General features: G+C 46.7%; 1 protein-coding gene and 1 long non-coding RNA gene across 2 annotated transcripts; one reads left to right on the forward strand and one right to left on the reverse strand.

The window, feature by feature from the left end:
* Positions 1 to 56,976: 56,976 nt before the first annotated feature.
* On the reverse strand, positions 56,977 to 281,840 carry LOC143807810 (uncharacterized). Its single transcript, XR_013221808.1, has 2 exons — positions 281,761 to 281,840; positions 56,977 to 57,049 (listed from the first exon to the last, which is right to left on the reverse strand). It is a non-coding gene; the product is annotated as an uncharacterized LOC143807810 (long non-coding RNA).
* LOC143807809 (uncharacterized) lies at positions 73,691 to 453,903 on the forward strand. Its single transcript, XM_077289747.1, has 2 exons — positions 73,691 to 75,385; positions 453,787 to 453,903. Exon 1 carries the CDS (start codon positions 73,924 to 73,926, stop codon positions 75,322 to 75,324), a length of 1,401 nt encoding a protein of 466 aa, XP_077145862.1. The 5' UTR covers positions 73,691 to 73,923; the 3' UTR covers positions 75,325 to 75,385; positions 453,787 to 453,903.
* Positions 453,904 to 576,716: the final 122,813 nt, after the last annotated feature.

Genomic DNA, 576,716 nt, shown 5'->3' on the forward strand with positions numbered 1-576,716 from the left:
ATTTTGCATATATTTGGACTTATGACCTTATATACCTGTGTGTCATCTCCTCCTGTATATATTATATACAGTCATATGAAAAAGTTTGGGCACCCCTATTAATCTTAAGCTTAATGTTTTATAAAAATTGATTTTTTTGCAACAGCTATTTCAGTTTCATATATCTAATAACTGTTGGACACAGTAATGTTTCTGCCTTGAAATGAGGTTTATTGTACTAACAGAAAATGTGCAATCTGCATCCAAACAAAATTTGACAGGTGCATAAGTATGGGCACCCTTATCATTTTCTTGTTTTAAATACTCCTACCTACTTTTTACTGACTTACTTAAGCACTTTTTTTGGTTTTGTATCCTCATTGAGCTTTGAACTTCATAGCTAGGTGTATGCAATCATGAGAAAAGCTACTTAAAGTGGCCACTTGCAAGTTGTTCTCCTGTTTGAATATCCTCTGAAGAGTGGCATCATGGGCTCCTCAAAACAACTGTCAAATGATCTGAAAACAAAGATTATTCAACATAGTTGTTCAGGGGAAGGATACAAAAAGCTGTCTAAGAGGTTTAACCTGTCAATTTCCACTGTGAGGAACATAGTAAGGAAATGGAAGAACACAGGTACAGTTCTTGTCAAGGCCAGAAGTGGCAGGCCAAGAAAAACATCAGAAAGACAGAGAAGAAGAATGGTGAGATCAGTCAAGGACAATCCTCAGACCACCTCCAGAGAGCTGCAGCATCAACTTGCTGCAGATGGTGTCACTGTGCATCGGTCAACTATACAACGCACTTTGCACAAGGAGAAGCTGTATGGGAGAGTGATGCAAAAGAAGCCGTTTCTGCAAGCACGTCACAAACAGAGTCGGCTGAGGTATGCAAAAGCACATTTGGAGAAGCCAATTTCTTTTTGGAAGAAGGTCCTGTTGACTCATGAAACCAAGATTGAGTTGTTTGGTAATACAAAAAGGAGTTATGCATGGTGGCAAAAAAACACAGTGCGTTGTATAGTTGACCGATGCACAGTGACACCATCTGCAGCAAGTTGATGCTGCAGCTCTCTGGAGATGGTCTGAGGATTGTCCTTGACTGATCTCACCATTCTTCTTCAATGCCTTTCTGATGATTTTCTTGGCCTGCCACTTCTGGCCTTGACAAGAACTGTACCTGTGTTCTTCCATTTCCTTACTATGTTCCTCACAGTGGAAATTGACAGATTAAATCTCTGAGACAGCTTTTTGTATCCTTCCCCTGAACAACTATGTTGAATAATCTTTGTTTTCAGATCATTTGACCGTTGTTTTGAGGAGCCCATGATGCCACTCTTCAGAGGAGATTCAAACAGGAGAACAACTTGCAAGTGGCAACTTTAAGTAGCTTTTCTCATGATTGCATACACCTAGCTATGAAGTTCAAAGCTCAATGAGGTTACAAAACCAAAAAAAGTGCTTTAGTAAGTCAGTAAAAAGTAGGTAGGAGTATTTAAAACAAGAAAATGATAAGGGTGCCCATACTTATGCACCTGTCAAATTTTGTTTGAATGCAGATTGCACATTTTCTGTTAGTACAATAAACCTCATTTCAAGGCAGAAACATTACTGTGTCCAACAGTTATTAGATATATGAAACTGAAATAGCTGTTGCAAAAAAACCAATTTTTATAAAACATTAAGCTTAAGACTAATAGGGGTGCCCAAACTTTTTCATATGACTGTATCTGTATGTCATCTCCTCCTGTATTAGACCTCGTTCACACGTTATTTGCTCAGTATTTTTACCTCAGTATTTGTAAGCTAAATTGGCAGCCTGATAAATCCCCAGCCAACAGGAAGCCTTCCCCCCTGGCAGTATATATTAGCTCACACATACACATAATAGACAGGTCATGTGACTGACAGATGCCGTATTTCCTATATGGTACATTTGTTGCTCTTGTAGTTTGTCTGCTTATTAATCAGATTTTTATTTTTGTAGGATAATACCAGACTTGTGTGTGTTTTAGGGCGAGTTTCATGTGTCAAGTTGTGTGTGTTGAGTTGCGTGTGGCGACATGCATGTAGCGACTTTTGTGAGATGAGTTTTGTGTGGCGACATGCGTGTAGCAACTTTTTGTGTCGAGTTGCATGTGACAGGTTAGTGTAGCAAGTTGTGTGCAGCAAGTTTTGCGCATGGCGAGTTTTGCTCGTGGCGAGTTTTATGTGTGGTGCGTTTTGAGTATGTGCAAGTTTTGTGTGAGGCAACTTTTGCATGTGTTGCAACTTTTGTGCATGTGGCAATTTTTCCGCGTGTGCAAGTTTTGCGTGTGGCGAGTTTTCCATGAGGTGAGTTTTGCTTGAGCCTAGTTTTGCATGTGGTGAGTTTTGCATGTGGCGAATTTTGCACGTGGCGAGTTTTGAGCGGTGACTTTTGTGTTTTAACTTTTATGTGGCGAGGTTGGTGCATGTGTGGTGAAATGTGTGCTGAGGGTGGTAGTGTTTGGCACATTTTGTGTGTGTGTGTGTTCATATCCCCGTGTGTGGTGAGTATCCCATGTCGGGGCCCCACCTTTGCAATTTTACAATATATACTCTTTGGCGCCATTGCTCTCACTCTTTAAGTCCCCCTTGTTCACATCTGGCAGCTGTCAATTTGTTTCCAACACTTTTCCTTTCACTTTTTTTCCCCATTATGTAGATAGGGGCAAAATTGTTTGGTGAATTGGAACACGCGGGGTTAAAATTTTGCCTCACAACATAGCCTATGACGCTCTCGTGGTCCAGACTGTGCAAAATTTTGTGGCTGCAGCTGCGACGGTGCAGATGCCAATCCCGGACATACACACACACACATTCAGCTTTATATATTAGATGAGGTGTCAATTGACTTCCTGGATGTCCGTCTGGAGGTTGATTCTTATAGGCGCATTCAGACGGACGTGTTCAGGAAGCCCACTGCTGTCAACTCTTTTCTGCACGCTACCTCTGCGCATTATCCAGCCACCATTAGGGCCGTCCCGGTCGGACAGTTCCTCAGGATGCGGTGAATCTGCTCTACGGAAACCAGGTTTGAATTACAGGCAGCAGACCTAAAAGATAGGTTTCTGGCGCGCGGGTACAGCCGGAGATCCATAAAAGCTGGTTATGACCGTGCGCGTAGAACCCCAAGGAGTGATCTATTGCACTCCAACACTCGACGTCGTCAGGTGGGTGGAGATGGACATATCAGGTTCATCTCCACCTACAATCATGAATGGGAGAGTATGCGCTCCATTCTCCAAAAACACTGGTCTGTCCTTTGCACGGAACCTTCCCTGCGTGCCGCCCTGGGCACTTTTCCCCTCATGACTCCCAGGAGGGGTACGAACCTCAGCAACATGTTGGTCAGGAGCCATTACATTCCTGCTCCAACCAATTTCTTTGGTACAGGCGGCCCCCGCCCAGGGTGTATCCCCTGCAGGCACTGTCTTGCCTGCGCCAATGTCCTGCGCTGCTCTAATTTTAGTTCAAGTGAAGGCTCAAAAGTGTTCCAAATCAGACAGCGTATATCCTGTGGGACTACCAATGTCATATATTACGCAACTTGTCCTTGCCCCAGGATATACGTTGGTCTTACCACCCGTGAACTTAGGGTACTGTCACACAGTGGCACTTTGGACGCTACAACGGCACGATCCGTGACGTTCCAGCGATATAGTTATGATCTCGCTGTGTCTGACACGCTACTGCGATCAGGGACCCCGCTGAGAATCGTACGTCGTAGCAGATCATTTGAAACTTTATTTCGTCGTCAAGTGTCCCGCTGTGGCGGCATGATCGCAGCGTGTAACAAAGGTGTGCACGATATTCCCAATGTCCCGTATGACTTCTACATCGCAACTACGTCATGAAATTATCGCTCCAGCGCCGTGCATTGCAAAGTGTGACCGCAGTCTACGACGCTGGAGCGATAATCAAGCGACGCTGCAACGTCACGGATCGTGCCGTCGGAGCGATCAAAGTGCCACTGTGTGACAGTACCCTTAGAGTCCGTGTACGAGAGCATGTGCGGGACATTGGCGCGGCCAGGACGGCGTCCACAGTGACAGAATTAAAGACAATTCCCCGACATTTCCGTCTACACCATAATTGTAATGAGAAGATGCTTACAGTTAGGGGCATTGATGTACTGCACCTGGGTATAAGAGGCGGTGATAATAAAAAGCGGCTTGCACAGATCGAGACCAAGTGGATTGTTCTGCTTGATACTTTGACCCCTAAGGGTTTAAATGAATCCCTTAGTTTTGTCCCTTATCTTTGAAATATTATTATTTTCCTGGCTCTTTGCGATGATTGTGCCATCTTCCATCATTATCCCTCTGGTGGATATCTGTGTTTTTATTTATTCTTTTTTAATTCTCTTTTAATTTGTTAATTTTTGTTTCTTTCTCTGCATTACTAGTAGCACCTTATATCCATGGGACCTGTTTTTGATCTCTCCTCTTCTTCGTCACATACCATCAGCATCTGTACGTCACCATCTGGGCCAACTAAAGAATATGTGGAGGCCTTCTACGGACAAGAATTGGTTTTCTGGTGCCTGCTTTACATATATGGACATTCCACATGATTTTTCTGCTTATTATAGCATTATATGTGCAGGATTGCCTCTAAACAAATTGTATATATTGTGCTTTTTCCATATATAAAATCTATGCATTAATGCGCTGTGTATATAGTAGGATATTTATCCCTATCAATTTATGTATTTGCCACCATGATGGGGCCCGATATATGTATAGGGCTCTTTACTAGTGGCTCTGTATTTCGGGCCTTCAGGTTGGGCTGCTATAGGTATGAGGCACACCTCTTTTTTCTTTGACCAGCTTACCACGGCACGCCCTCGTGTGGCTGTGCGCAACGCCTTGCATGCGGGCAGTCCTGATGTGTGGGCGGGCGTCTATTACCTTGTTCGCCGGTCCGGGACCTTTTTCTGGACATGCGCACTGGGGTTGACACCTGGCCTTCACCACGGACTTCCCTGCCGCAATGCGCATGCGCCGTCGGCACCATCACGATTGGCCGGTGCTGTACATGTGATAGGGGTCAGGGGAGGTTATTAGCAGGTCCTGGTCACTCCCTTTCACATCCCCTTGAGGAACTGGCGGTTTAAACACCACGAAACGCGCGTCGGGGACTTTCCACCGGCGGGACCCCCTCCTTCCACCTCCTTCTTACATCGGTAAGCCCTTATGTCTTCTATCGTTGTTGCCGCAGTGCCAGCTATTTATCGATTTGGCATGGCATGATTGCTGGCATTTATTTCTACCTACCGTGTGCAACAGTTACCATTCAGCTTGCCATTGTACTTACATCATGTATTTAGAGCTGCTTCTCTCGGCTCCTAACATATATTTCATTTGAGTATTTAGTTGGTGCAGGGAGGGTTGGTGTCCCCCTTTATGTGATTTTTTCGTGTTACACGTGCATTTTACACTGCTGTCCATGTTTTAATATTTATACAAAAATAAAGATTTTTTGCTCAGATGTACTCTTACTATGTGCTCCTTGTCCTCCTCCTTGTGTGTTGATCGTATGGAGCGAATAATAAGCTGTCTGGGTACTTTCTACTATAGATACTTATTTCTTTACCCAGAACTTATAATATGACTTCGGTATTCTTGGTATCATTAATTATTTCTGTGTGTTTCACAGCTCTTTCCGTTGCAACTATGGACTTTCGTGCACGTGACCGCACCTGGCGTGCATAACTTAATGAGGTGTTCCACGATGACACAGAAGGGGGTAATGATGGGTCCACCAGAGAGCTACAGGAGATTATAACACGTTTCAAGGAATTATTGCGCAAAAGAACGCGCATCTGGTGGAATTACGAATTTTTGGATAAATATATCCAAAAAAATCTCATTCCAAGAGGACTACGCATTCAAGTCTTCCCTTCCTTCCCTGTAGATGACGAGGAATTTAGGAGTAAATGGGAGGACCTTACCAATACTTGTTCCAGGGGTTTTATGACTCTTCTTAAACAGATGAATCAGAAATCCCTGGAACTTATTGAGAGAGAAATTGATGGTCTACAGGCCACCTTTGACATGACTGGAGACGCCTTAAAGAAATTGAATGATGAAGTTGATGTCGAGCTCCAGAAGTGGGCTAGGGACATACAATGGATTAAAGCCAAAAAATTCCAGTGAGATTCGCAGGACAAACAATTATGTAGAGTCTATAGGTGGCAGAATCCACTTGGACGGTCTCGTGCCAGGTCTAGAAATAGCTATCAGTCTAGATCTAGGTCTGCCTCTGCCCGCTCAAATAGATCAACGCGTGACGAGGATGCCATCACTGCCCCTCAACCTAGTTCTACACCCCTGGGATCCATTGATAACAGAATGGTCACAAGACAACTTAATAAAACTAAGTCATCTGGCGGGAGGGCTGCCCAGGTTGGTACGCAGGGACACTTACAAGTGCTTAATTTATCTACATATGCCCTTACGGGGGACCAGGTGGATGTCCTCAGTAGGGGCCTGACTTTCTCTCCCACCAACTCTTTTAATTATTTTTCAGCATTGAAGGACCTCCACTTATTTTCCCGGAAATTGATTCTTAAAAAGCTCCACACCAGCAGAGATTCTGTTGAGGGGATGAATGAAATTGAAAGGGAGACGCTTCAGGACTTGGAGGATCTGCTTGCAGAACAAGAAACACCGGACTTAAGTAAGTTTCCCCCCTCTACCCGTCCTAGATCTACCAAGTTTCCCCCATTGTCACTGTCTCCAGCAATAGAAATCTTCACCAAATTGTTTGGTGAGGATTTCAAAAAACTGTCCGCACGGCGGACATTTGATAATCTCTCATCGAGACAGCGTCACGCAATACAACAACTTAAGTCTATGAAAGACGTTGTATTTAAACCAGCGGACAAAGGGGGAAACATGGTGATCTGGCCGTGTGTTAAATATGAGCGGAAGGTTTTCTGGCAGCTCAGAGACTCTAATACGTATCTCAAGCTGCCCTCCAACCCTACGGTCCCCTTCCTCCGGGAATTACAGAACATCTTAGTGGGGGCCCTTGATGAGAATGTGATCACTAAGCAGATATTTGATGGGTTGATTGTCAGGTCACCGAGGGTTACAACGTTTTATCTTTTGCCCAAGGTCCACAAGGATGCTCTCGACCCTCCGGGGCGTCCTATTGTGTCCGGGATCGATGGTATATGCGACCCCGTGTGTCAATTTATTGACTATTATCTCAAACCATTGGTGGAGACTCTACCGTCGTACATTAAGGACACTACGGACGTCCTGTCAAGGGTCGACGGCATCCTTGTGGACCAGGGCACTACACTTGTTACTGCCGACGTCGAGAGTCTATATACGTGCATAGATCACTCCCATGGTTTAAATGCTGTTCCCCGTTTCCTGGGGGCCTCCGACCTGGGCGGCCCTTTCTGTGAGTTGATCTTGAGCTGGTGGAGTACATCCTCACCCACAATTTCTTCATCTTCAAAGACAATTTCTATCTACAGAAGCGCAGCACAGCCATGGGCGCGGCGTGTGCGCCCTCGTACGCAAACCTCTTCCTTGGCGCCTGGGAGAGGGATATCTTTGGCGACGGGGGCCCACTGCTTGCTGCACATGTGCTGTGCTGGTATCGCTATATTGACGACATTCTTTTCTTGTGGGGGGGGGTCTACCCACCAGCTTGGGGATTTTATGAAGAGCCTTAATAGTAACGTGCAGAATATACGACTTACATACACCTCCGATGAGGTGTCAATTGACTTCCTGGATGTCCGTCTGGAGGTTGATTCTGATAGGCGCATTCAGACGGACGTGTTCAGGAAGCCCACTGCTGTCAACTCTTTTCTGCACGCTACCTCTGTGCATTATCCAGCCACCATTAGGGCCCTCCCGGTCGGACAGTTCCTCAGGATGTGGCGAATCTGCTCTACGGAAACCAGGTTTGAATTACAGGCAGCAGACCTTAATGATAGGTTTCTGGCGCGCAGGTACAGCCGGAGATCCATAAAAGCTGGTTATGACCGTGCGTGTAGAACCCCACGGAGTGATCTATTGCACTCCAACACTCGACGTCGTCAGGTGGGTGGAGATGGACATATCAGGTTCATCTCCACCTACAATCATGAATGGGAGAGTATGCGCTCCATTCTCCAAAAACACTGGTCTGTCCTTTGCACGGAACCTTCCCTGCGTGCCGCCCTGGGCACTTTTCCCCTCATGACTCCCAGGAGGGGTACAAACCTCAGCAACATGTTGGTCAGGAGCCATTACATTCCTGCTCCAACCAATTTCTTTGGTACAGGCGGCCCCCGCCCAGGGTGTATCCCCTGCGGGCACTGTCTTGCCTGCGCCAATGTCCTGCGCTGCTCTAATTTTAGTTCAAGTGACGGCTCAAAAGTGTTCCAAATCAGACAGCGTATATCCTGTGGGACTACCAATGTCATATATTACGCAACTTGTCCTTGCCCCAGGATATACGATGGTCTTACCACCCGTGAACTTAAAGTCCGTGTACGAGAGCATGTGCGGGACATTGGCGCGGCCAGGACGGCGTCCACAGTGACAGAATTAAAGACAATTCCCCGACATTTCCATCTACACCATAATTGTAATGAGAAGATGCTTACAGTTAGGGGCATTGATGTACTGCACCTGGGTATAAGAGGCGGTGATAATAAAAAGCGGCTTGCACAGATCGAGACCAAGTGGATTGTTCTGCTTGATACTTTGACCCCTAAGTGTTTAAATGAATCCCTTAGTTTTGTCCCTTATCTTTGAAATATTATTATTTTCCTGGCTCTTTGCGATGATTGTGCCATCTTCCATCATTATCCCTCTGGTGGATATCTGTGTTTTTATTTATTCTTTTTTAATTCTCTTTTAATTTGTTAATTTTTGTTTCTTTCTCTGCATTACTAGTAGCACCTTATATCCATGGGACCTGTTTTTGATCTCTCCTCTTCTTCGTCACATACCATCAGCATCTGTACGTCACCATCTGGGCCAACTAAAGAATATGTGGAGGCCTTCTACGGACAAGAATTGGTTTTCTGGTGCCTGCTTTACATATATGGACATTCCACATGATTTTTCTGCTTATTATAGCATTATATGTGCAGGATTGCCTCTAAACAAATTGTATATATTGTGCTTTTTCCATATATAAAATCTATGCATTAATGCGCTGTGTATATAGCAGGATATTTATCCCTATCAATTTATGTATTTGCCACCATGATGGGGCCCGATATATGTATAGGGCTCTTTACTAGTGGCTCTGTATTTCGGGCCTTCAGGTTGGGCTGCTATAGGTATGAGGCACACCTCTTTTTTCTTTGACTAGCTTACCACGGCACGCCCTCGTGTGGCTGTGCGCAACGCCTTGCATGCGGGCAGTCCTGATGTGTGGGCGGGTGTCTATTACCTTGTTCGCCGGTCCGGGACCTTTTTCTGGACATGCGCACTGGGGTTGACGCCTGGCCTTCACCACGGACTTCCCTGCCGCAATGCGCATGCGCCGTCGGCGCCATCACGATTGGCCGGTGCTGTACATGTGATAGGGGTCAGGGGAGGTTATTAGCAGGTCCTGGTCACTCCCTTTCACATCCCCTTGAGGAAGTGGCGGTTTAAATGCCACGAAATGCGCATCTGGGACTTTCCACCGGCGGGACCCCCTCCTTCCACCTCCTTCTTACACCGGTAAGCCCTTATGTCTTCTATCGTTGTTGCCGCGGTATCAGCTATTTATCGATTTGGCATGGCATGATTGCTGGCATTTATTTCTACCTACCGTGTGCAACAGTTACCATTCAGCTTGCCATTGTACTTACATCATGTATTTAGAGCTGCTTCTCTCGGCTCCTAACATATATTTCATTTGAGTATTTAATTGGTGCAGGGAGGGTTGGTGTCCCCCTTTATGTGATTTTTTCGTGTTACACGTGCATTTTACACTGCTGTCCATGTTTTAATATTTATACAAAAATAAAGATTTTTTGCTCACATGTACTCTTACTATGTGCTCCTTGTCCTCCTCCTTGTGTGTTGATCGAATGGAGCGAATAATAAGCTGTCTGGGTACTTTCTACTATAGATACTTATTTCTTTACCCAGAACTTATAATATGACTTCGGTATTCTTGGTATCATATATATATATATATCTATATATATATATATATATATATATCTATATACAGTATATATATACTGTATATATAGTGCCTTGCGAAAGTATTCGGCCCCCTGGAACTTTTCAACCTTTTCTCACATATCAAAACATAAATTCATACACTGAAAAGTGGGGCATACATATTATTCGGCCCCTTTAATACTTAATAAATAATAATACTTAATACTTTGTTGCACCACCTTTTGCTGCGATTACAGCTGCATGTTGCTTGGGGTATGTCTCTATCAGTTTTGTACATCGAGAGACTGAAATTCTTGCCCATTCTTCCTTGGCAAACAGCTCGAGCTCATTGAGGTTTGATGGCGATCGTTTGTGAACAGCAGTTTTCACCTTTTTCCCCAGATTCTCGATTGGATTGAGGTCTGGACTTTGACTTGGCCATTCTAACACCTGGATACGTTTATTTGTGAACCATTCCATTGTAGATTTTGCTTTATGTTTGGATCATTGTCTTGTTGGAAGACAAATCTCCGTCCCAGTCTTAGGTCTTTTGCAGACTTCAACAGGTTTTCTTCAAGAATGGTCCTGTATTTGGCTCCATCCACCTTCCCATCAATTGTATCCATCTTCCCTTTCCCTGCTGAGGAAAAGCAGGCCCAAACCATGATGCTGCCACCACCATGTTTGACAGTGGGGAAGGTGTGTTCAAGGTGATGAGCTGTGTCGTCTTTACGCCAAACATATTGTTTGGCATTGTTGCCAAAAAGTTCGATTTTGATTTCATCTAACCAGAGCACCTTCTTCCACATGTTTGGTGTGTCTCCCAGGTGGCTTGTTGCAAACTTTAAACAACACTTTTTAGACTCTCCTAATCAACTGGTTACCTGCATTAAAGACCGCTGTCTTGCTTAGTCACCTTTATAAAAGACTCCTGTCCACAGACTCAGTTAATCAGTCAGACTCTAACCTCTACAACATGGGCAAGACCAAAGAGCTTTATAAGGATGTCAAGGACAAGATCATAGACACAAAAGGTGGAATGGGCTACAAAACCATAAGTAAGACGCTGGATGAGAAGGAGACAACTGTTAATGCAATAGTAAGAAAATGGAAGAAATACAAAATGACTGTCAATCAATATCGATCTGGGGCACCATGCAAAATCTCACCTCGTGGGGTATCTGTGCTCATGAGGAAAGTGAGCAATCAGCCTAAAACTAAACAGGGGGAGCTTGTTAATGATCTCAAGGCAGCTGGGACCATAATCACCAAGAAAAACATTGGTAACATTATGCCATAAAGGTTTAAAATCCTGCACTGCCCACAAGGTCCCCCTGCTCAAGAAGGCACATGTGCAGGCCTGTCTGAAGTTTGCCAATGAACACCTGGATGATTCTGTGAGTGATTGGGAGAAGGTGCTGTGGCTAGATGAGAGAAAAATTGAGGTCTTTGGCATTAACTCAACTCGCCGTGTTTGGAGGAAGAGAAATGCTGCCTATGACCCAAAGAACATCATCCCCACTAGCAAGCATGGAGGTGGAAACATTATGTTTTGGGGTTTTTCTTTGCTAAGGGCACAGGACTACTTCATCGCATCAATGGGAGAATGGATGGAGCCATGTACCATAAAATCCTGACTAAAAACCTCCTTCCCTCCACCAGGGCATTAAAAATGGGTCGTGGCTGGGTCTTCCAGCAAGACAATGACCCAAAACATAAAGCCAAGGCAACAAAGGAGTGGCTCAAAAAAAGAACCATATTAAGGTCATGGAGTGGCCTAGCCAGTCTCCAGACCTTAATCCCATAGAAAACTAATAGAGGGAGTTTTAGCTCTGAGTTGCCTAGCGACAGCCTTAAAATCTTAATGATTTAGAGATGATTTGCAAAGATGAGTAGACCAAAATTCCTCCTAACATGTGTCCAAGCCTTATCATCAACTACATAAAACGTCTGACTGCTGTGCTTGCCAACAAAGGTTTTGCCACCAACTATTAAGTCTTGTTTGCCAGAGGAATCAAATACTTATTTCTCACAGCAAAATGAAAATACATTTATATAAATTACACAATGTGATTTTCTGGATTTTATTTTTGATATTCTCTCAATGTTATAATTAACCAACCCTTAAAAGTATAGACTGTTCATGTACTGTATTTGTCAGTGGGCAAACTTACAGAATCAGCAAGGGATCAAATACTTATTTTCCCCACTGTATATCTGCATATATATGCATGTAAATTGTCCTTCTTGATGTGACAATTTAAATATGTATATGTACAGTAAGACCAAAAGTTTGGACACACCTTGTCATTTAAAGATTTTTCTGTATTTTCACGACTATAAAATTTGTACATTCACACTGAAGGCATCAAAACTATGAATTAACACATGTGGAATTATATACTTAACAAAAAAGTGTGAAACAACTGAAAATATGTCTTATATTCTAGGTTCTTCAAAGTAGCCACCTTTTGCTTTGATGACTGCTTTGCACACTTTTGGCATTCTGTTGATGAGCTTCAAGAGGTAGTCACCGGGAATGGTCTTCCAACAATCTTGAAGAAGTTCCCAGAGATACTTAGCACTTGTTGGCCCTTTTGCCTTCACTCTGTGGTCCAGCTCACCCCAAACCATCTCGATTGGGTTCAGGTCTGGCGACTGTGGAAACCAGGGCATCTGGCGTAGCAACCCATCACTCTCCTTCTTGGTCAAATAGCCCTTACACTGCCTGAATGTGTGTTTGTGGTCATTGTCCTGTTGAAAAATAAATGATGGTCCAACTAAACGCAAACCGTATGGAATAGCATGCCGCTGCAAAATGCTGTGGTAGCCATGCTGGTTCAGTATGCCTTTAATTTTGAATAAATCCCCAACAGTGTCACCAGCAAAGCACCCCCACACCATCACACCTCCTCTTCCATACTTCACGGTGGGAACCAGGCATGTAGAGTCCATCCGTTCAACTTTTCTGTGTCACACAAAGACACGGTGGTTGAAACCAAAGATCTCAAATTTGGACTCATCAGACCAAAGCACAGATTTCCACTGGTGTAATGTCCATTCCTTGTGTTCTTTAGCCCAAACAAGTCTCTTCTGCTTGTTGCCTGTCCTTAGCAGTGGTTTCCTAGCAGCTATTTTACCATGAAGGCCTGCTGCACAAAGTCTCCTCTTAACAGTTGTTGTAGAGATGTGTCTGCTGCTAGAACTCTGTGTGGCATGGACCTGGTCTCTAATCTGAGCTGCTGTTAACCTGCGATTTCTGAGGCTGGTGACTCGGACAAACTTATCCTCAGAAGAATAGGTGACTCTTGGTCTTCCTTTCCTGGGGCGGTCCTCATGTAAGCCAGTTTCTTTGTAGCGCTTCATGGTTTTTGCCACTGCACTTGGGGACACTTTCAAAGTTTTCCCAATTTTTTAGACGGACTGACCTTCATTTCTTAAAGTAATGATGGCCACTCATTTAACTTTACTTAGCTGCTTTTTTCTTGCCATAATACAAATTCTAACAGTCTATTCAGTAGGACTATCAGCTGTGTATCCACCTGACATCTGCTCAACACAACTGATGGTCCCAACCCTATTTATAAGGCAAGAAATCCCACTTATTAAACCTGACAGGGCATACCTGTGAAGTGAAAACCATTCCCTGTGACTACCTCTTGAAGCTCATCAAGAGAATGCCAAAAGTGTGCAGAGCAGTCATCAAAGCAAAAGGTGGCTACTTTGAAGAACCTAGAATATAAGACATATATAATTCCACGTGGTGGTTCTATGTGTTAATTCATAGTTTTGAAGCCTTCAGTGTGAATGTACAATTTTCATAGTCATGAAAATACAGAAAAATCTTTAAATGAGAAGGTGTGTCCAAACTTTAGGTCTGTACAGTATATAGATATAGATATATAGATATATATTTATCCATGTAAATTGCCCTTCTGGACGTGACAAGTTCCCTTTAGGAGTAAAATTATTAATAACCTCTTTTATATAGAAAAAAAACTGTACACTATTACTGAACATTAGTTGACCTTATATAAAGCTTTAAGTTTTCATCTTTAAAAATATGTGAAACTAAGTTATCACTTTCAACTTGCAGTAATGTGTCACTTCTATGTATTCTATTCATCACTATTCATGAGCTGAAGGTGTACCTATTTGTTAGAAAAACAGAAAATGCATTTCTTTTTGAGATTTTTGCTGTAATAACTAAATAATATAAAAATAAATAAAGTGAATTGTAAATGTTTTTAATGTTTTGCTTTTTACAAGTGTTCATTTTTTTCTACGTTATTGTTTAGTTGTCCACTTTGTTGGTGTGATAAGTACAGCAGTCAGTAATGAGTTTCTTCTCTACAGTCTTTTTTCAATATGCAACTTTGCTTTAACTTAGTATGTGGGAATATTGAATGCATATTATTTCTTACAATATCCATCAACTGTTTATGAGTTTTTGTTACTTAAATCCATTAAAACGCTTTGTGCATTCCCTGCTTATATATACTGAATGAGCAGTTAATATTTTAAATGTTTTACAATGCTGCCAGGCAAACCACAGACTGTTATCATGGACCAATTTACCTTAGCCATTGCCTGTAAGTATTTTTTTATGAAGTGTGTAGATATTTCTGGGAAATTACAGCAGGCCACAGCAAGACAGTTTGTGATCTGTATCACCTTAATAGAAACTTAAAGCGAAGTTGGACATACAACAAGTTAAATGCAGGAAAACATTACAAATATCAATACCATGGATCAATTGTGTTATATAAGAATTAGATACCAATATGACTGCTGTTCGATAATCATGAAATGGATATAGACATATAATCAGAAACCATATGTGCCCAGAGGGAGGAGCAATTGATCTGAATTAAATTTGTTTGGAATTTTGTGAAATTCTAAGTTACCAGCGAATTTGTGCAATTTTGTGATTTGATTTGAGCGAATCATCAAAAAAAATCATTTTCATTATACATAGAATTTGTATTCTAAGGAGGGACATTCACAGCCCATATAAAAGCTGAGGCAGAGAATGAATCAGCCATACTAAGATGATTTAGGATAATGAAAGGATATCAGAGCTCAAAGCTCAGCAATAGATATAGGAAGTGAAATCCTTAAACATTGGCAAATACTCCAGGCAGTAATGTACCTACAGAACTGAAGATTAATTTTGTAGTATGTGATACAGAAAAGATATATATCTTTGTACTGTGCTAGACAGTAGATATAAAAACACAGTATTTAGATTTAGATGTAGTATGTGAAAAATTCATAGATTCAATACATAGGGTGGGAGAGATTGCAGATTTGCCAGCACTAGTGCCAGTGTGATTGGTCAGGGATATGATTTAGATGGCATTTGTCCTGCTGCATTTGAATTACACATTTTTTCTTCATACTGAATTTACTAAAAAGCTGCACAATATTTTTTAGTTTAAAAAAAATCTGAAATCAGTGTCAGTCAGAGACTGTGCACAGGGACATCTGATGCTAAGTTGCAGCTGGAAGTCCTGGCCTAGCATGAAGATACCTGGGATTTTAGTACAGCGGTGGTAAGAAAAGTTACTGAAGAGCATACATGGGATAGTGAGTAAGTGAGTATTAGTTGTATTTTTTATCTACATCTTACGTTTATTTTGCCATGAGGTCTCTTTAGACCTCAAAGCATATTAAGGGACATTCAAATCAAGGAGAATAAATTTGTTGAAAATCAAATTTCCAGGCAAAATCTGAGCAGTTTGGTCAATTTAAATCTGATCTGATCCACTCATCTCTACTTTTCACAAGCGTTTAAAAAATGTTTCCTTTTTTTTTTTTTAAGCAGCAATTATTTTTGAAGAAATAATGACCAATGACTATTTTTATCAAGCCATCAATGGAATGGATTTTACTGAAAAAATGTGGAAGGGACCCTGCTCACGCCATACCGCTCACCGCGCCTCATCATCCCCGCACCTCTGCCACAGCCACACTGCGGGTAAGCCTGCACTCCAACTATAAGATGCACCCCCCATTTTCCTCACAATTTTTTTGGGAAAAGTGCGTCTTATAGTCGGAAAAATATGGTAATTCTGGAGTTTAATTTTTTTTTTGTTACGCTGTTTAGACGATCTCATTAATTTACTTTATATTTTGATATTTAGGACATTTCTGAATGCAGCAATGCCAAATATGTGTTTTTTTAAATTGTTATTTTTTTAAATGGAGCAAAAAAAATGTGATATGAACTTTTGTGTTTTTTTATTTTTTCATATTTTTAAAAACATTTTTTCACACTTTTTATAATATTTAATAGTCCAATTAGGAGACTTGAAGCTGTAATCATTTGTTCGCTTGTGCTACACATAGCAGTGCTTCAGCACTGCTATGTATAGCTAAAATCACAATCTTCTATGAATGCCTGCCACGAGCCAGTGTTCACAGGAGTATCTTATTGACAGGAAACAGGGTCTTCTGCATACCCCAGCTGTCATGACAACCCATCAGATGGACAGCGAGATTTAAGTGGTTAACAGCCGTGGATGAAGCTATGATCCTCCCACAGTTGTAAAAGGCACATGACAACTGATTAAACCAGCTGTCATGTGCGAGGTAATATATTGGCTCAGCAACGGAGCCAGCAATTAAGTCAAGGACACAATATATGATGTGAATATATGTTATATGTTGTGAAGCGGTCAATTATTTACATTTATATTTATTATTTGAGCACCAGTAATTTTATTAATTAGTTTATGGAGTCTGAATCCTAATTTATCCAATTTGTTAAAATATTTAATAAAGAAAGTATTTATACAATGAATGTAATTCTTACATAATATTATATGAAAAAAAATGTTAGTACGCCCCTATAGTATACATTTTAACTTGTGCTATGTCTTCTCTTCTAAACTGTTTTAATCAAGTTTTTTGGGTGGTCTGTCAATAAAATGATTATATTGCACTGAACATTTTCTGGTACTCTATAGCGCCACCTGTTGGAAGTAGCAGTCTTAAATTTCCCAGAGGAGCATTGCATGGCAAATAAGCCTCCCTTGACAAGCCAGAGCTGCTATGTCACTCTCCATAAGGAGAAACGTTACTCCTCAAACCCCAGTCCAGAGCCTCTCATCTAGCCAAATAGTTCTCATGCTTTGCACTGAAGAGGACCAACAGCCAGAAACACCGTGCCTGCGAATTGAGATACTGATTTGGCTTTTATCCTAAGTCATATTACAACACTCATTAAAGGGTTGATTTTGACTTGTAGGATTGCTACTTCCAACAGGTGGCGCTATAGAGTTTAAGTCCTCTTTTTCTCTGAAGAGGCAATTTGCATATTAAATTACCCAGAGGAGCATTGCACGGTGAATAAGCCTCCTTACCTTGACAAGCCAGAGCTGGTATGTCACTCTCCGCAAGGAGAAACGTTGCCCCTTACACAAATGATTGTTATTTCTGTGTGTCGCAACACTATTCTGATGCAAGACAATAGCTTTTAAAAGCACATTATAGTTTAGCTTTTATCCTTCTGGAGAGTTATTTGCAAAATATGTAATTTAAGTAAATTGTGTAATTCTATTACGTTTTAGTATTTTATCATTTTTTTATTATGTAGTAGCTTTGATTGAACTGAATCATTGTTGGTATGACAGTAGATTGCTGCCTAAGTGAATAAGGAAACTTGTCTCCTTATTAAATTTAGTAATCTAGTGTGTAATAAGGCAGTTTTATCATTTTGTTTAGAAGGCAGAGATATTATAATAAAGTTCATTTTCTAAATAAAGTTACTGTGCTTGAAAATTGTATTGCTCACATTTAAACCACTGAAGTGAAATCTTGCCTCGGGGTTATGCAAATTGCAAAACATCCTGCACTGTAATTATTTAACAAATAAACAAGCACCGTTATTTCTTAGAACATGGTCCAATTTACTGTAATGTGGTTTACTTGGAATCAAGGAACTTCTGTCTGGTCTGTTTATAACAGAAGCATTGATGTAAGGATTTAGCTAGAAACATTGACTGAGATTAGTTCTCTAAAACATCTCTCTGCCTCTCAACCTTGACAGAGTTCAGAACCCACAAGAGGAGGAGAGCAGACTAAACGATCTCTGAAGAAAAGACGAAAGGTCTTCATGCCGACTCATAATTTGTACATGACATCCAAAGTTCTAATTGTCAACCAGTAAGACTGGTGTTTGATTTTAGGAAAGACAAATTGTCACCCAAATATTAAATCATTTTTTGAGCATGTGTGTATCTAATCGAAAAAACTCCTCCAGCTGAAAATCCATGTAAAATATAGAACTTTATTCCATTGCGTTTGAAAAATGGATAACATTTGATTTTATCCAGCAATACAGTGTAAAAGTATTGCTCTATGTGGATCTGTACCGCGCCGAGTCTAGCAGGAGTGGCTTCCCGCATACTGAGGATTTCAGTCGTATAGTAGAGGTGAGCTGGTTGTCCTTTTTTACTGAGCATGTGTGACCAGCAGCATTCAACTAATTATGATACTACCAATTGCTGAAAAATGTTTAAAACCAGGTAGCAATGTACTACACAACAAAATGTCATAACTTTTTCCTTGGCCATTTTATTTTAAAGAATAAACGTGGCAAGCATTATTTATTTTTATGAACCATCACATAACTGGGCAAACTGAGGGGCATGGGCCACATTTAGCTCTTTGGCTGTTCATCTACAGGCAGTGGATCCGGACTGTCAAAAGGTTGTACCGCAAAACACGAATGCCCACCATGCCTCACATCTCAATTTCAATGTTATCTACATCCTCAGGAACGCAAAAAAGACACTTTTCAGTTTAGCTATGAAATAGTTGGAGTACTATTGTGCCATTTTGCTGCCATAGCAGATCTCATGCATTGTGGATATAGCTATTCAGCAAGGTTGTGGTTGTTGTGTAATCTTTATTTTCAGTTTTGAGATAATGATATGATTGTGTTTCGGGGCGGCCTGTGCTGGTGGTGGGGGGAGGGGTTTTCATGAAGTGTTCTGATTAGGTATTCAGACTGATGGCTTCTGACAGGTCATCGATAACTCAGTGACCGGTCCCCCATTTTGCATAATGAATATTATTTATATTGAAAAAAAATCACCTTCAGTAGACTGGCGCCGGCTGGCATTGCCTGCAGTGCAGCATGATTGCATTTATAATGTGCATTTCATTCTTTATTTGCTGGTATAAATAAGTTCATTAAAAAAATAATCTCAAAAATGCGCCAGCTGCCCCTGCACAGTAGCATCTATCGACAATCCAATAAATGCTACTGTGCAGGCGCTGGGGTTTCTATCTTGATAGAGAAAAAAAAGTTGCCTCCTCCATGATGGCGCCACCAGCATCCACGCAGTAGCATCTATCAGATCACCGATATCTACTACTCCGTAGGCGTGATTTTGAAACAGATTTTTTTTTAATAAATTTACCATATATTATTTTCATGCACTATGCTATTTAATTATTTACTGCAGTGTATTCAATTATTATGTTTCTGCCTTTGTTTTTTTCTGTTCAGTGGCTAGTGTGAACGTGACTTACACGCTGCACGCCCACCAGTTTATATCCCAGTTCATACCTTTTGTTTTTTCCTGTCTGTTTGCATCATGTGCATATAAGGATGTGGCATGACTTTCTTTTGAGCTGGGTAGTGATGAGCGAGTATTCTCATTGCTTGGGTGTCCTCCAAGTATTTTGGCATGCTCGGAGATTTAGTTTTCGTTGCCTCAGCTGCATGATTTGTGGCTGCTAGACAGGCTGAATACATGTGGGAATTCCCTAACAAACAGGCGACCCCCACATGTTTTCAAGCTGTCTAGCAGTCACAAATCATGCAGCTAAGGCAACAAAAACTAAATCTCCGAGCATGCCAAATTACTCGGAGACCACCTGAGCATACTCGGGGAAAACCCAAGCAACGAATATACTCGCTCATCACTAGAGCTGGGCTTTATTGATGTGGTCTCCCTTGACTGTGTGTCCACTAGCTGGGCCCAGTCCTTTTCAGCTCTTATCCACATGCATGTCACTTTACAAACAGTAAGGGTTTTAATATTAGATTTATGACTTTTCCAACTACGATTGCCGTGATGAGGTGGGATGGCTTTCATATTTTTTGGATCAAAAAAACATTTTAACTAAGTACCGTATGTTATTTTCATGCACTATGATGTTTATTTATTTACTGTAGGATATTTAATCATTATGTTTCTGTCTTTTTTTATGTTTAGAGCCAGTTAAATGTGCACTTACATGCTGCATGCACACAAGTTTAGATGAATAGCTAAGCAGAGCACCACATGAAGACCGCCCGGAGCACGAGCATATCATTAACTCAAAACTGAAAATAAAGATTAAACAACAACCACAAGACGGATTTCATCAACCAAGGTATCATTTTATTCAGTATAATGGTGCCGACCTGACAGTTTATGTAGGTTACTGTGCACAATGCTGCTGACAGGTTCCCTTTTAATAATTCAGACAGACTTTGAAGAAGAGCAATAAAATTCCATAAAAGATACATTGCTTGTCATCCTAAGATAAACTTGACATCAGACCACTTATGTAAAGAAATGTTCTGGACACCACATAAACAAATTTAGAACAGTCCCATACAGTCATCCCTGTATTGCAAACTTTATGAGGGGCTTATATACATCAGATGGGACAGCTTCGACAAACAAAAACATAAAAAAAACATTGTCAACAGCTAGTTCATCAGATATAATGAAACCTGTTGAGCCCAGCACACAGCGATGAATGCCTAACCCATCTTAAAAGGATATTTTTAAATAAAAGCACCCAGATCACTTCTCTTCATGATCAGACCATTAGAACCACCAGGATGCCTGGAAGTCAACTTCAACTTCAATACTATAGAACAGTGTTCTCCAACTCCAGTCCTCAAGAGCCACCAACAGGACATGTTTTCAGGATTTAATTAATATTTCACAGGTGATGAAATTCCTGCCTGTGAAGGTGATGCAATTATCATCTGGGCCATACTAAGGAAATCTTGAAAACATGACCTGTTGGTGGCTCTTGAGGACCGGAGTTGGGGAACAATGCTATAGAGAAAAAGAAAATAATTGTGCACCTCTGGTGGTGACCTAGAGCCCCCAGCTTGAGGTATTGAGAAAAACTGCTAGCAAAATTTCCTGTTATCCTATGCGAGGATAACCAGCTAAAAACAATATTTAAAGACACTCCCTTAGTATGCAACAGTCAATCTCCAGATGCAAGAATCTTATTGCCTTCTGATACCTATCCTTGCAATGTAAAGATCTGCAAAACCTGTACTCTTCTAAAGACCACAGAGAGAATAAAGATTCCAAACACACAGCAGGACTAAAGGATCCCAAGGACATTCACATACACTACATCCAATATGATGTACCTAATTCTGTGCACTAAATATCCTGCTGGTGGTCTCCCTATGTTGGAGAAACAGCAAAGAAACTGAAACCAAGGATGAAGTCTCACCGCCACACAATTACAGGCACATCTAAGCACCTGACTCGGTGGCCCGATCACCTGGGTAGACGAATGGTGCCATTGGGTGACACCACTCTCTTCCCCGTGCTATGTGCTTCCTAATCCCTTATTCATAGAGACTGTGAGTCAAGCATGTAGAGGTGGCAATAGCAGAGAATTAGAGCTGAAGTGGCAGAGGCTTCAGATAGACGTTAGCTCTTCCGTCTCATTTACATATAAACTCAAAAGCAAATTTCTCAGCAATGGAGGAATGGACTGGCTATGTAAAATATTGCTGGACTTGTCTTTGAAAGAAGTACAAGCAGCATAAAAATGGTTTTAGGGGGTAAACACTGCTGACAATTTCCATTTAACATCGGCAGGGGAACCACAGGGGGCAGTATTGGGCCCTCTTCTTTTTAACATATTTATTAATGACCTTGTAGGGGGCATTCAGAGTAGAATTTCAATATTTGCAGATGACACTAAACTCTGCAGGGTAATCAATACAGAGGAGGACAATTTTATATTACAGGATGATTTATGTAAACTAGAAGCTTGGGCTGATAAATGGCAAATGAGCTTTAATGGGGATAAATGTAAGGTCATGCACTTGGGTAGAAGTAATAAGATGTATAACTATGTGCTTGATTCTAAAACTCTGGGCAAAACCGTCAATGAAAAAGACCTGGGTGTATGGGTGGATGACAAACTCATATTCAGTGGCCAGTGTCAGGCAGCTGCTACAAAGGCAAATAAAATAATGGGATGCATTAAAAGAGGCATAGATGCTCATGAGGAGAACATAATTTTACCTCTATACAAGTCACTAGTGCGACCACACTTAGAATACTGTGCACAGTTCTGGTCTCCGGTGTATAAGAAAGACATACCTGAACTGGAGCGGGTGCAGAGAAGAGCGACCAAGATTATTAGAGGACTGGGGGGTCTGCCATACCAAGATAGGTTATTACACTTGGGGCTATTTAGTTTGGAAAAACGAAGGCTAAGGGGTGATCTTATGTTAATGTATAAATATATGAGGGGACAGTACAAAGACCTTTCTGATGATCTTTTTAATCATAGACCGGTGACAGGGACAAGGGGGCATCCTCTACGTCTGGAGGAAAAAAGGTTTAAGCATAATAATAGACGCGGATTCTTTACTGTAAGAGCAGTGAGACTATGGAACTCTCTGCCGTATAATGTTGTAATGAGTGATTCATTACTTAAATTTAAGAGGGGACTGGATACCTTTCTGGAAAAGTATAATGTTACAGGGTATATATATTAGATTCCTTGATAAGGCGTTGATCCAGGGAACTAGTCTGATTGCCGTATGTGGGGTCGGGAAGGAATTTTTTTCCCCATGGTGGAGCTTACTCTTACCACATGGGTTTTTTTTGCCTTCCCCTGGATCAACATGTTAGGGCATGTTAGGCTATGGGTTGAACTAGATGGACTTAAAGTCTTCCTTCAACCTTAATAAATATGTAACTATGTAACTATGAGATCCCAGTTCCCTCTCCCCAGCCTATTAATTTCTATAAAGCAATTAGCTGCTCACCTCCCTTTCCCTGTCAACGTTTACATAGAGTTGACATTATCAGTCCTGCAAAATCACAAGACCATGCTCCCATCTGTTTTTTATTTCAAAGCAATTCTCCTAATCACTGCTCCCAACTTTGAGAACCATGTGCTTTATTCAAAGGCCCTGTTATCCTTACATGCAAATATAGTGATAGAAATGTAGATTTTTGACGAAGTGCACTGATAGACCTGAGTTCATCACTAGTGTTGAGTATTCCGATACTGCAAATATCGGGTATCGGCCGATATTCGCTGTATCGGAATTCCGATACCGAGTTCCGATATTTTTGTGATATCGGAAATTGGAATCAGAAGTTCCCAGTGTATGGTTCCCAGGGTCTGGAGGAGAGGAGACTCTCCTTCAGGCCCTGGGATCCATATTCATGTAAAAAATAAAGAACAAAAATAAAAAATATAGATATACTCACCCCTCCGGCGGACCATGGACCTTAGCGGTGTAACCGGCAGCCTCCGTTCCTAAGAATGCAGTGAGTGTACAGGACCTGTGATGACATCGCAGTCTTGTGATTGGTCGCGTGACCGCTCATGTGACCGCTCACGTGACCGCGACGTCATCGAAGGTCCTTCACTCACTGCATTCTTAGGAACGGAGGCTGCCGGTTACACCGCTAAGGTCCAGGGTCCGCTGGAGGGGTGAGTATATCCATATTTTTTATTTTTATTCTTTATTTTTTATATGAATATGGATCCCAGGGCCTGAAGGAGAGTTTCCTCTCCTTCAGACCCTGGGAACCATCCAGGATACCTTCCGATATTTGTGTCCCATTGACTTGTATTGGCATCGGGTATCGGTATCGGCGATATCCGATATTTTTGGGATATCGGCCTATCCAATCCGATACCGATACTTTCAAATATCGGACTGTATCGCTCAACACTATTCATCACCATAGCACAATGAGCTAAGCAGAACGACATGCTATTGAGCTAGAACTCAAGATATAATCTGGTGCCTAGGGTGGAGAGTTGCAAGGAGCGGTGCTGAGCTCAAGATTTTAAAAAAAAAAATTAAAGTCTTCCCTCCCCAGTTTTCATAAGAAAACCAGAGTGGGATGTTTCTGAAAAACGGACAGCATTGCATCACTATGAAGAAGGGGAAGCATGTGGTGGGATCACTACACAGAAGGGGCAGCATGGGATGGGCTCAGTATGTAGGAGTAGCATTAGGAATTTAGTATGGGGAAATGGGCTCAGTATATAGAAGGCTAACATAATGGAGATATTTCAAAGAGGAGGCAGCATGCGGTGAGGACAGTGTGGAAGTCGTACATCATAAGTGAGGAGGGTGTAATGGCTAGAATTCATAAGGGGGATGATGTGGTGCTCATAGTATATAATGAAGGGGCAGCACAGTGCTCATAGCATATAAATGGGGGTGACATGGTGCTCATATTACATAAGTGGGGACAGTGTGCTGGTCATAGTATAGAAGGGGAGAAGGTGTAGTGGTCATAGTATGTCAAGGGGGTGGTGGGAATATTTTATAGGAAAGGACAGTGTGGGGGCCATGTACCATAAGAGAGAGAGTGTGCAGTAATTTTTTTGTGCAAGGGTCACAGTGAAGAGAATTTTTTTTATTTTGGGGCAAAGCATTAGGCCCATTTAACACACAGCATGTGTTGTTCTTTTTATTCAGGAGCATTATAATTACACTTATTTTTAAAGTCATCTTGTCAGGATGTGTGGCGCAAGACCGAAGAAGATAGAAGTCTGCAGAGATGAGCTGTGGATGGGAAATGTCATCATGGCACCAGGACCTGTGAGGTACCTAGATCTAAGAGTGACTAAATACATTGGCTAAACGCAGATTTTAAATGATGACTGATCAAGCAGATTGTCAGTCGTTTATAAGCCACAGTCTGTGTCCGCACTTTCATGCACATAGGGCGATCTTTACATGATCGTCCTGCGCACATAGAATAACATTGTTCTTGGCAGCATATGATCACAGGACTATGTGCTGCCAAGAAAGATGATATTTAAAGGGCATCTCTCACCCCCTAAATGACAATTAAACTACATAAATTTTTATTTAGGGAACGTAGCCCATATAAAATTCATACCAAGCATACACAGTTTAACCTAATAATGAAAAATATATATTTTTTTTTTATGCAAATAAGGGCGCATTGGTGCTCCTTTGTCGTGGCCTATGCCATCCTTCTATTTGTATATTAAAGTCAGAGCCCTGTCTTGATTGATAGTGCTCGATTGCTAAGAGCGAACAGTATCTAAAATCATTGCGCTCCAAGTCAATGTAGTTGGGCACACAATGAGGCTGCAGGTGCGTTCTTATTTCTGGTTCTTGTCTGTCTTTGGCCGCCGCTCGAGCAGCTTTAATGAGGAGGAGGAGGGGTGTTTAATTGAACAGACAGCATGTACACCTCACATGGTGCTGTCCTCCCTAAAGCCACTCTCTACACTTCCAAGTGCATCGCGCCGCGACCATCCACAGACAGGATCCAGGATCAGAGCACATCCATAGCCACATTATGTGCACACCTGGACTGTCCATTGGAGCACTCGCTGTTTTCAATCAATACAATGGACTACCTTTAATTTGCAAATATTATGGCATATCAGTGCACCAAGGCATAGACCACGCCAAGTGTGCACTGAAGCGTCCTCCTTTACATATTAAATAAATGTGGATTTTTTTACTAAGAAGATAATTCTTAGTAAGGTACAAATATCAGATATGTGAACATAGATTATGTACCCTAAGACTCTACAGCATTTGTATATTTTTTTAATTTCCCTATTCTGCTGTATAGAACATTTGCAGAAATTCCTGGAACAAATCTGGCACATTACACATACGTAAATGTTTAATATCTCAAAAATAATATGCCTATAGTAATACATTTCATACCTTCTTCAAGTAAAGTCATTTATTTCCATTCCTTTGCTAATTTTATGAATTATAACCTGTCAGTTCTATATAATCAATGTAATTGACAGTTTATATTATGAAAGAGTCTCTCTCCATCGTACAGTATGACTATTGTGAGACCATAGGGAAGTACACAATTTGGGACAGCTCCTCTAATGGAGCCTTAACAATGCACAGTAATTGATATATCCAAAAGGTTTGCAGACCTAACATATATTATAGTTGTATATTAAAAGATGACTGCATCATTTATAGTTTGCCTGATTATGGAAGTCCATGGACACAATACATTAATTCCTCTTGCATATTTTATGAAATGACATGAGCATATTTGATTGCTTTCTATAAAATAGTGTAGGATAATTTGTTCTTTCCTGACAGCTATTATCTTTCCCTGGTCACATGCATGCTGCTTTCATTCAGCTATTACTTGGAGTATACAAAGTATTGTGTACGTATACTGAATGTAAGAGACATAAAAGTACAATGAGATTTATTTTTAATGAACTCACCCGGCTATCGGAAGCTCAAAGAAAAGATTGCATTGCTGTAATTGGTTGCCAATTCTTATCAATATGACTTCATCTAAAACTGTATAGCATGCTTCCATAGGCAATGTCTGTGCCTAAAGTAATCCTACATAATGAAATAAACACTGGCTTTAGAGATTTTCAACCGATTATGTAACATTAAATCATAGTGAATTTTATTAGGCTGATCTGTAAAAAATGGGAGAAACATTGCTCTCCGTAGAGTGGAGACTTCTAGGTTAGAATAAACAGCGAACAACCCTGTGGTTATAGAACATTCTGTTTGGCTGATTCAAGAGACTTATGAAAATTGTATAAATGGAACACGGAGCAGACTAGAATTTGAAAAAAAAAACTCTTTAAAGAAAACCTCTAGTTTACTTCTACGTGCTGTAACAAAAAAAAACCTTTTAAAGGGCCAATATCTTCGGCAGAAATCACAAGATATCACTATTACTTCTATCAAAATGTCAACTTTATTACCACCAACAGAACGGGATACTCTGTTGCTAGAGAATTACTTAACCTCATTGAAATATCTTGCTCAATGATCCATTTCTCAAAAGTTGTTTACTTAAAAAAACACAGCTTCACATACAGGCCATATAAAATACCTGCTCCCTTTAGGCTGCAAAGAAAGAATTACAAATGCCGACTGTTTCCTTCATTAACAGGTGTTTGCAAATGTGGCAAATGTGTCACCGCAGATAAAAACTCCAGGCAAATAATTACCCAAGAAACGTTTCCGATAAAGTACTTGTTGCTGATCAATCAAGATTAAAGATTGCTGTTGAGCATACTAACGCCACACCAGTTGTCATGGAGCAGAAGACGCTGAACTCATAAAGAGGTGAACGCCACTTAAATTCAGTGCTCGTTCTTTTTGGCATGCGCCTCTGTGTGGTTGCTTGGAAATGCTATTCTGGGGTAGCATTTCTTGACTGGAGTAGCATTTCTGGCAAAAGACATACCGCAACTATTCATGAATCGGATGGACAAGCCTGACTACACCCTGTTCTGCCTTAGTTGCAAATCACATGTGTCTTGATGGAGCTAAATAACCAAATCAAAATGGGACCAATTTATCAAAGCTTCACAGAAGTGGGTACTTCTGTGAAGCTTTGATAAATCGGTCCCATTTTGATTTGGTTATTTAGCTCCATCAAAACACATGTCATTTACAGCATATTAGTTGAATGGTCCAATAAGTATGCCATATACAGAGGTCTATAGGTACATAGGTTTAATAAAAGGACCTCTCACTTGCCATAAATATGTATTTTTTAACTGATGTAAATGCTACTGTTCTCCTGAATCTGGCATTATTTTCTTTTTTTCTGTGCCTCTCCATTACTGATGTATGACCTCCTCTTTTGTGTTTATATAGTCTTATTAGCTAATAGCATTATCCTCAAGAACACTTGAGCAAAAGTTGAAGACCACTCCCACTTGGGTAAAAAATTAGATTTAAATACAGGGAAGAAAGAGGTCATAACGCAGGAATAGAGAGGTACAAACATTTTGTACAGCACAGCAGCATTTACACATGATAAAAAAAATAACCTTTATGGCAAGTGACAGGACATTTTTAACACAGCATCTCTATATCCACTGTCATTAATAAGCAGGTCTAAGTGCATTTATTTAAATCCCCATTAGAAAATACCGATGGCTTTATTCAAAGACAGAATTCATATTTTTACCAACTTACAAGAGAAAAATGTACAGGACTGCGCAACAGTTTTACACTTGTGCAGAAAAACTGCTGGATAATAAGAATGATTTTAAAAATACAAGTGCAAATAGTTTATTTTTTATCAAAGCTAGAGATGAGAAAGCACTAAAGTGCTATGATGGCCATTTCTCCAACTGAGCAATGCCCAATGCTTGAATATGGAAGACAATGGGAAATCTGAGCATTTTTCTGGCAGACCTTAGAAGAAAGTCTGGGGCCAGTGAAAATGTTGAAATGGATAAAAAAAATGTGCTGAATGGAAGAGTACCCAAGCAAAGACCCCTGGAAGCATCTCTGACTCCCAGATTGCTGTTGAGAACAAAGGTGTCACAGTTTTATTCCATTAAAGAAACATTTTTTCCTCTATAATGACTTGTAGATAAGGCAAAATTTTAAAAAGATTTAAAAAATAATAATAATTTACCATATATACTCGAGTATAAGCCGACCCGAGTATAAGCCGACCCCCCTAATTTTGCCACAAAAAACTGTGAAAACTTAATGACTCAAGTATAAGCCTAGGGTGGGAAATGCAGCAGCTACCGGTAAATGTCAAAAGTAAAAATACATACCAATAAAAGTAAAATTAATTGACACATCAGTAGGTTAACTGTTTTTGAATATCCATATTGAATCAGGAGCCCCATATAATGCTCCATAAAGTTTATGATGGTCCCATAAGATGCTCCATATTAAAATATGCCCCATATAATCCTGCATAAAGGTTAATAATGGCCCCATAAGATGCTCCATAGACACATTTGCCCAATATAATGCTGCACAAATGCTGATTATTGCCCCATAAGATGCTCCATAAAGATATTTGCCCCATATAGTGCTGCACAAACCTTGACTATGGCCCGATAAGATGCTCCATACCGGCACTTGCCCCATATACCCTAATGCTCCACAAATGTTAATTATGGCCCCATACAGACACTTGCCCCATATAGTGCTGCACAAATGTTATGGCCCCATACAGACACTTGCCCCATATAGTGCTGCACAAACGTTATAGCCCCAGAAGATGCTCCATGCAGACACTTGCCCCATTTGCTGTTGCTGCGATAAAAAAATCACATACTCACCTCTCCGTCGCTCAGGCCCCCGGCACTTGCTATATTTACCTGCTCCACATTCCGGCGCTGCTCCATCTTCAGCGTCTTCTGCACTGACATTCAGGCAGAGGGCACGCACTAACCACATCACCGTGCCCTCTGACCTGAGCATCACTGCAGAAGACACTGAAGACGGAGCGGCGCTGGAATGGGGAGCAGGTGAATATCACGCAGCACAGCGCTCCCCTCCCCATTATACTTACCTGCTCCTGGCGCAGTGCAGTCCCTGCTTCCCCAATGCCGCAGTTTCATCCTGTACTGAGCGGTCACTGTTACCGCTCATTACAGTAATGAATATGTGGCTCCACCTCCCATGGAGGTGGAGCTGCATATTCATTACTGTAATGAGCGGTACCATGTGACCGCTCAGTACAGGAAGAAGCTGGGGCGCTAGGGAGCTGGGGACCTGCAGGGACCGTGCCAGGAGCAGGTGAGTATAATTAGACAGCCCCCGCTCCCCCTCCCCTGCCAACCCGTGGGTATGACTCGAGTATAAGCTGAGAGGGGGACTTTCAGCCCCAAAAAATGGGCTGAAAATCTCAGCTTATACTCGAGTATATACGGTAAGTAAAAATTTAAATTGTTATTAAAACAATAGAAATGTCAGTGTAATTTATGAAGAAAACAAGAACTGCCAAAAATATGATGGTAGATGGACTCTGATATGCACTGTATTAGAGGTAGGACAGACTCATGCACACTGTGTTCAAATTATCATTTAGTGGTACTTCTAGACTCAAAAATGCTATGCAATAAGTGGAAAGCCTACCATAAATTACAAGCAGGGTCATCCATACACCAACTTTAGTACCTCATTCAAATATTAAGAACAAAGTGTAGTTGTGGTACTTCTACACTCACAAAAGCTCTACAGGCAAACAGTGCAAAGCCTTCCAATAATCACATAAAAAATTAGCAAAGTGTAGTTGTGGATCTTGTATAATCATAAAAGCTCTATCTGGAAAAGTTTTCAGAAACCACTGAACTGCCAAGATGAGCATGTGGGCCAAGCATGATATGTTTGTGAGATCGCCAAGCTTCACAGCGACCTCCAAGTTGTGATTATCACACAAGGCTATGCCTGTTTGGCGGTTCAGCGGTGAGAGCCACAGATCTGTTTGGTCTGTTTTTCCTTTCAATAACTCTTCCACAGTATGTGGTTTGTCTCCTGGACAAGTTGACTTCAGCAAAGCCTGTTGCTGCTTCACTGAGGCAGTGCTGCAAAATTCAACCTCCAGGCCGATGTGAATGACATGCACAGAGATATCACATAAGAGATGGAGAATGAGGAGGAGCAGGAGGTGTTGCAGTAACTGGTGTAGGAGGTGGAGGAAATCCTTTTAGTTGTAGGGCCAGCAAACATTGGAATGGGTAGCACATGTGCCATGCTAGGGTGGGACTTGGCCCCGGCCTCTGCAATGTTCACCCAGTATACCATCAGAAAATGTAGTGTCCCTGGCCACAATCACTTGTCCAGGTGTTGGTTGTTAAGTGGACAATTCCAGTAAATACATTGCTAAGGGACAGGTAATGTTCCTGGACACGTGCTAATACAAGGCGTAAACACCATGCCAGGAGAAATAGTCATGGCTGGGGACCGAGTACCAAGGGACCAAATTTGTACACCTGTAGCAGGCCAATTTTTAAGTTTTATTTCAAACGAAATTTCACACAAAATAGATTCTACAGTATATATTACAATAGTCAATTTTTAAACAACCAAATTTGTACACCAGTGGCAAGACAATATTGTGTTTTTATTTCAAACCAACAAAAGTTCACACAAAGGAGGTTCTACGTGATATATTATAATAGTTAATTTTTAAATAACCAAATTTGTACACTCGTAGCATGCCATATTTAAATTTTATTTAAAACCAACGAAATATAACACAAAGCAGGTTCTACAGTATATATGACAATAGCTAAATTTTGAACACCAAAATTTATTCACCTGTAGCAGGCCAATTTTGGGTTTTATTTCAAACCAATGAAATTTCACCAAACCAAGTTCAACAGCACATATGACAACAGTCAATTTTGTTTAAAGCAAATTTAAACACCAGTAGCAGGCCAATTTTAGATTTTACTTCAAACCAACAAAATTTCTCACAAAGCTAATTCTACAGTATATATGACAATAATCATTTTTTGAACAACAAAAGTTACAGTTAAGTCCATATATATTTGGACAGAGACAACATTTTTCTAATTTTGGTTATAGACATTACCACAATGAATTTTAAACTAAACAATTGAGATGCAGCTGAAGTTCAGACTTTCAGCTTTCATTTGAGGGTATCCACATTAAAATTGGATGAAGGGTTTAGGAGCTTCAGCTCCTTAACATGTGCCACCCTGTTTTTAAAGGGACCAAAAGTAATTGAAGAATTGACTACAAGGCTATTTCATGGACAGGTGTGGGCAATCCCCTTGTTATGTCATTCCCAATTAAGCAGATAAAAGGCCTGGAGTTGATTTGAGGTGTGGTGCTTGCATTTGGAAGGTTTTGCTGTGAAGTAAAACATGCGGTCAAAGGAGCTTTCCATGCAGGTGAAACAAGCCGTCCTTAAGCTGCGAAAACAGAAAAAAAAACATCCGAGAAATTGCTACAATATTAGAAGTGGCAAAATCTACAGTTTGGTACATCCTGAGAAAGAAAGAAAGCTCTGGTGAACTCATCAATGGAAAAAGACCTGGGCGCCCACGGAAGACAACAGTGGTGGATGATCGCAGAATAATCTCCATGGTGAAGAGAAACCCCTTCACAACAGCCAACCAAGTGAACAACACTCTCCAGGAGGTAGGCGTATCAATATCCAAATCTACCATAAAGAGAAGACTGCATGAAAGTAAATACAGAGGGTTCACTGCACGGTGCAAGCCACTCATAAGCATCAAGAATAAAAGGGCTAGACTGGACTTTGCTAAAAAAAACATCTAAAAAAGCCAGCACAGTTCTGGAAGAACATTCTTTGGACAGATGAAACCAAGATCAACCTCTACCAGAATGATGGAAAGAGAAAAGTATGGTGAAGGCGTGGTACAGCTCATGATCCAAAGCATACCACATCATCTGTAAAACATGGCGGAGTGTTGTGAAATTGGATTTTGGGCTCCCCCGGTGGCCACTTGTGGAATTGAACTTGTGTGCATCATCCCCTCTGTTCACCTGCTCCTATCAGGATGTGGGAGTCGCTATATAACCTTGCTCCTCTGTCAGTTTCTTGCCGGTCAACAATGTAATCAGAAGCCTTCTGTGCTTGTTCCTGCTACTAGACAACTCCCAGCTAAGTTGGACTTTTGTCCTTGTGTGTTTTTGCATTTTGTTCCTGTTCACAGCTGCTGTTTCGTTACTGTGTCTGGAAAGCTCTTGTGATCGGAAATTGCCACTCTGGTGTTATGAGTTAATGCTAGAGTCTTAAAGGAATTTCTGGATGGTGTTTTGATAGGGTTTTCTGCTGACCATGAAAGTGTCCTTTCTGTCTTCCTGCTATCTAGAAAGCGGACCTCGATTTTGCTAAACCTATTTTCATACTACGTTTGTCATTTCATCTAAAATCACCGCCAATATATGTGGGGGCCTCTGTCTGCCTTTTGGGAAAATTTCTCTAGAGGTGAGCCAGGACTGTCTTTTCCTCTGCTAGGATTAGGTAGTTCTCCGGCTGGCGCTGGGCATCTAGGGTTAAAAAACGTGGGCATGCTACCCGGCCACTTGTAGTTGTGCGGCAGGTTTAGTTCATGGTCAGTATAGTTTCCATCTTCCAAGAGCTAGTTCTCATATATGCTGGGCTATGTTCTCTCGCCATTGAGAATCATGACAGTTTGACCGGCCCAAAAAAGGGTTAAATTACTGGCTGAGAAAGGAGAGAAAAAAGAAGTCTGCTACAATTTTTTTTTTTTTTTTTTTTTTTCCTCTAGTTCTGAGTGTGCTCTTAATTGAATCACTTGCTAGTCTGCCTATACTGCAGCCTTCCTCTTTTTCTCTCCTTCTAATCCTTGAATGGCTCTGTGTTCACCTGTTTCAAATGGATCTTCAGAGTGTAGCTACAGGTTTGAATAATCTCGCCACAAAGGTACAAAATTTGCAAGATTTTGTTGTTCATGCACCTATGTCTGAGCCTAGAATTCCTTTGCCTGAATTCTTCTCGGGGAATAGATCTCACTTTCAAAATTTTAAAAATAATTGCAAATTGTTTTTGTCCCTGAAGTCTCGCTCTGCCGGAGACCCTGCACAGCAGGTCAGGATTGTAATTTCCTTGCTCCGGGGCGACCCTCAAGACTGGGCTTTTGCATTGGCACCAGGGGATCCTGCGTTGCTCAATGTGGATGCATTTTTTCTGGCCTTGGGGTTGCTTTATGAGGAACCTCATTTAGAGCTTCAGGCGGAAAAGGCCTTGATGTCCTTGTCTCAGGGGCAAGATGAAGCTGAAATATACTGCCAAAAATTCCGCAAATGGTCTGTGCTTACTCAGTGGAATGAGTGCGCCCTGGCGGCGATTTTCAGAGAAGGTCTCTCTGATGCCATTAAGGATGTTATGGTGGGGTTCCCTGTGCCTGCGAGTCTGAATGAGTCCATGACGATGGCTATTCAGATCGATAGGCGTCTGCGGGAGCGCAAACCTGTGCACCATTTGGCGGTGTCTACTGAGAAAACGCCAGAAAATATGCAATGTGATAGAATTCTGTCCAGAAGCGAGCGGCAGAATTTTAGACGAAAAAATGGGTTGTGCTTCTATTGTGGTGATTCAACTCATGTTATATCAGCATGCTTTAAGCGTACTAAGAAGCCTGACAAGTCTGTTTCAATTAGCACTTTACAGTCTAAGTTTATTCTATCTGTGACCCTGATTTGTTCTTTGTCATCTATTACCGCGGACGCCTATGTCGACTCTGGCGCTAGTTTGAGTCTTATGGATTGGTCCTTTGCCAAACGCTGTGGGTATGATTTGGAGCCACTGGAGGCTCCGATACCTCTGAAAGGGATTGACTCCACCCCATTGGCTAGTAATAAACCACAATACTGGACACAAGTGACTATGCGTGTTAATCCGGATCACCAGGAGATTATTCGCTTTCTGGTGCTGTATAATCTACATGATGTTTTGGTGCTGGGATTGCCATGGCTGCAATCTCATAACCCAGTCCTCGACTGGAGAGCTATGTCTGTGTTAAGCTGGGGATGTAAAGGAACTCATGGGGACGTACCTTTGGTTTCCATTTCATCATCTATTCCCTCTGAGATTCCTGAATTCTTGTCTGACTTTCGTGACGTTTTTGAAGAACCCAAGGTTGGTTCACTACCTCCGCACCGGGAGTGCGATTGTGCCATAGACTTGATTCCGGGTAGTAAATACCCTAAGGGTCGTTTATTTAATCTGTCTGTGCCTGAACACGCTGCTATGCGAGAATATATAAAGGAGTCCTTGGAAAAGGGACATATTCGTCCTTCGTCATCTCCCTTAGGAGCCGGTTTTTTCTTTGTGTCTAAGAAAGACGGCTCTTTGAGGCCGTGTATTGATTATCGACTTTTGAATAAAATCACGGTTAAATATCAATATCCGTTACCACTGCTTACTGATTTGTTTGCTCGTATAAAGGGGGCCAAGTGGTTCTCTAAGATTGATCTCCGTGGGGCGTATAATTTGGTGCGAATCAAGCAGGGGGATGAGTGGAAAACCGCATTTAATACGCCCGAGGGCCATTTTGAGTATTTGGTGATGCCTTTTGGTCTTTCAAATGCCCCTTCAGTCTTCCAGTCCTTTATGCATGACATTTTCCGCGATTATTTGGATAAATTTATGATTGTGTATCTGGATGATATTCTGATTTTTTCGGATGACTGGGACTCTCATGTCCAGCAGGTCAGGAGGGTTTTTCAGGTTTTGCGGTCTAATTCCTTGTGTGTGAAGGGTTCTAAGTGTGTTTTTGGGGTTCAAAAGATTTCTTTCTTGGGATACATTTTTTCCCCCTCTTCCATCGAGATGGATCCTGTCAAGGTTCAGGCTATTGGTGATTGGACGCAACCCTCTTCTCTTAAGAGTCTTCAGAAATTTTTGGGCTTTGCTAACTTTTATCGTCGATTTATTGCTGGTTTTTCTGATGTTGTAAAACCATTGACTGATTTGACTAAGAAGGGTGCTGATGTTGCTGATTGGTCCCCTGATGCTGTGGAGGCCTTTCGGGAGCTCAAGCGCCGCTTTTCTTCCACCCCAGTGTTGCGTCAGCCTGATGTTGCTCTTCCTTTTCAGGTTGAGGTCGACGATTCTGAAATCGGAGCTGGGGCGGTGTTGTCGCAGAGAAGTTCCGACTGCTCCGTGATGAGACCTTGTGCTTTTTTTTCCCGTAAATTTTCGCCCGCCGAGCGGAATTATGATATTGGGAATCGGGAGCTTTTGGCCATGAAGTGGGCTTTTGAGGAGTGGCGTCACTGGCTTGAGGGGGCCAGACATCAGGTGGTGGTATTGACTGACCACAAAAATTTAATTTACCTTGAGTCTGCCAGGCGCCTGAATCCTAGACAGGCGCGCTGGTCGTTGTTTTTCTCTCGGTTTAATTTTGTGGTGTCGTACCTACCGGGTTCTAAGAATGTTAAGGCGGATGCCCTTTCTAGGAGTTTTGAGCCTGACTCCCCTGGTAATTCTGAGCCCACAGGTATCCTTAAAGATGGAGTGATATTGTCTGCCGTTTCTCCAGACCTGCGGCGGGCCTTGCAGGAGTTTCAGGCGGATAGACCTGATCGTTGCCCACCTGGTAGACTGTTTGTTCCTGATGATTGGACCAGTAGAGTCATCTCTGAGGTTCATTCTTCTGCGTTGGCAGGTCATCCTGGAATCTTTGGTACCAGGGATTTGGTGGCAAGGTCCTTCTGGTGGCCTTCCCTGTCACGAGATGTGCGAGGCTTTGTGCAGTCTTGTGACGTTTGTGCTCGGGCCAAGCCTTGTTGTTCTCGGGCTAGTGGATTGTTGTTGCCCTTGCCTATCCCGAAGAGGCCTTGGACGCACATCTCGATGGATTTTATTTCAGATCTGCCTGTTTCTCAGAAGATGTCTGTCATCTGGGTGGTGTGTGACCGTTTCTCTAAGATGGTCCATCTGGTTCCCTTGCCTAAGTTGCCTTCTTCTTCCGAGTTGGTTCCTCTGTTTTTTCAAAATGTTGTTCGTTTGCATGGTATTCCTGAGAATATCGTTTCTGACAGAGGGACCCAATTCGTGTCTAGATTTTGGCGGGCATTCTGTGCTAGGATGGGCATAGATTTGTCTTTTTCGTCTGCTTTCCATCCTCAGACTAATGGCCAGACCGAGCGGACTAATCAGACCTTGGAGACATATTTGAGGTGTTTTGTGTCTGCGGATCAGGATGATTGGGTTGCTTTTTTGCCTTTGGCGGAGTTCGCCCTCAATAATCGGGCCAGCTCTGCCACCTTGGTGTCCCCGTTTTTCTGTAATTTGGGGTTTCATCCTCGATTTTCCTCCGGTCAAGTGGAATCTTCGGATTGTCCTGGAGTGGATGCTGTGGTGGAGAGGTTGCATCAGATTTGGGGGCAGGTGGTGGACAATTTGAAGTTGTCCCAGGAGAAGACTCAGCTTTTTGCCAACCGCCGTCGTCGTGTTGGTCCTCGGCTTTGTGTTGGGGACTTGGTGTGGTTGTCTTCTCGTTTTGTCCCTATGAGGGTTTCTTCTCCTAAGTTTAAGCCTCGGTTCATCGGCCCGTACAAGATATTGGAGATTCTTAACCCTGTGTCCTTCCGTTTGGACCTCCCTGCATCCTTTTCGATTCATAATGTTTTTCATCGGTCATTGTTGCGCAGGTATGAGGTACCGGTTGTGCCTTCCGTTGAGCCTCCTGCTCCGGTGTTGGTTGAGGGTGAGTTGGAGTACGTTGTGGAAAAGATCTTAGACTCTCGTGTTTCCAGACGGAGACTCCAGTATCTGGTCAAATGGAAGGGATACGGTCAGGAGGATAATTCTTGGGTCACTGCCTCTGATGTTTATGCCTCCGATCTTGTCCGTGCCTTTCATAGGGCTCATCCTGATCGCCCTGGTGGTTCTGGTGAGGGTTCGGTGCCCCCTCCTTGAGGGGGGGGTACTGTTGTGAAATTGGATTCTGGGCTCCCCCGGTGGCCACTTGTGGAATTGAACTTGTGTGCATCATCCCCTCTGTTCACCTGCTCCTATCAGGATGTGGGAGTCGCTATATAACCTTGCTCCTCTGTCAGTTTCTTGCCGGTCAACAATGTAATCAGAAGCCTTCTGTGCTTGTTCCTGCTACTAGACAACTCCCAGCTAAGTTGGACTTTTGTCCTTGTGTGTTTTTGCATTTTGTTCCTGTTCACAGCTGCTGTTTCGTTACTGTGTCTGGAAAGCTCTTGTGATCGGAAATTGCCACTCTGGTGTTATGAGTTAATGCTAGAGTCTTAAAGGAATTTCTGGATGGTGTTTTGATAGGGTTTTCTGCTGACCATGAAAGTGTCCTTTCTGTCTTCCTGCTATCTAGAAAGCGGACCTCGATTTTGCTAAACCTATTTTCATACTACGTTTGTCATTTCATCTAAAATCACCGCCAATATATGTGGGGGCCTCTGTCTGCCTTTTGGGAAAATTTCTCTAGAGGTGAGCCAGGACTGTCTTTTCCTCTGCTAGGATTAGGTAGTTCTCCGGCTGGCGCTGGGCATCTAGGGTTAAAAAACGTGGGCATGCTACCCGGCCACTTCTAGTTGTGCGGCAGGTTTAGTTCATGGTCAGTATAGTTTCCATCTTCCAAGAGCTAGTTCTCATATATGCTGGGCTATGTTCTCTCGCCATTGAGAATCATGACAGCGGAGGCAGTGTGATGGCTTGGGCATGCATGGCTGCCAGTGGCACTGGGTGACTAGTGTTTATTGATGATGTGACACAGGACAGAAGCAGCCGAATGAATTCTGAGGTATTACGAGCCATACTGTGCTCAGATCCAGCCAAATGCAGCCAAACTGATTGGTCGTTGTTTCATACTACAGATGGACAATGACCCAAAACATAAAGCCAAAGCAACCCAGGAGTTTATTAAAGCAAAGAATTGGAATATTCTTGAACGGCCAAGTCAGTCACCTGATCTCAACCCAATTGAGCATGCATTTCACTTGTTAAAGACTAAACTTCAGACAGAAAGGCCCACAAACAAACTGCAACTGAAAACCACCGCAGTGAAGGCCTGGCAGAGCATCAAAAAGGAGGAAACACAGCGTCTGGTGATGTCCATGAGTTCAAGACTTCAGGCAGTGATTGCCAACAAAGGGTTTTCAACCAAGTACTAGAAATGAACATATTATTTAAAATTATTGAATCTGTCCAATTACTTTTGGTCCCTTTAAAAACAGGGTGGCACATGTTAAGGAGCTGAAACTCCTAAACCCTTCATCCAATTTTAATGTGGATACCCTCAAATGAAAGGTGAAAGTCTGAACTTCAACTGCATCTGAATTGTTTTGTTTAAAATTTATTGTGGTAATGTATATAACCAAAATTAGAAAAATGTTGTCTCTGTCCAAATATATATGGACTTAACTGTATATACCTGTAACAAATCAATTTTGGATTTTATTTCAAACCAACAAAATTTCACAAAAAGCTGGTTCTATGGTATATATTACAACAGACAATTTTTGAACAACCAAATTTGGACACCTGAAGCAGACTAATTTGGGGTTTTATTTCAAACCAATAACATTTCACGCAAGCTAATATAGTATATATGACACTAGTCAATTTTTGAACAACCAAATTTGTACACCTGTAGCAGGGTATACTTGGATTTTATTTCAAACCAATGAAATTTCACACAAACCATGTTCTACAGTATATATGGCAATAGTTATTTTATTAACAACTTAATTTGTACAACTGTTTGTACACAGGCTTACAAATACCTTATGGATGTTCCTTCTACTTGTTAACAGAAAATATAATGGAGATGGGCCAGACGTAAAAGCTTAGAGAAATTAAGAGAAGTTAGTTTCTCTGGAGGTCACTATCAGCTGACATTACTTACAATTCGCCAGGGATGCTGAGCTGGAGTAGCTGAAACTCATGATATCTTTCTAGAACAGGAAGAAGAGTGCAGTCTGTATTGCAGTAATGAGGATTAAGTGAAAAACATAAGTGGTTGGAGAGAAAGAGGTTACTTTCCTTGCATTATGTGCTAAGAAAACGGAGAGCTGAAATTATGAAATGGCTCATTATATCTGTTGATTACCTATACTTCTTTTATACTGTATTATTTGAAATTTTACTTTGCTCTTAGTTAGATATTTGCCCAATGAACATCTTTAACAATACACAGAACTGACATAATAGAATCCCATTTTGCATGTTGCAACAAAAAAAACCCCACTGAGCTCATTTTCTACCATGTAAGAAAATTATATAACTGCCTCCAATTTCAAAGGTACCTAATTACAGATCACTGTGTGCCGCACTGGCTTTGGACTAACAGCAGAGGAAAAACAGTTGCTCTACAAATAAATCATAGTACGCCTGCATTAAATACTTTACTCTTTAAAGATAAATGTAGTATAGAACAATTTTATAGCAAATCTATCCTAACTCTCACACTAAATTCTATCCATTTTTCTCACCACTTTTACAAAGTGTTGAAAGCAGAGTAGAACAGCAGAAGTGGTTCACCAAAATTTGAGAATTCTTTTTCCCAGATATAAAACCATTGATAAATTCTCCACATTTTCTCAACTTGGCTAATTGTACTATAACTATGTTATGCCATCAAAGATAAAGTTTACAAGGAGAATCAAATAATATTTATCACCGAATTTTCAGAACTCCCATGTTCAGTTAGATAACTTCTAGGCAATGTTTTCTCATGTTGAAGCTAATGTTAAACCTATCTATAAGGGATTTTATGTTTGAAAAGCTAGTACAGGAAATTACCACCCAGCAATCGCAAAGCTGCACATGCTTTGATGTTCATTCTCAGTCATCTGACAATGTTCTTTTCTCACCAATGGTTTAGTAGTTGTAGTTTTTCATCACACTCTTGCTGCAATAGAAATTAACTTTCTATGTTTTGAATTGCTAGTGGAATATATGGCAGAAATAAATGTGAACAGGCAGCTCTACAAGGTAGAGTTTCTCGCATTGCACTCGCAAGTGTAGCAACGGCCCAATAATAGAATAAGCTTAAGCTTTAACGTGACAGAAAAAGTGATCAATTTATTTTGGGGATTAAACAGGCATTATGAAATGAATTCAAAGTCATGATGAAGCTGGTGTGAAGTCGGCACACCAGCTTCATCAATTCTAGGATACCTATTATTAATGTATAACATAGTGTTTTTAGATTTCTAAAGAGTAAGTGATATTATCAGAACTATTAGAACATACTCAAAATCAGAGTACAATATACAAGGAAAGGTTAGCAGAAGATTTTTCACAATTGTTTTGTTTAATTTCCTCCCACCAAGTGCTTCTAGAAGACAGTTTATTGTACTAAAGTCAAGGACAACATTTCTCTAACAACTGACAATAAATGCCTGCAAATGGAGCAAATAAAATGTAAAAATATGAATTTTGCTTGATTACTTTCTTATTGTATCTGTCAATATTTATAACAAAATAATTAATCTAGTCGTGTCAATATTGGTTAACCAAAGTAAACAAAAAATATTGGGACCAAGATGAGAAAGAGTTTTATTTCTCAATTGTATTATATTGTAGATTACACTAAATCAGGAGCATAGTGCAATAACAATCAAGGGTAAACAGAGGATAGCATCACAGTGCGAGTTCATTCTGTGTTGTGGCAATTTGACACATCATCTGTGCCATTGTCCAAATGGAGCAGTGTGTTGCTTTGCATTTTGATCACCTGTGGGAAGGAGTTCTTGGCTGGAAACAGAGGCTGTGTGCAGGCGGATGAAGAGCCAACATCATTAAAGGTTATCTATAATTCCTCTTTATTTTCGGCACCCACAACTATGCCATAAATTCCATGAATTTAATAATCATTCTATTTATATAGTGCCAACATATTCCGCAGCACTTTACAATGGAGTTTAATAACGTTACAATAATAAACAACAGATGATAAAGATGAAGCCCAGTGTTGGTAAAATGGATGTTGAAGTGCCTGTTCCTTTTCCAGGTCTCTCACTGGTATACTATGTCTAAAGGTGTATGCATAATCTAGTGTTTGTACCACTGCATGCCATCTATATTTAGGGCTTAAAGTGAATCTGTCAGTAGTAGTGTTGAGCGATACCGTCCGATATTTGAAAGTATCGGTATCGGATTGGATCGGCCAATATCCCAAAAATATCGGATATCGCCGATACCGATACCCGATACCAATACAAGTCAATGGGACACAAATATCGGAAGGTATCCTGGATGGTTCCCAGGGTCTGAAGGAGAGGAAACTCTCCTTCAGGCCCTGGGATCCATATTCATGTAAAAAATAAAGAATAAAAATAAAAAATATGGATATACTCACCCCTCCAGCGGCCCCTGGACCTTACCGATGTAACCGGCAGCCTCCGTTCCTAAGAATGCAGTGAGTGAAGGACCTTCGATGATGTCACGGTCACGTGAGCGGTCACATGAGCGGTCCGCGACCAATCACAAGACCGCGACGTCATCGCAGGTCCTACACTCACTGCATTCTTAGGAACGGAGGCTGCCGGTTACACCGCTAAGGTCCAGGGTACGCCGGAGGGGTGAGTATATCCATATTTTTAATTGTTATTCTTTATTTTTTTACATGAATATGGATCCCAGGGCCTGAAGGAGAGTCTCCTCTCCTCCAGACCCTGGGAACCATACACTAGGAACTTCCGATTCCGATTTCCGATATCACAAAAATATCGGAACTCGGTATCGGAATTCCGATACAGCGAATATCGGCCGATACCCGATATTTGCAGTATCGGAATGCTCAACACTAGTCAGTAGGTTTTTGCTATGTAATCTTAAGATAGCAGGCGACAGAAGCTGAAACACAGAAACGCAGATGTTTTCATATTCATTTGTTTTTGTTTTATTGTTTTATTCAGCCCCTTCAATCTTTGCCTTTCCTTTGAGGAATTTTCTAATATGCTGTGGAGGTCCTTTGACGTCATTGAGTTTATGCATCCAATCCTATTAATGGACATCATGACGCTATGGCACTGAAAGGATACAAGACTTTGAATTACATACAGCTCTTGATGGATTATCACATTATAGTTCATATTAATAATTATTGTAATTTTATGGCGCATTTAACGTATATGACTTATGATTCTTGTATCATGTATTTTGTATTCTGTATATGTGCTATAAATATATATGACCATGGGTATATATATATATATATACTGTATATATATATATATATATATATATATATATATTCTTTGTATTAATAATTTCTTAAGGGTCATATGGATATCTATAATTGTGCCAAACTGGTGATTCAGCTGTATATTATGGTATTTAATGATTGTACCCTCCAAGTAACATTTATGCCTGTAAACCACAGCATGCATTCCTTAAGTGTCATATGGATATTCTATTTATGCCATATAGGAGATTTAATTATGTACTATTTAGAGACCTTATCCTGTAAAATAACATTTGCGCTTACAAACCACAGCACGCATGCGTGCCATGGTCCCGGCACGTCCGTCGACTCTCGGCATCTTCTGTTGCTGCAGTGACGGTCATGTGATGTAACGTCATGCGGCACATGATGCCGCCGTCGGGCGTCCTGTCACCATGGCATCGCAGGCATCACAGGAAGTGGTTGCAGTGCTCCCAATGTAATGTATCACTGGACTCCATATACTGACACTTAAGTATGTTGATTGGCGCCTGGCGTTTTTGGGCATTTACTAATTAAGGAATTGTGTTCTGATTGGTTTTGGGGGCTTTTTATACCTGCACTTCCCTTTACCCTACACCCCTTGAGAAAGGCTGCATAGCCGAAACGCGTATTAGGGAGGATGCTCGTGGACTTACTCCTGGCTGATTACGGGTAATGGCATCAGTTAATGTGTTTGCAACATTGATATATTTTACAGGAACTATGATATTGTATGATTAGGCTATATGGGAGATATGCAATATGTGTGATCACATTTCATAACATTGGATATGACCCTTCAGCCTGTTTGATAGTTCATATAATGTCCCCTGAGCATCCTACTTTTTGTATGTGCTAGTGCAGTGTTCCCCAACTCCGGTCCTCAAGAGCCACCAACAGGTCATGTTTTCAGTATTTCCCTAGTATTGCGCAGGTGATGGAATTATTGCCTGTGCAGGTGATGCAATCATCACCTGTGCAATACTAAGGAAATACTGAAAACATGACCTGTTGGTGGCTCTTGAGGACCGGAGTTGGGGAACACTGTGCTAGTGGATGTAACCCCCTCCTCTTTTTTCCATCTGTACCTGGTTATTTAATAAACTTACTCTTTGGTTATTTAACCCCTTCCCGACATGCGCCATACTAGTACTGCGCTGCCGGCACTGCATTAGTGCCAGCCGCAGTACTAGTACGGCGCCCCGATCACCGCGGTCTCACGCTGAGCGCCGCGGTGATCGGGTGAGGGTGTCAGCTGTATATGACAGCTGACCTCCCGCAGCAATGCCCACGATCGGCGCTATCGCCGATAGTGACAGCGGCATAGAGGGGGATCGCGCAGGGACGGGGGCTCCCTGCGCTCTCCCACCGGAGCAGCGCGATGAGATCGCGCTGCTCCGGTGACCTGGAAGGAGTCCCCGGATCCAAGATGGCCACGGAACTCCTTCCGGGTCATGAGATGCCCTAGCTTGCCGGCGCCTGCAGAGAGTTCCTAATAGCAGGCGCCGGCAAGCCTCTGTAAAGTGCCTGTAAGATCGGTGATCTGACAGAGTGCTGTGCACACTGTCAGATCACCGATCTGTGATGTCCCCCCCTGGGACAAAGTAAAAAAGTTAAAAAAAAAAATTCCACATGTGTAAAAAAAAAAGAAAGAAAAAAAATTCCCAAATAAAGAAAAAAAAAATATATTCCCATAAATACATTTATCTAAATAAAAAAAAAATCACACAATAAAAGTACACATATTTGGTATCGCCGCGTCCGTAACGACCCCACCTATAAAACTATATCACTAGTTAACCCCTTCAGTGACCACCGTAAAAAAAAAAAAAAAAAAAAAACGAGGCAAAAAAACGCTTTATTCTCATACTGCCAAATAAAAAGTGGAATAACACGCGATCAAAAAGACGGATATAAATAACCATGGTACCGCTGAAAACGTCATCTTGTCCCGCAAAAAAAAAGCCGCCATACAGCATCATCAGAAGAAAAATAAAAAAGTTATAGCTCTCAGAATAAAGCGATGCAAAAACAATTATTTTTTTATATAAAATAGTTTTTATTGTGTAAAAGCGCCAAAACTTAAAAAAATTACATAAATGAGGTATCGCTGTAATCGTACTGACCCGAAGAATAAAACTGCTTTATTCTTTTTACCAAACGCGGAACGGTATAAACGCCCCCCTAAAAGAATTTCAGGAATTGCTGGTTTTTGTTCATTCCGCCTCCCAAAAATTGGAATAAAAAGCGATCAAAAAATGTCATGTGCCCGAAAATGGTACCAATAAAAGCGAAAACTCGTCCCGCAAAAAACAAGATCTCACATGACTCTGTGGACCAAAATATGGAAAAATTATAGCTCTCAAAATGTGGTGATGCAAAAACTATTTTTTGCAATAAAAAGCGTCTTTTAGTGTGTGATGGCTGCCAACCATAAAAATCCACTAAAAAACGCTATAAAAGTAAATCAAATCCCCCTTCATCACCCCCTTAGTTAGGGAAAAATAATAAAATTTTAAAAAATATATTTATTTCCATTTTCCCGTTAGGCTACTTTCTCACTAGCGTCGGTACGGGGCCGTCGCGCTGCGTCGGCCCGACGTACTGACGCATGCTGTGCAAACGCCGCACAACGGGGGCAGCGGATGCTGTTTTTCCACGCATCCGCGGTGAGGTGCGGGGAGGTGGGGGCGGAGTTCCAGCGGCGCATGCGCGGTCCGAAATGGTGGACCGTCGGCACAAAAAAAGTTACATGTAACGTTTTTTGCTGCCGGCGGTCCGCCACAACACGACGCAACCGTCGCACGACGGTTGCGACGTGTGTCAATACGTCGCAATGCGTCGCTAATGTTAGTCTATGGGGAAAAAACGCATCCTGCAGATGACTTTGCAGGATGCGTTTTTTCACCAAAACGACGCATTGCGACGTATGCAAAAAAACGCTAGTGTGAAAGTAGCGCTAGGGTTAGGACTAGGGTTAGGGCTAGGGTTGGGGTTAGGGCTAGGGTTAGGGCTGGGGTTAGGGTTGGGGTTAGGGTTTCAGTTAGAATTGGGGAGTTTTCACTGTTTAGGCACATCAGGGGCTCTCCAAACGCGACATGGCGTCCGATCTCAATTCCAGCCAATTCTGCTTTGAAAAACTAAAACAGTGCTCCTTCCCTTCCGAGTTCTTCTGTGCACCCAAACAGTGGTTCCCCCCAACATATGGGGTATCAGCGTTCTCAGGACAAGTTGGACAACAACTTTTGTTGTCTAATTTCTCCTGTTACCCTTGGGAAAATAAAAACGTGGGGGCTAAAATATCATTTTCGTGGAAAAAACAAAAAAATTTATTTTCGCGGCTCTGCGTGATAAACTGTTGTGAAACACTTGTTAGGTCAAAGTTCTCACAACACATCTAGATAAGTTCCCTGGGGGGTCTAGTTTCCAATATGGGGTCACTTGTGGGGGGTTTCTACTGTTTGGGTACATCAGGGGCTTTGCAAATGCAACATGACACCTGCAGACCAATCCATCTAAGACTGCAATTCAAACGGCGCTCCTTCCCTTCCGAGCTTTGCTGTGCGCCCAAACAGTGGTTCCCCCCATATATGGGGTATCAGCGTACTCAGGACAAATTGGACAACAAATTTTGTTGTCCAATTTCTCCTGTTACCCTTGGGAAAATAAAAATGTGGGGGCTAAAATATCATTTTCGTGGAAAAAAATATTTTTTATTTTCGCGGCTCTGCGTGATAAACTGTAGTGAAACACTAGTTGGTTCAAAGTTCTCACAACACATCTAGATAAGTTCCTCGGGGGGTCTAGTTTCCAATATGGGGTCACTTGTGGGGGGTTTCTACTGTTTAGGTACATCAGGGGCTCTGCAAATGCAACATGACACCTGCAGACCAATCCATCTAAGTCTGCAATTCAAACGGCGCTCCTTCCCTTCCGAGCTCTGCCGTGCGCCCAAACAGTGGTTTCCCCCCATATATGGGGTATCAGCGTATTCAGGACAAATTGGTCAACAACTTTTGTTGTCCAATTTCTCCTGTTACCCTTGGGAAAATAAAAACGTGGGGGCTAAAATATCATTTTCGTGGAAAAAAAAAAATTATTTTCGCGGCTCTGCGTGATAAACTGTAGTGAAACACTAGTTGGTTCAAAGTTCTCACAACACATCTAGATAAGTTCCTCGGGGGGTCTAGTTTCCAATATGGGGTCACTTGTGGGGGGTTTCTACTGTTTAGGTACATCAGGGGCTCTGCAAATGCAACATGACACCTGCAGACCAATCCATCTAAGTCTGCATTTCAAACGGCGCTCCTTCCCTTCCGAGCTCTGCCGTGCGCCCAAACAGTGGTTCCCCCCAATGTATGGGGTATCAGCATACTCAAGACAAATTGGACAATAACTTTTGTGGTCCAATTTCTCCTGTTACCCTTGGGAAAAAAAAATTGCGGGCTAAAACATCATTTTGTGGAAAGAAAAAATGATTTTTTAATTTTCACAGCGCTACATTCTAAACTTGAAACAATTGGGGGTTAAAAGTGCTCACCACACATCTAGATAAGTTCCTTAGGGGTCTTCTTTCCAAAATGGTGTCACTTGTGCGGGTTTCCACTGTTTAGACACGTCAGGGGCTCTCCAAACACGACATGGGTTCCGATCTCAATTCCAGCCAATTTTGCATTGAAAAGTCAAATGGCGCTCCTTCCCTTTCGAGCTCTGCCATGCGCCCAAACAGTGGTTTATCCCCATACATGAAGTATCAGCGTACTCAGGACAAATTGCACAACAACTTTTGGGGTCCAATTTATCCTGTTACCCTTGGGAAAATAAAAAATTTGGGGCAAAAAGATCATTTTTTGTGAAAATTAATATGAATTTTTTTTTTACGGCTCTACATTATAAACTTCAGTGAAGCACTTGGAGCCCAATCAATGGTTTACCCCAACATGTGGGGTATCAGCGTACTCAGGACAAATTGTACAATGACTTTTTTGGTCCAATTTCTCCTGTTACCCTTGGTAAAAAAAAACAAATTGGATCTGAAGTAAAAATTTTGTGAAAAAAAAGTTGAATGTTCAATTTTTTTTAAACATTCCAAAAATTCCTGTGAAGCACCTGAAGGGTTAATAAACTTTTTGAATATGGTTTTGAGTACCTTGAGGGGTGCAGTGTTTAGAATGGTGTCACTTTTGGGCATTTTCTGTCATATAGACCCCTCAAAGTCACTTCAAGTGTGAGGTGGTCCGTAAGAAAAATGGTTTTGCAAATTTTCTTGCAAAAATGAGAAATCGCTGGTCAACTTTTAACCCTTATAACTCCCTAACAAAAAAAAAAAATGTTTCCAAAATTGTGCTGATGTAAAGAAGACAAGTGGAAAATGTTGTTTATTAACTATATTATGAGATATAACTCTCTAATTTAAGGGCATAAAAACTAAAAGTTTGAAAATTGCTAAATTTTCATAATTTTCAACAATTTTTTGTTTTTTTTCACAAATAAATGCAAGTCATATCGAAGAAGTTTTACCACTATCATGAAGTACAATATGTCACGAGAAAACAGTGTCAGAATCACCATGATCCGTTGAAGGGTTTTAGAGTTATGACCTCATAAAGTGACAGTGGTCAGAATTCTAAAAATTGGCCGTGTCACTTAGGTGAAAACAGGCTTTGGGGTGAAGGGGTTAAATTATTTTTGGAATTTTTGTCATTGTTTTTCTCGTTGGTTATTACAGAAACACAGATGTCAGACCTGTTATTTTTTTTTTTTCACTGTGTGCTCTTGTTTAATTACAAATGTAGGTTTTATTACCTGGAAATTAGCCCTCCCTGGATTAAGTCTCACCAACTTTGCCCTCCTCTGATATGTAGCCCATTGTCAATAGACAATGTACACAGAGATCCTGGTGTTGGTGGGGAGGGAAGCTTTTTCAGCTCTGCTTCATGCTACATTTAAAAACTATGATTTTGTCACAACCGCTGCACCCAGTAAACTAATTGGTACATCATTGGATTCAGGGTCTTTTTGCAACATTGCAAAAACCTGGTGACTGGTTCCCTTTAAGTGCAACCCTGGCACTTGTGTGCTCCAATTATTCAGTCTTACATTGTTATGGGATTTCTTTGTATAAAAAGCTGTCATGTGTTGCTCTGGCAATCCTGCACGCTGAGTGAAGATTCCCGGGCACTGTGCTTAGGGTGTGTGAGTGCTTTCCTTCTTAAAGGGGGTCACACACGCTGTCCTAAAGTGTCCCAAGCCAATGGCTTGTAGACCCTTATTATTTAAGGCACCTCCACCTCCATGGTGGTGCCTGTATAAAGTTGTTAGTCTGTTCCCAAACACGCTTGGTATTTCTTATAATGTTTTCCGCTAGTCCTGCTTGTGTCTTTCCATCCCTAACCTCCTTGCTAGTATTTGCCTTGTCAGTCTGTATTACAGCCATATCCACTTGCATTTGCTGTGCCAGTCTGCATAATGCCGGTGTCACACTTGCAACTGCAATGTGAGAAACTCGCGCGAGTCTCTTGCCTAAACACCAAAGGAGAGTGAAGAGCTGGAGAGAGAAGTTGCGAGTGGGCTTTCTCCACGCTGAGCGCAGATATCGGTAATCGGAAGACCGAGGTTGTGGGGGTAACTCTATGCCCCATGGCAGAAATCGGCAGATTGCAAGTTACCTGTTCACCATTAATGCTCGAGGACACAGTAGCAGATAGAGCCCGGGTCGTGATAGAGATCCTGTAAAAAGGCTCAAGCTACCTGTCGTATGGGTAGTGTCCTACTAACAAGGGGGACAGAGAGAAAACAGACCTTGTGTGAGGCCTAAGGCAGCAAGGGACTACAGCACCACAGTGCTAGAGGGAAGGCTTCCAACCCCACCTAGTAAGGGGGATTCCAGACTCACTTCCAAGCCAACCGGACCATAACAGCACCTGTGATCCGGTACCCTGGACAGCGGCTGCCTGAATTCATCAGAAAACCACATAAAGAGACTGCAACCCTGTGTCCTCCATTTATTCCCGGCACCACACCATCCTTGCTAAACACCACGGGAGCCCTGGAAACCCAGCTTCATGAGTCACCCGCCAGGGCCGTTGGGTACTCAGTTCCGGGTCCGGTACTTAAGGGGATGTGTCACGGTGGCAGTGACCCAGTCCGTGGCCCTGGGCACCCATGTAAAAGGGATAGTCTTTAAAGTGATATGTAAGGTGGTGAAAGTTCGTGACTCCACCTGTGGTGCTCGGTCAGGGGTGACCAACGCTGCTTAAAGGGGTCCTCTGGGAAGATGTTACTGCAGCAAAGATGGTGACTAGGGTTGAGCGAAACGGGTCGATCATTTTCAAAAGTCGCCGACTTTTGGCTAAGTCGGCGTCTCATGAAACCCGATCCGACCCCTGTGCTTGTCGGCCATGCGGTACGCGACTTTCGCGCCAAAGTCGCGTTTCAATGACGCGAAAAGCGCCATTTCTCAGCCAATGAAGGTGAACGCAGAGTGTGGGCAGCGTGATGACATAGATCCTGGTCCCCACCATCTTAGAGAAGGGCATTGCAGTGATTGGCTTGCTGTCTGCGGCGTCACAGGGGCTATAAAGGGGCGTTCCCGCCGACCGCCATCTTACTGCTGCTGATCTGAGCTTAGGGACAGGTTGCTGCCGCTTCGTCAGAAGCAGGGAGAGCGTTAGGCAGGGTCCACTAACCACCAAACCGCTTGTGCTGCAGCGATTTCCACTGTCCAACACCACCTTCGGTGTGCAGGGACTGTGGAAGCTATTTTTTTTTTTTTTTCCCCTCAGCGCTGTAGCTCATTGGGCTGCCCTAGAAGGCTCCGTGATAGCTGTATTGCTGTGTGTACGCCACTGTGGAAACCAACTGCTTTTTTCAAAGCACATATCCTCTTGTTCCTTCCTTTCTGCACAGCTATCTTTTTTGTTTGTCCACACTTTTTATTTAATTTGTGCATCAGTCCACTCCTATTGCTGCCTGCCATACCTGGCTTACATTACTGCAGGGAGATAGTAATTGTAGGACAGTTTTTTTTTTTTTTTTGTTTTTTTTTGTGGGAGATTAAGATTGGCATTTCTGCTACAGTGCCATCCCTGTGTGTGCCATCTCTCACTGAGTGGGCCATAGAAAGCCTATTTATTTTTTCCGTGATTTGTGTTCTAAAATCTACCTCAACACAAAAACACTACATCAATCAGTGGGAGAAAAATATTGGCCTCAGTCAGGGCTTGTGTGCCACTGCTGTGTGTGCTATCTCTCATTCAGTGGGCTATAGCAAGCCTATTTTTTTTTTTTTTTAATATTATTTGGTTTCTAAAGTCTCCCTGAAAAAAAAAAAAAAAACCTAAAAAAACAGTGGGAGAGTAATATTGCCCTTTCAGCTTGTGTGCCAGTCTTGACTCCTGGGTGTGCCACCTCTCTCCCTCTCATTCAGTGGGCCATAGAAAGCCTATTTATTTTTTTTTTTAAATATTATTGGGTTTCTAAAGTCTCCCTTAAAAAACAAAAAATACATAAAAAAACAGTGGGAGAGTAATATTGCCCTTTCAGCTTGTGTGCCAGTCTTGACTCCTGGGTGTGCCGCCTCTCTCCCTTTCATTCAGTGGGCCATAGAAAGCCTATTTATTTTTTCCGTGATTTGTGTTCTAAATTCTACCTCAACACAAAAACACTACATCAATCAGTGGGAGAAAAATATTGGCCTCAGTCAGGGCTTGTGTGCCACTGCTGTGTGTGCTATCTCTCATTCAGTGGGCTATAGCAAGCCTATTTTTTTTTTTTTTTTTTTAATATTATTTGGTTTCTAAAGTCTCCCTAAAAAAAAAAAAAAACCTAAAAAAACAGTGGGAGAGTAATATTGCCCTTTCAGCTTGTGTGCCAGTCTTGACTCCTAGGTGTGCCACCTCTCTCTCTCATTCAGTGGGCTATAGCAAGCCTATTTTTTTTTTTTTTTTTTTAATATTATTTGGTTTCTAAAGTCTCCCTAAAAAAAAAAAAAAACCTAAAAAAACAGTGGGAGAGTAATATTGCCCTTTCAGCTTGTGTGCCAGTCTTGACTCCTAGGTGTGCCACCTCTCTCTCTCATTCAGTGGGCTATAGCAAGCCTATTTTTTTTTTTTTTTTTTTAATATTATTTGGTTTCTAAAGTCTCCCTGAAAAAAAAAAACATAAAAAAACAGTGGGAGAGTAATATTGCCCTTTCAGCTTGTGTGCCAGTCTTGACTCCTGGGTGTGCCACCTCTCTCCCTCTCATTCAGTGGGCCATAGAAAGCCTATTTATTTTTTCCGTGATTTGTGTTCTAAATTCTACCTCAACACAAAAACACTACATCAATCAGTGGGAGAAAAATATTGGCCTCAGTCAGGGCTTGTGTGCCACTGCTGTGTGTGCTATCTCTCATTCAGTGGGCTATAGCAAGCCTATTTTTTTTTTTTTAATATTATTTGGTTTCTAAAGTCTCCCTGAAAAAAAAAAAAAACCTAAAAAAACAGTGGGAGAGTAATATTGCCCTTTCAGCTTGTGTGCCAGTCTTGACTCCTGGGTGTGCCACCTCTCTCCCTCTCATTCAGTGGGCCATAGAAAGCCTATTTATTTTTTTTTTTAAATATTATTGGGTTTCTAAAGTCTCCCTTAAAAAACAAAAAATACATAAAAAAACAGTGGGAGAGTAATATTGCCCTTTCAGCTTGTGTGCCAGTCTTGACTCCTGGGTGTGCCGCCTCTCTCCCTTTCATTCAGTGGGCCATAGAAAGCCTATTTATTTTTTCCGTGATTTGTGTTCTAAATTCTACCTCAACACAAAAACACTACATCAATCAGTGGGAGAAAAATATTGGCCTCAGTCAGGGCTTGTGTGCCACTGCTGTGTGTGCTATCTCTCATTCAGTGGGCTATAGCAAGCCTATTTTTTTTTTTTTTTTTTAATATTATTTGGTTTCTAAAGTCTCCCTGAAAAAAAAAAACCTAAAAAAACAGTGGGAGAGTAATATTGCCCTTTCAGCTTGTGTGCCAGTCTTGACTCCTAGGTGTGCCACCTCTCTCTCTCATTCAGTGGGCTATAGCAAGCCTATTTTTTTTTTTTTTTTTTAATATTATTTGGTTTCTAAAGTCTCCCTGAAAAAAAAAAAACATAAAAAAACAGTGGGAGAGTAATATTGCCCTTTCAGCTTGTGTGCCAGTCTTGACTCCTGGGTGTGCCACCTCTCTCCCTCTCATTCAGTGGGCCATAGAAAGCCTATTTATTTTTTCCGTGATTTGTGTTCTAAATTCTACCTCAACACAAAAACACTACATCAATCAGTGGGAGAAAAATATTGGCCTCAGTCAGGGCTTGTGTGCCACTGCTGTGTGTGCTATCTCTCATTCAGTGGGCTATAGCAAGCCTATTTTTTTTTTTTTTTTTTAATATTATTTGGTTTCTAAAGTCTCCCTGAAAAAAAAAAAAAACCTAAAAAAACAGTGGGAGAGTAATATTGCCCTTTCAGCTTGTGTGCCAGTCTTGACTCCTGGGTGTGCCACCTCTCTCCCTCTCATTCAGTGGGCCATAGAAAGCCTATTTATTTTTTTTTTTAAATATTATTGGGTTTCTAAAGTCTCCCTTAAAAAACAAAAAATACATAAAAAAACAGTGGGAGAGTAATATTGCCCTTTCAGCTTGTGTGCCAGTCTTGACTCCTGGGTGTGCCACCTCTCTCTCTCTCATTCAGTGGGCCATAGAAAGGCTATTTTTTTTTTGGTTTTTTTAATATTATTTGGTTTCTAAAGTCTCCCTGAAAAAAAAAAAAAAAACCTAAAAAAACAGTGGGAGAGTAATATTGCCCTTTCAGCTTGTGTGCCAGTCTTGACTCCTGGGTGTGCCACCTCTCTCATTCAGTGGGCCATAGAAAGCCTATTTATTTTTTTTTTTTAAATATTATTTGGTTTCTAAAGTCTCCCTGAAAAAAAAAACATAAAAAAACAGTGGGAGAGTAATATTGCCCTTTCAGCTTGTGTGCCAGTCTTGACTCCTGGGTGTGCCACCTCTCTCCCTCTCATTCAGTGGGCCATAGAAAGCCTATTTATTTTTTTTTTAAATATTATTGGGTTTCTAAAGTCTCCCTTAAAAAACAAAAAATACATAAAAAAACAGTGGGAGAGTAATATTGCCCTTTCAGCTTGTGTGCCAGTCTTGACTCCTGGGTGTGCCACCTCTCTCATTCAGTGGGCCATAGAAAGCCTATTTATTTTTTTTTTTAATATTATTTGGTTTCTAAAGTCTCCCTGAAAAAAAAAAAAAAAACCTAAAAAAACAGTGGGAGAGTAATATTGCCCTTTCAGCTTGTGTGCCAGTCTTGACTCCTGGGTGTGCCACCTCTCTCCCTCTCATTCAGTGGGCCATAGAAAGCCTATTTATTTTTTTTTTTAAATATTATTGGGTTTCTAAAGTCTCCCTTAAAAAACAAAAAATACATAAAAAAACAGTGGGAGAGTAATATTGCCCTTTCAGCTTGTGTGCCAGTCTTGACTCCTGGGTGTGCCGCCTCTCTCCCTTTCATTCAGTGGGCCATAGAAAGCCTATTTATTTTTTCCGTGATTTGTGTTCTAAATTCTACCTCAACACAAAAACACTACATCAATCAGTGGGAGAAAAATATTGGCCTCAGTCAGGGCTTGTGTGCCACTGCTGTGTGTGCTATCTCTCATTCAGTGGGCTATAGCAAGCCTATTTTTTTTTTTTTTTTTTTAATATTATTTGGTTTCTAAAGTCTCCCTAAAAAAAAAAAAAAACCTAAAAAAACAGTGGGAGAGTAATATTGCCCTTTCAGCTTGTGTGCCAGTCTTGACTCCTAGGTGTGCCACCTCTCTCTCTCATTCAGTGGGCTATAGCAAGCCTATTTTTTTTTTTTTTTTTTAATATTATTTGGTTTCTAAAGTCTCCCTGAAAAAAAAAAACATAAAAAAACAGTAGGAGAGTAATATTGCCCTTTCAGCTTGTGTGCCAGTCTTGACTCCTGGGTGTGCCACCTCTCTCCCTCTCATTCAGTGGGCCATAGAAAGCCTATTTATTTTTTCCGTGATTTGTGTTCTAAATTCTACCTCAACACAAAAACACTACATCAATCAGTGGGAGAAAAATATTGGCCTCAGTCAGGGCTTGTGTGCCACTGCTGTGTGTGCTATCTCTCATTCAGTGGGCTATAGCAAGCCTATTTTTTTTTTTTTTTTTTTAATATTATTTGGTTTCTAAAGTCTCCCTAAAAAAAAAAAAAAACCTAAAAAAACAGTGGGAGAGTAATATTGCCCTTTCAGCTTGTGTGCCAGTCTTGACTCCTAGGTGTGCCACCTCTCTCTCTCATTCAGTGGGCTATAGCAAGCCTATTTTTTTTTTTTTTTTTTAATATTATTTGGTTTCTAAAGTCTCCCTGAAAAAAAAAAACATAAAAAAACAGTGGGAGAGTAATATTGCCCTTTCAGCTTGTGTGCCAGTCTTGACTCCTGGGTGTGCCGCCTCTCTCCCTTTCATTCAGTGGGCCATAGAAAGCCTATTTATTTTTTCCGTGATTTGTGTTCTAAATTCTACCTCAACACAAAAACACTACATCAATCAGTGGGAGAAAAATATTGGCCTCAGTCAGGGCTTGTGTGCCACTGCTGTGTGTGCTATCTCTCATTCAGTGGGCTATAGCAAGCCTATTTATTTTTTTTTTAAAATATTATTTGGTTTCTAAAGTCTCCCTGAAAAAAAAAACCTAAAAAAACAGTGGGAGAGTAATATTGCCCTTTCAGCTTGTGTGCCAGTCTTGACTCCTAGGTGTGCCACCTCTCTCTCTCATTCAGTGGGCTATAGCAAGCCTATTTTTTTTTTTTTTTTTTAATATTATTTGGTTTCTAAAGTCTCCCTGAAAAAAAAAAACATAAAAAAACAGTGGGAGAGTAATATTGCCCTTTCAGCTTGTGTGCCAGTCTTGACTCCTGGGTGTGCCACCTCTCTCCCTCTCATTCAGTGGGCCATAGAAAGCCTATTTATTTTTTCCGTGATTTGTGTTCTAAATTCTACCTCAACACAAAAACACTACATCAATCAGTGGGAGAAAAATATTGGCCTCAGTCAGGGCTTGTGTGCCACTGCTGTGTGTGCTATCTCTCATTCAGTGGGCTATAGCAAGCCTATTTTTTTTTTTTTTTTTTAATATTATTTGGTTTCTAAAGTCTCCCTGAAAAAAAAAAAAAACCTAAAAAAACAGTGGGAGAGTAATATTGCCCTTTCAGCTTGTGTGCCAGTCTTGACTCCTGGGTGTGCCACCTCTCTCTCTCTCATTCAGTGGGCCATAGAAAGGCTATTTTTTTTTTGGTTTTTTTAATATTATTTGGTTTCTAAAGTCTCCCTGAAAAAAAAAAAAAAAACCTAAAAAAACAGTGGGAGAGTAATATTGCCCTTTCAGCTTGTGTGCCAGTCTTGACTCCTGGGTGTGCCACCTCTCTCATTCAGTGGGCCATAGAAAGCCTATTTATTTATTTTTTTTAAATATTATTTGGTTTCTAAAGTCTCCCTGAAAAAAAAAACATAAAAAAACAGTGGGAGAGTAATATTGCCCTTTCAGCTTGTGTGCCAGTCTTGACTCCTGGGTGTGCCACCTCTCTCCCTCTCATTCAGTGGGCCATAGAAAGCCTATTTATTTTTTTTTTAAATATTATTGGGTTTCTAAAGTCTCCCTTAAAAAACAAAAAATACATAAAAAAACAGTGGGAGAGTAATATTGCCCTTTCAGCTTGTGTGCCAGTCTTGACTCCTGGGTGTGCCACCTCTCTCATTCAGTGGGCCATAGAAAGCCTATTTATTTTTTTTTTAAAATATTATTTGGTTTCTAAAGTCTCCCTGAAAAAAAAAAACCTAAAAAAACAGTGGGAGAGTAATATTGCCCTTTCAGCTTGTGTGCCAGTCTTGACTCCTGGGTGTGCCACCTCTCTCCCTCTCATTCAGTGGGCCATAGAAAGCCTATTTATTTTTTTTTTTAAATATTATTGGGTTTCTAAAGTCTCCCTTAAAAAACAAAAAATACATAAAAAAACAGTGGGAGAGTAATATTGCCCTTTCAGCTTGTGTGCCAGTCTTGACTCCTGGGTGTGCCACCTCTCTCTCTCATTCAGTGGGCCATAGAAAGCCTATTTATTTTTTTAAAAAAATATTATTTGGTTTCTAAAGTCTCCCTGAAAAAAAAAAAAACATAAAAAAACAGTGGGAGAGTAATATTGCCCTTTCAGCTTGTGTGCCAGTCTTGACTCCTGGGTGTGCCACCTCTCTCCCTCTCATTCAGTGGGCCATAGAAAGCCTATTTTTTTTTTTTTTAAATATTATTGGGTTTCTAAAGTCTCCCTTAAAAAACAAAAAATACATAAAAAAACAGTGGGAGAGTAATATTGCCCTTTCAGCTTGTGTGCCAGTCTTGACTCCTGGGTGTGCCACCTCTCTCATTCAGTGGGCCATAGAAAGCCTATTTATTTTTTTTTTTAAATATTATTTGGTTTCTAAAGTCTCCCTGAAAAAAAAAAAAACATAAAAAAACAGTGGGAGAGTAATATTGCCCTTTCAGCTTGTGTGCCAGTCTTGACTCCTGGGTGTGCCACCTCTCTCTCTCTAATTGTGGGCCATAGAAAGCCTTTTTTTTTTTTTTTTTTTTTATATTATTTGGTTTCTAAAGTCTCCCTGAAAAAAAAAAAAACATAAATTAGGTGGGAGATTAATATTGACATTAGTGCTTGAGTGACAGTCCTGCGTGTGTGTCATCTCTGTGATTTTGTGCCACAGAAAACAGAGTGTGTAACATTGTGCCTGATTTTCCTTGTGGTCTCACCAACCTGTTAAGGGATATTGAAATCATACTGAAGTTATAGCTCACCGTGTAAGTTGTTTGACAGCAACAAATAAAGTTACTTTGGTTAAGATTTTAAAACAATGAGGAAGTCTGGTGCAAGAGGTCGTCGTGGGCGTTCATTGTCAGCTGGTAATGATGGTAGTGGTAGTGGAGCATCAGGTGGTCGTGGGGATAAAAATATTCCACCTAAGTCTGGAGCTGTGGAGCCAGTTTCGTCGTCAGGCTACACAAGGCCTCGAACGCTCTCTTTTCTGGGAGTAGGAAAACCGCTTTTAAAGGCGGAGCAGCAACAGCAAGTTTTGGCTTACATTGCAGACTCAGCCTCTAGCTCTTTTGCCTCCTCTTCCGAAACTGGTAAATGTAAAAGCAGCGCGTCGCTTGTGGATGTTCACGGTCAGGGACAAGTCGCTTCCTTGTCCTCCTCAGCAAAAACTACAACAAGAGAGAAGGATGCAGCAGGCGACACAACGGGTCACTCCATGGAGCTCTTTACACATACCGTCCCTGGCTTAGAAAGTGAAACATTTAACAGGCCATGCCCATTACAAGTATATTCTGACATGGAGTGCACTGATGCACAGCCACAGCCAGAGTACTATGCTGCTCCTTTGACTCAGACCACCACATTGCCCTCTCAGGGTACAGATCCACAATCAGACCCTGATGAGACTATGTTGCCCCGCCACGAACGCTATACCACCGACCGACACAGTGACACAGACGAAGTTGCACACGAGCTCGAAGAGGAGGTAATAGATGACCCAGTTATTGACCCCGATTGGCAGCCATTGGGGGAACAGGGTGCAGGCGGCAGTAGTTCAGAAGTGGAGGTGGAGGAGGGGCCGCAGCAGGCATCAACATCGCAACAGGTTCCATCTGCCGGGCCCGTATCTGGCCCAAAACGCGTGTCAAAGCCAAAACCTGTTGGAGCACAGCGTTGCCATCCGGTTAAAGCTCAGTCTGCAATCCCTGAAAAGGGATCCGAGTCTAGGAAGAGTGCAGTCTGGCATTTTTTTAAACAACATCCAACTGATCAGCGCAAAGTCATCTGTCAAAAATGTTCAACTAGCTTAAGCAGAGGTCAGAATCTGAAAAGTCTAAATACTAGTTGCATGCATAGACACTTAACCACCATGCATTTTCAAGCCTGGACTAACTACCAAACGTCCCTCAAGGTTGTAGCACCCTCGGCCAATGAAGCTAGTCAGCAACGCAACATCCCTTCCGTCACTGTAAGGCCACCATTTTCCGCACCACCGGCAGTATCTGTGCAGGTTTCTTTGCCAGCCAAAAGCAGTCAGGGTCAGGGAATCACCAGTTTTGTAGGAGGAAATATTGCATCTAGGGCACCGGCGGAAACAATACCGTCTCCAACCGTCTCTCAGTCTGCCATGTACACCGGCACACCCGAAAGTTCCACGATCTCCAGCTCTCCAGTCCAGCTCACCCTACATGAGACTCTGGTTAGAAAAAGGAAGTACTTATCCTCGCATCCGCGTACACAGGGTTTTAACGCCCACATAGCTAGACTAATCTCGTTAGAGATGATGCCCTACCGGTTAGTTGAAAGCGAAGCTTTCAAAGCCCTGATGGAGTACGCTGAACCACGATACGAGCTACCCAGTCGACACTTTTTTTCCAGAAAAGCCATCCCAGCCCTGCACCAGCATGTTAAACAGCGCATCGTCCATGCACTCAGGCAATCTGTGAGTACAAAGGTGCACCTGACTACAGATGCATGGACCAGTAGGCATGGCCAGGGACGTTATGTGTCCATCACGGCACACTGGGTGAATGTGGTGGATGCAGGGTCCACAGGCGACATCAATTTAGGGACAGTTGTGCCTAGCCCACGGTCTAGGAAACAGTTGGCTGTAGGCGTTCGCACCCCCTCCTCCTCCTCCTCCTCGTCCTCCTGCAGAAGCTACAGCTCTTCCACAGAACGCAGTCTGCCAACCACTCCATCGGCAGATGACACTGTTGCACACCAGTTGTCCCATTATGGGCCAGCTACTGCCAAGCGTCAGCAGGCTGTATTGGCTATGAAGTGCTTGGGCGACAACAGACACACCGCGGAAGTTCTGTCCGAGTTCTTGCAACAAGAAACACAGTCGTGGCTGGGCACAGTAGATCTTGAGGCAGGCAAGGTAGTGAGTGATAACGGAAGGAATTTCATGGCTGCCATCTCCCTTTCCCAACTGAAACACATTCCTTGCCTGGCTCACACCTTAAACCTGGTGGTGCAGTGCTTATTGAAAACTTATCCTGGGTTCTCCGACCTGCTCCTCAAAGTGTGGGCACTTTGCTCACATATCCGACGTTCGCCTGTACACGCCAGCCGTATGCAGACCTATCAGCGGTCTTTGAACCTTCCCCAGCATCGCCTAATCATAGACGTTGCAACAAGGTGGAACTCAACACTGCACATGCTTCAGAGACTGTGCGAACAGAGGCGTGCTGTTATTTATTTGTGGGAGGATACACGGGCAGGCAGTAGGATGGCAGACATGGAGTTGTCAGGTGTGCAGTGGTCTAAGATACAAGACATGTGTCAAGTCCTTCAGTGTTTTGAGGAATGCACACGGCTGGTTAGTGCAGACAACGCCGTAATAAGCATGAGCATCCCCCTAATGCGTCTGCTGATGCAAAGTTTGACGCACATAAAGGAGCAGGCGTCTGCACCAGAGGAAGAGGAAAGCCTTGATGACAGTCAGCCATTGTCTGGTCAGGGCAGTGTACAGGACGAGGTAGCGGGCGAAGAGGAGGTGGAGGACGAGGAGGATGATGGGGATGAGTATATTTTTAATGCCGAACCTTTCCCGGGGGCACAGGAAATTGGTTGCGTGTCACGGCCGGGTTCTGGTTTTTTGAGGGACACAAGTGACGTAGATTTGCCTGCAACTGCCCCTCAACCAATCACAACCGGAGATTTGACAACTGGAACTTTGGCCCACATGGCGGATTATGCCTTACATATCCTAAAAAGGGACACACGCATTACGAAAATGATGAACGATGACGATTACTGGTTGGCCTGCCTCCTTGATCCACGCTATAAAGGCAAATTGCAAAATATTATGCCACATGAGAACTTGGAACTAATATTAGCAACCAAACAATCAACTCTTGTTGACCGTTTGCTTCAGGCATTCCCAGCACACAGCGCACGTGATCGTTCTCACACGAGCTCCAGGGGGCAGCAGACTAGGAGTGTTAGGGGTGCACACATCAGAAGTGGCGTTGGACAGAGGGGTTTTCTGACCAGGTTGTGGAGTGATTTTGCTATAACCGCAGACAGGACAGGTACTGCTGCATCAATTGAAAGTGACAGGAGACAACATTTGTCCAGTATGGTTACTAACTATTTTTCATCCCTTATCGATGTTCTCCCTCAACCGTCATTCCCATTTGATTACTGGGCCTCCAAATTAGACACCTGGCCAGAATTGGCAGAATATGCATTGCAGGAGCTTGCTTGCCCGGCAGCAAGTGTCCTATCAGAAAGAGTATTCAGTGCTGCAGGTTCAATATTAACCGAAAAAAGGACTCGTCTGGCTACCCAAAATGTTGACGATCTAACATTCATTAAAATGAACCACAACTGGATTTCGAAATCTTTTGCCCCACCTTGCCCGGCCGACACCTAGCTTTCCTATGAAAAGCTCTTGCCTGTGAATTACTTTTCTAATGTCTAATTTGCTGCAGCTGATTGTACAGCATACGACATGTTTACACCTCCCTAAATGGCAAAACTCCCCACACGGGGCCGTGGTATCGCGACTTGGCGCAAGCACCCGTGAGACTGCTGTTTGTCTGAAGAGGTGGGTGTGCTCGCTTTTGGTTGACGGCATTGCTACTGGGTCCCTCATAGTACAATGTAGTGTCTCTGGCGGTGGTGGTGCGCACCCAACGTCAGACACACCGTTGTAACATGAGGGGCCCTGGGGCGGTCCCGCCGGCCTCAAGAGAGTTCCCCCCTACCCCAGCTCAAAATGTGCTCTACCACGTCCAAAATTATGTCGCACAGCTCCACCAATCTTTAGTCTATTCGCTGACATCATTCAATGTCTGGCACTGACAATACAAATTTGTAGACATCTATGATGCAACTTAAAGTAGTCTGTGTCTGTGTCCTATATTGGCACCATTAAATAGTTACTGCCAAATTACTATGTCAGAAACTCAGTAGATGAGCCCACCCCTGTACCTAAGTATGCCACCTTTTTTTTGTTGTGGTTGTTTTGCGAGACATTAACATCTATTTATATTTTGGGAGTACTGGGACAGACACTCCTTGCACTACTCCTCCACTCACCACCAAGCTGCCTGTGTATCCATGTAACCGCTGTAAAGCTGCCATGAGCCTATTGTTTGTTATGTTAGGCCTTTGATAGCCTGTCTGCGGTCCCTACTTTAAATACTCCTCCACTCACCACCAAGCTGCCTGCCCGTGTATCCATGTAACCGCTGTAAAACTGCCATAAGCCTATTGTTTGTTATTTTAGGCCTTTGATAGCCTGTCTGCGGTCCCTACTTTAAATACTCCTCCACTGACCAGACCACTGCTGCCCGTGTACCCCTGGAACCAATTATAAAGTGCCTACAGCCAGCCCATTTTCTTATGTTAGGCCTTTGAAGCCTGTCTGCGGTCCCTACTTTAAATACTCCTCCACTGACCACCAAGCTGCCTGCCCGTGTATCCATGTAACCGCTGTAAAACTGCCATGAGCCTATTGTTTGTTATGTTAGGCCTTTGATAGCCTGTCTGCGGTCCCTACTTTAAATACTCCTCCACTCACCACCACCAAGCTGCCTGCCCGTGTATCCATGTAACCGCTGTAAAACTGCCATGAGCCTATTGTTTGTTATGTTAGGCCTTTGATAGCCTGTCTGCGGTCCCTACTTTAAATACTCCTCCACTGACCACCAAGCTGCCTGCCCGTGTATCCATGTAACCGCTGTAAAACTGCCATAAGCCTATTGTTTGTTATTTTAGGCCTTTGATAGCCTGTCTGCGGTCCCTACTTTAAATACTCCTCCACTGACCACCAAGCTGCCTGCCCGTGTATCCATGTAACCGCTGTAAAACTGCCATAAGCCTATTGTTTGTTATTTTAGGCCTTTGATAGCCTGTCTGCGGTCCCTACTTTAAATGCTCCTCCACTCACCACCACCAAGCTGCCTGCCCGTGTATCCATGTAACCGCTGTAAAACTGCCATGAGCCTATTGTTTGTTATTTTAGGCCTTTGAAGCCTGTCTGCGGTCCCTCCTTCCACTAGTCCTCCACTGACCAGACCACTGCTGCCCGTGTACCCCTGGAACCAATTATTAAGTGCCTACAGCCAGCCCATTTTCTTATGTTAGGCCTTTGAAGCCTGTCTGCGGTCCCTACTTTAAATACTCCTCCACTGACCACCAAGCTGCCTGCCCGTGTATCCATGTAACCGCTGTAAAACTGCCATGAGCCTATTGTTTGTTATGTTAGGCCTTTGATAGCCTGTCTGCGGTCCCTACTTTAAATACTCCTCCACTCACCACCACCAAGCTGCCTGCCCGTCTATCCATGTAACCGCTGTAAAACTGCCATGAGCCTATTGTTTGTTATGTTAGGCCTTTGATAGCCTGTCTGCGGTCCCTACTTTAAATACTCCTCCACTGACCACCAAGCTGCCTGCCCGTGTATCCATGTAACCGCTGTAAAACTGCCATAAGCCTATTGTTTGTTATTTTAGGCCTTTGAAGCCTGTCTGCGGTCCCTACTTTAAATACTCCTCCACTGACCACCAAGCTGCCTGCCCGTGTATCCATGTAACCGCTGTAAAACTGCCATGAGCCTATTGTTTGTTATGTTAGGCCTTTGATAGCCTGTCTGCGGTCCCTACTTTAAATACTCCTCCACTCACCACCAAGCTGCCTGCCCGTCTATCCATGTAACCGCTGTAAAACTGCAATGAGCCTATTGTTTGTTATTTTAGGCCTTTGATAGCCTGTCTGCGGCCCCTACTTGCAATACTCCTCCACTGACCACAATGCTGCCTGGAGTGCCTGCCTGTGTATCCATGTAACCGATGTAAAACTGCCATGACTGCCTACTGTTTGTTATTTTAGGCCTTTGATAGCCTGTCTGCAGCCCCTACTTGCAATACTCCTCCACTGACCACACCAATGCTGCCCGTGTACCCCTGGAACCTATTTAAAAGTTCATAGAGCCTAGTTATATATTTTATTTACTATTAATAAGGCCATGATGGACTACGCTGTACCACGCTACAAGCTAACCAGTCGACACTTCTTTTGCGAGAAAAGCCATCCCAACCCTCCACCAGCATGTAGAAGACCGCATTGTCCATGCACTCTGGCAATCTGTGAGTACAAAGGTGCACCTGACAACAGACGCATGGACCTGTAGGCATGGCCACGGAAGATTACGTGTCCATTACGGCGCAATGGGTTAATGTGGTGGATGCATGGTCCACAGGGGACAGCCTACTAAGTCTGTCTGCAGTCCCTAATTCAAATTGTCCTCCACTGTCTAAATCGGAGCTTCCACCTTCTGGCTTTCGGCATATAGTTTCAGAAATTAAACTGCATTTGGCCTTCAACTTTGGTTAGGGCCTACTAACGGCTTCTGCCCCTCCCTGGTGTTGCCCTCAACTAAATAAAGCTGAGCTTCAACCTTCTGCTCCAAATTACCATTTTGAAAAATGCAATAGGCTTTTCCGGCCTACTAAAGGTGTCTGTCTGTGTGCCCCTGCCTGGTGTTGCCCTCAACTAAATAAAGCTGAGCTTCAACCTTCTGCTCCAAATTACCATTTTGAAAAATGCAATAGGCTTTTCCGGCCTACTAAAGGTGTCTGTCTGTGTGCCCCTGCCTGGTGTTGTCCTCAACTAAATAAAGCTGAGCTTCAACCTTCCGGCTCTCATTAAGTGGTTTTAAAAAAAAAAATGGTGGTTAGGGCCTACTAACGGCTTCTGCCCCTCCCTGGTGTTGTCCTCAACTAAATAAAGCTGAGCTTCAACCTTCCGGCTCTCATTAAGTGGTTTTAAAAAAAAAAAATGGTGGTTAGGGCCTACTAACGGCTTCTGCCCCTCCCTGGTGTTGCCCTCAACTAAATAAAGCTGAGCTTCAACCTTCTGCTCCAAATTACCATTTTGAAAAATGCAATAGGCTTTTCCGGCCTACTAAAGGTGTCTGTCTGTGTGCCCCTGCCTGGTGTTGCCCTCAACTAAATAAAGCTGAGCTTCAACCTTCTGCTCCAAATTACCATTTTGAAAAATGCAATAGGCTTTTCCGGCCTACTAAAGGTGTCTGTCTGTGTGCCCCTGCCTGGTGTTGCCCTCAACTAAATAAAGCTGAGCTTCAACCTTCTGCTCCAAATTACCATTTTGAAAAATGCAATAGGCTTTTCCGGCCTACTAAAGGTGTCTGTCTGTGTGCCCCTGCCTGGTGTTGTCCTCAACTAAATAAAGCTGAGCTTCAACCTTCCGGCTCTCATTAAGTGGTTTAAAAAAAAAAAATGGTGGTTAGGGCCTACTAACGGCTTCTGCCCCTCCCTGGTGTTGCCCTCAACTAAATAAAGCTGAGCTTCAACCTTCTGCTCCAAATTACCATTTTAAAAAATGCAATAGGCTTTTCCGGCCTACTAAAGGTGTCTGCCCCTCCCTGGTGTTGTCCTCAACTGAACAAAGCTGAGCTTCCACATTCTGGCTTTCGCCCTATACTATCAGATATTAAACTGCATTTGGCCTACTAGTGTGGTTAGGCCCTTGAAACAGTGTCTGCTGCTCTTGGGTTTGCTACTCCACTGAACAAAGCAATGCCGCCTGTTTAGTCCTGTTACCAATTTTGAACTGCATGTAGTCTACTTTATTCTTTGGCCCTATATCTGTTTCCTCCTCATCCTGCCCATTGCCCAGCCACTGCTAAATGAGTCTGCTGGTACATTGACCTAGACCACTACATTCCCCTTGTACTCTACACAGCCAGAATCTGTCCCTGCTGAAAGTAAGGTTCCCTTTCCCGCATGTTATACCACCTTACACAGGGACAAAGAGGAAGGTGCAGATGAAAGTGCAGGTTCCTTCATCAGGTGGGGGGGCATACTCGTTGGCGACGTCACTGGCACAGGGCCCCTCAGAGTACGCAAAAGTGTCGCTGCTGGTGGGAGGCGCCCCCGCCATGCAAACACACCGCCGTACTTTGAGGGGCCCTGTGCCAGTGGCAATGCGAACGAGTGGGCCCCCCCCTGCTTGCTCAGGATCACAGCACTTGCAACTTTTAAATACTTACCTTTCCCTGCAACACCGCCGTGACGTAGTCCGCATTTCCTGGGCCCACGAAAAACTTGAGCCAGCCCTACTCCCCCCACAACTTTCCCCCAATTCCCTATGCCCAACTATTATTATACAGTTAATTAAGATTGGCAAGCTTCAGAAACAAGAATGGATGTTTTTGGCATTAAAATGGGCACTGTAGGTGTTTTCCTGGCCTCCACTCACTGCCGACTATGCTTCCCCATTGACTTGCATTGGGTTTCGTGTTTCGGTCGATCCCCGACTTTTAGCGATAATCGGCCGACTGCACTCGACTCGACTCTGGACAAAATCGGGTTTCCCAAAACCCTACTCGATCTTAAAAAAATGAAAGTCGCTCAACCCTAATGGTGACGCTTCCCACAGGTGAAGTGGGGTCCCCAGGTCCAGGTGTCAATGTTGCTAGGGACAGGTAGAGGTGCAGAGTAGGTGATGCCGGAAAGAAATGGAAGGACATAGCAGGTTGCAGTTTTCACAGCTTTACTTACAGTTCGGGCCCCCAGCTGGGGTGCTGTGTCCTCCTGGTAATAAGTCCAGAAAACTCTCCGGCAAGTTGGGCACCTGTCCAGAACTCCACATATATGTATACCTCTCTTGGCCTTCTTTCTGCACTGGCTATCACCTCTCCTGTCTCGGCACTTGCCACCCAGTGTCCCAAGCCAGTGAACACGGGTCTTGTTGGGCGACATACTCTCTGTCCCTAGGACCTTATATGTTCACCTTTTCGGCGAGTAGGTGCAAATTGCACCTGCAATCACAATACAAGACATCACAGACTTGCAGTCAAATATTCCCATAAAATTGTATAACTTTATTAAATACTCAAAATAGCATGAATAAAACACAGAAAAGATGAATGGACAACAGAGGGTAACAGGTTAAGCACCATATGGCGGTACAAATGCTAAAGGACTCAAGACCACATCACTGTAACAATATACATGGTAGAATATATTAAAGTGTACTAGAGGCCTATGGCCACATACATACAGAAATCAATATCCCCCAAATAATCCATCATAATGACTATACACAAATGTAACCAGGCCATCAAGGTGTTAATACCTGATAGTGTCACAGCGGGGAGTCAGGAGTCCACAGCAGCCTCCAGATTCTTACCTGGAGCCTGGATTGTTCCCACTAATTCAGGGTCCAGATCCCCTACTGTGGCCTGGTCCCTGCACTGATGCTGGTCAGCCTGGAAACGGATCCCACGGGTGGCCTCTGCACTTACCGTGTTCCTGGAACCTCTTCTACTGGGAGATTTTTCTCCTTCATTTCAATTGTCACTTTTTCTCTCAGTCTGTCAGGAGCTGCAGACCCCCACGACTGCTCAGCTTCACTTCTCTCACAAACTTCGCCTAAGCTCATGTTCCCAACAATCTCCTCTTCCTTTCCCCTCTGTCTCAGACTTCATTCTACTTTTGGTCTCTCAGAACCAACTGCTCTCACACTCTTCACTGCCTGATTAGCTCCTCCCCTTTTTCCTACCTTTTCCACCCACTCCCCAACATCCTTTCATATCTAGACTGGGATGAGGCCATCCTCCCTAAGGGTTCACCCAGATGCCCCGTCTAAACTGGTGTCTGTTGGGTGCAAGAGCTAGAGTTCTGTACAAAGTTCCCTTCTTACCAAAGAGTTGAGATAACACATCTCTGGCTGAGATGCAGTACCCCTGTGGCGTCTGGACCTTCAGGGGTGCCACATTCACCTGTGGGAAGCCATACATCCCAGCTGCCATAACATCACCCCAGCGGACCCCTTTAAGCAGCGTCAATCACCCCTGACCTAGTACCACAGGTGGTGTCATAAACTTGTATTATTTCACAAACCCCTTTAAGGTCCATCTCTTTTACTTGGGGCCCAGGGTCCCAGACTTTGTCGCCGCTGCCGTGACACATGCCTTTAAGTACCGGACCCGGTACCGAGTACCCCATAGCCCTAGCGGGCGTTCCACATTAAAAGCTTGTAGTCTGTGGCATAGAATCCATTGCTCTTTGCCATATAAGCCTTGTATTCTGAGGAAAAATATCATATTGCTTTATTCAATGTAAACCTTGTTTTCTGTGGCAAAAATCCTAATGCTCTGTTGCATAAAAACCTTGTTCTCTTGAAAAAAAAATTCTATTGCTCTGTTCCATAAAAACATTATTCTCTGTGCCAAAAATCCTATTGGTATGTGCCATAAAAAGATTGTACTTTGAAGCAAAACATCCTATTGTTCTGTGCCATATAAACCTTGTACCCTATTGCAAAAAATCCTATTGCTCTGTTGCATAAAAAGCTTGTAGTCTGTGGCATAAAATCCTGTTTCTCTGTGCCATATAAACCTTGTACTTTGAGGAAAAAAACATATTGCTCTAGGCCATGCAAACCTTGTAAACTGTGGCAGCGAATCCTATTGCTCTGTTGCTTAAAAACCTTGTTCTCCGGCAAAAAAAAACATCCTATTGCTTTGTTCTGTAAAAACATTGTTAAATGGCAAAATATCCTATTGTTCAGTGCCATATAAATCTTGCTCTCTGTGGCTTAAAATCAGGTTGCTCTGTGCCATATAAGCCTTGCTCTCTGTGGCATAAAATCAGGTTGCTCTGTGCCATATAAAGCTTGTTCTCTTTGGCAAAAAAATGTGATTGCTCTATGGCATAAAAAGCTTGTTCTCTGGCCAAAAATCCTATTTCTCTATGCCATATTAATTTTGTTCTCTGTGGCATAAAATCCTATTGCTCTGTTGTATAAAAACTGGTTCACTGTGGCAAAAAATCCTATTGCTCTGTTACATGAAAACCTTGTTCTTTGTGGCAAAACAATCCTATTGTTCTATGCCCTATAGCGCTTATACTCTGAAGCAAAAAGTCATATTTCTCTGTGCCATATAAACCTTGTACTCTGAAGCAAAAAGATCCTATTGCTCTAGCATTAAAACCTTGTTCTCTGGCAAACAAAAATATTGCTCTGTTTCATAAGAAGCTTGTTCTCTGTTGCCAAAAATCCTATTGCTCTGTTGAATAAAAAGCTTGTTCTCTGTAACAAAGAATATTGCTTTGTTGCGTAAAAAGCTTGTTCTCTGTTGCAAAAAATCCTATTGCTCTTTTGTGTAAATTAGCTTGTACTCTTTCAGAAAAAACTTGTACTCTGTGCCATAAAAATCTGTCGCACTTTGGCATAATAGCCTTGAGTAGAGTTCCCAAATCCAGCCTCTTGCCTACAAGACATTTTTTTAAAGGGGGAAAATCATGAGGAGAGCAGCAAATAGGAGATGCGAACGTGGTTGTGGTGCTGCTGGTGGTGATTAGAGATGAGCGAATTTGTTCAAGTTCCCTCTTATTCGGCAAGCTATAGCGCTTGCTGAATAAGCTGCAGAGGGAACCCGGCTTCCTGGATCCCACCACGCAGTCTCCTGCAGAAAGCTTTCAGTTGGCACCTGAGTATTTCAGTCATAATTTTTCCACCTCACCCCCTTCCAAATAATCAAAGCATTCTGAGCCCCAAGTCATGCAGAAGTCGCTTCTGCTGTTTGATGAGCATGCTGGCTGTTGTTCCGTGGCCCCTCCACCTGGCCTTGCCCCAGAAATGGAAGACACTGAGTGCACTGATGCCCAATCACTCATTCTGTTGGAGGATGAGTACATGAGAGTGCCAGTGCACATGATCAGCCTACCACCGTAGTGCATCCCTGTGGTAATGGAAACACAGGTGCCAACTGTGGAGGCTTTCATCTGTGTGCCAACGGTCAAGTAGTTGGGTGGAAGATGATCCAGCGGATGATCAGGGCCTCGGCCTCACATGGATCGAAGGGCCTCACAGTGATGTGTGCAGTTTGGAGAAAAAGGAGGTGGTCACACTTCTTGATCAGCACAGCAAAAGAGGGAGCAAGGTGTAAAACCACAGCAGCTTGCCCATAGTCATTATGTCGTCTGCTACTGACCCCAAGGGAATGAGCCCCCAAAATTCAGCTCAAAGGGGCTTTCACTCATGGAACTTCTTCACCCAATGTAGTGAAGACAAGCAGCAGGTAGTTTTCACGCTGCATCATCAAAACCTCAAGCGAGGCATAAATATTCTAAGGGCTCATTCTCACTTGCGATGAAATTGGACGAATGCAATCAAATTAAAAATCAGATTGCATTCAGACCAATGTTATTCTATCATTGTGTGTTCATCTGAATTTTTTTTCCAGCTCGGATCAGATCACGATCGGACTGGAAAAAAAACCAGCATGCTGCGATTGTAATCGAAAATCGGATCGCATACTGAAATAGAAGTCAATAGGTGCGAGAAAATAATCGCACAGCACTTGGACCATGCGAGTGCTGTCCGATTTTTACATAGGGATTGCATTTGAAAAGCCAGCAATTCATGTGCTGCATACAGTTATATCACAGAATGACAGGTTACAATAGATATAATAGATATATACACATAGGATAGATAGATAGATAGATATATAGATGTCAGTGGCACAAACACATACTGTATAAGTATATATATTACATACTGTAGATAAATAGAAGAAAAGCCGGTTTCAGAAAGTTGATAGCTGTCGCAGTCCCCCAGTGCCAGTTGCCAATTCGTCATTACTTCTCTAAGTAAGATGTGCCTGCCCTACCCCAGCATGTCGCAGACAACATACCCATTCCCTGAAAAAAATCTATTTCTGCTAGGGTGCATTTCACCACAGATAACAGGATGGGCAAATATGGGCAGGGGCGTTATATCTCACTGACTGGGCACTAGGTGACTCTGGTGGCTGTAAGGGCAGGCAGCCAAGGGGCTGCTCCACAAGTCTTTGAATCCCCAAAGTTTGCGGGGCAAACCTCAGTATCTAACAGTTCCTCTACTGCTTCTGGCTCCTCCATGTTCTCTAGGACTTCCACCTGTGCCCTCAATCTCTCCCTTAATCACGAGTTCCAACAGTACAGATAGAATCCTCCCCACCTCCGTACTGTGCAGCCATGGTGTCACGTAGTTACCGCGACAGAGAGGAGACAGAAGACCACAATTTCCTATTGCGCCTACTCCTGCATTGAAAGGAGCACTTCACCTTCTTTTTACATGGTGTAAATTTATTTTGGCAGTACAGGGGTTACTCGGCCATGTTGGGAGCTAAGGCTCTTAGCTGAACACTGTTTAACCACTCCTATCCCCTATATAATCTGGGTCCTGACTGACACACATCGTCAGAGTTAGCTTATGCTGCATGGCTAGGAGGATAGTAGTTGGTGGTTATATGAGAATGTGTTTATTGGGTTTATCTGTGACTGTTGATGGTTTAGTAAGAGGGATAATTCCCTTTCCTTCTCCTGCTTTGGTTTTACCCCATACTCCACTTCCTGATGCATCCCTATGTTATACAGTATGTGAGTGAATATTTGTATGCCTGGTATTTTTCGTTTCACTTGTTCTTGTTACCTTGTTCATCCAGCTGGTGTACTACAGTGCACAACTACTCCCCTTTTCCCTAGGTGGGGGAAGAGTACAGACAGAGGGCAGATTCAGGAGATAAGGCAAGGTACATAGCGCCAGTGAAGTAACAGAGAAAGAGGGAGAACTAGGGCGCCCCCTAGTGTTAGGGATAGGCAAGGAGCCCCTGATTCCAGGTTACCCGACAACAGAGTCGTGACATTAGCTCTGACCTAAACCATTTTTTGATCCATTATGGATCCTATTAATGCTCTGACAGGGCAACTGCAGCAGCTCAACCTGGAGGTGGCAGATTTATATAGTGTCTTTTTTCAGCACCCCAACATATCAGGTGTGGGAATCATGACTCCCATGCAACCCTTAATGGAGCTCAAAGTTTTCTGGGGGCATGACAAGTTAGTTATTTTCAGGGAAGTTTGTAAGTTGTACTTTAGTTTAGGTCCCGGTTCCTCAGGAACAGAGGAGTGACTTGTGGGGATAATAATCTCGCTCCTTCAGGGGACCTGCAAGCATGGGCATTTTCTGTCCCGTCTGATTCCCAGTTGCTGCAGATGGTGGAGGAATTTTTTCTGGGGCTTGGTCTTATATACGATGACCCCAACCACATCTCCTTTGCTGAGTTTACACTGTGTCAGCTCAGCAGGGAGACCGCCTGGTGGAAGAGTATTGTTCTGAGTTTCAGAGGTAATCCACAGACAGTAGGTGGAATGACCCTCTGTCATTCCACTCCATAGCCAGTTCTGTGATGGACTATCAGTAAAGGTGAAGGATGCCTTAGCCCTGTAAGAGTCCAGTCTCCCTTGAAGCGGCCATGTCTCTGGCTATCAAGATTGATTGTCTTCGCCAGAGACATAGGGATGTAATGAGCTGGCCGGCTCTGACTGTTCTGTTATCATTGACATAGAAGAATCTGTGACAGACACTGCCCCCGTGTGGCCAGAAGTTATACCTACGCCGAATGTGATTACAGAGAAACAAACTGTATTGGCTAAGCTCCCCCCTGTTATGTCATGTGACCAGGAAGGAGGGAGAGAGGAAGAAGAGCCCGGGAAATCAGTCTGTGCAGAGAGAAGTCTGTGTATGCTGGTGCCCTCCTGTGAATGCGATATAACAGATTGTCTGGATGATCCCTCTCCCTTGAAAGCTGACTTCCAGATCCTGAACCCACGAACTGTAAGCGGGTCCTCTGTTGAGAGGCCGAATATTCACTCAGCGGTGACATCTCCACAGATCCTGAACCCACGAACTGTAAGCGGGTCCTCTGTTGAGAGGCCGAATATTCCACCCCTACCTGCCGTACCCCAAGGACTACAGTCTGGACCTGAGAGACGGAGCTTTGTTTAATCCCTGCAGAGACAGACAGGCCTGCGACGTGGGAAGATAACCTCCTGGAGCAAAGAGACTGGTAACGTGTGGATAGGGACAGTGAGGGAAAGTTTGTTATTACACGTTAATTCTGTGAATAGGCATTTTTTGTATTGTCTACAATTGTGTTCCGCTGTGTTAAGAAAATGTTTAACAGTAAAGATATGTTTGTTAAAATGGAATCTGGGTGTGGAAGTTTTGCTGAGCCAGATCATGGATATACATGGGCGAACTTGCCCTCGGTCACTTCATCTGGCGTAGTCGGCAGGATCTGTGCCCAGCAGGATTCCCACCCAGGCCCAGTATATAGTCAGAAACCGCCGCCGGTGTCCATTGTAAACCAGGTCAGGAAATTTGGCGGGCGAAACTACCCCGTACCAGAGTGGGCGGAACAAGTGCAGATACTGGGAGAAATGTATAATATTGACCCTAAGACCTTGGCAGAAATGGCGGTACTGACACTAGAGGGGGAGGCATGGACGACAGTCAGACTGGAGACGGTCAGGGGGCAGCGTGTGTTGGAGGATTTGGTGCGGGTGCTGGAAAAGACCTATGGACCTACTACGTACCAGGGAACACTGCGGTACCTATTCTTCAGACGGACACAGCTTGAATGGGAAGACATTCCCCAATATGCAAATGCCCTTCAGGTACTCCTTGAACAAGTCTGTGCAAAAGGGGAACAACTGGCTACTATAGCTCCTCGTGACCTGGTACTGAGAGACCAATTCGTTATAGGGCTGAGAGACCAGTATCTTAACCGTACGCTACAGGACTTGATTCGGATGACGCCGACTCTCACCTTCGCTGAAGTCCAGCAGGAAGCCATAGAACGTTCTAGGGGACCCGTCATGGATGTGGGGACTCAGAGCGCTGCGTGCAGATCCATATTAAACAGTAAACAGCCCAACAGTGACACCAAAGAGCTGAAACAGATGGTAGCAGATTTACAGCAACAGGTGTCACAGTTAATACTAGAACGACAGAGAGACCAGCGGATACGACCTAGCCGTCCCGCGGGACCGTGTTGGTCATGTGGTGACCCCCGTCATAGGGCGAATCGTTGTCCTCAACGAACAAACCATCAATTACCACGACGAACCGAATATCAGCTACACCCACGAGCAGAGCCACCACGCCAGGTCTCACCACAATGGCCGCCGTTAAACTAGACACCCCTGCAGCTGAGGTTCGAGCAGCAGGGGGGGACAGAGAACGGGGTGTAGAAAAACAGAACCAGCGGCTGATAAGAAGAATCTGGGAGGAGATTGAGAGTCTGGGGAAAGCCCTTACTGCCGTTCTGGGGACCAGCGGCCTATCCCAAGATAACATGCGGAAGCCGCCAGAAAGAGTTAAAGGAGAGGTACGCAGCATGAAGGCGGTTTCGGTGGTGGCCCCAGAGTGTAACTCCGTATCCTGGGGTGAAGAACAACCGCAGATGACAGATGTCCCCTACCGAGGTCGACGATACAGGCTGAAGCGCCCTCCAGACAGACGCAGACGTGAGTGCTGGACGTGCAGAAAGATGGGACACATGTCCAGAAATTGCCCTACCCGAGAAGAGCGGTGGCAGAGATCCGCTCACCCCTCTGAGGGTCCTGCTAACTGGAAGGAACGACGCCCCTGGAGGGAATGGTACGGCTGGAAGAGAAGAGTTCCACCTAGGACAAGACAGCACCGCAACATGTTGCGCCCCTGCCGTTCTCAGCCTGACTCCTCTCCTGTGATACCTAGAGAGATGGATATCACTAATACTGTGGGAGACACCGACACCGGGGATGTAGAGGTAGAAGACATACCTACCCCTGCTCGCCTGACTGACACGTCTGATACCCTTACCTCCTCGACTGACTTACCGACTGGGGCGGAGAGTGGAGTGACTGATCGGGGAGAGAGACTAGCACCCGTTAGGCGGACAGCGAGGACCACCGCAGGAGTGCCCCCGGGACAGTCTTACAGAGACCAATATGTGTGGCCCTCTTCACAGCCGGGTCCTACAACCTCCACAGCCATCGCCGCCCTGGAGACAGTCGTTGACAGGGACTGCCAACCTTCAAGTGGGGGGGCGTGTAATGAGCTGGCCGGCTCTGACTGTTCTGTTATCATTGACATAGAAGAATCTGTGACAGACACTGCCCCCGTGTGGCCAGAAGTTATACCTACGCCGAATGTGATTACAGAGAAACAAACTGTATTGGCTAAGCTCCCCCCTGTTATGTCATGTGACCAGGAAGGAGGGAGAGAGGAAGAAGAGCCCGGGAAATCAGTCTGTGCAGAGAGAAGTCTGTGTATGCTGGTGCCCTCCTGTGAATGCGATATAACAGATTGTCTGGATGATCCCTCTCCCTTGAAAGCTGACTTCCAGATCCTGAACCCACGAACTGTAAGCGGGTCCTCTGTTGAGAGGCCGAATATTCACTCAGCGGTGACATCTCCACAGATCCTGAACCCAGGAACTGTAAGCGGGTCCTCTGTTGAGAGGCCGAATATTCCACCCCTACCTGCCGTACCCCAAGGACTACAGTCTGGACCTGAGAGACGGAGCTTTGTTTAATCCCTGCAGAGACAGACAGGCCTGCGACGTGGGAAGATAACCTCCTGGAGCAAAGAGACTGGTAACGTGTGGATAGGGACAGTGAGGGAAAGTTTGTTATTACACGTTAATTCTGTGAATAGGCATTTTTTGTATTGTCTACAATTGTGTTCCGCTGTGTTAAGAAAATGTTTAACAGTAAAGATATGTTTGTTAAAATGGAATCTGGGTGTGGAAGTTTTGCTGAGCCAGATCATGGATATACATGGGCGAACTTGCCCTCGGTCACTTCAGGGAGACGCCCTAATATGTGAGAGGACTGTGGCCAAGGGAGTTTGTGTCTGTGTCATCTGAGGAACCAATCCAGTTGGGTGCATCATCTCATCCTATAAAGCAGTCTGTTGTTTGGGGGAGAGTGCTTTTACTGCAGTAAAAAGGGCCATTTCGAGGGCACGTGTCCTTCCCTACCTGACAGTAAACAGCTGCCAGAAAACTTAAAAGCCGGGGCTGCAGGGAGGTCAGCAACCCAGGTGTACTCCACGGGTAGGGCACAAGGTTTTTTTCTGCCAGATGAAATTCATCTGGGTGAAATTAAGGTGGTTGTGTCTGCATTTTTGGCCAGTGTGGCGGGATTTAACTTGATCTACGCTAGGATCATCCAGGTCCAGGGCCTCAAATCACATACACTGTCTAGACCCATACCCATAATCAACATTGACTCTGACCCCTTGAGACAGGGGTATTTTACTTGAGCCCTCCAAGGGTTGCATCTTCAGATAGGGGCCATGCACTCTGAAGTGATTGACTTTCATGTGCTAGAGGGTCTCCCCTCTCCTGTGATTCGTGGACTTCCTTGGCTCACTCTGCACAATCCTGTGGTAGATTGGCAGACTCGAGAAGTGGTAAAGTGGAGTGAGTATTGTCAAGGATGCTACATGGGTACTTGGCTTGCTAGAGTGGACATCCAGTCTGTGCCTAAATACCTGTCTGAATTTGGGGATGTGTTCTCGGAGCAGAAGTGTCAAGAACTTCCTCCCCATCATCCTTAATATTACACCGTTAATCTTGATCCTGGGACCCAGCTGCCTTAGAGCAGACTGTATAATATCTCTAGTCTAGATAGGCAAGCCATGAAGGACTATATCATGGAAACTTTGTGAATTTCAGTTCTAGACATCCAAACCCGTGAACGTGAAGATGTCATCACAAATACATTAGCAGCAGCAGTGTAAGTGACATAATCTATTTCTGTGAGTCGTTTTACACATTTTTTAGACCAGCCCGTGCACCAGGAGAACAGAGTACAAGTGTGGTATATAGTGAATGACTGGAGAGGATGGCGCAGGAGTATCTTAAACTCAATTTAAATGCCATCGGGGAGGGTTGGATTCTTTTGCATTTTGGTCTTCAAAAATAGAAGAGTGGTATGAGCTCACCTGTCACGCCTTGGAGGTTTTGTCATGCTCGGTAGCCAGCGTTCTATCAGAACGTGTCTTCAGCGCTGCTGGTGGTTTCCAGACAGATAAGCACATCCGGCTGTCTCCTGAAAGTGTAGACCATCTAGCTTTCATCAAAATGAACAAGTCATGGATCTTCAATTACTTTTCACAGACTGGGCACACTGGGCAATGGTGTTGTTTTTAATGTTTTAAAGCATTGATCTCGCATTATTGCAGTCTGTGCCATCTCTGTCAAAGCTCCTGTGCCTGCTTTTGCTGCTGCTGCTGATGTTGCAAGCAATTTTTTTAATTTGGAGACTCCAAGTTTGGCCTTCATCTGGTGGGTGGCCTTTGGTGGAAGGAGTGTCAGAGGCATATTATACTGTTTCTACTCTGTGGAAATTGATGCCACTTTAGTGGTGTGTGACAATTATTTTTTGAAATGTGGAGACTCCAAGTTGTGTCTCCATCTGGTGGGTGGTCTGTAGTGGAAGGTGTGTCAGAGGCCTATTATACTGTTTCTTCTTTGCGGAAATTGATTCTACTTTAGTGATGCGTGACAATATTTTTTTGAAATGTGGAGAATACACGTTGTGTCTCCATCTGTTGGGTTGCCTGTAGTGGAAGGAGTGTCAGAGGGCCATTATAATATTTCTACTCTGTGGAAATTGATTCCACTTTAGTGGTGTGTAGCAATAATCTTTTGAAATTTGGAGAATCCAAGTTGGGTCTCCATCTGGTGGGTTGCCTGTAGTGGAAGGCGTGTCAGATTGCCATTATACTATTTCTACTCTGTGGATAAGCATTGACAGCTTGGAATTTAAATTTCAATGAGGACCTGTTTGTTAAGGGAGCAGTGTAAGACTTTTTAGCTGAAAGACCTGATATCTCATGCAACACCTCCAATTTTTTTTTCTTTATTCTAGCCACACTCAGATAGCGCAAGCATCAGTTTCATACAGTACTATTGTAGAAATTTGTAAATGGCACAGCAGCAGTCAGCCATGGGCCTTGCATGAGGTATCAGGGGCCTGGGCCAGCAGCCCATGGCTGCCTGCTACTTTGCGATTTGCAAATTTTTACTGTGGGTTTACTGTGGGTCAATTGATGCCACTTTACATGGTATGTGCCACTAATTTTAGCTGTTTGGAAAGGTTCATTCATCTCTTGTTCTTTTTGTTGGTATATCACGCTCAAAAGTGCATAATCTTTATAAGTCTGTGAGTACCAATAAATTACAATTTGAACAGAATATGATTGAGGTCCTCCTTTATATCTAATACAGGGTGCATCTGATTCTCCGAGTCTCTAATTTTTGCCAGTTCTTGCTTCCATCATAAATTCAACTGAAATTTCCTATTTTTTAATTAAAATAAAACAATTTTTGTTCACTTAAATTAGAATTGTTTTAAAATCCATTTTGAATTTTGCCTTATATACAAGTCATTATACAGGAAAAAATGTTTCTTAACATTTTTTTCCTGTAAAATGCAATTTCTCATCTGTTTGGAATGTTTTATTGTAACTCTTCAAAGTGGAGTAAAAGTGGGACACCATTGTTCTAAGCAGTGATCTGGGAGTCAGAGATGCTTCCATGGGTCTTCCCCATGCTGTTCTCATTCCATTCAGCTCTTTTTTCATCCATTTGAACATTTTACCTACCACCCAAACCCCTTTGTAGATTGGATTTCCCATTCACTCCCACTATACTCGTTATTCAAAATGAGCATTCAAGTATTAGGAATTAGGTGGGGGTCACACTAGCGAGTGAAATGCAAGAAACTCGCACGAGTCTCTCGCATCAATACCTGGCACTGCCGCCGGCACTCGGGACCGTCGCGTTCAACTACATAGAAATACATGCAGCTGTACAGTCCGGTTCCGAGTGCCGGTGGCAGTGCCGGGTATTGATGTGAGAGCCTCATGTGAGTTTCTCACATTGCACTCACAAGTGTGACCTTGGCCTTACTCTGTTCGAGCAATGAGCACCTGAGCATTTTAGTGCTCTCTCATCTCTAAAATCAACCACTTTAAAAATGCCCATTTACTATTTCTATTGGCTGTCATTTAGGCTGGTTTCACACTTGCGCTTTGATCTGCAGCGTTTTAGCGCTAAAAAACGCATGCTTTTTTTTTTCTATACTTAACATTAAAATACGCATGCGTTTTGACGCTTGCGTTTTGCCGCGTTTTCGGCAACGCATGCGTTTTTTTGACGCGTGCGTTCATTTGCAGAAATGCAACCTGTAGTAATTTCTAGCCGCGTTTTTTTGCCGCAAAAAAACGCATGCGTTTATTCGCGGCAAAAAAATGTATTGCTGTCTATGTAAACGCATGCGTTTTTAAGCACATGCGTTTGCTTGCGTTAAAAACGCATGCGTTTTTATAGAAAAACACAAGAAAAAACAAGAAAACCCTAACCCTAACCCTAAACACAAGAAAAAACAAGAAAACCCTAACCCTAACCCTAACCCTAAACACAAGAAAAAACAAGAAAACCCTAACCCTAACCCTAGGGTTACTAGGGATCCTAACCCTAACCCTAACCCTAAGGTTAGGATCCCTAGTAACCCTAGGGATCCTAACCCTAACCCTAACCCTAACCCTAGGGATCCTAACCCTAACCCTTAGGGTTAGGGTTACGATCCTAACCCTTAGGGTTAGGGTTAGGGTTAGGATCCCTAGGGTTAGGGTTAGGGTTAGGGTTAGGATCCCTAGGGTTAGGGTTAGGGTTAGGATCCCTAGGGTTACTAGGGATCCTAACCCTAACCCTAACCCTAGCTATTTCTGTTTTTAGTGGGTTTTCTAGTAGATTTTGATGATTGGCAGCTGTCACACACTTCTCAGCATGCGTTTAAAAAATGCAAACGCAGGAAAAAACGCATGTAAACGCGGCAAAACGCTGCGTTTTTTTTTCTGCATGCAAAAACGCATGCGTCTAAAAAATGCGGCGTTTTGCCGCGTTTACATGCGGTTTTTCACCACATGCGTTTTTTTTAAAAACGCTGCAGATCAAAACGCAAGTGTGAAACTAGCCTTAGTTTTTTACTTTTTAGCTTTTTTTCAGAATCAAGAAAAAAGTAACAGAACTATTACCATATGCCTTAACTTTAGCAAACTCATCTAAGATTTCACAGCTGCTGGTCTCTTCTCTTTATTTTGGAGTTTACAGGCCTTACTTAGCATGAAAGCAGCTTCCACAAAATCAATAATTTATTTAGTGACATTCCCAATGATTAGAAAATACATTAAGCAAGTTTTTGCCTCTATTTCACAGCTTGTTTGCCACTTAATGGATAGAGAATTAGAGATGCAATTTAGAAGTAAATAATGGGAGCTATAAGGCTCAGCAAGAAATAAATGTAGGTTCTTTAACAAAATCTGTGGTTGAATACTGCCCAAATACTTGCATGTTGTTCAGCCTAGTGGAATAAATGATTGATACTCAGCATGACAGCTTTTACGGAGAAAAGGGCAAATAGAGGAACAATCAGATCAGAACAAAAATTTATTTCATCATTTGCTGTCGATTGATCTCTCCCATGAGTTTTTTGTTCTCCCTGAAGGAACAGATAATGTCTAGTTCTGAGAGCATAGAGAACAAATTACCCTTATTGACAAATCTCATACCATATGTAAGGAAAATACAAAGTCTTCTCAGAGGACTGTCAGTCTTGTTTCTGTAAAGTAAAACAAGTATTAGTAAACTTTTCTCATTTACTCAGAAGACCAAATAATTGGAAATTATAGGATTTATAGCCTCTCTAACAATAAGTTTCATATAAATCGGAGAGATCGAAAAGAGGGAAGCATCAAATAGTTATTACAACCCAATACAGTGACCACACACTCAAAATTCAACTGAATGTAGTATCTTATATTAGCTCTATACAAATACACCATAAATAGTAACAGTATATTTCACTATTGAGAGAGAACTGACAATGCTGCAGAATTCTATTCTATTATAAATAGTGATGAGCGAAGATATTTGGCACTATTTGTTACTCGCACGAATAGTGTGATATTCGGGCTATTCATTACTCAGCAAGTAATTTGCTCTTCGCCTCAGTAATATTCGAGCATGTTTGGTGCTTTATTTGCAGCCAATGAACATGCTGGGCTTGCTTGCCAATCTCAATAATGCTGGCATCATCTTTGGTGTGGTATTACTGTGATTGGCTGCCCAAACACTGAGTGCTTGTTGTGCTGTCATGTGCCTGACAGCAAGGCAAACACCGCTTCTGATTGGAGGGGAAATCATCACCGCCGATCAGAGAGCCACGGTTCCCACAAAAGACACTGTGAGGGTATGTGCACATGTTCAAAAACTGAACTCCTTGTGTTCTCTCCCTCTATTAACCTACCTTTGCCTGACATTGCCATCTCCGTGTGCGGTTCCACCATTACTCCAAAGCAACATGCCCACTGCCTTGGGGTCATCCTTGATTCCGAGCTTTCATTCACCCCCCACATCCGATCACTGGCTCGCTCTTCTTATCTGCATCTCAGAAACATTTCTAGAATTCGCCCTTTTCTTACTTTCGACTCTGCAAAAACTCTTACTGTTTCACTTATTCAGACTGCAAAGACCCGTGTGTCGTAAACCGTGCCTTCCCCCATCCCACCACTCCGTAATAAAAGATACCAAGAAACCTGGATGGGTTGAACAGGTCGGTCACAGTTTATTTTGCAAAGTAGAGAAGGGCAATTACATTTTGCGACGGACTCATTGCTGAAGGCCCCAGCCGACGACCGCTGGGCCAGCAAGCCGATGAGAGGTTACGAACCTTTGCCCCCCTCTACCTACCGCTGTGACGTATATAAAAAGAACGTCAAAACATTTTTTTTTTTTTTTTTTAATAATTTAAAACATTTTAACAATAATAGCACAGTACATTCAGCCCTTTATAAGGGAGGGAGGGTGGGAAAACAGCTTCCGAGGGTCAGCCGGGGAGAAAGAGGGAGAATCCGGGCCCGGCACTAGAATTTAACCCCTGAGGGTGTGGCCAGACTTCCCTCCTCTCCCCGGTTGGTCCGCTGGGCGTCCCAATCATGACCTCACCTGGGACAGTAGTGGGAGGGGGGAATTGGGCACTGCACAGTTTTCCCCTCTAGCTATCCCTTAAGGGCTCCGCAGTCAGAGGCACGTTCCTTATACAGTACCGTGCCTACCAGACTGCAGAGACCCGTGTGTCGTAAACCGTGCCTTCCCCCGTCCCACCACTCCGTAATAAAAGATACCAAGAAACCTGGATGGGTTGAACAGGTCGGTCACAGTTTATTTTGCAAAGTAGAGAAGGGCAATTACATTTCGCGACGGACTCATTGCTGAAGGCCCCAGCCGACGACCGCTGGGCCAGCAAGCCGATGAGAGGTTACGAACCTTTGCCCCCCTCTACCTACCGCTGTGACGTATATAAAAAGAACGTCAAAACATTTTTTTTTTTTTTTTAAATAATTTAAAACATTTTAACAATAATAGCACAGTACATTCAGCCCTTTATAAGGGAGGGAGGGTGGGACAACAGCTTCCGAGGGTCAGCCGGGGAGAAAGAGGGAGAATCCGGGCCCGGCACTAGAATTTAACGCCTGAGGGTGTGGCCAGACTTCCCTCCTCTCCCCGGTTGGTCCGCTGGGCGTCCCAATCATGACCTCACCTGGGACAGTAGTGGGAGGGGGGAATTGGGCACTGCACAGTTTTCCCCTCTAGCTATCCCTTAAGGGCTCCGCAGTCAGAGGCACGTTCCTTATACAGTACCGTGCCTACCATTCTCGTCTGGACTATTGTAACTCTCTACTAATCGGCCTCCCTCTTACCAAACTCTCCCCGCTCCAATCTGTCCTGAATGCTGCTGCCAGGATCATATTCCTCACCAACCGTTACACCGATGCCTCTACCGTGTGCCAGTCATTACACTGGCTACTCATCCACTCCAGAATCCAGTACAAAACTAATACCCTCATCCACAAAGCACTCCATGGCTCAGCACCACCCTACATTTCCTCTCTGGTCTCAGTCTACCAACCTATCCGTGCCCTCCGCTCCGCAAATGACCTCAGGTTAGCATCCTCAATAATCAGAACCTCCCACTCCCGTCTCCAAGACTTTACACGTGCTGCGCCGACTCTTTGGAATGCATTACCTAGGTTAATACGATTAATCCCCAATCCGCACAGTTTTAAGCGCGCCCTAAAAACTCATTTGTTCAGATTGGCCTACCGCCTCAACGCATTAACCTAACTATCCCTGTGTGGCCCATTAAAAAAAAAAACAAAAAAAAAAAACATAATCAGGTTCCTCGCATCATGTTCTCATACACTTCATGCAGTTAATAGCCTCTGTGTCTGTACTGCTACATACTTAGGCAGTTAACTGGTTCATGCAGCTTTACATGAACACCCGAGCCTTACACTATGGCTGGTCCAAATAACTAAAGCAATTGTTACCATCCACCTCTCGTGTCTCCCCTTTTCCTCATAGTTTGTAAGCTTGCGAGCAGGGCCCTCATTCCTCCTGGTATCTATTTTGAACTGTGATTTCTGTTATGCTGTAATGTCTATTGTCTGTACAAGTCCCCTCTATAATTTGTAAAGCGCTGCGGAATATGTTGGCGCTATATAAATAAAATTATTATTATTATTATGTTCAGGATTTTTTGCGCTTTTTTGTGTTCTTTTCACAATAAAAAGCGATAAAAGCGCATAAAAAATGCATACATATGCATCCTATCATTTAGAATGCATTCCGCAATTTTTGTGCACATGGTGAATTTTTTTCCGCAAAAAAAACACATTGTGGTAAAAAAAAGCAGCACGTTCATTAATTTTGCAGATTTTTCGTGTTTTTCCCACTATTTAATGCATTGGCAAAAAAACGCACAAAAAACGCACAAAAAACGCATGAAAAACGCGAAAAAAATGCATGCGGATTTCTGGCAGAAATGTCCGGTTTTTGTCAGGAAATTTCTGCAAGAAATCCTGAATGTGTGCAAATACCCTGAGCGGGCGGTTGTGATCTGAGGTATAACGTTCACCTCCGGTTACTGTTATCAGCTGGAGCGGCTGATGGGAGTATTCATCAGCAGACTCTTGTGCTGTAAATAAATAATTAAAAAACCCGGCTTAGGTTCGCCAGTATCTTTGATAAACTCACAGCTGGGGGCTGCAAACCTCAGCTGTCAGCTTCAGCAAGTCTGGTTATCAAGAATAGAGGGGTCTTCAAGCCATATTTTTTAATTATTTAAATAAAAATTTTAAAAAACGACATGCGGTCCGCTCATTTTTTTCAACCAGCCTTGCTAAAGCAGACAGCTGGAGGCTGGTATTCTCAGGCTAGTAAGGGGCCATGGATATTGGCTTCCCCCAGCCTAAAAATAGCACCCCACAGCCATTCAGAAAAGGGGCCTTTATAAGATGCACAAATTCTGGCACTTTGCCCGACTCTTCCCACTTGCCCTGTTGCTGTGGCAAGTGGGGGTTCATATTTGTGGTTTTGATGTCACCTTTGTATTTTCAGGTGACATCAAGCCCACAGCTTAGAGAGGTGTCTGTAAGACTACTAATCCTATAGTTATATGGTAAATAAAGACACAGCCAGATTAAAGTCAACAAGTGTGTTTTGTTTCATTTCCAATAAAGTACTTTAATCTTGCTGTTTCCTTATTTACCATGTAACTATAGGATTAGTAATGGATAGGTGTCTTATAGACACCTATCCATTAGTAATCAGTGGGCTTGCTGTCACCTGACAATGCAAAGGTGACATCAACCCAACAAACATGAACGCTACTTGCCACCACTACAGGGCAAGTGGGAAAAGTCTTAGCAAAGTGCCAGAATTGGTGCATCTGATAGAATACTAGCCCCAGCTGTCTGCTTTAGCAAGGCTGATTGTAAAAAATGGGGGAACCTCACGCCTTTTTAAAAAATATATATATTTATTTAAATAAATAAAAACTATGGTGTGGTGACCCCTCTATTCTTGATAACCAGCCTTGCTGAAGTAGACAGCTGAGATTTGCATACCCCAGCTGTCACTTTTGTCTGGCTGGTTATAGAAAATACAGGGGAACACATGCCATTTTTTTCATTTATGTATTCATTTATAGCGCAGGCGACCTGTATGGAATACTCCCATCAGCTGCTCCTGCTGTCACTGTTATTAGCGGCATTAGGTGTGGGCTGAGTAAAAGTCCCAAAATCCAACGCTGGCTGTCAGTGTTCTTAGTTGAATACAACTCTCATCATTCTCCCCTGCTTGTGCTGATTGCCAACAGAGCAGGCAAGAAGGATGAGAGTCATATTCAGCACCAGGCATCGGGGAACAGTGCTTACTGTACCGCTGCTTCCCTGGTGCCCTCCGTGTGGTACTGATGCAGCACATGGTTGTCACACATGTGCCACATGTTTGACACACATGTGCAAAACATTTTACACACACGGACACTGACATCTCCAGTACCAATTTGATATTGGGTGAAAGAAAAGAAGCCACTATATGGTATGCACACCACCCATGAAATCGTAAAAACAGGCAAGCTTTATTGATAACAATGATAAAAACAGTTTAAAAACAATATATCAATCTCCCTCATTAATCCTGCTCATATACAAGTCAATAACAGTGTAAAAATTTACAACTGAATAGAACACATGGCATCCAGGGAATCACATGAAATTGCTTGGAAATGCAAAACACCTATGGCACATGGCCTAACCTGATTAATAATAGGTACTGTAAGAGTCATGTCGGTCTGGTAGTCGGGGGCAGGTATATCTCGCCCAGGTATTTGTCCTATGTGAATTAGGCCGCTCAGTATCTTCAGGATACCGAGGGGTTAATAAGTGCAGGAATAAAGGCTGACCAGCTGGAGGTTTCAGGTGTCAGCCTGGGGCACACAGAATGCCTGTCTGTGTGAGACAAACGTGAGTGAGAGCTGTGCTCATGATCTGTGTAATGTTAGCTGGGAGGGAGAAGCCCCCCCAGTTGTTAGATAGCAACGTATTTGTTTAGTTAACGCCGGACAGGCTAGGATTTATTTTTATGTTTTGTTTTCTGTATTTGCTTTCACTTTAATAAACCTGACCTGAGGTCAGTCAACTTGGAAACCTGCTGTCGCCTCAGAGTTCAATGCACAAACCACGTGACCTTTGACCCCAGCAAAGGCGATCCTGGAGTGTTTTGTCACATTGTGGTGGAGAACGCGGGCAACGCGTGGCACAGGCGACAGTATGGAAGACGTGGTGAAAGCCCTAGTACAGTCCACTGCCATACAGCAGCAGGCCACTGCGGCACAGCAGGAAGCTAATCGCTTGATGGCCGCACAGCTGAAGGAGTTACTGGACTTGATGGCTGCAGACCGCCAGCTTCTCCAACAGGTGGCGCAACGCTTGGTGAGCATGCCTGTGGTTGACCCGGAAGCAGAGTCCAGGAGGATCCATGTGAGTCGATACTGGCATTAGCTGACCGCAGAAGATGACGTCGAGGCGTACCTGACAACGTTTGAGCGGACAGCGTTGAGAGAGAAGTGGCCAAAGGAACGATGGGCTGATCTAATTGCTCCGTTTCTCTCCGGTGAGGCCCAAAAAGCTTACCATGACTTGGACCCGGAAGTCGCTCAGGACTTTGAGAGGCTGAAAGCTGAGGTCCTGGCCCGGCTGGGTGTGACGACGGCTGTCCGTGCACAGAGGGTACATCATTGGACCTATCAGCAAGATAAACCGCCGTGATCGCAGATGTTCGACCTGATCTACTTGATAAAGAAATGGCTGCAACCTGAGGTACTGACAACTCCGGAGATAATCCAGCGGGTCGTTCTGGACAAGTACCTGAGAGTACTACCACCGGCGCTGAAAAAGTGGGTGAGCCAAGGAAATCCCGCGACAGCGGATCAACTGGTGGACTTGGTGGAGCGTTATTCCGTGGCGGAAGGACTTCCTGATGATACCGCTACTACCCGAACTGTACCTCCTCCTCGTGGAACCGGCAAGACTGTTCCAGGGACTGCAGGGGAAGGAAAATTGCCAAAAACTGTGGGGGAGGAACACGGGACTGCTCGCACCCCGAGATCAAGGGTGTCGGACTCTGGTTTCAATAGGGGGCTTGTTAGGTGTTTCCGTTGCCATGAGAAGGGCCATGTTTCTGCGAACTGTTCTGTTACCACTGAACCCATGCAGTGCGACGTTACGGACTCTAAGAAATGCATGTCTTTGGTTACACGGCTAGTAAGTGTGAATGCGGGTCAAAATGATACAGTAAAACATCTGTGTGAATTGTCTATAGATGGGAAAAATGTTGTGGCATTACTAGACTCTGGAAGTGTGGTGACTCTAGTGAAAGCCAGTCTGATAGCACATCCAACTAGTCCGTCTGACAAGTTTTCTGTAACGTGTGTGCATGGTGACACCTGCTCATATCCTACAGTGGTCATATGTATCTCCACTCCCTATGGGTCTGTGCAACACAAAGTGGGACTCGTTCCCACATTGTTACAGGATATAATCTTGGGCAGGGATTTTCCTCTTTTCTGGCAGTTGTGGGAGAATCAGTTGCTCCTTCACGGTAGCTGTGACCGTGAATCTTCTCCCATGCTACCTGGAGGTCCCGAGCTCCTGGAGGAGACCCCACAGGAAGATGCTGCTGGGGAGATTAGTGAATCTAACCTTCAGTACCCCTTCTCAGTTATGGCGGGAGAAACTGAGGAAACTGAGGAAACTCAGCGAGAGGCGGAGGCAGACAGCCATCCCGCACCCTGCCTACCAGATTTGGGAGTCCAGTTGGATGACTTCCACAGTGAACAAATGAAAGATCCTACCCTGACTCAGGCTAGGAAAAATGTAAAAATGATAGATAGCATACCCGTAGAACCTGACACTAGGCTAGCGTACCCGTACATGGTTCTTGAAAATGATTTACTCTACCAGGTAGAAAAAAAAGGGGAAGACACTGTGCAGCAGTTAGTGGTACCCAAACCTTATCGGCGGTAGGTACTGGACCTGGCCCATGGACATATAATGGGGGGACATCTGGGGGTACAAAAAACCACAGAAAGAATATTGCATTGTTTTGTGTGGCCTGGAATACACAATGATGTGCGTAACTATTGTGAGTCCTGTCCAGAGTGCCAAATCTCGGCACCTAAACCTCGGTACTGTAGCCCTTTGGTACCCCTCCCTATCATTGGGGTCCCTTTTGAGAGAATTGGGATGGATTTGGTTGGGCCCCTTCCCCGGTCCGCACGTGGGCACCAACATATCCTCGTCATCATGGACTATGTCACTCGCTACCCGGAAGCCATCCCTTTGCGTAACACTGCTACCAGAACGATCGCCAAAGAATTGGTGCAAGTGTTTAGTCGGGTAGGAATTCCAAAACAGATACTCACCGACCAGGGGACTCCCTTTATGTCGAGGGTAATGAAGGAGCTCTGCAGACTCTTACAAATAGATCCGTTGCATACATTTGTCTATCACCCTCAAACAGATGGGTTGGTTGAGCGGTTCAATAAAACCTTAAAACAGATGCCCCGGAAGGCGATAGACAAAGATGGGAAGAACTGGGATTACTTGTTACCCTATTTGCTGTTTGCCATTAGGGAAGTTCCCCAGTCTTCCACAGGGTTCTCGCCTTTCGAGCTATTATACGCCCGTCGTCCCCGTGGACTGTTGGACGTCGCAAAAGAAACCTGGGAAGGTCAAGTCACTCCCTTTAAAACGGTGATAGACCATGTAACGCAAATGCAGGACCGTATTGCTGCTGTCATGCCCATTATTAGGGAACATATGTTACAGGCCCAGGGAGCCCAGAGGCTAAGTTATGATAGAGGCGCCAAGGTCCGTACGTTTGCACCCGGGGATAGGGTGTTGATCCTAATCCCTACGGTGGATAGTAAATTTCTGGTGAAATGGCAGGGCCCCTTTGAGGTCATGGAACGAGTTGGAGAAGTGAACTATAAAGTGCACCAGCCTGGTAAGAGAAAACCAGAACAGATTTATCATGTGAATCTGATAAAACCCTGGAAAGACCCCGCTGCCCTAACAGCGGATCTGCCCCGTCCGGTTTGCTCACCTACCATACCGGAGGTGCAGATTGCCGAGACTCTCTCTGAACGACAAAAATCTGAGGTTAAGCAGTTTTTGTTACAGAACCAACAGTTTTTCTCGGAAAAACCTGGCCAGACAAGGCTAGTGAAACATGAGTGTTGTGAAATTGGATTCTGGGCTCCCCCGGTGGCCACTGGTGGAATTGAACTTGTGTGCATCATCCTCTCTGTTCACCTGTTCCCATCAGGATGTGGGAGTCTCTATATAACCTTGCTCCTCTGTCAGTTTCATGCCGGTCAACAATGTAATCAGAAGCCTTTCTTTGCATGTTCCTGCTACTAGACAACTCCCAGCTAAGTTGGACTTTCGTCCTTGTTTGTTTTTGCATTTTGTTCCAGTTCACAGCTGCTGTTTCGTTACTGTGTCTGGAAAGCTCTTGTGATCTGAAATTGCCACTCTGGTGTTATGAGTTAATACTAGAGTCTTAAAGTATTTTCTGGATGGTGTTTTGATAGGGTTTTCAGCTGACCATGAAAGTGCCCTTTCTGTCTTCCTGCTATCTAGTAAGCGGACCTCGATTTTGCTAAACCTATTTTCATACTACGTTTGTCATTTCGTCTAAAATCACCGCCAATATATGTGGGGGCCTCTGTCTGCCTTTTGGGGAAATCTCTCTAGAGGTGAGCCAGGACTGTATTTTCCTCTGCTAGGATTAGTTAGTCCTCCGGCTGGCGCTGGGCGTCTAGGGATAAAACGTAGGCACGCTACCCGGCCACTGTTAATTGTGCGGCAGGTTTAGTTCATGGTCAGTTTAGATTCCATCTTCCAAGAGCTAGTTCTTATATATGCTGGGCTATGTTCTCTCGCCATTGAGAATCATGACAGTTTGACCGGCCCAAAAGGGTTAAATTATTGGCTGAGAAAGGAGAGAAAAAAGAAGTCTGCTGAAATTTTTTTTTTTTTTTTTTTTTTTCTCTAGTTCTGAGTGTGCTCATAATTGAATCACTTGCTAGTCTGCCTATACTGCAGCCTTCCTCTCTTTCTCTCCTTCTAATCCTTGAATGGCTTTGTGTTCACCTGTTTGAAATGGATCTTCAGAGTGTAGCTACAGGTTTGAATAATCTCGCCACGAAGGTACAAAATTTGCAAGATTTTGTTGTTCATGCACCTATGTCTGAACCTAGAATTCCTTTGCCTGAATTTTTTTCAGGGAATAGATCTTGCTTTCAAAATTTTAAAAATAATTGCAAATTGTTTTTGTCCCTGAAGTCTCGCTCTGCCGGAGATCCTGCACAGCAGGTCAGGATTGTAATTTCCTTGCTCCGGGGCGACCCTCAAGATTGGGCTTTTGCATTGACACCAGGGGATCCTGCGTTGCTCAATGTGGATGCGTTTTTTCTGGCCTTGGGGTTGCTTTATGAGGAACCTCATTTAGAGCTTCAGGCGGAAAAAGCTTTGATGTCCCTATCTCAGGGGCAAGATGAAGCTGAAATATACTGCCAAAAATTCCGTAAATGGTCTGTGCTTACTCAGTGGAATGAGTGCGCCCTGGCGGCGATTTTCAGAGAAGGTCTCTCTGATGCCATTAAGGATGTTATGGTGGGGTTCCCTGTGCCTGCGGGTCTGAATGAGTCCATGACAATGGCTATTCAGATCGATAGGCGTCTGCGGGAGCGCAAACCTGTGCACCATTTGGCGGTGTCTACTGAGAAGACGCCAGAAAATATGCAATGTGATAGAATTCTGTCCAGAAGCGAGCGGCAGAATTTTAGACGAAAAAATGGGTTGTGCTTCTATTGTGGTGATTCAACTCATGTTATATCAGCATGCTCTAAGCGTACTAAGAAGCTTGACAAGTCTGTTTCAATTAGCACTTTACAGTCTAAGTTTATTCTATCTGTGACCCTGATTTGTTCTTTATCATCTATTACCGCGGACGCCTATGTCGACTCTGGCGCCGCTTTGAGTCTTATGGATTGGTCCTTTGCCAAACGCTGTGGGTATGATTTGGAGCCTTTGGAAGCTCCTATACCTCTGAAGGGGATTGACTCCACCCCATTGGCTAGTAATAAACCACAATACTGGACACAAGTAACTATGCGTATTAATCCGGATCACTAGGAGATTATTCGCTTTCTGGTGCTGTATAATCTACATGATGTTTTGGTGCTAGGATTGCCATGGCTGCAATCTCATAACCCAGTCCTCGACTGGAAAGCTATGTCTGTGTTAAGCTGGGGATGTAAAGGGACTCATGGGGACGTACCTTTGGTTTCCATTTCATCATCTATTCCCTCTGAGATTCCTGAATTCTTGTCTGACTATCGTGACGTTTTTGAAGAACCCAAGCTTGGTTCACTACCTCCGCACCGGGAGTGCGATTGTGCCATAGATTTGATCCCGGGTAGTAAATACCCTAAGGGTCGTTTATTTAATCTGTCTGTGCCTGAACACGCTGCTATGCGAGAATATATAAAGGAGTCCTTGGAAAAGGGACATATTCGTCCTTCGTCATCTCCCTTAGGAGCCGGTTTTTTCTTTGTGTCTAAGAAAGATGGCTCTTTGAGGCCGTGTATTGATTATCGGCTTTTGAATAAAATCACGGTTAAATATCAATATCCGTTACCACTGCTGACTGATTTGTTTGCTCGTATAAAGGGGGCCAAGTGGTTCTCTAAGATTGATCTCCGTGGGGCGTATAATTTGGTGCGAATCAAGCAGGGGGATGAGTGGAAAACCGCATTTAATACGCCCGAGGGCCACTTTGAGTATTTGGTGATGCCTTTTGGTCTTTCAAATGCCCCTTCAGTCTTCCAGTCCTTTATGCATGACATTTTCCGCGATTATTTGGATAAATTTATGATTGTGTATCTGGATGATATTCTGATTTTTTCGGATGACTGGGACTCTCATGTCCAGCAGGTCAGGAGGGTTTTTCAGGTTTTGCGGTCTAATTCCTTGTGTGTGAAGGGTTCTAAGTGCGTTTTTGGGGTTCAAAAGATTTCCTTCTTGGGATACATTTTTTCCCCCTCTTCCATCGAGATGGATCCTGTCAAGGTTCAGGCTATTTGTGATTGGACGCAACCCTCTTCTCTTAAGAGTCTTCAGAAATTTTTGGGCTTTGCTAACTTTTATCGTCGATTTATTGCTGGTTTTTCTGATGTTGTTAAACCATTGAGTGATTTGACTAAGAAGGGTGCTGATGTTGCTGATTGGTCCCCTGATGCTGTGGAGGCCTTTCGGGAGCTTAAGCGCCGCTTTTCTTCCGCCCCTGTGTTGCGTCAGCCTGATGTTGCTCTTCCTTTTCAGGTTGAGGTCGACGCTTCTGAAATCGGAGCTGGGGCGGTGTTGTCGCAGAGAAGTTCCGACTGCCCCGTGATGAGACCTTGTGCTTTTTTTTCCCGTAAATTTTCGCCCGCCGAGCGGAATTATGATATTGGGAATCGGGAGCTTTTGGCCATGAAGTGGGCTTTTGACGAGTGGCGTCACTGGCTTGAGGGGGCCAGACATCAGGTGGTGGTATTGACTGACCACAAAAATTTAATTTACCTTGAGTCTGCCAGGTGCCTGAATCCTAGACAGGCGCGCTGGTCGTTGTTTTTCTCTCGGTTTAATTTTGTGGTGTCATACCTACCGGGTTCTAAGAATGTTAAGGCGGATGCCCTTTCTAGGAGTTTTGAGCCTGACTCCCCTGGTAATTCTGAGCCCACAGGTATCCTTAAGGATGGAGTGATATTGTCTGCCGTTTCTCCAGACCTGCGGTGGGCCTTGCAGGAGTTTCAGGCGGATAGACCGGATCGTTGCCCACCTGGTAGACTGTTTGTTCCTGATGATTGGACCAGTAGAGTCATCTCTGAGGTTCATTCTTCTGCGTTGGCAGGTCATCCTGGAATCTTTGGTACCAGGGATTTGGTGGCAAGGTCCTTCTGGTGGCCTTCCCTGTCACGAGATGTGCGAGGCTTTGTGCAGTCTTGTGACGTTTGTGCTCGGGCCAAGCCTTGTTGTTCTCGGGCTAGTGGATTGTTGTTGCCCTTGCCTATTCCGAAGAGGCCTTGGACGCACATCTCGATGGATTTTATTTCGGATCTGCCTGTTTCTCAGAAGATGTCTGTCATCTGGGTGGTGTGTGACCGTTTCTCTAAGATGGTCCATTTGGTTCCCTTGCCTAAGTTGCCTTCTTCTTCTGAGTTGGTTCCTCTGTTTTTTCAAAATGTTGTTCGTTTGCATGGTATTCCGGAGAATATCGTTTCTGACAGAGGGACCCAATTCGTGTCTAGATTTTGGCGGGCATTCTGTGCTAGGATGGGCATAGATTTGTCTTTTTCGTCTGCTTTCCATCCTCAGACTAATGGCCAGACCGAGCGGACTAATCAGACCTTGGAGACATATTTGAGGTGTTTTGTGTCTGCGGATCAGGATGATTGGGTTGCTTTTTTGCCATTGGCGGAGTTCGCCCTCAATAATCGGGCCAGCTCTGCCACCTTGGTGTCCCCGTTTTTCTGTAATTCGGGGTTTCATCCTCGATTTTCCTCCGGTCAGGTGGAATCTTCAGATTGTCCTGGAGTGGATGCTGTGGTGGAGAGGTTGCATCAGATTTGGGGGCAGGTAGTGGACAATTTGAAGTTGTCCCAGGAGAAGACTCAGCTTTTTGCCAACCGCCGTCGTCGTGTTGGCCCTCGGCTTTGTGTTGGGGACTTGGTGTGGTTGTCTTCTCGTTTTGTCCCTATGAGGGTTTCTTCTCCTAAGTTTAAGCCTCGGTTCATCGGCCCGTACAAGATATTGGAGATTCTTAACCCTGTGTCCTTCCGTTTGGACCTCCCTGCATCTTTTTCTATTCATAATGTTTTTCATCGGTCATTATTGCGCAGGTATGAGGTACCGGTTGTGCCTTCCGTTGAGCCTCCTGCTCCGGTGTTGGTTGAGGGTGAGTTGGAGTACGTTGTGGAAAAGATCTTAGACTCCCGTGTTTCCAGACGGAAACTCCAGTATCTGGTCAAATGGAAGGGATACGGTCAGGAGGATAATTCTTGGGTGACTGCCTCTGATGTTCATGCCTCCGATCTTGTCCCTGCCTTTCATAGGGCTCATCCTGATCGCCCTGGTGGTTCTGGTGAGGGTTCGGTGCCCCCTCCTTGAGGGGGGGGTACTGTTGTGAAATTGGATTCTGGGCTCCCCCGGTGGCCACTGGTGGAATTGAACTTGTGTGCATCATCCTCTCTGTTCACCTGTTCCCATCAGGATGTGGGAGTCTCTATATAACCTTGCTCCTCTGTCAGTTTCATGCCGGTCAACAATGTAATCAGAAGCCTTTCTTTGCATGTTCCTGCTACTAGACAACTCCCAGCTAAGTTGGACTTTCGTCCTTGTTTGTTTTTGCATTTTGTTCCAGTTCACAGCTGCTGTTTCGTTACTGTGTCTGGAAAGCTCTTGTGATCTGAAATTGCCACTCTGGTGTTATGAGTTAATACTAGAGTCTTAAAGTATTTTCTGGATGGTGTTTTGATAGGGTTTTCAGCTGACCATGAAAGTGCCCTTTCTGTCTTCCTGCTATCTAGTAAGCGGACCTCGATTTTGCTAAACCTATTTTCATACTACGTTTGTCATTTCGTCTAAAATCACCGCCAATATATGTGGGGGCCTCTGTCTGCCTTTTGGGGAAATCTCTCTAGAGGTGAGCCAGGACTGTATTTTCCTCTGCTAGGATTAGTTAGTCCTCCGGCTGGCACTGGGCGTCTAGGGATAAAACGTAGGCACGCTACCCGGCCACTGTTAATTGTGCGGCAGGTTTAGTTCATGGTCAGTTTAGATTCCATCTTCCAAGAGCTAGTTCTTATATATGCTGGGCTATGTTCTCTCGCCATTGAGAATCATGACACATGAGATTGTCACAGAGCCTGGTGTCACAGTTCATGTGAAGCTGTACCGGATTCCGGAAGCACGCCGTGAAGCCGTCTCCCGGGAGGTGAAGGCAATGTTGGACTTAGGAGTCATTGAAGAGTCGCACAGCGCCTGGTCCAGTCCAATCGTGTTGATACCTAAGCCGGATGGCTCTATACGGTTTTGCAATGACTTTAGGAAACTGAATGCGGTTTCTAAATTTGATGCCTACCCTATGCCCCGGGTCGATGAGTTGATCGATCGGCTGGGTAAAGCCGATACATTACGACCCTGGATCTAACAAAGGGGTACTGGCAGATCCCTCTGGCCGAGGCGGCCAGAGAGAAGACGGCATTTGCTACACCGGAAGGGCTGTTCCAGTATATCTACATGCCGTTTGGACTTCACGGAGCCCCAGCAACGTTCCAGAGATTGATGGATCGAGTCTTGAGGCCCCACAGGCAGTACGCTTCTGCCTACCTAGACAACATCATAATTTACAGCGTGGACTGGGAAGCTCACCTCCGGAAGGTTCAGGCGGTGATTGATGACCTGAGAGATGCAGGCTTAACGGCGAACCCCAAGAAATGTCACATCGGCCTTGAAGAAGCCCGATACTTGGGCTACGTGATTGGCAGAGGAGTGGTTAAACCCCAGATCGACAAAATGCAGGCAATTCAGGGCTGGCCGCAACCAGTGAACAAGTTCAAGCTTTCCTGGGCATTGCCGGCTATTATCGCCAGTTCATACCCAACTGTGCGGCCATGGCTACCCCCTTGACGGATCTTACCAAAGGGAGGGATTCCGTCATGGTAAAATGGACCTCAGCGGCTGAAGAGGCCTTCCACAGTCTGAAACGGGCTTTGTGCTCTCAGCCCGTACTAGTGACTCCTGATTTCAGCAGCGAGTTTGTGGTGCAAACTGATGCTTCTGATACTGGTGTCGGAGCTGTACTTTCCCAGGTAAGGGACGGAGTCGAACACCCGGTCCTCTACCTCAGTCGGAAACTGAATGTACATGAGCAGAGGTATGCCGTGATTGAAAAAGAGTGCCTAGCCATCAAATGGGCTCTCGACTCCCTCAAATATTACCTGGCAGGTAGGAAGTTTAGGCTGGTCACGGACCATGCCCCTCTCAAGTGGATGCATCTCCACAAGGACCGTAATAGTCAGGTAACCCAGTGGTTCCTTGCCCTGCAGGCTTACTCTTTCACGGTGGAGCACCGCCCCGGGGTGCAGATGGGGAACGCTGATGCCCTGTCCCGAGTACACTGTTTCGAGAGTATTCTTGCTCGACCTGAGTGGTCTGAGCAGGGGGGGAGGATATGTAAGAGTCATGTCGGTCTGGTAGTCGGGGGCAGGTATATCTCGCCCAGGTATTTGTCCTATGTGAATTAGGCCGCTCAGTATCTTCAGGATACCGAGGGGTTAATAAGTGCAGGAATAAAGGCTGACCAGCTGGAGGTTTCAGGTGTCAGCCTGGGGCACACAGAATGCCTGTCTGTGTGAGACAAACGTGAGTGAGAGCTGTGCTCATGATCTGTGTAATGTTAGCTGGGAGGGAGAAGCCCCCCAGTTGTTAGATAGCAACGTATTTGTTTAGTTAGCGCTGGACAGGCTAGGATTTATTTTTATGTTTTGTTTTCTGTATTTGCTTTCACTTTAATAAACCTGACCTGAGGTCAGTCAACTTGGAAACCTGCTGTCGCCTCAGAGTTCAATGCACAAACCACGTGACCTTTGACCCCAGCAAAGGCGATCCCGGAGTGTTTTGTCACAGTACACAAAACACCAATGCACAGCAAAATAAAGAAATAGCTTCCAGTAGTCAAGAGATGTTCAGGATGTGGCAAGGAATATAATAAGACCAGCAACATAGAATATGTGAACAAGCCGCATGTGGATTTGCATGGTCCAACCAACAGGGCAGAGGGCTAATGCTGCTCAAAAGTTCCAGGGTGTCCTTTAGAAAAAATGCATACTGGAAAGCCAGTGGAGGAAGCAGGATATGGCAGAGGGAGGACCCAAAGAGTATTGCTGTTACCAGGACAGTTTTGTCATGGGAAGTGAGCATATAGCTAACAATAAGGTCTATAAATACCTATATCATTGGTGATCAGTGTTGCCTGGTGTGTGTGTGGTTCCACCCAGGAAGGAAACGGAAGCGCCGGATGTGCATCCAATGGGCAAGACAGACGTCTCTGCCAATAGTTGAGTAATGCGCACGCGCTGGTCGCAAGACCAGTGGTCCGCATGAGACAAAGCAGTAGAATGAATTAAGGCGCGTGCGCGGCTCTCGGGAGCAGAAAAAACAGAATGGCAGAAAGAGGTACGTAGGTGAAGAAATAAGAGACTGACAGTTGCACAAGACTATTGGAAAACAAAAGGAGTGATCCCAAATTAGATCAAGTGGGAGTAATGCGAACCAGAAAAGAGAATTACAGCAGGGTATGGAATGTATATAAATGAAATAACATGAATAAGAAAAATTGTTTAACACCATGAAATTAGCCACAAAAAATAACAAATGAGACAAAAAAGAATGATAAAGATCATACCGAAAAAGAACAACATGAAAATGTCAAATGAAAAATCAAAAATAATGAAAATAAAAATAGAAAAAATAAATAAATAAAAAATATGCAAAACTAATATAAAAAATAAAAAATAAATAATAGAAAATAATAAATAATAAAGAATAAAAAATAAAGATTGTATAAAAAAAAACAAAAAAACAGAGTATGTTAATGGACATGAAGAAAATGTAATAAACATATCAAAAGATTGAAAAAATATGTGAAGAAAGTTTCAAGACTGAAACCAATGAGTTTAAGACCAAAGAAGAGATATAAGAGACATAATAAATGAACCAGCAGGTAATATAGAAAACTGAAAAAACAGAAAAACTTAGTAATTAGCATGCCCAAAGTGTAAATGAAAGAGACCATGTTGAGTCAAGAATATTCTATATTTTATTTGTTCATGCATAATTAAAGGAGTATGTAGCCTCAATGGCATGATCACCAGATCAAGCGACTGATGTGAATTCCTTGAGGTCCTTGTTATACACAACGTTGTAGCGTTATGTATTAGAAAAACAGGAAGGTAAAAAGTGAGAACAAAACACCAATAAATGACAGTGACAACTGCTGAGTTCATAATGATAGGGGAGGGGTGGGAAAAAGTGTCCCATAAAGAATTTGAGGGTTGGACAGCGCAAATCCACATGCGGCTTGTTCACATATTGTACAGTAGATGGAATCCATCTACACTATGCGACTGCTAAATTGCCAGCTTTTCTTCTATCTACAGTATCTATGTAATATATATGCTTACTAGCTGTACTACCCGGCTTCGCCCGGGTTAATAACTGCTGTTAGCAAGTGTTAGGAATTAAAGAGCATCTCTGCTGAGCCTCTGCTTCTGCATTTCCCATGAAGAGTTGAAGAAATTGAGGTTCTTCTCCTTGTAATGGAAGCAGTGAGCCAATTGAGTGGTAAACCTGTCCTTGATCTTTAAATTTTGGCATAAATCCTGTTGTAAACATTTCTTTTGTTGCACCAAAAGATGTCATTTGGAAGCAGGAGTTGTACTTCCTGATGTTGTCCAAGAAATTCTTTGATATTGTACTGGCACCAGTCATCAAAGACTTTAGGGGATCTGGTGGTGACAGAAGAGGTCACCACCAGGCAGTTCATCTTTCCATGTCAGGGCACTGTAGTACATGCAGACCACATCCATTTTTCCTATCTGAACTTTAGGATTATCCTGATAGTTTATTTCTGACTGGTAACAAAAGGCAGCATGTTTCAAATCTCCAAACAATTCCTGTGCCCTGGTGGAAGAAATAGCAATTCTCTTAGTGGCAAGTCGGCCTTCTCTCTGCTGAGATGACTCATTGGCCCTTGAGGAAGCAACTCTTCTCTTATTTGCAAGCCTCGCTTCCCTCGCCTCAGAAAGTTCATTGAGGAAGCAGCTCTTGTTTTCATGTCTGCAAGCCTCGCTTCCTCTCCTCAGAAAGTTCATTGGCCCTTGAGGAAGCAGCTCATGTTTTCATGTCTGCAAGCCTTGCTTCCCTCTCCTCAGAAAGTTCATTGGCTCTTGAGGAGCAGCTCTTGTTTTCATGTCTACAAGCCTCACTTCCCTCTCCTCAGAAAGTTCATTGGCTCTTGAGGAAGCACCTCTTGTTTTCATGTCTGCAAGTCTCGCTTCCCTCTCCTCAGAAAGTTCATTGGCCCTTGAGGAAGCAGCTGCTGTTGTCATGTGTGTCAGCCTTGTTTACTGGTCTTCACATTTTTCATTGGCCCATAATGCAGCTTTTCTTTTCGCATCAGCTGACATTCGTGCCATGGAATTCCTTTTCTTATGAGGCATTATGGTAAAAATAGTCTGTTAGTGGCAGTTTCTATATCTTCTCACATAGAGGTAATGTGACTGACATCAGCCTTTCGACCAACACACCCTAACTGACATGCTATTACCTCACACAAGCTTTGTTATACTGAGAATGTCCTTTGTTGCCTATATTAATCAATCAGAGCTCAGATTAATTAACTGTAGCAAAATAGAAGCTGAGCTGTGATTGGTTGCTATTGGCAGCCTGATAAATCCCCAGCCAACAGGAAGCCCTCCCCCCTGGCAGTATATATTAGCTCACACATACACATAATAGACAGGTCATGTGACTGACAGCTGCCGTATTTCCTATCCTATATGGTACATTTGCTGCTCTTGTAGTTTGTCTGCTTATTAATCAGATTTTTATTTTTGAAGGATAATACCAGACTTGTGTGTGTTTTAGGGCGAGTTTCACGTGTCAAGTTGTGTGTGTTGAGTTGCGTGTGATGACATGCACGTAGCGACTTTTGTGAGATGAGTTTTGTGTGGCGACATGCATGTAGCAATTTTTTGTGTGTCGAGTTGCATGTGACAGGTTAGTGTAGCAAGTTGTGTGCAGCAAGTTTTGCGCATGGTGAGTTTTGCGCGTGGCGAGTTTTATGTGTGGTGCGTTTTGGGTATGTGCAAGTTTTGTGTGAGGCAACTTTTGCATGTGTTGCAACTTTTGTGCATGTGACAATTTTTCTGCATGTGCAAGTTTTGCGTGTGGCGAGATTTCCATGAGGTGAGTTTTGCACGTGTGGTGAGTTTTGCGTGAGCCTAGTTTTGTGTGAGCCTAGTTTTGCATGTGGCGAGTTTTGCATGTGGTGAATTTTTCGCGTGGCGAGTTTTAAGTGGCGACTTTTGTGTTTCGACTTTTATGTGGCGAGGTTGGTGTATGTGTGGTGAAATGTGAGCTGAGGGTGGTATATGTGTTTAAGCACGTGGTAGTGTGTGGCGCATTTTGTGTGTGTGTTCATATCCCCGTGTGTGGTGAGTATCCCATGTCGGGGCCCCACCTTAGCAGCTGTATGGTATATACTCTTTAGCGCCATCGCTCTCATTCTTTAAGTCCCCCTTGTTCACATCTGGCAGCTGTCAATTTGCCTCCAACACTTTTCCTTTCACTTTTTCCCCCATTATGTAGATAGGGGCAAAATTGTTTGGTGAATTGGAATGCGCGGGGTTAAAATTTTGCCTCACAATATAGCCTATGACGCTCTCGGAGTCCAGACGTGTGCAAAATTTTTGGCTGTAGCTGCAACGGTGCAGATGCCAATCCCGGACATACACACACACACACACATTCAGCTTTATACAGTATATTAGATTTACATATTTATATGTGTGTGTCACTGACCTCTATATATTTACCTATCTTACAGTATGTGTATATATCTATTCTATCTATTCCATTCTAACCTGTCACACTGTGACTTTACTGCACGCGGCACATGAATTGATGGCTTTTATTCTATTTATCTATTATATATATATATATATATACACTCACCGGCCACTTTATTAGGTACACCATGCTAGTAACGGGTTGGACCCCCTTTTGCCTTCAGAACTGCCTCAATTCTTCGTGGCATAGATTCAACAAGGTGCTGGAAGCATTCCTCAGAGATTTTGGTCCATATTGAGATGATGGCATCACACAGTTGCCGCAGATTTGTCGGCTGCACATCCCAAAGATGCTCCATACGAGGCAGGATGGATCCATGCTTTCATGTTGTTTACGCCAAATTCTGACCCTACCATCCGAATGTCGCAGCAGAAATCGAGACTCATCAGACCAAGCAACGTTTTTCCAATCTTCTACTGTCCAATTTCGATGAGCTTGTACAAATTGTAGCCTCAGTTTCCTGTTCTTAGCTGAAAGGAGTGGTACCCGGTGTGGTCTTCTACTGCTGTAGCCCATCTGCCTCAAAGTTCGACGCACTGTGCGTTCAGAGATGCTCTTAGGCCTACCTTGGTTGTAACGGGTGGCGATTTGAGTCACTGTTGCCTTTCTATCAGCTCGAACCAGTCTGCCCATTCTCCTCTGACCTCTGGCATCAACAAGGCATTTCCGCCCACAGAACTGCCGCTCACTGGATTTTTTTTCTTTTTCGGACCATTCTCTGTAAACCCTAGAGATGGTTGTGCGTGAAAATCCCAGTAGATCAGCAGTTTCTGAAATACTCAGACCAGCCCTTCTGGCACCAACAACCATGCCACGTTCAAAGGCACTCAAATCACCTTTCTTCCCCATACTGATGCTCGGTTTCAACTGCAGGAGATTGTCTTGACCATGTCTACATGCCTAAATGCACTGAGTTGCCGCCATGTGATTGGCTGATTAGAAATTAAGTGTTAACAAGAAGTTGGACAGGTGTACCTAATAAAGTGGCCGGTGAGTGTATATATATATATACAGTATATATATATATATATATATATATATATATATATATGTATGTGAGTCACTGACATCTATATATCTATGTATTCTATGTGTATATATCTTTTCGATCTATTCTACTCTATCCTGTAACGCTGTAAATTTACTGTACACGGCACATAAATTACTGGGTTTTGTAAGGAGATCAGTGTGTAAAAATCGTCTGAGCGCTGTGCGATTTTTTTCTCACACCCTTTGACTTCTATTGCGGGATACAATCTGATTTCTGATTACAATTTCAGCATGCTGCAAGTTTTTTCCAGTCCGATCGTGATTCGATCAGAGCTGGAAAAAAAACACAGATGAACACACAATCATAGAATAACATTGGTCAGAATGCAATCTGAATTTTAATCGAATTGCATTCATCCAATTTTATCGCAAGTGGGAATGAGGCCTTAGGCTGGAGTTACACTAAACGTATGAAAAATTGGTCCGAGTCTCCCTGTCAAGAGTCACATGAGTGTAGTGCAAGTGTCATGCAAGTGTCATACGAATACAATCTGATTTTTCACACCTAGCATCCAATTTACATCCAAATGCATTGTGATTGCTATTCAGCTGCAATGCAATTTTAACATTAGCTTTTACATAGATATACATGTATGAGCTTTTACATAGACATATATATATATACGGTATATATATACACTCACCGGCCACTTTATTAGGTACACCTGTCCAACTTCTTGTTAACACTTAATTTCTAATCAGCCAATCACATGGCGGCAACTCAGTGCATTTAGGCATGTAGACATGGTCAAGACAATCTCCTGCAGTTCAAACCGAGCATCAGTATGGGGAAAAAAGGTGATTTGAGTGCCTTTGAACGTGGCATGGTTGTTGGTGCCAGAAGGGCTGGTCTGAGTATTTCAGAAACTGCTGATCTACTGGGATTTTCACGCACAACCATCTCTAGGGTTTACAGAGAATGGTCCGAAAAAGAAAAAAAATCCAGTGAGCGGCAGTTCTGTGGGCGGAAATGCCTTGTTGATGCCAGAGGTCAGAGGAGAATGGGCAGACTGGTTTGAGCTGATAGAAAGGCAACAGTGACTCAAATCGCCACCCGTTACAACCAAGGTAGGCCTAAGAGCATCTCTGAACGCACAGTGCGTCGAACTTTGAGGCAGATGGGCTACAGCAGCAGAAGACCACACCGAGTCCTCAGAGTGACTCAATGATATTAAGGTAAGGAGACTGAGCTGGCCATTCCAGAGCCTTCACTTTGTTCTCTCCATTAACTGATCAATATTTCTGCATTGATGCCAATTTATTTTCTTAACTTAAACCACATTTCGGAGGGTTTCAGCTTTCAAAAGAATAATTTATACAACCAATGGATGAATTTAAAGTCAGGTTATAAGCTTTTATTTATATAACATGGATAAGTGACATAACTTCTGTCAGGGAGTGTAACGTTTATGGTTGTGGCCAAAAAGTTAAATTTTGGTCTCATCACTACAAATTGCCTTGTTTCCAAAGTTTTGAGGCTTGTCTCTGTGTTGTTTTGCGTATTGTAGGTGAGATACTCTGTGGCCTTTACATAGTAATGGCTTTCATCTGGCGACTCATCCATGCTGCCCATTTTTCTTCAAGTGCCTCCTTATTGTGCATCTTGAAACAGCCACACCACTAGTTTTCAGAGAGTCCAGTATTTCAGCTGATGTTATTTGTAGGTTTTTCTTTGCATGCCAAATAATTTTCCTGGTAGTTGTGGTCAATGTTTTTGTTGATCTACTGTACCTGTTTTGTTTTTACAGATCCCCTGATTTTCCATTTGTTAATCACAGTTTGACGCTGCTGACTGGCATTATCAATTCTTTTGCTTTCCCCATGACTCACAATCCAGAAATGTCAGTGGCTGGATGAAAGATGCAAGAGCCTGTCTGGATCCCAGAAACTCACCCAGCTTTTATGCACATGTGAGAGGGGCCAGTGCTGTAGTCGTGGCTGACACATGATGCTCATTCACTCCCTGGTTCCCCGTCACATGCACACAATGTCCATTTTGTAGCGTACCTTTCCTTCCGCTTACCGATTCCGGTTTTACTTGGTTCCATTCTCAGTACATGCAGCTCAGTTAGAACAGCATCATAGGGAACGTCACAGAACACATCCTTACCTTGCCCTGTGCTTTCCCTCACTTCTTCTGGAATATACCCGGGCAGCACCAACTCGTCCGGCACCGAAGTGTTCCTTTGGGTCAGCTTAACTATCTTCAGGTGTTCCCCTGTCCTCTTTGATACAGACATAAGGGCATCAGCCCATGTAGTTAGCTGCCACATGTTGGAGCTGCCCTGCATTCCTTCACTGATGTGACATTTAATTGCTGTGACTTACGGCCCACAGGCCCTGAATGACTGGGCCCCTACTTAAACATTATGTGGTCAACTGCTTTGTCCGGGCTCTAAGGCCCTCTGCATTGTCCGGGCTCCTCAGCCCTACTAACTTAGATGCAGGAAATACTCTGCCTTACCCACAGTTGGCCCCTCCTAATTGTAACCAGTTCCTATATTATCACTTCTTGGTCCCAATGTGCCCCCTCTAGTGGGCCAAACTAGGGTTGAGCGAAACGGGTCGATCATTTTCAAAAGTCGCCGACTTTTGGCTAAGTCGGCGTCTCATGAAACCCGATCCGACCCCTGTGCTTGTCGGCCATGCGGTACGCGACTTTCGCGCCAAAGTCGCGTTTCAATGACGCGAAAAGCGCCATTTCTCAGCCAATGAAGGTGAACGCAGAGTGTGGGCAGCGTGATGACATAGATCCTGGTCCCCACCATCTTAGAGAAGGGCATTGCAGTGATTGGCTTGCTGTCTGCGGCGTCACAGGGGCTATAAAGGGGCGTTCCCGCCGACCGCCATCTTACTGCTGCTGATCTGAGCTTAGGGACAGGTTGCTGCCGCTTCGTCAGAAGCAGGGAGAGCGTTAGGCAGGGTCCACTAACCACCAAACCGCTTGTGCTGCAGCGATTTCCACTGTCCAACACCACCTTCGGTGTGCAGGGACTGTGGAAGCTATTTTTTTTTTTTTTCCCCTCAGCGCTGTAGCTCATTGGGCTGCCCTAGAAGGCTCCGTGATAGCTGTATTGCTGTGTGTACGCCACTGTGGAAACCAACTGCTTTTTTCAAAGCACATATCCTCTTGTTCCTTCCTTTCTGCACAGCTATCTTTTTTGTTTGTCCACACTTTTTATTTAATTTGTGCATCAGTCCACTCCTATTGCTGCCTGCCATACCTGGCTTACATTACTGCAGGGAGATAGTAATTGTAGGACAGTTTTTTTTTTTTTTTTGTTTTTTTTTGTGGGAGATTAAGATTGGCATTTCTGCTACAGTGCCATCCCTGTGTGTGCCATCTCTCACTGAGTGGGCCATAGAAAGCCTATTTATTTTTTCCGTGATTTGTGTTCTAAAATCTACCTCAACACAAAAACACTACATCAATCAGTGGGAGAAAAATATTGGCCTCAGTCAGGGCTTGTGTGCCACTGCTGTGTGTGCTATCTCTCATTCAGTGGGCTATAGAAAGCCTATTTTTTTTTTTTTTTTTTTAATATTATTTGGTTTCTAAAGTCTCCCTGAAAAAAAAAAAAAAACCTAAAAAAACAGTGGGAGAGTAATATTGCCCTTTCAGCTTGTGTGCCAGTCTTGACTCCTGGGTGTGCCACCTCTCTCCCTCTCATTCAGTGGGCCATAGAAAGCCTATTTTTTTTTTTTTTAAATATTATTGGGTTTCTAAAGTCTCCCTTAAAAAACAAAAAATACATAAAAAAACAGTGGGAGAGTAATATTGCCCTTTCAGCTTGTGTGCCAGTCTTGACTCCTGGGTGTGCCACCTCTCTCCCTCTCATTCAGTGGGCCATAGAAAGCCTATTTATTTTTTCCGTGATTTGTGTTCTAAATTCTACCTCAACACAAAAACACTACATCAATCAGTGGGAGAAAAATATTGGCCTCAGTCAGGGCTTGTGTGCCACTGCTGTGTGTGCTATCTCTCATTCAGTGGGCTATAGCAAGCCTATTTTTTTTTTTTTTTTTAATATTATTTGGTTTCTAAAGTCTCCCTGAAAAAAAAAAAAAAAACCTAAAAAAACAGTGGGAGAGTAATATTGCCCTTTCAGCTTGTGTGCCAGTCTTGACTCCTGGGTGTGCCACCTCTCTCCCTCTCATTCAGTGGGCCATAGAAAGCCTATTTATTTTTTTTTAAAATATTATTGGGTTTCTAAAGTCTCCCTTAAAAAACAAAAAATACATAAAAAAACAGTGGGAGAGTAATATTGCCCTTTCAGCTTGTGTGCCAGTCTTGACTCCTGGGTGTGCCACCTCTCTCCCTCTCATTCAGTGGGCCATAGAAAGCCTATTTATTTTTTTTTTTAAATATTATTGGGTTTCTAAAGTCTCCCTTAAAAAACAAAAAATACATAAAAAAACAGTGGGAGAGTAATATTGCCCTTTCAGCTTGTGTGCCAGTCTTGACTCCTGGGTGTGCCACCTCTCTCCCTCTCATTCAGTGGGCCATAGAAAGCCTATTTATTTTTTCCGTGATTTGTGTTCTAAATTCTACCTCAACACAAAAACACTACATCAATCAGCGGGAGAAAAATATTGGCCTCAGTCAGGGCTTGTGTGCCACTGCTGTGTGTGCTATCTCTCATTCAGTGGGCTATAGCAAGCCTATTTTTTTTTTTTTTTTTAATATTATTTGGTTTCTAAAGTCTCCCTGAAAAAAAAAAAAAAACCTAAAAAAACAGTGGGAGAGTAATATTGCCCTTTCAGCTTGTGTGCCAGTCTTGACTCCTGGGTGTGCCACCTCTCTCCCTCTCATTCAGTGGGCCATAGAAAGCCTATTTATTTTTTTTTTAAATATTATTGGGTTTCTAAAGTCTCCCTTAAAAAACAAAAAATACATAAAAAAACAGTGGGAGAGTAATATTGCCCTTTCAGCTTGTGTGCCAGTCTTGACTCCTGGGTGTGCCACCTCTCTCCCTCTCATTCAGTGGGCCATAGAAAGCCTATTTATTTATTTTTTTAAATATTATTGGGTTTCTAAAGTCTCCCTTAAAAAACAAAAAATACATAAAAAAACAGTGGGAGAGTAATATTGCCCTTTCAGCTTGTGTGCCAGTCTTGACTCCTGGGTGTGCCACCTCTCTCCCTCTCATTCAGTGGGCCATAGAAAGCCTATTTATTTTTTCCGTGATTTGTGTTCTAAATTCTACCTCAACACAAAAACACTACATCAATCAGTGGGAGAAAAATATTGGCCTCAGTCAGGGCTTGTGTGCCACTGCTGTGTGTGCTATCTCTCATTCAGTGGGCTATAGCAAGCCTATTTTTTTTTTTTTTTTTAATATTATTTGGTTTCTAAAGTCTCCCTGAAAAAAAAAAAAAAACCTAAAAAAACAGTGGGAGAGTAATATTGCCCTTTCAGCTTGTGTGCCAGTCTTGACTCCTGGGTGTGCCACCTCTCTCTCTCATTCAGTGGGCCATAGAAAGGCTATTTTTTTTTTGGTTTTTTTAATATTATTTGGTTTCTAAAGTCTCCCTGAAAAAAAAAAAAAAAACATACAAAAAACAGTGGGAGAGTAATATTGCCCTTTCAGCTTGTGTGCCAGTCTTGACTCCTGGGTGTGCCACCTCTCTCTCTCATTCAGTGGGCCATAGAAAGGCTATTTTTTTTTGGTTTTTTTAATATTATTTGGTTTCTAAAGTCTCCCTGAAAAAAAAAAAAAAAACATACAAAAAACAGTGGGAGAGTAATATTGCCCTTTCAGCTTGTGTGCCAGTCTTGACTCCTGGGTGTGCCACCTCTCTCCCTTTCATTCAGTGGGCCATAGAAAGCCTATTTATTTATTTTTTTAAATATTATTGGGTTTCTAAAGTCTCCCTTAAAAAACAAAAAATACATAAAAAAACAGTGGGAGAGTAATATTGCCCTTTCAGCTTGTGTGCCAGTCTTGACTCCTGGGTGTGCCACCTCTCTCTCTCATTCAGTGGGCCATAGAAAGGCTATTTTTTTTTTGTTTTTTTTAATATTATTTGGTTTCTAAAGTCTCCCTGAAAAAAAAAAAAAAACATACAAAAAACAGTGGGAGAGTAATATTGCCCTTTCAGCTTGTGTGCCAGTCTTGACTCCTGGGTGTGCCACCTCTCTCCCTTTCATTCAGTGGGCCATAGAAAGCCTATTTATTTTTTTTTTTAAATATTATTGGGTTTCTAAAGTCTCCCTTAAAAAACAAAAAATACATAAAAAAACAGTGGGAGAGTAATATTGCCCTTTCAGCTTGTGTGCCAGTCTTGACTCCTGGGTGTGCCACCTCTCTCTCTCATTCAGTGGGCCATAGAAAGGCTATTTTTTTTTGTTTTTTTTAATATTATTTGGTTTCTAAAGTCTCCCTGAAAAAAAAAAAAAAAACATACAAAAAACAGTGGGAGAGTAATATTGCCCTTTCAGCTTGTGTGCCAGTCTTGACTCCTGGGTGTGCCACCTCTCTCCCTTTCATTCAGTGGGCCATAGAAAGCCTATTTATTTTTTTTTTAAAATATTATTGGGTTTCTAAAGTCTCCCTTAAAAAACAAAAAATACATAAAAAAACAGTGGGAGAGTAATATTGCCCTTTCAGCTTGTGTGCCAGTCTTGACTCCTGGGTGTGCCACCTCTCTCTCTCATTCAGTGGGCCATAGAAAGGCTATTTTTTTTTTGGTTTTTTTAATATTATTTGGTTTCTAAAGTCTCCCTGAAAAAAAAAAAAAAAACATACAAAAAACAGTGGGAGAGAAATATTGCCCTTTCAGCTTGTGTGCCAGTCTTGACTCCTGGGTGTGCCACCTCTCTCCCTTTCATTCAGTGGGCCATAGAAAGCCTATTTATTTTTTTTTAAATATTATTGGGTTTCTAAAGTCTCCCTTAAAAAACAAAAAATACATAAAAAAACAGTGGGAGAGTAATATTGCCCTTTCAGCTTGTGTGCCAGTCTTGACTCCTGGGTGTGCCACCTCTCTCTCTCATTCAGTGGGCCATAGAAAGGCTATTTTTTTTTTGTTTTTTTTAATATTATTTGGTTTCTAAAGTCTCCCTGAAAAAAAAAAAAAAAACATACAAAAAACAGTGGGAGAGTAATATTGCCCTTTCAGCTTGTGTGCCAGTCTTGACTCCTGGGTGTGCCACCTCTCTCTCTCATTCAGTGGGCCATAGAAAGGCTATTTTTTTTTTTGTTTTTTTTAATATTATTTGGTTTCTAAAGTCTCCCTGGAAAAAAAAAAAAAAACATACAAAAAACAGTGGGAGAGTAATATTGCCCTTTCAGCTTGTGTGCCAGTCTTGACTCCTGGGTGTGCCACCTCTCTCCCTTTCATTCAGTGGGCCATAGAAAGCCTATTTATTTTTTTTTAAATATTATTGGGTTTCTAAAGTCTCCCTTAAAAAACAAAAAATACATAAAAAAACAGTGGGAGAGTAATATTGCCCTTTCAGCTTGTGTGCCAGTCTTGACTCCTGGGTGTGCCACCTCTCTCCCTCTCATTCAGTGGGCCATAGAAAGCCTATTTATTTTTTTTTTAAATATTATTGGGTTTCTAAAGTCTCCCTTAAAAAACAAAAAATACATAAAAAAACAGTGGGAGAGTAATATTGCCCTTTCAGCTTGTGTGCCAGTCTTGACTCCTGGGTGTGCCACCTCTCTCCCTCTCATTCAGTGGGCCATAGAAAGCCTATTTATTTTTTTTTTTAAATATTATTGGGTTTCTAAAGTCTCCCTTAAAAAACAAAAAATACATAAAAAAACAGTGGGAGAGTAATATTGCCCTTTCAGCTTGTGTGCCAGTCTTGACTCCTGGGTGTGCCACCTCTCTCCCTCTCATTCAGTGGGCCATAGAAAGCCTATTTATTTTTTCCGTGATTTGTGTTCTAAATTCTACCTCAACACAAAAACACTACATCAATCAGTGGGAGAAAAATATTGGCCTCAGTCAGGGCTTGTGTGCCACTGCTGTGTGTGCTATCTCTCATTCAGTGGGCTATAGCAAGCCTATTTTTTTTTTTTTTTTTTTAATATTATTTGGTTTCTAAAGTCTCCCTGAAAAAAAAAAAAAAACCTAAAAAAACAGTGGGAGAGTAATATTGCCCTTTCAGCTTGTGTGCCAGTCTTGACTCCTGGGTGTGCCACCTCTCTCTCTCATTCAGTGGGCCATAGAAAGTATATTTTTTTTTTGTTTTTTTAATATTATTTGGTTTCTAAAGTCTCCCTGAAAAAAAAAAAAAAAACATACAAAAAACAGTGGGAGAGTAATATTGCCCTTTCAGCTTGTGTGCCAGTCTTGACTCCTGGGTGTGCCACCTCTCTCTCTCATTCAGTGGGCCATAGAAAGGCTATTTTTTTTTTGGTTTTTTTAATATTATTTGGTTTCTAAAGTCTCCCTGAAAAAAAAAAAAAAAAACATACAAAAAACAGTGGGAGAGTAATATTGCCCTTTCAGCTTGTGTGCCAGTCTTGACTCCTGGGTGTGCCACCTCTCTCCCTTTCATTCAGTGGGCCATAGAAAGCCTATTTATTTTTTTTTTTAAATATTATTGGGTTTCTAAAGTTTCCCTTAAAAAACAAAAAATACATAAAAAAACAGTGGGAGAGTAATATTGCCCTTTCAGCTTGTGTGCCAGTCTTGACTCCTGGGTGTGCCACCTCTCTCTCTCATTCAGTGGGCCATAGAAAGGCTATTTTTTTTTTGTTTTTTTTAATATTATTTGGTTTCTAAAGTCTCCCTGAAAAAAAAAAAAAAAACATACAAAAAACAGTGGGAGAGTAATATTGCCCTTTCAGCTTGTGTGCCAGTCTTGACTCCTGGGTGTGCCACCTCTCTCCCTTTCATTCAGTGGGCCATAGAAAGCCTATTTATTTATTTTTTTAAATATTATTGGGTTTCTAAAGTCTCCCTTAAAAAACAAAAAATACATAAAAAAACAGTGGGAGAGTAATATTGCCCTTTCAGCTTGTGTGCCAGTCTTGACTCCTGGGTGTGCCACCTCTCTCTCTCATTCAGTGGGCCATAGAAAGGCTATTTTTTTTTTGTTTTTTTTAATATTATTTGGTTTCTAAAGTCTCCCTGAAAAAAAAAAAAAAAACATACAAAAAACAGTGGGAGAGTAATATTGCCCTTTCAGCTTGTGTGCCAGTCTTGACTCCTGGGTGTGCCACCTCTCTCCCTTTCATTCAGTGGGCCATAGAAAGCCTATTTATTTTTTTTTTTAAATATTATTGGGTTTCTAAAGTCTCCCTTAAAAAACAAAAAATACATAAAAAAACAGTGGGAGAGTAATATTGCCCTTTCAGCTTGTGTGCCAGTCTTGACTCCTGGGTGTGCCACCTCTCTCTCTCATTCAGTGGGCCATAGAAAGGCTATTTTTTTTTTGTTTTTTTTAATATTATTTGGTTTCTAAAGTCTCCCTGAAAAAAAAAAAAAAACATACAAAAAACAGTGGGAGAGTAATATTGCCCTTTCAGCTTGTGTGCCAGTCTTGACTCCTGGGTGTGCCACCTCTCTCCCTTTCATTCAGTGGGCCATAGAAAGCCTATTTATTTTTTTTTTTAAATATTATTGGGTTTCTAAAGTCTCCCTTAAAAAACAAAAAATACATAAAAAAACAGTGGGAGAGTAATATTGCCCTTTCAGCTTGTGTGCCAGTCTTGACTCCTGGGTGTGCCACCTCTCTCTCTCATTCAGTGGGCCATAGAAAGGCTATTTTTTTTTTGTTTTTTTTAATATTATTTGGTTTCTAAAGTCTCCCTGAAAAAAAAAAAAAAAACATACAAAAAACAGTGGGAGAGTAATATTGCCCTTTCAGCTTGTGTGCCAGTCTTGACTCCTGGGTGTGCCACCTCTCTCTCTCTAATTGTGGGCCATAGAAAGCCTTTTTTTTTTTTTTTTTTTTTTATATTATTTGGTTTCTAAAGTCTCCCTGAAAAAAAAAAAACATAAATTAGGTGGGAGATTAATATTGACATTAGTGCTTGAGTGACAGTCCTGCGTGTGTGTCATCTCTGTGATTTTGTGCCACAGAAAACAGAGTGTGTAACATTGTGCCTTATTTTCCTTGTGGTCTCACCAACCTGTTAAGGGATATTGAAATCATACTGAAGTTATAGCTCACCGTGTAAGTTGTTTGACAGCAACAAATAAAGTTACTTTGGTTAAGATTTTAAAACAATGAGGAAGTCTGGTGCAAGAGGTCGTCGTGGGCGTTCATTGTCAGCTGGTAATGATGGTAGTGGTAGTGGAGCATCAGGTGGTCGTGGGGATAAAAATATTCCACCTAAGTCTGGAGCTGTGGAGCCAGTTTCGTCGTCAGGCTACACAAGGCCTCGAACGCTCTCTTTTCTGGGAGTAGGAAAACCGCTTTTAAAGGCGGAGCAGCAACAGCAAGTTTTGGCTTACATTGCAGACTCAGCCTCTAGCTCTTTTGCCTCCTCTTCCGAAACTGGTAAATGTAAAAGCAGCGCGTCGCTTGTGGATGTTCACGGTCAGGGACAAGTCGCTTCCTTGTCCTCCTCAGCAAAAACTACAACAAGAGAGAAGGATGCAGCAGGCGACACAACGGGTCACTCCATGGAGCTCTTTACACATACCGTCCCTGGCTTAGAAAGTGAAACATTTAACAGGCCATGCCCATTACAAGTATATTCTGACATGGAGTGCACTGATGCACAGCCACAGCCAGAGTACTATGCTGCTCCTTTGACTCAGACCACCACATTACCCTCTCAGGGTACAGATCCACAATCAGACCCTGATGAGACTATGTTGCCCCGCCACGAACGCTATACCACCGACCGACACAGTGACACAGACGAAGTTGCACACGAGCTCGAAGAGGAGGTAATAGATGACCCAGTTATTGACCCCGATTGGCAGCCATTGGGGGAACAGGGTGCAGGCGGCAGTAGTTCAGAAGCGGAGGTGGAGGAGGGGCCGCAGCAGGCATCAACATCACAACAGGTTCCATCTGCCGGGCCCGTATCTGGCCCAAAACGCGTGTCAAAGCCAAAACCTGTTGGAGCACAGCGTTGCCATCCGGTTAAAGCTCAGTCTGCAATCCCTGAAAAGGGATCCGAGTCTAGGAAGAGTGCAGTCTGGCATTTTTTTAAACAACATCCAACTGATCAGCGCAAAGTCATCTGTCAAAAATGTTCAACTAGCTTAAGCAGAGGTCAGAATCTGAAAAGTCTAAATACTAGTTGCATGCATAGACACTTAACCACCATGCATTTTCAAGCCTGGACTAACTACCAAACGTCCCTCAAGGTTGTAGCACCCTCGGCCAATGAAGCTAGTCAGCAACGCAACATCCCTTCCGTCACTGTAAGGCCACCATTTTCCGCACCACCGGCAGTATCTGTGCAGGTTTCTTTGCCAGCCAAAAGCAGTCAGGGTCAGGGAATCACCAGTTTTGTAGGAGGAAATATTGCATCTAGGGCACCGGCGGAAACAATACCGTCTCCAACCGTCTCTCAGTCTGCCATGTACACCGGCACACCCGAAAGTTCCACGATCTCCAGCTCTCCAGTCCAGCTCACCCTACATGAGACTCTGGTTAGAAAAAGGAAGTACTTATCCTCGCATCCGCGTACACAGGGTTTTAACGCCCACATAGCTAGACTAATCTCGTTAGAGATGATGCCCTACCGGTTAGTTGAAAGCGAAGCTTTCAAAGCCCTGATGGAGTACGCTGAACCACGATACGAGCTACCCAGTCGACACTTTTTTTCCAGAAAAGCCATCCCAGCCCTGCACCAGCATGTTAAACAGCGCATCGTCCATGCACTCAGGCAATCTGTGAGTACAAAGGTGCACCTGACTACAGATGCATGGACCAGTAGGCATGGCCAGGGACGTTATGTGTCCATCACGGCACACTGGGTGAATGTGGTGGATGCAGGGTCCACAGGCGACATCAATTTAGGGACAGTTGTGCCTAGCCCACGGTCTAGGAAACAGTTGGCTGTAGGCGTTCGCACCCCCTCCTCCTCCTCCTCGTCCTCCTGCAGAAGCTACAGCTCTTCCACAGAACACAGTCTGCCAACCACTCCATCGGCAGATGACACTGTTGCACACCAGTTGTCCCATTATGGGCCAGCTACTGCCAAGCGTCAGCAGGCTGTATTGGCTATGAAGTGCTTGGGCGACAACAAACACACCGCGGAAGTTCTGTCCGAGTTCTTGCAACAAGAAACACAGTCGTGGCTGGGCACAGTAGATCTTGAGGCAGGCAAGGTAGTGAGTGATAACGGAAGGAATTTCATGGCTGCCATCTCCCTTTCCCAACTGAAACACATTCCTTGCCTGGCTCACACCTTAAACCTGGTGGTGCAGTGCTTATTGAAAACTTATCCTGGGTTCTCCGACCTGCTCCTCAAAGTGCGTGCACTTTGCTCACATATCCGACGTTCGCCTGTACACGCCAGCCGTATGCAGACCTATCAGCGGTCTTTGAACCTTCCCCAGCATCGCCTAATCATAGACGTTGCAACAAGGTGGAACTCAACACTGCACATGCTTCAGAGACTGTGCGAACAGAGGCGTGCTGTTATTTATTTGTGGGAGGATACACGGGCAGGCAGTAGGATGGCAGACATGGAGTTGTCAGGTGTGCAGTGGTCTAAGATACAAGACATGTGTCAAGTCCTTCAGTGTTTTGAGGAATGCACACGGCTGGTTAGTGCAGACAACGCCGTAATAAGCATGAGCATCCCCCTAATGCGTCTGCTGATGCAAAGTTTGACGCACATAAAGGAGCAGGCGTCTGCACCAGAGGAAGAGGAAAGCCTTGATGACAGTCAGCCATTGTCTGGTCAGGGCAGTGTACAGGACGAGGTAGCGGGCGAAGAGGAGGTGGAGGACGAGGAGGATGATGGGGATGAGTATATTTTTAATGCCGAACCTTTCCCGGGGGCACAGGAAATTGGTTGCGTGTCACGGCCGGGTTCTGGTTTTTTGAGGGACACAAGTGACGTAGATTTGCCTGCAACTGCCCCTCAACCAATCACAACCGGAGATTTGACAACTGGAACTTTGGCCCACATGGCGGATTATGCCTTACGTATCCTAAAAAGGGACACACGCATTACGAAAATGATGAACGATGACGATTACTGGTTGGCCTGCCTCCTTGATCCACGCTATAAAGGCAAATTGCAAAATATTATGCCACATGAGAACTTGGAACTAATATTAGCAACCAAACAATCAACTCTTGTTGACCGTTTGCTTCAGGCATTCCCAGCACACAGCGCACGTGATCGTTCTCACACGAGCTCCAGGGGGCAGCAGACTAGGAGTGTTAGGGGTGCACACATCAGAAGTGGCGTTGGACAGAGGGGTTTTCTGACCAGGTTGTGGAGTGATTTTGCTATGACCGCAGACAGGACAGGTACTGCTGCATCAATTGAAAGTGACAGGAGACAACATTTGTCCAGTATGGTTACTAACTATTTTTCATCCCTTATCGATGTTCTCCCTCAACCGTCATTCCCATTTGATTACTGGGCCTCCAAATTAGACACCTGGCCAGAATTGGCAGAATATGCATTGCAGGAGCTTGCTTGCCCGGCAGCAAGTGTCCTATCAGAAAGAGTATTCAGTGCTGCAGGTTCAATATTAACCGAAAAAAGGACTCGTCTGGCTACCCAAAATGTTGACGATCTAACATTCATTAAAATGAACCACAACTGGATTTCGAAATCTTTTGCCCCACCTTGCCCGGCCGACACCTAGCTTTCCTATGAAAGGCTCTTGCCTGTGAATTACTTTTCTAATGTCTAATTTGCTGCAGCTGATTGTACAGCATACGACATGTTTACACCTCCCTAAATGGCCAAACTCCCCACACGGGGCCGTGGTATCGCGACTTGGCGCAAGCACCCGTGAGACTGCTGTTTGTCTGAAGAGGTGGGTGTGCTCGCTTTTGGTTGACGGCATTGCTACTGGGTCCCTCATAGTACAATGTAGTGTCTCTGGCGGTGGTGGTGCGCACCCAACGTCAGACACACCGTTGTAACATGAGGGGCCCTGGGGCGGTCCCGCCGGCCTCTAGAGAGTTCCCCCCTACCCCAGCTCAAAATGTGCTCTACCACATGCAAAATTATGTCGCACAGCTCCACCAATCTTTAGTCTATTCGCTGACATCATTCAATGTCTGGCACTGACAATACAAACTTGTAGACATCTATGATGCAACTTAAAGTAGTCTGTGTCTGTGTCCTATATTGGCACCATTAAATAGTTACTGCCAAATTACTATGTCAGAAACTCAGCAGATGAGCCCACCCCTGTACCTAAGTATGCCACCTTTTTTTTTGTTTTGGTTGTTTTGCGAGACATTAACATCTATTTATATTTTGGGAGTACTGGGACAGACACTCCTTGCACTACTCCTCCACTCACCACCAAGCTGCCCGTGTATCCATGTAACCGCTGTAAAACTGCCATGAGCCTATTGTTTGTTATTTTAGGCCTTTGAAGCCTGTCTGCGGTCCCTCCTTCCACTAGTCCTCCACTGACCAGACCACTGCTGCCCGTGTACCCCTGGAACCAATTATAAAGTGCCTACAGCCAGCCCATTTTTTTATGTTAGGCCTTTGAAGCCTGTCTGCGGTCCCTCCTTCCACTAGTCCTCCACTGGCCAGACCACTGCTGCCCGTGTACCCCTGGAACCAATTATACAGTGCCTACAGCCAGCCCATTTTCTTATGTTAGGCCTTTGAAGCATGTCTGCGGTCCCTACTTTAAATACTCCTCCACTGACCACCAAGCTGCCTGCCCGTGTATCCATGTAACCGCTGTAAAACTGCCATGAGCCTATTGTTTGTTATTTTAGGCCTTTGAAGCCTGTCTGCGGTCCCTCCTTCCACTAGTCCTCCACTGACCAGACCACTGCTGCCCGTGTACCCCTGGAACCAATTATAAAGTGCCTACAGCCAGCCCATTTTCTTATGTTAGGCCTTTGAAGCCTGTCTGCGGTCCCTACTTTAAATACTCCTCCACTGACCACCAAGCTGCCTGCCCGTGTATCCATGTAACCGCTGTAAAACTGCCATAAGCCTATTGTTTGTTATTTTAGGCCTTTGAAGCCTGTCTGCGGTCCCTCCTTCCACTAGTCCTCCACTGACCAGACCACTGCTGCCCGTGTACCCCTGGAACCAATTATAAAGTGCCTACAGCCAGCCCATTTTCTTATGTTAGGCCTTTGAAGCCTGTCTGCGGTCCCTACTTTAAATACTCCTCCACTGACCACCAAGCTGCCTGCCCGTGTATCCATGTAACCGCTGTAAAACTGCCATAAGCCTATTGTTTGTTATTTTAGGCCTTTGATAGCCTGTCTGCGGTCCCTACTTTAAATACTCCTCCACTCACCACCACCAAGCTGCCTGCCCGTGTATCCATGTAACCGCTGTAAAACTGCCATGAGCCTATTGTTTGTTATGTTAGGCCTTTGATAGCCTGTCTGCGGTCCCTACTTTAAATACTCCTCCACTGACCACCAAGCTGCCTGCCCGTGTATCCATGTAACCGCTGTAAAACTGCCATGAGCCTATTGTTTGTTATTTTAGGCCTTTGAAGCCTGTCTGCGGTCCCTCCTTCCACTAGTCCTCCACTGACCAGACCACTGCTGCCCGTGTACCCCTGGAACCAATTATAAAGTGCCTACAGCCAGCCCATTTTCTTATGTTAGGCCTTTGAAGCCTGTCTGCGGTCCCTACTTTAAATACTCCTCCACTGACCACCAAGCTGCCTGCCCGTGTATCCATGTAACCGCTGTAAAACTGCCATGAGCCTATTGTTTGTTATTTTAGGCCTTTGAAGCCTGTCTGCGGTCCCTCCTTCCACTAGTCCTCCACTGACCAGACCACTGCTGCCCGTGTACCCCTGGAACCAATTATAAAGTGCCTACAGCCAGCCCATTTTCTTATGTTAGGCCTTTGAAGCCTGTCTGCGGTCCCTACTTTAAATACTCCTCCACTGACCACCAAGCTGCCTGCCCGTGTATCCATGTAACCGCTGTAAAACTGCCATGAGCCTATTGTTTGTTATTTTAGGCCTTTGAAGCCTGTCTGCGGTCCCTCCTTCCACTAGTCCTCCACTGACCAGACCACTGCTGCCCGTGTACCCCTGGAACCAATTATAAAGTGCCTACAGCCAGCCCATTTTCTTATGTTAGGCCTTTGAAGCCTGTCTGCGGTCCCTACTTTAAATACTCCTCCACTCACCACCACCAAGCTGCCTGCCCGTGTATCCATGTAACCGCTGTAAAACTGCCATGAGCCTATTGTTTGTTATGTTAGGCCTTTGATAGCCTGTCTGCGGTCCCTACTTTAAATACTCCTCCACTGACCACCAAGCTGCCTGCCCGTGTATCCATGTAACCGCTGTAAAACTGCCATGAGCCTATTGTTTGTTATTTTAGGCCTTTGAAGCCTGTCTGCGGTCCCTCCTTCCACTAGTCCTCCACTGACCAGACCACTGCTGCCCGTGTACCCCTGGAACCAATTATAAAGTGCCTACAGCCAGCCCATTTTCTTATGTTAGGCCTTTGAAGCCTGTCTGCGGTCCCTACTTTAAATACTCCTCCACTGACCACCAAGCTGCCTGCCCGTGTATCCATGTAACCGCTGTAAAACTGCCATGAGCCTATTGTTTGTTATTTTAGGCCTTTGAAGCCTGTCTGCGGTCCCTCCTTCCACTAGTCCTCCACTGACCAGACCACTGCTGCCCGTGTACCCCTGGAACCAATTATAAAGTGCCTACAGCCAGCCCATTTTCTTATGTTAGGCCTTTGAAGCCTGTCTGCGGTCCCTACTTTAAATACTCCTCCACTCACCACCACCAAGCTGCCTGCCCGTGTATCCATGTAACCGCTGTAAAACTGCCATGAGCCTATTGTTTGTTATTTTAGGCCTTTGATAGCCTGTCTGCGGCCCCTACTTGCAATACTCCTCCACTGACCACAATGCTGCCTGGAGTGCCTGCCTGTGTATCCATGTAACTGATGTAAAACTGCCATGACTGCCTATTGTTTGTTATTTTAGGCCTTTGATAGCCTGTCTGCAGCCCCTACTTGCAATACTCCTCCACTGACCACACCAATGCTGCCCGTGTACCCCTGGAACCTATTTAAAAGTTCATAGAGCCTAGTTATATATTTTATTTACTATTAATAAGGCCATGATGGACTACGCTGTACCACGCTACAAGCTAACCAGTCGACACTTCTTTTGCGAGAAAAGCCATCCCAACCCTCCACCAGCATGTAGAAGACCGCATTGTCCATGCACTCTGGCAATCTGTGAGTACAAAGGTGCACCTGACAACAGACGCATGGACCTGTAGGCATGGCCACGGAAGATTACGTGTCCATTACGGCGCAATGGGTTAATGTGGTGGATGCATGGTCCACAGGGGACAGCCTACTAAGTCTGTCTGCAGTCCCTAATTCAAATTGTCCTCCACTGTCTAAATCGGAGCTTCCACCTTCTGGCTTTCGGCCTATAGTATCAGAAATTAAACTGCATTTGGCCTTCAACTTTGGTTAGGGCCTACTAACGGCTTCTGCCCCTCCCTGGTGTTGCCCTCAACTAAATAAAGCTGAGCTTCAACCTTCTGCTCCAAATTACCATTTTGAAAAATGCAATAGGCTTTTCCGGCCTACTAAAGGTGTCTGTCTGTGTGCCCCTGCCTGGTGTTGTCCTCAACTAAATAAAGCTGAGCTTCAACCTTCCGGCTCTCATTAAGTGGTTTTAAAAAAAAAAAATGGTGGTTAGGGCCTACTAACGGCTTCTGCCCCTCCCTGGTGTTGTCCTCAACTAAATAAAGCTGAGCTTCAACCTTCCGGCTCTCATTAAGTGGTTTTAAAAAAAAAAAATGGTGGTTAGGGCCTACTAACGGCTTCTGCCCCTCCCTGGTGTTGTCCTCAACTAAATAAAGCTGAGCTTCAACCTTCCGGCTCTCATTAAGTGGTTTTAAAAAAAAAAAATGGTGGTTAGGGCCTACTAACGGCTTCTGCCCCTCCCTGGTGTTGTCCTCAACTAAATAAAGCTGAGCTTCAACCTTCCGGCTCTCATTAAGTGGTTTAAAAAAAAAAAATGGTGGTTAGGGCCTACTAACGGCTTCTGCCCCTCCCTGGTGTTGTCCTCAACTAAATAAAGCTGAGCTTCAACCTTCCGGCTCTCATTAAGTGGTTTTAAAAAAAAAATGGTGGTTAGGGCCTACTAACGGCTTCTGCCCCTCCCTGGTGTTGTCCTCAACTAAATAAAGCTGAGCTTCAACCTTCCGGCTCTCATTAAGTGGTTTTAAAAAAAAAAATGGTGGTTAGGGCCTACTAACGGCTTCTGCCCCTGCCTGGTGTTGCCCTCAACTAAATAAAGCTGAGCTTCAACCTTCTGCTCCAAATTACCATTTTGAAAAATGCAATAGGCTTTTCCGGCCTACTAAAGGTGTCTGTCTGTGTGCCCCTGCCTGGTGTTGTCCTCAACTAAATAAAGCTGAGCTTCAACCTTCCGGCTCTCATTAAGTGGTTTTAAAAAAAAAAATGGTGGTTAGGGCCTACTAACGGCTTCTGCCCCTCCCTGGTGTTGTCCTCAACTAAATAAAGCTGAGCTTCAACCTTCCGGCTCTCATTAAGTGGTTTTAAAAAAAAAAAATGGTGGTTAGGGCCTACTAACGGCTTCTGCCCCTCCCTGGTGTTGTCCTCAACTAAATAAAGCTGAGCTTCAACCTTCCGGCTCTCATTAAGTGGTTTTAAAAAAAAAATGGTGGTTAGGGCCTACTAACGGCTTCTGCCCCTCCCTGGTGTTGTCCTCAACTAAATAAAGCTGAGCTTCAACCTTCCGGCTCTCATTAAGTGGTTTAAAAAAAAAAAATGGTGGTTAGGGCCTACTAACGGCTTCTGCCCCTCCCTGGTGTTGTCCTCAACTAAATAAAGCTGAGCTTCAACCTTCCGGCTCTCATTAAGTGGTTTTAAAAAAAAAAATGGTGGTTAGGGCCTACTAACGGCTTCTGCCCCTCCCTGGTGTTGTCCTCAACTAAATAAAGCTGAGCTTCAACCTTCCGGCTCTCATTAAGTGGTTTTAAAAAAAAAAATGGTGGTTAGGGCCTACTAACGGCTTCTGCCCCTGCCTGGTGTTGCCCTCAACTAAATAAAGCTGAGCTTCAACCTTCTGCTCCAAATTACCATTTTGAAAAATGCAATAGGCTTTTCCGGCCTACTAAAGGTGTCTGTCTGTGTGCCCCTGCCTGGTGTTGTCCTCAACTAAATAAAGCTGAGCTTCAACCTTCCGGCTCTCATTAAGTGGTTTTAAAAAAAAAAATGGTGGTTAGGGCCTACTAACGGCTTCTGCCCCTCCCTGGTGTTGTCCTCAACTAAATAAAGCTGAGCTTCAACCTTCCGGCTCTCATTAAGTGGTTTTAAAAAAAAAAAATGGTGGTTAGGGCCTACTAACGGCTTCTGCCCCTCCCTGGTGTTGTCCTCAACTAAATAAAGCTGAGCTTCAACCTTCCGGCTCTCATTAAGTGGTTTTAAAAAAAAAAAATGGTGGTTAGGGCCTACTAACGGCTTCTGCCCCTCCCTGGTGTTGCCCTCAACTAAATAAAGCTGAGCTTCAACCTTCTGCTCCAAATTACCATTTTGAAAAATGCAATAGGCTTTTCCGGCCTACTAAAGGTGTCTGTCTGTGTGCCCCTGCCTGGTGTTGTCCTCAACTAAATAAAGCTGAGCTTCAACCTTCCGGCTCTCATTAAGTGGTTTTAAAAAAAAAAAATGGTGGTTAGGGCCTACTAACGGCTTCTGCCCCTCCCTGGTGTTGTCCTCAACTAAATAAAGCTGAGCTTCAACCTTCCGGCTCTCATTAAGTGGTTTTAAAAAAAAAAAATGGTGGTTAGGGCCTACTAACGGCTTCTGCCCCTCCCTGGTGTTGTCCTCAACTAAATAAAGCTGAGCTTCAACCTTCCGGCTCTCATTAAGTGGTTTAAAAAAAAAAAATGGTGGTTAGGGCCTACTAACGGCTTCTGCCCCTCCCTGGTGTTGTCCTCAACTAAATAAAGCTGAGCTTCAACCTTCCGGCTCTCATTAAGTGGTTTTAAAAAAAAAAATGGTGGTTAGGGCCTACTAATGGCTTCTGCCCCTCCCTGGTGTTGTCCTCAACTAAATAAAGCTGAGCTTCAACCTTCCGGCTCTCATTAAGTGGTTTTAAAAAAAATAATGGTGGTTAGGGCCTACTAACGGCTTCTGCCCCTGCCTGGTGTTGCCCTCAACTAAATAAAGCTGAGCTTCAACCTTCTGCTCCAAATTACCATTTTGAAAAATGCAATAGGCTTTTCCGGCCTACTAAAGGTGTCTGTCTGTGTGCCCCTGCCTGGTGTTGTCCTCAACTAAATAAAGCTGAGCTTCAACCTTCCGGCTCTCATTAAGTGGTTTTAAAAAAAAAAAATGGTGGTTAGGGCCTACTAACGGCTTCTGCCCCTCCCTGGTGTTGTCCTCAACTAAATAAAGCTGAGCTTCAACCTTCCGGCTCTCATTAAGTGGTTTTAAAAAAAAAAAATGGTGGTTAGGGCCTACTAACGGCTTCTGCCCCTCCCTGGTGTTGTCCTCAACTAAATAAAGCTGAGCTTCAACCTTCCGGCTCTCATTAAGTGGTTTTAAAAAAAAAAAATGGTGGTTAGGGCCTACTAACGGCTTCTGCCCCTCCCTGGTGTTGTCCTCAACTAAATAAAGCTGAGCTTCAACCTTCCGGCTCTCATTAAGTGGTTTTAAAAAAAAAAATGGTGGTTAGGGCCTACTAACGGCTTCTGCCCCTCCCTGGTGTTGTCCTCAACTAAATAAAGCTGAGCTTCAACCTTCCGGCTCTCATTAAGTGGTTTAAAAAAAAAAAATGGTGGTTAGGGCCTACTAACGGCTTCTGCCCCTCCCTGGTGTTGTCCTCAACTAAATAAAGCTGAGCTTCAACCTTCCGGCTCTCATTAAGTGGTTTTAAAAAAAAAAATGGTGGTTAGGGCCTACTAACGGCTTCTGCCCCTCCCTGGTGTTGTCCTCAACTAAATAAAGCTGAGCTTCAACCTTCCGGCTCTCATTAAGTGGTTTTAAAAAAAAAAAATGGTGGTTAGGGCCTACTAACGGCTTCTGCCCCTCCCTGGTGTTGTCCTCAACTAAATAAAGCTGAGCTTCAACCTTCCGGCTCTCATTAAGTGGTTTTAAAAAAAAAAATGGTGGTTAGGGCCTACTAACGGCTTCTGCCCCTGCCTGGTGTTGCCCTCAACTAAATAAAGCTGAGCTTCAACCTTCTGCTCCAAATTACCATTTTGAAAAATGCAATAGGCTTTTCCGGCCTACTAAAGGTGTCTGTCTGTGTGCCCCTGCCTGGTGTTGCCCTCAACTAAATAAAGCTGAGCTTCAACCTTCTGCTCCAAATTACCATTTTGAAAAATGCAATAGGCTTTTCCGGCCTACTAAAGGTGTCTGTCTGTGTGCCCCTGCCTGGTGTTGTCCTCAACTAAATAAAGCTGAGCTTCAACCTTCCGGCTCTCATTAAGTGGTTTTAAAAAAAAAAAATGGTGGTTAGGGCCTACTAACGGCTTCTGCCCCTCCCTGGTGTTGCCCTCAACTAAATAAAGCTGAGCTTCAACCTTCTGCTCCAAATTACCATTTTGAAAAATGCAATAGGCTTTTCCGGCCTACTAAAGGTGTCTGTCTGTGTGCCCCTGCCTGGTGTTGCCCTCAACTAAATAAAGCTGAGCTTCAACCTTCTGCTCCAAATTACCATTTTGAAAAATGCAATAGGCTTTTCCGGCCTACTAAAGGTGTCTGTCTGTGTGCCCCTGCCTGGTGTTGTCCTCAACTAAATAAAGCTGAGCTTCAACCTTCCGGCTCTCATTAAGTGGTTTTAAAAAAAAAAAATGGTGGTTAGGGCCTACTAACGGCTTCTGCCCCTGCCTGGTGTTGCCCTCAACTAAATAAAGCTGAGCTTCAACCTTCTGCTCCAAATTACCATTTTGAAAAATGCAATAGGCTTTTCCGGCCTACTAAAGGTGTCTGTCTGTGTGCCCCTGCCTGGTGTTGTCCTCAACTAAATAAAGCTGAGCTTCAACCTTCCGGCTCTCATTAAGTGGTTTTAAAAAAAAAAAATGGTGGTTAGGGCCTACTAACGGCTTCTGCCCCTCCCTGGTGTTGTCCTCAACTAAATAAAGCTGAGCTTCAACCTTCCGGCTCTCATTAAGTGGTTTTAAAAAAAAAAAATGGTGGTTAGGGCCTACTAACGGCTTCTGCCCCTCCCTGGTGTTGTCCTCAACTAAATAAAGCTGAGCTTCAACCTTCCGGCTCTCATTAAGTGGTTTTAAAAAAAAAAAATGGTGGTTAGGGCCTACTAACGGCTTCTGCCCCTCCCTGGTGTTGCCCTCAACTAAATAAAGCTGAGCTTCAACCTTCTGCTCCAAATTACCATTTTGAAAAATGCAATAGGCTTTTCCGGCCTACTAAAGGTGTCTGTCTGTGTGCCCCTGCCTGGTGTTGCCCTCAACTAAATAAAGCTGAGCTTCAACCTTCTGCTCCAAATTACCATTTTAAAAAATGCAATAGGCTTTTCCGGCCTACTAAAGGTGTCTGTCTGTGTGCCCCTGCCTGGTGTTGTCCTCAACTAAATAAAGCTGAGCTTCAACCTTCCGGCTCTCATTAAGTGGTTTTAAAAAAAAAAATGGTGGTTAGGGCCTACTAACGGCTTCTGCCCCTCCCTGGTGTTGCCCTCAACTAAATAAAGCTGAGCTTCAACCTTCTGCTCCAAATTACCATTTTAAAAAATGCAATAGGCTTTTCCGGCCTACTAAAGGTGTCTGCCCCTCCCTGGTGTTGTCCTCAACTGAACAAAGTTGAGCTTCCACATTCTGGCTTTCGCCCTATACTATCAGATATTAAACTGCATTTGGCCTACTAGTGTGGTTAGGCCCTTGAAACAGTGTCTGCTGCTCTTGGGTTTGCTACTCCACTGAACAAAGCAATGCCGCCTGTTTAGTCCTGTTACCAATTTTGAACTGCATGTAGCCTACTTTATTCTTTGGCCCTATATCTGTTTCCTCCTCATCCTGCCCATTGCCCAGCCACTGCTAAATGAGTCTGCTGGTACATTGACCTAGACCACTACATTCCCCTTGTACTCTACACAGCCAGAATCTGACCCTGCTGAAAGTAAGGTTCCCCTTCCCGCATGTTATACCACCTTACACAGGGACAAAGAGGAAGGTGCAGATGAAAGTGCAGGTTCCTTCATCAGGTGGGGGGGCATACTCGTTGGCGACGTCACTGGCACAGGGCCCCTCAGAGTACGCAAAAGTGTCGCTGCTGGTGGGAGGCGCCCCCGCCATGCAAACACACCGCCGTACTTTGAGGGGCCCTGTGCCAGTGGCAATGCGAACGAGTGGGCCCCCCCCTGCTTGCTCAGGATCACAGCACTTGCAACTTTTAAATACTTACCTTTCCCTGCAACACCGCCGTGACGTAGTCCGCATTTCCTGGGCCCACGAAAAACTTGAGCCAGCCCTACTCCCCCCACAACTTTCCCCCAATTCCCTATGCCCAACTATTATTATACAGTTAATTAAGATTGGCAAGCTTCAGAAACAAGAATGGATGTTTTTGGCATTAAAATGGGCACTGTAGGTGTTTTCCTGGCCTCCACTCACTGCCGACTATGCTTCCCCATTGACTTGCATTGGGTTTCGTGTTTCGGTCGATCCCCGACTTTTAGCGATAATCGGCCGACTGCACTCGACTCGACTCTGGACAAAATCGGGTTTCCCAAAACCCTACTCGATCTTAAAAAAATGAAAGTCGCTCAACCCTAGGCCAAACGTATTACTACAAATTCCCTACAAATGTGTATACATTTAGCAGCATCGTAAGACATTATAATATATATACACAGTAGAAAAGTCATACAAAATATTACATTCAGAACCGGGGCATCTTTAGGGCATAAGTCAGTCACTGTAGCCCCCTTACACTCCCCCATCCATTCAGAATGGTTGTCCCCGACCATACTGTGCCTAAAACTTTCATATTTACAGGGCTATACTCCATGCAGGGACATGCAGGGAGACAGACGAGGTAGAAAGTTTACTAGCTCAACGTGAGTAAAGTCCTTTGGCTCAGCGAGGCACCAGGGGACCACCGCCGCCACTGGAAAGCGTCCTTCCTATGCTGCATAAGAGTCCGTTTTTCTTAATAGGTGTCTGGTACACAGTCCACCAGGTGGCACCTTCAATCCCTGGTCCCATCCGCTTACTGGATCCGAGCACAATAACAGTCCATTACACATTAACTTGACCTCCTCGACAGATCCTTAGTCACGAGGGGCTTTCCCCCTTTCCTTTGTACAGAGCATGACCATTTAAGGCAAAGGTTTGCTGCATTTCAGTAAAACGCAGTTTTTTTTATTCCAAGGGCCCATGACCCACATAGGGTAAAACTTAAGCAACGTTCAAGTATGGCCCGTGCCGGCCACACTGCACCCAACTTTGGTGCTCTATGGCTCCTTTCACCCCCAGGGACACAGAACAGTCCTGTTTTATCAGTGATTTGGTGCAACAAGCACAGACTTACAAAAGGGTTAAGCGGCATCCACTCAGTGACATCCGTCCCGTGCCACCTTATCTCCTTTTGGACTCCATGCCCTTATTCGGGCTGACAACGACTCTGCAGCCACAGGCATCATGTTCTGCAAAGACATTACAGGAGCAGGGCTTGGCCAGGCAGTGGCCAGGGAACAGGGGACCAACTGAGCCTGTTCCAGGCCCGCATAAATTCCCAATTCGTCGTCTTGACGTAGACTAATTGCCACGGCCGAATTTTGCTGAGGTGGCGTTCACATAAACTTTGGCGTTCGCATCCATCTCTCGAATAAAGCCATAGCCATGGTCCACATCTGTGTACACCAACTGCCCACTGGTGCGACGCCTGGCCATGGCGCCCTCTCCTGGTTGGCGCAGCTCTGTCCACACCTCCGTCTCCCGCTGCTTCTTATGCTCAATTACCAGGCGGCCTGCCCAGGGGATGGGAAGGGGCCCTTGGTCTCCTGGTGTAACTGAAACAGACCGAGGGATAAGGTACCGCTACGCATGGGCCTGCTCTCCAAAGTTTGGGGCCGAGGTCCAGCATCCGCTTGAGCATTCTGGTCGCTACCTTCCCGCTACTGTTATATCCTTCCGCCGGTGCTGCTGCACACTCTGGCTCAGCCTCCATTTCTGGCGCAGGCTCCTCCAGGGCAGTTGCTGCTTCTGGTTCATCGGCCTCCAGCTCCTGAAGTTGTTGATCCGGCTCTGGCAGCTGCCTGTCCTGCTCCTCCATAGGTAAGAGGAATTAATGGGTCCAGAACTTGTCAGCGACTCCCCTCAGCCTTCTGGGTCAGATCCTTTCTTCCTCCTGTTGCCACTTCCACTCGAAGCGGCCTAAGCTACCATGACACCATGTGCACGAATGGTCCAACGCTTCCGGTGTCGTGTCTTGCAATGGCACCGCGAAGCTGCACGCGGAATTTTCTTCTGGACCCCACCCATTCCAAGGTGGAGTCGCTTTCAGTCGCTCCACCAATTTCTCTGCAATCTGTTGTAAGGGGTGAGGCTTTCTTCCTTTCTACCGTGACCACTAAGGGCAAGCATCATTCACCAAGGCTTGCATCTCCAGCCCAGGCCGCCGACTCTGCCAGACAGATTTCTGTGCCATTTTATGGTTAGGACACCCACGATGGGTGGGATTAGCGTTGTCATTCTCTATCTTCACACCATTTTCCGCCATCTTCAGAGTCGCCATCTTTGCCACAAATAAAGTGTCAGTCAAATCTAGGGTATCAGTCACATTAACAATATCCTCATCTTCCATGCATTCCCACATTGCAAGGTTACGGAATCCTGCTGACTATGCCAATTGTGAGAGGGGCCAGGGCTGTAGTCGTGGCTGACACAGGTTGCTTATTCATGCCCTTGTCCCCTTATTCATGCCCTGGTCAAATGCACACAATGTCCCCTTTTCAGCGTACCTTTCTATGCACTTTCTGACCCATCAGGGTCCTCTCTGGTCTGCTGAGGAGTTTTTCCTGATGGCATCAAACAAGGAGAGACAGAGTCCAATTCCAACTTAACATAAACGGTTTTACTTGGTTCCATTCTCAGTAGATCCAGCAACATAAGGGAATAACACATAACACATCCTTGTCTTACCCTGTGCTTTCCTTCACTTCTTCTGGAATGTCCCCGGGGTGCACCGACTCGTCTGGCACTGCAGCGTTCCTTCGGGTCAGCTTAACTCTCTTCAGGTGTTCCCCTGTCTGTTTTGCACAGACATAAGGGCATCAGCCCACATAGTTAGCTGCCACATGTTGTTGCTGCCCTGCATTCCTTCTCTGCTGTGACTTTTCATTGATGTGACTTTTGGCCCACAGGCCCTGGATGACTGGGTCCCTACTTAAACGTTATGTGGCCAACAGCTTTGTCTGGGCTCTACGGCCCTCTGCACAGTCTGGGCTCCCCGGCTCTACTAACTTAGATGCAGGAAATACTTACCTTACCCACAATTGGCCCCTCCTAATTCTAACCAGTTCCTATATTATCACTACTTTGTCCCAATGTGCCCCCTCTAGTGGGCCAAATGTATTACTACGCTTTCCCTACAAATTTGTATACATTTAGCAGCATCATAGGGCATCATAATATATATACACAGTAGAAAAGGCATACAAAGTATTGCATTCAGAACTGGGGCTTGTTTAGGGCATAAATCAGTCTCTGTAGCCCCCTTACACACACACACTGATTACAAGCAAACAGGTCACAGGTGAGTAAGTTACCTTTACTAGCTATTCAAACCCATTTGTGTCAACTTTTGTGCATGTTATGAGGCAAAAATCACCAGAGTATGTGAACTTTTCATCAGGGTCATTTGGATGTTTTGGGTTGTCATTATGATTTAAAAAGAGAAAACACAGTAGTTTGACAATAAATGGCTTCACCCAACCACTAACCATGAGGGGAAAAGTTTTGGTGTTATCATTCATGTTCTGTGAAAAAAAGGCAAAGAAAGCAATTTGAAAAATATTTCCTTAGAAAATGATGTGTAAATAACATGTATAATCATGTTAAAATCTCTTTGCAGTCGGATAGCAATCGCACTGCATTTGGATGTAAATCGGATGCTAGGTGTGAAAAATCAGATTATACTCGCATGACACTTGCATTACACTTGTCCGACTCTCCTGCATCAAAATCGAACCAATTTTAAAATCGATAATGTGACTCCAGCCTAATCAGAAACTCCCAACAATGCTGAATGGCTGTTATGCCAACTATTATTTGCTTACAATATTAAACAAGGAGGGATATACTATTGAATAAATGTTAAAGAATGTTTCTAATAATATTTTTTTAAATCAAACAATCTATGAATTTTGTGTAGTGTGTGTTCTGGTGATTATTGTATACTCTGCCAACTCAGTTATCTGCGCCAGGTATAATACAGTACAGTGTGTCCGTAACGTTATGGTGCACTTTTGACCAGTCACTGGAAAGCAACAAAAGATGATAGAAATGTGAAATCTGCTCCAAATAAAAGAAAAACTCTCCCAGTTTCATACCTATTCAGTGCAGGTCGATGCGGGCTCCATTTGTTGCCCTACACACATCCAAACGATAGTAAAGTTCTTGCCACACACAGGTAAGGATGTCTGGTGTAAAAGAGTGAATAGCGTCTGTGATTCTCTGTTTTAAGTGACTAATGTCGTTGATGTGTTCAATGTACACATGTTGCTTCACATAACCCCAAAAGTAAAAGTCTAAGTGTATCAGATCCGGTGACCATGGTGGCCATGGCTTGACAGAACCCCTGCCTATCCACAGCAGGGGGAATGTTCTATTCAGAAACTCACAAACAATGGTGATGTAGTGTGGAGGAGTGCCATCCTGTTGAAAGATGACACCTTCTGGAAATTGTGGCACTGCATACAATTCCAACATGTCAAGATACGTGTTTGCCATCACAGACTGCTCCGTGAAAAAAAATGAGCCTATCACCTTTTCATGCATTAGGCCACACCACACGTTCACTTTAGAGGTGTTACGTTCGTACTCAACATAGGCATGAGGATGTTCAGCAGCCCATATTCGGACGTTATGGCGATGAACATGTCCACAGATATGGAAGGTCGCCTCATTGCTAAACACAATCTTCTGCAAAAATCTTGCATCAGTGTCAATCTCAAGAATCATATCTGTAGCAAACGCGCATCGTTTGGGTCTATCGGCCGGTTTGATAGCATGCAACAGCCACAATTTGTACCCCGTAAAACAGAGACATTTCTTTAACACCTTATGAACTGTAGTCTTGCTTAGGTGTAATTGTCGAGCACATGCACACACAAATTTTTTAGGGCTCCTTAGGTAGCTATCCCGCATAGCCTCTACAGACTCGTCACTGACTGATGGCCTCTCCACCAAACTGCAGGTTTCCTTCAACTGCTTATCCCACCGAGTAATGTTATTCCTATGTGGTGGTGCTTTGTTATAAACGCGCCGATATTCGCGTAGCACTTTGGTCATGGATTTGAATTTAGCAAGCCAGAGAACACATGAAACTTTCCTCTGTACCGTCCACATCTCGATTGGCATGGAAAACCACACTGCTGGAATAAGTTTGTGATTGCATGATGTCACAGACCTGGCAGTGCATTAATCAGAGTTCAGTTTATCAGGGGTTAATCTGACTGGGGGCTCAGCAACAGCTTAAATAGGTTTGCATTGTTTGTTTGGTTCTTGTTATCTCTCCTCATGAACAGGTCTGATATGATTGGGCCAGAGAAAGGGTGCCAAAATGTAAACTATAAAGTGCACCATGACTTTATGAACACACGGTATAGTGTCTAACCTTTTGCCTGGAGTTTTCTAACATTCTAACATTTTCATTACTGTTCAGAGATCTTGGGCATTGCTGGACATCTCTTGATTTATGTGAATACATTATTATTATTATTATTATTATTATATAACATAGTAACATAGTTAGTAAGGCCGAAAAAATACATTTGTCCATCCAGTTCAGCCTATATTCCATCATAATAAATCTCTACGTCCTTCTACAGAACCTAATAATTGTATGATACAATATTGTTCTGCTCCAGGAAGACATCCAGGCCTCTCTTGAACCCCTCGACTGAGTTCGCCATCACCACCTCCTCAGGCAAGCAATTCAAGATTCTCACTGCCCTAACAGTAAAGAATCCTCTTCTATGTTGGTGGAAAAACCTTCTCTCCTCCAGACGCAAAGAATGCCCCCTTGTGCCTGTCACCTTCCTTGGTATAAACAGATCCTCAGCGAGATATTTGTATTATCCCCTTATATACTTATACATGGTTATTAGATCGCCCCTCAGTCGTCTTTTTTCTAGACTAAATAAACCTAATTTCACTAATCTATCTGGGTATTGTAGTTCTCCCATCCCCTTTATTAATTTTGATGCCCTCCTTTGTACTCTCTCTAGTTCCATTATATCCTTCCTGAGCACCGGTGCCCAAAACTGGACACAGTACTCCATGTGCGGTCTAACTAGGGATTTGTACAGAGGCAGTATAATGCTCTCATCATGTGTATCCAGACCTCTTTTAATGCACCCCATGATCCTGTTTGCCTTGGCAGCTGCTGCTTGGCACTGGCTGCTCCAGGTAAGTTTATCATTAACTAGGATCCCCAAGTCCTTCTCCCTGTCAGATTTACCCAGTGGTTTCCCGTTCAGTGTGTAATGGTGATATTGATTCCTTCTTCCCATGTGTATAACCTTACATTTATCATTGTTAAACCTCATCTGCCACCTTTCAGCCCAAGTTTCCATATATATTTATTTATATAACACCATTAATTCCATGGTGCTGTACATGAGAAAGGGGTTACAAACAGAGTTACAGATATCATTTACAGTAAAAGGACCAGTTACTTTCAAAGGAATGAATCATCAGAAATGTATCTATTGTTGAAATCAAGTGTTTATGAAACAAGTATTTTTCATATTTCTGTTGATAAACTTCTAATGTTCCATGTTATTATCTACAGAGACGAGTGGATCATTTGAAATTCAAATTCAACTTTTCAAATGGTTCCCAAAATATTTGATTTGCAATGCTGCAAAGCCTCTTATTGCCCAGAAAATGTTTTTTTCACTAGCCAACCAAAAATGATCCCTTTTAGTGATGTGCGAGCATGCATCAGGGTGCTCACTACTCTTTGAGACTCCACCCCGCATCTTTGGCACTTGTTAGACAGCCAATAAACATGCAGGGATTGCCTGACAGACACTGTAATGCCGTAGCTATCTTGGTTGTGGCATTACTATGATTGGCAGGACATATAGCATCATTGGGTCTATTTTATAACTGGGATGCCATACTTGGCACACTGCACCAATGAAAATAGGCAGAGCATGGAGAGATGCAGCTGAACTAGTAACAGAGATTTAGTTGCGTATAGACAGGGATTAGACACTATTAATATTTCATTCAACTGCAGCAACATCCCTTACTAGGACTAATTATAATCAAAATTAATACTGCTGTTAGCAGCACTTAGGGAGAGATTGTGCTGAAGCAACAGTGTAGCACAGGATAGGGTTAATTGCACGTCCATTGAGCTGCAACTCAAACAAAAAGTCCTTCTCTGGAATAGTATTTTTTTTAGCTCTTAGTCCTACAAATTGCTTTGAGCGGGAAAAAATTATACAAAATTTATACTGCGCCAGTTGTGCATCAAAAGCAAACTGCCAGACTTGGTTGGTTAGCAATAGCATCGCTATAATGTTACTGCAGTGTAACAAGTCCATCTGAGGTGGGCGAATTTTCCGTAATTACTAATCCTGCAATGTTTTTTCAGCAGAGAACTATTATATGCCATTTATACTGCACCAGATGTGCATCAGTAGCATATAGCCAGACTTGGTTGGTTGCAATAGCATCGCTATATTGCTCCTTCAGTGTAACAAGTCCATCTGAGGTGTGTAAATTTTCCTGCAATACTAATCCTGCAAAGTGTTTTCATCAGGGAAATACACACCATTTATACTGTGCCAGTTGTGCATCAAAAGCATACAGACAGATTTGGTGGGTTAGCAATAGCATCGCTGTATTACTACTTCAGTGTAACAAGTCCATCTGAGGTGGGAACATTTTTCTGCAATACTAATCCTGCAAAGTTTTCTCAACAGGGATATGCCATGCATAATTTAAAATGGGCAAGGTGCATGGTAAGGAACAGGGAAGTGGATGTGACATTGGTGAGTGCAGAGGTCGAAACTGTGTGCAAGGTGAAACTGTGCCTGCTGTGTGAGCACAATAAACACACACATCATGTCAACCTAACTTCCTGTGCCATTTTGTAGGGGGGCGCGGAATACCACTCTTGAAGCCAGACCAGTGTGAAAAGGTTGTTGGATGGATAGCAGATAATGCTTCCAGTCAGTTTGCCCGCACAATCCTGTCTTACACATGGTCTCAGTAACCATGATTCTGGACCACATAATCCTCTCGCCCTTCCCATTTCAAGTGGGACATGAGGAGATTGCAAGTAGCGATGCCCAAATATTTAAGCAGCCATGGTCCCAAGAAAGTGATGGTGGGAAAATGCAATAACTGTCACAAGAGGTGGATGATGAGACACAATTGCCAATAATTGATGTTGTTAAATCAGCAAGTCAGGAGAAGGACCAGGGTGCAGAATTGGAAGACGAGGTGGTGGATGATGAAGTCATTGACCCAACCTGGGAAGGTGACATGGAAGCAAGGACAGCATCGAACAGGAGGAGGGATACACAGTATTAGAAGAGGCAGGAAGAGGCAGTGGGGTGGCCAGAGACACAAGATGGGCAACTGTTCCCCGGAGCACCAACACAGGTGAAGTTGCCAGGTCAATGGTTAGGTGTTCCTGTGTCTGGCACTTTTTCAAAGACAGTCCAGTTAATCAAAAGAAGGCCATCAGCCATGCCAGCATCATCAGGAGCAGCACAACTACCCTCACCAACATCAGCATGTTCAGGCACATGACAGCAAAGCACAAGACTAGTTGGGCTGAAAGCCAGGGTCCAGAAACAGTGCCTGTGGGTGACATCACTGTCTCTTCCCCTGTTCTATTTGCGCTGAAATCCCCTGTCTATGATGCAGAAGATACCTCCCACCCAGTACCTGTTGTTGTACACTTGCAATCACCATCAGTCCACATCCATGTACCAGTGCAGTGTTCAGTTGTCCCTACCCCAGACCCTGGAATGCAAGCGTAAATACGCAGCCACCCACAGGCCACAATACAAAATGGCCACATTTCCAGACTGCATGCCCTGAAAATGTTGCTGTATAGGCTTGTGGAGATGGAAGCTTTCTCCAACCTCACGGTGGTGGCCGTCCCGTGGTACTCAGCACCCAGTTGCCATTATTTCTACAGGTGTTCCTCCGCACCTTACACAAGCATGTGTCCCATAACATCAGCCATGCCCTGACCAATTCTGTTACAGGGGAGGTCCTCTTAACCACAGACACGTGGAAAAGTGCCTTTGGCCAGGGATGCTACATTTCCCTGAAGGCATACTGGGTGAACATTGTGGAAGCTGGGACCCAGTCGGAACCCTGGGACAGAACATATGCTATCAACACGAAGGATTGTGTGCCCTGGTTCAATCAGGGTTTCCCCCAGCTTCTTCAGTAGTTAATGTGCTTTCTCCCCTCCTCCTTTCACACACTATCTCAGAATTGTCACCATCAGTTGCAAGTTGGAAGCACTGCATCACTGCCCTGGCCAGCGGAACAATCTCTACTAAAGCTAATCTGCTTAGGTGACAAAGCGCATGCCGCCGCGGAGTTATTCAAAGGTCTACCAGACCAGACTAATTGTTGGCTCTCACCCCTTAACCTACAACCCGGCATGGTTGTGTGTGACAATGAAGCGTAACCTGGTGACGACTCTAAAGCTCGGCAAATTCGCACACGTACCATGCCTGGCCCACGTGCTCAACTCAGTCGTTCTCAAAACCTACCCAGATCTGCCTGAGCAACTTGTGAAAGTATGATGTGTTTTTGTTGTTTTACATAAGTCAGCTAAAGCTGCCGCCGCCCTGGCAATGCTGCAGCAGCATTTGCAACTTCCAGCTCACTGACTGGTGTACAATGTCACCACGCATTGGAACTCAGCATTACATAGGTTGGCAAGGCTTTGCAAGCATGAAGGAGACCCAACTTTAAATTCAAACATTTCCTAAAATTAGGGGCAAACACCACTAAAGTGGCATCAATTCTCCCAGACTAGAAGTAGTATAATGGGAACTAGCACTCCTTCCTCCGCTGGTCAAGCCACTAGATAGAGACATAACATGGAGTCTTCACATTTCCAAAAGCTGTTAGTAACATCAGCAGCAGTAGCAACAATAGGCATAGAAGCCACAACAATGGTATCACAGACTGCAATAACGCAAAATCAATGCAGCACCCTAAAAACGACACCATCACCGAGTCTGCTCAGTCTGCGGCTGGGGTGCAAAAGTCATTTGAGATTCGTGACTTGTTCATCTTGATGAAAGTTAGGTGGTCTACACTTTTAGGGGACAGCTGGATGCACTTGTCTGTCATGACCCTACCAGTAGCGCAGAAGACACGTTATGAGAGAATATTGCCTGCTGGGCATGAGAAAACCTCCAAGGCATGAAAGGCGAACTTAGGCCACTCTTATCTTTTTGAACACCAAAATGCAAATGGGACTAACCCCCCTCTCTGATGGTATTGATATTGAGCTAGAGATACTCCTGCACCATGCTCTCCAGTCATTCCCAAAGTTTCAGACTTGTACTCTGTTCTGCTGGTGCACGAGCTGGTCTAACAAATGTGTGAAACGACTCACAGAAATTTATTTTGCCATTTATATTGCTGCTGTTAATGTTTTTGCGTTGATGAATAGACGTTCATAGGGTTGTGAGCCTGACTGCTGTCTTGTGGAAAACCACTCTTGAGATTGTCTACAAGCGTGTTTTGATACTCAAGCACTCAAGGGTCCCTTTACAGGGGGGAAGCATCTGCCTAAATTTACTCTTACACTGTGGATCTAACAGAGCGGCAACCCAGCAGTCAGAATGATTTCAAATGCTAACAATATGGGCATCATGTTGTAGATGGCGCAGCCAAAAGATGTTCATGTGTCGGGCATTTACATAAGGTATAAATACACGGTCTGTTAGTGGCGGGGTAATACTGAAGCTTGCTTTCTCTGTCCCCTCTTGCCAACCATGGACAACAGAGAGGGGATCATTATCCCCTTCATCTCCTGACTGTTGCACACCCCTCATCTCTTCCTCCTCATCCTATTCCATTTGTTCCTCTGCTACTGCACCTTCACTAACAGTTTGTCTGGTAGCATGAGGCCCTCTTGATTGCTGTAATCCACCATCGCATGGCACCTGCCTATGCAACGACAGTCCAGATCTTAGATATATTTTTATCACTTCCCATCCTCTACTGCTTCCTCCTCTTCTTCTGGGACCGCCACCTCCTCCCGCAGACTAGTCAAAGTGTACTCCAGCATGTAGATGACTGGAATAGTGATGCTGATGATGGCATCGTCAGTGTTAAGCCTCTTAGTAGCCATTTCAAAAAGGGTCCTTCATCTATCCCCACTCCGCAAGTTTAATTTATACCACATCCGTAGTATGTTGGGCCAGGCTGTGCAAAAGGACATACTGCACTAGGAATCATTGCTGCAACATGTGGAGAGTGGAATTCCACTGTGTCTGTACATCGCAAATCAAATGGTTAACTGGTAGGCAGAAAGACCTCTGTAATGATATAAGTCGATGATCTGCAAGGTGCGAGCAGCAAAAGTAAGCACAGAGTGACCATGCTTTCCGTAGCAACACATCCAGGCTAGGATAGTGGATGAGAAATTGCCATATCACCATATTGAGGATGTGAGCCATGCATGGCACATATGTCAGGTTGCCCTAGTGCAGGTCCGCCATCAGGTTCGCACATTTATCGTACACACCTTTCCCTGGCTCCAGGTTCAGTGGAGACGGAATTGCTCAAACTCAGCTGGGATAGCTGTCCACAATTCTTGAGGTGTGACTGCAATCTCTAACTGCAGTGTTGGAACTCATTTCTCGTTAAGGGAGTGGTTGAGGGCGCAGGTGAAGGCCGTAGAGGAGGTGGAGGAGGCAGAAGCAGTGAAGGAAGTGTTAGATACAGAGATTTGACCCGCAAGCCTTGGGGATTCCAAGACTTGGTGTGTAGTCATTTAGTTCACTATACCTTGGTGTGTAGTGGTTTCATTCTCCAACTCTAGGTGTTTAGTAGTTTCGTTCTCCAGCTCCTGTTGTCTAGTAGTTTAGTTCTCCAGCCTCTGGTGTCTAGTGGTTTAGTTCTCCATCCCCAAGTATCCTGCAAGCCTTGGGGATTCCAAGATTGTAGAGTAGACCCTTCCCTGCCTGTCCACACAGACACCAGAGTCACCCAGTGTCCAGTCACTGAGATGCAATGCCCCTGGCCATGCTTGCCCATGGTGAAATGCACCCTGGCAGACATAGGTTTTCTCAAGGAACAGTTGATGTTGTCTGCAATATGCTAGTGTAGCAGAGGCACATCTTTCATAGAGAAGTAATGCTGACTGGGCAACTGGTACTGGGTGACAGCGACGACCATTTGTATACACCAGCCAGAAAGGCAGCATTTCTGTGGCCAAAAGATTGGAGATGGTGAAGTTTAAGCTCTTAGCTGTGGCATGCGTAGTAGAAAATAATCTTTTACGTGACCACAACTTTGGGACCGAGGGCTGGCTGCTGTGCTGAGAGAGGATGGAGTAAGGTGAACATTACTAACTGCTGGGCTGTGAGTGAGGTGCAGGCAGAGATGTTATGGTGGCTTGAGAAAGATGTAATGTGTTCGGTGTCTGTGATCAGTCAAAAACAGCAGGTATGTCCACTTTCATAACAGTTAATGGACTCTCCGTCACTGTGACTAGAGTGGGTAAAGAACCCGAGGTTCTGCGGTTGGAGACCTGCATCACAATACTTGGCAAGGTAACAGAGGAGGAGGAAGAAGCAGCAGATGCGATTGATGAGGCATCTGATGGTTGTTGAGGTCAGCTGGTCCCACTGTAGTGAGTAAACAAATGGAGGATCTGTGGGTGGAGACATGTGTGAGAAGACTTGTCACTGTATCAGAGGAGAAAGCAGCAGATGGTTGAGGATACCAGCTAGGCTGCATTTTAGTGCAGAAAGATTCACAGACTAACCCTTGTTGATTGCATGTGTGCTGGTTTATGCAAGTAGTAGTCAAATTATTGCAATTTTTGCCTGTTTTGAGTATTTTTTTTCAAAGTTGTCAGATAACGTAAGTTGACTCATCCTTTGTGGTCTCAAAAAAAGACCAAGCTAGTCAACCCTTGCTTTCCATATGACCTGCAGATCCATGACCACTACTGGCCACAGTGAGAGTTGAGGCTAAGAATGCAGTCACAAAGTAACCTCTTCATTTTCCTCCTCCCCCACCTTTTATGTTGAGCTGCTCAGCTGCATGCCACTGGGTTCACAAGTGGGATCTAACCTCATCATCATCCTTTTTGTTCTCCCTCTCCTCGCCCTGAGGGTCACCCACCTCCTCTTCCTGCCCTGACAGGACAGTACAGTCCGTGTGGCCTCAGGTATCTGAGTCTCTGGTGAAAATGCAAATCACTCACTTGTCCAGCTCATGCAAATATTGAATGGAGGAGATGAACATATAATAAAATCGTGTCCTTTATTAGTGCATCATAAAAATAAGCTTATGCGTTTCAGGCAGTACTGCCCTTAGTCATAGCATAATAAAAAACACATTACAACTAGTGTTGAGCATTCCGATACCGCAAGTATCGGGTATCGGCCGATATTTGCTGTATCGGAATTCCGATACCGAGATCCGATACTTTTGTGGTATCAAGTATCGGTATCGAAACAACATTAATGTGTAAAATACAACATTAATGTGTAAAATAAAGAATTAAAATAAAAAATATTGCTATACTCACCTCTCCGACGCAGCCTGGACCTCACCGAGGGAACCGGCAGCGTTCTTTGCTTAAAATGCGCGCTTTTCCTTCCTTCTGTGACGTCACGGCTTCTGATTGGTCGAGTGCCGCCCATGTGGCCGCGACGCGACCAATCACAGCAAGCCGTGACGTAATTTTCAGGTCCTTCTAGGCATTCAGTATTTTAAAATTACGTTCCGGCTTTGTGATTGGTCGCGTCGCGGTCACATGGGCGGCGCGACCAATCACAAGCCGTGACGTCACGGGAGGCAGGAAACGCGCGCATTTTTAAAATTACGTCGCGGCTTGTGATTGGTTGCGTGCCGCCCATGTGGCCGCGACGCGACCAATCACAGCAAGCCGTGACGTAATTTTAGGTCCTTCAGGATTTTAAAATTACGTTCTGGCTTATGATTGGTCGCGACGCGACGTGACCAATCACAAGCCGTGACGTCACGGGAGGCTGGACACGCGCGCATTTTAAAATGCGCGCATGTCCAGCCTCCCGTGACGTCATGGCTTGTGATTGGTCGCGTCGCCCATGTGACCGCGATGCGACCAATCACAAGCCAGAACGTAATTTTAAAATCCTGAAGGACCTAAAATTACGTCACGGCTTGCTGTGATTGGTCGCGTCGCGGCCACATGGGCGACGCGACCAATCACAAGCCGGGACGTCACGGGAGGCAGGACACGCGCGCATTTTAAAATGCGCGCGTGTCCAGCCTTCCGTGACGTCACGGCTTGTGATTGGTCGCGTCGCCCATGTGACCGCGACGCGACCAATCATAAGCCAGAACATAATTTTAAAATCCTGAAGGACCTAAAATTACGTCACGGCTTGCTGTGATTGGTCGCGTCGCGGCCACATGGGCGGCACGCGACCAATCACAAGCCGGGACTTCACGTAAGGAAGTAAACGCGCGAATTTTAAGCAAACAACGCTGCCGGTTCCCTCGGTGAGGTCCAGGCTGCGTCGGAGAGGTGAGTATAGCAATATTTTTTATTTTAATTCTTTCTTTTACACATTAATATGGATCCCAGGGCCTGAAGGAGAGTTTCCTCTCCTTCAGACCCTGGGAACCATCAGGGATACCGTCCGATACTTGAGTCCCATTGACTTGTATTGGTATCGGGTATCGGTATCGGATTGGATCCGATACTTTGCCGGTATCGGCCGATACTTTCCGATACCGATACTTTCAAGTATCGGACGGTATCGCTCAACACTAATTACAACACAATATATAAAGGCACATAACCAAAGGCTACATCCAATCACAATACATGTCAATTAACCATATATCAAACACCTGAGTACCCATTGGACAAAGACACACACGCTCCCTAACCTGAGTGTTTTACAAATGTTATAGCCACCAAGTCTATATACAATATTGCAAAAACAAATTGTAAGAATACAAAAATACCCTTCACCATTATATATATATATATATATATATATATATATATATATATATATATATATATGTATATAAATACATAAAATACCCCCCATTTACACATAGAGAACATATCTTTATTATATTTATAAATGAAAACATCACTTAATAAAAATACATCAGATCTGTTTTATAATTCAATTCTTTGGGGAAACAAGTATCTAATTTTAAGATCCAAGCTGCCTCTCTGGCTCGTAGAGTAGATACTGTGTCCCCTCCTCTGACTGCCCTGTTTACTTGTTCAATGGCAGTTACTCTCACGGAAGTTGTGTCACCAACATGAGCCTCGTTGAAGTGTCTGGACACTCCTAACAAAGAGCGTTTATCATTGCTATTACCTGTAGCAGCTCCTGATACATGTTCTTTAATTCTCTGCTTTAATTTACGTGTGGTCGATCCCACATATTGCACATTAGATGCCTGACAAGTAGAGTTGAGTGACTTTCATTTTTTTAAGATCGAGTCGGGTTTTGTGAAACCCGATTTTGTCCAGAGTCGAGTCAAGTGCAGTCGGCCGATTATCGCTAAAAGTCGGGGATCGACCGAAACACGAAACCCAATGCAAGTCAATGGGGAAGCATAGTCGGCAGTGAGTGGAGGCCAGGAAAACACCTACAGTGCCCATTTTAATGCCAAAAACATCCATTCTTGTTTCTGAAGCTTGTCAATCTTAATTAACTTTATAATAATAGTTGGGCATAGGGAATTGGGGGTCATTTGGCAAAAGTTGTGGGGGGAGTAGGGCCGGCTCAAGTTTTTCGTGGGCCCAGGAAATGCGGACTACGTCACGGCGGTGTTGCAGGGAAAGGTAAGTATTTCAACGTTGCAAGTGCTGTGATCCTGAGCAAGCAGGGGGGGCCCACTCGTTCGCATTGGCACTGGCACAGGGCCCCTCAAAGTACAGCGATGTGTGTTTGCATGGCGGGGGCGCCTCCCACCAGCAGCGACACTTTTGCGTACTCTGAAGGGCCCTGTGCCAGTGACGTCGCCAACGAGTATGCCCCCCCACCTGATGAAGGAACCTGCACTTTCATCTGCACCTTCCTCTCTGTCCCTGTGTAAGGTGGTATAACATGCGGGAAGGGGAACCTTACTTTCAGCAGGGTCAGATTCTGGCTGTGTAGAGTATAAGGGGAATTAAGTGGTCTAGGTCAATGTACCAGCAGACTCATCTAGCAGTGGCTGGGCAATGGGCAGGATGAGGAGGAAACAGATATAGGGCCAAAGAATAAAGTAGGCTAAATGCAGTTCAAAATTGGTAACAGGACTAAACAGGCGGCATTGCTTTGTTCAGTGGAGTAGCAAACCCAAGAGCAGCAGACACTGTTTCAAGGGCATAACCACACTAGTAGGCCAAATGCAGTTTAATATCTGATAGTATAGGGCGAAAGCCAGAATGTGGAAGCTCAGCTTTGTTCAGTTGAGGACAACACCAGGCAGGGGCAGACAAACACCTTTAGTAGGCCGGAACAGCCAATTGCATTTTTAAAAATGGTAATTTGGAACTGAAGGTAGAAGCTCAGCTTTATTCAGTTGAGGACAACACCAGGCAGGGGCAGACAGACACCTTTAGTAGGCCGGAACAGCCAATTGCATTTTTAAAAATGGTAATTTGGAACAGAAGGTTGAAGCTCAGCTTTATTCAGTTGAGGACAACACCAGGCAGGGGCAGACAGACACCTTTAGTAGGCCGGAACAGCCAATGGCATTTTTAGAAATGGTAATTTGGAACAGAAGGTAGAAGCTCAGCTTTATTCAGTTGAGGACAACACCAGGCAGGGGCAGACAGACACCTTTAGTAGGCCGGAACAGCCAATGGCATTTTTAAAAATGGTAATTTGAAACAGAAGGTTGAAGCTCAGCTTTATTCAGTTGAGGACAACACCAGGCAGGGGCAGACAGACACCTTTAGTAGGCCGGAACAGCCAATTTTTTAAAAAAACAGCAGTTAGTAAGAGGCAGAAGGTAGAAGCTCAGCTTTATTCAGTTGAGGACAACACCAGGCAGGGGCAGACATTCACCTTTAGTAGGCCGGAACAGCCAATTGCATTTTTAAAAATGGTAATTTGGAACAGAAGGTTGAAGCTCAGCTTTATTCAGTTGAGGACAACACCAGGCAGGGGCAGACAGACACCTTTAGTAGGCCGGAACAGCCAATTTTTTAAAAAAACAGCACTTAGTAAGAGGCAGAAGGTAGAAGCTCAGCTTTATTCAGTTGAGGACAACACCAGGCAGGGGCAGACATTCACCTTTAGTAGGCCGGAACAGCCAATTGCATTTTTAAAAATGGTAATTTGGAACAGAAGGTTGAAGCTCAGCTTTATTCAGTTGAGGACAACACCAGGCAGGGGCAGACAGACACCTTTAGTAGGCCGGAACAGCCAATTTTTTAAAAAAACAGCAGTTAGTAAGAGGCAGAAGGTAGAAGCTCAGCTTTATTCAGTTGAGGACAACACCAGGCAGGGGCAGACAGACACCTTTAGTAGGCCGGAACAGCCAATTGCATTTTTAAAAATGGTAATTTGGAACTGAAGGTTGAAGCTCAGCTTTATTCAGTTGAGGACAACACCAGGCAGGGGCAGACAGACACCTTTAGTAGGCCGGAACAGCCAATTGCATTTTTAAAAATGGTAATTTGGAACTGAAGGTTGAAGCTCAGCTTTATTCAGTTGAGGACAACACCAGGCAGGGGCAGACAGACACCTTTAGTAGGCCGGAACAGCCAATTGCATTTTTAAAAATGGTAATTTGGAACTGAAGGTTGAAGCTCAGCTTTATTCAGTTGAGGACAACACCAGGCAGGGGCAGACAGACACCTTTAGTAGGCCGGAACAGCCAATTGCATTTTTAAAAATGGTAATTTGGAACTGAAGGTTGAAGCTCAGCTTTATTCAGTTGAGGACAACACCAGGCAGGGGCAGACAGACACCTTTAGTAGGCCGGAACAGCCAATTTCTTAAAAAAACAGCAGTTAGTAAGAGGCAGAAGGTAGAAGCTCAGCTTTATTCAGTTGAGGACAACACCAGGCAGGGGCAGACAGACACCTTTAGTAGGCCGGAACAGCCAATTTTATAAAAAAAAAGCAGTTAATAAGAGGCAGAAGGTAGAAGCTCAGCTTTATTCAGTTGCAGCTTCTTGGCAATAATATAAAGAAGACGCGACAGGACAACACTCGGTGGATGCCATATCTGTGTTTTCAATGGAAAAAAACCTTTCAGTTAACTACTTGCAGGAGCAAGTTTTTGTAGCTGGTGGACAATTTTTTTTAAAAAAAGCAGTTAATAAGAGGCAGAAGGTAGAAGCTCAGCTTTATTCAGTTGCAGCTTCTTGGCAATAATATAAAGAAGACGCGACAGGACAACACTCGGTGGATGCCATATCTGTGTTTTCAATGGAAAAAAACCTTTCAGTTAACTACTTGCAGGAGAAAGTTTTTGTAGCTGGTGGCCAATTTTTGTACTGTACCAGTTTTTTGTTGTATGTGTTTTTGTTTTTAATGTTAAAATGTCTGCATTTGATATCTCTCCAGTATTTTCTTTTTTATAAGCAAAATACTGCAGTTTTACATCGGTTACATGGATACACAGGCAGCTTGGTGGTGAGTGGAGGAGTATTTAAAGTAGGGACCGCAGACAGGCTATCAAAGGCCTAAAATAACAAACAATAGGCTCATGGCAGTTTTACAGCGGTTACATGGATACACGGGCAGGCAGCTGGTGATGAGTGGAGGAGTATTTAAAGTAGGGACCGCAGACAGGCTATCAAAGGCCTAAAATAACAAACAATAGGCTCATGGCAGCTTTACAGCGGTTACATGGATACACAGGCAGCTTGGTGGTCAGTGGAGGAGTATTTAAAGTAGGGACCGCAGACAGGCTATCAAAGGCCTAAAATAACAAACAATAGGCTTATGGCAGTTTTACAGCGGTTACATGGATACACGGGCAGGCAGCTTGGTGGTCAGTGGAGGAGTATTTAAAGTAGGGACCGCAGACAGGCTATCAAAGGCCTAAAATAACAAACAATAGGCTCATGGCAGTTTTACAGCGGTTACATGGATACATGGGCAGGCAGCTTGGTGGTCAGTGGAGGAGTATTTAAAGTAGGGACCGCAGACAGGCTATCAAAGGCCTAAAATAACAAACAATAGGCTCATGGCAGTTTTACAGCGGTTACATGGATACACGGGCAGGCAGCTTGGTGGTCAGTGGAGGAGTATTTAAAGTAGGGACCGCAGACAGGCTATCAAAGGCCTAAAATAACAAACAATAGGCTCATGGCAGCTTTACAGCGGTTACATGGATACACGGGCAGGCAGCTGGTGATGAGTGGAGGAGTATTTAAAGTAGGGACCGCAGACAGGCTATCAAAGGCCTAAAATAACAAACAATAGGCTCATGGCAGCTTTACAGCGGTTACATGGATACACAGGCAGCTTGGTGGTCAGTGGAGGAGTATTTAAAGTAGGGACCGCAGACAGGCTATCAAAGGCCTAAAATAACAAACAATAGGCTTATGGCAGTTTTACAGCGGTTACATGGATACACGGGCAGGCAGCTTGGTGGTCAGTGGAGGAGTATTTAAAGTAGGGACCGCAGACAGGCTATCAAAGGCCTAAAATAACAAACAATAGGCTCATGGCAGCTTTACAGCGGTTACATGGATACACGGGCAGGCAGCTGGTGATGAGTGGAGGAGTATTTAAAGTAGGGACCGCAGACAGGCTATCAAAGGCCTAAAATAACAAACAATAGGCTCATGGCAGCTTTACAGCGGTTACATGGATACACGGGCAGGCAGCTTGGTGGTCAGTGGAGGAGTATTTAAAGTAGGGACCGCAGACAGGCTTCAAAGGCCTAACATAAGAAAATGGGCTGGCTGTAGGCACTTTATAATTGGTTCCAGGGGTACACGGGCAGCAGTGGTCTGGTCAGTGGAGGACTAGTGGAAGGAGGGACCGCAGACAGGCTTCAAAGGCCTAAAATAACAAACAATAGGCTTATGGCAGTTTTACAGCGGTTACATGGATACACGGGCAGGCAGCTTGGTGGTCAGTGGAGGAGTATTTAAAGTAGGGACCGCAGACAGGCTTCAAAGGCCTAACATAAGAAAATGGGCTGGCTGTAGGCACTTTATAATTGGTTCCAGGGGTACACGGGCAGCAGTGGTCTGGTCAGTGGAGGACTAGTGGAAGGAGGGACCGCAGACAGGCTTCAAAGGCCTAAAATAACAAACAATAGGCTCATGGCAGTTTTACAGCGGTTACATGGATACACGGGCAGGCAGCTTGGTGGTCAGTGGAGGAGTATTTAAAGTAGGGACCGCAGACATGCTTCAAAGGCCTAACATAAGAAAATGGGCTGGCTGTAGGCACTGTATAATTGGTTCCAGGGGTACACGGGCAGCAGTGGTCTGGCCAGTGGAGGACTAGTGGAAGGAGGGACCGCAGACAGGCTTCAAAGGCCTAACATAAAAAAATGGGCTGGCTGTAGGCACTTTATAATTGGTTCCAGGGGTACACGGGCAGCAGTGGTCTGGTCAGTGGAGGACTAGTGGAAGGAGGGACCGCAGACAGGCTTCAAAGGCCTAAAATAACAAACAATAGGCTCATGGCAGTTTTACAGCGGTTACATGGATACACGGGCAGCTTGGTGGTGAGTGGAGGAGTAGTGCAAGGAGTGTCTGTCCCAGTACTCCCAAAATATAAATAGATGTTAATGTCTCGCAAAACAACCAAAACAAAAAAAAAGGTGGCATACTTAGGTACAGGGGTGGGCTCATCTGCTGAGTTTCTGACATAGTAATTTGGCAGTAACTATTTAATGGTGCCAATATAGGACACAGACACAGACTACTTTAAGTTGCATCATAGATGTCTACAAGTTTGTATTGTCAGTGCCAGACATTGAATGATGTCAGCGAATAGACTAAAGATTGGTGGAGCTGTGCGACATAATTTTGCATGTGGTAGAGCACATTTTGAGCTGGGGTAGGGGGGAACTCTCTAGAGGCCGGCGGGACCGCCCCAGGGCCCCTCATGTTACAACGGTGTGTCTGACGTTGGGTGCGCACCACCACCGCCAGAGACACTACATTGTACTATGAGGGACCCAGTAGCAATGCCGTCAACCAAAAGCGAGCACACCCACCTCTTCAGACAAACAGCAGTCTCACGGGTGCTTGCGCCAAGTCGCGATACCACGGCCCCGTGTGGGGAGTTTGGCCATTTAGGGAGGTGTAAACATGTCGTATGCTGTACAATCAGCTGCAGCAAATTAGACATTAGAAAAGTAATTCACAGGCAAGAGCCTTTCATAGGAAAGCTAGGTGTCGGCCGGGCAAGGTGGGGCAAAAGATTTCGAAATCCAGTTGTGGTTCATTTTAATGAATGTTAGATCGTCAACATTTTGGGTAGCCAGACGAGTCCTTTTTTCGGTTAATATTGAACCTGCAGCACTGAATACTCTTTCTGATAGGACACTTGCTGCCGGGCAAGCAAGCTCCTGCAATGCATATTCTGCCAATTCTGGCCAGGTGTCTAATTTGGAGGCCCAGTAATCAAATGGGAATGACGGTTGAGGGAGAACATCGATAAGGGATGAAAAATAGTTAGTAACCATACTGGACAAATGTTGTCTCCTGTCACTTTCAATTGATGCAGCAGTACCTGTCCTGTCTGCGGTCATAGCAAAATCACTCCACAACCTGGTCAGAAAACCCCTCTGTCCAACGCCACTTCTGATGTGTGCACCCCTAACACTCCTAGTCTGCTGCCCCCTGGAGCTCGTGTGAGAACGATCACGTGCGCTGTGTGCTGGGAATGCCTGAAGCAAACGGTCAACAAGAGTTGATTGTTTGGTTGCTAATATTAGTTCCAAGTTCTCATGTGGCATAATATTTTGCAATTTGCCTTTATAGCGTGGATCAAGGAGGCAGGCCAACCAGTAATCGTCATCGTTCATCATTTTCGTAATGCGTGTGTCCCTTTTTAGGATACGTAAGGCATAATCCGCCATGTGGGCCAAAGTTCCAGTTGTCAAATCTCCGGTTGTGATTGGTTGAGGGGCAGTTGCAGGCAAATCTACGTCACTTGTGTCCCTCAAAAAACCAGAACCCGGCCGTGACACGCAACCAATTTCCTGTGCCCCCGGGAAAGGTTCGGCATTAAAAATATACTCATCCCCATCATCCTCCTCGTCCTCCACCTCCTCTTCGCCCGCTACCTCGTCCTGTACACTGCCCTGACCAGACAATGGCTGACTGTCATCAAGGCTTTCCTCTTCCTCTGGTGCAGACGCCTGCTCCTTTATGTGCGTCAAACTTTGCATCAGCAGACGCATTAGGGGGATGCTCATGCTTATTACGGCGTTGTCTGCACTAACCAGCCGTGTGCATTCCTCAAAACACTGAAGGACTTGACACATGTCTTGTATCTTAGACCACTGCACACCTGACAACTCCATGTCTGCCATCCTACTGCCTGCCCGTGTATCCTCCCACAAATAAATAACAGCACGCCTCTGTTCGCACAGTCTCTGAAGCATGTGCAGTGTTGAGTTCCACCTTGTTGCAACGTCTATGATTAGGCGATGCTGGGGAAGGTTCAAAGACCGCTGATAGGTCTGCATACGGCTGGCGTGTACAGGCGAACGTCGGATATGTGAGCAAAGTGCACGCACTTTGAGGAGCAGGTCGGAGAACCCAGGATAAGTTTTCAATAAGCACTGCACCACCAGGTTTAAGGTGTGAGCCAGGCAAGGAATGTGTTTCAGTTGGGAAAGGGAGATGGCAGCCATGAAATTCCTTCCGTTATCACTCACTACCTTGCCTGCCTCAAGATCTACTGTGCCCAGCCACGACTGCGTTTCTTGTTGCAAGAACTCGGATAGAACTTCCGCGGTGTGTCTGTTGTCGCCCAAACACTTCATAGCCAATACAGCCTGCTGACGCTTGGCAGTAGCTGGCCCATAATGGGACAACTGGTGTGCAACAGTGTCATCTGCCGATGGAGTGGTTGGCAGACTGCGTTCTGTGGAAGAGCTGTAGCTTCTGCAGGAGGACGAGGAGGAGGAGGGGGTGCGAACGCCTACAGCCAACTGTTTCCTAGACCGTGGGCTAGGCACAACTGTCCCTAAATTGATGTCGCCTGTGGACCCTGCATCCACCACATTCACCCAGTGTGCCGTGATGGACACATAACGTCCCTGGCCATGCCTACTGGTCCATGCATCTGTAGTCAGGTGCACCTTTGTACTCACAGATTGCCTGAGTGCATGGACGATGCGCTGTTTAACATGCTGGTGCAGGGCTGGGATGGCTTTTCTGGAAAAAAAGTGTCGACTGGGTAGCTCGTATCGTGGTTCAGCGTACTCCATCAGGGCTTTGAAAGCTTCGCTTTCAACTAACCGGTAGGGCATCATCTCTAACGAGATTAGTCTAGCTATGTGGGCGTTAAAACCCTGTGTACGCGGATGCGAGGATAAGTACTTCCTTTTTCTAACCAGAGTCTCATGTAGGGTGAGCTGGACTGGAGAGCTGGAGATCGTGGAACTTTCGGGTGTGCCGGTGTACATGGCAGACTGAGAGACGGTTGGAGACGGTATTGTTTCCGCCGGTGCCCTAGATGCAATATTTCCTCCTACAAAACTGGTGGTTCCCTGACCCTGACTGCTTTTGGCTGGCAAAGAAACCTGCACAGATACTGCCGGTGGTGCGGAAAATGGTGGCCTTACAGTGACGGAAGGGATGTTGCGTTGCTGACTAGCTTCATTGGCCGAGGGTGCTACAACCTTAAGGGACGTTTGGTAGTTAGTCCAGGCTTGAAAATGCATGGTGGTTAAGTGTCTATGCATGCAACTAGTATTTAGACTTTTCAGATTCTGACCTCTGCTTAAGCTAGTTGAACATTTTTGACAGATGACTTTGCGCTGATCAGTTGGATGTTGTTTAAAAAAATGCCAGACTGCACTCTTCCTAGACTCGGATCCCTTTTCAGGGATTGCAGACTGAGCTTTAACCGGATGGCCACGCTGTCCTCCAACAGGTTTTGGCTTTGACACGCGTTTTGGGCCAGATACGGGCCCGGCAGATGGAACCTGTTGCGATGTTGATGCCTGCTGCGGCCCCTCCTCCACCTCCGCTTCTGAACTACTGCCGCCTGCACCCTGTTCCCCCAATGGCTGCCAATCGGGGTCAATAACTGGGTCATCTATTACCTCCTCTTCGAGCTCGTGTGCAACTTCGTCTGTGTCACTGTGTCGGTCGGTGGTATAGCGTTCGTGGCGGGGCAACATAGTCTCATCAGGGTCTGATTGTGGATCTGTACCCTGAGAGGGCAATGTGGTGGTCTGAGTCAAAGGAGCAGCATAGTACTCTGGCTGTGGCTGTGCATCAGTGCACTCCATGTCAGAATATACTTGTAATGGGCATGGCCTGTTAAATGTTTCACTTTCTAAGCCAGGGACGGTATGTGTAAAGAGCTCCATGGAGTGACCCGTTGTGTCGCCTGCTGCATCCTTCTCTCTTGTTGTAGTTTTTGCTGAGGAGGACAAGGAAGCGACTTGTCCCTGACCGTGAACATCCACAAGCGACGCGCTGCTTTTACATTTACCAGTTTCGGAAGAGGAGGCAAAAGAGCTAGAGGCTGAGTCTGCAATGTAAGCCAAAACTTGCTGTTGCTGCTCCGCCTTTAAAAGCGGTTTTCCTACTCCCAGAAAAGAGAGCGTTCGAGGCCTTGTGTAGCCTGACGACGAAACTGGCTCCACAGCTCCAGACTTAGGTGGAATATTTTTATCCCCACGACCACCTGATGCTCCACTACCACTACCATCATTACCAGCTGACAATGAACGCCCACGACGACCTCTTGCACCAGACTTCCTCATTGTTTTAAAATCTTAACCAAAGTAACTTTATTTGTTGCTGTCAAACAACTTACACGGTGAGCTATAACTTCAGTATGATTTCAATATCCCTTAACAGGTTGGTGAGACCACAAGGAAAATCAGGCACAATGTTACACACTCTGTTTTCTGTGGCACAAAATCACAGAGATGACACACACGCAGGACTGTCACTCAAGCACTAATGTCAATATTAATCTCCCACCTAATTTTTTTTTTTTTTTTCTCAGGGAGACTTTAGAAACCAAATAATATTAAAAACAAAACAAAAAAAAAAAAAAAAAAAAAAGGCTTTCTATGGCCCACAATTAGAGAGAGAGAGGTGGCACACCCAGGAGTCAAGACTGGCGCACAAGCTGAAAGGGCAATATTACTCTCCCACTGTTTTTTTAAGTTTTTTTTTTTTTATTTTCAGGGAGACTTTAGAAACCAAATAATATTAAAAAAACCAAAAAAATAAATAGCCTTTCTATGGCCCACTGAATGAGAGAGAGAGGTGGCACACCCAGGAGTCAAGACTGGCACACAAGCTGAAAGGGCAATATTACTCTCCCACTGTTTTTTTATGTATTTTTTGTTTTTTAAGGGAGACTTTAGAAACCAAATAATATAAAAAAAAAACAAAAAAAAAAGGCTTCCTATGGCCCACAATTAGAGAGAGAGAGGTGGCACACCCAGGAGTCAAGACTGGCGCACAAGCTGAAAGGGCAATATTACTCTCCCACTGTTTTTTTATGTTTTTTTTTTTTTTCAGGGAGACTTTAGAAACCAAATAATATTAAAAAAACCAAAAAAATAAATAGCCTTTCTATGGCCCACTGAATGAGAGAGAGAGGTGGCACACCCAGGAGTCAAGACTGGCACACAAGCTGAAAGGGCAATATTACTCTCCCACTGTTTTCTTAAGTTTTTTTTTTTTTTATTTTCAGGGAGACTTTAGAAACCAAATAATATTAAAAAAACCAAAAAAATAAATAGCCTTTCTATGGCCTACTGAATGAGAGAGAGAGGTGGCACACCCAGGAGTCAAGACTGGCACACAAGCTGAAAGGGCAATATTACTCTCCCACTGTTTTTTTATGTATTTTTTTTTTTAAGGGAGACTTTAGAAACCCAATAATATTTAAAAAAAAAAAAAAGGCTTTCTATGGCCCACTGAATGAGAGAGAGAGGTGGCACACCCAGGAGTCAAGACTGGCACACAAGCTGAAAGGGCAATATTACTCTCCCACTGTTTTTTTATGTATTTTTTGTTTTTTAAGGGAGACTTTAGAAACCCAATAATATAAAAAAAAAAAAAAAAAAAAAAAAAAAGGCTTTCTATGGCCCACTGAATGAGAGAGAGAGGTGGCACACCCAGGAGTCAAGACTGGCACACAAGCTGAAAGGGCAATATTACTCTCCCACTGTTTTTTTTTTTTTTTTTTTTTTTTCAGGGAGACTTTAGAAACCAAATAATAAGAAAAAAAATAAATAAATAAATAGGCTTTCTATAGCCCACTGAATGAGAGATAGCACACACAGCAGTGGCACACAAGCCCTGACTGAGGCCAATATTTTTCTCCCACTGATTGATGTAGTGTTTTTGTGTTGAGGTAGATTTTAGAACACAAATCAAGGAAAAAAAAATGCTTTCTATGGCCCACTGAATGAGAGAGGTGGCACACCCAGGAGTCAAGACTGGCACACAAGCTGAAAGGGCAATATTACATTCCCACTGTTTTTTTATGTATTTTTTGTTTTTTAAGGGAGACTTTAGAAACCCAATAATATTTAAAAAAAAAAATAAATAGGCTTTCTATGGCCCACTGAATGAGAGAGGTGGCACACCCAGGAGTCAAGACTGGCACACAAGCTGAAAGGGCAATATTACTCTCCCACTGTTTTTTTATGTTTTTTTTTTTTTCAGGGAGACTTTAGAAACCAAATAATATTAAAAAAACCAAAAAAATAAATAGGCTTTCTATGGCCCACTGAATGAGAGAGAGGTGGCACACCCAGGAGTCAAGACTGGCACACAAGCTGAAAGGGCAATATTACTCTCCCACTGTTTTTTTTTTTTTTTTTTTTCAGGGAGACTTTAGAAACCAAATAATAAGAAAAAAAATAAATAAATAAATAGGCTTTCTATAGCCCACTGAATGAGAGATAGCACACACAGCAGTGGCACACAAGCCCTGACTGAGGCCAATATTTTTCTCCCACTGATTGATGTAGTGTTTTTGTGTTGAGGTAGATTTTAGAACACAAATCAAGGAAAAAAAAAAATGCTTTCTATGGCCCACTGAATGAGAGAGGTGGCACACCCAGGAGTCAAGACTGGCACACAAGCTGAAAGGGCAATATTACTCTCCCACTGTTTTTTTATGTATTTTTTGTTTTTTAAGGGAGACTTTAGAAACCCAATAATATTTAAAAAAATAAATAAATAGGCTTTCTATGGCCCACTGAATGAGAGAGGTGGCACACCCAGGAGTCAAGACTGGCACACAAGCTGAAAGGGCAATATTACTCTCCCACTGTTTTTTTATGTTTTTTTTTTTTTTCAGGGAGACTTTAGAAACCAAATAATATTAAAAAAACCAAAAAAATAAATAGGCTTTCTATGGCCCACTGAATGAGAGAGAGGTGGCACACCCAGGAGTCAAGACTGGCACACAAGCTGAAAGGGCAATATTACTCTCCCACTGTTTTTTTATTTTTTATTTTTTTCAGGGAGACTTTAGAAACCAAATAATAAGAAAAAAAATAAATAAATAAATAGGCTTTCTATAGCCCACTGAATGAGAGATAGCACACACAGCAGTGGCACACAAGCCCTGACTGAGGCCAATATTTTTCTCCCACTGATTGATGTAGTGTTTTTGTGTTGAGGTAGATTTTAGAACACAAATCAAGGAAAAAAAAAATGCTTTCTATGGCCCACTGAATGAGAGAGGTGGCACACCCAGGAGTCAAGACTGGCACACAAGCTGAAAGGGCAATATTACTCTCCCACTGTTTTTTTATGTATTTTTTGTTTTTTAAGGGAGACTTTAGAAACCCAATAATATTTAAAAAAAAAAATAAATAGGCTTTCTATGGCCCACTGAATGAGAGAGGTGGCACACCCAGGAGTCAAGACTGGCACACAAGCTGAAAGGGCAATATTACTCTCCCACTGTTTTTTTATGTTTTTTTTTTTTTCAGGGAGACTTTAGAAACCAAATAATATTAAAAAAATCAAAAAAATAAATAGGCTTTCTATGGCCCACTGAATGAGAGAGAGGTGGCACACCCAGGAGTCAAGACTGGCACACAAGCTGAAAGGGCAATATTACTCTCCCACTGTTTTTTTATTTTTTTTTTTTTCAGGGAGACTTTAGAAACCAAATAATAAGAAAAAAAAAAATAAATAAATAGGCTTTCTATAGCCCACTGAATGAGAGATAGCACACACAGCAGTGGCACACAAGCCCTGACTGAGGCCAATATTTTTCTCCCACTGATTGATGTAGTGTTTTTGTGTTGAGGTAGAATTTAGAACACAAATCACGGAAAAAATAAATAGGCTTTCTATGGCCCACTCAGTGAGAGATGGCACACACAGGGATGGCACTGTAGCAGAAATGCCAATCTTAATCTCCCACAAAAAAAAAAAAAAAAAAAAAAAAAAACAGGGACTGTCCTACAATTACTATCTCCCTGCAGTAATCTAAGCCAGGTATGGCAGGCAGCAATAGGAGTGGACTGATGCACAAATTAAATAAAAAGTGTGGACAAACAAAAAAGATAGCTGTGCAGAAAGGAACAAGAGGATATGTGCTTTGAAAAAAGCAGTTGGTTTCCACAGTGGCGTACACACAGCAATACAGCTATCACGGAGCCTTCTAGGGCAGCCCAATGAGCTACAGCGCTGAGGAAAAAAAAAAAAAATAATAGCTTCCACTGTTCCTGCACACCGAAGGTGGTGTTGGACAGTGGAAATCGCTACAGCACAAGCGGTTTGGTGGTTAGTGGACCCTGCCTAACGCTATCCCTGCTTCTGACGAAGCGGCAGCAACCTCTCCCTAAGCTCAGATCAGCAGCAGTAAGATGGCGGTCGGCGGGAACGCCCCTTTATAGCCCCTGTGACGCCGCAGACAGCAAGCCAATCACTGCAATGCCCTTCTCTAAGATGGTGGGGACCAGGATCTATGTCATCACGCTGCCCACACTCTGCGTTCACCTTCATTGGCTGAGAAATGGCGCTTTTCGCGTCATTGAAACGCGACTTTGGCGCGAAAGTCGCGTACCGCATGGCCGACAAGCACAGGGGTCGGATCGGGTTTCATGAGACGCCGACTTAGCCAAAAGTCGGCGACTTTTGAAAATGATCGACCCGTTTCGCTCAACCCTACTGACAAGAAATCAAATATATTACAGATCTGGAATTACAATTAGCACAAAATTTGATAGTATAATCATGCTGTGCATCTTTTGCTCTAAATTTGATGGTGTTTTGCATATATTGACACAATCCATATCTACTCATTTGTAGTTACCAGTGCTTTCTAGCCATGAATAAGCTCTTTTTCCTGAATTATTTAATCCCACATATAAACTGGGTGACAACATGTTGGCTAAAGTCTTGGATATTTTGGCTACAAATCACACTCCATTATCTAAAATTGTGTTAGTTTTTTTATCCTGCCTCAAAACTGGAAGATGCTGTTTTATTATATTGACTATTTGTGGATATTCAATGGAAAATGGTGTAGAAAAAACTACCTGTGATTGAGAATCAAGTATTCTGAGATCCATTAAACATTGTTCTCTGATTCTACTGCATGCTATATTTCCGCCCCTGTTCACACAAGCCTGTGATTAACCTCGCTGCTTGAATCTCCTTGCAATTTCTTTGCACTCCTGATTGAATTCAACATCATTAGAAGAAGCACGCCTCGCCCTAAAAAATTCTCCTATGGGCAAATCCTTTATATTGTGAACAGGGTGTGCACTGGATGCATACAAAACTGCGTTACCCATAGTAGGCTTACGATATAATGTGCTACAGATTTTACCACTGTCCACTTGTCCTTCAACAAATACATCTAGAAAAGGGAAACTTTGATCCTTGTATTCTGAAACAAATTGCAAATTTTGATCATTGCAATTCAAAAGTTCAAAAAACACTTGGTGATCTCCTGCCATTTCTTTTTTGATAATAAAAAATCAAATCATCAATGTAGCGTCCTGTCCACACAACTCTGTCATAATATGGGTTAGATTTTGAAAACAAATAATCATATTCCCAGCATATCATGTAAATATTTGCCAAAGAAGGGGAGCATTTGCCCCCCATCGGTCAACCTTTAACATGTTTATAGTGAATATATATTTATTTATTGAATAAAAAATAACTATGGGATAGTAAAAAGGACACCACATTCACAATCTTGACTATGATCCACTCTGGCATCATAGTATATATTTTTATCACCCTGAATACAGCTGATAATGTTTCCTGATGTGGCATAGATGAATAAAGTGAAATGATATCACTGGTAACTAGTGTTGAGCGATACCGTCCGATACTTGAAAGTATCGGTATCGGAAAGTATCGGCCGATTCCGGCAAAGTATCGGATCCAATCCGATACCGATACCCGATACCAATACAAGTCAATGGGACTCAAGTATCGGACGGTATCCCTGATGGTTCCCAGGGTCTGAAGGAGAGGAAACTCTCCTTCAGGCCCTGGGATCCATATTAATGTGTAAAAGAAAGAATTAAAATAAAAAATATTGCTATACTCACCTATCCGACGCAGCCTGGACCTCACCGAGGGAACCGGCAGCGTTGTTTGCTTAAAATTCGCGCGTTTACTTCCTTACGTGAAGTCCCGGCTTGTGATTGGTCGCGTGCCGCCCATGTGGCCGCGACGCGACCAATCACAGCAAGCCGTGACGTAATTTTAGGTCCTTCAGGATTTTAAAATTACGTTCTGGCTTATGATTGGTCGCGTCGCGGTCACATGGGCGACGCGACCAATCACAAGCCGTGACATCACGGAAGGCTGGACACGCGCGCATTTTAAAATGCGCGAGTGTCCTGCCTCCCGTGACGTCCCGGCTTGTGATTGGTCGCGTCGCCCATGTGGCCGCGACGCGACCAATCGCAGCAAGCCGTGACGTAATTTTAGGTCCTTCAGGATTTTAAAATTACGTTCTGGCTTGTGATTGGTCGCGTCGCGGTCACATGGGCGACGCGACCAATCACAAGCCGTGACATCACGGGAGGCTGGACACGCGCGCATTTTAAAATGCGCGCGTGTCCAGCCTCCCGTGACATCACGGATTGTGATTGGTCGCCTCGCGTCGCGACCAATCATAAGCCAGAACGTAATTTTAAAATCCTGAAGGACCTAAAATTACGTCACGGCTTGCTGTGATTGGTCGCGTCGCGGCCACATGGGCGGCACGCGACCAATCAGAAGCCGTGACGTCACGGAAGGAAAAGCGCGCATTTTAAGCAAAGAACGCTGCCGGTTCCCTCGGTGAGGTCCAGGCTGCGTCGGAGAGGTGAGTATAGCAATATTTTTTATTTTACTTCTTTATTTTACACATTAATGTTGTATTTTACACATTAATGTTGTTTCGATACCGATACCCGATACCACAAAAGTATCGGATCTCGGTATCGGAATTCCGATACAGCAAATATCGGCCGATACCCGATACTTGCGGTATCGGAATGCTCAACACTACTGGTAACCCATCCATATTCTTGTTTCCATTTTAATTCTTTAATAATATTCAAAAACGCTTTTGTATCTTTGATGTATGTGGGGGTATATGATACCAAAGGTTGAATAAAGCGATCTATCCAGGCAGATAATCTCTCAGAGAAAGATCCAATGCCAGACGTTATAGGGCGTAATTTGGGGGGAAATGTTTCTTTATGTGTTTTGGGAATACAATGAAATATTGGTATGTTAGGATCATGTACCCGCACATATTGTTTTTCTTTAGACGACATGATATTACATTTCACCAGATCCAACAGCAGACTTTTCAATTCAGCCTTATATTTTGCAGTTGGATCACCACTCAATATTTGATATGTGTCATCCGAATCCAACATTACAGTAACCACACGTTCGTATAAGGCCCTGTCCAGTACCACTTTGCTGTCTTTATCTGACTGACAAATTATAATGCACTTATTAGCTTCAAGGGATTTTAATGCCTGAAATTCATCATATCTCTTATTATATTTTTTATTTTCCCCATTATTTTTTTACATCTAACAGCGCTTTAATTTCTTCCATCACCTGTTTTTGGAATATATCCATACCTTTAGACCTGGATTGCACAGGCTAGAACAATGCATTCTGAACATTTTTTTGTTGTAGACTACCAATATCAAAACTATTTTCATTGCCACTGAACCTTGATGATTCAGAATGCAATTCCTCCAGTGCAACCATTGAAACAATTTTTCTTTGCTGAACTCAACATTTTTGTACACTGATAGTAAATCACAATTATTATGCATATTCGGTTCATTTGAGCAATCAATATCATGTGCAAAATGTCTTTTCACAGTAATCCCTCTTACAAATTTGTTTATATCGCACATTGTAGTGAAGAAGTCTATGCAGACTCACCCACAGTTAGTTGGGCAGTTGGAGAGTTGTAATGCTGCGTGAAACAAGGGTAATAGGGGTGCAACCTCTGAGGACTGTACTGTGTGTGATGTTAATGTGGAGGAAGAATAGGAGAGGCCACTTGCTAAAAAATGCTCGTACTGTATTGTTACCTCTATTTAATATGGTATGCATACATGTTTGATGCTGATATGACTGAGGGGGTTGCCCATTGATTGTCAATTCCTTATATGATACATGATTATGCATCTATTTCTGGATTGATCATCTTTATAATTATACTAGATGGCAGCCCGATTCTAAAGAATCGGGAGTCTAGAATCCATATATACTTTATTTATTCAAATGTAAGAATAATACAATTAATAAATAATAGTAAGAAAGAACAAAAAATGGCTGCACTCACCAGCTCTTGACAATTCTTGACAGTACGGCACATTTCTGATTGGTCGCTCGCGGCAGGCGGCAACCAATCAGAAAAGTGCCGCGCACCACGAAGGCATATATCTCTGTCCACCCTGAGCGGGTGTAGGACGCTGGTGACGTCACTTATCTCCGGACATTATCTCCGGACAAAGCCACGGAAGTTGGCACAAATTGCCGGAAGTAGTATTCTAGGCAATTATATATTAGATTTTAATGTTATCAGTGTTTACCTTTGAGCGTTTATATTGTATTGTCCTGTCACCAGCCATGTGTACGATTATCGGCCGAAAGCCTCTCTGGAACCAATAATCACCCCATGTAAAGGTATCTTTATAAGTTAAAGATTCAGAATACTATGACTTTTATCATATCCTGAACAGTCAAGTTTTTTATGAACCGTTAAGGTTTTCTGGTTGAAGTAAAAAAAACTCTGAGTGTTTACAGTTTGAAACCATAAAATGTTGAAAAATTATGTCATTCTTGAGTATATCACTCAATGGTGCTCATAAACGTGTCAAATTTGATCTATAATATACTTTAATATACGTTACTTTAATCTTTAATATACTTAAGAACAGGGCCCCAGACATCACACAGGGGGTCTGAAACACCGCACAGTGGTCCAAAATATCGCTGTGCTCTGCCTGGGGCCCCATATGCTGCCTGGGGCCCCTGTGCTCTGCCTGGGGCCCCATGTTCTGCCTGGGGCCACTGTGCTCTGCCTGGGGCCCCATAGGCTGCCTGGGGCCCCTGTGCTCTGCCTGGGACCACTGTGCTCTGCCTGGGGCGCCATATGCTGCCTGGGGCCCCTGTGCTCTGCCTGGGGCCACTGTGCTCTGCCTGGGGCCCCATATGCTGCCTGGGGCCCCTGTGCTCTGCCTGGGGCCCCATATGCTGCCTGGGGCCCCTGTGCTCTGCCTGGGGCCCCTGTGCTCTGCCTGGGGCCCCATGTTCTGCCTGGGACCCCTGTGCTCTGCCTGGGGCCACTGTGCTCTGCCTGGGGCCCCATGTTCTGCCTGGGGCCACTGTGCTCTGCCTGGGGCCCCATAAGCTGCCTGGGGCCCCTGTGCTCTGCCTGGGACCACTGTGCTCTGCCTGGGGCCCCATATGCTGCCTGGGGCCCCTGTGCTCTGCCTGGGGCCACTGTGCTCTGCCTGGGGCCCCATATGCTGCCTGGGGCCACTGTGCTCTGCCTGGGGCCCCATATGCTGCCTGGGGCCCCTGTGCTCTGCCTGGGGCCCCATATGCTGCCTGGGGCCCCTGTGCTCTGCCTGGGGCCACTGTGCTCTGCCTGGGGCCCCATATGCTGCCTGGGGCCCCTGTGCTCTGCCTGGGGCCCCATATGCTGCCTGGGGCCCCTGTGCTCTGCCTGGGGCCCCTGTGCTCTGCCTGGGGCCCCATGTTCTGCCTGGGACCCCTGTGCTCTGCCTGGGGCCACTGTGCTCTGCCTGGGGCCCCATGTTCTGCCTGGGGCCACTGTGCTCTGCCTGGGGCCCCATAAGCTGCCTGGGGCCCCTGTGCTCTGCCTGGGACCACTGTGCTCTGCCTGGGGCCCCATATGCTGCCTGGGGCCCCTGTGCTCTGCCTGGGGCCACTGTGCTCTGCCTGGGGCCCCATATGCTGCCTGGGGCCACTGTGCTCTGCCTGGGGCCCCATATGCTGCCTGGGGCCCCTGTGCTCTGCCTGGGGCCCCATATGCTGCCTGGGGCCCCTGTGCTCTGCCTGGGGCCCCTGTGCACTGCCTGGGGCCCCATGTTCTGCCTGGGGCCCCTGTGCTCTGCCTGGGGCCGCTGTGCTCTGCCTGGGGCCCCATATGCTGCCTGGGGCCCCTGTGCTCTGCCTGGGGCCCCATATGCTGCCTGGGGCCCCTGTGCTCTGCCTGGGGCCCCTGTGCTCTGCCTGGCACCCCATATGCTGCCTGGGGCCCCTGTGCTCTGCCTGGGGCCCCTGTGCTCTGCCTGGGGCCCCATGTTCTGCCTGGGGCCCCTGTGCTCTGCCTGGGGCCACTGTGCTCTGCCTGGGGCCCCATATGCTGCCTGGGGCCCCTGTGCTCTGCCTGGGGCCCCATATGCTGCCTGGGGCCCCTGTGCTCTGCCTGGGGCCACTGTGCTCTGCCTGGGGCCCCATAGGCTGCCTGGGGCCCCTGTGCTCTGCCTGGGACCACTGTGCTCTGCCCGGGGCCCCATATGCTGCCTGGGGCCCCTGTGCTCTGCCTGGGGCCACTGTGCTCTGCCTGGGGCCCCATATGCTGCCTGGGGCCCCTGTGCTCTGCCTGGGTGTAGGACACTGGTGACGTCACTTATCTCCGGACATTAGCTCCGGACATTAGCTCCGGACATTAGCTCCGGACATTAGCTCCGGACATTATCTCCGGACAAAGCCACGGAAGTTGGCACAAATTGCAGGAAGTAGTATTCTAGGCAATTATATATTAGATGGGCATTTCCTGAAGGAAATACATGGTGCTTGAACAGCGCTACCAGCTTTACAGCAGCACTTTTCACACACGGGACTGGGGGTCGCGCTTACTTTTGCACCCGGGGCCGGGGGCACGCTTACTTTTGCACCCGAGGGCGCACTTACTTTTGCACCCGGAGGCGCACTTACTTTTGCACCCGGGGGCGCACTTACTTTTGCACCCGGGGGCGCACTTACTTTTGCACCCGGGGGCGCATTTACTTTTGCACCCGGGGGCGCACTTACTTTTGCACCCCGGGGCGCACTTACTTTTGCACCCGGGGGCGCACTTACTTTTGGGGCCGCACTTACTTTTGGTGGGCGGGGCTCCTCGGCCTCCGATTTGGTTGGTGGGGCCCCTCGTCCTCCGATTTGGTGGGTGGGGACCCTCGGCCTCCGATTTGGTGGGCGGGGACCGGCCTCCGATTTGGTGGGCGGGGACCCTTGACCTCCGATTTGGTGGGCGGGGCCCCTCGGCCTCCGCTTTGGTGGGCGGGGCCCCTCAGCCTCCGATTTGGTGGGCGGGGTCCCTCTGCCTCCGATTTGGTGGGCGGGGACCCTCGGCCTCCGCTTTGGTTGGCGGGCCCCATGGCCTCCGATTTGGTGGGCGGGGTCCCTCTGCCTCCGCTTTGGTGGGCAGGGCCGCTCGGCCTTCGATTTGGTGGGCGGGGCTCCTCGGCCTCCGATTTGGTTGGTGGGGCCCCTCGGCCTCCGATTTGGTGGGCGGGGCCCCTTATCCTCCGATTTGGTGGGCGGTAACCCTCGGCCTCCGATTTGGTGGGCGGGGTCCCTCTGCCTCCGATTTGGTGTGCGGGGACCCTTGGCCTCCGCTTTGGTGGGCGGGGCCCCTCGGCCTTCGATTTGGTGGGCGGGGCCCCTCGGCCTCCGATTTGGTTGGTGTGCACCCTCGGCCTCCGATTTGGTGGGCGGGGACCCTCGGCCTCCGATTTGGTGGGCGGGGACCCTCGGCCTCCGATTTGGTGGGTGGGGACCCTCGGCCTCCGATTTGGTGAGCGGGGCCCATCGGCCTCCGATGTGGTGGGCGGGGCCCCTCGGCCTCCGATTTGGTGGGCGGGGACCCCCGGCCTCCGATTTGGTGGGCGGGGCCCCTCGGCCTCCGATTTGGTGGGCGGGTACCCTCGGCCTCCGATTTGGTGGGCGGGGACCCTCGGCCTCCGATTTGGTAGGCGGGGCCCCTCGGCCTCCGATTTGGTTGGTGGGGCCCCTCGGCCTCCGATTTGGTGGGCGGGGACCCTCGGCCTCCGATTTGGTGGGCGGGGACCCTCGGCCTCCAATTTGGTGGGCGGGGATTCTCGGCCTCCGATTTGGTGGGCGGGGACCCTCGGCCTCCAATTTGGTGGGTGGGGACCCTCGGCCTCCGATTTGGTGGGTGGGGCCCCTCGGCCTCCGATTTGGTGGGTGGGGCCCCTCGGCGTCCGATTTGGTGGGTGGGGCCCCTCGGCCTCCGATTTGGTGGGCGGGGACCCTCGGCCTCCGATTTGGTGGGCGGGGACCCTCGGCCTCCAATTTGGTGGGCGGGGACCCTCGGCCTCCGATTTGGTGGGCGGGGACCCTCGGCCTCCGATTTGGTGGGCGGGGACCCTCGGCCTCCGATTTGGTGGGCGGGGACCCTCGGCCTCCGATTTGGTGGGCGGGGACCCTCGGCCTCCGATTTGGTAGGCGGGGCCCCTCGGCCTCCGATTTGGTGGGCGGGGACCCTCGGCCTCCAATTTGGTGGGCGGGGACCCTCGGCCTCCGATTTGGTGGGCGGGGACCCTCGGCCTCCGATTTGGTGGGCGGGGCCCCTCGGTCTCCGATTTGGTGGGCGGGGCCCCTCGGCCTCCGATGTGGTGGTCGGGGCCCCTCGGCCTCCGCTTTGGTGGGCGGGGCCGGGCCCCTCGGCCTCCGCTTTGGTGGGCGGGGCCGCTCGGCCTTCGATTTGTTGGGCGGGGCTCCTCGGCCTTCGATTTGGTTGGCGGGGCCCCTCGGCCTCCGATTTGGTTGGCGGGGCCCCTTATCCTCCGATTTGGTGGGCGGAGACTCTCGGCCTCTGATTTGGTGGGCGGGGACCCTCGGCCTCCGATTTGGTGGGCGGGGTCCCCTCGGCCTCCGATCTGGTTGGCCGGGCCCCTCGGCCTCCGATTTGGTGGGCGGGGACCCTCGGCCTCCGATTTGGTGGGCGGGGCCCCTCGGCCTCCGATTTGGTGGGCGGGGCCCCTCGGCCTCCGATTTGGTTGGCGGGGCCCCTCGGCCTCCGATTTGGTGGGCGGGGACCCTCGGCCTCCGATTTGGTGGGCGGGGACCCTCGGCCTCCGATTTGGTGGGCGGGGCCCCTCGGCCTCCGATTTGGTTGGTGGGGCCCCTCGGCCTCCGATTTGGTGGGCGGGGACCCTTGGCCTCCGATTTGGTGGGCGGGGACCCTCGGCCTCCAATTTGGTGGGCGGGGACCCTCGGCCTCTGATTTGGTGGGTGGGGACCCTCGGCCTCCGATTTGGTGGGCGGGGCCCCTCGGCCTCCGATGTGGTGAGCGGGGCCCCTCGGCCTCCGCTTTGGTGGGCGGGGCCGGGCCCCTCGGCCTCCGCTTTGGTGGGCGGGGCCGCTCGGCCTTCGATTTGGTGGACGGGGCTCCTCGGCCTCCGATTTGGTTGGCGGGGCCCCTCGGCCTCCGATTTGGTTGGCGGGGCCCCTCGGCCTCCGATTTGGTGGGCGGGGACTCTCGGCCTCCGATTTGGTGGGCGGGGACCCTCGGCCTCCGATTTGGTGGGCGGGGACCCTCGGCCTCCGATACGGTGTGCGGGGACCCTCGGCCTCCGATTTGGTGGTCAGGGACCCTCGGCCTCCGCTTTGGTGGGCGGGGTCCCTCGGCCTCCGATTTGGTGGGCGGGGTCCCTCTGCCTCCGATTTGGTGTGCGGGGCCCCTCGGCCTTCGATTTGGTGGGCGGGGCCCCTCGGCCTCCGATTTGGTTGGTGTGGACCCTCGGCCTCCGATTTGGTGGGCGGGGACCCTCGGCCTCCGATTTGGTGGGCGGGGACCCTCGGCCTCCGATTTGGTGGGCGGGGACCCACGGCCTCCGATTTGGTTGGCGGGGCCCCTCGGCCTCCGCTTTGGTGGGCGGGGCCGGGCCCCTCGGCCTCCGCTTTGGTGGGCAGGGCCGCTCGGCCTTCGATTTGGTGGGCGGGGCTCCTCGGCCTCCGAATTGGTTGGCGGGGCCCCTCGGCCTCCGATTTGGTTGGCGGGGCCCATCGGCCTCCGATTTGGTGGGCGGGGACTCTCGGCCTCTGATTTGGTGGGCGGGGACCCTCGGCCTCCGATTTGGTGGGCGGGGACCCTCGGCCTCCGATTTGGTGGGCGGGTACCCTCGGCCTCCGATTTGGTGGGCGGGGACCCTCGGCCTCCGATTTGGTGGTCGGGGACCCTCGCCCTCCGGTTTGGTGGGTGGGGCCCCTCGGCCTCCGATTTGGTGGGCGGGGTCCCTCTGCCTCCGATTTGGTGTGCGGGGACCCTTGGCCTCCGCTTTGGTGGGCGGGCCCCTCGGCCTTCGATTTGGTGGGCGGGGCCCCTCGGCCTCCGATTTGGTTGGTGTGCACCCTCGGCCTTCGATTTGGTGGGCGGGGCTCTTCGGCCTCCGATTTGGTTGGCGGGGCCCCTCGGCCTCCGATTTGGTTGGCGGGGCCCCTCGGCCTCCGATTTGGTGGGCTGGGACCCTCGGCCTCCGATTTGGTGGGCGGGGCCCCTCGGCCTCCGATTTGGTGGGCGGGGACCCTCGGCCTCCGATTTGGTGGGTGGGGACCCTCGGCCTCCGATTTGGTGGGCGGGGCCCCTCGGCCTCCGATGTGGTGGGCAAGGCCCCTCGGCCTCCGCTTTGGTGGGCGGGGCCGCTCGGCCTTCGATTTGGTGGGCGGGGCTCCTCGGCCTCCGATTTGGTTGGCGGGGCCCCTCGGCCTCCGATTTGGTTGGCGGGGCCCCTCGGCCTCCGATTTGGTGGGCGGGGACCCTCGGCCTCCGATTTGGTTGGCGGGGCCCCTCAGCCTCCGATTTGGTGGGCGGGGACCCTCGGCCTCCGATTTGGTGGGCGGGGCCCCTCGGCCTCCGATTTGGTGGGCGGGGCCCCTCGGCCTCCGATTTGGTGGGCGGGGACCCTCTGCCTCCGATTTGGTGGGCGGGGACCCTCGGCCTCCAATTTGGTGGGCGGGGACCCTCGGCCTCCGATTTGGTGGGCGGGGACCCTCGGCCTCCGATTTGGTGGGTGGGGACCGTAGGCCTCCAATTTGGTGGGCGGGGCCCCTCGGCCTCCGATGTGGTGGGCGGGGCCCCTCGGCCTCCGCTTTGGTGGGCGCGGCCGGGCCCCTCGGCCTCCGCTTTGGTGGGCGGGGCCGCTCGGCCTTCGATTTGGTGGGCGGGGCTCCTCGGCCTCCGATTTGGTTGGCGGGGCCCCTCGGCCTCCGATTTGGTTGGCGGGGCCCCTCGGCCTCCGATTTGGTGGGCGGGGACTCTCGGCCTCCGATTTGGTGGGCGGGGACCCTCGGCCTCCGATTTGGTGGGCGGGGACCCTCGGCCTCCGATATGCTGGGCGGGGACCCTCGGCCTCCGATTTGGTGGTCGGGGACCTTCGGCCTCCGCTTTGGTGGGCGGGGTCCCTCGGCCTTCGATTTGGTAGGCGGGGCTCCTCGGCCTCCGATTTGGTGGGCGGGGACTCTCGGCCTCCGATTTGGTGGGCGGGGACCCTCGGCCTCCGATTTGGTGGGCGGGGACCCTCGGCCTCCGATTTGGTGGGCGGGGACCCTCGGCCTCCGATTTGGTGGTCGGGGACCCTCGCCCTCCGCTTTGGTGGGCGGGGCCCCTCGGCCTCCGATTTGGTGGGCGGGGTCCCTCTGCCTCCGATTTGGTGTGCGGGGACCCTTGGCCTCCGCTTTGGTGGGCGGGGCCCCTCGGCCTTCGATTTGGTGGGCGGGGCCCCTCGGCCTCCGATTTGGTTGGTGTGCACCCTCGGCCTCCGATTTGGTGGGTGGGGACCCCCGGCCTCCGATTTGGTGGGCGGGGACCCTCGGCCTCCGATTTGGTGGGCGGGGACCCTCGGCCTCCGATTTGGTGGGCGGGGACCCTCGGCCTCCGCTTTGGTGGGCGGGGTCCCTCGGCCTTCGATTTGGTAGGCGGGGCTCCTCGGCCTCCGATTTGGTGGTCGGGGACCCTCGGCCTCCGCTTTGGTGGGCGGGGCCGCTCGGCCTTCGATTTGGTGGGCGGGGCTCCTCGGCCTCCGATTTGGTTGGCGGGGCCCCTCGGCCTCCGATTTGGTTGGCGGGGCCCCTCGGCCTCCGATTTGGTGGGCGGGGACTCTCGGCCTCCGATTTGGTGGGCGGGGACCCTCGGCCTCCGATTTGGTGGGCGGGGACCCTCGGCCTCCGATATGCTGGGCGGGGACCCTCGGCCTCCGATTTGGTGGTCGGGGACCTTCGGCCTCCGCTTTGGTGGGCGGGGTCCCTCGGCCTTCGATTTGGTAGGCGGGGCTCCTCGGCCTCCGATTTGGTGGGCGGGGACTCTCGGCCTCCGATTTGGTGGGCGGGGACCCTCGGCCTCCGATTTGGTGGGCGGGGACCCTCGGCCTCCGATTTGGTGGGCGGGGACCCTCGGCCTCCGATTTGGTGGTCGGGGACCCTCGCCCTCCGCTTTGGTGGGCGGGGCCCCTCGGCCTCCGATTTGGTGGGCGGGGTCCCTCTGCCTCCGATTTGGTGTGCGGGGACCCTTGGCCTCCGCTTTGGTGGGCGGGGCCCCTCGGCCTTCGATTTGGTGGGCGGGGCCCCTCGGCCTCCGATTTGGTTGGTGTGCACCCTCGGCCTCCGATTTGGTGGGTGGGGACCCCCGGCCTCCGATTTGGTGGGCGGGGACCCTCGGCCTCCGATTTTGTGGGCGGGGACCCTCGGCCTCCGATTTGGTGGGCGGGGACCCTCGGCCTCCGATTTGGTAGGCGGGGCCCCTCGGCCTCCGATTTGGTGGGCGGGGCCCCTCGGCCTCCGATTTGGTGGGCGGGGCCCCTCGGCCTCCAATTTGGTGGGCGGGGCCCCTCGGCCTCCGATTTGGTGGGCGGGGCCCCTCGGCCTCTGATTTGGTGGGCGGGGACCCTCGACCTCCGCTTTGGTGGGCAGGGCCTGGCCCCTCGGCCTCCGATGTGGTGGGCGGGGCCCCTTGGCCTCCGATTTGGTGGGCGGGGACTGCCGGCCTCCGATTTGGTGGGCGGGGCCCCTCGGCCTCCGATTTGGTGGGCGGGGACCCTCGGCCTCCGATTTGGTGGGCGGGGACCCTCGGCCTCCGATTTGGTGGGCGGGGACCCTCGGCCTCCGATTTGGTAGGCGGGGCCCCTCGGCCTCCGATTTGGTGGGCGGGGACCCTCGGCCTCCAATTTGGTGGGCGGGGACCCTCGGCCTCCGATTTGGTGGGCGGGGACTCTCGGCCTCCGATTTGGTGGGCGGGGCCCCTCGGTCTCCGATTTGGTCGGCGGGGCCCCTCGGCCTCCGATGTGGTGGTCGGGGCCCCTCGGCCTCCGCTTTGGTGGGCGGGGCCGGGCCCCTCGTCCTCCGCTTTGGTGGGCGGGGCCGCTCGGCCTTCGATTTGTTGGGCGGGGCTCCTCGGCCTTCGATTTGGTTGGCGGGGCCCCTCGGCCTCCGATATGGTTGGCGGGGCCCCTTATCCTCCGATTTGGTGGGCGGGGACTCTCGGCCTCCGATTTGGTGGGCGGGGACCCTCGGCCTCCGATTTGGTGGGCGGGGTCCCCTCGGCCTCCGATTTGGTTGGCCGGGCCCCTCGGCCTCCGATTTGGTGGGCGGGGACCCTCGGCCTCCGATTTGGTGGGCGGGGCCCCTCGGCCTCCGATTTGGTGGGCGGGGCCCCTCGGCCTCCGATTTGGTTGGCGGGGCCCCTCGGCCTCCGATTTGGTGGGCGGGGACCCTCGGCCTCCGATTTGGTGGGCGGGGACCCTCGGCCTCCGATTTGGTGGGCGGGGCCCCTCGGCCTCCGATTTGGTTGGTGGGGCCCCTCGGCCTCCGATTTGGTGGGCGGGGACCCTTGGCCTCCGATTTGGTGGGCGGGGACCCTCGGCCTCCAATTTGGTGGGCGGGGACCCTCGGCCTCTGATTTGGTGGGTGGGGACCCTCGGCCTCCGATTTGGTGGGCGGGGCCCCTCGGCCTCCGATGTGGTGAGCGGGGCCCCTCGGCCTCCGCTTTGGTGGGCGGGGCCGGGCCCCTCGGCCTCCGCTTTGGTGGGCGGGGCCGCTCGGCCTTCGATTTGGTGGACGGGGCTCCTCGGCCTCCGATTTGGTTGGCGGGGCCCCTCGGCCTCCGATTTGGTTGGCGGGGCCCCTCGGCCTCCGATTTGGTGGGCGGGGACTCTCGGCCTCCGATTTGGTGGGCGGGGACCCTCGGCCTCCGATTTGGTGGGCGGGGACCCTCGGCCTCGGATACGGTGTGCGGGGACCCTCGGCCTCCGATTTGGTGGTCAGGGACCCTCGGCCTCCGCTTTGGTGGGCGGGGTCCCTCGGCCTCCGATTTGGTGGGCGGGGTCCCTCTGCCTCCGATTTGGTGTGCGGGGCCCCTCGGCCTTCGATTTGGTGGGCGGGGCCCCTCGGCCTCCGATTTGGTTGGTGTGGACCCTCGGCCTCCGATTTGGTGGGCGGGGACCCTCGGCCTCCGATTTGGTTGGTGTGGACCCTCGGCCTCCGATTTGGTGGGCGGGGACCCTCGGCCTCCGATTTGGTGGGCGGGGACCCTCGGCCTCCGATTTGGTGGGCGGGGACCCACGGCCTCCGATTTGGTGGGCGGGGACCCTCGGCCTCCGATTTGGTGGGCGGGGACCCTCGGCCTCCGATTTGGTGGGCGGGGACCCTCGGCCTCCGCTTTGGTGGGCGGGGTCCCTCGGCCTTCGATTTGGTAGGCGGGGCTCCTCGGCCTCCGATTTGGTGGTCGGGGACCCTCGGCCTCCGCTTTGGTGGGCGGGGCCGCTCGGCCTTCGATTTGGTGGGCGGGGCTCCTCGGCCTCCGATTTGGTTGGCGGGGCCCCTCGGCCTCCGATTTGGTTGGCGGGGCCCCTCGGCCTCCGATTTGGTGGGCGGGGACTCTCGGCCTCCGATTTGGTGGGCGGGGACCCTCGGCCTCCGATTTGGTGGGCGGGGACCCTCGGCCTCCGATATGCTGGGCAGGGACCCTCGGCCTCCGATTTGGTGGTCGGGGACCTTCGGCCTCCGCTTTGGTGGGCGGGGTCCCTCGGCCTTCGATTTGGTAGGCGGGGCTCCTCGGCCTCCGATTTGGTGGGCGGGGACTCTCGGCCTCCGATTTGGTGGGCGGGGACCCTCGGCCTCCGATTTGGTGGGCGGGGACCCTCGGCCTCCGATTTGGTGGGCGGGGACCCTCGGCCTCCGATTTGGTGGTCGGGGACCCTCGCCCTCCGCTTTGGTGGGCGGGGCCCCTCGGCCTCCGATTTGGTGGGCGGGGTCCCTCTGCCTCCGATTTGGTGTGCGGGGACCCTTGGCCTCCGCTTTGGTGGGCGGGGCCCCTCGGCCTTCGATTTGGTGGGCGGGGCCCCTCGGCCTCCGATTTGGTTGGTGTGCACCCTCGGCCTCCGATTTGGTGGGTGGGGACCCCCGGCCTCCGATTTGGTGGGCGGGGACCCTCGGCCTCCGATTTGGTGGGCGGGGACCCTCGGCCTCCGATTTGGTGGGCGGGGACCCTCGGCCTCCGATTTGGTAGGCGGGGCCCCTCGGCCTCCGATTTGGTGGGCGGGGCCCCTCGGCCTCCGATTTGGTGGGCGGGGCCCCTCGGCCTCCGATTTGGTGGGCGGGGCCCCTCGGCCTCCGATTTGGTGGGCGGGGCCCCTCGGCCTCTGATTTGGTGGGCGGGGACCCTCGACCTCCGCTTTGGTGGGCAGGGCCTGGCCCCTCGGCCTCCGATGTGGTGGGCGGGGCCCCTTGGCCTCCGATTTGGTGGGCGGGGACTGCCGGCCTCCGATTTGGTGGGCGGGGCCCCTCGGCCTCCGATTTGGTGGGCGGGGACCCTCGGCCTCCGATTTGGTGGGCGGGGACCCTCGGCCTCCGATTTGGTGGGCGGGGACCCTCGGCCTCCGATTTGGTAGGCGGGGCCCCTCGGCCTCCGATTTGGTGGGCGGGGACCCTCGGCCTCCAATTTGGTGGGCGGGGACCCTCGGCCTCCGATTTGGTGGGCGGGGACTCTCGGCCTCCGATTTGGTGGGCGGGGCCCCTCGGTCTCCGATTTGGTCGGCGGGGCCCCTCGGCCTCCGATGTGGTGGTCGGGGCCCCTCGGCCTCCGCTTTGGTGGGCGGGGCCGGGCCCCTCGTCCTCCGCTTTGGTGGGCGGGGCCGCTCGGCCTTCGATTTGTTGGGCGGGGCTCCTCGGCCTTCGATTTGGTTGGCGGGGCCCCTCGGCCTCCGATATGGTTGGCGGGGCCCCTTATCCTCCGATTTGGTGGGCGGGGACTCTCGGCCTCCGATTTGGTGGGCGGGGACCCTCGGCCTCCGATTTGGTGGGCGGGGTCCCCTCGGCCTCCGATTTGGTTGGCCGGGCCCCTCGGCCTCCGATTTGGTGGGCGGGGACCCTCGGCCTCCGATTTGGTGGGCGGGGCCCATCAACCTCCGATGTGGTGGGCGGGGCCCCTTGGCCTCCGATTTGGTGGGCGGGGACCCCCGGCCTCCGATTTGGTGGGTGGGGCCCCTCGGCCTCCGATTTGGTGGGCGGGGACCCTCGGCCTCCGATTTGGTGGGCGGGGACCCTCGGCCTCCGATTTGGTGGGCGGGGACCCTCGGCCTCCGATTTGGTGGGCGGGGCCCATCAACCTCCAATGTGGTGGGCGGGGCCCCTTGGCCTCCGATTTGGTGGGCGGGGACCCCTGGCCTCCGATTTGGTGGGAGGGGACCCTCGGCCTCCGATTTGGTGGGCGGGGCCCCTCGGCCTCCGGTTTGGTGGGCGGGGACCCTCGGCCTCCGATTTGGTGGGCGGGGACCCTCGGCCTCCGATTTGGTGGGCGGGGACCCTCGGCCTCCGATTTGGTGGGCGGGGACTCTCGGCCTCCGATTTGGTGGGCGGGGACCCTCGGCCTCCGATTTGGTGGGCGGGGTCCCCTCGGCCTCCGATTTGGTGGGCGGGGACCCTCGGCCTCCGATTTGGTGGGTGGGGCCCCTCGGCCTCCGATTTGGTGGGCGGGGCCCCTCGGCCTCCGATTTGGTTGGCGGGGCCCCTCGGCCTCCGATTTGGTGGGCGGGGACCCTCGGCCTCCGATTTGGTGGGCGGGGACCCTCGACCTCCAATTTGGTGGGCGGGGCCCCTCGGCCTCCGATTTGGTGGGCGGGGCCCCTCGGCCTCCGATTTGGTTGGTGGGGCCCCTCGGCCTCTGATTTGGTGGGCGGGGACCCTCGGCCTCCGATTTGGTGGGCGGGGACCCTCGGCCTCCAATTTGGTGGGCGGGGACCCTCGGCCTCCGATTTGGTGGGCGGGGACCCTCGGCCTCCGATTTGGTGGGTGGGGACCCTCGGCCTCCGATTTGGTGGGCGGGGCCCCTCGGCCTCCGATTTGGTGGGCGGGGCCCCTCGGCCTCCGCTTTGGTGGGCGGGGCCGGGCCCCTCGGCCTCCGCTTTGGTGGGCGGGGCCGCTCGGCCTTCGATTTGGTGGGCGGGGCTCCTCGGCCTCCGATTTGGTTGGCGGGGCCCCTCAGCCTCCGATGTGGTGGTCGGGGCCCCTTGGCCTCCGCTTTGGTGGGCGGGGCCAGGACCCTCGGCCTCCGCTTTGGTGGGCGGGGCCGCTCGGCCTTCGATGTTGCGCGGGGCTCCTCGGCCTTCGATTTGGTTGGCGGGGCCCCTCGGCCTCCGATTTGGTTGGCGGGGCCCCTTATCCTCCGATTTGGTGGGCGGGGACTCTCGGCCTCCGATTTGGTGGGCGGGGCCGCTCGGCCTTCGATTTGGTGGGCGGGGCTCCTCGGCCTCCGATTTGGTTGGCGGGGCCCCTCGGCCTCCGATTTGGTTGGCGGGGCCCCTCGGCCTCCGATTTGGTGGGCGGGGCCCCTCGGCCTCCGATTTGGTGGGCGGGGCCCCTCGGCCTCCGATTTGGTTGGTGTGCACCCTCGGCCTCTGATTAGGTGGGCGGGGACCCTCGGCCTCCGATTTGGTGGGCGGGGACCCTCGGCCTCCGATTTGGTGGGCGGGGACCCTCGGCCTCCGATTTGGTGGGCAGGGCCCATCGGCCTCCGATGTGGTGGGCGGGGCCCCTTGGCCTCCGATTTGGTGGGCGGGGACCCCCGGCCTCCGATTTGGTGGGCGGGGCCCCTCGGCCTCCGATTTGGTGGGCGGGGACCCTCGGCCTCCGATTTGGTGGGCGGGGACCCTCGGCCTCCGATTTGGTGGGCGGGGACCCTCGGCCTCCGATTTGGTAGGCGGGGCCCCTCGGCCTCCGATTTGGTGGGCGGGGACCCTCGGCCTCCAATTTGGTGGGCGGGGACCCTCGGCCTCCGATTTGGTGGGCGGGGACCCTCGGCCTCCGATTTGGTGGGCGGGGCCACTCGGTCTCCGATTTGGTGGGCGGGGCCCCTCGGCCTCCGATGTGGTGGTCGGGGCCCCTCGGCCTCCGCTTTGGTGGGCTTGGCCGGGCCCCTCGGCCTCCGCTTTGGTGGGCGGGGCCGCTCGGCCTTCGATTTGTTGGGCGGGGCTCCTCGGCCTTCGATTTGGTTGGCGGGGCCCCTCGGCCTCCGATTTGGTTGGCGGGGCACCTTATCCTCCGATTTGGTGGGCGGGGACTCTCGGCCTCCGATTTGGTGGGCGGGGCCCGTCGGCCTCCGATTTGGTTGGCGGTGCCCCTCGGCCTCCGATTTGGTGGGTGGGGACCCTCAGCCTCCGATTTGGTGGGCGGGGACCCTCGGCCTCCGATTTGGTGGGCGGGGCCCCTCGGCCTCCGATTTGGTTGGTGGGGCCCCTCGGCCTCCGATTTGGTGGGCGGGGACCCTCGGCCTCCGATTTGGTGGGCGGGGACCCTCGGCCTCCAATTTGGTGGGCGGGGACCCTCGGCCTCTGATTTGGTGGGTGGGGACCCTCGGCCTCCGATTTGGTGGGCCGGGCCCCTCGGCCTCCGATGTGGTGGGCGGGGCCCCTCGGCCTCCGCTTTGGTGGGCGGGGCCGGGCCCCTCGGCCTCCGCTTTGGTGGGCGGGGCCGCTCGGCCTTCGATTTGGTGGGCGGGGCTCCTCGGCCTCCGATTTGGTTGGCGGGGCCCCTCGGCCTCCGATTTGGTTGGCGGGGCCCCTCGGCCTCCGATTTGGTGGGCGGGGACCCTCGGCCTCCGATTTGGTGGGCGGGGACCCTTGGCCTCCGATTTGGTGGGCGGGGACCCTCGGCCTCCGATACGGTGGGCGGGGACCCTCGGCCTCCGATTTGGTGGTCGGGGACCCTCGGCCTCCGCTTTGGTGGGCGGGGTCCCTCTGCCTCCGATTTGGTGGGCGGGGACCCTCGGCCTCCGATTTGGTGAGCGGGGACCCTCGGCCTCCGATTTGGTGGGTGGGGACCCTCGGCCTCCGATTTGGTGGGCGGGGCCCCTCGGCCTCCGATGTGGTGGGCGGGGCCCCTCGGCCTCCGCTTTGGTGGGCGGGGCCGGGGCCCTCGGCCTCCGCTTTGGTGGGCGGAGCCGCTCGGCCTTCGATTTGGTGGGCGGGGCTCCTCGGCCTCCGATTTGGTTGGCGGGGCCCCTCGGCCTCCGATTTGGTTGGCGGGGCCCCTCGGCCTCCGATTTGGTGGGCGGGGACCCTCGGCCTCCGATTTGGTGGGTGGGGACCCTCGGCCTCCGATTTGGTGGGTGGGGACCCTCGGCCTCCGATTTGGTGGGCGGGGCCCCTCGGCCTCCGATGTGGTGGGCGGGGCCCCTCGGCCTCCGCTTTGGTGGGCGGGGCCGGGCCCCTCGGCCTCCGCTTTGGTGGGCGGGGCCGCTCGGCCTTCGATTTGGTGGGCGGGGCCGGGCCCCTCGGCCTCCGCTTTGGTGGGCGGGGCCGCTCGGCCTCCGCTTTGGTGGGCGGGGCCGGGCCCCTCGGCCTCCGCTTTGGTGGGTGGGGCCGCTCGGCCTTCGATTTGTTGGGCGGGGCTCCTCGGCCTTCGATTTGGTTGGCGGGGCCCCTCGGCCTCCGATTTGGTTGGCGGGGCCCCTTATCCTCCGATTTGGTGGGCGGGGACTCTCGGCCTCCGATTTGGTGGGCGGGGACCCTCGGCCTCCGATTTGGTGGGCGGGGCCCCTCGGCCTCCGATTTGGTTGGCGGGGCCCCTCGGCCTACGATTTGGTGAGCGGGGACCCTCGGCCTCCGATTTGGTGGGCGGGGCCCCTTGGCCTCCGATTTGGTGGGCGGGGCCCCTCGGCCTCCGATTTGGTTGGTGTGCACCCTCGGCCTCTGATTTGGTGGGCGGGGACCCTCAGCCTCCAATTTGGTGGGCAGGGCCCATCGGCCTCCGATTTGGTTGGTGGGGACCCTCGGCCTCCGATTTGGTGGGCGGGGACCTTCGGCCTCCGATTTGGTGGGCGGGGACCCTCGGCCTCCGATTTGGTGGGCAGGGCCCATCGGCCTCCGATTTGGTGGGCGGGGACCCTCGGCCTCCGATTTGGTGGGCGGGGACCCTCGGCCTCCGATTTGGTGGGCGGGGACCCTCGGCCTCCGATTTGGTAGGCGGGGCCCCTCAGCCTCCGATTTGGTTGGCGGGGACCCTCGGCCTCCAATTTGGTGGGCGGGGACCCTCGGCCTCCGATTTGGTGGGCGGGGACCCTCGGCCTCCGATTTGGTGGGCGGGGCCCCTCGGTCTCCGATTTGGTGGGCGGGGCCCCTCGGCCTCCGATGTGGTGGTCGGGGCCCCTCGGCCTCCGCTTTGGTGGGCGGGGCCGGGCCCCTTGGCCTCCGCTTTGGTGGGCGGGGCCGCTCGGCCTTCGATTTGTTGGGCGGGGCTCCTCGGCCTTCGATTTGGTTGGCGGGGCCCCTCGGCCTCTGATTTGGTTGGCGGGGCCCCTTATCTTCCGATTTGGTGGGCGGAGACTCTCGGCCTCCGATTTGGTGGGCGGGGACCCTCGGCCTCCGATTTGGTGGGCGGGGCCCCTCGGTCTCCGATTTGGTGGGCGGGGCCCCTCGGCCTCCGATGTGGTGGGCGGGGCCCCTCGGCCTCCGCTTTGGTGGGCGCGGCCGGCCCCTCGGCCTCCGCTTTGGTGGGCGGGGCCGCTCGGCCTTCGATTTGGTGGGCGGGGCTCCTCGGCCTCCGATTTGGTTGGCGGGGCCCCTCGGCCTCCGATTTGGTTGGCGGGGCCCCTCGGCCTCCGATTTGGTGGGCGGGGACTCTCGGCCTCCGATTTGGTGGGCGGGGACCCTCGGCCTCCGATTTGGTGGGCGGGGACCCTCGGCCTCCGATATGCTGGGCGGGGACCCTCGGCCTCCGATTTGGTGGTCGGGGACCTTCGGCCTCCGCTTTGGTGGGCGGGGTCCCTCGGCCTTCGATTTGGTAGGCGGGGCTCCTCGGCCTCCGATTTGGTGGGCGGGGACTCTCGGCCTCCGATTTGGTGGGCGGGGACCCTCGGCCTCCGATTTGGTGGGCGGGGACCCTCGGCCTCCGATTTGGTGGGCGGGGACCCTCGGCCTCCGATTTGGTGGTCGGGGACCCTCGCCCTCCGCTTTGGTGGGCGGGGCCCCTCGGCCTCCGATTTGGTGGGCGGGGTCCCTCTGCCTCCGATTTGGTGTGCGGGGACCCTTGGCCTCCGCTTTGGTGGGCGGGGCCCCTCGGCCTCCGATTTGGTTGGTGTGCACCCTCGGCCTCCGATTTGGTGGGTGGGGACCCCCGGCCTCCGATTTGGTGGGCGGGGACCCTCGGCCTCCGATTTGGTGGGCGGGGACCCTCGGCCTCCGATTTGGTGGGCGGGGACCCTCGGCCTCCGCTTTGGTGGGCGGGGTCCCTCGGCCTTCGATTTGGTAGGCGGGGCTCCTCGGCCTCCGATTGGTGGTCGGGGACCCTCGGCCTCCGCTTTGGTGGGCGGGGCCGCTCGGCCTTCGATTTGGTGGGCGGGGCTCCTCGGCCTCCGATTTGGTTGGCGGGGCCCCTCGGCCTCCGATTTGGTTGGCGGGGCCCCTCGGCCTCCGATTTGGTGGGCGGGGACTCTCGGCCTCCGATTTGGTGGGCGGGGACCCTCGGCCTCCGATTTGGTGGGCGGGGACCCTCGGCCTCCGATATGCTGGGCGGGGACCCTCGGCCTCCGATTTGGTGGTCGGGGACCTTCGGCCTCCGCTTTGGTGGGCGGGGTCCCTCGGCCTTCGATTTGGTAGGCGGGGCTCCTCGGCCTCCGATTTGGTGGGCGGGGACTCTCGGCCTCCGATTTGGTGGGCGGGGACCCTCGGCCTCCGATTTGGTGGGCGGGGACCCTCGGCCTCCGATTTGGTGGGCGGGGACCCTCGGCCTCCGATTTGGTGGTCGGGGACCCTCGCCCTCCGCTTTGGTTGGCGGGGCCCCTCGGCCTCCGATTTGGTTGGCGGGGCCCCTTATCCTCCGATTTGGTGGGCGGGGACTCTCGGCCTCCGATTTGGTGGGCGGGGCCGCTCGGCCTTCGATTTGGTAGGCGGGGCTCCTCGGCCTCCGATTTGGTGGGCGGGGACTCTCGGCCTCCGATTTGGTGGGCGGGGACCCTCGGCCTCCGATTTGGTGGGCGGGGACCCTCGGCCTCCGATTTGGTGGGCGGGGACCCTCGGCCTCCGATTTGGTGGTCGGGGACCCTCGCCCTCCGCTTTGGTTGGCGGGGCCCCTCGGCCTCCGATTTGGTTGGCGGGGCCCCTTATCCTCCGATTTGGTGGGCGGGGACTCTCGGCCTCCGATTTGGTGGGCGGGGCCGCTCGGCCTTCGATTTGGTGGGCGGGGCTCCTCGGCCTCCGATTTGGTTGGCGGGGCCCCTCGGCCTCCGATTTGGTTGGCGGGGCCCCTCGGCCTCCGATTTGGTGGGCGGGGACCCTCGGCCTCCGATTTGGTGGGCGGGGACTCTCGGCCTCCGATTTGGTGGGCGGGGACCCTCGGCCTCCGATTTGGTGGGCGGGGTCCCCTCGGCCTCCGATTTGGTGGGCGGGGACCCTCGGCCTCCAATTTGGTGGGCGGGGACCCTCGGCCTCCGATTTGGTGGGCGGGGACCCTCGGCCTCCGATTTGGTGGGTGGGGACCCTCGGCCTCCGATTTGGTGGGCGGGGCCCCTCGGCCTCCGATGTGGTGGGCGGGGCCCCTCGGCCTCCGCTTTGGTGGGCGGGGCCGGGCCCCTCGGCCTCCGCTTTGGTGGGCGGGGCCGCTCGGCCTTCGATTTGGTGGGCGGGGCTCCTCGGCCTCCGATTTGGTTGGCGGGGCCCCTCAGCCTCCGATGTGGTGGTCGGGGCCCCTTGGCCTCCGCTTTGGTGGGCGGGGCCAGGTTCCTCGGCCTCCGCTTTGGTGGGCGGGGCCGCTCGGCCTTCGATGTTGCGCGGGGCTCCTCGGCCTTCGATTTGTTGGCGGGGCCCCTCGGCCTCCGATTTGGTTGGCGGGGCCCCTTATCCTCCGATTTGGTGGGCGGGGACTCTCGGCCTCCGATTTGGTGGGCGGGGCCGCTCGGCCTTCGATTTGGTGGGCGGGGCTCCTCGGCCTCCGATTTGGTTGGCGGGGCCCCTCGGCCTCCGATTTGGTTGGCGGGGCCCCTCGGCCTCCGATTTGGTGGGCGGGGCCCCTCGGCCTCCGATTTGGTGGGCGGGGCCCCTCGGCCTCCGATTTGGTTGGTGTGCACCCTCGGCCTCTGATTAGGTGGGCGGGGACCCTCGGCCTCCGATTTGGTGGGCGGGACCCTCGGCCTCCGATTTGGTGGGCGGGGACCCTCGGCCTCCGATTTGGTGGGCAGGGCCCATCGGCCTCCGATGTGGTGGGCGGGGCCCCTTGGCCTCCGATTTGGTGGGCGGGGACCCCCGGCCTCCGATTTGGTGGGCGGGGCCCCTCGGCCTCCGATTTGGTGGGCGGGGACCCTCGGCCTCCGATTTGGTGGGCGGGGCCCCTCGGCCTCCGATTTGGTGGGCGGGGACCCTCGGCCTCCGATTTGGTAGGCGGGGCCCCTCGGCCTCCGATTTGGTGGGCGGGGACCCTCGGCCTCCAATTTGGTGGGCGGGGACCCTCGGCCTCCGATTTGGTGGGCGGGGACCCTCGGCCTCCGATTTGGTGGGCGGGGCCCCTCGGTCTCCGATTTGGTGGGCGGGGCCCTCGGCCTCCGATGTGGTGGTCGGGGCCCCTCGGCCTCCGCTTTGGTGGGCTTGGCCGGGCCCCTCGGCCTCCGCTTTGGTGGGCGGGGCCGCTCGGCCTTCGATTTGTTGGGCGGGGCTCCTCGGCCTTCGATTTGGTTGGCGGGGCCCCTCGGCCTCCGATTTGGTTGGCGGGGCACCTTATCCTCCGATTTGGTGGGCGGGGACTCTCGGCCTCCGATTTGGTGGGCGGGGCCCGTCGGCCTCCGATTTGGTTGGCGGTGCCCCTCGGCCTCCGATTTGGTGGGCGGGGACCCTCGGCCTCCGATTTGGTGGGCGGGACCCTCGGCCTCCGATTTGGTGGGCGGGGCCCCTCGGCCTCCGATTTGGTGGGCGGGGCCGCTCGGCCTTCGATTTGGTGGGCGGGGCTCCTCGGCCTCCGATTTGGTTGGCGGGGCCCCTCGGCCTCCGATTTGGTTGGCGGGGCCCCTCGGCCTCCGATTTGGTGGGCGGGGACCCTCGGCCTCCGATTTGGTGGGCGGGGACCCTCGGCCTCCGATTTGGTGGGCGGGGACCCTCGGCCTCCGATACGGTGGGCGGGGACCCTCGGCCTCCGATTTGGTGGTCGGGGACCCTCGGCCTCCGCTTTGGTGGGCGGGGTCCCTCTGCCTCCGATTTGGTGGGCGGGGACCCTCGGCCTCCGATTTGGTGGGCGGGGACCCTCGGCCTCCGATTTGGTGGGTGGGGACCCTCGGCCTCCGATTTGGTGGGCGGGGCCCCTCGGCCTCCGATGTGGTGGGCGGGGCCCCTCGGCCTCCGCTTTGGTGGGCGGGGCCGGGGCCCTCGGCCTCCGCTTTGGTGGGCGGGGCCGCTCGGCCTTCGATTTGGTGGGCGGGGCTCCTCGGCCTCCGATTTGGTTGGCGGGGCCCCTCGGCCTCCGATTTGGTTGGCGGGGCCCCTCGGCCTCCGATTTGGTGGGCGGGGACCCTCGGCCTCCGATTTGGTGGGTGGGGACCCTCGGCCTCCGATTTGGTGGGTGGGGACCCTCGGCCTCCGATTTGGTGGGCGGGGCCCCTCGGCCTCCGATGTGGTGGGCGGGGCCCCTCGGCCTCCGCTTTGGTGGGCGGGGCCGGGCCCCTCGGCCTCCGCTTTGGTGGGCGGGGCCGCTCGGCCTTCGATTTGGTGGGCGGGGCCGGGCCCCTCGGCCTCCGCTTTGGTGGGCGGGGCCGCTCGGCCTCCGCTTTGGTGGGCGGGGCCGGGCCCCTCGGCCTCCGCTTTGGTGGGTGGGGCCGCTCGGCCTTCGATTTGTTGGGCGGGGCTCCTCGGCCTTCGATTTGGTTGGCGGGGCCCCTCGGCCTCCGATTTGGTTGGCGGGGCCCCTTATCCTCCGATTTGGTGGGCGGGGACTCTCGGCCTCCGATTTGGTGGGCGGGGACCCTCGGCCTCCGATTTGGTGGGCGGGGCCCCTCGGCCTCCGATTTGGTTGGCGGGGCCCCTCGGCCTACGATTTGGTGAGCGGGGACCCTCGGCCTCCGATTTGGTGGGCGGGGCCCCTTGGCCTCCGATTTGGTGGGCGGGGCCCCTCGGCCTCCGATTTGGTTGGTGTGCACCCTCGGCCTCTGATTTGGTGGGCGGGGACCCTCAGCCTCCAATTTGGTGGGCAGGGCCCATCGGCCTCCGATTTGGTTGGTGGGGACCCTCGGCCTCCGATTTGGTGGGCGGGGACCCTCGGCCTCCGATTTGGTGGGCGGGGACCCTCGGCCTCCGATTTGGTGGGCAGGGCCCATCGGCCTCCGATTTGGTGGGCGGGGACCCTCGGCCTCCGATTTGGTGGGCGGGGACCCTCGGCCTCCGATTTGGTTGGCGGGGCCCCTCGGCCTCCGATTTGGTTGGCGGGGCCCCTTATCCTCCGATTTGGTGGGCGGGGACTCTCGGCCTCCGATTTGGTGGGCGGGGACCCTCGGCCTCCGATTTGGTGGGCGGGGCCCCTCGGCCTCCGATTTGGTTGGCGGGGCCCCTCGGCCTACGATTTGGTGAGCGGGGACCCTCGGCCTCCGATTTGGTGGGCGGGGCCCCTTGGCCTCCGATTTGGTGGGCGGGGCCCCTCGGCCTCCGATTTGGTTGGTGTGCACCCTCGGCCTCTGATTTGGTGGGCGGGGACCCTCAGCCTCCAATTTGGTGGGCAGGGCCCATCGGCCTCCGATTTGGTTGGTGGGGACCCTCGGCCTCCGATTTGGTGGGCGGGGACCCTCGGCCTCCGATTTGGTGGGCGGGACCCTCGGCCTCCGATTTGGTGGGCAGGGCCCATCGGCCTCCGATTTGGTGGGCGGGGACCCTCGGCCTCCGATTTGGTGGGCGGGGACCCTCGGCCTCCGATTTGGTGGGCGGGGACCCTCGGCCTCCGATTTGGTAGGCGGGGCCCCTCGGCCTCCGATTTGGTTGGCGGGGACCCTCGGCCTCCAATTTGGTGGGCGGGGACCCTCGGCCTCCGATTTGGTGGGCGGGGACCCTCGGCCTCCGATTTGGTGGGCGGGGCCCCTCGGTCTCCGATTTGGTGGGCGGGGCCCCTCGGCCTCCGATGTGGTGGTCGGGGCCCCTCGGCCTCCGCTTTGGTGGGCGGGGCCGGGCCCCTCGGCCTCCGCTTTGGTGGGCGGGGCCGCTCGGCCTTCGATTTGTTGGGCGGGGCTCCTCGGCCTTCGATTTGGTTGGCGGGGCCCCTCGGCCTCTGATTTGGTTGGCGGGGCCCCTTATCTTCCGATTTGGTGGGCGGAGACTCTCGGCCTCCGATTTGGTGGGCGGGGACCCTCGGCCTCCGATTTGGTGGGCGGGGCCCCTCGGTCTCCGATTTGGTGGGCGGGGCCCCTCGGCCTCCGATGTGGTGGTCGGGGCCCCTCGGCCTCCGCTTTGGTGGGCGGGGCCGGGCCCCTCGGCCTCCGCTTTGGTGGGCGGGGCCGCTCGGCCTTCGATTTGGTTGGCGGGGCCCCTTATCCTCCGATTTGGTGGGCGGAGACTCTCGGCCTCCGATTTGGTGGGCGGGGACCCTCGGCCTCCGATTTGGTGGGCGGGGTCCCCTCGGCCTCCAATCTGGTTGGCCGGGCCCCTCGGCCTCCGATTTGGTGGGCGGGGACCCTCGGCCTCCGATTTGGTGGGCGGGGCCCCTCGGCCTCCGATTTGGTGGGCGGGGCCCCTCGGCCTCCGATTTGGTTGGCGGGGCCCCTCGGCCTCCGATTTGGTGGGCGGGGACCCTCGGCCTCCGATTTGGTGGGCGGGGACCCTCGGCCTCCGATTTGGTGGGCGGGGCCCCTCGGCCTCCGATTTGGTTGGTGGGGCCCCTCGGCCTCCGATTTGGTGGGCGGGGACCCTTGGCCTCCGATTTGGTGGGCGGGGACCCTCGGCCTCCAATTTGGTGGGCGGGGACCCTCGGCCTCTGATTTGGTGGGTGGGGACCCTCGGCCTCCGATTTGGTGGGCGGGGCCCCTCAGCCTCCGATGTGGTGGGCGGGGACTCTCAGCCTCCGATTTGGTGGGCCGGGACCCTCGGCCTCCGATTTGGTGGGCGGGGACCCTCGGCCTCCGATACGGTGGGCGGGGACCCTCGGCCTCCGATTTGGTGGGCGGGGACCCTCGGCCTCCGATTTGGTGGGCGGGGACCCTCGGCCTCCGATTTGGTGGGCAGGGCCCATCGGCCTCCGATTTGGTGGGCGGGGACCCTCGGCCTCCGATTTGGTGGGCGGGGACCCTCGGCCTCCGATTTGGTGGGCGGGGACCCTCGGCCTCCGATTTGGTAGGCGGGGCCCCTCGGCCTCCGATTTGGTTGGCGGGGACCCTCGGCCTCCAATTTGGTGGGCGGGGACCCTCGGCCTCCGATTTGGTGGGCGGGGACCCTCGGCCTCCGATTTGGTGGGCGGGGCCCCTCGGTCTCCGATTTGGTGGGCGGGGCCCCTCGGCCTCCGATGTGGTGGTCGGGGCCCCTCGGCCTCCGCTTTGGTGGGCGGGGCCGGGCCCCTCGGCCTCCGCTTTGGTGGGCGGAGCCGCTCGGCCTTCGATTTGTTGGGCGGGGCTCCTCGGCCTTCGATTTGGTTGGCGGGGCCCCTCGGCCTCTGATTTGGTTGGCGGGGCCCCTTATCTTCCGATTTGGTGGGCGGAGACTCTCGGCCTCCGATTTGGTGAGCGGGGACCCTCGGCCTCCGATTTGGTGGGCGGGGCCCCTCGGTCTCCGATTTGGTGGGCGGGGCCCCTCGGCCTCCGATGTGGTGGTCGGGGCCCCTCGGCCTCCGCTTTGGTGGGCGGGGCCGGGCCCCTCGGCCTCCGCTTTGGTGGGCGGGGCCGCTCGGCCTTCGATTTGGTTGGCGGGGCCCCTTATCCTCCGATTTGGTGGGCGGAGACTCTCGGCCTCCGATTTGGTGGGCGGGGACCCTCGGCCTCCGATTTGGTGGGCGGGGTCCCCTCGGCCTCCAATCTGGTTGGCCGGGCCCCTCGGCCTCCGATTTGGTGGGCGGGGACCCTCGGCCTCCGATTTGGTGGGCGGGGCCCCTCGGCCTCCGATTTGGTGGGCGGGGCCCCTCGGCCTCCGATTTGGTTGGCGGGGCCCCTCGGCCTCCGATTTGGTGGGCGGGGACCCTCGGCCTCCGATTTGGTGGGCGGGGACCCTCGGCCTCCGATTTGGTGGGCGGGGCCCCTCGGCCTCCGATTTGGTTGGTGGGGCCCCTCGGCCTCCGATTTGGTGGGCGGGGACCCTTGGCCTCCGATTTGGTGGGCGGGGACCCTCGGCCTCCAATTTGGTGGGCGGGGACCCTCGGCCTCTGATTTGGTGGGTGGGGACCCTCGGCCTCCGATTTGGTGGGCGGGGCCCCTCAGCCTCCGATGTGGTGGGCGGGGACTCTCAGCCTCCGATTTGGTGGGCCGGGACCCTCGGCCTCCGATTTGGTGGGCGGGGACCCTCGGCCTCCGATACGGTGGGCGGGGACCCTCGGCCTCCGATTTGGTGGTCAGGGACCCTCGGCCTCCGCTTTGGTGGGCGGGGTCCCTCGGCCTCCGATTTGGTGGGCGGGGTCCCTCTGCCTCCGATTTGGTGTGCGGGGCCCCTCGGCCTCCGCTTTGGTGGGCGGGGCCCCTCGGCCTTCGATTTGGTGGGCGGGGCCCCTCGGCCTCCGATTTGGTTGGTGTGGACCCTCGGCCTCCGATTTGGTGGGCGGGGACCCTCGGCCTCCGATTTGGTGGTCAGGGACCCTCGGCCTCCGCTTTGGTGGGCGGGGTCCCTCGGCCTCCGATTTGGTGGGCGGGGTCCCTCTGCCTCCGATTTGGTGTGCGGGGCCCCTCGGCCTCCGCTTTGGTGGGCGGGGCCCCTCGGCCTTCGATTTGGTGGGCGGGGCCCCTCGGCCTCCGATTTGGTGGGCGGGGCCCCTCGGCCTCCGATTTGGTTGGTGTGGACCCTCGGCCTCCGATTTGGTGGGCGGGGACCCTCGGCCTCCGATTTGGTGGGCGGGGACCCTCGGCCTCCGCTTTGGTGGGCGGGGCCGCTCGGCCTTCGATTTGGTGGGCGGGGCTCCTCGGCCTCCGATTTGGTTGGCGGGGCCCCTCGGCCTCCGATTTGGTTGGCGGGGCCCCTCGGCCTCCGATTTGGTGGGCGGGGACCCTCGGCCTCCGATTTGGTTGGCGGGGCCCCTCAGCCTCCGATTTGGTGGGCGGGGACCCTCGGCCTCCGATTTGGTGGGCGGGGCCCCTCGGCCTCCGATTTGGTGGGTGGGGCCCCTCGGCCTCCGATTTGGTGGGCGGGGACCCTCTGCCTCCGATTTGGTGGGCGGGGACCCTCGGCCTCCAATTTGGTGGGCGGGGACCCTCGGCCTCCGATTTGGTGGGCGGGGACCCTCGGCCTCCGATTTGGTGGGTGGGGACCGTAGGCCTCCAATTTGGTGGGCGGGGCCCCTCGGCCTCCGATGTGGTGGGCGGGGCCCCTCGGCCTCCGCTTTGGTGGGCGCAGCCGGGCCCCTCGGCCTCCGCTTTGGTGGGCGGGGCCGCTCGGCCTTCGATTTGGTGGGCGGGGCTCCTCGGCCTCCGATTTGGTTGGCGGGGCCCCTCGGCCTCCGATTTGGTTGGCGGGGCCCCTCGGCCTCCGATTTGGTGGGCGGGGACTCTCGGCCTCTGATTTGGTGGGCGGGGACCCTCGGCCTCCGATTTGGTGGGCGGGGACCCTCGGCCTCCGATATGGTGGGCGGGGACCCTCGGCCTCCGATTTGGTGGTCGGGGACCTTCGGCCTCCGCTTTGGTGGGCGGGGTCCCTCGGCCTTCGATTTGGTAGGCGGGGCTCCTCGGCCTCCGATTTGGTGGGCGGGGACTCTCGGCCTCCGATTTGGTGGGCGGGGACCCTCGGCCTCCGATTTGGTGGGCGGGGACCCTCGGCCTCCGATTTGGTGGGCGGGGACCCTCGGCCTCCGATTTGGTGGTCGGGGACCCTCGCCCTCCGCTTTGGTGGGCGGGGCCCCTCGGCCTCCGATTTGGTGGGCGGGGTCCCTCTGCCTCCGATTTGGTGTGCGGGGACCCTTGGCCTCCGCTTTGGTGGGCGGGGCCCCTCGGCCTTCGATTTGGTGGGCGGGGCCCCTCGGCCTCCGATTTGGTTGGTGTGCACCCTCGGCCTCCGATTTGGTGGGCGGGGACCCCCGGCCTCCGATTTGGTGGGCGGGGCCCCTCGGCCTCCGATTTGGTGGGCGGGGACCCTCGGCCTCCGATTTGGTGGGCGGGGACCCTCGGCCTCCGATTTGGTAGGCGAGGCCCCTCGGCCTCCGATTTGGTGGGCGGGGCCCCTCGGCCTCCAATTTGGTGGGCGGGGCCCCTCGGCCTCCAATTTGGTGGGCGGGGACCCTCGGCCTCCGATTTGGTGGGCGGGGCTCCTCGGCCTCTGATTTGGTGGGCGGGGACCCTCGACCTCCGCTTTGGTGGGCGGGGCCTGGCCCCTCGGCCTCCGATGTGGTGGGCGGGGCCCCTTGGCCTCCGATTTGGTGGGCGGGGACCGCCGGCCTCCGATTTGGTGGGCGGGGCCCCTCAGCCTCCGATTTGGTGGGCGGGGACCCTCGGCCTCCGATTTGGTGGGCGGGGACCCTCGGCCTCCGATTTGGTGGGCGGGGACCCTCGGCCTCCGATTTGGTAGGCGGGGCCCCTCGGCCTCCGATTTGGTGGGCGGGGACCCTCGGCCTCCAATTTGGTGGGCGGGACCCTCGGCCTCCGATTTGGTGGGCGGGGACTCTCGGCCTCCGATTTGGTGGGCGGGGCCCCTCGGTCTCCGATTTGGTCGGCGGGGCCCCTCGGCCTCCGATGTGGTGGTCGGGGCCCCTCGGCCTCCGCGTTGGTGGGCGGGGCCGGGCCCCTCGGCCTCCGCTTTGGTGGGCGGGGCCGCTCGGCCTTCGATTTGTTGGGCGGGGCTCCTCGGCCTTCGATTTGGTTGGCGGGGCCCCTCGGCCTCCGATATGGTTGGCGGGGCCCCTTATCCTCCGATTTGGTGGGCGGGGACTCTCGGCCTCCGATTTGGTGGGCGGGGACCCTCGGCCTCCGATTTGGTGGGCGGGGTCCCCTCGGCCTCCGATTTGGTTGGCCGGGCCCCTCGGCCTCCGATTTGGTGGGTGGGGACCCTCGGCCTCCGATTTGGTGGGCGGGGCCCATCAACCTCCGATGTGGTGGGCGGGGCCCCTTGGCCTCCGATTTGGTGGGTGGGGCCCCTCGGCCTCCGATTTGGTGGGCGGGGACCCTCGGCCTCCGATTTGGTGGGCGGGGACCCTCGGCCTCCGATTTGGTGGGCGGGGACCCTCGGCCTCCGATTTGGTGGGCGGGGCCCATCAACCTCCGATGTGGTGGGCGGGGCCCCTTGGCCTCCGATTTGGTGGGCGGGGACCCCCGGCCTCCGATTTGGTGGGTGGGGCCCCTCGGCCTCCGATTTGGTGGGCGGGGACCCTCGGCCTCCGATTTGGTGGGCGGGGACCCTCGGCCTCCGATTTGGTGGGCGGGGACCCTCGGCCTCCGATTTGGTTGGGGGGGGTCCCCTCGGCCTTTGATTTAATTGGCGGGGCCCCTCAGCCTCCGATTTGGTTGGCGGGGCCCCTTATCCTCCGATTTGGTGGGCGGGGACTCTCGGCCTCCGATTTGGTGGGCGGGGACCCTCGGCCTCCGATTTGGTGGGCGGGGTCCCCTCGGCCTCCGATTTGGTGGGCGGGGACCCTCGGCCTCCGATTTGGTGGGCGGGGCCCCTCGGCCTCCGATTTGGTGGGCGGGGCCCCTTGGCCTCCGATTTGGTGGGCGGGGACCGCCGGCCTCTGATTTGGTGGGCGAGGCCCCTCAGCCTCCGATTTGGTGGGCGGGGACCCTCGGCCTCCGATTTGGTGGGCGGGGACCCTCGGCCTCCGATTTGGTGGGCGGGGACCCTCGGCCTCCGATTTGGTGGGCGGGGACCCTCGGCCTCCGATTTGGTAGGCGGGGCCCCTCGGCCTCCGATTTGGTGGGCGGGGACCCTCGGCCTCCAATTTGGTGGGCGGGACCCTCGGCCTCCGATTTGGTGGGCGGGGACTCTCGGCCTCCGATTTGGTGGGCGGGGCCCCTCGGTCTCCGATTTGGTCGGCGGGGCCCCTCGGCCTCCGATGTGGTGGTCGGGGCCCCTCGGCCTCCGCGTTGGTGGGCGGGGCCGGGCCCCTCGGCCTCCGCTTTGGTGGGTGGGGCCGCTCGGCCTTCGATTTGTTGGGCGGGGCTCCTCGGCCTTCGATTTGGTTGGCGGGGCCCCTCGGCCTCCGATATGGTTGGCGGGGCCCCTTATCCTCCGATTTGGTGGGCGGGGACTCTCGGCCTCCGATTTGGTGGGCGGGGACCCTCGGCCTCCGATTTGGTGGGTGGGGTCCCCTCGGCCTCCGATTTGGTTGGCCGGGCCCCTCGGCCTCCGATTTGGTGGGTGGGGACCCTCGGCCTCCGATTTGGTGGGCGGGGCCCATCAACCTCCGATGTGGTGGGCGGGGCCCCTTGGCCTCCGATTTGGTGGGCGGGGACCCCCGGCCTCCGATTTGGTGGGTGGGGCCCCTCGGCCTCCGATTTGGTGGGCAGGGACCCTCGGCCTCCGATTTGGTGGGCGGGGACCCTCGGCCTCCGATTTGGTGGGCGGGGACCCTCAGCCTCCGATTTGGTGGGCGGGGCCCATCAACCTCCGATGTGGTGGGCGGGGCCCCTTGGCCTCCGATTTGGTGGGCGGGGACCCCCGGCCTCCGATTTGGTGGGTGGGGCCCCTCGGCCTCCGATTTGGTGGGCGGGGACCCTCGGCCTCCGATTTGGTGGGCGGGGACCCTCGGCCTCCGATTTGGTGGGCGGGGACCCTCGGCCTCCGATTTGGTGGGCGGGGTCCCCTCGGCCTTTGATTTAATTGGCGGGGCCCCTCAGCCTCCGATTTGGTTGGCGGGGCCCCTTATCCTCCGATTTGGTGGGCGGGGACTCTCGGCCTCCGATTTGGTGGGCGGGGACCCTCGGCCTCCGATTTGGTGGGCGGGGTCCCCTCGGCCTCCGATTTGGTGGGCGGGGACCCTCGGCCTCCGATTTGGTGGGCGGGGCCCCTCGGCCTCCGATTTGGTGGGCGGGGCCCCTCGGCCTCCGATTTGGTTGGCGGGGACCCTCGGCCTCCGATTTGGTGGGTGGGGACCCTCGGCCTCCGATTTGGTGGGCGGGGACCCTCGGCCTCCGATTTGGTGGGCGGGGCCCCTCGGCCTCCGATTTGGTGGGCGGGGCCCCTCGGCCTCCGATTTGGTTGGTGGGGCCCCTCGGCCTCTGATTTGGTGGGCGGGGACCCTCGGCCTCCGATTTGGTGGGCGGGGACCCTCGGCCTCCAATTTGGTGGGCGGGGACCCTCGGCCTCCGATTTGGTGGGCGGGGACCCTCGGCCTCCGATTTGGTGGGTGGGGACCCTCGGCCTCCGATTTGGTGGGCGGGGCCCCTCGGCCTCCGATGTGGTGGGCGGGGCCCCTCGGCCTCCGCTTTGGTGGGCGGGGCCGGGCCCCTCGGCCTCCGCTTTGGTGGGCGGGGCCGCTCGGCCTTCGATTTGGTGGGCGCGGCTCCTCGGCCTCCGATTTGGTTGGCGGGGCCCCTCAGCCTCCGACCTGGTGGTCGGGGCCCCTTGGCCTCCGCTTTGGTGGGCGGGGCCAGGACCCTCGGCCTCCGCTTTGGTGGGCGGGGCCGCTCGGCCTTCGATGTTGCGCGGGGCTCCTCGGCCTTCGATTTGGTTGGCGGGGCCCCTCGGCCTCCGATTTGGTTGGCGGGGCCCCTTATCCTCCGATTTGGTGGGCGGGGACTCTCGGCCTCCGATTTGGTGGGCGGGGCCGCTCGGCCTTCGATTTGGTGGGCGGGGCTCCTCGGCCTCCGATTTGGTTGGCGGGGCCCCTCGGCCTCCGATTTGGTTGGCGGGGCCCCTCGGCCTCCGATTTGGTGGGCGGGGCCCCTCGGCCTCCGATTTGGTGGGCGGGGCCCCTCGGCCTCCGATTTGGTTGGTGTGCACCCTCGGCCTCTGATTAGGTGGGCGGGGACCCTCGGCCTCCGATTTGGTGGGCGGGGACCCTCGGCCTCCGATTTGGTGGGCGGGGACCCTCGGCCTCCGATTTGGTGGGCAGGGCCCATCGGCCTCCGATGTGGTGGGCGGGGCCCCTTGGCCTCCGATTTGGTGGGCGGGGACCCTCGGCCTCCGATTTGGTGGGTGGGGACCCTCGGCCTCCGATTTGGTGGGCGGGGCCCCTCGGCCTCCGATGTGGTGGGCGGGGCCCCTCGGCCTCCGCTTTGGTGGGCGGGGCCGGGCCCCTCGGCCTCCGCTTTGGTGGGCGGGGCCGCTCGGCCTTCGATTTGGTGGGCGCGGCTCCTCGGCCTCCGATTTGGTTGGCGGGGCCCCTCAGCCTCCGATGTGGTGGTCGGGGCCCCTTGGCCTCCGCTTTGGTGGGCGGGGCCAGGACCCTCGGCCTCCGCTTTGGTGGGCGGGGCCGCTCGGCCTTCGATGTTGCGCGGGGCTCCTCGGCCTTCGATTTGGTTGGCGGGGCCCCTCGGCCTCCGATTTGGTTGGCGGGGCCCCTTATCCTCCGATTTGGTGGGCGGGGACTCTCGGCCTCCGATTTGGTGGGCGGGGCCGCTCGGCCTTCGATTTGGTGGGCGGGGCTCCTCGGCCTCCGATTTGGTTGGCGGGGCCCCTCGGCCTCCGATTTGGTGGGTGGGGCCCCTCGGCCTCCGATTTGGTGGGCAGGGACCCTCGGCCTCCGATTTGGTGGGCGGGGACCCTCGGCCTCCGATTTGGTGGGCGGGGACCCTCGGCCTCCGATTTGGTGGGCGGGGACCCTCGGCCTCCAATTTGGTAGGCGGGGCCCCTCGGCCTCCGATTTGGTGGGCGGGGACCCTCGGCCTCCAATTTGGTGGGCGGGGACCCTCGGCCTCCGATTTGGTGGGCGGGGACCCTCGGCCTCCGATTTGGTGGGCGGGGCCCCTCGGTCTCCGATTTGGTGGGCGGGGCCCCTCGGCCTCCGATGTGGTGGTCGGGGCCCCTCGGCCTCCGCTTTGGTGGGCTTGGCCAGGCCCCTCGGCCTCCGCTTTGGTGGGCGGGGCCGCTCGGCCTTCGATTTGTTGGGCGGGGCTCCTCGGCCTTCGATTTGGTTGGCGGGGCCCCTCGGCCTCCGATTTGGTTGGCGGGGCACCTTATCCTCCGATTTGGTGGGCGGGGACTCTCGGCCTCCGATTTGGTGGGCGGGGCCCGTCGGCCTCCGATTTGGTTGGCGGTGCCCCTCGGCCTCCGATTTGGTGGGCGGGGACCCTCAGCCTCCGATTTGGTGGGCGGGGACCCTCGGCCTCCGATTTGGTGGGCGGGGCCCCTCGGCCTCCGATTTGGTTGGTGGGGCCCCTCGGCCTCCGATTTGGTGGGCGGGGACCCTCGGCCTCCGATTTGGTGGGCGGGGACCCTCGGCCTCCAATTTGGTGGGCGGGGACCCTCGGCCTCTGATTTGGTGGGTGGGGACCCTCGGCCTCCGATTTGGTGGGCCGGGCCCCTCGGCCTCCGATGTGGTTGGCGGGGCCCCTCGGCCTCCGCTTTGGTGGGCGGGGCCGGGCCCCTCGGCCTCCGCTTTGGTGGGCGGGGCCGCTCGGCCTTCGATTTGGTGGGCGGGGCTCCTCGGCCTCCGATTTGGTTGGCGGGGCCCCTCGGCCTCCGATTTGGTTGGCGGGGCCCCTCGGCCTCCGATTTGGTGGGCGGGGACTCTCGGCCTCCGATTTGGTGGGCGGGGCCCCTCGGCCTCCGATTTGGTGGGCGGGGACCCTCGGCCTCCGATTTGGTGGGCGGGGACCCTCGGCCTCCGATTTGGTGGGCGGGGACCCTCGGCCTCCGATTTGGTGGGCGGGGTCCCCTCGGCCTTTGATTTAATTGGCGGGGCCCCTCAGCCTCCGATTTGGTTGGCGGGGCCCCTTATCCTCCGATTTGGTGGGCGGGGACTCTCGGCCTCCGATTTGGTGGGCGGGGACCCTCGGCCTCCGATTTGGTGGGCGGGGTCCCCTCGGCCTCCGATTTGGTGGGCGGGGACCCTCGGCCTCCGATTTGGTGGGCGGGGCCCCTCGGCCTCCGATTTGGTGGGCGGGGCCCCTCGGCCTCCGATTTGGTTGGCGGGGACCCTCGGCCTCCGATTTGGTGGGTGGGGACCCTCGGCCTCCGATTTGGTGGGCGGGGACCCTCGGCCTCCGATTTGGTGGGCGGGGCCCCTCGGCCTCCGATTTGGTGGGCGGGGCCCCTCGGCCTCCGATTTGGTTGGTGGGGCCCCTCGGCCTCTGATTTGGTGGGCGGGGACCCTCGGCCTCCGATTTGGTGGGCGGGGACCCTCGGCCTCCAATTTGGTGGGCGGGGACCCTCGGCCTCCGATTTGGTGGGCGGGGACCCTCGGCCTCCGATTTGGTGGGTGGGGACCCTCGGCCTCCGATTTGGTGGGCGGGGCCCCTCGGCCTCCGATGTGGTGGGCGGGGCCCCTCGGCCTCCGCTTTGGTGGGCGGGGCCGGGCCCCTCGGCCTCCGCTTTGGTGGGCGGGGCCGCTCGGCCTTCGATTTGGTGGGCGCGGCTCCTCGGCCTCCGATTTGGTTGGCGGGGCCCCTCAGCCTCCGACCTGGTGGTCGGGGCCCCTTGGCCTCCGCTTTGGTGGGCGGGGCCAGGACCCTCGGCCTCCGCTTTGGTGGGCGGGGCCGCTCGGCCTTCGATGTTGCGCGGGGCTCCTCGGCCTTCGATTTGGTTGGCGGGGCCCCTCGGCCTCCGATTTGGTTGGCGGGGCCCCTTATCCTCCGATTTGGTGGGCGGGGACTCTCGGCCTCCGATTTGGTGGGCGGGGCCGCTCGGCCTTCGATTTGGTGGGCGGGGCTCCTCGGCCTCCGATTTGGTTGGCGGGGCCCCTCGGCCTCCGATTTGGTTGGCGGGGCCCCTCGGCCTCCGATTTGGTGGGCGGGGCCCCTCGGCCTCCGATTTGGTGGGCGGGGCCCCTCGGCCTCCGATTTGGTTGGTGTGCACCCTCAGCCTCTGATTAGGTGGGCGGGGACCCTCGGCCTCCGATTTGGTGGGCGGGGACCCTCGGCCTCCGATTTGGTGGGCGGGGACCCTCGGCCTCCGATTTGGTGGGCAGGGCCCATCGGCCTCCGATGTGGTGGGCGGGGCCCCTTGGCCTCCGATTTGGTGGGCGGGGACCCTCGGCCTCCGATTTGGTGGGTGGGGACCCTCGGCCTCCGATTTGGTGGGCGGGGCCCCTCGGCCTCCGATGTGGTGGGCGGGGCCCCTCGGCCTCCGCTTTGGTGGGCGGGGCCGGGCCCCTCGGCCTCCGCTTTGGTGGGCGGGGCCGCTCGGCCTTCGATTTGGTGGGCGCGGCTCCTCGGCCTCCGATTTGGTTGGCGGGGCCCCTCAGCCTCCGATGTGGTGGTCGGGGCCCCTTGGCCTCCGCTTTGGTGGGCGGGGCCAGGACCCTCGGCCTCCGCTTTGGTGGGCGGGGCCGCTCGGCCTTCGATGTTGCGCGGGGCTCCTCGGCCTTCGATTTGGTTGGCGGGGCCCCTCGGCCTCCGATTTGGTTGGCGGGGCCCCTTATCCTCCGATTTGGTGGGCGGGGACTCTCGGCCTCCGATTTGGTGGGCGGGGCCGCTCGGCCTTCGATTTGGTGGGCGGGGCTCCTCGGCCTCCGATTTGGTTGGCGGGGCCCCTCGGCCTCCGATTTGGTGGGTGGGGCCCCTCGGCCTCCGATTTGGTGGGCAGGGACCCTCGGCCTCCGATTTGGTGGGCGGGGACCCTCGGCCTCCGATTTGGTGGGCGGGGACCCTCGGCCTCTGATTTGGTGGGCGGGGACCCTCGGCCTCCAATTTGGTAGGCGGGGCCCCTCGGCCTCCGATTTGGTGGGCGGGGACCCTCGGCCTCCAATTTGGTGGGCGGGGACCCTCGGCCTCCGATTTGGTGGGCGGGGACCCTCGGCCTCCGATTTGGTGGGCGGGGCCCCTCGGTCTCCGATTTGGTGGGCGGGGCCCCTCGGCCTCCGATGTGGTGGTCGGGGCCCCTCGGCCTCCGCTTTGGTGGGCTTGGCCAGGCCCCTCGGCCTCCGCTTTGGTGGGCGGGGCCGCTCGGCCTTCGATTTGTTGGGCGGGGCTCCTCGGCCTTCGATTTGGTTGGCGGGGCCCCTCGGCCTCCGATTTGGTTGGCGGGGCACCTTATCCTCCGATTTGGTGGGCGGGGACTCTCGGCCTCCGATTTGGTGGGCGGGGCCCGTCGGCCTCCGATTTGGTTGGCGGTGCCCCTCGGCCTCCGATTTGGTGGGCGGGGACCCTCAGCCTCCGATTTGGTGGGCGGGGACCCTCGGCCTCCGATTTGGTGGGCGGGGCCCCTCGGCCTCCGATTTGGTTGGAGGACCTCGGCCTCCGATTTGGTGGGCGGGGACCCTCGGCCTCCGATTTGGTGGGCGGGGACCCTCGGCCTCCAATTTGGTGGGCGGGGACCCTCGGCCTCTGATTTGGTGGGTGGGGACCCTCGGCCTCCGATTTGGTGGGCCGGGCCCCTCGGCCTCCGATGTGGTTGGCGGGGCCCCTCGGCCTCCGCTTTGGTGGGCGGGGCCGGGCCCCTCGGCCTCCGCTTTGGTGGGCGGGGCCGCTCGGCCTTCGATTTGGTGGGCGGGGCTCCTCGGCCTCCGATTTGGTTGGCGGGGCCCCTCGGCCTCCGATTTGGTTGGCGGGGCCCCTCGGCCTCCGATTTGGTGGGCGGGGACTCTCGGCCTCCGATTTGGTGGGCGGGGACCCTCGGCCTCCGATTTGGTGGGCGGGGACCCTCGGCCTCCGATACGGTGGGCGGGGACCCTCGGCCTCCGATTTGGTGGTCGGGGACCCTCGGCCTCCGCTTTGGTGGGCGGGGTCCCTCTGCCTCCGATTTGGTGGGCGGGGACCCTCGGCCTCCGATTTGGTGGGCGGGGACCCTCGGCCTCCGATTTGGTGGGTGGGGACCCTCGGCCTCCGATTTGGTGGGCGGGGCCCCTCGGCCTCCGATGTGGTGGGCGGGGCCCCTCGGCCTCCGCTTTGGTGGGCGGGGCTGGGCCCCTCGGCCTCCGCTTTGGTGGGCGGGGTCCCTGTGCCTCCGATTTGGTGGGCGGGGACCCTCGGCCTCCGATTTGGTGGGCGGGGACCCTCGGCCTCCGATTTGGTGGGTGGGGACCCTCGGCCTCCGATTTGGTGGGCGGGGCCCCTCGGCCTCCGATGTGGTGGGCGGGGCCCCTCGGCCTCCGCTTTGGTGGGCGGGGCTGGGCCCCTCGGCCTCCGCTTTGGTGGGCGGGGCCGCTCGGCCTTCGATTTGGTGGGCGGGGCTCCTCGGCCTCCGATTTGGTTGGCGGGGCCCCTCGGCCTCCGATTTGGTTGGCGGGGCCCCTCGGCCTCCGATTTGGTGGGCGGGGACCCTCGGCCTCCGATTTGGTGGGTGGGGACCCTCGGCCTCCGATTTGGTGGGTGGGGACCCTCGGCCTCCGATTTGGTGGGCGGGGCCCCTCGGCCTCCGATGTGGTGGGCGGGGCCCCTCGGCCTCCGCTTTGGTGGGCGGGGCCGGGCCCCTCGGCCTCCGCTTTGGTGGGCGGGGCCGCTCGGCCTTCAATTTGGTGGGCGGGGCTCCTCGGCCTCCGATTTGGCTGGCGGGGCCCATCGGCCTCCGATTTGGTTGGTGGGGCCCCTCGGCCTCCGATTTGGTGGGCGGGGACTCTCGGCCTCCGATTTGGTGGGCGGGGACCCTCGGCCTCCGATTTGGTGGGCGGGGACCCTCGGCCTCCGATATGGTGGGCGGGGACCCTCGGCCTCCGATTTGGTGGTCGGGGACCCTCGGCCTCCGATTTGGTAGGCGGGGCCCCTCGGCCTCCGATTTGGTGGGCGGGGACCCTCGGCCTCCGATTTGGTGGGCGGGGACCCTCGGCCTCCGATTTGGTGGGCGGGGACCCTCGGCCTCCGATTTGGTGGGCGGGGCCCCTCGGCCTCCGATTTGGTGGGCGGGGCCCCTCGGCCTCCGATGAGGTGGTCGGGGCCCCTCGGCCTCCGATTTGGTTGGCGGTGCCCCTCGGCCTCCGATTTGGTTGGCGGGGACCCTCGGCCTCCGATTTGGTGGGCGGGGACCCTCGGCCTCCGATTTGGTGGGCGGGGCCCCTCGGCCTCCGATTTGGTTGGTGGGGCCCCTCGGCCTCCGATTTGGTTGGCGGGGCCCCTCGGCCTCCGATTTGGTGGGCGGGGCCCCTCGGCCTCCGATTTGGTGGGCGGGGCCCCTCGGCCTCCGATTTGGTTGGTGTGCACCCTCGGCCTCTGATTAGGTGGGCGGGGACCCTCGGCCTCCGATTTGGTGGGCAGGGACCCTCGGCCTCCGATTTGGTGGGCGGGGACCCTCGGCCTCCGATTTGGTGGGCAGAGCCCATCGGCCTCCGATGTGGTGGGCGGGGCCCCTTGGCCTCCGATTTGGTGGGCGGGGACCCTCGGCCTCCGATTTGGTGGGTGGGGACCCTCGGCCTCCGATTTGGTGGGCGGGGCCCCTCGGCCTCCGATGTGGTGGGCGGGGCCCCTCGGCCTCCGCTTTGGTGGGCGGGGCCGGGCCCCTCGGCCTCCGCTTTGGTGGGCGGGGCCGCTCGGCCTTCGATTTGGTGGGCGCGGCTCCTCGGCCTCCGATTTGGTTGGCGGGGCCCCTCAGCCTCCGATGTGGTGGTCGGGGCCCCTTGGCCTCCGCTTTGGTGGGCGGGGCCAGGACCCTCGGCCTCCGCTTTGGTGGGCGGGGCCGCTCGGCCTTCGATGTTGCGCGGGGCTCCTCGGCCTTCGATTTGGTTGGCGGGGCCCCTCGGCCTCCGATTTGGTTGGCGGGGCCCCTTATCCTCCGATTTGGTGGGCGGGGACTCTCGGCCTCCGATTTGGTGGGCGGGGCCGCTCGGCCTTCGATTTGGTGGGCGGGGCTCCTCGGCCTCCGATTTGGTTGGCGGGGCCCCTCGGCCTCCGATTTGGTTGGCGGGGCCCCTCGGCCTCCGATTTGGTGGGCGGGGCCCCTCGGCCTCCGATTTGGTGGGCGGGGCCCCTCGGCCTCCGATTTGGTTGGTGTGCACCCTCGGCCTCTGATTAGGTGGGCGGGGACCCTCGGCCTCCGATTTGGTGGGCGGGGACCCTCGGCCTCCAATTTGGTGGGCGGGGACCCTCGGCCTCCGATTTGGTGGGCGGGGACCCTCGGCCTCCGATTTGGTGGGCGGGGCCCCTCGGTCTCCGATTTGGTGGGCGGGGCCCCTCGGCCTCCGATGTGGTGGTCGGGGCCCCTCGGCCTCCGCTTTGGTGGGCTTGGCCGGGCCCCTCGGCCTCCGCTTTGGTGGGTGGGGCCGCTCGGCCTTCGATTTGTTGGGCGGGGCTCCTCGGCCTTCGATTTGGTTGGCGGGGCCCCTCGGCCTCCGATTTGGTTGGCGGGGCACCTTATCCTCCGATTTGGTGGGCGGGGACTCTCGGCCTCCGATTTGGTGGGCGGGGCCCGTCGGCCTCCGATTTGGTTGGCGGTGCCCCTCGGCCTCCGATTTGGTGGGCGGGGACCCTCAGCCTCCGATTTGGTGGGCGGGGACCCTCGGCCTCCGATTTGGTGGGCGGGGCCCCTCGGCCTCCGATTTGGTTGGTGGGGCCCCTCGGCCTCCGATTTGGTGGGCGGGGACCCTCGGCCTCCGATTTGGTGGGCGGGGACCCTCGGCCTCCAATTTGGTGGGCGGGGACCCTCGGCCTCTGATTTAGTGGGTGGGGACCCTCGGCCTCCGATTTGGTGGGCCGGGCCCCTCGGCCTCCGATGTGGTGGGCGGGGCCCCTCGGCCTCCGCTTTGGTGGGCGGGGCCGGGCCCCTCGGCCTCCGCTTTGGTGGGCGGGGCCGCTCGGCCTTCGATTTGGTGGGCGGGGCTCCTCGGCCTCCGATTTGGTTGGCGGGGCCCCTCGGCCTCCGATTTGGTTGGCGGGGCCCCTCGGCCTCCGATTTGGTGGGCGGGGACTCTCGGCCTCCGATTTGGTGGGCGGGGACCCTCGGCCTCCGATTTGGTGGGCGGGGACCCTCGGCCTCCGATACGGTGGGCGGGGACCCTCGGCCTCCGATTTGGTGGTCGGGGACCCTCGGCCTCCGCTTTGGTGGGCGGGGTCCCTCTGCCTCCGATTTGGTGGGCGGGGACCCTCGGCCTCCGATTTGGTGGGCGGGGACCCTCGGCCTCCGATTTGGTGGGTGGGGACCCTCGGCCTCCGATTTGGTGGGCGGGGCCCCTCGGCCTCCGATGTGGTGGGCGGGGCCCCTCGGCCTCCGCTTTGGTGGGCGGGGCTGGGCCCCTCGGCCTCCGCTTTGGTGGGCGGGGCCGCTCGGCCTTCGATTTGGTGGGCGGGGCTCCTCGGCCTCCGATTTGGTTGGCGGGACCCCTCGGCCTCCGATTTGGTTGGCGGGGCCCCTCGGCCTCCGATTTGGTGGGCGGGGACCCTCGGCCTCCGATTTGGTGGGTGGGGACCCTCGGCCTCCGATTTGGTGGGTGGGGACCCTCGGCCTCCGATTTGGTGGGCGGGGCCCCTCGGCCTCCGATGTGGTGGGCGGGGCCCCTCGGCCTCCGCTTTGGTGGGCGGGGCCGGGCCCCTCGGCCTCCGCTTTGGTGGGCGGGGCCGCTCGGCCTTCAATTTGGTGGGCGGGGCTCCTCGGCCTCCGATTTGGCTGGCGGGGCCCATCGGCCTCCGATTTCGTTGGCGGGGCCCCTCGGCCTCCGATTTGGTGGGCGGGGACTCTCGGCCTCCGATTTGGTGGGCGGGGACCCTCGGCCTCCGATTTGGTGGGCGGGGACCCTCGGCCTCCGATATGGTGGGCGGGGACCCTCGGCCTCCGATTTGGTGGTCGGGGACCCTCGGCCTCCGATTTGGTAGGCGGGGCCCCTCGGCCTCCGATTTGGTGGGCGGGGACCCTCGGCCTCCGATTTGGTGGGCGGGGACCCTCGGCCTCCGATTTGGTGGGCGGGGACCCTCGGCCTCCGATTTGGTGGGCGGGGCCCCTCGGCCTCCGATTTGGTGGGCGGGGCCCCTCGGCCTCCGATTTGGTGGGCGGGGCCCCTCGGCCTCCGATGAGGTGGTCGGGGCCCCTCGGCCTCCGATTTGGTTGGCGGTGCCCCTCGGCCTCCGATTTGGTTGGCGGGGACCCTCGGCCTCCGATTTGGTGGGCGGGGACCCTCGGCCTCCGATTTGGTGGGCGGGGCCCCTCGGCCTCCGATTTGGTTGGTGGGGCCCCTCGGCCTCCGATTTGGTGGGCGGGGACCCTCGGCCTCCGATTTGGTGGGCGGGGACCCTCGGCCTCCAATTTGGTGGGCGGGGACCCTCGGCCTCTGATTTGGTGGGTGGGGACCCTCGGCCTCTGATTTGGTGGGCGGGGCCCCTCGGCCTCCGATGTGGTGGGCGGGGCCCCTCAGCCTCCGCTTTGGTGGGCGGGGCCGGGCCCCTCGGCCTCCGCTTTGGTGGGCAGGGCCGCTCGGCCTTCGATTTGGTGGGCGGGGCTCCTCGGCCTCCGATTTGGTTGGCGGGGCCCCTCGGCCTCCGATTTGGTTGGCGGGGCCCCTCGGCCTCCGATTTGGTGGGCGGGGACTCTTGGCCTCCGATTTGGTGGGCGGGGACCCTCGGCCTCCGATTTGGTGGGCGGGGACCCTCGGCCTCCGATACGGTGGGCGGGGACCCTCGGCCTCCGATTTGGTGGTCGGGGACCCTCGGCCTCCGCTTTGGTGGGCGGGGCCCCTCGGCCTCCGATTTGGTGGGCGGGGACCCTCGGCCTCCGATTTGGTAGGCGGGGCCCCTCGGCCTCCGATTTGGTGGGCGGGGACCCTCGGCCTCCGATTTGGTAGGCGGGGCCCCTCGGCCTCCGATTTGGTGGGCGGGGACCCTCGGCCTCCGATTTGGTGGGCGGGGACCCTCGGCCTCTGATTTGGTGGGTGGGGACCCTCGGCCTCCGATTTGGTGGGCGGGGCCCCTCGGCCTCCGCTTTGGTGGGCGGGGCTGGGCCCCTCGGCCTCCGCTTTGGTGGGCGGGGCCGCTCGGCCTTCGATTTGGTGGGCGGGGCTCCTCGGCCTCCGATTTGGTTGGCGGGGCCCCTCGGCCTCCGATTTGGTGGGCGGGGACTCTCGGCCTCCGATTTGGTTGGCGGGGACCCTCGGCCTCCGATTTGGTGGGCGGGGACCCTCGGCCTCCGATATGGTGGGCGGGGACCCTCGGCCTCCGATTTGGTGGTCGGGGACCCTCGGCCTCCGATTTGGTGGGTGGGGCCCCTCGGCCTCCGATTTGGTGGGCGGGGACCCTCGGCCTCCGATTTGGTGGGCGGGGACCCTCGGCCTCCGATTTGGTGGGCGGGGACCCTCGGCCTCCGATTTGGTGGGCGGTGCCCCTCGGCCTCCGATTTGGTTGGTGGGGCCCCTCGGCCTCCGATTTGGTGGGCGGGGACCCTCGGCCTCCGATTTGGTGGGCGGGGACCCTCGGCCTCCGATGTGGTGGGCGGGGCCCCTCGGCCTCCGATTTGGTGGGCGGGGACCCTCGGCCTCCGATATGGTGGGCGGGGACCCTCGGCCTCCGATTTGGTGGTCGGGGACCCTCAGCCTCCGCTTTGGTGGGCGGGGTCCCTCGGCCTCCGATTTGGTGGGCGGGGTCCCTCTGCCTCCGATTTGGTGTGCGGGGACCCTCGGCCTCCGCTTTGGTGGGCGGGGCCCCTCGGCCTTCGATTTGGTTGGCGGGGCCCCTCGGCCTCCGATTTGGTGGGCGGGGACCCTCGGCCTCCGATATGGTGGGCGGGGACCCTCTGCCTCCGATTTGGTGGGCGGGGACCCTCGGCCTCCGATTTGGTGGGCGGGGACCCTCGGCCTCCAATTTGGTGGGCGGGGACCCTCGGCCTCTGATTTGGTGGGTGGGGACCCTCGGCCTCCGATTTGGTGGGCCGGGCCCCTCAGCCTCCGATGTGGTGGGCGGGGCCCCTCGGCCTCCGCTTTGGTGGGCGGGGCCGGGCCCCTCGGCCTCCGCTTTGGTGGGCGGGGCCGCTCGGCCTTTGATTTGGTGGGCGGGGCTCCTCGGCCTCCGATTTGGTTTGTGGGGACCCTCGGCCTCCGATTTGGTGGGCGGGGACCCTCGGCCTCCGATTTGGTGGGTGGGGACCCTCGGCCTCCGATTTGGTGGGCGGGGCCCCTCGGCCTCCGATGTGGTGGGCGGGGCCCCTCAGCCTCCGCTTTGGTGGGCGGGGCCGGGCCCCTCGGCCTCCGCTTTGGTGGGCGGGGCCGCTCTGCCTTCGATTTGGTGGGCGGGGCTCCTCGGCCTACGATTTGGTTGGCGGGGCCCCTCGGCCTGCGATTTGGTTGGCGGGGCCCCTCGGCCTCCGATTTGGTGGGCGGGGACTCTTGGCCTCCGATTTGGTGGGCGGGGACCCTCGGCCTCCGATTTGGTGGGCGGGGACCCTCGGCCTCCGATACGGTGGGCGGGGACCCTCGGCCTCCGATTTGGTGGGTGGGGACCCTCGGCCTCCGATTTGGTGGGCCGGGCCCCTCGGCCTCCGATGTGGTGGGCGGGGCCCCTCGGCCTCCGCTTTGGTGGGCGGGGCCGGGCCCCTCGGCCTCCGCTTTGGTGGGCGGGGCCGCTCGGCCTTCGATTTGGTGGGCGGGGCTCCTCGGCCTCCGATTTGGTTGGCGGGGCCCCTCGGCCTCCGATTTGGTTGGCGGGGCCCCTCGGCCTCCGATTTGGTGGGCGGGGACTCTCGGCCTCCGATTTGGTGGGCGGGGACCCTTGGCCTCCGATTTGGTGGGCGGGGACCCTCGGCCTCCGATACGGTGGGCGGGGACCCTCGGCCTCCGATTTGGTGGTCGGGGACCCTCGGCCTCCTCTTTGGTGGGCGGGGTCCCTCTGCCTCCGATTTGGTGGGCGGGGACCCTCGGCCTCCGATTTGGTGGGCGGGGACCCTCGGCCTCCGATTTGGTGGGTGGGGACCCTCGGCCTCCGATTTGGTGGGCGGGGCCCCTCGGCCTCCGATGTGGTGGGCGGGGCCCCTCGGCCTCCGCTTTGGTGGGCGGGGCTGGGCCCCTCGGCCTCCGCTTTGGTGGGCGGGGCCGCTCGGCCTTCGATTTGGTGGGCGGGGCTCCTCGGCCTCCGATTTGGTTGGCGGGGCCCCTCGGCCTCCGATTTGGTTGGCGGGGCCCCTCGGCCTCCGATTTGGTGGGCGGGGACCCTCGGCCTCCGATTTGGTGGGTGGGGACCCTCGGCCTCCGATTTGGTGGGTGGGGACCCTCGGCCTCCGATTTGGTGGGCGGGGCCCCTCGGCCTCCGATGTGGTGGGCGGGGCCCCTCGGCCTCCGCTTTGGTGGGCGGGGCCGGGCCCCTCGGCCTCCGCTTTGGTGGGCGGGGCCGCTCGGCCTTCGATTTGGTGGGCGGGGCTCCTCGGCCTCCGATTTGGCTGGCGGGGCCCATCGGCCTCCGATTTGGTTGGCGGGGCCCCTCGGCCTCCGATTTGGTGGGCGGGGACTCTCGGCCTCCGATTTGGTGGGCGGGGACCCTCGGCCTCCGATTTGGTGGGCGGGGACCCTCGGCCTCCGATATGGTGGGCGGGGACCCTCGGCCTCCGATTTGGTGGTCGGGGACCCTCGGCCTCCGATTTGGTAGGCGGGGCCCCTCGGCCTCCGATTTGGTGGGCGGGGACCCTCGGCCTCCGATTTGGTGGGCGGGGACCCTCGGCCTCCGATTTGGTGGGCGGGGACCCTCGGCCTCCGATTTGGTGGGCGGGGCCCCTCGGCCTCCGATTTGGTGGGCGGGGCCCCTCGGCCTCCGATAAGGTGGTCGGGGCCCCTCGGCCTCCGATTTGGTTGGAGGTGCCCCTCGGCCTCCGATTTGGTAGGCGGGGCCCCTCGGCCTCCGATTTGGTGGGCGGGGACCCTCGGCCTCCGATTTGGTGGGCGGGGACCCTCGGCCTCCGATTTGGTGGGCGGGGACCCTCAGCCTCCGATTTGGTGGGCGGGGCCCCTCGGCCTCCGATTTGGTGGGCGGGGCCCCTCGGCCTCCGATGAGGTGGTCGGGGCCCCTCGGCCTCCGATTTGGTTGGCGGTGCCCCTCGGCCTCCGATTTGGTAGGCGGGGCCCCTCGGCCTCCGATTTGGTGGGCGGGGACCCTCGGCCTCCGATTTGGTGGGCGGGGACCCTCGGCCTCCGATTTGGTGGGCGGGGACCCTCAGCCTCCGATTTGGTGGGCGGGGACCCTCGGCCTCCGATTTGGTGGGCGGGGCCCCTCGGCCTCCGATTTGGTTGGTGGGGCCCCTCGGCCTCCGATTTGGTGGGCGGGGACCCTCGGCCTCCGATTTGGTGGGCGGGGACCCTCGGCCTCCAATTTGGTGGGCGGGGACCCTCGGCCTCTGATTTGGTGGGTGGGGACCCTCGGCCTCCGATTTGGTGGGCGGGGCCCCTCGGCCTCCGATGTGGTGGGCGGGGCCCCTCAGCCTCCGCTTTGGTGGGCGGGGCCGGGCCCCTCGGCCTCCGCTTTGGTGGGCGGGGCCGCTCGGCCTTCGATTTGGTGGGCGGGGCTTCTCGGCCTCCGATTTGGTTGGCGGGGCCCCTCGGCCTCCGATTTGGTTGGCGGGGCCCCTCGGCCTCCGATTTGGTGGGCGGGGACTCTTGGCCTCCGATTTGGTGGGCGGGGACCCTCGGCCTCCGATTTGGTGGGCGGGGACCCTCGGCCTCCGATGCGGTGGGCGGGGACCCTCGGCCTCCGATTTGGTGGTCGGGGACCCTCGGCCTCCGCTTTGGTGGGCGGGGCCCCTCGGCCTCCGATTTGGTGGGCGGGGACCCTCGGCCTCCGATTTGGTAGGCGGGGCCCCTCGGCCTCCGATTTGGTGGGCGGGGACCCTCGGCCTCCAATTTGGTGGGCGGGGACCCTCGGCCTCCGATTTGGTGGGCGGGGACCCTCGGCCTCCGATTTGGTGGGCGGGGACCCTTGGCCTCCGATTTGGTAGGCGGGGCCCCTCGGCCTCCGATTTGGTGGGCGGGGACCCTCGGCCTCCGATTTGGTGGGCGGGGACCCTCGGCCTCCGATTTGGTGGGCGGGTACCCTTCGGCCTCCGATTTGGTGGGCGGGGACCCTCGGCCTCCGATTTGGTGGGCGGGGACCCTCGGCCTCCGATTTGGTGGGCGGGTACCCTCGGCCTCCGATTTGGTGGGCGGGGCCCCTCGGCCTCCGATTTGGTGGGCGGGGCCCCTCGGCCTCCGATGAGGTGGTCAGGGCCCCTCGGCCTCCGATTTGGTGGGCGGGGCCAGGCCCCTCGGCCTCCGCTTTGGTGGGCGGGGCCGCTCGGCCTTCGATTTGTTGGGCGGGGCTCCTCGGCCTTTGATTTGGTTGGCGGGGCCCCTCGGCCTCCGATTTGGTTGGCGGGCCCCTTATCCTGCGATTTGGTGGGCGGGGACTCTCGGCATCCGATTTGGTGGGCGGGGCCCCTTGGCCTCCGATTTAATTGGTGTGCACCGTCGGCCTCCGATTTGGTGGGCGGGGACCCTTGGCCTCCAATTTGGTGGGCGGGGACCCTCGGCCTCTGATTTGGTGGGCGGGGCCCCTCGGCCTCCGATTTGGTAGGCGGGGCCCCTCGGCGTCCGATGCGGTGGTCCGGGCCCCTCGGCCTCCGCTTTGGTGGGCGGGGCCGGGCCCCTCGGCCTCCGCTTTGGTGGGCGGGGCCGCTCGGCCTTCGATTTGTTGGGCGGGGCTCCTTGGCCTTCGATTTGGTTGGCGGGGCCCCTCGGCCTCCGATTTGGTTGGCGGGGCCCCTTATCCTCCGATTTGGTGGGCGGGGACCCTCGGCCTCCGATTTGGTGGGCGGGGCCCCTCGGCCTCCGATTTGGTTGGCGGGGCCCTTCGGCCTTCGATTTGGTGGGCGGGGCCCCTCGGCCTCCGATTTGGTGGGTGGGGACCCTCGGCCTCCGATTTGGTGGGCGGGGACCCTCGGCCTCCGATTTGGTGGGCGGGGACCCTCGGCCTCCGATTTGATGGGCGGGGCCCCTCGGCCTCCGATTTGGTTGGTGGGGCCCCTCGGCCTCCGAATTGGTGGGCGGGGACCCTCGGCCTCCGATTTGGTGGGCGGGGACCCTCGGCCTTCAATTTGGTGGGCGGGGACCCTCGGCCTCCGATTTGGTGGGCGGGGACCCTCGGCCTCCGATTTGGTGGGTGGGGACCCTCGGCCTCCGATTTGGTGGGCGGGGCCCCTCGGCCTCCGCTTTGGTGGGCGGGACTGGGCCCCTCGGCCTCTGCTTTGGTGGGCGGGGCCGCTCGGCCTTCGATTTGGTGGGCGGGGCTCCTCGGCCTCCGATTTGGTTGGCGGGGCCCCTCGGCCTCCGATTTGGTGGGCGGGGACTCTCGGCCTCCGATTTGGTTGGCGGGGACCCTCGGCCTCCGATTTGGTGGGCGGGGACCCTCGGCCTCCGATATGGTGGGCGGGGCTCCTCGGCCTCCGATTTGGTTGGCGGGGCCCCTCGGCCTTCGATTTGGTTGGCGGGGCCCCTCGGCCTCCGATTTGGTTGGTGTGGACCCTCGGCCTCCGATTTGGTGGACGGGGACCCTCGGCCTCCGATTTGGTGGGAGGGGCCCCTCGGCCTCCGATTTGGTTGGCGGGGCCCCTCGGCCTCCGATTTGGTGGGCGGGGACCCTTGGCCTCCGATTTGGTGGGCGGGGCCCCTCGACCTCCGATTTGGTTGGTGGGGCCCCTCGGCCTCCGATTTGGTGGGCGGGGACCCTCGGCCTCCGATTTGGTGGGCGGGGACCATCGGCCTCCAATTTGGTGGGTGGGGACCCTCGGCCTCCGATTTGGTGGGCGGGGACCCTCGGCCTCCGATTTGGTGGGCGGGGAGCCTCGGCCTCCGATTTGGTGGGCGGGGCCCCTCGGCCTCCGATGTGGTGGGCGGGGCCCCTCGGCCTCCGCTTTGGTGGGCGGGGCCAGGCCCCTCGGCCTCCGCTTTGGTGGGCGGGGCCGCTTGGCCTTCGATTTGGTGGGCGGGGCTCCTCGGCCTCCGATTTGGTTGGCGAAGCCCCTCGGCCTCCGATTTGGTTGGCGGGGCCCCTCGGCCTCCGATTTGGTGGGCGGGGACTCTCGGCCTCCGATTTGGTGGGCGGGCACCCTCGGCCTCCGATTTGGTGGGCGGGGACCCTCGGCCTCCGATTTGGTGGGCAGGAACCCTCGGCCTCCGATTTGGTGGTCGGGGACCCTCAACCTCCGCTTTGGTGGGCGGGGCCCCTCGGCCTCCGATTTGGTGGGCGGGGTCCCTCTGCCTCCGACTTGGTGTGCGGGGCCCCTCGGCCTCCGCTTTCGTGGGCGGGGCCCCTCGACCTTCAATTTGGTGGGCGGGGCTCCTCGGCCTCCGATTTGGTTGGTGGGGCCCCTCGGCCTCCAATTTGGTGGACGTGGACCCTCGGCCTCCGATTTGGTGGGCGGGGACCCTCGGCCTCCGATTTGGTGGGCGGTGACCCTCGGCCTCCGCTTTGGTGGGTGGGGCCCGTCGGCCTCTGATTTGGTGGGCGGGGCCCCTCGGCCTCCGATTTGGATGGTGTGGACCCTCGGCCTCCGATTTGGTGGGCGGGGACCCTCGGCCTCCGATTTGGTGGGCGGGGACCCTCGGCCTCCGATTTGGTGGACGGGGCCCCTCGGCTTCCGATGTGGTGGGCGGGGCCCCTCGGCCTCCGATTTGGAGGGCGAGGACCCCCGGCCTCCGATTTGGTGGGCGGGGCCCCTCGGCCTCCGATTTGGTGGGCGGGGACCCTCGGCCTCCGATTTGGTGGGCGGGGACCCTCGGCCTCCGATTTGGTAGGCGGGGCCCCTCGGCCTCCGATTTGGTGGGCGGGGACCCTCGGCCTCCAATTTGGTGGGCGGGGACCCTCGGCCTCCGATTTGGTGGGCGGGGACCCTCGGCCTCCGATTTGGTGGGCGGGGACCCTCGGCCTCCGATTTGGTGGGCGGGGCCCCTCGGCCTCCGATGTGGTGGTCGGGGCCCCTCGGCCTCCGATGTGGTGGTCGGGGCCCCTCGGCCTCCGCTTTGGTGGGCGGGGCCGCTCGGCCTTCGATTTGGTGGACGGGGCTCCTCGGCCTCCGATTTGGTTGGCGGGGCCCCTCGGCCTCCGATTTGGTTGGCGGGGCCCCTCGGCCTCCGATTTGGTGTGTGCTCTGCCTGGGGCCACTGTGCTCTGCCTGGGGACCCATATGCTGCCTGGGGCCCCTGTGCGCTGCCTGGGGCCCCTGTGCTCTGCCTGGGGCCCCTGTGCTCTGCCAGGGGCCCCATGTTCTGCCTGGGGCCCCTGTGCTCTGCCTCGGGCCACTGTGCTCTGCCTGGGTGTAGGACACTGGTGACGTCACTTATCTCCGGACATTAGCTCCGGACATTAGCTCCGGACAAAGCCACGGAAATTGGCACAAAGTGCAGGAAGTAGTATTCTAGGCAATTATATATTAGATATGTGGCTCAGTGGAATACTTACCATTAGGGTTGAGCGAAACGGATGGTTCATTTTCATAAGTCGCCGACTTTTGGCAAAGTCGGCGTCTCATGAAACCCGACCCGATCCCTGTGTGGGATCGGCCATGCGGTATGCGACTTTCGCGCCAAAGTCGCGTTTCAATTACGCTAAAAGCGCCATTTCTCAGCCAATGAAGGTGGACGCAGAGTGTGGGCAGCGTGATGACATCGATCTCAGTCCCCACCTTCTAGAGAAGGGCATTGCAGTGATTGGCTTGTTTTCTGCCGCGTCACAGGGGCTATAAAGGGGAGTTCCCGCCGACCGCCATCTTACTGCTGCTGATCTGAGCGTAGGGAGAGGTGTCGCTTCATCAGAAGCAGGGATAGACAGTGTTAGGCAGGGTACATTCACCCCCAAACCGCTTGTGCTGTAGCGATTTCCACTGTCCAACACCACCTTTTGTTTGCAGGACAGTGGAAGCTGACATTTTTTTTTCCTCAGCGCTGTAGCTCACTGGGCTGCCCTAGAAGGCTCCCTGATAGCTGCGTTGCTGTGTGTGTACGCCGTGCGCTGTGTAAACCAACTGCTTTTTTCAAAGCACAAATCCTGTTGTTCCTTCCTTTCTGCACAGCTATCTTGTTTGTTTGTCCACACTTTTGTGTGCAGCAGTCCTTTTTATAGCTGCCTGCCATATTTTTCTGAGATTACTGCAGGGAGATAAAGATTGGCAAGTCTGCCTCTGTGCCAGTGCTGTGTGTGGCATCTGTCTCTCATTGTGTGCCACAGAAAACCTAGTGTGTAAGATTGGTTTTTTTTTTTGTTTTTTTTTAATTCTCCCTGAAAAAAAAAAAAAATAAATAGTGGGAGATAAAGATTGGCAAGTCTGCCTCTGTGCCAGTGCTGTGTGTGGCATCTGTCTCTCATTGTGTGCCACCGAAAACCACTGTGTAATACTGGGCCATTTTTTTTTTCTAAATTCTCCCTGTAAAAAAAAAAATAATTAGTGGGAGATAAAGATTGGCAAGTCTGCCTCTGTGCCATTGCTGTGTGTGGCATCTGTCTCATTGTGTGCCACCGAAAACCACTGTGTAATACTGGGCCATTTTTTTTTTCTAGATTCTCCCTGTAAAAAAAATAATAATTAGTGGGAGATAAAGATTGGCAAGTCTGCCTCTGTGCCATTGCTGTGTGGCATCTGTCTCATTGTGTGCCACCGAAAACCACTGTGTAATACTGTGCCATTTTTTTTTTCTAAATTCTCCCTGTAAAAAAAAAAAAATTAGTGGGAGATAAGGATTGGCAAGTCTGCCTCTGTGCCAGTGCTGTGTGTGGCATCTGTCTCTCATTGTGTGCCACCGAAAACCACTGTGTAATACTGGGCCATTTTTTTTTTCTAAATTCTCCCTGTAAAAAAAAATAATCAGTGGGAGATAAAGATTGGCAAGTCTGCCTCTGTGCCATTGCTGTGTGTGGCATCTGTCTCATTGTGTGCCACCGAAAACCACTGTGTAATACTGGGCCATTTTTTTTTCTAGATTCTCCCTGTAAAAAAAATAATAATTAGTGGGAGATAAAGATTGGCAAGTCTGCCTCTGTGCCATTGCTGTGTGGCATCTGTCTCATTGTGTGCCACCGAAAACCACTGTGTAATACTGGGCCATTTTTTTTTTTTCTAAATTCTCCCTGTAAAAAAAAAATAATTAGTGGGAGATAAAGATTGGCAAGTCTGCCTCTGTGCCATTGCTGTGTGTGGCATCTGTCTCATTGTGTGCCAGCAAAAACCACTGTGTAATACTGGGCCATTTTTTTTTTCTAAATTCTCTTTGTAAAAAAAAAAATAATTAGTGGGAGATAAAGATTGGCAAGTCTGCCTCTGTGCCAGTGCTGTGTGTGGCATCTGTCTCTCATTGTGTGCCACCGAAAACCACTGTGTAATACTGGGCCATTTTTTTTTTCTAAATTCTCCCTGTAAAAAAAAAATAATAATTAGTGGGAGATAAAGATTGGCAAGTCTGCCTCTGTGCCATTGCTGTGTGTGGCATCTGTCTCATTGTGTGCCACCGAAAACCACTGTGTAATACTGGGCCATTTTTTTTTCTAGATTCTCCCTGTAAAAAAAATAATAATTAGTGGGAGATAAAGATTGGCAAGTCTGCCTCTGTGCCATTGCTGTGTGGCATCTGTCTCATTGTGTGCCACCGAAAACCACTGTGTAATACTGGGCCATTTTTTTTTTCTAAATTCTCCCTGTAAAAAAAAAATAATTAGTGGGAGATAAAGATTGGCAAGTCTGCCTCTGTGCCAGTGCTGTGTGTGGCATCTGTCTCTCATTGTGTGCCACCGAAAACCACTGTGTAATACTGGGCCATTTTTTTTTTTTCTAAATTCTCCCTGTAAAAAAAAAATAATTAGTGGGAGATAAAGATTGGCAAGTCTGCCTCTGTGCCATTGCTGTGTGTGGCATCTGTCTCAATGTGTGCCACCGAAAACCACTGTGTAATACTGAGCCATTTTTTTTCTAGATTCTCCCTGTAAAAAAAATAATAATTAGTGGGAGATAAAGATTGGCAAGTCTGCCTCTGTGCCATTGCTGTGTGGCATCTGTCTCATTGTGTGCCACCGAAAACCACTGTGTAATACTGGGCCATTTTTTTTTTTTCTAAATTCTCCCTGTAAAAAAAAAAATAATTAGTGGGAGATAAAGATTGGCAAGTCTGCCTCTGTGCCATTGCTGTGTGTGGCATCTGTCTCATTGTGTGCCAGCAAAAACCACTGTGTAATACTGGGCCATTTTTTTTTTCTAGATTCTCCCTGTAAAAAAAAAAATAATTAGTGGGAGATAAAGATTGGCAAGTCTGCCTCTGTGCCATTGCTGTGTGTGGCATCTGTCTCATTGTGTGCCACCGAAAACCACTGTGTAATACTGGGCCATTTTTTTTTTTCTAAATTCTTCCTGTAAAAAAAAAAATAATTAGTGGGAGATAAAGATTGGCAAGTCTGCCTCTGTGCCATTGCTGTGTGTGGCATCTGTCTCATTGTGTGCCACCAAAAAGCATTGTATAATACTGGGCCATTTTTTTTTTCTAAATTCTCCCTGTAAAAAAAAAAATAATTAGTGGGAGATAAAGATTGGCAAGTCTGCCTCTGTGCCATTGCTGTGTGTGGCATCTGTCTCATTGTGTGCCACCGAAAACCAGTGTGTAATACTGGGCCTTTTTTTGGGGGGGGTAAATTCTCCCTGTAAAAAAAAAAATAATTAGTGGGAGATAAAGATTGGCAAGTCTGCCTCTGTGCCATTGCTGTGTGGCATCTGTCTCATTGTGTGCCACCGAAAACCACTGTGTAATACTGGGCCATTTTTTTTTTCTAAATTCTCCCTGTAAAAAAAAAATAATTAGTGGGAGATAAAGATTGGCAAGTCTGCCTCTGTGCCAGTGCTGTGTGTGGCATCTGTCTCTCATTGTGTGCCACCGAAAACCACTGTGTAATACTGGGCCATTTTTTTTTTTTCTAAATTCTCCCTGTAAAAAAAATAATAATTAGTGGGAGATAAAGATTGGCAAGTCTGCCTCTGTGCCATTGCTGTGTGTGGCATCTGTCTCATTGTGTGCCACCGAAAACCACTGTGTAATACTGGGCCATTTTTTTTCTAGATTCTCCCTGTAAAAAAAATAATAATTAGTGGGAGATAAAGATTGGCAAGTCTGCCTCTGTGCCATTGCTGTGTGGCATCTGTCTCATTGTGTGCCACCGAAAACCACTGTGTAATACTGGGCCATTTTTTTTTTCTAAATTCTCCCTGTAAAAAAAAAAATAATTAGTGGGAGATAAAGATTGGCAAGTCTGCCTCTGTGCCATTGCTGTGTGTGGCATCTGTCTCATTGTGTGCCAGCAAAAACCACTGTGTAATACTGGGCCATTTTTTTTTTCTAGATTCTCCCTGTAAAAAAAATAATAATTAGTGGGAGATAAAGATTGGCAAGTCTGCCTCTGTGCCATTGCTGTGTGTGGCATCTGTCTCATTGTGTGCCACCGAAAACCACTGTGTAATACTGGGCCATTTTTTTTTTCTAAATTCTTCCTGTAAAAAAAAAATAATTAGTGGGAGATAAAGATTGGCAAGTCTGCCTCTGTGCCATTGCTGTGTGTGGCATCTGTCTCATTGTGTGCCACCAAAAAGCATTGTATAATACTGGGCCATTTTTTTTTTCTAAATTCTCCCTGTAAAAAAAAAAATAATTAGTGGGAGATAAAGATTGGCAAGTCTGCCTCTGTGCCATTGCTGTGTGTGGCATCTGTCTCATTGTGTGCCACCGAAAACCAGTGTGTAATACTGGGCCTTTTTTTTTGGGGGGGGGTAAATTCTCCCTGTAAAAAAAAAAATAATTAGTGGGAGATAAAGATTGGCAAGTCTGCCTCTGTGCCATTGCTGTGTGTGGCATCTGTCTCATTGTGTGCCACCGAAAACCAGTGTGTAATACTGGGCCTTTATTTTTTTGGGGGGTAAATTCTCCCTGTAAAAAAAAAAATATATTAGTGGGAGATAAAGATTGGCAAGTCTGCCTCTGTGCCATTGCTGTGTGTGGCATCTGTCTCATTGTGTGCCACCGAAAACCACTGTGTAATACTGGGCCAATTTTTTTTTTTCTAAATTCTCCCTGTAAAAAAAAAAATAATTAGTGGGAGATAAAGATTGGCAAGTCTGCCTCTGTGCCACTGCTGTGTGTGGCATCTGTCTCATTGTGTGCCACCGAAAACCAGTGTGTAATACTGGGCCTTTTTTTGGGGGGGGGTAAACTCTCCTTGTAAAAAAAAAAATTAATAGTGGGAGTCTGGGAGATAAAGATTGGCAAGTCTGCCTCTGTGCCAGTGCTGTGTGTGGCATCTGTCTCTCATTGTGTAATACTGGCCATTTTTTTTGGGGGGGGTAAATTCTCCCTGTAAAAAAAAAATATATTAGTGGGAGATAAAGATTGGCAAGTCTGCCTCTGTGCCATTGCTGTGTGTGGCATCTGTCTCATTGTGTGCCACCGAAAACCACTGTGTAATACTGGGCCAATTTTTTTTTTTCTAAATTCTCCCTGTAAAAAAAAAAATAATTAGTGGGAGATAAAGATTGGCAAGTCTGCCTCTGTGCCACTGCTGTGTGTGGCATCTGTCTCATTGTGTGCCACCGAAAACCAGTGTGTAATACTGGGCCTTTTTTTTTGGGGGGGGTAAACTCTCCTTGTAAAAAAAAAAATTAATAGTGGGAGTCTGGGAGATAAAGATTGGCAAGTCTGCCTCTGTGCCAGTGCTGTGTGTGGCATCTGTCTCTCATTGTGTGCCACAGAAAACCTAGTGTGTAATATTGTTTTTTTTTTTTTTTTTTTTTTTTTTAATTCTCCCATAAAAAAAAATATAGTGGGAGATTAAGATTGGCATTTCTGCTTGAGTGCTGGTCCTGTGTGTGCCATCTGTCTCAAATTTTTGGGGCACAGAAAACCTAGTGTGTAACATTGGGCCTGATTTTCCTTTCAGTGTCAGGCACCTATAAAGGTATATATAAATCCTACAGAAGTTTGAGTTCACCTTATAAGTTGTTTTGCAGTAACAAATAGTGTTACTTTGGTTACGTTTTGCAAGCAATGAGGAAGTCTAGTGGAAGAGGTCGTGGCCATGGGCGGTCATTGTCAGCTGGTAATGATGGTAGTGGTGGTGGAGCATCAGATGGTCGTGGTAAAAGCAGTACAGCACCTAAGTCTCGAGTTGTTGAGCCAGGTTCGTTGTCTGGCTACACAAGGCCTCGAACGCTCTCTTTTCTGGGAGTAGGAAAACCACTTTTGAAGCTGGAGCAGGAGGAACAAGTATTGGCTTTCATTGCTGACTCTGCCTCTAGCTCTTTCGCCTCCTCCTCGGAAAGTGCCAAATGTCAGAGCAGTGCATCGTCAGTGGATGCTCCCGGTCAGGAACAAGTCGCTTCCTTGTGTCCTTCACCCAGAACAACAGAGAAGGATGCGTCAGTCGACACAACAGGTTACTCCATGGAGCTCTTTACACATACCGTTCCTGGGTTACACAGTGAAACAGTTAACAGGCCATGCCCATTAGAAGTTGAATCGGACATGGGGTGCACAGATGCACAGCCACAGCCAGATTACTATGCTGTTCCTTTGACTCAGATCAGAACATTGCCCTCACAGTGTACTGAGGCAGAATCAAACCCAGCGGAGACTATGGTGCCCCGTCACGAACGCTATACCACCGGCTTACACGGTGACACAGACGAAGTTGCACACGACGTAGAAGAGGAGGTCATAGATGACCCAGTTGTTGACCCCGATTGGCAGCCATTGGGGGAACAGGGTGCAGGCGGCAGTAGTTCTGAAGCGGAGGAGGAGGAGCCACAGCAGGCATCAACATCACAACAGGTTCCATCTACCGGGCCCGTATCTGGCCAAAAATGCGTGGCAAAACCAAAACCAGTTGGAGGACAGCGTGGCCATCTGGTTAAAGAAGCTCAGTCTGCAATGCCTGAAAAGGTATCCGATAGTAGAAAGAGTGCAGTCTGGCATTTTTTTAAACAACATCCAAATGATCAGCACAAAGTCATCTGTCAAAAATGTTCAACTACCTTAAGCAGAGGTCAGAATCTTAAAAGTCTAAATACAAGTTGCATGCATAGACATTTATCCACCATGCATTTGCAAGCCTGGACTAACTACCAAACGTCCCTAAAGGTTGCAGCACCCTCGGCCAATGAAGCTAGTCAGCAACGCTACATCCTGTCCCTCACTGTAAACCCACCATTTCCCGCACCACCTGCAATATCAGTGCAGCTTTCGTCGCCAGGCCAAAGCAGTCAGGGAATCACCAGGTTTGCAGTAGGAAACTGTTGTGAAATTGGATTTTGGGCTCCCCCGGTGGCCACTGGTGGAATTGAACTGGTGTGCATCATCCCCTCTGTTCACCTGTTTCCATCAGGATGTGGGAGTCGCTATTTAACCTTGCTCCTCTGTCACTTCCATGCCGGTCAACATTGTAATCAGAAGCCTTTCTGTGCATGTTCCTGCTGCTAGACAACTCCCAGCTAAGTTGGACTTTAGTCCTCATTTGTTTTTGCATTTTGTTCCAGTTCACTGCTGTAGTTTCGTTTCTGTGTCTGGAAAGCTCTTGTGATCTGAAATTGCCACTCTGATGTTATGAGTTAATACTAGAGTCTTAAAGTAATTTCAGGATGGTATTTTGATAGGGTTTTCAGCTGACCATGAAAGTGCCCTTTCTGTCTTCCTGCTATCTAGTAAGCGGACCTCAATTTTGCTAAACCTATTTTCATACTACGTTTGTCATTTCATCTAAAATCACCGCCAATATATGTGGGGGCCTCTGTCTGCCTATCGGGGAAACTTCTCTAGAGGTGAGCCAGGACTATGTTTTCCTCTGCCAGGATTAGTTAGTCCTCCGGCCGGCGCTGGGCGTCTAGGGATAAAAAACGTAGGCAACGCTACCCGGCTACTGTTAGTTGTGCGGCAGGTTTAGTTCATGGTCAGTTTAGTTTCCATCCTTCCAAGAGCTAGTACTTATGTTTGCTGGGCTATGTTCTCTTGCCATTGAGAACCATAACAGTTTGACCGGCCACAAAAAAGGGTTAAATTAATTGACAGAGAAAGGAGAGAAAAGAGAAGTCTGCTGAAGATTTTTTTTTTTTCCCCTTCCCTTCAGTTCTGAGTGTGCTTGTAATTGAATCTCTTGCAAGTCTGCCTATATTGCAGCCTTTCTCTCTCTCTCTCTCCTTCTAATCCTGGAATGGCTCTGTGTTCACCTGTTTAAAATGGATATTCAGAGTTTAGCTGCAGGTTTGAATAATCTCACCACGAAAGTTCAAAATTTACAAGATTTTGTTGTTCATGTTCCTATATCTGAACCTAGAATTCCTTTGCCTGAATTTTTCTCGGGGAATAGATCTTGCTTTCAAAATTTCAAAAATAATTGCAAGTTGTTTTTGTCCCTGAAATCTCGCTCTGCTGGAGATCCTGCTCAGCAGGTCAGGATTGTGATTTCCTTGCTCCGGGGCGACCCTCAGGATTGGGCTTTTGCATTGGCTCCAGGGGATCCTGCGTTGCTCAATGTGGATGCGTTTTTTCTGGCCTTGGGGTTGCTTTATGAGGAACCTCAGTTAGAGCTTCAGGCGGAAAAGGCCTTGATGTCCCTATCTCAGGGGCAAGACGAAGCTGAAATATACTGCCAGAAATTCCGTAAATGGGCTGTGCTTACTCAGTGGAATGAGTGCGCCCTGGCGGCGAATTTCAGAGAGGGTCTCTCTGATGCCATTAAGGATGTTATGGTGGGGTTCCCTGTGCCTGCGGGTCTGAATGAGTCCATGACAATGGCTATCCAGATCGATAGGCGTCTGCGGGAGCGCAAACCTGTGCACCATTTGGCGGTGTCTACTGAGAAGACGCCAGAGAATATGCAATGTGATAGAATTCTGTCCAGAAGTGAACGGCAGAATTTAAGATGAAAAAATGGGTTGTGCTTCTATTGCGGTGATTCAACTCATGTTATATCAGCATGCTCTAAGCGTACTAAGAAGCTTGATAAGTCTGTTTCAATTGGCACTTTACAGTCTAAGTTTATTCTATCTGTGACCCTGATTTGTTCTTTATCATCTATTACCGCGGATGCCTATGTCGACTCTGGCGCCGCTTTGAGTCTTATGGATTGGTCCTTTGCCAAACGCTGTGGGTATGATTTGGAGCCTCTTGAAACTCCTATACCCCTGAAGGGGATTGACTCCACCCCATTGGCTAGTCATAAACCACAATACTGGACACAAGTAACTATGCGGATTAATCCGGATCATCAGGAGATTATTCGCTTTCTTGTGCTGTATAACCTACATGATGTGTTGGTGCTTGGATTGCCATGGCTGCACTCTCATAACCCAGTCCTTGACTGGAAAGCTATGTCTGTGTTAAGCTGGGGATGTAAGGGGAAGCATGGGGACGTACCTGTGGTTTCCATTTCATCATCTATTCCCTCTGAGATTCCTGAATTCTTGACTGAATATCGTGACGTTTTTGAAGAACCTAAGCTTGGTTCATTACCTCCGCACCGGGAGTGCGATTGTGCCATAGATTTGATTCCGGGTAGTAAATACCCTAAGGGTCGTTTATTTAATCTGTCTGTGCCTGAACATGCTGCTATGCGAGAATATATAAAGGAGTCCTTGGAAAAGGGACATATTCGTCCTTCGTCATCTCCCTTAGGAGCCGGTTTTTTCTTTGTGGCTAAGAAAGATGGCTCTTTGAGGCCGTGTATTGATTATCGGCTTTTGAATAAAATCACGGTTAAATATCAATATCCGTTGCCACTGCTGACTGACTTGTTTGCTCGCATAAAGGGGGCCAAGTGGTTCTCTAAGATAGATCTCCGTGGGGCGTATAATTTGGTGCGAATTAAGCAGGGGGATGAGTGGAAGACCGCATTTAATACGCCCGAGGGCCACTTTGAGTATTTGGTGATGCCTTTTGGTCTTTCAAATGCCCCTTCAGTCTTTCAGTCCTTTATGCATGACATTTTCCGTGATTATTTGGATAAATTTATGATTGTGTATCTGGGTGATATTTTGATTTTTTCGGATGACTGGGACTCTCATGTCCAGCAGGTCAGGAGGGTTTTTCAGGTTTTGCGGTCTAATTCCTTGTGTGTGAAGGGTTCTAAGTACGTTTTTGGGGTTCAAAAGATTTCCTTTTTGGGATATATTTTTTCCCCCTCTTCCATCGAGATGGATCCTGTCAAGGTTCAGGCTATTTGTGATTGGACGCAACCCTCTTCTCTTAAGAGTCTTCAGAAATTTTTGGGCTTTGCTAACTTTTATCGTTGATTTATTGCTGGTTTTTCTGACGTTGTTAAACCATTGATTGATTTGACTAAGAAGGGTGCTGATGTTGCTGATTGGTCCCCTGCTGCTGTGGAGGCCTTTCGGGAGCTTAAGCGCTGCTTTTCTTCCGCCCCTGTGTTGCGTCAGCCTGATGTTGCTCTTCCTTTTCAGGTTGAGGTCGACGCTTCTGAAATCGGAGCTGGGGCAATTTTGTCGCAGAGAAGTTCCGATTGTTCCGTGATGAGACCTTGTGCCTTTTTCTCGCGTAAATTTTCGCCCGCCGAGCGGAATTATGATGTTGGGAATCGGGAGCTTTTGGCCATGAAGTGGGCTTTTGAGGAGTGGCGTCATTGGCTTGAGGGGGCTAGACATCAGGTGGTGGTATTGACTGACCACAAAAATCTAATTTATCTTGAGTCCGCCAGACGCCTGAATCCTAGACAGGCGCGCTGGTCGTTGTTTTTCTCTCGGTTTAATTTTGTGGTGTCCTACCTGCCGGGTTCTAAGAATGTTAAGGCGGATGCCCTTTCTAGGAGTTTTGAGCCTGACTCCCCTGGTAACTCTGAACCTACAGGTATCCTTAAGGATGGAGTGATATTGTCTGCCGTTTCTCCAGACCTGCGGCGGGCCTTGCAGGAGTTTCAGGCGGATAGACCTGATCGTTGCCCACCTGGTAGACTGTTTGTTCCTGATGATTGGACCAGTAAAGTCATTTCTGAGGTTCATTCTTCTGCGTTGACAGGTCATCCTGGAATCTTTGGTACCAGGGATTTGGTGGCAAGGTCCTTCTGGTGGCCTTCCCTGTCTCAAGATGTGCGAGGCTTTGTGCAGTCTTGTGACGTTTGTGCTCGGGCCAAGCCTTGTTGTTCTCGGGCTAGTGGATTGTTGTTGCCCTTGCCTATCCCGAAGAGGCCCTGGACGCACATCTCGATGGATTTTATTTCGGATCTTCCTGTTTCTCAGAAGATGTCTGTCATCTGGGTGGTGTGTGACCGTTTCTCTAAGATGGTCCATTTGGTTCCCCTGCCTAAGTTGCCTTCTTCTTCCGAGTTGGTTCCTCTGTTTTTTCAAAATGTGGTCCGTTTGCATGGTATTCCGGAGAATATCGTTTCTGACAGAGGAACCCAATTCGTGTCTAGATTTTGGCGAGCATTCTGTGCTAGGATGGGCATAGATTTGTCTTTCTCGTCTGCTTTCCATCCTCAGACTAATGGCCAGACCGAGCGGACGAATCAGACCTTGGAGACATATTTGAGGTGTTTTGTGTCTGCAGATCAGGATGATTGGGTTGCTTTTTTTCCTTTAGCGGAGTTTGCCCTCAATAATCGGGCCAGCTCTGCCACCTTGGTGTCTCCTTTTTTCTGTAATTCGGGGTTTCATCCTCGATTTTCTTCTGGTCAGGTGGAATCTTCGGATTGTCCTGGAGTGGATGCTGTGGTGGAGAGGTTGCATCAGATTTGGGGGCAGGTAGTGGACAATTTGAAGTTGTCCCAGGAGAAGACTCAGCTTTTTGCCAACCGCCGGCGTCGGGTTGGTCCTCGGCTTTGTGTTGGGGACTTGGTGTGGTTGTCTTCTCGTTTTGTCCCTATGAGGGTTTCTTCTCCTAAGTTTAAGCCTCGGTTCATCGGCCCGTACAAGATATTGGAGATTCTTAACCCTGTGTCCTTCCGTTTGGACCTCCCTGCATCTTTTTCTATTCATAATGTTTTTCATCGGTCATTGTTGCGCAGGTATGAGGTACCGGTTGTGCCTTCCGTTGAGCCTCCTGCTCCGGTGTTGGTTGAGGGCGAGTTGGAGTACGTTGTGGAAAAAATCTTGGACTCCCGTGTTTCCAGACGGAAACTCCAGTATCTGGTCAAATGGAAGGGATACGGTCAGGAGGATAATTCTTGGGTGACTGCCTCTGATGTTCATGCCTCCGATCTGGTCCGTGCCTTTCATAGGGCTCATCCTGATCGCCCTGGTGGTTCTGGTGAGGGTTCGGTGCCCCCTCCTTGAGGGGGGGGTACTGTTGTGAAATTGGATTTTGGGCTCCCCCGGTGGCCACTGGTGGAATTGAACTGGTGTGCATCATCCCCTCTGTTCACCTGTTTCCATCAGGATGTGGGAGTCGCTATTTAACCTTGCTCCTCTGTCACTTCCATGCCGGTCAACATTGTAATCAGAAGCCTTTCTGTGCATGTTCCTGCTGCTAGACAACTCCCAGCTAAGTTGGACTTTAGTCCTCGTTTGTTTTTGCATTTTGTTCCAGTTCACTGCTGTAGTTTCGTTTCTGTGTCTGGAAAGCTCTTGTGATCTGAAATTGCCACTCTGATGTTATGAGTTAATACTAGAGTCTTAAAGTAATTTCAGGATGGTATTTTGATAGGGTTTTCAGCTGACCATGAAAGTGCCCTTTCTGTCTTCCTGCTATCTAGTAAGCGGACCTCAATTTTGCTAAACCTATTTTCATACTACGTTTGTCATTTCATCTAAAATCACCGCCAATATATGTGGGGGCCTCTGTCTGCCTATCGGGGAAACTTCTCTAGAGGTGAGCCAGGACTATATTTTCCTCTGCCAGGATTAGTTAGTCCTCCGGCCGGCGCTGGGCGTCTAGGGATAAAAAACGTAGGCAACGCTACCCGGCTACTGTTAGTTGTGCGGCAGGTTTAGTTCATGGTCAGTTTAGTTTCCATCCTTCCAAGAGCTAGTACTTATGTTTGCTGGGCTATGTTCTCTTGCCATTGAGAACCATAACAGGAAACACTGCATGTAGGGCACCGGCAAGAATACCATCTCCAACCCTCTCTCACTCACCCATGTCCACCGGCACCACCGCTAGTTCCACGATCTCCAGCTCTCCAGTCCAGCTCACCCTACATGAGACTCTGGTTAGGAAAAGGAAGTACTCATCCTCGCATCTGCGTACACAGGGTTTGAACGCCCACATTGCAAGACTAATCTCATTAGAGATGATGCCCTACCGGTTAGTTGAAAGCGAAGCTTTCAAAGCGCTGATGGACTACGCTGTACCACGCTACGAGCTACCCAGTCGACACTTCTTTTCTAGAAAAGCCATCCCAGCCCTCCAACTGCATGTTAAAGACCGCATCGTCCATGCACTCAGGCAGTCTGTGACTACAAAGGTGCACCTGACAACAGATGCATGGACCAGTAGGCATGGCCAGGGATGTTACGTGTCCATCATGGCACACTGGGTGAATGTGGTGGATGCAGGGTCCACAGGGGACAGCAATATTGGGACATTTCTGCCTAGCCCATGGTCAAGGAAAGAGTTGGCTGTAGGCGTTTGCCCCCCCTCCTCCTCTTCCTCGTCCTCCTGCAGAAGTGAGAGCTCGTCCACAGACCGCAGTCGCACATCCACTCCATCCGCAGCTGCCACTGTTGCACACCAGGTGTGCCATTATGGGACAGCTAGTGGCAAGCGTCAGCAGACTGTATTGGCAATGAAGTGTTTGGGCGACAACAGACACACCGCAGAAGTTCTGTCCGAGTTCTTGCAGAAAGAAACTCAGTCATGGCTGGGCACTGTACATCTTGAGGCAGGCAAGGTAGTGAGTGATAACGGAAGGAATTTCATGGCTGCCATAGCCCTTTCCCAACTGAAACACATTCCTTGCCTGGCTCACACCTTAAACCTGGTGGTGCAGTGCTTCCTGAAAAGTTATCCGGGGTTACCCGACCTGCTCCTCAAAGTGCGCAGACTTTGCTCGCATATCCGCCGTTCGCCCGTACACTCCAGCCGTATGCAGAACTATCAGCGGTCTTTGAACCTTCCTCAGCATCGCCTAATCATCGACGTTGCAACAAAGTGGAACTCCACACTGCACATGATTTAGAGACTGTGCGAACAGAGGCGTGCTGTTATGTATTTGTGGGAGGATACACGGGCAGGCAGTTGGATGGCAGACATGGAGTTGTCAGGTGTGCAGTGGTCGAAGCTACAAGACCTGTGTCAAGTCCTTCAGTGTTTTGAGGAATGCACACGGCTGGTTAGTGCAGACAACGCCATAATAAGCATGAGCATCCCCCTAATGCGTCTGCTGATGCAAAGTTTGATGCACATAAAGGAGCAGGCGTCTGCAGCCGAGGAAGAGGAAAGCCTTGATGACAGTCAGCCATTGTCTGGTCAGGGCCGTGTAGAGGACGCGGTAGCGGGCGAAGAGGAGGAGGAGGACGAGGAGGATGATGGGGATGAGTACTTTTTTTAATGAGGAAGCTTCTCCTGGGCCAACAGAAATTAGTGGCGTTGCAAGGCCGGGTTCTGATTTTTTAAGGGAGACAAGTGACGTAGATTTGCCTGTAACTGCCCCCCAAACCAGCACAACCGCAGATTTGACAACTGGAACTTTGGCCCACATGGCGGATTATGCCTTACGTATCCTCAAAAGGGACCCACGCATTATTAAAATGATGAGCGATGACGATTACTGGTTGGCCAGCATCCTTGACCCTCGCTATAAAGGCAAATTGCAAAATATTATGCCACATGAGAACCTCGAACAAATATTAGCAACCAAACAAGCAACTCTTGTAGACCATTTGATTCAGGCATTCCCAGCACACAGCGCCGGTGATGGTTCTCACACGAGCTGCAGGGGGCTACAGGGCAGAGGTGTTAGAGGTGCACAGATCAGAAGTGGCGTTGGACAGAGAGGTTTTCTGACCAGGTTGTGGAGTGATTTCGCAATGACCGCAGACAGGACTGCAGCATCTATTCAAAGTGACAGGAGACAACATTTGTCCAGTATGGTTACTAACTATTTTTCATCCCTTATCGATGTTCTCCCTCAACCGTCATTCCCATTTGATTACTGGGCATCCAAATTAGACACCTGGCCTGAATTGGCAGAATATGCATTGCAGGAGCTTGCTTGCCCAGCAGCTAGTGTGCTATCAGAAAGAGTATTCAGTGCTGCTGGTTCAATATTAACCGAAAAAAGGACTCGTCTGGCTACCCAAAATGTGGATGATCTCACCTTCATTAAAATGAACCACTCCTGGATTTCAAATTATTTTGCCCCACCTTTCCCGGCTGACACCTAGCTTTCCTATAAAAAGGTCTTGCTTGTGGACTGGTCTTACTGAGTGTTCCAATCTCTTAATTTGAAGCAGCTGTTTGTCCAGCATACGACATGTTTACACCTCCCTCAATGGGAAAACTCCCCCCACGGGGCCGTGGTCTTGCCACTTGGCGCAAGCACTCGTTAGAGTGCCGTTTGTCTGAAGAGGTGGGTGTGCCCGCTTTTGGTCGACGGCACTGCCACTGGGTCCCTCATAGTACAATAAAGTGTCTCTGGCGGTGGTGGCGCGCACCCAACGTCAGACACACCATTGTAACATGAGGGGCCCTCTGACGGTACCGCCGGCCACAAGAGAGTTCCCCCCCAGCTCAAACTGTGCTCTACCCCGTGCAAAATTATTGCGCACAGCTCCACCAATGTTTAGTCTATGCACTGACATCATTCAATGCCTGGCACTGACAATACCAATTTGTTGACATCTATGATGCTAGTTAAAGTAGTCTGGGTCAGTGTCCTATATTGACACCAGTAAATACTTACTGCCAAATTACTTTGTCAGAAACTCAGCAGATGAGCCCACCCCTGTACCTAAGTATGCCACACTTTTTTTGTTGTTTTGCGAGACATTAACATCTATTTATTTTTTGTGACAGTACTAACTGTGTCAGACACTCCTTGCAATCCTCCTCCTCCGCTGACCGCAATGCTGCCTGTGTATCCATGTAACCGATTTAAAACTGCCTTGAGCCTATTTTTTGTTATTTTAGGCCTTCGTTAGCCTGTCTGCGGTCCCTCCTTGCAATCCTCAATCACTGACCACAATGCTGCCTGTGTATCCATATAACCGATTTAAAACTGCCTTGAGCCTATTTTTTGTTATTTTAGGCCTTCGTTAGCCTGTCTGCGGTCCCTCCTTGCAATCCTCATCCACTGACCACAATGCTGCCTGTGTATCCATATAACCGATTTAAAACTGCCTTGAGCCTATTTTTTGTTATTTTAGGCCTTCGTTAGCCTGTCTGCGGTCCCTCCTTGCAATCCTCAGCCACTGACCACAATGCTGCCTGTGTATCCATATAACCGATTTAAAACTGCCTTGAGCCTATTTTAAGTTATTTTAGGCCTAGTACGCCTGTCTGCGGTCCCTCCTTGCAATCCTCCTCCTCCGCTGACCACAATGCTGCCTGTGTATCCATATAACCGATTTAAAACTGCCTTGAGCCTATTTTTTGTTATTTTAGGCCTTCGTTAGCCTGTCTGCGGTCCCTCCTTGCAATCCTCATCCACTGACCACAATGCTGCCTGTGTATCCATGTAACCTGTTGTGGATTCTGTTTGTGGGCTCCCTCTGGTGGTTACTGCTGGTACTGGGTGACTTTGGTGGGTTGCGGCCTTTGGTTTCCACCTGTCCATCAGAGGCTGGGTGTTTCCTATTTTACCTGGCCTTTCTGTCATTCCCTTGCCGGCTATCAATGTATTCAGATGTGCTCTGTTTGGTTCCTGCCTACCTGCTCCCAGATCTTTCAGGATAAGCTAAGTGCTGATTTTCAGTTGTTTGGTTTTTTGTCCAGCTTGCTTATTATGTCTCTATGCTAGCTGGTAGCTCTAGTGGACTGAGGTTCTCCCCATGTGCCATGAGTTGGCACATGGGTTCTTGTAATCTCAGGATGGTTTTTTGATTAGGGTTTTTTGCTGACCGCTCAGACCCCTTTTGTATCGTTCTGCTTTCTAGTTTACAGCGGGCCTCAATTTGCTGAACCTATATATATCATCTCTATGTGTGTGCCTTCCTCTCATTTCACCGTCAATACATGTGGGGGGCAACTATACCTTTTGGGGTTCATTCCTCTGGAGGCAAGTGAGGTCTTATTTTCTCTGCAGTACTAGTTAGCTCTTAGGCTGGTGCGTGGCGTCTAGAACCAACGTAGGCACGCTCCCTGGCTATCTCTAGTTGCGTTTGTCAGGCGTAGGGCAGCGGTCAGCCCAGGTTCCATCACCCTAGAGCTCGTCCGATATTTTGTATTACTTTGCTTGTCCCTTGCTATCCCTAGCCATTGGGATTCATGACAGTAACCTATTTAAAACTGCATTGAGCCTATTTATATATTTTATTTAATATTAATAAAGCCATGATGGACTACCCTGTACCACGCTACAAGCTAACCAGTCGACACTTCTTTTGCGAGAAAAGCCATCCCAACCCTCCACCAGCATGTAAAAGACCGCATTGTCCATGCACTCTGGCAATCTGTGAGTACAAAGGTGCACCTGACAACAGACGCATGGACCTGTAGGCATGGCCACGGAAGGTTACGTGTCCATTACGGCGCAATGGGTTAATGTGGTGGATGCATGGTCCACAGGGGACAGCCTACTAAGTCTGTCTGCAGTCCCTAATTCAAATTGTCCTCCACTGTCTAAATCTGAGCTTCAACCTTCTGGCTCTCATTAAGTGCTGTTTTTTAAAAAACTTGGTGGTTACGGCCTACTAACGGTGTCTGCCGCTCCCTGGTGTTGTCCTCAACTGAATAAATCTGAGCTTCAACCTTCTGGCTCTCATTAAAAGCTGTTTTTTAAAAAACTTGGTGGTTACGGCCTACTAACGGTGTCTGACGCTCCCTGGTGTTGTCCTCAACTGAATAAATCTGAGCTTCAACCTTCTGGCTCTCATTAAGTGCTGTTTTTTAAAAAACTTGGTGGTTACGGCCTATTAACGGTGTCTGCCGCTCCCTGGTGTTGTCCTCAACTGTATAAAGCTGAGCTTCAACCTTCTGGCTGTCATTAAGTGCTTTTTTAAACAAAAATTGGATGGTTACGGCCTACTAACGGTGTCTGCCGCTCCCTGGTGTTGTCCTCAACTGAATAAATATGAGCTTCAACCTTCTGGCTCTCATTAAGTGCTGTTTTTTAAAAAACTTGGTGGTTACGGCCTATTAACGGTGTCTGCCGCTCCCTGGTGTTGTCTTCAACTGTATAAAGCTGAGCTTCAACCTTCTGGCTGTCATTAAGTGCTTTTTTAAACAAAAATTGGATGGTTACGGCCTACTAACGGTGTCTGCCGCTCCCTGGTGTTGTCCTCAACTGAATAAATATGAGCTTCAACCTTCTGGCTCTCATTAAGTGCTGTTTTTTAAAAAACTTGGTGGTTACGGCCTACTAACGGTGTCTGCCGCTCCCTGGTGTTGTCCTCAACTGTATAAAGCTGAGCTTCAACCTTCTGGCTGGCATTAAGTGCTGCTTTTTAAAAAACTTGGTGGTTACGGCCTACTAACGGTGTCTGCCGTTCCCTGGTGTTGTCCTCAACTGAATAAAGCTGAGCTTCAGTCTTTAGGCTTTGGGCCTATAGTATCAGATATTAAACTGCATCTGGCCTTCAACTTTGGTTAGGGCCTACTAACGGTGTCTGCCGCTCCCTGGTGTTGTCCTCAACTGTATAAATCTGAGCTTCAACCTTCTGGCTCTCATTAAGTGTTTTTTTTTTTTTTAAATGGTGGTTAGGGACTACTAACGGTATCTGCCGCTCCCTGGTGTCGTCCTCAAGTGAATAAATCTGAGCTTCAACCTTCTGGCTCTCATTAAGTGCTTTTTTAAAAAAAAATTGGTGGTTGGGGCCTAATAACTCTGTTTGCCGCTCCCTGGTGTTGTCCTCAACTGTATAAAGCTGAGCTTCAGTCTTTAGGCTTTCGGCTTAAAGTATCAGATATTAAACTGCATTTGGCCTTCAACTTTGGTTACGGCCTACTAACGTTGTCTGCCGCTCCCTGGTGTTGTCCTCAACTGTATAAAGCTGAGCTTCAACCTTCTGGCTGTCATTAAGTGCTTTTTTAAACAAAAATTGGTGGTTACAGCCTACTAACGGTGTCTGCCGCTCCCTGGTGTTGTCCTCCACTGTATAAAGCTGAGCTTCAGTCTTTAGGCTTTTGGCCTATAGTAGCAGATATTAAACTGCATTTGGCCTACTAGTGTGGTTGGGCCCTTAAAACAGTGTCTGCTGCACCTGGGTTTGCTACTCCACTGAACAAAGCAATGCCGCCTGTTTAGTCCTGTTACCAATTTTGAACCGCATTTAGCCTACTTTATTCTTTGGCCCTATATCTGTGTTTCCTCCTCATCCTGCCCATTGCCCAGCCACTGCTAGATGAGTCTGCTGGTACATTGACCTAGACCACTACATTCCCCTTGCACTCTACACAGCCAGAATCTGACTCTGCTGAAAGTAAGGTTCCCCTTCCCGCATGTTATACCACCTTACACAGGGACAAAGAGGAAGGTGCAGATGAAAGTGCAGGTTCCTTCATCAGGTGGGTGGGCATACTCGTTGGCGACGTCACTGGTACAGGGCCCATCAGAGTACGCAAAAGTGTCGCTGCTGGTGGGAGGCGCCCCCGCCGTGCAAACACACCTCTGTACTTTGAGGGGCCCTGTGCCAGTGCCAATGCCAACGAGTGGGCCCCCCCTGCTTGCTTAGGATCACAGCACTTGCAAACTTGACATACTTACCTCTCACTGCTCCACCGCCGTGACGTAGTCCACGTTTCCTGGGCCCACTAAAATCTTGAACCAGCCCTACCCCCCACAACTTTTGCCAAATGACCCCCAATTTCCAATGCCCAACTATTATTATAAAGTTAATTAAGATTGACAAGCTTCAGAAACAAGAATGGATGTTTTTGGCATTAAAATGGGCACTGTAGGTGTTTTCCTGGCCTCCACTCACTGTCGACTATGCTTCCCCATTGACTTGCATTGGGTTTCTTGTTTCGGTCGATCCCCGACTTTTAGCGATAATCGGCCAACTGCACTCGACTCGACTCTGGACAAAGTCGGGTTTCGCAAAACCCGACTCGATCTTAAAAAAATGAAAGTCGCTCAACCCTGCTTACCATATAAGGATGGGAGTGCAATATTAAATATTTAACCTATTCCTTTTCCACTCATTGGGCTTAAGTTCTGGAAGGATACAACTCCACATAAGATATAGCTCATTCTATATATTGGGCTTAGGGGAGTGCTCATCAAATACGGATATGATTGCTAATTCCATATAAGATATATAAATGATCCCTCTGATTGCATCTCTTACATTCTCTCCATTGTATGTAATGAGCACCTGTTTTCTCTCTAAACCTCTTATCTTTACACCCAGAAATAGACAGCCATACAATTCTCATTAAATGCCTGGCTTCTCCAGATGAGGAGACATCACTAGGGTTGAGCGACCTTTACTTTTATAGGATCGGGTCGGGTTTCACGAAACCCGACTTTTTCAAAAGTCAGGTCGAGTGAAATCGGCCGATCCTATAAAAAAGTCGGGGTCGGGGTCGGCCGAAACTCGAAACCCAATGCAGTGCATTGGGTTTCCAATGGTTCCCAGGGTCTGAAGGAGCGGAAACTCTCCTTCAGGCCCTGGGATCCATATTTAAGTGTAAAATAAAGAATTAAAATGAAAAATATCGCTATACTTACACTCTGACGGGCCCTGGTACTAACCGGGAACCTTCCTTCCTTAGAATCAGCCTTCCAAGACCTTGCGGTGACGTCGCGGTGACGTCGCGACTTGTGATTGGTCGCGCGGCCCCCATGTGACCGCTCGCGCGACCAATCACAAGCCGCGACGTCACCGTGACATCACCGAAGGCCCTGGAAGGGCTGATTCTTAGGAAGGAAGGCTGCCGGAACGAAGCCGAGGGTGAGTATATTCCTATTAGGTATATACTCACCCTCGGACACGCCCTGCTTCTTTCCGGCAGCCTTCCTTCCTAAGAATCAGCCCTTCCAGGACCTTCGGTGACGTCACCGAAGGTCCTGGAAGGGCTGATTCTTAGGAAGGAAGGCTGCCGGAACGAAGCCGAGGGTGAGTATATTCCTATTAGGTATATACTCACCCTCGGACACGCCCTGCTTCTTTCCGACAGCCTTCCTTCCTAAGAATCAGCCCTTCCAGGACCTTGCGGTGACGTCGCGGTGACGTTGCGGCTTGTGATTGGTCACGCGAGCGGTCACATGGGGGCCGCGCGACCAATCACAAGCCGCGACGTCACCGCGACATCACCGCAAGGTCCTGGAAGGCTGATTCTAAGGAAGGAAGGTTCCCGGTTAGTACCAGGGCCCGTCAGAGGGTAAGTATGGCGATATTTTTTATTTCAATTCTTTATTTTACACTTAAATCTGAATTCCGATACCAATTCCCGATATCTTAAACATATCGGGAATCGGTATCGGAATTCCGATTCCAGATTCAGAAGATCGCCGACTTCATGGCCGACCCCACACAGGGGTCGGGTCGGGTTTCATGAAACCCGACTTTGCCAAAAGTCGGCGACTTCTGAAAATTGCCGACCCGTTTCGCTCAACCCTAGACATCACTCATATAAGCACTTTATTTGGATGGTGGTATTGGCTTTTGGTGAGGGAAGCCCTACGTTACCAACCTCCGCTGGTAGGAAGGGATACTAAGGCAACGTTTCTGTCTCCTTTAGAATATTTTCTAAGTATTGAAATAGTACTCTAGTATTAATACTTGAAATATGATTTGGGCTACCTAACTCGCCTTTTAAAATATATGCCACTGGATGTTGCTTTTATCTTTACAATTAAAACTTTTATTTTATGGGTTTTTTTGTTTTCTGTTGGTATATTCCCAATCTAGGCCCTCTTTTTGTTGTTGCTTTTTTTCTGATAAGCAGTCTCCTCCATACATCTGTGACCTAGTCTCCCAGGACTCACCTACACGCAACCTCCGATTGTCACAAGATTTTCTTCTCTACTCCCCTTTTATCTCCTCTTCCCACAATCGCATACTAGATTTTTTTCCATAGATCCCCTCTGCTATGGAACTGTGTACCTCAACATATCATACTCTCAGAACCACCTCTTCTGACAAACGTGCAACCTACAGTAACCATCATTCCGCCATACTGCTGCATAACCAGCTCTACCCTCACCTATGGTCTCCTCACCTGTCCCTTGTAAACTGTGAGCCCTCGCAGTCAGAGTCCTCTCTCCTTTTGTACCAGGCGGTGGCTTGTATTGTTTAAGATTATTGTACTTGTTTTTATTATGTATGCCCCTTTTCGCATGTAAAGCACCATTGAATAAATGGTGCTATAACAATAAATAATAATACCGCTGTGCAGCTGCCAAAGAAAGGGAGTTGAGTAGCCCGTTCAGTAACAGGAGTTGTCAAAATGCCGCGCAATTATATTTCTACTATGGGGAAATTGATGCCACTTTAGTGGTGTGTGGCAATTATTTTTTTAAATGTGGAGACTCTAAGTTGGGTCTCCATTTGGTGGGTAAGGCTACTTTCACACTAGCATCGTACTCGGCCCGTCGCAGTGCGTCGGGCCGACGTACTGATGCTAGCGTTGTTTGCGCTGCACAACGGGTGCAGTGGATGCTGTTTTTCTGCGCATCCGCTGCCCCATTGTGAGGTGCGGGAAGGAGGGGCGGAGTTCCGGCCGCACATGGGCGGTCGGAAAAGACATTCTCGACGCAGCAAAAAATGTTGCAAGCAACGTTTTTTGCTGCCGACGGTCCGCCACAGCACAACGCAACCGTCGCACGACGGTTGCGACGTGTGTCAATGTGTCGCAATGCGTCGCTAATGTTAGTCTATGGAGAAAAAATGCATCCTGCAAGCACTTTTGCAGGATGCGTTTTTTCGCCAAAACGACGCATTGCGACTTATGCACAAAAATGCTAGTGTGAAAGTACCCTTAACTGTAGTGCAGTGTTCCCCAACGCCGGTCCTCAAGAGCCACCAATAGGTCGTGTTTTCAGGATTTCCTTACTATTGCACAGGTGATAATTGCATCACCTGCACAGGCAATATTTCCATCACCTGTGCAATACTAAGGAAATCCTGAAAAAATGACCTGTTGTTGGCTCTTGAGGACCGGAGTTGGGAACCACTGCTGTAGTGGAAGGAGTGTCAGAAGCCCATTAGACTATTTCTACTCTGGGGAAATTGATGCCACGTTTGTGGCATCTGCCCCTAATGTTTGGACTCTGAGTTGGGTCTCCTTCATATTTGTTACCTGTAACAGTAGGGTTCCCAGACCTTCTCAGACTTGAATTCAGAGCTCTAAATGCTTTCCCAGAACCTGATACCTCATGCATATCCCATGGCTGACTGCTGCTGTCCCATTCTAAAATTTCTACTGTTGTTGAATTGATCAGTCAACTGAAAAATTTGATTACAGTATCTTTCAGCTTTATCTACTGTATTTTTCCGACCATAAGACGCACTTTTTTTCCTCAAAATTTGGGAGGAAAGTGTGGGTGCGTCTTATGGTAGGGATGTAACGTGGGGAGGGGGCAGAGGCAGAGTGGGATCGCACTGTTATCCCACTTGCAGGTGGTAGAAAAATGTCCCTGCTGCCCGAATCCAGTGCTGGGGAAACCACATGGTCCCGATGATTAAAGTGCAGTGAATATTCATTAGCCACTTCCCTGCCCACCTGTCAATGCAGAGCAGTGAGCAGGGAGCAGCAAATGAATAGTCCTTCACTTAAACAGGACGCACATGGTTTCCCCAGCACTGGATTCCTGCAGCAGCTGGGGAGAACTGTGTGTGGAGTGGAGGAGGGGGCAGCAGCAGGAGACAAGATCGCTGCCTACCTGCCTGGGCTGTGCTGGATGCTGAGGCATAAGGACCTGTGTGATGTCATGAAGTGGGTGGGCTGGAGCATCACATGGCAGCACAGAGCCCTCCCTCTTCTTGATGTCATCACAGGTCCTTCAGACAATGCACTAGAATCTGCAAGGTTGGTTCCTCTTATGACCTGTGCTGTGGAGAGGCAACAAGATGGAGGGCTCTGTGTGTGCAGTCATGGGATACTCCAGCTTTTTACCTCACCACAGTGTGGCTGGCTGCCACAATTAAAAGGTTAGTCTTTACAAAACACAATAAAGCACTCTGCCACTCCTGTGGTGGACTATAACTCCCAGCATGCCATAGCATCTGCAGGACATGCTGGGAGTTATAGTTCTGCCATGCGTTCTTAAAGCAGCACTCCAGTGTTATTTTTCAGTGCTGGAGTGGTGCTTTAAATATAAACCCTGTGCCCCCATTCTTATACTCACCCTCCAGCATCTTCATATAGTACTTTACAGACACCACACTGTTCCCGCAGCACCATCTTCTACCCGCAGCTTCCAACATAATAACATACTATTATATATAATAACACCACATATAATAGCATGTTATATATGTTACTAAATATTTTACCACATTTTTTTGCTTCAGATATTTTTTCCCTATTTTCCACCTCTAAAACCTGGGTGCGTCTTATAATCCGGTGCGTCTTATAGTCCAAAAAATACGGTAGTTGATATTTCAGATTTTCAAAACAGTCTCTTCAGCAATCTCTCTGCTCAGCTTTTAATCCTTGTGCCGTGTATTCTCCTCATATCACAGCAAACACCTTAATATTAAAGTAGGCATAGAATGAATATATAGTGAACTTCCATGTTTTTATACCAGCAAAAAATGTATCCGACAAATAATTATTAGATGAACCCAGCAGGATTCTGTAGGTATATGAAAAATGACCGAATGTTCTGATCAAATCTAGTTACTTTGAGTTCAAAGAAAACTGAATTTAAAATTAGCATCAAAGGACAGGAACTATAACTATTCCACTTTATTTTAATTGAATTGAGTCTCTGAAGGCCATGATTAAAAAAGATCTACAAGCAGCACAGAACAGAAATGGCTATGTGTTTAAAAGGATGTGAAAGTCAGACCCTTGCGTTTATGAGCGTTAATATCTTAAGGTCTTAAATATGAAATGTGCATATATTTAATGTTATTTACTCTTTCTGCTATCATTATGTGAAAAATAAATCATCATAATAATCATCTACAGCTTATTACATAAAAATCATGAATAATATAGGATTTTTTTAACCCCTTAACCCGTTTCTGCCATCAGACGTACTATTCCATCCATGTGACCCGGGCCCTAATTCCCATGGACGAAATAGTAAGTCATATCGATCAGTCGCGCTGACCGGGGGAACGCGGCCGATCGCGGCCGAGTGTCAGCTGATTATCAAACAAGATCGCAGTGTTCTGGCGGCATAGGGAAGCATTGCGCAGGGAGAGGGCTCCCTGCGTGCTTCCCTGAGACCCTCAGAACAACGCGATGTGATCGAGTTGTTCAGAGGGTCTCCTACCTCCTCCTCCCTGCAGGCTCCAGATCCAAGATGGTCGCGGGGGTCCCTCTGGGTCCTGCAGGGAGGTGGCTTGCCTACGCCTGCTGAGAGCAAGCTCCGGCAAGCCTGCAGCACTGCCTGTCAGATCGCTGATTTGACACTGTGCTGTGCACAGTGTCAGATCAGCGATCTGACAATATATAGTGATGTCCCACCCTGGGACTAAGTAAAAATGTAAAAAAAAAATCATGTGTAAAAAAACAAAACAAAACAATAAAAGTGCACATATTTAGTATTGCCGCGTCCATAATGACCCGTTCTATAAAACTGTCCCCCTAGTTAACCCCTTCAGTGAACACCGTAAAAAAAATAAATAAAAAACGAGGCAAAAAACAATGCTTTATCATCATACCGCCGAACAAAAAGTAGAATAACACGCAATCAAAAAGATGGATATAAATAAACATGGTACCACTGAAAACGTCATCTTGTCTCGCTAAAAACAAGCTGCCACACAGCATCATCAGCAAAAAATGTAAAAAGTTATAGCTCTCAGAATAAAGCAATGCAAAAACAATTATTTTTTATATAAAATAGTTTTTATTGTATAAAAGCGCCAAAACATAAAAAAAATATGGAAATGAGATACCGCTGTAATCGTACTAACCCAAAGAATAAAACTGCTTTATTAATTTTACCACATGCAAAATGGTATAAATGCCCCACACAAAAGAAATTCATGAATTGCTGGTATTTGTTCATTCTGCCTCCCAAAAATCGGAATAAAAAGCGATCAAAAAATATCATGTGCCCGATAATGGTACCAATAAAAACATCAACTCTTCCTGCAAAAAAACAAGACCTCACATGACTCTGTGGACCAAAATATGGAAAAATTATAACTCTTAAAATGTGGTAATGCAAAAACCAATTTTTGCAATAAAAAGTGTTTTTTAGCGCGTGACAGCTGCCAAACAAAAACCCGCTAAAAAACCTGCTATAAATAGTAAAGCAAACCCCCCCTTCATCACCCCCTTAGTTAGGGAAAAATAATAAAATTAAAAAAATGTATTTACTTCTATTTTCCCATTAGGGTTATGGCTACGGTTAAGGCTAGGGTTAGAATTTGGGCTAAAGTTAGGTTTAGGGTTGGGGCTAAAGTTAGGCTTGGGGCTAAAGTTAGGGTTGGGGCTAAGGTTAGGGTTGGGGCTAGAGATGATGTTGGGGTTTGGATTAAGTTTACGATAGGAATTACGGGTTGAATTAGGGTTAGATGTGTGTCAGGGTTAGGGGTGGGTTTAGGGTTGGGATTAGGGTTAGGGGTGTGTTGGGGTTAGAGGTGTGCTGGGGTAAGAGGTGTGTTGGGGTTAGAGGTTTGGTTTGCAAGGGTAAACTTTGGAAGTAGCCGACCTGCAACAGCACGTGAGTAATTACTCTGGAGCACGCTCTGAAGAACCTAAGGTAGGATTACCTGAGTTTTTTTCTGGTAAATGGTAGGAATCTTTTAAGTTTAAAAATGCATGTTTACTATATTTTTGACTTAGAATTTGGCTTTGGCTTGGCATATATCCCTGGGACAAAGAATGTTAAAGCGGATGCTTTGTCTCGTAGTTTCTCTCCAGCAGTTAATACTGAGAAGGAGGAATGTATTTTGCATAAAGGGGTGGTGGTGGCAGCATTGGGTTCTGGAGAGTAGCATCCTAGAGCATTGCAGAGAGCTTTGTTTGCTGAATGTCATGAGTCTCGGTTGGCAGGTCATCCAGGGATTTCAGAAACTAGAAAGTCGATCGGTCGAAGTTTCTGGTGGCCAGGGTGGCAAAGAGAAATCATCAAGTGGGTGCGACAGTGTATTGTGTGCACTAGGTCAAAGGCCTCACGTGCCTTGGCTGCAGGGTTGCTGTGCCCCTTGGAGGTTCCTAGTTCGCCATGGCCACATCTTGCTATGGATTTTATCACTGATCTGCCGGTCTCTGAGGGTTTTTCTGTCATCTGGGTTGTTGTGGACCGGTTTAGTAAGATGCGTCATCTGGTCCCGTTCAATAAATTACCCTGTGCCAAGACTCTAGCTAAGGCATTTGTGAAAGAGATTGTCAGGCTCCATGTGGTTCCCACGGACATTGTTTCTGATAGAGGACCACAGCTTGTGGCTCGCTTTTGGCGTGCTTTTTGTGACAGAATAAAGGTTCATTTTTGTCAGGTTATCATCCGGAGTCCAATGGACAGACCAAAAGGTTGAACCAGGATGTTGAGCAGTTTTTGAGATGTTTTGTAGCAGACAATCAGGAGATGTGGTCGGAATATCTACCACTAGCTGAGTTTGCTGTTAATAATCATACATCTTCCTTGGCTGGGTGTTCTTTTTTTTGCTGTACAGTGAGGCATCCATCTTTTGGTCCATTTTCTAAGATTGGGGCAGCGGTGCCTCAGGAGGAGAGTTTTTCTGGACATTTGGACATGGTTTGGACCAATGTATGCCATAATCTGAAGAAGGCAAATAGGAGGTCAAAGAAATATTTTGACAAGAAAAGAAGGGAGGTGTTGTTTGCAGTTGAGGACATGGTCTGGTTGTCCTCTAGGAATCTGCGTTTGAAGATCCCTTCTAAAAAACTGGGGCCTAAGTTTGTAGGACCCTTCAAAGTGGTTCAGGTTGTCAACTCGGCAGCGGTGAGATTAGACATCCCCTCGTCCTGGAGAATTAATTCCGTTTATCATGTATTTTTACTGGAGAAATTTGACACACCAGATAAGGAGGCGATGATGACTGTCCCCCCAGTTGATGAGGACGGCGAGTTTGAGGTTTCACGTATTTTAGACTCCAAGTGGCACAGAGGAAGGTTGTAGTATCTCGTGTCCTGGAAGGGTTTCGGTCCCGAGGATAATTCCTGGGTGAAAGCTCAGGACGTCTAGGCCTCAAGGCTGATTAAGGCTTTTTACAGGAGATTTCCGAATAAATCTTGGCCAAGAGGATCCGGAGGATCCTCGTAAAAGGGAGGTACTGTTAGAATCTGTTTTTTTTTTTACCATCCGCCATCTTGTGGATTTCTGGCTGCTGGTCTTTTTTTCCTGGTGCTGGGTTGCCGTAGGTCAGGTGATTGTATCACACTTTATTACCAAGCATTTGCCTCCCATTCCTTGCAGGACAACAGTGCTCTGGCTAGGTGCTTTGATAGCTTTCTGTGTTTGATATTGTGCAGTTCAGGGATCTTTGGTTCGCTATCTTTAGTTTCTGTTTTCAGTTGGTTTCTGCAGCCATCTCTGTGTTTTCTATTAGAAGGTGACCTGCTTTTATACCCAGTCCTTAGATCTTTCAGGGACCTCCTTCCCCCTATCTATAGGTCTTCAATGAAAATAACCTAGGATCGTCAGTGGGTCTATTCGCAAGGAATGGGTCACCCACTCCATCATAGGGAATCAGCCTAGTCAGTTTTCCCCCTTCTATCCTAGTTCTGTGTTGCAGTTCCGTAACAGTGGTTAGTGTTATGGTTGTGATTAGGTTTAGAAGTGTGTTCAGGTTAGGGGCGTGTTCACGTTAGGGGTGTGGTTAGGGTTAGGGTTGGGATTAGGGTTAGGGGTGTGTTTGGGTTAGGGTTGGAGTTAGAATTGGGAAATCTCCAATGTTTAGGCACATCAGGGGCTCTCCAAACGCAACATGGCATGAGATCTCAATTCCAGCCAATTCAGCGTTGAAAAAGTAAAACAGTGCTCCTTCCGTTCCGAGCTCTGCCATGCGAGCCATAGAGCCTTTCTGGAATGCTATTTGGGCTGTGGTCTCATTCCTAGAGGTTTGAGAATCCAAGTTTTTCCCTCTTTTTCAGTTGATGATCCTGATTTTGTTAGGCAGTGGGAGGATGCAGCCTCTACATGCTCCAGGAAATTTATGGAACTTTTGTCCAAATCTAATGACAGTCAATTAAAGGAGCTGGATATTGAACTTAAAAAAATACAGGATGAGATTAACAAATGCTTGACAGGTGATATGGTGACAAAATTTAAAAATGAAGTGGATGCAGCCTTAAAAAGATGGGAAACGGAATTAATACAAAATAAAACGAAAAAATACCAACGTGACCTTGGTGACCGACAACAGGACCGGGTCTATAAGTGGCACAAACGTACCCTATATAATAGAAAATATTCCAGAAACCGCTCCACTTCAGTGTCATCAGTATCCTCAGCTGAGGATAGAACAGCTAGCAGAGATGGTTCCACACCGTATTGGGAGAGGAGAGATCATGTGAGAAACAATGAATGGAGAAGTGGACGATCCAAGAATAAAAGGAAAATGACGTCTTCTCCTCAAGCAGATAAAAAATCTAAAACCAACAATTTGGAGGTAATGAATTTGTCCTCACATGATCTCTCTGGACCACAACGGGAGGTTTTGGAGCTTGGTTTATCGTTCTCTCCGTCTAATAATTTTGATTTCTTTGTAGCCTTGAAGGACCTCCAGCTTTTTGCTAGAAAGATCGTTCTTAAAAAATTACATCTAGGACCCTCTTCTACTTCTGGAACAACTGACCCAATTGAAATGGAAGCTTTACAAAATCTTGAGGAGCTGGAGCGTGAGTCCAACGACATTGGGGTGAGTACCTCTCCACCTAATATCTCAGCCAGGTGTACCACTTTTCCCTCCTTGTCTCTTTGTCCCCAGGTGGACATTTTCACCAAATTGGTAACAGAAGAATTTAAGGGAATTAATAATTACAAAAAAAGAGATACATCTGACTAAAGAGCAGAGACATGCGTTACAGGAGATTAAACTGTGGGATGATGTTGTTATAAAACCTGCAGACAAGGGGGGTAACGTGGTCATCTGGCCTGTGGAGAGGTACGAAAGAGAAGCGTTTAGGCAGTTAAAAAACAAAGACACCTATATTCAATTGGCACAGAACCCTCTCCCTAAATTTCAGAGCCAACTCCAGACTATCTTGGAGCTGGCTTTTGAAAGGGGTCTGATAACTAAAAAAATCTTGGGTGGTCTTTTACCCCAGGATCTGGTGATACCCACCTTTTACCTCCTCCCCAAGGTCCACAAAGACCCGATCTCTCCGCCAGGGCGTCCGATTGTTTCTGGCATAGGAGGGCTGTGTGATATGACTTGCAAGTTTATTGAACATTATTTAAGGCCACAGGTTGAGACGCTGCCCTCCTATGTCAGGGACACGACGGACGTCCTTAAACGGGTTGATGGCCTGATCATGGAGAGAGACATGGTGCTAGTAACAGCTGATATCGAATCTCTTTACACGAGTATTCGGCATGTGGATGGCATGAGGGCGGTGAGATTTTTCCTTGAATCAAGTAATTTGGAGGCTGACCTCCGGGAGCTGATATTGGAGTTATTGGATTTTGTTCTGACACACAATTTTTTTGTATTTAAAGATCGTTTTTTTCTTCAGAGACAGGGCACTGCCATGGGGGCGGCCTGTGCGCCGTCGTACGCTAATTTATTTTTGGGTTTTTGGGAGCGAGAGATTTTTTCGGACGAAGCACAGGCCTCCCCCCAAATACTTGGTTGGTTTCGTTATATCGATGACGTGCTGTTCATCTGGCACGGCCCTGTCTCTGAGTTAGTTAATTTTATGGTCGGGCTTAATCGTAATGACTCCAATATCAGGCTCACCTATGCTTATCATAAAAAAGAAATCCCCTTCCTAGATATCATGCTGAAAGTACAGGAGGATGGGGTAATCTATACGGACATGTATAGGAAGGAGACCTCTGTAAACGCCCTCTTGCACTCTACCTCCTCACACCCACTCTGTTATGACCCCAATGGCGAGGGTCTCAGAGATATCAGCAAGTCTGCGAAGTACAAAAATCCAGCTCATAGGGCAGTGGTAACTGGGTTGACCATATATCTACTCCTAACGCCAACACTAGAAGTAGCCGGGGAACATGCCTACGTTGGTCGCTAGATGTCTCGCGCCAGCCGGAGGACTAACTACCCCTAGAAGAGGAAAACAAAGACCTCTCTTGCCTCCAGAGAATAGACCCCAAAAGTTGGATACAAGCCCCCCACAAATAATAACGGTGAGGTAAGAGGAAATGACAAACACAGAGATGAACTAGGTTTAGCAAAGAGAGGCCCACTCACTAATAGCAGAATGTAGTAAGATAACTTATATGGTCAACTAAAACCCTAACAAAAATCCACACTGGAGATTCAAGAACCCCCGAACCGTCTAACGGCCCGGGGGGAGAACTCCAGCCTCCCTAGAGCTTCCAGCAAGGATAGGATACAGATTATGTACAAGCTGGACAAAAATGCAAAACAAAAACAATAGCAAAAAGCAAGAAAGCAGACTTAGCTTAATCAAGCAGGAACCAGGATCAGTAGACAAGAGCACTACAGATTAGCTCTGATATCAACGTTGCCAGGCATTGAACTGAAGGTCCAGGGAGCTAATATAGCAACACCCCTGACCTAACGACCCAGGTGAGCATACAAGGGATGATAGACATACCCAGAGTAAAAACACTAGTAGCCACTAGAGGGAGCCAAAAGGTAAATTCACAACAGTACCCCCCCCCTTAGTGAGGGGTCACCGAACCCTCACCAAGACCACCAGGGCGATCAGGATGAGCGGCGTGAAAGGCGCGAACTAAATCGGCCGCATGCACATCAGAGGCGACCACCCAGGAATTATCCTCCTGACCATAGCCCTTCCACTTGACCAGGTACTGAAGCCTCCGCCTGGAGAGACGAGAATCTAAGATCTTCTCCACCACGTACTCCAACTCGCCCTCAACCAACACCGGAGCAGGAGGCTCAGCAGAAGGAAACACAGGCACAACGTACCGCCGCAACAAGGACCTATGAAATACGTTGTGAATGGCAAACGACACCGGAAGATCCAGGCGAAAGGATACAGGATTAAGGATCTCCAATATCTTGTAAGGACCAATGAATCGAGGCTTAAATTTGGGAGAGGAGACCTTCATAGGAACAAATCGAGAAGACAGCCATACCAAATCCCCAACACGAAGTCGGGGACCCACACCGCGGCGGCGATTGGCAAAACGCTGAGCCTTCTCCTGTGACAACTTCAAGTTGTCCACCACATGATTCCAGATCCGCTGCAACCTATCCACCACAGAATCCACTCCAGGACAGTCAGAAGGCTCCACATGTCCCGAGGAAAAACGAGGATGGAAACCGGAGTTGCAGAAAAATGGCGAAACCAAGGTGGCAGAACTAGCCCGATTATTAAGGGCAAATTCAGCCAACGGCAAGAAGGTCACCCAATCATCCTGATCAGAAGAGACAAAACACCTCAAATACGCCTCCAGAGTCTGATTAGTTCGTTCCGTTTGTCCGTTAGTCTGTGGATGAAAAGCGGACGAAAACGACAAATCAATGCCCATCCTACCACAAAAGGATCGCCAGAACCTGGAAACAAACTGGGATCCTCTGTCCGACACAATATTCTCAGGAATGCCGTGCAAACGAACCACGTTCTGGAAGAATACAGGAACCAGATCAGCAGAGGAAGGCAGCTTAGGCAAAGGAACCAGATGGACCATCTTGGAGAAACGATCACATATCACCCAGATGACAGACATGCCTTTAGACACCGGGAGATCCGAAATGAAATCCATAGAGATGTGTGTCCAAGGTCTCGTCGGGACAGGCAAGGGCAAGAGCAACCCGCTGGCACGAGAACAGCAAGGCTTAGCTCGAGCACAAGTACCGCAGGACTGCATAAATGACCGCACATCCCTTGACAAGGAAGGCCACCAAAAGGACCTGGCCACCAGATCTCTGGTGCCAAAAATTCCCGGGTGCCCTGCCAACACTGAGGAATGAACCTCGGAAATGACTCTGCTGGTCCATTTAGCAGGCACAAACAATCTGTCAGGTGGACAAGAGTCAGGCCTACCAGCCTGAAATCTCTGCAACACACGTCGCAGATCTGGAGAAATCGCTGACAAGATAACTCCTTCCTCAAGAATACCCTCAGGTTCAGCGACTCCAGGAGCATCAGGCACAAAGCTCCTAGACAGAGCATCGGCCTTCACATTCTTAGAACCTGGTAAATACGAGACCACAAAATCAAAACGGGAGAAAAACAATGACCAGCGGGCCTGTCTAGGATTCAGGCGTTTAGCAGACTCGAGATACATCAAATTTTTGTGATCAGTCAAGACCACCACCCGATGCCTAGCACCCTCGAGCCAATGACGCCACTCCTCAAATGCCCACTTCATGGCCAATAACTCCCGATTGCCCACATCATAATTTCGCTCTGCCGGCGAAAACTTCCTAGAGAAAAAGGCACAAGGTCTCATAGTAGAGCAACCAGGGCCTCTCTGCGACAAAACGGCCCCTGCCCCAATCTCCGAAGCATCCACCTCAACCTGAAAGGGAAGTGAGACGTCAGGCTGGCACAGAACAGGCGCCGAAGTAAACCGGCGTTTCAACTCCTGGAAAGCCTCCACGGCAGCAGGAGCCCAGTTAGCTACATCAGAGCCTTTCTTGGTCATATCCGTCAGCGGTTTAACAACGCTAGAGAAATTTGCGATAAAACGACGGTAGAAGTTAGCAAAACCCAAGAACTTCTGAAGACTCTTAACTGACGAGGGTTGAGTCCAATCATGAATAGCTCGGACCTTGACTGGATCCATCTCCACAGCAGAAGGGGAAAAAATGAACCCCAAAAAGGGAACCTTCTGTACACCAAAGAGACACTTTGAGCCTTTTACAAACAAAGAATTTTCACGCAAAATCTCAAAAACCATCCTGACCTGCTCCACATGCGAGTCCCAATCATCAGAAAAAAACAGAATATCATCCAGATAAACAATCAAAAATTTATCCAGATACTTCCGGAAAATGTCATGCATGAAGGACTGAAAAACCGAAGGTGCATTAGAGAGCCCAAATGGCATCACCAAGTACTCAAAATGACCTTCGGGCGTATTGAATGCGGTTTTCCATTCATCGCCCTGCCTAATGCGCACAAGGTTGTACGCACCACGAAGGTCTATCTTGGTGAACCACTTGGCACCTTTAATCCGGGCAAACAAATCTGACAACAACGGCAAAGGATACTGAAATTTGACAGTGATCTTATTTAAAAGCCGATAGTCAATACAAGGCCTCAAAGATCCGTCCTTTTTGGTCACAAAAAAGAATCCCGCACCAAGAGGGGAAGAAGAAGGACGGATATGCCCCTTCTCAAGAGACTCCTTGATATATGAACGCATCGCGGTATGTTCAGGTACCGACAGATTAAACAGTCTCCCCTTAGGAAACTTACTGCCAGGGATCAAATCTATTGCACAGTCACATTCCCTATGAGGAGGCAGTGCACTGGACTTAGACTCGCTGAAGACATCCTGATAATCAGACAAATACGCTGGAACTTCCGAAGGCGTAGAAGAAGCAATAGACAAGGGCAGGGAATCTCCATGAATTCCATGGCAGCCCCAACTTGACACTGACATAGCCTTCCAGTCCAAGACTGGATTATGGGTCTGTAACCATGGCAAACCCAAAACAACCAAATCATGCATTTTATGCAGAACAAGAAAACGTATTACCTCCCGATGTTCGGGAGTCATGCACATGGTAACCTGTGTCCAAAACTGCGGTTTATTTTTTGCCAATGGTGTAGAATCAATACCCCTAAGAGGGATAGGATTTTCCAATGGCTCAAGAACAAATCCGCAGCGCTTGACAAATGACAGATCCATAAGGCTCAGGGCCGCACCTGAGTCCACAAACGCCATGACAGGATACGATGACAGTGAGCAAATCAAAGTTACAGATAGAATAAATTTAGGTTGCAAATTACCAATGACGACCGGACTAACAACCTTAGTAAGACGTTTAGAGCATGCTGAGATAACATGTGTAGAATCACCACAGTAGTAACACAAGCCATTCTGGCGTCTATGAATTTTCCGCTCATTTCTAGTCAGGATTCTATCACATTGCATTAATTCAGGTGCCTGTTCAGACAACACCATGAGGGGATTAGCAGTTTTGCGCTCCCGCAACCGCCGGTCGATTTGAATAGCCAGGGCCATAGAATCATTCAGACCTGTGGGAATGGGAAAACCCACCATCACATTCTTAATGGCTTCAGAAAGACCATTTCTAAAATTTGCAGCCAATGCACACTCGTTCCACTGGGTCAGCACGGACCATTTCCGAAATTTTTGGCAATACACTTCAGCCTCGTCCTGGCCCTGAGACATAGCCAGCAAGGCTTTTTCTGCCTGAATCTCAAGATTGGGTTCCTCATAAAGCAAACCGAGCGCCAGAAAAAACGCATCAATATCAGCCAATGCCGGATCTCCTGGCGCCAGCAAGAAAGCCCAATCCTGAGGGTCGCCCCGTAAAAAAGAAATAACAATTTTCACTTGCTGAGCGGAGTCTCCAGAGGAACAGGGTCTCAGGGACAAAAACAATTTACAATTATTCCTGAAATTTCTAAACTTAAATCGGTCTCCGGAAAACAGTTCAGGAATCGGTATCTTAGGTTCTGACATAGGATTTCTGGTAACATATTCTTGTATGCCCTGCACACGAGCAGCAAGCTGGTCCACACTTGTAATCAAGGTCTGGACATTCATGTCTGCAGCAATCACAAGCCACTCAGAGGTAAAGGGGAAAAGAAAAAAAAATGAGAGAAAAAAAAAAAAAACAACTCAGAACTTTCTTTCTTATAATCCCGCTTCTGCAATGCATTTAACATTTAATACTGGCCTGGCAAACTGTTATGACCCCAATGGCGAGGGTCTCAGAGATATCAGCAAGTCTGCGAAGTACAAAAATCCAGCTCATAGGGCAGTGGTAACTGGGTTGACCATATATCTACTCCTAACGCCAACACTAGAAGTAGCCGGGGAACATGCCTACGTTGGTCGCTAGATGTCTCGCGCCAGCCGGAGGACTAACTACCCCTAGAAGAGGAAAACAAAGACCTCTCTTGCCTCCAGAGAATAGACCCCAAAAGTTGGATACAAGCCCCCCACAAATAATAACGGTGAGGTAAGAGGAAATGACAAACACAGAGATGAACTAGGTTTAGCAAAGAGAGGCCCACTCACTAATAGCAGAATGTAGTAAGATAACTTATATGGTCAACTAAAACCCTAACAAAAATCCACACTGGAGATTCAAGAACCCCCGAACCGTCTAACGGCCCGGGGGGAGAACTCCAGCCTCCCTAGAGCTTCCAGCAAGGATAGGATACAGATTATGTACAAGCTGGACAAAAATGCAAAACAAAAACAATAGCAAAAAGCAAGAAAGCAGACTTAGCTTAATCAAGCAGGAACCAGGATCAGTAGACAAGAGCACTACAGATTAGCTCTGATATCAACGTTGCCAGGCATTGAACTGAAGGTCCAGGGAGCTAATATAGCAACACCCCTGACCTAACGACCCAGGTGAGCATACAAGGGATGATAGACATACCCAGAGTAAAAACACTAGTAGCCACTAGAGGGAGCCAAAAGGTAAATTCACAACACCACTCTCCACGATCAGAGCCATTCCGATTGGACAATTCCTTCGGGCCCGTAGGATTTGTACCTCTGACTCGATGTCGTTATTAAAAAGGGTTATATGAGGGCAAAAAAGACCCAAAGAAATGACTTACTAGCTGCAGCGATGAAGGGTAATCGAAAGAAGAAGGAGGGGGATGGGCAACCAAGGTTTGTGTCAACATATAATCACAAATGGGATGTAATGAGGTCCATCATGAACAAACATTGGTCAATTTTGTTGACGGATCCGACATTACGTAAACATCTGTCAGACCGACCTCTGATGACGGCACGCAGAAGCACCAATATACGCGACATGGTGGTACATAGCCAATATGTCGCTAAAATTTCTAATCCATTTGGAGCGGGACAACCGAGAAAAGGATTTTTCCCATGTGGGAGTTGTCTCGCGTGTAAAAATCTGGTGAGGTCCACATAATTCACGTCATCTGGTGGAAGAACTTTCCAAATAAGGGAGCACATCACCTGTAGCTCCACTTTCGTGGTGTACTACTACGATATGCACGTGCAAATTGATATACGTAGGATTAACCTCACGTGAACTTCGGATACGGGTCCGTGAGCATGTACGGGACATCATGGGAGCATGTGACGTGGATGATGTGGACAGTCTTAAACCAATACCCAGGCATTTTCGTTTGTACCATCAATGTAATCCGAAACATCTAAAAGTCTGGGGTATTGACAAAGTGCATACTGGCATCAGAGGAGGTGATCTGAGACGTAAACTCGCTCAATGCGAATGCAGATGGATAACTTTATTGGATACCATCTCTCCATCAGGGCTCAATGAACATCTTAGTTTTAGTCCCTTTCTTTAAATAGTATGGTCTCCTTTTTTGTATTTTTTGTTTTTAATTTTGTGTGTTTGTGTTTTTGTATGGTATATTAATTTTAATATTTGTTTGTATTATTATTCTCATTTAGCTTATATATGCCTTTCATCGCATAACTGCCTATGTATCGAGTAGTCCGGTGTGGATACGTGGAAAAATATGGCATGGTGTGTTTATCAGAATACCAGTATCAGGACTCTTTTATGAATGATCAAAGACCGGAAGCATTTTTGGGCGCAACATGATGTGGAGATTGTCATGTTTTTTCAGTTTCATTATGTTTCTTTTGGTGTATTAATTTTGTATTAGTAGGTGATTGTGTTATTTAATATTGTATGTAATTATGTACACTTTTGGGGTTATTACCCCCATATATTTGTGTTATGCACTGCTGTTTTATATATATATCACTTGTAGCAGTATCTGTGTTGGTATTGTATTGCTATATTATCAATTATTGTGTCACGTATATATAGTGTTGCATTGTGATGCATATTTTTATATATTTATCTTTTATGCTCTTATAACGATGCACGCACTGCAAGTTTATAACTGTTCAGTGGTTTTTTTAGTCTGACGCTGTTGCGTCTTTTTTTCATAGTTGCACTCCAATATGTTCCCGAGTTTGTCTTTTTATTGCGCTCGTGCGCTCTCCCTTTTTCAGTCCGACGCTACTGCGTTTTTATATCACCTTCATGCCATGCCTTGTGCGCATGTCCCTCGCGACCTGGCGTCGGGGTATTGTGGGCGGCGCCCTGACAGTGACGCTTGCGGTCCAGTGGCGTCATTAGGGCGCGACTGTGAACCGCGGCGCCATCTTGGGCGCCGAACATGATGCAACTCCTGACGAGGCTTACGAGCTACATGCGCCGCAAATTAGGCGCACATGATCCGGGCTTATGGGCATTATATATTCCGGCCCAATACAAAGCACTCCACTGCCCCCTGACGAAGCCAACGTGAAACGCGCGTTGGGGCTGCGGCGGTAATTCCCCTGGCACCGGTTCTTTATGGGTAAGAGCTAATCTGATTTTGTGGAATGTTATGCACGCTGATAGGGCGAAAGGGTACCCGTTGTGGGCCTAGCATATTCCTGTATACTAGCTATGTAATATAGCAGGCTCTTTGACCTTAAATATGCACTATTAGCACTTTTTTGATTTAATATTACCAGTGTCATAGAGGGTCTCACTGCCGTCATTTTTCAGTGTTCTCTGAAGGTTTCCTCATTGTCTCTAGTTACTTGTGAATATTTATTGTCTTGTACTGGTTTTATAAATAAAAATTGTATTTTTTCTTTCTTTACAAATGGGACTCAAACTCCGTATGGTTCTTTCTTCAGTCGATATAACAAGTTCCTTAGGGAGTCTACTTTCCAAAATGGTGTCACTTGTGGGGGGTTCCACTGTTTAGGCACATTAGGGGCTCTCCAAACACTACATTGTATCCTATCTCAATTCCAGCCAATTTTGCATTGAAAAGTCAAACGGCGTTCCCTCCCTTCCTAGCTCTGCCATGCACCCAAACAGTGGTTCACTCCCACTACATCTACATACTCAGGATACATTGTACAACAACTTTTGGCGTCCAATTTTTCCTGTTACTCTTGGTATAATAAAACAAATTGGATCTGAAGTAAATTTTTTGTGAAAAAAAGTTAAATGTTCATTTTTTTAACATTTCAAAAATTCCTGTGAAGCACCTGAAGGGTTAATAAACTTCTTTAATGTGGTTTTGAGCACCTTGAGGGGTGCAGTTTTTAGAATGGTGTCACTTTTGGGCATTTTCTATCATATAGACCCCTCAAAGTGACTTCAAATGTGATGTGGTGCCTAAAAAAAATGGTTGTGGTGCCTAAAAAAAATGGTGTTGTAAAAATGAGAAATTGCTGGTCAAATTTAACCCTTATAACTTCCTAACAAAAAAATGTTGGTTCCAAAATTGTGCTGATGTAAAGAAAACATGTGTGAAATGTTTTTTCATTAAGTATTTTGTGTGGCATATCTCTATGATTTATGGGCATGAAAATTCAAAGTTGGAAAGATGGAAATGTTTAAAATTTTCGCCAACTTTCCATTTTTTTCAGAGATAAACGCAAGTAATATTGAGGAAATTTTACAACTAACATGAAGTACAATATGTCAAGTGAAAAAAATGTCAGAATCACCAGGATCCATTGAAGTGTTCCAGAGTTATAACCTCATAAAGGGACAGTGGTCAGAATTGTAAAAATTGGCCTGCATTAATGTGCAAACCACCCTTGGGGGTAAAGGGGGTAAAGGGGTTAAAGGGAACCTGTCCCCCCCAAAAAGGAAGATGAGCTAAGTCTACTGGCATCAGGGTCTCATCTACAGCATTCTGTAATGCTGTACATAAGCTCCCGATGTGTCCTGAAAGATGAGAAAAAGAGGTAAGATTAAACTCACCTTGGCGGGCGGTCCAATTTGATGGGCGTTGCGGTCCGGTCCGGGGCCTCCCATCTTCTTACGATGACATCCTCTTCTTGTCTTCATGCTGCGGCTCCAGCACAGGTGTACTTTGTCCGCCCTGTTGAGGATAGAGCAAAGTACTGCAGTGCATAGGCGCTGGGCCTCTCTGACCTTTCCCAGCTCCTGCGCACTGCAGTACTATGCTCTGCCCTCAACAGGGCAGATAAAGTATGCCTGCACTGGAGCCGCAGCATGAATACAAGAGGACGTCATCTTAAGAAGATGGGAGGCCTTGGATCGGGCCACGACGCCCATCGGACCGGACCTCAGCGGGAACGCCCCTGGGTGAGTATAATCTAACCTCTTTTTCTCATCTTTCAGGATACATCAGGGGCTTATCTACAGCATTCCAGAATGCTGTAGATAAGCCCGTGATGCCGGTGGGCTTAGCTCATCTTCCATTTGGGGGAGACAGGTTCCCATTAAAGACTTGGGAATTTTATGTTTTTGCACTTAAACTTTTTCCTCTCCTTGTTGCCAGAGCCATAGTTTTTTATGTTTCTGCAGACATATGAGGACTTTTTTTGTTGAAGAGTTGTAGTATTCAATTTGCTTTATTATCCAATGTACTTGAAAACGTGAAAAACATTCCAAGTGCTGTGAAATAAAAAAAAAAATAAAAAAAAATCACATTTCTGCCATTGAATTTTGTTTTTACCACGTATTCGCTTTTTGTTGCTTATTTTTTTTTTTGAGAAGGGGGATGCCGAAGTGCGGCAGACAAAAAAATGTGAGTTCAAATTTGTTTATGTATTTATTTACCGTATTTTGCGGACTATAAGACGCACTGGACCATAAGACGCACCCCAAATTTGGGGTGAAAATTGCAGAAAAAAAGATTTTTTATAAGATGGGGGTCCGTCTTATTGTCCGAATTTACAGTATCTTACCTGTGGGCTGGTGGTGGCAGAGCAGGGTCACAGGAGGCATGGTGTCGGCAGAGGTGGGGTGAGGCGGTACGGCGTGCACCTGAGCAGGGTCCCTTCCTGCTTAGGTGGGCGACGCCACGGCCTGGTGTCCATGGGAGGGTGGCAGCAGTGGTTACCGGCAGAGGTGTTGGGATGAGGAGGCACAGTGAGAGGTATGGCGTTAGAGGGGTCCCTTTCCCCGGTGAGGTGATGCAGCAGCCCGGTAATGCAGCAGAGCCGGGTGAATCCTGTTGTTACCACGGTGGCAGAGGTGTGGAGACGAGGAGGCGCAGTGAGCGGGGTCCCTTTCCCTGGTGAGGTGATGCAGCAGCACCGGTAATGCAGCAGAGCCGGGTGAATCCTGTTGTTACCATGGTGGCAGAGGTGTGGAGATGAGGAGACGCAGTGAGCGGGGTCCCTTTCCCCAGTGAGGTGATGCAGCAGCCCCGGTAATGCAGCAGGGCCGGGTGAATCCTGTTGTTATCGGTGCGCGCGGCCATCTTCCTGAGGCCGCGCGTTCGCAGATGGAGCTCTGCTGCCCGGGGCTTCAGGAAAATGGCCGCCGCGATCCCCATCTGCGCACGCGCGGCATCCCGCGGCCATTTTCCTGAAGCCCCGGGCAGCAGAGCTCCATCTGCGAACGCGCGGCCTCAGGAAGATGGCCGCGCGCACCGATAACAACAGGATTCACCTGGCCCTGCTGCATTACCGGGGCTGCTGCATCACCTCACCGGGGAAAGGGACCCTGCTCACTGCGCCTCCTCACCTCCTCATCTCCACACCTCTGCCGCCGCACCTCTGCCGCCACGGTCCACGGTAAACCTGCATTGCGAATATAAGACTCACCCCCCATTTTCCCCCCTTTTTTGGGGGGGAAAAAGTGCGTCTTATATGCCAAAAAATACGGTATTTATCAATGGAGGTTTATGTAATTATTAAATAATTATATATTTTGTTAAATTTGATGTGGTCATTTTATTGACATGACAATACTTAATATATTTATTCTTATACTTCTTTATTTTTGAAGGGCGAAAAGGAACTTGTCATAAACTTTTAACTATTATATATATATATATATATATATATATATATATATATATATATATATATATATATATATATATATATATATTATATATATAGAGGGGTTGGACAAAATAATGGAAACATCAATAAAAGTTAGTTTAATATGGTGTAGAGGGCCAGATGAGATGCTCAACTTCATAAGAATGTTCCTCGTGCCATGCTTTAACGATTCTAGCTGCATGAATTGGTGCATTATCATCCTGAAAGATGGCATTCACCTCCGCCATGTTTTACAGTTGGGAGAAGGTAGTCTGGATGGAATGCTTCTTTTGGCTGTCTCCAAACGTTCACTCGGCAGTAGGTCGGAAATAGGGTAAACGATGATTTGTCTGGGAATATCATATGTTTCCACTGCTCGAGGAACCAATTCTGGAGGTTTCTACACCACTCTAAACGCTTGGAAACATTTGTCATTGAGAGCAGTGGTTTTCTAATTGCAGCTCTTCCGTGGAATCCAGATTTATGCAGCTCCCAATTAACAGTTTTCGTGGAAACTGGGTTCTGTAGGTGTTCATTGAGCTCAGCAGTGATTTTCGGAGCCGTGGTCTTGCGATCCTGTCTCACAATTCGCTTTAGAGTCCGACGGTCTCTCTCAGTCGACTTCGACTTTCGGCCAGACCTGTGCTTTGCTGCGGACATTTTTCCTACTCTTTCAAACGCAGTCATTACTTTGGAGACAGTACCTCTTGACACGCCAAGCATTCGGGCACTTTCTGTGACACTAGTGCCTGCCATAGGAGCACCAACAATTTGGCCTCTTTGAAAATCCGAGAGGCATGCCATTGGTATTAGGTTCTCATCAATGTTCTTACAATTATGCAAAACAACCAGTTAATTTACATACACATATCACAAATAATCAACTACAAAACATTACCATATGTCACGGTTTGTATGTTTATAATATGTTCGAAGATCATGATGCCAAAACGTTAGGTGTTTCCATTATTTTGTCCAACCCCTGTATATATATATATATATATATATATATATATATATATATATATATATATATATATATATATATATATATATATATACAAATAAATAAATAAAAAAACAGGGCAAAAAAAATATGCTTTTTCATCATACCCCAATACAAAAAGTGGAATTAAAAGCTATAAAAAAACTAATGTAAATAAAAATGATAAGGAAAAAAGCATCATATTGTCCTGCAAAAACAAGCCATCATACAGCTCCATCAGTGGAAAAATATAAAAGTTATAGTTCTTAGCATACAGTAATGCAAAAATAATTATTTTTTCTAAAGAATAGTTTTAATTGTGTAAAAGCACCAAAACATAAAAAATATATAAATCTGGTATCACTGTAATAGTACTAAACCAAGGAATAAAGCTGCCTTATAAATTTTACCACATGCGGATCGGCGTATCAAACAAAACAAAAAAATAATTCCTGAATTGCTGGTTTCTGTTTATTCTGCCTCCCAAAAATTTTAATAGAATGTAATGAAAAAACGTAAAGTGCCCAAAAATGGTATGAATAAAAACGTCAACTCGTCCAGCAAGAAAAGAGGCCCTCACATGTCTGTTGACCGAAATATGGAAAATTCATATCTCTCATAAAATGGCAATGCAAAAACTTATTTTTGCAATGAAAAGCATTTTTTAGTGTATGACAGCAGCCAAACATAAAAAACAGTAGTCACACGAAGAATAATAGCTGTCTAATCACAGCACAAAAAAATGAATAAAACTGATTCTATACCTGCTGTTGATTTGTTTATTCTGTTTTCCAATGATCGCAGTAAGACTCGGTTCACATTTATCCTTTGCTCTACACTGAGGGTTTACACTCTTTATAAATCTCTGAAATATGTGATTCAGATGGAACCCCCGCCTGAAGATTCCCTATAATGAGGTAGATGGAGGCACTGTGGACAGTTTGGCCTATGATCCGGAGTTGTCTGTCTTTATAGGCATGCATAAAAGTGCCATCAACCACAGTTGTGTGCACCTCTGAAAATAAAGATGCAGCTGAACAGAGGCCAGATGGAGTACAGAGTAACTCTGCTATTTTGTTAAAGTGAATGGTCTCTCAGAAATTTGGAAGGAAACCTCAAAGTAAGTGCTCAGCATATAACGCTGGATAAATATGATCCAAAATGTTATGTAAAATGTTCCCAATAAATGATTCAAATCAATCCATAAAAAAAGCAAGTCCCCACACAGGTTCATCATTGGAATTATAGACTGCTTTCACGTTACTGTTAGCACACAGGCTGTGGAAAAATGAGAAGGCTCCTCACCTCACAAAAGAAATTCATCAGATTCTGCACTCCCAATTACAAATGCCCCCCCTCCGTTCTTAGTCCCAATGTGCCTAAACCACATTTAACATCCACATATATGGTATTTCTGTAGTGATGAGAGCCTATCTAGTTTATGGGTATCTCCAGAAGCATGAGCTGGACGCAACAACATACTGGGGCCTACAACGAATTGGGCAGTACAGTGACAGATTGAAATTTTCACTCCGCAACATTCACTGCTGTTTGTTTCTGCAAAACACCCATGACTTCACCTGTAGATAAATTCCCAAAGGAGTATAATTTCCAAAATGGAGTCATTGGAGAGGGGATTCTCCTCTTCTACCACTTAGGAGCTCTGTATATGGAGTCCTCAAACTATTCTAGGAAAATAGCGCTGCATCGCTCCTGTGTCTCATTGCGTGGCTAAGCAGTATTATACAGCCACGTATGGGATATATCTACATTAAGCATAAATTGTGGAAAAAATGTTGGAGACATTTTTACTAGAGATGAGTGAATATTTCAATGTTCGGTTTGGATTATGATCGCTGAATTTACAATATTCACCGATTTATTATTCAAATATTAATCGGACATAACCGAACGCCATTCAAGTCAATAGGAAGCAAAAGCAAATGCATTCATAATGCCTTCAAATGGACCCAAAAGCTGACAAAACACATCAAATGAGGGACAAACACCAGGAAAGTGGCCTCAAGTCACCCATAGCACAAATTGTAGCATGGCATGGCATCAATCAGCCATGCATGAGGATTTGAGTCTGGGTCAGCATTCACAGCTTTCAACTGAACATCAAAGTAAGATGAGGTGGGTGAGGGATTGGTGTAGGCCTGCTGTGCTGGGAGCCCTGATACCACAAACAACAGCTCTACCTGCTTTCATGCTCAGCCACACTCTCGTGGCACAAACATCAGTTTTGTAGACTACTATTCGAAACAAATCTAAGGATAGTAGTAACACTGGCAGTTGACTCCAAAGAAGTGAATGCCTGATGGCTGCTACAGGCCACAGGCATGATGGAGACCTAACCAGGACTCTACACTTTTCCAAAAATTATTGGCAGACACCACCAAAGTGGCATGAATTTCACAAGAGTAGATATAGTATGGATCAACACCTCTTGCACTACAACCAACCCATCACATGGACACCTAACCAGGAGTGTTCACATTTCCAAAAATTAGGGCCTGACACCACTAAAGTGGCATCAATTTCACCCGAGTAGAAATAGTATAATGGAGAACAATATCTATTTCACTACAACACAGCAGATGGAGAGACCCAATCAGGACTCTCCACATTTCCAAAACCTTTTGGCAGACATCACTAAAGTGGCATCAATTTCACAAGAGTAGAAATAGTATAATAGGGATCAACATCTCTTCCACTACAGCCAACCCATCACAAAAGCAGTGTTCACATTTCCAAAAATTAGAGTCCGACAATACTATAGTGGCATCAATTTCACCAGAGAAGAAATACCATAGTAGGGACTGACATGTCTTCCACTACAGCCTACCCAGCAGATGTACAGGGGCATCTCACAAAATTAGAATATCATCAAAAAGTTAATTTATTTCAGTGTTTCAATACAAAAAGTGAAACTCATATATTAGATAGAGTAATTACAAATAGAGTGATGTATTTCAAGTGTTTATTTCTGTTAATGTTGATGTTGATGATTATTGCTGACAGCTAATGAAAACCCAAAAGTCATTATCTCAGTAAATTAGAATACTTTGCAACACCAGCTTGAAAAAATTATTTTAACATCCGAAATGTTGGCCTACTGAAATGTATGTCCAGTAAATGCACTCAATATTTGGTTGGCTCTCCTTTTGCATCAATTACTGCATCAATGCAGCGTGGCATGGAGGCTATCAGTCTGTGGCACTGCTGAGGTGTTATGGAAGCTCAGGATGCTTTGATAGCAGACTTTAGCATTTCTGCATGTCTGCATTTTTGGGTCCGATGTTGCTCATCTTCCTCATCTTCCTCTTGACAATACCCCATAGATTCTCTACGGGGTTACAGTCAGATGAGTTTGCTGGCCAATCAAGCACAGTGATACTGTTGTTTTTAAACCAGGTATTGGTACTTTTGGCATTGTGAACAGGTGCCAAGTCCTGCTGGAGAATTTAATTTCCATCTCCGAAAAGCTTGTCAGCAGAGGGAAGCATGAAGTGCTCTAAAATTCCCTGGTAGACAGGTGCACTGACTTTGGTCTTGATAAAACACAGTGTACCTATACCAGCAGATTACATGGCTCCCCAAACCATCACTGATTGTGGAAACTTCACAATACACCTCAAGCAACTTGGATTGTGTGTCTCTCCACTCTTCATACAGACTCTGGGAACTTGATTTCCAAGGTCTGGTGTGAAGTATCCAAAATCAATGATGGTTTCGGGAGCCATGTCATCTGCTGGTGTAGGTCGACTGTATTTTATCAAGACTAAAGTCAGCGTAGCCGTCTACCAGGAAATTTTAACACTTTATGATTCCCTCTGCCAACAAGCTTTTTGGAGATGGAAATTGAATTCTCCAGCAGGACTTGGCAGTTGTCCACACTGCCAAAAGTACCAATATCTGGTTTAAAAACAACCGTATCACTGTGCTTGATTGGTCTGCAAACTATTCTGACCGTAACCCCATAGAGAATCTATGGGGTATTTTTAAGAAGAAGATGAGAGACACCTGACCCAACAATGCAGAAGATTTAATGGCTGCCATCAAAGCAACCTGAGCTTCCATAACACCTCAGCAGTGTCACAGGCTGATCATCTCCATGCCAAGCCGCATTGATGCAGTAATTGATGCAAAAGGAGCCCCAACCAAATATTGAGTGCATTTACTGAACATACATTTCAGTAGGCCTACATTTCGGATGTTAAAAACATTTTTTCAAGCTGGTGTTATAAAGTATTCTAATTTACTGAGATAATGAGTTTGGGGTTTTCATGGGCGGTAAGCCATAATCATCAACATTAACAGAAATAAGCACTTGAAATAAATCACTCTATTTGTAGTGACTATCTAATATATGAGTTTCACTTTTTGTATTGAAGAACTGAAATAAATTAAATTTTTGATGATATTCTAATTTTGTGAGATGCACCTGTCATTGTAATAAAATGTATTTTCCTGTTCTGGCATCCTATTTAAAATTAGATTCTAAGACATATGTTTGAGGAAATGGAGATATAAAATATAACTTGCCCAACAGGAACGTGCTGTTGTCATGAAGAAAGAAGAGCTCTAACATTGTACAGGATTGCAATATTTATGGCTACACAAAAAAAATCCTAAACCACTGTCATAGGTCTAAGAAAATGAGTCATCCATTTTAAGATTAATATTTATCCATATGAGTTTTCAGGCCAGTTTTGATTATGCATAAATCAGTCACCCAATTATTTATTGCAATGATACATATAAATGTGACAGCTCAAAGCAGCCTTCCTCTTGGCACAGATATCATTTGTTCATAATTGAATATTAACTCTTAAATCATAACCATTTATTATTCCAGAACATCATTTACAGAACACATCTTGCATTTGCAATCTGAGGCTCAAAATGGCAAGTAATAAAAATGATAAATGTACTAGATGACTAATTCTAACGCATTTCTAAAAGCCAATTTGTGGAATTTATAACAGAAATACCCATATGTTCATTTTATATTTCTCATTGCTACAGTATACAGAGATCATATTATTCATAAAAGTAGTAAGGGCCTGAATTGTCAAATTGTTTGCAGTGGAAAGCTGGTGTGAGAATGTTGCAAATTCTGTACAATTTTAGTGCAACACATCGGCCTCATTTCATCAAGCGTTTGAGCTAGAAATCTGGCATAACCACTTTAAACAGCTGCAAAACTTTTGTACAACATGAGGTTGTGCAAAGATGTTGTGACATCTGGGATTTTCACACAACTTCACTAAAATGGGCAGCTTTGGGACAGAACGGAATGTGGCAACACCCACTCCCCACAAATCTTACTGAAGCCTCTGAACCATTTTTATGACACCTCTGGCTCATTAAGAGACCTTTTAGTTATTTAGGCACACCTTGTAATCAAGGCTGCCGTAAACAATGCCAATCTTCATGAATCGGGGCCAAAGTTGCAAAAAACTTTTGTGATTTTTACTGTTTTTCCACTAGCTTAGCCAAAGTTTTTAAAAATCATAACAGAAATGTTCTTGACTTGAGAGCATTTCTATCCTTAGTGCATGGCAGCTGAAAGATTAGTATTTTAAGTTATGTTAATTTGTAAAATATCTCCTTTCCCATGTCCACATGGTAGTTTCAAATGAGTTGCTCTGGATATTAGTAACAGGAGAAAAGGAAATTAAAAGGACTGTTTCAAGTTTATAAATGGGTAAAAATACAAAATGCTTTTAACAATAAACAACTTTGCAATTTGCCCCTTTTTAAAAAATTCTCTTTATTCTTAAAAATAGAGGGATTTTTAATTTTATAGTGTACAGCTCATTGGCTAGGTGACCAGCCATCTTCAGTCTCAACTTATCTGTTTTAGAAGCATGAAACGCTTGACGTGAGCTTGTGCTAAGCTTTCTAGCCTGATTGTGCCACTCTGAAGCTTGGTCAATTGATAAATCCCACCAACTTCAGTCCTTCTGTGCTTTTCCAATGAAAGATGCTGGATTTCAGTCATGTAGGTGTGACATCAGGAAACAGTAGACGGATGTGAAGCATTTTGACTGACATCCAGCTCAGCAGGAAATCAGTGCAAAGCTGGCTGTCAGCCAAAGTGTGAGGCATGCTTACTTTTCTCAAATCTGTTTGGAACAATCACTCTGCTGATTTACTTCACAAACTGCACGTAACTGTACCAAGAAGAATTTATGCTTTTATGCTGTTTTGAAGTCAAAGGGTGGTCACATCCTATACAGATTAGATTTATACTTCTCTTCTAATCATTCATCATTTCGCATTTTAAAGACAATCTGTCAGCAGGTTTTTGTTACCTCATCTTAGAGAAGCCCGATGTAGGCCAAGAGAAGCTGAATCCAACGGGGTATTACTTAGATTACTGGATGCAGCAGTTCTCACACAATCAGAGCTTTTAGATTTAGCAATGAAGCAAAGCTGTGAAAGTTGCCAGTGGCTCTACCAGGCTCTCCATGCACAAAGTCCATAGACAGTGAGCTGCCTGTCATAGCAGGGGTCATTGCTGGACCCAGGAGCTCCTGGTCATAAAACAATAGCTGCTGGCAAACAAGACCACTGAGCTTGATAAGAGAGGCATTGCTGAAATCTGTGTTTTAACCCCTACATCAGGGGTCCCCAAACTTTTTACACAGGGGGCCAGTTCACTGTCCCTCAGACCGTTGGAGGGCCGGACTATAAAAAAAACTGTGAAAATCCCTATGTACACTACACATATCTCATTTTAAAGTAAAAAAACATTCAAGGAACAAATACAATATTCAAAATAAAGAACTAGTAGATTTAAATCAACAAACTCACCATTATTTCAATGGGAACTATGGGCCTGCTTTTGACTGATGAGGTGGTCAATGTCCGGTTCCATATTTGTCACTGCTAGCTATAACAAGTGATGCAAGTGCACATCAGTTAGTCTAGATCTGGTTGGAGATTTCAGATGTTTCATTCTGGAAAAAGTCTGTTCACAAACATAAGTGCTGCCAAAGATGGTTGCCATTTTGAGTGCATGATTCCTGAGATTAGGATAGGTCTCAGAGGGGAGAGATGCATAGAAGTTAGGCAAGCTGCTTGACTTGAATGCGTCTTTCAGAGAGTCACAATTCTGCAGTTAAGCCAGTTCCATTTGGTAAATTGCATCCACATTTTCAATGTCAAAAGAAAATGGGTTACGGAAAAGCTGTATGTCCTGTTCATGGAGATGAAGCTCTTTAAATCTGAATTGGAACTCCTTTTGCAATTTTTCCAGTGAATTCACACATGTTTCTTTTGGAAATGCAACCATGGGTTTTTCTGCTAACAGATTTTGAGTTAAGGGGAGATGGCAGAAATTTTCCTCCTTCACTTGTTTGATAAGGAGGCCTAATTTTACTTCAAATGCTTTCACATGTGAGTGCATATCACAGATGAGCTTCCCTTTTCCTTGAAGTTGCACATTTAAACTGTTGAGTAGCTCTGTTACATCTGTCAGAAAGGCGAGGTGCCATTTCCATTCTGCATCACTGAGCTCTGGTACTTCTTTGTTTTTTGACAGCATAAAATCTGTAATCTGTGGAAGCAAGTCATAAAAATGTCTCAAAACTCTGCCTCGACTCAGCCAACGGACTTCTGTGTGGTACAGAACATCTTCATAGGCAACATTTAGCTCAGACAGAAATTCCTGAAATTGTCTGTGGTTTAGTGCATTAGCTCTAATGAAGTTAACACAAGATACCACAATTTTCATAACAGAGTCCCACTTCAGTGATTTACTACATAGCGCTTGTTGGTGGATGAGGCAGTGTATGGCTATTGGATGAGAATGGATACGTTTGTCCATCTCTTGTTTAATGCGAGCAATTACTCCTTTCTTAGACCCCACCATGCTAGGCGCACCATCAGTTGTCACACTGGCTAGTTTAGCCCAGTCTAGCTCCAAATCCTTCACAGTTTGGGAAAGCTTTTCATAGATATCCTCTCCTGTAGTTGTTCCTTTGATGCTTTGCAGTGCAGCAAGCTCTTCCATGACTTCAAAATTGTCATTCGTCCCACGAATAAAAATTAGAAGTTGTGCAGAATCACGAACATCATTGCTCTCGTCAAGTGCCAAGGAAAAATAGGAAAGTTTTCTTGCAGAGTTTTGCAAATGCTGATGCAAATTGTCTCCCATTTCTTCAATCCTTCGTGTAATTGTAGATCCTGAAAGACTAACTGTACTAAACAAGTCTGACTTTTCTGGACACATCTCTTTGGCAGACAAAAGGTTGATTCCAGCTCCAAAAAGATGTCTTGAATAAAATTAAATCCTTTATTGGTGCGTATTTAAAAAGACACAGGCTGTATTACTCTCCATAATAAGGACGGGAAACGAGCTACGCGTTTCGATCTTTAACAGATCTTTGTCAGAGCTACATAGACACAGACATACCAACATTTTAAAACTACCACCAACCAATCAGCGTAGAGTACAAAAACATGTGACTTAAGGTCCTTCTAATGCAATACAAAATTGTTTTAAAAACAACATTTCTATACAAAATTTATCAAAATGTAAATATAAATAAAAAAATAGAAAACAAAAAAATAAACAGCTCATAAATATGATGTTAATAATGGTACATTAACTCGTTGCGTTTATTAAGACCGGCTGGAAACCGGGTATTCAAGTAATAAATCCAAAAGGCTTCACGTGTGTGAAGACAGTGTTTGAAATTCCCACCTCGCTGGGATTTGTTAACACGTTCAATACCGTATGCCAAAAGATATTTGGTGCTGCAAGCATGTTGAGTAATAAAATGTTTAGATGCAGCTGAAACCGATCGAGAAGAGTTACCCCCATTTTCTTTTTTTTTTTTTTAAACAAGATTTTTTTATTGATTTATATCAAATAATACACGTGATGGCATATAGAAGATACATAATAAAGACTACATCAGGTAATATAGGAATATAGTGAAATACATGTCAGTATAATAATGGTAGAATGAAAATCAAAATATCAATATTCCAACATGAACTTTAGAAACTGATAGTTAAAACTTGCAGGATTTAAACAAAAAAGAGATCATCTATAGCCGGTTTAATGAGATTCCATTTACCCCATCTTATTTGGAACTGTTCCTCTGTTGAATGAAGGGTGAAATAAATTTTTTCGTACGCTTGTTGGTTGTCTACAAACATAATTAAAGTTTTGATGTCAGGAGCCTGCTTACTTTTCCAACCCTTCGCTATGTGGAAAGCCGCAGACATCAAGATGTTGCATATCAAAAATTTATTATTTTTAAATTGTGTCATGTTGAGGAAGAGCAGTGCCAAGGACGGATCAGGGGAAACAACGTTACCATGAATCAATGAAATTATTTTGAAAACATCTGTCCAGAAGAATAAAAGCTTAGGACAGGACCAGAAAACATGTAAAATATTTGCCTGTAGGTCACAGTCCCTCCAACAGACGCCAGATTCACCTTTGATGAAGTATTTGAGTCTAGAGGGTGTCATATAGTACCTATGTATCAGTTTAAAATGGGTCTCAATGATATTTGAGCACCTAGAGGATCTGCCCGGGAGCCTGAGGGCTGTTTCCCATTGGGATGGGGTTATTAGAGTATTTAAACTAGTTTCCCACCTCTCAAAACAACCTGCATCATTGAATATCAATTTTTTTGTCAACATATTATAAAAAATGGCTAGGCTGCTTTTAATATTAGGAGGGGGGTTGTTGAGGAAATTCATAGTGGATTGATTTATTAATATTGGTTTAGACGAGGTCCAACCAGTTTTGTTGTATTCCTCCTTGAGAAGGTGGAAGAGCATAAAATCTGAGTGAGGTAGATTAAATCTTTCTCTAGTTATATTAAATGGGGCCAATTTGTTATTCTCAAACAGATCCTCCACATATTTTATTTTTCGAGTTGTCCAATTTGTAAATAGATGTCTCAATGAAGGCCTCACTGGAAGCAAAAAAGGTGTTTTCAGCACTGTCATTGAGTGGGGGAAAAGGCTATGTTTCTTGGAACAGAGGTATAACCAACTTCCTAGTGAAGCCCTCATTATGGGGTCTAAAATAAGATTTAAATCTCTCGGATTGGAAAGTATGTTTCTCAAAAGCAAGAGAGGTTCACCATTCGGCATCTGTTGTCTCTCAATTTTTGCCCAATCAGGACCATCGTTAATGTTAAACCATTTCTTAGTTTGGTCTAGAAGGGTTGCATGGTAATAAGCCAACAGATCTGGAAGGGCCACCCCACCTTTTTCTCTTGCCTTTACAAGTGTACTTTTTTTGACTCTAGGCCTTTTACCACTCCATACAAATCGATTTAACTGTTGGGAGAATCTGGTCAGAATATGAGGAGCAAGAGGGACCGGAATACAACGATAAAAATATAAAACTTTGGGTAAGTACAGCATCTTATAAAGTATAATTTTCCCAAGCCATGAGGGAGATAGTGTCGAGGCTTTTTTCATTTTTTGCTCTAAATCATCAAGAAGCCAGTCTGCGTTGACCAGAGAAATTTTATTTATGTTTTTTGTTAAAAGGACACCTAAATAGGTAACCTTGGTACAATTCCAGTTCAACGCAAACTGCTGTCTCAACGAGAAGGCCACCAATGGGTTTAATGACATGGAGAGTACGTTAGTTTTACTCACATTAACTTTATAATACGAGACAAGTCCAAACTCGCCCAACAATCTCCACGCTTCCTTTAGGGAGTTATAGGGATCAGTGAGTGTCAAAATTATATCATCGGCATATAAATTTAGTTTAGATTTGTTATTGCCCCAAGTGATGCCTTTTATATTTTCTGAGTCTCTAATATATTGGGCCAGTGGTTCTATACTGAGAATAAAAATCAGGGGGGACAGAGGGCACCCTTGCCTAGTACCATTTGTTATAGTGAATCTGTCTGATTGTGCGTTGTTGACTACAACTGTGGCGGAAGGACAAGAATATAAGGTCTTAACAGCCGTAATGAATGAAGTGCTAAAGTTCATTCTTCGAAGAACATCGAACGCGAATTCCCAGTTCAGTCTGTCGAAAGCTTTCTCTGCGTCAAGTGTGACAAACAGACTGGGAATCCGCAACCGACCGCAGCGAGACATAAGGTGAATCAATTTTCTAGTACTATCGGCCGCTTGGCGACCTTTTATGAAGCCCACTTGATCTGAATGAACAATTTCTGGTAGTATGTCTTGCATCCTATCAGCTATCATCTTAGCATATAATTTTATATCTGCATTAAGCAAGGAAATGGGTCTATAGTTTTCTAATTTACTTGGGTCTTTATCGGGTTTCGGGATAACAGTTATTTGGACTCGTAGCATGTCTTCTCTACATTTACCATTTTGTCTTATATACTCTAAGGTCCTAATTAAATAGGGGATGAGTATTTCTTGGTAGTGTTGATAGTATTCGTTAGGAAGACCGTCAGGACCGGGTGTCTTATTTTTACTAGTTTTTTTTATGGTTCTGGATAATTCCTCCTTTGTGAAAGGAGTATCCAGCAATTCTTTTTGCTCTTCAGAGAAGGCTTTGATGTTTATTTTGTCCAAGAATTTTTTAATGTCCAATTTAGTGGGGGCAATAAAGTCTTTTTGGTCTTTTAGGTTATATAATGTTTTATAGAAAGTTTCAAATTCTTTGGCTATGTCTTTTGGCTTGTAGACTACTTTACCTGAGGGGAGGGCTATTTTGTCTATTGACTTCTGGGCACGTATAGGTTTAAATTTGTTTGCCATAATTTTAGAGGGTTTATTGTTATTGGTGAAATAGCCTGCCTTTAGAATTAATCTTTTTCTTTCATACTGAGAAATGAGTAGATTTCTCAGTTCCATTCTCGCTAGGTTTAATTCGTTAAATTTGTTAAAGGTGGGGTCTGACTGTGCGTTTTCTTCTAGTTTATCAATTTTATCAATAAGTTCTGATTGTTTTGCGTTCCTCAACCTTTTTAGTTTGGCCCCTAATTGTATCATTGCTCCTCTTATTGTACACTTATGAGCCAACCAGAGTATCTCAGGGCAGATACCATTAGTGTCATTTAATTTAAAATAGTCTTTCAGGGCAAGCTCAATCAAGTCTGAATTTTCTTTAGAATTAATAAGAAATTTGTTCATCTTCCAGTTAAACATAGTGTTCTCTTTTGTTGGCATATGTAGCGTTAATAAAATTGGGGCGTGGTCCGACCAAGTTATGGGACCTGTATGGAATTTTAAATATGAGTCTACTAAAGACAAACTAGTTAGGATATAGTCTATTCTACTGAAAGATTTGTGTTGAGGGGAAAAATGCGTGTATTCTCTAGAGGAAGCATTTATTAGTCTACAACTATCATGTAGACTTGTCCCTTTAAGCCAATGTTTTAAGTTTCTTGTTTTGTGAGAAGAAAGTGTTACTGAACAGTCTAGTAGGGGGTCTACAATTAAGTTAAAGTCTCCTCCCCATATTACATGCCCTATGCTAAAGGATTCTAGTTTTCTTTTGAAACTGTTTAGGAACCCTATCTGTCTAGTGTTGGGGACGTAAGTATTAACTATGGTAATGGGATTACCTCCAACTATACCAGATATAGCTAGATATCTTCCCCCTGGGTCTTGAAGGACAGCAGTTTGTTTAAATTGCAAGTCCGCGTGTAAGGCAATTGCCACCCCCGCTTTTTTCTTTGTACTGTTGGCAAAGAAAATTGTTGGGTATTTCTTATGTTTAAATCTGCCATTATCTTTACTCAGAAGGTGGGTCTCTTGTAACATAATAATATCCGCTTTAAGGCCAATAGCCTCTCTCCATACTGTGAATCTCTTGTATGGAAGATTTAGGCCATTTACATTGTAGGATAATATTTTTAAATCCATATACGATTATATGCAAAGAAATGCGTAAAATATACAACAATAACCGGAGAAATATGATTACCCAAAACCCGGCTGGTATATATCCATAAAGTGTTCTGATATCTGTTCAATAAGTTCTGGAACATTGACTCATGAAAAAGCGAATCCCACAGCAATATGAACCAGCGGGAACGATCTCCGTAAAGTGAACCTGCATAAAAGTAAACAATAATAAACGCATAAAAACTAATACAAAACTGAAGAGACACACTAAAGAGTGTGGGGCTAAGAGAGCAACAGCTCATTTAGCAAGTGGGGGTAACAAATTGGCCAAGTGATCAGGATGACCTATGTATAGAATTATACCCTGCGAAAGTTATGCACCGTGGAGAGATGTTTTGCAAGCTCCCTGGTGTTTTCCCTACGATTTGGGCCTTGAAGGGGGGGTAACCCAAGATCCTGTATAAATCTCTCCGCATTTTTGACATCTGTAAGAGCGAAGGTAACACCGTCTCTCATTACTAAAAGTTTTGTGGGAAATCCCCATCTGTATAGGACCTTGTTTTTTCTCAAGTGGTCTGTTACGTTGAATAGATCCCTTCTTTTTTGTAAAGTGGCCCTGGAGAAGTCTGCAAAAATTTTTACTTTCTCGTAGGGTTTAGACAGTGGGGCTTGTCTGCTTCTCTTCAGGATCTCTTCTTTTACAGTAAAATAGTGAAAAAAGGCTATCACATCCCGAGGAGCCCTTTCCGGGGCATATTTTGATTTTGGAAGACGGTGAATTCTCTCGATTAGCAGATCTTCTCTAGAGGCACGAGGAAGTATATTTTTCAATATATTGATAGTGTGGTCATTTAAGTCTTTGTCTTTTATGCTTTCAGGAATTCCACGAAATTTAAGGTTATTTCTGCGGCTCCTGTCTTCATGTTCTGTTTGTCTGGATTTGAGGAAAACTACCTCCTCTTCTAGAGCATAGTGAGAGTCTATAAGTAGGTTATGTGATGTGACTAATTCGCCCATTTTTTTTTCCAGGTGATCCACTCTGTCCCCCAATTCATCAATATTTTTTTGTAGAGCTTGTCTATCTGAATAAAGTTTGTCTTGGAAGGATTGCGCAAGTATGCAGATCATATCTTTAATAAATTTCTCTGAGGCGTTAGCTGAGGAAGCCTCCACAGCATATAACGCTTTCAGTAGATCTGGATTGGATTGTGCAGTGGTTTGTGCATTAGCCTGCAAGGTCGAGGGGGAGATATTAGGTGACTTAGTCTGTGGAGAGGTGTCACTAGATGAATAGACTGGCATATCTTTGTTGCAGTCTAATAATTCCTCATGGTGATGAGTGGATATAGGTGTCTGCACATTCGTTGCTATTGTTACCGCTGATATGGGTGAAAGCGGCAGATCCGAGATCAGAGACACATTTGGGCAGGAAGATGATGCTCTGATCGGGGATAGAAGGGTGCTGGGGAGGTTCCGCAGGCGCTCAGACATGTTAGGGACAATCTTTTTAGCTGAAGAGCGCAGAACGCGGACGAGACCGCTCCCAACATCACTATATGATGCATATGCGTTGATCTCACGGGACCGCGACCAATCATATGAACGACCGCGCGACCCTGAGTGGGAGTGCGCAGCCTGTGTCGGGCTGATGATTTTAGGCTGGGAAACGGCGGTTTTGTTTCCCAGCGTCCCGGCGTTCATATGGGGGGACTCACTGCGGCCCTTAGCGCTGGAAATCGGCTGCTCCCTCGGAGATTTTGCTATATAGCGAGGAGAGCTTGTGGAGTATCCGGGTTTGCCATTTCTGTGATGGCAGATCTCGTGGGCGGTGTTCTTCTCGCGGGAACTCTGCCTAGGGCTCGGGCTGGTTACTTTCTGGGCTTTGGAGGTACTTGCCTTAGTTTTTAAGTTGTCGAGCCTCTCCCGGTCCGCCTCTCCTTTATTTTTAGCTTTGAAGTCTGCGTGTCTTTTGGTCTGAGACTGCAAAGGAGAGGGGGGACTTCCTCCTTCTGTGTTCGGGTTTTTCTTAGTATCCTGGTCGGCGCCATCTTGATGTATCCGGATTGAGCTCTGGGGTGCCGATTTGTCCACTTTTAAAGTGGTTTTTCTGCCTTTATACATTTCTATGATGTACCCACTGGCTCTACAAAGGTTCCAGTAGCTTTGATTGTAGAAATCTGGTGCTTAAGCTTATTATAATCGCTGACATAGGCCACCTGAGCCGGGAGCTCACTATCCTGACGTCTTCTCGGTAGTAGCGCTGGCCACGCCAAGAAATTGATTGAAATACAGAAACAAATGGAGGATGTTAATTCACTACTAGTACAATATAAAAATTTGTCACAGTTTGATTCTCTCATAGAGAAAATGCATGAAAATATCTCTGCATTAGAGGATGACATCATGGAGAGAAAGAAAAGAAAATTCACTAGAGACTTGAATGATTATTCTACTAACAAAGTCTATGAATGGGGGCAGTGGGAGAACATAAATAGAACTCCTAAATCTATTTTAAAAAGAAACCAGTCTCATTTCAGACAAACGGCAGCAAAAATGCACGTGAATTTTACCTCCTCCGATCCGGATTCTTCGGACAATAATCGCAGCATGTCAGATGTTTCTGTTAATGATGCAGGAGTTGTTGGAAGGAAAAAGTTTTTTCGACATTCAAAAAACGCCAAAGGCGTGGGGGCAGAAAACATCGTGGAAAATCAAGGTGTCACAACGCGCAACAGGAGACGTCTATTCAAGTGAATAATAATGACAATGTCTTGAATTTATCATCTAGAGTTCTAACTGATGACCAACTTGTGGTTTTATCCCTTGGCTTAAATTTTGTCCCCAGCCAAAGATTTGATTTATTTTCCACTCTTCTGGACATTAACAAGTTTATTCGTAACTTAACAGTTAAAAAACATTTTTTGATCAATGTGGATAACTCAGCGGATGGTGAACAACAACAACAGGAGACTTCTATTCACATTAATGAGTTTCATGGAATGGATTTCACGGATCAGGTTTCTTTAGTTGCTTTACAATCTTTACATAATGAAAATCAAGTTAATGCAATGACAATTAATCAGTCTCATAATTTTACAACTAAAAACCCCAATTTTTATCCCATCCAGTCCAGATCTGAATGTATGGACAGATTTCAGGAGGTGATGGAGCGGGAATTGCGGAACTTGGATGAAAATGTAACCCTTAATGGGTCTGAATTTAATAACAATTTCTCACGTAAGCAATGGCAGGCCTTACACCAGTTACAGGATATGAAAGACATAATAGTCAAAATGTCCGACAAGGGTGGTTTGGTGGTTGTCCTTAATATAGCTGACTATCATTTCAAATTAATGGAATTGTTATCTGATTCATCTACTTATATAGAATTAAAAGGAAATCCATCCATGGAATTTAAAAACGAAACAATTAAAATAATTGAAGAGGGTGTTAGTTTGGGGGTCCTAACCAAAAAACAATCTGATTATTTAATTGTACAAGATCCTGTATGCCCCATCATACATGGTTTGCCAAAAGTACACAAAAATGATGTTGTCCCCCCCTTAAGACCAATAGTATCTGGCATTGGCTCAGCCAATGAGCATCTCTGTGAATGGGTTGATTCCTTATTACAGCCCCTTGTTAGTAAGATCCCTGGTTACATCAAGGACTCAAGGGAAATTCTGGGGTTTTTTTCTAATAAAAAATGGTCAGTAAAATTTACTTGGCTTTGTTGCGATGTAGTTTCACTGTATTCATGCATTCCACATCACCTAGCCATGCAGGCCCTTCAGTTCCATCTGGATAGTTTCAGTAATTATTCTCTGGATTTAAAACAATATATTTTACAGGTCACTTTTTTTCTCATGACTCACAATTTTTTTACATTTGATTCTCGTTATTATTTACAGAAAACAGGCGTGGCCATGGGTGCTAGATTTTCACCCTCTTTAGCCAACCTTGTCATGGCATTTTGGGAGTATAACTACATTTTTTCTGCTTCTAATCCTTTTTTATCTTGTATACAATGGTATGGCAGATACATCGACGATCTACTTATCATCTGGTCTGCCGATGTATCTGCCATACCAGATTTCATTAATTATTTGAATTTGAATGATTATAATTTACGGTTCACCCACAAATTTAATCAAAACGAAATTAATTTTTTGGATCTGAATTTGATTGGTGTTGCTGATCAGGTTATTGAAACAAAAACTCATCACAAATCTCTCAGCGGTAATTCTATTTTACATGCGCATAGTGGACACCCCATGCATACTATTCAATCTATACCAGTGGCGAGTTCGTCAGAGTCAAGAGAAATTGCAGTGACAATGTAGTTTTAAAAAATGAAATTGACATGGCATCTAATAAATTAAAACGCCGCAGCTATCCGTATTGGATGTTAAATAGGGCACGTAAAATTGTTGATCACAGAGATCGCAACGATTTAATTACACCGATCATTCCAAATGAACCTGCTTCAAATCCAACAAATAGAACTAGAAATAAAAAACCTTTTATCTGTTTCCAATTCAGCCCTCAATTTAGTAAAATTAAGAATCTCATCAATAAATTCCTACCTATCCTTTATGAGGATCCAAGTCTGGCGAGAATCCTTGACACAGGAATTAATGTAATATCTAGACGGGCTGCTACTATAGGTAACAGAATTTCTCCAAGTACGTTCCGTTCAGATAGAAACACGAACAAAACATGGTTGAATTATAACGGGTTCTATAAATGCGGCAGTAATAGATGCAAGATGTGTGCTCACACGTCAGTCAATAAGTCATTTACAAATTCGGACAAATCAAAAAACTTTATTATCAAACAATATATCAATTGCAATACTGCTTTTGTGGTATACAAAATTGACTGCACTATGTGTCAACTGTCTTATGTTGGCTGTACTTCACGCAAGTTGAAAGTACGGATTAATGAACATTTATATGACATTGAAAATGGGGGTAACTCTTCTCGATCGGTTTCAGCTGCATCTAAACATTTTATTACTCAACATGCTTGCAGCACCAAATATCTTTTGGCATACGGTATTGAACGTGTTAACAAATCCCAGCGAGGTGGGAATTTCAAACACTGTCTTCACACACGTGAAGCCTTTTGGATTTATTACTTGAATACCCGGTTTCCAGCCGGTCTTAATAAACGCAACGAGTTAATGTACCATTATTAACATCATATTTATGAGCTGTTTATTTTTTTGTTTTCTATTTTTTTATTTATATTTACATTTTGATAAATTTTGTATAGAAATGTTGTTTTTAAAACAATTTTGTATTGCATTAGAAGGACCTTAAGTCACATGTTTTTGTACTCTACGCTGATTGGTTGGTGGTAGTTTTAAAATGTTGGTATGTCTGTGTCTATGTAGCTCTGACAAAGATCTGTTAAAGATCGAAACGCGTAGCTCGTTTCCCGTCCTTATTATGGAGAGTAATACAGCCTGTGTCTTTTTAAATACGCACCAATAAAGGATTTAATTTTATTCAAGACATCTTTTTGGAGCTGGAATCAACCTTTTGTCTACTATATATACGCTACCACGTGGATCGGCGTGGAGGTTCCGTGCACCTACCAATGGCTGTCTGGTGAGCTGGCTTTTTGTTTCTTGTTTGTGTTTACATCTCTTTGGCGACAGAAAGAAGGCACTCTTTAACAAATTCTCCCTCCACGAATGGCCTGCCAGTGCACGCTATTAGCTTGGCAACTTGAAAACTTGATCGCAGTGATGAAATGTTTAGCTGCTTCTGCTTCACAAAAGTATTTTGCTGAGTTGTCAATGAATGTTTCAGTTTTAATATTTTATCTTTTCTTACATCTCCAACCAAACAATCATATTTATCTTTATGTTGAGTTTGATAGTGTCGACGCAAATTGTATTCTTTAAACACAGCCACTATATTCTGACATATCAAACACACAGCTCTTTCCTTGTACTGCATGAAAAAGTAATCATAAGTCCACTGTTCTTTGAATATCCTACATTCCGAGTCAATTTTTCTCTTTCTTGACGTCATTGTTTCCTAGGGATTCCAAATTGCTAATAGTAAAATACCAATAGATATATATACAGCCCTACAAAAACAATATACCAACAATCACCCCCATATAGGTCCAGCTCCCATGCTCTGTGTTCCCCCATATAGGTCCAGCTCCATGCTCTGTCTTCCCCCATATAGGTCCAGCTCCCATGCTCTGTCTTCCCCCATATAGGTCCAGCTCGGACGCTCTGTGTTCCCCCATATAGGTCCAGCTCCCATGCTCTGTGTTCCTCCATATAGGTCCAGCTCCCATGCTCTGTGTTCCCCCATACAGGTCCAGCTCCCATGCTCTGTGTTCCCCATATAGGTCCAGCTCCATGCTCTGTCTTCCCCCATATAGGTCCAGCTCCCATGCTCTGTCTTCCCCCATATAGGTCCAGCTCCCATGCTCTGTCTTCCCCCATATAGGTCCAGCTCCCATGCTCTGTGTTCCCCCATATAGGTCCAGCTCCCATGCTCTGTGTTCCCCCATATAGGTCCAGCTCCATGCTCTGTCTTCCCCCATATAGGTCCAGCTCCCATGCTCTGTCTTCCCCCATATAGGTCCAGCTGCCATGCTCTGTCTTCCCCCATATAGGTCCAGCTGCCATGCTCTGTGTTCCCCCATATAGGTCCAGCTCCATGCTCTGTCTTCCTCCATATAGGTCCAGCTCCCATGCTCTGTCTTCCCCCATATAGGTTCAGCTGCCATTCTCTGTGTTCCCCCATATAGGTCTAGCTCCCATGCTCTGTGTTCCCCCATATAGGTCCAGCTCCCATGCTCTGTGTTCCCCCATATAGGTCCAGCTCCCATGCTCTGTGTTCCCCCATATAGGTCCAGCTCCATGCTCTGTGTTCCCCCATATAGGTCCAGCTCCATGCTCTGTCTTCCCCCATATAGGTCCAGCTCCCATGCTCTGTCTTCCCCCATATAGGTCCAGCTCCCATGCTCTGTGTTCCCCCATATAGGTCCAGCTCCCATGCTCTGTGTTCCCCCATATAGGTCCAGCTCCATGCTCTGTCTTCCCCCATATAGGTCCAGCTCCCATGCTCTGTCTTCCCCCATATAGGTCCAGCTCCCATGCTCTGTCTTCCCCCATATAGGTCCAGCTCCATTCTCTGTGTTCCCCCATATAGGTCCAGCTCCATGCTCTGTCTTCCCCCATATAGGTCCAGCTCCCATGCTCTGTCTTCCCCCATATAGGTCCAGCTCCCATGCTCTCTCCCAAACCCCCCCATCCCTGCTTAACCCCTTCATGACCCAGCCTATTTTGACCTTAATGACCTGGCCATTTTTTGCAATTCTGACCAGTGTCCCTTTATGAGGTAATAACTCAGGAACGCTTCAACGGATCCTAGCGGTTCTGAGATTGTTTTTTCGTGACATATTGGGCTTGATGTTAGTGGTAAATTTAGGTCGATAATTTCTGCATTTATTTGTGAAAAAAATGGAAATTTGGTGAAAATTTAGAAAATTTCGCAATTTTCACATTTTGAATTTTTATTCTGTTAAAACAGAGAGTTATATGACACAAAATAGTTAATAAATAACATTTCCCACATGTCTACTTTACAGCAGCACAATTTTGGAAACAACATTTTTTTTTGCTAGGAAGTTATAAGGGTTAAAAGGCTATGTGCCCACGTTGCGAATTTGTGTGCGGATTTTTCGCACCGTTTTTGAAAAATCTGCAGGTAAAACGCACTGCACTTTACCTGCAGATTTACCACGGATTTCCAGTGTTTTTTGTGTGGATTTCACCTGCGGATTCCTATTATGTATTATGGAGCAGGTGTAAAACGCTGCGGAATCCGCACAAAGAATTGACATGCTGCGGAAAATACAATGCAGCGTTTCCACGCTGTATTTTCCGCACCATAGGCACAGTGGATTTGGTTTTCCATAGGTTTACGTGGTACTGTAAACGTGATGGAAAACTGCTACGAATCCACAGCGACCAATCCGCTGCGGATCCGCAGCCAAATCCGCACCGTGTGCACATAGCCTAATTCTAACCCTAATTCCAACCCTAGCCCAAATTGTAACCCTAACCCTAATTGCAACCCTAACCCTATTTCTAACCCTAATTCTAACCCTAACCCTAATTCTAACCCTAACCCTAAGTGCAACCCTAGCCCTAAGTGCAACCCTAGCCCTAAGTGCAACCCTAACCCTAAGTGCAACCCTAACCCTAAGTGCAACCCTAACCCTAAGTGCAACCCTAAGTGCAACCCTATCCCTAAGTGCAACCCTATCCCTATGTGCAACCCTAACCCTAAGTGCAACCCTAAGTGCAACCCTAACCCTAAGTGCAACCCTAAGTGCAACCCTAGCCCTAAGTGCAACCCTAACCCTAAGTGCAACCCTAAGTGCAACCCTAACCCTAAGTGCAACCCTAACCCTAAGTGCAACCCTAACCCTAAGTGCAACCCTAACCCTACCCCTAACCCTGTCCCTAACCTTAACCCTACCCCTAACCCTAATGGAAAAACAAAAATAAATATAATTTCTGTATTTTATTATTGTCCCTACCTATGGGGGTGATAAAGGGGGGGTTTATTTACAATTTTTTTTATTTTGATCGCTGATATAGAACCTACCACAGCGATCAAAATGTACCTGGAAAGAATCTGCCGGCTGGCAGATTCGGCAGGCGCACTGCGCATGTGCCCACCATTTTGGAAGATGGCGGCACCCATGGAGAAGACCGAGGACACCGGGAGGGACATCGGAGCTCGGTAAGTATGGGGGGGTGTGATCGGAGCACGGGGGGAATCGGAGCACGGGGGGAGCAGACAGGAGGACGGGGGAGCGGACAGGAGGACGGAGGGGAGCATGGGACATGACAGGACAGAGAGGAGGAGATCGGTGGTGGTGGGGGGGCAGACTGGGGTCTTCAGCCAAGGCAGATGCTATTGCAGCATCGGCCATGGCTGGATTGTAATATTTCACCAATTTTCATAGGTGAAATATTACAGATTGCTCTGATTGGCTGTTTCACTTTCAACAGCCAATCAGAGCGATCGTAGCCATGGGGGGGGGGAAACCACCCCCCCTGGGCTAAAGTACCACTCCCCCTGTCCCTGTAGGTTGGGTGAAATTGGAGTTAACCCTTTCACCCGGCCTGCAGGGACGCGATCATTCTGTGACACAGCATATGCGTCACAGGTTGGATTGGCACCGACTTTCATGACGCATACGCTGTGTCACAGGTCGGGAAGGGGTTAAAAAACAAAGAAAACTATACATTACCTAGCAGTGCACTGTAGCGTAGCCGCTCCCGCGCTGCCCGCGCTCCTCGCTGTTCGTCTGTCAGGCCTAGATGCGCACGTCGCGCATCACTACGTGTAACATGCTCATCTAGGTCTGGACTCAGTCTCAGTCTGGAAGATGAGCGCCGAACTCTCGCTTCTGCATAGCGCCAGGCGCTCAGAAGCGAGAGGAACATGTGAGTTGTGGCGGGGGCCGGGTAAAAGGCCTCCGGGGGCCAGATGCGGCCCACGGGCCGTAGTTTGGGGACCCCTGCCCTACATCATGCTGTCTTCAACTTGCTGAGAAAAAACATGCTGACAGATTCCTTTTAATTGAAAAAAAGTAAATTATTAACACTTCTATTTTTAAAGCATTAAACAAATTAAACATCTACTTCTCCACAGTATTCACGATGGAAAATGAAATGCTAGGTGAAATGCCAAGAGACAAAGAAAACCCTATATTAAGGGTCACTAATCTAACCCAAGATGGTGCGAACCAGCTAAATAAGATTAAAATAGATAAATCTCCGGGTCCGGATGGCATACACCCATGAGTACTAAGAGAACTAAGTAATGTAATAGACAAGCCATTATTTCTTATATTTAGGGACTCTATAGTGACGGGGACTGTTCCACAGGACTGGCGCATAGCAAATGTAGTACCAATGTTGAAAAAGGGCTCTAAAAGTGAACCTGGAAATTATAGGCCAGTAAGTATAGCCTCTATTTTTGGTAAAATATTTGAAGGGATTCTGAGGGATGTTATTCTGGATTATCTCAATGAAAATAAGTGTTTAACTTCATATCAGCATGGGTTTATGAGGAATCGCTCCTGTCAAACCAATCAAATCAGTTTTTATAAAGATGTAAGCTATAGACTGGACCAAGGTGAGTCATTGGACGTGGTATATCTTGATTTTTCCAAAGCGTTTGATACGGTGCCACACAACAGGTTGGTACACAAAATGAGAATGCTGAGTCTGGGGGAAAATGTGTGTAAATGGGTAAGTAACTGGCTTAGTGATAGAAAGCAGAGGATAGTTATAAATGGTATATTCTCTAAATAGGCCTCTGTTCTCTTCAACATTTTTATTAACGATCTGGTAGAAGGTTTACACAGTAAAATATCAATATCTGCAGATGATGCAGAACTATGTAAAGCAGTCAATACAAGAGAAGAAAGTATTCTGCTACAGATGGATCTGGATAAGTTGGAAACTTGGGCCGAAAGGTGGCAGATGCGGTTTAACAATGAAAAATGTAAGGTTATACACATGGGAAGAAGGAATCAATATCACCATTACACACTGAATGGGAAACCACTGGGTAAATCTGACATGCAGAAGGATTTGGGGATCCTAGTTAATGATAAACTTACCTGGAGCAGCCAGTGCCAGGCAGCAGCTGCCAAGGCAAACAGGATCATAGGGTGCATTAACAAAGGTCAGGATACACATGATGAGAACATTATACTGCCTCTGTACAAGTCCCTGGTTAGACTGCATATGGAGTTCTGTGTACAGTTTTGGGCACCAGTGATTAGGAAGGATATAATGGAACTAAAGAGAGTACAAAGGAGGGCAACAGAATTAATAAAGGGGATGGGGAACTACAATACCCAGAGAGATTGGCAAAATTAGGATTATTTAGTCTAGAAAAAAGACGACTGAGGGGTGATCTAATAACCATGTATAACTAGATAAGGGGACAATAACAAATATCTCTCCAAGGATCTGTTTATACCAAGTAATGTGACGTCACAAGGGGGCATTCTCTGAGTCTGGAGGAGAGAAGGATTTTCCACCAACATAGAAGAGGATTCTTTACTGTTAGAGCAGTGAGAATCTGGAATTCCTTGCCTGAGGAGGTGGTGTTGGCAAACTCAGTCAAGGGGTTCAAGAGAGGCTTGGATGTCTTACTGGAACAAAACAATATTGTTTCTTACAGTTATTAGGTTCTTTAGAAGGACGTAGATCTGGGGATTTATTCTGATGGAATATAGGCTGAACTGGATGGACAAATATTTTTTTTTCTAACTATGTTACTATGTTAAAATGTTTACACAGTATTATATTTTTATATAGCAAAAGGAAAATATAGCATCACCCTCCTTTAGTGGTATGTGCAATATTGTAATAAGTAACCAGCCAGTAAACTCCAAATGTACATGTAGATAAAGCATAAAGTAGATACAAGTCCAACTGAATTTAGCAAAATGATAGTCAGCTTTGGCAGTCATTTTGCTGAACCATATAAGACAACCAAAAGGTAAAAAAAATTACTGATCACATTACCACACACGCTTCCTATTGCTCCCACAGCCCAGCATCTGGTCTTCCACAACCTTTTTTTTTCTTCCCCCACTTCCTGCATCACTCTACACTGGGTATTGAAGAGCCCACTAAGCCTCTGATGTTACAACGTGCCATACCATTATAGCACAAGTTGTAATGTCGCAAAGTTACAAAGTGAATCTTTTGATGCCTAATTTTGCACCTCAGGGAACGCCCTTTGTGACATCTAGAAGTGCACAGCAAAAACACTGCGTGCAGTGACACCAGAGGATTAGTTCGTACTGGAGGCCTTGGCATAGACTAAAGCAGGCCAAAAAGAATGTATATAAAGGGGAAGGCAAAAAGAAGAACCACAGTGGATGACAGGCTGTGGGGATAGGCTAGGTGAGTAGTGAGATTTTGTTTTTGTTTTTTTACACTATATATTTATTACACACTGAGGTCTAGAAATACCTCAGAGTATAATAAGGAACATGGCCACACAAAGCCCATTCATACAATAAATTACACATGACACCAGTATATGGGAAAAAATGGCCGTGTTATTTATTTTAGAGTTACTCAAAATTTCATAACATCCATTTTGATCTTAAAAATTTAACTCTTAAATTAACCTGAAGTTTAAACCATTAAAATAACCAATCCACCCATAAGGGCGATTTTCCTCACAAATAACTTAACACGACAGGGTAATACCAAACAGAGGGTGGGAGGGCGGGATCTTCGGTTCTTCGGCTCACCGATGGCTGAGGTGAGATTCAAATTCCAGGGCTTTTTATAGCCCTCAAAAAGCCCGCCAACCAGCGTCAACCAATTAAAAGGCTCCATTTGAGCGCCAATTACGCTGTTGCTATCCAGATAAAATTGCTTCTGGCAGAAAACGGCCAAAGCTTACTTACACCCATGTTAATAAATATCAATAAAATAAACACCAGATATTCTTTCAGGGCTTGTGAGGCCATGAGACCCCCCCTATAATTTTGGTATTATTGACGGGGGAGGGCTAACATGGCCACACAAAGCCCATTCATACAATAAATTACACATGACACCAGTATATGGGAAAAAATGGCTGTGTTATTTATTTTAGAGTTACTCAAAATTTCATAACATCCATTTTGATCTTAAAAATGTAACTCTTAAATTAACCTGAAGTTTAAACCATTAAAATAACCAATCCACCCATAAGGGCGATTTTCCACACGCCAGGGTTCAAAGAAACCTGGCCCCTCCACTAAGACACAGCCATTTTTCCACCATCGTCTGAAGGTTCAGGTTAAAAATGTCCAGACCAATATCTGAAAGGTGAACTGAATTATGTCTGTAAAGGCCCGGTAAAAATCCTTCTAATTCGTCGTGCCTAAAAGAGAAGCCGTTAATCATAGGGAGGAATTTTGACATTGCTCGGTTGACCCTCTTTCGAATTTTTTCTAGAAAGGACAGTTCGACAGTGTTCCATAGCAACCTTGGAATGATCTCCGAAAAAACTAAATCGGAACAAGGAGAAAACTGCTTGAAATAAACCAGATCTGATCTAAGAAGAGCTAAAAGTTCCAGGGTTTTGGTTTTCCCGAGATCATTCCCTCCCAGGTGAAAAATTACTAAATCTGGAGGAGGAAACTTAGCAAAACATTTTTTAAACTCCGTATGAAGGTTATACCATGACATGCCTCTTGCGCTATGCCAAAAAACTTGAACAATATCCTGGCTGAAAGAAAGGTTCTCAGAATAAAAGCGTAGCCTAGCTCTCTTCTGAGCCCAAAACACATATGAGTGTCCAAGGATCCATATAATCTTGGAACCTGAAATAGAATCAAATTTAATTATCATATAATTCATGTCTTACATACAGTCTGAACCTTCCCGATTCCCATCTTCCCAGCCGCATAATCTGCGAGTCCTGTAAACCAGCTCTCGCTGCCTCTGTTGCCGCTCCTATACGAAAGGAGTGGGAGGTAATTCTTAAATGATCCTTATTTAAAACCCTGAGGCACTTTTTTAATACTGTATTGAACTGAAAGATGGTCGCCGGACTACCATCAGAATGAACAAACAATGGACCTGCTATATTAGGCCTGACACTCAACCATTCTTTGACATTTTTGACCGGGCAAAAATTTTTGCCCGATGTAGCATCGAGTTTCAATCTGAAACCCCTGCCTAGCTGATCTGTCTTGGATCTTCTTATAAATAGAAATAAGTAGTGTTGAGCGATACTTTCCGATATCGGAAAGTATCGGTATCGGAAAGTATCGGCCGATACCGTCACAGTATCGGAATCCAATCCGATACCGATACCCGATACCAATACAAGTCAATGGGACTCAAGTATCGGACGGTATTCCTGATGGTTCCCAGGGTCTGAAGGAGAGGAAACTCTCCTTCAGGCCCTGGGAACCACATAAATGTGTAAAAGAAAGAATTAAAATAAAAAATATCGCTATACTCACCTGTCCGACGCAGCCGGGACTTCAGCGAGGGAACCGGCAGCGTTGTTTGTTTAAAATTCGCGCTATTACTTGGTTACGTGAATTCCCGGCTTGTGATTGGTCAGGTCGGCCATGTTGCCGGGACGCGGACCAATCACAGCAAGCCGTGACGAAATTACGTCACGGCTTGCTGTGATTGGTCCGCGTCCCGGCAATATGGCCGCCCTGACCAATCACAAGCCGTGACGTCACGGGAGGCTGGACACGCGCTCATTTTAAAATGGGCGCGTGTCCAGCCTCCCGTGACGTCACGGCTTGTGATTGGTTGCGCCGCGATCAACCAATCACAAGCCGGGAGGCTGGACGCGCTCATTTTGAAATGGGCGCGTGTCCAGCCTCCCGGCTTGTGATTGGTTGACCGCGACGCAACCAATCACAAGCCGTGACGTCACGGGAGGCTGGACACGCGCCCTTTTTAAAATGAGCGCGTTTCCAGCCTCCCGTGACGTCACGGCTTGTGATTGGTTAATGGCGGCCATGTTGCCGGGACGCGGACCAATCACAGCAAGCCGTGACGTATTTTCGTCACGGCTTGCTGTGATTGGTCCGCGGCCCGGCAACATGGCCGCCCTGACCAATCACAAGCCGGGACTTCGCGTAACCATGTAAAAGCGGGAATTTTAAACAAACAGCGCTGCCGGTTCCTGCGCTGAGGTCCCGGCTGCGTCGGACAGGTGAGTATAGCGATATTTTTTATTTTAATTCTCTATTTTACACATTTTAACATTAATGTTGTTCCGATACCCGATACCCGATACCACAAGAGTATCGGAATCCCGGTATCGGAATTCCGATACAGCAAGTATCGGCCGATACCCGATACTTGCAGCATCGGAATGCTCAACACTAGAAATAAGTGAGAATCCAAAACAGTAACATCTGAAACCAATAAACCCAATATAATGCCTTTCTTTGCTGAGACTATTTCCCCGACCCGTAGTGCTCCAAAGAACGCCAAGGAAAATGCCGAAGAAAATAAAGCTGACTCAAATGAACTGGAACAAACGCTCTGAAGGGATAAACATATGTCTCCTAAAAGCGGGAGGGAAATCGGGCGTCTATCATCTGGTTTAAAATTGGTTCGTCTAAACCCCTTCAAAAATTGCTTGACAGGGAACAAACCTGTCAATGGAACCTCACCAAACAATTTCAAAAAGAATGACATCCCCGCCAAAGATTTCACGACTGCTGAGTACGACAACCCTTTTTTACATAGAAATTCAGCAAATCTCAAACCGGGAATGGGATTGGAACGATTACAATCAAAATTATTTAAACCGCAAAATCTGATCCATTGTTGCCATGCGGCTGAGTACTCAGCCCATGATCGCGCTGACAATGAATTTTCGATAAAATGAGGAATTATCTCAAAACCGAGTCCCAAAGCTCCTGTGGGCACGGCGTTGGATCCATGTCTGCTGTGGGTACCTGTTGATGAAAAATATCCCATTGTTGATAGCACAGAGAATCCGAGATTGATTCTAGCCTATTTTTTCCAACTTTCATTTTCAACCAAATGTTTAATCTTAGGCATAGCAATACAACTTGCCTCAGAATTTTCATAGCCCAATGGTTTTTAGAAGTGAGTGTGTTGATACCGAATAGGACGCCTTCATTACTAGACGGAATTAAAATCCTATTATTTCTCATTAGATGACCCCACAAATAAAGGCCGGCATAAATCGAGAAGAGCTCCATTACCATAGAGTTTCCGACTAAATTGTTGATAACCCAATATTCAGGCCATCTCAAGGACACCCAATGAGTGGAAAATAGGATGCCCAGGCCTAAATTGGAATCACAAGAAAACGTAAAATTGAAGGTATCTGCTAGAACAAAATCAGATTGCCAACAAGCTCTTCCGTTGTAACCCTCCAAAAATGAACGCCAAATTTTAGCGTCTTCTTTCAAATCTGTTGAGACTCTGATATGTGATTCTGGAGACAAAACCCCTATTGTGGAGTTATAAAGTCGTCTAGAAAAAATTCTACCCATCGGGATCACACGTAAAGCGAAGTTTAATAGGCCCAACAGGGATTGCATGTCTTTTAGGGTTATCTTCTTTTTGGTCAAGAATTTATCCAAAGCTTTGAATAATTTTGAAATTTTATCATCCGGAAGTCTACATTCCATTTTAACTGAATCAAGGGTAATACCCAAGAACTCAATCACATTCATGGGTAAGTATGTTTTTTCATGAGCTAAAGGAACCCCGAATTTTTCGCAGATGGCTAAGAAGCAATTTAAAGTATCCCGACACGAATTAGATGAAGAAGGGCCGACAAATAGAAAATCGTCAAGGTAGTGTAGTACTCCAGCATCATGAGAGCTGTATTCCACTACCCAGTGAAGAAAGGTCGAAAAACTTTCGAAGTAAAAGCAGGATAGGGAAAAACCCATGGGTAAACACATATCAAAGAAAAATTGATCATCAAAGCAAAAACCCAAGGAATTGAAGCCTGAGGGATGAACCGGGAGTAACCAGAAGGCCGACTTGATGTCCGACTTAGCCATAAGCGAGAACCTGCCAAATTTCTTAAGCAGCTTGATCGCAGAGTCGAAAGAAGAGTAGGAAACTGAACATAGGGATTTGTCCACTTCGTCATTCAAAGAGGAACCTGGAGGGTATGATAAATGATGAATCATACGGAAACTGCCAATTTCCTTTTTCGGAACGATCCCCAGTGGAGAAATTCGAAAATTCTCAAATGGGGGGGAAGAAAAGGGGCCCGCGATTCTTCCTAAGCTCAACTCTTCTAAAATTTTCTTTCTAGCCACCTCGTAATGCAAATGCAGAGATGATAAATTTTTAACTATAATGCATCCTGGGCCTTTGAATTGGGCAACTTCAAAACCGTAACAAAACCCATCAAAAATTAGCTTACTGGTCATTTGATTTGGGTAAATGCTTAACCACCATAGCATTTCTGCTAGTTTCACCGGGGTCTGAGCTTTTTGGAACTGTCTCCCTGGAAGTTGTTTGAGGTGCTTGTTTACGGAAGCACTTGGACCCGGGGTGCTGGTTCCCGCAAAAGGAGCATTCATGTCGAAACCTGCATGAGTTGCCCCATTTGCACGAATTCTCATTAAATGCAAAGCAGACCCCTTTCTTTTGAAAACCAGAAACTGGTTGCCTCATAGGATGTTGTCTTTGTGGAAGCATCAAGTTGATCCACAAACCTACGTCTTTTACACCCCAAGAAATATTGGGGTGAACTGCTAATTTCTGCCTAAACGCTTCGTCGTAGTGAAGCCATGCAGTGCCTCCAAAATTGCGAAAGGCCTCCAAAATAATATCTATGTGCTGAAACAGCTTACTACACAAATTGGGAGACTTCAGATTGCAAAACTGCTGAATAAATACAAAAGGCTTGTAGCCAATTATTGAATGATTTTAAAGGGCCACGTTTAGGGTCGTCCTCAACTTTTGTGTCTTTGTCAGACCTGAATGTAAGGTCTGTTGTGAATTCTGTTCTCGGGCTCCCTCCTGTGGTCATGAGTGGTACTTTGTGAGTTCTGTTCTTGGGCTCCCTCTGGTGGCTTTGAGTGTTACGGCTGGTCTGTAGCTGGACTCCAGCTGCCTCGTTTCCTGCTAGGCTTGCTGCCTATTTAACTCCACCTGGACCTTTACTTGTTGCCTGCTGTCGTTGTATTCAGTACTGGTTCAGATCTCTCTGGGACTTCCCTGTGACCTGTCTCCTCTTGGAGAAGCTAAGTTCAGAGAAGCTAAGTTCATGCTTGTTCATATTTGCTCATTGTTTTTTGAAAATGTTTCTCAGTATATGATGAGTTCAGTCCAACTTGCTTATATGTGATTTTCTTGCTAGCTGGAAGTTCTGGGGTGCAGAGTTGCGCCCCTCACATCATGAGTCGGTGTGGGGGTCTTTTGTATTCTCTGCGTGGATATTTTGTAGCATTTTATACTGACCGCACAGATTCCTTGCTATCTTCTGACTAGTTACTAGCGGGCCTCATTTGCTAAAACCTGTTTTCATCTCTATGTTTGTGTTTTCCCCTTAACTCACCGTTATTATTTGTGGGGGGCTGCTCAAACTTTGGGGTAATTTTCTCTTGAGGCAAGTGAGGCTTTGTTTCTCTTTAGGGATAGTTAGATTCTCAGGCTGTGAAGAGGCGTCTAGGCAGAGTCAGGTACGCTCCACGGCTGCCTATAGTGTGTGTTGATAGGATCAGGATTGTGGTCAGTAAAGTTCCCACATCCCCAGAGCTTGTCCTATTTTTTGGTTTACCTATCAGGTCAGTTCATGCGTTCCTACCACCAGGACCATAACAATGGTCCTTACGGGGAAGTAATGAGAATAATTCAATGTATTCATTATTCCAAATGAGCTCCTTAACCGCTGAGCTTAAATGGAATCCCAAAGGTGTAATTTTGCATGTTAGAGCCTCCTTATATGTGTTCTGAGGAACTGGAATACCCTCTAAATTAGTAGGTGGGACAGGAATAGCAAAGGAACTACAAGGATCCCCCAGCGACTCAGACAAAATGCTCTTAATCATATCCCTAAGTTGGGTGGGATGCACAGACAGGGGCACATTGTTTATCTCACCCCTTCTGGAAGCTCCTCTTCTTTGCATCTGGTCCTCTGAGCAGCCAGCGCTCGAGCCTTGCGCAGCAGGCAAACGCAGCTGAGAATCTTCAGGCGCTGGTCCGGTCTGTTCCTCGTCTGATTCTTCATCTGTTTTAATGCTGATCATTGGCGCTGTTTTTTGAATGCCAGGCACAAGGGCTGGTGCAGCCGCCGGCTCCCGGCGGGAAGATGCCGCCGCAGCGCTTTTACGGCTGCTCACGGACCTCCCGGCGGTTTGACTTGAAGTAACTGGAGCCGCTTGAAGATGTCGCTGCGTGTCACGCACTGGGCTCCGTGACTTGCTGGCAGCCGTGCAGTACGGTCTCTTACGGACATCCGGTGTGCGGCCGCTGGGACAAGGCAGCGGAAGGGGCGTGACAGGTACCTCTGCGGCATCTTCCTTCTCGAACGGCTAGGCGGCATTACCGCCATGTTCTCCTCCGTCACAGGCGGCTGCTCCTGCAGGCTCATTACCGGAGGACTTGTTCCGGCCTCCGGAGGTGTAGGTAGGGGGCTAGTGGCTAAACAGTTTCTTAGCCATTCTAACCTGTCTCCTTTTCCGGCTCTTGCGAGAAGCTGCTGTAAAAGGTTTTCCATCCTCACTCCGTATCTTCGGTTCTTCGGCTCACCGACGGCTGAGGTGAGATTCAAATTCCAGGGCTTTTTATAGCCCTCAAAAAGCCCGCCAACCAGCGTCAACCAATTAAAAGGCTCCATTTGAGCGCCAATTACGCTGTTGCTATCCAGATAAAATTGCTTCTGGCAGAAAACGGCCAAAGCTTACTTACACCCATGTTAATAAATATCAATAAAATAAATGCCAGATATTCTTTCAGGGCTTGTGAGGCCATGAGACCCCCCCTATAATTTTGGTATTATTGATGGGGGAGGGCTAACATTCTATTCAAACGTCATAGGGAATAAATATTTTAGGGAATGATTAGTAAATTATAAAATTAGAAATCACTCCATTCTTGCATTTTTAATAGCAAGTAAATTGAAAAATTGCTCCTTTTCATAAGCACTTTGCAATTTTATAATTTAAAAAATAATAGAACAAATCATTGAAGAGAATCTGTCATAAGGAGATAGGGGACAGTGTTATGATCCCAATGGCAGAGGATCTCTGATATTCCGGCAAGATAGCAAAAATATAACTACTGCTCTAGGGAGGTGGAAACTGGACTAACTGCATACCTGATCCTGACACAAACAACTAAAAGTAGCCGGTGAACGTGCCTACGTTGGTTCTAGACGTCTCGAGCCAGCCGGAGAACTGACTACCCCTAGAGGGAAAAAATAAGACCTCGCTTGCCTCCAGAGAAATTGAACCCCAAAGATATAGAAAGCCCCCAACAAATAATAACGGTGAGGCAAGAGGAAAACACAAACGTAGAGATGAACTAGATTCAGCAAAGTGAGGCCCAATAGTCTAGATAGCAGAAAATAGATAGTGGACTATGCGGTTAGCAGAAAACCCTACAAAACATCCACGCTGAACATTCAAGAACCCCCACACCGACTGACGGTGTGGAGGGAGAATATCAGCCCCCTAGAGCTTCCAGCGAGTCAAAAATCAAATGTAAAGCAAGCTGGACAAAAACACTGAATAATGCAAACGATCCAAATTGTACAAAACAGACTTAGCTTTTCTTGCATGAGGCAGACTGAAAGGAATCCGGAGGAGACCAAATAGGTCTGGATACAACGATGCCAGGCAAGAGACTGAGTCCAGAGGAGACTCAAATAGGAAACTGTCATGATTCTCAATGGCGAGAGAACATAGCCCAGCATATATGAGAACTAGCTCTTGGAAGATGGAAACTATACTGACCATGAACTAAACCTGCCGCACAACTAGAAGTGGCCGGGTAGCATGCCTACGTTTTTTATCCCTAGATGCCCAGCGCCAGCCGGAGAACTACCTAATCCTAGCAGAGGAAAAGACAGTCCTGGCTCACCTCTAGAGAAATTTTCCCAAAAGGCAGACAGAGGCCCCCACATATATTGGCGGTGATTTTAGATGAAATGACAAACGTAGTATGAAAATAGGTTTAGCAAAATCGAGGTCCGCTTACTAGATAGCATGAAGACAGAAAGGGCACTTTCATGGTCAGCAGAAAACCCTATCAAAACACCATCCAGAAATTACTTTAAGACTCTAGCATTAACTCATAACACCAGAGTGGCAATTTCCGCTCACAAGAGCTTTCCAGACACAGTAACGAAACAGCAGCTGTGAACAGGAACAAAATGCAAAAACACACAAGGACAAAAGTCCAACTTAGCTAGGAGTTGTCTAGTAGCAGGAACATGCACAGAAGGCTTCTGATTACATTGTTGACCGGCATGAAACTGACAGAGGAGCAAGGTTATATAGCGACTCCCACATCCTGATAGGAGCAGGTGAACAGAGGGGATGATGCACACAAGTACAATTCCACAAGTGGCCACCGGGGGAGCCCAGAATCCAATTTCACAACAGTACCCCCCCCTCAAGGAGGGGGCACCGAACCCTCACCAGAACCACCAGGGCGATCAGGATGAGCCCTATGAAAGGCACGGACAAGATCGGAGGCATGAACATCAGAGGCAGTGACCCAAGAATTATCCTCCTGACCGTATCCCTTCCATTTGACCAGATACTGGAGTTTCCGTCTGGAAACACGAGAGTCTAAGATCTTTTCCACAACGTACTCCAACTCACCCTCAACCAACACCGGAGCAGGAGGCTCAACGGAAGGCACAGCCGGTACCTCATACCTGCGCAACAATGACCGATGAAAAACATTATGAATCGAAAAGGATGCAGGGAGGTCCAAACGGAAGGACACAGGGTTAAGAATCTCCAATATCTTGTACGGGCCGATGAACCGAGGCTTAAACTTAGGAGAAGAAACCCTCATAGGGACAAAACGAGAAGACAACCACACCAAGTCCCCAACACAAAGCCGAGGACCAACACGACGACGGCGGTTGGCAAAAAGCTGAGTCTTCTCCTGGGACAACTTCAAATTGTCCACCACCTGCCCCCAAATCTGATGCAACCTCTCCACCACAGCATCCACTCCAGGACAATCCGAAGATTCCACTTGACCGGAGGAAAATCGAGGATGAAACCCCGAATTACAGAAAAACGGGGACACCAAGGTGGCAGAGCTGGCCCGATTATTGAGGGCGAACTCCGCCAAAGGCAAAAAAGCAACCCAATCATCCTGATCCGCAGACACAAAACACCTCAAATATGTCTCCAAGGTCTGATTAGTCCGCTCGGTCTGGCCATTAGTCTGAGGATGGAAAGCAGATGAAAAAGACAAATCTATGCCCATCCTAGCACAGAATGCCCGCCAAAATCTAGACACGAATTGGGTCCCTCTGTCAGAAACGATATTCTCCGGAATACCATGCAAACGAACAACATTTTGAAAAAACAGAGGAACCAACTCGGAAGAAGAAGGCAACTTAGGCAAGGGAACCAGATGGACCATCTTAGAGAAACGGTCACACACCACCCAGATGACAGACATCTTCTGAGAAACAGGCAGATCCGAAATAAAATCCATCGAGATGTGCGTCCAAGGCCTCTTCGGGATAGGCAAGGGTAACAACAATCCACTAGCCCGAGAACAACAAGGCTTGGCCCGAGCACAAACGTCACAAGACTGCACAAAGCCTCGCACATCTCGTGACAGGGAAGGCCACCAGAAGGACCTTGCCACCAAATCCCTGGTACCAAAGATTCCAGGATGACCTGCCAACGCAGAAGAATGAACCTCAGAGATGACTCTACTGGTCCAATCATCAGGAACAGTCTACCAGGTGGGCAACGATCAGGTCTATCCGCCTGAAACTCCTGCAAGGCCCGCCGCAGGTCTGGAGAAACGGCAGACAATATCACTCCATCTTTAAGGATATCTGTGGGCTCAGAATTACCAGGGGAGTCAGGCTCAAAACTCCTAGAAAGGGCATCCGCCTTAACATTCTTAGAACCCGGTAGGTAAGACACCACAAAATTAAACCGAGAGAAAAACAACGACCAGCGCGCCTGTCTAGGATTCAGGCACCTGGCAGACTCAAGGTAAATTAAATTTTTGTGGTCAGTCAATACCACCACCTGATGTCTGGCCCCCTCAAGCCAGTGACGCCACTCCTCAAAAGCCCACTTCATGGCCAAAAGCTCCCGATTCCCAATATCATAATTCCGCTCGGCGGGCGAAAATTTACGGGAAAAAAAGGCACAAGGTCTCATCACGGAGCAGTCGGAACTTCTCTGCGACAACACCGCCCCAGCTCCGATTTCAGAAGCGTCGACCTCAACCTGAAAAGGAAGAGCAACATCATGCTGACGCAACACTGGGGCGGAAGAAAAGCGGCGCTTGAGCTCCCGAAAGGCCTCCACAGCATCAGGGGACCAATCAGCAACATCAGCACCCTTCTTAGTCAAATCAGTCAATGGTTTTACAACATCAGAAAAACCAGCAATAAATCGACGATAAAAGTTAGCAAAGCCCAAAAATTTCTGAAGACTCTTAAGAGAAGAGGGTTGCGTCCAATCACCAATAGCCTGAACCTTGACAGGATCCATCTCGATGGAAGAGGGGGAAAAAAATGTATCCCAAGAAGGAAATCTTTTGAACCCCAAAAACACACTTAGAACCCTTCACACACAAGGAATTAGACCGCAAAACCTGAAAAACCCTCCTGACCTGCTGGACATGAGAGTCCCAGTCATCCGAAAAAATCAGAATATCATCCAGATACACAATCATACATTTATCCAAATAATCGCGGAAAATGTCATGCATAAAGGACTGGAAGACTGAAGGGGCATTAGAAAGACCAAAAGGCATCACCAAATACTCAAAATGGCCCTCGGGCGTATTAAATGCAGTTTTCCACTCATCCCCCTGCTTGATTCGCACCAAATTATACGCCCCACGGAGATCAATCTTAGAGAACCACTTGGCCCCCTTTATACGAGCAAACAAATCAGTAAGCAGTGGTAACGGATATTGATATTTAACCGTGATTTTATTCAAAAGACGATAATCAATACACGGCCTCAAAGAGCCGTCTTTCTTAGACACAAAGAAAAAACCGGCTCCTAAGGGAGATGACGAAGGACGAATATGTCCCTTTTCCAAGGACTCCTTTATATATTCTCGCATAGCCGCGTGTTCAGGCACAGACAGATTAAATAAACGACCCTTAGGGTATTTACTACCCGGAATCAAGTCTATGGCACAATCGCACTCCCGGTGCGGAGGTAGTGAACCAACCTTGGGTTCTTCAAAAACGTCACGAAAGTCAGACAAGAATTCAGGAATCTCAGAGGGAATAGATGATGAAATGGAAACCAAAGGTACGTCCCCATGAGTTCCTTTACATCCCCAGCTTAACACAGACATAGCTCTCCAGTCGAGGACTGGGTTATGAGATTGCAGCCATGGCAATCCCAGCACCAAAACATCATGTAGATTATACAGCACCAGAAAGCGAATAACCTCCTGGTGATCCGGATTAACACGCATAGTCACTTGTGTCCAGTATTGTGGTTTATTACTAGCCAATGGGGTGGAGTCAATCCCTTTCAGAGGTATCGGAGCCTCCAATGGCTCCAAATCATACCCACAGCGTTTGGCAAAGGACCAATCCATAAGACTCAAAGCAGCGCCAGAGTCGACATAGGCGTCCGCGGTAATAGATGACAAAGAACAAATCAGGGTCACAGATAGAATAAACTTAGACTGTAAAGTGCTAATTGAAACAGACTTGTCAGGCTTCTTAGTACGCTTAAAGCATGCTGATATAACATGAGTTGAATCACCACAATAGAAGCACAACCCATTTTTTCGTCTAAAATTCTGCCGCTCGCTTCTGGACAGAATGCTATCACATTGCATATTTTCTGGCGTTTTCTCAGTAGACACCGCCAAATGGTGCGCAGGTTTGCGCTCCCGCAGATGCCTATCGATCTGAATAGCCATCGTCATGGACTCATTCAGACTCGCAGGCACAGGGAACCCCACCATAGCATCCTTAATGGCATCAGAGAGACCTTCTCTGAAAATCGCCGCCAGGGCGCACTCATTCCACTGAGTAAGCACAGACCATTTGCGGAATTTTTGGCAGTATATTTCAGCTTCATCTTGCCCCTGAGACAAGGACATCAAGGCCCTTTCAGCCTGAAGCTCTAAATGAGGTTCCTCATAAAGCAACCCCAAGGCCAGAAAAAACGCATCCACATTGAGCAACGCAGGATCCCCTGGTGCCAATGCAAAAGCCCAGTCCTGAGGGTCGCCCCGGAGCAAGGAAATTACAATCCTGACCTGCTGTGCAGGGTCTCCGGCAGAGCGAGACTTCAGGGACAAAAACAATTTGCAATTATTTTTAAAATTTTGAAAGTGAGATCTATTCCCCGAGAAGAATTCAGGCAAAGGAATTCTAGGCTCAGACATAGGTGCATGAACAACAAAATCTTGCAAATTTTGTACCTTTGTGGCGAGATTATTCAAACCTGTAGCTACACTCTGAAGATCCATTTGAAACAGGTGAACACAGAGCCATTCAAAGATTAGAAGGAGAGAAAGAGAGGAAGGCTGCAGCATAGGCAAACTAGCAAGTGATTCAATTAAGAGCACACTCAGAACTAGAGGAAAAAAAAAAAAAAATTGTAGCAGACTTCTTTTTTCTCTCCTTTCTCAGCCAGTAATTTAACCCTTTTTTGGGCCGGTCAAACTGTCATGATTCTCAATGGCGAGAGAACATAGCCCAGCATATATGAGAACTAGCTCTTGGAAGATGGAAACTATACTGACCATGAACTAAACCTGCCACACAACTAGAAGTGGCCGGGTAGCATGCCTACGTTTTTTATCCCTAGATGCCCAGCGCCAGCCGGAGAACTACCTAATCCTAGCAGAGGAAAAGACAGTCCTGGCTCACCTCTAGAGAAATTTTCCCAAAAGGCAGACAGAGGCCCCCACATATATTGGCGGTGATTTTAGATGAAATGACAAACGTAGTATGAAAATAGGTTTAGCAAAATCGAGGTCCGCTTACTAGATAGCATGAAGACAGAAAGGGCACTTTCATGGTCAGCAGAAAACCCTATCAAAACACCATCCAGAAATTGCTTTAAGACTCTAGCATTAACTCATAACACCAGAGTGGCAATTTCCGCTCACAAGAGCTTTCCAGACACAGTAACGAAACAGCAGCTGTGAACAGGAACAAAATGCAAAAACACACAAGGACAAAAGTCCAACTTAGCTAGGAGTTGTCTAGTAGCAGGAACATGCACAGAAGGCTTCTGATTACATTGTTGACCGGCATGAAACTGACAGAGGAGCAAGGTTATATAGCGACTCCCACATCCTGATAGGAGCAGGTGAACAGAGGGGATGATGCACACAAGTACAATTCCACAAGTGGCCACCGGGGGAGCCCAGAATCCAATTTCACAACAGGAAACACCCGCTGCTTAATGACACAGCTGGAGCTCAGGCCTGCAACAAGACATACCTAACACAATACCATTAGTGACCACCAGAGGAAGCCCAGAAACACAGTTCACAACAGTACCCCCCCTTGAGGAGGGGTCACCGAACCCTCACCAAGACCCCCAGGGCGATCAGGATGAGCAGCGTGAAAGGCATGAACCAAATCAGCCGCATGAACATCAGAGGCGACAGCTCAGGAATTATCCTCCTGACCATAGCCTTTCCACTTAACTAAGTACTGGAGTTTCCGTCTAGAGATACGAGAATCCAGAATCTTCTCCACCACGTACTCCAACTCGCCCTCAACCAAAACCGGGGCAGGAGGCTCAACAGCAGGAACCATAGACACCACGTACCGCCGCAACAAGGACCTATGGAACACATTATGAATAGCAAAAGACGCTGGAAGGTCCAAGCGAAAAGACACCGGGTTAAGGATTTCCAAAATCTTATAAGGACCGATAAAGCGAGGCTTGAACTTAGGAGAGGAGACTTTCAAAGGAACATGCCGAGAAGACAACCAAACCAAATCCCCAACACGAAGTCGGGGACCCACACCGCGGCGGCGGTTGGCAAACCGCTGGGCCTTGTCTTGTGACAATTTCAAATTGTCCACCACATGGTTCCAAATCCGCTGCAACCTATCCACCACAGAATCAACCCCAGGACAGTCAGAAGATTCAACCTGACCCGAGGAGAAACGAGGATGAAAACCAGAGTTGCAGAAAAAGGGTGAAACCAAGGTGGCAGAACTAGCCCGATTATTAAGGGCAAACTCGGCCAGTGGCAAAAAGGTAACCCATTCGTCCTGTTCAGCAGAAACAAAACATCTCAAATAAGTCTCTAACGTCTGATTAGTTCGCTCGGTCTGGCCATTAGTCTGAGGATGAAAAGCCGACGAAAAAGACAAATCAATACCCATCTTAGCACAAAAGGATCGCCAGAATCTGGACACAAACTGGGATCCTCTGTCAGATACAATATTCTCAGGGATGCCATGCAAATGAACCACATTCTGAAAGAACAAAGGAACCAAATCAGAGGAGGAAGGCAACTTAGGCAAGGGCACCAAATGGACCATTTTAGAAAAACGATCGCACACCACCCAGATGACAGACATCTTCCGAGACACCGGAAGATCCGAAATGAAATCCATGGAAATGTGCGTCCAAGGCCTCTTTGGGATAGGCAAGGGCAAAAGCAACCCGCTGGCACGAGAACAGCAAGGCTTAGCCCGAGCACAAATCCCACAGGACTGCACAAAAGAACGCACATCCCGCGACAAGGAAGGCCACCAAAAGGACCTGGCCACCAAATCTCTGGTACCAAAAATCCCAGGATGTCCCGCCAACACCGAAGAATGAACCTCAGAAATAACTCTGTTGGTCCATCCATCAGGGACAAACAATCTCTCTGGTGGACAAAGATCAGGCCTATCAGCCTGAAATTTTTGCAGCCCTCGTCGCAAATCTGGGGAAATGGCAGACAAAATTACTCCCTCTCTGAGAATACCAGCCGGCTCAGAGACTCCCGGAGAATCAGGCACAAAACTCCTAGAAAGTGCATCAGCCTTCACGTTCTTCGAACCAGGCAGGTACGAGACCACAAAGTCAAAACGGGAGAAAAACAACGACCAACGGGCCTGTCTAGGATTCAGGCGCTTGGCAGACTCGAGGTAAATCAGATTTTTATGATCAGTCAAGACCACCACACGATGTCTAGCTCCCTCAAGCCAATGTCGCCACTCCTCAAATGCCCACTTCATGGCCAACAACTCCCGATTACCAACATCGTAGTTCCGCTCAGCAGGCGAAAATTTCCTTGAAAAGAAGGCGCATGGCTTCATCACGGAGCCATCAGAACTTTTTTGCGACAAAACAGCCCCTGCACCAATTTCAGAAGCATCAACTTCAACCTGGAAGGGAAGAGAGACATCCGGCTGGCACAAGACTGGCGCTGAGGTAAACCGACGCTTCAGCTCCCGAAAGGCCTCCACGGCCGCAGGAGACCAATTCGCAACATCAGAACCCTTCTTGGTCATATCCGTCAAAGGTTTAACCATGCTGGAGAAATTAGCGATAAAACGACGGTAAAAATTAGCAAAGCCCAAGAACTTCTGCAGGCTCTTAACAGACGTGGGCTGAGTCCAGTTATGAATGGCACGGACCTTAACTGGGTCCATCTCCACAGTAGAAGGGGAAAAAATAAAACCCAAAAAAGAAACCTTCTGTACCCCAAAGATACATTTTGAACCCTTCACAAATAGAGCATTCTCCCGCAAAACCTGAAACACCATCCTGACCTGGTTCACATGGGACTCCCAATCATCAGAAAAAAACAAAATATCATCCAGATAAATAATCATAAATTTATCCAGATATTTCCAGAAGATGTCATGCATGAAGGACTGAAACACAGAAGGAGCATTAGATAATCCGAAAGGCATCACCAGGTACTCAAAATGACCCTCAGGCGTATTAAATGCCGTTTTCCATTCATCTCCCTGCTTTATGTGCACAAGGTTATACGCACCACGAAGATCTATCTTGGTGAACCAACTGGATCCCTTAATCCGAGCAAACAAATCAGACAACAATGGCAAAGGATACTGAAATTTAACAGTGATCTTATTCAGAAGACGATAATCAATACAAGGTCTCAGAGACCCGTCTTTCTTGCCCACAAAAAAGAATCCTGCACCAAGAGGGGACGAGGATGGGCGAATATGTCCCTTCTCCAAAGACTCCTTTATATAACTCCGCATCGTGGCATGCTCTGGCACAGATAAATTAAAGAGTCGTCCCTTAGGGACTGTGATTGTGCTATAGATTTGATTCCTGGTAGTAAGTTTCCTATGAGGAGGAAGGGCACTGGACCTGGCCTCATTAAATACATCCTGAAAGTCTGACTAAAACTCAGGGATCTCAGAAGGAGTAGAAGAAGCAATAGACACCAATGGAGAATCGCCATGAATCCCCTGACACCCCCAACTAGACACAGTCATAGCTTTCCAATCTAAAACTGGATTATGGGCCTGTAACCATGGCAGACCCAAAACGACAACATCATGCATTTTATGCAGTACCAAAAAACGAATCACCTCCTGATGTACAGGAGTCATGCACATGGTCACCTGCGTCCAATACTGAGGTTTATTCTCTGCCAATGGCGTAGAATCAATTCCTCTAAGAGGAATAGGATTTTCCAAAGGCTCCAGGACAAAACCGCAGCACTTGGCAAACGACAAATCCATCAGACTTAAAGCAGCACCAGAATCCACAAAAGCCATAACTGAGTAAGAAGATAATGAACAAATTAAAGTCACAGACAAAATAAACTTAGGCTGAAAAGTACCAATGGCGACAGGATTAACTTTTTTCTTTAAACGTTTAGACCATGCTGAGATAACATGTGTTGAATCACCACAGTAGAAACACAACCCATTTTGACGTCTATGATTTTGTCGCTCGGCTCTGGTCAGAATTCTGTCAGATTGCATAGAATCAGGTGACCGTTCAGACAGCACCGCCAAAGGATTATCAGATTTGCGCTCCCGCAAACATCGATCAATTTGAATGGCTAGAGCCATTGAATCATTTAGACCTGTAGGGATAGGAAACCCCACCATCACATCTTTAATGGCTTCAGAAATTCTGAAATTTGCTGCCAGTGCACACTCATTCCATTGAGTAAGCACGGACCATTTCCGAAATTTTTGGCAATATACCTCAGCTTCGTCCTGACCCTGAGAGATAACCAGCAACATTTTTTCAGCCTGATTTTCAAGATTAGGCTCCTCATAAAGCAAACCAAGTGCCAGAAAAAATGCATCAACATTCACCAATGCAGGATCTCCTGGCGCCAGAGAGAAGGCCCAATCCTGAGGGTCGCCGCGCAAGAAGGAAATAACAATCTTAACTTGCTGAGCGGAATCACCAGAGGAACGAGGTTTCAGAGACAGAAACAATTTACAATTATTCCTAAAATTCAGGAATTTAGATCTATCTCCAAAAAACGGCTCAGGAATAGGTATTTTTGGTTCAGACATAGGGCTAGGGATAACAAAATCCTGAATGCTTTGCACCCTAGCAGCAAGCTGATCCACACTAGAAGTCAGAGTCTGGACATTCATATCTGCAGCAGAGTTTCAGCCTCTCAGAGAAAAAGGGGATGGAAGAAGCTAGGCAAACTGCAGCAAAACAAAACAAAAAAACAACTCAGAACTTCTTTTTAATCCCGCTTCTGTGATGCATTAAACATTTTCTTTTGGGCCTGGCATTCTGTTATGATCCCAATGGCAGAGGATCTCTGATATTCCGGCAAGATAGCAAAAATATAAATACTGCTCTAGGGAGGTGGAAACTGGACTAACCGCATACCTGATCCTGACACAAACAACTAAAAGTAGCCGGTGAACGTGCCTACGTTGGTTCTAGACGTCTCGAGCCAGCCGGAGAACTGACTACCCCTAGAGGGAAAAAATAAGACCTCGCTTGCCTCCAGAGAAATTGAACCCCAAAGATATAGAAAGCCCCCAACAAATAATAACGGTGAGGCAAGAGGAAAACACAAACGTAGAGATGAACTAGATTCAGCAAAGTGAGGCCCAATAGTCTAGATAGCAGAAAATAGATAGTGGACTATGCGGTTAGCAGAAAACCCTACAAAACATCCACGCTGAACATTCAAGAACCCCCACACCGACTGACGGTGTGGAGGGAGAATATCAGCCCCCTAGAGCTTCCAGCGAGTCAAAAATCAAATGTAAAGCAAGCTGGACAAAGACACTGAATAATGCATACGATCCAAATTGTACAAAACAGACTTAGCTTTTCTTGCATGAGGCAGACTGAAAGGAATCCGGAGGAGACCAAATAGGTCTGGATACAACGATGCCAGGCAAGAGACTGAGTCCAGAGGAGACTCAAATAGGAAACACCCGCTGCTTAACGACACAGCTGGAGCTCAGGCCTGCAACAAGACATACCTAACACAATACCGTTAGTGACCACCAGAGGGAGCCCAGAAACACAGTTCACAACAGGACAGCGCACAGGAGACAGTCCAAGGACCAGCCCCTGAAATGTGCATCACACATAATGTTTCGCTTCAGGGAGGGGGCAGAGGCTGTGCCCCTTGATGATGTTTTGTTTTTGTATCCCAGCATGCAATGGTATGCTCAAACAAAGCATCATCAAACAGGAAGTAGGGAGGGAAATAGTTTAATTAGGGAACGTAGGGAATTTTTAAAGAAAGGAAATAGCTTAGATTATTGCATCATATAGATAGGGAGTTAGGAGGAAAATGACTTTGTCTTCAGAGCACCCCTTTGATGACTTGTCGTCTGTGTTTCTAGAACACTCCATGCATGAATCTCAATAATACAGGACTGAAACTGAGATCAAGGGCAGGCTTTTAATGTAATCTGTATGTGATTGTGGGAATCTAATTTTTCCAAATTCCACAGGTCAGTGATTAGAGCAGATAATGGATGAATCTGTTTTGCTTAATCAAGGCTAATTGCTTTTTTTATCAGTTGTATCTACTTTTGATTTGGGTACTTAATGCTACCTAATTATCATTAGCTCTGGTGCCTTCTGAGCAGGAATAAAACATAATCTGATCATGAAAAAAAATATAAAGGTCAGAATGAAAAGCCCTTGATTTTGAAAGTAAAAAAGTGTCATGATGAATATTATAAACTGTGTAGCAATTAATATGAAAACAAAGTATTAATGGATACTTGGACAAGATATGAATGAGGCATACATATAAAAAGTCCCCTTAGCAAAAGTAAGAATAGATAGTACATCCACTGAGAGCCCCATCAAATGTATTTAATCGTTATTATACAGTACCCTATTTTTAGTACTTTGTTTTAGGCCAAATTTCTATGCTGATTACATAAGATATCTTTGTGATTCTAACTTGATAAATTAAATTACCTGCTTGCATGAGTAAATAATACAGCTCTGGCAAAAATTAAGAAACCATTGCAAAATGTTCAGTTTGTCTGATTTTTCTCTTTATAGGTATATTTTTGAGTAAATTGTAAATTGTTTTTTTATTCTATAAACTACTGTCAACATGTCTCCAAATTTCCAAGCAATAAATTTTGAATTTTTTTCTGAAAAGGAGAAATGGTCAAAATTAAAAAAAAACAGTGCTTTCAGACCTCAAACAATGCAAAGAAAACAAGTTCATAATCATTTAGAAACAACAATACTAATGTTTCAACTCATGAAGAGTTCAGAAATCAATATTTTGATTATTCATGTATTAGAGTACAGAATGGGAATGGATAAAATCTACATACAGTTAAAGGAGAGTTCAGGAAGACACGAAAGTTTGTGCAAATTCGATTTGAAGTATCCTGTTCATTGGGCACATATCCTTATTCTGTGGACGCTGGATGGGAGTCCTAAAATCTACCTGTTACTTGATGGCATCCAAGACTCTTCCTTAGAAATGTATGTCATGAAGCAACACTGACATCGTGCCAGGCCAGCTAATCAAAAGAAGAGCTATGAGTGCAGTCAGATTTCTCAGGGCTCCCATCCAGCAACCTCAAATTGATTCACACTAACTCTATTAGCCACTATGACTGTGTGATGGCAAGCAGGGAAAGCAATGCTGTATCTTACCCTTTCTTACCTTGTATAACAATTGCAGCAATGTGTTGATTAAGTTCTCAATTCACACCAGTATGCACACTAATGTGCATATAAATCCTTTAAAATTGCATGATGTATATATACAGTCATGGCCAAAAGTGTTGGCACCTTGAAATTAGCACGGATGATGTTTGCTGGTGACTGTGTGGAGCGAGGTGTAATATCGCTGGTAGTGTTGAGCATTCCAATACCGCAAGTATCGGGTATCGGCCGATATTTGCTGTATCGGAATTCCGATACCGAGATCCGATACTTTTGTGGTATCGGGAATCGGAATCGGAAGTTCCCAGTGTATGGTTCCCAGGGTCTGAAGGAGAGGAAACTCTCCTTCAGGCCCTGGAATCCATATCCATGTAAAAAATAAAGAATTAAAATAAAAAATAGGGATATACTCACCCTCTGACGCGCCCTGGTAGTAACCGGCAGCCTTCTTTGCTTAAAATGTGCGCGTTTACTGCCTTCCGTGACGTCACGGCTTCTGATTGGTCGCGTGCCGCCCATGTGACCACGACGCGACCAATCACAACAAGCCGTGACGTAATTTTCAGGTCCTGAATGCCGAATTCTAGGCATTCAGGACCTGAAAATTACGTCACGGCTTGTTGTGATTGGTCGCGTCGCGGTCACATGGGCGGCACGCGACCAATCAGAAGCCGTGATGTCACGGAAGGCAGTAAACGCGCGCATTTTAAGCAAAGAAGGCTGCCGGTTCCCTCGATAAGGTGCAGGCTGCGTCGGAGAGGTGAGTATATCAATATTTTTTATTTTAATTCTTTATTTTACACATTAATATGGATCCCAGGGCCTGAAGGAGAGTTTCCTCTCCTTCATACCCTGGGAACCATCAGGGATACCGTCCGATACTTGAGTCCCATTGACTTGTATTGGTATCGGGTATCGGTATCGGATTAGATCCGATACTTTGCCGGTATCGGCCGATACTTTCCGATACCGATACTTTCAAGTATCGGACGGTATCGCTCAACACTAATCGCTGGTCCTCTGACACATTGAGGTCTCTCTCCAATAAAGGTCCTCTGATGAACCCCAGAACATATAGGGGTGAAATGCGTCGGGATCAAGGGTTGGACTGAACAACTTTTTGGAGTTAAGTATCCTGAGAAAAACAGCAAAACATGGCAGAGATGCTTACCTGCCTAGGCCTCCAAACAAATGCACTATCAGGATGCAGTGGACCCATGTGGTCAAGATGAAAAAAACACAGGTGCAGCATAACCGATGAGGCAGCCACTCACGGCCTACCAAACTAATGGAGGGGGTGGCTGCTTGGCACATTGCTGCACATGAAAAACTTGTATGTGGCGCTGTTCACACAATGGAGATGCACAGCATCCAGGCAGGCCTAGTAGTGACACCCTTCTATTAGATCAGGCGGGCCTGCCCAGCGCTATCCAAATGCACCCCATGTGAACAGACACCACAGTTTACAAGAGAAAAATGGGCCCAACTGCACCCCGAAAAAAAGTGCAAAAAACACAGAAAAAAAAAATATTTTTATGTGAGGTATTAGTTGATATTTTGGCCAAAATAAAGAAGCTCATGACCCACGTCAAGGGTCCCCACGCTCATGAGTCCTAACTCTAAAATAGCTAAAAGCACAAAAAGAGGATTCAGAGATCCTCCAAAAATGAGAAAAACAGCAAAACATGGCAGAGATGCTTACCTGCCTAGGCCTCCAAACAAATGCACTATCAGGATGCAGTGGACCCATGTGGTCAAGATGAAAAAAACACAGGTGCAGCATAACCGATGAGGCAGCCACTCACGGCCTACCAAACTAATGGAGGGGGTGGCTGCTTGGCACATTGCTGCACATGAAAAACTTGTATGTGGCGCTGTTCACACAATGGAGATGCACAGCATCCAGGCAGGCCTAGTAGTGACACCCTTCTATTAGATCAGGCGGGCCTGCCCAGCGCTATCCAAATGCACCCCATGTGAACAGACACCACAGTTTACAAGAGAAAAATGGGCCCAACTGCACCCCGAAAAAAAAGTGCAAAAAACACATAAAAAAAAAATATTTTTATGTGAGGTATTAGTTGATATTTTGGCCAAAATAAAGAAGCTCATGACCCACGTCAAGGGTCCCCACGCTCATGAGTCCTAACTCTAAAATAGCTAAAAGCACAAAAAGAGGATTCAGAGATCCTCCAAAAATGAGAAAAACAGCAAAACATGGCAGAGATGCTTACCTGCCTAGGCCTCCAAACAAATGCACTATCAGGATGCAGTGGACCCATGTGGTCAAGATGAAAAAAACACAGGTGCAGCATAACCGATGAGGCAGCCACTCACGGCCTACCAAACTAATGGAGGGGGTGGCTGCTTGGCACATTGCTGCACATGAAAAACTTGTATGTGGCGCTGTTCACACAATGGAGATGCACAGCATCCAGGCAGGCCTAGTAGTGACACCCTTCTATTAGATCAGGCGGGCCTGCCCAGCGCTATCCAAATGCACCCCATGTGAACAGACACCACAGTTTACAAGAGAAAAATGGGCCCAACTGCACCCCGAAAAAAAGTGCAAAAAACACATAAAAAAAAAATATTTTTATGTGAGGTATTAGTTGATATTTTGGCCAAAATAAAGAAGCTCATGACCCACGTCAAGGGTCCCCACGCTCATGAGTCCTAACTCTAAAATAGCTAAAAGCACAAAAAGAGGATTCAGAGATCCTCCAAAAATGAGAAAAACAGCAAAACATGGCAGAGATGCTTACCTGCCTAGGCCTCCAAACAAATGCACTATCAGGATGCAGTGGACCCATGTGGTCAAGATGAAAAAAACACAGGTGCAGCATAACCGATGAGGCAGCCACTCACGGCCTACCAAACTAATGGAGGGGGTGGCTGCTTGGCACATTGCTGCACATGAAAAACTTGTATGTGGCGCTGTTCACACAATGGAGATGCACAGCATCCAGGCAGGCCTAGTAGTGACACCCTTCTATTAGATCAGGCGGGCCTGCCCAGCACTATCCAAATGCACCCCATGTGAACAGACACCACAGTTTACAAGAGAAAAATGGGCCCAACTGCACCCCGAAAAAAAGTGCAAAAAACACATTAAAAAAAAATATTTTTATGTGAGGTATTAGTTGATATTTTGGCCAAAATAAAGAAGCTCATGACCCACGTCAAGGGTCCCCACGCTCATGAGTCCTAACTCTAAAATAGCTAAAAGCACAAAAAGAGGATTCAGAGATCCTCCAAAAATGAGAAAAACAGCAAAACATGGCAGAGATGCTTACCTGCCTAGGCCTCCAAACAAATGCACTATCAGGATGCAGTGGACCCATGTGGTCAAGATGAAAAAAACACAGGTGCAGCATAACCGATGAGGCAGCCACTCACGGCCTACCAAACTAATGGAGGGGGTGGCTGCTTGGCACATTGCTGCACATGAAAAACTTGTATGTGGCGCTGTTCACACAATGGAGATGCACAGCATCCAGGCAGGCCTAGTAGTGACACCCTTCTATTAGATCAGGCGGGCCTGCCCAGCGCTATCCAAATGCACCCCATGTGAACAGACACCACAGTTTACAAGAGAAAAATGGGCCCAACTGCACCCCGAAAAAAAGTGCAAAAAACACATAAAAAAAAAATATTTTTATGTGAGGTATTAGTTGATATTTTGGCCAAAATAAAGAAGCTCATGACCCACGTCAAGGGTCCCCACGCTCATGAGTCCTAACTCTAAAATAGCTAAAAGCACAAAAAGAGGATTCAGAGATCCTCCAAAAATGAGAAAAACAGCAAAACATGGCAGAGATGCTTACCTGCCTAGGCCTCCAAACAAATGCACTATCAGGATGCAGTGGACCCATGTGGTCAAGATGAAAAAAACACAGGTGCAGCATAACCGATGAGGCAGCCACTCACGGCCTACCAAACTAATGGAGGGGGTGGCTGCTTGGCACATTGCTGCACATGAAAAACTTGTATGTGGCGCTGTTCACACAATGGAGATGCACAGCATCCAGGCAGGCCTAGTAGTGACACCCTTCTATTAGATCAGGCGGGCCTGCCCAGCGCTATCCAAATGCACCCCATGTGAACAGACACCACAGTTTACAAGAGAAAAATGGGCCCAACTGCACCCCGAAAAAAAGTGCAAAAAACACATAAAAAAAAAATATTTTTATGTGAGGTATTAGTTGATATTTTGGCCAAAATAAAGAAGCTCATGACCCACGTCAAGGGTCCCCACGCTCATGAGTCCTAACTCTAAAATAGCTAAAAGCACAAGTGTTTTTTGCACTTTTTTTCGGGGTGCAGTAGGGCCCATTTTTCTCTTGTAAACTGTGGTGTCTGTTCACATGGGGTGCATTTGGATAGCGCTGGGCAGGCCCGCCTGATCTAATAGAAGGGTGTCACTACTAGGCCTGCCTGGATGCTGTGCATCTCCATTGTGTGAACAGCGCCACATACAAGTTTTTCATGTGCAGCAATGTGCCAAGCAGCCACCCCCTCCATTAGTTTGGTAGGCCGTGAGTGGCTGCCTCATCGGTTATGCTGCACCTGTGTTTTTTTCATCTTGACCACATGGGTCCACTGCATCCTGATAGTGCATTTGTTTGGAGGCCTAGGCAGGTAAGCATCTCTGCCATGTTTTGCTGTTTTTCTCATTTTTGGAGGATCTCTGAATCCTCTTTTTGTGCTTTTAGCTATTTTAGAGTTAAGTATCCTCCAGAAGGATAATCTATATCTATGCACTGTATATATTCACTGCCTAGCACATGGGACATCAGGGCTATCAGGAACAGTGAACGGTGAGTGGGGGCACCATGTTCACGTATTAGAGTGCTAACCTCCATGACTTGATAGGCTTTTCAGCTCTTTAGGGCCAACCAGGGTCTGTTAGCCTTTAATTTTTCCTGCTTAAACACTTCTAATGTCCAGTTTCAGGTTTTTAAAAAAAGTGTTTCATACATTGTGTACTTTTAAGTAATTAAAAGTAATTTTTTAATGGGTTATTTTTCTGTTTGGTGTTTGACCCTTGATATTGTTCCAGAAAATTAAGTATTTCTCCAAGAAAATTATTTCAATTTAACAGGTTTTGTTATATACGTGTTTATTTCCTTACTACTATGTATTGGAACAACACAAAAAAACAGGAAAAAAGGGGTTTGGTCTTTGGTTGTTATAGGTTACAGACCACAGGCAACTGCCACCTCCATTGTTGCACCAGCTTGGTCTGGCTCTGATATTCCTCTGGTCACTCCCTTGGGAGTTTTGTGGGATTCAGCCATCTTTGTTGCCTTGTCACCCACTAAGCACGTTACACTGTATGAATTACTAATTCAATCCAGAAATTTTTTTGAATGCTTTTTTTGTACTGTTAAACATCACCAAAATGTGCTAAAAAGCATGTAATACTCTATGGCTGAGTAGGTGAATACAGAAAAAGCTTTTGAACACTTTGTTGGAGTGTCATATAACAATGAAATGTAACAGAGAAATTGTAATGCCCTATGGATGAACAATCAAATCCAGAAACATTTTTTTGAATGCTTTTTTGAAGTGTTATATACAACCAAAATGTAATAGAAAACATCTAATATTGTACAGATGACTAATTAAATCCAGAAAAACTTTTAATGCTTTTTTGGAGTGTTATATGCCACTGAGATGTACCGTAGAACATGTAATACTTTATGGATGAGCAAAATAATACCAATGCATTTTTTAACAAGTTTTTAAGGGTTGTACACCAACAAAATGTACCCCAGAACATGTAATACTCTATGGATGAGCAATCTAATACCGATACATTTTTGGACAATTGTTTTATGTGTTATATACCACCGAAATGTACCACAGAACACTTGATACTCTATGAGTGAGCAATCTAATGCCAATACATTTTAGAACAATTTTCTTGATTGTTAAATATCACCAAAATATACCACAGAGGATGTAATGCTCTATGAATAAGAACCAACTCCATAAAAGGAAAAGCTTTATACAACGGCCAAAGTTAAAAAAATACATTTTTATTAGATACATAAAAGCAAATAAAGATACATATATATATATATATACTAGATGGTGGCCCGATTCTAACGCATCGGGTATTTTAGAATATGCATGTCCACGTAGTATATTGCCCAGCCACGTAGTATATTGGGCAGCCACGTACTATATTGCCCAGCCACATACTATATTGCCCAGCCACGTAGTATATTGCCCAGCCACATAGTATATTGGGCAGCCACGTACTATATTGCCGAGCCACGTACTATATTGCCCAGTCACGTAGTATATTGCCCAGCTATGTAGTATATTGCCCAGTCACATAGTATATTGCCCAGCTACGTAGTATATTGCCCAGCTACGTAGTATATTGCCCAGTCACATAGTATATTGCCCAGTGATGTAGTATATTGCCCAGCCACGTAGTATATTGCCCAGCCACGTAGTATATTGCCCAGTCACATAGTATATTGCCCAGCTATGTAGTATATTGCCCAGTCACATAGTATATTGACCAGTGATGTAGTATATTGCCCAGCCATGTAGTATATTGCCCAGCTACATAGTATATTGCCCAGCTACATAGTATATTGCCCAGTGACATAGTATATTGCCCAGCCACGTAGTATACTGCCCAGTGACATAGTATATTGCCCAGTTACGTAGTATACAGCACAGACACGTAGTATATTGCCTAGTCACGTAGTATATTGCCCAGCCACAGAGTATATTGCCCAGCCACATAGTATATTGCCCAGCTACATAGTATATTGCCCAGTCACATAGTATATTGCCCAGTGATGTAGTATATTGCCCAGCCACGTAGTATATTGCCCAGTCACATAGTATATTGCCCAGCTATGTAGTATATTGCCCAGTCACATAGTATATTGCCCAGTGATGTAGTATATTGCCCAGCCACGTAGTATATTGGGCAGCCACATACTATATTGCCCAGCCACGTAGTATATTGCCCAGCCACATAGTATATTGGGCAGCCACGTACTATATTGCTGAGCCACGTACTATATTGCCCAGTCACGTAGTATATTGCCCAGCTACGTAGTATATTGCCCAGTCACACAGTATATTGCCCAGCTACGTAGTATATTGCCCAGTCACATAGTATATTGCCCAGTGATGTAGTATATTGCCCAGCCACGTAGTATATTGCCCAGCCACGTAGTATATTGCCCAGTCACGTAGTATATTGCCCAGCTATGTAGTATATTGCCCAGTCACATAGTATATTGCCCAGTGATGTAGTATATTGCCCAGCCACGTAGTACATTGCCCAGCCACGTAGTATATTGCCCAGTCACGTAGTATATTGCCCAGCTATGTAGTATATTGCCCAGTCACATAGTATATTGCCCAGTGATGTAGTATATTGCCCAGCCACGTAGTATATTACCCAGCTACGTAGTATATTGCCCAGCTACATAGTATATTGCCCAGTCACATAGTATATTGCTCAGTGACGTAGTATACAGCACAGACACGTAGTATATTGCCCAGTCACGTAGTATATCGCCCAGCCACATAGTATATTTCCCAGTCATGTAGTATATTGCCCAGCCACATAGTATATTACCCAGTGACGTAGTATATTGCCCAGCCACATAGTATATTGCCCAGTGACGTAGTATATTGCCCAGCCACATAGTATATTGCCCAGTGACGTAGTATACAGCACACACACGTAGTATACTGCCCATAAAATACTAACAGCACTGATAGAGTAAATAAGATGAATGCTACTGTGTCCTGAGGTCGCAGCATGTCTGGCATGCACACCGTGCAGCCTGGAGATGCCGCCAGGGACGGAGCGTTCCCGGACACGTGCTCCACACCGGGGGTCCTGGGATAACACGGCCACACTTCCCCGTGCTGGCTGAGAGGGGCACCCCCTGCCGGCGGCTGCTGGCAGTGGAGGCTCCAGTTCAGCACATGTAGTGCTCTTACCATTACCGGAGCGTGTATTCCTCCGCAGAAGATGGCGGGACTGTGGCCGGTGCTACAGCTGTGGCCAGCGTGACAGCGCCCTGGGCCGAGAGGTACATAGAGCACCCGGTCTGCCCCAGGGAAACCGTGCAGGGCATCGCTCTCAAGAACGGGGTGACGGTAAGCAGGGGACGGTCCTGGGAGGCTGAAGGCGGTGTGCCAGGCTGATGGGAGTGTGGAGCCCACCACCTGAGCTGTTTGCGGGCAGGAGACTGGCACTGCCGGGGTCTGCGGGGGGGAGACCGGAGGGGATTATGCGGGCGGCGGGCAGTGACTGCAGGGGAGTAGGGAGGGACTAATCAGACTGTGGCCATTGCTGATTGGTCGCGGCAGCCATGACAGGCAGCTGGCGCGACCAATCAGCGACTTGGATTCCATGACAGACAGAGGCCTTGACCAATGAATATCTGGGACAGATAGACGGAAGTACCCCTTAGACAATTAGATATATATATATATATATATATATATATATATATATATATATATATAAAAGTGAGAAAACCAATGGTAAGACAAAAGGTGGATATACCTGTGTACACTGATATAATGATGAATGGGTATGTGCATCACAACAAAGTATAGTTAGTAAGTTAAATATTACTTGATATTAAAAACAATTGTCTGCACATGCAAACCACATGAAAAAGCCAAAGTAATTTATACAAAATAGATCTTATCTAGCAATATATCATGACCTGGAAATGTATAGCAGCTAATGCAATGCTAGAAAACATTATTTACATATGCAACACTCATAAGTTAAGCCACAATTGATTTGAATAAGACAATTCATAAGTAGTGGTATCTATAGATACTCAAAGGTATTTTGGCAGTATACATGTCATATAGAAGGTGATAAGCAAGTTAAAGACAGTCAAGATGGCTCAATAAACATAAAATAAAGTGACAATAATGTTACAGACATGACGTCCAGTGCCTCAACAGTGTTACCTCAACAGTCAGTCCCGAGACCGGCCACACCAGATGCGTGTTTTGCAATTAAATGCTTCATCCAGGGTGATTAGGTGTTGGTGAGGTATTTAAGGTGTACAGAGCCAATGGGAACACAAATTGAGAAGTGTCCCCATATGTCCAGTAATTGTGTACCTCCTGCCTGCTGAAAATGATTACGCCATTGTTATGGAGTTTTGTCATTAAAGGAAAGATGCTTAAGGTACCGTCACATTAAGCGACGCTGCAGCGATATCGACAACGATGCCGATCGCTGCAGCGTCGCTGTTTCGTCGCTGTGTGGTCGCTGGAGAGCTGTCACACAGACAGCTCTCCAGCGACCAACTATGCCGAAGTCCCCGGGAAACCAGGGTAAACATCGGGTTACTAAGCGCAGGGCCGTGCTTAGTAACCCGATGTTTACCCTGGTTACCAGTGTAAATGTAAAAAAACAAACACTACATACTTACATTCCTGTGTCTGCTGCGTCCCCTGGCCTCAGCTTCCCTGCACTGTGTAAGCGCTGGCCCTAACAGCAGAGCGGTGACGTCACCGCTGTGCTTTGCTTTACGGCCGGCACTGACACATTCAGTGCAGGAAGCTCTGAGCAGCAGCGCGGACGCCGGGGGACGTGACAGACATCAGAGGGTGAGTATGTAGTGTTTTTTTTTTACTTTTACAATGGTAACCAGGGTAAATATCGGGTTACTAAGCGCGGCCCTGCGCTTAGTAACCCGATATTTACCCTGGTTACCATTGTAAAACATTGCTGGCATCATTGCTTTTGCTGTCAAACACAACGATACACGCCGATCTGACGACCAAATAAAGTTCTGAACTTTCAGCAACGACCAGCGATATCACAGCAGGATCCAGATCGCTGCTGCCTGTCAAACACAACGATATCGCTATCCAGGACGCTGCAACGTCACGGATCACTATCGTTATCGTTGCAAAGTCGTTTAGTGTGAAGGTACCTTAAGGACACTTCATCAATATATAATCAACATAATCTACTATGATAAGGTGCCATATAGATAAGAAGTGGTATCACTTCTTATCTATATGGCTCTTTACCATAGTAGATTATGTTGACTATGGACAGAAGTGATTGCGCAAGTCACAAAAAAAAGCAAAGGATATCTGCAGGGCTGCATCCATACATGTCCTAAGTAGGATAGTAGTAAAATAAAAAAATATATAAAAATATAAAGGAGGGGGAAGGTAAGGAAAAAATTAATGATTTAAACAATCAACTGAAAACTAAAAAAAAAGTTATGGTAAACAAAACACAAAAACACAAAAATGAAAACTGTCTTGAGTTCTTCAGGGGTTTTTTCATAAAATACATTGAGGAATAAAAGCTGTAACTGCTCAGGCAGTCTGGATGGCAGCACTGACACAACCAATTTTAGGCTGCTTTCACGCATCAGTTTTTTGCTGTCAGGCTCAATCCGGTGAATTTTGAAAAAAAAACAAATCAGGCAAATGATGCCGCCGGATCCGTTTTTTTCTCATAGACTTGTACTAGCATTGGATTGTGCCGGATGGCCTCACGTTTCATCCGTCTTTCGTCGTTGCTTATCCGGCGGTGGGGAAAAACAGACAAATTAAGGTTTTTTGTCTCTGGCGAAAAACCGGTCATCGCTGGATCCGTAGCCTTCCGGCATTTGCTAGAATGGAAGCCTATGGGCGCCGGAAGGTGCCGGATCTGTTGTGATTCGGTTATTTGGCTCCCCCAGTGGTCGCTTGTGGTACTGGTGTCTTTGAGCTTTTCACCTGTTTCTATCAGGATGTGGGAGTTTCCTATTTAGCCTTGTTCCTCAGTCATTCCAATGCCGGCCATCAATGTAACCAGAGTCTTTCTGTTGCATGTACCTGCTCCCAGTCTGCTGACCAGCTAAGTTGGACATTTCTGTCCTTTGTCTATTTTTGTATCTTTTGTCCAGTTTGCACTTATGTGATTCTCTGCAGCTGGAAGCTCTTGTGGGCTGAAATTGCCACTCCGGTGCCATGAGTTGGCACATGAGTTTAAGGTAATTTCAGGATGGTATTTGATAGGGTTTTGTAGCTGACTGCGAAGTCTACTATTGTATCCTTCTGCTATCTAGTTAGTGGGCCTCGCTGTGCTAAATCTGCTTTCATACTACGTTTGTCTTTTCATCTTAACTCACCGTTATTTGTTGTGAAATTGGATTCTGGGCTCCCCCGGTGGCCACTTGTGGAATTGAACTTGTGTGCATCATCCCCTCTGTTCACCTGCTCCTATCAGGATGTGGGAGTCGCTATATAACCTTGCTCCTCTGTCAGTTTCTTGCCGGTCAACAATGTAATCAGAAGCCTTCTGTGCTTGTTCCTGCTACTAGACAACTCCCAGCTAAGTTGGACTTTTGTCCTTGTGTGTTTTTGCATTTTGTTCCTGTTCACAGCTGCTGTTTCGTTACTGTGTCTGGAAAGCTCTTGTGATCGGAAATTGCCACTCTGGTGTTATGAGTTAATGCTAGAGTCTTAAAGGAATTTCTGGATGGTGTTTTGATAGGGTTTTCTGCTGACCATGAAAGTGTCCTTTCTGTCTTCCTGCTATCTAGAAAGCGGACCTCGATTTTGCTAAACCTATTTTCATACTACGTTTGTCATTTCATCTAAAATCACCGCCAATATATGTGGGGGCCTCTGTCTGCCTTTTGGGAAAATTTCTCTAGAGGTGAGCCAGGACTGTCTTTTCCTCTGCTAGGATTAGGTAGTTCTCCGGCTGGCGCTGGGCATCTAGGGTTAAAAAACGTAGGCATGCTACCCGGCCACTTCTAGTTGTGCGGCAGGTTTAGTTCATGGTCAGTATAGTTTCCATCTTCCAAGAGCTAGTTCTCATATATGCTGGGCAATGTTCTCTCGCCATTGAGAATCACGACAGTTTGACCGGACCAAAAAAGGGTTAAATTACTGGCTGAGAAAGGAGAGAAAAAAGAAGTCTGCTACAATTTTTTTTTTTTTTTTTTTCCTCTAGTTCTGAGTGTGCTCTTAATTGAATCACTTGCTAGTCTGCCTATACTGCAGCCTTCCTCTCTTTCTCTCCTTCTAATCCTTGAATGGCTCTGTGTTCACCTGTTTCAAATGGATCTTCAGAGTGTAGCTACAGGTTTGAATAATCTCGCCACAAAGGTACAAAATTTGCAAGATTTTGTTGTTCATGCACCTATGTCTGAGCCTAGAATTCCTTTGCCTGAATTCTTCTCGGGGAATAGATCTCACTTTCAAAATTTTAAAAATAATTGCAAATTGTTTTTGTCCCTGAAGTCTCGCTCTGCCGGAGACCCTGCACAGCAGGTCAGGATTGTAATTTCCTTGCTCCGGGGCGACCCTCAAGACTGGGCTTTTGCATTGGCACCAGGGGATCCTGCGTTGCTCAATGTGGATGCGTTTTTTCTGGCCTTGGGGTTGCTTTATGAGGAACCTCATTTAGAGCTTCAGGCGGAAAAGGCCTTGATGTCCTTGTCTCAGGGGCAAGATGAAGCTGAAATATTCTGCCAAAAATTCCGCAAATGGTCTGTGCTTACTCAGTGGAATGAGTGCGCCCTGGCGGCGATTTTCAGAGAAGGTCTCTCTGATGCCATTAAGGATGTTATGGTGGGGTTCCCTGTGCCTGCGAGTCTGAATGAGTCCATGACGATGGCTATTCAGATCGATAGGCGTCTGCGGGAGCGCAAACCTGTGCACCATTTGGCGGTGTCTACTGAGAAAACGCCAGAAAATATGCAATGTGATAGAATTCTGTCCAGAAGCGAGCGGCAGAATTTTAGACGAAAAAATGGGTTGTGCTTCTATTGTGGTGATTCAACTCATGTTATATCAGCATGCTTTAAGCGTACTAAGAAGCCTGACAAGTCTGTTTCAATTAGCACTTTACAGTCTAAGTTTATTCTATCTGTGACCCTGATTTGTTCTTTGTCATCTATTACCGCGGACGCCTATGTCGACTCTGGCGCTGCTTTGAGTCTTATGGATTGGTCCTTTGCCAAACGCTGTGGGTATGATTTGGAGCCACTGGAGGCTCCGATACCTCTGAAAGGGATTGACTCCACCCCATTGGCTAGTAATAAACCACAATACTGGACACAAGTGACTATGCGTGTTAATCCGGATCACCAGGAGGTTATTCGCTTTCTGGTACTGTATAATCTACATGATGTTTTGGTGCTGGGATTGCCATGGCTGCAATCTCATAACCCAGTCCTCGACTGGAGAGCTATGTCTGTGTTAAGCTGGGGATGTAAAGGAACTCATGGGGACGTACCTTTGGTTTCCATTTCATCATCTATTCCCTCTGAGATTCCTGAATTCTTGTCTGACTTTCGTGACGTTTTTGAAGAACCCAAGGTTGGTTCACTACCTCCGCACCGGGAGTGCGATTGTGCCATAGACTTGATTCCGGGTAGTAAATACCCTAAGGGTCATTTATTTAATCTGTCTGTGCCTGAACACGCTGCTATGCGAGAATATATAAAGGAGTCCTTGGAAAAGGGACATATTCGTCCTTCGTCATCTCCCTTAGGAGCCGGTTTTTTCTTTGTGTCTAAGAAAGACGGCTCTTTGAGGCCGTGTATTGATTATCGACTTTTGAATAAAATCACGGTTAAATATCAATATCCGTTACCACTGCTTACTGATTTGTTTGCTCGTATAAAGGGGGCCAAGTGGTTCTCTAAGATTGATCTCCGTGGGGCGTATAATTTGGTGCGAATCAAGCAGGGGGATGAGTGGAAAACCGCATTTAATACGCCCGAGGGCCATTTTGAGTATTTGGTGATGCCTTTTGGTCTTTCAAATGCCCCTTCAGTCTTCCAGTCCTTTATGCATGACATTTTCCGCGATTATTTGGATAAATTTATGATTGTGTATCTGGATGATATTCTGATTTTTTCGGATGACTGGGACTCTCATGTCCAGCAGGTCAGGAGGGTTTTTCAGGTTTTGCGGTCTAATTCCTTGTATGTGAAGGGTTCTAAGTGTGTTTTTGGGGTTCAAAAGATTTCTTTCTTGGGATACATTTTTTCCCCCTCTTCCATCGAGATGGATCCTGTCAAGGTTCAGGCTATTGGTGATTGGACGCAACCCTCTTCTCTTAAGAGTCTTCAGAAATTTTTGGGCTTTGCTAACTTTTATCGTCGATTTATTGCTGGTTTTTCTGATGTTGTAAAACCATTGACTGATTTGACTAAGAAGGGTGCTGATGTTGCTGATTGGTCCCCTGATGCTGTGGAGGCCTTTCGGGAGCTCAAGCGCCGCTTTTCTTCCGCCCCAGTGTTGCGTCAGCCTGATGTTGCTCTTCCTTTTCAGGTTGAGGTCGACGCTTCTGAAATCGGAGCTGGGGCGGTGTTGTCGCAGAGAAGTTCCGACTGCTCCGTGATGAGACCTTGTGCTTTTTTTTCCCGTAAATTTTCGCCCGCCGAGCGGAATTATGATATTGGGAATCGGGAGCTTTTGGCCATGAAGTGGGCTTTTGAGGAGTGGCGTCACTGGCTTGAGGGGGCCAGACATCAGGTGGTGGTATTGACTGACCACAAAAATTTAATTTACCTTGAGTCTGCCAGGCGCCTGAATCCTAGACAGGCGCGCTGGTCGTTGTTTTTCTCTCGGTTTAATTTTGTGGTGTCGTACCTACCGGGTTCTAAGAATGTTAAGGCGGATGCCCTTTCTAGGAGTTTTTAGCCTGACTCCCCTGGTAATTCTGAGCCCACAGGTATCCTTAAAGATGGAGTGATATTATCTGCCGTTTCTCCAGACCTGCAGCGGGCCTTGCAGGAGTTTCAGGCGGATAGACCTGATCGTTGCCCACCTGGTAGACTGTTTGTTCCTGATGATTGGACCAGTAGAGTCATCTCTGAGGTTCATTCTTCTGCGTTGGCAGGTCATCCTGGAATCTTTGGTACCAGGGATTTGGTGGCAAGGTCCTTCTGGTGGCCTTCCCTGTCACGAGATGTGCGAGGCTTTGTGCAGTCTTGTGACGTTTGTGCTTGGGCCAAGCCTTGTTGTTCTCGGCCTAGTGGATTGTTGTTGCCCTTGCCTATCCCGAAGAGGCCTTGGACGCACATCTCGATGGATTTTATTTCGGATCTGCCTGTTTCTCAGAAGATGTCTGTCATCTGGGTGGTGTGTGACCGTTTCTCTAAGATGGTCCATCTGGTTCCCTTGCCTAAGTTGCCTTCTTCTTCCGAGTTGGTTCCTCTGTTTTTTCAAAATGTTGTTCGTTTGCATGGTATTCCTGAGAATACCGTTTCTGACAGAGGGACCCAATTCGTGTCTAGATTTTGGCGGGCATTCTGTGCTAGGATGGGCATAGATTTGTCTTTTTCGTCTGCTTTCCATCCTCAGACTAATGGCCAGACCGAGCGGACTAATCAGACCTTGGAGACATATTTGAGGTGTTTTGTGCCTGCGGATCAGGATGATTGGGTTGCTTTTTTGCCTTTGGCGGAGTTCGCCCTCAATAATCGGGCCAGCTCTGCCACCTTGGTGTCCCCGTTTTTCTGTAATTTGGGGTTTCATCCACGATTTTCCTCCGGTCAAGTGGAATCTTCGGATTGTCCTGGAGTGGATGCTGTGGTGGAGAGGTTGCATCAGATTTGGGGGCAGGTGGTGGACAATTTGAAGTTGTCCCAGGAGAAGACTCAGCTTTTTGCCAACCGCCGTCGTCGTGTTGGTCCTCGGCTTTGTGTTGGGGACTTGGTGTGGTTGTCTTCTCGTTTTGTCCCTATGAGGGTTTCTTCTCCTAAGTTTAAGCCTCGGTTCATCGGCCCGTACAAGATATTGGAGATTCTTAACCCTGTGTCCTTCCGTTTGGACCTCCCTGCATCCTTTTCGATTCATAATGTTTTTCATCGGTCATTGTTGCGCAGGTATGAGGTACCGGTTGTGCCTTCCGTTGAGCCTCCTGCTCCGGTGTTGGTTGAGGGTGAGTTGGAGTACGTTGTGGAAAAGATCTTAGACTCTCGTGTTTCCAGACGGAGACTCCAGTATCTGGTCAAATGGAAGGGATACGGTCAGGAGGATAATTCTTGGGTCACTGCCTCTGATGTTCATGCCTCCGATCTTGTCCGTGCCTTTCACAGGGCTCATCCTGATCGCCCTGGTGGTTCTGGTGAGGGTTCGGTGCCCCCTCCTTGAGGGGGGGGTACTGTTGTGAAATTGGATTCTGGGCTCCCCCGGTGGCCACTTGTGGAATTGAACTTGTGTGCATCATCCCCTCTGTTCACCTGCTCCTATCAGGATGTGGGAGTCGCTATATAACCTTGCTCCTCTGTCAGTTTCTTGCCGGTCAACAATGTAATCAGAAGCCTTCTGTGCTTGTTCCTGCTACTAGACAACTCCCAGCTAAGTTGGACTTTTGTCCTTGTGTGTTTTTGCATTTTGTTCCTGTTCACAGCTGCTGTTTCGTTACTGTGTCTGGAAAGCTCTTGTGATCGGAAATTGCCACTCTGGTGTTATGAGTTAATGCTAGAGTCTTAAAGGAATTTCTGGATGGTGTTTTGATAGGGTTTTCTGCTGACCATGAAAGTGTCCTTTCTGTCTTCCTGCTATCTAGAAAGCGGACCTCGATTTTGCTAAACCTATTTTCATACTACGTTTGTCATTTCATCTAAAATCACCGCCAATATATGTGGGGGCCTCTGTCTGCCTTTTGGGAAAATTTCTCTAGAGGTGAGCCAGGACTGTCTTTTCCTCTGCTAGGATTAGGTAGTTCTCCGGCTGGCGCTGGGCATCTAGGGTTAAAAAACGTAGGCATGCTACCCGGCCACTTCTAGTTGTGCGGCAGGTTTAGTTCATGGTCAGTATAGTTTCCATCTTCCAAGAGCTAGTTCTCATATATGCTGGGCAATGTTCTCTCGCCATTGAGAATCACGACAGTTATTATATGTGGGGGGCTACTATCTCCTGTGGGGGATTTTCCTCTGGAGGCAAGCCAGGACTGTGTTTCATCTACTAGGGGTAGTTAGCTCTCCGGCTGGTGCGAGACGTCTAGCGAAAACGTAGGTACGTTCCCTGGCTACTATTAGTTGTGTGTATAGGTTTAGCATCGCGGTCAGCTCTAGTTTCCATCACCCGAGAGCTTGTCCGTTTTTTCTATGCTTCTGATGTTCCCCTGCCATTGGGAACCATAACACGGATCCGTCACGTGACGGAATCCAGAGCCAGTTTCTGTTTTTTTAACTGGGCATGCTCAGATACAATTGGCGAGCCCTCAATTTGGAACGTGATATAATGCTTGCCAGATAGGGCTTCACTCATCCATTTACCAGCCAGCCAGCAAGAACAACACAGATCTGCCACCAGAGCTGAAACCTACCACCAGAGCTGAAACCTGCTACCAGAGCTGAAACCTGCCAACAGAGCTGAAACCTGCCACCAGAGCTGAAACCTGCCAACAGAGCTGAAACCTGCCCCAGGCAAGTCAGCCACAGCCTGCAAGCAGCGATCCACAGTCTGCCAGCAGCCAGCCTCAGACTGCAAGCAGCCAGCCACAGCCTGCAAGCAGTGATCCACAGCCTGCAAGCAGCCAGCCACAGCCTGCAAGCAGCCAGCCACAGCATGCCAGCATCCAGCCATAGCCTGCCAGCATGTCATCTTCTGGGAGCCCTCCCCCACATTGTCAGCGCTTCCAGAAGGAGACGGACGGGGTGAAGAATTACCCGGAGCGGGCTCGCAATTGGCAAGTTTCTTACATGCATGTCAGAACCACATCGTCACAGACATCACAGTACATACAACACATAAAAACAGATCATTACAGACATCACAGTACACACAGTACACAGGTCCTCAAAGCACATCCAATGGTCATCAACGTGAGTGTCAGGGCGGTCGCCATCGAGTAAGTACCTTTTTATTTAGTTTTTTTTTTCCACTTCATGTTGAGGATTTCAGTGTAATGTTTTTCTTTTTTGTCTTTTTTAACAGGCTTCACAGCGTGCTCCGGACTCGGACGCTGAGGAGGCCGGTCTAGATATCAACCTCCTCATCGATCGAATCCGAGAGCGGGAGCTGCTGTGGAACATGGGGGAACGCCACCATGCAAATCTTGGTGTGACCTGATGGCTCTGGGAGGAAGTGTGCCACAAAGTTGTGGACCATTTGGAGGACCTTGATGTAAGGGCCCAGAATCAAGCGCGTAAGTATTCACAGTTCAGTTATGTTGCTGGATGTAATGTGTGGTATACTAACCAATTTGTGCATTCACTTTACAGGGGAAAAAGTTATCAAGTGGTGGTGGTCACTCAGGGTTCGCTTCAAGAAGGAGTTCAACAAGAGATGCAGGCTCCGAGGGGATCGGGAGGACTCAGGAGCAAGTATAAGTATGCTGGAGCCCTGACGTTCTACCGGTCGATGATGGTGAGCAGAAGGTAAATATTTCCCACCCCATTTACTAAGTAAAAATGTCTACATGTGTAACCTTTTTTTTTGTATCAGCAAGGGCCATGCAATAACAATATATTAATCACATTTTTTTTCTTCATTCCACAGCACTGTCTGCAGCACTCGGGAGCCTGCAGGGTTGAATCCTTCTTAAGAGAACCCACAGAAGTCCATCACCGGGGGCTACTTTGACAGACCCGACCCATCTGCACCTTCCAAATCTTTCCTCACATCTGGTCCCTCGGTCCCATCTGCCAGAGCTGGAACATCTTGGCAGACTTTGTTATATGAAGCTGCTGGTGAGGATGTAGCTTTCCCTTTACCCCACCCCTCTGACACTGCTGCCACCTCTAGAACACCTGTGGGTTCTGGGCGGCAGCGCCAGAGGGGTCAAAAAAAGAGCTATGTGCCCAAGTTCTTGCATCTGAATGCATCCTTCCAGAACTCACTCAAGCTGTTGTCGGAGCAAATGACTGCAGAGTTTAACCTCCTCAACAACAGTATTCTTGAGTTGCACACGTGTCTGGATAGGATGCATTCAGATGCAAGTAAATTTCCAAATCACTCCTTTTTCCAGGCAGAAGTCGAGCGCATAGACAAGCCATCTCCTGACCAGCAGATGCATGTAATGCAAGCCTGCCAGTTTGCCCTAGCGCATGTTAGCTCCCAAGCCCCTCCACCCGCCACGGTAGTTCCTCCAGCAGCTGCCTCCCCTCCAGCCACTGTCCCTCCTCCCTTTCCCATACAATACCATGTTCCTGCCCCGTGCAAGCTTCCTGCCCCGTACCAGCATTCTGTCCCATACCAGTTCCCAACCACATCATCTGTGCCTCCACTCCCTGCCCAACCTGTACTCCCTGCCGACTACCACCAGTCTCCTTCCACACCCATCATGCCTCAAACACAACTCTCTTCTCCACCCACCACCTCTTCTGCCTCCCAATCCCTCCACTCCACCCCTCAAACCTTCCAAATTCCCATCCCTACTCCCGGTTTTATGTCAAACCGTTCTCTTTCTTTCTCCACCCCTTCACCTTCTGTTTTACCTCCTGATCCGTCACCACCACAATCCTCTCTCCACAATTCACACTGTCAAAATGGTCCAGTCTGACAGCCCCTCCAGTATTATCTCCACCCTACACTACTTAAACTTATAATTTTTTTTATAAAATTTGTAAATAAAAAAATAATTTTTTGGTTTAAAAATTTGTATCTTGCATTTATTTAATTATAAGGTTAAATACTTTGGGTAAAACCCAACCAGGTACAATACTTTGGGTAAAACAGGTACAGTACTTAGGGTAAAACCCAATATGGTGGAAATCTTGGGTCTAAACTGAAAATGTAGTGAGGAATGTGGTTCTCCAGTTGCAAGGAATCTGTGAAAAAAGGCAAGGCAATAATTAGTACAAAATACCAGCAACAACATTACAGTTATGAGTGTGCTTTAACAGTAGGAGATACAATAAAAATGGCTTACCGAAGAGTCACAATCAGACACTGCTTGTGAAATGGAGAAGCGGCAATATGTGTTACTTCTTCGGATGAGGTGTCCAATCCGTTCCAACAAAAAAATCGAAGTTCTCCATTTGCAAACACACATAGCTGAAAAACTTCTTGGGGTTTGCTCTTAACTCCATGTATAATGTTGAATACACCCCACATGTCATTCTCTGTGCTGTGATTGGGTGGATCCAAAAACATCGTCGGCGCAGACGCATTATGCGCTGTCTTTTTCGCTCCTTCTCCATAACAATCGCTTTCAAATGATTTGCCTCAAAAGTGAAATTCACTTAAATCTTCAGAATGTTTGCCATCATGCCTTCCATCTTTGCCACTTGCTCTGCCTGCAACCTGTCAAAGATAGGCTGTAGAAACACTGTATATATATAGGTTTTCTGTAGCCAATAACATTTGGAAGCCTCCCATGGGCGTTTTTAAAAAATGAGTCAGAAAACGGATTAAAAAAATGGAAGAAACGGATGAAAAACTGATGCGATGGCTCCGTTTTTTTTACGGATCCACTAGTCGGATCCGGTGGAAAAATAAATCCGTTGCATCAGTTTTTCACAATTTACGACAGATCTGTCGATCCGTCGAGCAACCGGATTGAGCCTGACGGCAAAAAACTGATGTGTGAAAGAAGCCTTAAATCCATTTTTATTTAGTTTCAGAAGTATAAATGTTATGGATCGAGGGAATGTTCTTTGTTCAATTGTCCTATTGAACATCACCTACAGGAAGTCTGACACATTGAAGATGCATGTTATGCTAGCTTAACAGTGGTATAGGGGACTTAGCTCCCTGTAAAAATCATGCTAGCACTGTACATTTTTGGAGCACAGAGTCTGAGAAAGTTGCTTTTAATTTACATGCAAATGAGAGGACTTTGGTGCGCCCTTAGAATGGCCAAGGGCTCAGTGTACTGTTATGCCCCATCAATTTGCATTTTGCAGGCCTCCTGCACTTCTGATTGATAACATTCACTTGCACAGAACAAGTGCTGGCATAATTTAGCCAGAGTGTAGCGCAGACACTCCCTGAGTTTGGCTGCTTACACACAATATCAGTGCAGGTGCATACCTCCCAACTTTTGAAGATGGGAAAGAGGAACAAAGTTTGCGGCGCGTTGCGCGCCGCGGCAAATTTTAGGCCACGCATCTGACCACACCCATTCATAATTAGCCACACCCATATCCACGTCACAACCACATCCATTTAGCACTGCTGATCACACTGTTTCATATACAATAATTATAAACAAAAAAATATGGCCACACAGTGCTCCATACTGTATAATGACCGTACATGATGCTCCATACCGTATAATGACCGCACATGATGCTCCATACCGTATAATGACCACACATGATGCTCCATACCGTATAATGACTGCACATGATGCTCCATACTGTATAATGACTGCACATGATGCCCCGTACTGTATAATGACTGCACATGATGCCCCATACTGTATAATGGCTGCACATGATGCTCCATACTGTATAATGGCCACACATGATGCTCCATACTGTATATTGGCTGCACATGATGCTCCATACTGTATATTGGCTGCACATGATGCCCCATACCGTATAATGACTGCACATGATGCTCCATACTGTATAATGACTGCACATGATGCCCCGTACTGTATAATGACTGCACATGATGCCCCATACTGTGTAATGGCTGCACATGATGCTCCATACCGTATACTGGCTGCACATGATGCTCCATACCGTATAATGACCGCACATGATGCTCCATACCGTATAATGACCGCACATGATGCTCCATACCCTATAATGACCACACATGATGCTCCATACCGTATAATGACTGCACATGATGCCCCATACTGTATAATGACTGCACATGATGCCCCATACTGTATAATGACTGCACATGATGCTCCATACTGTATATTGGCTGCACATGATGCTCCATACTGTATAATGACCGCACATGATGCTCCATACCGTATAATGACCGCACATGATGCTCCATACCGTATAATGACCGCACATGATGCTCCATACTGTATACTAGCTGCACATGATGCTCCATACTGTATAATGACTGCACACGATGCTCCATACTGTATAATGACCGCACATGATGCTCCATACCGTATAATGACCGCACATGATGCTCCATAATGTATAATGGCCACACATGATGCTCCATACTGTATAATGGCCACACATGATGCTCAATACTGTATAATGACCTCACATGATGCTCCATACTGTATATTGGCTGCACATGATACTCCATACTGTATAATGACCGCACATGATGCTCCATACTGTATAATGGCCACACATGATGCTCCATACTGTATAATGGCCACACATGATGCCCCATACTGTATAATGACTGCAAATGATGCCCCATACTGTATAATGACTGCACATGATGCTCCATACTGTATATTGGCTGCACATGATGCTCCATACTGTATAATGACTGCACATTATGCTCCATACTGTATAATGACCGCACATCATGCTCCATACCGTATAATGACCGCACATCATGCTCCATACTGTATACTAGCTGCACATGATGCTCCATACTGTATATTGGCTGCACATAACGCTCCATACTGTATACTGGCTGCACATGATACTCCATACTGTATAATGACTGCACATGATGCTCCATACTGTATAATGGCCACACATGATGCTCCATACTGTATATTGGCTGCACATGATGCTCCATACTGTATATTGGCTGCACATGATGCCCCATACTGTATAATGACTGCATATGATGCTCCATACTGTATATTGGCTGCATATGATGCCCCATACTGTATAATGACTGCACATGATGCTCCATACTGTATATTGGCTGCACATGATGCTCCATACTGTATAAAGGCCGCACATCATGCTCCATACCGTATAATGACCGCACATGATGCTCCATACCCTATAATGACCACACATGATGCTCCATACCGTATAATGACTGCACATGATGCCCCATACTGTATAATGACTGCACATGATGCCCCATACTGTATAATGACTGCACATGATGCTCCATACTGTATATTGGCTGCACATGATGCTCCATACTGTATAATGACCGCACATGATGCTCCATACCGTATAATGACCGCACATGATGCTCCATACCCTATAATGACCACACATGATGCTCCATACCGTATAATGACTGCACATGATGCCCCATACTGTATAATGACTGCACATGATGCCCCATACTGTATAATGACTGCACATGATGCTCCATACTGTATATTGGCTGCACATGATGCTCCATACTGTATAATGACCGCACATGATGCTCCATACCGTATAATGACCGCACATGATGCTCCATACCGTATAATGACCGCACATGATGCTCCATACTGTATACTAGCTGCACATGATGCTCCATACTGTATAATGACTGCACATGATGCTCCATACTGTATAATGACCGCACATGATGCTCCATACCGTATAATGACCGCACATGATGCTCCATAATGTATAATGGCCACACATGATGCTCCATACTGTATAATGGCCACTGTTATGGTTCTCAATGGCAAGAGAACATAGCCCAGCAAACATAGGTACTAGCTCTTGGAAGGATGGAAACTAAACTGACCATGAACTAAACCTGCCGCACAACTAACAGTAGCCGGGTAGCGTTGCCTACGTTTTTATCCCTAGACGCCCAGCGCCGGCCGGAGGACTAACTAATCCTGGCAGAGGAAAACATAGTCCTGGCTCACCTCTAGAGAAATTTCCCCGATAGGCAGACAGAGGCCCCCACATATATTGGCGGTGATTTTAGATGAAATGACAAACGTAGTATGAAAATAGGTTTAGCAAAATTGAGGTCCGCTTACTAGATAGCAGGAAGACAGAAAGGGCACTTTCATGGTCAGCTGAAAACCCTATCAAAATACCATCCTGAAATTACTTTAAGACTCTAGTATTAACTCATAACATCAGAGTGGCAATTTCAGATCACAAGAGCTTTCCAGACACAGAAACGAAACTACAGCTGTGAACTGGAACAAAATGCAAAAACAAACGAGGACTAAAGTCCAACTTAACTGGGAGTTGTCTAGCAGCAGGAACATGCACAGAAAGGCTTCTGATTACAATGTTGACCGGCATGGAAGTGACAGAGGAGCAAGGTTAAATAGCGACTCCCACATCCTGATGGAAACAGGTGAACAGAGGGGATGATGCACACCAGTTCAATTCCACCAGTGGCCACCGGGGGAGCCCAAAATCCAATTTCACAACAGTACCCCCCCCCTCAAGGAGGGGGCACCGAACCCTCACCAGAACCACCAGGGCGATCAGGATGAGCCCTATGAAAGGCACGGACCAGATCGGAGGCATGAACATCAGAGGCAGTCACCCAAGAATTATCCTCCTGACCGTATCCCTTCCATTTGACCAGATACTGGAGTTTCCGTCTGGAAACACGGGAGTCCAAGATCTTTTCCACAACGTACTCCAACTCGCCCTCAACCAACACTGGAGCAGGAGGCTCAACGGAAGGCACAACCGGTACCTCATACCTGCGCAACAATGACCGATGAAAAACATTATGAATAGAAAAAGATGCAGGGAGGTCCAAACGGAAGGACACAGGGTTAAGAATCTCCAATATCTTGTACGGGCCGATGAACCGAGGCTTAAACTTAGGAGAAGAAACTCTCATAGGGACAAAACGAGAAGACAACCACACCAAGTCCCCAACACAAAGCCGAGGACCAACCCGACGCCGGCGGTTGGCAAAAAGCTGAGTCTTCTCCTGGGACAACTTCAAATTGTCCACTACCTGCCCCCAAATCTGATGCAACCTCTCCACCACAGCATCCACTCCAGGACAATCCGAAGATTCCACCTGACCAGAAGAAAATCGAGGATGAAACCCCGAATTACAGAAAAAAGGAGACACCAAGGTGGCAGAGCTGGCCCGATTATTGAGGGCAAACTCCGCTAAAGGCAAAAAAGCAACCCAATCATCCTGATCTGCAGACACAAAACACCTCAAATATGTCTCCAAGGTCTGATTCGTCCGCTCGGTCTGGCCAATTGTCTGAGGATGGAAAGCAGACGAGAAAGACAAATCTATGCCCATCCTAGCACAGAATGCTCGCCAAAATCTAGACACGAATTGGGTTCCTCTGTCAGAAACGATATTCTCCGGAATACCATGCAAACGGACCACATTTTGAAAAAACAGAGGAACCAACTCGGAAGAAGAAGGCAACTTAGGCAGGGGAACCAAATGGACCATCTTAGAGAAACGGTCACACACCACCCAGATGACAGACATCTTCTGAGAAACAGGAAGATCTGAAATAAAATCCATCGAGATGTGCGTCCAGGGCCTCTTCGGGATAGGCAAGGGCAACAACAATCCACTAGCCCGAGAACAACAAGGCTTGGCCCGAGCACAAACGTCACAAGACTGCACAAAGCCTCGCACATCTCGAGACAGGGAAGGCCACCAGAAGGACCTTGCCACCAAATCCCTGGTACCAAAGATTCCAGGATGACCTGTCAACGCAGAAGAATGAACCTCATAAATGACTTTACTGGTCCAATCATCAGGAACAAACAGTCTACCAGGTGGGCAACGATCAGGTCTATCCGCCTGAAACTCCTGCAAGGCCCGCCGCAGGTCTGGAGAAACGGCAGACAATATCACTCCATCCTTAAGGATACCTGTAGGTTCAGAGTTACCAGGGGAGTCAGGCTCAAAACTCCTAGAAAGGGCATCCGCCTTAACATTCTTAGAACCCGGCAGGTAGGACACCACAAAATTAAACCGAGAGAAAAACAACGACCAGCGCGCCTGTCTAGGATTCAGGCGTCTGGCGGACTCAAGATAAATTAGATTTTTGTGGTCAGTCAATACCACCACCTGATGTCTAGCCCCCTCAAGCCAATGACGCCACTCCTCAAAAGCCCACTTCATGGCCAAAAGCTCCCGATTCCCAACATCATAATTCCGCTCGGCGGGCGAAAATTTACGCGAGAAAAAGGCACAAGGTCTCATCACGGAACAATCGGAACTTCTCTGCGACAAAACTGCCCCAGCTCCGATTTCAGAAGCGTCGACCTCAACCTGAAAAGGAAGAGCAACATCAGGCTGACGCAACACAGGGGCGGAAGAAAAGCGGCGCTTAAGCTCCCGAAAGGCCTCCACAGCAGCAGGGGACCAATCAGCAACATCAGCACCCTTCTTAGTCAAATCAGTCAATGGTTTAACAACATCAGAAAAACCAGCAATAAATCGACGATAAAAGTTAGCAAAGCCCAAAAATTTCTGAAGACGCTTAAGAGAAGAGGGTTGCGTCCAATCACAAATAGCCTGAACCTTGACAGGATCCATCTCGATGGAAGAGGGGGAAAAAATATATCCCAAAAAGGAAATCTTTTGAACCCCAAAAACGCACTTAGAACCCTTCACACACAAGGAATTAGACCGCAAAACCTGAAAAACCCTCCTGACCTGCTGGACATGAGAGTCCCAGTCATCCGAAAAAATCAAAATATCATCCAGATACACAATCATAAATTTATCCAAATAATCACGGAAAATGTCATGCATAAAGGACTGAAAGACTGAAGGGGCATTTGAAAGACCAAAAGGCATCACCAAATACTCAAAGTGGCCCTTGGGCGTATTAAATGCGGTCTTCCACTCATCCCCCTGCTTAATTCGCACCAAATTATACGCCCCACGGAGATCTATCTTAGAGAACCACTTGGCCCCCTTTATGCGAGCAAACAAATCAGTCAGCAGTGGCAACGGATATTGATATTTAACCGTGATTTTATTCAAAAGCCGATAATCAATACACGGTCTCAAAGAGCCATCTTTCTTAGCCACAAAGAAAAAACCGGCTCCTAAGGGAGATGACGAAGGACGAATATGTCCCTTTTCCAAGGACTCCTTTATATATTCTCGCATAGCAGCATGTTCAGGCACAGACAGATTAAATAAACGACCCTTAGGGTATTTACTACCCGGAATCAAATCTATGGCACAATCGCACTCCCGGTGCGGAGGTAATGAACCAAGCTTAGGCTCTTCAAAAACGTCACGATATTCAGTCAAGAATTCAGGAATCTCAGAGGGAATAGATGATGAAATGGAAACCACAGGTACGTCCCCATGCGTCCCCTTACATCCCCAGCTTAACACAGACATAGCTTTCCAGTCAAGGACTGGGTTATGAGATTGCAGCCATGGCAATCCAAGCACCAACACATCATGTAGGTTATACAGCACAAGAAAGCGAATAATCTCCTGATGATCCGGATTAATCCGCATAGTTACTTGTGTCCAGTATTGTGGTTTATTACTAGCCAATGGGGTGGAGTCAATCCCCTTCAGGGGTATAGGAGTTTCAAGAGGCTCCAAATCATACCCACAGCGTTTGGCAAAGGACCAATCCATAAGACTCAAAGCGGCGCCAGAGTCGACATAGGCATCCGCGGTAATAGATGATAAAGAACAAATCAGGGTCACAGATAGAATAAACTTAGACTGTAAAGTGCCAATTGAAACAGACTTATCAAGCTTCTTAGTACGCTTAGAGCATGCTGATATAACATGAGTTGAATCACCGCAATAGAAGCACAACCCATTTTTTCGTCTTAAATTCTGCCGTTCACTTCTGGACAGAATTCTATCACATTGCATATTCTCTGGCGTCTTCTCAGTAGACACCGCCAAATGGTGCACAGGTTTGCGCTCCCGCAGACGCCTATCGATCTGGATAGCCATTGTCATGGACTCATTCAGACCCGCAGGCACAGGGAACCCCACCATAACATCCTTAATGGCATCAGAGAGACCCTCTCTGAAATTCGCCGCCAGGGCGCACTCATTCCACTGAGTAAGCACAGCCCATTTACGGAATTTCTGGCAGTATATTTCAGCTTCGTCTTGCCCCTGAGATAGGGACATCAAGGCCTTTTCCGCCTGAAGCTCTAACTGAGGTTCCTCATAAAGCAACCCCAAGGCCAGAAAAAACGCATCCACATTGAGCAACGCAGGATCCTCTGGAGCCAATGCAAAAGCCCAATCCTGAGGGTCGCCCCGGAGCAAGGAAATCACAATCCTGACCTGCTGAGCAGGATCTCCAGCAGAGCGAGATTTCAGGGACAAAAACAACTTGCAATTATTTTTGAAATTTTGAAAGCAAGATCTATTCCCCGAGAAAAATTCAGGCAAAGGAATTCTAGGTTCAGATATAGGAACATGAACAACAAAATCTTGTAAATTTTGAACTTTCGTGGTGAGATTATTCAAACCTGCAGCTAAACTCTGAATATCCATTTTAAACAGGTGAACACAGAGCCATTCCAGGATTAGAAGGAGAGAGAGAGAGAGAGAAAGGCTGCAATATAGGCAGACTTGCAAGAGATTCAATTACAAGCACACTCAGAACTGAAGGGAAGGAAAAAAAAAAAAAAAAAAATCTTCAGCAGACTTCTCTTTTCTCTCCTTTCTCTGTCAATTAATTTAACCCTTTTTTTGGCCGGTCAAACTGTTATGGTTCTCAATGCAAGAGAACATAGCCCAGCAAACATAGGTACTAGCTCTTGGAAGGATGGAAACTAAACTGACCATGAACTAAACCTGCCGCACAACTAACAGTAGCCGGGTAGCGTTGCCTACGTTTTTATCCCTAGACGCCCAGCGCCGGCCGGAGGACTAACTAATCCTGGCAGAGGAAAACATAGTCCTGGCTCACCTCTAGAGAAATTTCCCCGATAGGCAGACAGAGGCCCCCACATATATTGGCGGTGATTTTAGATGAAATGACAAACGTAGTATGAAAATAGGTTTAGCAAAATTGAGGTCCGCTTACTAGATAGCAGGAAGACAGAAAGGGCACTTTCATGGTCAGCTGAAAACCCTATCAAAATACCATCCTGAAATTACTTTAAGACTCTAGTATTAACTCATAACATCAGAGTGGCAATTTCAGATCACAAGAGCTTTCCAGACACAGAAACGAAACTACAGCTGTGAACTGGAACAAAATGCAAAAACAAACGAGGACTAAAGTCCAACTTAACTGGGAGTTGTCTAGCAGCAGGAACATGCACAGAAAGGCTTCTGATTACAATGTTGACCGGCATGGAAGTGACAGAGGAGCAAGGTTAAATAGCGACTCCCACATCCTGATGGAAACAGGTGAACAGAGGGGATGATGCACACCAGTTCAATTCCACCAGTGGCCACCGGGGGAGCCCAAAATCCAATTTCACAACAGGCCACACATGATGCTCCATACTGTATATTGGCTGCACATGATACTCCATACTGTATAATGACCGCACATGATGCTCCATACTGTATAATGGCCACACATGATGCTCCATACTGTATAATGGCCACACATGATGCCCCATACTGTATAATGACTGCACATGATGCCCCATACTGTATAATGACTGCACATGATGCCCCATACTGTATAATGACTGCACATGATGCTCCATACTGTATATTGGCTGCACATGATGCTCCATACTGTATAATGACCGCACATCATGCTCCATACCGTATAATGACCACACATCATGCTCCATACTGTATACTAGCTGCACATGATGCTCCATACTGTATATTGGCTGCACATAATGCTCCATACTGTATACTGGCTGCACATGATACTCCATACTGTATAATGACCGCACATGATGCTCCATACTGTATAATGGCCACACATGATGCTCCATACTGTATATTGGCTGCACATGATGCTCCATACTGTATATTGGCTGCACATGATGCCCCATACTGTATAATGACTGCATATGATGCTCCATACTGTATATTGGCTGCATATGATGCCCCATACTGTATAATGACTGCACATGATGCTCCATACTGTATATTGGCTGCACATGATGCTCCATACTGTATAAAGGCCGCACATCATGCTCCATACCGTATAATGACCGCACATGATGCTCCATACTGTATAATGACCGCACATGATGCTCCATACTGTATAATGGCCACACATGATGCTCCATACTGTATAATGACCGCACATGATACTTCGTACCATATAATGGCCACTGTTGTGAACTCCGTTTTCAGGCTCCCTTGTCATGATTCCCAATGGCAGGGAAACATCAGAACACAAAAATAACGGACGAGCTCTGGGTGATGGAATCTCGAGCTGACCGTGAGCTAAATCTACCACACAACTAATAGTAGCCAGGGAGCATACCTACGACTTCCTAGATGCCACGCGCCAGCCGGAGGACTAACTACGCCTGGTAGAGGAAGGAACAGACCTGGCTTACCTCTAGGGAAATACCCCAAAAGATGATAGCAGCCCCCCACATGTAATAACGGTGAGTTAAGAGGAAAAGACATACACAGTATGAAAGTAGATTTAGCAAAGAGAGGTCCACTTACTAGATAGCAAAAGGATACAAAAGAGGACTTCACGGTCAACTGAAAACCCTTTAAAAAAACCATCCTGAAATTACTTTAAGACTCCTGTGTCAACTCATGACACAGGAGTGGCAATTTCAGCCCGCAAGAGCTTCCAGCTACAGAGAATAACAAAAACTGCAAACTGGACAAAAGATACAAAACAAAAGGACAAAGTCCACTTAGCTGATCAGCAGACTAGTAGCAGGAACATGCAACCGAAGGCTCTGGTTACAATGATGACCGGCAAGGAAATGACTGGAGAGGAAGGCTAAATAGGAAACTCCCAAACACTGATGGGAGCAGGTGAACTGAGAAAGCAAAGCACACACAAGTCACAGTACCACCAGCAACCACCAGGGGAGCCCAAAAAGCGGATTCACAACAGTACCCCCCCCTTAAGGAGGGGGCACCGAACCCTCACGAGAACCGCCAGGGCGATCTGGATGAGCCCTATGAAAGGCACGAACCAAATCCGAGGCATGAACATCAGAGGCAGTTACCCAAGAATTATCTTCCTGACCATAGCCCTTCCATTTAACCAGATATTGAAGTCTCCGTCTGGAAATACGGGAATCCAAGATCTTCTCTACAACGTACTCCAATTCACCCTCCACCAGCACAGGAGCAGGAGGTTCAGTAGAAGGAACCACCGGTACCTCATATCTCCGCAACAACGACCGATGGAATACATTATGGATAGCGAAAGATGCTGGGAGGTCCAAACGAAAGGACACAGGGTTAAGTATCTCCAAAATCCTATAAGGACCGATGAACCGAGGCTTAAACTTAGGAGAAGAAACCCTCATAGGGACAAAACGGGAAGACAACCACACCAAGTCCCCAACACGAAGGCGAGGACCAACACGACGACGGCGGTTAGCAAACTGCTGAGTCCTCTCTTGGGACAACTTCAAATTGTCCACCACTTGTCCCCAAATCTGATGCAACCGATCCACCACCGCATCCACTCCAGGACAATCCGAAGATTCCACCTGACCAGATGAAAAACGAGGATGAAACCCTGAATTGCAAAAGAAAGGAGAAACCAAAGTGGCAGAACTAGCCCAATTATTAAGAGCAAATTCTGCCAACGGCAAAAAGGCAACCCAGTCGTCCTGATCAGCAGACACAAAACACCTCAAATAAGTCTCCAAGGTTTGATTAGTTCGCTCCGTCTGGCCATTAGTCTGAGGATGGAATGCAGACGAAAAAGACAAATCAATGCCCAACCTGGCACAGAATGCCTGCCAAAATCTAGACACGAACTGGGTTCCCCTGTCAGAAACGATGTTTTCCGGAATACCATGCAAGCGAACCACATTTTGAAAAAATAGAGGGACCAACTCAGATGAGGAAGGCAACTTAGGCAATGGTACCAAATGAACCATTTTAGAAAAACGGTCACACACCACCCAGATAACAGACATCTTCTGAGAAACAGGGAGATCAGAAATAAAGTCCATAGAGATGTGCGTCCAAGGCCTCTTCGGAACAGGCAAGGGCAACAATAACCCACTAGCCCTAGAACAACAAGGCTTGGCCCGAGCACACACATCACAAGACTGCACAAAAACACGCACATCCCGAGACAGGGAAGGCCACCAGAAGGATCTAGCCACCAAATCTCTGGTACCAAAAATTCCAGGATGACCTGCCAGCGAAGAAGAATGAACTTCCGAGATGACTCTACTGGTCCAATCATCAGGAACAAACAGTCTACCAGGCGGACAACGATCAGGTCTATCCGCCTGAAATTCTTGCAAAGCACGTCGCAGATCTGGGGAGACAGCAGACAAAACCACCCCATCCTTAAGGACACCAGCAGGTTCAGAATCCCCAGGAGAGTCAGGCTCAAAACTCCCAGAAAGAGCATCTGCCTTAACATTTTTAGAACCCGGTAAGTATGAAACCACAAAATTAAACCGAGAAAAAAACAACGACCATCGTGCCTGTCTAGGATTCAGGCGCCTGGCAGACTCTAGATAAATCAGATTCTTGTGATCCGTCAAAACTACCACCTGATGTCTGGCACCCTCAAGCCAATGACGCCACTCCTCAAATGCCCACTTCATGGCCAAAAGCTCCCGATTACCAACATCATAGTTTCGCTCGGCGGCCGAAAATTTTCGAGAAAAGAACGCACAAGGTCTCATCACTGAGCAGTCGGAACTTTTCTGCGACAAAACCGCCCCCGCTCCGATCTCGGAAGCATCGACCTCAACCTGAAAGGGAAGAGAAACATCAGGCTGGCGCAACACAGGGGCAGACAAAAAGCGGCGCTTAAGCTCCCGAAAGGCCTCCACAGCAGCAGGGGACCAATTGGCAACATCAGCACCCTTTTTGGTCAAATCCGTCAGAGGTTTAGCAACGCCAGAAAAACCAGTTATAAATCGACGATAAAAATTAGCAAAGCCCAAGAATTTCTGAAGACTCTTAAGAGAAGTAGGCTGCGTCCAGTCACAAATAGCCCGAACCTTGACAGGGTCCATCTCAACAGAAGAAGGGGAAAAAATGTACCCCAAGAAGGAAATCTTTTGAACCCCAAAAACACACTTTGAACCCTTTACACACAAAGAATTCTCCCGCAAAACCTGAAAAACCCTCCTGACCTGTTGAACATGAGACTCCCAGTCATCAGAAAAAATCAAAATATCATCCAAATACACAATCATAAATTTATCCAAATATTCACGGAAAATATCATGCATTAAGGACTGAAAGACCGAAGGTGCATTAGAAAGGCCGAAAAGCATTACTAAATACTCAAAATGGCCCTCAGGCGTATTAAATGCGGTTTTCCACTCATGCCCCTGCTTAATTCGCACCAAATTATACACCCCACGAAGATCAATCTTAGAGAACCACTTAGCCCCCCTTATGCGAGCAAACAAATCAGTCAGCAAAGGCAACGGATACTGATATTTGACTGTAATTTTATTCAGGAGTCGATAATCAATACAAGGCCTCAGAGAGCCATCCTTTTTAGATACAAAGAAAAAACCAGCTCCTAAAGAAGATGAAGAAGGACGAATGTGTCCCTTTTCCAGGGACTCCTTAATATACTCTCGCATAGCAGCATGTTCAGGTACAGATAAGTTAAACAAACGACCCTTTGGAAATTTACTGCCAGGAATCAGATCTATGGCGCAATCACAATCTCTGTGGGGAGGGAGTGAACCAATTTTTGGCTCCTCAAAAATATCATGATAATCAGACAAAAATGCCGGAATCTCAGAGGGAATAGATGACGAAATGGAAACCAAAGGTATGTCCCCATGAGCCCCCCGACATCCCCAGCTTAACACAGACATTGTTTTCCAGTCAAGGACTGGGTTATGAGATTGTAACCATGGTAATCCAAGCACCAAAACATCATGCAAATTGTACAACACAAGGAAGCGAATCACCTCCTGATGGTCTGGAGTCATACGCATAGTCACTTGCGTCCAGAATTGTGGTTTATTACAAGCCAAAGGCGTAGAATCAATACCCTTCAGAGGTATAGGGACTTCCAGAGGCTCTAAATCAAACCCACAGCGCCTGGCAAAGGACCAATCCATGAGACTCAGAGCGGCGCCAGAGTCCACATAGGCATCCACGGTAATAACTGATAATGAACAAATCAAGGTTACAGACAGAATAAATTTAGACTGTAAAGTGCCAATTGAAATAGACTTGTCACCCTTCCTTGTACGTTTAGAGCATGCTGATATAACATGAGCAGAATCACCACAATAGAAGCATAACCCATTTTTACGCCTATAATTCTGCCGCTCGCTTCTGGACAGAATTCTGTCACATTGCATTTTCTCTGGCGTCTCTTCAGAAGATACAGCCAAATGGTGCACGGGTTTGCGCTCCCGCAAACGCCGATCAATCTGAATAGCCATTGTCATGGACTCATTCAGACCTATGGGCGCAGGGAACCCGACCATAACATCTTTAATGGCATCAGAAAGGCCCTCTCTGAAATTTGCCGCTAGGGCGCACTCATTCCACTGAGTAAGCACAGACCATCTACGAAATTTTTGGCAGTATATCTCAGCTTCATCTTGCCCTTGAGATAGGGCTATCAAAGCTTTTTCAGCTTGAATCTCCAAATTAGGTTCCTCATAAAGCAACCCTAAAGCCAGAAAAAACGCATCCACATTGAGCAACGCAGGATCCCCTGGTGTCAATGAAAATGCCCAATTTTGAGGGTCACCTCGCAGCAAAGAGATTACAATCTTAACCTGCTGGACAGGATCTCCAGAGGAGTGAGGTCTGAGAGAAAGGAACAATTTACAATTATATTTGAAATTCAGGAACCGAGATCTATCTCCGGAAAACACCTCTGGTGTAGGAATTTTAGGTTCAGACATCGGAGTATGTATAACAAAATCTTGTAAATTTTGAACCTTGGTAGCAAGATTATTTAAACCTACAGCCAAACTCTGAGGGTCCATCTTTAAACAGGTTAGATCAGAGCCATTCAAGGATTAGAAGGAGAGAAAGGCAAAGGCTGTAATTAGAGCTGAAATACAACTGATCCAACTATGGAGCAAGCATAAGGGGGAAAAAAAAAAAAATCTACAGACTTCTTTTTTCTCTCCTTTCTTCTGCCAATAACTTTAACATAGGCCGGTCATACTGTCATGATTCCCAATGGCAGGGAAACATCAGAACACAAAAATAACGGACGAGCTCTGGGTGATGGAATCTCGAGCTGACCGTGAGCTAAATCTACCACACAACTAATAGTAGCCAGGGAGCATACCTACGACTTCCTAGATGCCACGCGCCAGTCGGAGGACTAACTACGCCTGGTAGAGGAAGGAACAGACCTGGCTTACCTCTAGGGAAATACCCCAAAAGATGATAGCAGCCCCCCACATGTAATAACGGTGAGTTAAGAGGAAAAGACATACACAGTATGAAAGTAGATTTAGCAAAGAGAGGTCCACTTACTAGATAGCAGAAGGATACAAAAGAGGACTTCATGGTCAACTGAAAACCCTTTCAAAAAACCATCCTGAAATTACTTTAAGACTCCTGTGTCAACTCATGACACAGGAGTGGCAATTTCAGCCCGCAAGAGCTTCCAGCTACAGAGAATTACAAAAACTGCAAACTGGACAAAAGATACAAAACAAAAGGACAAAGTCCACTTAGCTGATCAGCAGACTAGTAGCAGGAACATGCAACCGAAGGCTCTGGTTGCAATGATGACCGGCAAGGAAATGACTGGAGAGGAAGGCTAAATAGGAAACTCCCAAACACTGATGGGAGCAGGTGAACTGAGAAAGCAAAGCACACACAAGTCACAGTACCACCAGCAACCACCAGGGGAGCCCAAAAAGCGGATTCACAACACTCCCTCTTGTGGTCACAGATGGTATTGTGTGACTTTGGTTTTTTGGCTCCCCCTGGTGGTTTGGTTTATTATCCTGCGGGTCTGGCTGGATCAGCTGCCTCGTTATTCACCAGGGAGGTTCCTATTTAGCTCTGCTTCACTTCCACTTGTTGCCGGCTGTCAATGTATTCAGTGCTATTCTGATTACTCCTGATTATCTCGTTTTCTGCCTCTTCAGGATAAGCTAAGTTCTGTTTGAATATTTTTTGCTCATCTGCCTGCAATATGATTTCTGTGTATGATGAGTCTAGTCCAGCTTGCTAATATGTGATTTCTTGTTGCTGGTAAGCTCTGGGGTACGGAGTTGCTTCCCCCGCACCGTTAGTTGGTGCGGGGGCTCAAGCAATCTCTGCGTGGATATTTTGAATAGGGTTTTTTTATTGACCGCACAGTTCCCTTCCTATTTTCTGCTATCTAGTATTAGCGGGCTTCATTTGCTAAATCTAATTTCATCTCTGCGTTTGTGCTTTCCCCTTAACTCACCGTTAATATTTGTGGGGGGCTATTCTATATCTTTGGGGTCATTCAACTGAGGCAAGAGAGGACTTTCTTTCCCTCCAGGAATAGTCAGTTTCTCAGGCCGTGAAGAGACGTCTAGGATTTTCAGGTAACGTTCCACGGCTACTTATAGTTGTTTGCGGATAGGATCAGGTTGCGGTCAATCTAGTTACCACTTCCCCAGAGCTAGTCGTCTGTTCAGTTACTTAGCTAGTCCGACCTGCGATCCTTGCCACTAGGATCATAACAGTACAGCCGACCAGTAAAGTGTTAATTGCATGGCAGAAGCAGGAGAAAAGAAGCTTGGAGAATTTTTTTTTTTTTTTTGCTGCCGTGTGTCTAGCTGCTGTGTGTCTGGCTTCTCTCCTCCTCTTAATCTTGGTGTGGCTCTGAGTTCAGCTGCTGATATGGATATCCAGAGTTTAGCCTCCAGTGTAGATCATCTTGCTGCAAGGGTACAAAGTATTCAGGATTTTGTTGTGCACAGTCCTATGTCAGAGCCTAGAATACATATTCCGGAGTTGTTTTCTGGAGATAGATCTAGGTTCCTGAATTTTAAGAACAATTGCAAATTGTTTCTTTCTTTGAAACCTCGTTCCTCTGGGGATTCTGTTCAGCAAGTTAAGATTATTATTTCTTTCTTGCGTGGCGATCCTCAAGATTGGGCTTTCGCATTGGCTCCAGGGGATCCTGCATTGCTCAGTGTGGATGAGTTTTTTCTGGCCCTTGGATTACTCTATGAAGAACCTAATCTTGAGAACCAGGCTGAAAAAGCGTTGTTGGCCCTCTCTCAGGGGCAAGATGATGCAGAGGTGTACTGCCAGAAATTTCGGAAATGGTAGGTGCTTACTCAATGGAATGAGTGTGCCCTGGCTGCAAATTTCAGAAAAGGTCTTTCTGAAGCCATTAAGAATGTCATGGTGGGGTTCCCTACGCCTGCAGGTCTGAATGAGTCAATGACTCCGGCCATTCAGATTGATCGGCGTTTGCGGGAGCGCAAACCTGCGCACCATTTGGCGGTGTCTTCTGAACAGACTCCTGAGTCTATGCAATGTGATAGAATTCTGACCAGAAGTGAACGGCAAAATTATAGACGGCAAAATGGGTTGTGCTTTTACTGTGGTGACTCAGCTCATGTTATCTCAGCATGCTCTAAGCGCACAAAAAAGATTGATAAATCTGTCACCATCGGTACTTTACAGCCTAAGTTTATTTTGTCTGTTACCCTGATTTGTTCCCTGTCATCTTACCTGGTTATGGCTTTTGTGGATTCAGGTGCTGCCCTGAGTCTGATGGATTTGTCATTTGCCAGGCGCTGTGGTTTTGTTTTGGAGCCTTTAAAATTCCCTATTCCATTAAGGGGAATTTATGCTACACCATTGGCTACGAATAAACCTCAGTACTGGACACAAGTGACCATGTGCATGACTCCTGTTCATCAGGAGGTGATTCGCTTTCTTGTATTGCATAATTTGCATGATGTTGTCGTGTTGGGCCTGCCATGGTTGCAGGTTCATAATCCAGTCCTGGATTGGAAAGCAATGTCTGTGTCAAGTTGGGGTTGTCAGGGAATTCATGGCGACGCTCCTGTGGTGTCAATTGCTTCATCCACTCCTTCTGAGGTCCCTGCGTTTTTGTCAGATTACCAGGATGTATTTGATGAGCCCAAGCTCAGTTCTCTACCTCCTCATAGGGATTGTGATTGTGCTATAAATTTGATTCCTGGTAGTAAGTTTCCTAAGGGACGACTTTTCAATTTGTCAGTGCCGGAGCATGCTGCTATGCGGAGTTATATAAAGGAGTCTTTGGAGAAAGGACTTATTCGCCCCTCCTCCTCCCCTCTTAGTGCGGGGTTCTTTTTTGTGGCTAAGAAGGATGGATCCCTGAGACCTTGTATTGATTATCGCCTTCTAAACAAAATCACGGTCAAATTTCAGTATCCTTTGCCATTATTATCTGATCTGTTTGCTCGCATTAGGGGGTCTAGTTGGTTCACCAAGATAGATCTTCGTGGTGCGTATAACCTTGTGCGTATTAAGCAGGGTGATGAATGGAAAACTGCATTTAATACGCCCGAAGGCCATTTTGAGTACTTGGTGATGCCTTTTGGACTTTCTAACGCTCCTTCTGTCTTTCAGTCCTTTATGCACGACATCTTCCGCGAATATCTGGATAAATTTATGATTGTGTATCTGGATGATATTCTGTTTTTTTCGGATGATTGGGAGTCCCATGTTAAGCAGGTCAGGATGGTGTTTCAGGTCCTGCGTGCCAATGCTTTATTTGTGAAGGGCTCAAAATGTCTTTTTGGAGTCCAGAAGGTTTCTGTTTTGGGTTTCATTTTTTCTCCTTCTGCTATTGAGATGGACCCAGTCAAGGTTCAGGCTATTCATGACTGGACTCAGCCTACATCTGTTAAAAGTCTTCAGAAGTTCTTGGGTTTTGCTAATTTTTACCGTCGCTTCATCGCTAATTTTTCTGGTGTTGTTAAGCCATTGACGGATTTGACCAAGAAGGGTTCTGATGTTACTAATTGGTCTCCTGCGGCTGTGGAGGCCTTTCGGGAGCTGAAGCGCCGGTTTTCTTCGGCTCCAGTCTTATGTCAGCCAGACGTCTCCCTTTCTTTCCAGGTCAAGGTTGATGCTTCTGAGTGTCATGATCTCCATGGCCAGAGAACTAGCATAAGCCTCAATAGGAACAAGCTCTTGGAAGATGTAACTATACTGACCATGAACTAAACCTACCGCATCATCTAGAAGTAGCCAGGTAGCATGTCCTACTTTTTATCCCTATATGCCCAGCGCCGGCCGGAGAACTAAATAATGCTAGCAGAGGGAAATATAAGACCTGACTCACCTCTAGAGAAATGCCCAAAAAGGAGACAGAAGCCCCCCACATATATTGGCGGTGATATGAGATGAAACAACAAACGCAGCAGGAAAATAGTTTTAGCAAATTTGAGGTCCGCTTTCTAGATAGCAGAAGACAGAAAGCATACTTTCATGGTCAGTAGAAAACCCTAACAAAACACATCCAGAAATTACTTTAGGACTCTGGCATTAACTCATAATACCAGAGTGGCAATTCCTGATCAACAAGAGCTTTCCAGACACAGTAACGAAACTGCAGCTGTGAACTGGAACCAAAATACAAAAACAAAACATGGACGAATGTCCAACTTATCTAGTAGATGTCTGGGAGCAGGAACAAGCACAGAGAGACTTCTGATAACATTGTTGACCGGCAAGCATCTAACAGAGAAGCCAGGTTATATAGCGACACCCAGATCTAATCAGAACAGGTGAACAGGGAAGATGATGTCACAAGTCCAATTCCACCAGTAGCCACCGGGGGAGCCCAGAATCCAAATTCACAACAGTACCCCCCCCTCAAGGAGGGGGCACCGAACCCTCACCAGAACCACCAGGGCGATCAGGATGGGCCCTATGAAAGGCACGAACCAGATCAGAGGCATGAACATCAGATGCAGTGACCCAAGAATTATCCTCCTGGCCGTATCCCTTCCACTTGACCAGATACTGGAGTCTCCGTCTGGAAACACGGGAGTCTAGGATTTTTTCCACAACGTACTCCAACTCACCCTCAACCAACACCGGAGCAGGAGGCTCAACGGAAGGCACAACCGGTGCCTCATACCTGCGCAATAACGACCGATGAAAAACGTTATGAATAGAAAAGGATGCAGGGAGGTCCAAACGGAAGGAAACAGGGTTAAGAATCTCCAATATTTTATACGGACCGATGAACCGAGGCTTAAACTTAGGAGATGAGACCCTCATAGGGACAAAACGAGAAGACAACCACACCAAATCTCCAACACAAAGCCGAGGACCAACACGACGGTGACGGTTGGCAAAAAGCTGAGTCTTCTCCTGGGACAACTTTAAATTGTCCATCACCTGCCCCCAGATATGATGCAATCTCTCCACCACCGCATCCACTCCAGGACAATCCGAGGATTCCATCTGACCGGAGGAAAATCGAGGGTGGAACCCCGAATTACAGAAAAACGGGGACACCAAAGTGGCAGAGCTGGCCCGATTATTGAGGGCGAACTCCGCCAATGGCAAAAAAGCAACCCAATCATCCTGGTCAGCAGACACAAAACACCTCAGATATGTCTCCAGGGTCTGATTAGTCCGCTCGGTCTGGCCATTAGTCTGAGGGTGAAAAGCAGACGAAAAAGACAAATCTATGACCATCCTAGCACAGAATGCCCGCCAAAATCTAGACACAAATTGGGTTCCTCTGTCAGAAACGATATTCTCAGGAATACCATGCAAACGAACAACATTTTGAAAAAACAGGGGCACCAACTCGGAAGAAGAAGGCAATTTGGGCAGGGGAACCAAATGGACCATCTTAGAAAAACGGTCACACACCACCCAGATGACAGACATCTTCTGAGAAACAGGCAGATCTGAAATAAAATCCATCGAGATGTGTGTCCAAGGCCTCTTAGGAATAGGCAAGGGCAACAATAATCCACTAGCCCGAGAACAACAAGGCTTGGCCCGAGCACAAACGTCACAAGACTGCACAAAGCCTCGCACATCTCGTGACAGGGAAGGCCACCAGAAGGATCTTGCCACCAAATCCCTGGTACCAAAAATTCCAGGATGACCTGCCAATGCAGAAGAAAGTACCTCAGAGATGACTCTACTGGTCCAATCATCAGGAACAAACAACCTATCAGGCGGACAACGATCCGGTCTATCCGCCTGAAACTCCTGCAAGGCCCGCCGCAGGTCTGGAGAAACGGCTGACAAGATAACTCCCTCCTTAAGAATACCTGTGGGGTCAGAGTTGCCGGGTGAATCAGGCTCAAAACTCCTAGAAAGGGCATCCGCCTTAACATTCTTAGAACCCGGTAGGTACGATACCACAAAATTAAACCGAGAGAAAAATAATGACCAGCGCGCCTGTCTAGGATTCAGGCGCCTGGCGGTCTCAAGATAGATCAAATTTTTGTGGTCAGTCAATACCACCACCTGATGTCTGGCCCCCTCGAGCCAATGGCGCCACTCCTCAAACGCCCACTTCATGGCCAAAAGCTCCCGATTCCCAACATCATAATTCCGCTCAGCGGGCGAAAATTTACGGGAAAAGAAGGCACAAGGCCTCATCACGGCGCAGTCAGAACTTTTCTGCGACAACACTGCCCCAGCCCCGATCTCAGAAGCGTCGACCTCAACCTGAAAAGGAAGAGTCACATCAGGCTGACGCAACACAGGGGCAGAAGAAAAACGGCGCTTAAGCTCCTGAAAGGCCTCCACAGCATCAGGGGACCAATTAGCAACATCAGCACCCTGTCTAGTCAAATCGGTCAATGGCTTAACGACATCCGAAAAACCAGAAATAAATCGACGATAAAAGTTGGCAAAGCCCAAAAATTTCTGAAGACTTTTAAGAGAAGAGGGCTGCGTCCAATCACAAATAGCTTGAACCTTGACAGGATCCATCTCAATGGAAGAGGGAGAAAAAATATATCCCAAAAAGGAAATTCTCTGAACCCCAAAAACGCACTTAGAACCCTTGACACACAGAGAATTAGACCGCAAAACCTGAAAAACCCTCTTAACTTGCCGGACATGAGAGTCCCAATCATCCGAAAAAATCAGAATATCATCCAGATACACTATCATAAATTTATCCAAAAAATCGCGGAAAATATCATGCATAAAGGACTGGAAGACTGAAGGGGCATTAGAAAGACCAAAAGGCATCACCAAATACTCAAAGTGGCCCTCGGGCGTATTAAATGCGGTTTTCCACTCATCCCCCTGCCTGATCCGCACCAAATTATACGCCCCACGGAGATCAATCTTAGAGAACCACTTGGCCCCCTTTATGCGAGCAAACAAATCAGTCAGCAACGGCAATGGGTATTGATATTTAACCGTGATTTTATTCAAAAGCCGATAATCAATACATGGTCTCAAAGAGCCGTCTTTTTTTGACACAAAGAAAAAACCGGCTCCTAAGGGAGATGACGATGGACGAATATGTCCCTTTTCCAAGGACTCCTTTATATATTCTCGCATAGCAGTATGTTCAGGCACAGACAGATTAAATAAACGACCCTTTGGGTATTTACTACCCGGAATTAAATCTATAGCACAATCGCACTCACGGTGCGGAGGTAGTGAACCCAGCTTGGGTTCTTCAAAGACGTCACGATAATCAGACAGGAACTCAGGGATTTCAGAGGGAATAGATGATGAAATGGACACCAAAGGTACGTCCCCATGAGTCCCCTTACATCCCCAGCTCAACACAGACATAGCTCTCCAGTCAAGGACTGGGTTGTGAGACTGCAGCCATGGCAATCCCAGCACCAAATCATCATGTAGATTATACAGCACCAGAAAGCGAATAATCTCCTGGTGATCCGGATTAATACGCATAGTTACTTGTGTCCAGTATTGTGGTTTATTATTAGCCAATGGGGTGGAGTCAATCCCCTTCAGAGGAATAAGAGTCTCCAAAGGCTCTAAATCATACCCACAACGATTGGCAAAGGACCAATCCATAAGACTCAACGCGGCGCCAGAGTCGATATAGGCGTCCGTAGTAATAGATGACAAAGAGCAAATCAGGGTCACAGACAAAATAAACTTAGACTGTAAAGTGCCAATGGGAACGGATTTATCAAGCTTTTTAGTACGCTTAAAGCATGCTGATATAACATGAGTAGAATCCCCACAATAGAAACACAACCCATTTTTCCGTCTAAAATTCTGCCGCTCGCTTCTGGACAGAATTCTATCACACTGCATGTTTTCTGGCGTCTTCTCAGTGGACACCGCCAGATGGTGCACTGGTTTGCGCTCCCGCAGACGCCTATCGATCTGAATGGCCATTGTCATGGACTCATTCAGACCCGCAGGCACAGGGAACCCCACCATAACATCCTTAATGGCATCAGAGAGACCCTCTCTGAAAGTAGCCGCCAAGGCACACTCATTCCACTGAGTAAGCACAGACCATTTACGGAATTTTTGGCAGTAAATTTCAGCTTCATCTTGCCCCTGCGATAGGGACATCAAAGTTTTTTCTGCCTGAAGTTCCAAATGAGGTTCCTCATACAGCAAGCCCAAGGCCAGAAAAAACGCATCCACATTGAGCAACGCAGGATCCCCTGGTGCCAATGCAAAAGCCCAATCTTGAGGGTCGCCGCGGAGCAAGGAAATCACAATCCCAACCTGCTGTGCAGGGTCTCCAGCAGAACGAGATTTCAGGGACAAAAATAACTTACAATTATTTCTAAAATTCTGAAAGCTAGATCTATTCCCTGAGAAGAATTCCGGCAAAGGAATTCTCGGCTCTGATACCGGAGCATGAACAACAAAATCTTGCAAACTTTGTACTTTCGTGGCGAGATTATTCAAACCTGCAGTTACACTCTGTAGATCCATTATAGACAGGTGAACATAGAGCCATTCAAAGATTAGAAGGAGAGAGAAAAAAAAAGAAAGACTGCAGCATAGACAGACTGGCAAGTGATCCAATTAAGAGCACACTAACTACTAGAGAAAAAAAAAAAAAAAAAAAAAAATTTCAGCAGACTTCTTATTTCTCTCCTTTCTCAGCCAAGGATTTTAACCCTTTAGTGGGCCGGTCAAACTGTCATGATCTCCATGGCCAGAGAACTAGCATAAGCCTCAATAGGAACAAGCTCTTGGAAGATGTAACTATACTGACTAGGGTTGAGCGACTTTCATTTTTTTAAGATCGAGTAGGGTTTTGGGAAACCCGATTTTGTCCAGAGTCGAGTCGAGTGCAGTCGGCCGATTATCGCTAAAAGTCGGGGATCGACCGAAACACGAAACCCAATGCAAGTCAATGGGGAAGCATAGTCGGCAGTGAGTGGAGGCCAGGAAAACACCTACAGTGCCCATTTTAATGCCAAAAACATCCATTCTTGTTTCTGAAGCTTGCCAATCTTAATTAACTGTATAATAATAGTTGGGCATAGGGAATTGGGTGAAAGTTGTGGGGGGAGTAGGGCTGGCTCAAGTTTTTCGTGGGCCCAGGAAATGCGGACTACGTCACGGCGGTGTTGCAGGGAAAGGTAAGTATTTAAAAGTTGCAAGTGCTGTGATCCTGAGCAAGCAGGGGGGGGGCCCACTCGTTCGCATTGCCACTGGCACAGGGCCCCTCAAAGTACGGCGGTGTGTTTGCATGGCGGGGGCGCCTCCCACCAGCAGCGACACTTTTGCGTACTCTGAGGGGCCCTGTGCCAGTGACGTCGCCAACGAGTATGCCCCCCCACCTGATGAAGGAACCTGCACTTTCATCTGCACCTTCCTCTTTGTCCCTGTGTAAGGTGGTATAACATGCGGGAAGGGGAACCTTACTTTCAGCAGGGACAGATTCTGGCTGTGTAGAGTACAAGGGGAATGTAGTGGTCTAGGTCAATGTACCAGCAGACTCATTTAGCAGTGGCTGGGCAATGGGCAGGATGAGGAGGAAACAGATATAGGGCCAAAGAATAAAGTAGGCTACATGCAGTTCAAAATTGGTAACAGGACTAAACAGGCGGCATTGCTTTGTTCAGTGGAGTAGCAAACCCAAGAGCAGCAGACACTGTTTCAAGGGCCTAACCACACTAGTAGGCCAAATGCAGTTTAATATCTGATAGTATAGGGCGAAAGCCAGAATGTGGAAGCTCAGCTTTGTTCAGTTGAGGACAACACCAGGGAGGGGCAGACACCTTTAGTAGGCCGGAAAAGCCTATTGCATTTTTTAAAATGGTAATTTGGAGCAGAAGGTTGAAGCTCAGCTTTATTTACTTGAGGGCAACACCAGGGAGGGGCAGAAGCCGTTAGTAGGCCCTAACCACCATTTTTTTTTTTTAAACCACATAATGAGAGCCGGAAGGTTGAAGCTCAGCTTTATTTAGTTGAGGACAACACCAGGGAGGGGCACACAGACAGACACCTTTAGTAGGCCTGAAAAGCCTATTGCATTTTTCAAAATGGTAATTTGGAGCAGAAGGTTGAAGCTCAGCTTTATTTAGTTGAGGGCAACACCAGGGAGGGGCAGAAGCCGTTAGTAGGCCCTAACCACCATTTTTTTTTTAAAACCACATAATGAGAGCCGGAAGGTTGAAGCTCAGCTTTATTTAGTTGAGGACAACACCAGGGAGGGGCAGAAGCCGTTAGTAGGCCCTAACCACCATTTTTTTTTTTAAAACCACATAATGAGAGCCGGAAGGTTGAAGCTCAGCTTTATTTAGTTGAGGACAACACCAGGGAGGGGCAGAAGCCGTTAGTAGGCCCTAACCACCATTTTTTTTTTTAAAACCACATAATGAGAGCCGGAAGGTTGAAGCTCAGCTTTATTTAGTTGAGGACAACACCAGGGAGGGGCACACAGACAGACACCTTTTGTAGGCCTGAAAAGCCTATTGCATTTTTCAAAATGGTAATTTGGAGCAGAAGGTTGAAGCTCAGCTTTATTTAGTTGAGGGCAACACCAGGGAGGGGCAGAAGCCGTTAGTAGGCCCTAACCACCATTTTTTTTTTAAAACCACATAATGAGAGCCGGAAGGTTGAAGCTCAGCTTTATTTAGTTGAGGACAACACCAGGGAGGGGCAGAAGCCGTTAGTAGGCCCTAACCACCATTTTTTTTTTTAAAACCACATAATGAGAGCCGGAAGGTTGAAGCTCAGCTTTATTTAGTTGAGGACAACACCAGGGAGGGGCAGAAGCCGTTAGTAGGCCCTAACCACCATTTTTTTTTTAAAACCACATAATGAGAGCCGGAAGGTTGAAGCTCAGCTTTATTTAGTTGAGGACAACACCAGGGAGGGGCAGAAGCCGTTAGTAGGCCCTAACCACCATTTTTTTTTTTAAAACCACATAATGAGAGCCGGAAGGTTGAAGCTCAGCTTTATTTAGTTGAGGACAACACCAGGGAGGGGCAGAAGCCGTTAGTAGGCCCTAACCACCATTTTTTTTTTTAAAACCACATAATGAGAGCCGGAAGGTTGAAGCTCAGCTTTATTTAGTTGAGGACAACACCAGGGAGGGGCAGAAGCCGTTAGTAGGCCCTAACCACCATTTTTTTTTTAAAACCACATAATGAGAGCCGGAAGGTTGAAGCTCAGCTTTATTTAGTTGAGGACAACACCAGGGAGGGGCAGAAGCCGTTAGTAGGCCCTAACCACCATTTTTTTTTTTAAAACCACATAATGAGAGCCGGAAGGTTGAAGCTCAGCTTTATTTAGTTGAGGACAACACCAGGGAGGGGCAGAAGCCGTTAGTAGGCCCTAACCACCATTTTTTTTTTTAAAACCACATAATGAGAGCCGGAAGGTTGAAGCTCAGCTTTATTTAGTTGAGGACAACACCAGGGAGGGGCAGAAGCCGTTAGTAGGCCCTAACCACCATTTTTTTTTTTAAAACCACATAATGAGAGCCGGAAGGTTGAAGCTCAGCTTTATTTAGTTGAGGACAACACCAGGGAGGGGCACACAGACAGACACCTTTAGTAGGCCTGAAAAGCCTATTGCATTTTTTAAAATGGTAATTTGGAGCAGAAGGTTGAAGCTCAGCTTTATTTAGTTGAGGGCAACACCAGGGAGGGGCAGAAGCCGTTAGTAGGCCCTAACCACCATTTTTTTTTTTTAAACCACATAATGAGAGCCGGAAGGTTGAAGCTCAGCTTTATTTAGTTGAGGGCAACACCAGGGAGGGGCAGAAGCCGTTAGTAGGCCCTAACCACCATTTTTTTTTTTTAAACCACATAATGAGAGCCGGAAGGTTGAAGCTCAGCTTTATTTAGTTGAGGGCAACACCAGGGAGGGGCAGAAGCCGTTAGTAGGCCCTAACCAAAGTTGAAGGCCAAATGCAGTTTAATTTCTGATACTATAGGCCGAAAGCCAGAAGGTGGAAGTTCCGATTTAGACAGTGGAGGACAATTTGAATTAGGGACTGCAGACAGACTTAGTAGGCTGTCCCCTGTGGACCATGCATCCACCACATTAACCCATTGCGCCGTAATGGACACGTAATCTTCCGTGGCCATGCCTACAGGTCCATGCGTCTGTTGTCAGGTGCACCTTTGTACTCACAGATTGCCAGAGTGCATGGACAATGCGGTCTTCTACATGCTGGTGGAGGGTTGGGATGGCTTTTCTCGCAAAAGAAGTGTCGACTGGTTAGCTTGTAGCGTGGTACAGCGTAGTCCATCATGGCCTTATTAATAGTAAATAAAATATATAACTAGGCTCTATGAACTTTTAAATAGGTTCCAGGGGTACACGGGCAGCATTGGTGTGGTCAGTGGAGGAGTATTGCAAGTAGGGGCTGCAGACAGGCTATCAAAGGCCTAAAATAACAAACAGTAGGCAGTCATGGCAGTTTTACATCGGTTACATGGATACACAGGCAGGCACTCCAGGCAGCATTGTGGTCAGTGGAGGAGTATTGCAAGTAGGGGCCGCAGACAGGCTATCAAAGGCCTAAAATAACAAACAATAGGCTCATGGCAGTTTTACAGCGGTTACATGGATACACGGGCAGGCAGCTTGGTGGTCAGTGGAGGAGTATTTAAAGTAGGGACCGCAGACAGGCTTCAAAGGCCTAACATAAGAAAATGGGCTGGCTGTAGGCACTTTATAATTGGTTCCAGGGGTACACGGGCAGCAGTGGTCTGGTCAGTGGAGGAGTATTTAAAGTAGGGACCGCAGACAGGCTATCAAAGGCCTAACATAACAAACAATAGGCTCATGGCAGTTTCACAGCGGTTACATGGATACACGGGCAGGCAGCTTGGTGGTCAGTGGAGGAGTATTGCAAGTAGGGGCTGCAGACAGGCTATCAAAGGCCTAAAATAACAAACAGTAGGCAGTCATGGCAGTTTTACATCGGTTACATGGATACACAGGCAGGCACTCCAGGCAGCATTGTGGTCAGTGGAGGAGTATTGCAAGTAGGGGCCGCAGACAGGCTATCAAAGGCCTAAAATAACAAACAATAGGCTCATGGCAGTTTTACAGCGGTTACATGGATACACGGGCAGGCAGCTTGGTGGTCAGTGGAGGAGTATTTAAAGTAGGGACCGCAGACAGGCTTCAAAGGCCTAACATAAGAAAATGGGCTGGCTGTAGGCACTTTATAATTGGTTCCAGGGGTACACGGGCAGCAGTGGTCTGGTCAGTGGAGGAGTATTTAAAGTAGGGACCGCAGACAGGCTATCAAAGGCCTAACATAACAAACAATAGGCTCATGGCAGTTTCACAGCGGTTACATGGATACACGGGCAGGCAGCTTGGTGGTCAGTGGAGGAGTATTGCAAGTAGGGGCTGCAGACAGGCTATCAAAGGCCTAAAATAACAAACAGTAGGCAGTCATGGCAGTTTTACATCGGTTACATGGATACACAGGCAGGCACTCCAGGCAGCATTGTGGTCAGTGGAGGAGTATTGCAAGTAGGGACCGCAGACAGGCTTCAAAGGCCTAACATAAAAAAATGGGCTGGCTGTAGGCACTTTATAATTGGTTCCAGGGGTACACGGGCAGCAGTGGTCTGGTCAGTGGAGGAGTATTTAAAGTAGGGACCGCAGACAGGCTATCAAAGGCCTAAAATAACAAACAATAGGCTCATGGCAGTTTCACAGCGGTTACATGGATACACGGGCAGGCAGCTTGGTGGTCAGTGGAGGAGTATTGCAAGTAGGGGCCGCAGACAGGCTATCAAAGGCCTAACATAACAAACAATAGGCTCATGGCAGTTTCACAGCGGTTACATGGATACACGGGCAGGCAGCTTGGTGGTCAGTGGAGGAGTATTGCAAGTAGGGGCTGCAGACAGGCTATCAAAGGCCTAAAATAACAAACAGTAGGCAGTCATGGCAGTTTTACATCGGTTACATGGATACACAGGCAGGCACTCCAGGCAGCATTGTGGTCAGTGGAGGAGTATTGCAAGTAGGGGCCGCAGACAGGCTATCAAAGGCCTAAAATAACAAACAATAGGCTCATGGCAGTTTTACAGCGGTTACATGGATACACGGGCAGGCAGCTTGGTGGTCAGTGGAGGAGTATTTAAAGTAGGGACCGCAGACAGGCTTCAAAGGCCTAACATAAGAAAATGGGCTGGCTGTAGGCACTTTATAATTGGTTCCAGGGGTACACGGGCAGCAGTGGTCTGGTCAGTGGAGGAGTATTTAAAGTAGGGACCGCAGACAGGCTATCAAAGGCCTAACATAACAAACAATAGGCTCATGGCAGTTTCACAGCGGTTACATGGATACACGGGCAGGCAGCTTGGTGGTCAGTGGAGGAGTATTGCAAGTAGGGGCTGCAGACAGGCTATCAAAGGCCTAAAATAACAAACAGTAGGCAGTCATGGCAGTTTTACATCGGTTACATGGATACACAGGCAGGCACTCCAGGCAGCATTGTGGTCAGTGGAGGAGTATTGCAAGTAGGGGCCGCAGACAGGCTATCAAAGGCCTAAAATAACAAACAATAGGCTCATGGCAGTTTCACAGCGGTTACATGGATACACGGGCAGGCAGCTTGGTGGTCAGTGGAGGAGTATTGCAAGTAGGGGCCGCAGACAGGCTATCAAAGGCCTAACATAACAAACAATAGGCTCATGGCAGTTTCACAGCGGTTACATGGATACACGGGCAGGCAGCTTGGTGGTCAGTGGAGGAGTATTGCAAGTAGGGGCCGCAGACAGGCTATCAAAGGCCTAAAATAACAAACAATAGGCTCATGGCAGTTTTACAGCGGTTACATGGATACACAGGCAGCTTGGTGGTGAGTGGAGGAGTAGTGCAAGGAGTGTCTGTCCCAGTACTCCCAAAATATAAATAGATGTTAATGTCTCGCAAAACAACCAAAACAAAAAAAAAAGGTGGCATACTTAGGTACAGGGGTGGGCTCATCTACTGAGTTTCTGACATAGTAATTTGGCAGTAACTATTTAATGGTGCCAATATAGGACACAGACACAGACTACTTTAAGTTGCATCATAGATGTCTACAAATTTGTATTGTCAGTGCCAGACATTGAATGATGTCAGCGAATAGACTAAAGATTGGTGGAGCTGTGCGACATAATTTTGCACGTGGTAGAGCACATTTTGAGCTGGGGTAGGGGGGAACTCTCTTGAGGCCGGCGGGACCGCCCCAGGGCCCCTCATGTTACAACGGTGTGTCTGACGTTGGGTGCGCACCACCACCGCCAGAGACACTACATTGTACTATGAGGGACCCAGTAGCAATGCCGTCAACCAAAAGCGAGCACACCCACCTCTTCAGACAAACAGCAGTCTCACGGGTGCTTGCGCCAAGTCGCGATACCACGGCCCCGTGTGGGGAGTTTTGCCATTTAGGGAGGTGTAAACATGTCGTATGCTGTACAATCAGCTGCAGCAAATTAGACATTAGAAAAGTAATTCACAGGCAAGAGCTTTTCATAGGAAAGCTAGGTGTCGGCCGGGCAAGGTGGGGCAAAAGATTTCGAAATCCAGTTGTGGTTCATTTTAATGAATGTTAGATCGTCAACATTTTGGGTAGCCAGACGAGTCCTTTTTTCGGTTAATATTGAACCTGCAGCACTGAATACTCTTTCTGATAGGACACTTGCTGCCGGGCAAGCAAGCTCCTGCAATGCATATTCTGCCAATTCTGGCCAGGTGTCTAATTTGGAGGCCCAGTAATCAAATGGGAATGACGGTTGAGGGAGAACATCGATAAGGGATGAAAAATAGTTAGTAACCATACTGGACAAATGTTGTCTCCTGTCACTTTCAATTGATGCAGCAGTACCTGTCCTGTCTGCGGTCATAGCAAAATCACTCCACAACCTGGTCAGAAAACCCCTCTGTCCAATGCCACTTCTGATGTGTGCACCCCTAACACTCCTAGTCTGCTGCCCCCTGGAGCTCGTGTGAGAACGATCACGTGCGCTGTGTGCTGGGAATGCCTGAAGCAAACGGTCAACAAGAGTTGATTGTTTGGTTGCTAATATTAGTTCCAAGTTCTCATGTGGCATAATATTTTGCAATTTGCCTTTATAGCGTGGATCAAGGAGGCAGGCCAACCAGTAATCGTCATCGTTCATCATTTTCGTAATGCGTGTGTCCCTTTTTAGGATACGTAAGGCATAATCCGCCATGTGGGCCAAAGTTCCAGTTGTCAAATCTCCGGTTGTGATTGGTTGAGGGGCAGTTGCAGGCAAATCTACGTCACTTGTGTCCCTCAAAAAACCAGAACCCGGCCGTGACACGCAACCAAATTCCTGTGCCCCCGGGAAAGGTTCGGCATTAAAAATATACTCATCCCCATCATCCTCCTCGTCCTCCACCTCCTCTTCGCCCGCTACCTCGTCCTGTACACTGCCCTGACCAGACAATGGCTGACTGTCATCAAGGCTTTCCTCTTCCTCTGGTGCAGACGCCTGCTCCTTTATGTGCGTCAAACTTTGCATCAGCAGACGCATTAGGGGGATGCTCATGCTTATTACGGCGTTGTCTGCACTAACCAGCCGTGTGCATTCCTCAAAGCACTGAAGGACTTGACACATGTCTTGTATCTTAGACCACTGCACACCTGACAACTCCATGTCTGCCATCCTACTGCCTGCCCGTGTATCCTCCCACAAATAAATAACAGCACGCCTCTGTTCGCACAGTCTCTGAAGCATGTGCAGTGTTGAGTTCCACCTTGTTGCAACGTCTATGATTAGGCGATGCTGGGGAAGGTTCAAAGACCGCTGATAGGTCTGCATACGGCTGGCGTGTACAGGCGAACGTCGGATATGTGAGCAAAGTGCACGCACTTTGAGGAGCAGGTCGGAGAACCCAGGATAAGTTTTCAATAAGCACTGCACCACCAGGTTTAAGGTGTGAGCCAGGCAAGGAATGTGTTTCAGTTGGGAAAGGGAGATGGCAGCCATGAAATTCCTTCCGTTATCACTCACTACCTTGCCTGCCTCAAGATCTACTGTGCCCAGCCACGACTGCGTTTCTTGTTGCAAGAACTCGGACAGAACTTCCGCGGTGTGTCTATTGTCGCCCAAGCACTTCATAGCCAATACAGCCTGCTGACGCTTGGCAGTAGCTGGCCCATAATGGGACAACTGGTGTGCAACAGTGTCATCTGCCGATGGAGTGGTTGGCAGACTGCGTTCTGTGGAAGAGCTGTAGCTTCTGCAGGAGGACGAGGAGGAGGAGGAGGAGGGGGTGCGAACGCCTACAGCCAACTGTTTCCTAGACCGTGGGCTAGGCACAACTGTCCCTAAATTGATGTCGCCTGTGGACCCTGCATCCACCACATTCACCCAGTGTGCCGTGATGGACACATAACGTCCCTGGCCATGCCTACTGGTCCATGCATCTGTAGTCAGGTGCACCTTTGTACTCACAGATTGCCTGAGTGCATGGACGATGCGCTGTTTAACATGCTGGTGCAGGGCTGGGATGGCTTTTCTGGAAAAAAAGTGTCGACTGGGTAGCTCGTATCGTGGTTCAGCGTACTCCATCAGGGCTTTGAAAGCTTCGCTTTCAACTAACCGGTAGGGCATCATCTCTAACGAGATTAGTCTAGCTATGTGGGCGTTAAAACCCTGTGTACGCGGATGCGAGGATAAGTACTTCCTTTTTCTAACCAGAGTCTCATGTAGGGTGAGCTGGACTGGAGAGCTGGAGATCGTGGAACTTTCGGGTGTGCCGGTGTACATGGCAGACTGAGAGACGGTTGGAGACGGTATTGTTTCCGCCGGTGCCCTAGATGCAATATTTCCTCCTACAAAACTGGTGATTCCCTGACCCTGACTGCTTTTGGCTGGCAAAGAAACCTGCACAGATACTGCCTGTGGTGCGGAAAATGGTGGCCTTACAGTGACGGAAGGGATGTTGCGTTGCTGACTAGCTTCATTGGCCGAGGGTGCTACAACCTTGAGGGACGTTTGGTAGTTAGTCCAGGCTTGAAAATGCATGGTGGTTAAGTGTCTATGCATGCAACTAGTATTTAGACTTTTCAGATTCTGACCTCTGCTTAAGCTAGTTGAACATTTTTGACAGATGACTTTGCGCTGATCAGTTGGATGTTGTTTAAAAAAATGCCAGACTGCACTCTTCCTAGACTCGGATCCCTTTTCAGGGATTGCAGACTGAGCTTTAACCGGATGGCAACGCTGTGCTCCAACAGGTTTTGGCTTTGACACGCGTTTTGGGCCAGATACGGGCCCGGCAGATGTAACCTGTTGCGATGTTGATGCCTGCTGCGGCCCCTCCTCCACCTCCGCTTCTGAACTACTGCCGCCTGCACCCTGTTCCCCCAATGGCTGCCAATCGGGGTCAATAACTGGGTCATCTATTACCTCCTCTTCGAGCTCGTGTGCAACTTCGTCTGTGTCACTGTGTCGGTCGGTGGTATAGCGTTCGTGGCGGGGCAACATAGTCTCATCAGGGTCTGATTGTGGATCTGTACCCTGAGAGGGCAATGTGGTGGTCTGAGTCAAAGGAGCAGCATAGTACTCTGGCTGTGGCTGTGCATCAGTGCACTCCATGTCAGAATATACTTGTAATGGGCATGGCCTGTTAAATGTTTCACTTTCTAAGCCAGGGACGGTATGTGTAAAGAGCTCCATGGAGTGACCCGTTGTGTCGCCTGCTGCATCCTTCTCTCTTGTTGTAGTTTTTGCTGAGGAGGACAAGGAAGCGACTTGTCCCTGACCGTGAACATCCACAAGCGACGCGCTGCTTTTACATTTACCAGTTTCGGAAGAGGAGGCAAAAGAGCTAGAGGCTGAGTCTGCAATGTAAGCCAAAACTTGCTGTTGCTGCTCCGCCTTTAAAAGCGGTTTTCCTACTCCCAGAAAAGAGAGCGTTCGAGGCCTTGTGTAGCCTGACGACGAAACTGGCTCCACAGCTCCAGACTTAGGTGGAATATTTTTATCCCCACGACCACCTGATGCTCCTCTACCACTACCATCATTACCAGCTGACAATGAACGCCCACGACGACCTCTTGCACCAGACTTCCTCATTGTTTTAAAATCTTAACCAAAGTAACTTTATTTGTTGCTGTCAAACAACTTACACGGTGAGCTATAACTTCAGTATGATTTCAATATCCCTTAACAGGTTGGTGAGACCACAAGGAAAATCAGGCACAATGTTACACACTCTGTTTTCTGTGGCACAAAATCACAGAGATGACACACACGCAGGACTGTCACTCAAGCACTAATGTCAATATTAATCTCCCACCTAATTTATTTTTTTTTTTTTCTCAGGGAGACTTTAGAAACCAAATAATATTAAAAAAAAAAAAAAAAAAGGCTTTCTATGGCCCACAATTAGAGAGAGAGAGGTGGCACACCCAGGAGTCAAGACTGGCACACAAGCTGAGAGGGCAATATTACTCTCCCACTGTTTTTTTATGTATTTTTTGTTTTTTCAGGGAGACTTTAGAAACCCAATAATATTTTAAAAAAAAAATAAATAGGCTTTCTATGGCCCACTGAATGAGAGGGAGAGAGGTGGCACACCCAGGAGTCAAGACTGGCACACAAGCTGAAAGGGCAATATTACTCTCCCACTGTTTTTTTAGGTTTTTTTTTTTTTTTCAGGGAGACTTTAGAAACCCAATAATATTTTAAAAAAAAAATAAATAGGCTTTCTATGGCCCACTGAATGAAAGGGAGAGAGGTGGCACACCCAGGAGTCAAGACTGGCACACAAGCTGAAAGGGCAATATTACTCTCCCACTGTTTTTTTATGTATTTTTTGTTTTTTCAGGGAGACTTTAGAAACCCAATAATATTTAAAAAAAAAAATAAATAGGCTTTCTATGGCCCACTGAATGAGAGGGAGAGAGGTGGCACACCCAGGAGTCAAGACTGGCACACAAGCTGAAAGGGCAATATTACTCTCCCACTGTTTTTTTAGGTTTTTTTTTTTTTTTCAGGGAGACTTTAGAAACCAAATAATATAAAAAAAAAAAAAAAAAAAAAATAGGCTTGCTATAGCCCACTGAATGAGAGATAGCACACACAGCAGTGGCACACAAGCCCTGACTGAGGCCAATATTTTTCTCCCACTGATTGATGTAGTGTTTTTGTGTTGAGGTAGAATTTAGAACACAAATCACGGAAAAAATAAATAGGCTTTCTATGGCCCACTGAATGAAAGGGAGAGAGGTGGCACACCCAGGAGTCAAGACTGGCACACAAGCTGAAAGGGCAATATTACTCTCCCACTGTTTTTTTATGTATTTTTTGTTTTTTCAGGGAGACTTTAGAAACCCAATAATATTTAAAAAAAAAAATAAATAGGCTTTCTATGGCCCACTGAATGAGAGGGAGAGAGGTGGCACACCCAGGAGTCAAGACTGGCACACAAGCTGAAAGGGCAATATTACTCTCCCACTGTTTTTTTAGGTTTTTTTTTTTTTTTTCAGGGAGACTTTAGAAACCCAATAATATTTTAAAAAAAAAATAAATAGGCTTTCTATGGCCCACTGAATGAGAGGGAGAGAGGTGGCACACCCAGGAGTCAAGACTGGCACACAAGCTGAAAGGGCAATATTACTCTCCCACTGTTTTTTTAGGTTTTTTTTTTTTTTTCAGGGAGACTTTAGAAACCCAATAATATTTTAAAAAAAAAATAAATAGGCTTTCTATGGCCCACTGAATGAAAGGGAGAGAGGTGGCACACCCAGGAGTCAAGACTGGCACACAAGCTGAAAGGGCAATATTACTCTCCCACTGTTTTTTTATGTATTTTTTGTTTTTTCAGGGAGACTTTAGAAACCCAATAATATTTTTAAAAAAAAATAAATAGGCTTTCTATGGCCCGCTGAATGAGAGGGAGAGAGGTGGCACACCCAGGAGTCAAGACTGGCACACAAGCTGAAAGGGCAATATTATTCTCCCACTGTTTTTTTAGGTTTTTTTTTTTTTTTCAGGGAGAATTAGAAACCAAATAATATTAAAAAAAAAAAATAAATAGGCTTTCTATGGCCCACTGAATGAGAGGGAGAGAGGTGGCACACCCAGGAGTCAAGACTGGCACACAAGCTGAAAGGGCAATATTACTCTCCCACTGTTTTTTTAGGTTTTTTTTTTTTTTTCAGGGAGACTTTAGAAACCAAATAATATTAAAAAAAAAAAAAAAAAAATAGGCTTGCTATAGCCCACTGAATGAGAGATAGCACACACAGCAGTGGCACACAAGCCCTGACTGAGGCCAATATTTTTCTCCCACTGATTGATGTAGTGTTTTTGTGTTGAGGTAGAATTTAGAACACAAATCACGGAAAAAATAAATAGGCTTTCTATGGCCCACTGAATGAAAGGGAGAGAGGTGGCACACCCAGGAGTCAAGACTGGCACACAAGCTGAAAGGGCAATATTACTCTCCCACTGTTTTTTTATGTATTTTTTGTTTTTTCAGGGAGACTTTAGAAACCCAATAATATTTTTTAAAAAAAATAAATAGGCTTTCTATGGCCCACTGAATGAGAGGGAGAGAGGTGGCACACCCAGGAGTCAAGACTGGCACACAAGCTGAAAGGGCAATATTACTCTCCCACTGTTTTTTTAGGTTTTTTTTTTTTTTCAGGGAGACTTTAGAAACCAAATAATATTAAAAAAAAAAAAAAAAAATAGGCTTGCTATAGCCCACTGAATGAGAGATAGCACACACAGCAGTGGCACACAAGCCCTGACTGAGGCCAATATTTTTCTCCCACTGATTGATGTAGTGTTTTTGTGTTGAGGTAGATTTTAGAACACAAATCACGGAAAAAATAAATAGGCTTTCTATGGCCCACTCAGTGAGAGATGGCACACACAGGGATGGCACTGTAGCAGAAATGCCAATCTTAATCTCCCACAAAAAAAAAAAAAAAAAAAAAAAAAAACTGTCCTACAATTACTATCTCCCTGCAGTAATGTAAGCCAGGTATGGCAGGCAGCAATAGGAGTGGACTGATGCACAAATTAAATAAAAAGTGTGGACAAACAAAAAAGATAGCTGTGCAGAAAGGAAGGAACAAGAGGATATGTGCTTTGAAAAAAGCAGTTGGTTTCCACAGTGGCGTACACACAGCAATACAGCTATCACGGAGCCTTCTAGGGCAGCCCAATGAGCTACAGCGCTGAGGGGAAAAAAAAAAAAAAATAGCTTCCACAGTCCCTGCACACCGAAGGTGGTGTTGGACAGTGGAAATCGCTGCAGCACAAGCGGTTTGGTGGTTAGTGGACCCTGCCTAACGCTCTCCCTGCTTCTGACGAAGCGGCAGCAACCTCTCCCTAAGCTCAGATCAGCAGCAGTAAGATGGCGGTCGGCGGGAACGCCCCTTTATAGCCCCTGTGACGCCGCAGACAGCAAGCCAATCACTGCAATGCCCTTCTCTAAGATGGTGGGGACCAGGATCTATGTCATCACGCTGCCCACACTCTGCGTTCACCTTCATTGGCTGAGAAATGGCGCTTTTCGCGTCATTGAAACGCGACTTTGGCGCGAAAGTCGCGTACCGCATGGCCGACAAGCACAGGGGTCGGATCGGGTTTCATGAGACGCCGACTTAGCCAAAAGTCGGCGACTTTTGAAAATGATCGACCCGTTTCGCTCAACCCTAATACTGACCATGAACTAAACCTACCGCATCATCTAGAAGTAGCCAGGTAGCATGTCCTACTTTTTATCCCTATATGCCCAGCGCCGGCCGGAGAACTAAATAATGCTAGCAGAGGGAAATATAAGACCTGACTCACCTCTAGAGAAATGCCCAAAAAGGAGACAGAAGCCCCCCACATATATTGGCGGTGATATGAGATGAAACAACAAACGCAGCAGGAAAATAGTTTTAGCAAATTTGAGGTCCGCTTTCTAGATAGCAGAAGACAGAAAGCATACTTTCATGGTCAGTAGAAAACCCTAACAAAACACATCCAGAAATTACTTTAGGACTCTGGCATTAACTCATAATACCAGAGTGGCAATTCCTGATCAACAAGAGCTTTCCAGACACAGTAACGAAACTGCAGCTGTGAACTGGAACCAAAATACAAAAACAAAACATGGACGAATGTCCAACTTATCTAGTAGATGTCTGGGAGCAGGAACAAGCACAGAGAGGCTTCTGATAACATTGTTGACCGGCAAGCATCTAACAGAGAAGCCAGGTTATATAGCGACACCCAGATCTAATCAGAACAGGTGAACAGGGAAGATGATGTCACAAGTCCAATTCCACCAGTAGCCACCGGGGGAGCCCAGAATCCAAATTCACAACATCTGAGATTGGAGCGGGGGCTGTTTTGTCGCAGAGAAGCTCTGATGGCTCTGTGATGAAGCCATGTGCTTTCTTTTCAAGAAAGTTTTCACCTGCCGAGCGGAATTATGATGTTGGTAATTGGGAGTTGTTGGCTATGAAGTGGGCATTTGAGGAGTGGCGACATTGGCTCGAGGGAGCTAAGCATCGTGTGGTGGTCTTGACTGATCACAAGAATTTGATTTATCTCGAGTCGGCCAAGCAGCTGAATCCTAGACAGGCTCGTTGGTCGTTGTTTTTCTCTCGTTTTGATTTCGTGGTCTCATACCTGCCTGGTTCGAAGAATGTGAAGGCTGATGCTCTTTCTAGGAGTTTTGTGCCTGACTCTCCTGGTGATTCTGAGCCAGCTGGTATCCTCAGAGAAGGGGTGATTTTGTCTGCCATCTCCCCAGATTTGCGACGAGTGCTGCAGGAGTTTCAGGCGGATAGACCTGACCGTTGTCCACCGGAGAGACTGTTTGTCCCGGATAGATGGACCAGCAGAGTTATTTCCGAGGTTCATTCTTCGGTGTTGGCAGGCCATCCTGGGATTTTTGGTACCAGAGATTTGGTGGCTAGTTCCTTCTGGTGGCCTTCCTTGTCACGGGATGTGCGTTCCTTTGTGCAGTCTTGTGGAATTTGTGCTCGGGCTAAGCCTTACTGTTCTCGTGCCAGTGGCTTGTTGTTACCTTTGCCTGTCCCGAAGAGGCCTTGGATGCACATTTCCATGGATTTTATTTCAGATCTCCCTGTCTCTCAGAGAATGTCTGTCATTTGGGTGGTGTGTGATCGTTTTTCTAAGATGGTCCATTTGGTGCCCTTGCCTAAGTTGCCTTCTTCCTCCGAGTTGGTTCCTCTGTTTTTTCAAAATGTGGTTTGTTTGCACGGGATCCCTGAAAATATTGTTTCCGACAGAGGATCCCAGTTTGTGTCTAGATTTTGGCTGACCTTTTGTGCTAAGATGGGCATTAATTTGTCTTTTTCGTCGGCCTTCTATCCTCAGACGAATGGCCAAACCGAGCGCACTAATCAGACTTTGGAAACCTATTTAAGATGTTTTGTTTCTGCTGATCAGGACGACTGGGTGACTTTTTTGCCATTGGCCGAGTTTGCCCTTAATAATTGGGCTAGTTCTGCTACTTTGGTTTCGCCTTTTTTTTGTAATTCAGGGTTTCATCCTCGTTTTTCCTTGGGTCAGGTGGAGCCTTCTGACTGTCCTGGAGTGGATGTTGTGGTGGATAGGTTGCATCAGATTTGGAATCATGTGGTGGACAATTTGAAGCTGTCACAAGAGAAGGCTCAGCGCTTTGCCAACCGCCGTCGCTGTGTGGGTCCCCGACTTCGCGTTGGGGACTTGGTGTGGTTGTCTTCTCGCTTTGTTCCTATGAAGGTCTCCTCTCCTAAGTTTAAGCCTCGGTTTATCGGTCCTTATAAGATTTTGAAAGTCCTTAACCCTGTGTCTTTTCGTTTGGACCTCCCGGCATCGTTTGCGAATCATAATGTGTTCCATCGGTCGTTGTTGCGGAGGTATGTGGTGCCTGTGGTTCCTTCGGTTGAGCCTCCTGCCCCTGTGCTGGTTGAGGGAGAATTGGAATACATGGTGGAGAAGATCTTGGATTCTCGTATTTCTAGACGGAGGCTTCAGTATTTGGTTAAGTGGAAGGGCTATGGTCAGGAGGATAATTCCTGGGTTGTCGCCTCTGATGTTCATGCGGCCGATTTGGTTTGTGCCTTCCATGTGGCTCACCCTGATCGCCCTGGGGGTTTTGATGAGGGTTCGGTGACCCCTCCTCAAGGGGGGGTACTGTTGTGAACTCCGTTTTCATGCTCCCTCTTGTGGTCACAGATGGTATTGTGTGACTTTGGTTTTTTGGCTCCCCCTGGTGGTTTGGTTTTGGGGTCATTCCACTGAGGCAAGAGAGGACTTTCTTTCCCTCCAGGAATAGTCAGTTTCTCAGGCCGTGAAGAGACGTCTAGGATTTTCAGGTAACGTTCCACGGCTACTTATAGTTGTTTGCGGATAGGATCAGGTTGCGGTCAATCTAGTTACCACTTCCCCAGAGCTAGTCGTCTGTTCAGTTACTTAGCTAGTCCGACCTGCGATCCTTGCCACTAGGATCATAACAGGCCACACATAGCTACTCCTACACACGTGGCTGCGCTCCGTACACTTTGCACATGGCTCCGCTCCGTACACAAGCGCTCCGCTCCATACACCTCGTACACACGTGGTTCCGCTCCAGACACCTCGTACACACACTGCTCTGCTCCAGACACCTCGCGCACTCACACGGCTCCGCTCCGCACACACACGGCTCCGCTCCGCACACCTCGCGCACACAGACGGCTCCGCTCCGCTCACCTTGCGCACACAGATGGCTCCGCTCCGCACACCTCGCGCACACAGATGGCTCCGCTCCGCACACCTCGCGCACACAGACGGCTCTGCTCCGCACACCTAGCGCACACAGACGGCTCCGCTCCGCACACCTCACGCACACACACGGCTCCGCTCCGCACACCTCGCGCACACACGGCTCCGCACACCTCGTGCACACACGGCTCCGCTGCACACACCTCGTACACACTCGGCTCCGCTCCGCACACCTCGTACACACTCGGCTCCGCTCCGCACACCTCGTACACACACGGCTCCGCTCCGCACTCCTCGTACACACTCGGCTCTGCTCCGCACACCTCGTACACACACGGCTCCGCTCCGCACACCTCGTACACACACGGCTCCGCTCCGCACACCTCGTACTCATCACAGGTCCTGTGCGCAGAAAGCCGGCAGCCATACAGAAGGGTTAGGGCCCGGGACATGACTTAACTATACAAGGGGGCGTGTCGGTCCTGCTGTCTGCGCCGCGGGATTAGAGTGCCCCGTGCGGGAGTGCGGGGCAGAGGCTGAAAACCGGGACAATCCCGCACAATGAGGGACGGTTGGGAGCTATGCAGGTGTGCAAAGTGCGCGAGAGCAGTAGTCATGATCAAGTTGCTGTCCAATAAAGCTCTGGCACTTTATAGGAAAACCATATCCCAGTCCCAGTGTGCTGTCAGGTGTGGGGTGCATCATACTCACTTGTAAGCCACAGGCCTCTGCCATCTCCAAGCCTCCATCCTCAGGAGCAGCCATACACAACTAAGGGGACACAGAGTTCTCTGCAACATGCAAACGTTTACTAGTCAGTTCAAGTACATTAAGTGGTAACACGTGGGATAGGGCACAGAAATTCATATTCTTTACTTTCTTAGCACAACACATCTTCAGCTCAACCATTTGTATAAAGTCCTTCCAACACATTGATGATGAGTATAGATGAATGATGCAATATTCCTCCATTTGAAAATTCACTTTAGATACTATAATGACTATGTCATAAATATAGGATAAAGGAATACATTGGATATGAGTGGATCATTCAGTGGAAGATTACGTTCTAGTAGAATTTCCTGATATTTGTGGTTTCAAGAAAATGTGAACATTTTGAGATTCAATACATGGTTCGCATAAAAACCTTTGCCTGGCTCCACTTCCCACACTGCTGAAGCATCAGAGAGTAGGCTAGCATTGCTGCATAGGCCTCTCCATAATGACGTGCAGCTATAACATCTTACGGATAATCATACCTTATACAGTGGTGGTCAGTACCTGCACCATGAAAGAACAGCTCTTCCCAGTGGAGCACAATTTATATGACAGAGTCATTTTTCCACTGAAGGGTTACTGGGTAAGGCTACAGTTACACTCTCAGTATTTAGTCAGAATTTTCTCTCAGTATGTGTAAGCCAAAACCAGGAGTGGGTCAAAAATGCAGAAATGGTGTACATGTTTCTATTACACTTTTTCTATGATTGTTCCTCACCTGGTTTTGGCTTACAAATACTGAGAGAAAATACAGATGAAAATACTGATAGTGTGACCATAGCCTAAGTCTCTCTCTCCTCTAGAGCTCTTATGGTCAGCTGGGAAGTCTCTCTTCTGTAGAGTGTAATTGGGGTGCTCTCTCTTTCATGAAAACTATAAGCTCTTATGGTCAACAGGTTTCTCTCTCTTTCTCTACTCTCCCACGTATATTTTCCAAGCAATTGCAAGTTTTCCAATATTACCATTCGCATAAATTTATTACTTGGGCTATCACAGATCAGTGGTTCCCAGTGGAGTACAGTTTATATGGGCAGAATCATTTTCTTTCTCCAGAGTCAATTTCTAAGTCTCTCTCTGATGTAGGGCGTGAAGTCTTATGGTCAGTGGCGTCATCTTTTGCCTGTAAATTGTAAGTTCTTATGCTAGTTGGGCCCTCTCATTCTCACCTGCAAAGTATAAGCTGGTATGGTCTCTGCCCACATATATTTTAAGACTAATTACAAGCTTTCCAGTATTGAATTTTGGGTACTCTTTTTAACCGCAAATCAAAATTTGGGGCAAAATTCGTCATAGTAGCCTAATTCCAATTTCAACAGATCAGCTCATCTCTAGAATGCACCTTTAATATCTGTACAGTATTATAGCAAATTTGAAGAAATTTTACTGTAAAACTTTAAAACTGCACATCCATCAATTAATCATTTTGTGCCCGATTTAATAACATAGTAACATAGTAACATAGTTAGTAAGGCCGAAAAAAGACATTTGTCCATCCAGTTCAGCCTATATTCCATCATAATAAATCCCCAGATCTACGTCCTTCTACAGAACCTAATAATTGTATGATACAATATTGTTCTGCTCCAGGAAGACATCCAGGCCTCTCTTGAACCCCTCGACTGAGTTCGCCATCACCACCTCCTCAGGCAAGCAATTCCAGATTCTCACTGCCCTAACAGTAAAGAATCCTCTTCTATGTTGGTGGAAAAACCTTCTCTCCTCCAGACATAATAAGACTTATGTTGTACATGGTCTGATTAATTAAGAGTCACATGCCACTTAAGGAATGAAGCACATCTTATATATGGTGTGTCTCACCAGAAATCTTAATCTAGTCAGTGGCTGGAGTAAGATTTCTATACTGTGACAAAGTCACTGGTAAAGTACTGGAGGGTAGATATGTGCCACTATGCTTAATGCCGTCAGTGATATGAAACCCACAGTATTTCTCATCTAGTAAATTAAGTGTTGTGAGGATTTTATTAAGTTGCATAATGGACTGGTTTTTATGTGGACATCCTTAGAGTGGGTGGGAGGGTGTCCACCTTATCTCCACCTGCAGAGCCGGCACCTAGGTGTGCTGACAGGACCTGTGTGATATCACACTCATGTGTTCAGTCACATGGTCTGGGCCTTAAATGGCTGGGCTCCAGAGACAGTCTTTGTTCAGCAGTACTGGAGAGAGGATTCTCCAGTGGTTTTGTGTCCTGAGGAGGAAAGACTGAACCTGTGTTGCTCCAGAGCATTTTGTTTTCTTTGTTGTTTTCCTGTTTTTGCCTGAATGGCTGTGTTTATTTTCCCTTCTTGTTGGTTTATGCTGCCACATAATAAACCAACTGAAGACTTAAAGAGACCGTGTTCCTGTTTTCTACCTCCGTGTACCTCCAAGTGAGTTAAACTACCACAATACCTAGTAATAAATTAGACCAACGCTGCCCCAGCTATGCCCATTATGGCAGAGCTGTCTAGGACAGGTGTGAAAAGTGAAAACACCAAAAGTCACCAAATTTAGCAAACGGAAAATGGCATAAACACTTTGATGTATCTGCCCCTTTATCTTCTATTCATTACTTTACATGACTCAATGTTAAAAAAAAAACGTAGTACAGAGTACATAGCAAATAAATGCCTCTTCCAGGGACACATTGTACTATATTTGAAGAGAACATTTTGTAAAATCATCTCTTATATTTTCAAATGGACTTTGACCAATACATTGTGCGAACCTCCAGTACAACAATACTTCAAACCAAGGTTTCAAGTAAAGTGGATTTACTAAATTGCTCTGTAACATAGATATTATTTTTCTGCTTTTGTGTATGAAGAAGAACATTTTCTGGTACATAAATGTCAACACGGTCTTGTAACAAATGATTGATTACAGAGATTATGTTAACTGGAAGAAAATAAAATGCAAATAATTGCAATGTTTAATAAAATAAACTGGCAACAGCTTGCTATTTAATAATGTAAAACATGCTTCACATATTAGGATGTTCTAACGGACACTGTCTAGATTGTGCCTTAACCCCTTCATGACAAGAGGTATTATCGTTTTTGCGTTTTCGTTTTTTGCTCCCCTTATTCCCAGAGCCATAACTGTTTTACTTTTTTCAGTCAATATGACCATGTGAGGGCTTGTTTTTTGCGGGAGGAGTTGTACTTTTGAACAACACCATTGGTTTTAACATATTATGTACTGGAAAATAGTAAAAAAAATTCCAAGTGCTGTGAAATTGCAAAAAAGTGCAATTCCACAGTTGTTTTTTGTTTGTTTTTTTTTACTATGTTCACTAAATGCTAAAACTGACCTGCCATTATGATTCTCCAGGTCATTACGAGTTCATAGACACCAAACGTATAGGATCTTTTTATCTATGTGGTGAAAAAAAATTCAAAACTTTGTTAAAAAAAAATTATGCAATTTTCCGATACCTGTAGCGTCTCCATTTTTCGTGATCTGGGGTTGGGTGAGGGCTTATTTTTTGCTCTTCGAGCTGCCATTTTTAATTATACCATTTTGGTGCAGATATGAACTTTTGATCAGCCGTTATTGCATTTTAATGCAATGTCGTGGCGAACAAAAAAACATAATTCTGGTGTTTTGACTTTTTTTCTCGCTACGCCGTTTAGCTATCAGGTTAATCCTTTTTTTTATTGATAGATTGGGCTATTCTGAATGCAATGATACGAAATATGTGTAGGTTTGATTTTATGTTTTATTGTTTTATTTTGAATGGGGCGAAAGGGGGGTGATTTGAACTTTTATATCTTTTTTATATTTTTAAAAACTTTTTTGTACTTTTGGCATGCTTCAATAGTCTTCATGGGAGACTAGAAGCAACTATAACCCAATCGGCTCTGCTACATACAGGCGACGATCAGATCGCCTGTATGTAGCAGAATTACTCAATTGCTATGATACAGGAAAGATACTGTATATATATCTTGGTACCGTGTTAGCCAGTGGATAGAAAAATATTTAGAATTGAGAGTCCTCAGTGGTTGATACCTTTTAATGGCTAACTGAAAAGATGGTAACAAATTGGAAGCTTTCGAGGACTCTCAATTTATTTTTCTATCTGAGGACTCTCAATTCTAAATATTTTTCTATCCTGAGTAGTCTCTAAAGCTTGCAATTTGTTACCATCTTTTCAGTTAGCGATTAAAAGGTATCAATCACTGAGGACTCTCAATTCTAAATATTTCACGCTCATAGCAATCCAGCAGTGAAGGAAGTCAATGATGGGTGGATTTCTGCCACCCTTGCTGCAAGCGCATGTTAAATGCCAGAGTTTGACAGCGGCATTTAACTGGTTAACAGCTGCGGGAGGATCGTGATTCCTCCCTCGGCTGTTATCAGCACTTTAGCTGATCAAAACAGCTGACATATGCTGGAAAAGATGTGGGCTCACCGCCAGAGCCCACATCAAAGGGAGGGGGTCTGACATCGGCATATTATTACGCCCAATGTTGGAAAGGGGTTAAGGACTTTTTTTGTCATGTAATATTTATATACCAAATGCTTGCTGTACCAATCAGTTATTATTATGTAGACATATCCAACAGCAAGGATTGGATACCTGTGCATGGGTTAAAGGATAAAAACTTGAGGCCCTGAATACTCTACTTAGGCCAAATCATAACAAAATAGAAATTAAGGTGGCAGGGAGGCTGTAAACCACATGGATGGGGTTGAACAATGTCATTTTACTGTATATTCTATAATTGTATTGCTCTACAATGCTGATGGTTACATCTTTTTGCTTCAAAATTTAACACAACCTTGTTTCATGTGTAAAGCCTGGAAATTAAAAGAGTTGAATATACTGTATATATCTACTGTCCATTAAGTATAGTGATAGAAAGTTATTAAAGGGGTTGTCCAAAGTCCAAATCAGTTTTCACCCTAAATCCCAATTTAGTGCCATTAATCTAAACTATTTTCGAATATACTTTCCTTGATTTAAAGATTCCCTATCCTTCTATGACTACACTATCTAACCACTTTTTTCTTTTTTTCACTTCTTTTATTGTAGCTCTTCCTTTGAGTATCTCAGCATGCACAGATTTTACTTAGTATATTTAAATGTTGAATCTCTATTGTACCATATATTGCACGTATTACACCTCTTATATTATATTGTACACCTTCTGCACTATATCAAGCACCTTTATGCAAAGCACTTTGCTGATTGAACCCAGGTATATGATTACATTTTGTACTCCTCATATTGTACGTTACATGTATAAATAGATTTTTTGCACTATTCTAAGCACTTTTTTATGCACAACACTTTCCTGCTGAATCTAAAATGATCTACAATAACAAATTGTATTGTGGTACCGTGTTAGCCAGAAAAATCGATGTGAATACTTTTCTGCCCAATGATGACAGAACTATTCTAGGAGTGATACCTTTATTGGCTAATACTTCTGTCATCATTGGGCAGAAAAGTATTCACATCTGCTGAATCTAAGATGTTTTGAATAGGTATTGTAACTGGGCACTAGGACTATGAATCAGTGATGTGGAGTCATGAGCCACTTAATATTGGATATGGTGCACTGTTTTGTATGTCGCAGCAAGACTTTCTCTGCCTATACCCTGTGCACCTTAGCTGTAAGGCATCTGAATATTAAATATATTTCTCTCTCATGGTAATATCATTTTTTACTATATAGTGCCCCTACTTCAATAGACCATCTGTCATTTGATGAATCTTGATGTGCAAATAATTTCGATATATATATAGTATATATGAATATGCAAGTCTAGACTCTCCCATAGAATAAGTTGTGGTATTGCCTGCAAGTGTGGTTTTATGCACTTATTTTCTCCTTGTTTTATGGTTTTTGTGAATTGTATCAATTACTAATAAAGTTTTCTTTATATTTTCAAGTGGCTTCAGCTTCCGTCTCTGTATAGCTCTATCTGTTATATTTGGATTGGTCTCATCATGCCACTGCTCAGCCGTGAATCCAGTAGAGACTGAAATAAGCTTGAGAACTCAGCTTCAGCACTGGGAGCTGACGTCAAAAAGTGATCGGAGTTCATAGCCAATAGTTCCCTGGATTCACGGATGAGCTGACATATCGTCGGAGGTGAGGCATATGGTGTTTTATTATTTTAAATTTTTCAGTACTAAATAGGTGAAAGAGGGTGGGAGTGTTTCTTTTAACCCCTTAAGGACCAAGCACCTTTGTATGTTAATGACCAGGCCTTAATTTTGAAATCTGACCACTGTCACTATATGTGGTTATAACTCTGGAACGCTTCAACGGATCCCACTGATTCTGAGAATCAGCACATCAGAACAATTTTTGAAACATATTTTTCTTTGTTAGGAAGTTTTAAGGTTTAAACGTTGACCAGCGATTTCTCGTTTTTTCAACGAAATTTACAAAACCATTTATTTAGGGACCACCTCATATTTGAAGTGACTTTGGCAGCCTATATGACAGAAAATTCCCAAAAGTGCCACCATTCCAAAAACTAAACCCCTCAAGGTGATCAAAACCACATTCAAGAAGCTTATTAACCCTTCCGGTGCTTCACAAGAACTGAAGCAATGTGTAAGGAAAAAATTTAAATTTAACTTTTGTCACAATTTTACTTCGGACATAATTTTTTTTTTCTCAAGGGTATCAGGAGAAAATGAACCACAATTGTTTGTTGTGCAATTTCTCCTGAGTACACCGATTAAAAAAAAAAAGATGCCACACACAGGACTGGCACTAATGCAGATTTGCCAATCTTAATCTCCCACTTTTATTTTTTTTCTGGGAGAATTAGGAAGAAATCAGCCCCACTGCTACACAGTAGGTTTTCTGTGGCAGAAATAAAAAAAAAAAAAAGATGCCACACACACGACTAATGCAGATTTGCCAATCTTAGGGTATGGCTCCACGGTACGGCTTGCTGGCGGGATCGCCGCAGCGGCGAAGCCCCTCAGCGCTAAGCCCCGCCCCCTTTCTGGGACGCGATGGTGCCGGATGTGTACAGTACACATCCGGGATCATCGCACCCCTCGCCATAGGGCCCTGTGATATGCCTTGCGGGGACGCTGCGTCCCCGCAAGGTGTACGGACATGCTGCGTTCTGAAAAGACGCGCAGCATGTCCGGAGTCGCAGGGCCGCCGCGTGCGGGTTTCCACGCATAGTGGAGACGGGATTTCATAAAATCCCCTCCACTATGCAGGAACATCTGGACGCTGCTTGTTTGACGCTGCAGCGTCAAACAAGCAGCGTTTACGTACCGTGGAAACATACCCTAAATCTCCCACTTTTATTTTTTTTTCTGGGAGAATTAGGAAGAAATCAGCCCCACTGCTACACAGTAGGTTTTCTGTGGCAGAAATAAAAAAAAAAAAAGATGCCACACACAGGACTGGCACTAATGCAGATTTGGCAATCTTAATCTCCCACTTTTATTTTTTTTCTGGGAGAATTAGGAAAAAATCAGCCCCACTGCTACACAGTAGGTTTTCTGTGGCAGAAAAAAAAAAAAAAAAAGATGCCACACACAAGACTGGCACTAATGCAGATTTGCCAATCTTAATCTCCCACTTTTATTTTTTTTTCTGGGAGAATTAGGAAGAAATCAGCCCCACTGCTACACAGTAGGTTTTCTGTGGCAGAAATAAAAAAAAAAAAAAGATGCCACACATACGACTGGCACTAATGCAGATTTGCCAATCTTAATCTCCCACTGTTATTTTTTTTTCTGGGAGAATTGTGAAGAAATCAGGCCCACTGTTAAAAAAGTAGGTTTTCTGTGGCAGAAAAACAAAGACAGATGCCACACACAGGACTGGCACTGATGCAGATTTGCCAATCTTAATCTCCCACTTTTATTTTTTTTTTTCTGGGAGAATTGTGAATAAATCGGGGCCACTGTATTAGAGTATATTTTCTGTAGCAAAAAGTGGCTTGAAGAGATATAACCAAAAAAAAAAAAAAAAAAGGGACTGTACTACAATTACTATCTCCCTACAGTTATCTCGGAAAAGTATGGCAGGCAGCAATAAAAAGGACTGCTGCACACAAAAGTCAAAAGTGTGGACAAACAAACAAGATAGATAGCTGTGCAGAGATGAAGGAGCAACAGGATTTGTGCTTTGAAAAAAGCAGTTGGTTTGCACAGCGGCGTACACACAGCAACGCAGCTATCAGGGAGCCTTATAACCTACAGAGCTGTTACACAGAAATCGAGCCTCCACTGTCCCAAAAAGAAAAGATGGTGTTAGACAGTGGAAATCGCTACAGCACAAGCGGTTTGGGGCTTTATGTACCCTGCCTAACGCTCTCCCTGCTTCTGACGAAGTGGCAGCAACCTCTCCCTACGCTCAGATCAGCAGCAGTAAGATGGTGGTCGGCGGGAACGCCCCTTTATAGCCCCTGTGACGCTGCAGAAAGCAAGCCAATCACTGCCATGTCCTTCTCTAAGATGGTGGGGACCAGGACCTATGTCATCACGCTGCCCACACTCTGCGTCCACCTTCATTGGCTGAGAAATGGCGCTTTAAGCGTCATATGAAATGCGACTTTGGCGCGAAGATCGTGTACCGCATGGCCGATCCCACGCTGGGATCGGGTCGGGTTTCATGAAACCCGACTTTGCCAAAAGTCGGCGACTTATGAAAATGACCGATCCGTTTTGCTCAACCCTAGTGAGCACGTTGACACCTCATTTGCCTCACAGTATTTTATACCATGGAGTTGAGAAGAAAGAATAATTACATTCTAACCACTAAAATGTTTTAATCCCAAGTTCTAAATATTTACAAGGGCTAATAGGTTAAAAGAACACACAATTTGTTGTGGTAATAGCCCATAAAATTTTTTTGCTGCACAGTACTGCTTAGCAGCATAGTGAGTCTAGGGAGGGATGAAGCGCCATTTAATTCTTGGAGCAAAGATTTTCCTAGAGCAGTTTTCAGACTCTATATACAGAGCCCCTAAGTGCCAGGAGGGCAGAATCACCTGTCAATTGACCCAATTTTGGAAATTATACCCCTCTATGAATTATCTGTGGGAGTAATGTCATTTTTGATACCATGGTTTTTTCCAGTACCAAGCATCAATGGATTTTGCTCAGTGAAAATTGTAAATTGCGACCAACTGCTGCTTCTGGAAACACACACTCCGCAAGTTAAGTAAGCTCTCATAACTACAAAAATGCCAAACATGTTGATGCTAAATTTGGTTTAAACACACTATGGGGCTCAAAATGAAGGGGGTCATTTAGATATGGAGCACAGAATTTGTTGGATTTCATTGGCGAAGAGCCATGCTACTGTTCCAGAGCCTTTGTGTTACCATTAACGTGAAAACTACCTATATTTCCTGTAACAAATGACTCACCTGAGTCATCCGTTGATGATCTGAGACTCACTTGTTTTTTTTGTGGATTGAATTGAAGCATTTATTGGTAACATTTTACATAACATTTTGGATCACATTTATCCTGTGCTGTACACTGAGCACTTACATCGGGGTATCCATCTAAATCTCCAGATGATATGATTCAGGTGAAACCCCCAAGGGATTCATTCACCATAATGAGGCAGCAGAGTTTCTCTGAACTTCATCAGACCTTTGTTCAGCAGTGTACTTCTTTTCAGATGTGCAAAAACCTGTGGCTAACCGCACTTCTATGCACACTTAAAATAACAGATACCACCAAATGATAGGCCACACAGAATCCAAAGAGTCTCAATCTGCCTAATTATAGGAAATCTTCCATTTTGGGTCTTGTCTAAATCACATATTTCAGAGAAATACAAGCAAACGCAGTGGCAAACGATCAGAGTATAGTGCATTATAAATGTGAGCAGAGCTTTACAGTGATTTTTTTGAGCCAGAATAAATAAATCAACAGCAGGTCAAGAACTGGTTTTATTTATCTTTTAACCATTCACTGTACGATATAAGTGATATAATGTCTTTATTCTTCTGGTCAATGTGATTACAACAATACCCGATTTTAGGCCTTTTTTTTTTTGTTTTGCTACTATCACACACTAAAAAACACTTTTTTTTAATCGGTAACTTTGACCAAGGCTTCAGACCTTAACTCCATTACCTCCAAGGGTGGTTTGAATGTTATTGACACGGCCAATTTTTACAATTCTGACCACTGTCCTTTATGAGGTTATAACTCTGGAACGCATCAACCAATCCCGGTAATTCTCACAATGTTTTCTCAAGACTTAGTGTACTTCATTACAGTGGTAAAATTTCTTTCATATGACTTGCATTTATTTGTGAAAAAAACGGAAATTTGGCGAAAATGTTGAAAATTTTGCAATTTTCCAACTTTAAATTTTCATGCCCTTAAATCACAGAGATATGTCACACAAAATACTTAATAAGTTACATTTCCCATATGTCTAGTTTACATCAGCACAATTTTGGAACCAAAATTTTTTTATTAGGAGGTTATAAGGGTTAAAAGTTGACCAGCGATTTCTTATTTTTGCAACATCATTTTTCTTTAGGGATCACATCACATTTGAAGTTACTTTCAGGGTCTATATGATAGGAAATACCCAAAAGTAATACCATTCTAAAAACTACATCCCTTAAGGTGCTCAAAACCACATTCAAGAGGTTTATTAACCCTTCAGGTACTTCACAGGAATTTTTGGGATATTTTAAAAAAATGAACATTTAACTTTTTTCACAAAAAATTTACTTCAGATCCAATTTGTTTTATTTTATCAAGGGTAACAGGAGAAATTGGACCCCAAAAGTTTTGTGCAATTTGTCCTGAGTACGCTGATACCCCATATGTGGGGGTAAACCACTGTTTGGGTGCATGGCAGAGCTCGGAAGGGAAGGAGCGCCGTTTGACTTTTCAATGCAAAATTGACTGAAATTGAGATTACATGCCATGTCGCGTTTGGAGAGTCCCTGATGTGCCTAAATAGTAGAAACATCCCACAAGTGACACCATTTTGGAAAATAGACCCACTAAGGAACTCATCTAGATGTGTAGTGAACATTTTGAACCCCCAAGTGCTTCACAGAAGTTTATAATGTAGAGCCATAAAAATAAAAAATAATATAGTTTCAGAAAAATGATTTTTTTGCCCACAATTTTTTACTTTCCCAAGAGTAACAGGAGAAATAGGACCCCAAAAGATGTTGTGCAATTTATCGTTAGTACGCTGATACCCCATATGTGGGGGGAACCACCGTTTGTGTGCATGGCAGAGCTTGGAAGGGAAGGAGCGCCATTTTGGAATGCAGACTTTGATGAAATGGTCTGTTAGTGTCACGTTGCGTTTGCAGAGCTCCTGATGTACCTAAACTGTAGAAACCCCCCAGATGTGACCTCATATTGGAAACTAGACTCACCAAGGAACTTACATAGATGTGTTGTGAGAACTTTGAACCCCCAAGTGCTTCACAGAAGTTTCTAACGCAGAGCCATGAAAATAAAAAATCATTTGTTTTTCACAAAATTAGTTTTTTAGCTCCCAAATTTTTATTTTTACAAGAGTAACAGGAGAAATTGGACTGCAAAAGTTGTTGTCCAATCTGTCCTGAGTATGCTGATACCCCAAATGTGGGAGTAAACCACTGTTTGGGCGCATGGAAGAGCTCGGAAGGGAAGGAGCACCGTTTTACTTTTTCAACGCAGAATTGGCTGGAATTGAGATCGGACACCATGTCGCGTTTGGAGAGCCCCTGGTGTGCCTAAACAGTGGAAACATCCCAATTCTAACTCCAAGCCTAACCCTAACACACCCCTAACCTTAATACCAACTCTAACCATAACCCTAACCACACTCCTAACCCGAACACACCCCTAACCCTAATCCCAACCCTAACCACACCCCTAACCACACGCCTAACCCCAACACACCCCTAACCCCAACCCTAACCGTAACCAAAACCCCTAACCCTAATCCCAACCCTAACCCTAGTCCTAACCTTAAACGTAATCCAAACCCTAACCCTAACTTTAGCCCCAACCCTAACCCTAATGGGAAAATGGAAATAAGTATTTTTTCTATTTCATTATTTTTCCCTAACTAAGGGGGTGATAAAGAAGGGGTTGATTTATTCTTTATAGCGGGTTTTTATAGCTGGTTTCATGTTTGGCAGCTGTCACACACTAACAGATGCTTTTTATTGCAAAAAATAGTTTTTGCATCACCACATTTTGAGAGCTATAATTTTTCCATATTTTGGCCCACAGAGTCATGTAAGGTCTTGTTTTTTGCTGGATGGGTTGACGCTACTATTGGTACCATTTTCGGGCACATTATTTTTTTAATTGCTTTTTATTCCGATTTTTGTGAGGCAGAGTGAACAAAAACCAGCAATTCATGAATTTCTTTTGGGGGCGGCGTTTATACCATTCCATGTGTTGTAAAATTGATAAAGCAGTTTTATTATTCAGGTCAGTATGATGACAGCGATACCTCATTTATATTTTTTTTGTTTTTGCGCTTTTATACAATAAAAACTATTTTATATAAAAGATAATTATTTTTGCATCGCTTTATTCTGAGAGCTATAACTTTTTTTATTTTTCTGGTGATTGAGCTATGTGGTGGCTTGTTTTTTGCGGGACAAGATGGCGTTTTCAGCGGTACAACGTTTATTTGTATCCATCTTTTCTATCGCGTGTTATTCCACTTTTTGTTTGCCGGTATGATGATAAAGCATTGTTTTTTTGCATTGTTTGTTTTTTTTTTAATGGCGTTCACTAAAGGGGTTAACTAGTGGGACAGTTTTATAGGTCGTGTCTTTAGAGACGCAGCGATACTATATATGTGTACTTTAAGGCTATGTGCACACGTTCAGGAATGTGTGCAGAAATTTCCTGAGCAAAATTGGACACCCTTCCCAGCAAATCCGCATGCATTTTTTATGCATCTTTTGCATTTCTTTTGCGGTTTTTCTATGCTTTTTTTAGCATTTTTAAACACACATTAAGTTGGTTTTTTAAAAAAAAGGGCTCCCATGAGGTCATTTCCTGGTCCAACACCTCTTCTCCATTTTGATTTCTTGTTGGATTGAAGATGCCGCAAGTACAAGCCCAGTGGCGTCTTAGCACAGAAAACATGCAGCTTTTGTTGCTTACGCTACTGCTTCTGCTTGCACCACCACATTGAGCAGGTAACATAATGTCATTAGATGCGCACACTTTGCGGATTTGGATGCGGATACGCAGCGTTTCTGATGCTGCGGATTCGCAGCAGTTTTCCATGCTTTGTACAGCACCATGTAAACCATGTACTAAAGACTATATTCTCCCATAGTAGCGCTCTCGGAGGAGGAGGAGAACACCAAAACGAATGTGGGTGCATCCGATTATTCAGGAGCGGGCGGACAAGGGCCACCTCCATCTCCTTTACCAGGATTTAAGGAGGTAAGATATATTAGGGAAAAAAGGTATATTGTCATCTGTGTTCCTTTTTTTTATTGCTGGTATCCAATGTAATATAACATTTTCATCTGTGTGATTAAACTAATTTTTTTTTTCAGTTATCCAGAGAAATTTGTGCAGTTTTGCAGGCTAAGCATTGAAGCTTTTGGTCGCCTTCTTGTTCTTCTGGATCCTGATCTCAATTATGTTGACACTGTCATGGGAAGAGCCATCTCAGCTGAGGAAAGGCTGCTCACCTCCTTACAGTAAGGAAAAAATGTTTTATTTGGATAACACATACTCGCTGCCAAAGTGCCCCATAATACTGCCAGACACAGTGCCACCATAATGCTGCCACAGTGCCCCATAATACTGCCAGACACAGTGCCCCCATAATGCTGCCACAGTGCCCCAAAATACTGCCAGACATAGTGCCCATGAATCGTATTTTTTATCTTGGCTTACATATACTTTTATTTATTAGCTTTTATATTTTTTTCAGGTTTTTGGCCACAGGAGAGAGCTACACATCCCTGCACCTCCAATTTAGGGTTTGTAAATCCACCATCTCTCAAATTGTGAGGTGCACATGTACCATCATCTGGCAGAAGTTGCAGCACATCGTGATGCCTTGCCTAACCGAGGAGACTTGGCTACAGGTTGCAGCAGGCTTTCAAACTGTGGCCAATTTCCCCAACTGCATAGGTGCTGTTGATGGCAAACATGTGAGAGTGCTGAAGCCACCACGATCAGGATCACGCTTCTTTAATTATAAGAAGTATTTTTCTGTGGTCCTGATGGCGGTGGCTGATGCCCATTACAAATTTGTTGCCATCGACGTTGGTGCTTATGGCAGTTCTGGGGACTCTCGGGTGCTGCAATCATCACAGATTGGACTTCAAATTCTTTGAGATGGCGGAACGCTCCCAGCCCCAAGACCTTTGCTGGGTTCCACACATCCAGGGCCCTTTGTGATGGTATCAGATGAGGCATTTCCATTAAAGACCAACCTGCTGCGCCCATACCCACGAAGGGCACTGGATGACCGGCAGAGGATTTTTAATATATAGGCTGAGCCGTGCACAAAGATATGTGGAATGTACCTTTGGGATCATGTGTAATCGGTGGAGGATCTTTCACACTGCCATCCAGTTAGATCTGGAGACTGTTGACACTGTAATAAAGGCATGCTGTGAACTCCACAACTACGCTTGTGAATACAGCACAGAGGTAGTTGAGGAGTCACAGGTGTCTGAATTAATTGCAGTTAACAACTTGGGTCAAGGAAGGCAATGTAACTCGTGTGTGCGTGTGAGAGAAACCTTCACTGACTACTTCATGAGTCCTGAAGGGGCCGTGCACTGGCAATACTCCTGTGCTGGTGTTGAGCAGCCTGAACAGCAGAGAAGATCTGATGCCTAAACCCAATCAATCAAGGCCCATTTTTCTTGAACAATGGAAACCTAAATGATTGTTAATAAATTAAAAAATTGATTAAATTTTAAAATCTGGTCTCCATGAGTTTTTGACTGTCACTGACACTTTATCAGATCCCATTACCCACTCTTCACATACTGTAATTAGGCATATACTCCTTTTGTTTTTATTCAAAAATTACCACAGACACAGTTTTCAAAAGCAACCTTTTTTTTATAAACTTAAAATATAAAATATATTACAAGCATATATAACAAACTTTTACATATACATATATTTTAAAACATTAGGACAAACATTGTCCAAACATATCCATCACAAAAGGATGTTCTTACATCCTGTTAACAGGACGGTGGAGGTGGGTTGCGACGGCCAGCCTGGTCGTTGTCGAACAAAAACATCAAAAGTGATGGTACTCTGGGTCGTATCCATACCCCGGAAACAGGTCTTGTGAGGAGGACATACTGGTATTTGGGGAGCTAGTATAATGGCCAGTTGTTGGAGGTGCTGGTGGACGGCCTTAATTGTAGGCGTCAGCAGCTTCGGGCCTGTATGCTGCCGCTCGCCCAAAACGCTGCAATGCAGCTGCTGGTGGTGGTGGAGGCACAATTTGGTTATTAAATATATTCATAATCCCCGTCATTATGGCTATTGTTGGAGGTATAGGGGATGGGACAGCAATAGCCAGTAAAAGAGAATTGGCTGCCATCATAAATATGTTCTGCCAGAGCCGAATCTCTCAAGCTCGTCTTGCTGGATCGAATTGTTGAGCAGATTGAGGGTTCGACTTCTGAGTGTTTCAATCACCTGAGTCGAACCCTCAATGTTTTTGCCCTTCTTGGGTGCCGCCCATCTCAATGTCATGGGACGGGCAGAAGCAGCCCCCATCCCAGTGTGCCTTGACACGCCACCAGCAGAGCTGGATGCAGCGCCCGAGGCAGGAGCAGCATCATTTGACTCCGACACCACTTCCACCAAAGTAGACAAACTGGCCATTACATTGGAGGATGCTGTACCAGCTTCTGACAGCGCAGATGAAGGCCTGGCCTCCGTAGGATCTTGTGAGGTGAACAACGTGAAATCCTCACCCTCCTCTACAAGACCGTGCTCCGGGGTGTCTCCTTCATGGGACGGTAGCATTTTGGCCCTAATATTGCCTTCAGTTCTATAGAACTACCCTGGTTTAGGGAAAGAGGGAAAAAAAAGAGACAAGTGCGGTGCTTCCTCTAAGCGTAATACGTTTTTACCAACAGTAAAAAAAATTCTTTTAGTTGTGGTTATGCTCACCTTCTATCGGTAAGAAATGCACGTTGAGATTCTCAAGGAATCAATTCTTTAGGCAACTCTTCTCCATATGTTGTATAATCGAATAAGGTGTGCAGCTCACTTTCGAGAACTATGTGTTAATCCTGCTTCAGATCCACATAGGTGGCGAATTCAAAGGGAAAATAAACTCCAAGCAAATGTGGCGCTAAGCACCTTAGGATTTTTTGAATGCATCCACTTCCTGTGAAAAATGTTAATAAAAATTCATTTAATTTCTCAAAACAAAAAAAAGGGAAAAAAATAAAATATATTTTTAAAATATTTTTAAACTACAGTACAACGCGTTTCGGCTGCTATTTTTACAGTGCAGCTTTCATCAGGTAGCAAAAAAAAAAAAGACATACAACAAGCACTATATGTGCTTAAGGGTTAACAAGTCAAGTTTACAACGGGGACCAGTACTAATGTGACCAGCCCCGCTGTAAACCACTGCAGAATGACATTTTCTTCTCTGTGCAAATTGCCTCTTCTGAGAAAAAGAGGACTTAACTCTATAGTGCCACCTGTTGGAAGTAGCGATCCTACAAGTCACAATCAACCCTCTAACGAGTCGTGCAATATGACTTAGGATAAAAGCTAAATCAGTATCTCAATTCGCAGACACGGTGTTTCAGGCTGTTGGCCCTCGTCAGTGCGAAGCATGAGAACTGATTTGGCTAGGTGAGAGGCTCTGGACTGGGGTTTAAGGGGTATCGTTTCTCCTTATGGAGAGTGACATACCATCTCTGGCTTGTCAAGGTAAGGAGGCTTATTTGCCGTACAATGCTCCTCTGGGAAATTAAATATGCAAATTGCCTCTTCTGAGAAAAAGAGGACTTAACTCTATAGCGCCACCTGTTGGAAGTAGCGATCCTACAAGTCACAATCAACCCTCTAACGAGTCGTACAATATGACTTAGGATAAAAGCCAAATCAGTATCTCAATTCGCAGACACGGTGTTTCGGGCTGTTGGCCCTCGTCTCTGAGCAGCCTTCCCGGCTGACTGGAGATGAACTGATAAGCGTGGGAAAATTTCCCACGCTCCCTAGTTCACCGCTGGTCAGCTGGGGAGTCCGCGCAGCCACAGTCATTACCACGTGAGTTCACCTCAGCAGCGCGAGCTGCTTTCGGGTGAACTCGTTACACAATGAAAGGGGTCACTTTACGGCCCCGCTCATTGCATCGGCGGCGCCGGTTTAGAGCAGCCACATGTTATGTGGCTGCTCTAAACTCTAGATGATCGTGGGACACTCATTTAAGTTGGATGCTACGGAGGGCAGGTATTTTTTGTGGTTTTTTATTTTCACTTTTCTTAAGGTGTACGAGGGCTTCGGGGAATTGGGTGTGTAGGGGAGTATGTTTTTTTTTTAAATTTTATTTTATGTGGCGATCGGCGGGGACAGGTATGTAAAATTTATTTCTACAGGTAACTACTGGCCACCAATGAAAATTAATTTTTGTGGACTAATTTAATAAATACAAAATAAGTAATGGGGCAATAAAAAAAAATAATTAACATTATTGGCCCATGGGCACAAAAAAATGAATAACCGCTGGCCACCAATGAAAATTATTATTAGGGAACAATGTAATGGGGAAATAATAGAAAATTTATTTAGGAAAATAGGCGGGGGGCCGCTCAAATTAATCGGGTCGGGACATAACAAAAAAAAATTGTGATTTTACAGCAGGAACAGTTCGATGGGAAATACTGCTCCCATCGAGCTGAGCCTGCTGCCACTACTTGAAGAGAATAGACATAGGCCGATGGTAGTAGTAATCTCATCTGCCTATGTCAGACAACACACATACACCGCAAAAACAACACATACTACACACAGACACACACACACTTACCACACTGATCATCAGCTACACGTCCAGGTCCATCCGGTCATACCACTCCATGTCAGCAGCCATCATCCAGGAAGACGGGAATGATCTTGAAGTGTCGCTTTCCTGGATTATGGGATTCTCATGTCATGGCATGATGGGATGGAAATTATGGGATGGCCATGATGTCACTTCCTATTTGCAGCATTTTTAACCATAGCAAATACGCTTGAAATCTGAAAATATTTTTACTGTTTGCGGATTTCAAGCGTTACAATACATATCTATGGGCGTGGAATCGAAGCGATTCCGCAAAATAAATGAACATGCTGCTTTTTTTCTGGAATGCGATTCTGCCACGGAAAAAAAACGCAGCATGTGCACAAAAAATGTGGAATGCATTCAAATAATAGGATGCTTAATGTAAGCGTTTTTTTAGCGTTTTTTTCGGCAGAAAACAGCTGAAAAAAAATTAGAAAACACCAAAAATCCTGAACGTGTGCACATAGCCTTATAGTTTAGATTTTGTTTTTAATTAAAATATTTATTAATTGATGGAATAAATGTAGAATTTTGTATTATTATTTATTTTATTTTTTTTTTATATTCATTCTAAGTTTTACACTGTGTCCCACTATGGGACATTCATTTTGTGCTGGCTGATCGCTTCTATAGCATCAGATCTGCATTCTATAGAAGCTCTCAGCGCTGCAGTTTCTATTACACTGACCTGAGAAACTTCCTGGTCATCACTAAGCATGACAGGAAGTCACTCAGGTCTGGAAACCCAGATGTCATCATGACATCGGGTCTCCATGGCAGCAATCGATACCCCACGTCATGCTGCGGGGTTTCTGATCCAAAGGCAGAGGCTGACATGTTTGATCGCAGTGTTCCGTGGGTTAAAGTACCAGGAGCGGTCCGTGACCGCTCCTGGCACTTAGTGCCGGGTGTCAGCTGTGAGAATCAGCCAACCTTTGGAGCATGGCTGATCGCATTGGACATACTTTTCCATCCATGGGAATTAAGTCTCAGGTCACATGGACGGAATAGTATGTCCAATGCCAGAAAGGGGTCAATTAGCCTGTTAGGGTTATGGCTTCTTGACTATCATCGTTAGGAAAGACTGGGTGATGCAAATTTCCTAACTTTATTAAAACCCAACCTACTCTAACCTTGTGCCAAAAACAGTAGCCATGTGTTCATCTAAGCAGCTGTCTAGCACTCTTAAAATGAAAATGGTAGGGGCCCACAAAGCAGGATAAGGAAATTAGAAATCAACAAAGCATAATCTAGTTGTCCTTTCCTCAGTTTGAAATGTAATTAAGAAATGGCAGTTAAAACAAACAGTGAAGGTCAAGATAAGGTCTGGACGATCAAGCTAAATTTCAGTGAGAGTTGCTCGCATGATTGCTAGAGAGGCAAAGCACAAGTTCTGCTTGACTCCAAATGACTTTCAGAAAGATTTAGCTGACTCTGGAGTTGTGGTCAATTTTTCTACTGTTCACAGACACTGCACAAATATGGCCTTCATGGAAGAGTCATCAGAAAAAAACTATCCTGCATCCTCACCAGAAAATTCAGCATCAGAAGTATGCAAAATCACATCTAAACAAGCCTGATAAATTTTGGAAACCAGTCCCGTGGAAAGATGAGGTTAAAATAGAACTCTTTGGCCACAATGATCAACGGTATGTGTGGAGAAAAAAGGGCACTGAATTTCAGGAAAAGAACATCTCGCCAACCATTAAGCATGGTAGTGGATCAATCATCCTTTGGAGTTGTGTTGCAGACAATGGAACAGGGAACATTTCACAGGTAATTTCAGGGGTAGACAGAAGAACGGATTCAATTAAATTTCAAAAATTCTTGATGCAAACATAACACCATATGTAAAAAAAAGCTGAAGTTGAAAAGAGGATGGCATGTACAAATGGATAATGATCCTAAACACACATCAAAATCCACAATAGAATACCTCAAAAGGCACAAGCTGAAGGTTTTACAATAGCCCTCATAATCCCCTGATCTGTACATCATTGAAAATCTGTGGCTAGACCTCAAAATAGCATTGCATGCAAGACGACCAAGGAATCTCAGAGAACTGGAAAAATTTTCCAAGGAAGAATGGATGAAAATCCCTCCAAGAAGAATTGAAAGACTCTTGGCTGGCTACAAAAAGCATTTAGATCACAGAAAAGACACTCAGTGAATGAATAAACATTTTATACCGTATATACTCGATTATAAGCATTAAGTATAAGTATTGTCCACTGCCACCCCTGTTCCGACATTATGTCACCTCCCGCTGCCAGAAAATTTTTCTGGAGATTGTAAATCTTGTAGGGGTTTCGTGAGTCAGTGCTCTATATACCTCGAGCTCCTGGCTGCACGTTTTCCCACAGAGCGGGCAAAGGTGGGATTTATTGTGTCTATCTTGTCGGAGAGGGCGCTGGAATGGGCTACGCCGCTGCGGGAGCGTGGCGATCAAGTGGTGCAGAGTGCTCCTCTGTTCCTGAGCACTCTGAAACAGGTCTTTTTCGGACCTCGAGTCACCCATGACACGGCGCTCCAACTGCTGGCATTCACTCAGGGTTCGTCCTTGGTTAGCCATTTTGCCATACACTTGTGTACCCTAGCATCTGAGCTGGAGTGGTCGGATAAAGCCCTTATCCCCACATTTTGGAGGGGGCTGACTGACCACATGAAGGATGCTCTGGCCACTAGGGAGATTCCCGCCACACTGGAGGAATTAATAGCTGTCTCCACTCGTACTGACCTCCATTTTAACGAGCGGAGGTTAGAGCGAGCCCAGTGTAGGCAGAGGTTTCGGCTGGCTCCCACCTTCACCAAACCTCTGGAATCTCCGGTCCTGGTCCCTGAGTCACATGAGGCCATGGAAGTGTCACAAGTGGGATCTAAGTCCCGGACCAATTGTGCACTCAAGGTCTGTCATGTTTGCCAGCAGTCAGGACATCTTGCCACCAGATGTTCCCAGTGGTCGAGGAAACGTCAGCGTCTAGTGGTAGTAGGTGGAGGTACACTAGACATGGCGACGTTTGCCTCCAAATTGTCCTTTAAGGGGACAATTACTACAGGATCATCCACTCACTCGGTAGAGCTCTGCGTGGATTCTGGGGCGGATTGCAATTTTATGTCATCTGCCTTCACCCAACATCACGCAATACCCCTGGTAATGCTAGCTCAACCAGTAACGGTACGAGTGGTAAATGGGTCGAGACTGCCCTCACAGATAACACACCAGACCATCCCTTTTATTCTATCCATGTCGCTATCCCATCAGGAGATTACATCTCTGCTCATCATTCCTGAGGGAATTGATGAGGTCCTGTTGGGGATACATTGGCTACGGTACCACTCTCCTCATATCGAGTGGTTCTCAGGCAGAATTCTTGGATGGGGTGAATCTTGTGGGGGTAGGTGTCAGAGGGAATGCGTTCAGGTTCCTACTACTGAGGTACCCGCAGATCTATCCTCTCTCCCCAAGCAATATTGGCCCTATGCGGACGTGTTTTCCCCAAAAAGGCAGTGGAGACCCTTCCGCCCCACCACCCCTATGACTGTCCTATTGATCTCTTGCCTGGTGCTGAGCCTCCCCGGGGTCGAGTCTATCCGTTATCTCTCCCGGAGATGGAGGCAATGTCTCAGTACATTCAAGAGAATCTGGCAAGAGGGTTCATCAGGAAGTCAGTGTCACCTGCAGGGGCTGGGTTCTTCTTCGTACAGAAGAACGGGGAACTACGTCCAAGCATAGATTACAGGGGTCTTAACGCCATCACCGTTAAGAATAAGTATCCTCTGCCCTGATATCGGAGCTCTTTGATAGGCTTCAGGGAGCAAGGGTATTCACAAAATTAGGTCTGCGGGGTGCTTACAACCTGATTCGCATCCGTGAGGGGGACGAATGGAAGACGGCTTTTAACACCAGGGATGGGCACTATGAATATCTGGTGATGCCCTTTGGGCTCTGTAATGCCCCAGCCATTTACCAAGACTTTGATAATGATATCTTCTGGGATATGCTCTCCACCTCGGTCGTAGTCTATCTGGATGATATTCTCATCTACTCTCCAGATATTGACTCCCACCGGAGAGATGTTGGCAGAGTCTTCGACCTCTTACGGGCAAATTCCTTCTATGCAAAGTTGGAGAAGTGTATGTTTGAGCAGAAGTCTTTACCTTTCCTGGGCTATATTATCTTCATCCAGGGACTGGCTATGGATCCTGCCAAACTGCAGGCTGTGATGGACTGGCAGGAACCCCATTCTCTTAAAGCGGTGCAGCACTTTATGGGGTTCATTAATTACTATCGCCAGTTCATTCCCCACTTCTCCACTTTGGTAGCTCCCTTGGTAGCACTCACCAAGAAGGGAGCAAATCCCAAATTGTGGTCTGAAGAGGTCTCCAAGGCCTTCTCTTCTACTAAGTCACATTTTGCTAGCGCTCCCATCCTGCATCGCCCCGATGTAGATAAGCCATTTATCTTGGAGGTGGATGCCTCATCCGTTGGTGCTGGAGCAGTTCTTTTCCAAAAGGATGCTCAAGGTCGGAAGCATCCTTGCTTCTTCTTCTCCAAGACCTTCACACCAGCAGAGAGGAATTATTCCATCGGGGACAGGGAGTTGCTAGCCATGAAGTTGGCTTTCTCTGAGTGGAGACATCTCTTGGAGGGGGCTCGCTTTCCCTTTCAAGTATTCACAGACCACAAGAATTTGATTTACTTACAGACCGCCCAGCTGCTAAATTCTCACCAGGCCAGATGGTCCTTGTTCTTCTCTTGGTTTCATTTCACCCTCCATTTTCTTTCTGGGGAGAAGAACATTCGTGCCAACACTCTCTCTCGCTCCGTGGTATCATCTGAGGAGGAGGAAGAGGAGCCTCGGCTTATTGTCCCTTCCGAGAGCCTGAGAACTGTGGCCCCAGTTTCGCTAGAGTCTGTGCCTCCGGGCAAGACTTTTGTACCATCCAGTTTGCATCCGGAGGTTCTCTCTTGAGCTCACTCATCTAGGGTGGGTGGACATTTCAGGACCAAAAGGACATCTGAGTTACTGGCGAGGACATATTGGTGGCCTCATATTGTCCGTGACGTTGCAGACTATGTTCTGGCATGTGTCTCCTGCGCCAAGAACAAGTCTCCTCGTCAATGGTCAGCTGGGTTGCTTCACCCTCTGCCGGTGGCAGATAGGCCCTGGGAGATGGTCGGGATGGATTTTGTGGTGGGCTTACCCAAGTCTCATAGCTGCACCATTATTTGGGTGATCACCGACCATATTTCCAAAATGGTGCACTTGGTGCCTCTTCCACGGCTACCTTCTGCACGGGCTCTGGCGGCGTTGTTTATCAAACGCATATTTTGCCTACACGGTATGCCGGACAAAATTGTCAGTGACCGAGCTGGAGAAAGCTTTGTCGTCTGCTCAGCATTGAGTTGAATCTCTCCTCAGCATATCATCCTGAGACGAATGGGTTGGTAGAGAGGGCCAACCAGACCCTGGTCACATATCTGTGACATTTTGTCTCTGTCAGGCAGGATGACTGGGCATCCTTGCTACTGTGGGCGGAGTTTGCGCTTAACAACGCTGTAGCAGACTCCACCGGTCAAACACCTTTCCTCCTTAATTGCGGCCAGCATCCGCAGGTTCCTGTGCCTATGCCAGTGTCTTCTGCAGACTCCAGGGTGACAGACTGGGCAGTGGAGGCACGGGACATTTGAGACCGCACTCAGGATGCCATCCGGGCCTCCAAGGAGAGAATGAGGTCCTCTGCCGATGCACATCGGTGCCCTGCTCCGACCTTTGCTCCTGGCGACTTAGTGTGGCTCTCCGCCCGTAACATCAGGCTGTGTGTTGAGTCCACTAAGTTTGCACCTCGCTACTTGGGTCCCTTCAAGGTCCTCGAACAGGTTAACCCTGTGGTCTACCATCTGGCCCTTCCTCCATGCCTAAGTATCACCGACACCTTTCATGTGTCCCTCCTTAAGCCCATATACATGTCCCGGTTTTCTGAGTCATCTGCCAGGACATCGGGTTCGTCTATGGACGATTACGAGGTGAACGCTATTTTGGGGTGCAAGGTGGTACGTGGCAAAAAATTTTATTTGGTGGACTGGAAGGGTTATGGTCCTGAGGACAGGTCCTAGGAGCCTGCTGAGCACAATCAGGCTCCGCAGCTCATTGCTGCCTTCGAGGGTGGCGAGGCCCAGGGGGGGGCCCTGGGAGGGGGGGTAATGTTAGGGGTCAAGTTCCCACCTCTGCACAGGGGGAATCTCGAGCCATCTCCGCTGCGTTCTCCCATTCTTTTCCTGCCACAGTGGAGCCTGCTCAGCAGAGACATCAGTCCCTGCATCTTGCTCAGTCTGACTCTGTACAAGGGGTTACTACTGCTTTTCCAGCTTCTGCCATTGAAGCCAGTGCTGGGCAGCGGCGAGTAGACGCTTCTGGGACTAAGTCCTGCTTTTCTCATTCTGAGCATGCCCAGAGTAAGATCTCTCAGTGGAGATCGAGGGTCACATGTTCAGATACTGCAGCTAAATCCATTGGTCCTCCAGGAAGGTCCTGAAAGTGCTCAGGCTCTGTAGCAGCCTCTCATTGGTCCTTCTAGGAAGGTCCTGTACTTGCTGCAGCTATTTAAGGCTCTCATGACCGCACGGCCATGCGCTAGTATTGAATCAGTTATGTGCATGCGCCAGTGTGGTCACATTTATATGTGTTCAGGGACTCGGCTGAAATAAGCCCCTAGAATGCCGGCACCTCCGGCGAGGAGATTGTATGTTGGTGTTGCCACACACTGCCATCAGCTTGGCAGTTGCTGGATACTCCTGTGTAGTCAACAGGGTTCCACGTTTCTTAGTTGCCAAGGTCTCAGCTGCTGACTCGGGGTGTCCTCAGGCGCGGGCTCAAAAGCCACCGAGGGTCAGAGTGAGACCTGGCACAGCGTCTCTGTGAGGTAACAGAGTTTGCTTCTACCGCCATAAAGGGCCGCCATTTGCCAGCAGCAAGTCCTCTCCTGCACGGTGGACCCCGGGCTGCGAACGCACAAAATAATATCTCTCAATTAACTCGGTGCGTTCCGCCAGGCCTAACAATATGTTTTTTTACTTTTTCATTTACTCTTTCTATGGGACTTTAACTTTTATTTCTTAGAACACTAGTATAATACATTGCAATGCACATACATTGCAATGCATCACAACTGTCACTGGGACAGAACAACTTATAGGCCACACTTCTGGCAGGTCTAGCAGGCCACTGTAGCTGGTATACCTGAAGGTCATTATTTGACAACCATCTGTAGCCTGCTTTTACGTTGCTTTGGAGTGGAACAGGTAAGAGAGGTTGCCCCCTCCCTCTTCTACTTTTAAATGCTGTGATTGGTTATGATTGCAGCATTTAAAAGGTTAAACAGATGGAGGAGCAGTGGCCCTGGCTGCGACAGCGTAGCTGGGCTATCATTTAAGCTGAGCTTCTGGTGGTGGTCGCGGGAGCACATATCCTGAGCCTGCATTTTTACAAGGATCTAGGATTAAGTTCATTTGCACTGCAAAATAGGGCATATTGGTACATCCAATATCGTGAAGGGGCTAAGGAACACTTATTGGCATTTAATTTTTTTCTGCATGTCTTGCAATTACGTTTTAAAAGTGCTGTAACCAGTCACGGGACTGTAGGCACACTCTGCTCCTGAGCCCATAAGCATTGCTCCAATACCCTTGTGATGAGTTTTTCCTCTGTGTGAGTGTCTAGCTTTAAAATTTTTATCCTATTTAATTCTACCATAATGTCTTTTGTTTTTCCTCTCTGGTTTTCATTCCTACTCTATTTTTATGTTGCCTTAAATTTATTAAACTTTTGATGAAATGCAAATTTTAGAATAACTTGTGCCAGATGTAAACAATACGAATTCTGTATTTCATTTCAGAACCCATCAAAACTGAATGAAATACAAATAAAGATGAATACAGAAACACATTGGAATGGGTTTTCCAAAATGTCAAACATGCTTTAAAAGCTTTCTGTTGTAAACTTTTCTAGATCCAAAGTACTGTATACAATACAAAAAAAATAAACTCATGCCTGAAGCAATACTGAAATTGAGAACCAGTTATGTGGATTTATTTCCATAGCTAAAATTCCTAATGCAAGAGCGTACACTTCCACATTTAAAAAGGTCAAATCCTTTCAGCTAGATGCACATACACATAAGTATTCTGTACATTACTGATATACAGTGGGGAAAATAAGTATTTGATATACTGATGATTTTGTAAGCTTTCTCACCTACAAATTATAGAGAAGTCTGTACTTTTTATCATAGGTACACCTCAATTGTGACAGAATCATAAAAAACATCCAGAAAATTACATTGTATGATTTTTACGTAATTAATTTGCATTCTATTGAATAAATAAAGTATTTAATACAATAGAAAAACAACTTAATATTTGGCACAGAAGCTTTTGTTTGCAATTGCAGAGGTCAGATGTTTCCTGTTGTTCTTAACCATGGTTGCCAAGTTTCACCAAGTTTGCATACACTGCAGCAGGGATTTTGGCCCACTCCTCCATGCTGATCTTTCAGGTTTCAGAGCTGTTGCTGGGCAACATTGAGATTCAACTCCCTGCAAAGATTTAATATTAAGCTCAGGACTGGAGACTGGCTAGGCCATTCCAGGACCTTGAAATGCTTTTTACAAAGCCACTTCTTAGTTGCACTGGCTGTGTGTTTCAAGTTATTGTCATGCTGGAGAACCCAGCCATGACCCATCTTCAATGCTCTTACTGAGGGAAGGAGGTAAGGAAGTTGTTGGCCAAAATCTCCCGATACATGACCCCATCCATCCTCCCTTCAATAGGGTGCAGTCGTCCTGAACATTTGCAGAAAAGCACCCCCAAAGTATGATGCTTCCTCCATCATGCTTCATGGTTGGGACGGTGTTTTTGAGGTTGTACTCATCCTTCTTCTCCCTCCAAACACGTAGACTTTGAGCAAGTAGAGCTGATATCAACAAGTTCTATTTTGGTCTCATCAGACCACATGACCTTCTCCCATGCTTCTTTTGGATCATCCAGATGGTCATTGGTGAACTTCAAACTGGCCTGGACATGTGCTGGCATGAGCAGCAGGACTTTGTGTGCCCTGCAGGATTTTAATTCATGAGGGCACAGTGTGTTGCAAATGGTAATGTTTGAGTCTGTGGTCCCAGGTCTCTTCAAATCATTTACCAGGTCCTCCTGTGTAGTTCTGGGCTGATTCCTGACCTTGCTCTGTTATGACCTGGTGGTTAGGAGCACCCGAAGTGACCTGATGGTTAAAACAGAAAACCTGGGACTAGCTCTGAGGAAGTGGTAACTCTACTGACCGCAAACCCTAATCCTATCACACACACTAGAAATAGCCATGGAGCGTACCTAACTCTCCCTAGACGCCTCTTCACAGCCTAAGAGCTAACTACCCCTAAAGATAGAAATAGTAGCCTACCTTGCCTCAGAGAAATTCCCCAAAGTAAAGGTAGCCCCGCACAAATATTACCTGTGAGTTAAGAGGGAAGTGACAAACACAGGAATGAAACAGATTTTAGCAAAGGAGGCCGAATCTTCTCTAGAAAGACAGAGGATAGGAAAGGGAACTATGCGGTCAGTAAAAAAACTACAAAAACCACGCAGAGTGTGCAAAAAGGCCTCCACACCGACTCACGATGTGGAGGTGCAGCTCTGCACCCCCAGAGCTTCCAGCTAGCAAGGAAATATCATAATAGCAGGCTGGACTGAAACATAGCATGTACTGAAACATATATTCAAAAACCAATGAACAGCAAATGACTAGCAAGGACTTAGCTTCTGCTGGAGTAGTCAGGTCATCTGAGAATTCCAAGAGAGATCTGAACCAGTACTGAGACATTGACAGCTGGCATGAATTAACGACCTGGGCAGAGTTAAATAGGGAAGCGAGCAGAAGCAATAAACGAGGGCAGCTGAGAAAGCCAACCTCAAAGATCAGCAGTTCCACTCAAAGCCACCAGAGGGTGTCCAAGGACAGAACTCACCAAAGTACCATTCACGACCACAGGAGGGAGCCCGAGAATGGAATTCACAACAGTACCCCCCCTTGAGGAGGGGTCACCGAACCCTCACCAGAGCCCCCAGGCCGATCAGGACGAGCCAAATGAAAGGCACGAACCAAATCGGCAGCATGGACATCGGAGGCAACAACCCAGGAATTATCCTTCTGACCATAGCCCTTCCATTTAACCAGGTACTGAAGCTTCCGTCTCGAAATACGAGAATCTAAAATCTTCTCCACCACATACTCCCCCTCTACCAACACCGGAGCAGGAGGATCAACGGAAGGAACCATAGGCGCCACATATCTCTGCAACAACGACCTATGGAACACATTATGGATGGCAAAAGAAGTTGGAAGGGCCAAACGAAACGACACAGGATAGATAATTTCAGAAATCTTATAAGGACCAATGAAACGAGGCTTGAACTTAGGAGAAGAAACCTTCATAGGAACATAACGAGAAGACAACCAAACCAAATCCCCAACACGAAGTTGGGGACCAACACAGCGACGGCGGTTAGCAAAACGTTGCGCCTTCTCCTGAGACAACGTCAAATTGTCCACCACGTGAGTCCAAATTTGTTGCAGCCTGTCCACCACAGAATCCACACCAGGACAGTCAGAAGACTCAACCTGCCCTGAAGAAAAACGAGGATGAAAACCAGAATTACAAAAAAAAGGCGAAACCAAAGTAGCAGAACTAGCCCGATTATTAAGGGCGAACTCGGCCAATGGCAAGAAGGTCACCCAATCATCCTGATCAACAGAAACAAAGCATCTCAGATAGGTTTCCAAGGTCTGATTGGTTCGTTCGGTTTGGCCATTTGTCTGAGGATAGAACGCTGAAGAAAAAGACAAATCAATGCCCATCTTAGCACAAAAGGACCGCCAAAACCTAGAAACAAATTTGGAACCTCTGTCCGACACAATGTTCTCCGGAATGCCATGCAAACGAACCACATGCTGAAAAAATAATGGAACCAAATCAGAGGAGGAAGGCAATTTAGGCAAGGGTACCAAATGGACCATCTTAGAAAACTGATCACAAACCACCCAGATGACAGACATCCTTTGAGAGACAGGAAGATCAGAAATAAAATCCATGGAAATATGTGTCCAGGGCCTCTTCGGGACAGGCAAAGGCAAAAGCAACCCACTGGCACAAGAACAGCAAGGTTTGGCCCGAGCACAAGTCCCACAGGACTGCACAAAAGAACGCACATCCCGTGACAAGGAAGGCCACCAAAAGGACCTGGCAACCAAATCTCTGGTACCAAAAATCCCAGGATGACCAGCCAACACTGAACAATGAACCTCAGAAATAACCCTACTAGTCCATCTATCAGGGACAAACAGTTTCTCCACTGGGCAGCGGTCAGGTCTATCAGCCTGAAACTCCTGTAGCACCCGCCGCAAATCAGGGGAGATGGCAGACAGAATCACCCCCTCTTTAAGAATACCAGCCGGCTCAGGGACTCCCGGAGAATCAGGCAAAAAACTCCTAGAAAGGGCATCAGCCTTCACATTCTTAGATCCCGGAAGGTATGAGACCACAAAATCGAAACGGCAGAAAAACAGTGACCATCGAGCCTGTCTAGGGTTCAACCGCTTGGCGGACTCGAGGTAAGTCAGATTCTTGTGATCAGTCAGGACCACCACGCGATGTTTGGCTCCCTCAAGCCAATGTCGCCACTCCTCAAATGCCCACTTCACAGCCAACACACAGCATAGCAAGGCGCGGGAGCGCCGCTCTTCAGCATTCTGCCTTCAGGTCTTCCTACCTAGCGACAGCTAGCCTCCATCTGGATTATTCCTATTACGGCATATATAGCATAACTGCTGCAATACTCTGTCTCGGCTGAGACAGTCCTGAGTTAGCAACTACATATCATTACAAGCAGTATATGAGTAAGAACCCGGTTGGGTTCGAAACGTCATTTAAATACGCTTCTATTGCATGTAAATTGCATTGTTATCCTTGATATGTATGTACATGAATAAATTGTTACATGTTTTGCAATATATTCCATCCGTGAGTGCGGTGTATCTCTTCACTAATGTTATTGAGGACTTTATGTCCGTTACACCAGCACCCTCTTCTATATAGCAGAGTGCAGACTAATTTTTTCTATATACACTTCACAGCCAACAACTCCCGATTGCCGACATCATAATTACGCTCGGCAGGCGAAAACTTTCTAGAAAAGAAAGCACACGGCTTCATCAAGGAGCCATCAGAACTTCTCTGAGACAAAACAGCCCCTGCCCCAGTCTCAGAAGCATCAACCTCGACCTGAAAAGGGAGCAAAACATCTGGCTGACGCAACACAGGGGCCGAAGTAAAACAACATTTAAGCTCCTGAAAGGCCTCAACGGCCGCAGGGGACCAATTCACCACATCAGCGCCTTTCTTCGTCAAATCAGTCAAAGGTTTAACCACACTAGAAAAATTAGCGATGAAGTGACGGTAAAAATTAGCAAAGCCCAGGAACTTCTGAAGACTCTTCACAGATGTAGGTTGAGTCCAATCATAAATGGCCTGAACTTTGACAGGATCCATCTCGATAGTAGAAGGGGAAAAAATGAAGCCCAAAAAGGAAACCTTCTGAACTCCAAAGAGGCATTTAGAGCCCTTCACAAACAACGCATTAGCACGAAGGACCTGGAACACCATCCTGACCTGCCTTACATGAGACTCCCAATCATCCGAAAAGACCAAAATATCATCCAAATATACGATCATGAACCTATCCAGATACTTCCGGAAGATGTCGTGCATAAAGGACTGAAACACAGATGGAGCATTAGAAAGCATGAATGGCATCACCAGGTACTCAAAATGGCCCTCGGGCGTATTAAATGCTGTTTTCCATTCATCGCCCTGTTTAATACACACAACACAAGATTATACACCCCTCGAAGGTCAATCTTGGTAAACCAACTAGCCCCCTTAATCTGAGCAAACAAATCAGACAACAGAGGCAAAGGGTACTGAAATTTGACCGTGATTTTATTGAGAAGGCGGTAATCTATACAGGGTCTCAGAGAGCCATCCTTCTTGGCCACAAAAAAGAACCCTGCTCCCAACGGCGACGAAGACGGGCGAATATGCCCTTTCTCCAAGGACTCCTTTACATAACTCCGCATAGCGGCATGTTCGGGCACAGATAAATTGAACAGTCGGCCCTTAGGGAACTTACTACCAGGAATCAAATTTATAGCGCAATCACAGTCCCTATGAGGAGGTAGGGCACTGGACTTGGGCTCATCAAATACATCCTGGTAATCCGACAAAAACTCAGGGACTTCAGAAGGAGTGGAAGAAGAAATTGATATCAAAGGAACATCACCATGTATCCCTTGACAACCCCAACTAGACACAGACATTGATTTCCAATCCAGTACTGGATTATGAACCTGTAACCATGGCAAACCCAACACGACAACATCATGCAAATTATGCAACACCAAAAAGCAGATATTTTCCTGATGTGCGGGAGCCATGTACATGGTCAGCTGAGTCCAGTACTGAGGTTTATTCTTGGCCAATGGCGTAGCATCAATCCCCCTCAAGGGAATAGGACTCTGCAAAGTCTCCAAGGAAAAACCACAGCGCCTGGCAAACTCCAAGTCCATCAAGTTCAGGGCAGCGCCTGAATCCACAAATGCCATAACAGAGTAGGACGACAGTGAGCAAATCAGAGTAACAGATAAGAGAAATTTAGGCTGCAAAGTACTAATGGTGACAGACCTAGCGAACCTCTTAGTGCGCTTAGGACAATCAGAGATAGCATGAGAGGAGTCACCACAGTAAAAACACAGCCCATTCTGACGTCTGTGTTCTTGCCGTTCAGCTCTGGTCAAAGTCCCATCACACTGCATAGGCCCATGCCTCCGCTCAGAGGACACCGCCAAATGGTGCACAACTTTGCGCTCGCGCAAACGCCGATCAATCTGAATGGCCAAAGACATTGACTCATTCAGACCAGCAGGCGTGGGGAACCCCACCATAACATCCTTAAGGGCTTCAGAAAGACCCTTTCTGAAAATTGCTGCCAGGGCACACTCATTCCATTGAGTAAGCACAGACCACTTTCTAAACTTCTGGCAATATACTTCTGCCACATCCTGACCCTGACATAGAGTCAACAAGATTTTTTCTGCCTGATCCACAGAATTAGGTTCATCATAAAGCAATCCAAGCGCTAGAAAAAATGCATCCACATTAAGCAATGCAGGATTTCCTGGCTCAAGGGAGAATGCCCAGTCTTACGGGTCACCACGCAACAAAGAAATAATAATCTTTACTTGCTGAATGGGATAACCAGAGGAGCGGGGTCTCAGAGCAAGAAACAGTCTGCTATTATTTTTGAAATTCAAAAATTTAGATCTATCCCCAGAAAACAAATCAGGAATTGGAATTCTAGGCTCTAACATCGGATTCTGAACTACATAATCTTGAATACTCTGTACCCTAGCAGTGAGTTGATCCACACAAGAGGACAAACCTGGAATATCCATATCTACACCTGAGTCCTGAACCACCCAGAGGTTAAGGGGAAAAGAAAGACAAAACAAGCTGCAAAGAAAAAAAAATTGACTCAGAACTTCTCTTATCCCTCTTTTGAGATGCATTAACACTTTGTGGGCCAGCTTTACTGTTATGACCTGGTGGTTAGGAGCACCCGAAATGACCTGATGGTTAAAACAGAAAACCTGGGACTAGCTCTGAGGAAGTGGTAACTCTACTGACCGCAATCCCTAATCCTATCACACACACTAGAAATAGCCGTGGAGCGTACCTAACTCTCCCTAGACGTCTCTTCACAGCCTAAGAGCTAACTACCCCTAAAGATAGAAATAGTAGCCTACCTTGCCTCAGAGAAATTCCCCAAAGTAAAGGTAGCCCCCCACAAATATTAACTGTGAGTTAAGAGGGAAGTGACAAACACAGGAATGAAACAGATTTTAGCAAAGGAGGCCGAATCTTCTCTAGAAAGACAGAGGATAGGAAAGGGAACTATGCGGTCAGTAAAAAAACTACAAAAACCACTCAGAGTGTGCAAAAAGGCCTCCACACCGACTCACGGTGTGGAGGTGCAGCTCTGCACCCCCAGAGCTTCCAGCTAGCAAGGAAATATCATAATAGCAGGCTGGACTGAAACATAGCATGTACTGAAAAATATATTCAAAAACCAATGAACAGCAAATGACTAGCAAGGACTTAGCTTCTGCTGGAGTAGTCAGGTCATCTGAGAATTCCAAGAGAGATCTGAACCAGTACTGAGACATTGACAGCTGGCATGAACTAACGACCGGGGCAGAGTTAAATAGGGAAGCGAGCAGAAGCAATAAACAAGGGCAGCTGAGAAAGCCAACCTCAAAGATCAGCAGTTCCACTCAAAGCCACCAGAGGGTGTCCAAGGACAGAACTCACCAAAGTACCATTCACGACCACAGGAGGGAGCCCGAGAACGGAATTCACAACATTGCTCATAATCATCCATACCCCACAATGTGAGATATTGCATGGAGCCCCAGACCAAGGAAGATTAACAGTCATCTAATTTTTTTTCCATTTTCTGATTATTGTGCCACAGTTGTTGCCTTCTCACCAAGCTGTTTGCCTATTGTCATGTAGTCCATCCCAGCCTTGTGCAGATCTACAATTTTGTCAATGGTGTCCTTAGACAGCTGTTTGGTCTTGGCCATGGTGGATTGTTTGCCTCTAGCCTAGGGTGTGGCCAGGTACCAAGGAGTGGACATGGTCTTCTGACATCACGAGGTAGGTGGACATGGAATTATATCTTGGGCATTTGGTCGGACCCAATGCAATGTCAGAGTGGATAGTGAATACTTGAGATGGATGGAGTCAGCAGGCTTGGCAGTAGTCCAGAAAGAGTTGGTGGCAGGACAGAAGAGGAGTTGTCCTGAGGAGGAAGTTAGTGTGAATTGCTGTGCCCTATAACAGCTGTGTCCACCTGATGAACTTGGACTGTTTAGTAAAAGTTTGACTGCTGCAAAGAACTTGGTATTCCATACATTGTGTGAGGGGGCTCCGGAGGACAAAGGCCTCGAGGCAATGGATGCCTGCGGCCTACAAGAGTGTGTGATGCACCCCACACCCTACATCACACCGGGACCGGGAAACCCTAGCAGTCAGTTTTGTCATAATACACACTTCACTGTCCTACAATTGTAAAGTGCCATAGCGCAACCAGACAGCAGCTTGGTCAAAACTATCTATCTGGCTAATCGGTATTCAGACGTGTCCACTCTTCGCCAGTTGCTACACTGGCTGCCCATTCATTATAGGATCCAATTCAAAGTACTTGTTCTCACCTACAAAGCTCTTCACAGTGCAGCACCCCCTTACATCTCCTCCCTTATTTCTGTCTATCGGCCTAGCCGACTGCAGCGCTCTGCAAATGACTTTCGACTAACCTCTGCACTTATCAGTACCTCCCACTCCTGTCCCCAAGACTTCTCCCGCTCTGCACAAATCCTCTGGAATGCTCTACCCCAAGAAATTAGGACCATTCACAATTTGAATAGTTTTAGGCGCGCCCTCAAAACATATTTGTTCAGAGCGATCTATCACATTCCCTAGTAAAAGTAATTTTATGTGTAAGGGCGCGTGTGTAGCCCAATTCACTATCTTCACCTATCCCCCACCCCCTGAAGATGGCTGGACCTTCACTGTAAATACATCATTGTAAATACACACCTGTACTTTGTATCTCCCCCACCTCATTGTAGATTGTAAGCTCTCACGAGCAGGGTCGTCTTATTTCGCTTTAATTATTGTATTGTTAAAGTTGTTACTTATGACTTGTGTTTGAAACTGTTAAACTGTAAAGCGTTGCGGAATATGTTGGCGCTATATAAATAAAGATTATTATTATTATTTATTATTTTCTTTCTGGAGCACTTTACATATGTGCATTATGACAAAACTGACTGTTGGGATGTTCCCACAGAGGAAACTGCAAACAATTGGTACTACAGAATCAGTATAGATGTTGAACAGATGGCATGGGGAATTCTTCTGTTGTGTTCAAATAAGTAGTCCAATGTGCAGGTGGCGCACCAGCAGCATGGACTACTGCAATGAATGACACGAGTCCTAAGCATCTGCATGCGACTTCACAACTTTATCTCGACAAGCTTCTTGTGGCCGTTGGACAGTACAGCGCAATGCGTTTTTAAAAGCACACTGCTTTTTTCCTCAGGAACAAGGAACAGACTACTGTTTTTATCAGTTTATCTTTACATGATACTCTGGGTGCCCACCTTTCTTTTTCCTATTAGTCATTTAGTTTAGCCTGGAAACAAGAAGAAACTTTGGTGGATTAGTAGTTTGCAAACCAGACAAGCTTCTTTTTGTCTTGAGAAAAGATATCAAATGTGAACAATTATTTATAATAATAATAATAATAATAATAATAATTTTATTTATATAGCGCCAACATATTCCGCAGCGCTTTACAACTTATAGAGGGGACTTATACAGACAACAGACATTTAGACACCATAGGATCTCTCAATACAATATTTAAATGAGCTCAGAGTACGATATATCAACACATCTCACTTGAGTATTAATCAAACAAGAAAAAGAGCTTTTTTTCTTTTAAAACATAAATATTTTATTAATCATTACACAGAATACACATATATAGGAATAAAGTACCACAAACCAAAATCAGGTACATAGGGAATTATAGCCAGGTATAGTAGTAATCAATGTTACAAATATCGCAATTCTTAAAGACCAAAAATATTTGAATCATATACTGGTAAGAAATAAAATTTGACAAAAACGTGAAGGCTACCTGTAGATATGAGTTAAATCTAAGTGTTAATTTTAACACTTTAGAAATTCTGAAAGTGCGCTGTCAGTGCAGTATCCCAAATTTAGCTCTAAGCACTAAAAATGCTAAAGGTAACAATATTCTCCACTAATTTTAATAAAAATAGGAGCCCAAGATTATTAATCTGGTATCCTAAAAATATACATAGTTTCTATGAGACAAATATAACTGGCCCTTTAAATACAAAAAATAAGTAAGCAGGTGGCTATCTATATGAAATGGAGTAAATCTCCAAGCACCATTTATAGCACTTAAAAAATTGCAAATATGCTATAAAGACCGTGTATAATTACAGCCAAAGCTGCTTAATAGTACAAAGTGCTCATGGTATGTCAAATATAAATAGTGCCCGCTGCACCTACTTACAATTAAAGACCTGGACCCTGGACCTGGCGCCCCGACGCACGTTTCGCCTTTCTTCTTCAGGAGGCGTGGCTATCATAACCCAAACATCCGTATATATAGTGTGGAAGGACCAATAATGTGGATGCCGTTCATGATTGGCATCCGGTAATGTATGGCGCATGCGCGAGCACTCCCCGGCCCCAATTAGGCACTTCCTGCTTCGCTCCTGAAGCGCAAGCAATCCACCGCTGCCTAGCAGCGGGGGACGCCGGCGCATCACGTGAGCGACATTGGAAGGCCGAGCTCGGGAATCCCCGGTCATGCGCACCACCCGACACCAATAACATGGACGGTAAAACTGCCGGCAACATTCACCGCAACGGCAGCATAAGGGACAAGCTGATTGTTCTTGTATCCATGTGGAATACATAATAAATAAGAGCTGGAGACATAATGAAGCAAAGCGCAAGCATGTAAAGACATACAAATACATAGATAAAACATAAATAAACATAGCAGATAACCCCATATATATATATATAAATAAACCCATACAAAATACATATTTGATGCATAATTATTCAGAGCACCTAGTGGCCCCAACTTTAACCCAATATCATATACATGAATAAAGTGAATAGTGCAATATAAATTATCAATTAAAAATAAGGTTCAGTCAATGAACATCATAAACGTGGAAAATCAATTTTATGCATATAAATAAATAAATTAAAATATGCAATATTAATTATTAATAGTTATGAATTAATAAACATCATAAACTTAACAACCTATATGTATAGTATAAATAAACAAAGTGAATACAATATGGTAAATTACTAATAACCATAAAGTGCAAATTTATACCATGACCACCATAAATATTACAAAATTAATCTGCATACTATAAATATAAATACATAATTGTACATAATTATGCTTGATATCTCTTCAACTTCCAAGATGTAACTTTCTTCGACTCATTTCTTCCACATTTAACACCCTTGGTCACCCAAATGTATAGATAGACATATCTAAAGAGATAATTTGAAGAACAGTTAAAATAATAAAAACAATAAAACATATACGAACGACTAAAAACTAGGGAATACTAATCATATAGTGATCATTAATTTAAAGGAATGAACCGAACCCATGACTCTCATTTAAACCATTAGGAACTAAAGTGTTCAGCCTATAAATCCAGCGGCTCTCCACTTGAGATAATATTCTAAACAGATTGCCACCCCTAATCCCCAAGGTCACTTGGTCAATGGCCATGAAACGGAGGTTAGTAGCATCAGAATTATGAACAGCTTTAAAATGTCTAGCCAGAGTTTTTAGCTGTTCATTTTCATTTGATTCTTTAGATTTTTCTTTTTCGTTTGATTCTTTTGATTTTTCAATATCACGTATATGTTCACGTATCCTGATGCGCAACTCACGAGTAGTCATGCCAATATATGATTTATTACATGGACAATAAGCTAAATAGATTACTCCCTGTGATGTACAGGTAAGGTATTTTCGAATTGAAAAGGTGCGTGAGTGATCAGAATTGTAAAAAACCTTACTCTTGATTGTATTCGCACATGCCTTGCATTTTTTACAAGGAAAAAAACCTTTTACTTCACCAAAGGGATTCATCTGGATAGATTTTGTTGGACCATAATGACTTCTCACCAACAGATCAGACAAATTTTTAGATCTCTTAGCTGTTATAAGGGGTGTAGGAGTCAACGTCTTTCTCAAAATAGGGTCAGTCAATAAAATGGCCCAACGATTTTGTATGATCTTAGTTAGTTCCTTCCATTGTCCATTAAAATTTGTGATCAGTCTCACTTTATCAGGTTCAGATTTCTTGTCTTTTTTAGTATAGAGGAGCTGATTCCTTGTTACTTTACAGGCTCGATTGTAGGCATGACGAATTGGTCGATGACCATATCCCCTTTCTCGGAACCTAGAATATAGATCCGAAGCTTGGGCTTGAAAGGCCTCTTCAGTAGAGCAAATTCTTTTTGCTCTCAAATATTGTCCTACTGGAATAGACCTAATAGTCGAAGGTAAATGAGACGATTCAGCATATAATAATGAGTTGGTGGAAGTGGGTTTTCTAAAAATGGTGGTACAGATCGAGCCATCTGGATTAACCGATATATCAATATCCAAAAACGTAACTCTCCGTCCATAAGAGTAGGTAAGATGTATGTTTAGTTCATTATCATTGAGAAGTCCCATAAGGTCAATGAGTTCATTTTCAGTGCCCTCCCAGACAAACATAATGTCGTCAATATATCTTATCCAGTTGTGGATTTTATCCACACCTGGAATGGGAGAGCACTGGAAAATATCCCGCTCCCAAAGGCCTAGAAATAGGTTCGCGTATGAGGGGGCACAAGCCGCCCCCATCGCTGTTCCTTGTAATTGTAGGAACACCTGTTCCTTGAACGTAAAGCAATTATGCGTGAGCACAAATTCAAGAAGAACTAAAAGAAATTTTACCAAATCATTATCCAAGTTGCTGTTATATAAAAACCAAGATACCGCTGCCAATCCTTGAGAGTGTCTAATTGACGTATATAACGCCTCTACGTCGGCTGTAACTAAGATATTGTTATCATCCAAATGAAGTTGATCTAGCCTCCTCAAGGCTGCTGTTGTGTCAAGGGTATGTGAGGGCAGACTAGAGACTAAAGGTTTTAAATAATAGTCCAAAATTTTACAAATTAATTCATTAAGTCCCTCATTCCCCGACACAATAGGCCGGCCAGGTGGGTCGGTAGGGTTCTTATGCAGCTTAGGCAGTAGATAAAAGGTTGGCAACTTGGGTTTTAAAGATTCAATAGATTCTAATAATTTTTTAGGTATAATTCCCTCACCATACGCATCAAGCATAATATTAACCAACTCTCTTTGGAACTCTTGTAAAGGGATATATGATAATTTTTTATAGCACTTGGTGTCATTAAGCAGCTTAAATGCCTGTTTCTCATAGAGATAGTTCGGCCAGATAACTAAATTGCCACCCTTATCTGCCATTTTAAAAGTGACATCTTTCCACCCTTGCAGTTCTTGGATGATTTTTCTTTCCTTAGAGTGGGAAGGTCCACCATAAAATTTATGATTCATATTTTCTAAATCATTGGTCACCATTTTGACAAATATCTCTACCGCAGGGCAAGTATTAACATTCGGAAATTTTTTGGATTTGTTGAACAAAAAATTAGGGAATTTGCTCACCGTTTCCTGGGAATTATTTTCTTCCGCAAGCGATTCAAGAGCTGCAAGAGCTTCAGATTCTTCTATGGAATCCAAATTCAGTCCCATATTAGTTTTTTCATGGAATCTTTTTAAAATTAACTTTCTTGCGAACAAATGGACATCTTTCACGGTCGTGAAGAGGTCTATAGGTTGAGGAGGAGAAAAGGTTAAACCCTTTTGTAATAAGGATAAATGGTCATCAGAGAGGACATGTGAGGATAAATTAATTACCTTGTATTGGTCATTCCTCTTGTTGCCATAGTTGGAGCCACGTCTCCCCTGGTGACCACCCCTCCCTCCAAAACGGGTTTTCATGTGTCTTGGATTGCGATAATCCTGTTCTTGTGTCGAAAGTGCATTGCTAGATGCTGACGAGACAGAAGAAACTGAAGGGCTTCTATTCTGGGGACCCGATTTCTCGTTCCCCATTGGTTTACTTTGCCAACGAAAAATCTTTTTCTGTTCAAAATCCTGTCTGTCACGTACATATTTTTTCATCTTTGCAGCGCTAATTTGTTGTTCCCATTTCTCAATCTGTACATTGACGTCCACAGTGAATTTGCCCAACTCTTCAGCTGTTAATTTGGATGTCAGATCTTTATATATTTGATTAAGTTCTATATCAATTTCATCCAATAACATTGTATTTTTAGCATTAATAATTTCCATAAAGGATATAGAGCACGATGAGGCTACATTAATCCATTTGTTGGTCAATTCTACATCATCTAGTCCGAAAGTTGGATAGAGTTGTATCCTGAGTCCACGTGGGACAATACCCTGCTGTATGTAATTGTTTAGGGTAGTCTTAGTCCACCAAATTCTCAATTTTTTATTATACATATTTTTATATTTATTCATCAATTCCTTATTATCACTATAGGTAGTATTAAAATTGGTAGTGGTACTTTGTTTAAACATATCAGTTGCTTTGTCTTGCCAGGCTTTTTCTCTGGCTTTGAAATCCATTTTCAGAAATCCAATACTGTTATAGAAACAGAAATCAATCAATTAGACACCATAGGATCTCTCAATACAATATTTAAATGAGCTCAGAGTACGATATATCAACACATCTCACTTGAGTATTAATCAAACAAGAAAAAGAGCTTTTTTTCTTTTAAAACATAAATATTTTATTAATCATTACACAGAATACACATATATAGGAATAAAGTACCACAAACCAAAATCAGGTACATAGGGAATTATAGCCAGGTATAGTAGTAATCAATGTTACAAATATCGCAATTCTTAAAGACCAAAAATATTTGAATCATATACTGGTAAGAAATAAAATTTGACAAAAACGTGAAGGCTACCTGTAGATATGAGTTAAATCTAAGTGTTAATTTTAACACTTTAGAAATTCTGAAAGTGCGCTGTCAGTGCAGTATCCCAAATTTAGCTCTAAGCACTAAAAATGCTAAAGGTAACAATATTCTCCACTAATTTTAATAAAAATAGGAGCCCAAGATTATTAATCTGGTATCCTAAAAATATACATAGTTTCTATGAGACAAATATAACTGGCCCTTTAAATACAAAAAATAAGTAAGCAGGTGGCTATCTATATGAAATGGAGTAAATCTCCAAGCACCATTTATAGCACTTAAAAAATTGCAAATATGCTATAAAGACCGTGTATAATTACAGCCAAAGCTGCTTAATAGTACAAAGTGCTCATGGTATGTCAAATATAAATAGTGCCCGCTGCACCTACTTACAATTAAAGACCTGGACCCTGGACCTGGCGCCCCGACGCACGTTTCGCCTTTCTTCTTCAGGAGGCGTGGCTATCATAACCCAAACATCCGTATATATAGTGTGGAAGGACCAATAATGTGGATGCCGTTCATGATTGGCATCCGGTAATGTATGGCGCATGCGCGAGCACTCCCCGGCCCCAATTAGGCACTTCCTGCTTCGCTCCTGAAGCGCAAGCAATCCACCGCTGCCTAGCAGCGGGGGACGCCGGCGCATCACGTGAGCGACATTGGAAGGCCGAGCTCGGGAATCCCCGGTCATGCGCACCACCCGACACCAATAACATGGACGGTAAAACTGCCGGCAACATTCACCGCAACGGCAGCATAAGGGACAAGCTGATTGTTCTTGTATCCATGTGGAATACATAATAAATAAGAGCTGGAGACATAATGAAGCAAAGCGCAAGCATGTAAAGACATACAAATACATAGATAAAACATAAATAAACATAGCAGATAACCCCATATATATATATATAAATAAACCCATACAAAATACATATTTGATGCATAATTATTCAGAGCACCTAGTGGCCCCAACTTTAACCCAATATCATATACATGAATAAAGTGAATAGTGCAATATAAATTATCAATTAAAAATAAGGTTCAGTCAATGAACATCATAAACGTGGAAAATCAATTTTATGCATATAAATAAATAAATTAAAATATGCAATATTAATTATTAATAGTTATGAATTAATAAACATCATAAACTTAACAACCTATATGTATAGTATAAATAAACAAAGTGAATACAATATGGTAAATTACTAATAACCATAAAGTGCAAATTTATACCATGACCACCATAAATATTACAAAATTAATCTGCATACTATAAATATAAATACATAATTGTACATAATTATGCTTGATATCTCTTCAACTTCCAAGATGTAACTTTCTTCGACTCATTTCTTCCACATTTAACACCCTTGGTCACCCAAATGTATAGATAGACATATCTAAAGAGATAATTTGAAGAACAGTTAAAATAATAAAAACAATAAAACATATACGAACGACTAAAAACTAGGGAATACTAATCATATAGTGATCATTAATTTAAAGGAATGAACCGAACCCATGACTCTCATTTAAACCATTAGGAACTAAAGTGTTCAGCCTATAAATCCAGCGGCTCTCCACTTGAGATAATATTCTAAACAGATTGCCACCCCTAATCCCCAAGGTCACTTGGTCAATGGCCATGAAACGGAGGTTAGTAGCATCAGAATTATGAACAGCTTTAAAATGTCTAGCCAGAGTTTTTAGCTGTTCATTTTCATTTGATTCTTTAGATTTTTCTTTTTCGTTTGATTCTTTTGATTTTTCAATATCACGTATATGTTCACGTATCCTGATGCGCAACTCACGAGTAGTCATGCCAATATATGATTTATTACATGGACAATAAGCTAAATAGATTACTCCCTGTGATGTACAGGTAAGGTATTTTCGAATTGAAAAGGTGCGTGAGTGATCAGAATTGTAAAAAACCTTACTCTTGATTGTATTCGCACATGCCTTGCATTTTTTACAAGGAAAAAAACCTTTTACTTCACCAAAGGGATTCATCTGGATAGATTTTGTTGGACCATAATGACTTCTCACCAACAGATCAGACAAATTTTTAGATCTCTTAGCTGTTATAAGGGGTGTAGGAGTCAACGTCTTTCTCAAAATAGGGTCAGTCAATAAAATGGCCCAACGATTTTGTATGATCTTAGTTAGTTCCTTCCATTGTCCATTAAAATTTGTGATCAGTCTCACTTTATCAGGTTCAGATTTCTTGTCTTTTTTAGTATAGAGGAGCTGATTCCTTGTTACTTTACAGGCTCGATTGTAGGCATGACGAATTGGTCGATGACCATATCCCCTTTCTCGGAACCTAGAATATAGATCCGAAGCTTGGGCTTGAAAGGCCTCTTCAGTAGAGCAAATTCTTTTTGCTCTCAAATATTGTCCTACTGGAATAGACCTAATAGTCGAAGGTAAATGAGACGATTCAGCATATAATAATGAGTTGGTGGAAGTGGGTTTTCTAAAAATGGTGGTACAGATCGAGCCATCTGGATTAACCGATATATCAATATCCAAAAACGTAACTCTCCGTCCATAAGAGTAGGTAAGATGTATGTTTAGTTCATTATCATTGAGAAGTCCCATAAGGTCAATGAGTTCATTTTCAGTGCCCTCCCAGACAAACATAATGTCGTCAATATATCTTATCCAGTTGTGGATTTTATCCACACCTGGAATGGGAGAGCACTGGAAAATATCCCGCTCCCAAAGGCCTAGAAATAGGTTCGCGTATGAGGGGGCACAAGCCGCCCCCATCGCTGTTCCTTGTAATTGTAGGAACACCTGTTCCTTGAACGTAAAGCAATTATGCGTGAGCACAAATTCAAGAAGAACTAAAAGAAATTTTACCAAATCATTATCCAAGTTGCTGTTATATAAAAACCAAGATACCGCTGCCAATCCTTGAGAGTGTCTAATTGACGTATATAACGCCTCTACGTCGGCTGTAACTAAGATATTGTTATCATCCAAATGAAGTTGATCTAGCCTCCTCAAGGCTGCTGTTGTGTCAAGGGTATGTGAGGGCAGACTAGAGACTAAAGGTTTTAAATAATAGTCCAAAATTTTACAAATTAATTCATTAAGTCCCTCATTCCCCGACACAATAGGCCGGCCAGGTGGGTCGGTAGGGTTCTTATGCAGCTTAGGCAGTAGATAAAAGGTTGGCAACTTGGGTTTTAAAGATTCAATAGATTCTAATAATTTTTTAGGTATAATTCCCTCACCATACGCATCAAGCATAATATTAACCAACTCTCTTTGGAACTCTTGTAAAGGGATATATGATAATTTTTTATAGCACTTGGTGTCATTAAGCAGCTTAAATGCCTGTTTCTCATAGAGATAGTTCGGCCAGATAACTAAATTGCCACCCTTATCTGCCATTTTAAAAGTGACATCTTTCCACCCTTGCAGTTCTTGGATGATTTTTCTTTCCTTAGAGTGGGAAGGTCCACCATAAAATTTATGATTCATATTTTCTAAATCATTGGTCACCATTTTGACAAATATCTCTACCGCAGGGCAAGTATTAACATTCGGAAATTTTTTGGATTTGTTGAACAAAAAATTAGGGAATTTGCTCACCGTTTCCTGGGAATTATTTTCTTCCGCAAGCGATTCAAGAGCTGCAAGAGCTTCAGATTCTTCTATGGAATCCAAATTCAGTCCCATATTAGTTTTTTCATGGAATCTTTTTAAAATTAACTTTCTTGCGAACAAATGGACATCTTTCACGGTCGTGAAGAGGTCTATAGGTTGAGGAGGAGAAAAGGTTAAACCCTTTTGTAATAAGGATAAATGGTCATCAGAGAGGACATGTGAGGATAAATTAATTACCTTGTATTGGTCATTCCTCTTGTTGCCATAGTTGGAGCCACGTCTCCCCTGGTGACCACCCCTCCCTCCAAAACGGGTTTTCATGTGTCTTGGATTGCGATAATCCTGTTCTTGTGTCGAAAGTGCATTGCTAGATGCTGACGAGACAGAAGAAACTGAAGGGCTTCTATTCTGGGGACCCGATTTCTCGTTCCCCATTGGTTTACTTTGCCAACGAAAAATCTTTTTCTGTTCAAAATCCTGTCTGTCACGTACATATTTTTTCATCTTTGCAGCGCTAATTTGTTGTTCCCATTTCTCAATCTGTACATTGACGTCCACAGTGAATTTGCCCAACTCTTCAGCTGTTAATTTGGATGTCAGATCTTTATATATTTGATTAAGTTCTATATCAATTTCATCCAATAACATTGTATTTTTAGCATTAATAATTTCCATAAAGGATATAGAGCACGATGAGGCTACATTAATCCATTTGTTGGTCAATTCTACATCATCTAGTCCGAAAGTTGGATAGAGTTGTATCCTGAGTCCACGTGGGACAATACCCTGCTGTATGTAATTGTTTAGGGTAGTCTTAGTCCACCAAATTCTCAATTTTTTATTATACATATTTTTATATTTATTCATCAATTCCTTATTATCACTATAGGTAGTATTAAAATTGGTAGTGGTACTTTGTTTAAACATATCAGTTGCTTTGTCTTGCCAGGCTTTTTCTCTGGCTTTGAAATCCATTTTCAGAAATCCAATACTGTTATAGAAACAGAAATCAATCAATTAGACACCATAGGATCTCTCAATACAATATTTAAATGAGCTCAGAGTACGATATATCAACACATCTCACTTGAGTATTAATCAAACAAGAAAAAGAGCTTTTTTTCTTTTAAAACATAAATATTTTATTAATCATTACACAGAATACACATATATAGGAATAAAGTACCACAAACCAAAATCAGGTACATAGGGAATTATAGCCAGGTATAGTAGTAATCAATGTTACAAATATCGCAATTCTTAAAGACCAAAAATATTTGAATCATATACTGGTAAGAAATAAAATTTGACAAAAACGTGAAGGCTACCTGTAGATATGAGTTAAATCTAAGTGTTAATTTTAACACTTTAGAAATTCTGAAAGTGCGCTGTCAGTGCAGTATCCCAAATTTAGCTCTAAGCACTAAAAATGCTAAAGGTAACAATATTCTCCACTAATTTTAATAAAAATAGGAGCCCAAGATTATTAATCTGGTATCCTAAAAATATACATAGTTTCTATGAGACAAATATAACTGGCCCTTTAAATACAAAAAATAAGTAAGCAGGTGGCTATCTATATGAAATGGAGTAAATCTCCAAGCACCATTTATAGCACTTAAAAAATTGCAAATATGCTATAAAGACCGTGTATAATTACAGCCAAAGCTGCTTAATAGTACAAAGTGCTCATGGTATGTCAAATATAAATAGTGCCCGCTGCACCTACTTACAATTAAAGACCTGGACCCTGGACCTGGCGCCCCGACGCACGTTTCGCCTTTCTTCTTCAGGAGGCGTGGCTATCATAACCCAAACATCCGTATATATAGTGTGGAAGGACCAATAATGTGGATGCCGTTCATGATTGGCATCCGGTAATGTATGGCGCATGCGCGAGCACTCCCCGGCCCCAATTAGGCACTTCCTGCTTCGCTCCTGAAGCGCAAGCAATCCACCGCTGCCTAGCAGCGGGGGACGCCGGCGCATCACGTGAGCGACATTGGAAGGCCGAGCTCGGGAATCCCCGGTCATGCGCACCACCCGACACCAATAACATGGACGGTAAAACTGCCGGCAACATTCACCGCAACGGCAGCATAAGGGACAAGCTGATTGTTCTTGTATCCATGTGGAATACATAATAAATAAGAGCTGGAGACATAATGAAGCAAAGCGCAAGCATGTAAAGACATACAAATACATAGATAAAACATAAATAAACATAGCAGATAACCCCATATATATATATATAAATAAACCCATACAAAATACATATTTGATGCATAATTATTCAGAGCACCTAGTGGCCCCAACTTTAACCCAATATCATATACATGAATAAAGTGAATAGTGCAATATAAATTATCAATTAAAAATAAGGTTCAGTCAATGAACATCATAAACGTGGAAAATCAATTTTATGCATATAAATAAATAAATTAAAATATGCAATATTAATTATTAATAGTTATGAATTAATAAACATCATAAACTTAACAACCTATATGTATAGTATAAATAAACAAAGTGAATACAATATGGTAAATTACTAATAACCATAAAGTGCAAATTTATACCATGACCACCATAAATATTACAAAATTAATCTGCATACTATAAATATAAATACATAATTGTACATAATTATGCTTGATATCTCTTCAACTTCCAAGATGTAACTTTCTTCGACTCATTTCTTCCACATTTAACACCCTTGGTCACCCAAATATATAGATAGACATATCTAAAGAGATAATTTGAAGAACAGTTAAAATAATAAAAACAATAAAACATATACGAACGACTAAAAACTAGGGAATACTAATCATATAGTGATCATTAATTTAAAGGAATGAACCGAACCCATGACTCTCATTTAAACCATTAGGAACTAAAGTGTTCAGCCTATAAATCCAGCGGCTCTCCACTTGAGATAATATTCTAAACAGATTGCCACCCCTAATCCCCAAGGTCACTTGGTCAATGGCCATGAAACGGAGGTTAGTAGCATCAGAATTATGAACAGCTTTAAAATGTCTAGCCAGAGTTTTTAGCTGTTCATTTTCATTTGATTCTTTAGATTTTTCTTTTTCGTTTGATTCTTTTGATTTTTCAATATCACGTATATGTTCACGTATCCTGATGCGCAACTCACGAGTAGTCATGCCAATATATGATTTATTACATGGACAATAAGCTAAATAGATTACTCCCTGTGATGTACAGGTAAGGTATTTTCGAATTGAAAAGGTGCGTGAGTGATCAGAATTGTAAAAAACCTTACTCTTGATTGTATTCGCACATGCCTTGCATTTTTTACAAGGAAAAAAACCTTTTACTTCACCAAAGGGATTCATCTGGATAGATTTTGTTGGACCATAATGACTTCTCACCAACAGATCAGACAAATTTTTAGATCTCTTAGACATTACAGCATAACAGAAATCACAGTTCAAAACAGATACCAGGAGGAATGAGGGCCCTGCTGCTCGCAAGCTTACAATCTATGAGGAAAAGGGGAGACACAAGAGGTGGATGGTAACAATTGCTTTAGTTATTTGGACCAGCCATAGTGTAAGGCTCGGGTGTTCATGTAAAGCTGCATGAACCAGTTAACTGCCTAAGTATACAGTATGCAGTATACAAAGAGAAGAGGAGGGGGCCTAGGACTGATCCTTGAGGAACCCCAACAGTAAGGGGAAGGTGAGAGGAGGAGGAACCAGCAAAACAAACAGTGAAGGATCGGCCAGAGAGATAGGAGGAGAACCAAGAGAGAACGGTGTCCTTGAGGCCGATGGAGCGGAGCATAGTGAGGAGGAGCTGATGATCCACAGTGTCGAATGCTGCGGAGAGATCCAAGAGAATTAGCATGGAATAGTGACCATTAGATTTAGCTGTTAGTAGGTCAGTAGAGACTTTAGTGAGGGCAGTTTCAGTAGAGTGTAAAGAGCGGAAACCAGATTGAAGAGGGTCGAGAAGAGAATTATCTGAGAGATAGCGGGTAAGACGGGAGTGGACCAGGCGTTCCAGGAGTTTAGAGATGAAGGGAAGATTAGAGACAGGTCTATAATTAGCGGCACAATTTTGATCGAGGGAGGGCTTTTTAAGTAGTGGATGTATGATGGCATGCTTAAATGAGGAGGGAAAAATACCGGAAGTGAGGGAAAGGTTGAATATTTTTGTTAGGTGAGAGGTGACAGCCGGGGAAAGGGACTGGAGGAGATGCGACGGAATGGGGTCGCTGGTGCAAGTGGTCGGGCGAGAAGATGCAAGGAGCCTGCTTACTTCTTCTTCTGTAACTGGTTCAAAGTCAGAGAGTGAACTAGATGCAGTGGGGGAGGGAGGACAGTGCTTGGTATGAAGAGATTGGGAAATGATTTCCTGTCGAATGTGGTCAATTTTTTCTTTGAAGTAATTGGCCAGATCGTCAGCGTGGAGATCTGTGGTTGGGGCCTGCTCTCTTGGGTTGAGTAGGGACCGGAAAGTGTCAAAGAGACGTTTAGGGTTATTGGACAGCGAGGTGATGAGGGTGTTGAAATAGGTTTGTTTGGAGAGGTGAAGGGCAGAGTTGTATGTTTTTAACATGAACTTATAATGGATGAAATCTTCGGGCAGATTAGATTTTAGAGAGTTAATTTCTACAGCTAACTTGCAATTCACTGTATTAGCAGAGGTTAATGGATTTTCTAGTGACTTGGCACATATGAATTTCAAAGAAAGGAAGGGGAAGGATATGGGTGAAGGGAAACTGTAGGGCTAAACTTTAGTTCCCCTGTAATCATCTAAAAGAAGGTTTAAAAAAAGGAAAATGTAACAATACAAGCTAAATTGAATGGCTATGTAATGTATGCATGTGTTACCATATTTTTCAGACTATTAGATGCACTTTTTTCCCCAAAATTTGGTAGGAAAATTTGTGGGAGTCTTTTAGTTTTATGTAGCTTACAGGGGTGGTGGCGGTGGTGATGGCAGAGTGGGGTCACAGGAGGCAGGGTTGGTGCTGCCAGAAAATGAGGCTGCAGGGTTGGGGCGATGCTGCAGACTGGGAGGAGGGGGTGTCCTGGCACTTCGAGGATGCAGGCACTGGGCTTCAAGAAAATGTTGGCAGTAAAACAGGAGTGGAGTCCCTGCTTTTCCCATTGACTTCCTGGTGGTAGACTTCAGGAAAATGGACGCAGCAGGTGGTACATGCACAGATTTAGATCTCGTCTCAATCTCTGACTTTTTTTTCCCTCTTTTCCTCTCCAAAATCTGGGGTGCGTCTTATGGTCCACAAAATATGGTAAGTAAGAGCATCACATACTCTAAGGCCGGCCTCACACTAGCGAGTAGGGTTGAGCGAAACGGGTCGGCAATTTTCAGAAGTCGCCGACTTTTGGCAAAGTCGGGTTTCATGAAACCCGACCCGACCCCTGTGTGGGGTCGGCCATGAAGTCGCCGATCTTCTGAATCTGGAATCGGAATTCCGATACCGATTCCCGATATGTTTAAGATATCGGGAATTGGTATCGGAATTCAGATTTAAGTGTAAAATAAAGAATTAAAATAAAAAATATCGCCATACTTACACTCTGACGGGCCCTGGTACTAAGCGGGAACCTTCCTTCCTTAGAATCAGCCTTCCATGACCTTGCGGTGACATCACGGTGACGTCGCGGCTTGTGATTGGTCCGAGGCCGCCCATGTGACCGCTCGCGCGAGCGGTCACATGGGTGGCCGCGGACCAATCACAAGCCGCGACGTCACCGTGACGTCACCGAAGGTCCTTGAAGGGCTGATTCTAAGGAAGGAAGGTTCCTGGTTAGTACCAGGGCCCGTCAGAGGGTAAGTATAGCGATATTTTTTATTTTAATTCTTTATTTTACACTTAAATATGGATCCCAGGGCCTGAAGGAGAGTTTCCGCTCCTTCAGACCCTGGGAACCATTGGAAACCCAATGCACTGCATTGGGTTTCGAGTTTCGGCCGACCCCGACCCCGACTTTTTTATAGGATCGGCCGATTTCACTCGACCCGACTTTTGAAAAAGTCGGGTTTCGTGAAACCCGACCCGATTCTATAAAAGTAAAGGTCGTTCAACCCTACTAGTGAGTTTTACGGACGTATGAGCGCATAAACTACGTCCGTAAAATATGCATAACACACGGCCCAATGATTCCCTATGTCCCAGCTCCTATCAGCCATATTTTACTGATCCGTATTATACGGTCTTGTACGGCCGTACAAAATCGCAGCATGCTGGGTTTGTCACCATATTGCGCAAAAAAATCGCCAATGAAAGTCTATGGGGGCGAGAAAAATATGGATTACACACGGACCAGCAGTGTGACCTGCGAGAAATGCGCACCGGTGTTAGAGAGAAAAGCCGGTAATTCAATTGCTGGCTTTTCATTTCTCCTTCCCAAACCCGACAGGATATGAGACATGGTTTACATACAGTAAGCCATCTCATATCCCTTTTTTTTTGCATATTCCACACTACTAATGTTAGTAGTGTGTATGTGCAAAATTTTGGCGCTGTAGCTGCTAAAATAAAGGGTTAAATGGCAGAAAAAATTGGCGTGGGCTCCCGCGCAATTTTCTCCGCCAGAGTGGTAAAGCCAGTGACTGAGGGCAGATATTAATAGCCTGGAGAGGGTCCATGGTTATTGGCCCCCCCTGGCTACAAACATCTGCCCCCAGCCACCCCAGAAAAGGCGCATCTGGAAGATGCGCCTATTCTGGCACTTGGCCACTCTCTTCCCACCCCCGTGTAGCGGTGGGATATGGGGTAATGAAGGGTTAATGTCACCTTGCTATTGTAAGGTGACATTAAGCCAGGTTAATAATGGAGAGGCGTCAATTATGACACCTATCCATTATTAATCTAATAGTACGAAATGGTTAATAAAACACACACACATTATTACAAAGTCCTTTAATGAACTAAAGACACAGGGTGTTGTAATATTTTATTATTCTCTTAATCCAGCTGAAGACCCTCGTTCTGTGAAAAAGTAAAAATAACAAATCAACAGTATCTCATACCTTCCGATGATCAGTCACGTCCCACGAAGTAAATCCATCTGAAGGGGTTAAATCATTTTACACCCAGGAGCTGTGCTAAAGCACTGCTCATGGTTGTAAATCCCCGGGTACTGAATGGAAAGCAGGGTGATCTGTAGTTACTTTGAGTTGCGGTGATGTGCCCTCTGCTGGATGTCCTCATGAACTGCAGCCTTGGAAAAGTTCCCACGCTCGAGTTCATATGAGGACATCCAGCAGAGGGCGCATCACCGTGACTCAAGGTAACTACAGATCAAACTGCTTTCCATTCAGTACCCGGGGTTTTACAGGCAGGAGCGAGTGCTTTAGCACAGCTCCTGGCTGTAAAATGATTTAACCCCTTCAGATGGATTTACATCGTGAGACATAACGACGGAAGGTATGGAATATTGTTGTTTGTTTTTTAACTTTGTTTCAGGACGATGGTCTTCAGGTGGATTAAGAGTCTAATAAAATATTACAACACCCTGTGTCTTTATTTCATTAAAGGACTTTGTAATAAAGTGTGTTTCATTAACCATTTCGTACTATTGGATTAATAATGGCAATTGAATTACCTGCTTTTCACATATATCACGCTGAATTAAATATAAATACAGAATATATATATGTGTCTCAATGACATATATATATACTGTATATATGTTTTAACGACCATTTGAGCACATAAATCCATTAGATGTTGGTTTTGCAAGCCTGCGAGAAAATATCGCAGTACGCTGACACACCCTGCCTACGGATGACATACGGATCACTATTTTGGGGACTTTTCTGCGTATTACGGCCGTAAAAAACGGACTGTATTTACATACGCTGAGTGTGACGCCGGCCTTAAAGAGCAGAACTCCATTTTGGCACATAAAAATTGGTTCTGAGGGTTGTCCTTTATGAAGTCCATAATTCCAAAATGGCACTGGTCAAACACCTGTTATTTTTATAGAGGATTCTATTTTTTTTTCTAGAAAAAAGATGATATTTTCTTTTGCATACAAGATTTTAGAGGTATTTTCCCCTTAGTCTTATTGAGGTAGAATAATATGGCCTTTAAACAATATGGTACATTTACCTTTAAACACTGTGCATGCACACAGACTTTAAAAAATCCTCAGCAGTTTGCAGTATCCTTCCAACAATGAGGAAAAAAAGGACATAGTATAAGTAATTAAAGCCAAGCATTCACATGAAGGCACTGCTTGCACTACAGTTGTATAGTCTGCTTTAAACCTGATCTGTTTTGTTCCAGTTAGAAAACAGATATTTAGTAGCAGCAATAGTATATAGCCAAAAAGGGTCTAATGACTATATTTTATAATGTTTGCAAATAAATATTTTACGCACTGGTTACCCTTTTTGTAACTGCACTGTGTGCAGAATTATTAGGCAAGTTGTATTTTAGAGGATTGCTTTTATTATTGATCAACAACTATATTCTCAATCAACCCAAAAGACTCATAAATATCAAAGCTTAATATTTTTGGAAGTTGGAGTTTTTTTTTTTAGATTTGGCTATCCTAGGAGGTATCTGTTTGTGCAGGTAACTATTACTGTGCAGATTTATTAGGCAACTTAATAAAAACCAAATATATCCCAATCTCACTTGTTTATTTTCACCAGGTAAACCAATATAACTGCACAACATTTAGAAAAAATTCTGACATGCAAAAACAAAACCAAAAAAATTAGTGACCAATATAGCTACCTTTCTTTATGATGACACTCAACAGCCTTCCATCCATAGATTCTGTCTGTTGCTTGATCTGTTTACGATCAACATTGTGTGCAGCAGCCACCACAGCCTCCCAGACACTGTTCCGTGAGGTGGACTGTTTTCCCTCCCTGTAGATCTCACATTTTATGAGGGACCACAGTTTCTCTATGGGGTTCAGATCAGGTGAACAAGGGGGCAATATCATTACTTTTTCTTCTTTGAGAAGTTTACTGGCCAGCCACGCTGTGGAGTAGTTGGAGGCATGTGATGGAGCATTGTCCTGCATGAAAATCATGTTTTTCTTGAACGATACCGACTACTTCCTGTGCCACTGCTTGAAGAGGTTGTCTTCCAGAAACTGGCAGTAAGTCTGGGAGTTGAGCTTCACTCCATCCTCAACCTGAAAAGGTCACAGAAGTTCATCTTTGATGATACCAGCCCATACCAGTACCCCACCTCCAGCTTGCTGGCAATTTTTGGCAATTTCAAGACTGCTGCATTCCTCTGCAAGACATCTCACATGAGCCCGTCAAATCTCTCTTCTGACCCATTTTGCCAAAGGAAAGGAAGTTGCCTAATAATTAAGCACACCTTATATAGGGGTTTGATGTTATTAGACAACACCCCTCCTCATTACAGAGATGCACATCACCTGATTTACTTTATTGGTAGTTGGCTCTCAAGCCTGAACAGCTTGGAGTAGGACAACATGTATAAAAAGTGATCAAATACAACTTGCCTAATAATTCTGCACACAGTGTATAATGGCATTTGCCTTAAAAATAATTGCAGCGGTTTCTTTGCAAATCTATGATATCCTCAATTGATAAATGCCAATGATCTAACTTTTCTAACAACCTTCTGTAAGTTCAATATGAAATAAAATGTTAACTTATCATTGTCAAATGCAATAACAGCAATACAAATTGGCATAAATCTTACATTTTACCTGGTGTGTCAGAGGTCTCCCCTCTTATGCAACCATGAGTATTACTTGTGACAGTTTGGTTGTTTTTCCCTTGAGATACTTATGAAATCTAATTAATCTGTAAATTCTGCAGAACATTTATAGATAATCCAGAAGAAATTATTTTCATATCATGTAATAGCTTCAGTTTTATATGAGATAATGTATGTACTTGTATATTTAAAGGCGTGAAGAGGAGTTTAATTTAAATATATTAGACAATAGTGGTTTTTTCTAGTGTATATTATTAAAGGTCCAGTGTAAGTGCACAATCTTTTTAGGGCCGAGGGCTAAATTGTTATTTTATTTCTCTTAAAGAAGCTGCAATAAAATTTAAAGAGGGCCAATAAATTATTACAAAAAAAGATTCAAATGGTAAAAAAAAACATGTTATGTAACTTGTATGCAAATTACTTGACTCACCACAAAAAATATAGTTAGAAGATACAGTTAAAGTCCCTGGCCCGCTATTCTCAGTGCAACTACAGTTAATTTACAGTTCTCTCCCTATGTTCACACCTCGAAAATCTTTTTCTACTGAAACATCTCTGAGGGTTAAAAAAATATTTTCTCCTTTGACATAATGCAGTTAGTGTTGTGTCTTGTCATCGGTGAGTTATTACCAGATATGAAAACACTCAAGTGAAACAAGAGGCGAAAATATGAAAGTACACAAAATGTTGTTGTATGTGATACTTAGAGTTGAGCGGTGATACTCGGATATCACTCGAGTATCTGGGTCCTCGGATCTACTCATTACTCAACAAGCATTAGCTGAAGTTCGATGTAAAACTTGAATCCCTGCCACGCATGTTTGGAGCCTGTTACACAATGTATAGTAGCAAGGTGAGAAAAGTAAAACTTAGCTTTTAATTTATAAATATAAAATCACGTAGAAGGTAGTATAAAAGGAAAATACCTTTGTTACACATAGGTAAAATAGGTAGTGTTAGGTGTCGAGTTCCCGCCTCTGCACAGGGGGAATCTCGAGCCACCTCCGCTGCGGTCTCCCATTCTTCTTCAGCAGCAGTGGAGCCTGCTCAGCGGAGATGTCAGTCCCAGCGTCTGGCTCAGGCAGATACTGTGCGCTTGGTTACTGCTGATCTTCCAGGCTCAGCCATTGTAACCAGCACTGTTCTGCGGCGAGGAGATGCTCCTGGGACTAAGTCCTGCTTTTCCGCTACTGAACATGCCCAAGGGAAGACCTCTCATTGGAGGTTGGTGGTCACATGCTCAGGTCCTGAAGCAGTTCCTATTGGACCACTAGGAAGGTCCTGGAGAGCATTCTCTATAAATGGTTTGCATGGCCACACGGCCATGCGCTAGTATCAATTTATGTTTATGAGCTTACCTACCTTGTGGTCTGTGTCTGCATGTACTAAGGGTCGGCTGCATAGCCACTAGAATTCCGGCACCTCCGGAGAACAGTTTGTGTGCATGAATTTAAGGCAGGCGTATAGCCACTAGAATTCCGGCACCTCCGGAGAGGAGTTGTTTGTGTGCTGATGCTGACTGTATGACCACTGTATGCTACCTGCTCTATTATTGAGCTGTGATCCTCTGTGAGGTTAACAGGGCACAGCATTATCTTAATCCCAGCGACTCTGTTAAGCAACAGAGTTCACTCCTATACAGACTGGGTGACAGAACTCGTGTCTATTCAGGTGTTGTACCGCCATATAGTGCCGCCATTTACTAGCAGCAGGTCCCACTCCTGCACTGTGGACCCCGGGCTGCGAACACACCTTTATTATCTCAATATTTACTCGGTGCATTCTGCCAGCCCTAAGAGGTAGTATTTATATTACATATGTGTAACGAAGGTGTTTTCTTTTTATACTATCCTCTATGTGATTTTATACTTATAGATTAAAAGTTAAGTTTTACTTTTCTTACGTTGCTACTATACTCTAAAACATGTGAGTTCTGAGAATCGGACGTTGATCTGTTCTGATGGCCCCTTGTTATTTTTCTGTCTCATATTCTGCTATATTTTGCACCTGTTACAGAACCAATTAGCATGATTGCCTGCGCATCACGGCAATGCCATAGTCATCTTGGTAGTGGCATTACTGTGAATAGATGGCCATGTGACATAATGAGTCGTTATAAAAGGACAAGTACCACCAGGTTTGACACACTGACACCACTGCACAGCTCTGTGACAGTTCTTATTGGTGCTTGTCCAGGTGTGTGTGTGCAAAGGTTAACGAATCAGTCCTGTAGTGTTGATACTGTTGCTAAAGCTGAACCATCATACTAACACTTCTTTCAAGGGCTAATTTTCAGCTTTGCTTTTTGTATTCAATCTGCATTTAGCCTAGGGAGTGAGAGAGAGTTCCAGGAGCAGGGAGAGTGGCTGAATACAATCTCTAGGTAGGGATTAGGGCTTTGCAGTCCCTTGCTAATTACTGTGTATAGCTGCGGCATTGACTACATTTTTATTTTTGGGGCAAAAAATGTTACTATATTGTCATTCATAGAGTACTAGATGTTTTATGGAACATTTCTGCGTTATACAACACCAAAAAAACCTTGAAACATTTTTCTGTATTCAATTACTCATCCATATACTATTACGTGGTCTGTAGTACATTTCAGTGTTATAGCATTGAAAAATGTTTCTGTACTCAATTACTCATCCATATACTATTACATGGTCTGTGATACATTTTGGTGTTACATAACAATCCAAAAAAGCGTTAAAACATTTTCCTGCATTAAATTACTCATTCATGCACTATTACTTGGTCATTGAACATTTCAGTGTTATATAACAGCCCAAAACAGTGTTGAAACATTTCCCTGTATTCAATTACTCATCCATATGCTATTACATGCAGCCATAGACACAAGAATATGACAGTGGGGAATGGCAAGTTTTGTCTAAGGAGGAAGAGGATAATAAGACAAAGTTGCTAAGTCAGGTTGTTGTTAAGTCACTAAGTTAGGAGGACCAGGGTGCGGTGTTGGAAAATGAGGTGGTGGATGACAAAGTCACCGACCCAACCTGGGAATCTGGCATGCAGAGGACTGGCAGCATTGAAAGGGAGGGCTGAGCAGCACAAAAACAGGAAGAAAGAGACAGTGGGATGACCAGAGGGAAAAGGTGGGCAACTGTTCCACAGAACAACACTCCTGAATTTCTCCATCAAAGAGTCAGGTGTTCCCCAGTCTGGAACTTTTTTAAAGAGTTTTGAAACACAAAAATGGTCATTTGAAACCTGTGACATGCCAAGATCAGCAGTGACCTGACCACTAAGATCCTAACCACCACCAGCATGATCAGGCACATGTTATCTAAGCACTCAACTAGGTGGGCCGAAAGCCTGTCACAATTCGTGAAAGCACTGCAAGCGTGTGACATCACTGCCTCTTTCCTTGTGTTAGCTGCTTCCCATTCCCCTGTCAATGACACTGGCGCAAATGCCTCCCACCCTGCACCTGTCCTTGCAGATTCTGAAGCACTATTATCAGGCACTTCCAAATCCTTGTCCCAGCACAGCGTTCAGCTTTCCATACCTCAGGCCTTGGAACAAAAGAGAAAGTTTCCAGCCATCAATCCACAGGCCCAAAGGCTAAAGGGGCACATTTCCAGGCAGTGGAAATGTTGCCGCTTAAGCTTGTTGATACAGAGGATTTAGGTTCACTCACAGTGGTAGCTCGGCACTCGGTTCCCAGCCACCACTTTTTCTTCTGGTGTGGCATCCCCACACATGTCCAGGAACTTTATCGGTCTCCTTACTAATGTGGTTACTGAGATCGTCCTCTTACACGTACACTGGGTGAACATAGCGGAGGCTGGAGCTGGGAAACACCCTGTCATGGCACATTTGCTAAGGATTGCTGGCCCTACTTCTATCAGAGTTCCCTTCACATCAAACATCAATTTCTGCACCCTTCCCTTCTTCTCCTCATCCTACATCTCCAATGTGTTATCTCAGAGCACATCGTCCATATCAGCTCTGCCCCAGCGAAGTGGCCACAGGCTCTGCTAAAGCTAAATTGTCTAGGAGACAAAACACACATGGCAGCAGAGTTACTTAAAGGAATAAAGGTACCGTCACACTAAACGACTTTATAACGATATCGCTAGCGATCCGTGACGTTGCAGCGTCCTCGCTAGCGATATCGTTTAGTTTGACACGCAGCAGCGATCAGGATCCTGCTGTGATGTCGCTGGTCGCTGAATAAAGTCCAGAACTTTATTTGGTCGTTTGATCGCTGTGTATCGTTGTGTTTGACACCAAATGCAACGATACCAGCGATATTTTACACTGGTAACCAGGGTAAACATCGGGTAACTAAGCGCGGGGCCGCGCTTAGTAACCCGATGTTTACCCTGGTTACCAGCGTAAAATGTAAAAAAAACAAACAGCACATACTCACATTGCGTCCCCTGCAGTCTGCTTCCTCCTCTGACTCAGCGCCGCAAAGTGAAAGTGAAAGCAGCACAGCGGTGACGTCACCGCTCTGCTCTCACTGTACGGCGCTCAGTCAGTCAGGAAGTGGACGCAGGGGGACGTGAATGTAAGTATGTGCTGTTTGTTTTTTTTACATTTTACGCTGGTAACCAGGGTAAACATCGGGTTACTAAGCGCGGCCCTGCGCTTAGTTACCCGATGTTTACCCTGGTTACCAGGGGACCTCGGCATCGTTGATCGCTGGAGAGCGGTCTGTGTGACAGCTCTCCAGCGATCAAACAGCGACGCTGCAGCGATCGGCATCGTTGTCGTTATCGCTGCAGCGTCGCTTAATGTGACGGTACCTTTACAGACCAGACAGATCTCTGGTTCTTACCTCTGAACCTGCAACTAGGCATCATTGTGTGTGATAATGGGAACAAGCTGGCGATGACTGTGAAGCTAGGCAAGCTCACACACGTACCATGCTTAGCACAAGCAGCCAACTTAGTATTTCAGTGATTTAAAAAAATATACCCGGATATGCCAAAGCTTCTAGTCAAAGTACACTGCGTCAATGCCCATTTCTGCAAGTTGGCTACAGCTGCTGCCGCACTGGCAGTGCTTTCTGTGACATCTCGGTGGCATGTAAGACTCCAAAAAATGTGTTTGTATTCTATTAGTCATCAGTATAGTATTTGGTGATTTCTGTGGCATTTTCATAATATATAAGACTCCAAAAATTTTTTTTAAATGAGTCTGTTTTCAATTAGGCAACCATATAGTATTTGGTGCTTTCTGTGACATTTTGGTGGTATACAAAACTCCAAAAAAAAGCTTTTAAAAATTTGTCTGGATTACGTAAGTCATCCATATACAGGGTGGGCCATTTATATGGATACACCTAAATAAAATGGGAATGGTTGGTGATATCAACTTCCTGTTTGTGGCACATTAGTATATGGGAGGGGGAAAACTTTTCAGGATGGGTGGTGACCATGGTGGCCATTTTGAAGTAGGCCATTTTGAATCCAACTGTATTTTTTCAAATGGGAAGAGGGTCATGTGACACATCAAACTTATTGAGAATTTCAGAAGAAAAACAATGGTGTGCTTGGTTTTAAAGTAACTTTATTCTTTCATGAGTTATTTACAAGTTTATGACCACTTATAAAATGTGTTCAAAGTGCTGCCCATTGTGTTGGATTGTCAATGCAACCCTGTTCTCCCACTCTTGACATACTGATAGCAACAAGAAAGCAAGAAATGCTAGCACTGGTTTCCAGTATTCATTGTTTCAGATGCTGCACAGCATAGACAATTGCCTTCAGATAACCCCAAAGATAAAAGTCTAAGGGGGTCAGATCAGAAGACCTTGTTGGCCATTCAACTGGCCCACAATGACCAATCCACTTTCCAGGAAACTGTCAATGTAGAAATGCTGTGACCTGACACCCATAATATGGTGCACCACCACACCACATTTGAGTTGCTTTGAAACTCAGAAACGCATTGAATATAGACCACTTTTAATAATACCTTTGGACTACATGATTCAGCATGGCAGGATTTGACCATATTCTCCTACATTGTATTCTCATAGGCCGGTCCCTCGTGGATCCGTGGATCTGCAGCAGCGAATCTCTCCAATGCTTGTCTTAAGCTACGTCTGAGTGCTTTTACCTTGCATTGACTGCTTAATCTTGTTTAAAACCCTATTGCGCCATTTTCCTCCATCAGTTTTTATAGCAAATCTCTGGATTCAATTAGACATTCATATAGTATTAGGTGCTTTCAGTGACATCTCGGTGGTATATAAAACTCCAAAAAAGAATTTAAAATAAAAATTTGTCTGTATACAATTATTCATCCATATAGTATTTTGGGTTTTCCATGACATTTCAGTGGTATAGAAGGCTCAAAAAAAAGCACTTAAAAATTTGAGTATTTTCAATTCGTTAGAAATACATTATGTGCTTCCTGTGACACCTCAGTGTATATAAGAGTCCAAAAAAGCATGGAAAAATGTATTCAAATTCAACTAGTCATCAATATATTGGTGCTTTCTATAACATTTCGATGGTATGTAAGACTCCAAAAATTAGCTGAAAAGGGTGTCTGGATACAATTAGTCATCCATGTAGTATTTGGTGCTTTCTGTGAAATTTTGGCAATATGTAAGACTCCAAAAAAGCTTTGAATAGTTTGTCTATTTTCAATTAGTTAGCTTTATAGTATTTGGTGCTTTCTTTGAAATTTTGGTGGTATATAAGTCTGCAAAAAAGCATTTGAAAATCTGTCTGTATTAAATTACTCATCCATATAGTAGAAAATGTTCTAAGTAGGTACACACTGGTGCTTATCAACACAGAGCGAGATATAAAGGAATCTCTGATGCTGCTGGTGAATACAACAGGCTCTATGCCAACTCCTGAAAATCACCGCGCAATGCTGAGATCAAAAGAAGAAATTAAGTGGAATAATGGTGGATTTCATCTGAGTGTGGATGTTACTGATGAAATAGTAAAAACAAGTTGTGTCAATGCTAGTACAAAAATGTGTTTGTATGTTGCCAATATACAAACTAAAAGTTTGAGGTACTTACTAGTTAGTTTGATCCATGGGAAATCCCCTGACAGGAATGATGGATGCGGATATTACCAAAAGGGGCAGGGATCGAAGTGCTAACTGACAGTGTGCTTTCAATAGCCAGACTGTGCTAATAGATATAACAGAGCAATTGATAAGTGTACAACTTGAGTTAGAATAGATGTGTTGGATCATTTTCGTACTGGCATTGACACGACTTGTTTTTACTATTTCATCAGTAACATCCACACTCAGATGAAATCCACCATTATTCCCTGGACACACTCCGCATCTAACACTGAGTGACTATCCAGCCACTGTGAAGTCACAGGTGAATATGTCATCAGTTGCTGCGATCGTCTCACCCCACTCTGTCGTGGAATCCCTGTAACAGTACTAAGAGGTATTAAGAGGGTACTTCGGACATAAAGAACCCAGTTTATCAAGATGATAGGTGTGAAAAGCTGGAACCAACCTGGTCGCATAAATATTGGACACTGGTACCCACGATTTTTCCTCTGGACTGTAATCCTTCTACGGCACTAAATATTGAACAGACCGGCAAGTAGATGGTAGAGCAAGGCGAAACGCCACTGGATTGATGACGGCAACAATCTTATAAAGACCAATGAACCTGGGTCCTAGATTCCAAAAAAGAACCTTTAATTTAATATTCTTTGAGTCCCTTCTCACAGCCAAGCCTTGATTCAAGATAATCAAAGAGTCCAAGGTCAGAAGCCAGGAGGGTAAGTCATAAACAAAAGGAAGAGCCAAAAGCATAATCAGGTAAAGTTCTGAGATCATAATATTAGGAGTCTATCGGATCAGAGTAGAAGGGGTTAAAGAGACGAATGGTCAGAACAAGGTCCATCAGGCAACAAAAGATCAACATACAGAACTCAAGGCACAGAGGAAACAAACCATACTTACCTGAAAATAATAGAGGGAAAACAGTGAGTAAAAAATGTCAGCTCACCGTCTGTTGCAGCACCTTGCTGGATGAAGTAGCATCACCCAGTGCCGTCTCAGTCTTGGACGTCGGCAAAAGTAAAAAAGTGGGGGAAGAATCCTCCAGCAATGGAATCAAGAAGCAAAGTAATCTTTTTTGTAAAAAAAAATGACAAAACTTTTATTATTAGTAGTAGTACATTAAAAATACATGGATCCTGGTCAATACAACCTAGGATGAACAACCAACATGTTTCAGCTAAGAGCCTTAATCATCCACCTTTTTATACTTAGCTGAATATACGTCTGGCAGAGGTCTGGGAGAAACAGCTCAGTTAAGTAGCATGGAAATAACCTGAACCTGGGATAATGAACACTTGGAGACAGCAAGCGCCTCCCAGTCTCGGATTGGATACTCAAGCTGTCAGTCAACAAACACTGACAGCTCAGAATGTCCTTGTACCAGATTAGATGGATGAGCTGTCAATAACTGTATCCCAGACACACTGAGGGGTGGAACCATGACAATAATCACACCAAATCACCCACACACAGATCTGGACCCAGCAAGCCATTCCAATCAGCCATACTTTTGCATCTGAACCTCGTCAGGTAGCACAATGAAATGAGCCATCTTGCTGAATCTATCCACCAATATTACTGTGTTACTTGCTGACACGGGTAGATTAGTGATGAACTCTACAGAGAAATGAGTCCACGGTCTACAGGCAATTTCCAAAGGTTGAAGTATGTGGGATCTTAGAACAAGCAAGTAATTGAGTCTGCTGCATAATCCTGAACTTCTTGGTGCACCCTAGACCACCAAAAACGACAAGTAAGGCTACTTTCACACTAGCGTCGGCCCGACGTACCGACGCACGTTGTGAAATAAATGCACAACGGGGGCAGCGGATGCAGTTTTTCAACGCATCTGCTGCCCCATTGTAATGTCTGGGGAGGAGGGGGCAGAGTTTAGGCCACGCATGCGCAGACGAAAATGGTGGACGCAACGCACAAAAAAAAGGTTACATGGAACTTTTTTGTGCCGACGGTCTGCATCGCTAATGCAAGTCTATGGAGAAAAAACGCATCCTGCGGGCAACTTTGCAGGATGCGTTTTTTCTCCAATACGACGCATTGCGACGTATGTCACACAATGCTAGTGTGAAAGTAGCCTAAGAAGATCTGTGGTGGCTTTACTACCAGGATTTCCAGGCAGGGCCATTTACTTGGAGACAAACCATGTCACAATACAGCTCTAACCCCTAACTCCGACTCTTCCACTTTCACAATGAACGGTTGAGTAATGTCAGGCTGTATAAGAATTTGACCAAAAGCAAAACATTTTTTCAAGGTAGCAAACGCTTCACAGGCCGGTATAGACTATTTGGAAAAGTCTGTTCCTTTACTGGTGAAATCTGTAAGCGGTTTGGTCATTACCGAAAAGTACATGAACTTGCAGTAATAGTTGGCGAAACCCAGACACCGCTGTAAAGCGTTTACATTTTTAGGACGATCCTAATTAAGTTCTGTCTGGACTTTTGCTGGAGCCATGCAAAAGCCTGTTGATGATAACAGATTTCCCAGAAAAGGAATCTCATGAACTGTACACATGCATTTGGGACACCCAACCAGGAGTGTTCACATTTCCAAAAAATACTGGCCGACACCACAAAAGTGTCATTAATTTCACCACAGTAGAAATAGTATAATAGGGACCGACAGGTCTTCCACTACACACAATCCAACAGGTGGACACCCAACAAGGAGTGTTCACATTTCCAAAAATTATTGGCAGACACCACCAAAGGGACATCAATTTCACTACAGTAGAATTAGTATAATAGGGACCGATAGGTTTTCCACTAAACCCAATCTAACAGATAGACACCCAACCAAGAATGTTCACATTCCCAAAAATTACTGGCAGATACCACAAAAGTGGCATCAATTTCACCACAGTAGAAATAGTATAATAGGGAGCGACAGGTTGATCTAAAAAAAGTGTCAAAGAACTTACAGAAATTGCTTCTTCTACTTCCTAATGTTTTGGCGTTGACAAATTGACGTGCCGGAGGTTAGAAGTCTAGAGCTAAATGCGAACTGTGTGCTTCATTGCTGTCTTGGGGCAAAGCTCTTTTAAGGTTGTGTAAAAGCGTGTTTCAATACTCCAGCATTCGCAGGTCCCTTTCCAGGGTGGGAAACATCTGGCAAAATATGGTTTTATAGCATAGCTCTAACAAAGTGGCAGCCCAGTAGTCAGCTGTATTCCTAATCATAACTATACGGGAATCATGTTGCAGATGATGCAACAAGAAGGCACTCATATGTTGAGCTTTACCATGAAGTCCAACCCCATGATGTGTTGGTGGCTGGGTAACAATGAGGCTTGTTTCCTCCTTCCCCTCCCACCAACCATGAACAACAGAGAGGGGAGGCTTATCCTCTTCATCTGACAGTTGCTCGCCCATCACCTCTTCCATTTGTTCCTCGGATCTTGCACCTTCGATAACAGTTTGTCTGTTATTACCAGCTCCCCTTGATCGCAGTAATTCACTCTCCCTTGGCACCCTCCTGTGTTACAACAGACTGGAACTTAGAGACAATATTACCCCTTCCCTATCCTCCTCTGTTTCCTCCTCTTCTGGGACAACCATCTCCTGCTACAGGCTATTCATATACATGACTGAAATAGTGATGCTGATGACAGCAACATCAACTCTAACCATCTTAGTAGCCATTTTAAAACTGTGCAGAAGGGTGCAGAGGTCCTTAATCTGTGCCCACTCTGTAAACATGGTATACGCCACTTCTGTACTGAGTTAGCCCAGGCTATATGACATGACATACTGCATCAGGGTTCGTTGCTGCTGCCACAGTCACTGCAACATGTGCAGAGTGGAATTCCACTGTGACGGCACATTGCATATCAACCTGTTAACTGGCATGGACAAAGACCTCTGTATCAATGCGAGCCAATGACCAGAGGTGTGCGAACAGCGGAAATGAGCACACAGCTTAACGTGCTTTGTGGAGCAGCTCACCCAGGCCTGTATAGTGGCAGAGAAACTGCTGTACCCCCAGGTTGAGGACGTGAGCCATGCAAGACATGTGTGTGATCTTGCCTTGCCATAGGGCCTCCACCAGGTTCGCACCATTATCGGACACTGCCTTCCCTGGATGCAGGTTCAGTGGAGACAGCCATTAATCAAACTCAGCCTGGAGAGCTGTTCATAACTCTTAAGCTGTATGACTGCAATCTCCAAGGCATATCAATCTTAATACTGCCTTAATTGCAGTGAACCCTGGCTGCACAGTACGGAGGTGGTGGGGATATGCTCTACACTGTTGGAACGCGTGTCTCATTAATGCAGAGTTTGAGGGCACAGGTGGAGTTCCTAGAGGAGTTGGAAGAGGCATAAGCAGTGGAGGAAGTGTGAAATCTAGAGGTTTGTCCTGCAAGCCTTGGGGATTCAAAGACTTGTGGAGCAGTCCCTGTCCCCATCGCCACCAGAGTCACCCAGTGCCCAGTCAGCGAGATGTAACGCCCTTGGCCATGCTTACTCGTCCAAGTGTCTGTGGTGAAATGCACCCTGGCAGACATAGATTTAGTCAAGGAACGGGTGATGTTGTCTGCGACATGCTAGTGTAGTGCAGTCACAGCTTTCTTAGAAAAGTAATGGTGATTGGGCAATTGGCACTGGGGGACTGCGACAGCCAGTAGCTTTCAGAAACCGTCTGTATCTACCAGGTGGAAAGGCAGCATTTCAATGGCCAACAGATTGGACATGGTGGAGTTCAACCTCTTAGCTTTGTCATGCATAGGAGGAAACAATCTTTTTAATGACCACAACTAAGGAATCGTGGGATGGCTGCAATGCTGAGAGAGGTGTGACTGGAGCTGGTAAAGAACCCGAGGTTCTGTGGTTGAAGACCTGCGTCTCAATAGTTGGCATGGTAACAGAGAAGGAGGAAGAAGCAGCAAATGCGATTGATTGGGCGGCTTATGGTTGTTGAGGTACACTAGTCTGCATTTTTACTCAGTGCGATTCCCACAGTAAAGCAGGTTGATTGCGCATGTGAAGGTTCATACATGTTGTAGTCAAATTATTGCACTTTTTACCTCGACTCAGTTTTTATTTACAAAATTGGCAGAACACGTGAGTTGGCTCATCCTTTTTAGTGTCAAAAAAGGACCTGGCTAGGCAACCTTTGTCACCCCTGCAAGCTGCAGACCTGCAAATGCTACTGGTCACAGGCCCAGTTGTGGTTGAGGATGCTTTGCTCGTCATGGCTGCATCACTACATGTCTGCGACGGATGGCACAATGTAACCTCATCTTACTCCTCAGATGACCCACTCAGCTGTGTGCCTCTATGTTCATGCCAACAGGGATCTAGCACCTCATCATCATCATCCTCTGTGTTATCACATTCCTCGCCTTTGGAGTCACCCTCCACCTTTTCTGACCTGACAGCACAGTACAGTCTGCGTGAGCCTCAGATATCTGAGTCTCATCAGTATCACCTCCTGACGAGGGTCAGGATGATGTTCGGACCCTACTTCATCCTGCCTCAGATCCAGCCTACAAAAATTTAGGGCATCCATGCAGATTTTCTCTTCTTGACTCTGTGAAGCTAGTGAGTACACTTCTGATGACCATGGCATTGAATGTGTGAACAGCTCTTCAGACTCACCCATCTGTGGTTCCGTACAGTCAGCTGTACGGTTGGAGAGTTGGGACGCTGGGAGAAGCAAGGAGGAATTTGGGTGCCACCTCTGTGGACTGTACTGAGTGTGATGTTGAGGTGGAGAAAGAGGAGGATGGGCCACTTGAAGCTGTACTTGCCATACACTCAAACACATCCTTTTTCTGGGCATCATTGACCAGGTGTATCACTATGCATCTGCCAAAGAAAGGTAGTGGAGTAGCCTGTCCAGTAATGAAGTTGTCAGTTGTCTTTGCATAGGACGTGACGTTGGTTCACTAGTGCTTTCACAAACATTACCATCTACCCCACGTATACCTTGAACACCAAGCCTAATTCCCATTCAACCACGGCATCACTTTTTTTCCAGTCATGTTGCTCAGATAGTGTGGTAGGCGCACAGTATTAGCAACAAAAAATTAGATTTTAAACTCTGCACCACCTATGCAAACAGCTGAATTTCAGCAACAGTAAATTCCAAGTTGAAATATGGCCTGCTGTATCGTGTTAGCCACAGAAAAAAAAGTGAGTGTGGATAAGGCCTGTATGACAAAGAAGTTATGCTACAAGCAATTTGAAATTCAGGTCCCCTATGTTATGATACTAGGAACAGAGGAATTTTGTTTCTGGCCTCTGTAACAGGCTTCTATTACAAATTTGATGCTACAAACTATTTGAAAGTCAGGTCACCTACTGTATGACACTAAGAACAGAAATAATTTTTGTGGCCTCTGTATCAGGCCTCTTTAAGTCACAAGATGCTGCAAACTATTTGAAAGTCAGGTCCCCGACTGTATAACACTAGGAACAGAAGAATTTTTTTGGCCTCTGTATCAGGCCTCTATAACATACTAGATGATACAAACTATTTAAAAGTAAAGTCCCTTACTGTATGACGCTAGGAAGAGAAGGTTTCTTTGTAGCCTCTGTATCAGGCCTCTATAACACACTAGATGCTACAAACTATTTGAAAGTCAGGTCTCCTACTGTATGACACTAGGAACAGAAGAATTTTTGGTGGCCTCTGGATCAGGCCTCTACAGCTTAATTTCAACCCAACAAAAAAACAAAGTGTGATACGGTGGGTTTTCTAACTTTTTACAACTGAAATATTGTAATTTTTATTTAAATGTTTCATATCACCACAACACATAATGGCAAGGTGGGATACAGCAGGCTGTTTCACATTTAGCTACTGAAAAAATATTATTTAGAATGCTATAATGGTGCATGGAGCACTATAGAAGCAGTGCAGTGCTGGCTTTGTCTGTGGCCAAAAAAATGCTGGAAGGTAAATTTAACAGCCACACTGGACACTAGCTAGCTACACTATCTGACTGGTATACAACTGCCTAGCTAACTAGCTAAAATCTTACTGCTAACTGTGCCAGCGTCAGGAGCAGCTTTTCTGCACTGTTACAGAATCAAAATGGCGCTAAAACAAGATATCTGCTATTTATATGGAGAGAAGCATGTTATTTCAGCAGCCAATGACACAAGCCACTGTGTGTCAGGACATTGTGGGGGTTTCCTGTGCCCTGATTGGCTAGTTGCAATGTGCACACATAAAGTTAGGAAAAAAAATGACTGTTTACAAAAATGCCATGCCCCTGAGCTCTGCAACCCCCTTCATCAAACACGTGCCAAACGCTCATGATACACCACCGTTATCGTTGCTAAAGTGCTGAAAATACTTTTGTGACAACGCACATATTTTCCCGCACTTTTACCAAATGTTACCGATTTTTTACGATTTTATAAAATTGTGCTCATGTTTCCGATTACAAATCCACATGTGCCATACTCATGCCAAATTTATGTTTATCGATAGTTTTCCGAACAAATTCGCTCATCACTACTGACAGGCAGGGCCGTATTTGCCACAGGGACAGGGAGAGCCATGTGTACAAGATGGGACAGGGGAGCCATGTATAAAACATGGGACAGGGGAGCTATGTATACAAGATGGGACAGGGGGAGACATGTATACAAGATGGGACAGGGGAGCCATGTTTACAAGATGGGAGGGGGGAGCCATGTATACAAGATGGGACTGGGGAGTCATGCATACAAGGATGAGAGGTGGGAGCCATGTATACAAGATGGGAGGGGGGAGCCATGCATACAAGATGGGACTGGGGAGACATGTATACAAGATGGGACAGGGTAGCCATGTATACAAAATGGGACAGGGAGAGCCATGTATACAAGATGGGACAGGGGAGCCATGTATACAAGATGGGACAGGGGAGCCATGTATACAAGATGGGACGGGGAGCCATGTATACAAGATGGGACGGGGGAGACATGTATATAAGATGGGACAAGGGAGCCATGCATACAACAGGGGAGCCACACAGAGAAGGACAGGACGGGGGGAACCACACATACCGGGATAGGAATGAGGGGACAATACATACCCCGCTTATACTCGAGTCATTAAGCTTACCCAGTTTTTCATAGCAAAATTAGGTGCCTCAACTTATACTTGGGTCGGCTTATACTCTAGTATATACGGTATGTAATATATACACATGTATGTGTGTGTGGCTATATATATAGCTTTGTCGCTGTAAAAGGAGGGAGGCCAGACACATTTCTTGCACAGGGGCCCCAAGCTGTCAGTGTCCGCCCCTGCCCAGGGATCAATTGTCATCGCATCTTACAGGAGTGAGTACAATTGAGGCTCTGACTGCCGGGTCAGAGTGACGTGAGCAGCGTGATCAGATCATGTGATCACGCTGCTGATTTCGCACACTCACAGTGCAGAGGTGAACAATGGTGGTAAGTGCTCAAGTGGAGCAGAAGACACCAAAGATGAAGTGCACAGGGGGGACAATTGGAGTGGGGATGGGTGGATTTATTATGTGTGGGGAGAATTGGAGTGAGAAGGGGGGAGTTTAATGTGTGGGATGAGATTTGGAGTGGAGATGGGTTATTTATTGTGTGTGGGGAAATTTGTAATGGGGATGGGGGATTTAATATATGGGGGATATTTGAGGACACAAAATGAAGAGCAAAGGGGGAGATGGGGAAGCAATACAGGGGAATGGGGGGCATATATGACGAAACAGTATGGAGGCCATATATGAGGAAACAGTATGGGGGATGGGTGTAGACAGTATGGGGAGCGAACAGGGAATGTATGTGGACACAGTATGAGTAGCGATGTGAAAAATGTATGGAGACAGAGTACGGGGAGTGAGGGTGGTGGGATGTGTGCAGTCACAGTATGGGAAGTCAGGTGAGCAGGCAGTATAGAAAGTGATGGGGTAAATATATTAGGAGACAGTATGGTGAACTGGGGGGATGTGAGAGGAGACAGTATGAGGAGGGAGGGGAATAGTGTGAGGAGACAGTATAGGGGGAGAAAAGAGATTGGGCAAAGAATAGAAACTGAGTAGTGGGGGCGTAGCATGGAGGGACAGTGTAAAGGCACAGCCAGGAGGGGACTGCATACCAAGGAGGGGGAGTGTGATGAGAGAGTACAGTATAAATACTGGGCCTTATAGGGGGGACACAGTGTGAGAGGACAGTGTGAAGAGGGGGCTGGAATGGAAAGGAGAGCTCAGTGTGAAGAGCATGTACCATAAGAGGGACAGTGTGGGGTCATATTTTGTGCAGACACTATAGTGAGGGGCAATTTTTTATTCAGGAGCATTATAATGACACTTGTATCTATCATTGTAAATACATCATTGTAAATACACACCTGTACCTGTACACACCTGTACACACCCTACTGTATCTCCCCCACCTCATTGTAGATTGTAAGCTCTCACGAGCAGGGTCACCTTATTTTGCTTTAATTATGTATTGTTAACGTTATTACTTATGACTGTTGTGTTTGAAACTGTTAAGCTGTAAAGCGCTGCGGAATATGTTAGCGCTATATAAATAAAGATTATTATTATTATTATTAAGGGCATCATGTGGAGATTTTCTGCAAAAGAGCGGAGAAGATGGAGATCTGCAGAGACGGCTGTGGATGAGAAAACTCATCATGGGGTCTGGACAAGATGAAGAAAAGAAGGAGAACAACTCCAAAAACGACATCATCTATAAGGTACCTGGATGTAAATGTTATTTGTGATACTGACTAATTCTCATGTTTTTATTTATGCTAGGAGCATTAAAGGGAATGTCCCGGTTTGTGATGAGTCTGCAGTCATTCTTTGCGACTGTGGACTTCTGAATTCTCACAATGTGCACTGCATACTGTCAGGATTCTGTCGTGCTGGCGATTTACATACAAGCGGTCACGTGCTGACTAGACATGCGTGGCCTCACTCTATGAAAATGAACTGAGTGAGGCTGGGCACGTCTGGTCGGAATGTGGCCAGAAGTATACAAATCACATGCTTGTGCTGACATGACTGTCCACCGGCAAAGGAGAATCCTAAAAGTGTGCAGTGCATGCGTTGTGAGAATTCAGAAGCTGCGATGTCAGGATTCAGCTCTGCAGGTTCCAGTAGTCATCACATGGACACTTCACTCATATGCGATTTTCATACTTGTGGTCCTGTGACAACGAGCTTCTCTTCTGCTTCTCTGTTTTTCACTGAGCATTGAGAGCATTAGGGAGAGGAGCTCGTCGGTAGATGACTTAAGAGTTCAAATCGCATATGTCCTTGGGGTAGGCCAAAATGAATTCTTTCCCCGGGTGCCAGAAACCCTAGATACACCTCTTCCGGTATGCTATCTTGAGCGGTGATTACCGGGTTCGGTGGAGAGATATCTGTGCACAGTGGAGCACAGGCAATGAGGCAGGGACTGAGTGTGTGCACAGAGAGAGAATGGAGACCCCAAGATTGCCCCTCCCAGTCTACGCCGTAGCCTGGTGCCCTCATTATCATAGGAATATGTCAGCTAATAAATTGTTTTTCTAAAGCTTTATAGTGTAGTTTTAGGTTAGGGAGGGATGGTTAGGGATAAGCTAGCAAGGTGCAGGGACAGGTAGTGATTAGTGATGAGCGAATATACTTGTTGCTTGGGTTTTCCTGAGCACTCTCGGGTGGTCTCTTAGTATTTGTTAGTGTTCATAGATTAAGTTTTCATTGCGGCAGCTGAATGATTTACAGCTATTAGCCAGCTTGATTACATGTGCGGTTTCCCTAGCAACCAGGCAACCCCCACATGTACTCAGCCTGGCTAATAGCTGTAAATCATTCAGCTGCAGTGATGAAAACTTAATCTCCGAACACTAACAAATACTCGGAGAACACCCGAGCATGCTCGGGAAAACCCGAGCAACGAGTATATTCGCTCATCACTAGTAGTGATGGCTACTTGCGGACATGTGCAGCACTTTTTTTTCCATTACTGCAAGTACCACATTTACCAAATCGCTGCAAAACCGCAAGTGCCTCACATGTCCACAAGTCCCATAGGGAATGAATGAGGCCGAACGCAGTGTTGCCGTAAGTGATGCGTTACGCGGCAGATGCGGAAAAACTGCCGGATCTGCTGCAAATGGCTACTTTCACATCAGCGATTTTTTGCCAAAGTCACTGCCGTTATTGTCATACTCACCAATGAGGGAGGCAGCACTAAAAGTGCCTAGGGCAGCAGAAACTCTAAATATGGCCCTGCCAAAGTATACTGCTCTGCTGAGCCAAGCTTCAAGAAAAAAAGGCAACTGTTTTGATAAGATTATGATCACAGAGATGTATTCATGAGCAGCACAGAGTATAATGCCCCAATCCACCCACATTGCTGACCTAAAGGAATTCAATGGTTGAGCATTAATTTTTTACTATTTGAAATGGAGATAAACAGCTACCATCTTTTGATTTTATCCTTGAACATAGGATCCTGTTAATTAAAATACAACACGCTAAACCTATATTTTTTACAACTGAAGACTTCAAAGGACAATGGGGTAGCTTCAATAGTTCTTAGAATCTTAGTATCATCATCAACGGTAACATCTACTAACAAATATATAATGCTTCTGTGATACCGAAGTTAGTTATTAATTGTCCAACCCTGTTACTAGGTAGAGAGGCCGCTTACTGGTTTTCTTTAGGAGCCTCCACTAACCTTGACCATCATTGACATTGATCATATTTCTTGCATTGCTTATGTCAAGGTTATCTGTTGAAAAAACTATAGGTGACAATATTTTATCAAAGATATGTTCTTGTGGGAAAAACATTTCCACAATTAAGTAGGACAGCTGAAAATCCAAGATAAAATCACTGGAGAATAGCTCACGTTCAACCTTAGGCACAGAAGTAATGATTGGACATGGGATATAAAACTAATCAATGTAGTGCAAGTTATAAGGAGAATGAGAAAATTAGCTCCCAGTGGGAAATGTTCATATTAACTATCACGACAGCAGCTGACAAATAGTAACTAACTCATCATTTTCATTCTCACAGTAATCAGCACGCAATATAATAATTAGAAGAGACTGGTTGTTGGTTCGATTTTTGCTTAGTATTTAAATTAATTCAATGCCCTGCAGGTCAGTGTGCCCCAGGCTCAAAACAACAGAAAAGCAATTTATTGATGGAAAATACCCCAGAGCTGTTCATTTTCCCAGCAGTTAATTTATAAGAGAAATAAATGTATCCTGAGGATTTTCTTTTAAGTTCTGTGTTTCTTACCTAGCTGAGAAAACTTTCAACTAGAAACTTTACATTAAGTTTATTGGTAGGGTGAAACTAACTGTCACTTGCAAAGCTTCAACACTATCACTTACATGCAGAATTATGATGTCAAACTGCAATTAATCCTTGTCTATTACTATAATTCCACCTTTGCCCATGTGTGAATTAAAACGATATATGTGGATGGGCAGGCACATACACTAGGGTTTCACTGGTGATATCCCTTTCAGATTGGTGCCAACGCAGCTGATTGGACCATGTCTCTTTTATGGCTCACTTGAAGGCCAGGGTCAGAGCTAACGTATAAAAATACGGTCCGTTTTTTATGGCCAAGATACGCAGAAAAGTTTCTGAACAGTGATCCATATTCAATGCTAGGATGCAATTTGTTTCTCCAAAAATTATCCGTGTGGCATCCATATGGCATCCGTACGACGAGATTTTCTCGCCGGCTTGCAAAATGGACATATAATGGATCCATGGGCTCAAATATTTGTGAAAACATATAAACAGTCTATATATATATATATATATATATATATATACAGGTCCTTCTCAAAAAATTAGCATATAGTGTTAAATTTCATTATTTACCATAATGTAATGATTACAATTAAACTTTCATATATTATAGATTCATTATCCACCAACTGAAATTTGTCAGGTCTTTTATTGTTTTAATACTGATGATTTTGGCATACAACTCCTGATAACCCAAAAAACCTGTCTCAATAAATTAGCATATCAAGAAAAGGTTCTCTAAATGACCTATTACTAGTGTTGAGCGATACCGTCCGATACTTGAAAGTATCGGTATCGGAAAGTATCGGCCGATACCGGCAAAGTATCGGATCCAATCCGATACCGATACCCGATACCAATACAAGTCAATGGGACTCAAGTATCGGACGGTATTCCTGATGGTTCCCAGGGTCTGAAGGAGAGGAAACTCTCCTTCAGGCCCTGGGAACCATATTAATGTGTAAAATAAAGAATTAAAATAAAAAATATTGCTATACTCACCTCTCCGAGGGAACCGGCAGCGTTGTTTGCTTAAAATTCGCGCTTTTCTTTCCTTACGTGAAGTCCCGGCTTGTGATTGGTTGCGTGCCGCCCATGTGACCGCAACGCAACCAATCACAGCAAGCCGTGACGTAATTTCAGGTCATTCAGTATTTTAAAATTACGCTCCGGCTTTGTGATTGGTTGCGTCGCAGTCACATGGGCGACGCAACCAATCACAGCAAGCCGTGACGTAATTTCAGGTCCTTAAGGATTTTAAAATTACGTCCCGGCTTTGTGATTGGATGCGTCGCAGTCACATGGGCGACGCAACTAATCACAAGCCGTGACGTCACGGGAGGCTGGACACGCGCGCATTTTAAAATTTGCGCGAGTCCAGCCTCCCGTGACGTCCCGGCTTGTGATTGGTTGCGTCGCTGTCAACCAATCACAAGCCGGGAGGCTGGACACGCGCGCATTTTAAAATTCGCGCGAGTCCAGCCTCCCGTGACGTCCCGGCTTGTGATTGGTTGCGTCGCTGTCAACCAATCACAAGCCGGGAGGCTGGACACGCGCGCATTTTAAAATTCGCGCGAGTCCAGCCTCCCGTGACGTCCCGGCTTGTGATTGGTTGCGTCGCTGTCAACCAATCACAAGCCGGGAAGCCATTTTAAAATGCGCGCGTGTCCAGCCTCCCGGCTTGTGATTGGTTGACAGCGACGCAACCAATCACAAGCCGGGACGTCATGGGAGGCTGGACACGCGCGCATTTTAAAATTCGCGCGAGTCCAGCCTCCCGTGACGTCCCGGCTTGTGATTGGTTGCGTCGCTGTCAACCAATCACAAGCCGGGAAGCCATTTTAAAATGCGCGCGTGTCCAGCCTCCCGGCTTGTGATTGGTTGACAGCGACGCAACCAATCACAAGCCGGGACGTCACGGGAGGCTGGACACGCGCGCATTTTAAAATGCGCGCGTGTCCAGCCTCCCGTGACGTTACGGCTTGTGATTGGTTGCGTCGTCCATGTGACTGCGACGCAACCAATCACAAAGCCGGGACGTAATTTTAAAATACTGAATGACCTGAAATTACGTCACGGCTTGCTGTGATTGGTTGCGTTGCCCATGTGACTGCGACGCAACCAATCACAACGCCGGAACGTAATTTTAAAATCCTGAAGGACCTGAAATTACGTCACGGCTTGCTGTGATTGGTTGCGTCCCGGCCACATGGTCGGCACGCGACCAATCACAAGCCGGGACTTCAGTAAAGGAAAGAAAAGCGCGAATTTTAAACAAAGAACGTTGCCGCTTCCCTCGGTAAGGTGCAGGCTGCGTCGGAGAGGTGAGTATAGCAATATTTTTTATTTTAATTCTTTCTTTTACACATTTTTACATTAATGTTGTTTCGATACCGATACCCGATACCACAAAAATATCGGATCTCGGTATCGGAATTCCGATACAGCAAGTATCGGCCGATACCCGATACTTGCAGTATCGGAATGCTCAACACTACCTATTACCCTAATCTTCTGAATCAACTAATTAACTCTAAACACATGCAAAAGATACCTGAGGCTTTTAAAAACTCCCTGCCTGGTTCATTACTCAAAACCCCCATCATGGGTAAGACTAGCGACCTGACAGATATCAAGAAGGCCATCACTGACACCCTCAAGCAAGAGGGTAAGACCCAGAAAGAAATTTCTCAACAAATAGGCTGTTCCCAGAGTGCTGTATCAAGGCACCTCAATGGTAAGTCTGTTGGAAGGAAAAAATGTGGCAGAAAACGCTGTACAACGAGAAGAGGTGACCGGACCCTGAGGAAGATTGTGGAGAAGGACTGATTCCAGACCTTGGAAAACCTGAGGAAGCAGTGGACTGAGTCTGGTGTGGAAACATCCAGAGCCACCGTGCACAGGCGTGTGCAGGAAATGGGCTACAGGTGCCGCATTCCCCAGGTAAAGCCACTTTTGAACCATAAACAGCGGCAGAAGCGCCTGACCTGGGCTACAGAGAAGCAGCACTGGACTGTTGCTAAGTGGTCCCAAGTACTTTTTTCTGATGAAAGCAAATTTTGCATGTCATTCGGAAATCAAGGTGCCAGAGTCTGGAGGAAGACTGGGGAGAAGGAAATGCCAAAATGCCTGAAGTCCAGTGTCAAGTACCCACAGTCAGTGATGGTGTGGGGTGCCATGTCAGCTGCTGGTGTTGGTCCACTGTGTTTCATCAAGGGCAGGGTCAATGCAGCTAGCTATCAGGAGATTTTGGAGCACTTCATGCTTCCCTCGGCTGAAATGCTTTATGGAGATGAAGATTTCATTTTTCAGCATGACCTGGCACCTGCTCACAGTGCCAAAACCACTGGTAAATGGTTTACTGACCATGGTATTACTGTGCTCAATTGGCCTGCCAACTCTCCTGACCTGAACCCCATAGAGAATCTGTGGGATATTGTGAAGAGAAAGTTGAGAGACGCAAGACCCAACACTCTGGATGAGCTTAAGGCCGCTATTGAAGCATCCTGGGCCTCCATAACATCTCAGCAGTGTCACAGGCTGATTGCCTCCATGCCACGCCGCATTGAAGCAGTCATTTCTGCCAAAGGATTCCCGACCAAGTATTGAGTGCATAACTGAACATTATTATTTGATGGTTTTTTTGTTTGTTATTAAAAAACACTTTTATTTGATTGGACGGGTGAAATATGCTAATTTATTGAGACAGGTTTTTTGGGTTATCAGGAGTTGTATGCCAAAATCATCAGTATTAAAACAATAAAAGACCTGACAAATTTCAGTTGGTGGATAATGAATCTATAATATATGAAAGTTTAATTGTAATCATTACATTATGGTAAATAATGAAATTTAACACTATATGCTAATTTTTTTAGAAGGACCTGTATATATATATATATATATATATATATATATATATATATATATATATATATATATCTATAATATAATGCTGGGAGCGTCACTGTGTCTGAAGCCTTTATAGACTGCGCAAACGCAAGCGCCGGCGCACTCTGAACCCCACAGAGTGACGCTCCCAGGAGATCGTGGTATGCGTAAGTACTGAATGCACACCGCGATCTCCAACGGAGAAGCAGGGACATGCCAGGGGGGTGAGTATGCTATATTCACCTGTCCCTGTTCCACCGCTGCGCGCCGCTTCGTCCTCCACATCCTCTGCCTGTGACATTCAGTTCAGAGGGCGCGATGATGCGCTTAATGCGTGCCGCCCTCTGACTGAACATTCACAGCCAGAGGACCCGGAAGACGGAGCGGCACGCAGCACTGGATCAGGGCCAGGTGACTATAGCAAGTGCCGGGGGCCTGAGCTAGCGGCGACTCCGGCACCTGACCTCCACAGCGCGCCGGTGTCCCCACCTGCTCAGGCCCCCCAGCACTCGGCGCCCAGCGATGATAGGTGAGTATGTTATTTTTTTTATTGCATCAGCATACAGGGCATATAATACTATGGAGCATCTTATGGGGGTCATCAACCTTTATGGATCAGCATACAGGGCATATAATACTATGGAGCATCTTATGGGGGTCATCAACCTTTATGGATCAGCATACAGGGCATATAATACTATGGAGCATTTTATGGGGGCCATCAACCTTTATGGATCAGCATACAGGCATAAACTATGGAGCATCTTATGGGGGCCATCAACCATAATGGAGCAGCATATGAGGCATATACTATGGAGCATCTTATGGGGGCCATCAACCATAATGGAGCAGCATATGAGGCATATACAGTACTATGGAGCATCTTATGGGGGCCATCAACCATATTGAAGCAGCATATGAGGCATATACTATGGAGCATCATATGAGGGCCATCAACCATAATGGAGCAGCATATGAGGCATATACTATGGAGCATCTTATGGGGGCCATCAACCTTTATGGAGCAGCGTATGGGGCATATGGATGGGAACAGCAAATTACAGAATGGTGGCGCAGGATGGGAGCAGCACATTACAGAACTGTGGCGCAGGATGGGAGCAGCACATTACAGAACTGTGGCGCAGGATGGGAGCAGCACATGACAGAATAGAGCAGCACATGACAGAATAAGGCAGTACATGACAGAACGGGGGTGCAGGATGGAAGCAGCACATGACAGAACGGGGCGCAGGATGGGAGCAGCACATGACAGGATGGGGGCACAGGATGGGTGCAGCAAATGACAGAATGGAGGCGCAGGATGGGTGCAGCACATGTCAGAATGGGGGCGCAGGATGGGAGCAGCACATGACAGAATGGGGCCACAGGATGGTGGCAGCACATGACAGAACTGGGGCACAGGATGGGAGTAGCACATGACAGAATAGAGCAGCACATGACAGAATAGGGCAGCACATGACAAAACGGGAGTGCAGGATGGGAGCAGCACATGACAGAACGGGGGCGCAGGATGGGAGCAACACATGACAGAACGGGGGAGCAGGATGGCAGCAGCACATGACAGGATGGGAGCAGCACATGACAGGATGGGGGCACAAGATAGGAGCAGCACATGGCAGGATAAGGGCGCAGGATGGGAGCAGCAGGTGACAGGATGGGGGCACAGGATGAGAGCAGCACATGAAAGGATGGGGCGCAGGATGGGAGCAGCACATAACCAAAATGGAGGCACAGGATGGAAGCAGCAGATGACGGCATGTGAGTGCAGGATGCAAGCACTACATGACAGGATGAGGGCGCAGGATGGGAGCAGCACATGACAGCATGGGGGTGCAGGATGGGAGCACCACATGACAGCATGGGGGCACAGGATGGGAGCACATGACAGGATGAGGGCTCAGGAAGAGAGTAGCACATGACAGGATGGGGCGCATGATGGTAGCAGCACATGACAGGATTGGGGTGGAGTATGGGAGCACCACATGACAGGATTGGGGTACAGGATGGGACCACCACATGACAGGATTGGCGTACAGGATGGGAGCACGTGACAGGATGAATGCTCAGGAAGACAGTAGCACATCACAAGATTGAGGCACACAAAACAGGATGGGGGCTGCACATGACAGGATGGGGGCACAAGATGGTAGCAGCACATGACAAGATTAGGGTGCAGGATGGAAGCAACACATACCAGGATGGAGACCATATAACAATATAAATGCTCGCCACCCAAGCGTATAACGGGTTCAATAGCTAGTATATATATATGTCAGTGAGACACACATACATATATATATATATACAGTATATATATATATATATATATATATATATATATATATATATATTTAATGCAGAGCTAGATAGCATAAAAGCCGGTAATTCAATTGCTGGCCTTTTGCTATCTCCTTACCAAAGCAGACAGGATGTGAGACATGGTTTACATACAAAAAACCATTTCATATCTGTTATATTTTTACATATTGCTCACTAATAATGTTAGCAGTATGTGTGTGCAAAATTTGGGAGCTCTAGGTGTTAAAATAAAGGGTTAAATCATGGAAAAAACTGGCGTGGGCTCCCGCGCAATTTTCTCCACCAGAGTGGTAAAGCCAGTAACGGAGGGCAGATATTAATAGCCTAGAGAGGGACCATGGTTATTGCCCCCCCCGGCTAAATGCATCTGCCCCCAGCCACCCCAGGAAAGGCACATCTGTAAGATGCGCCTATTCTGGCACTTAGCCACTCTCTTCCCAAACCGAGTAGCGGTGGGATATGGGGAAATAAGGGGTTAATGTCACCTTGCTAATGTAAGGCCGGTTTCACATTTGCGGTTGTGTCCGCAGCGTTTCTTCCACAAATATCCGCATGCGTTGTGTATTCCTATATTTAACATTAGGGATGCATGCGATCGGTTGCTTTTTGCCGCGTTTGACGATGCATGCGTCGCTTCGTCATCTGCGGTTTGTCGCGGAAATGCTACATGTAGTAATTTTTAGAGGCATCAATTTGCCGCCTAGAAACATATGCGGTCGATTGCGTAAGGAATGCGCCAAAAAAACGCTATGTTGTCTATGTGAACGCATGCGTTTACAAGTACATGCGTTTGCTTGCGTTCATGAACACATGCGTTGCACCAGAGAAAAACATGTCTAGACACTGATAAGCCACTCCCCACATACAAGGTGATAAAGGGAGGGAGTGGACATTTGCAGGTCACTACTCAGCAGACAGCCAAGCAGAGCAGACAGACCACAGCACCTTGGAGCAAACGAGCCTCTGAACAATGTGAGTATATCCTAGCCAATGCCTTTATTTTCTATTTTCTGTCTCTATATGTCCTAATTTCTGCCATTTCTTTCTTTCTGCATGCATCAGAATGTCTTCTTCTTCTGATAAGGAGCAACATCCTGGGCCTTCTGAAGTAGAACATGTCAGTGAAGTGAGTACTCACCTCCTCAGATTGGTAAGTATTTACTATCACATCTACACATATGACAATTTTTGTTTTTCATTTTTTTAGAGCACTTCTACTGCGGCAGAGACTGGGCAGGAGCAGCGGAGTCACGGTCGGGTGGCAAGGCATGTACGTATACAAGGCTGACTGTTTACTGTATCCTCACTGTAGTATTCTTGAATCTTCCTTAATTTACATTCCTATTTCTTTACATTTTTCTTCTGGAATCCTTTTGTATCTTGACTTTCCTTATTCATGCCATTTCTCAGCCTCTGTTTTCTTTCTTTTCCTTATGTTAATGTATCCAACATTAATGTCTTTGTTTAATTTTTAGGTTCCAGAACGGGATGAAGACCTCATAGAAAATGACCTCCTCATCTCACTGGTCCAGGAGCGACTCCCGTTGTGGGACACCCGGGTTCCACAGCACTCGGACAATGTGACAATTCGACGCCTATGGAATGAGGTGGCCAAAGAGATGTGAGATGGCTGTGACAACGCCCCGACTCGGGTCCAAAATGCATTTGGTAAGTATTGCAATGCAGTGTGAAGCAGCAGACACCTTGGCCATGCTCACACAACTGTGTGTGATGAGATAAACTCTCAGGAGTTTCTCTCATCACACACAGTTGTGTGAGCATGGCCAAAAGTCCATTGTCTGACCATTATGTTTTGTATTTTCAACAGTGGCCAGAGTCAAAACATGTTGGCGTTCGATGAAGGACCGCTTCAACAAGGACCTGCGTCAAGAGAGCCGTGTTCCCAGTGGTTCAGGAGCAAGGATCAGAAAGTACAAATACCATCATGTTCTGGCATTTTTAAGACCGGTCCTTGCCCAGAGAACGTAAGTATTTCTTCCGTGCATTAGGTTTTGTTGTATTGCCATAATCTGTATGTTTCTATTCCACAGGAGTTCCCCTTTCCCAGTCCTCTGCCACTGCCCCTTTTTTTTGGGGCTCCTCCCGGCAGCGGCAGAGGGTATCGGACAGGTCCCTCATGCCCGAGTTTTTGCACTTGAGCTCGGTTTTTCACGAAGGGCTCAAGGCTTTGGGTGACCGAATAGATATTTCCCTTAGCCACATGAATACACGAATGAATATCCAGCAGGTCACCAAAAGCCTTGACCAAGTAAAAGCTGACCTCCAGAGGCCAGCACATAATTTTTTTAACCAAATTGAGCAGGGCAATGTCGGAACACCTTACTCCTGATCTCCAGCTTAGTGTCATGCAGGCCTGCAATGCTGCTTACGTGCAGGCTATGCAGCAGAGTCGGTATTTTCAGCAGACAGTGGTGGCATATCCACCTGTGCCTTCACTGTCACGATTAACTTCAATGCTGACCTCTGCTGCATACCACTGCACGGCCACCTCTATTCCTAGCACTGCTGGACACCAGTACAGTACCACCACCATACCCGGTGCTGTTGGACAGCCCACCGCCACCACCATGACAACTGCTGCTCCTGCTTGCACCTCCTCCACTGACACCATGATGCAGTAGGACCCAGGCATGGCCTTCCGTACCACCACCACGATGCAGCAGTACCCAGGCATGGCCTTCCGTACCGCCACCACCACGATGCAGCAGGACCCAGGCATGGCCTTCCGTACCGCCACCACCACGATGCAGCAGGACCCAGGCATGGCCTTCCATACTGCCACCACCACGATGCAGCAGGACCCAGGCATGGCCTTCTGTACCGCCACCACCACAATGCAGCAGGACCCAGGCATGGCCTTCTGTACCACCACCACCACGATGCAGCAGGACCCTGGCATGGCCTTCCGCTCTACAAGCGCTATGGACTCTGGCATGGCTGCACGCTCTATGACCATTATGGACTCTGGCATGGCTGCACGCTCAATGAGCACTATGGACTCTGGCATGGCTGCACGCTCTACGAGCACTATGGACTCTGGCATGGCTGCACGCTCTACGAGCACTATGGACTCTGACACAGGTCACCCACCATGACCATGCCACGACATATGAGCCCACTGAGGCTTACCAGAACCCGGCAATCCCAAAAATATAAAGATATCCCATAATACACGCCCTCTGTAGTCCCATTGGCGGTGTCTGGTTATCTAGATTTTTCTCCTGTAAAATTTGTCACCATGCGCCCCAAAACGCAAACGCAGGAAAAAACGCATTGAGAAGCATGCAAACGCGGCGTTTTTTTTAACTGCATGCGTTCCCGCATGCGTCTAAAAAATGCCGCGTTTGGACGTGTTTCTATGTGTTTTTTCCTGCACTTGCGCATGCGGATTAAACGCTGCGGATTCTAACACAAATGTGAAACTAGCCTAAGGTGACATTAAGCCTGGCTAATAATGGAGAGATGTCAATAAGACACCTATCCATTATTAATCCAATAGTAATAAAGGGTTCAAAATACACACACACATTATGAATAAAGTATTTTAATGAAATAAATAAACACGAGTTTTTAATCTCTTTATTGTACGCTCAATCCACCTGAAGACCCTCGTTCTTCTGAAAGAAAAGGAAAATAAAAAAGCAACAATATCCCATACTTGTCCGCCTTACACTCATGTCCCACGCTGTAAATCCATCTGAAGGGGTTAAATTCATTTACAACCAGGAGCCTGCTAATGCAGCCATGCCGGGCTATAAAAGAGAAAGGAATGAATGGAATGCAGGGAAGTTTCAGTGACTTGCAGTGCCATCCCTGAAGCTGCGCCCCCTGGGGGCATAAACTCATATGAACTTTAGCGTGAGAAAATATTCAGTAAAATTATATATGTATATATATGTGCAGCGCCCCAGAGTCCTGGTCGTTGCAGTACTGTGGCTCCGCTACTAAGGGGAGCTATGGTACGTCTGATGGCACTGAAGGAGTTCATCTGATCAGGTATCACAGACACCAATACATTTCACAGTCGGGCCTCCAGGGGGAGCTAAGGGTTCTATTCACTAGGCCACTCCCCACCATTGTGGGTAAACTGGGGGTCAGGCAGGAAGTTAGAGGAGAAAGCTGACTGGGTTGGAACCAGACAACACCTTGTGGCAGAGGGTGTTGTGGGCGAAGATTCGGTTGGGTCTCTGTCAGGGGTGGGATCCTGACAGAGGCTTGGCAACTTGAGCGAACGTAACGGGACCGTGCCTGCTCAGCATAGCGGCGGTGCCCAAGGAAGGATTAGAAGCGAGATAGATTGTGCTGAGTGAGAAACGAGATCAAAGCAACAAGGAGAATTCCAGTAGGAGTCATGCTTAAAGACCGAGGCAACATCCTACTGAGGCGCACAACCGGCGGCCGGAACGCCGAGGGAGTATTACAATATTCAGCTTCAAGCAATACTCTAAACAGCGGCAGGACAGTCAGTCTAAGGCGGGCTGTCTCACTTAAATCACCTATGCAGTCTTGGGGGGCAACTGGTGGAGAGGGGCGACTCTAGGGTCCCGGAAGAGCTCCGAGCCTACCCGTCAAACGGGTGCCGTCCCAACCAGAACATCAGGGAGGGACGGAGGAGAAGAACATCATCCGAACGAGTTGTGAGGGAACATCAGAAACAGACACAACAGTTGTGGGGTACTATCCCGTAAGCACAGCAGGGGAGGACCACAACACATAGCGCTAGCAGGAAGGCACAGATTTCCACCTGCAAAGAGAACTCTGGAGGTGCCATTGGACCGGCCGGACTTGCGCAGCCTGGTGAACCGTATTCTGGACTGAGGACCCAGAGACCTTCAGTAAAAAGGTAAAGAGACTGCAACCTGTTGTCCTCATTATTTACTGCGCCCGGCACTACACCGCACCACTACCACCATCCACATCATATCTATCACTGTACGCCCCTCGGCAGGGTCACGGACCGGGCCTAGCCACCGTGACAACCCCAGAGCGGAGACTCAGAGGCCCGGTACCGGGTACCCCTCGGCCCTGCGGCAGTGGGGGCGCTACAACTTGGCGTCACGAACAGGATCTACTTAAGCCTGAAAAATCAGGTCATGTGTGCCTTGGAACTGTGATTTATGGTGCTTGGACTGTACTTTATTGCAAGGACTGTGCTGCGCTATTTACCGCCAAAATCTGCCGCCATTACAGCGCTGAGGAGAGCGCAGGAAGAGGGAAGGGGCGTGGAGTAGGCGTAGACAAGCTGAAGAGCGTGAAAAACAATGGCCGCCCAGTCTAAATATTTTTGTGTCCTGAGGACGTGTCCGTCAACAACCGAGGTCCGCCTCCTGATCTTGTTTGGAGGATGGAGACCATGGAGACGGGGCCGCCCACGAAAGAGACCGCGGGACGAGGACACTGGAGGAAAAATGAAAATGGCGACGCCAGAGACCCCGCATGTGAATGATCAGACTCGGAGAGAGGCCGAACAGCCCGATGCAGCCCAAGATACGCCGTCACTGCGGGAGCTGACCCTTGCAGAGCCAACGATGGGCCAACCTCCTAGGCCACTGTCAGAGGAGTGTGTGGCCGCAGCCGAGGCCCGGCGTATAGCTTACCGCATGGAAGCCGAAGCCCGTGTGATCTCTCGGCTGGGCCAGCCTACGGAGGTCCACCTGTCTCCAGTGTCCCCTGCCTCCTTCATCCAGGCCGCGGCAGAGTGTGAGCTGCGCGCGTCGGGCCTGAGGATCCTGCCGGAGGCCGAACATCTGCGGCGCCTCATGGCAGCGTGGCGGGACAGACCTCAGCCTGCCGCCCAGGTGGATCTAACCCGTGTGGACGAAACCCCACCGTCCCACTGGGGTGTGGTGGTCTCCTTCAACTCCCGACATGGGAAGGGAGTCATCCAAGAGATCGGGGAGCCACTGCAGGTCCGCGTGGACCGGGAAGAAGTTGAGCTCTGTGGAGGAAGGTATGACGCCGACCTGGAGCCTGGCGATGCCGTGACCTACACCCGGTGGAGGAAGGAAGCGGGTGGAACAGGCTGGGTAGCTCGGGGTGTCCAGCGGTGCGTCGCCCTGCAGGCTGCTACTGGAGTGCCGGAGGATGAGCCTTCTGTAGGGAAGGTGCCGGAACCCGTCCCCATGGGGCCGCAGGAGGACCGGGTCCACCGCGTGCCTCTGGGTCGCGCTCGCCCACAAGCTAGGAGGGCATCCCGGCGAGGGATCCTGTCGCTGCTGGAGCCAGGATCGGCCCTTGCCACACCAAGGCGACCCGTTGGCCGGGTGAGGCCCGGAAGAAGACCACCCCCCACATTACAAGACTGAGTAAGCAGGAATGCTTTAAAATATGTATATAGTTTCTTAACTGTTTGTTCGTTTTCTGATTTTTGCTGCTAAACCCGTTCAGGGTTAACTTTTAAAGGGATCCCTTTGTTGACCCGGGATCTTTATTGTTTCTGCTTCTTTTTGGTTTGTTTTCTAAGTTTTTGCACAAGTTTCCAGAACTGCCGCAATCATGAACAGTGCATGATACAAACTTTTTGTAAATAGTTTGCACCTTATTAAAGGTGTTCCCTACTGGTTTTACTTCAAAAAGGACTCTTTGTGAAGATACCACACTGGAACTTTTGCTGAGTACGGACTGGTAGCTTGAGAAGATATGCTACCTCATAGAGACTTGGTCCCCTCTTAAAGGGGATGTTCATGTGTTGCACTTAGAGAATAGTATTGCATTAAGACTGAGAGATAGCAATAATGTTTTGATAAAGAGAAAGTGATGATAATGTTTGCGTGAGAAAGTTATATGTATCCAACTAGTTAATTGTAAAGAAATGCTGATGATGTCCCCTGAAAGAAAGTGAAAGCTAGAAGAAGGATGCAGTGGGCCCGTGGGGGTAGGCGTAGTGCCCAGCATACATGTCAGTAAGAAAAATAATGAGAAGGTTTAATGTTCTATAGAAAATGTTTGATAATGTTGATAGACAACGAGGACAGAAGGTGAACCCTGAGTCCTCCTAGGAGTCATGTAGAGATGGCTCGGTGCTCTTAAACTGAAAGTAATGTTATGTTCTATACTGTGTATAGTAGTTGAAAAGACAGAAGGCTCGGGCTGAAAGGAGCGGTCCTGTGAGAAAGGAGAGGCAGTAGGTCTGGTGCCATTAGGACAGGCGGTCCTGCAGATTTAAAGAAGGAGAATGTAAAAGTTAAATTGCCTTATAATGTGATTATAAGAAGGTCTTTAGCGGATTCAGAGTGTACATCCTTAAAGGCGATGTTAAGTTATTGTTCAAAAGTTTGTACTAGTAGAATACCCGGTTGGGTAAGAAAAGTTATTTATAGCATGTTGCTATGATATTTAACCATGTTTGTAACGTTCAAGTGTCCTCACCTCCCATAAAGGGAAGCTCTGTTTAAATATACTTATTGTTATTGCACTCAACAAAACTGTATGTCTTTTTGCTAACTTGTATTGTTGTTTTCTTCTCAGTCCCGGAGTACTGTGTTTAACCAGGGGGGAGTGCAGCGCCCCAGAGTCCTGGTCGTTGCAGTACTGTGGCTCCGCCACTAAGGGGAGCTATGGTACGTCTGATGGCACTGAAGGAGTTCATCTGATCAGGTATCACAGACACCAATACATTTCACAGTCGGGCCTCCAGGGGGAGCTAAGGGTTCTATTCACTAGGCCACTCCCCACCATTGTGGGTAAACTGGGGGTCAGGCAGGAAGTTAGAGGAGAAAGCTGACTGGGTTGGAACCAGGCAACACCTTGTGGCAGAGGGTGTTGTGGGGGAAGATTCGGTAGGGTCTCTGTCAGGGGTGGGATCCTGACAGAGGCTTGGCAACTTGAGCGAACATAACGGGACCGTGCCTGCTCAGCATAGCGGCGGTGCCCAAGGAAGGATTAGAAGCGAGATAGATTGTGCTGAGTGAGAAACGAGATCAAAGCAACAAGGAGAATTCCAGTAGGAGTCGTGCTTAAAGACCGAGGCAACATCCTACTGAGGCGCACAACCGGCGGCCGGAACGCCGAGGGAGTATTACAATATTCAGCTTCAAGCAATACTCTAAACAGCGGCAGGACAGTCAGTCTAAGGCGGGCTGTCTCACTTAAATCACCTATGCAGTCTTGGGGGGCAACTGGTGGAGAGGGGCGACTCTAGGGTCCCGGAAGAGCTCCGAGCCTACCCGTCAAACGGGTGCCGTCCCAACCAGAACATCAGGGAGGGACGGAGGAGAAGAACATCATCCGAACGAGTTGTGAGGGAACATCAGAAACAGACACAACAGTTGTGGGGTACTATCCCGTAAGCACAGCAGGGGAGGACCACAACACATAGCGCTAGCAGGAAGGCACAGATTTCCACCTGCAAAGAGAACTCTGGAGGTGCCATTGGACCGGCCGGACTTGCGTAGCCTGGTGAACCGTATTCTGGACTGAGGACCCAGAGACCTTCAGTAAAAAGGTAAAGAGACTGCAACCTGTTGTCCTCATTATTTACTGCGCCCGGCACTACACCGCACCACTACCACCATCCACATCATATCTATCACTGTACGCCCCTCGGCAGGGTCACGGACCGGGCCTAGCCACCGTGACAACCCCAGAGCAGAGACTCAGAGGCCCGGTACCGGGTACCCCTCGGCCCTGCGGCAGTGGGGGCGCTACAACTGTGTGTGTCAATGACATAGATATATATATATATATATATATATATATATATATATATATATATATATAGTGTCTATCTATCTATCTATCTATCTATCTAGATAGGGATAGGTAGGGAGATCACCTTGCCGTGGTTGATGGGCACACATGAATTGGCCAATTTATGCGCTAAGAATCTTCATTACTGTAAGTTTTATGAAAAAAAAAAATAAAAAAAATTTTTGTAAAAAATTTGTAAAAAAATATTTTTGAAGTATCATTCATATTGAATATTTGTCTGTGTTTTCACATGGCCTAGATTCATGTACATGTGCTGCTGTGTTTTTTTGTCTATATGATGCAGCTTGCAGCTTTGCACGTGTTCACATTAGGGGTGCTGGTTGTTTTTTTTTCTCTATTTAGTTATTGGATGTGGCTGCATCCATACTGATCTTGCACTCCTCCCATTGACCTTGCAGGTGGCGGTAATCAGCTCTACCTGCCCATAAATTGTAGGTTTAGCCCAGAGTGACATGTTTTGTCCATAGTTGTAGGCTGGTGGCCCAAGAGTGGCATGTACGGTAGAGTAGGACCCATCAGAGGGAGATCACCTTGCCGTGGTTGATGGGCACACATGAATTGGCCAATTTATGCGCTAAGAATCTTCATTACTGTAAGTTTTATGAAAAAAAAAAAAATTTTGTAAAAAATTTGTAAAAAAATATTTTTGAAGTATAATTCATATTGAATATTTGTCTGTGTTTTCACATGGCCTAGATTCATGTACATGTGCTGCTGTGTTTTTTTGTCTATATGATGCAGCTTGCAGCTTTGCACGTGTTCACATTAGGGGTGCTGGTTGGTTTTTTTTCTCTTTTTTTTTCTCTATTTTTTTCTCTATCTATCTATATATACTGTATATATATATACACAGTGCCTTGCAAAAGCATTCGGACCCCTGGAACTTTTCAACCTTTTCCCACATATATATATATAGTTACATAGTTATTAAGGTTGAAGGAAGACTTTAAGTCCATCTAGTTCAACCCATAGCCTAACCTAACATGCCCTAACATGTTGATCCAGGGGAAGGCAAAAAAAACCCATGTGGTAAGAGTAAGCTCCACCATGGGGAAAAAAATTCCTTCCCGACCCCACATACAGCAATCAGACTAGTTCCCTGGATCAACGTCTTATCAAGGAATCTAATATATATATACCCTGTAACATTATAATTTTCCAGAAAGGCATCCAGTCCCCTCTTAAATTTAAGTAATGAATCACTCATTACAACATCATACGGCAGAGAGTTCCATAGTCTCACTGCTCTTACAGTAAAGAATCTGCGTCTGTTATTATGCTTAAACCTTTTTTCCTCCAGACGTAGAGGATGCCCCCTTGTCCCTGTCACCGGTCTATGATTAAAAAGATCATCAGAAAGGTCTTTGTACTGTCCTCTCATATATTTATACATTAACATAAGATCACCCCTTAGCCTTCGTTTTTCCAAACTAAATAGCCCCAAGTGTAATAACCTATCTTGGTATTGCAGACCCTCCAGTCCTCTAATAACCTTGGTCGCTCTTCTCTGCACCCGCTCTAGTTCAGCTGTCTTTCTTATACACCGGAGACCGGAACTGTGCACAGTATTCTAAGTGTGGTCGAACTAGTGACTTGTATAGAGGTAAAATTATGTTCTCCTCATGAGCATCTATGCCTCTTTTAATGGATCCCATTATTTTATTTGCCTTTGTAGCAGCTGCCTGACACTGGCCACTGAACATGAGTTTGTCATCCACCCATACACCCAGGTCCTTTTCATTGACAGTTTTACCCAGAGTTTTAGAATTAAGCACATAGTTATACATCTTATTACTTCTACCCAATTGCATGACCTTACATTTATCCCCATTAAAGCTCATTTGCCATTTATCAGCCCAAGCTTCTAGTTTACATAAATCATCCTGCAATATAAAATTGTCCTCCTCTGTATTGATTACCCTGCAGAGTTTAGTGTCATCTGCAAATATTGAAATTCTACTCTGAATGCCCCCTACAAGGTCATTAATAAATATGTTAAAAAGAAGAGGGCCCAATACTGACCCCTGTGGTACCCCACTACTAACCGCGACCCAGTCCGAGTGTGCTTCATTAATAACCACCCTTTGTTTCCTATCCCTGAGCCAGCTCTCAACCCACTTGCACATATTTTCCCCTATCCCCATTATTCTCATTTTATGTATCAACCTTTTGTGTGGCACCGTATCAAAAGCTTTTGAAAAGTCCATATACACTACATCCACTGGGCTCCCTTGGTCCAGTCCGGAACTTACCTCTTCATAGAAGCTGATCAAATTAGTCTGACATGAACGGTCCCTAGTAAACCCGTGCTGATACTGGGTCATGAGGTTATTCCTCTTCAGATACTCCAGTGTTATGGTTCTCAATGGCAAGAGAACATAGCCCAGCAAACATAAGAACTAGCTCTTGGAAGGATGGAAACTAAACTGACCATGAACTAAACCTGCCGCACAACTAACAGTAGCCGGGTAGCGTAGCCTGCGTTTTATCCCTAGACGCCCAGCGCCGGCCGGAGGACTAACTAATCCTGGCAGAGGAAAATATAGTCCTGGCTCACCTCTAGAGAAATTTCCCCGAAAGGCAGACAGAGGCCCCCACAAATATTGGCGGTGATTTTAGATGAAATGACAAACGTAGTATGAAAATAGGTTTAGCAAAATTGAGGTCCGCTTACTAGATAGCAGGAAGACAGAAAGGGCACTTTCATGGTCAGCTGAAAACCCTATCAAAACACCATCCTGAAATTACTTTAAGACTCTAGTATTAACTCATAACATCAGAGTGGCAATTTCAGATCACAAGAGCTTTCCAGACACAGAAACGAAACTACAGCTGTGAACTGGAACAAAATGCAAAAACAAACAAGGACTAAAGTCCAACTTAGCTGGGAGTTGTCTAGCAGCAGGAACATGCACAGAAAGGCTTCTGATTACAATGTTGACCGGCATGGAAGTGACAGAGGAGCAAGGCTAAATAGCGACTCCCACATCCTGATGGAAACAGGTGAACAGAGAGGATGATGCACACCAGTTCAATTCCACCAGTGGCCACCGGGGGAGCCCAAAATCCAATTTCACAACACTCCAGTATAGCATCCCTTAGAATGCCCTCCAAGATTTTACCCACAGTAGAGGTTAAGCTTACGGGCCTATAATTTCCGAGTTCAGTTTTTGTCCCCTTTTTAAATATTGGCACAACATTTGCTATACGCCAGTCCTGTGGTACAGACCCTGTTATTATGGACTCTTTAAAGATTAAAAATAACGGTCTATCAATGACTGTACTTAGTTCCTGCAGTGTAGTATATCATGCTTCAAACATAAAGATACCAAATGTAAATTTTTGGTGAAGAATCAACAACAAGTGGAACACAATTGTGAAGTTGAATGAACTTTATTGGTTATTGTAATTTTTTGTGAAAAGTGGGGCATGCAATATTATTCGGCCCCTTTAACTTAATACTTTGTTGTTCCACCTTTTGCTGCGATTACAGCTGCAAGTCGCTTGGGGTATATCTCTATCAGTTTTGTACATCGAGAGACTAAAATTCTTCCCCATTTTTCCTTGGCAAACAGCTCAAGCTCATTGGTTATTGTAATTTTTTTGTGAAAAGTGGGGCGTGCAATATTATTCAGCCCCTTTAACTTAATACTTTGTTGTTCCACCTTTTGCTGCGATTACAGCTGCAAGTCGCTTGGGGTATGTCTCTATCAGTTTTGTACATCGAGAGACTGAAATTCTTCCCCATTTTTCCTTGGCAAACAGCTCAAGCTCAGTGAGGTTTGATGGAGATTGTTTGTGAACAGAAGTTTTCAGCTCTTTCCACAGATTCTCGATTGGATTGAGGTCTGGACTTTGACTTGGCGATTCTAACACCTGGACACGTTTATTTGTGAACCATTGTATTGTAGATTTTGCTTTATGTTTGGGATCATTGTCTTGATGGAAGAGAAATCTCCGTCCCAGTCTCAGGTCTTTTACAGACTCCAACAGATTTTCTTCAAGAATGATCCTGCATTTGGCTCCATCCATCTTCCCATCAATTTTAACCATTTTCCCTGTCCCCGCTGAAGAAAATCAGGCCCAAATCATGATGCTGCCACCACCATGTTTGACAGTGGGATGGTGTGTTCAGCGTGATGAGCTGTGATGCCTTTACGCCAAACATATCGGTTGGCATTGATGCCAAAAATTTCGATTTTGGTTTCATCTGACCAGATCACCTTCTTCCACATGTTTGGTGTGTCTCCCAGGTGGCTTGTTGCAAACTTTAAACAACACTTTTTATGGATAACTTTGAGAAATGGCTTTCTTCTTGCCTCTCTTCCATAAAGGCGAGATTTGTGCAGTGTAAGACTGATTGTTGTCCTATGGACAGACTGTCCCACCTCAGCTGTAGATCTCTGCAGTTCATCCAGAGTGATCATGGGCCTCTTGGCTGCATCTCTGATCAGTCTTCTCCTTGTTTGAGATGAAAGTTTAGAGGGACGGCCGGGTCTTGGTAGATTTGTGGTGGTATGATACTCCTTCCATTTCAATATGATAACTTGCACAGTTCTCCTTGGGATGTTTAAAGTTTTGGAAGTAATTTTGTATCCAACTCTGGCTTTAAACTTCTCCACAACAGTATCATGGACCTGCCTGTTGTGTTCCTTCGTCTTCATGATGCTCTCTGTGCTTCAAACAGAACCCTAAGACTATCACAGGGCAGGTGCATACGTAGACTTGATTACACACAGGTGGATTATATTTATCATCATTAAGCATTTAGGACAACATTGGATCATTCAGAGATCCACAATGAACTTCTGGAGTGAGTTTGTTGAACTGAAAGTAAAGGGGCTGAATAATATTGCACGCCCCACTTTTCAGTTTTTGAATTTCCACAAAAATTTAAAATAACCAATAAATTTCATTCAACTTCACAATTGGGTTCCACTTGTTGTTCATTCTTCACCAAAAATTTACATTTGGTATCTTTATGTTTGAAGCATGATATGTGGGAAAAGGTTGAAAAGTTCCAGGGAGCTGAATACTTTCAAAAGGCACTGTGCCTATTCTATGTGTAGACATTTATTTTATCTACTAGATGGTAGCCCGATTCTAACGGATCGGGTATTCTAGAATATGTAAGTAGTTTATTTATGAAGATTTTAGAATAATACATTGAATACACAGGATTCGGCCGGCCGCGACCAATTAGCGAAGCGTGGTTCAAATCCCGCGCCAATTCGCAGCCGGACTGCGCCTGTCGCTGATTGTTCGCGGCTGGCCTTGTAGTATATAACAGGCCACGCAGTATATTGCACAGCCATGTAGTATATTGCACAGCCACGTACTATATAGCACAGCCACATAGTATATAGCACAGCCCACGGAGTATATAGCACAGCCATGTAGTATATAGCACAGCCCACGGAGTATATAGCACAGCCACGTAGTATACAGCACAGCCCACGGAGTGTATAACAGCCCACATAGCATATAACACAGCCACATAGTTTATAACAGCCCACGTAGCATATAACACAGCTCACATAGTATAACACAGCCCATGTAGTGTATAACACAGCCCACATAGTGTATAACACAGGCCACGTAGTGTATAACACAGGCCATGTAGTGTATAACACTGGCCACGTAGTGTATAGCACAGGCCACGTAGTGTATAGCACAGCCCACGTAGTATATTGCACAGCCCATGTAGTATATAGCACAGCCACACAGTATATAGCACAGCCCACGGAGTATATAGCACAGCCACATAGTATATATCACAGCCCACAGAGTATATAGCACAGCCACGTAGTATACAGCACAGCTCACGGAGTGTATAACAGCCCACATAGCATATAACACAGCCACGTAGTTTATAACAGCCCACGTAGCATATAGCACAGCTCACGTAGTATAACACAGCCCACGTAGTGTATAACACAGCCCACGTAGTGTATAACACAGCCTACGTAGTGTATAACACAGCCCACGTAGTGTATAACACAGCCTATGTAGTGTATAACACAGCCCATGTAGTGTATAACACTGGCCACATAGTGTGTAGCACAGGCCACATAGTGTATAGCACAGCCCACATAGTATATTGCACAGCCCATGTTCTATATTGCACAGCCATGTAGTATATTGCACAGCCCACACAGTACATTGCACAGCCTATGCAGTACATTGCACAGCCCACGTAGTATATTGCACAGCCCATGTAGTGTATAGCAGCCCACGTATTATGTTGCACAGCCCACGTATTATATTGCACAGCCCACGTATTATATTGCACAGCCCACGTAGTATATAGCACTGCCCATGAAGTACATTGCACAGCCCACGTAGTATATTGCACAGCCCACGTAGTATATTGCACAGCCCATGCAGTATATAGCAGTCCACGTATTATATTGCACAGCCCACGTATTATATTGCACAGCCCACATAGTATATTGCCCAGCCCACATATTATATTGCACAGCTCACGCAGTATATAGCACAGCCCACGCAGTATATTGCACAGCCCACGTATTATATTGCACAGCCCACGTATTATATTGCACAGCCCACATAGTATATTGCCCAGCCCACATATTATATTGCACAGCTCACGCAGTATATAGCACAGCCCACGCAGTATATTGCACAGCCCACGCAGTATATTGCACAGCCCAAGTATTATATTGCACAGCCCACGCAGTATATAGCACAGCCCACGCAGTATATTGCACAGCCCATGTATTATATTGCACAGCCCATGTAGTATATTGCACAGCCCACATACTATATTGCACAGCCCACGTAGTACATTGCCCATCCCACATATTATATTGCACAGCCCACGCAGTATATAGCACATCCCACGCAGTATATTGTACAGCCCACATATTATATTGCACAGCCCACGTATTATATTGCACAGCCCACGTATTATATTGCACAGCCTACGTAGTATATTGCACAGCCTATGTAGTATATTGCACAGCCCACGTATTATATTGCACAGCCCACGTAGTATATAGCACAGCCCATGTATTATATTGCACAGCCCACGCATTATATTGCACAGCCCACGTAGTTTATAACAATGTGGGCATCATATCCCTGTTAAAAAAAAGAATTAAAATAAAAAATCGTTATATATACTCACCTTCCGTTGGCCCCGCATCCAGGCGAAGCCGTTACCGACGCTCCGGTGACCGCTCCATGCATTGCGGTCTCGTGAGATGATGACGTAGTGGTCTCGCGAGACCGCTATGTCATCATCTCGCGAGACCGCAATGCATGGAGCGGTCACCGGAGCATCGCGAGGAGCAGGGAAGGCCTATTCCTGATCTGGGGGCTGACGGACGGTGAATATATAACGATTTTTTATTTTTTTTATTATTTTTAACATTAGATCTTTTAACTATTGATGCCGCATAGGCAGTATCATTAGTTAAAAGTTGGTCACACAAGGTTAATAGCAGCAGTAACGGAGTGCATTACACCGCGGCATAACGCGGTCCGTTACCGCTGCCATTAACCCTGTGTGAGCGCTGATTGGAGGGGATTATGGAGCGGGCACTGACTGCGGGGAGTAAGGAGCGGCCATTTTGCCGCCGGACTGTGCCCGTCGCTGATTGGTTGTGGTCGTTTTGCCGTGACCAATCAGCGACTTGGAATTCCATGACAGACAGAGGCCGCGACCAATGAATATCCGTGACAGACAGAAAGAAAGAAAGACAGACAGACAGAAGGACAGACAGAAAGACGGAAGTGACCCTTAGACAATAATATAGTAGATTCTATTTTAACCTGTCAGTGTGATTTTACTGTACACCGCACTGAATTACCGGCTTTTTTATAGGACACAGATGCGTATTTCTCACAAGTCACACGTGTGGTCTGTGTGTAATCTGTATTTTTCTTTCCCCAAATATTATGATTGGCATATTTTTGGAGGAATATGCTGACAATTGCAGCATTATGCGATTTTCTCAGCCCGTTAAATACGGCTGAGAAATATACGGCTGATGGAAGCTGCCCCATAGAGAAACATTGGTCCGTGTGCAATGCGTTGTTTTTGCGCCTCTCCCTCGTCCGTATTTCTCTCTAGTGTGACGCTGGCCTAAGTCATTTTCACATATCCGTTTTTCATCGTTAAAACATGAATGACAATACACGGACTAGTCAAGAGACTCCTGACTTAAGCTCAAAGCTTCATACAGTTAGGTCCATATATATTTGGACAGAGACAACATTATTCTAATTTTGGTTCTAGACATTACCACAATAAATTTTAAACAAAACGATTCAGATGCAGTTGAAGTTCAGACTTTCAGCTTTCATTTGAGGGTATCCACATTAACATTGGATGAAGGGTTTAGGAGTTTCAGCTCCTTAACATGTGCCACCCTGTTTTTAAAGGGACCAAAAGTAATTGGACAGATTAAATAATTGTAAATAAAATGTTCATTTCTAGTACTTGGTTGAAAATCCTTTGTTGGCAATGACTGCCTGAAGTCTTGAACTCATGGACATCACCAGACGCTGTGTTTCCTCCTTTTTGATGCTCTGCCAGGCCTTCACTGCAGTGGTTTTCAGTTGCTGTTTGTTTATGGGCCTTTCTGTCTGAAGTTTAGTCTATAACAAGTGAAATGCATGCTCAATTGGGTTCAGATCAGGTGACTGACTTGGCCATTCAAGAATATTCCACTTCTTTGCTTTAATAAACTCCTGAGTTGCTTTGGCTTTATGTTTTGGGTCATTGCCCATCTGTAGTATGAAACGACGACCAATCAGTTTGGCTGCATTTGGCTGGATCTGAGCACACAGTATGGCTCTGAATACCTCAGAATTCATTCGGCTGCTTCTGTCCTGTGTCACATCATCAATAAACACTAGTGACCCAGTGCCACTGGCAGCCATGCATGCCCAAGCCATCACATTGCCTCTGCAGTGTTTTACAGATGATGTGGTATGCTTTGGATCATGAGCTGTACCACGCCTTCGCCATACTTTTCTCTTTCCATCATTCTGGTAGAGGTTGATCTTGGTTTCATCTGTCCAAAGAATGTTCTTCCAGAACTGTGCTGGCTTTTTTAGATGTTTTTTAGCAAAGTCCAGTCTAGCCTTTTTATTCTTGATGCTTATGAGTGGCTTGCACCGTGCAGTGAACCCTCTGTATTTACTTTCATGCAGTCTTCTCTTTATGGTAGATTTGGATATTGATACGCCGACCTCCTGGAGAGTGCTGTTCACTTGGTTGGCTGTTGTGAAGAGGTTTCTCTTCACCATGGAGATTATTCTGCGATCATCCACCGCTGTTGTCTTCCGTGGGCGCCCAGGTCTTTTTGCATTGATGAGTTCACCAGTGCTTTCTTTCTTTCTCAGGATGTACCAAACTGTAGATTTTGCCACTCCTAATATTGTAGCAATTTTTCAGATGGTTTTTTTTCTGTTTTCGCAGCTTAAGGATGGCTTGTTTCACCTGCATGGAGAGCTCCTTTGACCGCATGTTTACTTCACAGCAAAACCTTCCAAAGGCAAGCACCACACCTCAAATCAACTCCAGGCCTTTTATCTGCTTAATTCAGAATGACATAATGAAGGGATTGCCCACAACTGTCCATGAAATAGCCTTGGAGTCAATTGTCCAATTACTTTTGGTCCCTTTAAAAACAGGGTGGCACATGTTAAGGAGCGGAAGCTCCTAAACCCTTCATCCAATTTTAATGTGGATACCCTCAAATGAAAGCTGAAAGTCTGAACTTCAACTGCATCTGAATTGTTTTGTTTAAAATTCATTGTGGTAATGTCTATAACCAAAATTAGAAAAAGGTTGTCTCTGTCCAAATATATATGGACCTAACTGTATATGCCTATGAAGTTGACAAGATCGGCTAAGGTTAACTATAGCCCATCTGTGCATTACAGTCCATTCTCAGACAGTGACATACAGTTGGTGAAAGCAGGTTTAGGTGAATACATGGACGACCCGAGTTTACGTTGTGAGGGCCTATTATACTTGGGCTGGGGGAAATCCTTTTAAATATAAGATCCAGTCATTGTATAAGATTACACTGGTAGCAATGCAAAAGATACCACTGATGAAGGGGTTACTAAAAAATAGAATTAAATCTAAAAACCTCAATAATTCAATATCCAATTCAATTGCGATTTTCTAAGGGTATCCTACCTAGGTTGAAGAAGTTATTTGGAACAGTCCTTATTTGTGAGAAGGCTTCCATAGTAAAGTGTTCTCCAGCTAAGAGCAATGGTAATCAGTAGTAAACTGTAGAAACCTTGGCATTAAATTATTAATCTCTCTGCGGGATCACCAGTTAAAAAAATAAGTATTCCACATGGCTTAAAGAGTGGCTTAGTGTTTAGCACTGTTGTTTTGCAAGTTCTGGATTCAAGTTCCACCAAGAAAAACATCTTCATAGAGTTTGTATTTTTTGCCTTGTTTGTGTGGATTTCCTCTGGGTTCTCCAGTTTCCTCCCACATTGTAAAGACATACTGATAGGGAATTTAGATTGTGAGTCTCAATGGGGACAGTGATGATGAAATGATGACGTTATATAAGCAAAGCATAATAAATAAAAATAAGGAAGATTGTCCTAATAAAAAGGCCATATATATGAGCCTACACTCCTGTTGCAACGCTTTTAAGCCATTCTTCTTGGAAAAGGAACAGCGGGTTTTTTGAAGAGAGAAAATATGTATAAAACTTACCGTAACTTTCATTAATACTAAAATCCTTAAAAGTGCAAACCATAGTGCAAAAAAAAGTGCTTAGTGCAAACGACGACAACCAAAAAAAAACACAATACCACAGCTAAAAATTATTACTGCCACCGTCTCATATCCAGCATCTCATACTATATGATATCGGCTTGTGATTATATCATTAGAGAAAATATAACACTCCTATTCGGTTCACCACAACTTACAGGGGGTAACCTATCCTAGTGTTGTCAATCAAATTAAACTACTGCGTTTTAAATCCCTGGATAGCAACAGTGATCCATCACACAGTTAGTCTTACACTAAATGCCATCACAGATATAACTCATCAACACGTATAAAAAATGGGGGCTGCTTCTTCAAACCCCCTATATTACAGTGTAATCATCACAGCTCGTGTGATCTTAATGAGAGTGGCAGTATTTCTCATTCGCAATTTGCTCATCCAGGAAAATTGATGTATTATTCCTTAGGTCAAACAATTCCCATAATCACAGCTTGGATACAACTATACCCCTTCAAATATGGAAACCCTGTATGGCATACGTCCACATCAGCTGTTATACAGGATTCGTATCATAGTTAGATCATTTTATACTCATCTGTCATTTCCCGATTAGTGCCCCGGTCAGTACAGACTGAGTTCACATCGACCCTCTTGCGGCTATGTAATGTATCCCCATCCTTTCTTTCAGGTCCTACTTTATAAATAATGTCTCCCGACATGTTTCATCCAGTAAAGAATCATCAGGGGTTTATGACATATTTTCAATAAAGATGAGCATTGCTAAGGTTGCGTTCATCTTACTCGCCTTATATCTAATGCTCACCGGAAGCCGCGTGCTTCCGGATGCCGAGAGCGGAATTTCCAGTCTGTTGAGGCGCGTGCACCGTACAATGAAGTGCATACTTCACTTCCGGTTACTGAGACACAAGCACATTATGCATAATGTCACATCTGGTTAGCGGACAATACCGTCAGGGTCGGCTCCAGGTTTTCATGGGCCCTGGGCGAAAGAGTCCCAGTGGGCCCCTTTAACACATGCCACAATTAATAATGCACCGATATGGCAGAGAAATAAAGGTATAGTACAATGCCAAAGATTTCACTTACTTCTTACATTACATGAGTGATATCTATTGTACATTCTACATTAGCTCAGAAACCGGACAGTATAGTCCTCTATACAGAATAATGAGCCCCATATATTGTGCTATACAGTATAATGGCCCCATATAGTGCTCCATACAGTATAATTGGCACCACATAGTCCTCTGTACAGAATAATGAGACCCATATATTTCTCCAAACAGAATAATGAGCCTCATATAATGCTCCATACAGTATAATGCGCACCACAGAGTGCTCCATACAGAATAAGCCGCATATATTGCTCAATACGGAATTGACCACATATAATGCTCCATACAGTATAGTGAGCCACATATAATTCTCCATACAGTATATGATGGGCCCCATCTATTGCTCCATATATAATGGGCCTTACATAATGCTCCATACAGTATATGATTGGCCCCATACAGTATACCGAGTCCCATATATTGCTCCATACAGAATGGACCACATATGATGCTCCATACAGAATGGGCCCATATAATACTCCTTACAGAATGGGTCCCATATAATGCTCCAAAAATAATTGGCCCCATAAGATGCACCATGTATAATGGGCCCCATATATGTCCTCTAGACCCTTAAGTGAGGACCAAAGGTCTGTCCTAAGCAAAGGCCTCTTTTGTTCCTACAACAGATTATGAAATTTTTGAAGCAGTTAAGGATCTCAACCTTTTTGTCCGACGACTTAAATGGAGAAAACACTTCATCAGCGAAGACAAAAAGTGGTGCGCTGAACTAGGTATAGATGAAGATCTTTTGAGTGATGTTAGATTCTTGTTCCATCTTGGGGACATTGACCCCAACGATCTGGGAGAGAGGCCATTTACAGACCTTAAAAATAAAAGTAAACGTATGCCACCAGTCACAGGGGATTTAAGTCCGATTGATGTTTTCTTGAATTTAGTAACCAATGAACTGATGGAACCTGAATCTAAAAGCTGAAAAAAGAGTTCTCACAACCTGACCAAAAAAGAGATGGAAAGTCTATGTGAACTCGAAAGAGATCATGAGAGAGTGATAAAACCCTCGGATAAGGGGGGTAACATAGTGGTAATGGACGTGGCACAGTACAGGACCCTATGTAACTCCCTTCTCCAAATTGAAATGGGCTATGAGAAACTTGAGATGAATCCTACTACGGTGTATCTTGGTCAACTAAAAGAAATGGTAATGGAAGCATTCCATAAAAAAATTGACTGATGCCAATGAGAGAGATTTCCTCATACCTAAACACCCTGTAGTTGCAACATTTTACTGTCTACCAAAAATCCACAAAGGCACCAACCCGCTTAAAGGAATACCTATCGTCTCGGGGATTGGTAGTCTCACCCAAAATTTAGGACTGCATGTGGATCATATTTTAAGACCGTTTGTGGTCTCTTTAAGTTCCTATACACGTGACACAGTGGACCTTCTTTTGAACTTGGACAATGTGGAGCTGGATGCAGATATGTTATGATGCTCCATTGATGTAGAGGCGCTATATTCTTCAATCCCGCACAACAAAGACATCATGTCTGTGGACTACTACCTTAGTACGAAAGGGCGTCAGTTTAGCGAACATAACAAATTTGTCATACAAGCCCTGGAATTCTGTCTCACAAAGAACTATTTTCTATTTGACAATAAGTACTTCCACCAGCTCAGGGGCACCGTGATGAGGAGCCCTTGTGCCCCCTCCTATGCAAATCTGCTCCTGGGCTGGTGGGAGGAAAATGTCGTCTTTGGTGAACCTTCATCAGCTGACAGTAACATCATACTGTGGCTACGTTACATCGACGACGTGTTTGTTGTTTGGAGAGGAAGTGAGGCCAGCTTTAGCTCTTTCGTAGCAGGTCTTAACTATAATGAATTGGGCCTACATTTTACTTATGAAATGGACTCAGTCAGACAACCATTTCTGGATGTGCTAATTGAGAGGGGAAGGGACGGCCAACTAACCACCAGCACATATAGGAAGCCAACGGCTTCCAATTCCCTCCTAAAATTGGAATCTAACCATCCTGCTCCGCTTAGGAGAGGTATCCCCAAGGGTCAGTACCTTCGGGTACGGAGAAATTGCTCCGATAATAAGGTCTATCAAAAACAAGCAGATGATCTCAGGGTATGCTTTCTAGAACGAGGTTACCCAGAAAAGATTCTGAAGGAAGCGTATAAATCCTACCTTATGAGAAAGAGGAAAGATTTTCTTACTCCAACCACTAAGAAGGTGGATGATAACAGTGTGAGGCTGGTTACCAGATATACGAATGGAGCGACAGATCTGAGAGAGATTATGAAAAGACACTGGCCCATCCTACAGATGGATAGTGATCTGGAGGGAATTTTGTCCCCTTCCCCGCAAATTACATTCAGGAAGGGTCGGTCTATAAAAGACAGGGTTGTCCACAGCCATTTTACCTCCCCCTCTCCCCAAAGGAATTCTACATGGCTGAGTGGCCGAGCTAAGGGATGCTACAAATGCGGCAGCTGCAAATATTGTGGAGCCATGCGTCAAGGAAAAGAATTTACAAGTAACGTGACGGGAAGAACTTTTCACATTAATCATTTTATTAATTGTAAAACCAGAGGTGTTATCTATGAAACATATGATATACAGGGTTTCCATATTTGAAGGGGTATTGTTGTATCCAAGCTGTGATTATGAGAATTGTTTGACCTAAGGAATAATACATCAATTTTCCTGGATGAGCAAATAGCGAATGAGAAATACTGCCACTCTCATTATCTGTGATGATTACACTGTAATATAGGGGGTTTGAAGAAGCATCCCCCATTTTTTATACGTGTTGATGAGTTATATCTGGGATGGCATTTAGTGTAAGACTAACTGTGTGATGGATCACTCTTGCCATCCAGGGATTTAAAAGGCAGTAGTTTAATTTGATTGACAACACTAGGATAGGTTACCCTCTGTAAGTTGTGGTGAACCGAATAGGAGTGTTATATTTTCTCTAATGATATAATCACAAGCCGATATCATATAGTATGAGATGCTGGATATGAGACGGTAGCAGTAATAATTTTTAGCTGTGGTATTCTGTTTTCTTTTGGTTGTTGTCGTTTGCACTAAGCACTTTTTTGCACTATGGTTTGCACTTTTGAGGATTTTAGTATTAATAAAAGTTAAGTTTTATACATATTTTCACTCTTCAAAAAACCCGCTGTTGCATATAAGAAAATTTGTTTTTTGTTAAAATTTGAGCCTTGGCTTTTGACAAATTGGAAAAGGAACACCAGAATCTCACTGAAAATTTTAGTTAAAAACACCAGTTAAAAGCGCTCCTTTTCTGGTTTACATCTCAGTGCTATTGCTTGTGTTGTACTATTTTAATCTACCCATTTTCTGACTTTGGCTTGTTTTTTGACTACAGCTAGCTTTTCCCATATTGTCTTCGACTAGAATTTGTGGTACAGAAGAGGTGTGATGACCTTTCTTGCCACCAAGTTACATCACTAAATAGCATCCGACTCCATGGCTCCACCTCTTCTGTGAAAGTCCAAGTTCCTGTACAGGGGTTAAAGGGTGAAGGCCAGGCAATCCTTTGGATCTGGTAAACAGAGTAGCTTGTATTAAATTTGTCTTGGGAAACCCTATTAGCTGCAAGGCTGCCATGAGCATAGCTCCTCACAAAGGATTGGACCATCAATGTGATGATAGTCACAACCCATAGACAGTCCATGAGTCAGCGAAGTCAGACGTTCCACGGTCAATACCAAAAGAGCAAATAGTAAACTTAAGCTTTCTGACCTGCACCCACCTTTGCACTGTTCAACAGGTGGCATGTCTGATATAAAAGGGGCTGTGCGTGGAAGAGAGCAGGAGACCTGGCGGGAAGACAGCGTGCGCAGCAGGGTGAAGGTTGGTGCTCATTCCTTCAAGCCTGCGCTATAGACCCCCGACTGTCAAGCACAGTGGCTGTGAGAAGAAACCTACAGAGTGACTGCTGTCTCCTGCATACGAAAGTGCCAGACGCTCCGGGCCGGTTTTTGCTGCGTGCGTGCCACCTGAAATAGACAGGGTGACTTGCATAGAACTGTGTCCTACCTCACCCATAGTGTTCTGCTAAGCTGTACCACTCTCAGGCAGCAGCATAGAGTATTCTTCACTCCTCACAGTGAATCCAGACCCAGGATCCCGCTCGAGACAGCGAGGACTCGTCGCCACCGTTAGGAACAGGATCTGCAACTTCTTCAGGACTACCCCGGGATCATCACGTGCCGGTTGTGAAGGCACCACCATTGAGCATTAGGAATCTGCAGCTAACAAGCCATCGGACTGATAAGTTTAACCTTTCATGAACAGTTGCTTTATCTATTGCCGTTGTTACTTTAAAGGCCCCGTCTCACTAAGCGATTTACCAACGATCACGACCAGCGATATGACCTGGCCGTGATCGTTGGTAAGTCGTTGTGTGGTCGCAGGGGAGCTGTCACACAGACAGCTCTCTCCAGCGACCAACGATCAGGGGAACGACTTCGGCATCGTTGAAACTGTCTTCAACGATGCCGAAGTCCCCCTGCAGCACCCGGGTAACCAGGGTAAACATCAGGTTACTAAGTGCAGGGCCGCGCTTAGTAACCCGATGTTTACCCTGGTTACCAAAAAAAACAAACAGTACATACTCGCCTTTCGGTGTCCAGGTCCCTTGCCGTCTGCTTCCTGCTCTGACTGAGCCGCCGTACAGTGAGAGCAGAGCGCAGCGGTGACGTCACTGCTGTGCTCTCACTTCTCACTGTACGGCCGGGAGTCAGTGAGAGCAGGAAGCAGACGGCAAGGGACCTGACGGACATCAGAAGGCGAGTATGTACTGTTTGTTTTTTTTTACATTTACGCTGGTAACCAGGGTAAACATCGGGTTACTAAGCGCGGCCCTGCGCTTAGTAACCCGATGTTTACCCTGGTTACCAGTGAAGACATCGCTGGATCGGTGTCACACACACCGATTCAGCGATGTCAGCGGGGCCTCAACGACCAAAAAAAGGTCCAGGCCATTCCGACACGACCAGCGATCTCACAGCAGGGGCCTGATCGCTGGTACGTGTCACACATAGCGAGATCGCTATGGAGGTCGCTGTTGCGTCACAAAACTTGTGACTCAGCAGCGATCTCGCTAGCGATCTCGCTATGTGAGACGGGGCCTTAACCCACCCTTATACTGGGCCTTTTCCTCCTGCCATATCCCTGTTTACCAATTACCTCCCTGCATGGAGTAATCCCCTTGTAAATAAGCCTGTTAACTCTTGTTCTGCCTCTTGTCCGTCACAGCATCCCGCTACCTGATCACACTTGGCCTAGTTGGCAGGATGCATTCCAACAGCATGGAGGCAGCAAACCAAGCAATTGGAGTGGGCCATAAGTCCAGTATATCCCTGGGGGCCATGTTAAGCAACCTACCCAAGTTTGCTAGGAATAATACTGTGCTATGGAGCTGGACTGCGCGGATCAGGGGGATGATGAGGATGCACTCTATAACTCCTGCTTTAGAAGCGGAGGTTGCCAGGATGGCTTTGGATGGAAAGGTGAGGGATTCTGTCATGCTACAACCCCCCAGAGTATGAGACACCTTTGACAAAGTGCTATAAATACTGGAGTAAACCCATGGAGAACCCCACTGATGTAGGGGAGTTACGCATGCACTTATTTAACCGTGTTCAAAGGGAGGGGGAGACGGTGACCCAGTACATGAATGTTCTACAAGAGATCCATACTGCCACTACTAGGAAAGACTGCATGGGCATAGGGTCCATTGACATAGTGCTGTAGAACCAGTTGGTGACAGACTCACGTGATGTGCTGCTAAAACAGGCTTTGCAGGAGTGCTTGCGGGTAAATCCACACGTGACATGACCATTTCAGAGGTGGGGAGTGAAGCGCGTACGTGAGAGCAGGAGCAGGGGTGACAGTCCTGATGGGGAAGGTCCAGAGCGGAGAGGTATCTGTGATAATGGCCACCAAGCCAAGATGAGTGGAAGAATTGTGGTAGAAAATTCAGGATATATGAGAAGAATTGGCTGATACAGAGAAGAAGACTGTAGTTCCTTCTAATCCACCTGGGGGCAGAAATGGTCCTGAACCTTGTCGAGAAATAAGAACACCATGCTGAGAGGGATTCACCACCACCTGTTAAAACTGCGGTGAAGCTGGACACTTGGCTAGGGGGTGCGCACGACAGAATAGGCCTCTCCAAACCTGGGGGACACCACTCGGAGCCTGAACAGTCAAGAAGGAGTAACAAAAGTCCCACAAATCTAGTTTCCAGGTGTCCTCTAGTCTGGACTGAAATGGATGGTCGGGCTGTACGCTGCCTGTTAGACACTGGCTCACAGGTGAACACGAAGCCTGAGACATACTTCCGATGACACTTTTCAGAGGCAATGCGGCCTTAGTGGGGCCCAGTGATAAAGTTGATGGCTGCCAATCACTTGTCCATCCTGGTCGCAGGGGTGGTCTGAATGCAAATAACTGTCTGCGGTAAAGATCTAGGATGAAAGGGAGTGGTCCTGACCGCTGGGGATGCAGGTAACAGACACGCTGTCACTCTGGGGATGATCGTACTGAAAGAATTTGGAAGTCTTCGCATCAACAACTCCCCAGATGTGTTCCTGAAACAGTGGAGCCCCTGCATTCCCCAAAGGAGAGTGTTTCAACAGCTAATCTGTGTGACGCAAGCCCAAGAGACCTTCAGTGGTGGGAAGATGTTGGGAAAAGTCATCGTACCATCCTCTGCTCATCTTGTCTTGCCACCAGGACAGACTGTGGTTACCTTGCCCATCCGGGCTTGTACCCCTCTGGAATGAGACGAGACACAGATAGAGACAGTTATTAAGGAGCAGCGCTGGGTGGCTCGGATGGCGAAATTTCAATACAAAATCGTCTACAAGAGAGGAGCTGAGAACACTCTTGCCGGTGCCTTATCCAGACTGAAACATGGGAAACCCTGGCCCAACCGAGATGAGGAACAGGAAGCTGAGGAGGTCTCTGAGTTCCGGGATTCTGCCACAACGTTGGCAGGTACTCAGGAGCAGGTGCAGGTAGTGTCTCGAGAATGCATACTGGGACGTTTTTGCGATGTGTGGGTCAGGTTACAGCAAGAAGATGGGGAACTCGCTCAAATGAGACTGTGGGTGACGATAAAGAAACTTCCCAGTAAGAGAGACAGAGACGTCCTGTCTCCGGCTCTACAGATCCTTCAGCAGTGGGAAAGGATTCAAATTAGAATTGGATTGCTGTACTGGAAGATCCAACTCCAGCAAGAGCTGGGTGTCACCTGGCAGGGGTTAATTCTGGAGGCACTGCTGTCTAATGGCCATCGAAGTGCACGAGAGAGGAGCTCACTTCGGCCAGGAGAAAATCTTTCAATGGCTGCAAAGATTAGTTTATCATCTCCGGCTGAAGGCGATGGTGGAAGATACCTGTTGGCTATGTAGAATCTGCAAACTGGCGAAAGCTGTAGAACATAGAGCTTCCACACAGACCATTGTGACTTTGGCTCCCCAGAAGGTACAAGGAGGCTGAGGAACTGCCGAGAACCAGCTGACGGTACTGGAACCCGGATGGGTAGCCGAAGGTACAAGAGCCAATGGAACTACCGAGGACCAGGTGACGGTACTGCAACTCAGTTACTAAGCAGGAGGTACCCGTGCCAGAAAGCACTACCAAGGACCACCAGACGATGGTGGAACTCGTATACCGAGAAGGAGGCACCTAAGCCAAAGGCTCTGCCTGGAACCAGCTGACGGTACTGGAACCCGGTTACTAAGCAAGAGGTACCTGTGCCAAGGGCTCTGCCGAGAACCAGCTGACGGTACTGGAACCTGGATGGGTAGCCGAAGGTACAAGAGCCAATGGAACTACCGAGGACCAGGTGACGGTACTGCAACCCGGTTACTAAGCAGGAGGTACCTGTGCCAGAGAGCACTACCAAGGACCACCAGACGTTGCTGGAACTCAGATACCGAGAAGGAGGCACCTAAGCAAACGGCACTGCCAAAAACCAGCTGATGGTGGTGGAACCCGGATGGGTAGCAGAAGGTACAAGAGCCAATAAAACTACCAAGGTCCAGCTGACGGTACTGGAGCCCGGTTACTAAGCAGGAGGTACCTGTGCCAGAGAGCATTACCAAGGACAAGCAGATGTAGCTGGAACTCAGATACCGAGAAGGAGGCACCTAAGCAAAAGGCTCTGCCGAGAATCAACTGATGGTGCTGGAATTCAGACAGGCAGAAGAGTGTACACATGAAAAAAAAATTGCAAGGCCGCGAGCCGGCTGCAGTTACCGAAACCCACAGTCCTACAAGGGGAGATTGTCCTATTGGCACTACAAAACCAGCCTTTATTGCCAGATCCCGCAGCCCGCATAGGAAGCACCTAAACTGCAGGCACCATAGATTCGGCTAACCCGACCGCAACCTAACAGGACATCGCATTGGGGGCAAAGTGATGTTGACACTTCCCGGAAACAGCTGGCGTGCTGGAACCAGGCTGGACAGGAGGGAGTACCCATGCCAAAGACATTGCTGGGAAACAGCTGGCAGTGCTGAAACCCAGGGTAAAAACTAGGAACAGAGTCTAGTCAAAGACCTAATTGGAGCAAGTTTAAAATCAGTAGTAGTGTAAATGTGGACAGAGCAGGAGAAATTGCCGGACACACAGCTGGGGATCAGCTGACGTTACTGAACCCCAATAACACTGGAGCAGGTGTTGACTGTGCAGACGGCACTTCTGAGCAGCAACTGGTGGTGTTGGAGCCCAGGGTAAATACTAGAAACAATCTGGAGGCAGAGGCGTAATTGGAGCAAGTTTAAAATCAGTAGTAGTGTGAGTGTGGACAGAGCAGGCGAAATTGCCGGATACACAGCAGGGGATTAGCTGAGGTTACAGAACCCCAATAACATGGAAGCAAGTGTTGACTGTGCAGACGGCACTTCTGAGCAGCAACTGGCAGTGTTGGAGCCCTGGGATTACAGGAGAAACAGAGTGTAGGCTGAGGCCTAATTGGAGCAAGTTTACTATCTGCTGTAGTGTGAGTGTGGACGGAGCAGGAGCAATTGCCGGTTACACAGCAGGAGATCAGCTGACGTTACTGAACCCCAATAACAAAGGAGCAGGTGTTGACTGTGCAAACGGCATTTCTGAGCAGCAACTGGCAGTGTTGGAGCCCAGGGATTACAGGAGAAACAGAGTGTAGGCCGAGGCCTATTTGGAGCGAGTTTACTATCTGTTGTAGTGTGAGTGTGGACGGAGCAGGAGAAATTGCTGGATACACAGCAGGGGATCAGCTGACGTTACTGAATCCCAATAACACAGGAACAGATGTTGACTGTGCAAACAGCACTTGTGAGCAGCAACTGGCAGTGTTGGAGCCCAGAGATTACAGGAGAAACAGAGTGTAGGTCGAGACCTAATTGGAGCAAGTTTACTATCTGTTGCAGTGTGAGTGTGGACGGAGCAGGAGCAATTGCCGGATACATAGCAGGGGATCAGCTGACGTTACTGAACCCCAATAACATGGCAGCAAGTGTTGACTGTGCAGATGGAAATTCTGAGCAGCAGCTGGCAATGTTGGAGCCCAGGGATCACAAGAGAAACAGAGTGTAGGCCGAGGCCTAATAAGAGCAAGTTTAATATCTGTTGTGGTGTGAGTGTGGACAGCGCAGGAGAAATTGCCGGATACACAGCAGGGGATCAGCTGACGTTACTGAACCCCAATAACACTGGAGCAGGAGTTGACTGTGCAGACGGCACTTCTGAGCAGCAACTGTGTTATGATCTGGTGACCTTGGAGCCGCATGAGAGACTTTCTCAGGAGTAGGTGGTACCTGTACTGACCGCAAACCCTAATCTAACACCGCAACTAGAAGTTGCCGTGGGATGTACCTAACACGTCCTAGACATCTCGACACAGCCGGAGGACTAAATACCCCTATAGATGGAAATGTGAATTCTATCTTGCCTCAGAGCAGAACCCCAAAGGATAGGCAGCCCCCCACAAATATTGACTGTGAGTATAAGAGGAAAGACACACGCAGGCAGAATAACAGGATTTAGCAAAAGAGGCACTTCTAGTTAAATAGAAAAGGATAGGACAGAATTCTAAGCGGTCAGTATTAAAATCCTAAAAACTTCCACAGCAGAAAATACAAATATTCCACATCTAACTAAAGACATAGAAAGTATATCTGCATCTCCTGAGAATCCAGCATGACTGAAAAATCCAAACAAAGTCTAAGCTGGACAAAAACACAATAAATTGCACTGAATTGCAAAGCACACTGCATGTGTGCACAGAGACGAAAAACCAGACACTTATCTTAGATGAATTTGCAGCAGGGCATGAGGAGCCAGAGAGAGATGCAATCCCTCCAAGTACAATGGACAACTGGCAAAGACTCATGGATCCTGCACACCTAAATACCTAATTGTTATGATCCTAGTGGCTTAGGATCACAAATCTAACCAGCTAAGTAGAAAATAATAGGACGAGCTCTGGGGATGTGGTAACTGGACTAACCGCAAACCTGATCCTAACCGCACACACTATAGGCAGCCGTGGAACATTTCCTGAAATCCTAGACGTCTCTTCACGGCCTGAGAAACTGACTACCCCTAAAGAGAAAGTAAAGACCTCACTTGCCTCAGAGAAATCCCCCAGAGATATAGATGCCCCCCACAAATAATAATGGTGAGTTAAGAGGAAAAGACAAACGCAGAGATGAAACAGGTTAAGCAAATGAGGCCTGCTAACGCTAGATAGCAGAAAATAGCAAGGGATCTGTGCGGTCAGTAAAAAACCCTATGCAAAAATATCCACGCAGAGAATGCGAGAACCCCCACACCAACTAACGATGTGAGGGGAGCAACTCAGCACCCCAGAGCACCAGCAAGCAGGGAAATCACATATTAGCAAGCTGGACAAAAACTCATCATATACTAGGAAACATCTTGAACACAGATGAGCAAAAATAAGCAAACAGAACTTAGCTTCTCTTGGAGAGACTGATAACGGATGTAGACAGGAGCAATCAGAATAGCACTGAATACAACGGCAACAGGCAAGGAATGAAGGACCAGGTGGATTAAATAGGAAACCTAACTAGCAGATGACGAGACAGCTGATCCTGCCAGAAACCTGCAAAATAACAAAAAGAGCCACCAGGAGGAGCCCAAAGAGAGAACTCACACAGTGACCACAGGAGGGAGCCCGGAAACAGAGTTCACAACACCTAATAGAGCTGAAATCAGCAGAAACACCTGCCCGGATTACAACCCCAAGACAACTGCACTACCACCAACAACCACCGGAGGGAGCCCAAGAGCAGAATTCACAACAGTACCCCCCCTTGAAGAGGGGTCACCGAACCCTCACCAGAGCCCCCAGGCCGATCAAGACGAGCCAGATGAAAGGCACGGACCAAATCAGCAGCATGGACATCAGAGGCAAAAACCCAAGAATTATCCTAATGGCCATAACCCTTCCATTTGACAAAGTACTGAAGCCTCCTCCTCGAAAAGCGAGAATCCAAAATCTTCTCAACCACATACTCCAACTCCCCATCAACCAACACAGGAGCAGGAGGATCAACAGAGGGAACAACGGGCACCACATATTTCTGCAATAAAGATCTATGGAAAACATTATGGATGGCAAAAGAGGCCGGAAGGGCCAAACGAAAAGACATCGGATTGATAATCTCAGAAATCCTATAAGGACCAATAAACCGAGGCTTAAACTTAGGGGAAGAAACCTTCATAGGAACATGACGGGAAGACAACCAGACCAAATCCCCAACCCGAAGCCGGGAACCAACACATCGACGACGGTTAGCAAAACGCTGAGCCTCCTCCTGAGACAACACCAAATTGTCCACCACATGAGCCCAAATCTGCTGCAACCTGTCAACCACAGAATCCACACCAGGACAGTCAGAAGGCTCAACGTGCCCAGAAGAAAAACGAGGATGAAAACCAAAATTACAAAAGAAGGGCGAAACCAAGGTAGCCGAACTAGCCCGATTATTAAGGGCAAACTCAGCCAATGGCAAGAAAGCCACCCAATCATCCTGATCAGCAGACACAAAGCATCTCAAATAAGTTTCCAAAGTCTGATTAGTTCGCTTGGTCTGGCCATTTGTCTGAGGATGAAATGCGGAAGAAAAAGACAAATCAATGCCCAGCCTAGCACAAAAGGCCCACCAAAACCTAGAAACAAACTGGGAACCTCTGTCAGACACAATATTCTCCGGAATACCATGCAAACGAACCACATGCTGAAAAAACAATGGAAACAAATCAGAAGAGGAAGGCAATTTAGGCAAAGGCACCAAATGAACCATCTTAGAAAACCGGTCACAAACCACCCAGATAACCGACATCCTCTGGGAAACCGGAAGATCTGAAATAAAATCCATAGAAATATGCGTCCAGGGCCTCTCAGGGACTGGCAAAGGCAAAAGCAACCCACTAGCACGGGAACAACAAGGCTTGGCCCGCGCACAAGTCCCACAGGACTGCACAAAAGAACGCACATCACGCGACAAAGAAGGCCACCAAAAGGACCTACCTACCAAATCTCTGGTACCAAAAATACCAGGATGGCCAGCCAACACAGAACAATGAACCTCAGAAATCACTCTACTAGTCCATCTATCAGGAACAAACAGTTTCCCCACTGGACAGCGGTCAGGTTTGTCAGCCTGAAATTCCTGCAGAACGCGTCGCAAATGAGGGGAAATGGCAGAAAGGACCACCCCTTCCTTCAGAATGCCGACCGGCTCAAGTACCTCAGGAGAATCAGGCAAAAAACTCCTAGAGAGGGCATCAGCCTTAATATTCTTAGAACCCGGAAGATACGAAACCACGAAATCAAAACGGGAGAAAAACAGGGACTATCGAGCCTGTCTAGGATTCAGCCGTTTGGCAGATTCGAGGTAAATCAGATTTTTATGATCGGTCAAGACCACAATACGGTGCTTGGCTCCCTCAAGCCAATGTCGCCATTCCTCAAACGCCCACTTCATAGCCAACAACTCCCGAATGCCGACATCATAATTGCGTTCAGCAGGCGAAAACTTACGGGAAAAGAAGGTACACGGTTTCATTAAGGAACAATCAGAATTACTCTGAGACAAAACGGCCCCTGCCCCAATCTCAGAAGCGTCAACCTCAACCTGAAACGGAAGAGAAACATCTGGCTGACGCAACACCGGGGCAGAAGTAAATCGGCGTTTAAGCTCCTGAAAGGCAGAGACAGCCACAGAGGACCAATTCGTTACATCAGAGCCTTTCTTCGTCAAATCGGTCAGGGGTTTAACCACAATGGAGAAGTTAGCAATGAAACGGCGATAAAAATTAGCAAAGCCCAAAAATTTCTTAAGGCTCTTCATGGATGTGGGATGAATCCAATCATGAATGGCCTGAACCTTAACCAGATCCATCTCTATAGATGAGGGAGAAAAAATGAAGCCCAAAAAAGAAACCTTCTGCACTCCAAAGAGACATTTAGACCCCTTCACAAACAAAGCATTGTCACAAAGGATCTGAAATACCATCCTGACCTGTTTCACATGAGACTCCCAATCATCGGAAAAAATTAAGATGTAATCCAAATATACAATCATGAATTTATCAAGATAATTCCGGAAGATATCATGCATGAAGGACTGAAAAACAGATGGAGCATTAGAGAGCCTGAATGGCATCACAAGGTATTCAAAATGGCCTTCGGGCGTATTAAACGCAGTTTTCCATTCGTCACCCTGCTTAATACGAACAAGATTATATGCCCCCCGAAGGTCAATTTTAGTAAACCAACTAGCCCCCTTAATCCTGGCAAATAAATCGGAAAGCAAAGGTAAAGGGTATTGAAACTTGACCGTGATCTTATTCAAGAGGCGATAATCAATACAGGGTCTCAAGGAGCCATCCTTCTTAGCAACAAAAAAAAATCCCGCTCCCAACGGTGAAGAAGATGGCCAAATATGCCCTTTCTCCAAAGACTCCTTAACATAACTCCGCATGGCGGAATGTTCCGGCACAGACAGGTTGAAAAGTCGGCCCTTAGGAAACTTACAGCCTGGAATCAAGTCAATAGCACAATCACAGTCCCTATGCGGTGGAAGGGAACTGGACTTGGGCTCATCGAATACATCCTGAAAATCAGACAAAAACTCTGGAACTTCAGAAGAGGAGGAAGAGGAGATTGACATCACAGGAACGTCATTATGAACCCCCTGACAACCCCAACTAGTCACAGACATAGACTTCCAATCCAACACAGGATTATGTATCCGCAACCATGGAAACCCCAGCACAACAGCATCATGCAAATTATGCAACACCAGAAAACGACAATCTTCCTGATGGGCTGGCGCCATGCACATGGTCACCTGTGTCCAAAACGGGGGTATATTTTTAGCCAAAGGTGTAGCATCAATGCCCCTTAAAGGAATAGGGTTCTGCAAAGACTGCAAGGGGAAACCACAACGCCTGGCAAATTCAAAGTCTATTAAGTTCAAAGCGGCGCCTGAATCCACAAACGCCATGACAGAAAATGACGACAATGAGCAGATCAAGGTCACAGATAACAGAAATTTAGGTTGTACAGTTCCGATGGTAACTGAACTAGCGATTCTCTTTGTATGCTTTGGGCAGACTGAAATGACATGAGAAGCATTGCCACAATAAAAACAACCAATTCTGACATCTGAATCCTTGTTGTTCCATTCTAGACAGAATCCTATCACACTGCATAGGCTCAGGCATCTGCTCTGAGGACAACGCCACAGCGCGCACAGTTCTGCGCTCCCGCAAGCGCCGATCGATCTGAATGGCCAGAGACATAGAATCACTCAGACCAACAGGCATGGGAAACCCCACCATAACATCTTTAACAGATTCAGAAAGACCCTTTCTGAAAATTGCCGCCAAAGCATTCTCATTCCATTTAGTCAGCACAGACCATTTTCTAAATTTCTGACAATACAATTCTGCCGCTTCTTGACCCTGAGACAGGGCCAACAAGGTCTTCTCCGATTGATCCACAGAATTTGGTTCATCATATAATAATCCTAGAACCTGAAAAAAGGCATCTACATTAAGCAAGGCCGGATTCCCAGATTCCAGGGAAAATGCCCAATCCTGAGGAGATGACAATTTTAATCTGCTGAATGGGATCACCAGAGGAACGAGGCTTCAGAGCAAAAAACAGTTTACAGTTGTTTTTAAAACTCAAAAATTTGGACCTGTCCCAAAAAACAAATCAGGAGTAGGAATCCTAGGCTCTAAAAGCGGAGTCTGAGCAATATAATCAGAAATACCCTGTACCCTAGCAGCAAGCTGGTCTACATGAGAAACTAATCCCTGAACATCCATGCTAGCACAAGACTCCTCAGATACCCAGAGGAAAAGAGGGAAGAAAAGACAAAACAGGCTACAGAAAAAAAAATGGCTCTTTCTTCCCTTCTTCTGAGATGCATTTAACTCATTGTTGGCCAGTTGTACTGTTATGATCTGGTGACCTTGGAGCCGCATGAGAGACTTTCTCAGGAGTAGGTGGTACCTGTACTGACCGCAAACCCTAATCTAACACCGCAACTAGAAGTAGCCGTGGGATGTACCTAACACGTCCTAGACATCTCGACACAGCCGGAGGACTAAATACCCCTATAGATGGAAATGTGAATTCTATCTTGCCTCAGAGCAGAACCCCAAAGGATAGGCAGCCCCCCACAAATATTGACTGTGAGTATAAGAGGAAAGACACACGCAGGCAGAATAACAGGATTTAGCAAAAGAGGCACTTCTAGCTAAATAGAAAATGATAGGACAGAATTCTAAGCGGTCAGTATTAAAATCCTAAAAACATCCACAGCAAATAATACAAATATTCCACATCTAACTAAAGACATAGAAAGTATATCTGCATCTCCTGAGAATCCAGCATGACTGAAAAATCCAAACAAAATCTAAGCTGGACAAAAACACAATAAATTGCACTGAATTGCAAAGCACACTGCATGTGTGCACAGAGACAAAAAAACAGACACTTATCTTAGATGAATTTGCAGCAGGGCATGAGGAGCCAGAGAGAGATGCAATCCCTCCAAGTACAATGGACAACTGGCACAGACTCATGGATCCTGCACACCTAAATACCTAATAGAGCCGAAATCAGCAGAAACACCTGCCCGGATTACAACCCCAAGACAACTGCACTACCACCAACAACCACCGGAGGGAGCCCAAGAGCAGAATTCACAACACAACTGGTGGTGTTGGAGCCCAGGGATTACAGTTCAGGTGGTAGAAACATGAACACAACAGGAGACCTGGATACTGTTGCCAACCAATTATTTAATCTGGAAGAGGACTTGCAACTTCCTGTGAAATCCAGCCCTTGATCATTTTCAGAAAAGTAAGCTGGTCAACGTTATCAGAGGATAGTCGTATGCGACGATCTGTTAGTACACCACCTGTGGCACTAAAGAGGCGTTCCGATAATACACTAGGAGCAGGGAAAGCCAGCACCTCCAATGTATACTGGCTATGCTCTGGCCGTGTATCCAGCTTAGAGACCCAAAACTTGAAGGGGGAAGAGCCGTGTGGGAGAACACTGAGAGGGAAAGACATGTAGTCTGTCACCATCTGACAGAAACAGTGCCTCCTGCTGACTGGAGCCGTCTGTGATGGTGTAGACATTTGTGGCGGGGACACAAAACTTTGCCATATTTAGGCCATACTGGTCTTGCCTTGTGCTGAGGCGCTGCTTCTGCTCCCTCTTTGTGCAGAGCTTCCTCCACTGCCTCGACGCACTGAGCTGCTTTGTAAAGCACTAGCAGCACTGCTCTTGGTTGGAATGGAGAACATGATGGAATGCACCAGTGTGTCATGGTACTCCCGCATTTTACGCTCTCAGTTCAACGGTGTTATGAGGCTTTGTAAGTTGTCCCAGTAGCGAGGATCTAGGAGGGTGTACACCCAATAATCAGCCGTGTTGAAAATGTGGGCGATGCGGCGGTTGTTTCTCAGGCACTGCAGCATGAAATCAACCATGTGCTGCAGACAGCCATGTGGCCAAGAAACGCTGTCCCTACTTGAAACGTCATCCCTGCCTGCTCTGCATCACTCCACCCTCGCTCTACATACTGACTACTAGAGCATTGTGTACCTCCCTCCTCTGGACAGATGTCTTCCTCCTCCATTGACTCCTCCTCATCCTCCTCACAATGTGTCCCCTGCCTAGGCCTTTGTGAGGAACCACGTAGCGCTGACTGTCCAGAAGCAGATGGCATTTGTGACTCCTCATCCTCCACCTCTTCCACAACCTCCTCCCTTAGTGCTTGCAGTGTTTTTTCAAGCAGGCAGATAAGGGGCATAGTCATGCTGACTAGTGCATCATCTGCACTCGCCATCCTCGTGGAATCATCGAAGGCACGCAAAACGTGGCAGATGTCCTTCATAGAGGCCCACTCAGTGGTAGTGAAGTGTGAATGGCGCGCAGTGCGACTTGTTTGTGCCTGATGCAGGTGGTACTCCATTACTGCTGCCTGCTGCTCACACAACCGCTCCAACATATGTAAGGTTGAATTCCACCTGGTGGGTAGGTCACATGTGATGCGATGGTCTGGAAGGTGGAATCGGCGCTGCAGAGCTGCAATTCGCAATCTTGCCATGCTGGAACGCCACAAGTGAGCGCACTCTAGGTGGACTTTGTGCAGCAGTGCATCAAGATCTGGATAGTCCCTAAAAAAACTCTGCATGACCAAGTTGAGCACATGTGCCATACATGTGATGTGAGTGAGGTTGCCTAGGCCCAGAGCTGCCACCAGATTTCGGCAATTGTCACACACTACCATGCCTGGCTGGAGATTCGCTGGCACAAACCACACGTCACTGTGCTGCTTGATGGCATTCCAGAGCTCCTGCGCTGTGTGGCTTCGATTCCCCAAAGAAATTAATTTCAATATGGCCTGTTGACGTTTGGCCACGGCTGTGCTCATATCGGTTGTAACAGGTAAGCGTTCACGGGTCCATGTGGAGGTAGACTGTGACGGCTTCCATGGTGATCCTGTGAGGAAGCTGAACCAGCTGTGTATGAGCTGGAGGAAGAGGCTACAACACCAGCTGAAGATGTGGTAGGTGGCACTGTAGGTTGGCCTAGGTCTTCAGTGTGTCTTTGTAACTCCACCACGTGCTTGGTCCGCACATGGTTTCACATATTTGTGGTATTGAGGTTGCTGACACTTTTCCCTCTTTTGACTATCTGATTACACAGCTTGCATTTGACAAAGCAAATGTCATCTGCAACTGTGTCAAAATATGACCAGACACTGCAAGTCTTGGGAGCGCCCGTTTTGGGTTTTGGAAGAGGTATGCTCCTAATGGGTGCCGAAGTGGAGGCTACAGGCAACCCAGTCTGCCCCCTCCCTCTCCCTCCTTTTTGGGCCGTTCAGGGAATCTCCTCCTCAGAGCCGCTCCCACCACCTTCCTGTACCTCACGCCATGATGGGTCAAAGTATTCATCATCTACCCTACACTCTTCAAACGACTGCTTCTCCTGGGTAGTCTCGGCAGCACAGTATGCACCAGAAAGTGGCACCTGAGTCTCATCATCAGATGCGCACTGAGGTGTGCTGACCGGAGGCACTGGCCCACCTGCCTCTTCAGATTCAGAGAGACAAAGCAGTTGTGTATCACTGCATACTGCCTCTTCTTCAATTTCTCGAATGCAGCTTGGTTGGCCCCCTCTTTCCAAGCCAAGAGATTCAGAGAAAAGAAGTAGAGATGGCTCCTGTCCATGGCTCTCTGACGGCCTGGGCAATTTGGCAGGTGGTGAAGAGACAGAAGCTTTTCAGTGCTCTGGACCTGAGAGGATGTGGCAATAATTGAAGTCGATGCGTTAGCTGCCATCCATCCAACAACAGCTTCAATTTGTTTGTCCCGCAGCAGTCGGGTACGGCGAGCTCCTACAAAGCTGCGCATAAAGGACTATTCCCTGGTAAAACTGGGGGATGCTGAGTCACTGGTGCCCGCAGCAGGCACAGAATCCCCACGTCCTCTCCTTGCAGAAACTCCATGCCAATGACTATGCACGTGCCTTACTCCCTGCCTTCTTCTTCTTGGTAGACTGATAAAGATAGGCAGAAAAGTACTAAGGGCTTAGTGTGCTTATTCCTGAACAGCTGCTAACAGGTATAAGAAACACTAATTTTATAAAGTGTGGGCTACACTTTAATATGAGCTAATCTGGCCTATATAACTGTAAAGTGGAGTGTTTGGTGAACTTTTTTAGTTGGTTTTTTTTTTAACAAAAAGACACTGGATGTGCCCAAAGATGTCAAACCGATAGTATCACAAAATTTTTGTAGCTATTACAATGCAGGAAGGTAACCTACAATGCAATAGATGAGGCTCCAAAAATTAGGCTAATACTAATCTGGCTGGGGCTGCAGGGCACAAGGCTGCAGAAAGGCTCCTCTATCTACTCCTATATAGTGTTTGCACGCAATCTAGCTGGATACGGATGGAACCACACTAATAGGAGAATTCAGGAAAAATGTGCAGCAGCGCTAATACAAAAAAGGACAATGGAACAGTATGAGGCAGTGACGCATGCTGAGCGGACTACAACCAGATGTGGCTGCAGAACAGACTACAGCATGAGCTGCACTCACACACAGAGACCTCGCAGACAGCCATGAAAAGGGCTGCAAGGCTGTAGAAAAGCTCCTCTATCTACTCCTATATAGTGTGTGCATGCAATCTAGCCAGATACGGATGGAACCACACTAATAGGAGAAATCAGCAAAAAAAGTGCAGCAGCACTAATGCAAAAAAGGACAATGTAACAGTATGAGGCAGTGACGCACGCTGAGCAGACTACAACCTGATGTGGCTGCAGAACAGCCTACAGCGTGAGCTGCACTCACACACAGAGACCTTGCAGACAGCCGTGAACAGTGCTGCAAGCAAAAAAAAGCTTCTCACACAGCGGTTGCTAAAGTAGCCTGGGTAAAGCACAATAAAGCAAATCGCTATCTCAAACTGTCCCTCAGTCAGAACAGCAGCCTCCTGTCCCTAACTGAATTCATAGCAGAGTAAACCCAAAATGGTGGCGGCGGCTTTTATAGTGCATCATGACATCATTTCAGCAGCCAATCACAGCCATGCCATTACTTACATGCCTAACATGCATAACAGGATGTGCCCACACTTCTTAGGATTCCTCATTGGCTGAATCAAATCAAACTGGGTCATTGCATTATGGGAACTTCCGATTCCGGTATTCTATATACTGAAAGTATCAGAACTCCGTATCGGAACTCTGATACCGCGAATATCGGCCGATATCCGATATCGGAATGCTCAACACTAGTCACCACACAATTGAATCAGCCAACACATGAGTCTATTGTTCTGTGTCCTGGGATCCACCCCTCGATGGGGGTGGGCTCCCCCCTACTGGTTGTTGACTCCAGCCTGATTACATGGCAGTCCATGGACACAGGCTGGGGGAGGGACACGCTGTTACAGATACAAAACTATGTAAAGCAGCCAATACAAGAGAAGATAGTATTCTGCTACAGATGGATCTGGATAAGTTGGAAACTTGGGCCAAAAGGTGGCAGATGTGGTTTAACAATAAATGTAAGGTTATACACAAGGGAAGAAGGAATCAATATTACACACTGAATGGGAAACCACTGGGTATATCTGACATGGAGAAGGACTTGGGGATGATAGTTAATGATAAATTTACCTAGAGCAGCCAGTGCCAGGCAGCGCCTGTTCAGCTTAACAGGATCATGGGGTGCGTTAAAAGAGGTCTGGATACACATGATGAGAGCATTATACTGCCTCTGTACAAATCTCTGGTTAGACCGCACATGGAGTATTGTGTACAGTTTTGCACACCGGTGCTCAGGAAGGATATAATGGAACTAGAGCGAGTACAAAGGAGGGCAACAAAATTAATAAAGGGGATTGGGGAACTACAATACCCAGAGAGATTAGCAAAATTAGTATTATTTAGTCTAGAAAAAAGATGACTGAGGGGCGATCTAATAACCATGTATAAGTATATAAGGGGACAATACAAATACCTCTCTGAGGATCTGTTTATACCAATGAAGGTGAAGGTCACAAGGGGGCATGCTCTGTATCTGGAGGAGAGGTTTTTCCACCAACATAGAAGAGGATTCTTTACTGTTAGGGCAGTGAGCATCAGGAATTTCTTGCCTGAGGAGGTGGTGATAGCGAACTCAGTCGAGGGGTTCAAGAGAGGCCTGGATGTCTTTGTAGGATGCTAGCAGGTGCGTAGGACGCAGTAACACACAGGAGACAGAAAAAGGGTTAACAGGTTCTTTATGTATAAAAACAGTAATGGTAGAAGCAGTGGGTAAGAAATGTGATTGGAGGATAGGGAAAACTCAAATGCAATAGAATGTAACAGGTTAACTTATCAGTCTCTGTGCGCTGGAGGAAGGCGGCTGGAAGATCCCATGGCGGCGCCACAGGCGGTGAGAGATGTCTCTGATCCAGTCCCGCAGATGAGCGATGCACTTTCTCCTTGCAATGACGAATCCTCCGGGTTCTTTGACACGTGATCTCCTGATCCATGCGCACGGAGAGGCAGGAGTGATGGTAGGAGGCACAGAAGAAGAAGCAGAAAGTTCAGTGAGCAAGGCCGCAGCAGGAGCACACAGTCCAGCAGACACAACCACAGGCACGGGCCGGTCCTCAGCAGGCACCGCAAGGATGGGAAAAAGCAGTGCCTCCGCAATGGTGAGCAGAGTGAAGATCTGTACTTTATCCTGGTTACTACCCGGTGAGGAAGTCTCTCTGTACTGAGGGTAGGATGCGTCGGCAGTCTGGCTAGCTGGGGTATATGCATAGCTAGCGGGCATGGGTCCGTGAAGAGGGAGTTAACCATCTTACTACTCACAAGCTCGGTCCCCACCAAGTGTCCTGTCTTCCCGCTCAAACTGCTATTTAAGTCCGACCCTCCCCCATCAGTCAGGTGCCCTGTACTGCAGCGGTCAGTAATCTCTTCCCCCTGCAACACTGGTTACAGCCCCGATGGTTCCGGTCCAGATACGCAGGAGAGACCATCAACTTGGTTCTCTTCTCTACATCTTCCTGGAGCATAACAATATTGTATCCTACAGTTATTAGGTGCTTTAGAAGGACGGAGGTCTGGGGGTTTATTCTGACAGAATATAGGCTGAGCTGGATGGACAAATGTCTTTTTTCGGCCTTGCTAACTACTGTATGTTACTATGACTACAGTATTCCTGTCTGTCAGAGACTGGTTGTAACTGCCCCTAGTCTCTGCCTGACAATCCCCCTCCTGCCTCCTTCTCCAGCCTCTCCCTGCAGCACAGAGAAATGACTCAGCTGATTGGACAAACCAGGCAGAAAAAGTCTTCTTCATATGTGAGTCTAATGTGCTGTGTGCATCCATCCCTCCATCATCCATCCATCCCTCATCCATCCCTCTCTCCCTCCCTCATCCATCCCTCATCCATCCATCCCTTCCTCATCCATATATTCCCGCTCTTTGTCATCAATTCCTCTCTCTCCCCCTCCCTCATTCATCTGTCAATCATCCATCCCTCCTTTATCCATCGATCCCTTCATCCATCCCTTGATAAATACATCTATCCATCCCTCCATCCATCCCTCCTTCATCCATCCATCCATCCACACACATCTATACATACATCTCTATAGACTGAGGTTCTACAGCAGCTGAAGTGTATTATGGTATATAATAGGGGAAGGGGGCAGAGTACAAACAGTAGTGGACAGTACTCCCACAGGTAGAGGGGGCAGAGTACATACAGCAGCTTAAAGCACAGTACTCCACAGTACTCCCATGGGCGGAGGGTGCAGAGTACACACAGCAGCTTTTACCACAGTACTCTCACAGATGGGTATGTGTAGTGCACTGGGAACATAGCGGCTTTTACCACAGAAATAGCACATATAGAGGCTGCAGGGTGCACACACAGAATCTGTCCCTCAATCCCGCAGCATCCTATCCCTTTACTAACGAGAGCATTATGGCGACGGCACTCGTTATCCTGCCTTTATACAGGCCGGGTTACGTGCTTGCTGCTCTGGACAATCTCAGCCATGCCAATACTTGGCATGGCTGTGATGGTACCAGAAGTGCATACAGTCTGAAAACTTGTTGATTGGCTGCACTGCAGCCTTACAACATGCTTTATTATACTGTTGAACCCGAACAGGAAATCGGACATACAGTAAAATGTCCCTGTACTGTGTTCGGTAACGGACGTACGAACCCCGAACTTTCTGATTTGGGTTTGCTCATTCCTAGTCAGGACCAAGGAAGTAACTAGCAGAGAGGACCTCTGCTTGCCTTTTTTGCTCAGGTTCTCCCACACATTTAATTATTACACTAGCTACCCCCTATAAGGTACAGAGGCTAGCTTGCATTCACCAGTGTTTAAGTGACTGATGCTAAGGTATTGTATGGTTGAAGGGAGCCAGTCCTGTTCCCTATTGCCCTCCAACCCAGCAGCATTCATCTATGTATGATTAAACTCACTGCCTGTATAACGTAATTCAATTAAAGAAATGCTTTAAAAAGTCAGCCTTCTTTCCATGTTATCACTCTCCTGTGGGTGTCGGGGTAACATAATTTGCAAAAGCCGAGCACATCGCCAAGTCATGGAAATCTAGTGCATTCACACAGCTCTTTTTGACAGCATCAACACATCTCTGAAGCCAGGTATACGCTTCCCAACTTCAAAGGTGCACTGCGCATGACCAGAAGCCATCTTCTAAACTTCCAGTCATGCACAATCTGTCAGTAAGCTAAGAACACTTGCATTTAATTAATACAGTGCTACCTATCCATACAGAAGAATCAACACATGCGCATTATAGAGGTGCAAGTTACATGGTGGCAAGCTGCTGTCAGCAAAAACACATACGTGCCCTAAAGGATCACTGTCATAAGGTCATAAGTGATCCAATCTTATAAATTTGTCCTAAATACAATATTGTATCATATATCAAATATGGCAGCAGGTAGGTACAGTGGGGAAAATAAGTATTTGATACACTGCCGATTTTTCAAGTTTTCCCACTTGCAAAGAATGGAGAGGTCTAGAATTTTTTCTGTACGTACACTTCCACAGTGAAAGACAGAATCTAAAAAAACCCAGAAAATCGCATTGTATGATTTTTACATAATTAATTTGCATTATATTGCATGAAATAAGTATTTGATACAGTAAATGACTAACTTAATATTTGGTGAAAAAACTTTTGTTTGCAATTACAGAGGTCAGACGTTTCCTGTAGTTGTTGACCAAGTTTGTACACATTGCAGAAGGAATTTTGGCCTACTCTTCCATACAGATCCATACAGATCTTCTCCAGATCTTTCAGATTTCGGGGCTGTCACTAGGCAACATTGATTTTCACCCCCTTCCAAATATTTTTTATTGAGTTCAGGTCTGGAGACTGGCTGAACCACTCCAGGATCTTGAAATGCTTCTTACGGAGCCACTCCTTTGTTGCCCTGGCTGTTTTGGGTCATTGTCATGCTGGAAGACCCAGCCATGACCCATCTGCAATGCTCTTACTGAGGTAAGGAGGTTGTTGGCCAAAATCTTGTGATACATGACCCAATACATCCTCCCTTCAATACAGCGCAGTTGGCCTGTCCCTTTTGCAGAAAAGCATCCCCAAAGTGTGATGTTTCCCCCTCCATGCTTCATGGATAGGACGATGTTCTTGGGGTTGTATTCATCCTTCATTTTCCTACAAACATGTTGAGTGGAGTTGGCATCAAAAAGTTCTATTTTGGTCTCATCTAACCACATGACCTCCCATACCTTCTCTGGATCATCCAGATGGTTATTGGTGATGCGGGGCAGCGATTCAAGCATTTCAGTTGAGTACCTGCAATATTTGCTGCAAACCTGAGCACCTGATGCAAGCCTGAGTATCGAGATCCTGCGCTCAACACTAATGACAACATGTTTGATAGGATGATCTAATGTTATCAAATTCTGTGTCATACCTGTGGGTTAAAAACACTCACTATAGCACTGAATAAAAACCTTGAGGGGTGTGGTTTGCAAAATGGGGTAACTTGTGGGGGATTTCCACTGTGTAGGCACATCAGAGGCTCTCCAAACGTGACATGGCGTCCGCTAATTATTCCGGCAAATTTTACATTTAAAAAGTCAAATGACACTCCTTTCCTTCCGAGGCCTGTTGTGTGCCCAAACAGTAGATTTCCTCTCCAAATAAGGGGTCAGCATATTCAGGAGACATTGCACAGCAAATTTTGGGGTCAATTTTCTGCTGTTACCTGTTGCTACTGCTGTTAAAGTAAAAACGTTAGGGTCTAAAGTAAATTTTTGGTGAAAAAAGTTAAATTTTCATTTTTTTCCTTCCACATTGCTTCAGTTCCTTTTAAGCACCTAAAGGGTTAATAAACTTCTTGAATTTGGTTTTGAGCACCTTAAGGGGTGCAGTCAGGGTTGGGCTGGCTCAACGGAGAACAGTGCCCAGGCACTGACACCTGCTGGCATACAGGGGCCCCCAGCCAGTGGCATGTCACTAATAGTGGCACACCATGCAGATGCTATGGGACCCTTGAGTTAGGGGGGCATGCCCGATGCCAGCAGAGCAGCAGAGGGTGACAGGAGGCAGAAGCCACTGTTGCAGCTAAAGCCTGTCCCTGCTGCTAAAGAGAAATGAATATTCAATCTTCTCCATGCTTCCATGGGTGTAGAGAGGAGTGAATATTCATTTCACTTTACCAGTGGGCAGTGTTAGCTGCAGCCACAGGCTAACACTGCCCGCTATCAGGGCCAGCAGACCAGGGTCCCCGTTCACACAGGGGCTCCCAGGCCATGTGGCCACCATAGGGCCCGTAAGTCAGGGGGGCAGGCACCAGCACCGCCCCTCCAGTGCGCGCCACATTCAACTGTATCGGCATCATAGATGCCAATACAGTTGAAAGCAATAAAGGAGGAGAGAGCAACAGATGATATTCCTTCTTCCATCATTCCCCTCTGCCTCTGACACTGTGGGTGTGCGATAACGCCTTTTCATCGCATACCCGCTGTGTGCTGGGCAGTGCAGATGCTGATACCAAAGCAGATATATATCAGTAAGTCCTGGTGGCCATAAGACTGAGGGGCTGGATTATATGCTATTCAGGGGGCTACATTATATTCCATGAGGGGCTGCATTATATTCTGTGGAGGGGTAGGCTACATTATATCCTATGAGGGGGCTGCATTATACCCTATGAGGAGGCTGCATTAAATTCTGTGGAGTGGCCGGATTATACCCTATGAGGGGGATGCATTATACCCTATGAGGGAGACTGCATTATTCTATATGAGGGGGCTGCATTATTCTCTATAAGGGGGCTGCATTATACCCTATGAGAGGTTGCATTATACCCTATGAGGGTGGCTGCGCTATACCCTATGAGGGGGGCTGCGCTATACCCTATGAGGGGGGCTGCATTATTCTACAGTATATGGGGGGGCTGTATTGTACCCTATGAGGGGGGTTGCATTATACCCTATGAAGGGGGCTGAATTATACTCTATGAAGGGAGCTGTATTGTACCCTATGACAGGGGCTGAATTATACCTTATGAAGGAGGCTGCATTATAAAATACAGCTGAAAAACGGCAGCACCACTTACCTGACCAGGTCTCTGAACAAATGCACTACAGGATGCAGCCAACCCATATAGCAAAGATGTTGCAAAACACAGGTGCAACATAGTAAATAAACAGACACTCACAACCTACCAGTTCATGGAGGAGGTGACTGCTTAGTATACATTTGCACAATAGAGGCCTGTATAGGGCGCTGTTCACATGTAGGTAATGCATAGTGTCTGGTTCTCAGCCTATTAGTCATGCCCATACTATTCGATTAGGTGGGCTGGCCAGCACTCTCTCAATGCATCCCAATGCTGCGGGTGGGACCATCATACTATATAGGGGGCTCTGAGGTAAGACATCATACCATATAGGGGGATGGTAAGTGGACCATGATACTAGAGGGATGTGAGGTGGACTTTCATACTATATAAGGTGCTGTGTGTGGGTGGAACCATCATACTATACGGCGGGCTGTGGAGGAATCATTATGCTGTGAGAGGGGATCATCATTCTGTGTGAGGTGGCTGTGGCAGACATTATATTGTGTGGGGTAGCTGTGGTGGATATCAAGGTGTTTATTAAGGGTAATCAGTAGTGTTGAGCGATACCGTCCGATACTTGAAAGTATCGGTATCGGAAAGTATCGGCCGATACCGGCAAAGTATCGGATCCAATCCGATACCGATACCCGATACCAATACAAGTCAATGGGACTCAAGTATCGGACGGTATTCCTGATGGTTCCCAGGGTCTGAAGGAGAGGAAACTCTCCTTCAGGCCCTGGGAACCATATTAATGTGTAAAAGAAAGAATTAAAATAAAAAATATTGCTATACTCACCTCTCCGAGGGAACCGGCAGCGGTGTTTGCTTAAAATTCGCGCTTTTCTTTCCTTACGTGAAGTCCCGGCTTTGTGATTGGTTGCGTCGCAGTCACATGGGCGACGCAACCAATCACAGCAAGCCGTGACGTAATTTCAGGTCCTTAAGGATTTTAAAATTACGTCCCGGCTTTGTGATTGGTTGCGTCGCAGTCACATGGGCGACGCAACCAATCACAGCAAGCCGTGACGTAATTTCAGGCCCTTAAGGATTTTAAAATTACGTCCCGGCTTTGTGATTGGTTGCGTCGCAGTCACATGGGCGACGCAACCAATCACAAGCCGTGACATCACGGGAGGCTGGACACGCGCGCATTTTAAAATGCGCGCTTGTCCAGCCTCCCGTGACGTCCCGGCTTGTGATTGGTTGCGTCGCGGTCAACCAATCACAAGCCGGGAGGCTGGACACGCGCGCATTTTAAAATGCGCGCTTGTCCAGCCTCCCGTGACGTCCCGGCTTGTGATTGGTTGCGTCGCGGTCAACCAATCACAAGCCGGGAGGCTGGACACGCGCGCATTTTAAAATGCGCGCGTGTCCAGCCTCCCGTGACGTCACGGCTTGTGATTGGTTGCGTCGCCCATGTGACTGCGACGCAACCAATCACAAAGCCGGGACGTAATTTTAAAATCCTTAAGGACCTGAAATTACGTCACGGCTTGCTGTGATTGGTTGCGTCGCCCATGTGACTGCGACGCAACCAATCACAAGCCGGGACTTCACGTAAAGGAAAGAAAAGCGCGAATTTTAAACAAAGAACGCTGCCGCTTCCCTCGGTAAGGTGCAGGCTGCGTCGGAGAGGTGAGTATAGCAATATTTTTTATTTTAATTCTCTCTTTTACACATTTTTACATTAATGTTGTTTCGATACCGATACCCGATACCACAAAAGTATCGGATCTCGGTATCGGAATTCCGATACCCGCAAGTATCGGCCGATACCCGATACTTGCGGTATCGGAATGCTCAACACTAGTAATCAGTAAAACAATGAGTTTGGAACTATAAAACCTTGACCATAACATTACAGGGAACTTTTCACCTCAAAAAACTGTAACTGCAGATATTGGGTGATTCTGCAGGTTATAAACCGTTCTGAACCTGAGCAGCACAGCAATTAGACCCACACTGCCTGGTGGAAATTAACTTTATTCCTCCCTACAGTGTTCTGTTTTCAGCTACATAGGCAGCGCAGTTTCAATCACTGCCCCTGAGTGCGTAAAGAGTGTGTTTTCAGGTGATAGGTACCCTTTAACATCCTACATAAAATAGTCATCCATTGCTTAAATATCCACAGAAAAGCCAAACAGCAAATACTGATCCGTCCAGTTTCAGCTAGGTGACTAAACCCCACAAATAAATAACAATGACAAGAGAAACAAGAAAAGGAATGAGTTCTTCAAGAATGTTGTCAGGCAGACAACCAACTTCAGAAAAGTATTGCCTATTGCTTGACAGTTCCTGCTTAGAATGAGGAAGACCAATCAGAAACTCGCAGGTTAACTTTTTGTTTTTTGCTGAAGAATCCTCTGGAACTAGCATAAACCTCCAGCTGAATCCATCCTAAAAGATAAAATGGGGGAGAACAAAGAACAGGAGCCCATCAAAGGCACCCATAACAGAAAAGAGAGGTTTGTGCCACAATGTCATGCGTCCCCAACCCATAATGGGTGTGCAACTTTTTGTGGGTGAAAGAGATTATATTGCATTCTATACCTGATGGGCAACCAGTGGAATGAATGTCAAACGATGGAGGCATAGTTGGAATTGGAAAGGAATATGATCTTGGCTGCTGCATTGAGGATGGATTGGAGAGGGGAGGGTTTAGTAAAAGGGAGACCGATTAGTAGAGAATTGCAATAGTTCATACGAGAATGAATAAAAGCAACAGTAAGAGCTTTTGCAGAGACAAAAGTAAGAAAAGGTTGACTTCCTGAGATGTTTTTGAAATGCAGGTGACATGAGCAAGCGAGTGATATTACTAAATAATAGTGAATAGTGAAGACAAATGTTAAATAGATGGGTAATCCTGAACAGTCAAGTTCGGGGTCGGTACCAAACACCTAGGTTTCGGCACTGTACTGGGACATGAACTTGACCAGGTAGTCAGTGTTACGCTTCGGGTTCAGCCCCCAAAACGCTGGGTGTTTCTTCCGCTGTCATCTGTCAGAGAGATGTTTTCTCACTGTGCTAGCTGTGAACTCACTGAGGTCACCGCAGTTCAGGGGCCAGGCTGGGAACGCAGCCTCAGTGACCTCAATGGCATTACCGCTAGTCACTGAGGCTGAGCTTGCAGCAGCTCATTCTTCGGTGGTTTTCAACCTGGATGGTCCCATCTTGGCACCATCCAGGTTGAACAACAATTATTGCAGACATGGATTATGGCTTGGGAAAGAATGTCGGACAAGTGTGGTTGCTTATTTTTGTTTCTTTTTCCATGAAACGATGGCTTCAATGGAATGTGAGTTAGGCGAGTATAACTGTTTGTTATTTTCGAATAAAAAAGTAAAAATGTGTTTCTTTTATTTCAAATAAAGGACTTTATTCTGGCTGTGTATTTATTTACAATATAACTGTAGGATTACTAATGGATAGGCCACTTTTGAAAGAATTAAATCAAAATAAGAAAAACATATAGGAGGCAAGACTGTCCATAATTTTCACAAGGTACTCAATGTGATGGCTCAGTGGTCATCCCAGGGACGGACTGGGACTAATATTTAGCCATGGCATTGGAAAGCACACAGGCCCATGCCATTCCCACCTCCTTTCACAAATTGAGGTCTCTATTGCTTATAGCACCCAGCCTACAGGAAACCAAGACTACTATACAGTATATATTTCCAATAATAGCTTTATATAAGATTTTATAATATTGCAATATAACAGACTAATATCACTAGATATACAGTGGTGATAATACCGCCATACTGATCATTAACAAAAACCTCTGTAGTAGAACTTATATAACCATCATAAAATGAACATATATTATTAACATCAGTTCTACACCAGCGCTCTGCAGACCATGTATGTGTACTGTAGAGGTTCTCACCGATTACGTTTTTACTGATTGTTGTCATTCATTTTCCTTTTTTATTCTGCCTAGACCACCATTACCTCTTCTTCCATCCATAACTATTTACTGCAAAATGTAACAAAGCGCCCTCCTCACATTCCCCTCCTCTACAAAAGCCACATAGTGATATAACCAGTGCCCTAGGCTGTAATAATTCCCCTCTGTGCCCTGCTCAGTAATATTACTCTCCTTTTGTTCCTCACATAATAGCAGTGGCTCCTCTGTGTACATACACAGTAATAATATTCCCTCTATAGTTCCTCATGGTAACAATGCCCATCCTTACAGTTATAGAGCACCCTATAGTAATAATGTCCCCTTGTGCCTCTTTATAATAATTGCCCTTGACCCCTTATAGTACAAAAACCCCTGTGCATTCTTATAATAATATTACCTCCTGTGATCTCCCTATAATGATATTATGGATGCACATAGAAATCTCTTTTTCTCTGAAGAGACATTTTGCATATTAAATTTCCCAGAGGAGCATTGCACAGCCAATAAGCCTCCTTACCTTGACAAGCCAGAGCTGGTATGTCACTCTCCCCAAGGAGAAACCTTACCCCTTACACCTCAGTCCAGAGCCTCTCACCTAGCCAAAATAGTTCTCATGCTTCGCACTGACGAGGGCCAACAGCCCGAAACACCGTGTCTGCGAATTGAGATACTGATTTGACTTTTATCCTAAGTCATATTGCACGACTCGTTAAAGGGTTGATTGTGACTTGTAGGATTGCTACTTCCAACAGGTGGCGCTATAGAGTTTAAGTCCTCTTTTTCTCTGAAGAGGCAGTTTGCACATAGAAATCACAGGAATCCTTTGCTAAAGTCCTATTACAGAACAGACTCAGTCACAGCAGGGCAGACATTCCAACTTCAGGAGAAACAAACGTATTGCAGCCCTTACACAGTTATTTTACCCCTTTTGCCTAGTATGTTATCTTTTCTATTGCCACCATAAAGTATGATACCCCCCAAAATGCCGCAACACAGAATAATGTTCCCACATTCCTCCACATACAGCACATAGTAAGATGGTAACCCCTGCCCCCAAAACAGCATGATGGTCCATACACAGCATGATGGCCTCAGCAGCCCCCAACACAGTATGATGGTTTCCCCACACATTATAATGGTTAACCCATAGCCCCCCACACAGTTTAATGGTCACTACACACATTATAGTGGTCCCCACCACAGCCTTCAAAATAATATGATGATCCTCCCCACACAGTAAAATGTTCGCAGTACAGCCCTTCACATAATACGATGGTTCTCCAATATGGTACCAATACGGTATAATGTTTCCCCACAGCTCCAATACTGTATGCTGGTTCCCCAATACCCCCATATAGAATGATGGTCCCCCCACACCACTATATATGATGATTCCTTCATAGGCCCATATATAGTATACGATAGTCCGCCCACAACCCCAATACAGTATGATTGCCTTGCCCCCCACAACTCCAATACAGAGTGATGGAATAACCACACATACTATGTGCTCCCACAGCCTCAATACAGTATGATGAACCCCCCACATCCAACCATATAGTATATTGGTCCCCCACAGCCCCAGTACAGTTTGATGGTCCCACCACGGCCTTCCATATGGTGTGTTGGTCCATCCACAGTCCCTCATAGAGTATGATGGTCCCTCATACAGAATAATGGTGCCCCATAACCCCGAAACAATATGATGATTACCACAGCCCCTCATATATTATTATAGTCTCCCTTCAGGCCTCTACATAATGTAATGGTCCCCCACAGCCCCAATACAGTATGAGGGTCCCCCATAGACCCCCATATAGTATGATGGTCCTCCCACAGCTTTACATATAGTATGATGCTCCCCCAACAGACTCCTATATAGTATGATCATTCCCCACATCTTTCCATATAGTAAGATGGTCCCCTATATAGTTTAATGATCCCCCACAGCTTTTCATAGAGTATGATTGTCCCACCCATAGATGCCTATATAGTATGATTGTCTACCACAGCTTTTCATATAGTATGATGGTCCCCCTACAGGACACTATATAGTATAATGGTCCCCCACAGTTTTCCATATAGTATGCTGGTCCTCCCACAGCTCTCCATATAGTATAATGGTTCACCTCACAGGCCTTTATATAGTATGATGATGTACCACACAGTATTATTGGCACCATGTCCCACAAAATAAATACATAATTAAAAACTAATACTCATCTAATCCAGCCTTTGCTTCCACCTCAGCCACTGTCTCCTCTTCAATACTGTTTTGTAGTACATGTAAGTGTTACAATGTAGTGACATCATCAGGATTACACCTGTGGGGGCCAGCTTCCAGCTGGCAGGAAGCAACCTGAGGCCTCCCGTAGTAAGTGATAGAGTATGGATCCAGCAGGTCCGTTCTCTGCCACAGCTGCTAAAAGTAATTAAGTTGCAATTCATGCAGTCCACAATGGACCAGCCCATCTGGCATTTGCCAGAATTGACAGATGGCCAGTCCGGCCCTCGCTCATCCATGCTGGTATATCCTTTTAAAATTTATATTATCTTAAAAAAGTGAGAGATACCCTGTAAACCATTTACCGTAACTTGAGAAAAATGGATATATCTGCTAAAATATTTGAAATTGCGGAAGCAGATTATGGTAATTATTCTGAATAGCATGCAAACAAAAGAGAGCTATTCCCAATCAGACTGTAAATGGTCAAGATTCATGCCACTGCAAAACATTAAACAATTTCTCCATGCAACTGAATATTCAGCCCTTGTTCTGTGTAACAAGGAATTATTAATATTATGAAAATAAATCTTAGACAAGATTCCAAAGATGGCTTGGACAAGGAGCTCCCTTTTGGTTTGAATCCAGGACAAACCCTTGGAACTTTACATTCTGACAGCATGACAAAGCATCACTGATTTTTTGTTCCTTCCAAATACTTTGCCTTCAGCAATTTATTAAAAGATAAATAGCATAAGACTGAAAAGCTTAACCACAACATCCGATTTAGTTGAAAAACAATTTATAGCAAAAATGACACCTCTATTGTCAGAATGTAAAATTAACCTTCCATTCCTAAAATGCTTACCCCCTATAACTACAGAAACTAGCACCAGAAACATTTCCAGAAGAACAATATTTTTGTTCAATTCATTACAAATCCAAGAATCTGGCCATGTTCAGCATACCAATGACCTTCAAAAAACGCACCATAACCACCGAGTCCCGGGGGGGGGGGGGGGTATCACAAGGCTCTGTCCTGGCCCCAGTGGCCCCAGTGTTGCTCAACATTTTTACAAATTATCTAGATAAGGGAGCTGAAGGTAAACTAATCAAATTTGCAGATACGCAGACCATGCGGATGTATGCGGATGCTTCAGCATGCGTCGTTTTGACACTGCAATGAACTGTGTCGAACGCAACATGTTGCATTTTGTTGCGGTCGGCATAGCGTCAAAACGACACATGTGGAGGCATCCGCATGGCCTGCGCACACAATGTTAAAGATAGGGTACGGAGGACGCAGGCAGATGTAGGTGGATCTGAAAGAAGAGGTGCGGCAGTAGGCGGGGCTTAACGGAGGAAGGAGGCTGCCATCCGCAACCCTGCCAAACGCTAGTGTGAAACTAGTCTTAGATGGTTTAGTAAATTCTGTATTAAGCAGGGGGTTGGACACTATGACCCTGGAGGTCTCTTCCAATTCTAACATTCTATGATTCTGTGATTCAAACTTTTAACAACAGGTTCCCTGTTTGTTTTGGGAACCCAAGCCCATTTAAAAGCTACGCCCATGCGAGGACCACACACATTTCTTGTCACATCCATTTTCACATACACTTTACTCAATCACAAAATACAGTAACAAGAAATAGGAGCTTAATATAAAAATGCTTTCCACTTCTTACCCCACCTATACCTTCATTTATGCTCTCATTGGCTCTTGTCATGTACAAGTTGTTACTAGTGTTGAGCGATACCTTCCGATATGCAAAGGTATCGGTATCGGATTGGATCGGCCGATATCCAAAAAATATCGGATATCGCCGATACCGAGACCCGATACCAATGCATATCAATGGGACACAAAATATCGGAATGGTTCCCAGGGTCTGAAGGATAGGAAACTCTCCTTCAGGCCCTGGGATCCATATTCATGTATAAAATAAAGAATAAAAATAAAAAATATTGATACACTCACCCCTCTGACAGCCCCGGCTCTCACCGGTCCAAGCGTCTGCTTCCGTTCCCTAAGAATGCAGAGTGAAGGACCTTCGATGACGTCGCGGCTTGTGATTGGTCGCGTGACCACTCATGTGACCACTCACGCGACCAATCACAAGCCGTGACCTCATCGAAGGTCATTCACTCCCTGCAGTCTTAGGAACGGAGGCACCGCTAAGCGCCAGGGTCCGCCGGAGGGGTGAGTATATCAATATTTTTTATTTTTATTATTTATTTTTTACATGAATATGGATCCCAGGGCCTGAAGGAGAGTCTCCTCTCCTCCAGACCCTGGGAACCATACGTACCGCACACTTCCGATTCCGATTTCCGATATCGCAAAAATATCGGAACTCGGTATCGGAATTCCGATACAGCAAATATCGGCCGATACCCGATACTTGCAGTATCGGAATGCTCAACACTAGTTGTTACAGTATCTCTCAGTCACTTATTAGTATAGTGTATAGTATTAAAGGGCTTTTCTACAAGTTTAGAAAATTAGTACTAAAGGAACCCTGGTCAAATTGGAAAGGATGACCACCAGTGACATTATGCACAGGATCTCTGTATATAGTGTATAGTGTACCGGTAATACAGTGATCACCAGTGACATTATACACAGGAGCTCTGTATAAAATATATAGTGTACATATATCTCACACAACATGAAGGAAAGGCTAAGTGCAATACAAAGGGATAAGGGAAAGGGAACCAAACACTAGGGAAGGGGGGAGTGGAGACCGCTAGACAGATCTAATGTCACCCTGTCTGCACTATTATTTCTATATAGGTTCCACACCCATCACCAAGCAGGATACCTAATCCCTGCCTGACCCTGGCAATATGCCCTGCAAAGGGAAGAACAGGATGAGTGCTAGTCAATTCCCACTACCGCTAAAGACAACTGGGATAGACAAATGAAACAAGGGAACACTTAGCTTGAGAAGACTCAGAGAGAAACACCAACGTCCTCCAAACTCCAAAGAGGATGGTAGCCAACTGCTACAACTCCAAGCCTCAACAGGGAAATGCAAATGGAAATATCAGACATTTGGAAAGATTTTGGTGCTATTGCTCAAAAGTACAGCAAAACATTCTTTAACAGAAGCAGAAAGAGTCACTCTCACCAATCCTTTAAAAATAGAAAGACCGTTAGTTCTCAAATCTTTGGTACATCCATATGGTATGCAGGAGGGTGCAGGTGGGCTTGTGGACTACGGCCATTTCCTGCCCATCTGGCTCTTTTACAGGTCCAGGTGTTCAGTGGTGTGGGAGTGGCTCCCCTTTATGGGCAGTGTAGCATATCCACACCCTGTCTCAGCTAACAACATTAACACTATTGGTCAAAAACAACATTGTGACAATACATTCAAAAATTTTGCTAACAATCTATATTTATAAAAACATTAATAGGTCAAAACTATCGTTTAAACATAATAGACCTTGTGCAGAAGTCTTCATGATCCATTTTGCTTCCCTTCTCAGTAACATTTTATTATGGTCAATGTGGCACCCCAGAGTCCGGTTGCCACACTGACATTGCCTCCCTCTGAAGGGTGATGTCATGTCTGGAAGCAGGAAGGAGTCCCCATGCCAGGTAATACACAGCATGCATCACAGTTCCGGCTCCAGGCCAGAAGGGCGAGCTCTAGACCCAACTTCAGGGGAACTGATCTCTCTGGTCAGAAGGAGGAGTCAGTTGCTAGGCTGTTAGGAAGTTAGTTGTGGGAGAGAAAAGAGAGGGGAGCAGAGCGCTGACAAGAAGGACGCCAGAGTCCTTGGCTGTGCGGGTGCTGTATGCCCCAACTTCCAAATCTGGAGGGCAGGGGATTGCAAGATCCCTGGCCACACCAAACACCCAGAGGCACCGCAGCAAACCAAGAGCCCGGGGCTGCTGGTGAACAGGCAGGGCCCGTGGTAGGCTCGTGCTGTCTGCCATATAGGCTGAAGCCAACACGCAGGAGAGGGCCACAGCAAGCTACAGGCAGCAGGGACCCGAAAATAGAGCACAGGAGGAAGGCCTCCAACTCCACCTGGCAAGGTGGAACCCCTGAATGCTTCCAGGCTAGCCGGACTCCTGCTGTCAGCTGTAACTGGTACCCCAGACTGCATGTTCATCTACCAAGAAGTAAAGGTAAAGAAAACTGCAGAAAGGGTTTCCTTTCTGGTCTCTATGCCGCCCCGTAGCAGGTGTGACATCACACGCTGAGCCTAGTGCCAGCAACTTGATCTTCTGCTCGTATCCAGGGATGCCACCGGCCGGGGCTTTCCCTGGCTCTGCGAAGCTATTCTGTTGTGCCGCTGTGCGGTGATCAATTACCTTGGCCTGCCTGCTCCTGTGCGGCCATCGACTGCTCTGGTCTACCTGCTCCTCTGAATCCTTCACCGCACCAGCAGAACGGACTTTTCGGCACACCACGCTGTCCTCCTACCCGAACCTGGAGGGTCTCCACGCTAATCATCTCAGCGGTGAGTTTGGCCTGCTGGAGCACGAAGCAGCATTATTGTTTTTTAGTTTATGTTGATACCCATTCACTTACTTATCAGGGCGCAGTAAGTTTGCGTCCTGTAGGCTAGTTATACACACATACGATTTCACCTTTTGTAGCCATAATATATTTCCCTATTATAGTGCCTACACATGTTCTTTATATGGATTGTGCCCGCTTACACCACTATTCTTCATTCTTTGGGGGACCATATCTTTCGTTGCAGCTCTGTGTTTAACTGTATTTCCCAGTCCTCGGGATATATTAATACTTGCATTGCGCAACATTGCAGGGTCCATTCGGGAATTCGGTGTGCATTGGGCTTGCACTGGCATACTAGTTTGTGTCCTATCCTTTGGATTCTATATCCCTATAGCGCGGAATCAGCTATAATTACATTTACTGACTTTTTTCATAGACAGTGAGGGCACCTACCTGTCCTGTTTCCTGCTGCTTAGGGATTTTGTTTGTCTACGGTGAGGCAGCGCGGGTGTTAAATTTTATTTGACTGTTATATCTGCCCTGGGGCTCCACTCTACCTGTGGGGAGCTGTACCTTCTTTTCTGCGTCACCATCGGCCTCAGTGGACCTGAACCGCAGCATTGGCCATCCCTAGCCGAATACCACGGGTGGCGTCACAAACCAATCCCATATAACTTTTCCCCTCACATTTTATATTGCACAGCCAGGGCCACGGAGTCAGGTCACAGCCCCGTGACTTCCCAAAGAACTTAGCAAGTAGAGAAATTGTTGCACTCAATTGTACTAAAGCAAGTGAATGTGTGATACATGAAATGTGAATAGCATAATGGCCTGTGATATCTATAAAAAACACATGAGATGCTTATCACAAAATTTGACCAAAAAATGTGAGCCCATCCACCAACGTCAAGGTAATCTCATGGATCGGATGGGTCCCTCACCTAACTGCCTAGTGTGAAAACTCTTTCCTCTGGCTAATGTCTTGGTAAAGCCTGTATTTAAAGAAAGGTCAGAACCAAATGTGTTTGGATGTAATTAAAATCGCAGCATGGTGAAGGGCGGGGTGTCCAAGTCAGAAAAATGGTACATAACAAGTAATGGTAAACTGACTGAACAGAGAACTAGTCTGAACTGGTGCATACCAAAAAATAATTAACATAGCAAATAGAGAAATGGTTGCACTCAATTGTACTAAAGTACTGTAAGTGAATGTGTGATACATGAAATGTTAATAGCATAATGGCTTGTGAAATCTAGGAAAAAACACATGAGATGCTTAGCACAAAATTTGGCCAAAAATATTTGTTGGTATGCACCAGTTCATACTAGTTCTCTGTTCAATCAGATTACCATTACTTGTTCCCCAAAGGACTGTCCGACCCAGTTCCGAGTACCCCACGGCCCTGGTGGGCATCGTATCTCCCCCTGTGGTGGATAATTAACTCTTTCCAGACCAGCAAACCATAGTCTTCTTAGGTCTGATCCATGGAATTCTTGAATATGCTTAATCAATTTTAGGGAGCCCTTTCCGGTGCTGATGGACCTGTAATGCTCACGAAAGCGAACAAAAAGGGGTCTAACAGTTTTTCGAACATAATAATAATGGCAAGGGCAAGAAATAATATAAACCACATGTGTTGTTCTACCAGAAATGAAATCTGAAATCCCTTACTTGCTGTTGCACTGGACCCATCCTATTTACTTTGTTGGTTATATGAATCTGACAAAAGCAGCAAGTTCCACACTTATAATTGCCTTTTGGGCTATTTTTATCAATCCAATTATTTGAATTGGAATCCATTCTTTTATGTACCAGAATATCCCCCAAGTTACATCTTGTTCTATACAAAAAAATGGGTTTCCGAATAGCTGTACAATGTAAATCTTTGTTGCTTTCAATCAAATGTCAATTGTAGTTAACAGTGTTAATGTTGTTAGTTGAGGCAGGGTGTGGAAATGTTAGACTGCCCATAAAGGGGAGGCACTTCCACACCACTGCACACCTGGACCCGTAGATGCACCAGACGGTATGTGCGAACCATTATATTATCTGGAAGGCTATGTGAAGCCCATTATAATACATGGAAGGCTATGGGGGGCATTATATTATGAGCATGGCTATGTGAGAGCCATTATAGTATATGGAAAGCAATGTGGGCACATTATACTGTATGGAAGGCTATGTGGGTCCCATTATAAAATAAAAAAGGCTATGTGGGCTCATTACATTATAAGGAAGGCTATGTGGGGCCATTATATTATATGGTAGGCTGCGTGTGACCCGTTATAATACTTTATATGTAAGGCTATTTGGGGCCATTATATTACATGGAAGCCTATGTGAGGCCATTATATTATATGATTATTCCCATAGTCCTATTAAATGACGGCCAAGACACTTCAATAACATATGATAAACATGGTCTCTTGTGAAAAAGTGCCACAAAAGACACAAAGAAGTGAAATAGAGCAAAATAAATTCTAATTTAAAATAATGATTTTTATTTATACACGGTAAAAAAGTTCAATAATAAAACAGACAGGGGTATGGGACCTCCAAAAGAAAGGGGGGAGGATAACCAGCATCAAATCTAACACTCAATAATGACTGAGAAACAGTCTATTATTTTAAAAGGTTGTGTCCCCAAACAAGGTATACATGGAAACATTGCCAATTTATTAGAATTTCAATATCCTATTCTTCTTAGACATTGTGGCTTAAAGTAAAAAATTACTAATATATAATGCAAAATCAGCCGGAGCAATGGTTTTGCTAACTGTGCTGAGTAGTGGAAATTACACTATTTGCACAGGATATAGCCACAAAGGGGGAAAAAAAGGGGATCAGAGATTCAAAATTAGACAAGAAATTGTATGAAAATTCCTGTTTGGATGGATGTTACGAAAGTACACGCAAATGCTGTGAGGCAATGTGCAGGAGTGGATGCTGGTGATGCTTCCCCTCGCCCGACGAGCGCCGTTTCGCAATATGCTTCTTCCGGGGGTGGGTACAGGAATAGGTGTAGGGAGGGTTATTTAAATAGGGTGCCGAATGCTCATAGGGTGCGCTGTTAAGACAGGATGTGTGAGCCAGACCTATGCGAGCGCATGTCTATGGTTGACATTTTTTGCAACATAAGTTGCTCCTCATTCCGTTTATAGTTCACAAGCCCCTCTTTTTTCCTTATTTATACACATTTTCTCCCCCTTTTTTTCTCACCTTCCAGCCCAACACTTAAATTTCCTCCCCCCCTTTTAGAGCACCTTTAATGTGTCATTAAGCCTTTAAACTAATTTAGTCTTCATATTTTATTCCCTGGTATATATTTTTCATTTCACTGTCCTCGTCTTATCTTAAATATTTGTTCGATATACATACATTCTTCCGCTTTTTGCCTTCATTTGATATCAGGGCCGCACTGGCCATCTGGCAATTCTGGCAACTGCCAGAAGGGCCTGTCTTGTCATGGGCTGCCTTGTCTGCTACGTTGTTAACAGAATCGTTGTTCTCAAGACACCCTTACTGTTAAGATTTGTGATGGAGTACAAAGTCGCTGACTCAGTCACTTACCTCCGGATGGAGGCCACGGGTATCATTAGAAATATTGGTCTTGTAGAAAATCTTCCTTTCCTCCATCCAGGATAATATTAGTAATATATCCCATCTGGTTCATGGGGATGGGGACAGCATGGGCCTGTGTGATTTCAAATGCCAGGACGGAATTTCAGACCCAGTCCGTACCTGTTTGATATGTATGTGCAGGTGGCTTTACTCGCCCCTAACTCCCTGAGGCGCCGACTCACGTGACCGCAGTGTGTTCCACTGCGTGTCACGGAGCGCAGCTCAGGAAGCTTCTCTGACCTGATGCGCACGCACGGGTAGCCGCATTCTCCCTCTAACTTCCAGAGGCGTTCGCTCACGTGACCGCAGTGCGTTCCACTGCGTGTCACGGAGCGCAGCTCAGGAAGTTCCTTTAGCCTTGGGGGGTGGTTACCTCTCGTGCGCTCGCATAGGTCTGGCTCACACATTCTGTCTCAGCAGCGCACTCTATGAGCATTCGGCACCTTTACCCTTAGGGGGCGTTTACCTCTCGTGCGCTCGCATAGGTCTGGCTCACACATCCTAACTTAGGCCTCTTTCACACTTCAGTTGTTTGGCGTCAGTCAGAAACCGCCATTTTCCTCAAATAGCGGATCCGCCATTTTTTTGGGCGGATCTGCTATTTTCCCATAGACTTGCATTAGCGATGGATTGTGGTGGATGGTCATCCGTTCCATCCGCCATGCGACGCATCCGTCGAAATTTGGCGGACATTGTCTAGACATTGACGGACATTGTAAAGTTTTTTGTCTACGCCTAATTGGGGGTTCGCGATGGATCCGCTATTTCTTAGAATGGGTGTCTATGGGCGACGGATCCGTCGCAAACCGTCATTTGGCGAATCCGTCGCCCCAATCCGTTTTTTTCAATTGAGCATGCTCCAAAAAGTGGATACTTTGCCCAGACAACCCCAAAACTATATAAACAGAACAGGTGGGCCTCATTCCTCAATGTGCCATCAAGAGAGAGCACAGACCCTCCCAGCAAGAGAGACCCTGCCAGCAAGAGAGACCCTGCCAGCAAGATAGACCCTGCCAGCAAGAGAGACCCTGCCAGCAAGACAGACCCTGCCAGCAAGACAGACCCTGCTAGCAGCCAGCAAGACCCTGCCAGAGACTGCCATGTGAGTACTGCCATCCAGCATGAGTTCTGCCAGTGTGTGTGTGTGTGTGTGTGTGTGTGTGTGTGTGTGTGCCTGCCTTCCTTTTTTTTATTTTTCATACTGTGTTGGTATTTTGAATGGCTGTGCTGTGACATGTGTGTGGTGTGTGTATAAATGCCGTGTGATGTGTTATGACCCCAATGGCGAGGGTCTCAGAGGAACGTGGTAGTCTGCAGAGTACAAAAATCCAGCTCATAGGGCAGTGGTAACTGGGTTGACCATATATCTACTCCTAACGCCAACACTAGAAGTAGCCGGGGATCATTCCTACGTTGATTCTAGATGACACGCGCCAGCCGGAGAATCTAGCTACCCCTAGTAGAGGAAAACAAAGACCTTTCTTGCCTCCAGAGAAGGGGACCCCAAAGCTGGATAGAAGCCCCCCACAAATAATGACAGTTAGGTAAGAGGAAATGACAAACACAGAAATGAACCAGGTTTAGCACAGAGAGGCCCGCTTACTGATAGCAGAATAAAGAAAGGTAACTTATATGGTCAACAAAAACCCTATCAAAATCCACACTGGAAATTCAAGAACCCCCGAACCGTCTAACGGTCCGGGGGGAGAACACCAGCCCCCCTAGAGCTTCCAGCAAAGGTCAGGATATAGATTTGGAACAAGCTGGACAAAAATACAAAACCAAAACAAATAGCAAAAAGCAAAAGGCAGACTTAGCTGATATAACTGGAACCAGGATCAGTAGACAAGAGCACAGCAGACTAGCTCTGATAACTACGTTGCCAGGCATTGAACTGAAGGTCCAGGGAGCTTATATAGCAACACCCCTAACTAACGACCCAGGTGCGGATAAAAGGAATGACAGAAAAACCAGAGTCAAAAAACTAGCAACCACTAGAGGGAGCAAAAAGCAAATTCACAACAGTACCCCCCCCTTAGTGAGGGGTCACCGAACCCTCACCACGACCACCAGGGCGATCAGGATGAGCGGCATGAAAGGCACGAACTAAATCGGCCGCATGAACATCAGAGGCGACCACCCAGGAATTATCCTCCTGACCATAGCCCTTCCACTTGACCAGGTACTGAAGCCTCCGCCTGGAGAGGCGAGAATCCAAGATCTTCTCCACCACGTACTCCAACTCGCCCTCAACCAACACCGGAGCAGGAGGCTCAACAGAAGGAACTACAGGCACAATGTACCGCCGCAACAAGGACCTATGAAATACATTGTGAATAGCAAACGACACAGGAAGATCCAGACGAAAAGATACAGGATTAAGGATTTCCAATATCTTGTAAGGCCCAATAAAACGAGGTTTAAATTTGGGAGAGGAGACCTTCATAGGAACAAAGCGGGAAGAAAGCCATACCAAATCCCCAACGCGTAGTCGGGGACCCATACCGCGGCGGCGGTTGGCAAAGCGCTGAGCCTTCTCCTGTGACAACTTCAAGTTGTCCACCACATGATTCCAGATCTGCTGCAACCTATCCACCACAGAATCCACCCCAGGACAGTCAGAAGGCTCCACATGACCCGAAGAAAAGCGAGGATGGAAACCAGAGTTGCAGAAAAAAGGCGAAACCAAGGTGGCGGAACTAGCCCGATTATTAAGGGCAAACTCAGCCAACGGCAAGAATGTCACCCAATCGTCCTGATCAGCAGAGACAAAACACCTCAAATAAGCCTCCAAAGTCTGATTGGTTCGCTCCGTCTGTCCATTAGTCTGAGGATGGAAAGCAGACGAAAACGACAAATCAATGCCCATCCTACTACAAAAGGATCGCCAGAACCTGGAAACGAACTGGGATCCTCTGTCTGACACAATATTCTCAGGGATGCCGTGCAAACGAACCACGTTCTGGAAAAACACAGGAACCAGATCGGAAGAGGAAGGCAGCTTAGGCAAAGGAACCAAATGGACCATCTTGGAGAAGCGATCACATATCACCCAGATAACGGACATGCCCTGAGATAGCGGAAGATCAGAAATGAAATCCATGGAGATATGTGTCCAAGGTCTCTTCGGGACAGGCAAGGGCAAGAGCAAACCGCTGGCACGAGAACAGCAAGGCTTAGCTCGAGCACAAGTCCCACAGGACTGCACAAATGACCGCACATCCCTTGACAAGGAAGGCCACCAAAAGGACCTGGCCACCAGATCTCTGGTGCCAAAAATTCCCGGGTGACCTGCCAACACCGAGGAATGAACCTCGGAAATGACTCTGCTGGTCCACTTATCCGGGACAAACAGTCTGTCAGGTGGACAAGACTCAGGCCTATCAGCCTGAAATCTCTGCAACACACGTCGCAGATCCGGAGAAATAGCTGACAAGATAACTCCATCTTTAAGAATACCAACAGGATCAGCGACTCCAGGAGCATCAGGCACAAAGCTCCTAGAAAGAGCATCGGCCTTCACATTCTTTGAACCTGGTAAATACGAGACAACAAAATCAAAGCGGGAGAAAAACAATGACCAGCGGGCCTGTCTCGGATTAAGGCGTTTAGCAGACTCGAGATACATCAGATTTTTGTGATCAGTCAAGACCACCACACGATGCTTAGCACCCTCGAGCCAATGACGCCACTCCTCAAATGCCCATTTCATGGCCAACAACTCCCGATTGCCCACATCATAATTTCGCTCGGCAGGCGAAAACTTCCTAGAGAAAAAGGCACAAGGTTTCATAACAGAGCAACCAGGGCCTCTCTGCGACAAAACGGCCCCTGCCCCAATCTCCGAAGCATCCACCTCAACCTGAAAGGGAAGTGAGACGTCAGGCTGGCACAAAACAGGCGCCGAAGTAAACCGGCGTTTCAACTCCTGGAAAGCCTCCACGGCAGCAGGAGCCCAGTTAGCTACATCGGAGCCCTTCTTGGTCATATCCGTCAAAGGTTTCACAATGCTAGAAAAATTAGCGATAAAACGACGGTAGAAGTTAGCGAAGCCCAAGAACTTCTGAAGACTCTTAACTGACGAGGGCTGAGTCCAATCAAGAATAGCTCGGACCTTGACTGGGTCCATCTCCACAGCAGAAGGGGAAAAAATAAACCCCAAAAAGGGAACCTTCTGTACACCAAAGAGACACTTTGAGCCCTTGACAAACAAAGAATTTTCACGCAAAATTTTAAAGACCAACCTGACCTGCTCCACATGCGAATCCCAATTATCAGAAAAAACCAAAATATCATCCAGATAAACAATCAAAAATTTATCCAGATACTTCCGGAAAATGTCATGCATAAAGGACTGAAAAACTGAAGGCGCATTGGAGAGCCCAAAAGGCATCACCAAGTACTCAAAATGACCTTCGGGCGTATTGAATGCGGTTTTCCATTCATCACCTTGCTTAATGCGCACAAGGTTGTACGCACCACGAAGGTCTATCTTGGTGAACCACTTGGCACCCTTAATCCGGGCAAACAAGTCAGACAACAGCGGTAAAGGATACTGAAATTTGACAGTGATCTTATTTAAAAGCCGATAATCAATACAAGGTCTCAAAGATCCGTCCTTTTTTGCCACAAAAAAGAATCCCGCACCAAGAGGGGAAGAAGACGGACGAATATGTCCTTTCTCCAGAGACTCCTTGATATATGAACGCATAGCGGTATGTTCAGGTACCGACAGATTAAACAGTCTTCCCTTAGGAAATTTACTGCCTGGGATCAAATCTATAGCACAGTCACAGTCCCTATGAGGAGGCAGTGCACTGGACTCAGACTCACTGAAGACATCCTGATAATCAGACAAATACTCCGGAACTTCCGAAGGCGTAGAAGAAGCAATAGACACAGGCAGGGAATCCCCATGAATACCACGACAGCCCCAACTTGAGACTGACATAGCCTTCCAGTCCAGGACTGGATTATGGGTCTGTAACCATGGCAGCCCTAAAACAACCAAATCATGCATTTTATGTAAAACCAGGAAACGTATCACCTCGCGGTGTTCAGGAGTCATGCACATGGTAACCTGTGTCCAATACTGCGGTTTATTTGCTGCCAATGGTGTAGCATCAATACCCCTAAGAGGAATAGGATTTTCTAATGGTTCAAGAGTAAAACCACAGCGCTTAGCAAATGAGAGATCCATGAGACTCAGGGCAGCACCTGAATCTACAAACGCCATGACAGGATAAGATGACAGTGAGCAAATCAAAGTTACAGACAGAATAAATTTAGGTTGCAAATTACCAACGGTGACAGGACTAACAACCTTAGCTATACGTTTAGAGCATGCTGAGATAACATGTGTAGAATCACCACAGTAGTAGCACAAGCCATTCCGGCGTCTATGAATTTTCCGCTCATTTCTAGTCAGGATTCTATCACATTGCATTAAATCAGGTGTCTGTTCAGACAACACCATGAGGGAATTTGCGGTTTTTCTATCACATTGCACCGAATTAGGTGTCTGTTCAGACAACACCATGAGGGAATTTGCGGTTTTGCGCTCCCGCAACCGCCGGTCAATTTGAATAGCCAGTGCCATAGTATCATTCAGACCTGTGGGAATGGGAAAACCCACCATAACATTCTTAATGGCTTCAGAAAGGCCATTTCTAAAATTAGCGGCCAGTGCACACTCGTTCCAATGTGTCAGCACGGACCATTTCCGAAATTTTTGGCAATACACTTCAGCCTCGTCCTGCCCCTGAGACATAGCCAGCAAGGCTTTTTCTGCCTGAATCTCAAGATTGGGTTCCTCATAAAGTAAACCGAGCGCCAGAAAAAACGCATCAAGATCAGCCAATGCCGGATCTCCTGGCGCCAGCGAAAAAGCCCAATCCTGAGGGTCGCCCCGTAAGAACGAAATAACAATTTTTACTTGCTGAGCAGAATCTCCAGATGAACAGGGTCTCAGGGACAAAAACAATTTACAATTATTCACGAAATTCCTAAACTTAAACCTGTCTCCGGAAAACAGTTCAGGAATCGGTATTTTAGGTTCTGACCTAGGATTTCTGATAACATAGTCTTGTATGCCCTGCACACGAGTAGCCAGCTGGTCCACACTTGTAATCAAGGTCTGGACATTCATGTCTGCAGCAAGCATAGCCACTCTGAGGTAAAGGGGAAGAAGAAAAAAAAAAAACTCAGAATCTTCTTTCTTATAATCCCTCTTCTGCAATGCATTAAACATTTAAAGAAGTTGTCCACTACTATAACCTTTTTTTTTTTCTTTCATAAATCTTGCTATTATGTGCCACTGAAAACATCTACTGTGTTTATTTTAGCAATATTACCTTTTATCATGCTGTAGCAGCACATTTTAGTGCTGGATTCAGCTCTCATGGAGTTAATCGACAACTTCCTTTCTCCTGAGTCATTGTGCTCTAATACTACAAGTTCCATGATGCATTGCACTGCTACTAAGCCTGAACCTAGCACACCCACTCCAAAACACACCCCAACCCCTCCCTCCTCTCCCTCCTCTAGCTTCAAAAAGATTTGTGATGTCATTTCTGTCCAACCTCCTCTTTTACATTTGTCCAACCCACACTCCATTACACACAGATAGAGGGATAGATAGATGGATAGATAGATAGATAGATAGATAGATAGATAGTTAGATACATACAGATATATCTATGTCTATTTCCATAGGTATGTCCATATCCATGTTTCTAAACCCCTTCACCCCCTGGAGCTTTTTTGTTTTTGTTTATCGCTCCCCTTCTTTCCAGAGCCATAATTTTTCCGTCAGTATGGCCATGTGGGGGCTTATCTTTTGCAGAACAAGTTCTACTTTTGAACGCCATCATTGGTTTTAGCATGTCATGTAGCAGGAAATGTGAAAAAAATTCAAAGTGCAATGAAATGGCAAAAAAAGTGCAATCCCACGCTTGTTTTTTGCTTGGCTTTTTGGCTAGGTTCACTAAATGCTAAGGCTGTGTGCACACGTTGCGGATCTGATTGCAGATCAGCAGCGTTTTTTGCTGCACTGAATTGCATCAAATCCGCAGTGTAGTGTACAACCAATGTAAGTCTATGGGAGCCGCAGACTTGTGCACATGCTGCGGAAAAAGCCGCACCGAAACCGCACCAAGAACTGCATCAAAACCGCACCAAAAACTGTATCAAAACCGCACCAAAACTGCGAAACTGCACCAGGTTTTGATGCAGTTTTTGGTGCAGTTTTGATGCAGTTTTTGGTGCAGTTTTGATGCTTTTTTTGGTGCGGTTTATGCACGGTTTTAATGCCGTTTTTGGAAATAAGTAAATAAACGGAAAATGTGCATGATTTGAATGGAAACATGCATGAAAAAACGGATTCCAAGGCCGGATTCATCATTTCACAGCTCAGTTTCATACTTTTTTTGCCGGATCCGTCGCTGTTAGTGTTGAGCATTCCGATACCGCAAGTATCGGGTATCGGCCGATACTTGCGGTATCGGAATTCCGATACCGGGATTCCGATACTTGCCGCGTATCGGATACCGGAATCGGAAGTTCTAAGATTCAAAAAGCAGAAATTCAGCCAATGAGATTGATTCCAAGTGTGGGCACATCCTGTTTAGCATGGAGGGCATGAAACTACTGGCAAGGCTGTGATTGGCTGGTGTAATGATGTCATGATGCAGTTTAAAAGTCGCTGGCGCCATTTTGCGATCACTCTGCTGTGAATTCAGTTAGTGACAGGACGCTGTTTGCTGACTGAGGGACAGTTTAGAGATAGCGATTTGCTTCTTTGTGCTTTCCAAAGGCTAATTTAGCAACCGCTGTGTTCACCTACTATTCACCTTGCTTTTGCCTTGTAGCGCTGTTTTCACAGCGATCTGCAGGGTCTGTGTGTGTGTGTGTGTGAGTGCAGCCCAGTCTCCAGTCTGAGTGCAGCCACATAGGCCATCCATAGTTGGTTGTATTCAGTTCAGGGAGGGTGGTTCATTGCCTCATACTGTTCCTTTTTTTTTTTTTTTTCCCAAGTAGTGTAGTCTGCTGCTAATTTATTCAAAAAAATCCTATTAGTGTCTTTCCACCCGTCTCCAGCTAATTTGTGGAAAAACACTACATAGGATAAAGTAGAGGAGGGTTTTTGGGCCTTGCAGCGCCGTTTACGGCTGTCTGCACGGTCTCCGTGTGACTGCAGCTCGCCCTGTAATCTGTGAGCAGCTGTAGCCTGGTTGTCTCCAGCTCAGGGTTTTTCACTGCGTCATACCGCCAAATCAATTTTCTTTTTTTTCAAAGTAGTGTAGTCTGCTGCTAATTAATTTAAAAAAATCCTATTAGTGTCTTTCCACCCGTCTCCAGCTAATTTGTGGAAAAACACTACATAGGATAAAGTAGAGGAGGGTTTTTGGGCCTTGCAGCGCCGTTTACGGCTGTCTGCACGGTCTCCGTGTGACTGCAGCTCGCCCTGTAATCTGTGAGCAGCTGTAGCCTGGTTGTCTCCAGCTCAGGGTTTTTCACTGCGTCATACCGCCAAATCAATTTTCTTTTTTTTCAAAGTAGTGTAGTCTGCTGCTAATTAATTTAAAAAAATCCTATTAGTGTCTTTCCACCCGTCTCCAGCTAATTTGTGGAAAAACACTACATAGGATAAAGTAGAGGAGGGTTTTTGGGCCTTGCAGCGCCGTTTACGGCTGTCTGCACGGTCTCCGTGTGACTGCAGCTCGCCCTGTAATCTGTGAGCAGCTATAGCCTGGTTGTCTCCAGCTCAGGGTTTTTCACTGCGTCATACCGCCAAATCAATTTTCTTTTTTTTCAAAGTAGTGTAGTCTGCTGCTAATTAATTTAAAAAAATCCTATTAGTGTCTTTCCACCCGTCTCCAGCTAATTTGTGGAAAAACACTACATAGGATAAAGTAGAGGAGGGTTTTTGGGCCTTGCAGCGCCGTTTACGGCTGTCTGCACGGTCTCCGTGTGACTGCAGCTCGCCCTGTAATCTGTGAGCAGCTATAGCCTGGTTGTCTCCAGCTCAGGGTTTTTCACTGCGTCATACCGCCAAATCAATTTTCTTTTTTTTCAAAATAGTGTAGTCTGCTGCTAATTTATTCAAAAAAATCCTATTAGTGTCTTTCCACCCGTCTCCAGCTAATTTGTGGAAAAACACTACATAGGATAAAGTAGAGGAGGGTTTTTGGGCCTTGTAGCGCCGTTTACGTCTGTCTGCACGGTCTCCGTGTGACTGCAGCTCTATCTGTTGTCAGTTCAGCCCCCAAAAAATAAATAAATAATAAAGTTCACCAAACACACCAGTTACACCACTTTACATTTCTGTAGGCCACATTAGCTCATATTTGTGTCTAGTCCACACTTTAGATAATTAGTGCTTCTTATACCTGTTAGGAGGAGTTGCTCAGGAATAAGCACACAAATCCGTTAGTACTTTTCTGCTTATCTTTATCAGTCAACCAAGATGAAGAAGGCAGTGAGTAAGGCACGGGGGCGTGGGAGCCGTCGCGGAGCAGGGAGGGGACGTGGGGATTCTGTGCCTGCTGCGGGCACCGGTGACTCATCAGCACCCACTTTCACCAGGCAACAGTCGTTCATGCGAAGCTTTGTGTCCGAGCGCCGTACACCGCTGCTGCGTGAAGAACAAATTGAAGCTGTTGTCGGATGGATGGCAGCTAATGCATCAACTTCCATTAGTGCCACATCCTCTCAGACACAGAGCACTGGAGAGCAGCCATCTGTCTCTTCACCACCTGCCAAATTGCCCAGGCAGACAGAGAGCCCAGGACAGGAGCCGTCTCTACTTCTGTTCTCTGAATCTCTTGGCTTGGAAACAGGGGGCCAGCCAAGCAGCATTGGAGAAATGGAAGAAGAGGCAGGGTGCAGTGATGCCCAACAGCTTTTTCTGTCTTCCTCTGAAGAGGCGGGTGGGCCAGTGGCTCCGGTCACCACATCGCAGGCCGCATCAGCTGATGATGACACTCAGGTGCCACTTACTGGTGCGTGCTCTGCTGCTGAGACTACCCAGGAGGAGCAGTTGGGGGCAGAGGGTAGTGTAGATGATGAGGTCCTCGACCCATCTTGGCGTGAGGGACAGGAAGGTGGTGGGAGCAGCTCTGAGGAAGAGATTCCCCGTACGGCCCAAAGAGGGAGAGGGAGGGGGAAGACTGCGGATCCTGCAGCCTCCGCTTTGGCATCCGTTAGGAGCATGTCTCTTCCAAAAGCCAAAAAGGGCGCTCCCAAGACTTGCAGTGCCTGGTCCTTTTTTGACACAGTTGCAGATGACATTTGCTATGTCAGATGCAACGTGTGTCATCAAAAAGTCAAAAGAGGTCGAAATGTCAGCAACCTCAATACCTCCAACATGTGGAAACATGTGCGCAACAGGCACCCGGCGGAGTTAGAAAAACACACTGAAGAGGTAGGCCAACCAACAGCGGCAGCTACCACCTCTTCAGCTCGTGTTGCCTCTTCCTCTACCTCACACGCAGCTGGTTCGGCGTCCTCCCAGGATCGCCGTGGAAGAACCTCTGCCCCTGTTGTCCAGAGACCCGCTGTAATTCCACCCGCAGCGCCACTTTCCCAGTCATCCACACACTCCCAGCCCAGTCTACAGCCATCGGTAGTACAGGCATGGGAGAAAAGGCGGCCTTTCTCGTCAAACCACCCACGAGCACAGGCTCTGACTGCAGGCATTGCCAAACTTCTGTCACTGGAAATGCTGTCATTCAGGCTGGTGGAGACTGACAGCTTCCGTGACTTCATGTCATTGGCAGTCCCACAGTACAAAGTGCCCAGCCGCTTTTACTTCAGCAGGCAAGCCGTCCCTGCCCTGCAGAAGCATGTGGAGGGACACATAAAACACGCGCTACTGAACGCCGTCAGTAGCAAGGTCCACCTCACCACCGATGCGTGGACCAGTCAACATGGACAGGGGCGATACCTTTCCCTCACTGCCCATTGGGTTAATGTCGTTGAGCCGGGTACAGACCGTGCGAGTGGCGCAGGACGTGTCCTGCCCACTCCAAGGATTGCAGGAATCCATTCTGTACGCATTGACTCCTCCTCTTACACCAGTTCCTCAGAATCATCGCTGCAGGAGCCGTCACAGTCCACCTCCACATGGACCCGTGATGAACGTGTACCTGTTACGACCGACATGAGCACAGCCGTGGCCAAACGTCAACAGGCCGTCTTGAAATTAATTTTCTTGGGGAATCGTAGCCACACAGCGCAGGAGCTCTGGAATGCCATCAAGCAGGAGAGCGATGTGTGGTTTGTGCCAGCGAATCTCCAGCCAGGCATGGTAGTGTGTGATAATGGCCGAAATCTGGTGGCAGCTCTGGGCCTCGGCAACCTCACTCACATCCCATGTCTGGCACATGTGCTCAATTTGGTCGTGCAGAGCTTTTTGAGGGACTATCCGGATCTTGATGCACTGCTGCACAAGGTCCGCCTAGAGTGTGCTCACTTGCGGCGTTCCAGCACGGCAAAAGCGCGCATTGCGGCTCTGCAGCGCCGACACCGCCTGCCGGAACATCGCATCATATGTGACCTACCTACCAGGTGGAATTCCACGTTACATATGTTGGAGCGGTTGTGTGAGCAGCAGCAAGCTGTAATGGAGTACCAGCTGCTTCAGGCGCAAAAAAGTCGCAGTCAGCGCCGTACAGACTTCACAACCACAGAGTGGGCCACTATGAATGACGTCTGCCAGGTTTTGCGTCCCTTTGATTATTCCACGCGGATGGCGAGTGCAGATGATGCACTAGTCAGCATGACTGTCCCCCTTATCTGCCTGCTTGAAAAATCACTGCAAGCGCTAAGGGATGATGTTGTGGAAGAGGTGGAGGATGAGGATTCACCATTTCCATCATCTTCTGGACAGTCAGCGCCACGTGGTTCCTCACAAACGCGTAGGCAGGGGACCGTTTGTGAGGAGGATGAGGAGGAGTCAATGGAGGAGGAAGACATCCGTCCAGAGGAGGGAGTTACACAATTGTCCAGTACTCAGTGTGTACAGCGAGGGTGGGGTGATGACGAGCGGGCAGAGATCACGCCTCCAGCAGGGGACAGCGTTTCTTGGGCAGTTGGCAGTCTGCAGCACATGGTGGATTACATGCTGCAGTGCCTGAGAAACGACCGCCGCATCGCCCACATTCTCAACATGTCTGATTATTGGGTGTTCACCCTCCTCGATCCTCGCTACCGGGACAACGTAGAAAGCCTCATCACACCGTTGAACCGGGAGCGAAAAATGCGGGAGTACCAAGACACACTGGTCAATTCTAGGGTTGAGCGACTTTCATTTTTTTAAGATCGAGTAGGGTTTTGGGAAACCCGATTTTGTCCAGAGTCGAGTCGAGTGCAGTCGGCCGATTATCGCTAAAAGTCGGGGATCGACCGAAACACGAAACCCAATGCAAGTCAATGGGGAAGCATAGTCGGCAGTGAGTGGAGGCCAGGAAAACACCTACAGTGCCCATTTTAATGCCAAAAACATCCATTCTTGTTTCTGAAGCTTGTCAATCTTAATTAACTTTATAATAATAGTTGGGCATAGGGAATTGGGGGTCATTTGGCAAAAGTTGTGGGGGGAGTAGGGCCGGCTCAAGTTTTTCGTGGGCCCAGGAAATGCGGACTACGTCACGGCGGTGTTGCAGGGAAAGGTAATTATTTAAAAGTTGCAAGTGCTGTGATCCTGAGCAAGCAGGGGGGGGGCCCACTCGTTCGCATTGCCACTGGCACAGGGCCCCTCAAAGTACGGCGGTGTGTTTGCATGGCGGGGGCGCCTCCCACCAGCAGCGACACTTTTGCGTACTCTGAGGGGCCCTGTGCCAGTGACGTCGCCAACGAGTATGCCCCCCCACCTGATGAAGGAACCTGCACTTTCATCTGCACCTTCCTCTTTGTCCCTGTGTAAGGTGGTATAACATGCGGGAAGGGGAACCTTACTTTCAGCAGGGACAGATTCTGGCTGTGTAGAGTACAAGGGGAATGTAGTGGTCTCGGTCAATGTACCAGCAGACTCATTTAGCAGTGGCTGGGCAATGGGCAGGATGAGGAGGAAACAGATATAGGGCCAAAGAATAAAGTAGGCTACATGCAGTTCAAAATTGGTAACAGGACTAAACAGGCGGCATTGCTTTGTTCAGTGGAGTAGCAAACCCAAGAGCAGCAGACACTGTTTCAAGGGCCTAACCACACTAGTAGGCCAAATGCAGTTTAATATCTGATAGTATAGGGCGAAAGCCAGAATGTGGAAGCTCAGCTTTGTTCAGTTGAGGACAACACCAGGGAGGGGCAGACACCTTTAGTAGGCCGGAAAAGCCTATTGCATTTTTTTAAATGGTAATTTGGAGCAGAAGGTTGAAGCTCAGCTTTATTTAGTTGAGGGCAACACCAGGGAGGGGCAGAAGCCGTTAGTAGGCCCTAACCACCATTTTTTTTTTAAAACCACTTAATGAGAGCCGGAAGGTTGAAGCTCAGCTTTATTTAGTTGAGGAGAACACCAGGGAGGGGCAGAAGCCGTTAGTAGGCCCTAACCACCATTTTTTTTTTTTAAAACCACATAATGAGAGCCGGAAGGTTGAAGCTCAGCTTTATTTAGTTGAGGACAACACCAGGGAGGGGCAGAAGCCGTTAGTAGGCCCTAACCACCTTTTTTTTTTTAAAACCACATAATGAGAGCCGGAAGGTTGAAGCTCAGCTTTATTTAGTTGAGGACAACACCAGGGAGGGGCAGAAGCCGTTAGTAGGCCCTAACCACCTTTTTTTTTTTTAAAACCACATAATGAGAGCCGGAAGGTTGAAGCTCAGCTTTATTTAGTTGAGGACAACACCAGGGAGGGGCAGAAGCCGTTAGTAGGCCCTAACCACCATTTTTTTTTTTAAAACCACATAATGAGAGCCGGAAGGTTGAAGCTCAGCTTTATTTAGTTGAGGACAACACCAGGGAGGGGCAGAAGCCGTTAGTAGGCCCTAACCACCTTTTTTTTTTTTAAAACCACATAATGAGAGCCGGAAGGTTGAAGCTCAGCTTTATTTAGTTGAGGACAACACCAGGGAGGGGCAGAAGCCGTTAGTAGGCCCTAACCACCTTTTTTTTTTTTAAAACCACATAATGAGAGCCGGAAGGTTGAAGCTCAGCTTTATTTAGTTGAGGACAACACCAGGGAGGGGCAGAAGCCGTTAGTAGGCCCTAACCACCATTTTTTTTTTTAAAACCACATAATGAGAGCCGGAAGGTTGAAGCTCAGCTTTATTTAGTTGAGGACAACACCAGGGAGGGGCAGAAGCCGTTAGTAGGCCCTAACCACCATTTTTTTTTTTAAAACCACATAATGAGAGCCGGAAGGTTGAAGCTCAGCTTTATTTAGTTGAGGACAACACCAGGGAGGGGCAGAAGCCGTTAGTAGGCCCTAACCACCTTTTTTTTTTTTAAAACCACATAATGAGAGCCGGAAGGTTGAAGCTCAGCTTTATTTAGTTGAGGACAACACCAGGGAGGGGCAGAAGCCGTTAGTAGGCCCTAACCACCATTTTTTTTTTTAAAACCACATAATGAGAGCCGGAAGGTTGAAGCTCAGCTTTATTTAGTTGAGGACAACACCAGGGAGGGGCAGAAGCCGTTAGTAGGCCCTAACCACCATTTTTTTTTTTAAAACCACATAATGAGAGCCGGAAGGTTGAAGCTCAGCTTTATTTAGTTGAGGACAACACCAGGGAGGGGCAGAAGCCGTTAGTAGGCCCTAACCACCTTTTTTTTTTTTAAAACCACATAATGAGAGCCGGAAGGTTGAAGCTCAGCTTTATTTAGTTGAGGACAACACCAGGGAGGGGCAGAAGCCGTTAGTAGGCCCTAACCACCATTTTTTTTTTTAAAACCACATAATGAGAGCCGGAAGGTTGAAGCTCAGCTTTATTTAGTTGAGGACAACACCAGGGAGGGGCAGAAGCCGTTAGTAGGCCCTAACCACCATTTTTTTTTTTAAAACCACATAATGAGAGCCGGAAGGTTGAAGCTCAGCTTTATTTAGTTGAGGACAACACCAGGGAGGGGCAGAAGCCGTTAGTAGGCCCTAACCACCTTTTTTTTTTTTAAAACCACATAATGAGAGCCGGAAGGTTGAAGCTCAGCTTTATTTAGTTGAGGACAACACCAGGGAGGGGCAGAAGCCGTTAGTAGGCCCTAACCACCTTTTTTTTTTTTAAAACCACATAATGAGAGCCGGAAGGTTGAAGCTCAGCTTTATTTAGTTGAGGACAACACCAGGGAGGGGCAGAAGCCGTTAGTAGGCCCTAACCACCTTTTTTTTTTTTAAAACCACATAATGAGAGCCGGAAGGTTGAAGCTCAGCTTTATTTAGTTGAGGACAACACCAGGGAGGGGCAGAAGCCGTTAGTAGGCCCTAACCACCATTTTTTTTTTTAAAACCACATAATGAGAGCCGGAAGGTTGAAGCTCAGCTTTATTTAGTTGAGGACAACACCAGGGAGGGGCAGAAGCCGTTAGTAGGCCCTAACCACCATTTTTTTTTTTAAAACCACATAATGAGAGCCGGAAGGTTGAAGCTCAGCTTTATTTAGTTGAGGACAACACCAGGGAGGGGCAGAAGCCGTTAGTAGGCCCTAACCACCTTTTTTTTTTTTAAAACCACATAATGAGAGCCGGAAGGTTGAAGCTCAGCTTTATTTAGTTGAGGACAACACCAGGGAGGGGCAGAAGCCGTTAGTAGGCCCTAACCACCTTTTTTTTTTTTAAAACCACATAATGAGAGCCGGAAGGTTGAAGCTCAGCTTTATTTAGTTGAGGACAACACCAGGGAGGGGCAGAAGCCGTTAGTAGGCCCTAACCACCTTTTTTTTTTTTAAAACCACATAATGAGAGCCGGAAGGTTGAAGCTCAGCTTTATTTAGTTGAGGACAACACCAGGGAGGGGCAGAAGCCGTTAGTAGGCCCTAACCACCTTTTTTTTTTTTAAAACCACATAATGAGAGCCGGAAGGTTGAAGCTCAGCTTTATTTAGTTGAGGACAACACCAGGGAGGGGCAGAAGCCGTTAGTAGGCCCTAACCACCTTTTTTTTTTTTAAAACCACATAATGAGAGCCGGAAGGTTGAAGCTCAGCTTTATTTAGTTGAGGACAACACCAGGGAGGGGCAGAAGCCGTTAGTAGGCCCTAACCACCTTTTTTTTTTTTAAAACCACATAATGAGAGCCGGAAGGTTGAAGCTCAGCTTTATTTAGTTGAGGACAACACCAGGGAGGGGCACACAGACAGACTCCTTTAGTAGGCCTGAAAAGCCTATTGCATTTTTCAAAATGGTAATTTGGAGCAGAAGGTTGAAGCTCAGCTTTATTTAGTTGAGGGCAACACCAGGGAGGGGCAGAAGCCGTTAGTAGGCCCTAACCAAAGTTGAAGGCCAAATGCAGTTTAATTTCTGATACTATAGGCCGAAAGCCAGAAGGTGGAAGTTCCGATTTAGACAGTGGAGCACAATTTGAATTAGGGACTGCAGACAGACTTAGTAGGCTGTCCCCTGTGGACCATGCATCCACCACATTAACCCATTGCGCCGTAATGGACACGTAATCTTCCGTGGCCATGCCTACAGGTCCATGCGTCTGTTGTCAGGTGCACCTTTGTACTCACAGATTGCCAGAGTGCATGGACAATGCGGTCTTCTACATGCTGGTGGAGGGTTGGGATGGCTTTTCTCGCAAAAGAAGTGTCGACTGGTTAGCTTGTAGCGTGGTACAGCGTAGTCCATCATGGCCTTATTAATAGTAAATAAAATATATAACTAGGCTCTATGAACTTTTAAATAGGTTCCAGGGGTACACGGGCAGCATTGGTGTGGTCAGTGGAGGAGTATTGCAAGTAGGGGCTGCAGACAGGCTATCAAAGGCCTAAAATAACAAACAGTAGGCAGTCATGGCAGTTTTACATCGGTTACATGGATACACAGGCAGGCACTCCAGGCAGCATTGTGGTCAGTGGAGGAGTATTGCAAGTAGGGGCCGCAGACAGGCTATCAAAGGCCTAAAATAACAAACAATAGGCTCATTGCAGTTTTACAGCGGTTACATGGATAGACGGGCAGGCAGCTTGGTGGTGGTGAGTGGAGGAGTATTTAAAGTAGGGACCGCAGACAGGCTTCAAAGGCCTAACATAAGAAAATGGGCTGGCTGTAGGCACTTTATAATTGGTTCCAGGGGTACACGGGCAGCAGTGGTCTGGTCAGTGGAGGAGTATTTAAAGTAGGGACCGCAGACAGGCTTCAAAGGCCTAACATAAGAAAATGGGCTGGCTGTAGGCACTTTATAATTGGTTCCAGGGGTACACGGGCAGCAGTGGTCTGGTCAGTGGAGGAGTATTTAAAGTAGGGACCGCAGACAGGCTTCAAAGGCCTAACATAAGAAAATGGGCTGGCTGTAGGCACTTTATAATTGGTTCCAGGGGTACACGGGCAGCAGTGGTCTGGTCAGTGGAGGAGTATTTAAAGTAGGGACCGCAGACAGGCTATCAAAGGCCTAACATAACAAACAATAGGCTCATGATGGCAGTTTCACAGCGGTTACATGGATACACGGGCAGGCAGCTTGGTGGTGAGTGGAGGAGTATTTAAAGTAGGGACCGCAGACAGGCTATCAAAGGCCTAAAATAACAAACAATAGGCTCATGGCAGTTTCACAGCGGTTACATGGATACACGGGCAGGCAGCTTGGTGGTGGTGAGTGGAGGAGTATTTAAAGTAGGGACCGCAGACAGGCTTCAAAGGCCTAACATAAGAAAATGGGCTGGCTGTAGGCACTTTATAATTGGTTCCAGGGGTACACGGGCAGCAGTGGTCTGGTCAGTGGAGGAGTATTTAAAGTAGGGACCGCAGACAGGCTTCAAAGGCCTAACATAAGAAAATGGGCTGGCTGTAGGCACTTTATAATTGGTTCCAGGGGTACACGGGCAGCAGTGGTCTGGTCAGTGGAGGAGTATTTAAAGTAGGGACCGCAGACAGGCTATCAAAGGCCTAACATAACAAACAATAGGCTCATGGCAGTTTCACAGCGGTTACATGGATACACGGGCAGGCAGCTTGGTGGTGAGTGGAGGAGTATTTAAAGTAGGGACCGCACACAGGCTATCAAAGGCCTAAAATAACAAACAATAGGCTCATGGCAGTTTCACAGCGGTTACATGGATACACGGGCAGGCAGCTTGGTGGTGAGTGGAGGAGTATTTAAAGTAGGGACCGCACACAGGCTATCAAAGGCCTAAAATAACAAACAATAGGCTCATGGCAGTTTCACAGCGGTTACATGGATACACGGGCAGGCAGCTTGGTGGTGGTGAGTGGAGGAGTATTTAAAGTAGGGACCGCAGACAGGCTTCAAAGGCCTAACATAAGAAAATGGGCTGGCTGTAGGCACTTTATAATTGGTTCCAGGGGTACACGGGCAGCAGTGGTCTGGTCAGTGGAGGAGTATTTAAAGTAGGGACCGCAGACAGGCTTCAAAGGCCTAACATAAGAAAATGGGCTGGCTGTAGGCACTTTATAATTGGTTCCAGGGGTACACGGGCAGCAGTGGTCTGGTCAGTGGAGGAGTATTTAAAGTAGGGACCGCAGACAGGCTATCAAAGGCCTAACATAACAAACAATAGGCTCATGGCAGTTTCACAGCGGTTACATGGATACACGGGCAGGCAGCTTGGTGGTGAGTGGAGGAGTATTTAAAGTAGGGACCGCACACAGGCTATCAAAGGCCTAAAATAACAAACAATAGGCTCATGGCAGTTTCACAGCGGTTACATGGATACACGGGCAGGCAGCTTGGTGGTGAGTGGAGGAGTATTTAAAGTAGGGACCGCACACAGGCTATCAAAGGCCTAAAATAACAAACAATAGGCTCATGGCAGTTTCACAGCGGTTACATGGATACACGGGCAGGCAGCTTGGTGGTGGTGAGTGGAGGAGTATTTAAAGTAGGGACCGCAGACAGGCTTCAAAGGCCTAACATAAGAAAATGGGCTGGCTGTAGGCACTTTATAATTGGTTCCAGGGGTACACGGGCAGCAGTGGTCTGGTCAGTGGAGGAGTATTTAAAGTAGGGACCGCAGACAGGCTTCAAAGGCCTAACATAAGAAAATGGGCTGGCTGTAGGCACTTTATAATTGGTTCCAGGGGTACACGGGCAGCAGTGGTCTGGTCAGTGGAGGAGTATTTAAAGTAGGGACCGCAGACAGGCTATCAAAGGCCTAACATAACAAACAATAGGCTCATGGCAGTTTCACAGCGGTTACATGGATACACGGGCAGGCAGCTTGGTGGTGAGTGGAGGAGTATTTAAAGTAGGGACCGCACACAGGCTATCAAAGGCCTAAAATAACAAACAATAGGCTCATGGCAGTTTCACAGCGGTTACATGGATACACGGGCAGGCAGCTTGGTGGTGAGTGGAGGAGTATTTAAAGTAGGGACCGCACACAGGCTATCAAAGGCCTAAAATAACAAACAATAGGCTCATGGCAGTTTCACAGCGGTTACATGGATACACGGGCAGGCAGCTTGGTGGTGGTGAGTGGAGGAGTATTTAAAGTAGGGACCGCAGACAGGCTTCAAAGGCCTAACATAAGAAAATGGGCTGGCTGTAGGCACTTTATAATTGGTTCCAGGGGTACACGGGCAGCAGTGGTCTGGTCAGTGGAGGAGTATTTAAAGTAGGGACCGCAGACAGGCTATCAAAGGCCTAACATAACAAACAATAGGCTCATGGCAGTTTCACAGCGGTTACATGGATACACGGGCAGGCAGCTTGGTGGTCAGTGGAGGAGTATTTAAAGTAGGGACCGCAGACAGGCTATCAAAGGCCTAAAATAACAAACAATAGGCTCATGGCAGTTTTACAGCGGTTACATGGATACACAGGCAGCTTGGTGGTGAGTGGAGGAGTAGTGCAAGGAGTGTCTGTCCCAGTACTCCCAAAATATAAATAGATGTTAATGTCTCGCAAAACAACCAAAACAAAAAAAAAAGGTGGCATACTTAGGTACAGGGGTGGGCTCATCTACTGAGTTTCTGACATTGTAATTTGGCAGTAACTATTTAATGGTGCCAATATAGGACACAGACACAGACTACTTTAAGTTGCATCATAGATGTCTACAAATTTGTATTGTCAGTGCCAGACATTGAATGATGTCAGCGAATAGACTAAAGATTGGTGGAGCTGTGCGACATAATTTTGCACGTGGTAGAGCACATTTTGAGCTGGGGTAGGGGGGAACTCTCTTGAGGCCGGCGGGACCGCCCCAGGGCCCCTCATGTTACAACGGTGTGTCTGACGTTGGGTGCGCACCACCACCGCCAGAGACACTACATTGTACTATGAGGGACCCAGTAGCAATGCCGTCAACCAAAAGCGAGCACACCCACCTCTTCAGACAAACAGCAGTCTCACGGGTGCTTGCGCCAAGTCGCGATACCACGTCCCCGTGTGGGGAGTTTTGCCATTTAGGGAGGTGTAAACATGTCGTATGCTGTACAATCAGCTGCAGCAAATTAGACATTAGAAAAGTAATTCACAGGCAAGAGCTTTTCATAGGAAAGCTAGGTGTCGGCCGGGCAAGGTGGGGCAAAAGATTTCGAAATCCAGTTGTGGTTCATTTTAATGAATGTTAGATCGTCAACATTTTGGGTAGCCAGACGAGTCCTTTTTTCGGTTAATATTGAACCTGCAGCACTGAATACTCTTTCTGATAGGACACTTGCTGCCGGGCAAGCAAGCTCCTGCAATGCATATTCTGCCAATTCTGGCCAGGTGTCTAATTTGGAGGCCCAGTAATCAAATGGGAATGACGGTTGAGGGAGAACATCGATAAGGGATGAAAAATAGTTAGTAACCATACTGGACAAATGTTGTCTCCTGTCACTTTCAATTGATGCAGCAGTACCTGTCCTGTCTGCGGTCATAGCAAAATCACTCCACAACCTGGTCAGAAAACCCCTCTGTCCAACGCCACTTCTGATGTGTGCACCCCTAACACTCCTAGTCTGCTGCCCCCTGGAGCTTGTGTGAGAACGATCACGTGCGCTGTGTGCTGGGAATGCCTGAAGCAAACGGTCAACAAGAGTTGATTGTTTGGTTGCTAATATTAGTTCCAAGTTCTCATGTGGCATAATATTTTGCAATTTGCCTTTATAGCGTGGATCAAGGAGGCAGGCCAACCAGTAATCGTCATCGTTCATCATTTTCGTAATGCGTGTGTCCCTTTTTAGGATACGTAAGGCATAATCCGCCATGTGGGCCAAAGTTCCAGTTGTCAAATCTCCGGTTGTGATTGGTTGAGGGGCAGTTGCAGGCAAATCTACGTCACTTGTGTCCCTCAAAAAACCAGAACCCGGCCGTGACACGCAACCAATTTCCTGTGCCCCCGTGAAAGTTTCCGCATTAAAAATATACTCATCCCCATCATCCTCCTCGTCCTCCACCTCCTCTTCGCCCGCTACCTCGTCCTGTACACTGCCCTGACCAGACAATGGCTGACTGTCATCAAGGCTTCCCTCTTCCTCTGGTGCAGACGCCTGCTCCTTTATGTGCGTCAAACTTTGCATCAGCAGACGCATTAGGGGGATGCTCATGCTTATTACGGCGTTGTCTGCACTAACCAGCCGTGTGCATTCCTCAAAACACTGAAGGACTTGACACATGTCTTGTATCTTCGACCACTGCACACCTGACAACTCCATGTCTGCCATCCTACTGCCTGCCCGTGTATCCTCCCACAAATAAATAACAGCACGCCTCTGTTCGCACAGTCTCTGAAGCATGTGCAGTGTTGAGTTCCACCTTGTTGCAACGTCTATGATTAGGCGATGCTGGGGAAGGTTCAAAGACCGCTGATAGGTCTGCATACGGCTGGCGTGTACAGGCGAACGTCGGATATGTGAGCAAAGTGCACGCACTTTGAGGAGCAGGTCGGAGAACCCAGGATAAGTTTTCAATAAGCACTGCACCACCAGGTTTAAGGTGTGAGCCAGGCAAGGAATGTGTTTCAGTTGGGAAAGGGAGATGGCAGCCATGAAATTCCTTCCGTTATCACTCACTACCTTGCCTGCCTCAAGATCTACTGTGCCCAGCCACGACTGCGTTTCTTGTTGCAAGAACTCGGACAGAACTTCCGCGGTGTGTCTGTTGTCGCCCAAACACTTCATAGCCAATACAGCCTGCTGACGCTTGGCAGTAGCTGGCCCATAATGGGACAACTGGTGTGCAACAGTGTCATCTGCCGATGGAGTGGTTGGCCGACTGCGTTCTGTGGAAGAGCTGTAGCTTCTGCAGGAGGACGAGGAGGAGGAGGAGGGGGTGCGAACGCCTACAGCCAACTGTTTCCTAGACCGTGGGCTAGGCACAACTGTCCCTAAATTGATGTCGCCTGTGGACCCTGCATCCACCACATTCACCCAGTGTGCCGTGATGGACACATAACGTCCCTGGCCATGCCTACTGGTCCATGCATCTGTAGTCAGGTGCACCTTTGTACTCACAGATTGCCTAAGTGCATGGACGATGCGCTGTTTAACATGCTGGTGCAGGGCTGGGATGGCTTTTCTGGAAAAAAAGTGTCGACTAGGTAGCTCGTATCGTGGTTCAGCGTACTCCATCAGGGCTTTAAAAGCTTCGCTTTCAACTAAACGGTAGGGCATCATCTCTAACGAGATTAGTCTAGCTATGTGGGCGTTAAAACCCTGTGTACGCGGATGCGAGGATAAGTACTTCCTTTTTCTAACCAGAGTCTCATGTAGGGTGAGCTGGACTGGAGAGCAGGAGATCGTGGAACTTTCGGGTGTGCCGGTGTACATGGCAGACTGAGAGACGGTTGGAGACGGTATTGTTTCCGCCGGTGCCCTAGATGCAATATTTCCTCCTACTAAACTGGTGATTCCCTGACCCTGACTGCTTTTGGCTGGCAAAGAAACCTGCACAGATACTGCCGGTGGTGCGGAAAATGGTGGCCTTACAGTGACGGAAGGGATGTTGCGTTGCTGACTAGCTTCATTGGCCGAGGGTGCTACAACCTTAAGGGACGTTTGGTAGTTAGTCCAGGCTTGAAAATGCATGGTGGTTAAGTGTCTATGCATGCAACTAGTATTTAGACTTTTCAGATTCTGACCTCTGCTTAAGCTAGTTGAACATTTTTGACAGATGACTTTGCGCTGATCAGTTGGATGTTGTTTAAAAAAATGCCAGACTGCACTCTTCCTAGACTCGGATCCCTTTTCAGGGATTGCAGACTGAGCTTTAACCGGATGGCCACGCTGTCCTCCAACAGGTTTTGGCTTTGACACGCGTTTTGGGCCAGATACGGGCCCGGCAGATGGAACCTGTTGCGATGTTGATGCCTGCTGCGGCCCCTCCTCCACCTCCGCTTCTGAACTACTGCCGCCTGCACCCTGTTCCCCCAATGGCTGCCAATCGGGGTCAATAACTGGGTCATCTATTACCTCCTCTTCGAGCTCGTGTGCAACTTCGTCTGTGTCACTGTGTCGGTCGGTGGTATAGCGTTCGTGGCGGGGCAACATAGTCTCATCAGGGTCTGATTGTGGATCTGTACCCTGAGAGGGCAATGTGGTGGTCTGAGTCAAAGGAGCAGCATAGTACTCTGGCTGTGGCTGTGCATCAGTGCACTCCATGTCAGAATCTACTTGTAATGGGCATGGCCTGTTAAATGTTTCACTTTCTAAGCCAGGGACGGTATGTGTAAAGAGCTCCATGGAGTGACCCGTTGTGTCGCCTGCTGCATCCTTCTCTCTTGTTGTAGTTTTTGCTGAGGAGGACAAGGAAGCGACTTGTCCCTGACCGTGAACATCCACAAGCGACGCGCTGCTTTTACATTTACCAGTTTCGGAAGAGGAGGCAAAAGAGCTAGAGGCTGAGTCTGCAATGTAAGCCAAAACTTGCTGTTGCTGCTCAGCCTTTAAAAGCGGTTTTCCTACTCCCAGAAAAGAGAGCGTTCGAGGCCTTGTGTAGCCTGACGACGAAACTGGCTCCACAGCTCCAGACTTAGGTGGAATATTTTTATCCCCACGACCACCTGATGCTCCACTACCACTACCATCATTACCAGCTGACAATGAACGCCCACGACGACCTCTTGCACCAGACTTCCTCATTGTTTAAAAATCGTAACCAAACTAACTTTATTTGTTGCTGTCAAACAACTTACACGGTGAGCTATAACTTCAGTATGATTTCAATATCCCTTAACAGGTTGGTGAGACCACAAGGAAAATCAGGCACAATGTTACACACTCTGTTTTCTGTGACACCAAATCACAGAGATGACACACACGCAGGACTGTCACTCAAGCACTAATGTCAATATTAATCTCCCACCTAATTTATTTTTTTTTTTTTCTCTGTGAGACTTTAGAAACCAAATAATATTTAAAAAAAAAACAAAAAAACAAGGCTTTCTATGGCCCACTGAATGAGAGATGGCACGCACAGGAGTGGCACACAAGCCCTGACTGAGGCCAATATTTTTCTCCCACTGATTGATGTAGTGTTTTTGTGTTGAGGTTGATTTTAAAACACAAATGAAGGAAAAAAATAAAAAGGCTTTCTATGGCCCACAATTAGAGAGAGAGGTGGCACACCCAGGAGTCAAGACTGGCACACAAGCTGAAATGGCAATATTACTCTCCCACTGTTTTTTTATGTATTTTTTTTTTATTTTCAGGGAGACTTTAGAAACCAAATAATATTTAAAAAAAAAAAAAAAAACAAGGCTTTCTATGGCCCACTGAATGAGAGGGACAGAGGTGGCACAACCAGGAGTCAAGACTGGCACACAAGCTGAAATGGCAATATTACTCTCCCACTGTTTTTTTATGTATTTTTTTTTTTTATTTTCAGGGAGACTTTAGAAACCAAATAATATTAAAAAAACCAAAAAATAAATAGGCTTTCTATGGCCCACTGAATGAAAGGGAGAGAGGTGGCACACCCAGGAGTCAAGACTGGCACACAAGCTGAAAGGGCAATATTACTCTCCCACTGTTTTTTTATGTATTTTTTTTTTTTATTTTCAGGGAGACTTTAGAAACCAAATAATATTAAAAAAACCAAAAAATAAATAGGCTTTCTATGGCCCACAATTAGAGAGAGAGGTGGCACACCCAGGAGTCAAGACTGGCACACAAGCTGAAATGGCAATATTACTCTCCCACTGTTTTTTTATGTTTTTTTTTTTTATTTTCAGGGAGACTTTAGAAACCAAATAATATTAAAAAAAAACAAAAAAACAAGGCTTTCTATGGCCCACTGAATGAGAGGGAGAGAGGTGGCACACCCAGGAGTCAAGACTGGCACACAAGCTGAAATGGCAATATTACTCTCCCACTGTTTTTTTATGTATTTTTTTTTTTTATTTTCAGGGAGACTTTAGAAACCAAATAATATTAAAAAAACCAAAAAATAAATAGGCTTTCTATGGCCCACTGAATGAAAGGGAGAGAGGTGGCACACCCAGGAGTCAAGACTGGCACACAAGCTGAAAGGGCAATATTACTCTCCCACTGTTTTTTTATGTATTTTTTTTTTTATTTTCAGGGAGACTTTAGAAACCAAATAATATTAAAAAAACCAAAAAATAAATAGGCTTTCTATGGCCCACAATTAGAGAGAGAGGTGGCACACCCAGGAGTCAAGACTGGCACACAAGCTGAAATGGCAATATTACTCTCCCACTGTTTTTTTATGTTTTTTTTTTTTATTTTCAGGGAGACTTTAGAAACCAAATAATATTAAAAAAAAAACAAAAAAACAAGGCTTTCTATGGCCCACTGAATGAGAGGGAGAGAGGTGGCACACCCAGGAGTCAAGACTGGCACACAAGCTGAAATGGCAATATTACTCTCCCACTGTTTTTTTATGTATTTTTTTTTTTTATTTTCAGGGAGACTTTAGAAACCAAATAATATTAAAAAAACCAAAAAATAAATAGGCTTTCTATGGCCCACTGAATGAAAGGGAGAGAGGTGGCACACCCAGGAGTCAAGACTGGCACACAAGCTGAAAGGGCAATATTACTCTCCCACTGTTTTTTTATGTTTTTTTTTTTTTTTCAGGGAGACTTTAGAAACCAAATAATATTAAAAAAAAAAAAAAAAAAAAAAAATAGGCTTGCTATAGCCCACTGAATGAGAGATAGCACACACAGCAGTGGCACACAAGCCCTGACTGAGGCCAATATTTTTCTCCCACTGATTGATGTAGTGTTTTTGTGTTGAGGTAGATTTTAGAACACAAATCACGGAAAAAATAAATAGGCTTTCTATGGCCCACTGAATGAAAGGGAGAGAGGTGGCACACCCAGGAGTCAAGACTGGCACACAAGCTGAAAGGGCAATATTACTCTCCCACTGTTTTTTTATGTATTTTTTGTTTTTTCAGGGAGACTTTAGAAACCCAATAATATTTAAAAAAATAAATAAATAGGCTTTCTATGGCCCACTGAATGAGAGGGAGAGAGGTGGCACACCCAGGAGTCAAGACTGGCACACAAGCTGAAAGGGCAATATTATTCTCCCACTGTTTTTTTAGGTTTTTTTTTTTTTTTTCAGGGAGAATTAGAAACCAAATAATATTAAAAAAAAAAAAAAAAAATAGGCTTGCTATAGCCCACTGAATGAGAGATAGCACACACAGCAGTGGCACACAAGCCCTGACTGAGGCCAATATTTTTCTCCCACTGATTGATGTACTGTTTTTGTGTTGAGGTAGATTTTAGAACACAAATCACGGAAAAAATAAATAGGCTTTCTATGGCCCACTCAGTGAGAGATGGCACACACAGGGATGGCACTGTAGCAGAAATGCCAATCTTAATCTCCCACAAAAAAAAAAAACAAAAAAAAAAAAAAAACTGTCCTACAATTACTATCTCCCTGCAGTAATGTAAGCCAGGTATGGCAGGCAGCAATAGGAGTGGACTGATGCACAAATTAAATAAAAAGTGTGGAAAAACAGAAAAGATAGCTGTGCAGAAAGGAAGGAACAAGAGGATATGTGCTTTGAAAAAAGCAGTTGGTTTCCACAGTGGCGTACACACAGCAATACAGCTATCACGGAGCCTTCTAGGGCAGCCCAATGAGCTACAGCGCTGAGGGGAAAAAAAAAAAAAAATAGCTTCCACAGTCCCTGCACACCGAAGGTGGTGTTGGACAGTGGAAATCGCTGCAGCACAAGCGGTTTGGTGGTTAGTGGACCCTGCCTAACGCTCTCCCTGCTTCTGATGAAGCGGCAGCAACCTGTCCCTAAGCTCAGATCAGCAGCAGTAAGATGGCGGTCGGCGGGAACGCCCCTTTATAGCCCCTGTGACGCCGCAGACAGCAAGCCAATCACTGCAATGCCCTTCTCTAAGATGGTGGGGACCAGGATCTATGTCATCACGCTGCCCACACTCTGCGTTCACCTTCATTGGCTGAGAAATGGCGCTTTTCGCGTCATTGAAACGCGACTTTGGCGCGAAAGTCGCGTACCGCATGGCCGACAAGCACAGGGGTCGGATCGGGTTTCATGAGACGCCGACTTAGCCAAAAGTCGGCGACTTTTGAAAATGATCGACCCGTTTCGCTCAACCCTAGTCAATTCCATCATCTTCTCCATTCCAACTGAGAGAAGTGCTGCTAGTGCATTCCAAAGCAGCTCAGTGCGTCCAGGCCGTGGTGGAGGCTCTGCACAAAGAGGGAGCAGAAGCAGTGCCTCTGCCCAAGGCAAGACCAGTATGGCCGAACTGTGGCACAGTTTTCTGTGCCCGCCACAAAAGTCTACACCATCACAGACGGCTCCAGTCAGCAGGAGGCAACGGTTCCGTCAGATGGTGACAGACTACATGTCTTGCCCTCTTGCTGTACTCCCAGACGGCTCTTCCCCTTTCAAGTTTTGGGTCTCAAAGCTGGATACATGGCCAGAGCTAAGCCAGTATGCATTGGAGGTGCTGTCTTGCCCTGCGGCCAGTGTATTATCGGAACGTGTCTTTAGTGCTGCAGGTGGTGTACTAACTGACCGTCGCATGCGACTATCCTCCGATAACGTTGACCGGCTTACTTTCCTGAAAATGAACAAGGCCTGGATCTCGCCGGAATTTGCCACTCCTCCTCCTGATTGAATAATTAGGTCACTGTATACGTTATCCAGGTCTCCTGTTGTGTTCATCTTTCTACCACCTGAACTTAAATTCCTGGGCTCCAACACCGCCAGTTGAGGCTCAGACGTGCCGTCTGCACAGTCAAAACATACGACCCAGTGTTATTGGGTTTCAGTAATGTCAGCTGATCCCCAGCTGTGTAGCCGGCAATGTGTCATGCGACCGCCACGCTGACACAACAACTGAAATGTAAGGGAATCTGTCCCCCCCCCCCCAAGGCGTTTGTTACTGAAAGAGCCACCTTGTGCAGCAGTAATGCTGCCCAAGGAAAAGGTAGCTATTTTTGTTTAGCTCCTTGCACACGCAGAACTTAACACTTATAAAATGTGTCCACTGATACCGTAAAACCGTCCCGGAGGTGGGACTTTACTTCGTAATGTGACGCAGCCCAGCCGTCATTCCTACCCCCCCGGCGCCGCGCACCGGCTCCTCAGCGTTGTTTTATTCCGTCCTGGAGCCTGCGCTGTTATGTTATCCCGTGGCCAGGCACACTTAGCGCTGCCCGTCTTCTGGCATCATTTGGTGTCTGTGCGGCCGCGCTGGCAGAGAGCCCGCCTCGCAGTGTCTTCTGATTTAATCCCACTGGGGGCCTGGGATCCATGGACATGCGCAGTGCATATCTGAACCTCCACCTCTCACTCATTTCCCTATGGCTTCTTCAGACTGTTCGGTGTCAGCTGGTCCCTAACAGCATGCCACGGCCGTGACACCGCACAGTCTGAAGAAGCCATAGGGAGATGAGTGAGAGGTGGAGGTTCAGATATGCAGTGCGCATGTCCATGGATCCCAGGCCCCCAGTGGGATTAAATCAGAAGACACTGCGAGGCGGGCTCTCTGCCAGCGCGGCCGCACAGGCGCAGCCATCCAGACACCAAATGATGCCAGAAGACGGGCAGCGCTAAGTGTGCCTGGCCACGGGATAACATAACAGCGCAGGCTCCTTGACGGAATAAAACAACGCTGAGGAGCCGGTGCGCGGCGCCGGGGGGGTAGGAATGACGGCTGGGCTGCGTCACATTACGAAGGAAAGTCCCACCTCCGGGACGGTTTTACGGTTGCAGGGGACACATTTTATAAGTGTTTAGTTCTGTGTTTGCAAGGAGCATGATGAAAAGAGCCACCTTTTCCTTTTGCATCTTTTGTGCTGCACAAGCTGGCTCTTTCAGCTACAAACGCCTTGGGGGGGGGTTAAAGGTTCCCTTTCGACTTTCTCAGGCTTCGGCCTACATTGTGTTCCTCTGCTTTTCCACCTGTCCCTGGGCTCCAACACCGCCAGTTGCCGTCCAGAAGTGCTGTACGCACAGTCAACAGTCCCTCCTCTGTTATTGGGGTTCAGTAACGTCAGCTGTTCCCCTGCTGTGTGTGTGGCAATCCCTCCTACCTCCTCCAACCTCCTCCTCCTCCACCCGTCCCTGGGCTCCAACACCGCCAGTTGCCGTCCAGAAGTGCTGTACGCACAGTCAACAGTCCCTCCTCTGTTATTGGGGTTCAGTAACGTCAGCTGTTCCCCTGCTGTGTGTGTGGCAATCCCTCCTACCTCCTCCTACCTCCTCCAACCTCCTCCTCCTCCACCTGCCCCTGGGCTCCAACACCGCCAGTTGCCGTCCAGAAGTGCTGTACGCACAGTCAACAGTCCCTCCTCTGTTATTGGGGTTCAGTAACGTCAGCTGTTCCCCTGCTGTGTGTGTGGCAATCCCTCCTACCTCCTCCAACCTCCTCCTCCTCCAACCGTCCCTGGGCTCCAACACCGCCAGTTGCCGTCCAGAAGTGCTGTACGCACAGTCAACAGTCCCTCCTCTGTTATTGGGGTTCAGTAACGTCAGCTGTTCCCCTGCTGTGTGTGTGGCAATCCCTCCTACCTCCTCCAACCTCCTCCTCCTCCACCCGTCCCTGGGCTCCAACACCGCCAGTTGCCGTCCAGAAGTGCTGTACGCACAGTCAACAGTCCCTCCTCTGTTATTGGGGTTCAGTAACGTCAGCTGTTCCCCTGCTGTGTGTGTGGCAATCCCTCCTACCTCCTCCAACCTCCTCCTCCTCCACCCGTCCCTGGGCTCCAACACCGCCAGTTGCCGTCCAGAAGTGCTGTACGCACAGTCAACAGTCCCTCCTCTGTTATTGGGGTTCAGTAACGTCAGCTGTTCCCCTGCTGTGTGTGTGGCAATCCCTCCTACCTCCTCCTACCTCCTCCAACCTCCTCCTCCTCCACCTGCCCCTGGGCTCCAACACCGCCAGTTGCCGTCCAGAAGTGCTGTACGCACAGTCAACAGTCCCTCCTCTGTTATTGGGGTTCAGTAACGTCAGCTGTTCCCCTGCTGTGTGTGTGGCAATCCCTCCTACCTCCTCCAACCTCCTCCTCCTCCAACCGTCCCTGGGCTCCAACACCGCCAGTTGCCGTCCAGAAGTGCTGTACGCACAGTCAACAGTCCCTCCTCTGTTATTGGGGTTCAGTAACGTCAGCTGTTCCCCTGCTGTGTGTGTGGCAATCCCTCCTACCTCCTCCAACCTCCTCCTCCTCCACCCGTCCCTGGGCTCCAACACCGCCAGTTGCCGTCCAGAAGTGCTGTACGCACAGTCAACAGTCCCTCCTCTGTTATTGGGGTTCAGTAACGTCAGCTGTTCCCCTGCTGTGTGTGTGGCAATCCCTCCTACCTCCTCCAACCTCCTCCTCCTCCACCCGTCCCTGGGCTCCAACACCGCCAGTTGCCGTCCAGAAGTGCTGTACGCACAGTCAACAGTCCCTCCTCTGTTATTGGGGTTCAGTAACGTCAGCTGTTCCCCTGCTGTGTGTGTGGCAATCCCTCCTACCTCCTCCTACCTCCTCCAACCTCCTCCTCCTCCACCTGCCCCTGGGCTCCAACACCGCCAGTTGCCGTCCAGAAGTGCTGTACGCACAGTCAACAGTCCCTCCTCTGTTATTGGGGTTCAGTAACGTCAGCTGTTCCCCTGCTGTGTGTGTGGCAATCCCTCCTACCTCCTCCAACCTCCTCCTCCTCCAACCGTCCCTGGGCTCCAACACCGCCAGTTGCCGTCCAGAAGTGCTGTACGCACAGTCAACAGTCCCTCCTCTGTTATTGGGGTTCAGTAACGTCAGCTGTTCCCCTGCTGTGTGTGTGGCAATCCCTCCTACCTCCTCCAACCTCCTCCTCCTCCACCCGTCCCTGGGCTCCAACACCGCCAGTTGCCGTCCAGAAGTGCTGTACGCACAGTCAACAGTCCCTCCTCTGTTATTGGGGTTCAGTAACGTCAGCTGTTCCCCTGCTGTGTGTGTGGCAATCCCTCCTACCTCCTCCAACCTCCTCCTCCTCCACCCGTCCCTGGGCTTCAACACCGCCAGTTGCCGTCCAGAAGTGCTGTACGCACAGTCAACAGTCCCTCCTCTGTTATTGGGGTTCAGTAACGTCAGCTGTTCCCCTGCTGTGTGTGTGGCAATCCCTCCTACCTCCTCCAACCTCCTCCAACCTCCTCCTCCTCCACCTGCCCCTGGGCTCCAACACCGCCAGTTGCCGTCCAGAAGTGCTGTACGCACAGAGCCAAACACCTCGCCAATGTGTTAGTGGGGTTCAGCACCGCCAGCTGTTCCCCTGCTGTGTATACGGCAACGTGTACTGCGACCGCCACGCAGGCACAACAAGTTAAATGTAAGGGAACCTGACCCCCCCCCCCCCCAGGCGTTTGTTACTGAAGGAGCCACCTTGTGCAGCAGTAATGATGCAAAGGGAAAAAGTGCCTCTTTTCGTGATGCTCCTTGCACATGCTGAACCAAACACTTATGAAATGTGTCCCCACACAGCGTTAAACCGTCCGGTAGGTGGAACTTTCCTTTGTCGTGTGACGCAGCACAGCCATCATTTTTACCCCCTTGGCGCCGTGCGCCGCCTCCTCAGCGTTGTTTTAATCTGTCCCGGAGCCTGCGCTGTTAGGTTAGCCCTTGGCCATGCACACATGTTGCGCTGCCCGTCTTCTGACCTCATTTGGTGTCAGGCTGGCTGCGCCTGTGCGGGTGCGCTGGTCGAGATCCCGCCTCGCAGTGTCGTCTAATGTAATCCCACCGCGGGCCTGTGATCCGTGCCCGTGCGCAGTGCATATCCTCTCCTCTCACTCCCCTCCCTACGGCTTCTTCAGACTGTGCGATGTCAGCTGGTCCCTAATAGCATGCCACGGCCGTGACACCGCACAGTCTGAAAAAGCCGTAGGGAGGGGAGTGAGAGGAGAGGATATGCACTGCGCACGGGCACGGATCACAGGCCCGCGGTGGGATTACATTAGACGACACTGCGAGGCGGGATCTCGGCCAGCGCACCCGCACAGGCGCAGCCAGCCTGACACCAAATGATGTCAGAAGACGGGCAGCGCAAAATGTGTGCATGGCCAAGGGCTAACCTAACAGCCCAGGCTCCGGGACAGATTAAAACAACGCTGAGGAGGCGGCGCACGGCGCCAAGGGGGTTAAAATGATGGCTGTGCTGCGTCACACGACAAAGGAAAGTTCCACCTACCGGACGGTTTAACGCTGTGAGGGGACACATTTCATAACTGTTAGGTTCCGCATGTGCAAGGACCATAATTAAAAGAGCTAAGTTTACCTTTTCCAGCATTAGTGCTGTACACAATGGCTCTTTCAGCTACAAACGCCTGGGGGGGGGGGGGTTAAAGGTTTCCTTTCAACTTGCTCGAGTGCAGGCTTCGGCCTACACTCCGCTCCCCCTGCTCCTCCTGCTGACCCTGGGCTCCAACACCGCCAGTTGGGGCCCGGTACTGCTAGCTGCACAGAGAAAAACACCTCGCCAATGTGTCAGTGGGGTCCAGCACCGCCAGCTGTTCCCCTGCTGTGTAGCCGGCAACGTGTCCTGCAAAAGTCACGCAGACACAACACACCCAAAGCTGCCGCCTGTGCAGGCTTCGGCCTACACTCCCCTCCCCCTGCTCCTCCTCCTCCTGCTCCTCCTCCTGCTGTCCCTGGGCTCTAACACACCGCCAGTTTTTGCCCAGATGTGCTAGCTGCACAGAGAAAAACACCAGCCAATGTGTCAGTGGGGTCCAGCACCGCCAGCTGTTCCCCTGCTGTGCAGCCGGCAACGTGTCCTGCAAAAGCCACGCAGACACAAGAACTGAAATTGAAGGGAACCTGTCCCCCCTCCCCCAGGCGTTTTTACGTTATCCAGCCACCTTGTACAGCGGTAATGCTGCATGTGTGCAAGGTGGCTCAGAAACGTATTCTCCTCGCACATGTGGAACTGAAAACACGTCTGCAATGTGTCCTCTGTGTGACCATTTAACCGTCCCGGTGGTGTGACTTTCCTTTGTAATGACACGCTGCAACCCCCTTGGTAGCGCTGCCCGTCTTCTGGCATCATGGTTTGGCTGCCTGCGCCTCTGCGGCCGCCCTGACCCACACAACGCCCCTCGGTGTCTTATTTATTGGGACTGCGAGGGTGTGATTGATGGGCAGGATCAGTGCATCAGTTCGCCTGTCCCTCCTCTCCTTCCGCCTTCTTCGGACTGTGCGGCTTCATGGCCGTGGCATGCGATAAGGGATCAGATGACGCCGCACAGTCTGAAGCGGGTGTAAGGACCCGAGTGTGAGAGGCGAACATATGTGCTGCGCCAGGCCCTGAATCCCAGCCCCGCAGTGTTTTAACAATGTTAAGACACTGCGGGGCTGGGATTCATGGGCATCGCGAACCGCACCGGCCGACATTACATGATGCCAGAAGATGGGCAGCGCTAACGGCGCTAGGCCAGGGGATAACACGACAGCGCAGACTCCTGTACAGCAAATAACAACGCTCGGGAGGCTGCACCCAGCACCAAGGTGGGATTCTTGACACCTGTGCTGCGTCTCATTACAAAGGGAACTCTCGCCTCCATTACACAGTTTGACTGTCTAAAGGGCTGAATGTTATACGTGTTCCATTCAGCGTGTGCAAGGAGAAAAATTACAAGAGCAACCTTTGACTTGCGCAGCACTGCTGCTGCATAAGCTGTGGCTCTTCTACTTTGTAACCCCTGAGGGGGGGTTAAAGGTGACTTTTGAAATCGGTTCAATTAGGCTTCGGCCTACACTCTGCTCCACCTGCAGAGCCCGGGCTCCAACAACGCTAGTTGCTGTCCGGAAGTGCTGGCTGCACAGAGCCAAACACCTCGCCAATGTGTCAGTGGGGTCCAGCACCGCCAGCTGTTCCCCTGCTGTGTAGCCGGCAACGTGTCCTGCAAAAGTCACGCAGACACAACACACCCAAAGCTGCCGCCTGTGCAGGCTTCGGCCTACACTCCCCTCCCCCTGCTCCTCCTCCTCCTGCTCCTCCTCCTGCTGTCCCTGGGCTCTAACACACCGCCAGTTTTTGCCCAGATGTGCTAGCTGCACAGAGAAAAACACCAGCCAATGTGTCAGTGGGGTCCAGCACCGCCAGCTGTTCCCCTGCTGTGCAGCCGGCAACGTGTCCTGCAAAAGCCACGCAGACACAAGAACTGAAATTGAAGGGAACCTGTCCCCCCTCCCCCAGGCGTTTTTACGTTATCCAGCCACCTTGTACAGCGGTAATGCTGCATGTGTGCAAGGTGGCTCAGAAACGTATTCTCCTCGCACATGTGGAACTGAAAACACGTCTGCAATGTGTCCTCTGTGTGACCATTTAACCGTCCCGGTGGTGTGACTTTCCTTTGTAATGACACGCTGCAACCCCCTTGGTAGCGCTGCCCGTCTTCTGGCATCATGGTTTGGCTGCCTGCGCCTCTGCGGCCGCCCTGACCCACACAACGCCCCTCGGTGTCTTATTTATTGGGACTGCGAGGGTGTGATTGATGGGCAGGATCAGTGCATCAGTTCGCCTGTCCCTCCTCTCCTTCCGCCTTCTTCGGACTGTGCGGCTTCATGGCCGTGGCATGCGATAAGGGATCAGATGACGCCGCACAGTCTGAAGCGGGTGTAAGGACCCGAGTGTGAGAGGCGAACATATGTGCTGCGCCAGGCCCTGAATCCCAGCCCCGCAGTGTTTTAACAATGTTAAGACACTGCGGGGCTGGGATTCATGGGCATCGCGAACCGCACCGGCCGACATTACATGATGCCAGAAGATGGGCAGCGCTAACGGCGCTAGGCCAGGGGATAACACGACAGCGCAGACTCCTGTACAGCAAATAACAACGCTCGGGAGGCTGCACCCAGCACCAAGGTGGGATTCTTGACACCTGTGCTGCGTCTCATTACAAAGGGAACTCTCGCCTCCATTACACAGTTTGACTGTCTAAAGGGCTGAATGTTATACGTGTTCCATTCAGCGTGTGCAAGGAGAAAAATTACAAGAGCAACCTTTGACTTGCGCAGCACTGCTGCTGCATAAGCTGTGGCTCTTCTACTTTGTAACCCCTGAGGGGGGGTTAAAGGTGACTTTTGAAATCGGTTCAATTAGGCTTCGGCCTACACTCTGCTCCACCTGCAGAGCCCGGGCTCCAACAACGCTAGTTGCTGTCCGGAAGTGCTGGCTGCACAGAGCCAAACACCTCGCCAATGTGTCAGTGGGGTCCAGCACCGCCAGCTGTTCCCCTGCTGTGTAGCCGGCAACGTGTCCTGCAAAAGTCACGCAGACACAACACACCCAAAGCTGCCGCCTGTGCAGGCTTCGGCCTACACTCCCCTCCCCCTGCTCCTCCTCCTCCTGCTCCTCCTCCTGCTGTCCCTGGGCTCTAACACACCGCCAGTTTTTGCCCAGATGTGCTAGCTGCACAGAGAAAAACACCAGCCAATGTGTCAGTGGGGTCCAGCACCGCCAGCTGTTCCCCTGCTGTGCAGCCGGCAACGTGTCCTGCAAAAGCCACGCAGACACAAGAACTGAAATTGAAGGGAACCTGTCCCCCCTCCCCCAGGCGTTTTTACGTTATCCAGCCACCTTGTACAGCGGTAATGCTGCATGTGTGCAAGGTGGCTCAGAAACGTATTCTCCTCGCACATGTGGAACTGAAAACACGTCTGCAATGTGTCCTCTGTGTGACCATTTAACCGTCCCGGTGGTGTGACTTTCCTTTGTAATGACACGCTGCAACCCCCTTGGTAGCGCTGCCCGTCTTCTGGCATCATGGTTTGGCTGCCTGCGCCTCTGCGGCCGCCCTGACCCACACAACGCCCCTCGGTGTCTTATTTATTGGGACTGCGAGGGTGTGATTGATGGGCAGGATCAGTGCATCAGTTCGCCTGTCCCTCCTCTCCTTCCGCCTTCTTCGGACTGTGCGGCTTCATGGCCGTGGCATGCGATAAGGGATCAGATGACGCCGCACAGTCTGAAGCGGGTGTAAGGACCCGAGTGTGAGAGGCGAACATATGTGCTGCGCCAGGCCCTGAATCCCAGCCCCGCAGTGTTTTAACAATGTTAAGACACTGCGGGGCTGGGATTCATGGGCATCGCGAACCGCACCGGCCGACATTACATGATGCCAGAAGATGGGCAGCGCTAACGGCGCTAGGCCAGGGGATAACACGACAGCGCAGACTCCTGTACAGCAAATAACAACGCTCGGGAGGCTGCACCCAGCACCAAGGTGGGATTCTTGACACCTGTGCTGCGTCTCATTACAAAGGGAACTCTCGCCTCCATTACACAGTTTGACTGTCTAAAGGGCTGAATGTTATACGTGTTCCATTCAGCGTGTGCAAGGAGAAAAATTACAAGAGCAACCTTTGACTTGCGCAGCACTGCTGCTGCATAAGCTGTGGCTCTTCTACTTTGTAACCCCTGAGGGGGGGTTAAAGGTGACTTTTGAAATCGGTTCAATTAGGCTTCGGCCTACACTCTGCTCCACCTGCAGAGCCCGGGCTCCAACAACGCTAGTTGCTGTCCGGAAGTGCTGGCTGCACAGAGCCAAACACCTCGCCAATGTGTCAGTGGGGTCCAGCACCGCCAGCTGTTCCCCTGCTGTGTAGCCGGCAACGTGTCCTGCAAAAGTCACGCAGACACAACACACCCAAAGCTGCCGCCTGTGCAGGCTTCGGCCTACACTCCCCTCCCCCTGCTCCTCCTCCTCCTGCTCCTCCTCCTGCTGTCCCTGGGCTCTAACACACCGCCAGTTTTTGCCCAGATGTGCTAGCTGCACAGAGAAAAACACCAGCCAATGTGTCAGTGGGGTCCAGCACCGCCAGCTGTTCCCCTGCTGTGCAGCCGGCAACGTGTCCTGCAAAAGCCACGCAGACACAAGAACTGAAATTGAAGGGAACCTGTCCCCCCTCCCCCAGGCGTTTTTACGTTATCCAGCCACCTTGTACAGCGGTAATGCTGCATGTGTGCAAGGTGGCTCAGAAACGTATTCTCCTCGCACATGTGGAACTGAAAACACGTCTGCAATGTGTCCTCTGTGTGACCATTTAACCGTCCCGGTGGTGTGACTTTCCTTTGTAATGACACGCTGCAACCCCCTTGGTAGCGCTGCCCGTCTTCTGGCATCATGGTTTGGCTGCCTGCGCCTCTGCGGCCGCCCTGACCCACACAACGCCCCTCGGTGTCTTATTTATTGGGACTGCGAGGGTGTGATTGATGGGCAGGATCAGTGCATCAGTTCGCCTGTCCCTCCTCTCCTTCCGCCTTCTTCGGACTGTGCGGCTTCATGGCCGTGGCATGCGATAAGGGATCAGATGACGCCGCACAGTCTGAAGCGGGTGTAAGGACCCGAGTGTGAGAGGCGAACATATGTGCTGCGCCAGGCCCTGAATCCCAGCCCCGCAGTGTTTTAACAATGTTAAGACACTGCGGGGCTGGGATTCATGGGCATCGCGAACCGCACCGGCCGACATTACATGATGCCAGAAGATGGGCAGCGCTAACGGCGCTAGGCCAGGGGATAACACGACAGCGCAGACTCCTGTACAGCAAATAACAACGCTCGGGAGGCTGCACCCAGCACCAAGGTGGGATTCTTGACACCTGTGCTGCGTCTCATTACAAAGGGAACTCTCGCCTCCATTACACAGTTTGACTGTCTAAAGGGCTGAATGTTATACGTGTTCCATTCAGCGTGTGCAAGGAGAAAAATTACAAGAGCAACCTTTGACTTGCGCAGCACTGCTGCTGCATAAGCTGTGGCTCTTCTACTTTGTAACCCCTGAGGGGGGGTTAAAGGTGACTTTTGAAATCGGTTCAATTAGGCTTCGGCCTACACTCTGCTCCACCTGCAGAGCCCGGGCTCCAACAACGCTAGTTGCTGTCCGGAAGTGCTGGCTGCACAGAGCCAAACACCTCGCCAATGTGTCAGTGGGGTCCAGCACCGCCAGCTGTTCCCCTGCTGTGTAGCCGGCAACGTGTCCTGCAAAAGTCACGCAGACACAACACACCCAAAGCTGCCGCCTGTGCAGGCTTCGGCCTACACTCCCCTCCCCCTGCTCCTCCTCCTCCTGCTCCTCCTCCTGCTGTCCCTGGGCTCTAACACACCGCCAGTTTTTGCCCAGATGTGCTAGCTGCACAGAGAAAAACACCAGCCAATGTGTCAGTGGGGTCCAGCACCGCCAGCTGTTCCCCTGCTGTGCAGCCGGCAACGTGTCCTGCAAAAGCCACGCAGACACAAGAACTGAAATTGAAGGGAACCTGTCCCCCCTCCCCCAGGCGTTTTTACGTTATCCAGCCACCTTGTACAGCGGTAATGCTGCATGTGTGCAAGGTGGCTCAGAAACGTATTCTCCTCGCACATGTGGAACTGAAAACACGTCTGCAATGTGTCCTCTGTGTGACCATTTAACCGTCCCGGTGGTGTGACTTTCCTTTGTAATGACACGCTGCAACCCCCTTGGTAGCGCTGCCCGTCTTCTGGCATCATGGTTTGGCTGCCTGCGCCTCTGCGGCCGCCCTGACCCACACAACGCCCCTCGGTGTCTTATTTATTGGGACTGCGAGGGTGTGATTGATGGGCAGGATCAGTGCATCAGTTCGCCTGTCCCTCCTCTCCTTCCGCCTTCTTCGGACTGTGCGGCTTCATGGCCGTGGCATGCGATAAGGGATCAGATGACGCCGCACAGTCTGAAGCGGGTGTAAGGACCCGAGTGTGAGAGGCGAACATATGTGCTGCGCCAGGCCCTGAATCCCAGCCCCGCAGTGTTTTAACAATGTTAAGACACTGCGGGGCTGGGATTCATGGGCATCGCGAACCGCACCGGCCGACATTACATGATGCCAGAAGATGGGCAGCGCTAACGGCGCTAGGCCAGGGGATAACACGACAGCGCAGACTCCTGTACAGCAAATAACAACGCTCAGGAGGCTGCACCCAGCACCAAGGTGGGATTCTTGACACCTGTGCTGCGTCTCATTACAAAGGGAACTCGCGCCTCCAACACAGTTTGACTGTATAAAGGGCTAAATGTTATACGTGTTTCATTCAGCGTGTGCAAGGAGCGAAATTAAAAGAGCAACCTTTGACTTGTGCAGCACTACTGCTGCATAAGCTGTGGCTCTTCTACTTTCTAACCCCTGAGGGGGGGTTAAAGGTTACCTTTGAAATTGGTTCAAGTAGGCTTCGGCCTACACTCTGCTCCCCCTGCAGAGCCCGGGCTACAACACCGCTCGTTGCTGTCCGGAAGTGCTGGCTGCACAGAGCCAAACACCTCGCCAATGTGTCAGTGGGGTCCAGCACCGCCAGCTGTTCCCCTGCTGTGCAGCCGGCAACGTGTCCTGCAAAAGCCACGCAGACACTTGCTCTTGTACCTTCTGCTCCACATCCTGGTTCCAGTACCGTCAGCTGGTTCCGGGCAGAGCCTTTGGCTTAGGTGCCTCCCTCTGGGTATCCGAGTTCCACCAACGTCAGGTGGTCCTTGGTAGTGCTTTCAGGCACGGGTACCTCCTGCTTAGTAACCGGGTTCCAGTAACGTCAGCTGGTCCTCGGTAGTTCCATTGGCTCTTGGACCTTCGGCTACCCATCCGGGTTCCAGCACCGTCAGCTGGTTCTCGGCAGTGTCTTTTGCTCTTGTACCTTCTGCTCCCCATCCTGGTTCCAGTACCGTCAGCTGGTTCCGGGCAGAGCCTTTGGCTTAGGTGCCTCCCTCTGGGTATCCGAGTTCCACCAACGTCAGGTGGTCCTTGGTAGTGCTTTCAGGCACGGGTACCTCCTGCTTAGTAACCGGGTTCCAGTAACGTCAGCTGGTCCTCGGTAGTTCCATTGGCTCTTGGACCTTCGGGTAGCCATCCGAGTTCCAGTTCCATCAGCTGGTTCTCGGCATTTTCTCAGCCTTCTTGTACCTTCTGCTACATTTCCAAGTTCAAGAGACTAAACACGATGACCCGGAAGAACACCCCTAAGATGACGACGACACCAGAGACGACAACCACCGTGATGACGACGACCCTGGAGACGATGACCCTGAAGACCACCCCGATGACGACGACCCCGGAGACCACCCCGATGACGACGACCCCGGAGACGACGACCCTGGAGACGACGACGACCTGGAAGACCGAGAAGCAGAAGAACAAGAGGCTGCAGAACAAAGAGCAGAAGGACATTAAGCATAACACAAAATATCAGAGCAAAAAAATATTATGTAAATTATAAGCAGAAGAAGACTAAGCAGTGTATGGGGGTGAGTCCGTTCCTCCTCGTGGTGCCCCTGGATAAAGCCTGATGCTGCAGGCCAAACTGAACGCGGACAAATGTAACTGGTTTGTGACAGGCAGAACGGAAGGTGTAATCTTCAAACTTTTATAGATAACAACTACGGGAATGCCTGTCACAAATAAGAATATGATGAAGAAGTTGAATATGATGAAGATAATAGTAAAATAAAAAGAATATGAACAATGTAACCCAAAAAATAATAGGTAGAAGATGAAGAAGAAGATGAATAAGGTGAAGAAGTTGATGTCAAAGAAGCTGATGATGAGGATAATTAAGAAGAAAGCGTGGGAGAAGTAAAAAAGAAGGTGAAGGGCGTGGAAGTAGTGAAACATCAATATCTGACATAAAAAAAAAAAAAAATAACATAGTCAAATTCTTTCTAACGCCGAACTTCATAAAAAAAAATAAAAAATCCTGCTATTCTATTACATTGGGCTAAACCTCTGTCCCTTTAATATCTCCGCCACGTCCCCCAATACATCCTACATTATTCTTAGTTGTTTTCCTTCATGTAGAATGAACCTACAAGTTTATTAAGGGTTTATTTTAATTCCGATATTTTCGTCCCATTGACTTGCATTGGGATCGGGTATCGGTATCGGATTGGATCCGATATTTTGACGGTATCGGCCGATACTTTCCGATACCGATACTTTCCGATATCGGAAAGTATCGCTCAACACTAGTCGCTGTGCGTTTTTTCGCCGGACAGAAAAAACGTTCCTCTGTATGTGTTTTCCATCCGGCGGAAACAGCTTTTTTTGATGGATCCGGCAAAAAACGGATGAAACTCTATGAGAAAAAGACGGATCGTCGGAAAAAAATGGATCCGTTTTTTTCAAAACTCGCCGGATTGTGCCTCACGGCAAAAACCTGATGTGTGAAAGCACCCAAATATATGGATAGATACATCTATGTATCTATAGATATATCTATAGATAAATATATCTATAGATAGATATATCCATAGATATATAATAGAAAGGCCGATGTTTCTATAAGGCTACTTTCACACTTGCGTTTTTCGCAATCCGTCTTTTTGGGAAAAAAACGGATCCTGCAAATGTGCTCGCAGGATGCGTTTTTTACCCATAGACGTGTATTAGTGAAGGATCACGACGGATGGCCACACGTCGCGTCCATCGTGCAACGGATGCGTCGTGTTTTGGCGGACCGTTGGCACATCCGTCACGTCTGCCATTTTCTACCGCGCATGCGCGGCCAAAACTCCACCCCCTCCTTCCCGGACTTCAGAATGGGCAGCGGATGCGTTGAAAAACTGCATCCGCTGCACACGACGTGCACAAATTTCACAACGTGCGTCGGTACGTCGGCCCAACGCATAGCGATGGACCCGTGCCGACGCAAGTGTGAAACAGGGCTTAATGAGCGTTTAATTTAATAAAAAACTGAAAAAAACGGTGTGGGCTCCCGCGCAATTTTCTGTGCCAGAGGGGGAAAGCCGACGGCCGAGGCCAATATTTGTAGCCTGCTATGAATATCAGCCCGCAGCTGTCTGCGTAGCCTTTACTGGCTATTAAAATAGGGGGACCCCCCCAAAAAAATGACGTGGGGTCACCCTATATTTTATAGCCAGAAAGGCTACGCAGACAGCTGCGGGCTGATATTCATAGCCTAGAGAGGGGCCATGGATATTGGTCCCCCCCCCGGCTACAAATACCAGTCCGCAGCCACCCCAGAAATGGCGCATCTGTAAGTCTACGTTCACATTAGCGTTCGGCGCCGCAGCGTCGCCGCATGCGTCATGCGCCCCTATATTTAACATGGGGGTGCATGGACATGCATTGTGCTGCGTTTTGCGACGCATGGGTTTTTTTGGCCGCAAGCGTTGGGCGCAGAGGACACAGCAAGTTGCATTTTTTTTGCGTCCAACTTTCGGCCAAAAAGGACGCATGCGTCGTTTTAGCGTGCGTTTTGTTGCATTTTTGTTTGCGTTGCGTCTCCGACGCTGCGGCGCACAACGCAAATGTGAACGTAGCCTTAGATGCGCCAATTCCGGCACTGAGGCTGGTTTCACACTTGCGTTTTTAGGACGCTGCGTTTTAGCGCTAAAAAACGCATGCATTTTTTTCCTATACTTAACATTAAAAACGCATGCGTTTTTTCACATGCGTTTTGACGCGTTTTCGGCAACGCATGCGTTTTTGAACGCGCGCGTTTGTTTGCGTTAAAAACGCATGTGTTTTTATAGAAAAAAAACAGAAAAAACACTGAAAAACCACCCACCACCATCAGGGTGATAAAGGGATCCAAACCCTAACCCTACCCCTATAACCTCACCCCTAACCGTGTAATGAACATTTTATGACATAGTGCCACGATATTTAAGTGCCACGTATGTAAGTGCCACGTATGTAAGTGCCACGTATGTAAGTGCCACGTGTATAAGTGCCACGTATGTAAGTGCCACGTGCCACGTATGTAAGTGCCACGTATGTAAGTGCCATGTATGTAAGTGCCACGTATGTAAGTGCCACGTATGTAAGTGCCACGTGCCACGTATATAAGTGCCACGTATGTAAGTGCCACGTATATAAGTGCCACGTATGTAAGTGCCACGTGCCACGTATGTAAGTGCCACGTATGTAAGTGCCACGTATGTAAGTGCCACGTATGTAAGTGCCACGTATGTAAGTGCCACGTTCCACGTATATAAGTGCCACGTATGTAAGTGCCACGTGCCACGTATTTAAGTAAGTGCCACGTATGTAAGTGCCACATGCCACGTATATAAGTACCACGTATGTAAGTGCCACGTGCCACGTATCTAAGTGCCATGTGCCACGTATGTAAGTGCCACGTATGTAAGTGCCACGTGCCACGTATGTAAGTGCCACGTATATAAGTGCCACGTATGCAAGTGCCACGTATATAAGTGCCACGTATGTAAGTGCCATGTGCCACGTATTTAAGGACAATGGCTCCTGCAGTGCATCACTGAGGTTACTATACACTGGTCTCACTTTATGGCAAAAAGCTGCGTGGGAACTTTCTCATACAGCATACCATAAAGTGAGACTAGGGACTATTTTCTCACAGGGGCGTAGGAATACATTGTGGGGAATACATTTGTGGAAGGATACCTTCCTCCCCTCATTGTGTTCCTGGAGCCCCTAGAGAGTGGTTGCATCACCTGATGCTCCTGCTCTCTACGGGAGATCGTCGTGGGACACTCGTTTTAATTGGATTTCTGCGGATCAGGGAGTATAGTGTTTGTTTATTATTTTAATATTTTTTACAGATGACAATGGCTTCGGGGATCAAAGTGACAAGTGATGGTGAGTATGTACTCTATGTTATATGTACTGTATGTATGTTGTATGTATGTACTGTATGTGGCATGTCACATGAAGTCACATGTTGCATGTTGTCGCATGCTGCATGTCGTCGCATGGCGCATGTCGTCGCATGGCGCATGTCGTCGCATGGCGTCGCATGGTGCATGTTGTCGCATGCTGCACGTTGGCGCATGTCGTCGCATGCTGCACGTCGTCGCATGGTGCATGTTGTCGCATGGTGCATGTTGGCGCATGTTGTCGCATGCTGCATGTTGTCCCATGGCGCATGTTGTCGCATGGCGCATGTTGTCGCATGCTGCACGTCGTCGCATGGCGCATGTTCTGTATGTGTGTATGTACTGTATATGTGGTTTTTTTTTTTACATTCAACACATTAGCCGGATGATGGGACTACTACTGTCCCATCATTGGCTAATGTGTCACTCACTGTCACTGTAGCAGGTAGAGCCCGATGGGACTTGTAGTCCCATCGGACGATGCCTGCACAGAGACACTGGGGCTCTGCATGCCGGTATGTGCGGGCGGCGCCGGTACGTGCGGACCGTGGCTCTGCGTGCCAGCATGTGATGGCCGGCGCCGCCGCCCGCACATACCGGCACCGGCACCGGCACGCAGAGCCACGCACATCACATCGAGGATTCCCTGCCTAGCCCCGCCCCCAGCACATGCACAGCTCCGCCCGCCCCCCAGCACAGCCCCGCAGGCAGCGGGGCCGGGGCTCTGCATGCCGCGCCGGTATGTGCGGGCCGGGGCTGTGCGGGCCGGCGCTGCCCGCACATACCGGCGCCGGCCCGCACATACCGGAGCCGGCACGCAGAGCCCCGCACATCACATCGTGTATTCCCTGCCTAGCCCCGCCCCCAGCAAGTCCCGCCCGCCCCTAGCACAGCCCCGCAGGCAGCCCACAGCCCAGTCACTCTTGAGTGACTGCTGACTGTGCGGCTGGGACACGCCTGCTGCTGACGTCACGTCAATTTCCAGAGCCTGGAAATTGACGTGACGTCGGCGGAAATAAGCGGCGGCTGCAGCCTGGGGATCACGTGACCCGGACTCAGCCGCCGCTACAGCGCCGCTCACAGGCGAAAACGGCAACGGAAGGTAATCACACAATTCATCAGGGGCCCCGGGGGGATACATTGGGGGGTTAATTGAAAGTAGTGGACAACCCCTTTAATACTGGCCTGGCAAACTGTTATGACCCCAATGACGAGGGTCTCAGAGGAACGTGGTAGTCTGCAGAGTACAAAAATCCAGCTCATAGGGCAGTGGTAACTGGGTTGACCATATATCTACTCCTAACGCCAACACTAGAAGTAGCCGGGGATCATTCCTACGTTGATTCTAGATGACACGCGCCAGCCGGAGAATCTAGCTACCCCTAGTAGAGGAAAACAAAGACCTTTCTTGCCTCCAGAGAAGGGGACCCCAAAGCTGGATAGAAGCCCCCCACAAATAATGACAGTTAGGTAAGAGGAAATGACAAACACAGAAATGAACCAGGTTTAGCACAGAGAGGCCCGCTTACTGATAGCAGAATAAAGAAAGGTAACTTATATGGTCAACAAAAACCCTATCAAAATCCACACTGGAAATTCAAGAACCCCCGAACCGTCTAACGGTCCGGGGGGAGAACACCAGCCCCCCTAGAGCTTCCAGCAAAGGTCAGGATATAGATTTGGAACAAGCTGGACAAAAATACAAAACCAAAACAAATAGCAAAAAGCAAAAGGCAGACTTAGCTGATATAACTGGAACCAGGATCAGTAGACAAGAGCACAGCAGACTAGCTCTGATAACTACGTTGCCAGGCATTGAACTGAAGGTCCAGGGAGCTTATATAGCAACACCCCTAACTAACGACCCAGGTGCGGATAAAAGGAATGACAGAAAAACCAGAGTCAAAAAACTAGCAACCACTAGAGGGAGCAAAAAGCAAATTCACAACAGTGATGTGTGTTCTGCATTTTTGTTATTTTTCATACATTAACATACTGTACTGGTATTTAAAATAAAGAGCAGTTTAGCTCCTACTTTCAAAAAAAAAAAAAAAATAGTAATAAAAATTCCACCAATCTGTCCGTAGTATGATTTCAAGATATATTAAAACTGGGTATACATTCAATAAAGGTGTTTGAGGTTCTATATACAAATGCGGAATGCAAACCTTTGGTATATAAGATGTTATCTGGTTTTAGAAAATAGTAACTGCAGGGTAAACATAATTATCATTTTTGGGTACTGGTATTTTAACTTTGAACGAGTGAAATCTTTTATAAGGTTGAAACTAGTTTCTCGAGGGGGTGGGGTAGGTTTACCAACATGTGCATGGCGCATATCAACTTTGAAGTAGTTTTGGTGTTGCTTTCAAGGAATTTTGGGGGGAAACAGGAGGTGGAGGGTTTTGCAGCTTGTGCATCAAGCATATCAAGTTTTAAAGGAACAGTTAACACAATTTTTTTTTTTTTTTGTGTAATAATTTTTTTGTGGGTAATCAAAATATTTTTTTTGGCATACCAATACATAATCATTCTAATTAAAACTGTGTTTACATTGGAAGATTCTTAGAGGAACCAAGCAAGGGACCCAAGACAGACGCAGCCAGGCCCCCCAAGTTTGGAAAACAGATGTAACTATAAAGTCCTGAAAGCTGTATCTATCATTTTGTATAGTAGCTTAGAACTTTATACTTGCAGATTCTTAGGGACCCAAGACAAACAGGACCCAAGACAGACACCGCAAGGACCCAAGACAGACGCAGCAAGGACCCAAGACAGACGCAGCAAGTACCCAAGAATTTGGAAAACAGATGTAAGTATAAAGTCCCGAAAGCTGTATCTATCCTTTTGTATAGTAGCTTAGAACTCTCTTTATACTTGCAGATTCTTAGGAACCCAAGACAGACGCAGCAAGGACCCAAGACAGACGCAGCAAGAACCCAAGACAGACGCAGGACCATGTCTTCTTCTGAAAGCCCCCCCTCACATCGTCAGCCAACTGAGGTGTTTTTTTTTTCTTCATAATTTTTTTGGTTACATCTCTGATAACATATGTTTTTGAACCCTATATGTATTTATTCTGTTTTCACAGGAAGATGAAGCAGAGGGGCTTCCAGAAGGAGACAGGCAGGGTGGAGAAATGAGAGGAGCGGGAGCGCATAGTGTAAGTTTTGCAGAGACAGATCCTCACATAAAACACACTACACTCAACACAAACATTCAGCACAGCCCACACACAGTACATATGCCTCCATACAAGCACATAATTAATTTATTTATTTATTTATTTTTTATTAGTCTTCACAATCCGGGGCTCGACGTATAGTTCCTCAGAGCACGTCCCATAGTCGTCGGAATGCTAATCGCGGCAGTCACTGAGGAGTAAGTTCCTTTTTGGTTTGGTGTTTAGTAAACTGTAAAATTCATGTGTTATAATCTTTCCCTTTTTATCTTTCTATTTTTGTTAAGGCTTCACAGCGTGCTCCCGAACAGTCTGAGGAAGAGGAGGGCATTGATGTGGACACCCTCATTCCAGCGGTCCAAAGTCGGGAGCCGCTGTGGAATATGGCGAACCACCGCCATGCTGACCAGTTCGTCACCCGACGGCTATGGGAGGAAGTGTGCTGTGCTGTTCTGGATAACTGGGAGGAACTCGACGCTGGGGCCCAGGATCTAGCGCGTAAGTATTCACACTTCATTAACTTGTGTTAGCATGATTTAATGTGATGTATAGTAACCAATTTTTGCTTTGTCTTTCCAGGTAACAGGGTTATCGTGCGGTGGCGGTCACTCAGGGATCACTTCTAGAGGGAGTTTAACAAGGAGATGCAGGCCCTGAGTGGATCTAGAGGATGCAGGAGCAGGTATAAATATGCGAGAGCCCTGTCGTTCCTCCGGTCGAAGGTAAATATTCAACACCACATGTTTTCAGTCAAACTGTTAAAATGTGTAACCTTCATATTTTTTTGGCAGCAAGGGCAATTGTAATATCAAGATACTAATTTTTTTTTCTTCTTTAACAGCACTGTCTGCAGCACTCGGGAGCCTGCATCAGAGTTGCACCCCTCTGGAGCGATCTCTCAGGAGTCCGCCACAGGGGACCACGTCGACCCCTCTGTATCTGTACCTTCCCTTTTGTGTGATCCCTCGGCCCCATCCACCAGCGCTGGAGCAGCAGGGCAAACTTCGTCACTTGAAGCTGCAGGTGAGTTCCCTTTACCCCACCCCTCTGACACTGCCGCAACATCTAGACCACCTTTGGGGTCAGGACGGCAGCGCCAGAGAGGTCAGGAAAGGAGCTATGCGCCTGAGTTTTTGCATCTGAATGCAGCCCTCCAGAATGCCATCAAGCTTTTGGGTGAGCAAACGTCTGCTGGGTACAGTATGCTTAACAAAAGCATACTTGAACTCAGCAGTCGTCTGGATAGGATGCATTCGGATGCAAACCAGTCACCAAGACACTGTTTTTTTCAGTCGGTCCTCAGGCACATGGAAAATCTAACTCCTGACCTGCAGATGCATGTGATGCAAGGCTGCCACACTGCTTTAGCGCAGGCGATGTCCCAAGCCCCTCCACCTACCCTTCATGTTTCAACACCTTTCCCCTCTCAAGCCGCCGTCTATCCTCCCGTCCATCCTCCTCCCGTCCATCCTCCTCCAATCCATCCTCCTCCTGTCCATCCTACTTCTACTCCTTCGCCATTCCTTCCTTCCCCCCTCAGTATTTCCCAGTACCTACCTTCCCCTTTCCATTCTTCCCCTTTTACTTCACCGTTCGCAATCCCACCAACACCTTCACCATACCTCCCACAGACCACATCTGTACCTCAACTCCCTGCCCAACCTCATGTTTTCACCACCCATTCCACTTCTGTTCCTCCCCGTGATGTCCTGTCCCCCACTATCGACGTGGTCCGCCCTGTCAGCCCCTCCGCTACTATCTCCACCCCAAGTTATGAGAACTTGTAAATAAATATAACTTTTTTTGGTTTAAAAACAATTTTATTGTCTTTCTCTTTTTTTTTTTTTAAACTGTATTAAAACCACCAAGGTTATGGGACAAGTAACAGTAAAAAATGTGTAAAGAGGTACCGGTTCAAAACATACAATACTGTAAGGTTAAAGTCCAAAGGTTTTTTTAACATAAAAAAACATGGTATATTTACAAGTGTGCAAGGTGGTTTCTGACACATTATCCTCCAGGGGAAACATGTTCTTTGGATAAAACAAAATTGTGAAGTACCACGCAAGCCTTCACCACATCATCAACAGTTTCAGTCTGCAGTTTAATTGCAGTGAGTAGGATTCTCCATTTAGCAGTTAAGATGCCAAAAGCACATTCCACAACTCTTCGTGCTCTGGTTAAGCGATGATTAAAAATTTTCTTCCTCTGGGTCAGTCCACTACTTCCATAGGGTTTAAGCAAGTGTGGTGAAAGCTGGAAGGCATCATCTTCAACGCACACAAATGGTAATGGTGGACCGGTGGTTCCAGGGAGAGATCTAGGCGGTGGAAAATCAAATGTCTCTCCATACAAACGACGCCCCATTGGTGAAGTTTTAAAAATCTGGGAGTCATTTGCGCGTCCATACGCACCGATATCCACAGCGATAAACTTGCAGTGTGCGTCGGCTATGGTCATCAATACAATGGAGAAGTACTTCTTATAGTTGTAAAATTCTGATCCAGAGCCAGAAGGTTTGATGATCCTTATATGTTTCCCATCGACTGCTCCAACACAATTTGGGAACTGGCATATTTGTTGAAAATTGTGGGCCATCTCCAGCCACCTCTCCTGTGATGGCTCTGGAATATATTCTGCTTGTAAGCACTCCCATAATGCCCGGCAGGTCTCTCTGATGATCCCTGAGATTGTGGATATCCCAAGCCTGAATTGAAAATGTAGGGATGAAAACGACTCTCCAGTTGCAAGGAATCTGTTAACAAAAGGAAAAGACAATAATTAATAAAAACTTCAAAAAACAACATTACAGTTATAAGTCTGATGAATGAGAATCATTTAAAAAAAAAAATAACTTACCGAATAGTCACAATGAGACGCTCCGCTGGTGATATGGAGAAGCGCATCTGGGTGTCTCGTCTCCGTATAGATTCTTTCACATGGCCCAATAAATTGTCGAAATTTTCTGCTTTCATTCTCACATAGGAGAAGAATTTCTGAGGGTTTTCCCTCAATTCAATGTAAAGTGTGGAATAAACACCACGGGTCATGCGTTGGGCTGTGATAGGATGGATCCACAGCCTTCTCTTCCGCCGCTGCCGCAGGATGCGCAGTCTTTCTTCCTCCTTGTCTCGAACGATGACTGCCAACCGATTTGCCTCAAAAGTAAAATCCGCACATATTTTCACAATATTCGCCAGCACCCCTTCCATCTTTGCCACTTTTTCTACAACCTTTCAAAGATGTGGTGTAAATACACTGTATATATAGTTTTCCAGTAGTTTCCAGTAGCCAATCACATTGAGATCCTCCCTTTTTAAAAAACGGATCCATCAAAAAACGGTTACAACGGATGTAAAAACGGTAGCAACGGTTCTAACGGATCCGTTTTTTTGATGGAACAGTGTAACTGATCCGTCACAAAAACGGATCTGTTAGAACCGTTTTCTCAACAATTGTGACGGATCCGTCGATCCGTCACGATGTTGGAGCTGACTGACGCCAAACAACTAAAGTGTGAAAGAAGCCTTAACAGCGCACCCTATGAGCATTCGTCACCCTATATAAATAACCCTCCCTACACCTATTCATGTACCCACCCCCGGAAGAAGCATATTGCGAAACGGTGCTCGTCGGGCGAGGGGAAGCATCACCAGCATCCACTCCTGCATATTGCCTCACAGCATTTGCGTGTACTTTCATAACATCCAACCAAACAGGTATTTTCATACAATTTCTTGTCTAATTTTGAATCTCTGGTCCCCTCTTTTTTCCCCCTTTGTGGCTATATCCTGTTCAAATAGTGTAATTTCCACTACTCAGCACGGTTAGCAAAACAATTGCCCTGGCTGATTTTGCATTATATATTAGTAATTTTTTACTTTAACCCCTTTCTGACATTGGACATACTATCCCATCGAGGTGGGGTGGGCCCGTATGACCACCGACGGGATAGTACATCCAGCGCGATCGGCCGCGCTCACGGGGGGAGCGCGGCCGATCGCGGCCAGGTGTCAGCTGACTATCGCAGCTGACTATGTACTATGTACTATCGCAGCTGACATCCGGCACTATGTGCCAGGAGCAGTCACGGACCGCCTCCGGCACAATAACCCCCGGCACACTGTGATCAAACATGATCGCAGTGTACCGGCGGTATAGGGAAGCATTGCGCAGGGAGGGGGCTCCCTGCGTGCTTCCCTGAGACCCCCGGAGCAACGAGATGTGATCGCGTTGCTCCGAGGGTCTCTTACCTCCTCTCCCTTGCAGTCCCCGGATCCAAAATGGCCGCGGCATCCGGGTCCTGCAGGGAGGTGGCTTACCGAGTGCCTGCTCAGAGCAGGCGCTTGGTAAGCCTGCAGCACTGTAAGTCAGATCGCCGATCTGACAGAGTGCTGTGCAAACTGTCAGATCAGCGATCTGTGATGTCCCCCCCTGGGACAAAGTAAAAATGTAAAAAAAAAAAACTCCACATGTGTAAAAAAAAAAATAAAAATTCCTAAATAAAGAAAAAAAAAATATTGTTCCTATAAATACATTTCTTTATCTAAATAAAAAAAAAACAATAAAAGTACACATATTTAGTATCGCCGCTTCCGTAACGACCCAACCTATAAAAATGTCCCACTAGTTAACCCCTTCAGTGAACACCATAGGAAAAAAAAAAACGAGGCAAAAAACAACGCTTTATTATCATACTGCCGAACAAAAAGTGGAATAACACGCGATCAAAAAGACGGATATAAATAACCATGCTACCGCTGAAAATGTCATCTTGTCCTGCAAAAACGAGCTGCGATACAGTGTCATCAAAAAAAAAGTCAAAAAGTTATAGTCCTCAGAATAAAGTGATGCCAAAATAATTATTTATTCTATAAAATAGTTTTTATCGTATAAAAGCGCCAAAACATAAAAAAATGATATAAATGAGGTATCGCTGTAATCGTACTGACCCGAAGAATAAAATTGCTTTATCAGTTTTACAAAATGTGGAACAGTATAAACGCCTCCCCCAAAAGAAATTCATGAATAGCTGTTTTTTTGTCATTCTGCCTCACAAAAATTGGAATAAAAAGCGATCAAAAACTGTCACGTGTCTGAATATGTTAGCAATAAAAACGTCAACTCGTCCCGCAAAAAACAAGACCACACATAACTCTGTGGACCAAAATATGGAAAAATTATAGGTCTTAAAATGTGGAGATGCAAAAACTTTTTTGCTATAAAAAGCGTCTTTTAGTGTGTGACGGCTGCCAATCATAAAAATCTGCTATAAAAAATGCTGTAAAAGTAAATCAAACCCCCCTTCATCAACCCCTTAGTTAAGGAAAAATAATAAAATTAAAAAAATGTATTTATTTCCATTTTCCCGTTAGGGTTAGGGCTAGGGTTAGGGCTAGGGTTAGGGTTAGGGCTAGGGTTAGGGCTAGGGTTAGGGTTAGGGCTAGGGTTAGGGTTAGGGCTAGGGTTAGGGCTAGGGTTAGGGTTAGGGATAGAGTTAGGGCTAGGGTTAGGGTTAGGGTTGGGGCTAGGGTTGGAGCTAAAGTTAGGGTTAGGGTTGGGGATAAAGTTAGGGTTAGAGTTGGGGCTAAAGTTGGGGTTAGGGTTTGTATTACATTTACGGTTGGGATTAGGGTTGGAATTAGAGTTAGGGGTGTGTCAGGGTTGGGGGTGTGGTTAGGGTTATTATTGGGATTAGGGTTAGGGGTGTGTTTGGATTAGGGTTTCAGTTAGAATTGGCAGGTTTCCACTGTTTAGACACATCAGGGGCTCTCCAAATGCGACATGGCATCCGATCTCAATTCCAGCCAATTCTGCATTGAAAAAGTAAAACAGTGCTCCTTCCCTTCCGAGCTTTCCCATGTGCCCAAACAGGGGTTTACCCCAACATATGGGGCATCAGCGTACTCGGGACAAATTGGACAACAAGTTTTAGGATCCAAGTTCTCTTGTTACCCTTGGGAAAATATAAATTTGGGGGGCTAAAAATCATTTTTGTGGAAAAAAAAAAGATTTTTTTATTTTCACGTCTCTGCGTTGTAAACTGTAGTGAAACACTTGGGGGTTCAAAGTTCTCATAACACATCTAGATAAGTTCCTTGGGAGGTCTAATTTCCAATATGGAGTCACTTTTGGGGGTTTCTACTGTTTGGGTACATCAGGGGCTCTGCAAATGCAACGTGACGCCTGCAGACCAATCCATCTAAGTCTGCATTCCAAATGGCACTCCTTCCCTTCCGAGCTCTGCCATGCGCCCAAACAGTGGTTCCCCCCCACATATGGGGTATCAGCATACTCAGGACAAATTGGACAACAACTTTTGGAGTCCAATTTCTCCTGTTACCATTGGGAAAATACAAAACTGGGGGCTAAAAAATCATTTTTGTGGAAACAAATATTTTTTATTTTCACTTCTCTGCATTATAAACTGTAGTGAAACACTTGGGGGTTCAAAGTTCGCAAAACACATCTAGATAATTTCCTTGGGAGGTCTAGTTTCCAATATGGGTCACTTGTGGGGGGTTTCTACTGTTTGGGTACATCAGGGGCTCTGCAAATGCAACGTGGCGCCTGCAAACCAATCCATCTAAGTCTGCATTCCAAATGGCGCTCCTTCCCTCCTGAGCTCTGCCATGCACCCAAACAGTGGTTCCCCCCCACATATGGGGTATCAGCATACTCAGGACAAATTGGACAACAACAATTTTTTGGGTCCAATTTATCCTGTTACCCTTGTGAAAATACAAAACTGGGGGCTAAAAAATCATTTTTGTGAAAAAAAAAAGAATTTTTATTTTTATGGCTCTGCGTTATAAACTGTAGTGAAACACTTGGGGGATCAAAGCTCTCAAAACACATCTAGATAAGTTCCTTAGGGGGTCTACTTTCCAAAATGGTGTCACTTGTGGGTTGGGTTTAATGTTTAGGCACATCAGGGGCTTTCCAAACGCGACATGGTGTCCCATCTCAATTCCAGTCAATTTTGCATTGAAAAGTCAAACGGCGCTCCTTCCCTTCCGAGCTCTGCCATGCGCCCAAACAGTTGTTTACCCCCACATATCGGGTATCAGCGTATTCAAGACAAATTGCACAACAACTTTTGGGGTCCAATTTCTTCTTTTACCCTTGGGAAAATAAAAAATTGGGGGCGAAAAGATAATTTTTGTGAAAAAATATGATTTTTTTATTTTTACGGCTCTGCATTATAAACTTCTGTGAAGCACTTGGTGGGTCAAAGTGCTCACCACACATCTAGATAAGTTCCTTAGGGGGTCTACTTTCCAAAATGGTGTCACTTGTGGGGGGTTTCAATGTTTAGGCACATCAGGGGCTCTCCAAATGCAACATGGCGTTCCATCTCAATTCCAGTCAATTTTGCATTGAAAAGTCAAATGGTGCTCCTTCCCTTCCGAGCTCTGCCATGCGCCCAAACAGTGGTTTACCCCCACATATGGGGTATCAGTGTAGTCAGCACAAATTGTACAACAACTTTTGGGGTCCATTTTCTCCTGTTACCCTTGGTAAAATAAAACAAATTGAAGCTGAATTAAATTTTGTGTAAAAAAAAGTTAAAGGTTCATTTTTATTTAAACATTCCAAAAATTCCTGTGAAACACCTGAAGGGTTAATAAACTTCTTGAATGGGGTTTTGAGCACCTTGAGGGGTGCAGTTTTTAGAATGGTGTCACACTTGGTTATTTTCTATCAAATAGACTCCTCAAAATGACTTCAAATGAGATGTGGTCCCCCAAAAAAAAATGGTGTTGTAAAAATGAGAAATTGCTGGTCAACTTTTAACCTTTATAACTTCGTAACAAAAAAAAATTTGGTTCCTAAATTGTGCTGTTGTAAAGTAGACATGTGGGAAATGTTACCTATTAAGTATTTAGTGTGACATATCTCTGTGATTTAAGGGCATAAAAATTCAAATTTGGAAAATTGTGAAATTTTCCAAATTTTCGCCAAATTTCCGTTTTTTTCACAAATAAACGCAAGTTATATCGAAGAAATTTTACTATTATCATGAAGTACAATACGTCACGAGAAAACAGTGTCAGAATCGCTAAGATCCGTTTAAGCGTTCCAGAGTTATAACCTCATAAAGGGACAGTGGTCAGAATTGTAAAAATTGGCCCGGTCATTAACGTGCAAACCACCCTTGTGGGTAAAGGGGTTAAGCCACAATGTGTAAGAAGAATAGGATATTGAAATTCTAATAAATTGGCATCATTTCCATGTATACCTCGATTGGGGTCACAACCTTTTTAAATAATAGACTGTTTCTCAGTCATTATTTTTATATTTGATGCTGGTTATCCTCCCCCTTTCTTTTGGAGGTCCCATACCCCTGTCTGTTTTATTATTGATCTTTTTTACCATGTATAAATAAAAATCATTATTTAAAATTAGAATTTCTTTTGCTCTATTTCACTTCTTTGTGTCTTTTGTGGCACATTTTTACAAGAGACCATGTGTATCATTATATTACATGGTAGGCTATGTTGGGCCATTACTATATGAAAGTGTACACTCACCGGCCACTTTATTAGGTACACCTGTCCAACTTCTTGTTAACACTTAATTTCTAATCAGCCAATCACATGGCGGCAACTCAGTGCATTTAGGCATGTAGACATGGTCAAGACAATCTCCTGCAGTTCAAACCGAGCATCAGTATGGGGAAGAAAGGTGATTTGAGTGCCTTTGAACGTGGCATGGTTGTTGGTGCCAGAAGGGCTGGTCTGAGTATTTCGGAAACTGCTGATCTACTGGGATTTTCACACACAACCATCTCTAGGGTTTACAGAGAATGGTCCGAAAAAGAAAAAAAATCCAGTGAGCGGCAGTTCTGTGGGCGGAAATGCCTTGTTGATGCCAGAGGTCAGAGGAGAATGGGCAGACTGGTTCGAGCTGATAGAAAGGCAACAGTGACTCAAATCGCCACCCGTTACAACCAAGGTAGGCCTAAGAGCATCTCTGAACGCACAGTGCGTCGAACTTTGAGGCAGATGGGCTACAGCAGCAGAAGACCACACCGGGTACCACTCCTTTCAGCTAAGAACAGGAAACTGAGGCTACAATTTGTACAAGCTCATCGAAATTGGACAGTAGAAGATTGGAAAAACGTTGCTTGGTCTGATGAGTCTCGATTTCTGCTGCGACATTCGGATGGTAGGGTCAGAATTTGGCGTAAACAACATGAAAGCATGGATCCATCCTGCCTTGTATGGAGCATCTTTGGGATGTGCAGCCGACAAATCTGCGGCAACTGTGTGATGCCATCATGTCAATATGGACCAAAATCTCTGAGGAATGCTTCCAGCACCTTGTTGAATCTATGCCACGAAGAATTGAGGCAGTTCTGAAGGCAAAAGGGGGTCCAACCCGTTACTAGCATGGTGTACCTAATAAAGTGGCCGGTGAGTGTATATGGGGCCAGTTATATAGATTGCTATGTGGACCCATTATATTTTAAAGAAAGCTATGGGGGGATTATATTACATGGAGGGCTATGTGGGACCCACAACTATATGGAAGGCTATGCGAGAACCATTATATTATATGGAAGGCTATGTGGATGTAGCCATAACTAGTGTTGAGCGATACCATCCGATACTTGAAAGTATCGGTATCGGATAGTATCGGCCGATACCCAAAAAGTATCGGATATCACCGATACCGATACCCGATACCAATACAAGTCAATGGGACACCAAGTATCGGAAGGTATCCTGTATGGTTCCCAGGGTCTGAAGGAGAGGAAATTCTCCTTCAGGCCCTGGGATCCATATTAATGTGTAAAATAAAGAATAAAAATAAAAAATATTGATATACTCACCTCTCCGACACAGGCTGGACCTTACCGATGTAACCGGCAGCTTCCGTTCCTAAGAATGAGCGCTTGAAAGACCTTAGATGACATCGCGGCTTGTGATTGGTCGCGTGGCGGTCACGTGAACGCTCACGTGACCAATCACAAGCCGCGACGTCATCTAAGGTCTTTCAAGCGCTCATTCTTAGGAACGGAAGCTGTCGGTTACATCGGTAAGGTCCAGGCTGCGTCGGAGAGGTGAGTATATCAATATTTTTTATTTTTATTCTTTATTTTACACATTAATATCGATCCCGATACCGATTCCCGATATCACAAAAGTATCGGATCTCGGTATCGGAATTCCGATACCGCAAATATCGGCCGATACCCGATACTTGCGGTATCGGAATGCTCAACACTAGCCATAACATATATAAGGCTATATGGGGCCCATTATATTATATGAAAGGCTATGAGGTAGCCATTATATTATGTGGAAGTTACGTGGAGCCATTATATTATATATAAGGCTATGTGGGCCCATTATAGTATATGTAAGTCTATGTGGGGCCATTGTATTATATGGAAGATTGTATGGGGCCCATTATATTATATGAAAGCTATGTGGGGCCATTATATTATGTGGAAGGCTGTGTGAGAGCCATTATAGTATATGGAAAGCAATGTGGGGCGCATTATACTACATGGAAGGCTATAAAAGTCCCATTATACAATAAAGAAGTCTATGTGTGCTCATTATATTATAAGGAAAGCTATGTGGGGCCATTATATTATATGGAAGGCTATATGAGCCGTTACATTATATGGAAGCTATGTGGGGCAATTATATTATATAGAAGGCTATATGGAAACCATTATACTATATGAAAGGCCATTTGGGCCATTATATTATATGGAAGCCTATGTGAGGCCAGTATATTATATGAAAGGCTATGCAGGACCATTATATTGTGTAGATGTTATGTGGGGCCGTTTTGTTATATGGAATGCCTTATGGGGCCATGGTATATGGAGAGATATGCAAGGCCATTATGTTATATGGAGGGCAATGTAAGGCCATTACTTTATATGGATGGGTATGTGGGACTTTTACATTATGTGAAAGACTATGTGGGGGACATTATATTATATGGAAGGCTATGTGGGGCCAATATACTGTTTGGAGGGCTATGTAAGGGTTATTATACTGTTTGGGGGGCTACGTAGTGAGGTTTGTGTGGGGGCCATTCAACAGTGTAGAGGTTTGTGTGGGGCCTTCATACTGTGTGAGGGCCATCATATTGTGTCGAGGGATATATTGGGGTCACAGTTTGGACTTCATTCTGTGTTGGAATCACCATATTTTGCTGGCTGGGTACAGTGGGGTCATCATACTGTGCATCTGAATGGCTGCTGTGTAGGAATTCACTGTGTTGGTATCATACTGTGTTTGGAGGGCACTTTTGTTGGCATAATATTTTAAGGCACAATGAAAGGGGAATCTAGGGTTTCAATAAGAGGAAAATTACTCTGCAAGGGCTGCGTAGTTGTGAGATAAGCTCTTCTGTGCCCTACGGAATATTATTTGTTTTGGTGGAGAGGCCCAATTAGTAGGGTTGAGCGAATCGGGTCGTTCATTTTCAAAAGTCGCCGACTTTTGGCAAAGTCGGCGTCTCATGAAACCGAGCCGATCCCAGCGTTGCATCGGCCATGCGGTACGCGACTTTCGCGCCAAAGTCGCGTTTCAATGACGCGAAAAGCACCATTTCTCAGCCAATGAAGGTGAACGCAGAGTGTGGGCAGCGTGATGACATAGATCTCAGTCCCCACCATCTTAGAGAAGGGCATTGCAGTGATTGGCTTGCTTTCTGCGGTGTCACAGGGGCTATAAAGGGGCGTTCCCGCCGACCGCCATCTTACTGCTGCTGATCTGAGCGTAGGGAGAGGTTGCTGCAGCTTCTTCAGAAGCAGGGATAGCGTTAGGCAGGGTACATAAAGCTGCAAACCGCTTGTGCTGTAGCGATTTCCACTGTCCAACACCACCTTTTGTTTGCAGGGACAGTGGAAGCTACTTTTTTTTTTCCTCAGCGCTGTCGCTCATTGGGCTGCACTAGAAGGCTCCCTGACCCTGATAGCTGCGTTGCTGTGCCTGTGTGTGTACGACGCTGTGCAAACCAACTGCTTTTTTCAAAGCACAAATCCTGTATTTCCTTCCTTTCTGCACAGCTTTTCTGTTTGTCCACACTTTTTATTTAATTTGTGCATCAGTCCACTCCTTATTGCTGCCTGCCATACCTGGCTGAGATTACTGCAGGGAGATAGTAATTGTAGGACAGTCCCTGTTTGTTTTTTTTGTTTTTTTGTGGGAGATTAAGATTGGCATTTCTGCTAGAGTGCCATCCCTGTGTGTGCCATCTCTCACTCAGTGGGCCATAGAAAGCCTTTGTTTTTTTATTATTTGGTTTCTAAAGTCTTACTGAAAAAAAAAAAAAATGTCAAACAGTGGGAGATTAATATTGCCCTTTCTGCTTGTGTGCCACTCCTGACTCCTGTGTGTGTCATCTCTCACTCAGTGGGCCATAGAAAGCCTTTGTTTTTTTTATTATTTGGTTTCTAAAGTCTCCCTGAAAAAAAAAAAAATTCAAACAGTAGGAGATTAATATTGCCCTTTCTGCTTGTGTGCCACTCCTGACTCCTGTGTGTGCCATCTCTCACTCAGTGGGCCATAGAAAGCCTTTGTTTTTTTATTATTTGGTTTCTAAAGTCTCCCTGAAAAAAATAAAAAAATTCAAACAGTAGGAGATTAATATTGCCCTTTCTGCTTGTGTGCCACTCCTGACTCCTGTGTGTGCCATCTCTCACTCAGTGGGCCATAGAAAGCCTTTGTTTTTTTATTATTTGGTTTCTAAAGTCTCCCTGAAAAAAAAAAAAAAATTCAAACAGTAGGAGATTAATATTGCCCTTTCTGCTTGTGTGCCACTCCTGACTCCTGTGTGTGCCATCTCTCACTCAGTGGGCCATATAAAGCCTTTGTTTTTTTTATTATTTGGTTTCTAAAGTCTCCCTGAAAAAAAAAAAAAATTCAAACAGTGGGAGATTAATATTGCCCTTTCTGCTTGTGTGCCACTCCTGACTCCTGTGTGTGCCATCTCTCACTCAGTGGGCCATAGAAAGCCTTTTTTTTTTATTATTTGGTTTCTAAAGTCTCCCTGAAAAAAAAAAAAAATTCAAACAGTAGGAGATTAATATTGCCCTTTCTGCTTGTGTGCCACTCCTGACTCCTGTGTGTGCCATCTCTCACTCAGTGGGCCATAGAAAGCCTTTGTTTTTTTATTATTTGGTTTCTAAAGTCTCCCTGAAAAAAAAAAAATTCAAACAGTAGGAGATTAATATTGCCCTTTCTGCTTGTGTGCCACTCCTGACTCCTGTGTGTGCCATCTCTCACTCAGTGGGCCATAGAAAGCCTTTCTTTTTTTTATTATTTGGTTTCTAAAGTCTCCCTGAAAAAAAAAAAAAATTTCAAACAGTGGGAGATTAATATTGCCCTTTCTGCTTGTGTGCCACTCCTGACTCCTGTGTGTGCCATCTCTCACTCAGTGGGCAATAGACAGCCTTTGTTTTTTTTATTATTTGGTTTCTAAAGTCTCCCTGAAAAAAAAAAAAAATTCAAACAGTAGGAGATTAATATTGCCCTTTCTGCTTGTGTGCCACTCCTGACTCCTGTGTGTGCCATCTCTCACTCAGTGGGCCATAGAAAGCCTTTGTTTTTTTTATTATTTGGTTTCTAAAGTCTCCCTGAAAAAAAAAAAAAATTCAAACAGTAGGAGATTAATATTGCCCTTTCTGCTTGTGTGCCACTCCTGACTCCTGTGTGTGCCATCTCTCACTCAGTGGGCCATAGAAAGCCTTTGTTTTTTTTATTATTTGGTTTCTAAAGTCTCCCTGAAAAAAAAAAAAATTCAAACAGTGGGAGATTAATATTGCCCTTTCTGCTTGTGTGCCACTCCTGACTCCTGTGTGTGCCATCTCTCACTCAGTGGGCCATAGAAAGCCTTTTTTTTATTATTTGGTTTCTAAAGTCTCCCTGAAAAAAAAAAAAATTCAAACAGTAGGAGATTAATATTGCCCTTTCTGCTTGTGTGCCACTCCTGACTCCTGTGTGTGCCATCTCTCACTCAGTGGGCCATAGAAAGCCTTTGTTTTTTTTATTATTTGGTTTCTAAAGTCTCCCTGAAAAAAAAAAGAAACTAAAACAGTGGGAGATTAATATTGCCCTTTCTGCTTGTGTGCCACTCCTGACTCCTGTGTGTGCCATCTCTCACTCAGTGGGCCATAGAAAGCCTTTTTTTTAATGATTATTTGGTTTCTAAAGTCTCCCTGAAAAAAAAAAAAATTCAAACAGTAGGAGATTAATATTGCCCTTTCTGCTTTTGTGCCACTCCTGACTCCTGTGTGTGCCATCTCTCACTCAGTGGGCCATAGAAAGCCTTTGTTTTTTTTATTATTTGGTTTCTAAAGTCTCCCTGAAAAAAAAAAAAAATTCAAACAGTGGGAGATTAATATTGCCCTTTCTGCTTGTGTGCCACTCCTGACTCCTGTGTGTGCCATCTCTCACTCAGTGGGCCATAGAAAACCTTTTTTTTAATTATTATTTGGTTTCTAAAGTCTCCCTGAAAAAAAAAAAAATCAAACAGTGGGAGATTAATATTGCCCTTTCTGCTTGTGTGCCACTCCTGACTCCTGTGTGTGCCATCTCTCACTCAGTGGGCCATAGAACGCCTTTTTTTTTTATATTATTTGGTTTCTAAAGTCTCCCTGAAAAAAAAAATTCAAACAGTAGGAGATTAATATTGCCCTTTCTGCTTGTGTGCCACTCCTGACTCCTGTGTGTGCCATCTCTCACTCAGTGGGCCATAGAAAGCCTATTAATTTTTTTGCTTGATTTGGGTTTTAAAATCTACCTGAAAAAAAATCACTACATCAATCAGTGGGAGAAAATATTGGCCTCAGGGCTTGTGTGCCACTCCTGACTCCTGTGTGTGCCATCTCTCACTCAGTGGGCCATAGAAAGCCTATTAATTTTTTTGCTTGATTTGGGTTCTAAAATCTACCTGAAAAAAAATCACTACATCAATCAGTGGGAGAAAAATATTGGCCCCAGGGCTTGTGTGCCACTCCTGACTTCTGTGTGTGCCATCTCTCACTCAGTGGGCCATAGAAAGCCTATTAATTTTTTTGCTTGATTTGGGTTCTAAAATCTACCTGAAAAAAAATCACTACATCAATCAGTGGGAGAAAAATATTGGCCTCAGGGCTTGTGTGCCACTCCTGACTCCTGTGTGTGCCATCTCTCACTCAGTGGGCCATAGAAAGCCTTTTTTTATTATTTGGTTTCTAAAGTCTCCCTGAAAAAAAAAAAATTCAAACAGTAGGAGATTAATATTGCCCTTTCTGCTTGTGTGCCACTCCTGACTCCTGTGTGTGCCATCTCTCACTCAGTGGGCCATAGAAAGCCTTTGTTTTTTTTATTATTTGGTTTCTAAAGTCTCCCTGAAAAAAAAAAAAATTCAAACAGTGGGAGATTAATATTGCCCTTTCTGCTTGTGTGCCACTCCTGACTCCTGTGTGTGCCATCTCTCACTCAGTGGGCCATAGAAAGCCTTTTTTTTATTATTATTATTATTTGGTTTCTAAAGTCTCCCTGAAAAAAAAAAAAATTCAAACAGTAGGAGATTAATATTGCCCTTTCTGCTTGTGTGCCACTCCTGATTCCTGTGTGTGCCATCTCTCACTCAGTGGGCCATAGAAAGCCTATTAATTTTTTTGCTTGATTTGGGTTCTAAAATCTACCTGAAAAAAAATCACTACATCAATCAGTGGGAGAAAAATATTGGCCTCAGGGCTTGTGTGCCACTCCTGACTCCTGTGTGTGCCATCTCTCACTCAGTGGGCCATAGAAAGCCTTTGTTTTTTTTTATTATTTGGTTTCTAAAGTCTCCCTGAAAAAAAAAAAAAATTCAAACAGTGGGAGATTAATATTGCCCTTTCTGCTTGTGTGCCACTCCTGACTCCTGTGTGTGCCATCTCTCACTCAGTGGGCCATAGAACGCCTTTTTTTTTTTATTATTTGGTTTCTAAAGTCTCCCTGAAAAAAAAAAAAAATTCAAACAGTGGGAGATTAATATTGCCCTTTCTGCTTGTGTGCCACTCCTGACTCCTGTGTGTGCCATCTCTCACTCAGTGGGCCATAGAAAGCCTTTTTTTTATTATTATTTGGTTTCTAAAGTCTCCCTGAAAAAGAAAAAAAAAATTCAAACAGTGGGAGATTAATATTGCCCTTTCTGCTTGTGTGCCACTCCTGACTCCTGTGTGTGCCATCTCTCACTCAGTGGGCCATAGAAAGCCTTTTTTTATTATTTGGTTTCTAAAGTCTCCCTGAAAAAGAAAAAAAAAATAAAACAGTGGGAGATTAATATTGACATTTGTGCTTGAGTGACAGTCCTGCGTGTGTGGCATCTCTGTGATTTGGTGCCACAGAAAACAGAGTGTGTAACATTGTGCCTGATTTTCCTTGTGGTTTCACCAACCTGTTAAGGGATATTGAAATCATACTGAAGTTATAGCTCACCGTGTAAGTTGTTTGACAGCAACAAATAGTTACTTTGGTTAAGTTTTTAAAACAATGAGGAAGTCTGGTGCAAGAGGTCGTCGTGGCCGTGGGCGTTCATTGTCAGCTGGTAATGATGGTAGTGGTAGTGGAGCATCAGGTGGTCGTGGGGATAAAAATATTCCACCTAAGTCTGGAGCTGTGGAGCCAGTTTCGTCGTCTGGCTACACAAGGCCTCGAACGCTCTCTTTTCTGGGAGTACGAAAACCGCTTTTAAAGGCGGAGCAGCAACAGCAAGTTTTGGCTTACATTGCAGACTCAGCCTCTAGCTCTTTTGCCTCCTCTTCTGAAACTGGTAAATGTAAAAGCAGTGCGTCGCTTGTGGATGTTCACGGTCAGGGACAAGTCGCTTCCTTGTCCTCTTCAGCAAAAACTACAACAAGAGAGAAGGATGCAGCAGGCGACACAACGGGTCACTCCATGGAGCTCTTTACACATACCGTCCCTGGCTTAGAAAGTGAAACACTTAACAGGCCATGCCCATTACAAGTAGATTCTGACATGGAGTGCACTGATGCACAGCCACAGCCAGAGTACTATGCTGCTCCTTTGACTCAGACCACCACATTGCCCTCTCAGGGTACTGATCCACAATCAGACCCTGATGAGACTATGTTGCCCCGCCACGAACGCTTTACCACCGACCGACACAGTGACACAGACGAAGTTGCACACGAGCTCGAAGAGGAGGTAATAGATGACCCAGTTGTTGACCCCAATTGGCAGCCATTGGGGGAACAGGGCGCAGGCGGCAGTAGTTCAGAAGCGGAGGTGGAGGAGGGGCCACAGCAGGCATCAACATCGCAACAGGTTCCATCTGCCGGGCCCGTATCTGGCCCAAAACGCGTGTCAAAGCCAAAACCTGTTGGAGGACAGCGTGGCCATCCGGTTAAAGCTCAGTCTGCAATCCCTGAAAAGGGATCCGATGATAGGAAGAGTGCTGTCTGGCATTTTTTTAAACAACATCCAATAGATCAGCGCAAAGTCATCTGTCAAAAATGTTCAACTAGCTTAAGCAGAGGTCAGAATCTGAAAAGTCTAAATACTAGTTGCATGCATAGACACTTAACCACCATGCATTTTCAAGCCTGGACTAACTACCAAACGTCCCTTAAGGTTGTAGCACCCTCGGCCAATGAAGCTAGTCAGCAACGCAACATCCCTTCCGGCACTGTAAGGCCACCATTTTCCGCACCACCGGCAGTATCTGTGCAGGTTTCTTTGCCAGCCAAAAGCAGTCAGGGTCAGGGAATCACCAGTTTTGTAGGAGGAAATATTGCATCTAGGGCACCGGCGGAAACAATACCGTCTCCAACCGTCTCTCAGTCTGCCATGTCCACCGGCACACCCGAAAGTTCCACGATCTCCATCTCTCCAGTCCAGCTCACCCTACATGAGACTCTGGTTAGAAAAAGGAAGTACTTATCCTCGCATCCGCGTACACAGGGTTTTAACGCCCACATAGCTAGACTAATCTCGTTAGAGATGATGCCCTACCGGTTAGTTGAAAGCGAAGCTTTCAAAGCCCTGATGGAGTACGCTGAACCACGATACGAGCTACCCAGTCGACACTTTTTTTCCAGAAAAGCCATCCCAGCCCTGCACCAGCATGTTAAACAGCGCATCGTCCATGCACTCAGGCAATCTGTGAGTACAAAGGTGCACCTGACTACAGATGCATGGACCAGTAGGCATGGCCAAGGACGTTATGTGTCCATCACGGCACACTGGGTGAATGTGGTGGATGCAGGGTCCACAGGGGACATCAATTTCGGGACAGTTGTGCCTAGCCCATGGTCTAGGAAACAGTTGGCTGTAGGCGTTCGCACCCCCTCCTCCTCCTCCTCCTCGTCCTCCTGCAGAAGCTACAGCTCTTCCACAGACCGCAGTCGGCCAACCACTCCATCGGCAGATGACACTGTTACACACCAGTTGTCCCATTATGGGCCAGCTACTGGCAAGCGTCAGCAGGCTGTATTGGCTATGAAGTGTTTGGGCGACAAGAGACACACCGCGGAAGTTCTGTCCGAGTTCTTGCAACAAGAAACGCAGTCGTGGCTGGGCACAGTAGATCTTGAGGCAGGCAAGGTAGTGAGTGATAACGGAAGGAATTTCATGGCTGCCATCTCCCTTTCCCAACTGAAACACATTCCTTGCCTGGCTCACACCTTAAACCTGGTGGTGCAGTGCTTATTGAAAACTTATCCTGGGTTCTCCGACCTGCTCCTCAAAGTGCGTGGACTTTGCTCACATATCCGACGTTCGCCTGTACACTCCAGCCGTATGCAGACCTATCAGCGGTCTTTGAACCTTCCCCAGCACTGCCTAATCATAGACGTTGCAACAAGGTGGAACTCAACACTGCACATGCTTCAGAGACTGTGCCAACAGAGGCGGGCTGTTATGTTTTTGTGGGAGGATACACATACACGGGCAGGCAGTAGGATGGCAGACATGGAGTTGTCAGGTGTGCAGTGGTCGAAGATACAAGACATGTGTCAAGTCCTTCAGTGTTTTGAGGAATGCACACGGCTGGTTAGTGCAGACAACGCCATAATAAGCATGAGCATCCCCCTAATGTGTCTGCTGATGCAAAGTTTGACGCACATAAAGGATCAGGCGTCTGCACCAGAGGAAGAGGAAAGCCTTGATGACAGTCAGCCATTGTCTGGTCAGGGCAGTGTACAGGACGAGGTAGCGGGCGAAGAGGAGGTGGAGGACGAGGAGGATGATGGGGATGAGTATATTTTTAATGCGGAAGCTTTCCCGGGGGCACTGCAAATTGGTTGCGTGGCAAGGCCGGGTTCTGGTTTTTTGAGGGACACAAGTGACGTAGATTTGCCTGAAACTGCCCCTCAACCAATCACAACCGGAGATTTGACAACTGGAACTTTGGCCCACATGGCGGATTATGCCTTACGTATCCTAAAAAGGGACACACGCATTACGAAAATGATGAACGATGACGATTACTGGTTGGCCTGCCTCCTTGATCCATGCTATAAAGGCAAATTGCAAAATATTATGCCGCATGAGAACTTGGAACTAATATTAGCAACCAAACAATCAACTCTTGACCGTTTGCTTCAGGCATTCCCAGCACACAGCGCACGTGATCGTTCTCACACGAGCTCCAGGGGGCAGCAGACTAGGAGTGTTAGGGGTGCACACATCAGAAGTGGCGTTGGACAGAGGGGTTTTCTGACCAGGTTGTGGAGTGATTTTGCTATGACCGCAGACAGGACAGGTACTGCTGCATCAATTGAAAGTGACAGGAGACAACATTTGTCCAGTATGGTTACTAACTATTTTTCATCCCTTATCGATGTTCTCCCTCAACCGTCATTCCCATTTGATTACTGGGCATCAAAATTAGACACCTGGCCAGAATTGGCAGAATATGCATTGCAGGAGCTTGCTTGCCCGGCAGCAAGTGTCCTATCAGAAAGAGTATTCAGTGCTGCAGGTTCAATATTAACCGAAAAAAGGACTCGTCTGGCTACCCAAAATGTTGATGATCTAACATTCATTAAAATGAACCACAACTGGATTTCGAAATCTTTTGCCCCACCTTGCCTGGCCGACACCTAGCTTTCCTATGAAAAGCTCTTGCCTGTGGACTACTGTGAATTACTTTTCTAATGTCTAATTTGCTGCAGCTGATTGTCCAGCATACGACATTTTTACACCTCCCTAAATGGCCAAACTCACCACACGGGGCCATGGTATCGCGACTTGGCGCAAGCACCCGTGAGACTGCTGTTTGTCTGAAGAGGTGGGTGTGCTCGCTTTTGGTCGACGGCATTGCTACTGGGTCCCTCATAGTACAATAAAGTGTCTCTGGCGGTGGTGGTGCGCACCCAACGTCAGACACACTGTTGCAACATGAGGGGCCCTGAGCCTGTACCGCCGGCCACAAGAGAGTTCACCCACCCCCAGGTCAAACATTGCTGTAACACTTCCACAGTTATCTCTCACACTTCCACCAATGTTTTGTCTATGCGCTGACATCCTTCCATACCTGCCACTGACAATACCATTGTGTTGACATGTATGATGGTACTTAACATAGTCAGGGGCAGTGTCCTCTATTTACCACAGTAAATACTTTGCGCTAAATTAGTAGGTCTGAAACAACGCAGAGGATCCCACCCCTGAACCTAATGATTGCACCCTTTAGTGTTTTTGTTTTGTTTTAATGCGAGACATTCACATTTATTTGGTGTTTTTTGACTACTAACTGGCAGACACTCATATTACAATCGGCCTCCGTTGACCAGACCACTGCTGCCCGTGTACCCCTGGAACCTATGTTACAGTGCCTACAGCCAGCCCATGTTATTGTGTTAGGCCTTCGAAGCCTGTCTGCGGTCCCTCTTTCCACTAGGCCTCCACTGACCTGACCACTGCTGCCCGTGTACCCCTGGAACCTATGTTACCGTGCCTACAGCCATCCCATTTTATTATGTTAGGCCTTCGAAGCCTGTCTGCGGTCCCTCCTTCCACTAGGCCTCCACTCACCTGACCACTGCTGCCCGTGTACCCCTGGAACCTATGTTACAGTGCCTACAGCCAGCCCATTTTATTGTGTTAGGCCTTCGAAGCCTGTCTGCGTTCCCTCCTTCCACTAGGCCTCCACTGACCTGACCACTGCTGCCCGTGTACCCCTGGAACCTATGTTACCGTGCCTACAGCCAGCCCATTTTATTATGTTAGGCCTTCGAAGCCTGTCTGCGGTCCCTCCTTCCACTAGGCCTCCACTCACCTGACCACTGCTGCCCGTGTACCCCTGGAACCTATGTTACAGTGCCTACAGCCAGCCCATTTTATTGTGTTAGGCCTTCGAAGCCTGTCTGCGGTCCCTCCTTCCACTAGGCCTCCACTGACCTGACCACTGCTGCCCGTGTACCCCTGGAACCTATGTTACCGTGCCTACAGCCAGCCCATTTTATTGTGTTAGGCCTTCGAAGCCTGTCTGCGGTCCCTCCTTCCCCTAGGCCTCCACTCACCTGACCACTGCTGCCCGTGTACCCCTGGAACCTATTTTACAGTGAATAGAGCCTATTTTTTTATTGTATTTAATATTAATAAAGCCATGATGGACTACGCTGTACCACGCTATGAGCTACCCAGTTGACAATTCTTTTGCGAGAAAAGCCATCCCACCCCTCCACCAGCATGTTAAAGACCACATTGTCCTTTCATTCTGTCAATCTGTGAGTCCAAAGGTACACCTGACAACAGACACATGGAGCGGTAGGCATGGCCACGGAAGGTTACGTGTCCTTTGTGGCGCAATGGGTTAATGTATTGGATGCATGGTCCACACAGGGGACAGCCTGGTAAGTCTGTCTGCAGCCCCTAATTCAAGTTGTCCTCAACTGAATAAAGCTGAGCTTCTACCTTCTGGCTCTGATTAAGTTTTTTTTTTGTTTTTTTTTTAAATTGCTGGATGGGGCCTAATACCTCTGTTTGCTGCTCCCTGGTGTTTGTCCTCAACTTAATAAAGCTGAGCTTCTACCTTCTGGCTCTGATTAACTGCTGTTTTTAAAAAAAATTGGTGGTTCCGGCCTACTAACGGTGTCTGCCCCTCCCTGGTGTTGTCCTCAACTGAATAAAGCTGTGCTTCAACCTTCTGGCATTTATTAACTGCTGTTTTTTAAAAGATTGGTGGTTCCGGCCTACTAACGGTGTCTGCCCCTCCCTGGTGTTGTCCTCAACTGAATAAAGCTGTGCTTCAACCTTCTGTTCCAAATTAAGATTTTTAAACAAAAAATTGGGTGTTTAGGGCCTACTAACGGTGTCTGCCCCTCCCTGGTGTTGTCCTCAACTGAATAAAGCTGTGCTTCAACCTTCTGTTCCTGATTAAGATTTAAAAAAAAAAAAAATGTTTAGGGCCTACTAACGGTGTCTGCCCCTGCCTGGTGTTGTCCTCCACTGAACAAAGCTGAGTTTCCACCTTCTGGCTCTTTTTTTTTTTTTTTTTTTTTTTTTAATTGCTGGATGGGACCTAATAGCTCTGTTTGCTCCTCCCTGGTGTTTGTCCTCAACTAAAAAAAGCTGAGCTTCAACCTTCTGGCTTTCGGCCTATAGTATCAGATATTAAACTGCATTTGGCCTTCAACTTTGGTTCCGGCCTACTAACGGTGTCTGCCCCTGCGTGGTGTTTGTCCTCAACTGAATAAAGCTGAGCTTCAACCTTCTGGCTTTTGGCCTACAGTAGCAGATATTAAACTGCATTTGGCCTATTAGTGTGTTTGGGCCCTTAAAACAGTGTCTGCTGCTCCTGGGTTTGCTACTCCACTCAACAAAGCAATGCCGCCTGTTTAGTCCTGTTACCAATTTTGAACTGCATTTAGCCTACTTTATTCTTTGGCCCTATATCTGTTTCCTCCTCATCCTGCCCATTGCCCAGCCACTGCTAGATGAGTCTGCTGGTACATTGACCTAGACCACTACATTCCCCTTGCACTCTACACAGCCAGAATCTGACCCTGCTGAAAGTAAGGTTCCCCTTCCCGCATGTTATACCACCTTACACAGGGACAAAGAGGAAGGTGCAGATGAAAGTGCAGGTTCCTTCATCAGGTGGGGGAGGCATACTCGTTGGCGACGTCACTGGCACAGGGCCCCTCAGAGTACGCAAAAGTGTCGCTGCCAGTGGGAGGCGCCCCCGCCGTGCAAACACACCGCTGTACTTTGAGGGGCCCTGTGCCAGTGCCAATGCCAACGAGTGGGCCCCCCTGCTTGCTTAGGATCACAGCACTTGCAAACTTGACATACTTACCTCTCACTGCTCCACCACCGTGACGTAGTCCATGTTTCCTGTGCCCGTTTCCTTGAACCAGCCCTACCCCCCACAACTTTTGCCAAATGACCCCAATTTCCAATGCCCAACTATTATTATAAAGTTAATTAAGATTGACAAGCTTCAGAAACAAGAATGGATGTTTTTGGCATTAAAATGGGCACTGTAGGTGTTTTCCTGGCCTCCACTCACTGCCGACTATGCTTCCCCATTGACTTGCATTGGGTTTCGTGTTTCGGTCGATCCCCGACTTTTAGCGACAATCGGCCGACTGCACTCGACTCGACTCTGGGCAAAATCGGGTTTCCCAAAACCCGACTCGATCTTAAAAAAATGAAAGTCGCTCAACCCTACCAATTAGAACTGCTGTGGGGAGGAAATGAACTGTACTGCATCCAGCAGCCTTGGGCTTTCAGTCATAGGGACACCGCTCAATGCATAGTTATTGGCAGCTGTAACCATGTCTTGGCACTGACTTACATCCAGCTATAATCCAGTGACTGAAGCCACACAAGACGCACCCCTATGACTGAAAGCCCGAGCTTGTCAGAAGGAATAAGGTTCAATTCCTTTTAGCATCTGGGTGCTCAATACAGTGGCTGCATGGCTTCTGAATGCAAATAAGATCTTTACCCCCAAGGGTGGTTTGCAAGTTAATGACCAAGCCAATTTTTACAATTCTGACCACTGTCCATTTATGAGGTTATAACTCTGGAACACTTCAACGGATCCTGATGATTCTGACAGAGTTTTCTCATGGTATATTGTACTTCATGATAGTGGTAACATTTCTTTGATATTACCTGCGTTTATTTGTGAAAAAAATGGAAATTTGGTGAAAATTTTGAAAATTTCGCAATTTTCCAACTTTGAATTTGTATGCCCTTTAATCTCAGAGATACGTCACACAAAATACTTAATTAGTAACATTTCCCACATGTCTACTTTACATTAGCACAATTTTGGAAGCAAAATGTTTTTTTGTTAGAGAGTTATAATGGTTAAAAGTTGACCAGCAATTTCTCATTTTTACAACACCATTTTTTTTAGGGACCACATCACATTTGAAGTCACTTTGAGGGGTCTATATGATAGAAAATACCCAAGTGTGACACCATTCTATAAACTGCATATCTCAAGGTACTCAAAAGCACATTCAAGAAGTTTATTAACCCTTCAGGTGTTTCACATGAATTTTTGGAATGTTTAAATAAAAATGAACCTTTAACTTTTTTTCTGAAAAAAATTTACTTCAGCTCCAGCTTCTTTTATTTTACCAAGGGTACAGGAGAAATTGGACCCCAAAATTTATTTTCCAATTGGTCCTGAGTACGCTGATACCCCACATGTGGGGGTAAACCACTGTTTGGGTGCATGGCAGAGCTCGGAAGGGAAGGAGCGCCATTTGACTTTTCAATGCAAAATTGACTGGAATTGAGATGGGACGCAATGTCGCATTTGGAGAGCCCCTGATGTGCTTAACATTGAAACCCCCTACAAGAGACACCATTTTGGAAAGAAGACCCCCTAAGAAACTTATCTAGATGTGTTGTGAATACTTTGAACCTCCAAGTGTTTCACTACACTTTAAAACGCAGAGCCATGAAAATAAAAATTCTTTTTTTTTCTACAAAAATTATTTTTCAGCCCCCAGTTTTGTATTTTCCCAAGGGTAACAGGATAAATTGGACCCCAAAAGTTGTTGTGCATTTTGTCCTGCGTACGTTGATACCCCATATGTGGGGGGAACCACTGTTTGGGTGCATGGCAGAGCTTGGAAGGGATGGCGCACCGTTTGGAATGCAGATTGGTCTACAGGTGTCATGCTGCATTTACAGAGCCCCTGATGTACGTAAACAGTAGAAACCCCCACAAGTGACCCCATATTGGAAACTAGACCACCCAAGGAACTTATCTAGATGTGTTGTGAGAACTTTGAACTCCCAAGTGTTTCACTACAGTTTATAACACAGAGCCGTGAAATTAAAAAATCTTGTTTTTCACAAAAATTATATTTAGCCCCCAGTTTTGTATTTTCCCAAGGGTAATAGGAGAAATTGTACCCCAAAAGTTGTTGTCCAATTTGTCCTGAGTACGCTGATACCCTATATGTTGGGGTAAACCCTTGTTTGGGCGCACGGGAGAGCTCGGAAGGGAATGAGCACTGTTTTACTTTTTCAACGCAGAATTGGCTGGAATTGAGATCGGATGCCATGCCGCATTTAAAGAGCCCCTGATGTGCCTAAACAGTGGAACACCCCCAATTCTAACTGAAACCCTAACCCAAACACACCCCTAACCCTAATTCCAACCATAACCCTAACCACAGCCCTAACCCTAATCCCAACCGTAAATGTAATCCAAACCCTAACCCTAACTTTAGCCCCAACTCTAACCCTTATTTTAGCACCAACTCTAACCCTAACTTTAGCCCCAAACCTAACCCTAACTTTAGCCCCAATCCTAACCCCAACCCTAACTTTAGCCCCAACCCTAACCCTAACTTTAGCCCCAACCCTAACTGTAAATTTAGTCCCAACCCTAACCCTAATGTTAGCCCCAAACCTAACCCTAACCCTAATGGGAAAATGGAAATAAATACATTTTTTTAAACTTTATTATTTTTCCGTAACTAAGGGGATGATGAAGGGGGGTTTGATTTACTTATATAGCGGGGTTTTTATAGGATTTTTATTGCAAAAAATAATTTTTGCGTCTCCACATTTTGAGAGCTATAATTTTTCCATATTTTGGTCCACAGAGTCAAGTGTGTCTTGTTTTTTGCGGGACGAGTTGACGTTTTTATTGGTACCATTTTTGGGCACGTGACATTTTTTGTTCGCTTTTTATTTCAATTTTTGTGAGGTAGAAAGAGCAAAAACCAGCTATTCATGAATTTCTTTTGGGGGGCGCTTATACCGTTCCATGTTTGGTAAAATTGATAAAGCAGTTTTATTCTTCGGGTCAGTACGATTATAGCAATACCTCATTTATATTTTTTTAGGTTTTGGCGCTTTTATACGATAAAAACTATTTTATATAAAAAATAATTATTTTTGCATCGCTTTATTCTGAGGACTATAACTTTTTAATTTTTTCGTCGATGACGCTGTATAGCAGCTCGTTTTTTGCGGGACAAGATTATGTTTTCAGCGGTACCATGTTTATTTACATCCGTCTTTTTGATCGCGTGTTATTCCACTTTTTGTTTGGTGGTATGATAATAAAGCGTTGTTTTTCGCCTCTTTTTTTACAGTGTTCACTGAAGGAGTTAACTAGTGGGACATTTTTATAGGCTTGGTCGTTACGGACGTGGTGATATTAAATATGTGTACTTTTATTGTTTTTTTTACTTAGATAAAGAAATGTATTTATTTGTGGTATCGGAAATCGGAATCGGAAGTTCCCAGTGTATGGTTCCCAGGGTCTGGAGGAGAGGAGGCTCTCCTTCAGGCCCTGGGAACCATATTCATGTAAAAAATAAAGAATTAAAATAAAAAATATGGATATACTCACCCGTCCGGCGGCCCCTGGACCTTACCGTTTGTAACCGGTAGCCTCTGTTCCTAAGAATGAGGAGTTTAGGACCCTCGATGACGTCGCGGCTTGTGATTGGTCGCGTGCTGCTCATGTGACCGCTCACGCAACCAATTACAAGCCGCAACGTCATCGCAGGTCCTAAACTCCTCATTGAGCTGCGATGACGTCGCTGCTTGTGATTGGTCGCGTGAGCGGTCACATGAGCGGCACGCGACCAATCACAAGCCGCGACGTCATCGAGGGTCCTAAACTCCTCATTCTTAGGAACGGAGGCTGCCGGTTACAATCGGTAAGGTCCAGGGGCCGCCGGACAGGTGAGTATATCCATATTTTTTATTTTAATTCTTTATTTTTTACATGAATATGGATCCCAGGGCCTGAAGGAGAGTTTCCTCTCCTTCAGACCCTGGGAACCATCCAGGATAGCTTCCGATACTTGTGTCCCATTGACTTGTATTGGTATCGGGTATTGGTATCGGCGATATCCGATATTTTTTGGGTATCGGCCGATACTATCCGATACCAATACTTTCAAGTATCAGAAGGTATCGCTCAACACTAGACTGATGACGTACTATCCCGTCGGTGGTCATACGGGCCCATACCACCTTGACGGGATAGAACGTCAGATGTCAGAAAGTGGTTAATCTGCAAATTAACTCGATATCTGCAGGTTAACAGTGTTTTTTTCATGACAGGTTCCCTTTAAACTATAATTCATTCCACAACAAAAGTTGCTGCCCTGCAAATACTGTCTCATGAACAATAAATTTTCTCCATAAATATTTTTTTTTATTTCTACCGAAGAAGTATATTGTGAAATAAATTATTTATAAATTGGCTCAACTGAAATAACCTGCAGCATAAATTTATCATGTTATATTTAACACACAGTGTATGTAAAAGCCAATAATCAATAGCTTATTTGCTACTTTTCACATGATCCCAAATGTCAATCAAAATAAATCAATAAATAATTTGTTGCATAAAATAGTACCACTAAATAAAGGAACACTTCAAATGGCTACATGAATTAATTAAATACATCAAATATATTGTGAGTTATGACTCTTAAAATATTGCTGTAAAAAATAAAAAATTGACCTGAACTACCAGGTAACATTTGTATATAAGTGTAAGGTGAGCACGAAGCTTAAATTCTACTTGTAGACCCCCTAGGCATCCGTTTACGATACTGCAAGTACTGATTGTTTCAGTAGAGAACTGCTTATTTCTAAAAGAACAGCCGGTACATTGTTTCTGAGCTGGTAAGTAACCAATAGGCTATTTTGTTTTGTGGCTCAGTCATTGTTATATTTCAGATGTGTTCAGTCGTCTGGGCTTATAAACCCTTCATTAAAATGTTATTCCAATTCGCTTGTTTTCATGAGAATTGACTGTACTTGAATTGTTCTATTGATTACCTGCAATTTGGCCCCATCTTTAAAGTTAGCCAGTTTGTTCTATTAAATGAAATGTGAGCATTTACAATTGTAATTTTTTTAATCTTGCCCAATGCAAATGTTTTCATGTGTGTTGCAAAACATTGGAAACCGCAACAATAAAATGAAATTGAGCAGAATAAAACAGTCTTCGAGGGAGATGATGAGCATTTCATACAAATGAGCATCTTTGAATTACCATCGCACATCTGCCTCTGACAAAATGTTTCTTTCTAAAATACCTTATGAAGCCATCTGGCCCCAAGGTACAGTCTTCAGTCTTTGTAACCAAAAAGTCAGATTTATCTGGATACAGGACAAGGCAAAATCATTAGGCAGAAAGAAGAACAAACCTTTTTCATCAGCCAGGCAATGAAGCTTTACAAAATATGCCATAAAAACTAAGGCATTTATCTAAACATTTGGCAACATTTCTAATGGGCTATAAGGAGAAACCTTACACCTAATGGGCTCACTTTTCAACGCATAGAAAGAATTCTTTAAGATGAACCTAGATCTGATATTCTTTAGACACTGATGGAAAATAGATATTCTATGGGACAAGACATTATTTAACCCCTTCACCCCCAAGGGTGGTTTGCACGTTAATGACCGGGCCAATTTTTACAATTCTGACCACTGTCCCTTTATGAGGTTATAACTCTGGAACGCTTCAACGGATCTTGGCGATTCTGACACTGTTTTCTCGAGACATATTGTACTTCATGATAGTGGTAAAATTTATTCAATATAACTTGCATTTATTTGTGAAAAAAACGAATATTTGGCGAAAATTTTGAAAATTTCGCAATTTTCCAACTTTGAATTTTTATGCCCTTAAATCACAGAAATATGTCACGCAAAATACTTAATAAGTAACATTTCCCACATGTCTACTTTACATCAGCACAATTTTGGAACCAAAATTTTTTTTTGTGACGGAGTTATAAGGGTTAAAAGTTGACCAGCAATTTCTCATTTTTACAAGACCATTTTTTTTTAGGGACCACATCTCATTTGAAGTCATTTTGAGGGGTCTATATGATATAAAATACCCAAGTGTGACACCATTCTAAAAACTGCACCCCTCAAGGTACTCAAAACCACTTTCAAGAAGTTTATTAACCCTTCAGGTGTTTCACAGGAATTTTTGGAATGTTTAAATAAAAATAAACATTTAACTTTTTTTCACACAAAATTTATTTCAGCTCCAATTTGTTTTATTTTACCAAGGGTAACAGGAGAAAATAGACCCCAAAATTTGTTGTACAATTTGTCCTGAGTACGCTGATACCCCATATGTGGGGGTAAACCACTGTTTGGGCGCATGGCAGAGCTCGGAAGGAAAGGAGCGCCATTTGACTTTTCAATGCAAAATTGACTGGAATTGAGATGGGACGCCATGTTGCGTTTGGAGAGCCCCTGATGTGCCTAAACATTGAAACCCCCCACAAGTGACACCATTTTGGAAAGTAGACCCCTTAAGGAACTTATCTAGATGTGTGTTGAGCACTTTGACCCAACAAGTGCTTCACAGAAGTTTATAATGCAGAGCCGTAAAAATAAAAAATCATATTTTTTCACAAAAATGATCTTTTCGCCCCCATTTTTTTATTTCCCCAGAGGTAAGAGAAGAAATTAGACCACAAATGTTGTTGTGCAATTTGTCCTGAGTACGATGATACCCCATATGTGGGGGTAAACCACTGTTTGGGCGCATAGCAGAGCTCGGAAGGGAAGGAGCGCTATTTTACTTTTCAATGCAAAATTGACTGGAATTAAGATGGGATGCCATGTTGCGTTTGGAGAGCCCCTGATGTGCCTAAACATTAAAAACCCCCACAAGTGACACCATTTTGGAAAGTAGACCCCCTAAGGAACTTATCTAGATGTGTTTTGATAGCTTTGAACCCCCAAGTGTTTCACTACAGTTTATAACGCAGAGCCGTGAAAATAAAAATTCTTTTTTTTTTTCACAAAAATGATTTTTAGCCGCCAGTTTTGTATTTTCACAAAGGTATCAGGATAAATTGGACCCCAAACATTGTTGTCCAATTTGGTCTGAGTACGCTGATACCCCATATCTGGGGGGGAAACCACTGTTTGGGCGCATGACAGAGCTCGGAAGGGAAGGAGCGCCATTTGGAATGCAGACTTAAATGGATTGGTCTGCAGGCGTCACGTTGCATTTGCAGAGCCCCTGATGTACCCAAACAGTACAAACCCCCCACAAGTGACCCCATATTGGAAACTAGACGCCCCAAGGAACTTATCTAGATGTGTTGTGAGAACTTTGAACCCCCAAGTGTTTCACTACAGTTTATAACGCAGAGCCATGAAAATAAAAATTCTTTTTTTTTCACAAAAATGATTTTTTAGCCCCCAGTTTTGTATTTTCACAAGGGTATCAGGATAAATTGGACCCCAAAAGTTGTTGTTCAATTTGTCCTGAGTACGCTGATACCCCATATGTGGGGGGAACCACTGTTTGGGCGCATGACAGAGCTCGGAAGGGAAGGAGCGCCATTTGGAATGCAGACTTAAATGGATTGGTGTTATGACCCCAGTGGACAGGGTCTCAGAGGAACGTGTAAGTCTGCGAGATTCAAAAATCCAGCTCATAGGGCTGTGGTAACTGGGTTGACCAAATAGCTACTCCTAACGCCAACACTAGAAGTAGCCGGGGATCATGCCTACGGTGATCGCTAGATGACTCGCGCCAGCCGGAGAATCTAACTACCCCTAGGAGAAGAAAACAAAGACCTCTCTTGCCTCCAGAGAAAGAGACCCCAAAGCAAGATACAAGCCCCCCCAAATAATAACGGTGAGGTAAGAGGAAATGACAAACACAGAAATGAACCAGGTTCAGCAAAGAGAGGCCAGCTTACTAATAGCAGAATATAGCAAGATAACTTATCTGGTCAACAAAAACCCTATAAAAATCCACGCTGGAGATTCAAGAACCCCCGAACCGTCTAACTGTCCGAGGGGAGAACACCAGCCCCCTAGAGCTTCCAGCAAAGGTCAGGATACAGATTGGAACAAGCTGGACAAAAATACCAAACAAAACAAAAGCAAAAAGCAAGGAAGCAGACTTAGCTTGAAATACAGGAACCAGGATCATAGGACAAGAGCACAACAGATTAGCTCTGATTTCAACGATGCCAGGCATTGAACTGAAGGTCCAGGGAGCTTATATAGCAACGCCCCTGAACTAACGGCCCAGGTGAGGATATAGGAAAAGACAGAAGCTCCAGAGTCAAATCACTAATGACCACTAGAGGGAGCAAAAAGCAAAATCACAACAGTACCCCCCCTTAGGCACGAACTAAATCGGCCGCATGAACATCAGAGGCGACCACCCAGGAATTATCTTCCTGACCATAGCCCTTCCACTTGACCAGGTACTGAAGCCTCCGCCTGGAGAGACGAGAGTCCAAGATCTTCTCCACCACATACTCCAACTCGCCCTCAACCAACACCGGAGCAGGAGGCTCAGCAGAAGGAACCACAGGCACAACGTACCGCCGCAACAAGGACCTATGAAACACGTTGTGGATAGCAAACGACACAGGAAGATCCAGGCGAAAGGATACAGGATTAAGGATTTCCAATATCTTGTAAGGACCAATAAAACGAGGTTTAAATTTGGGAGAGGAAACCTTCATAGGAACAAAGCGGGAAGAAAGCCACACCAAATCCCCAACACGTAGTCGGGGACCCACACCGCGGCGGCGGTTGGCAAAGCGCTGAGCCCTCTCCTGTGACAACTTCAAGTTGTCCACCACAAGATTCCAGATCCGCTGCAACCTATCCACCACAGAATCCACCCCAGGGCAGTCAGAAGGTTCCACATGACCCGAAGAAAAACGAGGGTGGAAACCAGAGTTGCAGAAAAACGGCGAAACCAAGGTGGCGGAACTAGCCCGATTATTAAGGGCAAACTCAGCCAACGGCAAGAAGGTCACCCAATCGTCCTGATCAGCAGAGACA

Source organism: Ranitomeya variabilis, chromosome 2 (genome assembly GCF_051348905.1).
Source record: "Ranitomeya variabilis isolate aRanVar5 chromosome 2, aRanVar5.hap1, whole genome shotgun sequence".
In the NCBI taxonomy this organism is placed as follows: Eukaryota; Metazoa; Chordata; class Amphibia; order Anura; family Dendrobatidae; genus Ranitomeya; species Ranitomeya variabilis.

What these genes read in the sequence shown, in the direction of transcription:
- LOC143807809 (XM_077289747.1), top strand. Translation starts at nt 73,924, where the DNA reads ATGGCCGCCGTTAAACTAGACACCCCTGCAGCTGAGGTTCGAGCAGCA.